This window comes from Larus michahellis, chromosome 1 (genome assembly GCF_964199755.1).
Source record: "Larus michahellis chromosome 1, bLarMic1.1, whole genome shotgun sequence".
NCBI lineage: Eukaryota > Metazoa > Chordata > Aves > Charadriiformes > Laridae > Larus > Larus michahellis.
The window spans coordinates 120419644-120924799 of record NC_133896.1 but is presented as its reverse complement, the minus strand read 5'-3'; the positions used below and the strand labels follow the sequence as shown (position 1 = coordinate 120924799).

The window sequence follows — 505156 nt, the reverse complement described above, 5'->3', positions numbered from 1 at the left end:
CAACAGGAGGCTGGGAGGGCAGTAGCAGTGACAAGAATGAGCCGGTCATATCCATCTGCCACACATGTGATGGGTCTTGATATCACAAAATGTTTAGTTGGCTTCAGTCCAGGAAGAGCTGGAGTCCAACAGAAGAGACTGGAGTTACCTGAGCATCTTCACAGTCACCCACTTTCAGTCTTCATTTACTCACAGCTTTCTCAGTTTGGGTATGGGTGAAGACAGGAGGGGCTTATCTCACTGCAGCAGATAGGGGTCCCCCCGCTGTTGGCCCTGGTGTAGCAGGCTCAGAAAACAGTGAACAAAACGTGGTCTGACACCCGCTCTACTGGACCATGCAATTTTCCCGATAATCTTATCATACATTTTCAAGCACAGGGAGATGTGTTCTGTGCTCATATCCATGCATGTACCTCCCACCTCCTGGGAAGACTTTGCAGATCAATTTAAGGCTAAAATGCTGCCTGTGAGAAGAAAGAGAGCTCAACATGGGCTCTTAAATCTTGTATATAAGCATTCCCAGGGAGGCAGTTGATTTTTTCAGAAATGGGGCCCATCCACAAATACCTACAAAGTCCAGGCGTTATGCAAATTTTTGGTTCCACTAAAAACCTGTGTGTTTTATTTACAGTAGTGACATCATTATCAAAGCTCTGCTTCAAGTGCAAAGTGTGTATTTCACTTTTATCAGAGCACTGTCAACTCTCCTAAGGCCCAAAACTTACTGTTATTCCTGGTGAGGTGAAGACCTTGAAGTTGTATCTGACCAGACTATAGCTGTGCGAGTGTCTTTAGAACAAAGGAAAACCATCACTTCAAGTAAAACAGAGATTTCCTAGAGTGAGAGCTGGGGACCTGGTTGTCATCAGGCAAAAAGCCATCATATGCCCTCAGTCTCACCAAAGACCCTTTCAATGACTGCCAATCTTCATCAGCCATTGACATGGGGAATGGGAACATTTCCACCCTCTGCACCACTTCCTGCACCCCAAGCGGGTGCTTCTGACAAGTCGTGTCTGCCTGGTAGAAAGCAAGGGAGCCTGGCCCCAGGAACGCAGCATGTACAAGAAGAAATATTATGGTCACAAAGCCCAAATGGGAGATGCCTTATTTCCTGCAGTAAAGATGTCCCTGACATTAAGATTTCAGAAGTCTGCTCTGATCTTCCAGAAGTTGTGTCCTCCTCTATCTCAATGTTATGGACACCAAGGTGACTGCCTTACCTCTTGATCCTAAAAGACAGGAGGAGTGTCCATGTTCCTTGACATGGACAAGGCAGATTTGCTAAGAGAATGATGGGAGAAATGTGTCATTTTGGCACCTTGTGCTAAGTACCCTGGGCCCAAGGCAGAAGAATTTGTAGAGACTCAGCCGCCTCTCCACTCATGCTCCTGCTGGTACCCTGAAATCTCACCAAACTGCTGCATCCTTAAACCTGCACAAGCCTATGTTCACAGACATACTATAAAAGTTGAATTGGTCTAAAAACCCCAAAACCTGAGTTCCTGAACCTTAGGAAGCAAATCCTGGTTTGGACAGCCGGTTTGGACAGCTGATGGGCTTCCCATGTAGGAGGAAAACCTGGCAAAATCTCTAATCTGCCTTTTCTAGGAAACAAGCTTGTTCTACAAGTCAATGTATTGCTGTTTCTCCTTTATCTATAGAGACCAAGTTGTCAAGCAGGGAGATGTTATGGAGGTTGTGAAGGGTTTTCAGAGCATTCCCTGCCAAAAGTATAAAGCCTGTCCCAAAAGCTCAGGGCCTGGCTATCCTGAAGAGAGATATTTCAAGGGTTCACAGGTTTCAAAGATGTGGCTAGTAGAGAACAAACCCACAGGCAGCTGAGAGAAAGCCTCTTTGGCAGTTCAGATGAAATATTTCAGAGATGTTCTTGGCAGCTTGGTTTTGCCTGGGAACTGCAAACGCACGGCAGAAGCTTCTTTTTCCCTGCTTACAGTGCTAAACAACACATGGGCATGTTCACTGGTTTGCTGTAATCAAGAAGTGGGTGAGCCTCAGTTAGGATCTTGATGGTGTAAGAAATACAGGCTGGGCACCCATTCACATGTCCATATGCCCTGGCTCCCAGTTGTGATGGCTTCTGGTTGAACTAAAGAGAGGGGAAACAACTGGAGCACTGTATCAGGGAAACCAGTCATCGTGTGATCAGCTGGGGTGGTTGGGTTGGGATGAGTACCCAGCAATTGCCCTGGCTGTAGGACATGAGCAGCAGTAGGAGGGCAGAGTTGGAGGTGAGGGGACCTGAGGTCACCACTGGGCAGAAGGAAGAGGGAAGTCTCCCCCGGAGCACCCCGGGGGCACCCACGCTGCAGACGGAGAGCCCCCTGGCAGCGGCGAGCTCGTGGGCTGATGGCAGGACACCCCTCTGGGAGGCAGCAGGCATGTCCTGGGGTCGCACTGGCTGCTGTTCTCCTCACGTAGGAGAAATGACCCTGTGTCCTTGGCGTCCAGGAGCCTCACATGGCACTGACTAGATGATCACCTTTTAATAAAGCTGCAAAGATTATATTGATTTTCCAGGCTTTAATCACAAGGAATATTTTAGCCATTATGGAGCAGAACCTTGGTTTGCGTATTTAATTTCAGCAGGCAGACAATTCCCAGCAGATCTGGAAAACTTGACACATGTCATTCTTTGAGCTGACACAGAACACCCCAAAATGGAGTTGTTTTACCTCTGCATTAATGCCTGTGTCTCACAGGCACTGGGACAAGCAAAGATCAGCTCACAGAACCAGTCTAGGCAACCGAAACTCCCAGTGCTATGCTTAAAGAGTTTTTTTATTGTATATATGACCCAGTAGCATTTACCTAAATCACAAAACAAAAATAGGAAAGCAAATATGTTGAGAATAATGCTTCTAGCTGGCTGGGAGAAGATGGGCAAAGCATACACTGGAGAAGAGCATAGGGGAGCCTACAGTATCGCTGAGCACCTCCAGCCAGGAGAGGGGGAACCCACCGCTGGTGCTGGGCTGCTCTGCGTATGGGCCAAGCACCCACACATCTCAAAGGAAAGGTTTGGGCAGTATTGATATACTCTTACTCCTGGTCTGTTTTGCAGTATTAAATCTCAGAAAGAGAGTAAGTATGATCCATACAGACTGGATTTACCTACCAGAGAAGCTGCTTTGGTGTGGGAGGTGTTAATGGAAGTGCCATCAAACAGGATGAAGCAGCAGGGGTATGGCTGATGGCTCCCATGTGCCTTTCCTTCAAGTTACCTGCTCTCTCTGTCCCAGTGCAGCGTTGGTGGAGCACTGATGCCTTCATGACAAAATTAGCCCCACTTATCTTTCATACTCTCATGCCAAGAGCCAACCTCAACAGCGTATCCTAAAAAGAAGGAACTGTAGACTTTCTGTCCCATTTCGGACCCTATGATGCACCTTTCATTTTAGAGCCTGCCTGTGTTTTGCCCAGCTGCTGTCTGTGAGAGAAGAGAGCCTGTCTCCTCCACTCACAAAAGCCCTGGCTCTTCTCTCCTGGACTTCACAAGCTCGAGGTACAGGGACAAGGGGGAGCATGATGGAGGGAGTGGTTTGTCATTTTTCCCAGCTTGGCGTCACCAGCAGGAGCAGCTGGAAGAGGCCACCCACCTCTTATGGTAGTAGCCCATGAACTGAGGGCGACATCAGTAGCAGGGCAAGGACTGCAGACAAACTGTGGCACAGGACACAAATTAGGTTGACCCCTAAAGCCGTGTGTTTCCACACAAGAGGCTTTTCAGACCAACCACTTGTTTTTCCAGCACAAGTCTGCAGCAGGAGCCATGCCAGAGCACCATGCCAGCTCTCTTTTGCTAGCAACACAGGTACAGCAAACACCACCCCTACGTCAGGTGGCAGAATACATGCCAGGGCTTCTGCCACCTGGGCTCTGGCTGTCTTCTGCATCGCTGCTGAGACATCCTTTGGGAGCCAACGCAGAGGAAGAGACCGAGAAAGAGATAAAGTCCACTGACAGTCATGACTGAGGGGCTGAGACCAGGTCTCACCTTGCACCCTGAAGGGATGGTCCTCCACGGAAGCAAGTCCCCACGAGTCCTCCAGAAAGGCTACAGTTCCAGTAGGTCGAGGCTAAAAAAAATGGACTCTTGACAAGACAAATACACCTTTATCCCAAAAGCAAGACTTGTGAAAAGGTGTAGTATTTGGTTGGTTTGAATTCTGCCCCCCCACCCCAGATACACACATAGATGCAAGAATTGTCCTTTCAGTAGAAATGGTGTCTTTGTGCCTTTGGAGCCTAACACAAATTAAACCCTCCGAAGCATCACCTTGACCTCAAGAGATTTACTCTGTCTTTTAACCTGTGTTCTCTATCCAGACCGCTCGATCACACCCATTTCACCATATGCCTTCTCTTTCTGACATTATATGGCCCTATTTGTTTTTGTTCCTACTTTTCACAAATGTTACTGTTTGAATAGGTACATTTTGCATAGATATCTGCTTAAGTTGAATGCTTGGAAAACACCAAACCAAGTGTTTTGGACATTTACAGAAATACAATTCACGGAGAAGCACAACAAAAGAGAATTTTTCTGTGCAAATATTATTTTTTGACATTTCCCAAACACAGAGGCGCAGGGCTTTTCACATGAAAACCTGAATGATCTGAATCTGGCGAAATGGCTGTTTGTTGTGGATTTGTGTTTTACTGCCTTTTCAAAAATGCAGCCAAATCCGGAGAAATTATAACAAAATTATAATAATGAGAGTTTCACACATGCTCAATAAAGCCTTTGTCAATTTTAGCAACTTCCTCCCCTGAAAACTCTGTTGGTTTTGGGTATGCTCCAGAGCCAACTATGACTTTTGATACATATGCAGACAAAAATCTCTGCAGTTGTTTTGACTGACAGTGGAGGTTTTGACTTGGATTCAACCTGCAGGGCAATGCTGTCTCCTCCACCACCAGTGACCCACGGGAGGGATGCATAGGAAGTTCCACCTAAACATAAGGAGGAACTTCTGTACTTTGAGGGTGGCAGAGCACTGGCACAGGCTGCCCAGAGAGGTGGTGGAGTCTCCGTCTCTGGAGACATTCAAAACCCGCCGGGACGCGTTCCTGTCCAACCTGCTGTAGGTGACCCTGCTCTGGCAGGGGGGTTGGACTAGATGATCTCCAGAGGTCCCTTCCAACCCTACCATTCTGTGATTCTGTGATTCTGCCCAGCTTAATGTCAAGAGGATGAGAATTAGCCCGCTTGGAGGTGAGGAGGGAGTGTAACTAGACAACGAAACTTGGATGGAGCTCAGAAACTGGCAAAGACGAGAGAAAATCTGGGTTTGAGAGTCAGAGCCGAGAGACCTGGGGTTTGGGCCAGGGAGCCCTGCGTGGCGAGAGCAGAAATGACCAGGGCTGTGACGTAGAACACAGATGACGGTAGGGGACAATGGTGGGGTCAAAACAGGAACATGAAGCCAGAGGTTTGGAAGAGACTGGGTTTAGGGAGAGAGTAGGTGGGAGGGACAGGCCAGGAAAAGTCCTGCCTGAGGAGGGACAGGGTGAAGAATTTGCCTCAACGAAAAACATGATGATGCTCAGAGGTGCGAGGCATCTCAGCTGCAGTTGGCATTGTTAGCTGGGGGGGCGGTGCTTTGGACTAATGAAATACAGGTAATGCCAATACTATATAGCAACAAATCCCCCCTGTTAGTGAGGCACACTGTCACCCTGTGCCTCAACTCACTCCAGCAATATCTTCTCTCTCCCTTCACCTGCTGCACTTGACACAGGAGTGATGGAGATAAATACTTATGGGGCACTCTGGCACTGCTGTGCCCACAGAAAAGCCCATGAGGACACAGATAATTCTCCAAGAGCAGAGCTGGAACAATGTCTAGTAAATAAGATATACGGCTACACACCAAATAGTGATGAAAACCTACATACTGAAAGCTGCTCTCTAAATTGGTGTAATTAATGTTGAGTAAGGAGGAGGTCCCTGGGAATATGTGAAACTCAAACACCCCAAAGGAAAACAGGGGCGCCTGAGTGCCTTCCCTCGTGTTGTGCCATGTCTGCTGGATGAGGAGGCTCCCTGAGGGGCCATGGTGGGGTTCCTGGGGACAGCTTCAAGGCACGGTCCTCCACCTCCACCTCCACCTCCATGGGCAGGAAAGTACCCGCCAGTGCCCGCTTAGGTCAGGGCAGGGGAGCAATGATGGCCATCACCTTCAAAACCTGGGATAGGGGTTGTGAAAGGAAACTTTTGGAAGGAATTATGGTGGGGCAAACTTTGATGCCAGCAGGCAGGTCTTGTGAGCTCTTGACAGACACAGGGGAAATTGTCCTTCAATGAAGCTGAAGTCACCATAGAAAGGACTTGCCTCCAACTTCAGTGAGTGGTTAGTATAATTTTCTTTCTGAAAGTGCTGTTCGTCACATGATCTTTTAGCTTTTCCCCTGTGAGCTTTGATTACTCAGCTTCAGCTTTATTTCCAGGTCATGTTGGCACTACCCTGCCTCTCATGAACAGTTTGTAAAATCTGTATGTGGCATTTTTTCATTTTTGGGTGGAATGAGTCTACAAAGCCATTTGGTGAGGTGAATCTACCAGGGAACAATGTGAGCCCATCCCCTGCTATCTCTCTGTTCTTTTGCACTTCTTGGCCCTTTGCACTACAGTTCGGGGGGGCTTTCCATTGCCCATCTCTTCCTTGGTGCATGGCCAGCTCTGGGAGCACCTTTCAGTCCCCATTCTTCCCTTTGGCTGTTACAAGCCCTGCTACAAATGTCTCTAAAAATAATCATTTAGCATATTGTCTACCCCGCAGCTTATGGTAAGATGCATGGTACAAGTGCAGAGAGCATTTTCTTCTTTCAGTTGCCATCCAGTTGTTCTCCATCTTAAACGGACTGTTGTAGAACCAGTACAGGGAGAGTATCCAAAACAATGGAGCCTGTGGAAAGCCAGGAGCAATGTACGTAAGGCACCAGACCTTCTAAAATACGTAAGTACTTCCTTACTAAACAGGGTGCATCCTGAAGTTCCTGCTGTTTTCCACAAGGCAAATGTGATGAATTTCAATGAGATGTGGTGACACTTGGTGTTTGTCCCCTGTCCAGGGAAGTCCCCGTCCCCGCTGATGCTGGGAGGACACTGGGAGGAAGAGGAGGGCTGACACTGGAGAGTTTGGTGGCACGTTCAGCTCAGTGCTGTTCCCTCATCATTTTAAAGTGGTTTCTTCTTCAGGGTTGTATTTGCTTCTAAAGTAGCAGTTGTAATTCTGTTTGGTTTTGGTTTGGTTTTGATGTCTCACAGCCTGTAGATACGCCACTCCATCCTTTTTGATCAAGTGCATGTGGTTTAATACATCTCGCTTTTCAAAGCCTCATAGACACAAGAAATGCTCATGCCTTGACTGGAATTCAGTACACATTTTTTGCCACGTTTGTTTTGCATTCCCCGATTGTTATGTGTTGCTTCTCACTGTGTTACACCGGGAAGATGTTTGAGGCTGAAGTGTCCACAGAAACTTCTGTTGCATTCTCCAGGGCAAAACTGCTTTTTTTTCCAGTCCTGAACCTAGGCATAGCTGCAGAAAAGAGGTAGGGGACCCAAACCAGCACAACAGCCAGTGACAGGAGTGGATGGCAAACAAAAGGTGTGTCTGCACTTCAGTGGTGAAGTAAGATAACACGCACCGATTTAGCCAATACTTCGTGTATTGCGAAATAAATGTGAAAGGCACTGCGAGATGGATTAGTTTTTACTGGAAGAAGGTAACAAGTGCTGAAGTGCTCTGTTCTCCATTGATGCAGCTCCCTTGACTTTGTTGGAGCTTTACGTTTCGTTAAGCGTAGAAGAAGAGGGCTGTTCATCTCACTTTTCCCATCATTACCTACTTCTCTGCCTCCACTCCGCCGTGGAGCTGGAGCTGTGTGCATTTAACCCAGCTGCTGGCTTGTGGGAACTAATCTACTCAAGTTTTCATACTAATTTAACACTGTCAGGTCAGAATTAGAGTAGTTAAAGTAATCCAACCTCAGAAGCCAGACTGATAGGAAGAGAAGAGTAAATCTTGCGCAAGTGCCAACGCGGCGTTTGAGCTAGCCCTTAGCTGTGTTCATTTTTTGTAACCATACTGGGGCAAGCCGTGCTGTTTTGTTACTCGAGGCTAATCTGACATCTGATGTCTGCCTCCCATCATTGTCTCTGGCACAGCTGGATCCAGCCCAGAAACACCCACCAGGCTTGCACCCCTTAGCACTCCTTTTCCAGCACTCGGTACCTTATTTGCAGGAGGCCAAAAGGGCTGTGAAAAATCAATCATTTGACGCGACAGCCCTTTGCACCCACTTTGCACGGGCAGGTACAAGATGCTGTATGAGGTGCAAGCGGTAGGAAATCCCGCTGCCGCCTGTGGGCTGGTGTGCGGCTGAATTTGCCCTACTCCTGCGGTTAAACTATAGTAGTCGGTTAGCTGGCTTCCTAAATATCATGTCAGACTTGCATCTGCAAGCCTGCTCGCTGCCGCAGCTGCTTCCACACCTGTCTATTAATAGCCTCCAAATGATCTTTTTTTCTTTTTTTTTTTTTTCCCCCTGAAAGTTGCTGCTGCAAATTCACTTCGCAGCGTGACTTGATTATCCTAGTTATTAGCGTGAATCTTGAGTTAGACCTTTAAGGAAACACAGCGAGGTATCAGTTGTTAACTTAACACAGCTCTGCAGCTAGGATGAGAGCTAAGGTCGTGACCTTATAATGGTCAACCAGCCTATTAGTTTAGCAATGCGGGACTCAAATGTCATTTCAGCACCGGTCGGATGCTTGAATTTATTACCCAGAAAGCTCCTTACTTGAAAATGATAGGATTTTTTTCTGCCAGCTGCTAGAAGTCCTCTTTTTAAAAATAATAGCTACAAATCTGCACTTTAAAAGTTATCGCCGCGCTCCTTAAATGGTAGGGTGACCTATGGCGAATGAGTAGGCAGAGCAGGTACAGCAAATCATTCGAACCTGCGGGCTTCAGAAAAAGGGGGGAAAAGGCAAGATAAAGGAAAAAATGCCAATCAAATTTAAATGATGATCCCATTAAATAATGATTTTCATTCAGACCTTACCTTTCACAGTTTTCACATTTTACGGTTCTGCTTCACAGAAATCAAATTCTGCCCCTTTATTTCCTCCCCCCCCCTTATTAATTTGTGATATTCCATGATAATTTTAGTTACGGGGGGGAAAAAAAGAGGGGAAAAAAAAAAGAGAGGAAAAAACCTGACCAAAAAAATCTTGCTGTATTCAGTCCCCTGAGAATGTTGGGTCGAGTTTTTTGATCCCTGTTGCTCATTGATTTGAGGGCTGATGTAGTGCAAGGGGTCCCTATTAGTGGCGTCTGTCACTGCTGTAATGTTTTTGTTATTTTTCCTCATTTGTTCGCTCTGACATCATGTCATTACAGAATGGTGCTGTTCAGGCCCTGCCTTGGCTGTTCGTTAGCGTGTGTTTAATGAGCAGCTTAATTGAGCTGTCTACTAGGCCACCTGTCACCCTCCGGACTTATTAACATACTAATGGCCTGACATTGTATTCTCTGACAGGCAACAGGGTTTACTGATTTGATGTCTGGACATGGGGATTTTATGCAGGAATGAGAGAGGATATTGGGAAGGAGGTTTAAAAACGCAAATTAACTCTTTGGTATCTATGTATTTATGGCTTGCTTGTAAAAGTTCAACACAAAGTAGCAGGGGGAAACGGCCCTGCTTAGCAAGCCCGACTTTGTCATTGCAATTGCAGCACGTTTCTTCAGAAGAAAATATGCTTGGTGTAAGAAGAGCAGGCTTTACTTCTATTACAGTATTATTGTTGTTGCTGCTTCAAAGGAGAAATCTTCTTAAGCACAGAGGAAAGTTTTGTGACTAGTCTTTTCTCTACTGTGGCTAAACAAATGAAAGGCAAGAAATTTCCAGTTAAGGGATTTAAGTGCACGACATTGTTCCTACCTTTTAAAGCCAGATGAAGACATTCATCGCCAGTGAACACTGTGCTGAATTGTAAAGGTTCAAAGAAATGGCTTAAGTGCATGCAAGTTTAATAAAAACACTTGTTTTGATTTGGTTGTTTTTTGTTGTTGTTGTTGGTTGTGTTTTTCTCCAGCAGAGGAGAAGCAGACCTTCTGTCACAAGAAAACTCGGGTTACCGAGCAGATAACAGATCCAGATGGGGTGGCTTTAAGTCCAGCACTGCGGTAAATCCACCTCATATGCGTACTGCACACCCAGACATGGGGCCATATTTTTGGGTGGGGGGGTGTGTTTCTTCCCTGTAGGAAAGCCTAGGGCTGGGTGGGTCTCACCAGACCTTTGCGCAGGTCCAACTGCTACTTGCCAGCATTAAGAAGAAAAGAAATCCCACTACGAGCAAACGCATTGCGAAGACAAGCCCCGAGGAGGGTGGTTTCGGCTGCCAGCTGTTTGGTGGTGGGCGACACGACCTCGCACGGGACACAGCCAAGAGGCCGGGCAACCGTCAGGACACAGCCACAGAGAAAGCACACAGGGTTTTGATCCCACAGCTGCCCGGCACCGTCCTCGTGGGTGCCCATAAATGGGTCCGTATGTGGGCAGGGAGAAGCGGACCACATGGGGCCAGAGGGGTCCCCCCCCGCCAACGCAGAAGGGCTTGCCCATTCCCTGTGAACCGCCGCAACCCCCCCCGCCCCGAGCAGTTTGATGACTAGCAGCTAGTTGCGTTTAAGCATAACAGGAGAAAACAGCCACGCTTCCAGCAATACAAGCAGAGCTAGGCGGGAGGAGACTTGCAAAATACCACCCTGGGGTAACGGGCTTATTTTGGTGCATCTGATTGAATAACACCCACCCAGATCTCTCCAGCCTTAATGGGCCAGCAAGTGATTAGTTTTTCAATTTCCCAGACTATGGACAGTCACAGATTTTAAGATCAAGGTGCCCTAATATATGGCACGGTCCCCTGTAAAGCATCCACCAACCTCTGCTGTGAACCGATAGCTTCTGGCTGAGCCAAGGCATGTCTCCCCGAGAGTTTCTCATCATCTGAGTGAGACACAGGGACCATGCACGAGAAGGAGCCAGCTAGCACTCAGCTCCAACGAAAATACCCTAAAGTGGTCTAGGAGGGCAGCTGACAGCAATTACATTTCTTGCCTTGTGGGGAGGAGGTCATTTTGGTTACTTCTGCCAAAGTTTGCTTTCTGGAGTTTGGTCAGAGTCCCAGGTCACTTCAAACAACAGTACTGACCAGAACAGCTATTTTCCATCTGTCTTTGGCAAAGAGAGCTGCTCACTTTCCTCTTGAGTGTGGATGTTACTGATGCAGTCTGTGCTTTTTGCCTCATCTAGAGTAGGTTTTGCATTGCACTCCCTGCTAAATCAATGCAGAAAACAAAGTTAGAATAAAATACAGAGGCTCGCTTACCTCCCAAGCACATCCAGATGTGCTTTGGGGCTGGTTATTCGTTGACCTTCCATTATAATACAGGTGCTAAGCTTTAATTCTCAAAGTTTGAAATGCCTGTGCTCATTCTCCCTGAGAAACCACCTGCAGCCCTCGTGTTGCCACAGCAGAGATGATGAGCAGAAGTGGGGGAGCTGCTGGTGTGGGGCTGTCCTCTGGGGACTCCCTTGCATTTGGTTTCATGCTCCACCACATTGTGGGAAGAGACACACCGAACTTAAAAGGCTCTTACCGCATTCATCATTTCTGGTGGGTATCTTCATGGCACAGAGGCTTGCAGGCATAGTTTCTTTGAAAAACATCAGAGAGGAAAGGCTTGCTTTGGCTTCTGTCATGTCTGTTGTATGAAGATGGAGGGAACGCTAATATCTGAAGTATCTCTAGTCTCCTCACTTAGATAGGATTTGTGAGCACCTAGGATTCTTGCGTGTTACAGAGGCTGAAAAGCACATTAATTTCTTGAGAAGAGGAGCATGCCTCTGTGAGACCAGATGGGTGGCATTTTTAATTGTACTAGTTCAATCTAAATAAGCACACATAGCCTGGGGCTGAAAAATGTTTGCTGGTTACCTTGTTTCATGCAGTTTGGGCAGGGGTCCCACCTATGCCATATCTGATGGCTTTAGCAGTCACACACCAGCCATGGACACGTCTACGTGCAACCTAATTCAGGGTCTTACGACAGCACCAAATTCTGTACAATTCTGTCACAACACTCCTAACAGCCTAAATCTGTAGATTTATTTTATTTACGACTGGTATTGTCTGGTGGGTGTCTGGTTTATGCTGTGGTAGATCTACATGCAATTCCTCACCTCATGACCAGCCCTCTGTGTGTGCTCATTTTTGTATCCTTCCTTTCATAGAACTAAATCACACCTTCTGAACTTAGTGTGAATGAGGTAAGCTCATCAGAGATGCCATGAAACAGGTGGTAAAATAATATACCTGTTGGACTGTGTCCCTGTGACTTTGGTTTTGCACTGATAAAGAGCAAAATTCGGCTGGATGCGACTCTGCTCAGGATGGCATGAGTGATAGTGAAAAATCTCACATCGTGAATTATTTCAGTAGCTGCTGAAGAAGCAGCAAAAGTCAGCGTGTGTCAGCAATGCACGAGTTTTAAGAGGAAGGCAAATGAATTTCCTTATTAGTTTCCAATTAGTTAGCAAAGAACTTCAGGCCTCACCTCTAAAGCTCCAAATGCTATATTTTTTGTAAAGCTGCCCATTGTCTGAACAGGGTGCTTTTGCACACAGCGTCTGTCTTTAATTCCTCTAAGGGATGCGAGTTCCCTTCTGCCTTTTTCTCTCTTCCAGGATCCTCCATGTGCTGGTAGGCATGGGGGAATATATCACTGTCCATGGAAAACCTCAGGAAGAAGTACAGGTTGATATTAAGGATGGTGTCTAAAATAACGCTTTTAATACTGCATTGAGGACTGCATTTATAGCAGCAATAACAGAAGTTTGTAGTTGCACGTACCCTCTTAGTGTGTAGTGGACACTGACAAAATGGTTCTAATTGCTACATCAGGGGGTGCATTAGCAATAAAAACTACTCTGCACTGCTGGAAGATTAAGGCTTTAGATTTAAAGCTGGAGAAAATAGTGCTTAACGCCACTCAGGTGAGTAGCCTAATCAAATATCTTTTCTTTCTGCTTCACTGAGAACTGCTGTGAGAGCCCCACCAGCATGTTTGCAAGTCACAGCCGGACTGCAGATGGTCACCAAGGGGCAGAAGATGGACATGAATCCAGCTCTTTGCAGTGCTTGTCCAGGATCCTAACTACAGATTCAGAGCCTTGACTTGGGAACTGCTTTCTGGGGATAATTTATTAATAAAATAAATATATGCTAGAAATATTGTGCTGTAAACACATACAGAAGGACATACATGAAGTGCTGAGGAGTTAACTAATCCTAGCTAAGATGATATGACAGAAATGTGCTGCCAGCTTGATCTGGAAGAGCATTGCACAGATATGGTGAGTTTTATCCAGGTTGGCTGTTTCATCAGTCAGAAACATGCCCCATCCTTTTATAATAGCTTGGCTTCTTTCATTTATGACTAGGGTATTAAAACTATTATCAGGAAACATCTTTGAAGTCAGACATCCAGTACTCCCACCACTCACAGCTCTGGGCATGGCCGATGGGCTATGTTGCAAGATGAATCACCCACCATCTTCCAGTCTCCCTGAGATGGGATTAGGGATCTGACAGCCCTCAGAGTTTTATGACACCTCTCCCTCCCCATCAAGGTGTCCATAACTCATAGGGTCAGGGCTCCTGACAAATCAGTAGGTGAACAAGATGCCTAAAACCTTGGGGAACCGTAAGGCTTCCTTGCCCTGAGCCATGGAGCGGGAACCCTACAAACCCTGGCAACCATGGCTGGGCCTCAAGAAACTGGCACACAGGGCTCACCAGCCTCATGCTGATGGGAAATTTTCAGGACAAAACATTTAAATGATTTCACAACTCACAGAATTTCTTGCAGAAAAGAAATGTCTGTTTCCCTTGGATCCAAATCCAGGGAGACACCCTCTCCTCACCCAAGTTAAACCAGTACCTGAGTATATTTCTTTTTTTCGCAGGGTGCTTTCTTTTAGGAAATGGTGGGTCCTACTCCAGCAACTACAGAGAGAATGTCCTATTATCCTTCTCACTGAAAGAGTAAGCAAGGATTTTGCTTCAACCGACCCATTGTACTCCATATGTTAGAGATAACCAACTAGGAAACACACACAAAAGCTCTTCTAGCGTTACAATGACTGCAAACACCCCAGAACACCTTCTCACACAAACAACAGAATAGGCAGAAGCCTTGATTTCCTGACACTTCGGGGTGTATCCAGATGTACCTCGTTAGCTGAAAACAATAAAAGCCTGGAAATAAGAAGTTAAAGACAAATCTTATGCATGCCTTAATTCTTTCATAAAATGACACTCTCTCTCTAAAAAAGGGCTTCCCAATCCCTCTCCAAAGTGACATGTACATCCAGCTCCTTCAAATGTACACAGAAAAAGGAAGTCCTCTTCCTGCTTTATCAGTACTGTTGGGTTTTTAGCATTGCTCGGCTGACTGTCTCACGCCTTTGGGAGAGAACCTGCCATAGACTGCAAGCACAGCGCTGCGCAGGCAAATGCACTGCCCTGACCAGGTCTTGCTTGAAGGGTTTTGAAGCTATTATTAATAAACGTGCTTTTCTTTTTGATGAATACTAATAGGACACAAAGTTGCCTTTAAACTTCTCGTATGTATGCAGAAGAGTAATTTTCCTGACTCTGGAAAACAGTTACTTCTTAAAATGCAGAGTTGTGTTATACCAGTACTCACTCCTTCAACATGGGTTTCACCAATCCTTTTAAAGTTTGTTCAGCCTCTTTAAGAGAATTAAAGCCCGAGCTCGTGCCCTTCTTGGGAAAGCAACAAGACACTTTTGTGATCAGGATGCCAGCAGGAACCAGGCTGAGGCCAGAAGCCAAAGTGGTTGAGCTGGAGACCTTCACACCACCTCTGTAGTTGTCTCTTACAGTTGCAAGTTTAGTTGTATAAATCATTTTTTCCTTTAGTGACTGGTCCCATCCCATCCCTTCCAAATATTGCTAATGGATCTGAATTTTTTTCCCCTGAACTCTTAAATTTGAAAACACAAGAGATGATACATTCCTCCACCTCACAGCTGATGAGAAAATGAAACATGTTTTTTAAACATGAATTTTAAACCAGCCAACATTTCTGTTGAAGGTTGTTTGCCAAAGCATACATTCCTCATTAAAAGAAATAGAGAAAGGAAGAAAGCAAGGAGCCCAAACTTTGTGGCAGCACAGGTTATGAGTAACGATGGCAAATTGTCTCAGGTAAGCATGGGCAAAGCTGCAGATCTGTGTCTTTTGGAAAGCACTGAAGCAAGGGAGAAGGTACAGAATATTGTGAATTTGTCCTTGTTCAGTGCTTAATTGGACAAAAAAACTATTTAGATCTGCTACCATTGAAAATACACATATAAAAATATTTTTATGAAAAGGAAAAAAGTGTGTATATGAATTCACTACCACCTTCTTGAATTTGCACTTGAGTTAGTTAAAAGAAGCCCAAAGCCTTTGCCCCCAAAAGCATGGCCACTTATTGCAAGACCAGTTTGAAAGCTCAAGCACGGTCCAGGGGCAACACCTCAGCAGGATGCGGCGGGACCCACACTCCCATGGAAGAGCATAAATGAAAAGGGGATAAGGGACAATGTAAGAGGAATGAGGGGAATAAATGGACCTATGCCTTAGTGAAGAAAACAGTCCTAGGTATAGTTTATCAGAAAAAAAGGCAGCTACACTTATAAACTGACAGATATCTGCAGCTTGGCAAAAGATGGAGTTATCAGCTACAAATGGCAGAGGGAGGAGGACTTCCTCACAACCTCCCTCATAATAAAGGCATACTATTACTGTTCAGGAGCAGGCACCGGAACTACGGGGGAGATGTTTTAGCAGCTTTCAAACCTGAGGTCAAAACCCACTTTATCCCACACACTCTGTTTTCCATCAGGATCTGCCTTTTCCTCCCTGACACTGGTGGCCATAAGTACTCAACATGCTGGCCAGGATCCACCACACCTCCAGATCCTGGTCTAGCAAAGAGAGTAAGCACCCGTGCAGCCTTTGCGAGGCACGGGGCAGGTCATATACTTAGAATTAACTTCATCTGGCTCATGGTCAGCAAAATAAAAACTGTTGTTGCTTTTAAAAATCAAATCCTGTGGGACTTACAGGAAATGGTAACGTGCCATCTCTTCTTTCATACCTATGGAGGACAAAAGGGGGTCACAGGCCTGTTGCAGGCACAACAGATGGTAAATTTTTGGTATATGTTTAGTATATATTGCAGGTATAATAAATGGTAGATAGTGCTGGTGGCAGGAGAAACAGAGGTCCTCACCATTAAACTTGGGTGATGAGTTTTTGTCAAGTATTTTAGATTCTGAGAAGTAGAGTTGCATTGGATGAAACTATTTCCAAATGTTTTAAAGTAAAGAAACATAAAATAGAATTTTTTTTAAAGATGTCACAGATATCGGAGAACCAATAAAGGTAAGTCCATTCCACACTTTAGAAAACAAACAAACAAACAAACCCAGTGTATGGTGAAGTGTGGGAATACAGAGTTGATGTATATCATACTTACTTCTGCTTTTGGATCACCACCCAAAGGTCACCAACCTGTGCAGCTTTTATGGACAGCCCATATTTCTTCTAATTTTGATTACATGGGCTGTCCTAACAACTGCTCGGGGATGTAGGCTCTGGGAGGGTTCCCCTGGGCAGTCACATGCTGCCACAAACCATAGAGTGTAGAGACCCAGGGAGAAGGGTTTACACCCCAGACTTTGCTTTGGGCATGCTTGTGTCTGGTACCATATTTCATCTACCCAGGATGCCTCAGAGGAGACAGAGGCTGTATTATCATCATTGTGTGGAGAACGGCAATTCTCTTAAAAGGAAGGATCTGAAAAAGCATTGATTTTGATGCTATTCAACAACAAATAAAGAAATAAATAATATCATGAAAATTCCGAAATTGTGTTGGGTTGATCAAGCTGTTCTATGCTGATTCCTCTTTATTTACCTGCAGTTGTGTTATAATAGTTACTATAACACAAAATCTAAGTAATATGACACAAAGAGCCATGCTGAGTAGTTGAGAACCCAACAACGAATTAGAACGTTTCTTTTCAAGAAGACCAAAATGTCCATCTGACACTACTGGAATTTTCCCTTCTGAAGCAAAACCGCAGTGAAATCATCTTGACTGATTTTTGTCACTAGAGCGATATTTGTCAGTTCAGCCATTTCATCATACCAGATGCGTGATTCAGCTTGTTAATGAGAACTTCAGGTTTCAAAGTACGAATTCACAATCTCCTGTGAGACCAAAGCACATACTGTGTTTTATAAAGGTCTATAACTTACTGGTATAAGCATGTTGTGCACTGGCAAACACTTGCTACATCGGTCTGAAGCAGATCCAAGTTTGAGAGGCGCTGACAGGCTCATCCCAGCACAGGCTCCTCAGCCAGCCTTGTAGCAGGAGCTTCATGGTCACCCTATGGGTGGTCTTGTCTTGGAGACTACAGGATAGCTGCGTTTGTGTTTTGTAGCAGGATATATTATTGCTGGGGGCATGCTGACATCGTAAACGTGTCTGCCAGCTTCCGTTTCTTTCCTAAGGGCTACATTATTTTTATTCTTTAAGTTTACCGAGCAGGAAGCTATGAAAACCAGAGATGTTATCCTGTCAATTTGGGGCATAGCTGGTAAAATGAACAGCAATGAAGGAAATGTCTATGTCATTTTCTTAGGGACAAAAATCAGAACTTAGAAAGCGATGATTATGCTAAACCAGAAATTTGTTTGTTATTTCCAAAATAATAATAATTAAAACAAAAACAGGCATTGGTTAACAGGCTATATTCACAGGATAAGAAACAACAAGAGCAAGAAAATCCCTGAGAAATATTGACTGAAAGTTAGTCCACACATTCCCCCACAGGGAGCAGCACGTTCTTTAGAAATGTGTGTTTACAGGCAGTCAGGAAACGGTGTTTTTCAGAGAGTGTCTGATTATTTTTGTGATCCAGAACCGAGGGTAAAATTCTCCTCCCAGAAAAGACAGTGAAAGTTTTTACCGAGGGCAAGATTTTCCCCTGCATAATTTTAGTATAATGTCTTCTTACCTCTGTTCCCTTTCTGTTGACAACACGAGATCAACTTTGCTGTCTTCTCAAGTCTATACGGGGCTCAGGTGTCACCCTCTGGTTGGGACCTCTCTCCCCTGCACAGCCCCTGTTGCCTTCTCTGGGGGGACAACGTGGGCAGGACCCTCAGATTCAAGCTGTATCTGTGCTCTGTTGTCCCTTTTTTTTCTCGAGGGCTTGACACGCAGCCAGTCTTTTGTCTTGTCTTTTCATTAACTAAGTGTTTCTTTTGCCATTGATCTAATGCTCACCCTGTTCATTTCCACGGGAACTCCACTGGGTACCTCCATAAGGGCCTCCCGTACATAGCTCTTGGGTAATTTTTCACCTCTTCCTTGCACTGTGAAATGCTTGACGGTTTTCACCAGCTTGTTGAAACAATGTGCTAGACAGCAACCTCCTAGACCGGAATACCTGAAAATTCCCCTAAAAGTAGACTTTAGCAGCATACCTCTTTTAAATGCCATTTCTGGTTTTGAACAGCCACATCCACCCTCCTACAGGAACAGGAATAATGTCCAAAGGATTGCAAGTGGTGCATGTGGCCTCTGATTTATCCTTCACATTTATCCCCAAGGTTCACCACATTTATGGGCCATTTCCATCAATCCTGCAGTGTCCTAAAGGATTGCTCTGCTTTTCTCCAGGTAAGGCAGTTCATGTGGGTTTATGCTCAACGTGAAGAATGTCTGCGGAGTCCAAGGGAAAGCTTTTTTCCAGGTGATCTTTAAGGTCTCAATAATGATTGACCTGTGTCAGGCACTTCTGGAGAGCCTGCACACCTCTTCTGTAACATCCACCAACACACACACACACACAAAAAGGAGATTTAAGCACTGTTAGAAACACACCATTTGTGATATATTTAGGTAAACCCAGAAATACTTTCATCCATCTGAACTGCCCAGTCCCAGTTTTTCTGCTGTATTTCTAATTTCCAGAAGAGGAGGATTACCCCACGCACTGCATGTCCAAGAAATGCAAACACACCCTCCTGGCTGTGTTTATGGGAGCTGTGACTCTGCTTGCACCAGCTATATAATGCCGTATGGGGATTTGCAAACTTGCACTCACGTCAGCTGAAACACCATGCCTCTTTCCTGTTCAGCTCTGACAAACCAGCTTTCCTCAGAGACTGTTTCAACGAAAAACCATGCACAAGTGATGCACGTTGTGCAGTCCAGCACTGATTTGGGAATGGAAATGTGATCTGGACCTCCAGGTGTTGCTACTGGAGAGGAGATGTGGGCTTCTGGGGTGGGGGTACATGTGGGTAGATGTTAGTCACCATGACAAGCTTGGTTACTAATGGTGGCCTGTGGATAACGGCTGGGATTAGCTGCAAGGGGTGCCTGAAACTCCAAGGAAATTCTTCCTGAGCCTTTTGTCACCTCCAAGTAGAGGAAAACTAAAGGAGAATTGGCACTGAGGACCTCACTGCGACACCAGAGCAGACCATTGTAGCTTGACAGCAGCTCCCAGGATGCAGTCAATGGCTTAAGTGGCTCTGTTTTGTTGCCTGGCACATTTTGGGCAGACTTAAGACAGGCAATGCTGGGGGCCAACAGCTTTGTGACCTAGGGCCCTTTCTGCCCTGTCAAGGTAACAGCCAGGGCAAGGGAATGCTTTTAGGCCACCATCCTCTCTGAAACCTCTGGGCAGGATAGCGAAATCTGTCCTGAAGTGCTGCAGCCTCAAATGGACGTTTCCAGGTTTCCCTCTCCCTAGGGTTTTTTCAACAACGACGCCACAGTGAGCATCTGGAAACGTCAGTTTAAATCAGCTGGTTTCTATGTTTGCTTCAGTGACTCGTTCTATTCGCAGCAGCGTATGGCACCTGACAGGCAGAGGGCACGTGGGGATCCCCGTTCCCTCGCTGCCAGCCCCGTATGCCACTCCGACACCTCCGTGTCCAGGTACGGGCTGCCTCACTCCACTCATCTCCACTTACCTGAACTGAGAAAGGTTTTAACAAAAAATGTAAAAAAGTCTCTGTGGCATCTCAGGGGCAGTTATATTCTCAGCGTCACTTTCCCCAGTCCCTCCTCCTTTCTGCCTTTCCGGGGACGTTGGATGCTGCAGTCCTGCAGTCGGCATGCCAGATGAGACGACACTGCCTCCAGCCTCTGACCTGATGCTTACTGCAGGTGAAAAGATCATTCAAAAAAAATCTATACTATTAGGTGCTGCTGTCACTCATCCTCAGAAATCTTTCCACTTATTTATGGCAGCAGTTGCTGATCTATATGGACACCCATTTTTAAGATGGTAACTTTATTCTAATAGGTAATTCTATGCTTTCTTGTTCCTGCAAAGCAGGCTGAGCTATTTCTAAGGTCATGGCCCAGATCTGTGTCTCTACAATGAACTTTGACTGGGGTCATGCATTTAGTTTTCAGTGTGTCTGCAACTGAATGGACATCACACTGACCCCTGCTAAAGAAGCCAGTACTGAAAATGCTGCCTTCAATAATTAATAGTAACTCGTTCTGATCCTCAGGCTGGCCAGTTAAGATAGCAGATGTCAGGAGCAGCTAGGGCAGATGGCCTTGAGCCTTGTCCTGCTCACCAGTTGGATGTCACGAAGTATAAGGACTCTCGTTCAAATGTGCTTTCAGTTTCTCTTTTTTGCACAAAATAAAATAATCAAGCTGATAATTATTCTTCCAATTCCTGTACCTAAGGAGAAGGAATAGACAAACTCCACTATCTTTTGATCTGTTTTGGAAAAAAGGATGCAGTAGCAGCATTATGTGAAGCCCAGGAACTGAAATATGGGTCATGATAACATCATAACATACAGAAGACAAAAAAGTTTCCCAAACACTTTAAATCCAATGGGATAGAGAAGTAAACTGGTATCCTCGCCTCATTCTACCTGGAGAGGGGAAAAGAAAGGAAGCACCTCCAATTAGTAATGTTCCTCAAGGTATTTTCTCCTTCAGTCCCATTTTCAGTTGCAAATTTAAAAGACTATGAAAACCTTGGGGGTTATTTTTCCTTCACAACTTCTTTTCCATCATAACAGTTCCTGAAAATCAGAACAGAAGACAGCATGATGTTTTGCTCCTATCTAAAAACAAAATCTGTGAACCTTTTCTCTAAAATGCTGGCAGTTTCCCTTTTTTGGAGGCAGTATATCTTAAACCTAGCAGCTGGTTAGCCTTTTCATTACTGTGAAAATACACCCCATCGGTCAAATCGCAGCCTTTCAGAAGCTTGCATATGGTTAACCAGACTTGTTAGGTTTCAGCCAGTGACATCCCTGAAGAAGACGAGGGCAAGCTTCAACACCAGACCGAGCCTGAGTCCTTCTGAAACTAACTCTGGGCAGCAGCAGGAGAGCGGAGGACACATCTCCCTCCTGAGGGCCTCCCCACTGAGAGCCCACGTAACCTTAGGATGAAAACCTCAAAGATCAGAGAACTCTGCTTCTCATTTGCCAGGAGGCCATTTCACCTGCTGTTATTTGCTACACTATCACTGAAGCTCTGAGTTGAGCTTTGTTTATCTAAATGCCTTTGCTGTCCAGATAACAAGTGATGTGTAAACTGGAGCCTGCTCCTCTCCACCGGTGTGCCCCTATAGCCTGCCTTGGCTAGGGATGGAGTTGTCCTACTGGCTGACCTGCGTCTCTCACAGTGGCAATATCCAGCTAGTACAGCTGCCAGCTAGCTGCCATGATTTCACAAGTCTGGAAATATGAAACATGACTTTTTTTTTCTTTTTCAAGAGGTAGTGAGAAGTCTATGCACATCCACAGAGCCCTTATTAAACTACATGGAAAGAAAGATTAACCAGCAAAAGACAGTACAGCTGGGAAAATAATAGAAATGAATATCATTACATGCATCTGGTTTGAGGGAAAATTAAGATATGGCCATAAGCCCCTAATAAGGCTAGACATTATAAACATACAGGGAGGAGATTATAAACATACCAACAATCAGTCTGCATGAAGTGATTTATCATGGGCACGTTATAAGGCACTACCATGCCCTTCCCTCTGCAAAATGGCTTAGCGTCTAAGGAATGAATGAGGAGCACCAAGCTCCCCGGACACAGAAGTTAAAGGCGACAAGATTTACTACACCCATTCAGCCCCAGACCCACAAAGGAGCCAGCTCTCATTATTTTCAACGGGGTTATGGTGCTAAATATGTCAAGGCCGTCTTCCTCACTTTTGAGTGCCTGCCATTGTTGCTATTGAAAGCCACCGGAGCAGTGTCAGCCTCACCCCCGTGGCTCCGGCCCTCCACGTGGAGCCCGCGCTGGCTGCAGATGGCAACCAGCAGCGCCCTGTCCCGTGAGCAACAAAGGGCCGGGAGAGTTACGGAGTGGCCACTTAACCAGATTAACGCTCTCCCTCCACTTGTAGGTAGACAACACAATCTTACTGCCTGTTTCTGGCTGCTCACCATGCTGCTGAGAGAAGCTGTGCTCCTCCATCCTTGCTCCTTGGTCTAGGCTTCCCCTAGTTTGGGGTCAGGTCCTGCCTCCTATTTCCTACCATGAGGTACTGGAGAAACAGTGGAGGCTTCAAGGACAGGTTACACAAACCTTTTGCATATGATGGGTTTTGGGGACCAACTTTGGAGGGAGGGACATGGAATGAGTAAGTTGACCTGTCTGGACTGCACCTCACCCTGTGAGTCCATGCCTGCTCTGATCACCCTCATGGGGATGGCCTAATGTGTCCTTACAAGCCTTGCAGTAGCTGCTGAGGGCACTAGCTCCCAGGACTGCTGTAACCAGTGCCTCACTGCTGCCTGTGTCAGTAGGAAAAGGAGTTTTTTAGTGCAGCTCAAGAACAGTGATGATTTAGTCCCCTCTCGCTCTTCACGGGGGACAGCAGCTCTTTAGAGGTCCTGTCTGCAGGGCTTGCACAAATGGCCAGAGCACTCTGGAGGCTCATTGCTCCGTTAGCGACAAGAGCCCCATGTCCTTCTAAGGGTCCCCAAGGTTAAGCACTAGCTGGGGACCCAGCCCTATGCTACGTGAAGGCTCCTCAGGATCCTCATCCAGGCAAACCCAGAAAGCACGTCAGAAGTACCTGGAGGAGAAAAAAAATGAGGCTTACTCATGCACACAACACAGTGCTGTGCTGGGGATGCTCACGCTTATGCCAGGGGCACTGGCTGGAGGGTGTGCGTGATGCTGCAAAGCAGCTGCAGAAATGCTGTCCTGACCCTCAGAAGTAACACCCAGCTGTGCTGACAGGACAACACTGCCTCCTCCTCCTGGGCACTGCTGGGTGGCGTTGGCAAGACTAGCATGGGAGGGAGCCAGCGGAGAGTCCTGAGTGGCTACAGCCACAGGCCAGTGTTTGGTGAAAGAGCATCAGGGAAAGCAAGCAAGAGAGGCTGAAAAGCAGACTGCATTACAAAGCTTGAGCAGGAATCAGGATGCTTGTTTGCGTCTCCAATGAGGTCTTCAAAGGAAGACCTCATCTACTCTGCACTGCCATCAAAGGTGCAATGGGTCCTGGCTGCAGGGCTAAGTTCTGGTGCAGCTCCAGCTCATGGCGTCCCTGGGTCCTGGCTGACTGCTGTTTCCTCTCCTGTAACTCAGTTGGGTCTGACAGGTATGATTTGTGAATTATTTTGACAGGTCTTTTCAGAGAAGATAAAATGCCAAGGAAAAAAGTGCAATTCAATTACACAATACTATGGTTTTCATATCAGAACTATTTAGCCGTAGCTGCTCACGTGCGGTGCATGCCAGTTACTCTTGAAAGTCTACCGTTTGGAAGAAAAAAATTGTTTCAATGCCACTGATTTGGTTCACGCTACTTGCAAGAACAATTAATTTCTGGGGCATTGCCAAGAAAAACCTAGATCTGATTGCTGAACTGAGTTCTGGCTTTTATAGTCTCTATGTACTAGATCAGTACTTTGCTGCTGCAACTAACCCTGAATATGCCCGTGGCCAGACTCCGAGTATATATTTTTAACGTCATGATTCAGGACCCAAAAGTAGTCAAATTCCCATGTGCTTTGTTTTCAGATGGCTAGGTTGGCATTACTGGTGTTTGCTTAGACTGGAAGGTAGGGCTGCTTTAAAGTTCCTTTTTCCTGTAATTTTTTTACTAACTAACTCTCATGTTTCTTTGAATTAAATATTTGATTTTGTGGAAAGTATTTTGCCCATTTGCTCTAATCTTTGATGTGTTGAAATGTCTTTATTAAAAACTGGAGATCTCCTTAAAGCTTTTGGCCCTGGTAATTATTTCATTTTTGTCAGGTAGATCTCCCAGAGTCATCGTTTCCAATAAAAGTCACCCTCGCAGTGGCCAGGCTGGTTAATGCTGCTAATCATAGGGTTGTGCTATAAGGAGTTCTTGACAGAAAAAAAAAAAGAAACGTCCAATATGTTCAGCAATTTCATCCCTTGCTGAGACGGCCTGGCAAGTGGCTCTTACACTGGGATGCTGAGCTATAACGGAGCATAAAACCATCAAAGGCAGAGACGCCAAGGGGAGCACAGACACAATCAACTCTCCAATTTCCAGCCGTCCCAGCTTCTCAGTTAAGGCAAGTGATTGCCTCCAACAGATCCTTTGCAGAGCCGCCAAGTTATTAGGAGCTGCTGAAGGGAGCAGGAGCACAGAGGGTGTTCCCAGCGGCTGAAAACCTCGCCTGCTGCCCTGCGGCCGCAGCCCAGCTCGGCTTGGGAGCCTTGTTAGCCTGCTTGCCTTGAGACTGGTGGAAGAGAAAGTGCATCTGAGTCTCTTTGTGGCTGCCGTTCGGTGCCCGCATCTGAATGAGTTATTATCCTCCCAGTTTGGTTTTGTGACCCTGCTCTTCCCTCCCTACAGCCAGTCTTTGGTCAATACCTCTGTGCGAGGGTTTCCCTCAGGTGACCTTCTTCCTTCATAGAATCATAGAATGGTTCAGGTTAGAAATGACCTTAAAGATGATCCAATTCCAACCCCCCTGCCATGGGCAGGGACACCTCCCACTAGACCAGGCTGCTCAAAGCCCCATCCAGCCTGGCCTTGAACACTTCCAGAGAGGGGGCAGCCACAACTTCTCTGGGCAACCTGTTCCAGTGCCTCACCATCCTCATAGGAAAGGTAAGCGTGCTGAGGCACCCTTTCCTCTACCATCCTGCCGGCAGGTCTCTGTGCTTAGAGATAGGAAGTGTTTATGGATGCTGTCTGATCTTCTTATGGGACTGTCCAGATACATCACAGGGGAGATGACCTGTAAAAATAAACGTCTTTTAACATTACCTTCAGTAGCAAAACAACACACTGGAAAGCAAATCCAGGAGGACTGGCGAAAAGTTGGAGTCCAACAGTGGTATTTGAGACAGTAAGTCAAGTAACAGAGAAGTGATGGTGAATAGTCAGTTGTCAAGATTTCCCTTCCCGGTTATAATTCTTGGTGCATGGTATCACTAAGTCAGGACACGGTTATATGAGGCCATGTACAGACACACAGCCACAGTATCCCCATTTCAAAGAGCTTAAGCCAAGTCAATAAACTCAGCCTGGCAAAGAAAGGGGCTGCAGAATTACCCCTGTGGGATAAATGAGGCATGAGTGGGACGGCAGGAGGTGAGAAGGCTGCAGTCTCTGCCAGAGCATCCAACAACAAGGTGGAGTGGGGAGCTTGGGCTTGAGCACCTGGCGGTCTGAAGGAAAAGGCTGAAGCAGAGATTTAAGTCATGCAAGGCTCTGCTAGTAAATGAATCTTCCGTTCGGAAGCCGAAGGGGAAAATAGCCTCAATTTAGCTCCGTTGATAAATAATCTTTTTCTTGTTGAAACAAAAGCAAAATGCACACAACAAGCTAAGTGTGGGAAACCTGCTGGCTATAGTCCACTGCTCAGGCAGGAAAATGTGGTCTCAAAGCTCTTTGGGGTGTGTGCGTGTAGTCTTGCTCAGGTGAGTGCTGCGGCCACTGTGGCTCCTGAGTAACCCTGGAAGCAGCTCTTCCTCCTGCAACAAATCTAATTTTTCTGGTCTTATTGTATTTAAATTTGGGCAAAACAGGTGAAACCAGGCCAAATAAGCAGCTTAAGTTACCCCAACCACTTGGTCTTCTTGGTGTCACAACTATTCAGCAAAATTTAACCCAGGTCTAACTGAGAAAATTTCTCCCGAAGAGGAACATTGGTGTTACCTCATGGCTACTCGTTTGCCCCTGGGGATGGTGCCTGACCATGGTGGGTACTGAGGAGGACGGAGCCCCTGTCCCACAGAGCAGGCAGTCTGAGCAGCATAGTCAACTCCACAAGAAGAAATGTTGTTTCCCCTCCCTTTCGCTGGGGGTCGGAGGGGCAGAGATAGTGACTTGGTGCAAATCAGGGCGGGAGAGGGGTTTCCTCAGGGCTCCCCTTGTCCCTGGGTGGGGCATGGTAAGAAAGAGGTGGAGACGGGGCTAGAGGGAAGAGGCTACAGCTGACCTTAGTGATGGGGATAGCTCCTCAGACGCCTCGAACTGAAAGGTGAGCACGCCAACACATCAAACTGAAAGGTGACATTAAAATACGCTAGGATGTGAGGCATTCTCACCGTTGAACACAGGACATCTAACCTCTGCTCCCTGCACAGCTTGTGGATAGAGGGGGGATCCTTTGGGAAGTTATTGACAGCTCCTCGGGGGAAACCGATGCCTCCCACTGAGGGGCACATGTTGGAGGTAATCCAGGTGCTGTCTGCCAGGCTTCCTCCCGGGTGTCCATGCTGGAGATGGAGGTGGTGGTACTGCGCGACAGACGCCGCCTTTAACGCCTTGCTTCTTTCCACTTAAATTAGCGCCTGGATGCAGTGAGGCTCCCTCAGGGAACAAGGGCTTAACCCCTGAGGATGGAAAACTGTGTTATGGGAGACACCAGCTGAGGAGAAGGAAGCAGCAGCAGCTCATGCTGTGTGGGCAGCCTGGCTCTAGGTGCTTGGACACCGTCCCAGCACGGCAACTGCAAGCTCCCAGTGATGTTTTCCCAGCTGGATCACACTCTCCACCAGCGCAAGTGGGCCCGGCCCATCCAAAATGAGACCCTACCAGCCAGCCAGCCCACGGCATGGCTGCTGACCCCCTCACTGCCCAAAGAAAGTTCCTTTGCAACTGCTCTCGCCCGGCTGGGAGGGTGGGCTCCAGAAGACACGTGCTGAAACCCCCAGACTCGAGCAGCAGCAGCAGCAGCAGCAGCAGCAAAAGAGGCTGCCGGCTGCCCCCCGTTAGGGGAACGAGGGGGGTTGTTTTCCTGTTTTGCTTCCAGCTGCCCCATGCATATTGCCCCCCCCCAGCTCCAGGCCTTGTTGCGTGGGTCTATCAGGCCTAAATGTTATTAGGCGAGGACAAAACCTCGCAGGTAAGCCTCTCCCCGGGGCTGCAATGGCAGCGTGGAGAAAAATTCGGCTCCCGCTGGGCACAACACGGCCCCCCGGGAAGGGGGACGGCCAGGGTCAGCGGTGGGGACGCAGGCGCCCGCAGCCCGGCACTTGCCCCTATTCGGTGCTGGCGGTCATTGTTGCTTCCCACTGACCAGCTGCCTGCGATCCCCACCCCCCCACCCCCCCATCCCGACCGAAAGCAAAACGGGTAACACAGCCCCCATTCAGCGGAGATTAAATGCCTGAAATGAGCCACACCTCCGAACAATTGCTTCCTCCAGGAGGACCAGCATTCAATAGCCAAGGCAACCCATTGATCCCCGCCATAAAGGAGGAGGTGGGGGCCCGCAGGAACGAGGTTTCACGCCGCCCCCTCGCACCAGCTCTCCGAGCCTCCCTCCTCCGACTGCCCGCTTCGCCCACCTCGCCCCTCGGCCGCCTTCGCCTCCCCAGGCGCGGGCGGCCGCCTTGAAAAACGCTCCCATCCGTCCCGCGAGAAGGCATCGTATTTCCTCGCTGATCGCATTAGGACCATCATCTTACAACTCTCTCCCTCGCTGACAATTAGTCACTATCATTCACACTGTGCAATCAGCTGTTAAATCCTCATTTATGTTAATTTGAATGTGAATGTGCTGCTCAGCAAAATGTTAGATTGCCATGTTTACAAATATACTACAGGTATTTAGAAATTTAGATGATACAAAACATACTGCTTAAGCTACTTGTGATGCCAGTTTAAATAACTTAAGCCTATTTATCAGTTATTTAGCAATTCTTTGCACATACTACTGTTTTTCTCCGTGCCACCCCTTGTCACACAAGCAAAACCATGCTTGCTTTTTAAAAAAATACATATATAATCTAATAACCAGTAATCTCAACGATAGAATTTAATTACATGCAATCTCTACATGGGTAGCATGATTTAGCCGAAACACGTTTTTCTAATCCGTGAAAGCGTCCTCTAAAGCTGGTGCATTTAGAAATAAAGAGGAAAATAACCTCTTTGGCTTAGCGCTAGTAGAAGCTCTATCTTAGAGAATGCAATATGTCCATGTGAAGTGATTTTCCCAAAGCTGTTACAGTATAATAAGCTCAAGAATTAGTTTCAAGTTAAAGTTTATCTCATTATGTGCTCTGACCTGTATGCATCTCACTCTTCCCATCAAAAGCTCCTTTCTTCTAATGGTTTTTCTTCAATGCAGTCAGCAAGGTTAGGCCACTTAGCTGCACAAAACCTGCTTCTGATGCAGAAACTCTTCCCCTGGTCCTTGCTGGGAGTGAGTTCAGAGGAGGTCCCACCTTCCACCGCGTGGAAAGCAGGCAGGCTCTCCTCCGGGCAAACCAAGATGAAATGCCTTTTCATCTGGAACATGGAGGTCAAGGCCACGCTGATTTCCTGGCCAAGGGATTTTGGAGGGTCCAGCTGTCCAAGCACACCCATGCTCGTATCACACCAAAACGGGAAGCGGGGGGAGACCAACCTGCTCGTAATCCTCTCTTTGGGAAAACAAGTTGTATGGAATTAATGAGAAGGAATTGCATCTCAATCTAGAAGCCCTTTTAACTTTCACTGAAGCTGGAGGTTACTTACCACATCCTACACACCAATTGCACGCTAGCTGCTTCTGCTTCCCTTTGTCTCCAGATAAACAGAGAACAGCAAGTCCCAGCCTTGCCATTAATTTTGATCAAATCATCATTAATTTTGAATGAGTCACCACAGCGGCAGCGTTAGTCTTGCCCTGGCACCTGGAGTCACAGGTGCCATCTGTCCACTACTGATCCTCCAGCCCCAAAGCCATCCTGAAGCCTCTACCCCTGAGGAGGCAGCAATGGGTGAAATTCCCATAGACCGCTGCCTGAAACAGAAGTGCTTTTGAAGTCAACGGAAGCTGCATGCGTGCAGTTTTGGGGATGGCTGGCACCGGTTGTAGCAATATACATGTAAGGATGGCAGGACACTGCAGACGGCACAGGAAGCTTAATTGCCAAACATTTAGCCTGTGTCCTTACTTCTGTTCTACCCAAAGTGCATCTCAGCTAGAAGAAAAGGAATCATCTTAAAAGGAAGATGCTGAACACGAGAATAGCATGCATGGAGTCGGATGGGGCAGCCCATGCAATGGACCAAGCTTGTGGCCCTGAGGCACAGCAGGTTCACAGGAGCTGCAGGAGAGCATGGTGGGAAGCGCTATGGCAGTACCAGTGGAGCAGATGCTGCCTTGCTGGGAGCTGCGGATGCTGCAGGCATGCAAGCCAGCTGTGAATGCTGATACTGCGTGCCCACAGCATCCGCAGCTCCAGCAAGGCAGCACCCGCTCTGATAATCCCCTGCTGCAGAGGAAGCCCCACATCCGCTGCGGCAAATTTTACCCCAGTGGATGTGGGGCGACAGCAGAGTGTGTTCATAGAGGGGTAGTTTGCTCTGTTGGTCTCTGACACCGTTTGGGGGGGGGTGTGTGTTTCTTTTTTCGCCTGCAAAACAGAGAAAAATAAAAGTCAGGTTATTCTTGTGGTGTCTTGATTGAGCAATGTAGGGATGTTTGGGCTTGCCTGGAGCTGTAGACACCTGTGAAGGGTGGAAACTTCCCACAGGCTCAGGTCTCCATTCACACCTCCATGGTTTCTTTGTGACACTGCAGGAAGGACCCAGGCCAAGCAAAAGTGAGGCATGACATGGCAGAGAGTTGCCATACATAGGAATAAGGGGGTTGAAGATAAGAAAAACCTCAGAACTTCAGTCCAGAGCCCTCTAAAGCAGAGCAGGGGACGGTGGAAACCATATGGGTGGCCTGGGACCCATGGTCTTGGGTCAGGATTTTTCCCACCAGCCAACCTTTTTTTTGCCTTTACAAACTAGTCAGCAGTGTGACTGCCATCTAAAATTGAGAATAATCTGTTGCTTGCTGCCAGAAACTGGGATCATGCCATGCCTGCGCCATCAGGAGGGCAAAGGCAACAGTAGAGAGGCTGGAGGACAAATGACTGCACTGTCGGGAGCAGCGGCGCAGGGTAAAGGCTGCTATCATCTGCTGTCTCCGTCCTTCTTGGCCCCGGCCCCAAGGTAAATAAAACCAGCAGTACTCTCTTTACAGTTATTCACCTCATTAGCAGGCTGCGTTTCAGTCCCGACTCCGGAGGTGCCCGTGAAGTGCTAAGATCCTCCAGTGTCTAACAGAGCATGAAACGTGCAGATTGCCTGCTGCCTGTCCCACCACCTCCGAATCCATGGGTCAGGCTGAAGAGGCTTCCCACTTCTATAATACGAGATGGCTTTGATTTTTAATGTTTTGAGTATATTTCACGCCCTCTTGGCGAAGCCTCCTTTAATTTCTCCTTAGCAAGACCTGTGATCACCAGGTGACTGTGACAGAGTTACTTTCTGTCAGAGAATCCCTCCTTCAGCGAATCTCTCCACCAGATTCTGAGCGCAACAACTGGCACCTGTTGTGAAAGCACTGGAAAGAGAAATTGTTATGTTTCATTCAAAAGTAGAGCTGTCTCCAAGGAAAAAAAATAACTTTTTTTAAAGATGAAAAGTCAGTTGTTCAGACAATCTTCAAAGTGCTCGACTTAATCCGCGGGGGACTCGATTTTGCTTTTCTCAGTGCAGAGTTCTTCCCCCCTTGTTCACACACCTTGAGACAAAGGCTATAGTTAAGACTGCAAAGGGGGAGGGAAGAGGGAGGGTTTTGTGCGGGATGCGTAGCAAATTTATTCTAGAGACTGCCTGAAATAGGCTTCAGAAAATGGATAGAGTGTCTTCTGGAAGAAAAGGCCCCTAAGTAAACTCCACCGCCATTCAGAAGATTTGCTCCGGCACTTAACAAGTGGAGCAGGAAGAAAGAAAAATCTGTTGTCAGGTTTGGGGTGTTTATCAGCTACCCTCTAGACACTTGACCTGATGCTGGGGACCCCCTAATCCGCTGATCTGCATGCGGCGAGCCTTGCAGGATTCAGGCCCATGACCGGCGCTGCAATGGGCTGGAGCACTTGTCCTAATGCGCTGATCCCGCGGCACATTGTGTGCCACTCACCTTCTCCCGCCTCCCGCCTCCCCTCACCCCCGCCCCCCCCCCAAATTTAATTCTACTCACAAATTGTGAAATAAGTTGTTTGGGCTGGATTTGTCGAGTGAATTGTCCTCCTAATGAAACAGTCTGGTCATTATACAGTTGTCGAAGGAAGATTTAGCTCTCCCATACCCCAAGACCCATGCAGGTTAACGTTTTGCGACGGACGGTTGACAAAGGAATGAATAGCCCAACGCTGTCAAATCAGGCTTACAAACAGCTTGGCATACAAACAGTTACTGCTTGTGTGCATGTGGATTTAGGGTCCCCTCTCTCTTAATGGCACAGATTTGTAAGTACAAATCGCTCCGTCTTCAAACTGTTTGCAAAGGGAAGAAAATGACCAAAAATTAGTTTGTTTTAGGAGTTGCTTCCTTCCCTCACCACCATTAAAATGAGAAAAAAAAAAAAAGATGGATTGGGGAAGCACCTACTCCTACATTTGGCGAGGGGCAACCTCCTCGGGCAACCTGGTTTTGCTAGAAGACCCTGAGCTGCTTCTCCCCTTTTTCTTGCCAAAGCAGTAAGAAAGCCTGATCAAATTAATTCTCAAATCTTGGGGATTTGCAGCACCCATTTCAATGATTTTTAATACCTGCTGATTAAAACTGTTTGCAGTATTTTTTACGTTGTTAATTGCATTAATCATTAACTATAATTATTTAGATTTAGGAACTCTTTTGTTCAGCAGCTATGCGTGAACTAGATGAAAACAGCTTGATTTTCATAAGGTAAGGTGACTCATTTTGCCTACTGAATTGAACCAAGCAGAAATCCCAGAGCAAGAGTAGACTGTGGAAAATTTTTACCGGGTGATTTATCACCAGAGGGACACTTTAAATCTGGATCAGTTTTATTAAATCTGCCAGGCGTTTATTAAAGCTGGAGCAGGAATAATAGCTGTCTGCGATATCACATAATGACCATCATTCTGCAAAGCCCCAAAATAGCCAGCCGAATATGGTTTACAAGTAACAAACAAGGATAATCTCAAGACGTGTTTGAAATAACTTGTGAGCGTTCACCTCATCTGACACCGATTTCACTTGCAAGGACGTTGGTTTAAAAAAACCCCTTCCCTGCAGAAGTGCAGCGGCAGGGCTGGGGGTTAGGCTTGGGTTCCCCACCATGGCTCCTTACTCCCTCGAAATTTGGAGGAATTGGAAGCTGCATCCCTGGCGATGTGCGGGGGCAAGCCGGTGCCTTGGCTGCTCCCCATGGGGTGTCCCCCGGGGATGACCCCGCAGATGTAGTGCAGTGCCCTCACATCACATTGTGGGGGGGTTACTGTGACTACGTGGGACAATGGGGACAGCTTTATTCCAACAGCCCTGGGAAATTGCTCTGAAAGCCATAGAGGCGCCAGTACAAAACCTCTGCCACATCCCCATTACCCTGATAGCTGAGGCTGGAGGCTGTGGTGCTCAGCCCCACTCTGATGAGACCTGTACTGGTGTGGGATTTCAGGGCTATTGGCAAGATCTTCCCCCTTGACAAGGGTTTTATTTGCAGTGGATGTGATTTCCCTCATTAGAAACAGGGCCGGGAGGGATGTGGTTCTCCCCTCTCCTGCCATTCGTCCTGCCGGGCAGCCACTGCCCTGCTTTGCAGGGCACCAAAGGTGGCAAAGGGATCTCTTTAGCTGAGACAACAGCCTCTGCTTTTACAGGAGACTGATAAGGCAGGGGGATGCCTGGTGTATGCTCCAAGCCCATGTGCCTCTGGGTCGGGCAGAACCTTTTTTCAGGTGACAGGGAATTTTCGGGTTGTTTTTTCAAGTCAGTTTGAGGATGCTAAACTGTTAGTGCAGATAACAGCAGGAATCCTTCAGCCTGGGTCTGGATTCACATGGCATATCTCCCACTGCACTGGAGCAGCCAGCTTGCTCTGCCGAGGCTCCTGGCCAACCTGAAGCCATGGGTCTGCCATGGTCTTGCAGCTGAAGCCCCAGCTCACAAGCCGTTCTCAGCCACACGGCTCCTATCTGGGCATCTCTGGAGTTTGTTACAAGGCAAAATCTTCCCCCTCTGGAGAAGGTGGTCTCACTCTTCCATGTCTATAGAGGGAGCCTGGAGAACGCCTTTGGGTTGCATACCTAGCTCAGGTGGATGAAGGGAGGTGAGACAAATCTCATGACCTGACACATCCTGAGGTGGCTGCAAAGATTTGGGTTCCAGTTGCTGCTGCTGCAGCTCCAGAAAAGGACAGAGACAAGGAGATCTGTGCCTGAATCCCCTGAAATGGAGAAAGCACCCAGCCAGCACTGCACCAGGAGGAAGAAGGAGAGCGAGCTGTACCTGTCGTAGCATCTGCAGTCCTGCTCTCCTGGCTCTTGCCCATCCCTGAGCCTGGAGCCAGCCCACCACCAGACATCACTTATTCAAAAGTTGATGTGAGTGTATGCAGACTGCACAGCTGTGATTGCAGGGTAGAGACATCCCAACGTAGACCAGCCATGTGGTGAGACACAGGGACCAAGATGGAAGGGTAGAGGAAGTGGAGATGGGAGTGTCCGACATGAATACAGCAAAGACTGGAAAAAAGTTTACTGATGCCTTTTGGTGAAAAACTGGAGGTGTGTGGGAATGCTGGAGTTTGCAGTGGGTTAGGAACAGAGCTTTTGCACCTTGGAAAGGACAGAAGGGAGCATCTGCATGGATAACTGATAGGGAAACTGCAGATTTAGTGGACTTGTAGTACTGTTTTGGATGTATTGGATGTGATATGAGGCAAAAAACCCCCAAACCCTATGGATATTTGGATGCATTTTAATAAAATGTTATTGACAACTATCAATTTATTGAAAAATAAAGAGGAATGCACTTTGTTACAGCCTCGCAAACAAGTTTTGTCACTCCACTTTTTAAAATCTTCAGTGGCAGTTACAGTTACGCAGAATTTCTGAGAATCAGAACACAGCATCTAAAATGGTCCTCCCTGACAACGAGCCCTTCTCAGCTTGTAGGCCCTTCAGAAAACAGAGGACTGAGAGGCTTGCCAGATGAAAGAGCACAGCTCAGCCTCCAGACACCTGGTCATCCTTTAACATACTGTGGAGTGTAGAAGTTACACGTGTCCCAGCTTTTTTAGAGATACTGGAGGGCAAATAGCATTGCGTAGGGTTTTGGGTTTTTTTGCCTCGTATCACATCAACGAGAAAAGGCCAAGTTCGATTTGTGTATGAGAAAGAACGGGGCACCAAAGCAGCCTGGTAACACAGAGTCACTGCAACGTTTTGGAATAATTTTCCATGCCAGTGTTGTTGAGCCTTTCATCTTTTAATTTAAAGCATTCACATCCTCTTGATGTAAATTACTTTCTTATTTGTCGCTCCCCGAGATCACTACGCATGAATACCAGCGTATGTACTGTTTATGCACAGTACTACTGAAACAGTTGTGAACTGTGTTGCCATTAGAAATGGAAAGACGACGCAGCCCAGTGTGGCTATGTTATGTTTATTAGTGTGAGGAAGAAGGGAAAATAGGGATTTTTATTCAGCTGCAGATAAAGGTCCATGCACAGGAGTTCAACAGTAAGATTTTTAAAATTCAAAACATAAGAATAAGCAGCACTTCATTGCAGAGTTGAAAGATAATTGTGCAATTAACTGTATGAGGTCAATAATGCCAGAGCTGGATGCTTCTGACAGATAGGGATAATCAATTCAGCCTCTGTATGAAAGGCTCGGAGGTAGCAATGGAAAAATAACATAGCACAAATGTTTCAGTGTTATAATGAACACCAGACAAATCATTATTGACTTTTTTTTTTTTTACTTATTTTAAGTGCTAGCGCACAAGTATCTTCTTTGATTAAATGTAACTTTAGAACTTTGCTTTAAGTTCAGTGTCTGTCCTGATCTAAGCGAGGACATTAATTTAGAAATGTAGCAGTCTTCTCATTGCCATTTCAGTGTCTGCACAGGTAACCGCCATGAAAATCATCAGCAATGATGTCCCGTCCTGTTTTTTTGCGGGGGGAAAAGGGGACCATCTGAGCTCTCCTCACGTTGGTAGGCATCCAGACTTGGGTGCACCAAGAGTTATTTAAAAATCTGGCCCTGCATGTGTGTACATCCGCAGCACCAGAGGCAGAACAAGCTCCAGAGTGGCCCTGGGCAGGGATCGGCGATCACAAATTCAGGGGGAAAGAAACGTGGAGCCACAAGTTTATGGTTACGGATGGTGACATCTCTTTCCTGCTTAGGTTTTCCTGTGTAATCAGGCTGAGTTTCATGCCAGCACACCGGGCAGAGGGCCTTACAGCCTCTTACCTAAAGGCAGAAATGTGGACTGTAAGCACTGCCCACCATTGCCCAGGCTTGGTATTTAACAGTGAATGTCGTGACTTGCTCGTACTCACCCTGTTAAGCTGTTGTTCACAGCCTAAACCATGTCCCAAAAGCCTCCTGGGAGGATGTTAATGAATGACGGCGAAGCAACATTGCTGTCCTGTGCCTGGGCCATGTCCATCCCCCCCCTCAAAGCAGCACGGGCTCGATTGCCTCGTGGCCACCCTGGCACTTGCCAACGCCAGAGGCAAGTAGGTGTGAACCACCACAGGGCCAGCAAGGACAAGTGACTGCAGTGATGTGGTGACATCGGGAGGAAAACAAAGCCCTTTCTAGCCCCTCACGGTTAAAGCCCAATGCTGCAGGTCTTGCCATGACCTCCTCCGTGTGCCTTCTGTGCGCCCGAGAAGTGGGAGAGGAGCAGCCCTGCCACCAGAGCCAGTGGAGGACAGCACCTCGCAAGGCGTCCCCTCCACCTGCAGCGCCGCGGTTTGGCCATTAAAACAAACCTCGGCCTGCAAAACAATTCAACTTCAAGTGATTAAAGGGCTTAATTTGGTGATGCTGCAATCAAGAGCGAGAGCACGTGATTCATTATTCATCAATTAGGGGTCTCATCCGCACACGGCTGATTAGGGTGCATCATTGCTTCAAATTAAGCACAAAAAAGATGTTTTAAAGCAACCATATGGTTCTACTTCAGAAGCAGTTAGCTTACAAATTGAGCACATTGACTAGTCATAACTATTGATGGATGAGGGAAGAGTGCACCAAATTTATTTAGAGAGTTCCCCCTCCACTTTTGCTGTGTTTTTTTTTTTAATGTGATCTAATGAATAAGCAGAGTCAGCTTTAATTGCCGACTCGCTCTCAGATGAAAAAAGACCCTTTTCCTCCTCCCACCCTGCATCACTTGCTGGAAAAAAAAGGCCAGGGAAGATGATTTTTTTCCCCCAGAACTGAAGGCAAAACCTCATCTTTCCTTTTTCTTTACTCAGTGGCACAAGGTTGAATTCAACCATCGTGCTGCAGCCAAGCAGGAATAAGGCTTTACACACTTGTCAAGGAGAGAGATGGGTTTTCTGGCTGCGGTGGGGGGTGTTTATGGCGGGACGGAGGGGTGCGGGGGGATGCAGTGAGATGCTCTTCTGGGTGACAGGAGGGGTTGTGAAGAGCTGCCACCGGCAGTGACCTTGTGGCTAAAGGAGGAGGGAAGGGATGGAAATGGCAGCACGCAAACAGCTTCTTGGTGGAGAGGGTGTCCAGACTGATTGCTGTGGTGGGACAGTTGGCGTGTCTGGCAATTATGTCAAGAGGGATAATTGTACTGGCTCATGAGAGCCCAGAGCTTCCCCCTTGCAGGTCCACATGTACATGTTTGTAATTTGGGGGACACCACTCACAGCCAGCTCAAGTCAAAGGGGAGATTGGTGCTGGCTTCACCAGGTGCTGGATCAGGCCCTTATCCACCAATACAGCCAAGGAGGAGCGCCAAAATATATGAGATGAGGCTCCTACCCAGCTTTCTAATCTCAGACTATTAGGGTCAGAGGTCGTTTTCAAATTATAGATACTAACACTTTCCTTCTTTTTACGATAGTTTGCTATTTTCAGTAAAATTATAACCTGTTGTTCTTCCTAAGGAACAATATAAATAAAGGAGGAGAGTCATTCTGACAGTTTTTAGGACAGAAACTTCATTTCTTATTTGTTTGTACCCAGCTGAAGAAAATGGCAGGAACTCAGTTTGTTTGCAGGCTTTTCCCCCACTTATTTTGATGATTTAGTGTGCATTGCCAGGCTGCTCTGGGGCTGCAGTCACCCATCTGGAACCCAGGGCCATGTAAACGCAGCGTGGACAGAAAATGACTCCATATCAAGTTAATGTATAGTCAGATATACACAAAAAAGGTAAAAAGCCTCACCCTTAAAATAAAGGCTTTTGTAATTTTTGAAACAAACCGTAGTGACGTGATATTTGATATTTGTTTGAGCAGATACTTGTTTGGATTTTGCTTTATGGAAGTTGTCAACATTTCAGCTTTTTGTTCTTGTTCAGAACTGGAAAATTATTTAAGTTGGTGGCAATTCTTGAGGTTTGGGTGAACTGCAATATGTCCAGGTCTACTTCAGTTCAGTGGCTTTGTGCCCTGGTCGGTTAATTACAAAACAGAAATTAATGCAGATTCCCTGATTGTTTTCTCTCTCTTTTTTCTTTTTTCTTTTTAAATCAAGGCATGTCCGGCAGCCAGGAATTTATCTCTGCTAGAAATGTTTCTTTATGGGATCCCCATGAACAGAATAGGAACCAGAACCCTTAAACATTAGGCAAATATTTTCCTCCTACCTACAAGAAATACAGACTTACGTTGGTTTTGCAAATCAGAGTGGATCACATTTTCCTACGAGATTTTGAATCCACGGTATACAATGCAATTAATTGCTTCCTCCTGAAGCTTTAAATAAAACATGGTTTGAGATAAAAAATGGTATCCATTAAATTTAATTAATTTCTCATGCAGCTGGCCTGGTAAAGGGGCACCTGCTAATTGAGAGCAGTTTCTAAACTGTAGATTAGTGAGACTACTCTGGTCGATACAGGGAAAGGCATTAATATTTTTCCCTTGCACACAAGCGCTGTGGAAATTGCCATGTGTAAAACTTATTTCAGTCATTTTATGTGAAAGCAGAGTTTGAGGAAATGGTCTTGCTGACGGCTCCCTGGCCTGATCCTTCTGACCATCCCACGCAATGGATACAGCCCAGATGGCAGGGCAGGACCTCAGCGGGAAGCCCTCCAAAAGGGAAAAAGCCCCCTGTTTTAGCATCCTTGTCCATCCCCTGGTATCACCAACGATGCTCGGTCCCACTGGGGACTGGTTTTGTAATATGGCTTCTTGACCTCTGGGAGTTAGTGTTCAGCCACCAACCTCATTTTCTCCAGACTACCAATTTTGGAGCCCACTTGCCACCCCTACCAGACAGAATGATGTGAAAAAGGAGCGCAGCTTTCTCTGTCACTCTGTGTCCGCCTTTCACAGGCAGTCAGATCTCCTCTTTGTCCCAAGAAGCTCCATCTGGGAACCGGCTTGGTGAGGAAGGAGTTTCCTCGGCTGATCCCTCCAGATGATTGCTCCGCACACCAGCGACTTCAGCGCTCCAAGCTCTTCCAGAAGCAGCTGGGTCCCTCTGCAGCTTTGTATTGCTAAGGGTGGCATTAGGCGAGGTAATATATTGAATTTATAATACATGGGGCTGTTTTTTAATTCAGTACTCTGTTTGGGAAGACAAAGAAAATGGTAAGTTTAAGACAGCATCAAAATATGTACAAGTTTAGGACAGCAACAATACAATGAGTTTTAAACATAACACAGCCAACTTGCTCCGATATGAGAATCCCTAATAATTTGAATTTTCCTACATGTACGCCTTGATTTTGCAACCTTGTCACTATTATTAGGGATATTGTCTCATTCCCTTGTTTTCATTTTATTGATGAAGAGAAATAGGAGAAAGGCTGTGAAGGAAAAGACACTCAACCACTTTCATAGCATGTCTTTCTTTGGTATATGACCCTGCTCTGGCAGGGGGGTTGGTCTAGGTGATCTCCAGAGGTCCCTTCCAACCCTATGATTCTATGATTCTATGATATCTTTCAGCCTTTACATCATTAAACTGTTATGGGATTTTTTAAGCTAAGTTCCAACACGTACACACCACTGCAGACTGTGCGTATCTCTCCATTCTGGTTTAAACGATCTGGAGCTTTGTAAGCATGAAATAATTTTCCTCGATCTTGTACTGCTTCACAAGTAAGGGAAATAAAAATAGGCAAGGCTGATGCCTTGCTTATGATGAGAACTGTGATTCTGCATTCAGCATTGCCATCTGAAGGTAAAGGAAAACTCTCCTCTCAAAGAAGTCTTGAGCAGGCTTTCTTTAAGGTTTCCCAAAATGGCCTCTTCCAGCTGAGATCAAACAGGAAGCTTTAGCACAAAGGAATTTGTCTGAAAAGCTACTCAACAGGAAAGGGGGATCAGAGTGGAAAATACATTCATTAGTTATTACTGTGTTTCCTACCAGAAACTGGATAATAAAAATGCAGGGTGACTCTTTTTTGCAGGCATCACTCCACAACCTCCAATCTGTGATGATGCCCATAACAAACAGAAAGACAGAAAACATCTTCTATATTTTCCTTCTTCTTAAAATACATGATTAGAAGGAGTTTGGCTTTTAGCTTTCAGTTCTTTTTGCGAGTGTTTAAACACTCCAAAGCTTCTTGAATAAAACTGGCAAGATATGGCAGGAAGCTTTAATCTTCTCCAGGCTGGCCTCTGGAGGGGGAGCAACACACTCAGCTGATCAGGAGGGTGATGTTGGGATAGAAGGTGGTTAAAGAAGCCAAGACAAAAATGTAGAAAAAATTGAAAAAGGACGAAGTACACCTCCTCCTTTCTCTCTTCCTCCTCCAAAGAGACCAATCATCTGGCTCATTCTCCCTTTTTTATTGATTCATTTGGGGCAGGGATTAGGGAGAATAGATGGTCTGATGGCATCTGAAATAGGTGATCATCCTCCAAAACCTGTAAATGAACTAAAAAGCTTGTTCTTTACCACTGTGTTTTGCTGTGGCTTTAAGTCACGCTTCATTCTGAGGGTAGACTTTTTTGTGGGATCTTCTTTTAACTAGTGATGGAAATGTAGTTTACTCTTATGAAAAGCCTGCAGCCAGCGCAGCCACTGAGGTGGTGTGGGACCTCCGTGTGGGTAAGCAAGGGCGTTAGGAGCCACCATGGTGGGGGAAGCATGCCACCCAGGGAGAAGAGTCCTCAGGCCACGAGTCACTCTGCAGATCTGTGGGAGATGGGAAGAGAGTGTCAACGCTGGAAGAAAGCAAAATGTTAGGCCAGGTCAGAAGTATCTGCGGTCTTTGCAGGAGGTGCATGTCTAACATTCCCTTCGGGAGTATGAGTGAGACTGATATTACAAAATTACACTATATATTAGAAGTATGTTGATGCAAAAGAAGACATTGCTTCAAAAGCCAAAGTTACCAGGGCTGTTGGAAACAGTGTGGCGGGCAATACATGCAGTCATCTGGTCAACACAGACCAGCTGCTGAAAGCATGGGGACAACAGCTGCTGGGTCAGGCCTGGGCTTTTGAGGTGTTCCCCGATGTATTCCTCTGGCTCCTGAGTCCTGTGCGGCTGTCTGCTGCTTGGGACTTACAACACCTTGTATGCTTGTCAAAAGATTCAGCACAAAATATGCTGATATTTAGTATTTGTGAAACTAACAGAAACATGCCACAATTTGGGATGTGTATCAGCTATTGAAATTTGTTTTCAAATGAGGCAGCTCTTTTTTGTGTAGAATTAGTGTGTTGACCAACTACTATGTTCATTGAATTCGTGACAAACTTTGAAGGTAACTCTGGCTACACTTGAACGAAAGGTTTGCAACATCAAAAATCAAGGTTATTAGCTTACGACAAACATCCCTCCAGAGCTTACACATAAAGTTGATGCTTTTGGTAAAACACACATCCTGCTGATGGTACTTGTAAGGAATATATTGTTTGCGTGACTACCTTCGAAATCAAATGCCAGCAGTTTGGAGAATTATGCCAGGTGATGAAAGATATTTTTTTAATATTTTGAGTGATGATGCAAAATGCCTGTGGTATAATAATGGATTTACTCCTACTTTGGGGATAAACTGTACCACCGGCGCAGAGACACCTGAGCTAGTGCTCATGCTGAGTTAATCAGGATCCAACAGGGGTTACTGCTTCCCAGACAACTTGTATATTGGCATTGTCTTCCTGCAGCCAGGCAAAGAGGAGAGCACCGTGGAGAGACACCTGAAATAGTGCCACACGGTCAGCTCTGGTGGCATCAGAGCCACCAGATCTTTCGGGCCAGAACTTGCTCTGCATGGAGCTATTTTGCTAATTTGGGTACCAATTTGACCCACTTGTACCATATTCCTTAGAGCATCTCATCTTTCATTTTCATCTTTCATCTCTCCTCGACTTGCTGTGATCATGAATGTTATTAGAAATGGTACTTTCATATTTTAATTTAAAAGCAAAGTATTTTACCAGTTGTATTGTGCCATGAAATGATCTCAGGCTTCAATGTATTATGAATGAACACATATCACACTAAACACTACTGTTGCCAAGCCATGGAAATAATGCAAAACTAGTCTGAGTAATATCAACAAGAAAAAACATAGTCGGTATGGAAACGGACATTTCTTTTGGGTGTTTTTTATACAGCCATTTCCAAATTCCCATTTTTCTTCTCTGAGTGGGCACCAGTCCATAAGCCTCTCATCACATTCCACTGCTTTTTTGCTCAGCAAATTCTACCCCTCAAGGCTCATGGACCCACTTTGTCCTGTGCCCTTCCTCTGTCCCTCCCAAGGGCAGCTTCTCTGCCCCAGGCAGACTGAGCATCAGCCTCTCACTGCCCCTGTGCCCCTGCCCATCCACCCAAGCCTCACCTGTAACAGGGGCTTTTTGGAAGTGACATGTCCTTTTGCCCACTAGAGCAGCAGGATTCTCTACCTTGGAGGTGCTACAAAGGTAATAAGGAAACATCTTTCTTACAGACAAATTCCAAGGGCTTGGAAGGACTGGTACAGAGAGAAACAATGCACAAGATGTCCTTTATACCAGAAGGCAATATTTCTGTTAACAGACCCATGAAACCATACAAACTGTGTTTCATTTAGTTAGTCTTTACCCTGTCTCTGCTGGATTGCGACTATCCTCTTTAGCCCAGCAACTTCAAAGTCTTTGATTAGACACCCCTTGCAAGCATACAGCGGCTGCCTCTTTGCCTCCCGTTACCTGCTGGCAAAAGCAGCAAGAAAAGGTGTTATTAGCAAGTGTCTGATCCAACGCTTCAGGTTAGCCCCCAGGTTTCCCCCATCCCAGCCGCAGGGTGCTGCCCCACAGCAGGCAAACGCCCAGGCTGACCAGATCCGAGTTACCAAAGCTGCCCTCTCACCGGCTCATCTGGGAGGGAGCAGAGGGAGGCTGGTGGCGAGGTGGGAGGGCAAAAGCAGCAGGTCAAGCCCCGCAAACCCCTCTCTCCCACATCAGCAGCCCCTATGGTGCCAATTCCAGGAGAGGATGTACAGCAATGCATGCATCCCGTGGAAGTGCTGCATGCTGATATATAAGTATTTATACACTGAGAGATTGAAAAATGTCACTGTGCTGGGCCAGATTCCCCACAGAAGTTGTGGATGGCCCATCATTGGAAGTGTTCAAGGTCAGGTTGGACGGGTTTGAGCAGCCCGGTCTAGTGGAAGGTGTCCCTGCCCAAGATAGAGGGGTCGGACTAGATGATCTTTAAGGTCCTTTCCAACCCAAACCATCCTATGATTCTATGAATTCTGCGATACAGAGGCACCTGTTTAGAAGTTAATTTTATAAAAGTTGAGGATTAGAGTCCCTTACAAGCAATCATGCTCAGCTCTTGTAGGATTCCCGCGGCAGTGATACGTGCTGGCCCAAGGCAACATTAGTTCTGGGTCTCTGTTTTTCAGTATGATGTTCAACCTCTAGTTCTCTTCGTGTTCACTACAAACGTCACTGTGATACTGCTTCTCCTTACACCAGAAAAATACACAAAACTACAGCAACACATGGTCTACTTCACCAGGAAAGTGTATCATCTTCCACCAGTGAAAATCCATCCTCAAACAGTGGTTGGTAACACCTTGGTACGTGCTTGTTAAACACGTAAGAAAAATAAGAAAGGCTACAACAGAGAAAGGATCTTTTTCACTTTAAGACTTTGATATTGTTGCAACTAGTACACAGCTATATTTATAGGGATGGATGTTCCTCGACTGTCCCTTTGGTTCTCCCTTATCCAGGATCTGATAGTAGCTCTAAAACAATGTAAAAGCCCTATGTATATGACTATTTTTTGAGTTCCCTAGTTAGTTGCTGCTTTTTTTTTTTTTTTGAGGTCAGAGTATTAGTAAGATGTCAGCAACTGGTTACTGCTCAACCATAAAAATCTCGAGGTGATGGCTCCAGAGCTGGTATACCCACAGCACATGCCTTGTTTTGCAGCACCTCTGAAAAACATGCCTTGCTGGATGTGCCAGATTTACACACCTGGGAACAAAAATCGCGGTGTGAGGCAAGTAATCCCACATCGGCCGTTTCCTGGCAGTCTGATGCAGGGTGAAAACCAGCCTCTACTCCAAACACTTGGTGCTGTGAAGGCATGCACTAAACAATAAGAGATGATAATAATCAGAATATTTTGTCTTCTTACGCAAAGATTCATTACAAATTGACTTGCACCTAGAAGTGAGCAGTTTTGGGGACAACATGAGACCTGACCGAGATTTCCACTTGACTCATCTTCACCTTTGTTCGGCCTTGAAGCATTTCTTTTCCTTCTGCTTTTCTAATTAGATGGGAGAAAGCAAGGGTGGGAGAGGAGACAAACAGGACACTTGTAGTGTTTGGGTCTCTGCAGTACAGCCTCTTCTACAAGAGTGATGAGGGGGACAAGCAGGAGGGATCTAAGGCAGGGAAAAGCCCCGGGGATGGACTGAGGTGTCTCCTCCAGGGAAGAAAGGAAGCCTCCACCTCAAGCTAAGAGCAGTTTGCTGCCCAGACTGCCAAGCCGCTTTGGTTTCTGCTTGGTGTGTATGGTCAGTAGAAGGCCGATTTTCATGACAGGTTTCTGCCTTCAGGACTGTTCAACGCTTGTTCCCTACCATTTTGCAAAGGACAGGTCAATATTTGTTACAATTTACATTTAAGGTTCAACTAAAATTTCCCAAAATTTAAGAAATAAAGCACATAAAATATTTTTGTGGAAAGAAGGTTCTCTGTACTTGGGAATAATATGTCCCATCTCTCTCCTCTTCTCCAGCAGCCCCCCCAGCCCTAATATTTGAACGGCTTCCAGGCATTACAACATACCTATGAAACTGGGAAACACTGGCCAACCCATTCTGAAGGGCAGGGAAGACAGTGAGATGTGCAAGGGTTAGATTTACCACACAGCATCCTCGATGTGGGGGGTACGCTTTGTGCACCCCAATCCACCAAAGCCATCTTCATCCCGGCGGTGGTACCACTGCACCCGCTCAGGACTGAGGTCCACTGAGGTAAGACAGTTTATACCTCCATATTTTTTCACATTAACTGCTTGCAGCCATGCCCTTACCCTGGTAACACAGAGGAGAAGGAAGGAAGCTTTCTGCTCCCTCAGAGAAGGGACATTTGTTTCGCATTTACTGCTGAGTAATAGCCCACTTGCAAACAAATTGCCATGAAGTAGCTGTTGTACTGCACGTTAGTGGCCCAGGTTGATTTACAGCAAATTGTCCATCTGTCAATATCTCTAGAATAGACCCCTCTCTCCAGGCTGTAATATTCATGTCTAGTTAGCGCAGCACTTCTGAATTTAGGAGCTGAGACCACACTTGAAATACAATGTCGTTCAGCAGTTAAATCACAAAAAGCGCTCGCTCTGTAAATAGTGGCATTATCAGAAAAGTTTGGGGCTGCTGATTTAGTGCTAGCTAGAGCTCAGTTCCCTGGAGAGGATCACAAAAGGGGATTGCCACAAAAATAATTAAAAAAAACTTGGTAGAAAAAAAGAAACCAAACCTCAACGCCAAACCTTTTGCTCTGGTCTAGATGGAAGTGTTTTGTTCTGGTTTTAGGTACTTTGGTTTTATAAAATAAAACAGAAGTAAATTTAATAAAAGAAATGCCCAAGTAATACACATCTGCAGTCTCCCATTATAAACAATAAATGCTTCTGGCTGTTTTTCCCAGAGAGTTCACAACTGGGCAAACCCAGCATAAGCTTATGACGTTTAGTGGGTGTCCTAAGTGTGCATTTTTTTCCTTTTCATTCACTCTGTTTTGCGAAGATCTAGAACTAGATAATTATTTGTCGCAGTTATACACTCCCACAGCAGTTTCTGCAAGCAGCATGCGGAATGGCTGCTCTGCCCCAGCGCCCTGGCTGCCAGACAGGTCTGCGGCAAATGCCTTAGGGTCCCAGCTGTGCTTTAAGCACGGTGTTCAGAAACCAGCACATCGTTAGTTTTACGGCATCCTGCATGCTTTCACACCGGAGTGACAGGGGGAGAAACACTGACCGTAGCATTTCATAACCTGAAGATGAATGCAAGGGAGGCGCAGCAAGATTCGTACGGGAGTATTTGGGGTAACCATCTGGGACTCTCCAAGGCTGGTAGGGGCTGCTGATCCCTGTGATGCTGGCTGTGAACCAATCCTGCTCACGTTTCACAGCAGAAGAATGGGAACTAACTGCTAATGTTTAGCTTTGCCCGAAAAATAATCAAGCATCAATCACCAGCTGAATATAAGAGAGCTGATGGCAGCAGGGAGGTTGCTCTTCCTACCATATGTCTTTTCTCTTGCTTTGGATCCATGGTGGCATTTGTGAAGTGTCAGTACTCGATTCTTTCCATTACCTGGTTTTAATTAACCCCCTAAAGCCCCTTTGTGCGGCTGGTGATATCAGCTGGGGCTCTGAATAGAAGCCACCCCTGTCAAAAAATTTTGGAACAAGCTCCTCTTGAATGGGCCCAATGAGCCGGGGGGCTGTTTCCTCCTTAATCCCACATTTAATAGCACGAGTTGGGGACAATAGGCAGCTTCTCCAGCTTTTTGCGGCTTGATTCCGTTTGACATATACAGCCCTCTTTTGTCCCCCCGGCGAGGACACGCCACCTCCGCGTGCTCCGCACGGGACACCCTCCCTGAGTGTCACTGAGATGAAACGGCCCTGGGCAGCCTCTGCCTCCGGACCCGCGCTGCCGGCTCCATCGCTGCCCGCAAAGCTGCCTACCGGCAGGGAGGGCTCTGGCCAGCAGAGCAAAAAAGCCTGGATGCCACCGGCTTTGGTTAGTCTTTTCTTTTTTTCTTATATTCCTGTAAGGATGTGTTTCCATCAAAGAATTCAAGGATTATAAGATTTCGCCATGGCAACATGCTATTATAAATGCAAATGTAACACTGGAAAAGGGGGAAGCCTTTATTTCTCATAATTAGATGACAAAAGGGTATAATCTTGCAATTTTCCATATACTTTGAAACTGGAAAAATCATCCTCTCCTCTGTCATTGGTTTTTCTGGAGAGATATTTTTCTTCAAAAAGAGCTTTTGGATGGAGACTGTGGAAGAAAGAAAATGTTTTCATTTCATTTTATTATATTTGAGTGGTGAGATTGACACTTCACCTGAACAGTGGCTGCTGCTGTTTTGGGCAGGCTTTTGCTGTCCAAAAGGATGAGTAAAAGATCAGGGTGATCATCAGTCTGGGAGCCACATTTTAAATCAGGAGACTTCACGAGCAGAAGCTGTTCTGCCTGTGACCTTTCATTTGTATTTACAGCACCGGAGCTGATCACATGTTCGTTAGATATTTCTTCAAATGCCTGCTGCATGTAGAATAAGTGGACTAATTAGGTTTAGTTTTGAAAAAGAAAAGTCCTAGCACGTGTATAGTTGGCTAACCGTAAAACACTGAGCAGCACATTGTACAGAGAACACCTGTTAGCATCTTTTTTTACTTGTCCGTGAGTATTTATCTTCTTCACTTATGCAAAAAAACTTTAGAGAGTAACACAAAAACAAGCAATGACCAGCTTCGGTGTCAGATTACTTCTACCTCAGGAAAAGAAGAAAAGTTTGAATTACAGCATATACTAATCCAATCTACTTTTCACATAAAAGAAAAAAACAAAAACCAAAACACTATAAAGGCACTGGCCTAGCGCTGGCCCAAATTTCCACGTGTAATCAGCAACATGTGGGGGGCTCCACTTTTGGACAGTGCACTTAGGACTCTCTTAAACAGATTTTTTTTTTTCCACAGTAACAAGTCTTTCCAGGAACTCACAATGTCTTAGGACTGGTTACCAAAGATGAAAACAAAAATTAGTAATAACTCCTCTAATTTTTCTGTATACCATCCAATCAGACTTTTTTCCCCAGCTATTCATACAGCCTTCTTTCAAGGTCCCTTTAAAAATAAATTTCTTTAACAATGCCTGCAAACTCTCATCCTGCCCTCCTAGGATTTTTTGCTAATTTGATGAAGACCACACACATAAAATCAAATGCTTTTGTCATGTGTTTCTCATTGTAGCCACTTTCTAAAAGAAAGCATCGTCTGCGTTGTCTGATCATAAACATTGGAGTTGGCAATCTGGCGTCTTTCCAAATGTTCATTTTTCAGGGTAGCATTTTAGATAATTGTTGAGCTTCATGGTAACTATCAATTATATGACTCACTGGAAGCACTAGCACACTTTTCTGTGTCCTGATACACCTTGTGGTCTATTGTTGGACTGGCTTTAAATCTCTTCGTGGTTTTAGTCCTCACCAACCCAAGTAAAGCAGGATTTCATCCTGTGACTTTATCACTTGTAAGAATATCCAGTGGTAAAACAAGTTCTTTTGAAAGTGGTATTATTAAAAGCCGCATCAACTGGTATACATCATCAAGAGTTATTAAGTCTTATTCTAATGACATATAGAAATATCGTATGGTATATACGACTATGGCTTGTGATCTCAGTTCTCAAGCTAAGTGGTGTTTATTCTAGCAACTATTTCCAGCACAAGCAAATGCAGAAGCATCACCCGTCTAGGTGCCAGAGGCAAAATCCTTCAGGGCTATGACATCCATTAACTCCACACCTAATCCTTAAGATGCCTGGGTCCTGATATAAAATCTCCACTGCTCAGCTAGGCACCCCAAGCTTCCTATATGCTGAAAGAGGTTTGGGTTGGGGATGGGATGCGATTCACCGCAGACAGCCTGTCCAAGTCAGCCAGTAACATGTGCTGAAAAGGTATATCTGAAACACAAGCTTCATGCACTTGATAGAGCAATCCCATATGCATTTGCACCATAACAAAAAAGGATGCATGTTGGCCAACTTAATTGTACCACATAAACCCTGGACTGCACTATTCCTGTTCTCCTTCCTTCAGTGTTGTCGGTATAAGGCAACTCAACGATATTGACTCCTTCAACTCCCTCCTGACCTGACTGACCAAGGACACAGCTGCTGTCAGGCAGACAGTGCCCTTGTTGCCAAAGAAGAGGCTCCCTTCATGATCATTTGTACCTGCTGTCTACAGAGGCTCAAATATTGCCTGCAGGCCCCTCAAATACTTATTTGTCTTCCTTTTCTCTTTTTACTTTGCTTTCCTTGAGCTCCTGCAACACCTAGGATGCCTCACTAGCCTTAAGACTAGAGCATAAGATATACTTCATCCTAAGAGGAGAGTAGCTGTTTTCCTTGTGATGATGGACCCCTCTCCTTCAGCTCTTCTCTCACCCTCTGTAATGCCCCTGACATCCCTGTGAAATCTTCCCATTTGTGCCCCATTGCCCAGGCATTGTTTTGCTGGAGAGGCCAGAAGTGCTGGTGAGGGGAAATCAAAGTGCAGAGCCCCCAGGGGAGCTTAGCCATGGCAAACACTCAGGAAGATTCAAGCAGAAAAGGATAAGATAACGAAATATTGGTCAATTACGGTCTCAAGCTATAAGGATCCCAGAAGTCTGTAGGCATCATAATATGAAGTTAAATAGATTTTTCATGATTTCAGAGAAATAACTTCAGATGTGCTTAGGGCCAGTATACCATCTCATAGCAAAATAACTATCAGGACAGTAAACTTTAGCTAAAGGAGCTATCTTTAAACAGACAGCTTGCCAAGCAAAAAGGTAAGGGACTGTTGCCTCTTGAAGGATTACAATCTATTATAACATAAACCAACCTAAAGAGATTTATATAAGTACAGTTATGTATATACTTCCTAGGAAATAATTTGAAAGAACTGATAAATTCGAACACCTTCCTAACTAGAATTTCTCACATTTCTTCCAAAATCCTCACAATTCGCTGTTTCTGAGACAATTCCTATTACTGTGTTGGGATCTATCCCTGCCAAGTAAATAGGGAAAAGATGAGATTTCGTCCTAGAAAGGAAAAAAAATCTTAAAAAAAACATGAAATTAATCTGAAGGAGTGAAATGGAAACGTTTTTGTATTAATAACTGAGCTGATGAAGACTGTATGAAATTCAAAGAATTGATATGACATTAAAATAGCGACAGCATTAGGAGCCAGGTGTGGAGACCTGACTCCACACCTGACTCCAGTAATTGTAAAAAAGTCAGTATCATGTGTAGTCTTGAGATTTTTTTCAGGGCTTTTTAGTGATTTTACTCTCAACAGACTGTGTGTATAAAATTCCGTGTTTGTAAAATGTTTGTATTCATTTAATGTGGTTTCTTAATTCTGGAAAATGAATTGTTCTCCAGAATTGGTCAGCTATTGCCCTCTGACCTCCAGGAGTAAAGCACAGAGGTGAGGTCCTTTTAGCTAGGAAGCTTCCTGCGCTCTGAAGATCCACCTGCTCCATGAAATACGTTCATTTTCACATCCTCAGTCTATATTTGAGCACCTCATTTTTTTGTCCAGGGTGAATTTGTACCAGAAGCCTGGTAGGCAGAAGGGTTAATAGAAGTGCTGAGGAGAAAGCTAACCAGCTGATCGGATTTGTTATTTAGTTGGATATCAATGCTGGAAGCACATTTGGGGTCCAATGAAGAGTAACACACCTGAGTCTGTTACTCTAAGTGTGAAAAAAAGGTCACATCCAGAAAAAATTACACTTAAGCTAAGAACAAGCTTCAAGCCTTTGCTTCCAGTGTTCGCTGCTGGATATGTCATAGGAGCAGACAGAGATCAGAGGAGATGAAGCTTGCCAGAGGCTCTGCTTCACTGAATGTTTCGCACCTCTTTCCTCTGCCTGCTCTTTCAAAGCCTGATTGCACAAAGTTAACGAAAGCCCTTTTGCCTTCTGTAAAAGGATAAGGATTAACTGGAAGTTTGCTGGTACCGAGTTCATTCAGCCACACTCGCCTCATCTGATACAGAGCCCTGAATGATGTCTGAACAAATTGTTCGGCAGGACTGGGATATTAAAAACTCTACTGTAAGGCTTCTTTCCTTCATTTTGCGTAAGGAGCTATCCTTTTCACTGGATGGTGCCTTGTTTTGTGATGGTCAGTGAATATGGGAAAAGCAATTAATCTGGATGATCCTAAATAGGGACGTTTTACATAGGAAACAAGAGGCACTTCTCCTCAGCTAGAAATAAATGTGCTCTATTTAAATGCCATTCCTACCTTGGGTAATGAGATAAAGGTGTGACACAAAGGGAAGGACACATTGTAAAAATCCTGCATGATTCTTGGTGCAAGTACGCCACATCAACATTTAAAAATGATTAGATGCTGATCATCAGTAAAGATACAATTGTTACCAGTGTTCCACTTCAAACACAGAAACGTACTAAAAGGAAACTCAGAGCATCGGTAATGAGATTTATTACTCTAGAGGTGAATTTAGGGCACTTTAGGAAAACTGAGAAAGGATAAGCAGAGATGGCCTCAAAAAACTAGCAGATAAGTGTGTATGCAAGAGTGACACAGTTTTGGTCTTTAAGCCTGGTTTTGATCAGATTTTTTTCTAAGGGACTTTAATGGCAATGAAAACTGCTTTTTACTAGCATCACTGCCTGTGAGGGGCCATGAATTTTCCCATGAGCATATGGTCAAATTGTAGTCAGGAATATCTAGCTCTTGCTTAAGCCAACTTCTTAATTCCAATGAAACCGATGAGTCTTAAGCACCTTCTGCTTTGTTTTCCTGACCAAGACATAACACCCTTCCATTGCGTCTTTAATATAAATACTGCTTTTATTTTCATTCCCTGTCACTTTCAAGCATACAAACCAACCCAGCGTCTTCTCTGAACCAGGCTCTTAGGACAGTGATTCCAAAGGCTCAGGCAGGGAGACAGGTAACAGGATTCCCTCCCTCCATTCCCCCCCCCATAAAAATTACTCTTGCCGAGACCTAATATGTAAGCTCTCCATAGCTTCACAAACCTCCCTGTTCCTTGGAAAAAAAAGGGAGAGAGGAGGGATGGAAAAGATACGTGATCAGCAGTGCAGCCTAATGGTCAAAAAGATGCACACTCCAGTCGGTTTGGAACAGGGAGTTGCTCCCTGTACTGAGGTCCCGCCAGTGGCTCTGCCCCCGTCTGCAGGGATGGCAGCTGGGGACCTGGAGAAGGGTGTTGCTCAGGAACCCCTCACAGCGTTTAACTCAAAATAGGCACATCTAATCCTAGGCAAGGCTCCCCTGCCAGAGCTGGGACAAGCACAGACATTGGTGCCTCCATAGCCTGGGCCCAAAGCTCCTAGGAACGCTTCAGCAGTGGTTACCCCCGGTGCCCTGTCCTGTTCCGCCCATGCTCACGTCCCAGTCCCTCCATGCCCAGGGAGGCTCTGGCGAGGATCTGCCCCCAGGGAGGCCAGCAGTCACCCTGGGCTCCCTGAGCATCCGTTCTCATTGACATAGGCTCCCCCGGTGCCTCCCGCTTTGCAATGACAAAGAGCCTGCGGCAGGGAACCGGAGCTGTCTGGGGACAGCAGCGAGGGCTGAAGGGAAATCCCAAGCACAGCCAGAATGAGGAAAACTCAACCCATCTCCGGTTTCTCCCCAGCCAGCCATCTGTGTCCCCTCCTGGCCAGGGGGGCTAAGCTGGAGGAGAGCAGCTATGGCTGCTCCATGCTGCTGGGGGTCTTCCCCCTGCACGGGGGGCGGGTAGGGGCTGCAGGGCAGAGGGCAGGCATGCCACGAAGTCATGTCCCCCACCGCCTGCTCTGTGAGTAAAGGAAGAATTATATGCACTGCGAACGATCCAGCAATGCTGCTGGGTGTGTGGGATACACATCTCTTCCTTTTATTGTTCAATACGGGTTGCAGCCCGTCATTACACCGTTTAACGTTGATGCTCGAGGGCAGTACACTGGTGTGAAGGGGTGAGATTCACGGTCATTTTCCTACAAGTTTCCAAAGGGAAATCTTCAGCTTCCGGGGTCTTAGTAGGTGGTTTCCGCGTGCATACTGGTTTTTGTTCTGCCTCCCAGGGAAGACAAATGCTTTTAAGGGAAGATAAATGATAAATGATTCTTGAAGTCCACCAAAATACTTGACTCAGCAGCATCGCTAAAACTGTCTTTTAAAATAGATCGCAGCGGAACCAAAGAGAAGGGAAACCCAGAAAATGAGGAAAAAAAGAAAGAAAAAAGAAAAAAAAAGAAGAAAAAAAAAGAAAAAAAAAAAAAGAATGTTGATGCCCAGTGTGTCGACTCTAGAACCGCCCCAAATTGCTCATTACCGTGGAGAGATGAAATCTGTGACACCACACGATGGATCGATACCAGCCGGGGAGCTGACCTGTCCTTACGGCCAGGAAGGTCGGGTTTGTGACAGAAAACGCTGCGGGGGTGGCGGGAGGGGACTGCAGGTCGTCCTCGCAACGCCAGCTCGGCCTCACTCCCGCCGCCGCGCCCGGGGACGGGTCGCCGAGGAGCCCGGTCCCGATCCCGCCCCAGCGCCCGCCAGGCCGCCAGGCGGAGCTCGCCCCCCACGGGCCGGGAAGCGGCGCGGGCGGGCAGCGCGCCTCCTCCCGCCCGCTCCTGAGGCGACGGAGCCGCTGCCGGAGCTGAGGGCGCCGCCTGGAGGCCGGGCGGGCGCCGCTGGGTCGGCAGTGTCCCGGGGCCCGCCGGCGGCGGGAGAGGCAACGCCTCCCCCCGGTGGCTGCCGGTCGCCGCTTCACCGGCCGTGCCTCAGAGAGAGGCGTACAAACGTAACGGTACGCACGGGTTCGTTTTGCGGGCCCGCCTTGGGCGGGTGAATCCATGGCGGAGTGTGTTCAGCTGCGTGTTGTCCTTGAATGCAGGCAGCAGCAGCACCGTGACTTCTGATTGCCCACCCCCCCCGCCCCATCTCTGCTGTCACATCTGTGTGTTGTTTACATAAAACATAAATCCCTCCCGCAGTACTGGAAATCCCCACGATGGACACTAATTCCTTAATTTGCTGCTGAGGCGCTCGCAATGTCGGCCACTTCAGGGGGCTGGAGCACCTCTCCTACGAGGACAGGCTGAGGGAGCTGGGGCTGTTCAGCCTGGAGAAGAGAAGGCTCCAGGGAGACCTTATAGCAGCCTTACAGTACCTGAAGGGGGCTACAGGAAAGATGGGGAGGGACTCTTTATCAGGGAGTGTAGCGATAGGACAAGGGGTAATGGTTTTAAACTGAAAGAGGGTAGATTTAGATGAGATATCAGGAAGAAATTCTTTCCTGTGAGGGTGGTGAGGCACTGGAACAGGTTTCCCAGGGAAGCTGTGGATGCCCCATCCCTGGAAGTGTTCAAGGCCAGGCTGGATGGGCTTTGAGGGACCTGGTCTAGTGGGAGGTGTCCCTGCCCATGGCAGGGGGGTTGGAACTAGATCATCTTTAAGGTCCCTTCCAACCCAAACCATTCTATGATTCTATAATTGAGCATGTTTTTACCCACCGCAGGTATGTCTAGGCAGCATTTTGCCGGCCAGGTACAATCTCCCACTGCCCTCACACAGGGGCAGCTCAACTAAAAGCCAGCTGCAAACTGAAATTTGGCAACATGCTTTCTGTCCTCTGTCCTTCCACCTTTTGTCCCCCGATACAGCTCGGTATAGTGGACGGGCAACCGCTCTACTGCCTGAGGAGGACCTCAGGGAGGTGCCTGCAGCCCCAGAGCTTCTCCTACCCTCTGGTGCTTCTGGATGTCTAGATAAGCTGGCGATTTGCTTCCCTAAAGATCAAGCAGTTGTTATTTACTAGATGTGGTTTGTCATTAGCTATGTTTATTGTTGGAGAATTAAGGCCAAGACTGCCCGAGGGGGTAGTTGGTGCACTCAGAAGAAGAGGAATAAAAAGGAAAGGTTGTTGGGATGGGAAATTCAGCCTGTACCTCAACTGCCCGCCAGCTATTTCATGGACCTGCTACAGGTTGCATCCCTCTGAGGAACTGAGGGGCCCAGACAATCTCCTCCCCTCAGAGACCAGTGACTCCAGCTGGCAGATGGGAGCTTCTTGCTGTCAAAGGGCATCGAGAAATGACACAGTTGGCCGGGCACATCCCTGAACACCCACAGTCCGATTTTCTTAATAATCTCTAAGTTGCGGTATACAGTGGGAGATGGAGAGAGCTGAGCTTTATTGTGACTCTGTACCCAGCTGCTCAGCTGCAATGACATCACAGAATCACAGAATGGTAGGGCTGGAAGGGACCTCTGGAGATCATCTAGTCCAACCCCCCTGCCAGAGCAGGGTCACCTACAGCAGGTTGGACAGGAATGCATCCAGGTAGGTTTTGAATGTCTGCAGAGATGGAGACTCCACAGCCTCTCTGGGCAGCCTGTGCCAGTGCTCTGCCACCCTCAAAGTAAAGAAGTTCCTCCTCATGTTTAGGTGGAACTTCCTATGCTCAAGTTTGTGCCCGTTACCTCTTGTCCTGTTGCTGGGCACCACTGAAAAGAGCCTGGTCCCATCCTCCTGACACCCACCCTTTAAGTATTTATACCACATTTATATGGTATTTATACCACATTTATATGGTATTTATACCATCCACAAAGCCAAGGTCAGCAGAGCCACACTTCAGCCAAAATCTAGGCACAACCATGATTGTTGTGCACCTGAATGGTGCCATACATTAAATCAGCCAGAGGTTTTAGTCCAGCTGTTAGCTGATGTCTTTCTCCACAACAAAAACTACAGCCATAACTGACAGCACAATTCCTGTGGGGATTGTTGGACGTGACCAACTCACAGCCAACAAGAAAGCCATGACATATAGCTCCTAAAAGAAACAATATTTCAGTCACTCTGTGTAATATAAACCCAGAACTAGATACCCCATATAATGCAGAATAAGCATTCTATATTATATTATATAGAATGCAGAATAATGCATTATATATAATATTGTATTATATATATAGCATACAGTGCAATATAATGCAGAATTACGCCATATAGTAGAATAATGACTGCCCATCATGGGTAAGGCCCATGCTGCTCAGCTTTTTCAAACAACATTAAAATAATATTATTTTTTTCTATGGCATCCAATGAGAAAATACAGTTAAGTACCCTGCAGAATTATACTCCTTAAAATCACCTGCTGGATTGGATGAAGTCAGAATAAGGTCTTCAGAGCAAGTGTTTTTAACAGGAGTAGGTTTATTTCTGTTGAGACCTTTTTGTACTGTAAAATTGCTTGTACTGTACATAGAACAGTAGGACAAGCATGGCTATGCTTGAGAAAGAACATTATGTCGGGTGGGCTCCATATTTTCAGCTAGGCACATTATTTTGGCTTCCTTCTGAGAAGAAACCAAAGTCCTCTGAAATAATCTGTCTCTCCGTATGGCTAGCTTCTTTTCTTGTTTTCCATCAGGTTTCTCAAGCCTTAGCTGGAGACGTGATCTCGCTCATGTGTACACAGTCCTTGGCCTGTGGATTCAGATGAGCACGGGTTGCTGCCAAGTGTGGAAGTGGGGTTTTGGTGTTTGCTTAGAAATGTTTATCCAAAGTGAAGTTTTGGTGTTTGTTTAAAAATGTTTGTTCCCTGACAACAGGACAAAACATCCAGTTCACTTTATGGAGGATACTGAACAGTAACTACCAATCCTAACGGTCAACCCTAGTCAACTCAGAAGCAAGCATTGATTTATCACACACAGTCATCATTCATTTCACATGGTTTTAATACTGCTGTAATATGTATATACATAACATATGTGTTTATTATTACTCTATGTCAGCATGTGGGATATTATAATATTCCATACTGTGGGATATATGCTCCGTTCCATAAAACCTCTCTGCTACTTATACTCTTGCAGAATTGCTGCTTATTTTTATTGACCTAAGGCTGCAGCATTTCTGATGCATTATAGGATTTATCTTCACATTCACAGGAGAAGAATGCACAGGACAAAGGGAAAATGCACCCCAATCTCAAGCCTTCACATTTTCCCTGGAGGAATACTAAAACTCAGAATAATTTCCCAGTTCAAGAAGCTATACATATGCACACATACGATCATACACAGAACAGCTAACAGCTGTATGTCTTTTCCTTCAAAGACAAGTGGGAAAAGGTATCAGTCATCTTATGCAAGGGCTTTTGTAGCAGTCCACTTTGTACACAGATGGGAACATGTTACCATTCCCCGTGATGACATCCTGAGAGATGCAGGACATAAGCAGGAGCACCGCCGGACAAAAGCCACTTGGCTCACTTCTGAGTCCATAAAACAGAGCTGAACCCAGGAAAAGCTGATATCCATCCCTCAGCCTGGCTCTGAACCCATTAGAGGTTGAGTCTGATCCTGCAGTGTTGTGAGAGCTGAAATGACAGAGATGGGAGTGCCTGGCATATTACAGAATGTGGCCCTCAGGGAAGTGACTATCAATTAAGAGAAGAAGAAACCACTGCCTAATGTACTATAGTACTAGAGTGATTGGTGGTTGCTTGTGGTAGCCCCGTGGCTGAGCCCAAGTAGAAAAGAGGTCACGGTCCTGCTGCAGGGAGTCAGAGGGAAAAGGCTTAAGGAAGGCCAAAGGTTGGGCTGGATTTCAGCCATCATCTTGGCAATGTCAAGTCTAGCAACTCGGCTTAGGAGCACAAGGCAACAGAGCTGTTTGTTCTGGAAAAGGGAAGACTCAAAATTACCATTTTAAAAATTGTTTTTAAAATATGTGGTCTACTGAGAGTGAGGGGAAAAAAAAAGAACTTACTTTATTTGCAGGTTATATACTCAGGAAAACTTTCTAATGATGAGTTTGATTAAATACTGAGTTAAACCGGAAGGCATTGGAATCTCTTTAAGTAGAGATTTTAAAAAGATGATCTGAAGTTGCTTTACAGCCTAGGGAATGGAGTATACAAGGTTTTCAGCTCTGCCTTTCTGGGTTTCTGTTATTCATTTTAATGTGCCCAGGAGAGTCAGCTAACCTCTCCAAAGCTAGAGGGCAGCAATGTGGGCAGTGTCTGTGGAGCAGGAAGGTACAACTGAACCAATGAACTCTTGACCAGTTTCGTTGTTTTATTTTAGTTTTTATATAGTTCAGAGACTTAGTTGGAATAATGAGACTTTTCTCCAGTGTGGGCAGGAAAAGCTTGTCGTCAAGGATTATACTGCAGGCAGACATGAAGGAAAAGATGTTGTCATTTAAATGGCAGAGCCCTCCAGTGTCCCCTCCACTCCACTGCGTGATTTCAGGAGCTCCTCTTGGGTCCCTGTCTCTTTCTGGACCCTTCAGGGCAGGGGCCTCCTCTCGGTTTGTACAGCAGCTTGTATAAGTAGCAATGTGATCTTAGCTGGGCTCAGAAGATGTTACTCCAATTCAGATCTTAATAACTGGTACTAATAGATGTTCGAGACCCGGCTTGTGCCCTGCGGCAGCCCACGGGCAGGCTGCGTGCCACAGGATGGCAGCCGTGCACCTTGCACCGAGCCGTTCTGCAGCCACCATCTCTCCTCATCCCTCTCCCCCTGCGAGAAAAGCAGCTCGTAAAAAGGGTCTCTAGAGGGAAAGCACAGACGTTGAAAGCTGCATCCCCTGTGGAGCTATAGCCAGGTACTGAAATGTCACTTCATAGAAATTCTCGGTATTTTTAGCATAGACCTGAAGCTACCAGTGTTTTGTTTCACCGTGTTGCCCAAATGCTTGGGTTTGACAATTAACATTTCCAGAGATGAAGCTATACAGCAACCTGAGGCAAACAAACACTGTGCTGAGCTCAAAGACTGGGGTGAATAATTCAATACCGAACCAAGCAAACTGTAGGGATGAGTCAATATGCTCAAGGGCCAGGCTGTCACTCAGAGGGACCTCAACAGGCTGCAAGAAAGGGTGACAGGAACCTCAAGAAATTTAACACGGACAACTACCAAATCCTGCACCCGGGAGGGAATAGCCCCTTTCAGTGGTAAGGGCTGGGGACTGCCTGGTTGGGGACAGTTCTTCATAAAAGGCCCTGGAGGTCTGGGCTGTCAGCAAGCTGAGCATGGGCCAGCAGCTGGCCCCAGCAGCAGAGAGGGCCATCAGCATCCTGGGATGTTTGAACAGGAGCACAGCCAGCAGGTCACGGGAAAGGATTTTCCCCGTTTACTCAGCATTTGTTAGACTACATCTGGAGTAATGCTTGTAGTTGTGGGATTTGCTGTACAAGAAAGGCATCAATAAACTGGGGCAAGGTTGGGAGAGGGCCACCAGGATGGTCAAGGCTGGAGCACTTGTCCTGTGTAGAGAGGCAGAGGGAATGGGGCTTGTTCAGCCTTGAGAAAAGAAGGCTACGGGGGGACCTAATAGCCACCTCCCCATATCTATTGGGAAGTCATCGAAAAGATAGAAATAGGCTTGCTACTGAGGTGCACAATGGGAAAGCAAGAGACAGTGGGAAATACAGGAGGATGCAACTTGATAGAAGGGAAAAAAATTCTCCAACACTGGAACAGACTCCTGAGCAGTAATGGCTGAAGAGCTGGCGATGCAAAAGCTGGCTCTGTACCTCTTTAGGTACATAGCTGGGAGTGAAGAAGATAAGCAAACTTTTTAAAAATGTCAAAAATCATATGTGCAGACACAAGTGTGTGAGAGACAAAGGAGTCCTGACCAGAGCTGCCCATTGCTCCCACCTATAATGTGAAGTTGCAATATCAACCTCTGTGCAGGTGATGTCTATTATGCAAGTTCTCAGCAGCAAGATGAAATCACTTGTAAGACTGTGGGCCTCATTTTGTTTTTCTTGAACATCGAACTCTTGAGCATTGCAATAAAAAACTTCTTTAGAAATCACTAGAGTAGAAAAAAAACCTATTTCATAGTTAACATGAGTGGCATACACATTTTGTAGTGTATATGAAAGCAACAAACAAAAACCATGAGAAAAATCCAATAACCTTCAATAAACTGTGTTTTTATAATTGACAGCATCTTATATGTTCACAGTGAGGTCCTTCAACGGAAGGATCTTTTTTTGTCTTGTGCCACAACATGGCAGTAGCAACATAAACAAGCAATGTGGTGTGTCAAGGTGGAAGAGAGAGAAGCTGGCAGTAACTCAACTTCAAATTCTCTCTCCATTTGCCCCAGGGACAACTCAGGAAGGATGACCCAGCCTTAACAACCTATCATTTTCTACATTGCTTGTGCCAGATGATAATGTCTTGCAAGAAAAGATTACAGTCGGGTTAAGGGAAGGCTCTTCATTGGTTTACCCTTTTCTCATGTTTTGTGCTGTTGAATGACAAGGGCAAATAATGCTCTTTTTGAGGATGTTCATTCAGAGTTCCTCCAAACCTGTTGGTTCCTTGGAGTAGATGTGCATACAGGTGACGAAACCAGGTTCACTCAGTTTCTATAGCTGGGCTATTGAGCTGGCTGCCAGCCAAACCCTTTCTTAAATTACTTGACAACACCCAGTGGACCAAAGGAAGACTGAAATTACCAGAAACAAAGGCACTTTATGTTAGCCCTAAAGGAAAACATAAAGCTAAAGATGGTTTGAAGCAAAGAGAGGATGAAGGTCTTCCCATATTAGATGCATCCAAGAAGGGCAAAATAGTTTTAAAATGGAGTTTATCCTGAAATACAACAGACTGTGTGATAAGTGTACACAGTCAAATTTGCCACTACCTTACAAGTGATATAAGTAAGGCAAAGTGTCTCTTATTGTGTATCATTAACAACAGAGAAGAACTCTAGTGAACAGATCCTATACGCTCCTCATATTTGCCTGATGCCCAGCCCATGCCTTTATTACAAAACAGCGTTCTCCCGAACAGGAGCTATTGGGCATCTCCGTCAGGAGCTGAATGGGTATCTTGTGAATTCAAGCATCTGAACGGACTTCTGATGGGCAGAGAGCGAAATAGTGCTCTTTCAATTCTGAATAGGGGTGAGAGGGGACTGAAGTTTCTCACGCACCAGCTCTTCCAGGGAAAAAAAAAAAAAAAAGTAAGGACACAAGTCCCAAATTCACAAATCAGACAACTTGCCTGAAATATCGATAGTATAAGTGGTTGGATTGTTTTCCTTTACATTTGCATACGCAATACAACTCATAAAGGAGTAAGGTAGGGCTTGAATCACAGCAACATTTTAGTGTCTGACTTCTGTTGGTTCAGTGATGATAAAATGCCCAAATACTTCTCTGGGTTGGACATAAATGACACTCTAATTCCTGGATTTGGCAAAATGCCCTTACTGAGGTAACAGCACTGGCAGTTCCCAGAGGGCTCTTGGGCATGTAAAGGCCAGGCGTTGTTTTTGGAAAAGCAGCAAATACCTTTTCATTTGAATCACAGCAATTCTTACTTTTCATTCCCCACAGGTGCCCTTCCAGAATACCTTTGCCCCCAAAGCATGTTGCATCATTGTTTTTTTAGGATGCTCTTACTACTGCATTTCTATGTGAAGCCGCTTATGACTGGCCTGTCATTACAAATAGTCCCGCTGGTTATTCAGGCTAGTTAGTACCAGGCTAGCTGTAGAGATCCTAGCTTTTGGTAAGTATTCTTCTGTGGCAACAGCATTGTAAACATGCCACAAAGATGATGGTTTCCATGCCGGATCACAGAGAAGCACCCACAGCGTTTGAGGCACGGCTGAGAGCTGCATTGCTCTCAAACTCTGCTAAGGTTGAGCCTGTGTTTGAGCCTCTGCTAGGCTGTGAAATGAAAATTTCCAGTTACTCTTCCCAGTTGGGTGAGTAGGCTCTCAAACAGGACCTGGGTTTTTTGTTTTAAACCTACACACAAAGCCCCCGGAAAGCGGGCAGAGCAGAATCCACCCCATGGGGATGGTCACAAGGCTCCCCAAACGGAGGGCCAGTGCGGTGCCAGGAGGGGAGCACAGCACGCTGGAGGTCCCATCTCCCTCCCTACGCCCCAAGCTGGCCATCCCCCTGCGAACACGGGCCACCAGCTCCCACTGCTCAGCTACACCCCAGCTTCCCTCCTAGAGCAAGCAGGGAGGCTGTTGGTCACCTCTGAGTGTTTCCAGGCGAGCTCTCTGTGTCTGACGGCGCACCCGGCGGCTTGGGAGCAACGGTAATAAAGACAGGTAGGGAGATCCTGCCGCCGTGGCGTTAATGATCTGGGGTAGACCTTGGACCGCTCTCCCGGTTGTCAGGGGAACAGCATGGGTTGCCGGCCTGTGAAGACATAAAAGAGCAGCAGCGGGTGGGAGAGGAGGCACTGCCGGCTGCCCCACAAGCTGACCCCGCTCCCAGCCGCAGCCGAGCATCCCGGACTCCGCAAGCTCGGCCAGGCGAGACGCCAGGCAGTGACAAACCCATCCGCCGGCATCCGGAGAAAGAGTAAGTCGCTGTCTTTGTTTCGGCTCTGAAAGAGGTAGGGTAAATAACCAAAGTACGTTTAATAGCTGGTATTTTTATTAATAAGACTGTTTCTCTTCCAGCATAATTATTTCCTTGCCATTAACTCTGTTCCTGGCAGGTGTTTTGTTTCAGATTTGTTGTTTTGTAATCACGGTGAAATAACAGGTTCTGCAAAGTTTGTCTTTCATATGTTGCAATTGTTTATACGCTGTATCTGCATGCCTTAGGTAATAATTAACAGCTCTATGAATAATAACCACAAAGCACGGTGGAATGATTTTGCTCCTTGTTGCAAATACTTCTTTAGGCAAATCTTTAAAGGTGACAGAAGTGTTGGTGGGAATTATTCCAGCTGACAGGAGTTGAGTCATTTTATTAAGTTAAAACTGCCTTGAGAAGAGCAGTGGAAGAGGAGGATTCCTGTGTTTTATTCTGCCATTTAATTTACCTGTGTTTTGTTTTGCCATTTAATCTGCAAATCAAGTCAGTGATACAGGAAGGACACAACAAAGTAAATATACCATCTCTCTATAGCTCTGGAGTCTCAATGGCAATGACAACCCAGTGAATGAACGGGAGCCAAGATACCCGGCACCAGGAGGCCCTACTCCAGAGTTTCAGTCTCCAGCTGCTTAGTCACCATTAACATTTCATAACAGCTTTCTACCCTGCAGCTTTCTCCTCTCACATCTTTATTTTTTCTTAGTTTAGGATTTGAACAATAGAAAACAAAGTATCGAAGTACGCTTTTTACACCATTTTCATTCATGAAGTAAGCATTATGTTTTGGGCTTGGCAGATCTTTAATTTGGTGTAATGCTTAACTTCAACTTTTATCCCGGTCAGGCTAGGAAGAGCACTGGGAAATAATAACAAAAAGTTGCAGTCAAGCTTTCTTTCCTGAAGTACACTCAGTGTAAGAACCCTTGCTCCAGGGAGTAGTTGGTTTGATGTTAAAAAAATGAGAATTTTAAAAAGTGGCTTTAAAATTAATTTTAGTACCTCAGTGTTCAAGTACTCAGCTTGAGCCACCCAGGATAACTCTGGGTTTTCAGGCAGTGCTGACCACCCGTCCCCAGGACACCTGATTTCCCAGAAGGGGTCCCTTCCTGAGGACAGATGAATAAAGAGGGATTTGATTGCACATACCTTACAATTATTGTTGTATGAAAATGTGATGCACTCGTGCATTCGTGACCATACAAATTCAGGCTTTATGCATGTATATACTTTTTTTTTTTTCAATACTGAGACTTTAAATCACAGGAAGCACAACCCCCCTAACACTGTAGCTTACATACATTCAGTGCACTCAGAGTCAGCACCAGTACTGGAGGAAGTTTTATTTGCTGAGGCTTCTCTTTTACAAAAATAAATAAAATTAGCCTATTGGAAGGAAAAAGGCTAGATTGTTCAAGAAGCGAACAAGGAACTTATTGAAAAGTACTAATCTATAATTTAGAGTAGAAGTGAGATCTCTTCACAGTGTAACATATAACTGTATACTCTGGGCTTTCTCTTTAACAGAAAGGCAGGGCATGATTTTGGATTCCTGACACCTTTTTGGTACAGGGTGCACTTATAAGCATCAGGACAAGAGTTCAAGCTGCTAGCACTTCTGTTGTTTGAAAGCTGCAGAAGGCACTGCAGGGAAATATCCAGCAGTCAACAGTCTGGAAGAGATGCCTGGTTAGATATCAACAGGAAGAAACTTTTATTTCTGTAATGCCTTCCCTCTGAGACTCTTAAAGGGCTTCATAACCACTGAATAGAAAACTGGGACTTGTAGTCCTAGGCTGTACTAGCAGGCAGGATGGAGACACACTGCCATAAGGCACTGCTAGAAATAAAATTCTGATTTTCCATTGTATTAGGTCAGATTTATACCACTGATTTCAATCCAGTTGCACAGGTGTAATGAAAAATCCTGCCTATGTTGCTCGAGTGGGTAAGGTGTGTTTGAGCTGCTTTGTAAAGCTGTTGCAGGACAGTGCTCTTCTCCTGAGTTGGTAGAGCTTTATACCGCTTTCGTCTCACTTTTCATTTGTGTAAATGCTTATCCTGATGCAATTTAAAGGTGAATACCCAGATCAGTGTGTGTCAGCCTTCCCAGACAGCATGTACTGTGCCCACCTCCAAGCTGGAATAGCTCCAGACCTGTTTTGGCAGAGCAAATCCTGCCACTCATCTTGGTCCCCCGCTCTTTATTAGGAAAAGCACAGACTGCATGTGTGAAGCAGGGCATGGAAATTAAGGCCTTACACATCCATCCTTTCTGCTCTCAGGGTTGGGAATAATCAGGCTGTGACCTGCCGAGGGTGACCTTCATCCATGGGGAAAAGGGAGGTACCACCACTCCCAATCCTTTGGGAGGACAGGACTTCTTCCTTTCCTTTGAGTTTTCTCCTATTAATCTGCCTCCCTGCAGTTACATGTCACAATCTTCCCTGCGGTAACATTTGCCCCCAGTATGGACAGAAGTTTTGCATGGGATAGACAGGATTGATGATTTTGCAGAGGTGTTTTTAGATGAATTGTCCGTCCCGGAGCCTGTGTATACCTGAATACCAAAATACCCATACGGGAACATTTTCAAGGGTCTGTGTGTTGTTCAAGTTCAATGAAACAGAGTTGCCTATTTTACCTTGCATTTTTATCATTGCTGGGAAGGAATTTGTTCCGCTACACTTGATGGCACCACCGCTACAGCACTGGTGGCTCAGCCAAATGACAGCAGCCCAGGCTTTTGCAGCACAATCAAAGGCAAATAAAATTTTCAAATTATTGACAACAAGCATGGATCACACTGCAGCCTGGAAGTCTGTAGAACAGCAGCTTTTATCACAGAAGTTATTTTCCTACCTTTATCTGTGGAGTAACTAAATATATACGGCAATTGTTTAAACAAAGACGGAAAAAAAATACCTCTCTTACTGCCATCAGCCCGCTTAGGGAACTCCTGAAACTCCCACAGAGTAAAAAGGTCAAATCTAGCACTTTGTTTCCCTCAAGGCTTGAGCCTCCGTGGGGCTTTCTGGTCAGATAACGTAGCTGTTTTGCAGCGAAGAGTCAGATTAGACTTATTACGGGACCGACTCTTTTTATTTTACATAGCCCTTTACATTTTCCTGTAATCTCGTATTTTAACACCTGCTTAGTTCAGTAGATGTTAAAAGCTAACCTCACCCTTCCTCATGTGCATGCCGCTCTGCAAACCAGAGGTGTTATTTTTTTCAGTTACAATTTAACAATAAAAGGTGTGTGTTTTTTTCCCAGAAGATCCGATAGGCTTTCAAGCAAATTGTTAGTATTATCTTTGAGGGAAAAAAAAAAAAAAGGGAAAAAAGAAAACAAAAAGGAAGATTTCACTTTACTCTTTCAAATGCCAAAGGAATTGCACTTCAAAAACCTCCAGTTAGTCAGGATGCGTGCACAGCACAGCCACCCAACGGCAGCCCTGTGCAGCCTTTAAAAACCCCTTTTTCAACAAAGATTTTTACAGGTTAGACTGGTATTAAATACAATTGAAAGACTACACAGATGAAGGCAAGCCTGGGGCGTGCTTTGCTCCTTAGAGTGATGGGAGCTTGTCTGGGCTCCTCTTCCCCTGCCTCCCTTTTGAGGTCTCTGCACGATGGGCGAGTAACGCATCGGTCCTGCTGAGGCCAGCCCAGTTAAGCTGCTGTACCCACCTCCTTCCTCCCACCTTCATGCCAAAATGCAATGTATTTTTTTTTACATATCCCTCTTTCCCTCCCTCCCATACCTGCATGCAAACAGGAAAAGAAAGAGGCAGTCTTCGTAGTTCTTCCAAATGCTTTTGGTCCAGCCTTTCATGCTATTTTGGTCTAAATTGGGTGGTTTTGGTATTCATCCTGTGTACATTACTCAAGCTGCACAAGATTATATGGATTTAAGCTGCTCTTTGCTTAATACAGCACTTTCACATAGGCACATGTTAACACAAGTGATCAATGAGGGGTTTTAATTAGGTTTTTTTCTGAATAGAGAATGGAAGAAAGCACCCTGTGAAGAAATTAATTGTATAGGCTTGGGACTTCCATTGAATAGGATTAACTTTCCTTGAGACAGTAGCATTCTCACACAACAGTCAAAGGCTTTTTATTGCTTTTTTGCAGTTTTCTTAATACACAGATCTGCAATTAGCAAAAAAAAAGAAAATAAAAAATAGTGATCAAAGCAAATTCAGAAACCTGAAATGACACTATTACTAAATAAGCATTGAAAATCTCCTTTAGCTATCAAAACCTGCAAAGAAAAAGGAGTGGGGACAGAATCTTGTGCTAGAAAACTTTTGGGATAACATGTAATAAAACAGGGGTTTCAATGCAGGAAAGAGGACACACATCTGAAAACACGCATGGCTGAAGCAATCAAACTGCAATCATTTTCTGCTGGTATCTACGTCTAGTCCAATTTTCACTTGAAAGGTCCCCCACTTAGGACAAAAATGAGCAAATGATTTGCCAGATTTATATCACTCAAAAATGTTTTTTCAGAAGCAGGTTATTGCTACCGGCAGCAAGTAAGATTTCCCTAAAATCATTAGGATTTTTGTTTGCTGCTAAGCAGGCAATGCAGCTGCTTCTTCTCCCTATCAGAGATCGCAGCTCCAAAGCGGTGGCTGCCTTCCCTCCTCCCCAGGCCAGCACTGCAGGCTGGAGGGACTGGAGGGGCTGGAGGGACTCCGAAGCAGCTGTTGGCATCTTGGTTTTCTCCAGTTTTTGCATGGAAGGAACAGCTCAATACTTAACAACGAATATTGGATCAGGTATAAACCACACAAATTAGGAGCCAAAGAAGCAGAATGGGTGTCTCTTCTAGAGAAATGTTGTTCCTTTTCTTTTACTTTCTGTCAAGACATGCTTGTAAAGTTAGCAAAAAAACCCTGCCCCAGGACCTCAGTTTTGTACTCTCTCTGTATGTTCTGCCCTATTAAAGAGCTTCCGGTTAGTCTCACCTTCGTCCCTGGGAAGGTAATGGAGCGACTCGTTCTGGATGTCATATCCAAGCATGTTCAGGAGCAGGAAGTTATTGGAAGTAGTCAACATGGATTCACCAAGGGTAAATCATGCTTGACCAACCTCATAGCCTTCTATGATGTTATAACTGGTTGGCTGGATGAGGGCAGAGCAGCAGATGTCATCTACTTTGACTTCAGCAAGGCTTTTGACATTGTCTTTCATAACATCCTCCTTAGGAAACTGAGGAAGCGTGGACTAGACGAGGGGACAGTGAGGTGGATCGAGAGCTGGCTGTGTGACAGGACTCAGAGGGTTGTGATTAATGGAGCAGAGTCGAGTTGGAGGCCTGTAACCAGTGGTGTCCCCCAGGGGTCAATACTTGGACCGGTATTGTTTAACGTTTTCATCAACGACTTGGATGAGGGGATAGAGTGTATGCTCAGCAAGTATGCTGATGATACCAAACTGGGTGGGGTGGCTGACACCCCAGAAGGCCGTGCTGCCATCCAGTGTGACCCAGACAGGCTGGAGAGCTGGGCAGAGAAGAACCTAATGAGGTTCAACAAGGACAAGTGTAGGGTTCTGCACCTGGGGAGGAAGAATGTCAGGCACCAATACGGGTTAGGGGTGGACCTGCTGGAAAGCAGCTCTGAAGAAAAGGATTTGGGGATCTTGGTAGACAGCAAACTATCCATGAACAAGCAATGTGCCCTTGTCGCCAAGAAGGCCAATGGAATTCTGGGCTGCATAGGGAAGAGTGTGGCCAGCAGGTCAAGGGAGGTCATTCTCCCCCTCTACTCTGCACTGGTGAGGCCACAACTGGAATACTGCATCCAGTTCTGGGCTCCCCAGTTCAAGAGAGACAGGGAACTACTGGAGAGAGTCCAGCGTAGGGCAACAAAGATGATTGAGGGATTGGAGCATCTCCCTTACGAGGAAAGGCTGAGAGAGCTGGGACTCTTTAGCCTGGAGAAGAGAAGGCTGAGGGGGGACCTGATTAATGTTTACAAGTATCTAAAGGGTGGGTTTAAGGAGGATGGAGCCAGACTCTTTTCAGTGGTTCCCAGTAACAGGACGAGAGGTAACAGGCACAAGCTGGAACATAGGAAGTTCCGATCAAATATGAGAAAAAACTTCTTTACAGTGAGGGTGACAGAGCACTGGAACAGGCTGCCCAGGGAGGTTGTGGAGTCCCCTTCTCTGGAGACTTTCAAGACCCGCCTGGATGCAGTCCTGAGTAATGTGCTCTGGGCAATCCTGCTCTAGCAGGGGAGTTGGACTAGATGATCTCTAGAGGTCCCTTCCAACTCTGAAAATTCCGTGATTCCTGATTTGCTGAGGAAGGCTTCCTCCTCCTCCCTTCTCCTTCATTCCTCCATCCGGGCTGCACTTGACTCTCCTCCACCCGGCCCCTTCTCACCACCTTTCCCCCTTCTTCTCTCTACAGCTGTGTCCTTCATGCACAGCTACCTCCTTGTTCCACCATACAGGCTGTTGGGATTTCCTCCTCATCCACCTGCATCTGCTGAGTCTGTGCTCTGGGGTTTAGGTGCTGTGTCCAGGTACTCCTAGACATGCTTTACTATAGATTTATTTAGTTGTTATGGAATTGCTCTTCGTGCTTAGAGCTGATGTTTCTTCCCTGTTCTCCAAGTATTCAGCTAAACAGGTCTGGTTATAACAGAAAGTTCTCCAATTTGGGGTGATGCAAGAGCTTCCCCTCAGTGTCAAGGAAGACACTGAGTCTACGAAGAGTCTACGAGGAAAACTGGGTGGTTGCTTTGGACTTCAGACAGCTTAAATGCCACGTGAAAATCAAGATGATACCAGTCATCAAAGTCTTCTTGATGATTAACATCTTCAGGCCAGTTAAGAATCTCTTGATCTTGAACATATCTCACTTCCACCTCCCCATTTCCCAGAAAGCCCTTGCAGTGGCAGAGTTTCTATCAGTATGCTTTTTGTAATGGCTGAATCTTTGCCTTCTGATACCTGAACTGAGGTATCTCTTCAATTCATAAAAACCAAAATCCACACTTCAAAACCATTCCAAGGTGTTTTAATGCTGTAACTGGCAGGTAACCACTGGAAAAACACTGTCAGCTGCTTGGAGGAGAACTGGAACAACTCTCAGTAATTCCCATGGGGTAGGGGTACTCTACCACTGCTCAGTGAAGTCGGGTGACTGCTTACCCAGGCATAAGAAAAAGCAGGCATAAGGAAAGACCTCTGGGGCAACACAGTCTAATTGCTATTCAAGGCACTGAGCCATTCTTATACACTTATTTAATTTTCCACTTCATTCTCAAACATTAAATGCTTACCACATTGTGACTCTGGACAGCAAGGTGGTGTGGGGGGCATGACCCAGCAGCTATTCAGCTACTAGCTTTACTCGCCCTTGTTTTTTTCACTTCTAATTGTATTTCCAAAACCGGACTATGTCAAGATGGAAAGGGAAGGAAAGAAGACTTTATCTCCGGTTTACCGGTGGATTTGTTGAAGGTTGCAGCTGTAACAAAAACTGACCAGTAGCTGACAAAAGGAAAAGTTGCAATCACAGTGCATAATTTCAAAACACTGTGTAAGTGTTAGCTGACTGTATAAGACCAACTTAGAAAAAGTATCAGTGCAGTTGGGTGAAGGGCATGTTATTATATCCTACTTATGCCTCATTTGAAACATGGTTGGTTGGGATGTTGTTAGGAATAATACCATCATGAAGAGACCGTGTTGTTGGAATCAACCATCATCTGTTTGGACTAATTATTTCTTTGCTGCATTGGACAAAGAGATGACCCCAAAGTGATATTACCTCTGCGGGAGGTCATCTTGCAGCCTGGTAGAGCTCTAGATTCTTTTACTCAAAAGTTCAAACCAAACCTTCAGCAACAGCACAAGACTCCCACAGCGCATACCATGTTTAGGCTACAGAGCCATTCTGTGTTTTAATCAAAATGTATTTGTTAATCAGCTCACTGCAACTGGTTAATGAACAAGTTCAATCATTTCTGGTATGAAAATGTGTTACCATTTTTATTACTGCAGACACTTTCAAGGACTGATGAACATTGGGTATAAGGTTGGACAAGAACAACTGTCTAAAACAGCTGAATTGAGCAATTATATGGAAGTAAAATGCAGACCAGCTCCTTCTTAGCTTGAGCTTCTGTAGACAATGGAGTTACTCTTTGCACCAGAACCATACACAAAGGCAGGTAGGTTTTGGTTACCCATTTGTGAGGGAAGAGCTAATTTGCCAAGTTCAGATTTGAAATACCATTCGCGTTTCTTGAGTTCAGCAATCTTCTAGTATAAACTGGGAAGCTGAAAAATGCTTACATTATTTTTATAGGACCGCCATACCTGCTATGCTATGTTATGCAAGGAAATATCAAATGGCTTACGGAAACAAGTTGTAAAATCCATTATGTCAGGTGGATGAATCTTTAAAAAGCCATAGATTTTTAAAGTTTTAAGTAGAAACAACACCCATAGCTGTTTTCTTCATAGCTGTATGACAAGCCTCCTTTTGCCAAAGTCGGTAGCATAGTACACGAGTAAGACATAGACTAAATCTGTTGGGTTGTTTTATCACTGAAATGCTGTCTCCTAGCCATAATCAAGGAAGAAGGCCACAGAACTAGTTGTACACATGCATATTAAATGCATATGATAAGACTGTTGCTTAGTCTCTGAATATGTACTGAGCACATTGGAAGCCTTGATTTGAAAATTAGGGAAGAAAAGGCGCCATACCCACCAATATTCCCTAGAAAACTGTATGGAAATTTGTAACATTTAGCACGATCTGATGAATTCTTTGGGTTTCTATAGGTTATATATAAAAATATTTTAGTGAGCTCAATGGATAAATTATCTCTGTTAAGGGGAGTGGGTAATCCTCAGAGAGGGAGCATGGTGGAAAGATGTATCCCACAGCCCAAATTCTCCAGTTTTATGAAGATGATCCGTCATTCTTTGTAAATTTGGAGATGATGGAGAACAGAGACCCAGATTAGGCATGAGAATCACCCCATATTTTCTTTAACTTTATGGCAGTATTACAACAAAGGGCTTTTGTGTATCTCCAAGAGCCCTACTGAAGGCATCTTTGCATTACAAGCAATCCAAAACATAAAGAATATCTGCGAAGGAGGAAGATTTTTTAAAATAACTCTGTTAGCTTTTGCAACTTCAAAAGCACTTCCTGAGAGACAAAAGGTTTATTCTTTGCGTAGCTCACCATGACATCAACACACCAAGTTAAAAAACCACCAACATTAACAAATCTGTGTTTCAGTCCTTTCAATGATTAAACTCAGATCACCTCAACCATTTTGCTTCATAATAACAAGACGTCATCCTGCAGGCCCTGGCCCTGTTTTTCAGACCCACGCTTGTCTTTGATCCTCTTTCTTTTCCCCAGATCTTTTACCCTGGCAAAGTCCTGTCCCTCAACTGCCATGTCTGTGACTATTGCTTCACATTCTTATCTTCTTTACTGAAACTCACGACTGTTTTGAGCCAGAGACAGAGCTAGAGAAGACAAGCTAAAGACCTCTCCCCAAACTTTTAGTGCAAAGATCCTCTTGCTAAATTGTGACCCCCTCCCTCCTAACAGTGCCTTGACAGCACTAATAATTCAAAAAGATACAATTCAGAGTCATCAAATTAGTGTGGTTAAGTTTTATCTATGATTTACCTCGCTTCTTCCTTGCAAGGCAGCTCCCCCCACCCCTAAAATTTGAAGCCAGCTTTTTCCCAAGCCTTAACCAGTGCAGACAGCAAAATAATTTGATTAAGAGCCATATAATGCACATTTTTCTGTAGATAATTGGTAGCTTAAGTAAAGGTGCATTGCAGATGACTTGGACATTTCATGGACAATATGCAACATATATTTCGCTGTTTGCATACCACTCACCAAAGCCACACAGAAACAAAATACCGAGAATGGAATTGATAGGAATGTTTCTGCATTGCAGTGAGCAGAAGACGATAGCAAGTATTTCTGGAGATAACATTTCCTGGAATGCCAAGATTTAGGATTTTGTTTGTATTTTGATGGACGAAGCCCAAATGCTATCAGCTAAGCTAAACTTGAAAGAGAATTTTCTTTGGTTGGCTGCAAGACAGTAGAGAACTAAAGGATCTCCGCTCTTCAGGTACTGAAAAAAAAATATGAAAAGGAATCAAGAGTTAAAACTAATGAGGATGCATCGAAGTATATTATTCTAATGTTTTATGACTATTAAGTCTCACATGTTATATGGAAAAAGCAGTATCACCCCTTTTGACACAGGTGGGAGTCTGAAATGCAGAAGTTCTGAGTCTTCAATTAAAATCTCTTTTACTTAGTTCAAACTTATATTGTTAACATCATCTAGGAATTCTTCTTACAAATATTACCTCCAAAACAGATAAATCCCAATAATTTCACTGAGTTGTGAAATAGAGGTGATATTACAGGTTTCTGATTCATCACAACTGTTAGCCATGGTTAAGGGCTGAGAAAACAAGCACAGCGTGGAGGTTTAGTAATAGGATTTTCATTGTGATGCATGATTAGATGCTTAGATACTGGAGACCAAATTAATCTAGCAGTAACAACACCAGAACAACTACAGCTTGGATGAGTCTGACCTTTGAAGTTAAACATTAGCTAACAGTTGGACTGGTATTTCTGGTATGTTCCACAACATGGCTTAAATATTTGATTTAAGCATTACCATGTCTGTATCCTCCATTTAGGAAAGCAACATAGTAAATTGAGGGAGTACCTACAGAATTAAATCACGTTTGAGTCAGTTTGCATGCATTTACACTATTTATTTGCATGCATTCTTATAGGTCTTATATATGACCATAATCTGTCAGACCACAGATCCATCTAGTCAAGTAGCCATCTCCATGTGCAGCCGTAAGAAGGTGCGTAGGGGAGATTTCGCATAGGACAAGAACATGTGATACTTACTGCTATAACTTTCTTTGCATCCAACTATTTTCAGCACAGGGCCTTCTGTAGCCAGGTGTGGCGCCTGTGTACATGATAACTGCCATGGACATCTCCTCACTGAACTTATCCAGTCCTGCTCTGAATTTGTGAAAACTTTTTGCACCCTCCACATGCTTTGCTAAGGACCAACGAGTCAGCTGTGACCCTCCTGGTTTTATTTGAGAAAAATAGTCTTGCTCTTGTTCTTGGAAAAACTGATTTTTACTCACCATCTCCATGTTATTAGTGCTGTTCTAGATCACCACCATATCCTGCCTCAACTGTCTCTTCCCACCTAGACTCCTACCTTTCCTAGTCCCACCTTACTTAAAGGAAGCCCTCCATCTCTCACCACTCTTGTTGCTCTTCTCTGAACTTCAGTCCTGTGATATCCTTTCTGAAATGGTGAGATCTGACCTGCACACAACAGGCAAGTGTCATCAAACAAGTGATTTATGCAGTAGCTCAACGGCACTGTCTCCTTTTTTCCATCATTTTCCTATTACATCTTAACAACTTAATTACTTTTCGACTGCTGTTAAGCAACGAGCTGATGTTTTCATGCAACTGTCTATCACAAACTAAACATCTAATTCCTGGAAAAGATCTGGTGGTAATATCTGGCCCAGAGTCCACCATTTCTTAGGTGCAGATTTTTCTCCCATGTTCACGTAACTCCCCTTTTTTATCCTTTTCCCATGGATGGCAAAGTCCTGGTCATTTACAAACCATCACAGTTTCTACAGATTCACTGACAAGAGACTGAATTTCAAAGAAAAAAGGCAGACTAGAGTACTATATCCTCTATAAGTGAGAAATATGGGAAGCGGGCCACAAACTATTCTGTTAAGATGCAGTTTTGGGGTTGTTTTTTTTAAAATTTAGTATTAGTCAAAGGACATTGTCACTTGAATTTTCATCAGGAACTGAGCTTAAAACATTTAGATCTAAATCACATACCTGGTAAGCTACCAGGCATATGATAGTGCTAATGATTACGAGAACCTTAGTGTGCTCCTAAAGACTCTTTCCTTTAATTGTCTGTTAAATGACCGTGAAGTTTATAGCAGAGGACCCCACTGTCTAATGATGGAAGACTGACTGAATAACAGACAAAAACAAATTTTGTTTTTATTATTTTGCTTTTTATCTGGTATGTTTCTCCAAAACTGCAGTTGTATTGCCATGTTTTCTGAGGTGCTGGAGACATGCATCAATCTTTTCACATACCAAGGACCAAATTCTGCCCACTGCATGCCCTACTGCTGCCTTCACTAGGACCTGACACCTTTTGTCAAAATTTGGCTCTAGTGTCTCTCGGTGCTTCAAAACAATTACAATCAAATCAGACAAACTTTCCAACACCTTCTAATTTGTGTTGAGAAATTACATTCTGCATCGTTGCTTGTACCATCACCCAATAATATGCCAGGAGAACCCAGAAGCTCCTGCTAAGATCCAGCCCTGCTCTGAAAACCAAAGGGCTGGTAGCTGAGAATCCAAAAGTCCCCACCAAACATGCTCCCAGCCATCTGAGGTGGAGCATGGCTGGGATGGAAACTCGCTCCATTGTTATAAGCGTGCATGGAGGTGCTACTTTGCTTTGCCAGGTTAAATGAAGAGAGGAAGAGCAACCACCAAAGCCAGGACCTAACCTATGCTAGTTGCCATGCAGAGACACAGTGAGAGATGGTCCTTAGTCCCCAAAACTTACAGGCTAAGGCTGGAGCAGATGTAGCTTCATATGGATCAAAAGCAGGTTTTATTGGCATACCGCATAGCTCAGGATATGTACTGCATCTAGCAGTGCTTCTGCCCTTAGCCACCCTTTCTTTCCCTTTGCCCAGTATATCCCACACGCAGTTTAAAGGGAAGGTTATCACAACCCTTACTTAGTGATTCAGGTGTAAAACAAAACGCTTGTCTTTAGCCCTTCTCAGACTGCCTCACTCGGTGAAGTGGAGAACAGGGTCATTTGTCACCCCTATCTGTTGGAAAGTGGACAAAGAGAAAGCAGAAAGGAGAAATGAGCAGGAGGAGTCCTGCCCTTACCTTCACAGTGGGCAGGCTGAGGAGCTGCCTGGCTAGAGAAGAGGGTGTCCAAGCTGTCCCATAGGCAGATGAAACCATGTAGAGCAAAAGAGGAGTGAAAGAAGAATCCCAAACATGGATCACAATTCATTTTTCTTAATCAATGTAGCTGTGCTTCCCCTCTAACGCAGGGCAACCTGCAAAACTGCAATATGGTTCTGAATAGATGAGACAGATAACGAGTGGGAAAAGCAAAGTAATATGAACCGTTAAGTGGTCTTTAGTATAATAAAGAATTTGTTTTTCCTCAGTAGGTAAAGCCAAGTGATATAATTCACTGAGTAAAAGGAGGAGACACTTGGCAGCTTGGCACCAGTACTAATGAAGCCAATACCCTTCTCTGCTTTCTCCTTTTGGCTGGCTCTCATTTTGGCCGGCTTCCTTGGCATACACATCACTGGCAGTTTTGTGAGAAGTCAGAAGAACCACACGCTAATTTTCACCAAGGAAAACACAATTCGCAACTGCAGCTGCTCGGCGGATATCCGTGATTGTGATTACTGCCTGGCAAACTTGATGTGCAATTGCAAAACGGTGCTGCCTTCTACCATGGAAAAAACTACCTACAATAACCACCTGACCATTTGGTTCACAGACACCTCCCTGCTGGAGATGCTCCTCAACTTCACAAGGGTGTGGGATTTGAAGCTGTCCTTCTGTGGCACCACTCCTCTCCCAACAGAATACTTGGCCATTTGGGGACTTAGAAAGCTCCGGGTAAATAAGGTCAAGGGACGATTTCCAGAGCAGAGCGTAACCATCTCTAGCAGCAGCAACAATGAAAAAGAAGACTCACTTGCACTGCACAACAAAGACAGGCAAATGCTTGCATATATTTCTTTTCTGGATACCTCGCTTTTCAATGGATATTCTTTGCTGAAGTCATACAGTGTGGAAAACGTCTCTAGTATCACGGAGCACTTTCCCAGCCTGTTGTACTCTGATGTTTTCTCAACCCCAGATAACAAGAGCTATGTTGTAACGTTCATTTACTGAGTTATTTAACATATTCAGTAGTCAGAAGCACGGCAAACTGCTAAGAGAGAGACGGGACTTCTTTTAAGTCTGTTTGGTTTGGCCAGGAGAAGCTGTTATGGGATGAACAGTTCTGACTGCAATAGCACTCTACAAGGAGGTGCTTAAAGTAAGACAGACTCATCAGACTGATTCAGTAAATGCTTTCTTGAACAAAGAAAATGTGAAACAACTGTTTTAGAAAGCATCAGTACAAATTATTTTTATACATTGTAAGCTAAGAATTGAAATCTGCAGATAAATTTTGTTTCAAGCTTGTGCCTCAGACAGAAAAAGTCATAACCATGTACCGCCAGTTGTAGAAGAACCTGAGCCTCCTGGTGAATCACTCGGGTTAGTGGGCAGCCTGGGAGGTCTCCAGTCCAACCACCTGCCCCAAGCAGGACCACCTCTGGAATCAGACCAGGCAGCTCAGAGTTTTCTGCATTCGGGTCCTGAAGACCCCCAAGGATGGAACCTGCACAACCTCATTGGGCAACCTGCTCCACTGCCTGCCTGTCCTCATGGGGAAACTTTTTTTCATGTATTAACCCCAGCCTTCCCTTCTCCAGGCTGACCAAACCCAGTTCCCTCACACTTTTCTCACAGCCACATGCGCCAGCCCCTGACCATCTTGGTGGCTCTCCACCAGACCACTTCAGTTGATCCATATCCTTCTTGCACTGGGGGGGCCAAAACTGCATGCAGTACTCCAAATGCAGTCTTGTAAGTGCCGGGACAAGGGGAATAATCTCTTCCCTCCATCTACTGGCTATGTCCCTGCCCATACAGCCCACTGCTGTCAGGTTCAAGGGGTGCGAGGTGGTTACAGGTTACTCAGACTGGGAGTGCTGAGCTGTCCTTGTCCTCTGCTACTCAGTCAGAGCTGGGAACCCTCTGCTCAGGCTGGGTGACGCAGCCCCTTACGAAAGCAGGGATGGGCAATGCAGGCAGCCTCCAACCTAAGCGCAAAGTCAAAGGTGTGTTTGGGGGATGACCAGGAAGCTGTGACCTCTGCCAAGCCACAGCACACATCATGGGAAAGCACTGGGCAAAGAGGCCACCTCACAGGTGAGACACCATACTCACAAAGGTGTTTTTTCCCAGGGACAGGCCTGTCTCTTGCACATTGAGTGTGCTGATGACTGCAATTTCCCCAAATGCAGGGAACCTGACTTCATCTTTTGTGATAATCTGCTCATGTTCTCCCCTGTGAGAGAGGAGAAAGACCCCATCCAACGACTCTTGTCTGATAAGGAAAGCAAGGCTTCTGGCAGACATGTCACAAACAATTTTCAGACATGTTGCGGGAGAAAGATTGCCACCCCCACATCGGGACTATTTATATAGCCCAAAGTCTGTTCCTTGCCCATGTCTGCAGGATTTGCATTCTATGAGATATGATTAAGGCCAGGATCCATCCATACAGTACAATACAGGCTTCGGAACAGCAAGTCCTAGCAGTCTTGCACTGCCAGCAAAGGATTACATGAAATTGGGATAAAATACGTGTACTGAAGGGAACGGCTATCAAGATTCTAAGGAATCAGTGAATTTGCTTCAACAACTTTAAAGAAAGACTTTTTCTATAACTGTAATCAATGACAGATCAGTTTTGCTAGGAAGCAAAACTTAATTTTTCAGCATACTTAAATACATGCACACCTTCTATTACTGTGAGCTTTCCCACTGAAATCAACAATGCAGTAACTATTGAATTAATGGGGTCTATTTGCAATTGCGAATTAACAGATTTAAGCACGTGGATGTTTGAAGGCTAGGGAACTGAACTCAATTTAACTCAACCAGAGAGCTATTAAATCAGCTGCTGCAAAGACGCTGTTTCCTTTGTCAGCATCTTGGCAACAAACTGTAAGCCTCCTCTCCAAATCACAAATATTTCTAATGATACCTCTCACGATTGTGTCACAGGTTACAAAATTGTTAGGAACTGGAGCTGGGCTAACAGAGGTTGGCAGGGGAGTGCATGTGTGTGTGTGCGTGCGCGTTACATGGCTGGAAGGTATTATAGACACAGGCAAATAATTCCTATTGTCTGTGCAAAAGTACTAACCTTGCCTTCACAAACTGGCAAGTCACTAATCCTGCACAGCATGGTGTTGTAAAAAAAAAAAATAAAATACAGCTGTCACACACAAATGTATTGATTTCTAAATGTTACCAATCCTCTCTTTAAAATCTGGGAAAATCAAACCGAAATGATCTTCAGCGAATTCACTGAGGCTCTGCTGCCCTCTAGTAAAAAATGTGCTGAATAACACAGTACTTCCACATTGCCAAGACAGCACTGGTTGGCTGCTGCTATCGCTCAAATTTCACACCTGCAGCAGTAACTGAGAATGTATGTATTCTGGCCTTGTTGGGAAGAAACCATGAAATTAATAAATCCATGGGCTTTCTAACACTGCAAATCACAGTTTTGGTTACTTTTGCCACTGTAGTGTTTTAAATAAGGCTGACGTAAAAGACCTTTTATTTCCATGCCCAAGTAAGCATGGCAGAGATTTTCCTGGAATCAGGCAAGAATTCTCCTCTTGATTACTGCACAGCAGAAATCCACAGCACCGATACTGAAGTGATCTTTTCAACTCTGATGTTCTTTTCTAGCAGATACCAAGAACCTGATTCTCCCAATTTCAATTTTATATGTCTTTGCCACATTAAAGTACTGCATTAGAACCTTGCAGAATTTCTTCAGAGCAATGCATACAAAATATATACCACATACATGGCACATTTTATTAGTTCTGTTGGTGGAACTTTGTTTTGTCTGCATATAAACTACACACAGTGGTACATTAAGCATCACTTTGCAGAAATAATTACGTGATTTTATGAATCTGTTTTAAATCACAGTGTAAGATACTCATGCTTAACCACACTCAAAACCCTACAGTATTTTATATTTACAGCAATTAATATTTACATACACAATGGTTTCATTCTCCACACATCAGGTTCAACCTGTGTTTGTCAGTCTTTAACCTGGACGCATGACTATCGCATATGCCAATGAATGGAAACCGAGCTGGTTTTTTTGCATCAGAAAAAAAATTGAAAGAAGAGCTGAAAATTTACAGTTTTCCTTTCTACTAGTAACTCTGGTGTGTCTTTGGGAAGTCAATACAGAGTGAGAACAAGCACAAAAGTAATGCGATGCTTTCTATGGGAGATCTTGCCACAGTGAGAGGCTGCAGGAGACCAGCCAGGCCCCCTGCACGTCCTCCTGGGCAGACTACCAACGTGGCTGGCAAAGCCGGGCTGCAAGGGAGCCTGGTCCTCCTGATATGGCGGGAAGGCTGGAAAGAGGTCCTTCCAGCTCCCAACACTTGTACCTGGAAAGACTGTCTTTAAAAAGGCCACCAAACTAGCAGTTTTTCTTTCAGTCAACACAACAGCCATAAGACCGGCTCGACTGACTTCTCAGGATGCTCCCAGCCTAAACCGAACCCCGAAGATGCCACATGAAAGACGCCACCGTTTATCACTAGCGAAGAGGACAACCACGTTACCTCCCCCCCTCCACGCCAGAAGCCAAGATTTCCTCAGCGAGGGCGCGGGGTCTTTCCCGCAGAGGCTGTGCTGAGCCGGGGAGCGAGGCCCGGCTGAGGCGACCACCCTGGCCGCTGCCTGTGGAAAACAAGACCCCAGCGGCGGAGGTGGGGAGGCGGAAGCTCGGCACCCCCCTTTACCCCGCGTGGCACGACATCACCCGCTCTCCCGCCATGGCGCACTCCCCCAGGGGCCGCGCACACCACCTCCTCCCGCCCCGCTCCCCGTCTCGACACAAGATGGCGGCAGCGGCGGCCGCTGGGAAAGGAAGGGGAGGGGGAGGCGGGCGGCGCGGCGGGCCGCTCTAGCCCTGGCTCTCTACGCTCCCCGCCGCGCACTCTCTATCCCCCGCCCCCGCCGCCTCTCTATGGTCGGGCGGCCGCTCGCTGTTGGCGGGTGGGCGGCGGCGGGCGGGCGGCGGTAGGGGGCGCTGTGGCGGCGGGCGCGGCGGCGATCATGCTCGGGGAGCCGGGCCTGGGCCGCGGCGCGGGCTGGCGGGAGCGGGCGGCGCCGGGGCCGGAGCGGCGCGGCGCGACGGCTGGTTGTTTTCGTTGTCTGTGTCCGTTGGCGGGATGTTCCGCAAGGCGCGGAGGGTGAACGTACGGAAGCGGAACGACTCGGAGGAGGAGGACGAGGAGCGGGACGAAGAGCCTCCTCAGGAGCCGGCGGCGCCGGCGGCCGGGGGGGAAGGGCCCGGCGAGGCCTCCATGGCGCTGGCGGCGGGCTCCGGGCTCCTGCCGCTGCCCGCCGGCTGCGTGCCCCTCGCCCTGCCCGGCAGCCCCGCTGCCTTCGCCTGCGCCGCCGGCTACGGCGCGGCTCTGGGCTTAGGGCTGGGCTTGGTGGGAGGCGACAGGGCAGGCCTGGGGGCTCTGCCGGCGACCGCCCTCCTGCCCCCCCCGCCGCCGGCGCCGCAGCAGCAGCAGGGCAACGGGCTGCCGGCGGCCGGGCGGCCCAAGGAGAAGAAGCGGCCGCGGGAGAACAAAGAGGTGCCGCGGGCCAGCCTGCTCAGCTTCCAGGACGAGGAGGAGGGTGAGGAGAAGACGGGGGGGGGGACACGGCGGGGACGGGACTGCCTTCGCCTCGCTGCCTGCAGGGCTGGGAGGGACCGGGAGCCTGTGGGCCTGGACCGGGCCTCTGCCTGTCGTCCCGAAGAGAGCCGGGAGCCTTGCTTTATTTTTTTGTTTTAAGGCAGTCGGTTTGCCCGGTGTGGCATGAGGGTGATGGGTCGCGTTAGAGACCGGGGCGGTGAGAGGGGACACGGGCAGGGAACGCCCCATCGGCAGCCGCCTTGGTCCCTGGGCCCGACCCGGCTCCTTCGGGTGCTCCCGGCAGCGGGGGGTGGTGTCCCGCGGGTTTCATTCCGGTTTAACGGGGTAGATTTCTGCCTCTGCGTTGCTGGTGCCCGGCTCTTCCACCCGTGTCGCCCTGGCTGCGGCTGGGTCAGAGCGCAGGCTTCAGCCTGACCAGGGTCTGTGAGGCACCGGGCCCAGCCCCTGTGCAGCCCCCCTGATACCCCCCAGAACCCGCTGTGCTGGTCGAGGGGCATCTTCCCTGTGGCTTTGCGTGGAATTTGCCTTCATCTGAGGTGGCTGGTGTTCACAGGTGACGTTGGACTGCCTGTTGTCCTAGCAAACTCCATGTGAAGCTACTGGTGGTTTGGGGTTGTTTTTTTTTTTTCAGAGTTAGTTCATCTGGCCATCCACAAGGTTTATTAGATGAAGCTTCACAAATAGCGGAAAAAGTGGTTGAGAGGTTTCTGGGCCTCAGCTTTTGGGAAAATGGCATAGTGCGTTTGTGCAGTGTTTCAGATAATAGTTCTGCTGGACTCCAGCAGAATTAATCCAGGACTCATTAATTGGTCCATTCACACTCAGATAATCTAATTATGAATAATAGTTATTATGTATTAAAAATGATGAAAAAACACTCCTCAAACTCCAGAGTTCACTGCATCCTAGAAGTTTAGGGTGAACAAAATGAGGAGCTTATTTTTGTGTTATCTTTTGTCAGCAGGAGAATTAGTATGTATTTTGAATTGTCTTAGAAGGAATTCTCTTGTAATCACTGGAATTTGGATTCTAAGACTAGTGATTTGAAATCTTGACAGAAATACCAGAAACATGGAATTACACTAAAGACTTAAACAAACAACAACAAAAAACCCCAAACACTTGTGCATTTCCTACATCAAACTTTGATTTTATTTTTTTTCTGTGCTGTTTAGTTCTTTAACTTATTGCACAGCTTTTGGTAGGTTGTAGTGCTGCAGGCATTTGAACTGGTAATACAGTCAAAACCAGTTGTGTATACGTGTGGCTGTGAAAAGACTGTTGACCCAAAACATTGGGGCTTCTTGTTGTTTTCTTCCAAATGCATAGTCACAGTGAAGGATCGGGTGGTTTTCCTTTGTTTGCTTGTTAAAAAAAAAAATTACTACAGTCAAATAAGATCAGGCCATGTGGGTACGTTTTTGTGTAACTTCTGCTTTGTTTTTCTGCGACCCTGCTGTGAGTGGGATGAATACGCTTGAAAATGAGTGCAAAAACCAAGATAGACATGAATCCACATGAAAGCCTATGGGACTGGTTTTGTTGCAACAGTTGAAATGTAAAGTTGAATTAAGTTATGTTGTTAGTGTTAAATTCTAGGTACAAAATTAAGAGATTTAATAGGTAAGTATACTTCTTGGCAGGTCTAATGAAATGTTTCCCAACTTCTCTTTTAAAGAAACCGAAGAAGTTTTTAAAGTGAAGAAATCAAGTTACAGCAAAAAGATTGTAAAACAATTGAAGAAAGAATACAAAGAAGATCTTGAAAAATCAAAAGTTAGAACAGAGGTCAATTCTCCAACAGATGGTAACTGCAAAACTAACAGTAACTTTTGTAATGGCAAAGATTAAGTGTTTTAAATGCAAACTAGTTGTTTTCAAAATTAATTGTTAGTCTTTTTAGAGGATTTAGCATTTAGAACTGAAGTCAAGTATCCATTAAATATGTTCATTTGAACCTCACAAATGCCGTTCTGAAGCTAGTAGAGAGTTCTTTGATTCTCTGTCATGTGAAAGTGAATGTAGAAGGATGAAACTTCTCAGAGACGTATTCGGTTGTCAGTAGACCTCAGTAGTTTCTGTGTTTCAGCTGTTTATGTCAGATGAGTTTCTTCCTATTGAATTAGGAACGAATTAAATTAGTTTAGAACTGTGTCTGGTGCTTATCTGACAGGATGTGTCTTTGTAATGCATCTTCTTGAAAAGGAAGATTTTGGGGGTGAGCAGTGTGGTGTTCTTTGTTATTAAGTGTTATTCAATAGCTGCCTGTTTCAGGACTTGGACCTTAGAGCAGACTTGATGATTAAGATGACAGGACGAAAGCGTTGGAGCAGAAGGATCTTTTAACGACGTACAGTACTCTAGAGCTTGGAATAGAGCCTGGAATTTCAGTTTCATTCTACTTCTGCTGTTGGTTTTTGGGAAGCTCATTGCTTCATTCAAAGTGTAATGATTCCTTTTCCAGTTAGGTTTTTGTGTAATAACCTACAAAGCTATGAGCACAAGCTGAGAGATTGCAATGGTATAGCTGAAGTGCATGAGAGTTGAACGTGGTCCCATGCAGAAAATTGCCCTTAAGTTAATTAAATTAGTCTTTTAAAAATCTTAAAGATTTTAAAAAGGCTTTGTCTGCATTTAAAAAACCCACAAATTCTATCTTATTAGAATCTTTAAGTTGCCTATGCAGTGGTATGGGGCATTTTTACTTTTACCTTAAAAAAATATTTCCGAGTGATCTTTATAAAAAGAGTAAAATGTGGGCTTTGTTGTCTTACCAGTCGAACCACCACTAGAAAAGACAGGACAGATTAAGGATATAGGCCAAGAAGATGGGACTGCGAACAGTGAGCATGGTGAAGAAGAAATGGAAGTTGAAAGTGAGAAGGAAGAAGAAAAACCAAAAGCTGGGGGGGCTTTTTCAAGTGCTCTGTCATCACTGAATGTTCTCCGCCCAGGTTGGTTATTGTAATACATCTGATATGCTAACAAATGCTTTATGCAGCAATTACAGCAGACTAATGTATTTGAGAGATTAGGAAACATTTTCCAGCAGTATATCCAGCATCTGACAATTCAGGAAACTGCTGTTTGCCAGGGCTGTTGAATTTTACAAGAAAATGTTTTACTACAGAATGCTTCATCTTGATGTCAAAAGCAAGAATTTATCTCTCAAAGTGATGACAAACTGTAAGAAAATTTAGGTTTGGAAAAAGTGACTTTATGTTAATTTTAACTGCTTTCAATTAAAATTCTGTCTTTAGCTAGAATTTCTCAATTACAGGTCTGCAAGGTATCTCAGATGTTTTTCCTGTTTCATTTTGTCTAATGAGGTTCTAGTCGGGCCCCGAAGCCAAACAATTCAGTCTGAGAAAGTATTTTTGAAACTAGTTTATCAGTTGTTAGCTAACTTGTGGTAGCCTGCTCTCCAAATAGAAGATGGATGTCCTGGGTCCGCAGACTTGGACATATTTCAAGGGAAAAAGAATTTCTTAGTTGACTCCCAAATCATTTTTCTTTTTAGGGTTAATTGCAAAATGGTGAGATATGTACGTTATTGCATCTCCAAAGATATTGCTGCCTTGAATAGAGTATCTCATGTCAAGTATAAATTGAACCACGCCTAATCAAAGCAGTGATAAAAATTATTTACGTTTCAAAAATTGATTTTGCTGGACCATTCTTTATATGACTTATTTAAGTTGCATTAATTTTGTGCTAGGGATTTTAGATTTTTTAATTAGGTCTGCTTTTCTTGTCTCCCCTTGATTGTACAGTTTTCTCATATTAGCTTTGTCCGATTTGGTGTGCTCTTCATCTCTGAGCTGTCATCCCTGTCAAAATGGCCAGTGTTCTTATTTTGAGGGAACAAAAAAGAGTTGAGATTGATATCAGGACAGGAAGTGACACAGTCAAGAACCTAGTTTTCTCCCTCCCTTTACAGTAGTCAGCTCTGTAAAGGGCTTCCTCTTCTTTATGAATATTTCCCATAGGAATGTCAGGCTCCTGCTCTTATGGCACGTGAGTTGTTGGAAGCGGAGCCAGACATTTTGGGAAGGATCCCAACTTTGAGGCTTTTTGGTCAGAAAGTTTACATGTGTAGCTGATAAGTTGCTTGCAAATGTTTCTGTGAGTATGGATTTTTTTTTCCTCTCATGTTTTTTTCTATTTGCAAAGATGGTTTGGTAGGGTGGCAGCGATGAGTAATAAGTCATAATACCTGTATTGTTGAAGTGGTTGTTTAACAGTGCAAACATCTATCTCTAGGAGAAATTCCAGATGCTGCTTTTATTCATGCCGCTAGGAAAAAGCGTCAAATGGCTCGTGAACTTGGAGACTTTACCCCCGTTGACAGTGAACCAGGTAAAGGCCGCCTTGTTCGAGAAGATGAAAATGATGCCAGTGATGATGAAGATGATGACGAGAAGAGGAGGATAGTTTTTGCAGTGAAGGAAAAATCCCAAAGGCAAAAGATTGCTGAGGAAATAGGTAAAACCTTTTTAGAAAGACAGCTGATAAACGTTCACACTGTTTTCACTGCAAGTGCTCCCATTCACCATTTTTAAACAACACATTTTTTAAACAGGCATGAATATGGAGTTATATTCCATTTCTAAGGAAAAGTACTGCATGGTGGAATCTGTGTATAAAATTTTGAGCACAAACTATGTTCCTGTGCTTGGAAGCACACAACTCAACCGAATCTGATAGAAACTTCATGAAGGATCAATTACTATTGTTCCTGTACTTTGTTTTTGAGGAAGTACATAGTTATGAAAAGAAAAACATTAGTTCTTTGGTTTCTTGCTGACAAGCAGGTAAAATAACCTTTTGGAAAAGGGCAATTAGTTATATATATAGGATTTCAACATTAGAGGGTTTTTCCAGCAGTTAGTTGCAAATTTACCCATTGGATTTTTAAGTGGAACCTCTGTGATAATAATTCACAGGCTAGCGTCCTTAATTCCTTATGAAGAGGAAAGGAGGATGCACTGAGATGTTCCCACTGAAGCGTGGTCTCTCAGCCTCTTACTATGAATACATTATCTTCTCCTTTTTGTTGCTTGTCTGTTTTACTCATATTAAGGTATTGAGGGAAGCGATGATGAAGCACTGGTGGCAGGGGAGCAAGATGAAGAACTCAGTAGATGGGAGCAAGAACAGATACGGAAAGGAATCAACATACCTCAGGCATGTATTTTGTTGTGAACTCTTTCTGGTTTGTTTCTGCTTATATTGGCTATATCTATTACAAACTTGAATAGTTTACAGAAGGCTGTTTCATCTGAGAAGTTCAGCATGTAACTTCTGATAGTCTTTAAATAGAAATGAGAGGTCAGATTTTAAGTATCCAGTGGTATCCGTTTCATTCGTCTCTCTATTCTGGGTAGATACTGATTGTTTGTGGTGGTGTTAACCAGCATTTATTTGCAGCCTAAAACAGAGCTAAAATAATGCCACTTTGAAGAGACCTCTGTTGTTGTTTATCATTGGGTTTGTAGAGTCTGTGTAAACAATGTGTGTTTCTTGGCTGTTTCTGTATCTTGTGTTGCAGCATGGAGTTTGAATTTGTAGCAGGTTGTACCATGTGTTGTCTGTGCATTCGTAGTGAAGTTGCCAGTCAGTTGAAGAGGATAGTTCGTTGGTTTTTTTAAAAAAAACATTTCAGCAAAATCACACTGACTCTAAGAACCCATGAAATTCTATTTAATAGTCTTAGCACAATTTAGTGTAGTCACAAACACTTGGTTATCGTAGGAGCTATAGGCTGGTTAAAATTGTCATTTAATAACTGTTATAAGAATAAATATTTAAAATCATAATGATACTAAGAGTTTGTCCATTTAAGAAAGTGCTTCTGAGGGAATTTGTTTCTTCCACCTAAGGTGTTGGGAGTTCTACACTTAAGTCCACTTGATAATTACATTTTGTAAATATACCTGCCTACATTTTTCACTTTATAACATTTGAGATGTGAAAGAGAATAAGTTTCTCCTTTCTTTAAAGTCTAATATAGTACAATTGCATTTTCTCTTCCTATAGGTTCAACCAAGTCAGCCTGCTGAAGTGAATAATCTGTACTACCAGAACACTTACCAGACACTATCTTATGGTTCATCATATGGCATTCCATACACTTACGCTGCATATGGATCATCAGAAACCAAGTCTCAAAAAACAGATAATACAGTTCCTTTCAAAACTCCCAGTAATGAGATGACTCCTGTTACTATTGATTTGGTAAAGAAACAGCTTAAAGACAGGTAGGACAGACCATCTTTTTAGACTTAAAGACCTGTTCCCTAGCTTTCTGTTCCTCAGGCGTCTTTTAGTCTCGGTGAGCAAACACAGAGTTTCATCGCTGGAAAAGTACTGACTGGCACATCAAAAAAAAAAAGGCAAACAAAAAAAGCTCAAAGTGAAGATGACATTGACACTTTGTTCGAAAAATCTCCTTGGATTGCTTCTCTGGAAGTGAAGCTTTAAATATGAGGCCATTGATCTTGTTGAAGACAGGTCTGAGTTGCGTCTTCTGGACACTGCATAGTCTTATAGTCAAGAATTGAAAGGCCAGTGAGGTGTTTAGCTTGTCAAGTCGCATTAATTTAAACTGTGAATCAGATTTTTTTCCCCCTTCAGTAGATAAAGAATTTTAGTTTATATAGGGTTTTTTTGCTTTAAACACTGTAATCTGCTTGTCAGGTACGCAAAAGGTCCTACTGAATGAATAACCCAATTGCAGTGAGAAATCATTTGTAATGAACAACTTGCACTTTACATGTCTTCAAAATTGGTTTGTATGCCCCTTGTAGGGTTACAGCCTTTGACAGTGAATCAAGTTAGTAGAGGAATAAGACTGCTTTGTATAAACTATAGTTTCCCCACCCTGCCCCCACCGAAACCCTTCCTCCCAGTTTTGTTTTAGGGCCAGCCTTGTACTATTCTAAGTGCTATCAGCTCCTGTAAAAATCAGTAGGAGTGGCCAACGCAATGCACTCACCGTAGTCTAGCAAATTAATTTAAACCATTAGCCTTGCTGTTTACGTAGAGAGGGGAGAAACCGTCAAATGAAAGTTAGAGAATATGTCTTTGCAGTATTTCCCATATATAGACTTGGTACTTGCACTGTCTGTATAATTTCTCAACAGTCTGAAATACATAGACTTTTGGATATAAATTTGCTATTTATCCGTTGCCCTTCAGGTTGGACTCTATGAAAGAATTGCACAAAGCTAATCGGCAGCAATATGAGAAACATCAGCAAAGCCGAGAGGACTCTACCAAGGCAATTGAAAGATTAGAAGGGTCTTCTGGGGGTATTGGTGAACAGTATAAGTTTTTGCAAGAAATGCGAGGGTATGTCCAAGACTTGCTTGAGTGTTTCAGTGAAAAGGTAAGGATGCAAACATGTTCATCTTTTTTAAAAAAAAAAAAAAAAAAAAAAAAAAAAAGAAAAGAAAAATAGGGACTCCTAGTACATGCCAGACACCACATCTCCCCTCCCTCTGTTTCCGAAAAAAGTCCCCTGAGAACATATTCTTCTAAAGGTTTGGTTATTCGAAGGTTGAAAAGATAACTTCATCATCTTAAGTTGGTTATCAAAAACCTCTGTTTCACAGTGTAAGAGATCACTGACTTTAGATCACCTAAAAACACTTTTAGATTATATGTCTTTAGGATTTTGGTAGATACTCTGGCATTTCAGCTTTACTCAGATGCTGCTTTTTACTTGTGTTGGATATCAGGTTAACAAAAATAAGGGCTGAATTACAACATTGCTAGTTTCTGGAATGCTTTGTGAACACAGTAACAGAGACTTGTATTTTGTCTGAGGGTAAACTTCCTCCTGCCAGGCAGTTTCACATATTTGGTATTGTTCTAGTGACCGAAGGAGGAAAGTTTTAAAACTAGTGTAGCTGTCTGAAGACACACAAACTTAAAAATATACTTCTTTCATGTAATGTGGTACTTACGTGTATGTCTAAGTTGAAAACTCAGTCTTTCTTTCTTATGTTATTAATTATGCTTTAATTACTTAATTTGTTGTAAATATAGTTATTTAGAGATATAGATAGATACATATATAACACACAAAGGAGCTATAAAATTCAGTTAGCAGTACATCGGCTATTTCTTCAGTGTCTTCTGACTTTAATACAATAGTATAGTATCTTCTTAGTACATTAGCTGGCAGAATTAGTTGACTATTTGAAGCTATTGCTTACCTAGCTTGCTAGGTGTGGGGGAGAAATATTAAAGCATTCTGGTTGCTAATCGGTTAGACATTAATTGTTCAGCATTAGTGATATTGGGAGAGTCCCATCTTCAGTCCTGTAAGTGGGAGAATAATTGTGTCGTCAGCAAACCCAGGAAGTGTGGACCAGTTAATTCACACAGCTAATTGATTATTTACAATAGATGTTGTTTACTGAAGAAGCAATATTCCTGAGTCTGTATTGGTGTTAGCTATTGAGGGGTAGTAAAGGTACTTTCCTTTGCAGTGCTGTCTGTGCTGGTTGCCCAGATGCCTAAATTCTTACTTGAAGATAACTTTTTACATTCTTTCTCTGTGATAAATCTGTATTTCAGAAGACAAATTAAATACCTGTATCTCTATTTAGCATTCAAAACACCTCTTGTTAAATTTCTTTTTGTGATAACTATAAGCCATGTCTGGAGGTTCTCTTTGATAGGCCATGCTGTCTTGTTCAAATATGTTCTTTAAGTGAATTGTTCTAGAATGTACCTTTCTGAGTATAAATCAGGTCCTATAGTCTCCCAGATTTTGTATAAACTAGGAGAGTTTCCTGTTAACTAACAGTGTAATGAGTTCAGTTCATAGGAAGGTTATTGACCTATCTAGCTATACTAGTAAATAAATCAATTCCAGCTGTTATACAGCAAATTAGCCGCTGATAATTTACCAAACAGCCTTGTTAAAGTTGCTTTCTTACAATATACCTTTGCTTTCCTGGTAGTTGGTCTTTTAAGGATTCTACACCTTGATACCTTCCTTCTCCTTCCCACCCTTCCCATACTCCACCTGCCATTACAGTCCATTGAACTTTTAAGATGTGGTTTTTATCATCTCATGCTTCTTAAGGGCATTCACAGTTTTGCTGTTTTCAGTTGGAGGCTGCTGCAGTACCTGTATGTACAACGAGTTGCAAAATTAGGAGGTGACATGATCACTTTAACAGGAGCATTACATTTATTATGATGTCCTATATAATCCTCAGTTCTTTGGCCAGATAATCTGTACTATCAAAGTACTATCAAGTTCAAAAACAGCAGTCCACAGGACACCACATGGTTTTGTAAAAAGGAGATGGGGGAGCAAACAAAATAAAGCAATAAAATCAGTATCAGTTTTTATTTACATGAAATAAGGAAATGCAGCAGGACAGTAAATTCTTCTTATTTTTTGAATGTAGATATAAATTACTTTCAGCTTTTTTCTAGAACCTTTGGCCCTGAGTATTTTGTATTTAAAATGTGTGTGTCTTTATAATATATAATGTACATAGTTGTTACAATATACGTAAGCATATAAAATGTGTATCCGTATGTGTAATAACAATATTGTGTGCGTATATATATGTGCACACACATACATATATGAAGACATGTCGTAAATATGTATAAAGCTAGGTCCCTCGCTATCCTTTCAAATAGGATGCTTTGATGCTTTCTCTTTATTTTATTAGGACTAGTCATGGTTATTAGTCAAACTCACATTGGTACTGATCTGCATGAGAAAGTGGTTTGTTGAAGAAGCACTTGTCCACTCCAAAAGAATCCATTCCCTAGAGTTTTCTTGTATGTCTATTGTCTTAGTTTTGGAGACCAGAAAATACCATAATGAATTAGGCTCTCTTCCCCCTACCATCTTACTTCTGCACCTATTCACCATGCTCAACCCTTTGCGACCCCCAATCACGCAAAATCATTTTGTTTGTAGTGTTAGAAGCACTCTACCTATTGGTATGGTGCAGTGGAGAGTATAATAAGGCAGCTATTATGCAAATTTTAGAAACATGCAATAGAAATGAGAAATTCTCTATGATTTTTTTTTTGCCCCCCATAAATGATAAAACCAATAGAGTGGAAGGTGCTTGTATGACATCCATCACAAGTAATTACTGTAAAAATTATGCCTTCTGAGAAGGCTAGAAAGTAGTAACGATGTCTGTACAATTTGAATGTAGGAATATGCAAGGGATACAGAAAGATTAAATTGTTCCAAGCCTATCTTTGACAGCACAGTTAGGTGAACTGTTATTTTTACCTGCAAAAGCGAATTATCAAAATGCACTGTGTGTGTCAGAGAGGAGGACTGTAGGTTAAAATTATCCATGTCATCTAAATGTTCAGAGAGCTTTCCACTTTTCCTCTTACACTGTTCACAGTGAAAGCGAAGGAAAAAAAAAACCCAAAACATTGAATATAAGGTATTGACTAAACAAAACACAATAAATGAACTGTAACTTTATAGTAGTCAGTGAATTTGTTAGTCATTCATGAACCACAGTATTGATTATAGAAGAATAATGGCTTCAAGTCTCTTGTGTTTTAAATAGGAAATATTTTGAGTGAATTCATGTATCTGAATACATAGCTGTTTTTTTTTTTTAATCGTGACAATTACAGGAAGAACCTCTATGGATGCTTTAAAAAATTTTCATTTAAGTTTTCAATTTTAGAATTCCCTTTACAAACTTAAGAGAAGAAGCTATATTTTATATGGTAAACTGCAGTAAAACTAGTATCTTTTAGTTATTATTTCTGTTTTCAAGATTGTTTTAAATTCGAAATATACACTTCCAGCGCTGGGATATTCCTTCCTCCTATTTCTCGCTACTCTGTTTTCTCCAAAAGAAAGTTGTTCATATTTTGAGTTGGTGCAGAGTTGCTTTCATTTTAATCCCTGTAGCCCAGTTTATACCACAAAGAGTTAGTATGTCTTTCCTTTTAATATCTCATAGATTCATAGAATGGTTAGAGTTGGAAGGAACCTTGAAGACCATCTATCTGTGTGTCATTTTCAGATAGCTGAAATGGCCCGTTAGCTATAATCTCATGATCTTATATTGTACTGGAGGAGATTCTTTAATAGCTGCTGAGTCACATTCTAAATTACATCAGGAAACAAGCTCTGATTTTATCTTTTGTTTTGAAAAAACCCTTAATCCTGGACGGTAGGCAGCAGTGAAATATTTGAGCTAAAAGGCTGGAAGACTGTGGACTAAGCATATGTCTCGGAGGTAAGGAGGTTATGGCTTAAGTGTTTATACCAAAAGGACTTGCCTTTCCAAATTAAGACATTGTGAAAAGTTCTGGTTTGCATTTGAATATTTATAATAATCTAATTTTAACTTTAAAGTGAGCAGTGAATTAGTGAGCTCTTTAATGTCAGGAAATTCATAGCTGTTACAATATCATCTATTTTTGTTATAGTTGCCACTGAAAATTTCATCCACTTTACAAAAAAAAAAATAGTGGCAGGTCTGATCCAACTTAAGTCTGTATTGTTCAAAGGTTATATTTAATGCATAACTTACATATATTGTACAATTTTAATTCTAATGATAGTCTAGAGTTGTTGGCATAACGTGCTTATGCACTGTTTTATTGCATTTCAGTAATAATATTTCAGCATATGTTAATAAGAGTTATAGCAAAACAATACCTGCTGGCTTCATGAGGTTAGGTTCACGCTTTGTTTTTTCACTGTATACAGTCAGGTTATTTTCTCAATGAAATGTAGAGTACTACTATGTTCTTGTTTAAAAATAGGGAGGAAACAGCGAGGTCTGTGAATTCTAAGCACTGTAACACAATATGTAACACACTTGGTAGAGAAGAGTACTTGAAATAACATTTCACGCTCTAAAATGGTTGTCTTACTGAGTAGACTCATTCAATCAACAGAAGTTATTTTCAGAATGCTATTGCTACAGTTGAAAGCTGTCAACGTTGTTAAATGCATGCTGCTTCTTCAAGTTGAAATATGTACTGGTCAAAATGAAACAAATGGGTAAAAGGAAACAGTTTGTGGTGCTAGAAGTAGAATGACAGAATTATGCTTCGGAATAGTATGGTACCCCAGAAACTAAGCACCTGAAGAATTTGATATTACGTAGTGTGTTATATTTTTGCAGGTGCCTCTGATTAACGAGCTTGAATCCGCAATGCACCAGCTGTACAAACAGCGAGCTTCCCGCCTTGTCCAAAGACGACAAGATGATATTAAAGATGAATCTTCGGAGTTTTCAAGCCATTCAAGTCAGTCCATCTTGAAGGTTTTTATTATTCATTAAACAACCTTGTTTACTTAGTATGGCTTAATTTAAATGTAAATGTTTAAAGTATGACTGTCTTAAAGTTTATCCTTACTCTTGAGATTGGTAGAAGGAAGTTTAGATTAAAAGCTCTCTAATCTATTTTGTTTTAAACTCAAAGCCACTCTAACTCATGACTTCATCTCTCTCTTCTGTTGCTCTTAACTATATTTTCTCTTTCCTAGCACTGAAAATGTACACACGGTGGCAGTGGTAGTAGTGGTAGTATGTGACTCCCAATTTTCCTCTTATGTCAGGACTTTTTTCTTTTTTTTGTTTTTAACCTCCTTGAATCTATAAATTTCCTATAACATCTACAGTTAACTCTGTACAAAGCTTTGAAGCACTGGGCTAGAGTTGACTTCTGTCTAATGCTTTAATTTGTAGGCAGCATACATATTTCATTTCAGACCCTTAACTGGTAAAGCTAAGGAACTGGAAGAGGCTGATGCCATTGTTAAAATTCAGACTAATACAAAGTGACCCTATATGAAATAAAGATTAAAATTAGCCAGTTAAAATACCTGCTGCTTACTGTGAGTGTGTGGATGGGGGATTCTCGTTGAAGAGTTTTCTTCTGGTGATTACTCTTCAGTATGTAAAACTCTACAAAAGTACAAATGTTAACTTGGACGGAAGTATACGTTCCTTGGAGGAGGCTTTATTCAGCATGTTACAATGGGTAAATTATCTTATTAATAGCAGTTGTCCTTCTACTTCGGAGAGCTTCCCATTTTTAAAAATGGCTGTCTTGTCTGTTCTATTGCTGACCTAAAATCCTATAATAAAAGCCATTTCCTATTCTGTCACAGTGTGTTCAGAGATGAAGTTTTATTAATACCATTAGATAGAACTTACTGAGTGTGATAAAGCATTAGGACATCAGAGTTGGCCATCCCTTTACAGTGTGTTTAGCATACATGCTCCCTTCAGGACTTTATTTCGAGCCCCAGACATCACATGTAGGCCTTACAGTTTTACCATAAAAATGCTGTTATGAGAACTAGAAACCTAGTGTACTAGAAACATATTTCCTAAAAGAAGCTTAAATTGGAATCTTTTAGACTGGAGTTTAATGGTGAGATGGGAATAGTTGTCATTGTCAAAGCTGGGTTTTAAAGAGATCTTATTTAGTATCTGGGAGTCTTAAGGGTGAATTTCACTCTGTCTAGAAATAGTTCAGTTCTGTCCCTCAAATTGTCACAGAAACTAGGAACTGATGCCAGCCTTTGATTTGGTGTGTGTTGCAGGCGTAGACAATCTGCTTTTCTTCCCACCATTTCAGAACACTAAAGGGATGAATTTGTCTGACAACTTTTACTTAATTTCTACATATAGACAAGTAGCTCAGCTTTGAGTAACATTTTAAAAAATTGGATAAATGATGGCATCATCTGTATGTTAAGGCTCTTGGTAGTTCTGATATAGAATTGGAATACTGACATAGAACATCATTAATTTTTTCATTGATGGATTTGTAAAAAGTTTTAGTTAGATCATGTAAATTTACTTCCAAAATTTAGGTAGGCTTTTGTTGAATCTTCCGTGTTTATATTTTAGTGGGTGGACTTGAGCGCTGGCTAACATTCAGTCCACTTTTAAAAAATTTACCTGAAAGAGATGAACTGGAAACATTCTTGGGTCTGCCTGCTGGTGGCTGGTCAGCTTCACTGGTTAGCTGTGGTGTTTTCTATAATCGGGAACATCTATAATGAATCACAACTTAAAAAAAGAAGGGGAGCTGATTTATTTTCCTGTAGATTTTGATGCGTTTTAAACTTTAGACAATCTAGAGCATAGAAACTTAGAAAGCACTATGACTAGAACTCTGAAATATCATATATTCCTGCTCCGGTCACTCTTCTCTGCCTTTCTTTCTGTTCATTTTCTTTTCAAAAGATAATGGTGAACGTGTTTATATAAGGAGCACTTTTTGTCTGGAAACATTCAATTCAAGCAATTTCTATTAAAGCTGTTGACTTTTATACAGTTGGACACTGTTGTGAGAGGGACAAGAGAGAAGTATTGTGAAAACTATTTGATGTTTAAGTGGAGATTTTTCCAGACTCCTCTACTTCCTCTTTTAACCTCTACACCTGTAAATTCAGGCTTCTGGGTGCATCTTTTTGAAAACTTCGACTTTCTAGTTCAAATTACACTTAGTTTAAAGTAGGTAAAAGGCTCTTACGAAACTGCCTACAACACGTTTATATAAATCTTAGATAAGCATTTTAATTTTCTTCAATGTAATTTTACAGATAAAGCACTGATGGCACCAAATCTTGAATCTTTTGGACGAGACAGAGTGATCTATCAAGAGCAAGTAAAGCGTCGGACTGCAGAAAGAGAAGCTAGAAGGTAGAGTACTGAGATTTCTTGTCCATTAGGAGTCTTTGCCTGCTTGCAGAATACAGTTGTCCTGTGTGATGTACTAACGTAAGTAGCAGTGGTTGCTCCTTTCCTGCAGAGGAAAGAAAACACTTTAGCTGGTACGCTGGGCAGGAGTATTCTTATATATCCCAACTCAGCGTGCAAGTGTACAAAACAAGGCACCATTACGCGATACTGATGTAAACATCACTAAAAGAAAGCATAGCAAATCCATTCCGTCTCTGCTGGTTTCTCTTTCTTCCATTGTTTGAGGCAGCGATATAGTGGATTGTTTGAGGTTGTGACATAGTGGAAGTTTTTTTTCAACCTGGATTTCCTTACTTTAAAAATCACGACAAGCTTAGGCAGTTCTTTTTTTGGCTGGGTGGCGGGGTAGGGGGAAGTAATAGCTGTTTTTATACTGCCGATTGTTTTCAGAGCTCGTCGTAGACAAGCAAGAGAGCAAACTGGGAAGATGGCAGATCACCTTGAAGGCCTTTCCAGCGATGATGAGGAAACTTCAACGGATATTACAAACTTCAACATGGAGCGAGGTTAGAAAAGCTACTGAAGCTTTATGTAACAAAATATAGAACATTTGGCAGAAAAAAAAAAATTGATCCAAGTGCAGCCCTGTCTGTATATTTGATCGTATTTTGGAGAAAGTTTAGAAACTGTTCCTTGATGGATCATCAATGTCTCTTACGCCAACCTGTTGTGCAGCTTGCAGCAAACTAAATACCCCACCTTAGTGAGACTTTTTTTAGTTTAATTCAAACATTATTTTGCTAACTTTGCGAAGTTAAATGATTTAGATTAAAAATTCAGTGTGGCTGAATTGCTCTTTGTAACTTGGCACTTTTATGTGTACAAAAGCGTTTTGTAGGAGTTTCAGCAGTTTCTGAGTAAGCATAGAATTTCTAAAGCTTTTTTTTTTTTTAATCATTCGTAGCTCTCATGTTAGTCCGGAATCAGCAGTGAGCTATATGGAACAGAGGGATGCAGTTTAGACCTGCTAACTTTATTTGTAGCATCTCTTCTTGACCCCAGTGTGAAAAGTCATATGTTTATATGACATAATCTCATGTTCCATCAGCTCTGTCGCTACCTGCTGTGTGTACTAGTTATGTTAGTTGTGTGCAGGTTACTGCTGTAACTGAACATTTAAAACTGTGGCTGTGGCAAAAAAGACTGATTAAAATGAAACTAATCCTGGGAAGTAGAAAAGATGAAAGGAAAATAATATAGAGAGAAGTTTTGGACTGCATAGAATATTGGTACTGTAAATACAAAAAAAACCTAAGGAAGGTGCTGAGGGATTGTAGCGGTTGCCCGGTGCTAACAGCATGTTATGTTCAGCAGTTTAGTATGGTGTCTGCCAGAACCCGCTCTGTCTGAAAGGCAGATTCGTATGGCTGATTTGAGATGCCCTTCTGTACTTGCACTTGGTTGAGCACAGTTGCAAAATAATTTGGCTTGGAAGGGACCCGGAGATCAGCTGTTCCAAACTCCCATGCAGAGCAAAGTCAGCTTTGAAGTTAGATCCGCAGTATTCTCTTACCTTTATGAGTACGGCCCAATTCATCACCAGTCCAATGTCTGGTAACTGAAAATCATTGTATGAAATGTTTAAAGCAAGACCTATGATAAAACAGTATATTAGAGAGTACTCATGTTTTTTATTGCTTCATATATTTGAGGCAGAAGTAAGAGAACTTTTAAAGGTGATGCTTTTTTGGTTGTGTTCATAGGAGTTAGCTTAGGCCAGTGAGCATCAAAGTCCCTCTTGAAAGAGGTATTACGGGTGATTAATTTACTACTATTTTCCTCCCCCACCAGATCGTATATTGAAAGAATCCAGCAAAGTTTTTGAAGATGTTCTGGAAAGCTTTTACTCAATTGATTGTATTAAGTCACAGTTTGAAGCTTGGCGCTCAAAGTATTTTGCTTCTTATAAAGATGCTTATATTGGTCTCTGTTTACCAAAGCTGTTTAACCCTTTGATCAGACTTCAGCTGCTTATCTGGACTCCTTTGGAGGTAAGGTCCTGTGCAAGTATCTTCTATGTAAGCTTCTGCATAGTAATTCTTTTGCACTTCTGCAGAGCAAAGTGAATTGCGCCTTTGATGTATGCTTCTCATTAATGCGTATTCTAGGTATGAAGTTTAAAATGGGCACCTCTATTGGAGTGAAGCTTTTCTGTGCAGGAGTCTGGACTGTTGTCCTCTGTGTTGTCAGCAGGCTGAAGTTCAATTCAGCCCATGCCAGTACCTTCTCATGGGTGGTGTAGACCAAAAAGTCAAACAGCTTCTTAAATCATGCATTTAGGTTTTAAAATACATAAGAGAAAATCGTGATTAGTAGACCAAAAGGCCAAACAGCTTCTTAAATAACACATTTAGGTTTTAAAATACATAAGAGAAAATTGTGATTCTAGAGATGTTGTTTCTTCAGAAGTGGAGCTAAGAAGCTTGTTTTTATTTTGATTTACAACCTATGTCTCTGCATTATATATCTTTCTCTCACCCACGCCTTCGTACCCTGTAGAACTCTGGTTGTCGATTTCCAAGTCTTCCTCATAGTACTCATTGCCCAGTTTCTAGGTAGGGAACATGGGAAAAGCAGGACAGCGTTGTTGCAGCCCAGTATTCCTGGCACATGTTCATTGTCCAGGCTGCATATGTGTGCTGACACGAGTAGCCAGCAGGACAAACAGTTCAGGTAGCTTTTGACTCCCACTGTTCTTCGTACCAGTGAAAGCTCTTGGAAGGTGTTTCTGCTGCAGTCAGGTGCTTATTTTCACGGTACTGATAGGAAGTTAGCTTTTTTTTCTGCCATGTTGGCTTTTACTGGGGAATGGGAGTGGGTCAAGGCACGGAGTAAGTGCAATTGCATAAGCTTGTTTTTTTAGGAAACTAGGCTAATAAAGCAGACTGTCTTCTCCCATTTCAAAACTTAGCTAAGCTACAGCACGTTCTGCAGATGTGTCAGCCTGTCTCAGAAATGACTGAATCTCTCCATTTTTCAGAAGTGGTTTTTTTTTATTGACTACTAAGAGGATATTTGTCAAAGGAGATCTTCTGTTGCCTCTGCTCTGATTGCAGAGGAAGGGAAGGAAGAGTCAAGCTCTGGAGGGCATTCAGAGTATTAAATTTGAATAAATGATGGAAAATTTATGAAAGCTGTCCTCAATAAATTTAAAACTGTTTTTGTAAATTCTCCCTTTCCCCATGCTGTTTCTATGTGAGTTCCCAGGCTGGCAAAACAAAACTCAGATTAGTTGGAGACATGGTACAGAATTCTCAAATCTAATCTTTTTCACTACTTTGTGTTACTGGTCCTGTTAATTTTTCTAACTTAACAGAATGCTTATAAAGCATTCGTAAAAGGAGATTTCTTCATCCAGAAAACTTGATTTTTTTATTATGCAGCACAAATGAACTATACTTCTCACTTTGACCCTAATCTGTGGGGTTTTATTTGGCTTAGGTGTGATAAGAAGTTAAAAATCCGTAGGGCAACAGCTGCCAAAAAAAGCATCATTTTCGCTTTCATTAGATCTAGTGATTGTGTGGTTGTAGAATACATTGGTTCATTTGGCTGATTTATGGAAAATTGACCTTGTTCCCCATCCTCTCCCAGGTTTTAGTTGGGTTGAGTTGTCCATATATACACTAATCCAACTGTGATGGCAGGATTAGTAGTGTCCAGGCAAAGAGGCAGAACATTTTCTCCATTTCTCAGGAATCAAGCTTGCCTGTGTTTCTGAAGGAAGTAGTATATCACTGCTTCAGAAGTAGGGGAGCCAAAGCAGGAGGTGAAGTAACTTGCCTATCCTTGAGCGAGGTTAAGAGACTATTTGGTCTCGAGTCACGATATATTGGGTTTTTATTATTTCCAGTGCGGCTGAGTACCTGACACATAGACAAAAAGGACTAGATTTTTGAGTTGTTATTGTGCTCAATTGATGCTTACCCTGCCTGCTTAGCACACTTGGTAGACTGCTTTAAAGTAGTTTTGTTCTGGTTTGTGAGTGTATCACGCTTGCTTATATAATGCTTTTTTTTAAGTGTGTTGACTTCAAATCTTTGTTTAGGAATCTAACCTCAATTCTTTTTTTATTAGGGCAAGTGTCGAGATTTTGAGACTATGTTGTGGTTTGAATCATTGCTGTTTTATGGCTGTGAAGAACAGGAGCAAGTGAAAGATGATGCTGATATTTCACTATTACCTACCATTGTAGAGAGAGTTGTTCTTCCTAAATTAACAGGTATAGCCTTAGAAAGAAAAGGGGGGAAAAGGTGTGTATGTGTGTGTGGAAGCTGGTGCTTGCTTGTGCTTTCAGATTTTACTGTTTTGTGAATTACTGTCTGACTACTTAGTACCTGTATTTGAGTATTTGGAAAGTGGAGTAATTCTTTAATCTCTTAACAGTGATTTCTGAAAATATATGGGATCCTTTTTCTACAACACAAACATCTAGAATGGTAGCAATTGTACAGAAATTAGTAGATGGATATCCTTCGGTGGTAAATGCAGAGAACAAAAATACACAAGTAAGTTGTTTGTTCTTAAATTTATCTTGGATAAGTTAAGGAATGTGAATGTTTTTAATACACTACATTGGAGAACACAACATGCTTAGTGAGGAGCAAGAAAGAGAATTTAACAATTATTTGATGCTCTGCAGCTAGTTACAGAGTCAAGTACAGTGATAAATTAGGAGGAGGAACTCAGTGAAGTGTCCCCAAAATAGGTGCTAGAGATAAAGAGTTCCCAAATGTACTAAGACTTGTTGGTCTGCAGTTTTGCTTTAAGGGTCAGCTACAAATATTCAGGCTTTTCTTTTTTAGATCTTTGTAACCTTTTCAAATGCATTGCCTTGAAATGTGATTGTTTTACTTACCTTCTGTCAATAGGGATGTCATGAGTTCAGGTGCCGAAGCTAATGCAATGTATGCCTTGCCTTTAGAATAATGGGAGATAGGCCAAAGTGCATGTGTATGGGGAAGTTAGAATATTAAAAGTGACAAAAGCCCTGACTTCACAGTAGCTAATTGTGTAGCTAAGCTTAACGATGAAGTAATTCCATTGCCTTCAGTTTTTATTGAAAGTATCAAATTTCAGCTCTGTTAATTAAGTCTCCTTCAAGACTTTATTTATATGTGTACTGGAGTATGTATGCCTTTTACTATTAGGGTCACAGATGTTCTTTGTTGCTTTGAAAATCAATTTCTGAGTGGTTAAGTACTAATCAGTGTTTTGGACACTTTTCAAAACAAAATTTTTCCGTTTCAGATGCTTTTAAAGGCATTATTGCTCAGAATGAGGAGAACGCTAGATGATGATGTATTCATGCCCTTATACCCAAAAAAGTAAGTTTGCTTTCAACCATGGTGTTAGACCTTTATTAGCAAGTTGGTGTCTTCTGTCCGTAGTTGACGGGGGGTTTTTTCCCAGTATTGTTCACTGGCTGGATACAGGAGATCTTTCATTAGCATGCTGTGAGGATTGAGCAGACACGTGCAGGATGGAAGGGAATATTTATAAAAATGAACTGTGTGTGGGAAGGAGGAAGCCAGCAAACTCCAGACAGAGGTGGTCTTGGTTGCTCATTAAAGAAATCTCTTACTTTCCAGCATCTTAGAAAACAAGAACTCTGGTCCATATTTGTTTTTCCAACGTCAGTTTTGGTCCTCTGTTAAGGTAAGTCAGTAAATACATCCGGTAAAACTTTGGTCTAGACAGTGTAGCAATAAAATCTTCTTCACATTTGTGAAAAATTACATGGAAATTGCTTTAACTTTAGTTGAAAGAACTTTAAATTAGGATTCTTAGTCTTTGATAATGCACTGTGCCCTCTTCAAAAGATGGCCAAGTGAAAGCACCATCATTTTAACTTGGGCATTGTGGGTTTACTTAGCATACTCAATCTGTATTTTTTAATGTCATTGTTCTTGTCAGAATAAAATACGATTCTTTTATTTCATTTATGTGGAATGAAGGAGCTTGTTTTGTGGTGGTTTTTTTAATACATGTAGTGTGAGAATCTTCATGAAAATAACTTGGCCCCTTTCGGAAAGCTCACTGCTATTTGTAAAGTATAAGAGCATTTGTAATCTTAGTTTAATTGAAACGATAAAGAGCGTGACAGAAAAAATCTCTCGGTGTGGAGTGTGCCATGTAGAGTTTGCAATGGTCTGAGAAGCTATGAGTGATGTAGTTTATTTCCAGTAAAAGGCTATGAAGAAAACTAACTCCCAACTAAACAGGAAAGTAAAGTATGAGACCCACGTCAATTGGGCTGCTGATCTCCATGATCGTGCAAACAGAACTCTTATCTGGAATTTTTTATTTAAATTGCAGCAGTGAGGGAGACTGTATTCTGAATAGGTTTGCAATCACTTCACTTACTTAAAATACTTGGCACTGAATCCTTTCACTTTGAAATAAAAGTCAACGTCTTACATGCTGTCTAGAGCAAAAAATGCACAAAGCTCGTTTATTAAACTACTGTTGTTAAAAGTGAAACAGATTGCTTGTTTAGGGCTTGTGTCTCTTTTAAAAGCGAGATTGCCTGCTTCTGCCAGTATCTGTAAGAGCCTGGGCAGTTTAGAGCTATGCATGCTGTTACCACTGTTTTATTTTAGGGAAGCATTAAAAATACAGCTCTCTTGCGCTAGTGAGTCAGTTATAGCATCACAGACGAGCAGAAATAGAAGCTGGGAGGCAGGCCCTCGTTTACTGTTTCCTGATGGTCTGCCTCAACAGTAGGCTGCTGGCTGCGTTCATTTGTACGAGGGTGGCAGCAATTCCCCACAGGCCATACGCTGGTGGGGAATAACAACTGTACTGCTGGCTTAGCCAGCACTCCCCCGTGACACTCTCTGTGTCTCTTGTGTCACCGTGCCTTGGAAACAAGGGTATGCTGACAGCGTAGCTGGGGATTTCATTGACAAGCGGGCTGTGAGTTTGTCCCTGTGTGGCATATGCCAGGTCTGACTTGGCTTGACATTGACATCAAATTCTGAGAACAAGCCGGCTTAAAACTTTAATTCTTTTTTCTGATTTCTTGTGCAAAACATGAGCAAAGTTGTGGTGGGGGTGGTTGTACGAGAATTCGTAACACACTAAGCTGGTACTTCATGGATTCTGAATAGTTTTGAAACTAATAGAAGGCATATTTCCACTGCTTACCTTGGCCATGCTGTTGCATTTGAAGAGGCTGTAGAGTGTTTGATGAACTTCCTGGTTTCAGTAGACTTTTAAATACTTATTTTCCCTGTGTTGTATTTTCAGTTATTAGGAAACTTTCTCCAGTGGTATGGAATCCTTTCAAATAAAACTCTCCAGGAGCTGTCAATAGATGGTCTGCTAAATAGATATATTCTTATGGCTTTTCAAAACTCTGAGTATGGAGAGGACAGCATTAAGAAAGCTCAAAGTGTAAGTAAAATCAAACATTATTTAAAATCACATGAAATTTGTGAGTTAAGGAAAAATGTAGTTAAAACTTGAGGTTACCTATAAAATCTTGGCTTTGATATATCAATATTGTAATGTCAGTGAAAAAAATTAGATTTCTTTTTTTAATACGCAAACTAAAGAAAGGAGCTTCTCTGGCTCATACCTATAGATAGTTTAGGTATGGTGTAGGTTTCAGTGTTTTACTGCTTGAATTTTGGATCTCTTTGCCCACAGTTTCACTCAGTTGGACCTTGTCACTGCAATCTTCCCTGGCAGACTGTGCAAATCATGTTAGATAACTTTTAAAATTTTGTTACGTTTTGTTTAACTTTCTTTTTCCTGTTATGTCTAGGTAATTGCTTGCTTTCCTAAACAGTGGTTCGCTAATCTAAAAGGAGACAAGACGATTTCTCAATTAGAAAACTTCTGTAGATACCTTGTTCATCTGGCTGATACAATTTATAGAAACAGCATTGGTTGCTCTGACGTAGAGAAGAGAAATGCAAGGTAACTGGAGTTAATGCAATTCTTGCACTGCAATTCTTGTGCTTTGTGTTATTTTGCTCATGCATGCAAACATAGGTAAATATCTCCAAAAAATACTATGGTATGGGGAGATTTTTTAAGGTGTCTGAAAACAGCAACTGCTGGAAATCTTCAACATTTGCAATGCATTTTGCGCTACTGCTTAGTGGCCCCGATTCCGGCAAATTTTGTTGTTACTGGATTTGGACTGTTCCACCTTGTGAGCCTGTGGCAAATTCCTGCATAATGACTTCTAAATTACAAATTGTGCTTTTGTATACAGTACAAAAGTTCTAGCTTTATTTACACAACCGACTAGATGAACCTGTTTTCCCCTAGATCGAAGAGTCATTTTACTTGTATCTGCTAACCTGCATAGTTAAAAGTTTGGATTAGATGCATAAATGTTACTGCTGGCCAAGTAACCTGCAGTGCTATGGGCGCATCATTTTAAGCAATGATAAACTTAACCAAAATGTTGCACTCATACAGGGGAATATAACAAGACCGGAAGATTGTTTACTCCTGTGCTGTTGCATAAGAAGGAGAGATTTCCAGGTCAATAGTTCAGTTGTTCCAGCAAACCTGAAACTTGGAAAGGCGAACCCTTGCTGCCGGCATTAGTCATTCTTGATAGTTGAACTTGCTTGAGCCATTGTTGAGTTACTCTTCAATTATTGAGCCTCTCCAGGGGATTAGATCCTTCTCTCTTTTTGATCTTATGCATAGCACTGAAAAACAGAGACAGAAATTTCCTTTAAACCATAGCAGAAAAATCTCGGTTAAGAGTTTTGGGTTCTTTTCTGGTATCAATATTTTTTACATTTACCATGTTGGTTGTTAGACACTTTCCTGTCTTTAGAGTCACTTTTGACTGTGGGATATGAATCATCTCATTTTAAGAGAACACCAGGCTTTGTGCCACGCTGGGTTGTGCTAAACAACTTTTTATCCACTCTCAGGTTATGGCTCAGAACTTTGTGTCCAAAGTATAATAGCAATGTCACATACCAATTTAAATTTCCCCATGATCCACATTCAAAGTAGACGTTACTTCTCTGAAACCAAAACGCCTAGCTCAGCATGATGCTGGAATTGAAATGAAGGAGTTGAGAGAGAATCCAGTAGAGATCAAACTTTCTCTCTTTTAGTAGCCTGTTTCTAAATTTGAAAGAACTTTCTTTACCAGATGAAATGATAACCTGGTAAAACTTTGTATTGGAAAAGAACCATCCAATTAATCCTTTTTTTTCATAGTGAGTTCTAATTTAATTTCTGTCTTCTGTCCTCCTGCTTTTTCCCAGCATTTAAAAAGATCCATTGCCCCCATTAAGCAGATAAAATAAGTCTGCAGCAGAAATACTACTCTTTATAACTGAAGAATGCCATGTCTTTTCATATGAAACCTGGTACAGTTGTTTGAAACAAAAATGCGTTAATTTCTGCTGAGAGGGAAGTGTATCTTTACCTATGTCTGTTGGTGCTAGTTTTTCAAATGTTGGATGCTTTTTTATGTATCAGCTAGGTTCATTTTTAAGATTAATCTTGAACTTCTGGTATTTTTTGTGAGATTGGTCTAAATTTCATGTCCATCCTCCTAGCAAGATACGAAAATTGTTCCGGATGGCTGAGGAAGTACAGTCTCCTAGCAGTTTGTTCACTCTAAGCTTCCTAGATTGACCTGAATTGTAATGCAATTCATTGGTGGCAAGCCTTATACCTTTTTAAGGCATGCATTAAAGCATACTTGCTGCCTTGATTTTATTTTTCTTCTTGGCTTACACATTAGTTACCAAGAGAGCTGTGACTCATTGCACAGTACCGTAAGTCATCCAAGACTTTTTCTTGAGATTATACCGCATCTAGTATTAAACCATAATGTATGATTAATTCCTACTCCCAAAATAAATTTTTCAATTTCACTACAAAGCTGATAACCAACTTGTTTTATCAGACTAAGCAAGTGGAGGAGAGAAGATGACGTGAAATTATCTGAAACTGATTTGCTATATGGATTCATAATGTAGTCTTCTGTTGAAATATTAATACGTGCACGTAAGTGTTCCGTTCCTGCACTGACTTCTCCTTTCTCGTTTCTAGGGAGCATATAAAGCAGATCATAAAGCTTCTAGCAAGTATCCGAGCACTGGATCATGCTGTGACAGTTGCGAATGATCACAACGTAAAAGAGTTAAAGATTTTAATAGAAGGAAAATAGACTTTTCCGACAAGTCATTTTGAGCTTTAAAACCATTCCTGATGTGTAATTTATGTACATATGTAAAGTTTCTTAAACTGTAAAGTATTGATCTTTGTTTTAATACAAAGTGCATTCTTATATACAGCATCCTTAAAAGAAAAAAAAAAAATTGACTGCTTTGAAAACAAAAACAGAATCCCAAGATTGTCATATTTCCAGAAATCAGATTTTCCTTAAAGTTTCTCAAAATCTTGTTTACAAAAATACTTTGTACCCATGATTAGTAGTCATCTACTCCTGTTAATTGTTCCATGGTTAACTGGAATGTGTATAATATATTATGTGTAATACAACGTATGCGTATATTTATACCACCATGTTGCTTTCACACTGGATATAGAGATCTTGTACTGTTGGAATAAGCTTTTCATTTGCTAAAAAATACTTATTTTGACAATAAAATGATCATATTATTGGTCAAAAGGGCTGGCAAAACATTTAAATATGTGAGTATCATTTGAGCTAAAGAATAGAGAGATTTTCAAATGGAACCTGACCTTTAAAAAGCAGCTCTGCTGCACTCAGATTGGAATAGCTAGAAAATTATTTGCCTTCAGAATATGGAACTCTTAAGACTGTTCCTAAAACAGAAAGGAAAACACAAATCAATGCTTAATTTTATTTTTATTTTTAATACAGGCATACAATGAGAACTTGTGATTATTGCACAAGTATACATGACAGCACTTCCTGAGCCCCAAACACCTTTCATTTTGTAGGAGTAAGAGTTTACCCGTGAACTCTGGACCCTCGTTCCTTGCAGAAGTTGGTTAAATTCACTGTTTTTTTCTTTTTTCTCTTTTTTCTTTTTGTAACTTCATACATAGAACCCGTTTCTTCTGATTGGTATGGCTAAAGATGTCAAGGAAAATGAAGGTGAAGAAAATTTTGTATCCTATGATTTGAAGTATTTATATTGTAGTTAATATTGAGATGTTACACTTCCCACTAAATACCGTCTAAGAATAGTCTTGCAAAAGAGCATTTTATTTACATCTAAAATTAAAAGAAAACGCTTTAAATATCTGGTGATTTACATTGAAACACTAGCGACTTGATCTTAGGGTCCAAGGCGTGAGAACAGCCGTAATAGCCTTGGATTGAGAGCTATTTCCAGGTGTGCTCTACTTTTGGGGGGAACTGCAGCAATAAATTGGCATACTGAGTAACATTGGAAATCATTGTATGTTATGCTCATGTCATGTGGTATAGATGAGTATATAAAAAATGTACAATTTGTAACATGCACACTTCATTTGGACACTGAACAATTGTTTTTCCGAACTGTTGGGATTGATGGAGTATTCAGAAATATCTGCTTTTAAAAATTGTTTCAATAAACTGGTCTGTCAAGGAGCTGTTGCAGTGCAACTTGGTAAACTTTATTCCTTTAGGAAGGAATTCCTAAAGGAAATGATAGGTGTGCTGGTTGACTCTATTTCAATATATTAACGTAAGTGTGCATTGTGTACTGTCGAATTCGTTCAGAATCACTACCTCAAATGGCAAAGCTTTTCAACGGTTTTTCTACATCCAGAATTTTGACTGCCATCTAATACTGAAGCCGCAAGGTGGCAGATTCAAAGGTTTCAACACTGGAAAATAAGGAAAGTACTTGACCAGGAGGTGTCAGAGTTTGGATTTTCAATTACGAAATTTTTCAAACACTTGGGGGTAATAAAGTTAGAGAATGCAGGAAACAGGTTGGAAACAACTATTCTCTATTGGCGTGCCTCTGTCAGGTGCCACCTTTGACAGGTGCCTCTATCAAAAAAGGTGGCCCCTTCACAAAAGCTGGTCAACAGTAATCCATCGGCTCTGACAGCCCGCTTCAGCCTTGCTCTGCTGTACAGCCGGTCTCCCTGTGGTGGGGCTGGGCTGGGCTAATAAAACAACAGTAACTGGACTTGGTTTTGGAAATCATGTTTATTCACGCTCCCTGCTGCCTCACTGGGAAGGATGCTTGTGATGAGTCATTCCCTCACTCTCTCCCTGGCTGGAGTTCAGGGAGGAGAAAAGCCGTAGGTTCAAACCATCAGCTACCATCTCCAACTTTGCTTTTCTTCTAACAGTATATATATATGACACTACAAAACTTAACTGCAGTTTCAGTAGGTGTGCACGCTACTAATGGAGCTCCAGACCAGCAGAGCAGCAAAGCTCAAGATATTTATTATTAAAAATCCAGGCGTTTTGCTCCATTTTGGATTGTGACTAGGAGTGTAAGGGAGGAAATTAAGAGAGTATCTTCCTTGTAACCTCATTATAAATTATAGCTACAGAGAATCTTTTTTCAGGATAGCCTGTAGTAATTTTCCTAATTAACTGCTGCGGAAGACCAGCTATTCATATTGCACTTAGCCCATCCTCCCTCTACTACAATGACACCATGTGGCTATGGTGCCTAAGCCCTGGTACACTTGAGGAGCTTCTCCTTCCTGTCCCCATACAACGTCACATTTGGAGAATGATAACACGAAGAAATTTGCAGCGAAGTATACTTACAGGTGATAAATAATCTAACTTCTCCTTTTGGGCAGTGTGGTGCCTTTCTTATGTATAAATGGTTAGACTTGTATAGGCACTTAAAGATTTTATGTAAATAATGTTACACAACTTTATTTATAAACGAAATAACCACTTTCACTTCTACCATTTCATCTGTATCTCATTTACTGATGCAAATTAAATGCTGGTAGCAAAGTGGTCATACTTCATATGATGACCACTAAACAATGTTACACAACTGCCGCTTGGTTGAGGTATAATCCAAGGACAACTGCTTTAACATTATTCTCCCACAGTTTACTATGTGTATCTCACTGTTCACTATCAAAATTAAGAAATAATTAAAACATGTTAAGGGACTGATGCCCAAGATGATGAAATCCCACATGCAAAGGTACTAAGACATTAAGTGACATGGCAATCCTATTTCTGCTCAGAACACTACAGGGACTCTTGAGAAAGTCTAATAACCTCTTTAGTTGTTAGCGTGGTTTAGGAAAAGGAAAGATGTAGAACATGTAAGAAAAAATTGCATGTAAAATTGTCAGTCTGACATTTTTATGAACAGGATAATATATTACAGACTTATTACAGTTATTTAATTATTATAATTATTTTATTATGCAGTTATATATGATTACTTTTACCCCAGAGGTCACCAATAGCAAAGGGAAAAACTTGTCCTGTACTATAAAGGAAAACAAAATTAAATCTGAAATGTGAAATGGAGAAGTTTGAGGAAAAAATGTGCAGATACAGGGAGCCACGTGATTCATCTTTCTCCTCCTTTCAGAAACATCTCATTTTCTGCAAAAGTTTGCTAATCGCTGGTTCTGCTTTGAGTTCTCCCTAAGTTATTCTACGAAAACGGTGTTTTCTTTAGAAAGAACCTTTAGAAAGGGATATGCCCCCTGCAGTTTTGACATAGCTTTACTAGAAAGACTTTGTGAGGTTTATTTGAACAGGTTGAACTGTCCCATTACGCGTGGTGGTGCTTAAAAGCAGTATCCTTGTCATCTTAGTTGCCCAGTGAGAATTAAATGTCCTGTGACCAGCGCTCTAAAAGGAAATGACAATTCCTGTGACCTGCCCGTTAGCTTTACCAGTGAAGTCACAAGCAAACCATTCCTGCAAGAGTTAGTAGTGGCCCACACAGAAAAGAGAACTCTGAGGAGGCTGCAAAAATGGTTGTTGCAAGGAGAGAGGATGGTTGTGGTTTTTTGAGAAGCTCACACGCGACCAACAGGATGGATGAGAGTTGAGCAGTTTTGCCCAGCATGGGAGACTCCAAACATCAAACTTTGGCAGCCTTACAACTGCTAGTTGAATTAGTCTGTCTGCACCATGAAATAATGTAGGATTTTTTTTGTCCAAGAGTACTTAATTTCTGTATGTAACTAAAACTCTTGCTCTAAATATGCAGAAATAAATGAATGGGAATAAAATAGTTGCATGGAGACAAACTTAATAATACAAGGGCCGGCAGTTTAAGGCTCTGCTCCAAACAATGACTTAAACATACAATTTTGTTCAAATATGTGAGCTGTCCCACTGGCATCACTTACATTACTTCTGTGCTTTATGTGCATAGTTAAATGTTTTCATAGAGCAGAGACCTGGAGTGAAGCACAGACGTATCTCCAACATGTTTCTTATGTAGTAGTATTTTTCTTTGGACTTAAGCCCAAATTTTCATAGCCCAGGTGTCATACAAGTTCTTGAGCATTGTCTATTTACTGTCTTAAAACTTTTGTGATACTTAGCTAGTGGGAAACATTAAGTGGGATGTAGGTTCAGTGACTACGGGCCTCACACACTCTGGGGACACATGGCTTAAAATCATTGTATTGCACTTAAATTACATATTGCCATTTTACCCAAACACTCCAATCGGGGTGAGATGTTCATTGAACTAAAGATACTAAAATTATAATGTACACACTTGGTTACTACCTCAAGGGGGTAGCAGTTCAGAGAACAACCTGCACCTGCAACAAGTGGTGAGCAAGCTCAGCTTGAAAGATTTAATAAGCGGTAGGAGTTTGCAGGAGTAAGGCCTAAGATAAGTGCTGGAGAAGGATATGCAAACTAAATACAATTTCCAAACTTTCATTTATTTGCTGGTGATGTGCCAGTGTAGCGCTGCACAGCACCACAGATGGGCCTGAGAAAATGGTGGTTTGAACACTTGGTGGGAAGGGGTAAAACTGTGTGTGGCCTCACTGCCAGTGGTGCCTGTGCCCTGCTCTGCTCTGAAGCCCAGTGAAGTCATGGTGGGTTGACCTTAGGGTGCAGCCAGAGGCCCACCCAGACACTCCCTCACTCCCCTCCTCAACAGGGCAGGGCGAGAAAATGGGATGAAAAAAGCTAATGGGTCACGGTAAACATTGGGAGATCACTTAACAATTACCATCACGGGAAACAGACTTGACATGGGGAATTAATTTAATTTATTGCCAATTAAAATAGATTTGGATACTGAGAAACAAAGACAATTAACACAATACCTTCCCCCCTGCCCCTTTATCCCCGTCTCAACTTCACTTCTTCATTCCTGACTCCTCTACCTCCTCCCTGCTCCCTGAGCTCCAGTCACGTTTCCATAGATTTAAGGTTAGTGAGATTCTGAAATTCAGTTGGCAGGTGGGGAAAAATTAGCCAAACCTTTTAATACACAAAATTTAAGAACAAATTAAACTTTGTAATATGTTTTGCTATATTATGTAGTATACTACACTGACACTTAAAATCAAATATTCATTCTCCTTTTCCATTAACTTAAAACCAGCAGTATTTTCTGAAGTTAATAATAGCTTTATCAAAGCTTGCACTATTGGATAGCAATACATATTTTACATTCTCAGCTGATGTAAACTGATAGTGGTGGATGAAAAATGGGACATAAGCCAGAATGCATGCTTGCAGCCCAGGCAGACAGTTGTATCTGGGGCCACATAACAAAAAACGTGGCCAGCAGGTGGAGGGAGGCGGTTCTCCCCCTCTGCCCCCCTCCATGAGACCCCACCTGGAGTGCTGCGTCCAGCTCTGGGGCCCCCAACATAAGAAGAACACGGACCTGTTGAAGCGAGTCCAGAGGAGGGCCACGAAGATGATGAGAGGGCTGGAGCACCTCTCCTATGAAGACAGGCTGAGAGAGCTGGGGCTGTTCAACCTGGAGAAGAGAAGGCTCCAGGGAGACCTTATAGCAGCCTTCCAGTATCTGAAGGGGGCCTACAAGACAGCGGGAGAGGGACTTTTTACCAAAGCCTGTTGTGACAGGACAAGGGGTAATGGTTTTAAACTGAAAGAGGGTAGGTTTCGATTGGACATAAGGACAGTTTCAGATTTTGGTTTTTTTTCTACTTCAGCTCTCCACTCATACGGCCCTCCTGGCCCCAGGGTTACCTGAAGAGCAGCAAAGCCCACTTCTCTCTTGACTTCAGCATGTAGCTCTCAAGCCTGCCTTCTATAGTCTCCTCAGCAGCTTGCAATGTATCACCAACACAATACAGTGAAGCTGTACTCCTCCTCCACTTATAGCTTGCACAGGCTGAATGGAAATTTCTAAAGAGATGCTTACGGTCTGTCCCTAAAACTTTTGAAGCCTGTCAGGAAGAGGTAGGTTTTAGCTGTGATTGAATGCTCCCACTGAACCGGAGGCACCCAGTGAGCATCTGCACTGGCAGCTTCTCTGCCCATGGCACACTCACAGCAGGGTTTTTCAGTTTGCACCGCTATTTATGAACCTACCCCTAAGATTTTTCTCCCTGCTGCACCTGCAATAAATACACAGCCAGGACTGGGGCTGACTGTGTTTTAACATAGCCTTTCTATGCATCCGTAGCACATTTTTCAACTTTGAAGCGTGCAACCCAGCACTGCCATAAGACAATACAAAACCAGAAGTTATTCTAAGGGCTCTCTTCTTATTTTTTCCCTAAGGGGGCGGGTTTCCTCAAGCTCTCCCCGACAGGCTTTTCCCTAAGGGGCGAGGTTTCCTCAAGCTGAACCCCACCCTCACAGCGGGGCCTGCCCGACGCGCTGGTTCAGCGTGTCCCTCACAGGGCCTACCCGAGGGTCGCCGCTCACAGGAACCGGGCTCTGGCAAAGCCTCCACCCAGCCCGCCGTCGCTGTCTGCCGCGGGCCAACACCTCCTTGTCCCGCACGCCCTGCCGATCAACCGCCCTCCCGCACCCCCGCGGGGCGGCCGGCAACCGCTCTAACGGCTGCTCCCCCGCGCGCACTACCCTGTCACCCTCCCCCCCGGCGGCGACCCCCGCCCTTCACGCCTTCTACCGACTTCCGGTGGCGGGAGGCGCAATGCGGAAGGGATGGAGGGGCCGGAACGGAAGTGAGGTCCCGCCGGCTCCCGCGGCGCGGAGCAGAGCGGAGCGGCCGTTGGCGGCAGCGGCCGGTGAGGGAGGCGCCGGTATCGCTGCGGCTGGGGGAGGCTGGAGTGGGGGGGGTGGCGGCGGTGGGAGCAGCAGCAGCAGCACTGGGGGGCGCTTGGCACCTGTCAGTACGCGGCAGAGCCGGCCCGGCTGTCGCCGTTGCGGGGTTCGGGCCGCGGGGGCGCCAGACAAGATGGAGGCTCTGTCAGCGTCGTGGGTACCGGCGGCACCGGGCTGTGAGGGGGGGCGGTGCGCGCCTGCCCCGGCCGGCAGGTGGTAGCGAGGCGGGTATCTGTTGGCCCGGTGCCGGCCCCGGGGCTGCCATTCGGCCGGGAGGCTTGGCGGCCTCTTTCCTCCTGCCCGGTAAGGGAGAGGGGCTTCGGGTGAAGAGCCGGGCTGGGGCCGCTGTTCCCCGGGCGGTGCTGGACCCGCAGGGGCTGCGCCCGAGGGTGGGGGCCGACGTGTTCCTTACGGGCGGTGTGAAGTCTGTGTCCGCCCTAGAGGTTACGGACACGGAGCTGAAGGGAGGGGGGAGGGTAAAAAAAACCCTGCTCCGGGCTTTCGGGAATAATCTTCCCTCGCTGTATGTTTCCTGAGCTTAAGCCCTTAAAAATTTGGCTATTCTCGCGTTTGTTTATAGTTTCTTTTTGTTTGGTGGTTTGTTTGTTTGTTTTTTTTATTGTTTTAAAGGAAGATCTTACCTCTATAGCTTACAGGCAGTTTCACTACTACAATGCTGCAATGTTTCAAGTCATCAGCTGCTGCAGGGGAGGGTTTAAATCCCAATAAAAACCTGCTTTCTTTTAAAAAGGGAAAACAAAATAGGCTAACGTTTTTGTACAATCTTTTGAAATGTCTTAACAGCTTTGCTGTTTAAAATTTGCTGTCCTTTTGTACAAGGTCAGAATCGGTAAATAGATCTAAAAATTGAAGCCTACTCAGGCTTCTGGTTGTCTGCATTTGGCATTAGTTTATGATTAAGATAGTTGCCACTCTTACGTATTTGTGGTGGCTACAGAATATTATTTTCATTCTTTTTTTTTTTTCCCCTAAGAAGAAATCCTATTTATGAAGTGTTGTGAAAGAAATTCTTGTTGTCTCTCAGAAGCTTTCAAATAAATCATTTATATTGAAAGATGTTTCTCTGGGTAATTGTGTTTTTGAAACATTGTTATGTTGTCTTTAGATAGTCCCTATATTTGTTCTGGAACATGAGATAAAATAAGTCTCATGAGGGAGAAAGAGCGAGCAGGTCTTTTTGTGTCATTTGTTTTTGTAAAACGTACAAAATCCCTAGGAAAGGATGCAAGTCAGACCTGTTTTGTAGAAGGTATCTGGAAGCATAAGAAGGTTTCACTAACATCATCTTGTGTTGGACAGGACTGCCTCTGATAAAGGCAAAATGGCTTTCAGTAAAGGATACCGTGTCTATCACAAGCTGGATCCACTTCCATTCAGTGTAATAGTGGAAACCAGAAACAGAGAAGAATGTCTCATGTTTGAATCCGGAGCTGTGGCTGTCCTCTGTAAGTCGATATGTTTTGATAACTACAATATAAAAAGTCGTCAGACTTGACATTGTGTAAGCTGTTTATTTATGGAATGTAAAGAAGCAACTGTTGTGTTTCCTTATTTGCTAATGGAGAGGCTTCTTATTTAAATGGGGGGGGAAGACATTTTCATATCCTCATCTGTTGAGAGAGAATTTTACACATTTAATTGCATTTCGTCATGCATGTATGTTTTCATGTATACTAAATTTTCTTCTTCTAATAGCTTCCAACAACATCTGCTTATTTCTTTGGTTCTGAACAACCTTCTCCTTTTGAATACATAACTCATTGAAATGCTAGTTCTCTGTGTGTTGTATTTCATAATAAAAAATTCTATATTCTTAAATGGTATATCATCTTAGTTTGGTTTTCATCTCATTTTGTATCATGATTTTTAATGGCTTTTTGATTTTTAGCTTTATTTTGTCCCTGTATTTTTAACCTATCTTGAGACTCTGTATTGATTTGTCTTGTAATAAAATGAGTAATATTTGGAGCAAGGTGTCTTGCATTGCAAAGTTATTTTTACATGTTTTCAGTGATAAATGCATTAAATGTTTCCCTTAAATTCTTTTTGCCCCTTCCCCCCCTTTTTTTTTTTTTAAGTCATAGTTGAAGGAGGGCACTAAAGTGAGAAGTGCAGAAGAGATCCATGAAGCCTACAGATAGGGTTTTAAAATATAGTTTGATTTGTATTCTTCAGAAAGTCTGAGCACCTGGTTCCACAGGGTTTCTAAGCTTGTTTTTGACTCTCTGATAGAAAGTTTTCATATGGTGGAAGTAATTTTATTTTTTTTTAGTCAATAACTTTTTTGATTAATTCTTTCTGGTACCTGTTTGTGGTTTTCTAGCCTAGCTATTCTGAGCACCCAGTCAGAAAATGGGAGATTTGATTCACTGTCTGAAGTCTGAGTGGACTCAAAAACCTGTCTTTCAGGAGGATGCTCTGGCTTTGAGATTGTGGAGTAGGCTGAATGGGGAGTGTGTTCTCTAACAAGACTCAGAAACATGATTTCCAAAGAAGAGTGGAACTTGAGATATGTTTCCTTTCTTTGATATTTGCCGTTGGCTCTCCTGTACGTGAGCGTGCTCATTGGCAGTGGCATGGCCTCTTTCTGAGGGACCTGACTGTCCCTGTGTCCTGTGTAAGGTACTTAGCAGTCGGGCCATAGAACCATCTGTACTGGACAGGCTGTGTGAACAAGTGCTCTCTAGCACAAAGCTTAGTCCGCATCTTTAATGTGCGATTAGAGCAAGCTGCCATTAACTGTTAGAGGCCTAGCAATGAGACATGCCAGCATGGTTGACATTATAGCTGCAATCGTATGATGATCCAGGTGAAAAACAATGAGTGCTTGCCTCCTATTTTTGAGATTATTTTTTTTTCCTGATACAGTTTCTTCTTACTATGTATGTAAGTAATCTCATTGATTTTGCCAGCAGTATTTGAAAGGCATTGTGTAGTGTGGATTGGGTTGGGAATAAGCATCCAGTCATAAAGCTAGTGAACAGGTTTAATGAAATCCGTAAAATGGGGAAAAATGCTTTGAAGATTTGTGGAAAACTTTATTTTAGCATGTATTTAGTAATTTTGAACGTGTTTAGGCTACTTAAGGAGCAATAATAATTTATTCCCGAAAGTTACGCTCAAAAAGGACAGTAAGTTAGTAGCTTTTTGTACGGCGATACACTGCAGGCATCTGGATAAACTTTCTTCTATAAAAATTAAAAACCATGTCAAAGTTTCTGCCCTCTTCTATGCCTCACGTTGTTAGCAAACAGAGGAAGTGGAACCCAAAGGAAGTTTGAAAGCCTCTCTCCTCTTGGATTCTGTACTTAGTAATAGCATGTTATTAATCTGTAAAGGTTTGTCCTTGGTATTCTAATTGGTAGGTTACAACATAGTAAACATTCATACTTAGCTAGAAGTAGTTACTCTGAATATTGTATTCAGTAACCTTAACCAGTAAACTGCTTACTCTTTTTCTATGTGGTAAATGGGCATATTTTCCTGATGCACAACTGTGGCATTTTGCTTTAATTCGCTTTCTGTACCTAATCTCTTTAGGTACTGAAACATGATTCTTTTGTTAATGGCTGAAAGATCACAATCATACGCTTGAACTGACAGGAGAAAAAGTGCTGGAGTTCCCTAGCTCAGGATGTTTTTTTTTTCCTCTTTCTCTGCTTGTGGTTTGCTTCTGTTATCTATTCTTTTTAATACATATTTAAAGGAGTACAATTATTAGTGCTTGGGGAAGATTGGTAAAGTACTACTTCTCCATCTCTCTAGTCATGCCACAGAAACCAGTCAGAAGATTCTAGGCTGTAGCCTTACAAACTTCTGGATATTGGTACAAATCTAAAAGCCAAAGTTAATGAAAGACTGGCCCTTGGGGAAGATTCCCCAGATGTTTGTAAACTCTGTGTGAATAGATAGAAAAATGGTCAGATCAAGTATATATAAATTTAAATCCGGAACAGCATCGCTTTAACTGTCAAAAACTTGTATTTTTTGCTGATGGTGCTAACACGTTTTAGACTCTACAAAAATTGACAATACTGATCTCAAACTGTTAGACATTTTTCAAAAGACTTTAATAAATACTGAAGATAAAATAAGGCATTAACCTTATACCCAATCATAGTTCTTACCTGTGTGCAGAATGTATAATATAGGCACAACCTAGTGAAATACACTTTACTATTAAAAGAGATTCATGTGTTTCAGTTCTGAGAGCCTTAGTGAACTGCACCTTCTGGGGTCTCCATATATAGAAATTTGGATTTGAAATGGACTAAGAGAAAGGAATGAAAGCTTACTGATCCTTTAAATGTCATCTTAAAGGGAGCACATCTGTCGTTTTGCTGAGGGAAGGATAACGGTATTAACCTTCATCCCCTTTACATTCATTGAAGCATTGCAAGATGATTCAGAGGGTTTAGTTAGGCCTCTGTATGAAATGCTATACAACTCAGATATTGTGTGATTTGCAGTGCGTGTTGTATGTGCATGGAATCTGTTATTCAAGTCAACAAAATAAGATGGAAGAAAGGTCAAAGGGATAATTCACAGAGGTGGTTGTTGCACAATTATTCAGTCTGAACGTGGAAGCAGCCCAAGCCATGCTTCTGCTGGAAGTGTTCTATGTACTGCTTTTAAGGTGGATTAGCTAATGTTACTGTGACCAAAAAGTCTGATAAATACTTTGCATGCCTTTATATATTTAATACCTCTTTTATCGACTTACCCCTAGTATTGGGTTAGCCCAAGATACTGAAGTCTGAGGGGACCCTGCCAACTTGCTTCTCAAGGCCTTGTAAGAGCACTTAGTTTTAAATGTCATCAGCTTCACTACTGGCTTGTTTAGAATTTAGTGGGAGGATGTCATAAATCTATTTTTTCTTATTTGACATATAAAATAGACAGTATATTTATTCTTTGAAATAGGACTCTTTAATGACATATCTTACCTGTAAAGGTTTCATTGACTGAGCAGAAGGGTGTTCTCTCTCCTGTTCCTCTCTGGTGAGTCATAATGAAATGAGTGGGAAGCTATCTTTACTCCTGTCGCCTGTGATGAGTAAAGGAGAATGTTCTGTCGTCTGGGAATATACTGAGCCCCGAGCGGAGAGAGGAGAAGCTTCGTGCGCATCCTTTGACTTCAATCTTATGGTAAAGCTGAGAAGAGAGCAGGTGTGAACAGGAAGAGGCACGATGCCCACACTGAGCTTTCTGTAGAGTTTTCTGTAGAGCTAGATAAAGTAAGAGCTGTAATAACCTGTGTGCAACAGGCATCTTGGTATTCAGTCGTGTTTAACAATGCTACTCTATCACCCATTCACATTCCACTTCTTTTTAAAAAGAAAATTCTTCCACATTGCATTCTTGTGGGGGTTGGGGGTGGGGGGGGAGGGAAGGGGGAGTAGGTATGCTATTATCTATCCACAGTGGCAGGTGGGATATAATAATTTTGCAAGAGATTTTAAGTTGATGTGGTGCTTGATGAAACTTAGACACGCAGAAAAGAAGCATACTGACAGATACATTTGATGAGCACCTGCTATATGTACATAATTATTAAGGAGTCTATATTCTGTATGCTCCCAACCAGAGGTTTGTTTTCCTTTGGTGTTTGCTGCCACCAGTAATAAACTGCCACTGTGTGATTCTCTGCCCCCATCCCCCCAGTAATTGTTTATACAGAGGTTTGAGTGGAACCACATTTCTTTAACTAGGGAAGGAGGAGATTTCAAAATGAATTACTACATTCTGCTTTTCATTATGGGATCCTATAAAATAAGCTTAATATAAATATTTTCCTATTTTATATACATATATAAAGGTATAAGAAGAAGAATTAAAATTCTTCAGGCAGTAATTTGTCCTCTGGGAAGAGTGTCTTTATGGTAGAGAGGAAAGGTCAAATACAGGCTGTATTTTGAATGTATTTCAGTGTAATACTATATTAATCTGAAGCCAATTTGAAGAGACCCATGTAAAGGGATTAGGATGCAAAGGCAAATAGGAATTTCATCTTCCCGTCTTATTACTGTTTTGGCTAAGTGTCATCTTCTGGGCTATGTCTTCCCATTAACAGTATCTTAAAACAGTTAAGAAGCTGCAGGGAAGCAACAGCTACAGTGGATGCTAAGGGCAGCCGTGCTGGTGGAGGAGGCTGTAAGCAGTCCTCCTGTCATCAGGTGCTTTTCCTAGGGTTCTGCTAGAATTCACCATCCTTTCAAATCGACTGGGAAGATGTTCCGCTCGTTGCTTTCCAGGCATTTTCAACAAAATCACATGGTTTAACAAAGAACACGTCTGCTAGCCTAGCATACTTTGCAAAGTATAAGAACTACAGTAAGAATCTTCCCCAGGAGGTCAGTGGAGGCAGTAACTCTTGCCTGGGAGGACTATGACCTCTTTGAATGGCGCAATGGATCTGCAAGAATTTGGTCCACAGTTCTGGAAATATTAAAAAGAAATTGCATACAACAGAATCTGAAGGCTTTTTGCCTCTTAAGGTAGACTAGCTTTACAGCAATAGTAAAGAGTATTCTGTATGTGTGCCACAGCCTTTTGCATGATTTTAACAAGGGATTTCACTGGCAACAAACAATTCTCTTTATGAATGTTCCCTTTTCAAGTCAGTAAGTTTTCATTTCTATGGTGGCACACCTGATAGTAAGAGTCTTGGTTTTGTTCTACTGGACATCTAGTGAATGATAGCCCTTTCTAATTAAAGGTCTGTAAGAAGCCTAGTTTGCATACTTATGGAATTACTCCAACATAATTTAGAGAAACTAACTAGCATTTCTACATTTCTGCTAATTTGGCAGCTTTTTTGCATACTAGCAGGTATTTAAATTGAAAATTTTGTAATTTTGTGAATTGACTTGTACGGGCAAAAATTGCAACAGTTGACTTTCATGTAAAATAACTATATTTTAATCAAAGCATTCAGTATTGGAGGAAAATCTCTGTAGATTATTGGTGCTATAAAGTTTTGTTTTCAATGGAGAACGTGTAACTAGGTCAGAAAGCCCAAATCTGATAGAAAGGAAGTGCTTGTAGGCTGTTGCATAGGTCAGCTTTGTTTTCACACTTCTATTTCTCAATTTGGTTTTTTCCCCCCCCATCAGTGTTAGCTGAAACAATAGATTTTGTGAAGTAAATTTGCATAGTATTGGAATATAGTGTTGAAGCAACCAAGCCTTTTATTTGCTCATCTGTTACAATTAATTTTTTTTGTTGTTGTTTGTAACTGTGTTTTTTTTTCTGCTGTGTAGTGCTTAAGTATAATTGCTCACATCTAGAGATGTCTGGGGTTTTTTTCATTGCTGGGTAGAGGTGATTTGTTATTTGGGGGTTCCTCCCCATAGTCATAAGATATGAATTGATTATAGTAACATATAAATGTCTTTGTGAAGTGAATAGTAGTACTTCATAATTTGAACTAGCAAATAGAGTGGGGAAAAATTGTCCTATTTATTCAAAACAAGCTTCATATGAATTATGGCAGATTTAAATATCAGTTGCCATCCAGTTTTCTGTGTGTCTATTCATGTCAGCAAACTGTCAAAAGTAGTAAAATGGTTCTTCGATTGGTTGATTTATAAATGTAAGTTGTGACTCCACTCTGATTTTAATGTCACCTACGTGGTAATATTAAAGTGTTAGCTTTAATTTAAATACCACAAGTTTAACTGTCCCAATTTGACAAAAAGCTTGAAAATATCAATCTTAAAAGCTCAAAACCAAACTGTGTAAGAATAGTTTATAAATTTTTCAGTTTTTAAGCTTTTTAAAGTGACAATAGCATGAGCTTTTTCTCACCTAACTTAAATGAGAAGTCTTGTTTCTGAAGGAACTGCATATAATTTCTTGAGCGTGTCTTTGTTCCCAACTCGGTGTCCCATGTTCCAGCTGGGAATTGTAGCCACTAACTTAACAATATGTCATCATGGCACCTTGTGAACCCACCAAGAAGAGAACATAACTGTAGAAAGCCTAAATGATAACGTTTAACGTGTCTTAGCTTTATAGTTGTTAAAATGGCAAAACTAATTTCTGATCTGCAATTAAGCAGAATACATGTTGAACCAAGTTGTCCTGGAGACAGGATTTTTTAATGCATTCCATTTGTGTAACAGTAAGCAGGCTGACATAATCCCTTTAAAATAGTGTAATCGGTCACCTTTCTTAAATGAGTCAGTGATTGATAAAGTGTGATTATTACAGATGCGCACTTGTGATTTAACTTGAAACAAATGAGATGTTAACATTTAAAAATACTATGACCTGATAATTTTTAGTAAAGCATGACTTAAAATTATTTTATTCTTTTTCTCTTGACACCGCAAATGACGTTTTTTGGCTTTCTACAAGGATGCATTACAACTTGACCTGAAAACCACATTAAAAGTGTTGTGGTTTTGTTGGGATTTTTTTTTGTATTGTTAAATAGCAAGTCATTATTTCTGTTTTAGAAATTAATAAACTTGAATCTAATTAATGCAGTCGGTTAAGCAGAAGCTGCTTTTAATTTCCTTTCTGCATAACATCTGAACTGACACAAAGTAATGGAAGAAATACTGCCTCATAATGTTTTGTGTCCATCTTTATACACAGACATATGTTTACTTGCGTTGTCTACTGTTTAGTGCTCTTCTACAGTATAATTTAAAATCTGTTAAGTCCAGTGTTATGGACAAAAGTTGTCATTCCAGCTGGCAGTTTCTGTCTTTAGAAGTTGCATGTCTTAATTCGTTCTTCTTGGTGAGTGACAGTGTTTTATATTTTTTTCAGACAGCCTTAATTGTGTTTGCTTACTTCCAGCTATTTGAAGATGAATAAACAGAAAAGTCAATTTTTCAAGAAGTAGGTTCATTAATTTGTAGGACTTTATGTTTTTCTGAGTGCATATTTATATTAGCTGCATTTTTTCAAGATACGGAGCTCATAAATCAAAGTCAAAAGGGTTCTCATGGCTGCAGGCCAACCCACCATTCTGGGAAGGGATGTTCTCATTCATTAAGAATGTTACAGAGGAAATGAGGAAATGCTCTTGGAAATGCTCTCTCCTTCTGTCAGGATTACCTTAGCCTTCCTGCGGTTTAACTTCTAAGCTGCAGTTCACCCCGTTGGTAATTTCATCTATTCATAGAGGAAACAGAAAGTTGGCTTTGCATACACTGAATATATGATATTATAGTGGTGGGGTGTTAGCCATATATTTTTGTAATTTCAGTGGCTTTTGCGAATCCAGCTGCATCCGATGACTTTGCGTGCTGAATGAAGTGAGAGACCATAGGTCTTCCTGAAGCTTACTGCTTCGGTGAAGAAGGAAGAGTTAAATGTGATACTTATGGGGACTGTCTGGGTGGTTCCAGAGCACTTACATTGTAATTCATACTGTTTGGTACGAAGTGATATGAAAACCTGTAAATTTAATTCTGGTATCTTCAGAAATGGGAAATGCCATGTGCAGTGGCAGTCAGTCAGTAATAGATTACACGCTGGCCCACAGCCCAGGACACCATTTCAGTCCCCTCAGGGCTGTCAGCCCCTGCCCCAGCGATGCTGCAGCAAAGTGTTGGTCTCCAGCTCTCCCCAGCCCTGCCCAGCCTGGACATGGGCCCTGCCAAGCCGGGCTGATGTCCCAGCCCAGCCTTGGTCTGTCCCCATGGCTTGCCTGGCCACCCTGGGGCTGTATCAGGCCCCGGTTACCCTCATCAGGCCTGACCTTTGCCCGCAGACTGACATCCTGGCCTGTCCTCAGCCCATCCCCATGGAGACGCCTGATGTCCTGGGCTGGGGCTGCCCCCAGCCTGCCCTGCCTCCATGGGGGAGCCCCCAGGACTACCAGTGCCTTGGCCCCCAGGGAGATGCTGGTCCCCATGGTGTCCTAACAGTTCAAATGGAAGAAAATGGAAAGGAGTGTGGTGCAGCTGTGTCTTGTTCCTGATTTTGTTTTGGTTTTTGGAAAACTCAAGTGCCTTTCCTTAATATTGTAGCCGGTGGGAAGTCCCTCATTGTGCATTACGCCGAAAGCAGCCTGAGCAATGCTGCAGTCAACCACCCAAAACAACCCTGCGTGGCACGGGTTGGTGCTGCTGCAGTAGGGAAGGGGAAGCAGTGGGGTGCTGTGGAGTTGCTCCCTTTTCTGCTGTCAGTGCTACTTTGGTGACTGCTTTCATTTTAACTCTGTTTCTTAAGGAAAAGGAGGTTTATGTGATAACCATTTTTTATCCCTCTGTATTAGCTAGTATCTGTCATCACCAAATCTCATAATTCTTTCAGGTTTCATGAATGCTGACTGATAGAGGCTCAAACAGGTGCCCTCAATGAAGGGGAATCTGGTTAAGAATTTCTGTTATGAAGTTGTAATTTGTAGTAGGTGTGATGTGCCTTATGGGAGGGTGGTAGGAGTGTGTTGCAGGTGATGTCTTCTGTGTCCTGGCTGCCTGCCGCGGGACCTGATAAATGTACCTTGCGCCTAGGCTCGGGCTCTGCAGAGGCGGTGGGTGAGGATGGGCCAGGGCGGGATGGATGAAGCGAACCTTCTGAGTTGTGTGATGTTTACTGTTTTTCCATGTGAATTTTGGCCTTAAAAAAAAAAAAAAAGACGGGAAAAGTACAGGCAGTGCAAGATAGAAATACCTACACGCTCACTGTGGAAAAGCTTTGCTCAGACTTCACACTGTATTAGATCTAACGTAACTGAAAAACACGGCATGAAAGTCTTTTGGTTGGTGCTTGGGTGCTTTGTTAAGAAAATAATTGGCTAGCAACAGTAAGTTTTTCTGTTTCCATTTTTTGTTTGTTTGTTTTCGCAACCCTTTGCGGCTTTATTAGCTGGGACCTTTTTTGTTGATCTGAATTTGCAAAGCCCATGTTAACTTAATTTTCTTTGGGCGTTTGCTTATTAAGGCTTAGCAAGGATAATGGGTGTTTTATGCAATGGAAAAAGAGAATAACTCCATAGGAGACAGAAAGGCCGCTGTTCTGAAATATCATTAAATACCGGCACGCACTTTTAAAAAAAATCCTGCAAAAAGTTTGAAACTAAACCTCTTCTTTCATTAATAATTTGAAATGTGAAAGAAGAATGTAGCAGTTCTCTGGTTACCAAAAATTGAGTTTAGAAGAGCACGTTGACATCATTAAATACTTGCTGGAAAAATGGGTTGAAAGAACCAGTTTTTGAAGTTTAGAAGTTGTTCTTTCCATCCCGATGGTGATCTGGTTAAGAAAAACATGGTTTAGTGCTGCTGACAAAATCACTGTCCATAAACAATATATTTAGATTGGCTGCAAGTCTTAACACTTATTATGGGTGAGGACTCTGGAAATAATCATGCTGCTGTAACTCTCTTATCTTCAGCATCTGGATTACAGGAATACAGCATATCGGTGCAAATAGTTAAAGAAGCTTTTTTAAAATGCACTTAATGAAACATTGAATAAGCTTAGATTTCAGGCTGAGGTTAAATAATTGTTTCATCTATATTGGAGTTTCTGATCCACTTTAATAATAGAGCTGGCGGAAATTTGGACAGAAGGGCTAGGCTTGTGCACAGGCAGGGCTATGCTAAGCTTAGGGAATACTCAGAAAGATTGACAACAGATATTCTGAAGAAAATATAGCTAATATCAGAGAGAGCATAGCAGAATGCTGGGGCAATAGGCATTTCAATTTATGGTTTTCTTTTTGTCGAATTCTGATTTATTTTTTTTTTAGTGTCAAAGTGAAAATTAATTAGCAGATAATTTCTGAGGAGGGAGAAGGTGCAAATCCTTGGTGACTCAGAAATCTCAGTCCCCATGGGTCCAGTGGCACAGCTGGAACTGTCGGTCTTTGCACTTCAGGTGCAGTCTCAGTCATGAGCAAAAGCTCGGGACGGGTGGGATCTTGTTTCTGCTCTGCAGCATTTCTGTCACCTGGCTCTGCAGTCAAGCTTGTGGGCCTGGTTTTTCAAGTGCTGATTAAAGTTCTAAAGTGTACACTATCATTAACTCCTAGTTGAATAAGGGTAGATATACTTTAATTCCTTCTAAAATATTACAAATTTTCTTTTTTCAAAAATGCCTATGAAAATTATGTTTTCCTTATCTAAGACATGGCTTTTAAATACCATTATCTTGTGGACCTACAAGAGTTTTGATTTGCTCGGAATATATCTAAAACTATTTAAAATGCACTTGTGGTAATCTTGTTTACTTATCTGGAAACGATACTGCCACATCACAGTTTTATTCTTGGAGAAAAGGGATAATTTTTTTCATGAAAAAAAAAGCAGCATTTAGCACTACTCTAATTTTAACTAATTACAGGAAAGCATTCTCATGCAACTCATTTGCCGGTGTTTTAGATGCTTTTTATATTAGGAGATGATGATGTTAAAATGCCGACGTTCTCTTTTAATATCACTTGGAGTTTTTACAAGTCCTTTTTTTGTTGCATAAAAACATAGTGTGATCATATTTCGTTATAAAATCAAATACTCGTTTTCCATTATAAAATGCCATATGCTCATACATTTTGGTTTCTTTCCAGAAGCTTCACGTAAGTGCTACTTTTGTAGTCGCTTGGATTTTCAGTTTAGAGTGGACTCATTCTCCCTGCCATAGTGGTCTTTTACATCATAAAATCTTATGTTTTCTCTCCATAGCTTCTGCAGAAAAAGACACAATCAAGAACACCTACTCCAAAGTAATGGATGCATATGGGCTCTTGGGTGTATTAAGATTAAACCTTGGTGAGTAAAATATGTACAACCTTAATTTTTCATTTGGGAAAGAAAATTGGGCTGCTTCTGTAAAACTGCGCAGCACAGGATCTTCGCAACAGGAACTGGGCTGGTTTTTTCTTTTTATTTTTTGGCTTTGCAGAGTAACTTGCGAGTTTGAGCGCTCCCAGAAATAAGGGAGTGGACAAAAATAACTTCCGTTTTCACAGTCCCTGTTATTTGCAGCAGTTTCTCCTGTTTGCGTTTCCCTTTCTTCTGTAGCACTTGAGAATGAGTTCTTGATCTTGGTTCTTTGTGTACTTTTTTCAGGCAAACTGGGGTCAGATTGCGTGCATTTAGGTCTATAAATACATCAACTCCACTAAGACACGTTCTATTACCTGTGCCTTTTCTTGTTTTCCAGGAGACACGTTGTTACATTATCTGGTTCTAGTAACAGGATGCATGTCTGTGGGAAAGATTCAAGACTCTGAAGTTTTTCGAGTTACTTCCACTGAATTTGTATCGTTACGAATTGATTCAACAGATGAGGATCGTATTTCAGAAGTGCGCAAAGTTTTGAACTCGGGAAACTTTTATTTTGCATGGTCTGCGACTGGTGTCAGTTTAGATCTTAGTCTCAATGCTCACCGCAGCATGCAGGAGCACACCACTGACAATAGGTTTTTCTGGTGAGTTCATAATGTGTTTTATCAGACATTATATAGAATAATGCATGCCTGTACAAACTAATCTGTGGCAAGTTTTTATCCTTGTCTTTATCAGCTCTTAAAGGTACACCTTTGTCCCACAAATGTTGATGAGATACGATAGCATTATTTTAAGGACTTAAGTGTGTTATTAACGATACAATGTTTCCATGGCCACTTGGAGTTTCTTAATTGGAAGGCAGATTTTCGCTGCTTATGGTGTTACACTTTGATCTGAACAGTTGTGATGTTATGTTTCAGCTTAAGAGACACCATTCTCTTAATTCTTCATCAAATGTGGTGTTTATGTACAGTTTCCAAGTGAGTTTCCAACACATGAAAGGGCTTTAAAAGTTTTATTACACAGACAATTGTCATGTTGCTGATTTCGTTGAAACAGACCAGGTAGGGTATGCTACAGTGCACATTGCTTGGATGCTGAACTCACTGTCATTTTACAGAAAATGTTTGAATAAAGCATAGGTTTTCACATAGAGAATCCTTGGTAAAAGGAATACTGCTTTTTCTGCTAATAAGCAGCTTAAATAACGCCAGAGATGCTTACTGTCATGTAAGAAATTCTGCTCTCATATTTTCAACCTTCGTTAAAAATGGTGTATGTGTCTGTGAACCTTAGAAGGGTCTGAAGACTTGGCAGTATGTTGCTAGAACAGGTGAAAAGCTGCGTCTGCCCCACTCTTCTGTCCAACATACAAGACACCAGATCAGCTCTGGCATGTGTGCCAGTGCTACTCTACTCTTGGCAGCTGTTTTGGTGAGATAGAGGAATATGTTCAGATTGTTATATTAGACAAAATATGTGTATTAAGAAAATAAGCTCTAGTTTTCAGAAACACATCTACCTTGATATAGGTTTACAGGAGTTATAGGAACCTAGTTGTTGTCTCTCTGCATCTGGAAAAATACTGTCTCTGTGTTGGTAAGTCAGTATTTCAAGGCTTGAGAAAGGAAGATACGTGTTGAGCCTGTCCAGATAAGCTTAGCTGATTTTGACGCCTGTCATAAAACTTCTTAAGTTACCTGGCTCTTTTTTTTTCAGTAAGAATCAGTCCTCGCAGGAGGTAGATGGAATGTCCTAGATTCCAAGATCTAGAAATGTAAATGCTAAAAGTCAATAACAGAAAGTATTCTGCTTATGCACTTGAGTAAGCTTTCTTGGGCCTTTTCTATTCAAAAGTTCCAGTCTCTGATTGCCCAGGGAAAGAATATTGTTTGCTTTCTCAGTCTTCTATTGTAATGCATCTATATACTTTTCTGTAAAGTGAATGCATACTTGATTCATGGGATTTGAATCTTCATTAGTGATTGAAGTGAAGTGTTTGCTAAGTTACAGATTTTTTTTGTTTTGAAATTGGAAATTTAGAATGAAAAGGCTAAAATAAAAGTGAATAGCTTCAACCTTTATGCCATATATGTTATTTGCAATTATGGTAGAATTTTCTGGGCGGTGACGAAACCAGCCGTCTTACTAGAGTTTACTTTTCTTTGCTATGCAGAAAACTTTACTTCCTTTTTATACAAGTGAATGTTTCCGAAGAAGATCAAAAGCCAAGCCCCACTAGAGTGAGGTAAAACAAAAAAAAAAACATTCACAAAACCCAAACTTTAGTTGTATTCACTTACTACACTGTTGATTGGTACTACTTAATGCACAGGTGTATCCAAACTGTGGATCTTTCATTTGAGCAATAATTGGTATTAGAGAACGATATGTGCAGTATATAATGTACCAAGACTTAACCCTGAAATTGATATTTACAGAAATTTGAAAATCAGTTGGCTATGAATGTGTTCCTGGAAGCTTGTCTGGGCAAGTGATGTGTTATGGTGATGTATAATAGAAATAATCAATGTATATTGACAAGAATTTTTTTTTCTAGCTTTATTTTGTGATGTTGTGAAATTGAATGGTGCTTTACCCATGACAAAAAGTAACCCCGTAATTGGAATTCTGGCTTGCTTTTCCCAGAGTCTGTAATCTTTGGCTTCTCAAAGCAAGGCTGAGTGGAGAAATATAAACAAGCTTGGAGTGTTGTTTTTTGCTGTGTGAAGAGCAGAGGCTATAAGGGTTATTTTTTTAAGGTCATTAAAATTCATGACTTCACCCCATATTCTTATTGTGCAAGCATTTAATCTGTTCTCTTGTAAACTTTGCTATTTCAAGTACGTTTAAATAAGAGTTATATCATAAAATTATAACATGCATATTTTTCTTTTCTTATTTGTAGTAATGGGTGTAAAATATAAAAAGTTAGTAGCTGGTGTAACAATTTGAGCTATGTTTTATTTCCTTCCAGTAATTATTTTATTTTTTTTTTCCCTGGCAGGAACCAGTCACTGCATTTACATCTGAAGCACTATGGTGTGAACTGTGACGACTGGTTGTTACGTCTCATGTGTGGAGGAGTGGAGATAAGGACAATTTATGCGGCTCACAAGCAGGCAAAGGCTTGTCTCATTTCACGACTAAGCTGTGAACGGGCTGGCACCAGATTTAATGTCCGGGGGACAAATGATGATGGTCATGTTGCTAATTTTGTTGAAACAGAGCAGGTATGTTACACTAGAGTGCACATCGCTTGACTGATAGGTAAGATATGTGTGTGGATAATTTTTTGCCCTAAATCAACAGATCACAACTCGAGTCTGTAACCCACAGATATTGGAATAGTTCCTTTGCTGCTAAATAAGGAATCTAAGTCGCTTACATAATTTGATGATCTTGGTGTAGCTTAGGGTAAGAGCATGGATGGGTCTTGAGTTTCAATAGCTTAAGAAGCTGTTATCCATCAGCTGAACTGTTGCAGGTGGCTGTACGTCCTTTTAGCCTCCTGAGCTGTAGGTGGGTGTGTACTTCTTTTGGCCTGAGCAAATAGCAAAGTGAAAGAGCTTAGAAACAAGCAAGAAATTTTTGGCAAATACACAGTACCATGTGGTTCAGGAAAGATAAAAGCATTCCTATGATTACTCAACACAGTTCCTCTGAAAGGTAGTTTTTAAAGCCACTGCAATTCCACTGCGTTTCATCTCATATCTTTGCTCTTATTATAAAGAAATGCAAGAAGCTGTTAAATCACTCTCTGCTGGCCTTTCTTTGCTCACTTCTTACGATAATTTAGTTACCAAGCTGTTGTTCCTGCAAAACTGTATTCATGTGAGTAGGTATCTTTGGTTGACTCACTGACTCATTGCAAAGCCTAGGTAGTTCAGTAGGATTTTATCCAGGAAGGGTTTTGCTTGTACACATCTGTCATGGTTTAACCTCAGCTGGCAACTAGAACCATGCAGCCACCGACTCTTCCCCCCAGGAAGGGTGAAGGGAAAGAGGGGAAAAAGGGAGGGGAAAGGGAGGAAAAAACCCCACCCTTCTGGGTTGAGATAAAGACAGTTTAATAGAAACAATAACAGAAAAGGAAAAATAACAATAATAATAACAATAACGGCAGGGGTCACTCTCACTGCCTGGTGAATTGGCACCGTCCCAAGCAGTGATCATGGCTTCCCACCCCCTGGCTAACCTCGATTTATATACTGAGCATGAGATCCATGGTATGGAATATTTCATTGGCCATTCCATCATTCTGTCTATTCTTCTATGTGAAACTGAAAACAGTCCTTGAATAGTGTAAACATCCCTTAGCCACAACTAAAACCAACAGGTATTATTGACATTCCTTTCACAGCAATCACTAGAAAGAAAACTAACTCTTTCCCAACTGAAACCAGGGCACATCCCATTTCAGTTTAGTCAGAACACTGTTACAGTTTCTCTGTCCAAGTTTCTTGGCAGGCTAATGCCACTAGATGACTGTGGCATATCATTCCATTTAAAGTTTCCTTTCCTGTATACTTAATAGACCATTGTATTTTGGATTCTGTTACATAAAATCTGTGCAGGTGTTCTGAGTATGCTGTATTTTTATTTTCTATTCCTTGATGTACATTTTGACTGTTCCTACGGGAATGTCTTACCAAGTTATTTAAAACAAGTTAGTCTTAGCACAGAAGTAATTCAGTCCCAAATAATAAAAGCCTGCTGTATTTTCTTAGATGTTGTGAATCATGATTCTGCAAGGAAGCATGGGAGTGACAGAACTTCTTTTATGAATTGTTCAGAGGGGATAGAGAGAAAAGTTTAGAGAATACAATATTTTAGCTTGTGGTGTAGAATATGTAATACGTAAATAAGTTTTCTTTCCTCTATATTTTGCTAAAGCTAAGAAACCTAAAACCTTACACTCTATAAAACCTATTAATACCATGCTTTTCTTTTTTTCTTAACAGGTCATATTTTTAGATGACTCTGTGTCATCGTTCATACAGATTCGAGGATCTGTTCCATTATTTTGGGAACAGCCAGGCTTGCAGGTAAGCAGGAGGTAGATTTAAATATACAGATAATTCTTATTCCTGTCTTTTTAAACATCTTACAGTTACTTTTAGGCTCTTCTGCACAGTTACTGTCAGGGTGATGTTATCCTTTGGAAGTGAGTTGGTGTTATTGTTTAATTCACCAAGCCTGCTACTCTCGAGTCTCTGAATGCTGTTTCGCACAATATTTGAACGTCCATTGCTTTTTAGATGTTTTCTCTTTGAAATTCTGAGGTTTTCTGTTTGAATTGCTATTTTAAAATAGGTTATCTAAGGGCACCCAAAGACACTATTTTCTTCTGAATTGTTCTTGAGCATAAGTCTTTTCAAGAAGTCAATATGGATCAAGAGTTACTGTAATATAATTTTATCTCCGTTTTCTTGAAAGAGGGATTGTATCAGCAGCTAACACTGCGATACAATTTTTACAGGGAAGATAAAAAAGATTTCATGCCTCACAGTGACTCAAGGTTCTTTAAACTAGACATATAAGCATTTTGCAATAGAACTACTGAAACCTTTACGTGCCTTTTACTCAAAACAAAAAGTAATTAGATGATAGAACTAAGTATATTAAATGAAAAAAGTGTTTTTAAGAAAAAAGAAGAGGAATTTAAGAAAGCTTATAAAAAGAATGCACACTGTAGCAAGCAGAATTAATTTTGGAGATTTCATTTAGCAAATGAAGGGAATTCTCAGATCATATTTAGGATCAAAAGAAGTCTTTGAAGAATGATTAATCAAATGTGTAAAGACAAATAATTTAATGTGGTCTCCATGTCATAGGTGGGATCCCATCGTGTCAGAATGTCAAGGGGTTTTGAGGCGAATGCACCAGCTTTTGACAGGTGAAAGAATGTCTTAAATTTTTGTTAATGCACTACAAACCTCTGATAAGTGATACATCAGAGGGATGGGATATGTTATTCCAACCGGGAGTCTATAAAAATGTGTGATTCAGCAAAGCAACGGTCTGCCTGGGCAGCTTTTTCAAACTTCTACAGGATTGTTTATGCCTTTGAGTGCTTTGTTGAAAACATTGAAGAAAATTTAAAATAGTGAAATATTTTGTTAAATTGAAAACAAAAAATGTAGCATGTTTACATTGAATAACCTGTATTTGTCAGCTGCCGTATAAAAGTAAAGTTTATATTTTGATTTTATTCCTGCCATCACACTTCAGCTTCACAGCCTTATGGTTTTAACTAAACGTATGTTGTTAAATTGGTGCTGTTATGCTAATTAAATAGCAGTCAATGGTTGTATGCTATTATTGAGTTGCATTGATTTGTTTGGACGTGACATAATAAAAGGCTTGCGGCAATTATTAGAGTACCCAGTACACTTCTGCAGTGTCTCAATCAAGTGTTGCAGGTGCTCATGTTAATTTTCTGCATGCCAGAAAATGAGTGTGGAATTTTTCTTTTGTTAACAGGCATTTCCAAACTCTTAAAAATTTATATGGCAAGCAAATTATTGTAAATTTACTGGGGGCAAAAGAAGGGGAGCACATGCTCAGCAAAGCTTTTCAGGTGAGTATGACAATTCTCTCTCTGTGCATATCATTGGAATTTGCCTGTTTGCGATGAAGCTTTTATGTAGATTTCAAAAAAGAAACAGCTTTGCTATGTTATGGAGCTATTACCACTTGTGGTTAAAATTGTATTTATCATAAAAGCACTGCTTAAGATATATAATGTGAAACGAATTTTTAAAAGCTCTCTATATAACTAGTGTTTGATTATGTTCAGATTGGTTACTTTGCTGAAAAATTGTAACAGCAACATAGACAATGTTGAGGGATTTTCAGTTATTTTCATATTTCATGCTTATTAGTGGCTTACTTATAAAATAAATATTTTTTGCACTGTAAAATTGGTGAATAAATGAATGATTCTTTGTGGTGTTTAATACTGTGATGTTTCTTTTTAAAAATCTTTCCCTTGGGATTCCTGGATATATTCCTTAATATTTTTTAAAAAAATCACAAATTAATTTATCAATTTAAACATAAAAGCCACTTCATGATTAAATAGAAATGTTTCTTAAGAAGATGTTAACTGTAAGTGGTCATTTTCATGAACTCCTGCTAGTTAGGTTAAAAATAGCTGTCACATTGTAGTCCATAAATACCGACAATTTGAGAAGTTCTGTCTGAAGCCAGAGAACATGTCAATAGCCATCTGTTGTTTGCCTTTCCCTTCTTCCTTTTCCCTTTGTATTGTAATGGTTGAATATCTTAGACCATTCACTGGTATTTTTTCTGTATCTACTTATCCTGGCAGGAGACGTTAGTGCTCCCAGATGCATGTCAGTGCCCAATGCGGATCATAGCCTTGCCAACAAAGATTGTGTGAGCACTTCAGGGTTTTTCAGGGAATATTAGGGAAAGTTTTGCTCAAGCCACCCTCCACAGCAACCCAAGTAATTTGTCTGGTTTTTTCAGTAGTATCTTATGGAGTGTTTACTCAGTCCCCGTTGCTGGCAGGTATATCTAAAATGGTGACTGTTAGTGAAAGGCGTTTCCACTGAAATAGCTCTTTGCAAATTGAAGTGTTTTAACAGTAGAAGAGGCTGCAGACTGTCTTAGTGACCCCTGGGATAGTAAGGAAAAAACTGACTTTGATCGTGACAAGAAAAAACACAGGCAAAATATGAATCAGTTCTGAGTGATTTGTTGAACAATAGTGGTAAAAATGGTTTAAGTTTACCTAAAAGAGAGCATGTAATAAACAAGATAGCTAATAAAACAGCTTTAAAAATATATGTAGCCTCTTATTTAGCTTATACTACTCTATATTCAGTTATTGGTATATTTATACTTTTTTCTTCTCTTTTTACAATGTCAGAGCCATTTGAAAGCATCTGAACATTCAGCTGATATCAAAATGGTGAACTTCGACTATCATCAAATGGTTAAAGGTGGAAAGGCAGAAAAACTACACAGTGTGCTTAAACCTCAAGTCCAGAAATTCTTAGAGTGTGGATTTTTTTATTTTGATGGAAAGGAAGTTAAAAGGTTTGTGTGCATAACTTCTGTAAATTTCTTCAAATTAAATTATGATTCCAGGATGTTTTTGACCCCTTAGCAAAAAGATAAGAGAAAAAAATATTAGTTCTGTTATTGTGGTTTTATTGTATCCAAGATGATGCTCAGCCACCAAAAGAGAACTTACTTTTACTTTATTAAAATTTTGTCTCATTCTGTATATGCTCTAAAAATCTTAATGGAAAATCTCTTTGAGAAACTGATGGGGCATGACTTAATTTCAGGCATTTGACCTCACCATTCTGGTGAAAATGGGTAATTGTCTTTTTTCAAGAGTGCACATGGGATTAAAGAATGAATATTTTTCCATCTTCCTGTATAATGCTATTCATGTTTTCCTCAGCAATGGAGCATACCATGTTCTGTCTGTTGTAAATGCTGGTGTTCAGTGCAATCTTTTTCTAAATCTGCTTGCACCTGGATCCTCATTTGTGAGATTCAATTCTCCACAAAATGTGAATGGAATGCGTGATTTCTGCCCTGCTCTGTACCTCCCAGTCCTGCTCTACTTGTACTTCTGTCCCTATTTCCTCACCCCGCTTCCTAGAGCAAAGCTTGTGCTTATCTCAACAGGAAAAGGGAAGCAGAGCTAGAAGCAGGCAACATTCCTGCTCTTCTCCCTTCCACACCCTTCCTCCTTTTAAATTAATACCAGAGCAAACTGCTGAGTGAGGTTCTCCATGAGAAAGAGAATTGTTGAGTGAGGGGATTGTGCCACGTGCAGTGGGGTTTCATCTTCTAGTGCAGCGGGAGCGGAGGGGAGGATTCCAGTGCCACTCTCTGCTCTAACCTGGCTGTGGGATTAAATCCCGCAGAGGCAGGTTGTGGTAGGCCTGAATAAGACTAGATTTAGTGGGAAGGTGCTTAGGTCCCACCTCCACCTCAAAACATCACTGACCATCCTCCAAAAAGCTTTAAAGTGGTGTTGACGCTTTGTGTTGGGAGAACACCATTTGGTCTCAGTGGAGAACAGAACGAAAGCAAAACAGGCTGCGACTTGTGATAGCTTGAAGAATTGTGTTAATTAAAAATACAGTGACGATCAGTGGTGAGACACTGGAACAGGTTGCCCAGAGAAGGTGTAGATGCCCCATCCCTGGAGGTGTTCAAGGCCAGGCTGGATGGGGCTTTGAGCAGCCTGGTCTAGTGGAAGGTCTCCCTGCCCATGGCAAGGGGTTGGAACTAGATGATCTTTAAGGTCCCTTCCAACCCGAACCATTCTATTATTCTATGATTTTGATAAGTTCGTGGACCATCTCTGGAGAATGTCAGGGGTTTTCCCTGTTTTTTCACGATAGCAAGTTGCTTTGTATTTCAAATCCAATACGGAGATAGTAATATAAAAAATAGTCTTGGAAAAAGTTCTTCAAAACTTTCTACAGTTTATGGTTAGATCTCCAAGTAAATGTGATGAAGCATTACTGACTTAATTGGACAAAGTGTGTAGTGGGAATGATGAAAGTGAGGAATAAGTGTGTATGATTCGGAGAGGCATCAGAATTTTGTACTCCTAGCCAGGCAAGAAGAACATGGATGTTGCCTAATACGGTCCTTCTTGAGAGCTTTATAGCATGAGTTAATGGCCTTCTCTCAAAGAAAGGGGAGCAGCTCAGAGTGCTTGAGGGTCTCAAGCATCTGTGGAGCCAGGGGGGAGAGGCTTATTTTTCATTTTTATTTGGGGAGGAAAGAGAAAGTAATGAGGGGTTGAAATTGGCTTTAGTTTTATCACAAATTCTTGTTACTTTTAGTTTAGTTAAACAAATCCTAGAACTGTCCTAATTTTTTTTCCATTTTTGTTTTAACTAGGTGTTGTTATTTCCCTCTGAGATTCTTGGGAAGTGTGTTAGTTGGATTGTTTGAAAAGAAAACATAATCCTGCATAACACTTTAACCAAGAAAGCAAGGAGAATTGAGAAAAACTGAAGAAGAAAGACCACGTTATTTACAGAAAATAAATTAGTTTTGTATAGTGAACACTGCTGCAAAATTCACTGCTGTTATTGGAGCTAAGCCTCTATTGCTGACGCCTTTATAAATGTACTTGCGATGGCAGAAACGTTGCACTGACAATACCCTGATTTACTATTCTGATTCAGATCTTGATGTCCCTGTCTTTGTTGATGATATCTATGTTAAATGAGTTATTTCAGTTGTTTTCTCTCGCTGTCTCTCATTGTCCTTGGCACAGATCTCAAAGCGGTACTGTCAGAACAAACTGCTTGGACTGTCTGGATAGAACAAACAGCGTGCAGGCTTTCTTTGGCTTAGAGGTAGGAAAAACAGTGTCCAGATACACGACTGCTCCCGATGCTTCTGTGGCAATGTAAAAGTAGCATTACCTTCCCTATGAAAGATTAATTAAAATGTTTTGTTGATGGCAGTTTGATTTATAGCATGATACTTTCCTTGTCCCAGATCTCAGTAGCTGCAGAAGCAGTAATTGTGCAGTAGTTGTAATTAAACAGTAGTCATGCAGCATTATGAAAAATATTCATTCTTTTTTAGGTGTCTGTTTCTAATGTCAAGTTTCAGGCTTGCAATTCTAGAAGAGGTAGCAGCGTTGTAGTCCTCACAAACCCACTTGCATTCACAGTTACTCTTAGATGAATTTCTTCAGCACACAGGATTACTGTTCTTAGCATCCGCCAGTGCTGTGTGTTCATATTTTCACAGCACTGTGCTGTGAATTCTGCATGGGAATTCATGGGATATCATGGTTGAGGCTTTGGCCCCCGCTCAGATTAAGTAGCTGGAAATTAACCGTGGGATTCGGCTCTCCTGCAGGGTTGTACTTCAGCACACTGGCTTGCTATTGAAACCAGGGTTCTGGCCTGCAGGCTTATGAAGTAGAGCTTGAACACATGAACCTGATCGAAATTGATGGAGTAAAATAGTACCGACTGGGCTAAAAGAGCAGCTCTGAAAAACTTTTGACAGCTCCACTCATCTTAATAAGCTGAGTTTGACTCCTAAAGATAAAATATTTGTCATGTTTAAAAATGAAAAATTATGGGTGCTGTAACATCAAAGTAAAAGGATTATTCTTTTGTTTTCTGAGTTTTATTTAATTAAAATGCTCTTGTTTTAGTGTCTATAGGAGGAATTTCTGTGAGAACTGCAATATCCATTGGCTGTAGAGCAAACATTTCTGATTCTGAAACGTGTAGTGATTTGCTGCTGTGTTTACCTAGTGAACACTGTTGCCAATTCATTGGTGTTTTAGTCAAATAGAATACTGAACTGTTTACCCTCATGCAAATACTCTGAAAATTTTTCTCTTAACATTCAACGTCAGTACACACTGTAGCAGATACAACACAGTTTGAGAGATCTAATGCCTTTTTTCTCCATTGTTTCAGCTCTGCGTGTACCGTGGGGGGGTCACACCTTTTAATTACTAAAATGAAGAAAAATGAGCACATCTCTTAGTACCTGCTAATTATACAAATTCTGGTGCAATTTAGGATTCTTATTATTTTCTTTAGTTCACTGTGTGTTGAGTAGTGGCATGTTTTGAAAAATCTCACAGCATTTTATTGCATTATGTAGTTTGTATAGCTGTCCGTCCTATATTGACTTTACCATGGGAGAGGCAAATGATTACCTTAAAGCTTTTCCTGGCCCTAAATCTGTTTGCTGGAGTTTAACAGTTCACTGTAGATAGAGATGCAAGCTTTAAGTAAGTAATTAGGTTATCTTAAATAAGCCATGCGAAACATTGCCTCTTGTATTTTGACTGATAATACAGTAGTTTGCTATGGCATAAGAACAAATCTTTATACCCTTTTAATGCGTATAGTACTTACATGGCAAACTTAGCTTTGCAGCCCTATGTTTTCCTTTCTTACTCTTTAAGAACTGGATTAAATATTGTCGTCTTTTTTTTTTTTTTGGCCAGGTGTGCCAAATTTTTCCTTGGTAAGAGCTGAATTATGATTTCAGCTAGAATATGAGAGCTAAAAGAATAAAACTAATTAACTAGAAGGAAAATGGTAAATTCTAATGAGCCGCTTGCTTAATTTTAAATTTCTATTTAAATGAGATATTTAAATTCTTACTTTTTTAACATGATAGGTACCTCATGTAACAAGTACTGAGCTCTGGATGACCACCTAAAATTATGAGATGAAGCACCCAATTTCTGAAGCTTATTTTCTTGTTTATTTCTGCTTAATTTTGGCTGCAAGTTTCCTTTTGTAACTTTTGTTAATTCCTGCCCAACCTTCAGAATTTTGTATTTATGTCATTTTATGCTCAGCTTTTTAGACTATTCCTTCTTGCCATTGGAAACCTCAAGGTTTTAAAGATTTTTTAAAAGCTCTTGAAAATAGCTTTTTTTTATTTAGGTTTTTTTTAAATTTGTTTTCAGTATTATGTTGGTAGCCACAAACACTAGAAACTTACTAGACTTTTTAAAAATAATCATGATTCCATAAACCACTATTTCAAACAAGGTCCAATGTCCCATTCTACTTCCATGAGCATAATGCTACCTTTAAGTAATGTACCTAAATGTAAAATAATATGTTTATATATATTATATGTATACAATTTAAATGCATCTAATGTAGACTGGGCATCATGGAAAATTAATTCAGGTATATTGATTGGGAGGATAAAAAGGTAAAGATTACAGTGTGTTACGCATGAAAACAGAGTGAGTGACAGAAGCCATTGCTGTTTCACTGATCACAGAGCTCTATTGCTGCTGCAGTTGGTAATAGAGGTCAGTGTGTTTGGTATTACACTTTTTTGGGAAGAATATGAATTGCCCTAATTATAAATTATGTAAATAGAAAGACTTGAGGACCAAAAATAGCTTACCTTGTAACTAGTAAATTTTTAGTTGAAAATATTTGCAAATCAACTACATAATTCTTTTCCTATATTACTACCTATCTTTAAAAGAATATGAAATACTGGTGCTAAAGTTACATGTACGATGCAGCCTTTCAAACATAGTGTCAGTTTGTTCAGAATGATACATATAAACCAAAGATTATTTTTTTGTGTGCGTATATGCTGAAAAAATATGATGTACCTTTTAATAAATACATGTAAAGATTTTTCTTTTGCAAATGTCGTCTTCAACTGTTGCAGATGCTAACAAAACAACTGGAGGTATTAGGATTAGCTGAGAAACCTCAGTTGGTTACTCGCTTTCAGGAAGTTTTCCGATCCATGTGGTCTGTGAATGGTGATTCTGTCAGTAAAATTTATGCTGGAACTGGAGCCCTCGAAGGAAAAGCTAAGGTAAAGTACATTTTAATAAAAACTTTAGCAGTATTCACTATGGGTTTTTAAAAAATCTGTCATTAATATAACAACTATGAGATTTTATTTTTTAAAATATGCTTTTGTTGTAATCCTAAAAAAACCAACCAAACAAAAAAAATAGCATAAAAAGGTTGGTTATGTTGACAACCAGATCTTGTTTCAGTACATCCGTTCTCAGCCATGTCCATGCCTCCCAGATAACACCATTCTGCAGGAAAGGATGAGACTCAAAACTTTTATTTCTTTAGATCATAGTTCAGAAAAATGTATATTCAAATCAACTTTAGTTTCTTTGAATATTTTCATTTTTTGTCTCTGTACCTCTACCTCCTATTGTTTCAGTTTCATTCACTATATCACCTTTCTTTTAAAATATGTTTCACTGGATGTTGTTGTTCATGCTTTTAGCATTTGTTAACAGTGTCAAAATTAAACAAGTGGCAGCTGGGTGGTTTTTGTTTGCATGTTTCTCCAGCTGGTTTTTTTTCTAGTTTTGTGATTACTGAAAAAAAACCAAATTCTGTTTCTACCTTGCTTTCTAATGTTGTGATAACAATTCCCTACTACATGACAGTGTAATGCTCTGTTTCTCATTGACTGGTTTTGTCTTTGTTGATGCCTGAGTTGTTCAGGTTTTTCTAATGCTGTCTTTTATTTTTTTTTCTAACGATGTTGCTTTCTTTGTTTCCATAATTCTCTTTGTTTCCATAATTCTCTCTCTTATCAGGTGATACCTGTCAAGACAAACAAATGTTGAACCATCGCAACTTTTGCCCTTAGTTCCTTCAAGAATTTATTTTCGTACCATTCTTTTTATTTAATAATGCGCTGCTTCTCATTCCGTATTATATACTATGTACTTCTAGTCGACTGTTTTGTTCTTCCATCACTTGTTCATTCAAACCATATCAGGGACCTTCTCTGCACATGCACAAGGCATTGCAGTAAGCTACATAAACAGAAAATAAGTAAAATAGATTTGTTGCTTATTCTACCCTTTGCTGATGCATACAAGACTTCTTCATTTGGAAATTGCTTGTATTTTGGTATAGAGTGGAATCTGGTTAAAGATGTTTAGTTTTATTTTCTTACAAAAGTATCACCCAGACCATCTGGAAAACTACAGTAAGTACTTAATGGGGTGTCTCCCCTTCTCCTGACCTTCTCATTCAACCTTAATTGTTTCTTTTCCTAAATTAATACTTTTCTGCCATTCATTTGGCTACCTAATTTTTTTCTCATTTGTCAAATGTATTTACTGTATTTACACTTCCTTTTTAAATCTGTAAAATACAGAGTAACGTTTACTCTGCTGTCTTTGTAATAATACAGAGTAGTCAATCATTGTCCGAGGCATCCCTGCCCTGGTACAACTGTTAATGAGTACCACATCTCATAAATCAAACACAGCGTCCCTGATAGAAGTCCATCTATTTGAAGAGGGTCTTTAACGCTTGGAAAGCCATACGATAATTGCCATTCTGGCAATGAAGCTCGACCAGGTCACTACTCAATACCTTCTTGAGTACTCTGATAATATGTTTTAAAATGTAGCTTTTAAGTTGCATTTCTTATTCTCATTTATCAAATGAAAAGTTTGATGTTTGAAACGTTTCCATTTCTTGTTCGTCACTTTGATTCTTCAGAGTCCAAGAGAACTTAGAAGTAAAAATAAGGAATGTAGGATAGGAGAAAAAATAACTTTAAATGTGTTAATGTACATTTCTATACTGAAAACCAGTCCTTTTTAAAGTATTATAATACTCGTTACATCTAACTCCTTACCTACTCTTTCTTTTGCTTTCTCTGGGTTCCTTTCAATTAATTGCCTGATATGTGAATGGTGAGTGTGGTTTTTTTTGGATCATGTCATAAGTTACACATTTTCTGACAGAAAGGGAGCAGCATCCTATTAAAATCCTATTGCAATAGTATGCTCCCCAACACCTCATCCACATTGTCTTCCAAAAATCATGGTGCCAGTTTACTACTACTTATCCTTGACAAAAGAGTAGTTTCTTTCTTGTTGTCTGGTACAATTCATAGAACTAAATGATGGGTTGGTTTTGTAGTTTTCTTAAGCTTTTGCCTTTTTTTCTTATGCATTCAAGAGACCTTCATGAACAATGCAAGCGGTGAACTTTGAGTATTTTTTTATAATAATATAATACCATGCAGCATCCCTGATGGGTTACAGTCTGTATTTCCTGTAAGTGTAATAGCATGTGTTTACATACACCTCACAGGCAAAATACACATATAAGCACAGTAAGCCCTGTAATCAAGAAAACGTCTCTGTGTCTGTGAGGTCATTGTCAGTGCTGTGTACACAGATTAACGCTGCTGGGTTTTGAGTCAAGTATGAGACTGCAGGAGATGTTGATTACGTTACCCTGTAGGTGCCTGACCCACAGAGAGTATCTGTAGTAGGAATACATCTCTTGGAGATTCTTGTTTAGGTCAGGTAGTTGGACACTGTTCTTTTGGAGCACTGTTCAGTCGTGTCACTTGTGTGCAGTGTGTGCAATGACAGTGTCTTCGTACATATGGAGCTAGAGATTAGTGTACGTGTTCCTCCTGGGATACTGCATGAGACTTGCATGTTATTTTCAAAAAGGTAACGGGTCTTAGTAAGTTGAAGCTATCCCTTTTTTAACATGGATATTTCAGAACATAAATTCTGAACTAATATGCTCGTATGTGCATATACATACAAATTCACGTATCGTGACATTTGGACTCACGTGCTTGCTCATCTCTCACTATTTGGGGAAAAGCCCAAAATCCCGTATCACAGTCTAAACATGGCACTATACTAATTTAATTTTTGAAGACCAAGGGTTTAGGGGGAACAAAAAATTATTCCACTTCCTGCAGTATTTTGTTAATTTAAAGAATTTAAACTGGAATAATCTGGTTGTTAGATATGCCTTGAAGGTATTTCTGTGTTGTTTATCATTTGTGGGTGGTGAGGGAAAGCACACCTAGTACAGTAGGCTTGGAAGACTTTATTTAACACTTAAAGAAGGAAATTGCCTTAGATTTTAAAATCATTAATGCAGTTTACAAATATGTTACTGAATATTGCTAATGTTATTGTAAGCGGTGTCCAACATAAAATATTTTATACGTGTTCCTCCCTAACAGGCTGGAAAGCTGAAGGATGGTGCTCGTTCTGTGACCAGAACGATTCAAAATAACTTTTTTGATAGCTCCAAGCAGGAGGCCATTGATGTTTTGTTATTGGGAAATACCCTAAATAGTGATTTAGCAGATAAAGCACGGGCTCTCTTAACCACCAGCAGTTTACGCGGTATGTGTCTTTCAGGATTTTAATCTGTCTGATAACTATTTGGTGTAAGAAAGCTGTATGGAGTCTGTTTTCAAAGCAATATTGGAAAGTATAAATGCTATCTTATGTTCTGTTGGCTTATTAAAAGATGAAAGTTACTTCTGCTTTACTAATATTACCAAACTAACATGCTGCTGTAATTTCTTTAATGTTTATATTTTGTTCATGTCTGGTGGTGTAATAGGTAAATATCTGTAGAGCATATTTGCCAGAATTTTACGGTAGATGTGTGTTAGATATGTTTTGTTCAGTTCTTCAAATCCATTTATAGCAAGTGTTAATCATGACAATTATGTGCTGAATTTGGGGGGGAAAATCCTGATTTATTAAAATACTAGGGCTTTTTATTGTTTGCTAAATGCCTTCCTTAATTGAATCTGTCATGTCAGTGAAGAACTTCTCACCATGGTGTTAAACTAGATAGAAAGCATTTAGTATTTTCTCAAGCTTAAGAATGTTGGTATTTATCTTCATTTTGGTTTCTAAGGTACTGAGTAACATAAGGGGATTTGGTAATGGAAGAAAATTTAATATAACAGGAGCTATCAGAAGATTCCTGATGAATGATTTTCCATTGCAAAATGTCTTTTTCGTGAGAAGTCTTCCCCAGGAACGTGCGCGCTACAAAAGCTTGTCAGGCTATGGGTGAAATTCTACCTCGAAATCAGAGAGATTTCAATAAGAAACCCTGCTTAGGCAGAGTAGCCATGTGGGACTTGAGTGGTCTGGTTACAGGAAGGTGGTTCACCTAATCAGAACTAGGAGCTCAACCACAGCATCCTGCATCCCCAAAGAGAGGTGTAGCCTACATGGTCCCCAGGACTACAGTCACGTCCCACCCTTCTGCAGGTCTGGTGGGCAGGGCAATAGTAAGTCGGCCAGGTTTAGGGCTGTGTTTAGACTACTCCCCCTGGGATATAAAAAAATAGAGGAGCTGATTCTTGGGCAAAGAAGGAACTTAAATTTGAGTCATCTTTAGAAGATCCCAGGCAAGAGTGTCTTAAATGGGGGGTTATTGCTGTTTTTAGGGGTTAATAACATTCTTAATTTTTCTTTTTTTTTTTTTCTTCCCCCCTTTCTCCTGGACATTTCTCAAGCTAGAATGAGAAAAATGTGTCAGTGCAAATCTGTAGCACAAGAAAAAAAATTCTTGCCCAATTGTAGTCTTCATCTTCTGGGTATTTATATATTTCCTATGTGGAACCTGAAAGACTTGTTTTCCTCTCATTTCTTTACCACAAGGTTTTGTGTTATTGTAACTTTCCGTATCTGAAACCTGCTAAATCGGCCTTGCCGCAAAATTAGTTGAGAGTCGTTTTCGTTTCTTCTCACTTTGTCTGTGAATGCAAGCTGTCCTTTCAGTATTTGCAGCTCCTGTCAGCTGAGGATTATTAATCCCTCTTCACTGAACATAACATCTTTGCAGTGTCTGCTAGGTGGTGAATTAACTAGAGAGATACTTCATCATAAGTAAATCCATTATTAAAGAAGCAAGGAAAGAGAGTTTGTTGATACTGTTGTGGAATGTTTTAGATTTTGCAGCATAAAAGATGTGCTTTAACTGATGCAAATGGTTGTGTGTAATAAATGGTATGTTACAGCATGTTCTCTCACATATTGCTGGAAAATTTTAAAAAACAATTACTTACTTGACTAATTTTTTTCTTGTTTCCTTCTTACTGCATCCATAGTTTCAGAGCAATCGTTACAATCAGGTATAGTATAGTAAATTAAGCTGTAAATATCTGAGCAGCTATTGTTCTTCTCTGGCTTTTTTCTTGTGCCTGTTTGCATAGTATTTGGTTGTGGGCTCACATTTTCCTAGTAGTGTTTGGATCTGGCATTCCCGTGCCCTAAATTTCCTTAATCTAGGAAAAGCTCTGTAATACAAGAAAAGTTAAAATATAAGGGGTGAAAAATGTTGCAGTTGTGCTGGGGTGTGAGTTATGAAAAGAGACAACCAGTTCTTTGGGGTTTATTTTTGCAAATGCTTTATCCTAGCTGTAGAGGAATTTGCTTTTTTTTATCTGGTTTGGGAGCTTCTTTATTTTTATTTTGTCTAAATGTTTTGCTTAGGATAAGAGGTAAAATTCTTCAGCACAATTTGTAACTGCATCTTATTTGCCGTTAGAAGGCTCTACCGGCTTGTGTTCTTGTATGAAACAGACTGATTTTGTGATATCTCCCAGCAAAGGTTAATGTTGTACTGGAATGATCTGAAATAACGTGCTGGCACTTGTGTTTTGTGGAGCAAAAGCACAGCCAAAACCGCTGAGGTACAGCTACCTCTGCACGTGACACAAAATTAAAGTATTAGAGCATCTATTTAGGTAAAACTCTTGGAGAATCGAAGGCCTGAAGAGGGAACTTTATAGTTAACTCCTAATCTTCTGCTTTGAGACATTGCCGTAATATCTTGACCAATGTCTGTGATGTTGATGCCTAAAATATGAAAGGATGGCTTTGGAGGATTCAGCAATACTGTGAACATGAAGAAGTGTTACGTAGTAATAAGAATGTGTCAGCATGAGCCAGTTAGAGGAAAATGGCATGAAAGATCTCTTCAATTTAAGAACCTTCTGAAAACTCTTAGTTATTATCATTGCAAGTTAGTAACCTAAGCGACATAATGCCTTTGAACTTTGTTTTCAAAATTTTCTAATTCTTAGTGGAAATTCTCCTTTTTCTTGTAATTTAAGCTGTAATTTAACATGAAGCTGCTCCATTTGGAGAGATGTGATATATACATATTCCATATTTTTAAAAGGCAGGGCTATGAGTACTTGTCAGCTGTGCAACACTGCATTATCTTCTTGTTCCCAGAAACTATTATTGAAAATAAAATATTCCTAATGCTCCTATGTTCAGATTTCACTATGTGTTGAGAAAATTTAAACGGCTGTTTCTGAGCCATTGCCTTAACAGGATTCATTGTGCTACCTCTTGGAAGCAGGTTCAGTAAAACCAGATCAGATGCTTGGTTTCTGCGTGAGAAGAAAAAAGTACATTCTTGATAAGACAAAGGGAGAGGAGGAGGAGGGAAAGAAACAAGGAAGCTCTTAAAAATTGTTCAGATGAGTCTCCCATTTTAAGAGAATAGCAAAACTGTGCACAGTATCCCCTGAAACTGTGTGCTTGGGTAGTAGCCACTGGCCCCAGGTACTGAAGATTGACAAGGGATGATCTTTAGAAGAAAGCATTAGGATTTGTTGTTGGCTAGATTGTTGTTGTTCAAATACATCTGAAGTGTTTAAAGCTTTTTATTTTTATCCCCCGCCCCCCCCCCCCCCGCAAAACTATTTCATCTGTATTTTTGAGCTTTAAATGTTGGGGTTTTTTCCCTTTACATTCAACTTAGCTTTGCTTTTGCTATTAGTGTTTTACTGCATATACTTAACTCTTACTGAGTACTTAAATAATGGAATCTGAGTCACAGGTAATACACACCTGAAATAACTGCTTCACTGGCATTTTGTCGGTGTTAAAAACTGTTTATTGGAATAAACAGTCACATTGTCACTTAGAGTGTTACCACCTGGACTATATCAGCCCAGCCCACAACTGATGAAGAGTCATACATGTCAGCTATTTTTTAACTTCCTGATGTAACATTTCGCTGTGGGTTCCATCTGGATACAAATTCCATATTTTGGAACATATCTACAGTAATTTGGATGATGTAGTAAAATAGTTCAATCAAGTTCATTTGCACAGAATATCCCACCAAGAATTTTAAATTAATGTTCCCTTTGTAGAATCAATTTCCAAGTGTCTGCCTGCCTAGTATGAACAGCAGTTACAGTATTTTTGCTGCAAAATAACAGAAAATGTAATGGATTGGATTTTTAACATTGTAGAGTGAGACACAATTTTCTTGAAAAGATAAATAGCTAGAAATGTGTAGGAAAATAATGTTTGTGGGAGGCTCAGGAGCTCGGAAAAACAATTGGCTCATTCAGTATTTTGGAAAACAGGTGAAAATTTCACTTTTAAAAAAATGTATTCTGATTTAGAAAGAAAGTCATTCTACAATTTAGAAAGCTTGCTAGTTTAAAGGTATGAATTTCATGTTTGAAATAAGCATGTTGTCAGTTCACTTCTAAAGATAGATTCTATCCTAGTAAGATTTTTCCCATTAAGGGTTCATGACACTGTCAGGAGTTAAATAGGCAATAATTCAATTTTGCCGCTTTTCTTAACAGCTGCTTCATAGCAAATATGAATTATTTGGAGTAACTATTTAAAATTAATCTGAAAATTGCTAAATTTGCATAAGAAATAGAAGGAACTCAAGTGGAGAGAATAAAAGTCCAAACTCTGCTTTTAAACTTGCTCAGAGTACTACGAAGGCTGATCTGTGCAGATCTTCAAAGCTCTCTGTGATGCTATTTTGGGTTCCTCGGGTTCAGCTAATCCTTTGGATGATTTGGGTCCTCGTATGTATTGTGGCTACAGCATTTCATGGATTGGTTTCTCTTCAGTGGCCAGGTGCTTGGGTAGCTTCTGTCCTTGAACATTGGAGGCTTTTCTGGCATTTGGTGGACTTCTTGAATTGACTGTTATCTAGTGTGTAAATGCGTTCAGAAGTAGACTCAGTATTTGGCTCTCACCTGAAGGTGTAAAGTGTTCTGTTGGCTCCTTGCTCTTTTCTTGGCTTCACTTACCTGGATTATGATAAGGAAAGCACGATCCCAAGCATGATCTGCTTTTTAGTACCCCTAGGAGACACTGGTCAGTTCATTGTCTTTTATGTGTGATTAGCCCGTGTATGGATATATGACCTGTTCAGCAGTCAAAGTGTTCACAAACAACAGATACAATATATTTTTTTCTTCTATTGTTTCCAGTTTGTTTCAAAACCAGGAGGGCTAGAAAATCTCTGATTTTTGTTTTAATTGGGTAGCCAAGATTCTGTAGCAAATTTAAAGGTTGTAAACTTAAAAAGAATAACTAAAAAGACAACAACAGCTCACTAATCATCCTATTTGGGGGATTTGAATTAAAATATTGTGTGAATGAAAATAGCTGACCATTTTGCAAGATAGCACACAGTGAAGGGAAGAATTCTATCTGATACTGTTTATATGATTCTCACAGACCCGTAACCCTAAGAGTATTCAAAATAGGTAAATTAATATCACTTAGGTAAAGTACAATGCAAACAATACAGTTTACACCTGATGCAATTTTTATTACGCTGAAATTAAAGAAAAAAAGGAGCGTAATTTGTAAAAATATCAGATCTGCTCATTTGCATTAGGAAATACATCTGTGTGAGTATATTATGCAGCTGATTTATGAAGGGGCTTTAAAATCTCTGTAACTCTGGCGTCTGACCACTGAATAATCCTTTTTGTTTATTTGTTACTCACAATGCCCTTTACACATGGGTCATTACTCTCTCTCCTATCTGGCAGATAGAAACAAGACACAGAGGAAGGCTGGCATTACAGAGAAATGAGTTTAATTGTTTTGAATTGTAGCTTACTTTCCTCACTAAAGCAGAATTTTAGGAATTCAACTGATCTAAAGAATAATTCAGATTTGTGGCTTAGACAGACATACTCTAATACGCTAAAATAATGTACCTTATCTATTTTAGTAAATGTGGTATATCAGTCATTTTTACACTTCTAGAAATTAACGTATCTGTAAGTTGTTTTTGTAATGGAGATTGAATTTCGTAAATGTAATCTGTGAAAATGAGGTAGATATCTGTGTTGGCAGGTGTGACAAATAAAGGTTTCCATAGAGAATCACAGATAAGGCGAAAGAATGACAGATATTTATAAAACATAGAAATTATGTTTCTTTTATCTGCTATTTATTTTTATATATATTACTTTGAACAAATTACTGCTGTCTTTCATTCAGTCAGTGTCCTACCCAGACAAGTAATATATCTGCAAATGTACTTTCCCTCATGAAAAGCTGCATTCATCTTGCTTTCACAGTTTAACTTTCTATATGTCTGTGCATGGATTTGTTGCCGCTATTTTAAGGGAAAGATCTCATTGCCAAGTTTTCTGAAGAAACATGCTATATAAAAATAACGTCTTTTCAAATGTTTTTGCAGCATCTGTAAAAGTGCTAAAGAGTATGTGTGAAAACTTTTATAAGTATGCAAAACCGAAAAAAATTAGAGTCTGCGTCGGGACGTGGAACGTCAACGGAGGGAAGCAGTTTCGAAGTATTGCCTTTAGAAATCAGACCCTCACTGACTGGCTTCTAGATGCACCAAAGTTAGCTGGTATTCATGAATTCCAAGGTAAGATTTGTATTCTGTCAATTTTTTCTTGAAAACTCAGATTTTTCATAATTAGATCATAAACATTAAAATAGATATGTGAGGTCTTGGTTCTTAAGTTAATTATAGATGACAAATAGCTTTTTTAATATTTAAATGCAGATCGCAAAAGTAAGCCTGTAGACATATTTGCCATTGGATTTGAAGAAATGGTGGAGTTAAATGCAGGAAACATTGTGAATGCCAGGTAGGTGATACAACCTATACAGTACTGGTTTAGTTGATAATCACGTTTTCTGAGTGAATTTTTTTTTTCTCCTGTTTTGTAATGGTTGGGATTAGTCTGGATTAATTTTTGACTGTATTCCAGTTGTCTCTGGCCGGTTTCTGTGCCAGGATTGCAGGCTTGACTTAGCTTTCCCTAGCAAAGCTGTGATCACTTAGATTCATGTCTAATGTAATCTCAAGAATCCAAACCATCAGTACTTGACCGTATTTTGGATTGCACCTTCAGCAGCCCCTCAACTTTTTCTTTCGTTTAACACTTTAATTTACCTCCAATGCTCGTAGTGTCCTGCAGTGTCTTGTCTTCCTACTGCTGGGAAGAGCGAGTCCTGCGAATTTCCTTCCAAAAGCATGTATTGTTGGTATGCCTTTATATAGTGTCTTGTATCAGATTTTGTTCTGTATAAAGCAAGGCTTCCTTCTGTACTGACAGTTTTCACTGTCATGCCATGTATTACATGTATATATTATTGTGGAGTTTGGATTTTTCAACCCTAGCAAAGCAGGTTATGAAAATATATTTTTACCAGTGGTGGGTGATACCAGTGATGAAATCTTTATGTGTAGTCCTAGGATTGTATTCCCTTTGTCCATTGTTTTGTCTGCCTATTTTGCATATTTTCTGGTGTTTAGCAAGCTTTAACCCATTGGAAAAAGCATCTTCACACTATGTCTAGTTAACGCTGTTTCCAGGTCTGATATTTTTCATTTCTATCCAACGCTAGCTCTGAAAACTGTAGTCTGTTAGGTCTCCAAGGAAGTTTCTTCTTGATCTAAGACCGTGGAGATCTCTGTATTTTCCAATATTGACTGAACTATAGGCTAGGAAGTAACTCCTTAGAAAAATTCTTAGGTTTTGCTTCTCTAGTCTAGCCTGAGAAATACAGGAAAGATAGCCCTGGGTCCTAACATTGTCTGTGGTGTTGAGAAAAGTGAGGCAGCATTTTATGAGGCTGAATTTGCAACGATAATGTCACAACAGCCTATAGCTTGTGTCTCTGCTAGAGAGAGGCATTTGAGCCCCATTCACAACTTGGCTTTGGCGTACTACCCCAATGTTTAGTTAAGATTATTGTATGATGTTTATTCAAGCAGATCAACAGTTTAGGTACCTGCTTAATTTAATTTATTTTAAAACTGGCATTTTTAATCTCACTACTAGCACAACCAATCAGAAGCTCTGGGCTGCTGAACTGCAGAAGACTATATCAAGAGATTACAAGTATGTGCTGCTGGCTTCTGAGCAGTTGGTGGGCGTCTGCCTTTTTGTGTTCATCAGGCCCCAGCATGCTCCTTTTATCAGGTCAGTGAACACACAGCTGTGCCCAAGCTGGGTCACCTTCAGTTTGCTTTATATTACAAGCTAACAGAACAAGTGTACTAGGAAGCGTGTGGGGCTCTAAAAGAGCTGTTCCATCTTCTGGGGAACTAGTTGCTTAAATTCTTTTATCTTAGTTTTTAAATGGTTCAGCAGTTGCCAAGAAAGCTTGAAAAGCTGAAGTGTTATGTTGTTACCTGCTGAATAGCTGTTGGCATTTTTTTTAAATATCCCAGTGGCCTTACTGCTGAAAAAACAATGTGAAAATGTTCTTCTACCAACATAATGTCATACTCAGACATAGTTAAAGCTGTTAATTTCTGTGCTATTGTATTTGAAGTTTTAATAGTTGTTTACCTCTTTTAGGGATGTTGCTGTTGATACTGTAAAGACTGGCATGGGAGGAGCCACTGGTAATAAAGGTGCAGTAGCAATTCGGATGTTGTTTCATACATCCAGTCTTTGCTTTGTCTGCAGTCATTTTGCTGCAGGGCAATCACAAGTTAAAGAGAGAAATGAAGACTTCGTAGAAATAGCTCGCAAACTCAGTTTTCCAATGGTAAGCAACAGTGTTCAAATTCCATAATGAATGAGAAGTTAAACCCTTTGAGCTCCAGCAATGTCATTCAAAAGCTCTGTTTATTTTTTTTCCCCTCCCCAGATTCCTGTGGAAATCAAATTTCCTTGGGTTAGAGGTCTCAGAGATAATGAAGTTCCCACAATTTTTATTAAAATAGATGACTGCAGAAATAATAAACCTTTCCAGTGCGATGGCTGATAGAGATGATGAAGCGTAAATTCACTTGCATTAGGCATCAAGGATTTAGCATAGGAAAGAGACCATATAGATTCCTGACATGCAGTAGAACTTCTGTAGGCACCAGCATTAATCAACTGTGAGAAAAAAATCCATGGGAATCCATGGGAAACAGCACTATTTTCAATACACAGGAACGATTTTAACTTCTTATTTGCTCATTTTTGTCAAGTTGGATTGTAAAGTTCTGTACCATATTCTCAGAAAGGATTATCAAACACCAAGTAAATACTTGATAATTTTATCAGTGCCACAAAATGCTTCCTTGAGACTTAAAGCTGTCTTAAATTTTGTAGTCCAACTGTCATTTGTTTCTATGGCACTGTGCAAGAGTCTGACATCTGATTTTACAGGGTTTTTTAGTTTCTAAATTTGTCCCCATGGTCATGTCTCAGTTTTTCTTGAAAGTACTGTATTCTTATGATGCCCAGAAACAGTTTCCTAAACACCACTGTTTTAATCTCCCAGTGTATCTGCTTTGATTTACTTAAGGGCAATGGAAAAATCAAAACAAAGGCGGAAGTAAAAGTTCTCACCTAAAACCCTAGGCTTCGTTTAAACTAACAACCCTTCTGTCTCTCCCTAGCATGAAAATTGTATGTAACTGAAAAGTCTTCAATTAAATATGAATAATAAAGCCCTTGATTTGCACTTTTTAAGGATATTGTGCCACAGGATCCCAGGGTAGTGTTTTGTTCTCCTTTGTAAGCTCTTTGTGACACAGGTAGCAGTCATCATCTTAGACTTCTAAAACAGGAGTAGAAAGATGAAGAATTTTAGAATCTAATTCAGATGATTCATGTTTCTTTAGAAATGCAAACTATGTAAGAAACGTTACTACTTTCATATTCTATATGTGTGAATACCATACAGTTGGCTATGTTGTTCTAACCATCTGAGCACTAAATACTAACATGTATTTCAGTTGTCTTCATCAGCTAGAAATTATGCATATTTTTTAGTTATAAGCTGAACTTCTGCACCTGGAAGTAGTAAATTCGTCACTTGGTTGTTTTTAACTTCATTGCATGCTCCTGTTTTACAGGGAAGGATGCTCTTTTCCCATGACTATATCTTTTGGTGTGGTGACTTTAATTATCGAATAGATATTCCAAACGAGGAGGTTAAGGACCTAATACGACAACAGAACTGGGATGCCCTTATAGCAGGAGACCAACTTATCAATCAGAAAAATTCCGGACAGGTATCTAAAAGTGTCATCACACTTAAGAATACTTTATTTTTCTTTTTGGCTTTAGTAATTTTCTGTGGTGCTTGTAAATCTATATCCTCAGCACATTTTACTTACCACTTTTTTCCAGGTAGTAGTATGGAAGGATGGGACATAGCAACATTTAGTAACTTAGCAACATTCAGTAACCTATTTGGAGTAACTGACCTGAAGAGGCAGGGATACAAATACAATGACTAGCTGAAGGATTGAGGGTTTTTTTTTCTCTCCTGAGAAAAAAAAAAAAAAAGAAACTCTATCATCTTTTTAGAACTTTGTGTTGGAGTTTACTAGTTACAATATTTTTCTTTTTATCAGGTGCAACTATTTAAAAATACGTATAGAAGTAGTATAGAAGACCTATGGAAGTAATAGGTCTAATGCTGTTACTGTCAGTCTGTTGGAAAAAGGAATAGTCCAAACGGTAGCATTTTTACTTAAGAGGAAAAAGAGCACGGAATAACAAAATCTGAAGAAAGCTTCAGATTTTAGATTTTTAGGGTTTCTTGGGAGGCAGCATGTAGCCATTAAAGGAATATTTGTAATGAATCAAATTTTGTGTGAAAGTGTGTATTCTTTCTTTCCAGCTTTACGTGGGAATGCTCTGAGTAGCAAAATGAGAGTCAATCCTCTGGTTTTAGTTTTGTCTGCTTGCCGGTACTTTGATCATAAGCAGTGTTTTTTCTGAGTTAGAGTTCTCTTCCATTTCTGCTGGTGTCTTGTGCATCAGAACATTTTATTTTTTTTTCTAGCCCAGTTCCTAGAGAAAAAGAGATGTATGTTCAAAAGGGCAGACAGCATGACTGACCAGTAATTTGACCAAAACAAGAGAGGTGTAGGGGACACTTACAACACTTGGGGACACTTACAGCAGTTGCGAAGCTGAAAACTACCAGAATAGAATCATGGAATCATAGAATGGTTTGGGTTGGAAGCGACCTTAAAGATCATCTAGTTCCAACCCCTCTGCCATGGGCAGGGACACCTCCCACTAGACCAGGCTGCTCAAAGCCCCATCCAGCCTGGCCTTGAACACTTCCAGGGATGGGGCAGCCACAGCTTCTCTGGGCAACCTGTTCCAGTGTCTCACCACCCTCACAGGAAAGAATTTCTTCCTGATATCCAATCTAAATCTACACCCTTTCAGTTTAAAACCGTTACCCCTCGTCCTATTGCTCCACTCCCTGACAAAGAGTCCCTCCCCATCTTTCCTGTAGGCCCCTTCAGGTACTGGAAGGCTGCTTTAAGGTCTCCTCAGAGCCTTCTCTTCTCCAGGCTGAACAGCCCCAGCTCTCTCAGCCTGTCTTCATAGGAGAGGTGCTCTAGCCCTCTGATCATCTTTGTGGCCCTCCTCTGGACCCGTTCCAAGAGGTCCATGTCCTTCTTATGTTGGGGGCTCCAGAGCTGGACGCAGTGCTCCAGGTAGGGTCTCACCAGAGTGGACTAGAGAGGTAGAATCACCTCCCTCAACCTTCTGGCCATGCTTCTTTTGATACAGCCCAGGATGCGGTTGGCTTTCTGGGCTGCACGTGGGCATTGCTGGCAATGCAATATGAAAAAAACTCAAAGTAGTTTCCTGGCTGAGGAGAAGAAGGGGTGGTATTGCACTGTTGGGGTAATATTCCGTTATTTGGAAGTGGCTGGCTGGGCAGCAGGGGGTATCAGCTGGCTAACCAAGGGTAGCTCCACAGTTGTTGCATGTGGCTATTAACTGATATATCTGCTGTCCAGGAAAGGTGTTTACATAGCAACTTTCCTTGTAAAAGTAGGTTAAGAAATAATTATTGAAGGCAAATAAATTAATTGTCTCAGAAGTTGCGGATCTTCTGACATTCTGACATTGATCTTCTGACATTGATTTTTTTTAAATTGACTGGATTTCAATTTATATTTCCAACAAGAAAAGCAGGCTAACCTGTGATTGATGCAGACTTGACTGTAAGATATAAGTTAGATTTATATTTTACAGATCTCTGATGTGAAGTAAAACTGCCCATATGAGATTAAACTCAAGACTGGAGCTGGTTAAGTTAACTAAAGGGTTTTAGCTTATGTCTAATTTAAACATCTAATTTAAAAACTTAAGGAGTGAGCAAATCTCCTGGCCTTCTAGGGTGTTCTGTCAGCTGGCTGTATCTGTTTATATTGCAAAGTACCTACCGGATTTTTCATTCGTTTAAATTGACTCTGTATCTCTAAATACCATATGTACTCTTGGCAGATAATTTCACATAATATCTCTTTTTATTCTGTTTTCCTATTTGCTTGAGAAAAAATGGTGATGTTATGCCTCTAATCTTTCAGTTCATATTGAATGTATTAAGTACTCTTTATTCTTCTTCTCCACACACCCTCCCCCACCCCCTTAACCCCTATTTATTGGTGGGGCATCTTGTGTCAATTTGGGGGAATGCTGTGCATGTTCAGATAGGTACCTAAAATATAAACCGTATTTCCCAACTTTTGCTGACACATGAGCAACTAACCAACTAATTGAAGTGCCGTGGACATCATCTGTGTTCTGGATGACCTCAAGTTTTGAATGACACTGGAAGAACAGTAGGTTGCTCATGAGCCTGGGTCTAAGGATATATATGTTGACATACTTCTGTTTAACGCTGATCTGTCTGGGTCATTTTTAGTCTTAGGGGCAAATGCAGAATGTTTTCAGCGGATAAAATTTGGAGAAGGACTCATATTGTCAAATGACTTTTTTTTTTTTTTCCTGAGATGTGTTTTCACTGTTAGAAAAGAGAATTCTGATTAGTTTCAAGCTGTTTCCCATCTGTTTCTGTCTTCTGGCATGACACGTAACTGCTTTGTTTCTTACAGATTTTTAGGGGATTTTTGGAAGGGAAAATAAATTTTGCTCCTACATACAAATATGATCTGTTTTCTGATGACTATGACACCAGTGAAAAATGTCGCACACCGGCATGGACAGATCGTGTTCTTTGGAGAAGAAGAAAATGGCCTTTTGACCGATCAGGTTTGAGTGCTTCCTTAAATTGTTTAAAATATTACTTTAACTGGCTTGTAGAATCCATTGAGTGACATTTACAGTGACAGTGATTCTGAGCTTCTGTCCCTGACTTTGTGTGAGACAGAAAGCTTATAATAGCATCTGCAGTAAATACAGTGATGCTGAACAGGATCAAGAATCAGATACCAGTTACTGATATTTCAGTAGTTCAAAAGGAATTTCTGTTGGGTTTTTTTTCTGTAAAACACTAGGTTTTGGGTTACTTTTTCTCTTTTTACAAATAGCTTGGTTTTTAAAGCATATTCTTGCAATCACTGTGGTTTTCCTCTTTTCTTTTCCTTAATACTGAATGTAGCTGAGGACTTGGATCTTCTGAACGCTAGTTTTCACGATGACAGTAATGTCCCTTATACATGGAATCCTGGTACTTTGTTGCACTACGGAAGAGCAGAGCTGAAAACATCTGATCATAGGTTTCAGTTTTATTTTATACATTACTTCCTGATAATGGAAGATTTAATATTCATGCTATATATTTTGTTGCTCAGATACTTTGCTTACAGGTTTTTCTCGTGTATTTTTTTCCAAGGCCTGTGGTTGCATTGATTGACATCGACATATTTGAAATTGAAGCAGAAGAGAGACAAAAAGTTTATAAGGAGGTGATTGCAATGCAAGGACCGCCTGATGGTACTGTAATGGTCTCCATCAGAAGTTCTTCAGCAGAAGAAAACTATTTTGATGATAACTTGATTGATGATCTTCTTCAAAAATTTGCAAGCTATGGTGAAGTCATACTTATAAGGTTAAAAAGAATTTTTACTTTTAATCTCTATTCCTCTTCATTTTTCCCACCTATTTCCTGAATATGGTTACTTTCTTAGCAGGCATTTCAGTTACGATCTGCTTCATTTTTAACATTTAGATTTCATCTTTAATGTCTTTACAGTTGAAAATTAGTTTTACATACCTGTTTGTGTCTCAGTTTTCAGACTTAATTTTTCCAGATACTCTTTATTTTTGAGATAGAGTATCATACTGACTTTGTCAGAAATCAGTCAGATTTAAAATTTGTTATTTATGCAATTTTATACAAATTTTGTATTCTAAAATTAGGTTGGTAGTTTTAAATGAACTGATGATGAGAGGATCCCTGAGACTGTTGCATTTTCACCAAGCTGTTAATTGAACTATAAGTGTTGTGGTATTTCACTTGGCATTTTTGTTTGGTTTTTTTTTGGTTTGGTTTTCGTTTGGTTTTTTTTTTTTTTTTTTTTTCAGAAGACTAGGAGCATAGTCCCAAGTCCATAGTGTGATGTAACATGGAACACCTAAGACAAATATATAACCTGTAGCCACACAATTACTATTGAATGTATGTAACTGTAGTCACATAATTTTTAAGAGGACAGTGCGTTTGCTGTGTGGTATTTACCTTGTTCTATTTTGCTTTTTTTGTTGTTTTTTTTTTTTTTTTTCTTGCAATGATTCAGTTAAAGCTTATTAGCCAATTATATATGTTTTAATGAATTTAAAATAATTCTTCTCCATCAGGTGAAACATTGAAAAACCTTTAAGATAAGAGGCTTTAAAAGTTAGTAGGGAGGATAAAGTATTTTAATTATTGTTTCCAATGGACTTTGCAGGTTCGTGGAAGACAAGATGTGGGTAACATTTTTGGAAGGAAGCTCTGCTTTGAATGTTATGAATTTGAATGGCACTGAGGTAATGTAAAAATTACTGAACGTTTGTATAGCAAGAGAAAATCCAACTTTTTAAAGAATACTTGGGTGGGTTGGATTTTTTGTTTGTTTCTTTGTTTTTAATTCTTAAAAGTTTTTCATGTTGAGTACTAGACTGTTGCATCTAGTCTTTTTTCTTTTTTCTTTTTTTTTAAATTTCGATAACTACATAGCATTATGCTGAGTTTCAAAAGCCAGCTGAGAGAAGTACCAAACAATTTATTTTCATGAGGAGGACTCTTAGAGACATGAAGATCCCATATTGAGGGGCGTCTTCATCAAATCAGGGATTTAAAATTTTTAAAAATTATTTAAAATGCAGAACTTTTACCTTGAGTTTGTAGTATGAAAGAGTTTATCATATTTATAGCCTGTAGTTATTTAAAAATTAGCACTCCTGTACTGCAATCACATAAAAACATCAAAAATTCATCACTCTCTGACTTCTGTAGGGCCAGTATTTAATCTTTGTAAAAATTTTAATTTTCATGTTCAAATTTTTACTGATCTATGTTCCTGTTAAGACTTGGATTGTGTAATGTGATGTTTGCAGATGGATCCTTGCATCTGCTGAGAGTTTCACTGACAGTCCATGCAGGGTAGGGGCTCAGTGTCATGTGTCACTTTGCAGAATGAAGGCCTGCTGTTTTATTAGTATCTAAAAAATGACTTTACTAAGTCATTTATTAAGTCTTTCTCTTGACGAAGAGTAGTTTTTCTGTTGGAATAAAGAAACCAGAAGCTTTCCTATTAACTGAAAATGAAAAGCTTATGAGACAAATTGTTAGTTTTTCTTTAGAAAAATATTAAATACTTGTAATTAACAGTTTAAACCACATATATGTACTTAATTATCAAAATGAAGTGAAAACTGTAATTATTTTTCTTCTGTGTCACTGTCGTTGTTTAGTCCCAGGAATTCTGAAAACCTTATTTGTGATACTTTCAGTAATATTTTTTTTCTTTTTAAATCTCGAGTGCTGAGTTTTAATGTTCTCTTTTGTGCATACTTTTTTGGCAATTCAGATATTAGGAAGGATTATAAACATAAGCTTGAAAAATCCAGATTGGATCAGAAGTCTGGAAGATGAAATGAATCTAGAGAAGATTAATATTGGGCTGCCTTCATCAACAAGCTCCACTTTGCTTTGTGAAGATGCTGAGGTTACTGCAGACTACGATATGGAAGGTTTGTTGAAATAACGTATTCCTCATTTTGAAATGAGTCCTAAATAATGCGGTTAATTTAATGCATATATCAATACTTTAACTTAACAAGTTTATCTAAAACAGATAAGTTAGAAATCCTTTTATTTCCAGCAGTATCTTGACAACTTGTTGGGCAGTGTCGGTTTGCACTTTATCTCTAGGTTTTACTAATTTCCTGGCACTCTCTTTATTCCTCTCACTTTTACCCTGTGACCTGCCTTCTCAGGGTCACTTAATTCAGGCAGCTTTTACTGTTCACGCTACAAGCAGGATATACACAACTTCAGAGTGCAAAACAATTATTTTTTTCCCAATAGTTTAAGAGGACTAATGAGCTCCCATGCTAAGCATTGATATGCGTACCACCCCCAAGAAGACACCTGGTGAGCCTTTGACAGGCAGGCATGTATGAGTCAGGCAAGGAAACCTTCAGCCTCTGTTGCTGCTTGGAACAGGCTGATCTTCGGCATTGATGAATTGCTGTTTCCCGGTTCCCTGGTGTCATGGTTTAAGCCCAGCCGGCAGCTAAGCACCACGCAGCTGCTCACTCATGCCCCCCGCAGCGGGATTAGGAAGAGAATTGGAAGAGTAAAAGTGAGAAAACTTGTGGGGTGAGATAAAGAGAGTTTAATAAGTAAAGCAAAAACTGCTTGCACAAGGAAAGCAAACCAAAGAATTCATTCACTGCTTCCCATGGGCAGGCAGGTGTTCAGCCATCTCCAGGAAAGCAGGGCTCCATCATGTGTAATGGTTACTTGAGAAGACAAAACGCCATCACTCCAAATGTGTGTCCTCCACTTCCTTCTTCTTCCCCTAGTTTTATATTCCTGAGCATGACGTCATATGGCACGGAATATCCCTTTGCTCAGTTGGGGTCAGGTGTCCCGGCTGTGTCTCCTCCCAGCTTCTTGTGCCCACCCCAGTCCACTCGCTGGTGGGGCGGTGTGGGAGCAGAAAAGGCCTTGACTGTGTGAGCACTGCTCGGCGGTAACTAACACATCCATGTATTATCAACGCTGTTTTCAGCAGAAACCCAAAACATAGCCCCATGCCTGCTACTATGAAGAAAATTAACTATCCCAGACAAAACCAGCACACCTGGGTTTTGTCAGTTTTGGTTTTTCCCTTAAGTGTTTTTATATCTTTTCATGTCATACTTTTCTAGCAGAATCCTCAAGTTGCTAAATATCACTGTTGCAGTAATTGTGCCTCTGCATTTTTGCTTTTCTTTACTTGAATATTTCTAATCTGTGTACTTTGTCACGGCTTATTTTTTAATCTAGTAATTAACTTTTATGAAAGGTGCGCTCCATTCTCTTTTACATTAAAATATGTTCTTCTTATCGTTGGCAAGTAAACCAGCTGTTTTTTGAACAGCAGCAAAAAAAACCAACCACACCTTACCTGCTGACACTTCCTGGGTGTATTGCATTTCCATATGTATTTTACAAGGTTGGGTTTTTATCATTTCTTGAACAGATGTACTTTCTAGATGTAGTCATTGTGTCTATATTGATTTATTCGAAGTTTGAGTAGCTCATTTGCTTTGAATTTCTGTCCAAGCTCCTTAGTGGCAAACATTACGTTGCAAAAGTTTCAAGAAAAGAGATGGCAGCTATGTTTACTGGAAGGAGTAGACTAAGGGGTTTTTTGTACAGGTATTTCATAAAGGAAGATACATTTTGGTAAGGGTACAGATATGGGAAACCTCTATGAAAAGTTGGAATTTGCGTTAGTCTGGGTGTCGTATGGTGCTTCATCTGTTTTCCAGTGCAGGTAGAGAACGGAACTTTAACAGTTTAGACACCTGTATGATTGGTTGTTTTTATTAATAGTCCTACATGAAATGGTATGATTCCCTTAAAATGTGACATCTCAAATCTCTTAAATTGAGAGCTAATGTCTAATTAGCAGCCTGGTTACTCTGTTACTGCTGAGCAGCGCAAAGTTGAAGCTGAAGCTTCTGTAGAACATTGTGGTTCACGTACCTCAAGAGAGAGAAGACTTGAAGTTATGGAACAAAGAATTACTATGGTCTTACTCTGGAGTGTGATGGGATAATTGTCTATTTTAGGCATTTTGAATATAAACATAAAAATATTCTATATTGACTGTTTACTTTTCAAAGGCACGTCCATGTTGAACCTTTTATTTTAAAGATCCTTAGACCTTTTCAAACAGAAGGCATTATAAATAGCAGATATCTTGAAATCCCCTGCCCAGCCCTCTGCAGAATAAGTGAAGCTTGCCATCTATTGCAAACCAGGGAAATAATTTTTGCAAAGGTCTTCTTTGTAAGAGCTAATTGTTTCTTAGATTAAGCAACATAGCAGTTGCCACACTATTATAATTACCTGTAATATTTATCTGTAATATATATTGTGCATCTGGAGTATTTCCAACCAGCTGGAATACATATGCATTCTTCATGGGTGATTTTATGATTTAAGGATCATACTTTTGTTGTTGAGCTAATTCCTTGGAACTTGAGGGCTTTTTGCAGAAAATCCCATGCCCAGAATCAGTTTATCATTTCCCCACTTTTAAAAATAAGTATCTATTGTTCTCTTTATTTTACATGCTTTTTCTTTTTTGGGGTGGGGTTTGTTATTTAGGAGACATTGATGACTATAGTGCTGAAGTAGAAGAAATCCTTCCTCAGCATCTACAGCCCACTTCGAGCTCTGGTCTTGGAACCTCCCCAAGCTCTTCACCACGTTCCAGTCCCTGTCAATCCCCTACGCTGTCAGATGGACCTACGCTCCCGGTGAGACCAAGCCGAGCACCCACAAAAACTCCCGGACCACCAGTTTCCACACACGGTGTGTATTATATAGCTCGACTGCCTCTATTACTACTGTACAATCTGGCAGCTGTATGGCCCGGTGGTAGAATACTACCTTGTAGATTATTTTTAATAGAGCTTTTAGATTAATATAAAAGGCTATTCTTGTAATTATCTTAGCACTTTACGCATAAGTGGCCTTGGGCAAATCACCTCATCCTTTGTGTCTCAGTTTTCCTAATAGGCAGTGGAAGCGCTTTGTTTCCTGAGTCTTATTTAGTACACTGTCCACTGATCTACGCCACTGCAAACTACATAACTTGCTGTAGTTTTTTAGCGCTTCATCATGAAAGAGACATCTCAAAGTTATGTGATTAATAGGATAAGTTGATTTGTTTGAAACCTTTGTTCAAGAATTCTGTTGCAATGTGTCAGTATAATCCTAGTTCACTTTAGTCATACTCTTCAAATACAGCCCATCTCAGTTAATGCTCCTGTCAGCTGCAATATGTAAATTGTAATCAGCAGATTTGTAGATTGGGTGTATAATATGAAAGCTTCTGTTTAAACACAACTTTATTTTAGTGACAAAGTGGACATTTAGAATTACAGTGTTTGGAATGGCTTCTAGAACAGTTTATTCCAATGTAATTTAGAGTAACTTTACAAAGACTGCTAAAATGCCTCCAGGATTCGCCTTGTAACGTTTTTTTCCAGAGCACTTAGTTCACAGACTAGTGTCAAAATCAGCATTTGGAACTCTGCAATTTTTAAGAATGTTTAGGATTCCATGAAAAGCATATACTGATTAAAGCATATGAGACAAAAGTCTTGGTTTAGGAAATCTGCTTGTTTTCACCGTTGGTTTATTCCTCTCTCAAAACCTTTTATATCATTGTTTCCAGGGCTGGGGACTGACTGTCCTCTCTGTGAAAATAACTTGCTATTAGAAAAGCTTTATTGTGATTAGAATGTATAAGTGATTAATTTTTGCATTGTTTTCTGTCACATTCTCCAGGTGAATTTCAGCTTGGTACCCAGCAGAAAGAGTCTTCTCAGAGCTTGGAGCCTAAGCGTCCTCCGCCACCTCGCCCCGTTGCTCCTCCTGCACGCCCTGCTCCACCGCAGAGGCCACCTCCACCATCAGGTAATGCGGTGATGTATATCAGGAGGTCAGAAATATTTTGTTTCAAGTCTGTGAGATGAGCTTTGAAGTTCCACGCCCAAACTACGTATTATATTGTTGGTTTGGGGCTCAATGGAACATACCGGTTTTTCACTAAAATGTTTAGTTGGTACATTTAATAGCAATACCAGCATGGGAAATAACAGCATTTTCCAGTACCATTTAAATATTATTGGCTTTGCTTAGTGAATAAGTTTTAAAATTTTTATAAACTTATTTTCACAGTTTAAAAATGTGGAGTTCCCACAGCAGCGTTTACTCCACATTTTCATTTTTATAACATCTTCATTTTTTAAACAAAAGATAAATAATCGTGTGCATTCATTGATTTATATTGCTTTAATTTTGGCATCAGTATGTATGCATTTTATCATGTCTGAGCTTTTAATGTAGAGTTCATCTGGATCACCTGAAAATATAAACAATTGAGCACTAAGAAACTGGATGTTCAGAAGCATATGGGCAACACAGTTACTAACAAACTGACCCTTGTCATTTTTAACTTTCTCATTCTTTTTCTTCCCTCTTACTGTACTGATATTTTTCATTATTGCTGCATTCATTTCTTAAATACTGTAAGGCGGTAGGAGTCCTGCACCTGCTAGAAAAGAATTTGGAGGTAATGATTTTAATTGTTTTCAATATGACTACATAGCAAAACTACTGTGGTGGTCTGTTGTGACAGTACTTAATATGATGATGTCCAAAGGTATAAAAATCCGTAATTCTTAAAGATCAATGTAATTCTCTTCTCAGGGTTTGTATCCTCTTCTGAATTACATTTGACTTTTTAGCGAAAAAATATTTCTCCAGAAGTTTGTACATTATAGTCAGATAGATTAAAATTGTTCCAGGTTTTTATTACTTTGTGCTGGTCAAAATACACCCAGCTAATTTTTCTGTGAAAGTGGAATTTTGTCTTTAGTTGTGAAAAGGCTAGCTTTTTTCTCTCAGTCCATGACAAAGAGCATTGAAAAATGGGTTGTGATTGTAGCTACTTGCAGTGATTATCCATTAATTAATTGTTCAAGTTGAAACTACTGCTGGTCTTGGCCCAGTTTCCCCCAAACGATCACCAGTTAACAGAGGGCTCCAAATCACTGAGCTGTATTAGTCTCATAGCTGAACACTAACATATGGATAGTTTATTTTCTGTTTCTAAGTCTGAAATGTGCTCCTAAGTCCTTCCTAGGGACACAAAACATCCTCCATAGTTCTTGGAACTGGCACATAATTCAGAAACATAAACTTAGCAAAGGAATTTACTCAGTTACTTTGAAGGCACTCGGGAGCTACAGGTCTTTACAAAATAGCAAAATCCTGAAATAATTCTCCCCTAATTCCTTCCCTTTTGATAATGCTGACGGCCTTATCAACCCTTAAGGCTAGTTCTGTTTTTTACCAGCGTGACCTGCTTTTGCAGATGTTACAGTATATATTGCATATAACGACTCACGTGTTCTCAAAAGTGCTTTATTTCTTCAAACTAATCTTTGTCCTTCTTTGTCACACACTTCATAGTTGAGCTGTCCTGCTTGGATTTAAATCAGCTCATTAATACATGGGATAGAGTGAGAACAGTTAGTGGCTGTGAAATACTTTATTAATGGCTTTTCAGACACTGCCACTCGGTAGGAAAGAGCGTTTTTTGAGAAAATAATTCAAAAGTTTTGAGCAATCTCAGAAAATAAGTAGACTATTTTACATAGTATATAAATATCGGCTAACTACTTCTGATGTCGCGCAGAGATGTGCATGGCTCTTAGATGCCGTTGAGGGGAGGAGGTTGTACCCAAGGCACAATATTTCCAATTAGTTAAAATGCTAAAGTTTTAGAAAATAGACAGTTTATACATAACGCACAACATATGTGGGATTTAATTCATTGTACTGCTTCAGTCCTATATAGTTTTATGTGCACTGACACAATCCTGTTTGCCTAGTTTGTCTCAATTGTGCAAAGACCAGCCTTCTTTTTTATGCCCTCTTTCCCAGCATAGCTTGCCATGGAGAATTGTAGTTGCATAAAAAGCAAGTTTTATGCAATCTTTTAAAAGAGATTGTAGTACATTTTTTTCATATGTTATTCTGACCCAAAGCTCATCCTGCTTTTTTCTCTCCTCTTCATTTTCCACTCATGGCGTACGTTTATAAGGCATAATGCTTTGCTTTTCAGCGGTACCTGAGCTCAGCCCTGAGCAAGCTGGCACAGGACTGGAAGCAGTATAAATGTCACAGTGTGTCACTATGCTTGGGAAAATGGCATCTGTTTCTCTTACCTAGAATGAAGGCTCCTAAAGCACAGTGCAAATACCTCTGTGTCCTGTAGAAGCATATTAAACTTTGTTTTTAGACTTCTGTAGCACATGCGAAGTGACATTCGGTCATGTTAAAATGTTGTGCGTTTTAAATGTTACTTTCTTCTTCTTCCCCATGCGTCTTAACCTTTTTTTCTGGGTGCTTCACTCCCTTCAGTGCCCATAACATTTCTTCTAATGGCTCAGTATGCTTTGAAGATGGAAGCAGGATTTGGGCACCTAAGTTTGCTTTAGAGTTTGGTCATATTTTACATCAGAAGTAACTCACAATTCAAGGAAACAGGAGGTTGCAAAGTTTCCTTGTTTTCGCCTGCTAATACGAAAGATTTCCACTGAGGATTTTATAAGCTCTCAATTGTTTAAAGTTAAAAATGAAAACGTTGCACTCTGTTTAAAGATTATTTTTTTTTAATACACTACAGAGTAAATTCTTACACAACATTAAAAATTATAAACGCTACTAATTGTCAGTTACTTGCAGTTAAAAAATAATGTTTGTTTTCTTTTGTTTTTTTCTCCTTCAGTAATATTAGTCAGACTTTTCCTGATTGATGCAGGAAAGGCTGATAGTTGTCTTTTATCATTGGTTTAAACTGTTAAAATGGCGTTAAGATTGAGAGAATGCACAATATTTTCAGTATATGCAATAATTTGGGTAAAATGCACTGAATGAAATGTGATTATCCTCCAAATAAATAAAGTAAACCTAGAAAATACAGTAATAAAGTTGAAATTAAAAGAAATGCAAGCATGTTAAGCTATGGAAATACATGCACCCAAGCAGCAAGCACTTATTAGTGTATGCTAATATTTATTGTCAAACATTAAACTTAGCCTTGCAAGGGCCATTCAACATCTTTGGAGCTTTTGCAGGACGGAGTTCAGGTTGTTTGGGTGCTTTAGGATATGGCAGTCATTTCGAAAAAGCTTTTGTTATTGGTTGTGTTGGGTTTTTTTTTTCCTAATATGGGGAAGAGCACCTTTTTTCTTTTCTTGCTGAAGGAAGAATGTTCAGTAATAGATGAAACAAGAAGCCTGAATGCTAAAACAGTAAATGCATTGTTCAAATGGCAAATGGCCTAGATTTTATATATATATGTGTGTGTATACACACACACACACGTGCGCATATATGCACATTTTACTTTATGAGAAGTTGGGGTTGCTTTATTTTCCCCTTAAGCTAATGTGTCAATGTAATCTTTGCAAAACATGCAGTTCTGTCTAAAAGATGTCACGGGATAAGTTACAGGTTGTTTCTGTATAAATCCAACCCCTTTCCTTAAAATACTATTTAAAACAAGTATGTGATATCTTTACTTACAAAATACTGTTTCAAACTGAAATAGAGATTTCAAGCTATATACAGATTACAGTAACAGTTTAAAATGATACTCAAAAATGTGTTTCAGGTTCAGATGTACATTTTTCACTGTCCTTAAGATTAAAATCTTCCTATAATGCCAATCGTAATAGCATTATCACAGCATCATGATTTTGTTTCATCACTGTTGAAGAGTATTGTTAGTAAGTAGAGTTTGGGGGATTTGACCTTTATGCCTTTTCCCATATAATGAAAATTTTTAAATTTGCAAAACCTTTTTAAATCCCGTACAGAAGTCTTCCTCTGTATGGTGCACCAACACAGGAACATGTCTATGTGCCGTGGGCCAAGAGGTTTTCTGCCTTCCTTCTCCTGAAAGGAGTTGACTTGATTAATAATCTTGCAAAAAAAACCATTTACTTAAAAAGAGCATCCTGAAAATACCTATTCAAAGTATGGGCTGAGTTGAGCTTTGGGAGGAGAAAGTGCAGGAGGTCTGAGAAATGAACAGGCTAGTTCCCTGCTCCTCGAGGGGTTTTATTGTGTCTATTTCCATTAATACGTTGAGACAAACAGTTAGCTTTATGTCTCTGTAACCACAGAGGGTTCAGAGGAGTGTCCTGTACTCTATTGGGCTGCTCTCCACCTCTGTTTTCCACCTGTTAGCAGGTAGGCCTCTCATAGCTAGGGGTTACCACTTTCTTTTCTCCCCCAGGGTTCCTCTGGGTTGCATGGGTGAAGGGCAGAGCTAGTACCTGAAAGCAATGAAATGTTCTCAGGCAGTGCTTTCCTCCTGTGCCTCCTCCTTACAAACGCTCTCTGTTCATCCCTCCTCAGTGCTGCTTCTCTCGCGGAGAAGTTCACTGTCAGAAACTTTTGCAATGGAAGTCTAAGGTTAATTGGCAGAGCCTGGAACTCACCCAGAATATGACATATGCCAGTATTTAACATCTTTGAACCAGATGTTCAGCCAAACCAGAGATTTGACATCTCTGGAGACAACCACATACCAGCCTCATGTGCAACCTTCACTCTTCCTACTCTGAGTGACACCTCCACCCATATCTGACAAAATTCACAGCACTCTTTCCAGATCATAGAGAGCTCCTGAGCAGATACCACACACTGGCACATGATGAGAAAGCATGAGGCTGTGTCATCGCTAAGGCAAAAGTTGCTTTTAAGGTAGGCTTCTTGAACGCTGGCTCCCTTTCCTTCCTCTATACTTGAGCCACTCCAGAATTGCCAGATATTTCTGTTACTTATTCCTATGCGCATGCCTTAAGGATTTCTCCTTGCATACCGTCTAGTGCTATCTATGTCCTGCCATGTTTTTACCATACAATTTTATGGACCCAGCATATGCTTGATCACCTTGCAGAAATAAAATAATTCAGCATGGTTATGCATGATTGAAAATCTTCTTTCTCTCAATCTGAACTGTAACACCTACTACGCGCCAGTTCGTACAGCATTCCCAAGTACAGAGTGCTGCTTGGAGATAACTTAATGATACAATTCTGTAGGATACAATACATTATATAAATTGGGAAATGTATTTATTCCATAAACTTGTTTATTCACATGTAGTCTTGGCAGAAACATACTACATAGTATTCTCCTGAGTTACAGGAAGCAGACTTAATGTTGCAGGGTATAATTGATGTACATTTTCAAGTGTTTGAGTATAGATATGCACTCTGCTTTAGAAGAGTTTCAAGACGGACTTTTAATATCATTCTGAATTTTTAAAAGTTTGTGGAGAGTGAATACTGAAGAAATGAAATCCTCTTTCAACTGTCATGCAAAATTGAAATAATAGTATGTTTCTAAACATGATCATGCTTGCTGATCTCTAATTTGTATCAGTCTGGTTTCCCCATGCTGCTGCAAACAGTTATCTCCTACAAGTAACTACAATCTAGCTAGGCCATTTTTAAATTATGTAAAGCTGTCTTGTGGCAGTGTTCTTGCTGGTTTTACTTTCTCAATCTACTGCTTTTCTTATGCAATGTACAGCTTCTCTTCTTTCTCTGAAAAGGTCTTGGAGCTCCTCCCAGTCCTGGGGTAGCTAGGAGAGAAGTAGAAGGTAACATAACAATTTTTGTATTCTAGAAATGGATTTCTAATTTAATACCTGAGTAATACTATTGCCCTTGTGATACTAAAGGTGGTTTCATGGAGGTATTTATTGTGTAGGAACTTTTTTCTTTTATTTAACATAGTTTTCAGACAGGCAAGCTGCTTGCTGCTTTTCACTGATAGTGTGAATTGTTATAGAAGGCAGTCTTCATTTATGAAAAACTAAGTGAAATCTTAGACTGCACTAATCAAGAAGAATACTTTGAAGACTGAATCTCACAGGAAGCTGTAACTGACTGATTGCTAGAGTAAATACTATTCCTGTAACTAAATCAGGAATCTAGGAAGCCTACTTTTTCTATAAAGAACTACATATGTTCATATAATTCGGGGAAATTTGCATTTAAATAATTTAGCCTAGAATTTAATATTTTTGTCACTTCCTGAAGAGATGTATGTACAAAATACAGTGTATGTATTTTCATGCTGGTGCCTAAATGTATGTGACACACATTTATGAGAAGCATCTTTCTTGCATTATTCTAGTTGGAGTATGTGCGTATAGCTCTGAATGGGTCCTGTTCTAGCCATGCCAGCGGAGTTGTGTTTTTGGGTTTCTTCTTAATGTGACCCTTTGTAGCAAATACAGGTACAGCAGTGAAGGTCCTAGTATAGTCACAATCAAGATGCCCTCCTGTATACTACAACTAATTTTGGCTATATTGCTGGTTCATTTTTCTAAATTGGCACAATCACTATATGCATAGGAATAGTTCAGGTTGGAAGGGACCTCTGGTGGTTATCTACTCCAATCCCCTGCTCTCAGTAGGGTAAACTGGTGCCAGCTTGCTCAGGGTATGAGTTGCATTTCTGAGAACTGTACCCAGAAACCCATTCTAACTCGTTCTAAGAAAGCAGGGCTGTCTGACAGCTGGAAGTCAACTTGATAAACTGTCTTATGTACCACAGAGTATTCCTTCCAGTTACTGTAACTGACACGGTGATTTTACCTTCCTGGGAAACAGGCAACAGAAACACGAGCCAGAATCGTAAACTTCTTTGCCTGTTAGAAATTGTGCACTTTTCTGAGGTAAAGGTAATTTTTTCATATCTTGCACTTCACAACTTGAATGTTGCGTACAAGGCTGTCATTAGCATCAGCATGTAAATGTTGAGGTTGGTGCTGTAATATATTTATCCCATAAACAAAGAGAGCAGGTTCAGGAACTGTGGTGTAAACTCTGTAGGTTGCTGAACCATGTATAATTACAGATGTACTCTTCCGATCGCATGATTTTTTGAATCAGCACGTTACATAAGTTCTCTGTGTTTTAAAGACTGCTATTAGAATATCTGCAGAATATACTACAAAAGAAAACAACTTCTTCTAGCACGATTGAGAACACAGGGTACCTGTACAAGTGGGCGTCTTTAGCTTGCAACAAATAGGTGATTTGACTTAATTTGTAATTAAAGGGTCGAATTACTACTTCATGTGTGCCATGGGATAAGAGTGTGCTAGAGTAACAGCTTAGTTGATGGATAGACTTTAATATGTAACAACTTAAAAAAAAATCACTAATGTCTTTTTGCTCCCATTTCCATTAGTGATAATGTACCATTACCGTATATTACCCATTTGTAGTTCATCTAACAAAGATAATCTAATTTTTTTTCCATGCTTCAAAGCACAAAAAAGCCCTGGAACACAAAGAAAAGATAACTTAGGTAATACAGATACATGCTTTGTACTAATTATAATACAGAAAGAAGTTGATTTTGAAATATGTTCTAAGTCAGCGATCTCTAATATCTGTTCCAGTTCGTAATCAGCCTCCACCTTCAACTGGAATTTCAAGCACAGGAACTGCTGGATATGGTACAACCAGACCGGTAGGTGTTCTGTCTTAAAATAACTTTCCTCCTAAGTTTCTACAGTTTATTACACCGTCAGTGGGTTTTCTTAAGTCATAACAGATGTAAGTAAACTGTAAAATTTACTAGTCACTTTACAGCTTATATGAGTTAATTCTCCCAGCAATTCTTGTCTCGACTAAAAATATTTCAGAATATATGTACTGGACATGACTTTATTAATAATTTTGCACTCTATGCAGTCACTTCATAGGCTTCCAAATAATAAACCATTTTATGTCCACTTTCAAATAACCACACTGTTATTCTTTGTATTACATGTTCCTGTTGACTACATTGCTGATTTGGTATGATGAAATGTATTATCTTCTGGGCTGAAATGTGTATCCTGGCGGCAGTGAATTGCTTGCAGGCAGTTAATGTATTATATAGGCAGTTGATTGCTGATTATTTGGTGTGTAATGGAATTTCATACCTTGTTTTAAAAATTTATAAGGGTCTTCATGTAAAAGTGAAACATTCAGCTATTTCAACAAAACATTCAACAAACATTAGTTGTGCATTTCATTCTTTATTTGTGGAACTGAACCGAAGGAACTGAATGAAGGATTTACGGGCACTTGAATGCTTCACTACAAGCAAGAAATCAAGAGATGGGAGACGTCTGCCTTATTAACAGCAGTAAACAGAAGCCTTGCATTAGGGAAGGAGAAAGCGTTTTAATGCCTTAAAGACTTACTAAGAAATGGTATTGTTTGTTGATAATGCTTTAGACTTTGCAGCATATTTCAGAGAGAATTTTTACAGCAGCATGAGGGACTCTTCGTTTCTTTCTATATCTACATCAACCACGGTATTTGTGCTTACTTTGTTCCCTCTGCTGTGGCATTTCCAGGTTCTTTAACTTGGATCATACCTCTTTATACCTGGATCTCTCATAGACTAAAAAGCAGCAAAAGTTGGCTCTTTCTTATTGGTTTCTTGGTCATTAGAGAACTCTGTGACCTCTCTTCTCATTGGGATAACGTTCACAATGACACTCACAGGATGGAGAGCACAGATACAAGTCTTTAGTAAGGCTTAAAAGCATTCTGCTTGCATCAATGTCAGTGGGATAGATACTGATGAGGTTTCTGAAATATCTATAAATATGGCACCTCTTCTTCGACGCCATATCATTCTTTCAGGTAAAGTGTTAGACCAGTTGTTGTGAATGAGAGAGCGTGTGAAGAAGCCATTAAAATAAAGATGCAGCTAACTAAAGAGTTTAAGTTAAATCCATATAAATTTGTTTTATAAAAGGTTCTAGAGTCCTTTTCCACCACTTAAATGAGCAAGAAACAAAAGAGCACTGCCAGCTGTGCATAGATATCACAGTTTTTGTAGAGCTTAAGAAGCTCTTAAGTGAGGCACTGGAACAGGTTGCCCAGAGAAGTGGTGGAGGCCCCATCCGTGGAGACGTTCAAGGCCAGGCTTGATGAGGCTCTGAGCAATCTGATCTAGTTAAAGATGTCCATGCTTACTGCAGGGTGGTTGGACTAGATGATGTTTAAAGGTCCCTTCCAACCCAACATATTCTATGATTAAAGGAGTTGTACATTACTGCTATTGCTGTTTCTTTTGTACTCTTGTACAGTATTGAAACTACTGAAAACTATTGTTGAAAGCCACCATTGAAATAACTTTTTGTTGATGTTGGTTTTCTCAAAGACGTTGATTCTCACAGTGAACAGTTCTTGATCTTTGCGCTTTTTTGTTATTTTCCCAGAAATGTAAAATGCCATGTTCTAAAATCTGGGTAAAGAAAACTTGGTAAACACAGGAAAGAATGTATTCATTTATCACCATGCGCCTCACTTTTTTTTTTTTTTTTGGTAATCTGAAGCCAGCACAGGATTTGCCATTTCTAAATCAAAACAATTCAATAAAAAAAATCTGGTGTACAGAAGACACTCCACCAGTATCTTGGAACTGGCATAAGTGCAAGAATTTTTGTTCATATGAACAAGAAAGAAAAAAAAGTAGTACTGTTCTCTTGTGTTATGTTTCTCAGCACCCAGGCTGGACTACAGTTAGAGATGCTTACCCTTTTCCAGAAAGGACCGTGATACTGCAATTGCCACCATAATTTGACAAGACAAAGCTGACTGCATCTCTTCTTTCGCAGATGTTGAGATTTTCTTTAAAAAACAAAACAAAACAAACAAAACAAAACCACAAAAACCCAACCAACCAAATGCAATAGAAGGTCTGAAAAAAACATCTCCTAAGATCTGCTTGGCTTTTCAAGCCCTAGCTCAACGCCTGTTTGGATTTCCTAACTGACATTGCTGCTTCCTTTTTTCTCAGGTTATTTTTTGGGCAGCATTTAATTTCAAGGATTTCAGGACCAGGGACAGTAGCCACAGCGGCCGCCGCTTCCCACTGAGCAGTCTCGAGGATTATTTTAGAATTCCTTTCTGTTTCTTTTTGATTTCTTTTTTTTTTAAATACATTTTGGCATTCAATCCAACCATCCTTTTCCCCACTTTCAGAATATTTAAAGAAATGACAAAATGCATCTTGGCAATTAAAGAGAAGACAGATATTTCAGAGGTTAGGTGGTTTAAAGCATTTAGAAAGTTGTTAAAGGGACTCAGCCAAGCATAATGAATCAGACGTTATACAGTCTTTGAAGTAGAGTACATACATCTAGTAAAAGTAAGATCAAGGATGATACTTATTTTGTAGTGGTGAAGTTTCTTTGCTTTTTTTTAAATCATGTTTGTGTAGAGAGTTGTGTAAATAGGGTTTGCTCTGAAACCCATTTCTAGACCATCCACTGTTACTAAGATTTTGTCAGAATATACCAAATACACAAAATTATAGAGGAAACAAATCTTATAAACTATAGAATCATAGAACGTGTTGGGTTGGAAGGGACCTTTAAAGGTCATCTAGTCCAACCCCCCTGCAGTAAGCAGGGACATCTTTGATTAGATCAGGTTGCTCAGAGCCTCATCAAGCCTGGCCTTGAATGTCTCCAGGGATGGGGCCTCCACCATTTCTCTGGGCAACCTGTTCCAGTGCCTCACCACCCTCACAGTAAAGAACTTCATCCTAATGTCTAATCTAAACCTACCCTGCTCTAGTTCAAAACCATTGCCCCTCATCCTATCACTACATACCCTTGCAAACAGCCCCTCCCCAGCTTTCTTGTAGGCCCCCTTCAGGTACTGGAAGGCTGCTATAAGGTCTCCCCGGAGCCTTCTCTTCTCCAGGTTGAACATCCCCAACTCTCTCAGCCTGTCTTCATAGGAGAGGTGCTCCAGCCCTCTCATCATCTTCGTGGCCCTCCTCTGGACCTGCTCCAATAGATCCATGTCCTTCTTATGTTGGGGGCTCCAGAGCTGGATGCAGTATTCCAGGTGGGGTCTCACGAGAGCAGAGTAGAGGGGGAGAATTGCCTCTCTCGATCTGCTGGCCACAGTTCTTTTGATGCAGCCCAGGATGCAATTGGCTTTCTGGGCTGCAAGCACACATTGTTGGCTCATGTCCAGCTTTTCATCCACCAGTACCCCCAAGTCCTTTTCCTGTCTTGCCTCATGATCTTGTTTGGTTTGGTTGGTTTTTTCCTGAAATCTAGCATTTTTATTCTAACGCTTTACATTCAGCTTTCAAGTGTGGTGTTTGTAACTCACTCAGCTTCAGTTGTAATCTGGAACAGTTTTCTGTTTCTCTTTAAATACAGATGTAGACTTTTTAATTTTGTTTTATGAGAGCAATTCTCTTCCCAGCATATTAACTTCTATTCCAGCGAGTCTGGGAAGACTCCAGTCTTCAGATGAGGCAGAATGTATGTTTTGTCTTCCTCAGCGAACAGGATTAATGAGTAACTGCCTTACAATTAGCAAACATAAGCTTCAGAGAAAAGAACTAACCATTGTCTTTTATGCATATCTTGGACTTCCACTATATAAAAGTGACTGTGGCTGTTGGTTGCAAATGGCAGGCTATAATTATAGCATAAAAGGTAGATAGTTTCTACAGTCTGCATTGATGGTGGGTTATCAATGTGTCCTTACAAGATCTGCAAATAAACTAGTTGCTGTTGTTGCTTTTGTTGCTTACAACAATTCACAGGCTTAGGTAAAATTAATTTTTTAATAGTAACAAAATAATAAGTGTTTCTAACATTGTTGCACAGGTAAATATTTATATAAAGTTGAAGACTGCTGTAAAAATCCTTTGCTTTGAATTGAACCTTCACCATGTTTTGAGAATATATTCTTTGCTTTTATATGTGCATAAAAAATTAGTTCAGCAATTGTTATCAAAGAATTTATTTTTCACAGAGTCCTAATTATCCTGAATTATTTAGCAGGAGATGACTACAGATCCAAAGCAAAAGTAAAATACTTTCTTTTTCCCAATTATTATGTCAGACTGTTCCACCTCGAGCTGGAGTTATTAGTGCACCACAAAGCCATGTCCGTCCCTCTGGGGGGAGACCAGCACCTGAAACTCAGACCAAACCAGCTGAACCACCAAGGGGTGAGTTTACTTTAGAAGTTAAATATAAATGTCACTATTCAGTCAAGAGGTACTGTCTCTGTTTTGAATGCTTTGCTTTCAACAGATGTCTTCGTTTTTCACTAGAAATTAAGTTTCTTGAACGTAGTAACATTTGACAGTTTCTGTTAACCATCCACATGTATTGTAAACCCTTATCAGATAATAGGCAGCAGTCGAATGAGATCTAGACCCATAGATTTCATGCTATCAAGAGAAACTTTGATCAGATTGCTGTGTTTCATTCTTGAGCACATTGGTGTGTCCTATCATCTGTGTTGACTGCTGGACTGTTCTCTGCGCTGGTCGCTCTGTAATCATATTTGGAATAGTGTTTATGTTTAACTCTCAAAGACACTTCCTAAACTTAAATATTTTTTTTAATTGTGTTAATATCAAAATATGCATTTTATAATAGTGACTTACAAAATCCTTTTAAATACAACTGAAGTACATTTAATAATGACATGGTTTCTGGTTCTGTATTTTGTATCTGCGGCAATAATTCTTAATGGATATATGCTGAGCTTTCGATGACTTCTAATCTAATTGCCATGAACACCTGCTGGTCTTACAGCTCCTTCTTCTGCAGTTCTGGTGCTTCTGCAGTCACATGTTTTCATTCACTGCATTCTTGACATTTCTATTACAATTCTTTACAACGAGAAACACTGCAAATGTACTTGCAGGCTCACCATTGCTTCCTGAACCACTAAAGCCTCAGGCTGCCGGACCTGCTCAGCCCACCACTCAGCCACCGCCTGTGCTAAGGATGCAGGAGCCTCTGATACCTGTGGCATCACATCCATCTCAGACAAGTGCCCCACAAAGTCTGGAACCCCCACAACCGCCTCCTCGCAGCCGATCATCTCACAGTTTGCCTTCCGAATCTCCTCCTTCACAGCAGCAAGTAAGTAAAAAAACCCTTGTATATATGTTTTTTCATTAGGTAAATTAACACAGCTTGTACTGATTGCTATAGATTTTTGAGAAACTCCTAAAGCAAGCAAATAAACAAAAATAAAGATCAAAAGATTGGATTCAAAGATCATCAGGCTCTAGTAGGATAATACTTAATTGCTTATGTATTGTCCATGAATAACTAACATCTTAAATACTAAACATTTAACTTAAGATTTCTTATGACAGACTTAAAACTTATGGACAGCTTGTTCTTAAAATTATGTTGTAATTTGATAACTTTGTATGGAAAAATTCTCAAGCTAAGATATTTAATTTTATAATGACACGTGCATGACTTATAGTAACTAGCTAGCACAGATTTTGCTTATGAAGTAAGCTTTATGGACCACATGATGTAGTGCTCTATGTTGATGATAATTGACTGCAGGAAGACAATACTGATAGATACGTAATAGAAATATATTTCTCCCCATTCCCCGGTGTCAATTAAAATGTAGAAACATATCAAAATAATCTGAAAATTTAACACGGTAACATTAATATTCTGTTCTGTGGGATCGTTTAGAGTGTTGTTTTCAAAATAAAACCCCATTTTTCTAGGAAAAGCCATAGTTTCTTCCTACTGTTTAAAAAAATGCAGAAGTAGGTTTTCAGTGTTGTTTATATATACATAAGGCTAAACTTTTTCACTAAAGGCCAGTGCTGTTAGTTTTTACATTATCAGGTGCTAGGCCAGATAATAATTCTACTTGAATAAAAGCACAAATTAATTGAAGCTGATGGGTTTGTGCTCACCTTTTACAAAGAGTGAATTTGTGGGTTTGTTTTCTGGTGTTTGTGTTTTTTTTTTAAACATAAACTCACCTGTGGATATTTACAACTATGTAAGTTTTCATCAGTATTCTAGATTTTACCTTATCTCTACATCTGTAAGCCACTTTCACTAAAGCAGTTAGTTAATACCTATTTTGTACCACAACGAAGCTGCCAAATTCAGTCCTCAGTGAGCTGATTTTGAATTCTAATTGAAAAATCTTTAAATGCTCTTCCTCTCTTTCTGCTGAACCTCTCTCTCTGCCTGTTAACTTTTTTTTTTTGTTTGGAAACTTAGGCTAAAAAATGGAGGCTATTTTTGAATACACAGATAGAATATCAGGACTTTTTGTCATTTGTTAGAAAGCATTGTTGCCAGCAGAGAATATACATGGAGGCATAAGGTACTTGTGAATGTACCAATTTTGTGATTAGAAAGAGGTTGCGTTGTGTCACTCTTGAAAGCCTTACACTTTCTAAACGTAGTTTTACCGCTGATCATTTTGTGAAAGAGGTGCAAGCAGTTCTTTCAAAATCATTATGAAAATTACATTTATCTGTGTGTAGACACAGCAATCACAAATATGCTTACGAACACCGTGAACAGTTTTTTGAGCTGCGTAATGCTGTGGCTATATTGTTAACAATATCCAAAGCAGACAGTTTAAGACCAGTTCAGGGAGCTACAATTTTCTCTGCAATCAAATTCCTTTGATTAATGCAGGCTGTGCAATCACAAGGGAGGCTCACTTTGAGCTTCATTTATTGTCTCCAGCTTAGGTTTTTTATTTCTGTTTTCTGTTTTTTTTTCCTTTTTTATTTTTTAGTTTAGTTAAACAATGTTTATTTCATTTCTTGATTATCACTTGTAAATATGAAGTTTTCTGAGAAAAGGTCTTTAAATAAATACAAAAATCTTTTGAGAGGTAGTAGATTCCAAGCCCATCCTTTGATTCAAAATGTGACTGTGATATTTAAGAATGTAAATCTCTCCTTATAAAACTAATTTCTTATATACAATGGGAATATTCAGGATTCTATAGATTACCAGGCAATACATTAAAACAGAAAAGTAGTTATCGTAAATAGATTTTATTTGTTGTAAATTAAGGAGATTTTGTTTTTTGATTGAATGAGAAGTCTTATGGGGTTTTTTCAGCTTGAAAAACTATTACTATAGATGAGTGATTATACCAACACAGTTCCCAGAATGAGGGCTATAGCGCATTTTGTGTTAATAGATGGTTCGAATTAGACTGTCAGTAACCCAATTCTTACAATCAGTCTTCAAAAAATAGCACAATCAGCTGCACAATGAATGTCTGTATGGAAATAACAGTAGAATTGGCTTGAGCTGGGTTTTTTGTCTCTTAATGGTAGCGCTTACAAGTCTTACGATAGAATGCAACAGAAATTTAAAATTTAGCAGAGTGTGTAGTAAGTATTTTTGGTTTGTATTCATATCTCAAAAAATGGCTTTGTGAAAACTTAAAAGTATTGTTAATATGAGGTTGCTTTGTTACTTGGATTTTCTTCCTAATTTTCTTTCCTTTGATGTCTGTTTCTCTTTCACAAGCAGGAGCAACCATCAGGGTAACAGGTATCTGACTATTTACCAATCTTGTATGTGGTCTCCATCTATTCAAGCAGAAAAGATGTATGAATCTTGTTTTCATACATCTGCAGTCTCATCCACGTTAAAAATCACCTGTCCGCATTAATGAATTGACTGTCATACCATAGTTTGCTTTTCCCTTTCATAATGCAATTAAAAATGATACTGATAACTGTATTTATTAGCACCATAGCAAATATTTTGCCTCATCATCTTTTATGAAACAGTTGGAACCTCACGTATGTCGCTTAGTCACTGCTGAACCTCCTGGTCTCAGTCTATTTGGAAAGAAATGAGTAGGTGCTGGAGTTAACATTTCTCTATGATACAAATAAATCCTGATGCAATTGCACTGCCAAAGTTTTTTCAAAATAAAACCCGTATTTCACATTTCTCAAGGAACAGAGAACTTACTATTACTCAAAGTAAAATATACTGTTTGCTACAATTCTAAAAGCATGTGGTTACACAGTTATTCAGAGCAAATTTTTACCTACAATAGAGAGCAATTGGGGTTCACAGTTTCCTTGGGATCTTGTACTTCTTGATTACTTGGTTAATGAACGCAGGACTTAACCAGCTGGTGCCAAGCTGTATTTGATTTGTATTCTTTCTACAGTTCAGTTTTTCACATTTCCCCCCCCATTTACTCGATGCCTTTGTTTTAATATTATTTTCCAAAAAACTTAGTATTTACATAAAAAATACCAATGTTTAACTACTCTATTTATGGTTTGGTAACATTAGGCCTCATCTATTTTAGAAACTCTCTGAGGGAGTAGTACCAGGGAGGCATGTAACAGACATTATTGTTTCAAAAAAACCCACCAGAGCAAATGCATTGTTGTCCACATGCTTCTTTTTTCTTTCCAACCAATTCAAGCTACAACCGCAATTTTTAAAAGAAATTGCTATGCTGTATACATTGGGAGAAACCTACAATATTCTTATTATTCCTGAGAGTCTCTAAAGCCCGTAGACTAATTTTGCATAGCTGATTAGGCAGTGGATATGTGGAGACATGATTCAAACTATGCACAATAAATGCAGTAAAAACGAGACCTTTAAAGACTGAGGTTAGGCTATAATAATGTTGTATCTTAGTTGATAGTTTTAGCTAGCATCCTAGTTCAACAAAACATTAGTTAACAGAATTTTCGTGCTAAATATCCAAACTATTTGGGTGTAATAAGGTGATGTGTTAAAATGACACATTTGTTTTTAAAATTGGGATTCTCAGAAGCTGGTTCTAACTTGAGCATAATTCTTTGCATTCATTCAATAAGGGGAAGCTCCAAACTGTTCTGTCAGTGTGATGACTTGAACAAAGGTAGATATTCTACCTTTTTGGACAGTTGTTACGAGGTATAAAAGCTGCACTGTTGTTTGAAGAAAGGTATAAAAGCAGGAATAATTTGTTTTATTTAAAAGATGAGAAGTTCTGTGGAGAAAACTCTGTCTTCTCCATTTAGTATTATTCTAAACAATGATAACTTGCCATTTTAAAATATTACAAATGGATGACTGTACCTTCACATGTCAAGATGCACTGGAGATGCCTACGGATGCATATGTCTACATAGAAATATTTGAAGTGCATATACTAATTACACTAATTTTTCCTTTCATTGTGATGCTTAAATATCGCTTGTAACATCAGTGTTATAAACTCTCAAACAACGAAACGTAGAGCTTTTTATTTTGTATTTGTGCCAGGTTATCACTTGTTTAGAATATAGCATCATTTCCCAAGTTTCTTCAAGATTTTCTTACACAATGTCCACTAGTGCTTTTGGCTAGGATTCTGACCTGCATGAAGTAGATTCAAGCTGCATCAACCAACACGGGGGAAAACTGTGTTTAACAGCTAGTAGGCTTTTGTCCAGAAAAGGGGGTTAAGGGTTATTGTTTTCCAGAAAAGAAGCAATCATTCTACTACAAGTGCATTGTGCAAGTTACAGCCAAATCGTATTGAAGTTTCAGTTTAAGCGCACGAGCTTCTTTTCTTCGCATAGGAGAGTAAGAAATGGGGAGTTAGTAGTAATCTTACAACAGAAGCTACGTGATTACTAAGCACCTTGTTTTCTTTCCAGATTAAAACAAATGGAACGTACGGCACTAAACTTGGAACACAGTTAAACAGTGATCCTTTTGAAGATTTGTCATTTAAGCTGCTTGTGTCCAAGATGCAGACATCTGTTCGAACATCACCCGTTACAACTTTAAACCAAAAGGAGTTGATACAGTTGCCTTCAGCAACACAAAGAAATGCTGATACTTTGAATACTGTAAGTTGCATGCCAGCAATGCCTCCTATTCCAACCTTTCACGCATCCCAGGAACATAAGCGCAGCTCTCCAAATCCATTTATTACTGGACTGAACTGCACAAATCCATTCACTGAAAGAACTCCTAATGCTGGAAACCCATTCAGAACGGAGACGCGAGAGTCTGAAATAACTCCACATTTACTAGAAGGACATGCCGCTTGCAATCCTTTCCCTTCTCTAAATCCCCCCAGTTGTAATACAAGCAAGCCTGTATTTTCTGTTGATGCACCTGAAAACACTTTTTGCTTGCGAAGTAAATCTCTCATGGTAAAAAATGTACAGCCAAAAGGATGGGTAACGTTTGATGATGAGGAGGAGAATTTCAACGTAAAGCTAAAGCCATCTAAAAGTGTTCCAGATTTTAAGCAAATCAGCTCCAGGAAGTCAGCTGGATCTCCAGATTTGCTGGGCACTGAACAAAATACTTTTCTTGGTTCAGACTTTGACTTCGATAATGACTGGAATAAAAGTTCTACTGATTGCTTCTATACAATGCCAGCAAGAAGACCACCTGCACCTCCTGTACCATCAAGAATAACCAGCAACAGCTCCCCCGCTGATCCTTTCACTTCTTTGGCACCTAAGGTGTCAGCAACACAAGATTTTACAGAAAGATAGATGTTCAAAAATACAAGAGGTTATATTTGTTGCTACATTTATCCAGTAGAACAATTGGGCATTTGAGATTATTCTGTGTGCAATAATTAATTGTCAAGTGCACTGAAACTTAACTCTACTCATAAACAGCCACTATTGTTTGTGTATAAATTTTGAATATGTATATACGGTAGAGCACAAAAACCTATCTGAAATTTATTAAAATCCTGATGTAATAGTATTTGAATAGACAGAGAAAAAAAAGATGAGCTACTAATCCCATTAAAATACCCCAGTCTTGCAAATAGTTTTGCTTAGGGAGCTCTCTCCTTTCTGTTCCCCTTTGTGGAATTTCAAAAAAAGAGGCTCCCTGCTGGTAGCCTCCCCGCTCCCTTTTTACTGTTTTGTTGATTGATATTTATCAGTATTTACCAAAGAGCTGCCAAAGTTTATTGAGATTTGAATGTTGACGAGTATTGTTTAGAAGTTGTTTAATTTATAACAGAGGCTATGGATATTTGTAAGGCTTATATTTGAACTTGAGGCACAACAAAAATAGTTTAATTTCAAGATACAAACAAAACTTTGCGTATTAATATATTCAATATTTGACTTTAATTTTCTGTGTCAGTACATTTCAGCTACTAAATCTTATTGTGACATATACTCACTAGCATTACTTCAGAACAATTGTTCCATATCTTCCATTTATGCATTACTATTTTAAAGATACTTTTTTTTTCCACAAATTGGAAACAACTGATAGAACAAGCTTTTCCTCAACCTCAGGGAAAAAATTCCCCTTGGGTTTTGAGAAACAAAGCAGCCTTTACCAGTTGCAGACAACGTGTTGAAGCTGGCTCGTCCCAGTCTCCTCTTTTGCAGGCCAGGAGGGCTTTTTTTGTCCTATGGAAAGACCCGAGCAAGGGAGTCAGCAGCCACGTTACAACATCAAGAGGAGGAAGTTGTCTTGTGTGACTGGCCCGTCTGCCCAGCATCCTCCCCATCTACTAGTCTAGTTTTTAAAATCTTACTTTCAAAGTAAACGGGAGAACAGTAATTCTCTGAGCTGAACAATATCATTCTGTCGCTTTGGCAGTTCAAACCGAGTGACTCTTCCTCGCCCAGAGACAGGGACCCTCCTCTGTGTGGTGCTGCTCTGAGGCTAGTGAAGGCTAAGTCACGGTTCTACATATTATGCTATAAAAACAGCAACTCTTTGTGCTTTTATGATTTTCTAAAGCTCACGTGAGATTACATAAAATACAATACGTTGTCATCTTGAGGCAATTTAAAATAACTGATTTCCTTAGCTCCATTTATGTATGCTTATAAAACCCTGCGGTTCTTAAAATTCGCAGTGTCTGAAGACATAACTCGTAGAGGCAGCTGCGTGCTTTCATCCAGAGCTGAATTTGTCACAAGGTTGTCACCTGCCGGGGGACTGCAAATACACGCCTACACGCATTGGCTTTCTTGCGAACAAACTCTACTGGTTGTGCAAAACCAGGGACTGCAACGCAACACACTAGCGTTATAGTAGCAAAAGACAGGATGACAGTACCTTTTCCCCCCACCCCCCCACCTTTAAATTCTCAAATGCTATCGAAACACTCTTCCTTTAAACAGTATATGCTTAGCCATGAGCTGCAGTTGGACGGAGGAGTGACGACAGTTTTATATTGTGCTTTTTTCCCCCGTTCAGGTCATTAAACAGTACTTGTACATTTTAAACAGCCGTGGTACTTACACGCTTTGTGCTTCGGTGTGTGAATGACCTTGTTTTAAACCTGTTGCTCTGCACATCCATGTGATTGGTGTTTTGGTATATTCTTACATTAGCAAAACAATTTGGGGGGGGGGAGGGGGCCAGGGAACTTTTTTGCTAGTGGGAGTTACGTGATAAATATGTTCTTTGTTGAATATTTAATTACAGTGATGAAAAACTACTGTCTAAAATGTACCTGGTATACAGCACCTCTACACTTTACGGGATTACGGAGATCGACGGCAAATTACTGCAGAGATCACAAGAAACGTTCCCAAAAAAACATAGTGTGTATTTATATATCTATAGCTTAACCACTGTAACGTGTATTAAGGGAAATAATTACTAGCAGAAGTTCTGAAAATACTAAGAATTAAAATTAGAATCGCTCGACGCCTATTTCATGAATTCTGTGTTCCCTGTGGTAGACGGCTCTGTGAAATGTGACCATTTTCTCGCTTTGCGGCGCACGGACACCCCGACCCCCCCGCGCCCCCAGCACCCCCCGCTCCGTCCGTCCGTCCGTCCCGCAGCTGCACCACCGAGCCCCCGCCGTACCCACCCTGTCTGCGGAAGGCGGCGGTGTATTCATGAAAATAAACGTACCTGCCCTAAAGGAGTTTTACCTTTTTCTCTCTTTGTCTCTCGGGGGCCGCCGCGCCACCCACACACACACCCGCCCGGAGGGGTGGCGCGGGCCCTTTAAGCGGCTCTGATGACGACAGCGGGAGGGCCGGAAGCGGAAGCGCCGACGGAGAGGGCCGGCGCCGGGTGGTGGATAGGGCCGCTGGCCGCTCCGGTGGCGCTCGGGCGGCTGCGGTGGGCGCTCGGGCGGCAGCGGGGCGGGCGGCACCGCGCCCTCAGGGTGTCCGGGAAGCGCCGGGCGCCGCCTTTTCCCCTCTCTCTCCCTTCCCGCCGCCGGTATCCAAGGACGCGGTGCGGTTGCTGTGGGGGTTTAACGGTACTAACGGCTGCCGCCGCCGCCTCCTCCTCTTCTTCTCCCCGCGCAGAGCGGCGCCGCCGCCCGCCCCGGCCCCGCCATGGTGCGGCTGCACGTGAAGCGCGGCGATGAGAGCCAGTTCCTGCTGGAGGCGGCCGGCAGCGCCCGCCTGGCCGAGCTGGCGCCCCTCGTCGCCCGCATCTACAACGGGAGGCTGAAGGTGCAGCGCCTCTGCTCAGGTACCGGCCCGCCGGCCTCCTCCCACCCTAGCCCCGGCGGGCGCTGGCTTCTCCCCCTGCGCCCGAGCGGGCTCACCGCCCGGCCGGGCCTCCGGCGGGTGCGAAGCGCCGAGGCGGGGGGGCGGGCGGCCTTCGGAGCAGCGGGAAGCAGGGCTCAGGAGCTGCTCCGTCTCCCGGGTGTTCGTTGGCTCGCAGACCGGGAACAGAGGGGGTGGCGCTGGGAGGTTACTTGGCTGCGGCCTGGCAGGAGTTCTACGCTGGCAGAAGTTAAGAAATACCTCTCAAATGCCAGCTTGGCAGCAGGCGAGCCATCCTCCCCTAAGTTTAAGAGAACAGTGAGTACCCACCAAAACCACCAAACCATGTGCAAATTCCCACCTTCTGGTATTTTTGTAGTCCTTATTTTTTGGAGCCCGTGCGGCTCCAAGCTTGCCACTGTACATGGCTGAAAACTCATCCGTGGCATGACTGAACTGCAGTGTGTCCTGTTCCAGAGCAGCTGCATAAATCCTTTGTGACCAGCAGTGTACCCTACAAACGAAATGATTGTTGTCAATGTTGTCCGGTTGTCTACTGCATGCTTGGTGCAAGGCATCCACTTGCCACGTGATGGAGAATCACGGGATGTGTCTAAATGAGTGCTTTAGTTCAATTCACGAGGTGGCTTTTGAAAAACATTTACTGTTTGTCCCTGCTGACCCACTTTGGTTTGTATTGTGTATCAGCCTGGTAACGCGTGAGTTCAGGTTCCCTTCAGATGAGACTGACCTGAAGGGTGCAGCCCGTCTACACCTGGTGTGCTCCAGCTGCAAATATGTATGCAGTGTATGAGGCTATACTGATGCGAATCCGAAATTAAAAAAAACTCCAAAGCCCAGACACTGTGATTACAATATTTTCAGCACTCACTCGTTCTGCAGATCTGCTGCTGTTGCTCCACAGTACTTGCTAATTTAGTTTTAGCCTGTATGTTTTCGTGTGGGTGCCCGTATTCCCAGCCATGAGAACAAAATTGCCATATCTTGGGACTCGGGGTACTTTTGGTGTGTCTGTTGTGATATGGATGTGCTTTAATTAGTGTAGTGAAGGTAAAGAGGCTGGATGGCCTTCAAGGAAAGGATGCTATGAAGTGGGCGACAGCTGGATTAGTAGTTCTGGGGGAAAGTAATGAGTGTAGCTTGCAGGCCAAGGATCAGATGCTGTAGGCTAGATAACAGGGTTAGGAAACCGCATCCACACACTGCCTGTTCTCACTGCGTGGGACTGTGCATTGGTAACCAGCATTTACACTTCTCTGTTGTCTCAGCTAGAATTATCCTGGACCGTTGCTACTTGATTAGACATAAATTACTATGGAGACTTTTCTTTATTTTTTGTTTCATACTCTGTGTGAATCTGACCCTTTGGGTCAGATGTGGTATGGACAAAGCTATAGGTAGTCCAGTTACATATTTTCTCAACGGCAAATAAATTAATTACTGTATAACAATAAAATGTTTCCCCATTTTGAAAAAAGTTGCTTTCCCAAAAGTACTTAGAAAAAGGAATATGCAGTCAGCTAAAGCTGACTAAGGAAATACCAAACAGAAAAAGTTTATGGCTAGCAAGTATGTGTAGGTTTGCGTACCTGCACTATGTCATTTGTTACATTGTTTCATATGTGTGAAATGTATGAATTGTAATGTAATTACAGCATATGTATCTACATACATGTATTTATATACCTTATTAGTTATTCCATATACTTAGCTCTTTAAAAGCTGAAGGCTAGGAGTATGGTTTTCCCTGCGTGTATGTATGTGAAAGGCTTTTGTAAATTGTATGTTCTCAATAACACAAAATTTTAATCTTGTTCTTTAAACCCTTTAAAGAGATGGAGGAGCTGGCAGAGCATGGTATTTTCTTGCCTTATAATATGCAAGGACTGACAGATGAGCAAATCGAAGAGCTGAAGTTAAAGGATGAGTGGGCAGAAAAGTGTGTGCCAAGTGGTGGAAGTGTCTTCAAGAAGGATGAAATTGGGCGAAGAAACGGACACGGTAAATCGACTGTAAATGTTTGTTTCTTTCCCTCCAGACACAGAAAACCTATTATATAATGAGGAACATAAAAAACATAATTCTGGACCTTTCACTTTTACCTCACTATCCTGGAAGAAGAAAAAACCCAAGTAGATACCAAGTATACATTTGATTTCAGGCCAGTGTGTTAGCTGGCTCATGTTGATTTGCTAATGTTGTGGTTTAACCCCAGCCGGCAGCTAGGATCACACAGCCGCTCGCACAGTTCTCCCCCTCCTTCCCCAGAATGGCAGGGAGAAGAGGGAGAAAACTAGGAGGAAGGAAAGGGGGGTGGGGGGGGAACTCGTGGGCTGAGATAAAGGCAGTTTAATAGGACAATAACAGAAAAAGGAAAATAATAATAATAATAATGGTAAAAGAATATACAAGATAAGGTAACACAACACAAATCACTCTCACCACCTGGTGAATTGGTTGCCCAGCTCCTCTTGGGCAGTGATCACTGATTTCCCCCCCCCGGCCAACCCCCATTTATATACTGAGCATGACGTCTACGGTGTGGAATATTCCACTGGCCATTCTGTTGTTCTGTCTGCGCTCCTTGGCTTCTATAGGAAGTTGGAAAAAGTTCTTGAATAGTATAAACATTGCCTAGCAACAACTAAACCAATATGCATTATTGACATTCCTTTCATACCAAATCTGAAAACACAGCAACCACTAGAAAGAAAATTAACTCTATCCCAGCTGAAACCAGGGCAGCTAATTATAAAAATCATCCTATAAATAAACTATATTAAAGGCAGTCGTAGATTTGTTAAGGAGTAGCTATTTCAAGCGTCTGTTTTCACAATAGATCAGTTAAGCTATCAGTTACATACATAAGTCTTCTGTCTTGGATTAGGACCTGGTGTAATGGTGATTTAAAGCCAAAATAGTAGTATATCTCTTCAGCACATATGCTGTTTAACTTTGCAACTGTAGTACTTGAAAAGTGAACTCCAAAGATAAGTAAACAATTATCAGAAGCAAGTTTGACTGTTTCACTGTAATTTGTAAATGTATACCTGTGTACTGTTTTTCTCCAGAGGCTGCAAGATACGTTAACAGGTTGTTTTTCTACTATTTCTCCTTTTTTCTCATTCACTGTGGCTCAGACTTACTGAAGTCACTCCTGTCACTTTTTCTTGCTGCAGCTCCAGCCAAGTGGTTTTGCTTTAGCGCTTGGCGTGTGTATCGAGCACCACTGTACAGCCAGGCGCGTGAGGACTGATTGCACGGAAGAGACCGCGATTGTCTTCTTGCTGTCTGTCCCTGACACCACAGCAGCCCTTGTCGGGTTGACAGCCCTTTAGATGTTGATTGCAGGGCAGCTCAGTTAAGGAGGAATCTTCGACTAACTTAAATCTTAACTTGTCATGCACAAACATCTTACTCCAGGTGTCTTATTTTGGGGAAAAAAATTCTTCTAACACAACACGTTGCCCAATAAAATTTAAGCCCTTGCTGAACTTGATCAAGAGCTTATAGCTAAATGTCTTCCCTCCTAATTGTGTTCTCAGAAATAGCTGAATGTCTCGAGCAAAGCCTGTCTTGTTTGGCATGGTTTTGAGCAGTGTTGGGCCTTACAGTAAAAATTTACAAGCAACTTTAACGTCAGAACAGTACCGCTTTTACTTGTAGTTGTACTTGGGTATTTATTTGTTAGCGGGAGGACACCTTTGTAATATGAACAAAGTTACATATTGAACAGCATGTAAACGTGGGCCAAACGAAATACCATCAAATGGTGCATTTAAATATTCAGCTGTGAATGAATATGATTAAATTGGATTTTTGTTTTTGAGGAGAGGCGTTTTGTAACAAGTGAAATAGGTAATTATAATGTGAAATGCACATTGTATTCACAAAACTGCATTTGGTGTTAGGTTGAAATCTTAATTGGAAAAAAGTCAGAAAACCCCAAGCTCTTGTCCCCTTTTATGCATGTCTGCCAGCACAGCCCACCGTAGACCTAAGTATGGCATGGGAAAGAGAGTCTTGGTTTTGGTTGTGGCGATTATGAAATTATGGCTGTTGCTTTCTACTCAGTACTTTTATCCCAGATGAAGTTCCAAATACCAGTCAGATGTCTTTGTGCAAAAGTAAGTTTGTCTTTCCCAGGAGAAATACTCTTTTGTTTCTTAAGTTAGTAAGAAATATGGCAATGAACTATCAAACTGGTAAATGGACTGCAACTTAGTCGTGTCTCTCTTGCTTTGTGATTTAACAATGTTTCATTTGCTTACAGTAGAGAATAACCTGGACAGGTCATTTGCTTGGGTTTTTTGTCATAAGTGTAGACTATTAAATATGTGTCTCTTATTTTTAGCTCCAAATGAAAAAATGCAGCAAGTTATAAAGAAGACAATAGAGGAAGCCAAGGCATTAATCTCTAAGGTAAGTTTCCTGAAGTAGCACGTGGTATGTGGTACTGTCTTAATAGGTGCTATGTAGTTGGGCAGCTTAAGAAAAAATAGACTTTTTTCAGCGCAAGGGGTGAGAATTTTTGAGTAGTATCATGAAGTGATGTGAATAGTCTAATAAAAGCTGACATTTCTGTTAATGATTTTCTTAATGGCTTTTGGCAACTCGGTTCAACAAGTTAAGGAATCAGATATTAAACTCCAAGTGAATGCTGGCAACCGAGCCCACATTGAATGATTAAATCACGTTTAATTTTATCCACAGGCTCTTAATTTGCTATTGATGCGTTCTTTAGGTGAATGCTTGTTGTGTTTTGTGGTGAAAAATTAACAGCGTTCTGTGATGTTCCTGGAAAAAAATACCTTCTGCTCCTTAACATAGTCTTTTGAGTTTCATGTGTAATTAATTGAAAAATATGTTCTAATCGCTTAGATTAGGCCTTGGTTTTACAAGCACTCGGACTCATGCTTAGTCCCAATGAGTTTGTGTGTTTAAAGATAAGTGTGAGGGTATGTCCTGATGATACTATGGTCTCAATTATTCAGCCTCACTTTACCAAATCTGTAGATGGTCTGTATTGTGTCTCAAATTTTGTATGATTTTGAAACACAAATTAAGTAATATTTATTGTCAGGTTGCTTTTTTTTGTAAACATGTGAAAGTAATTTTCTTCTCCCTACCCCTACAATTCTGGGAATTGGTGTGTGTGGAACTTTAAAACAGCTTTAAACCACTTATGCAAATAGATAGCATTACTGAATTTTTAGTGTTGCCTGTGCGCTTAAGTTGGCCTTCTTGGCTGTTTTGTTGCTGATAACAGTGTCATATCGGTGATTTAGAGTGAGCAGCTCAGTGTTTCCAAAGGCCTTGTGGAGGCAAGCAGAGGAGCTGCCCTGTCGCCTGGCAGTACTTCCAGTGTGCTGAGTTGCAGCAAACCTTTTCTGAATTGAGGCAGGTTTTCAGCCAAACTGTTCTGAGTCGTAGCAAAATCTACACAAAATGAGAGATGTTTCAGATTAAAACTTCTGGACTCGAAAGATTTTCTCCAGATGGACTTCTTTTTCTGTTGGATCGCATCTCATCAACTCTATTTCTAAACTCGGAGGAAATTAATAATATCTAGTTTTACTTCTTAAGTCGAAGATATCTTCAGATCTGGTCTCCACTTTTCAGGACTTCCTGGGTGAAACTTCTAACTATATGTTGTCATTTACAATAAAAAGTTGCAAAATTCACAGAATCATAGAATCGTTTTGGCTGGAAGAGACCTTTAAGATCATCAAGGTCAACCATTAACATAACACTGCCAAGTTACCACTAAACCATGTGCTTCAGTGCTACATCTGCATGCCTTTTAAATACCTTCGGGGATGGTGACTCCACCACTTCCCTGGGCAGCCTGTTCCAATGCTTGATAATAACCCTTTTAGTGAAGGAATTTTTCCTAATATCCAATCTAAACCTCCCCTGGCGCAGCTTGAGGCTGTTTCCTCTTGTCCTGTCATCTGTTACTTGGGAGAAAAGACTGACCCCATGTCACTACAGCCTTCTCCCAGGTAGTTGTAGAGATCAATAAGGTCTCCCCTCAGCCTTCTCTTCTCCAGGCTAAACAACTCCTGTTCCCTCAGCCGCTCCTCACAGGACTTGTTCTCCAGACCCCTCACCAGCTTCGTTGCCCTTCTCTGGACCCGCTCCAGCACCTCAATGTCTTTCTTGTAGTGAGGGGCCCAAAACTGGACACAATATTCGAGGTGGGGCCTCATCAGTGCCGAGTACAGGGGGACGATCACTTGCCTAGTCCTGCTGGCCACACTATTCCTGATACAGGCCAGGATGCTGTTGGCCACCTTGGCCACCTGGGCACACTGCTGGCTTATATTCAACCAGCTGTCAGCCAGCACCCCCAGGTCCTTTTCTGCCAGGCAGCTCTCCAGCCACTCCTCCCCAAGCCTGTAGCACTGCATGGGATTGTTGCGACCCAAGCTCAGGACCCAGCACTTGGCCTTGTTGAACCTCATGCAGCTTGCCTCGACCCATCAATCCAGCCTGTCCAGATACCTCTGTAGACCCTTTCTACTCTGAAACAGGTCAACACTCCCACTCAGCTTGTTGTTTACAAACGTCCTGAGGGTGGACTCAATCCCCTCAGTCACATTGTTGATAAAGATATTAAAGAGAACAGGCCACACTGCAATGCGTGCTTACTTACTCCAGAAATTACAGCCATTCACTGGTGAATGAAGTTAATGATAGTTGGTGAAGTGGTTTGTTACGTTCATCACTTTATAATGATGAAAATGGAGAAATACACCTGTGTATTTAAAAAAAAAAAAAAAAAAAGGCTGATCATCTGAGATTAAGAAACCAATTGTACTTGCCAGTTAACTAGTTTAAGAATGTCCACAAGGAGGCAACATTCCCTTACTCTCTTTTTTATAAACCTTGTTGCTTAAAATATTGGAACTGTGAAATCCATAAGCAAAAACTTTTTCTTCTCTTCCAGACGTGTCGTTTTTCCTCTATCCAAACCCTCTGTTGCAGTAGGGTTTGGAATGATGTCAAGTATTTTATCTTACAGATCTCTGCATAAGCTGTGCAATATGCCAAGTTTTACTCTTCTGCTCACATGTGCTCTATTTTTTTCCTGAAGTTTTAGGCCCCCCTCTTGCCCTCACTCGAATTCTACTGTTTTGAATCTTGTTCGTGAATCTTAAGTACTTGGAACAAAAAACTCCCCATCCAGTTTCTGTGGTCATACGCGTACTTGTTTGAATGCCTGTATCCCACAGACATCTGTTATTAAATACCTCCTGCACGATTTAGTGAAGATTTTTATTTTATTTTTTTGCCTTCCCCTCCCACCCCCCACCCCCCCCGCCCCAGTGTAAGCAAGCTAAATGGAGGGGGCAAAAGTGTAGTGATGTATCCAGAAGTCAATATGCAATTGAGAAAATTTGTGCTCCTAATATCTTTGTGCAGCCAGTTAGCTTTGCTCAAATATCCCACTGTTACCTTTGAGCTGACTACAAAGCAAAGTCTTTCTGCATGTGTTTTTTAAATTACCAATGATCCCTGCCTGTGTTTCAGAAACAAGTTCAGGCCAATGTGTGTGTTAACATGGAGATGGTGAAAGATGCATTGGACCAGCTCCGAGGGGCCGTGATGATTGTGTATCCAATGGGATTGCCTCCGCATGATCCAGTTCGGATGGAGTTTGAAGATAAAGAAGACTTGTCGGGAACTCATGTATGCAGTAATGTATTTGGATTATCTGTAGTGCCTGGGTTAAATATGTGTTATACTGTTCTCTGTTTTGTCAATGAAGGTTTTTTCATTTGCACGACAAATTTTGTTCAGTATTTTTGTGTGATAGTTTATGTAAAAGCACACCAATAGCTTAACTAGAAATAAGGTTAATGAAGTTTATTTCAAATGTTACAGAGTTGAGTTCAGCTAAGTTTTGGATCCATTTTAAATAGCTTGTAGTTTCTTTCTAATGCCAGTATTGAGAATTTATTGCCCAAAGTGTTTATGTTTATGAAGATTGAATGGGATATAAATGAAAATGCTGTAGATTAATATGAGGAGAAAAATGTAGCAGAAGTATAGTGTAAAATTAGGTGAATTACATTGGCCTTTCTGTTAAGAATTCCAGAAAGATTTTCCCTGAAAATTTTTCAGGTTTTGAAAAAAAAGCAAAAAACCAACACCCTTTTTGTTTATTTGGCACAGGCTGGACTTGAAGTTATAGAAGAATCAGAAGCACAATTATGGTGGGCAGGAAAGGAGTTGAAAGAAACAAAGTTGCTCTCTGACTATGTAGGCAAAAATGAGAAAACAACCATCATTGTCAAGATACAGAAAGTAAGTATCGCTGGGAGATTTCTTTACAAGTTATTCACCTTTGGCTGTCTAATTCTCTGTGGAAGAGAATTGTCTGTAGGTGTATAAAATGGGTTAGATTAGTTCTGGCTTAAAACTACATCTATTTTAAGGTTTTCATTTATTATATTCTGTGTTTTTCTTTAGTAATTCCTTTGCCTGTCAGTTAAATACTGTAGTTGCTATTACTTGCTCCATAGCACTTTTCTGAAGTACAGCAATGAGATATTTAAAAATAGATGAAATAGCAACTGAAAAGTTTAAGAAACCTCAACTGGCTTTTCAGTTGGCTTCAGAGCCTGAATTTACACCCTCCCAAAGTGTTCAGTGAGAACTCACTGAGTGCTAGAAGGAAAAACCACCCAGTGGTGCTGTCAGCTGCAGCTCACCTAAAGCTTCCAGCTGAAAGAAACGAGACTTTCCAGTCATCAGATGTGATGAAACAGATAAGGCCTTCTGTATTAATTGTAAACATAGGTCTGATGAGTCATCCTATGGAGTAATGAGCTAAAATGAGGCCAAGACCTCCTGCTGCTCCTCTATTATAGACCTGATGCTTCAGCAAAAGCCAGTCATCAAGTGTATACTGATGTCTGACGCAACGGTCCTGTTCTGGCAATATCAGAATTAGCACCAAGCCACTGGGACTGTTGATTGTTTTTTGGACAAAATGATTTTGTACTAACTGTGCAGTTGTGTTCATTTCTGGTGAGAGTGCCATACTCAAGGGAAGAATGTTTGGTGTTTCAGTTCATTCTCAGAGCTTTGTCAGAAGGTGCTCACCGTGTTTGTGTGTGTATGTATCTGTCTCTCTGTATAAAATCACATTCAGAGGGTGCTTTTGTGAATGTAAAATGTCTCGGAGTACTTACCCCTAGCTCAGGATTACTCCAGAGCTGCATTTCACTTCCATGCCAGTGAGAGCTTCTCTGCAACAGAAAGCATTACTGGTTATGGCAGATCTTATTATCTGCAGATGTCTGTAATAGAATTACTCAAAGAGGAGTCAAGTGATTTATGTGTTTGTCATTTAGAAGACCAGAATTGCTTTCTCTTTCCTATCAGGTTGGCTGAGAAGTTGTGTGACAACTCAACAGCCATTAAGTGTAGGCTCCCAAGAAAGTTGTCTTACTGTCTAATTAGATGATGGACTTCTTCAGAGAACGCAAAGTCGTATGGTGGTTTTCTATCTGACAAGAGGTGCCTGCATTCTTGTGTTGGAGAGCTAATTTAAACCACCTCAGACTCTTTTTGTTTCAGAGAGGATTCACCATCTCCATTCAAACTGTTATGTTTGCTATTGTTGACAATAGCTGTCATCAGCTGTTTTCTGCTGTGTGCGTCATTTCTTCCACGAGGACAGTTGCCTGGAAAAGAAAAAGAAGTTCTTTTATTTGTAGTAACAAATAAAATTTCTTTTATTTTAGTGTTTTGTAACTGCTTTCCTTCCCTGCTTTACTAAGTCATATGCCATCTTGAGTCTGTATTAGCAGGGGAGCTAAAGATGGATGGGCCCATCCTGAGACATCTAGAACGGCCGTAAAGTAGAGAAATTTATTATGTCTTTTAGAGAGGAAACTTCAGTAAAATAGACTCAATCCTGTTTGCGGCTTCCATTGATGTCCACAAAATTGACAGCATGATTCAGATGCTGAGATGAAAAAATAATTCTTACTGAATGCGGCAGAAGTTTCTCAACATTTATTTTCCTGTCCTGAGGGACCTTATTAAATTTGAAAAATCCTATTGTCTGAAGAAAGATTTTGCTATCTTTGCGTAGCAGCGTCTCTTTTGTATCACAAATGTCATCATAAATAAAATTTATGATTTCCCTTTCAGAAAGGACAAGGAGCTCCAGGGCGTGAACCTCTGATTAGTCACGAAGAGCAAAAACAGATGATGCTGTATTACTACAGAAAGCAGGAGGAACTTAAGGTAACAGTGTCTTTTTACTGTATGCGAGCTGTGCTGTTGTAGACACTAGCCGCAGGTTACATTTGTTACCGCCTGCTTAACTTGTTCGTTCTGTTTACAGAAACTAGAAGAGGATGACGACGACTCATTTCTAAATGCTGAGTGGGCAGACAACCATGCTTTGAAAAGGCAATTTCATGGTGTAAAAGACATCAAATGGGGTCCAAGATGAAGCTCTGCAAACACCTTTTTGCCTCTGTAAGCTGTTTGGTTGATAGACTTGTTTGCAGTGAGGAGTTGTGTTGGGTGCAGTAGGTTCTTCCGACACAAGCTGGAATTGTCCCTTCCGTAGCAGGTGCCTGTTTCAGCCTTAGGTTTTCAATTAAAGTTTACATTTCTGTGTAACTGTAGCAGCACTTGTCTCTGCAAAGGGTGGAATCAATCCTGTTGAAGTTTGTTATTTTATTAGAAACTTGTAATTTGAATATTGAAATATTAAACTATTTCATAGATAATACAGCTAATAAATATGCACTAGAATGTTTGGTATTGTTTTGAGTGGTCTTTATACTTTCTTCCTGATTTTTGCGTTTATTTTAGATGTTACAGTCTGTAGAAGGTAATTTATTTGATAAGAAATCAGTTTTCCCAGGCTAATCCAGTGAGTTAGTGATTGTTATGTGCTTCTTTGCATTTCAACATAGCTAATTCCAAACTATAATTTTTAAATGAGTTGACCTCTTAACAATTGTTTAAAGGAAATATTTTTATATAAACACAAATAACACAAAAATCCTTGTGGAATGCTTCATTTTCATTCCTTTGGTTTAGTTTGCACTGACATTGGAAGCCAACCTAGTGATCCCATTCCGTTTAACAAACTGTTAGCCATGATGCTTTTATCTGCAAAGCCACCTGCTTTTTTCTGTAAACAGAAACCTGATTACAAAGTAGCTTGGATACAGTGAAACCAAGTTTAATAGGGCAAGATCTCCAACACGGAAGTACTTCCAAGATTATGACTGGACTAGAAATGTTTAGTTTCTAACAAATCAGCATTTTAAAAGGAGAAATCATTACATTTATCGGAGAGAGTTTCCACTACATGCTTGATGTTTAGGATCCTGTCACTGGTTCTAAAATGTATCATCAGCCAGTTCTGGGTTCAAGACTAACAAGGGAAGTGTGAGTAGGCTTGAAGTAATTGTGTCGGTTGTTGAAGAGAGGATTCTGATTTGGCATACTATATGACTAATGGATAATTAAATCTCTAGAATTATCTGGGTAGATATTAATGTTTAGAAGCAAGTTACTCAAGTTTTACATGTCTCGACTTCTGTCTGCTTAAAAGGAGATGCTTTTCTACGGAGGCAGCTGTGCATCCTTGTCAGCTTGCTGAGCAGTGGAAAAGCCAGGCTGCCCTGACAATTCTGTGTGAGGATCAACTGAGTGTTTTAAAAAGAGGTGAACTGCGGGCGCTTACAGCCAGCAGTTAAAGTGATGTCTTCATTCATACCCCAAAGCAGTTGTCCCTAGGGCAGCAGGAGCCAAGACCGCCCACCTTTTCAGTTCTGCGGCGCAGAAAGGCAAGGCAGCCGAGGACCTTGGTTTTGGTGTTGGCAATGTACTTCTGGAGACCAGGTTGCCCCTGCACACGTCTGCTTCCTTTCCACTTGAGCCAAAGCAGATCATGGTCACAAACTCCACCAGTCTCGAGAACAGGCAGTTGCTCATCAGCACGTAGTTTGCGTCAAATTTTAATGTGAAATATTTTTTGCAGGTGCCACGTTATGGCACTTACACCTGCATTTGACATTTTTCATTGATAGTTTTTTTTGTCTTAATTCATGCCTTAATCCTCATGTCAGGAGGGCTTAGTGGCAGAGACATTTGAAAACACGGACATCTGAGATGCTATCACCCAGAAGCCTCCTGCCTTGCCAAACCTACCAGTGCGACGAGATGGAAGTAAATTCTGTGCTCGCCAGCTGTCGGCTAAAAATACCTGGCTGTGGCTCTCCAGATTCACAAATCTCAATACTGCTGGCTTTAAATATCTCTGCTTGTTTGAGTCACTGTAAAATAACAAAAAGAAAATGTTTTGCTTGCTGTTTTTTTCCATTGCAATTAAAGAAATCATTGTTTTCTTTAAGTAGTAGTATCGAAGTGACACTGATCAAGTTAAACTGAAGTGTTTGTTGAACCTGCGTCTGGAAGATTGAATATGGAAAAGAGAGTTTATGCCATTAACTATTAATGGTGGTTTTACTTCAATTGCTGATTCTTTTACTTATAGGAGGGTTTTGTATCTGGTTGTTTTTCTGAAATATCAACTTTACAGTAATATGTTTTTTAGCAAAAAAGATCACCATGGGAGTTTTCTAAGTTGCGAAACTTCAAATATTTTATAAACTACTTGGAATTATTTCAATGTGTTAAGAAAACGGAGCGTGTTTTAAAAGAATACCTTGTTCTACCATTCTGTCAGATGAAAATCAGCATCCTGTGCAATTCTTTGGAGGATTTTAACCATTTTTATAGCTGATGGCTTTTCTTCCTAGTGCTCTCCTTTGCTGTCATCAAAGGGTAGAGTGCAGAAAACCTGGAAATACTTAATTTCTTAATATCACTGGCATCATTGCAACCCACAGCACTGGGTTGTTGCACATTTGTTTCCCTCTTTTCCAGCAATGTTCTAAAATACTCGCGTCCTTTTGGCAGCCAGAAAAAAATGTAGCCCTGTTTATAAGGTTCTAAAGGGAGTTGTGTGGCAGCCTGGCACACGTTGTATCCAAGAGGCTGTTATAACCTGGCAGTTCCCAAACTAAATTCCGCTTTGTTTCCTCTGCTGCCTGTGACAATGCTTCCTGCACCCCAGAATCTCATCTTTTCTGCTTAAGATGCCATCTGAGGAGAGCCAGCGGTGCCATGTGGTTTTTGTCAGGCTGACCCAGGAGGTAGATCCCTGAAAGAGGGACTGCTCCGAAGCTACCGGAGGTGGAGATCCGCTGCGGGATCGGTGGTTGCGATGTGACCTCACCCAGTGGTGCTAATTTATTGGCATTTATGCACCTCGGCACTTACTTGCCTGCTCCTTGTCATTCAAAAGTAGCCTTTTTTTCATTACTTTAGTTTAGTCATAACTGCGTTGAGATTAGTGGCCTTGGCAGGAAGCTTCCCAGATGTTTTGGATCAGTTATAATGAATGCTTGAAAATATCCAACTGAATCCCTCTTACAAATAGAGCTTTCATCTTAGATTAGTATTATTTTGAAGAGTTTGTTCTGTGAGCTCCCGGTCCTGTAAATAACTGAAGTCAGCATTGGCTTTTGGCCATGCGATTTAATGTCCTTGATACCAGGAAAGTATTCAATAGCAGAGGAGACAAAATGAAAATAACATAAGCTGTAAAGTGTCTATACGCCCCGGATCTCGCTCGTTTAAACCCCGCTGCACATCCATGACTGCAAGTAACTGGTTTTCCGTGACAAAACCCTGACGTGTTACTAGCGCCTTCCTCCCGGCAGAGTTCTCTCTGCGGCTGGCCTACGTGTCAAAGGAGCCCAAGAAGCTTTATTGTATTTCCAAGACTTGTTGAGAGTTACTGTTTCAGTGAAAAAGAGACGTCTAAATTGCCATTATATGGAGGACTCCGAGGGGGGGCTTTTGAACAGGACCTTTGATTATGGGGCTTACAATGTTGTCATTTCCTCTCTCAAAGCGAGGGAAAATCAGGCATAGGAAGTAATTAACACAGAAGGAAGTCCATTTTGTTCTATCTACCTTTGACTGCAGTTCTCTGCTGTAATTGGCCATTTTCTTCTTCAGCTGAGAAAACAGTCCGTAGGATCAATGCTCTTCTGAGTTCTCACAGCAGCGGCTGTGGATCCGCTGGCTTCATTTGTTGTGGCTGAGATGGAATGAACTTACTGGAGAAAGATTACAGGAACAAAGCAAAGCCTATAGGTATTTAAATATCTAAAGAGTTTGAGAATTATGAGATAGGAATACCACACGTAGGTTTGCAAATTTGCAAAAGGATTTTATCTTTCTTCTAAACTGTTCATTTCTGGAAGTTTGATAGCAGGCATGCCCTTCTAAAGGGAAAAATCCGCTTTCTATCAAGGGACACGCACAGCAGAACGTTGCTAAAATGTTTACTTTGTGGCCATATCACCATCCCGATTAATGGACATTTATATTGTGTGTTGTGAGAATTGCTAATGCCGTTACAGCCCTTAACGTGCCATTGAGGTTTCCTTGAACAGGTGGGTGAGAGGAAGCGAGGTACGGGCACTGGGTGCTGCACGGACGTGGCTCCGGTGCCGCTTTCTCCCCCCCCGGTGCTTGGCTCTGCTCCCAGGGTGTGGGATGGACGCTGCTCCGCAGCCTTGGGACGCTGATGCTGCTCCAGGGGTTGACCAGCCCCGCACCTGCTGTGTGTTCTCCTGACTCCACAAAGGTATTTTCCTGTTTCGTTTCACCGCGTGAGGGTCATGGGCAAAAGCCGCTGGAGAGCGGGAATTTGGCTGTTGTACTGGAAGGTCTTAGAGCAGGGTGAGCCTAAAATACAGAGTGTTTTAAAACACTCCTGTGACATTTCCTGATTGTTTTCCCCCTCCATTCCCCTCTCCTCCACCCACAACCCCTTGTGCTCAGTTGGAGGTTTTGCAGATGTCGGGAGGGGACCACTGTCCACGCGACTGCGGGATGGGGGAAGCCCATGCAGCGCTACAGGCTCGGGGAGGAGTGGCTGGAGAACTGCCTGGCAGAAAAGGACCTGTGGGTGCTGGTCAACTGACAGCTGAATATGAGCCAGCAGTGTGCCCAGGTGGCCAAGAAGGCCAACAGCATCCTGGCTTGTAGTCAGAAATAGTGTGGCCAGCAGGACTAGGGAAGTGATTGTCCCCCTGTACTCGGCACTGCTGAGGCACTTTGAATACTGTGGCCAGTTTTGGGCCCCTCACTACAGAAGGGATACTGAGGTGCTGGAGCAGGTCCAGAGAAGGGCAACGAAGCTGGTGAGGGGTCTGGAGAACAAGTCCTATAAGGAGCAGCTGAGGGAGCTGGGCTTGTTTAACCTGGAGAAAAGGAGGCTGAGAGGAGACCTTATTGCTCTCTACAGCTACCTGAAAGGAGGTTGTAGAGAGGTGGGGGTCAGTCTCTTCTCCCAAGTAACAGGCGATAGGACAAGAGGAAACAGCCTCAAGCTGCGCCAGGGGAGGTTTAGGTTGGATATTAGGAAAAACTACTTCATTCAAAGGGTTACCAAGCATTGGAACGGGCTGCCCAGGGAAGTGGTGGAGTCACCATCCCTGGAGGTATTTAAAAGACGTGCAGATGTAGCACTGAAGGACATGACTTAGTGGTAGCCTGCCAGTGTTAGGTTAACGGTTGACCTTGGTGATCTCAAAGGTCTCTTCCAACCTAAATGATTCTAAATGATTCTACAGGGTGTCTGTGGTGGGCTGTCTCTGCTGCAGAGGTGACCCTGGGCTGGGGGTGATGAACACTCTGTTCCTGACTCCATGACAGAGGAGGGGGCCCAGTGTGTGCAGGGAGATGGAGCTGCTGCTTTTGTCAGCCCTGAAGTCCCGCTGGGTTGCAGCTCTTGTTCCTGCTCAGCACCAACAACTGTGGGAGCCAGGAACCTGCAAAGATCTGGCCCGATGGGGCCAGAAAGCAGAAGACACCTGTCACCATGGGCAGCAAGGTCTCACTGCCAGCAGATGGGAGGATTTGCTGTCTGCCAGTGACCTCCTAAGCCCGTGCTCTTTGGCACACCAGTCTTGGAGGAAGGTGCAGTGAATTGCATCCTCCTGCCTGGTTATCCTTGGTGTGCGATTCGGGAGTCACCAAAAGCACGAGCTCACACCTTTCCTCTGGCTGGTCCCATCCTTTCCCACCATCTCAGGGTGCTGGGTGATGGGGGGGGGGTGGCCCCAGGTTACCTGCGGGCTGTCCCTTCCTTGCCACCCAGCCCCGGCTGCCCACACGTGATGGGTACGTGACCGTGCGTCACCCAAACCCACCTGCCCGCCTGCGTCGAGGGCTGTATGTGTGCCCGTCCCGTGCTCCCGTGAGTACGGGCTGTACAGGAGCTGCAGCGGGGTTGCGTTGAGAATGAGGAAGTTCATAGCAAAAATAGGAAATCTGGCACTTCCTCAAGGAAAAAGAAAAGGTAATGATTGTTTTATTCCAAGGGTTGTGTTTGCGAGAGCAGCTCTCAGCAAAGGCTGAGTAGTAACAGCCAAGTACTTAGAATGTTGCAGCTAAAAATTGGTGGGTGGGGATTTTTTTTTTTTTTTGCCCTGCTAATCAGCATACGGCCGCCACTCCCGGTACCGTGCCAGGGTCTGGGGGCACCGCTGCGTAAGCAGCGTGCTCTTTCACACCACCTCTGCTTTGTCTCTCACCCAGTTTAAGGATTCAACCCGTAATTGTCCCCGGCGCAGTGGTCAGCTGTGAGTCTGCAGCTCTGTCTCTTCCTGCCTCGCCCACCCTCGGCAACGCTCTGCGGCCTCATTCAGAAAAGGACTTTTCCCCTCTTTCCCGAGGAGGGATTTTTTTTTGGAAACCTCGTTTTAAATTTTTTGCTGCGGAGTGGTGGAATTGCAACGTGACCAAAAGGCTGGAGAGCAGGGGTTGTTGCAGCTCGGAAGGCTGGCTTCCAGGTGTGGTTAGAGCTGGCCACAGGCTCATAAAACAATTTGGGTTGGGAAGATCTCTCGAGGGCTGCTGGTCCTACCACGCCCTTGGAGCGGAGCCTGGTTCTGAACTAGATCCAGCTTCAAAACTAGACCATGTTGCTCAGGGTCCTGATTTTTCAAAAGAAAACCAAAAAACAGGCAGCTCCGTTGTGACTGGACCTACCAAAGTTTCCTATGGATTTTTATCTCCCAGCTGGTTGACTCTGCTGCATGAAGGTGGTGTGAGCCCTGCCTGACACTTCCGAGCTCTCGCTACCCCAGGCGAAGAGCGACTGGGCATTGCCATCATGTCTTCGGGTCTTAAAAATATACGGTCTTAAAAATGCAACGGTCTTAAAAAAGATCCCAGGGAGTTGTATAGCGCTGGGTCAGCGCTCACCCCAAGGCCGGCATGCCAGTGATCCTCTACAGCTGTTATCGCTCTGCAACAGGGATTGTTAATGGATAGTCACTAATGATCACACCCCCTCCGGATGCGTATTTCTCAGGTGTCCTGTGCGTTTGAAGGCACGTTCCTGGCATCTGATGCCTGCCCAGGCTGTAACCAGGTGTCATGGTTTTGGCTGGGATGGGGTTGACTTTCTTGCCAGCAGCTGGTGTAGTGCTATGTTTTGGATTTGGGATGGGAATAGTGTTGGTAGTGCACTAGTGGTTTTGGTTGTTGCCAAGCAGTCAAGGCCTTTTCTGCTCCTCACACCACCCCGACAGTGAGTGGACTGGGGGGGGGCACAAGAAGTTGGGAGGAGACACAGCCGAGACAGCTGACCCCAACTGAGCAAAGGGATATTCCATGCCATGTGACGTCATGCTCAGTATATAAAGCTGGGGAAGAAGAAGGAAGGGGGGGACATTCGGAGTGACGGCATTTGTGTTCCCAAGTAACCATTAGCGCGTGCTGGAGCCCTGCTTTCCTGGAGATGGCTGAACACCTGCCTGCCCAAGGGAAGCAGTGAATGAATCCCTTGGTTTGCTTTGCTTGTGTGTGAGGTTTTTCCTTTGCGTATTAAACTGCCTTTATCTCAACCCACGAGTTTTCCTCACTTTTCCAATTCTCTTCCCCGTCCCACCAGGGGAAAGTGAGCGAGTGGGTGCATTGTCCTAGTTGCTGGCTGGGGTTAAACCACGACACCAGGCAGTCACCAGAGCTGTTTGTAACATCAAGCTGGGAAGACCTTATTGCAGCCTTTCAGTACTTAAAGGGGTCCTACAGGAAAGATGGGGACAAACATTTTTAGCAGGGCCTGTTGCGATAAGACAAGGGGTAATGGCTTTAAACTCAAAGAGGGAAGATTTAGACTAGATACAAGGAAAAAAAATTTTACAATGAGGGTGGTGACACTGGAATGGGTTGCCCAGAGAGGTGGTAGATGCCCCATCCCTGGAAACAGTCAAGGTCAAGTTTGACAGGGCTCTGAGCAACCTGATCTAGTTGAAGTTGTCCCTGCCCATTGCAGGAGGGTTGGACTACACCTTTAAAGACTATGACCTTTAAAGATCCCTTCCAACCCATTTTATGATTTGTCTCTTTCTCTCTGAGAAGCCACAAGTCCTGCCATTTTCTACAGTGCTGGAAAAGGAGTTTTTTACTACAGTACTGGGCCAACTACATGTTGGGGCTGTTGTTTTTTTTTTTCTTCCAGAAATGAGTAGATACCGGCCACGGCATTTCTGCTTCTTGGAGGTTTTTTTCAGTTTATGCATCCCACTAATAACCAGCCAAATCCGATCGATTCTTACCCTTGCTCCTGTTCCAGTAAAGCAGACCTGCCGTCAAGACGAGCCCGGCTCACTGTAACCACTGATCCTCTTTAATGGGCAGATGCTGTGTTTTCACAGAAAATTGTGATTTGTGTGGGCTTGGGTCAGATAAGTACGTTCCCCATCAGTTTTCTGTGCCGGATGCTTTTTCTGCAGAAGGTGTCAATTCATAAAGAGTGAAATAATTCAGCGTCTGTTTCTCGGGTTTGTCCTTGTTTGTTTTCACTCCAACTTTCAGACTGCTGTGAACAGTGAACATTTGGGAACGAGGTGAACCACTAATTGATAGCTTGCCCCAACTAGACTTGGAAAACTTATGCAAAAAGTATAAAATAGCAACCCAAACTCAGACGATAAACAATTCATCCAAGGGAACAGCTCCTGAGTGAAGCTTGACCTCCCGGTGTGGAGCAAAAGCTGCTTTCCCTGCCGTAACGAGTTACTGCTGGTGCTGTGGCTCACAACAGGGCTCTGCCACCCTGTTTGAGGATACATTTAAACATTTAAAGCGTGCATTACTAAGCGCTTTTTTTTTTTTCTCAAAACATGTTCCCACAGGCTGTGAAATGTTCCATATTGGGAAGCAGGATCTTCTCTGGCACCCGTGGAAATCTTCTACTGCCCGTCTGCAGCCTGTGGCAGGCGCAGGCAGGGAGGGGAATCAGGTCTGTTAAGTCATTTACAGGCAAATGTGCAAAGGTAACAGAAAAATAAATTGCTAATTTTCACTTTAATACAAGGGATTTTTTTCCTCCAGAGTCGAAGAAGTAGGTGAGAGAACTGGGAGTTGGGAAAAGTGAAGTATTTTGCAGTTTTGTTCCAAGGAAGGGACTAACCTCTAAGTTAGACTGGTTTCTGCTAATCTGCTGCCACTTTGGTGGCTTCATCACCAGGAATGAACACCCCTGGTTTCAGCTGGGTACCCCAAAGCAGGACTATCAAATGGAAGACGTGCATGGATGAAGTAAACAAAACAGGGAGGGGACCTGTGGTGCCCAGTGACAGGACCAGAGGCAATGGGCACAAACTGGAACACAGGAGTTTTCCTCTGAACATCAGGAAACACTTTTTCACTGTGAGGGTGACTGGCACAGGTTGCCCAGAGAGCCTGTGGAGTCTCCATCCTTGGAGATATTCAAAAGCCATCTGGACATGGTCCTGGGTAGACTACTCCGGATGGCTCTGCTTGAGCAAGGGGAGTTGGACCAGATGACTTCCAGAGGTGCCTTCCAACCTCAGCCAGTCTGTGATTCTGTGGCCACCCCCTAGGACACGCTAATTTTACCTAGGCATAAGCAAAGTGAAATTCTGGTGGGAAGACTAACTCCCGGGTTTTGTTGTGATGCCACCTTCAGGACTGAAACCTCACAGGGGCTTACAGTCAAAGAATGAGGAAAGATAATAAATTTCAGCGAGTATAAATATTGACTGCCAGACAGATAACTTCCAAAAATAGATCAGCTGGAGATCAGCTGGTCTGTGGGTCCCAGTGTCTTCAGGAGGGAGTTTCACTGGGGCTCAGCATTTGGGGAGAGAGCGGAGCAAAGCCCTGGGCCGGGGAAGGGGCAGGCCCTGGGAGCCCCAGCCCTCAGCCCTGCTCACCACATGTTGGAGCCCAGCCCACCCTCTGCAATCAAATGATGACCTCTTCGGAGGGTCCATAAGAGGAAGAAGATCCATTTCTTTCACTAGTACGGTCTGTCAGCAGGGGGAAATGTTGGGATGCAGATCAGTCCCCTTTCTTTCTGTCCGGGAAATGGGTGGCAACTGCCCCCATGAGTCAGGAGGAAGGAGCCAGCTCCTGACCAGGGCTGTCCCACACCTACCCACGGGGACGGCAAAAGGAAAACCTGACGCCTTCCACCCTCACGACAAAGGCGCGGGAGGGTTTTTCCAGCCCCAAACCTATTCATCAATATCGTGCAGTGGCACCGGCTACGATGACTTTATGCTGGAAAGGGGGCGAGTCGAGTCAGGCTCCTGCGTTGGATGCAGTTTCCCAGTGTCACGGGTGACCTAAGCTCTCCGTCCATCTCTGCAGCCTCTCTTCCTTCCGCCGATAGGATGCTAATCACTGCTAAGATTTTTCCAGTCGAGCACGGGATTGCGCGTTAGTCATCTGAGCAAGCCCCCTTCCTCTCTTTAAAGTTTTCCCATGCTTAATTCGACTTTATATCAGTAGGAAATGACAAGTCATGCCGCTTTTTTTCTTTCCAAGTGTTTCATACTACTTCGCTCTACCTAGACGCACAGCGTCTGAGCGGGAAAGCACAGTGAACTCATGAAGTATTACCAATAGGAAGTGACATTTTTCCTCCTTTTGTTCAGTAAATTCCCTATGGGCTGCAGTTAAAATATTGGAGACGTTTTATTTAAAGACAGGAAGGTTGTGTGTTCAGCTGAGATGATACATTTCTGATTTAAGTTTCTGTCCGCTGAAACCAAATCTGACTAGTCTGAACGATTTTCAAGTGAAGATTGCGAACTTATAGAAAAAAAATCCTGAGAATCTAACCTTCAATCAAGTGCCGGCTCTAAACCATGCTTTAATATCAGAAAAATTAACACAGCATTTCACCTAGGAAGTAAGTGTTCTTAGTATGTGTCAACTTCAAGAGTCTTACGAAAGCAGCCATTTTTCGAGCTTGTGCTTCTCAAATTCGCCAGCATGGGTAACAGCAGAATTACGTCTCGGGCAGGCACCTTCCGATGGCTGAAGGGTGACCTTGTCCTTAACAACAGGGCACTGAAGCTCTTGAATGCAGATTGATTTTTGCCCTTACGTCCATGCTCCACCAGTGCTTTTCTTCCTCGGGCGAGCCTTATCTGGTGGCTACGTGCTTTAAAAACGAAGGAACAGACTTGGAGAGCTGTTGTGAAATCTCTCTACGCCGAAGTGCGTGCCTGACTTCAGGTGCTGTTGCATTACAATCGAGAGGACTGCTATTAAGGAAACTAATTCCCAAGCCTTGAAAATTTTCACTGAAATACTGGGCACTTCTTTGCGGATGTGTTTCCAGACCTCCCAGCCCAGAGAGGGACCCGTCTTTCAAGCCTCTCGTCTAAGTAACTGCGTCAACAGGACTCCAAGCGAGCAGAACTTAACCCCCTTCTAATAGGATCACTGTCACCAGAGGAATGGGATTTATCAGGGAAAGGCTGGGTTAAGGAAACAGCAGAAAAGCTTTAAGAACCTGCGTTTAATTTTGTTTTGTCCTGCTCGTGCTATTAATACTCCTCATGTTTCTCATCAGTAGAGCACGTTCTCATGCAGTTTATGAGCTGCGGCACGCTAACTGGCTACAAGAGCCATATCCAACAGGCAGAAGGTGCTTCTCCATATTATGCTGCCCAAATGATTTTTCTCCTTTTTTAATATTCCATAACCTGCATGTGGCAGTCGATTCCAAATTACAGTGAAAACGTAACATAACTTAAAACTATGAAAGCTTGAAAAAGCGTTTTTCACAGAATGATTTCTAGACAGCCAAAGGTTTGAAACTCTCCTTTTATTGCATATATTTCTTCTTATTTTACAAATAATTATATGCACTGATACAAATGTTCCTTCACAGAAGGTACATTTCTTTTTCAAAAAAAAAGGGCTAGGGTGTCGTCCAAAATAAGCCATTTATTGTTCGTTAATATAAAACGTATTCATATTTCTAGGAGGTGTCATATCCAAACCACTGTTCATCCAAATTTCTTGCATGATTTGCTCCCTGCGCTCTATCCTTTCGGCCAGTTCTGCCGCCTCTGTTGAATTATAACCTGAGTAAGAAGGTCTGTAAAGTCCCGCTACCTCATCCTGGACATCCGAATCAGAGGAATCTTCCTCCTCCTCCTCCTCCTCCTCCTCATTTTCACTGTTCTCGTCCGCTCCGTCACTTTCTGGCACCAAGTGATCCTTCTTTCTGTGCAATTTCCTGAAGTCCTTCGAGCACGACACGCAGACCAAAGCACACACCGTGAAGAATAATCCCACACAAACGCTGGACACAAACAGGAGAGCAGCTCTTTCAGAGTGATCTGAAATCACAAAGCCAGTCCTTAAACACTGGACAAACTCTGCCAAAGACTAGCTACAAAAAAAATCAGCTGCAGTCGTTTCTGAAGCCACTACGTAGCCATAATGGGTGGAGGGTGCTTGGCGGGGACGTGGGCTGTGGGGAGGCTTTTTCTGTCACGCGCCAAAACCACCCTGCACTTGCAGTCTGAGCGCTGCCGTCTCTGCCTCTTCAAGTTACTGTGCGAAAATCCCAGCCTCTTAATAACATTACAAAATAACAACATTATCCCATCTTTTTATTAGCAGCTTACTAGCATTCTCAACCAGCTAGAGGCAGCACACCCTTTTTTTTTTTTTTTTTTCCAGCCATCCTGCCAAAATGGGCCTTACCCTCATGAAGAGGGGGCATGGGAAGAGCAACTCTGGGCTCCGCGGAGCCACGGCAGCATCTCCAGGCCGGGCTGAGTAGGGAGCATTTTTCTTCCTTGACATAGTCTGAGATCACTTCTCAGTATAGCAACAAGTGAGACGAATGTGGGAACAGCCTTTCTCAACAGGGTTGGTAAAATCCAACCCTGGCTGCTTGGGGTGCTGCTAGGAGGTCTCAAGGGTGGTGGGGTCTGGGGGTTTGAGGAGAGCTGCCGGCAGGGATGGTTTGTCTCGCCGTGCCGGCAGGCTGTGGCCGCCCTTCGTGCTGTGCCCTTGCAAAGGCTGTGGGATGATGCTCAACAGCTGCGTGGTTCTTGCCATTTTCTAGAAGAGCAGCAATCTTAGCTCCAGAATTGCTTCTCAACATCAGCCTTTGCTCACTTCCAAAGTTCATAACTTCTCCTGCGGTGTCAGAGATCCGGTGATCACTAATTTATTTGCCTCAAACAAAATTTGCCTTCATGTTGCTAAGTCACAAAACCTGCCACGTCCCATACCAGAGATGGCTGGCTTTGGTGTTTGGTTATTTTTATTTTTTTTTCAATGCCCCTCAATGATCCTTATATGTATGCAAACCAACAGTTCCAAAAATGGATGTCTCCAGTGCTGCTCCCAGACCAGGATCAGGTTTTCAAAAATACTGAACAACTGACAGTCCCCATTGAAAATATTCATTAAAAAAATCTTGGCTGCAGTCTCGAGAAGAGTTTGGATCCTTCGAGATGGAAAATATTCTATAAATATCAATTATGCTGTGATTGTCCCAGCCACAAGACTGTGATTATATTGTAATAATACCGTTACTATAAACGTGGGATTACCAGTTGTGACCTTCTGAGGTGATCCTCCCTTTTCCCAAAATGCCATGATCTAATGAACCAAACAATCTCAGCCTCATTTTCCTACCTCTAATGTACGCAAATGTAGCCAAGGAGTTGCTAACAATAATTCCATCTTTCTTTGGAAGTCTTGATTCCTTTGGATCAAGGTCGACACCTACGACACGAGGAGGGACAGCAGTTTCAGTCATATCACAGATGATGAAGCTACTAAGCTGATACTCACCCAATAACTTTTGAACTAACAAGCCTGTCTAAAACACAGGCAGGCCGGCGCTGTGCCACAAGAAACTTGCAGCACATCAGACCAAACAATAAAAAACTACTGAAATAAAGTATAAATAACAAAGTATTCACAATACTGACTATCTAGAAAATGGCAAAGTTCTTTAAAAGAATCTATTACCAAGTGAAATCCCCTTGCCTATTCCCATTAAGTTTTCTGAAATAATTTATTTCCATTAAGTTTCACAGCTCTCAAATGGACTTCCCAGCCCAATCGCTGCAGTACGCTCCCATTATTGATGACAGTAAATATACATCAGCCACATCATTAATTTGATTTGCCTTTAAGAAGAGCTGGTGTTGGCATAACTCTTAAAAGACTCTTCACAACTGCAGTTTCACTTCTACACTTCCCCTGGTTCAATCAAAGTTAGGAGACAGCACGCTGCTTATGGGGAGGTCTGGACGGGTCACTTGTTTCGCAGCGTTGCTGTGACAGCAGGACTGTGCTCACGCCGGTCCCATCCTGCTCCAGCCTGTCACGCTGACCTCCAAGGGGAAGGGCAGCAGTTTCAGCGGGGCTTCCATTACCTCGTCCCACCTCCCTCAGACCAAGCTCTGCAGTGGGAAAATGTCCTGTTTCAATCAAAGACAAAGGAAAGCAGCAAACCGTATTTTTTTGATGGTACGTACCGTCATTCTGTTTGATGGAAGACTTGCTATCGGTGACCAGGGTGTTGACAGCTGTGAGGATAGATTTAGGAACTGAAAATACAAAAAGACATTGTGTACTGTTAGTTTTCGGCACCAGATCCCCAGTTAATTATGCATCCCACTGCTAACCCTGGGTTTATTAATTGGGTGGCATCGAAGGGATCGGAGCAGGTGGCTCCGTCACTCAGAGATCAGAGCGGGTGGCTGTGTCCAGAGCCACTGCGGGCAAGTGCCAGCTCTGCTGGTGTGCAAGCCTGGCCCCGGCGCTGCAGCCAACCTGAGCTTCCTTTGTGGCCCAAAGATGCTCCCTCACGCTCGGAGGACAGGAGCGTTTGCAGAGGTGGTGTGTGGTGCAGCCCCAGGCTGCTTATCCCCCCCGTACCAGCCCGGGCTGGGGCTGCTGCCACTGTGTTGCCTCGACTTTTACAAATCCAGTAATACTCTAACCCCAACAGCTGGCAAACGCAGGGCCCTGCATACGCGGGGGCCCCAGGAGAAGGGCCATGCTCAGCGACATGTCCTCCTCCCTCCACCACCACCCACAAATCCAGGAGGCACGGCTCTGGGATGCTGTGGCATGGGATGGTGGCAAAGAGCATGCCGCTCACAGGGTTAGCGCAGGGGAGGAGGAAAATGAGGTGGGAAAGGGAATAAAGTAACTGGGAAGAAGACTGAAAGGAAGGTGGGTTGGGCAGGGAAAGAAGAAAAGGGCAAGTGCAGCAGACAAAGCAAGCCTAGGGGATGGGATGCACAGGTAGACAGCCAATAATTTTCACCTAAAGATCAGTGAAACACCAAAGGCGACAGATAACGCTGCGATTTTTTGGTAGGGACTAGTAAGGGCAGCTCTGGACCTGTGACTGGATTCACATGCCAGCCCACGTGGAGCTCCAGGAACATCAATGCAGCTGCATACAGCGCAGGGACCGACCCTCTTGTTTTCTGCCCCCTTGTTTTCTGCCCCACAAGGGGTGGTCCAACCAGTGGACAGGAGACAAAATTGGCCTACAAATTCAGGACTGGGCTACAGTCAGATGCGAAACTGCCTCTAGATACTGTTTTTTGATGAGTATAATTCACTGCAGTTCTCAGAGAAATGTTTAAAGTCTTGTGTGACATCCTCCGCAAAGCCTCTGAGACGAATGGTCACCGAGGAGGAAGGTGCTCAGGATGGGAAGGGTGGGAGTGGGCTGCGTCCTTCTCATTTCATTGGTTTTTTTTCCCTTGATAAGTTTTCACACTCTTCTGGAAATAAGTAAAAGAGCTAAAAGCAGGTGCATCATGCAGACACTGAGAGTTCACTTATTCTGTGTTAGATGAATGGGCCCTTCAGAAACCCAGAGCTTGGCACCTGTTCCCTGTACTATGTGAAGGCAGATCGACTGATCTTCAGACTGATGTGAAGGGGGCAATAAAAGTAAGAAATTTCAGGTATGAGGCTCACCTCTCTCCCACATAGAAACATTTGCCAATAAATAGTGTTAAGGAAAGTTAAACACAACAGAGGAGACTGAGGTTTGGGGCTTAGCATAGTTTTCATTTGAAAAACAACTAAAAATAGCACTTCTTTCTGAGCAGAACTTTTCTTTGTGTGTGGGCTCAAAGTCATAGCTGTTTCCTTTCCTGATGAAGGAATTTTTTTGGGACTCTCAGCTCCTGTTTGCAATAGAAGGCCAACTGAGATAGGGCAGAATGAGCTCATTTCTATTTTGGCTTGTACCTCATCGCAATTCTTAACTGTTCTCCAGCGGCAGAATATTTTTGTTGGTGCATGAGGCAGGCAGCGAGCAGGTCGGTTTGTTTTCAGGCTGCACTCCGAATTTGCAGGCCTGGCTGTTATGAACAATGTGCACGTGTTATGAACAACGTCCTGGGAGGACACACCCTCCCCAGCGCCTTTGTATGACCTGAAACTCCCGTGGCATGGCCTGGTGCCCAGGCGGGGGCTCCTTCACCTGTGCTGATGTTCCTCCTGCTCTCTTCCTAAGGGGAACTTCCCAGGGCTTTGCTTGCTACAGGACTGAATCCTCTCCCCATGGCTTCCCATCGGGTTTGAATGGCTATTTAATATGCCGTTGGAGTAACTGTTGTAGGGGGATGCTTAATTCAAAATGGCATGGACAAAAAAAGCTCCTGGCTGCTTGCATTGTTAATTTTCGTTATGGCTTCATTTCAGACACAAGGACTTGAACTAGGATAGGCCGCATCAGGTCGCTGAGCAGAATAACTGGTACTAGCACGAGGAATTTTTATCGAGATAATCACATCTATACTACAACTTGTGCCAGCACTACTTTGTCAAACAGGGTAGGAGTCAGTCACCTACCACAAGCTGCCAAAGGCAGCCCACACAAGGACTTAGAACGGCATCCAGGGAGTGCAGACACAAGGCAGGGCATCAGGAGCTGTGTTTCCTGAGAGGCTCCTCAAGTCTAGCCTCAGCAAGAGCCAGGAGACGTCACCCCATGCAGACACGAGATGATGCTCAGGTCACTGGGGACACCAAGACCGCGAGAAACCAGCACCTCCTGGCTCCTGCTAAGTTTTGACTAGCAGGAATTAACTGCAAAAATAAAAATGCAGCCAAACACACTAGCCCTAAAGAGTCGCTGATCCCTGAGGTGGGGAGGATGATTTTTTTCACATTCCTGACCATGATAGAAATACTTTCAAGTGTGGCACGGCCCTCAGAGAACATGGTCTGCTCTGTTGTGCTCCTGTCACTTCAGGGGGAGGCCTATTTACCTTATCTTGGGAAGCACCAGGTTAGCAGGGATCTTTTAGTGAGGGGAAAGTATGTAAAATGTCATTCTGGAATATGCCCAAACTCTTCCCATGTTCACCAGATGATCTGTAAAATAATTAGACCTGCAAATCATTGGCTAATGCTTCACATTGCACTGCTCAGTAGAATCTGGCAGAAGAAAAAGTCTTAAAATGTGCCAGCAACACACAACAACAATATTTATTACCCACATGTTTTTCCAAAACCACTTCACTAAATAACAGAATGCATATCCTCACTGCAAACAAACATACGCTGGTTTTCCAGTACACAGATGTGCAAGAAAGAACGATCTGTTATAATTATCCTTTACTCTAATTAAAGAGAATTCTGTTGACTCATTCATAAAGTTACTTCAGCATGAAGGCAACTGCACAATAATAAAATGTATTATTGCCAAGGCAGATCCCCAGCTCTCTTCAACAATATAAAGCTGAATTACTGCAATGCCTCTCACCTGACAACTAACTCACGACTGAAAATCTCTCATGCCAGCAAGGAAGCAGACGGGGCTCATTTTCCTCTGATCTTCAGGTACACGGTGATCTGGTAATCAATCCCACATTGCTGTTCCCAAAAGCACGTCTCAGATAACCTGTGCCCTTTGACCACTACTCAGTAGAGATGCAGCGAAAGGACTCTATGATATGTCCCCGTGGAGCTACTGCTGTGACTCCCTACAGACCAGAGCGAGCCAGAAAGGAGCAGGGCTGGCAGCTTTCCAAGTGGTGCACAGTAAGCAGAGCACTAACTTGGTGAAAAGGCTTTTACGCATCCTCTGGTTGAAGCAGAGGCACGTAAGAGACAATCACCCCTGACCCTCACACTGCCACCCCGCAGCTAGCCAGCAGCAGAAAACAAAGCCTGAGGAAATCTGTCCGAGGCTTAAGAAATATGCAGCCATTCCTAAGAATGTGCAATACCAAAATAAGGCACTACATTGAAGTTCTGCAACCAGTTTTCTCTCACCTTTATTGATATTACACGTTGTTATCCCACAGCCTTTGCTTTTGAGAAGAAGAACTGTAGGGATTTCTGCTTTCCCCTGATGTAAATATACTAGTCTACAGTAAAGAGTATGGAAAACTGTTCCCTTTTGTCTGAGGAATGAGCTGAAGCAGGCTTCAGTCCTGCAAGGGATGCATAACCTCAGACCTTTACTTTTAGTGAGACTTTGTCCATGAGAAAGGAAATCCCTCCGCAAGGCTGAAGGCTGTAGGTGTGCTCATGTGAATCAGATTTCAGGACTGGGTTTGTGTATAGTGCTTCAATTATGCTGGACTGCTTTACCGGCACTGAAGGCAGGCAATGCCAGGTTATTTTTCCTAGCTCTGTTGCAGGTCCATTCTGTAGAACAGACTCTTATTTTGATAGTATTTCACAAAATATTAAAACACGTACTTTATATTTTACTGTTAATTGCATTTTTATAGGAAAAAAACCCTCAGTGCCCGAGTTTACATTAGGTGCACCTCTGCCCATGGGATTGTTCACATATTTTGGTTGTTCTTGTATGGCTATGTCACAAACTTCCTATGTTAAAAGTAAGAGGAGATTTAGGAAGCCTCTGTGTGCATGTGTGTGTGTCTCTCCATATGTGTGCACCATTTGGCATTGTTTTGCTTTGCAAGCAGAATGAGGGCTTTAAAATGATCATGCATTCGCTCTTACCACACGCATAGCTGACGTTAAGGTATTTTGTCACTCCAGGTAGGCACGGACTTCCAAAATCCCGGCTAGTGACAATGATTTTGCATCTCTGTTTCCCGTAACACCTTTTTGATACAACTTCTAGCGCCGTGTAAGACAAACAGTCTGAAAGAAAAATACAGACAATAAATACACAACCCCGGTGTTATCAGAAATGATAGCTGCCACATGCACTACTAGAGATACAAATGTGCTATTGATTTCAGGTATATGTTGGCCTAAGAAGGATGTCAGAATTAAATATTAATATTTGCCAATGCAAGGAAGTCAGCTGCAATGAAAAAGTGAACTTGCAGCAAGCTAACTACCTCATGCCGACTTCCAGGTGCCTATTAAGGTCGCAGTAAGATTCACGTCAAGCTCCAAACGAGGTGCCCAGTGTAAGACCTCTATGTTCCCTTCACAATGACTTGGAAAGATTATGCACGTCCAAATAGCCCTCCACCTACTCCATCTCAAGATGAGTGTGCAAATAAAGGGAGATGCAATGCTGTTTGCAGGTCTTTCTCTTGGTCCCTGGGTCATTGAGATGATTTGACTGGATGTCTAATTTCAGTTCAAGTCAGGTGAGATCAATATTTGTGTGTCGCAACAGCTAGGCCTACAGTGAAGTTTGCTGTACTAAAGGTAGCTTTTGCTTTATGCTGCCTGTCACTGGTAGGAGCCATTCTGCCGTGGCGAAGAGGTCAAAATGGGCTCAATATTTAACTAGGGAAACATTTGGCTTTTTCCTCCCGTACCAAATTCCAGGCTGTTCTAGTAAGGCTGCCACCACAGGCCAAGTTTGCATGCCTAAAGCAACCTCAACGGCATCTACACTGCACTGCCTTCATGCCCTAATTACAGGAGGTAACCCACATCATTTTAAAGCAGCCTAAACTACCCCTGACTTTGCGCAGATGAAGAGAGTCCAGATTGCTGAACCTCCCCCTGCGGACTGAGCAAGAAGCATGCACCGTGTGTGAAAACCTGCCTTGCTAACATCTACACTCAGAGCTGGGATCTCTTTATTCAAGACTCACGCCTTCTACCACAGTTTATAAAAGAATAAAACTTGATAAGCAGGATTTTGCACTGAAGCTGAAATTATTTGAGTGGGAAAGTGCGTGTGTCAGGCTAACTTTAAAAAATCTACTTTAAAAACACAAAGAACGTCTCTAGATGTGATTAAATTCCCAGTATCTGCATGTGCTAAACTCTAAGCCACAAAGCAAAAACACCCCTTAGTTTTGTTTTCTAAACAGAAAGTACACAGAAATGACAAGTCTGGAATAAGTAACACTTTCCTGAAGCTGTCCGCTTCCAGTCAGTGTTACCTCACGCATTTTATGACTTTCTGTGGACGATAGATATTTCTCACTCTAGTCTTCCAAGGCACGGACACTCTAGAGGTCTGAGAACATATTTCTCTGGGCATTAAAACAGTCCTATAATAAAACTTAGACAAGGACGGCATCTTGTCACCTTCCAACTGCTGAAGCTCATTTGCGCCTTCTCAGAGGAAGGAGAAACAGCACCTGCGAAGACACCCCAAAGGTTCCCCTAATCAGTCTTGTTTGAAAAGAAAGAGGAGGTTTGAGACTGGAGTTCTTGACAAAGACGACTGGCATTTAATATGTGAAAATGGGACAGATTTGTGATTTTTAGAGTTAATCCCTTGACACCAGCACTAAGTCAGTCACATGCTTGAGCAGGGCCATGGGGAGACACTGGGCTGATCCATTTGTTTGGCAAAGGACTCGCGGGTTACCTTTGGACATGGATTTTTGGGAGAGCAACTCTTCCTTTGTCTTTTCAGAGACCTAAAATCCTAATGCCAGTGTGTCCTGGCCGGCTACTGGGCAGGCAGGGAAGGCTGACCTAAAACACTGGGTAGTTCTGATTCGGTACCTCAGACATTTTACTTGTCCTCCCTCGTGATTTCAGATGAGTAAGGATATATTTGGGTGGACATTTCAGGCAGCCAAGTAGCTTATTTTGGCAAGTACAAAAACAACTGAAGAATATCAGGAGGAATTATCAGATGATTCATAAATGAATGGATTGGGAGCACAACAGCAATCTGGCAAACTGAATTATGTTTTCTGCAGAATTTCCTGCCCTGGGAGCTACTCACAGTGTCTTAAAAAACAGGAGTCTGTTGTGCTGATGGTTTTCTACAAATTCGGTGATACAGTGAGTACGTGTTTCATTTTGCCTTTGGTAGATGTTTGCTCATGTTTTTGTGGGAGTTAATAGCTCCTTATCGTCTATATTCATGTTGGATTTGGCTCCTCTACCAGAGGAGCCAGTCGTCACATGCCTGCGGGCTCCTGGCAGGCTAGTTTCTGGAGGACTTCCCAAGGCTTGCCTGGTGTCACAGGTGAGTAAATGCAAACCAAGGCTGGCTTACTTTTGCAGGACACCACAGATGTTAACATACCTATAACAAAGCCTCCCTACTTAACAGCTTCCTGGGGTCTAACAAGATTTCAGCTTTTAGTGATTCAGTCAAAATACGTTCAATTTTTTTCTCTCTGATTTACGTGTGTCCTTGCTATCTCCGCACTAGCTCTCCTGGCAGCTACCATGCCAGCTGAGCAATGATTTCAGCTTGGAGGAATTCTGTGTACTCCGTACCGAAGGCCACTTTTCAATGCCTTCAGCTTTGCCTGTACAATCTCCCACGAGCAGACGTTACAGAAGCATATCTGCACCGACGTCAGAGGAATCAGTGTGTGCTGAAGGGATGCTCCAGCCAGTTTCAACCAAGCTTGCTTGGGGTCTAATAGCAATCCACCTAAAGCAACGCAGAGCTCACGCTAGGAATAACTTATCCTCCTTCTGGTCAAACACCTTATTGCAGTGTCTGAACGAGAGGTGGATTCAGTCAATGCTGCGTTTTGAGTAAACACGTGAATAGTCCCACTGAACGGGCCCGAAGAAATCACCAATCAGGAGGTGAACACAAATATGCAATGTGTCTTTTTTCTGAATATCTAAGTAATGTCTGAGCTACACATATGTTCATGGGGCTTGCTAAATTGGTACCATACATTTAAAATAAACTGCCTCTTGAAAGGCACTTTCCCAGCATGCTAGAAGCCTGGTAGCACCCACCAGCAGTGGTGGAAAAGGCAGCCATGTGTGGCTGGGAAAACACTCCATTCTTCACGCCTTTCTCTCAAAGTTGCCCGCTACACACCAAGACTGTTGGTGGATCTTTTGAAACCGACACTTATATGGATGGCATGGAGATACGGGTGTCAAGAAGAGGTTCTTAATGCAGTAATCAACTATCAAATCTGACTGCAGCTATTTAACAGTTAGAGTAGAAAGCCTTGTTTCAGGAGGAAAGGCTCTTTCAGCTCCCTAATTAGCTTTGTTTAGGAAAGTTTTGGCATGCAAATGACATGCCATAAATCATGCAAGCTTTAATGAGAAGCAATTTGTCTTCTGGTTTCTTAAAGCTTCTCTCAATGCAGACAGGAGGAGCTTTCCTTTCCTTTCTTTCCACCCTGCCACACAAGACCTGCAGGTGATGGAGCAGCCAGAACTGGCCTGAGCATCTCGTGCCAAGCTCTGCCAACAGCCTCCTGTCACACCCTCTCCAGACACCACTAACCGCCGTCTTCTCCCACATCGCTATGCACAGGATGAGCCTCAGGACACGGTGGGCAGGGGACGTGTCTCAAATGTCCATCTGCATGACATAAAAAGTAACATGTTGGTGAAGGACCAGGGCACACAAAAAAGAAAGCCGTCCACAATTTGTCACTGCAATACCAGAGCCCAGTTGCTTCTTGCTTTCATCCCAAACTGCTGGCTTATGCTGCTTTATGCTTTCTGGGCTGTGCCTACCCGCAAAAGAATAAGGAGCTCGCTTTTAAAATCAACTGAAAGCAAAGATTTCACACTACCAAATCAGGATGGCTTGTGCTTTGTGGAGCCCAAATATCAGCTCTGGGGATAAGAACTGACAAGGGGAAACTATGGAGTTCAGAGTAAGCTAAGGCTGCAGGCTCCTAAAGAAAGTTACCATAACAATATGGTAATTTATGCAAGAGCATGGCACACAGGGCCCTGCCTATGCATCAGAAAAAGGCCATTTGAACTGCTGATTCTAGCAAAAAAACACAATATGATCAGCAGCACTTATGAAAAGTGTTGCCGGTACCTTTATATTCCAGCCCAAGTATTGTCAGTAAACAAGGCAGTACGATACGCTAAAAATACTACTTACTGCCAGCACAGGCCATTCCTTAGAAGTGAATACAGCACCAAGGCTTTCTGAAAAGCTGCACCCTCTCTCTCCCTCTCACTGCGGTGCCTGTTGTGAGGCCCTTGTAGCCTGCATGAGATTAGCCCATTGCTTGGTTTAATTTACAAGCGTCTCCGAGTTCAGAATTCAGGCTTTAAGCACCTTGCACAAAAAAACCAACCCTGGTCTTTCTCTTGTGCATGCGCACAGAGTGGGGGATCCGTGTGCCAGCACCAACACCGAGGGCAAGAGACAAGTGGCGGCCCACGCTCGCTGGTGGCAGCAGGAACCAGACACCCCCCGCCCCCGCTCAGATGCTCGTTGCTTTGTCTTACACCATTTGGGTCTGCACGTACGCAGGCAAGAGCTCCCTGGCTTGTTTTAGACTCGACGGCCAAGTGTACTTTTCCAAACAGTTCAAAAATCTAAGCTAGAAAAAACTATACACGTGAAAACCCCTGAATTGCTAGTCAAGAAAACATTAATGGATGAAGTGATGTGCGTCTTGAGTGCGCTCCAAGTAACTTCAAACAGCTGCTCAGCCAAATGTGACCTTCCCTGTTCATCCCAGCAGAAAGTTAACTGGACTCTAAAAACGGTGGCTGCTCTCTCCTCCCTTCAAACAATTGCTTCTCATCCTGCCACTGCTTTGAACACCTTTTCTTTTTGGGGAGCTTTGTCTTGACAAGATTTGTTGGGGTCAAGGGGTGCAATGGCTCTTACTGGCACCTTTTGGGGCCCAAAGCACCCACTAAGCTTCCTAGTTTGCTCAGGCTGACACGGACAAGGAACTTCTCATATCTGATGTCTTCACGCAGAGGGAGCTGACTTAAGGATTTCTGAACAATTTTATCCTTACTTTTGCACCCATAAAATTCAGTTGACTGTTGTCTCCCACATCCAAAGCGGCAAGGCACTAGTGGCAGAAGCTGCAAAGGGACATGTGGACCTACCCCATGTCCCTGAGCCCTGGTCCTGCTACAGAACAGTGCCTCTGCATCTACCCCGCTCACACCATCCTGCTGCCTTCACAGCTGGAGCACATTTGCTCTTTCACAGTGTCCCTGTTAAGAGGTCCTGTGTCGTGTAACTAAAATAACTGCAGCCTCAGGTTTCTTCCATTCAGGAGCCTGCCACTTGCATGAGTGCCCACAGGGCTTGTGTTTGAAATCAGCCCCACAGTTAGCTAGTAAATATATGCTAAGCAGATGATGCTCAGGAATGGAAGGGCATACTCAGGTCTTGAGCCAGTGACGCTTGTGGTCTAGAAAGGACTTTATCACCTTCTCTGTAGCAGCTCTGAGCTACAAGCTCTTGCTTCTTCCTCCAGCAGAGGCCTGGGCTCAGTGTTTTTGTTAATTGACTAAGTGCTCCTTGAAGTGCCTATACCTCAACATCCAGCGTTTCCTAAATTTTGCCCAACTCACATGGTTTGTGTTTTATGGCACCTAGAAGTCTATAGCTAGCATGAACCTAGTAACTTCAGAGTGTAAGCATTTCCAGATCTGCCTATAGCTGATTGTACCTTTACTCCATTTACATCTTCTTTCAAGAGACTGGTATAAGGGACTGGCTTACACTAGGAGGAATACATACCTCTTAGTAAGAGAAAGAAACCAAAAATTTTTTAATCACTGCTAATGATTGAAAAGAGAGGTGTAGGTCCTTTGAATTGTCCACAATACCAATACAGGAAAAAAAAAAAAAAGGAATCACAGTATCACAAAATACTGTTATATAACAAAGTCATGACGTATTGTTGGGCTGGAAGGAAGCAACTACAGGATTTTGGAAATCTCTCTTTCTTGCCTTGCTAACACTCCTTCTCCTTACCTGAATGCCATTTCACTGAGAAGAGGGGATTAGGACAAAACCCAGCCCCAGGGTATGTCATACCGTGGTAGACGCTGTGATGAGAGTGCCTGAATTCTTCACTTCTCCTCTCAAACTCCCAAAAGTGGGAACAGGTGAAAGAGGGCTGTGCTGGAAAGGACCCTACCTTCCAGCAATGAAGATATGTAACTCGGGACTCTGCTGGTCATTAGTGCTTGAGGGAATGCACATCTGACCAGCCATTGCACATCTGTGTGAAATTTCCGGGAAGGACATTTTGGTATTCTACCTTGCAAGTTGCAGCTAGAGGTGACCCACTACCAAGCCTTCTTTCAAGTACTTTCATGTATTAACAATAATAATTTATGATTTGAGAAGTGTTTGTTGACCTGAATCTTCCCCACACTCTCTATGGTAACCTGTTCTGGCACAACTCTTTGACTTCTTTTGGCCAATAAATTTTCTCTTTCCTTATGCACATGTTAGTACAAATATAAAAGAGATAATATGTCAGAAAAGGCAGTAACTCACACAGGAACAAACTGCTACGGTTTCCCGCTTTGGTGCTGGGCACAATAGATTCGTCTAAGCAGAATCATCTGCTACAAAACTGCACCCAAAAAAGTTTTATTTTTCCTGTGAAGTTTTTGATAATCTTAGTAAAACAAGGCAGTGACTTTCTGTAAATTCTGTATAGTCTTAACAGTGCCAGTCATTTAAACAGCTGCAGAAGCAGGACACTGCTTAGAATTTTTTCTTTTCCTGCAATGATGCAGAGATCTTATAATGGAAATAATTCCCTGTGTTTCAATGAACTTTGCTACTTATGGTACGAGCTTACTTTGTAGAAGAAACTTTTCCTCAAGGCAAAATATCCTAAAATGCCTGGAGACAAGATTTTTTATACTGTTCTTCGAAGTGGGCAAAGGTGACTGCTCATAGGAATAAACGGCCCTGACGACAAGTCAGAAAGCAAGACCATGTAAAAATACCATATTTCAGTTTGATGGTGAAAGTTATAAAAAACAGGAAAAATGTTTTATAGTGATCTTATATGGAAATTCCACATTCTTTGACGAACCTTTCCTCTCCCGCAAACTGCACTGAGCAAGATGAGTTGTTCTAAGTGCAGGTTTTTATTTCTGGTCATTTTTAACAAAAGTAAAAGACATTTTGAAATGAAAGGTGCAAGTTACATATATAATTAGGTATCAATCTTGACTGAAAGTAGTGCTGTCTTACCAGCTACGGTACACGCTAGAGCATTTCTTGTACTCCGTAGTTCAAATCTTTACCCAGATTCAGATCTTCTCTTTACCTGAATCAGGGCAGGGACCTGAACATATGTTTCCCATAACCCACCCTGGGTGGGTATTTCAGTTGGCTTTGCTTTGTCCTAAAGCTATTCCATTGCCTAGGGCAAGCAAGACTTAACCAGACAAGAGAACAACTCTACTGTAAAGGCTTTATCTAGCAGGGGTGACACCACGATACCATTGCTCTTCTTCCTCCTCTGTATTGAAAATGGCACCTAATTTACATTATTAAACTGGCTCAGAAAACTAGTTCCAAGAGGAGGCAGTCATGCTAAACATTGAGCTGAAGCTCAGGATCCTACAAGAGCTCCAAGGCCACACAGATATCCCCAACACCAGAGATGGATTTATATACTGTTTCCTATACAGAGAAAAGCCTTTATGGTAAAGAAACTTTACGTTCTCCTGTGTTCCCTTTGAAGCAAAGCTCCGAAAATCTGTCAGCTGATTTGACAGACTGTTCACAGAAAAGCCATAGTTCAGAATGCACCCGTCTCAGTCCAAAGCTGCTGTCTGTCATTAATTGCTTATCAACTATATTACATGCAACATGAAGTCACCAAAATCTAGCTAAGTATCTAATTTATTCAATACCCAGTACTCCTAGCAGGACCATATCAAGTATGGATAGATGCAAAACTCCTGAGCTCAACAGAGACTTCCTGTACTTGTCATTGGGATCTACAGATGACTTCTCTTCCGCATAGTACTAAAAAAACGCCTCACAGTTTCCCTGTGATGCAGTGAAAGAAATGGAAAGGTTCAAGCATTGCCTTTAGGCTGAGATGCACAAACGTGGATATAAACAACAACGGATGTGTGTTGGAGCCAATTTAGCTTTTGGTGCAAACATATACAAGTACAAGGGCTCTGCTTCAGGAATGAAGAGGGGCTGAAGTTAGTTTTCTAAATTGTCTTATATCGTTAAAATCACACTGACATTCAAATTACCATTGCTTTCCCCAAGAGAAAGGTACACAGACATTTAAAAAGTCTAATCATGCACCCACTCACATCTGCATGTGCTTAACTAACCACATAAATAAAATTTAAGCTTGAGACAGACAGATCTGGAGTCAATTGGATCTGGTTCTTAAGTGCTAAGTCTTTTGTGATAACTGAACGTGTACTCCCAAGCCATATAGGTGCTTTTGAAAATTATTCTCACTGCAGAGGGTTACTGGTACCACGCAGAAAGAGGCCAAGCACTTCCATTAAGCACTGAGAAATCTATAAAAGGATCTACCTTCTATAGGTCTACCTTGTGTTTGTCTCATGTTTTATGCTTTCTCCTATTACTACAGTTTTAGGTTGCTTTATACAACATAAAACCAGCAACAGCCAGGGTGTTGCTCAAGAGGTGCTCGTATGCAGGGGGCCACAGCAGAGAGTTTGTTGCTATTGCAGATTCTTTATTTATACTGGGAAATTTTATCTAGTAAGAAAGGTTTGCAATATTCTGATCTGTGAACTCTAAGTGCTGACGTTAGAGGCAAGTGATTTCCAGAGGTGAATAGAGTGCAAGAAATAAGCATGGTGGCAGCCTTTCTCGATCAACTGAGCTATCTCTGCTCTGCCTTGTGTCATACACTAATGCCACCATCACAAAGGATGCATGGGTCTGTCAAAAATCCATTAAAATGTTTCCACCACAAAACAGACAGTCAGAGCTGAAGTCTGTGTGAAGGGCGACAGAAGATAGCCAGCGTGAAACACAGACCTGGCAATTTTAAATAGATTCTTGTCTAAGAACAGATTATGATTTTCAGCCAATACATTTTTAATAACATCTTTATAAATAAACAGAAACATTGGCTTGCAGAAAAATGGCTTTTAAGACTAATTATTGATCTCTTCTTGATGTTCAGAGATGCTTCTTATAGATTTCACTTGTAGCATGTTTCTTAGGAGTAAAGTTCAGCCTTTGCACAGGGCTGGCATTAGTCATATAAGTCCTTCCCTGTGTGGTATTAAGGGATTTGAACAGCACATAGATCTTTTGCTGGCCTTCTCCATGGCATGAAAATTTACCTTCATACCTTCAGTGTCAACCACTGACAATATTATTCATACAAGCATCAAGCACCCTCACGACCACATGCTACTACAAATTTAGATAATTTAGTGATAAAAAGTGAGTCCTAAGTCATTATTCATACCCCATCTGAGACTACACAGTGAAGTCAATGACTGGTTATCGATGTAGACCATACAACTGCTTATGATGTTTTGGGTTCTTCTACCTATTCAAAAGGGAATGGTCCGTGCCTGAAAGTGTTCACAGTCTGACCAAAGCAATATTAATATTACAGTGACATTAATACTATGTATTTTATATATACTGGGATGCACCTGTGCTAGTAAATCAGCAGTGAGAGGGCATGTTTCTGGCACTGCAATGCAGCGCTCCACTCCGATAAGTATGGTCCCTGCACCCGTCTGGCCCAGGCCAACAGCATCCTCTCAGCAACTTGCCATCACAGCTGAGGAGCTAGCACAGGCCAGGGAGCCGCCTCAAGAAGCAGTCTGCATGCAGTCATCCTGCTTTGGAGGGTAAGAGTTTCACACTACATACATAGAACATTCCTGTCTGCTGGACTTGGTGCCAGAGAGAAATCCCAGGCACATTTAATTTTCTAGTATACTACTAGAGCCTTGGAGTCTGGTCATACAACAGCATCCAAAGCAAACCTATGGACCCTATCCTTACAGTCTGCATTTAAGGCAAGTAAGAGCTGGCAGAAACAGAGATCGAAGAAGAAGGTAGCAGTAAGACAAGGTGTCACGACACGTGGGCTGCCTAATCATTGTCAGAAGTTGGAGGAAGAAGAGAGGCAAACAGCTGATATTTAGTATACGTCACCTAAGTTCAAGACAGCTAGCAGAACTAGAGTTTCTGATGTTAATCATACTAAGGACCGATTAACTATATGAAACTTTATTCCTTTGCTGCATTTCTTATTCCATGTTTCTTTCTCATACTGGGCAATTTGTTTGAGTTTCAGAAATAATCTCTATTATATTTCAACCACTGGTGCTTTCAAAACACCATTGCTCTTGCATCTAAAGTTTTCTCCCTGTATGTTTCCCCTCTCCTCTGCGCACCTGCTTGGAGAAGGTCTATCAACAGCGTAAAAACATACCAAAGGGGGGGATGCGCTCCATTTCTGTCGAGCAGACGTTCTCCTCGTGTGCCCATCTGCCATAGGTGGCAGAGTAGATGATAAGGAACTTGGACTCCTGACAGTGGAGTTTCAGTTCCTGGTTTTCACATGCTGATTTGGTTTTGTATTCAGCTAAAATAGAAGCAAATAACAATATGGTAGCATGAGGCAATTTACTCGGCTGGACTGTTAATAGCAAATAGCAGCATGACAGAAAACAGCTTTTCTGCAAGTTCTGTTGCGAGTGATATGTGGCACTATTACAACCAGAGACAAAGCCAACAGCAAAGCGGAGTGTTTCCTCCAACTGAATTGCTCCCATATGACTATCTAAAGCCTCCGGCTCCTTTTTGAAAGGAACTGAAAAGTTAACTTTTGCCAATCTCCTCTCCCAGTGGAACAGCCTCCCCCCTTCCTGCCTGATTTCCTGGCTTGCTTTCCACCGCTGCTCAGTGGGAGAAGCCTCGTCCTTTCCTATTGTCTCTCCCAGGGACAATGTTGCATTCTTACGCCTACTTCAGATGCCCGCCTGAGTGCTGAGAGCCTCCGACCACTCATCAATCATGGGGACGGCTGGCATCACCCAGTGCCGCCGTGCACAGCACTAAGCGAGCACCCAAGAATGGGAGGCACAAAGGCACGGGGACGGGCTACTTACCCTGAGCCAGACAGTGCTCTCAGCTACATTTGCATGGCTCCACCAAGGTCAGTGACTTTCCCTGGGCGTTGACTATCCAGCACGGGCTCATTTGAAAGTTTTGCTGACAAAGTATTGCTGTGAATCAGGAGGCTGAGAAAAATACACCCCCTCCCTTTCCCAGCTGGCACAGGCACACTGGCAGCGCTCTCAGCACAGAGGTGGGGAAAGCCAGTGAGATCTTCTTCCAGACAGCATGGTTCATCCCTCCTAGGGACTGGTTAAAATCTGCCGTCTGGCCAAGGAGGTCTCTTGCTGGCCTAAGCAGCCGCTCTGCTTGCAGCATTTTACCGCTCAAGTCTTGCTGGTCTAGGTATGGCGGCAAACCTTTTCAGTGCAGATAACGCCAGGGAGAAGAGTTTACTCTGCTCCATTTTTTTGTCTTTTAAAAATGTGAAAACAGGAAAAGGAGGTTCCTGAGCTAAGCAGGAGAAAAGGGAAACCTTATTGTTACTGAGTGGTATCCCAGCGAGTGGAGCGCGGGTGTTGGTGCTAGGGGAACTGGAGAGAGAAAAACCTCCTATCTATTCAATAAAGAAAACATTATTGTTTCATTTAGAATAGAACAGATAAAAAAATGGGTTAATGTTCTTGGTATAGTGCAGTTTCTTCCATTTGAGCTCATCAGCAGTCACAAGTTTAAGTGTAAAAAGTGTGATTTTTAAAAATTCTTGACCTGCTGCAGATTGTTACTTCTGCAGAAGCACCTGCCATACCGTACACCCATGAGGATCATGCCAAGAAAACAGAGGATGTGACCCAAGGGCTGACAGCCTAAAGAGGGGCTCTGTGTCTGTACGGCTGCACTCCGTGGCTGCTGGAGAGGCTATGGAAGTACAGACAACAGAAAAAAAACACCCAAGAGGTGTAAGACAAAGTAGGAATACAAGAGAGACCTCTGCAGGGATACAGCAACAACAGAGGAAAATACAGTATTTCTAAGTAGACGAAAAACCAAGGGAGTCAGGCAATTGCTTAAGTGCCTGCTTGAAGGCAAGGAGACTGTAAAATAAAGTTATACTCAAGTGACTTCTTCAGTAAGGATGTTTTCCACAGCCAAGCCTAAGAATATTGGTGTCTTACCTACAAGTAAAAATTTCCTGTCACATGAAATCACGTAATTTGCACTGAAACTGGACTATTCCTCAGTTCTGAAGGCAGCACTTGCTGTTAAATTCACTTTCCACAGGTTTTTGTAAAATCCAGATTACAGAGAATCTTATATATTCAAAGTAGCTCATTTCCAGTGGGAAAAATACTAAGCAGCTTATAAAAGTAACAAACAGGATCCCAATCCACTTTTGATTAGTAAAGGGAGATTTTGAATGATACAGACACAACTATGATCTTCAAATCCATCTACTATTAATAATGCAGTAACTGTAATATGTAAAAAAAAAAAAATCTTTAAATGATAAGATAATAAAACAGATCATAAAAACGTTAAATTTCACATTTTTTTCCCCCCTGATGATTGGCCCAGTAAATCTCCCTGGGAGTTCTTGTATCAATGCTTTGCCAAAGTTAACACCTGCCTACTCCATTCCGGTATCTCTGCTCTGACTTCAATACTTTGCCCTTCAGTTTGCTTGCCACCCCTGTTCTTATTCCACCAGTGATGTCTATCTTAATGCTCTGATTAAAGAAAATCTCTTTTGTGCTTCCTCCTTTAGTTGTGGGATGGTATTTCTGAGTTGGCTGGTAAACCTACCCATAAATCATCATTCAACTATTTTCTTTGGGACCCATTTCAGCCACACTGGGGATTAGCTGCCAACAAAAGCTGAGCCCCCGGGCTACTGAGGCTTGTTCTCATATACAATAGCAACAAGAAAAACAATTTAAAAATACAAATAAATGAAACCTCATGGTGATTGTCTTAATCTTTCTTACACTTTTCTCATATTTACAAAGTGCATTCTCTTTAAGGCAGGATTTGTCCCTTTACATACCAACGTCAATTACGTGCATCGAACACAGGTTCTACAATGAAATTCTGTAATAAAGTCAGCCATGCACGTGTATCCTCCAGCCATTATTCTATAAATGGGAGGTAGTAACAGAGGATCTTTGAAAGCTTTGGTCCTACCTCCTGAAGCGTTTTTGCATATTGCTTATTATGATATCTTCTTCATCATTTGGATCCTTAGCCCAACCACTTGTTTTTTGCTGTTCAGCTCTATATTTCTAATATGACATTATCGTTGCCATCTCTTTAAAAATAATTTCCAAAACATTTTTCCTTTCTAGTCTGATGTCTGACATCTGACTCTGCCAAACTACACTGGTCATTAAATTGGCAGCAAGCACACTGAAGTTGTAAACACAATGGAGAGCTAAGGCAAAGCAGAAATAAAACAATTTGCCATTAATCTAAGAGCCTCAAAACTTCACACGGATTTATGCAAAGCCTTGTGCAGCAGCATTTTAACCAAAACGAACAACAAAACACACACAAAAACACATTTGCCTGATGTGGATTACTTACTAGGTTTGCATTTAAAGGAGACAAGGAGGAATTTAGTGGTCCCTGGACACAGATCAGGCCCAAAAACCCGACTATTGACAAGAAGCTGGCAGGATCTCAGGTTTTGGCATTCATCCAGTACTTTCTAGAACAACGGGCAAAAAGCATAGGCTTGAAAACAAGGCATGAAGCTATACAGCAATGAGAACACTTAGTTGTACTTTGTTCTATACAGGTGAAAATCACTCCTTCACAACTTTTTGACTATGAACATGTAAGAAACTTCCGTATCACTGGATTTAAGCCACATCTTTTGAGTCATGGCCAAGTTTATGGGAATGTATTCATCACAGCAATGCCCAAGGCAACTTAGGATGTTACCAGTTTGCTGTTGTTTGTCACTTTTCCCTCTGCCCCCAGCCGGTCAGCCAGATCTTGCTGTGTGCCACCATAGCCTCTGTGGTGCTTGGGTCTCTCTGCAGAGCCCTGAGCAAGTGGGAACACCCTCAGCCCCCAGCCTCTTCACCAATGTGCCTGAGGCTCTCACGCACTCCTCAGAGCATTTATGGGACTGCAATGTCCAGGTGAAGCATGATAACTCAAAAAGATGTCTTTTTAACCATTTCATCCCAATCTACTCAAGTTTACCTTATCATGGTCTGTAGTATCTTCACTCAAAAGAGTTCTAACTCATGACTTGGTGTGCTTAGTGATGCTTAAGTACACCCCAGCTTTACGCCACGTGCAGGACCTCCTGCTTAAGGGGCCCTTACTTCTTGCTTGCATTTACACACATTATCAGGTATTTACTTGACTTGCCACTTGAACAAATTTCAGAATTGCTTTGATCGGATAGCCCAGATGTGCCTGTCTATCCTAAGCCTGCTTGTCTTTTTTTTTTTTTCTTTTCCCAAATGCTGTTCTAAGGCCATACCTACCCCAGATTTTTTGGCCCAGCCCTATACCATGGTTCTTACTCTGCAGCTTCACTGGGAGTGGCAACAGAGGAGGACAATAAAAAGGTCAGCAGTGTTAAACACAGAGGGTCACATGGGCCCTCACCAAGTTCAGCAGAAGGACTGAGTACTCCTAGTGCTCACATTAGTGTTCCCACTTCATCAGTGGTTTGAGAGCTGTATAGAAAATACGAAGACATTGCCCAAGAGGAGTCTGAGTCCAGTATTTAACACAGGCACAAGCCAAAGCACCTAAAAAAATCCAGTCTAAATGCAGCAGTATACTTATGAAATTCCTATTAATCTTCAAAGCCCAGTTTAGAGAGGGCTTTCTATACGCTATTCTTGAATAGTTTCTGTTGTTGTGCCCAGGATTCTTGATGTGTAAAATCAGAGCAGACTGTGATGAGGGCATTGTCTCCAGGTCACCCTGCTCTTAACAGCAGTAACTGTAAGATACCACTCTAATAATTTTAGGTACTCTCATAACATCTATGGGAAATTTTGCCTTGTTTCTCATCATAAGGGGTCTCAGTCATACCAAGAGGACAAATCAGAAATTTACCACTGTGACAGCATAAGCTGCACTCTTGTTTCCAGGCTGAGAGAGTTGGCAGTGGCTGAATCCCTCCTGTCATCCCTGGAAGCCATCCCTCCCAAGCAGAAATGATATACATAGGCAGCACACCGCTGCAATCCTATAAAACTCTTGCCTTTTTGTTCCCGTTGGTAGAAGAAGAGGACTTGCGTCCAACACTTTTTGAGCATTAAGTGCACTCTAAAGAATTTAAAAGGGAAGGAAAAGCACAGCAGACTTAATTTTATCAGTCAATTTGTCTTTTACAGAGTTGGAAGTCAAACAAATAACTCCTCCTTAATTGGGATTGTTCTGGAACAGGCCAGTGCAATACAGTTACATCTTTAGCAAGTGGAGATAGCTGTACCCTACTGAGTCACCTTCTGTTTGCACCTGAGCTGAATCATCTCCTGTGCATCTGTTTGTATTTTCTCCTACTTAACGCAAACAGCAGTCGCATTTTCTATCATGTTGCTGTGCAAAAACACGCTACCACAAAAGCAAACATGATACTCAAAATGACATAGCACTGGGCTGTTAATATCTCAAGACAGATCTAACTTTGCAGTGATCCTTTTAATGGGAGGTCACTGTAAAAAATGCCTGTTATGCTTCCTCCCGACTGCAGGGTAGCATCACGCCCGATTATGCAGACTGCAGATGCGGTTCCAAAGGGAAGGGGAGGAGGGATGAGATCACTGGTGCTCTTTTCTAAGAAACCAGTTTACAGGATGTGTCTCTTCTCCTTGACAGAACCGGAACTCCCTGAGATGCAGAGCATTCGTATCTCTCATGCTTGTGGCCTCATCAAAATGCTTGCATGCCTTTGATCAATGACAGTGCCTGAATGATGACGATAGTTTATACAACAGTTATCCCATGCTGTGTTTATTACATTCAAGGGAAAAAACTGCCCATGGAGACATCACAAAGGCACTCACAAGCCCAAAATAATCATTGGTGTCACTTCACTGTGGTCAGTAAAATGACATCAAGGATGCATCTGGCCTACTGTTTTTGGTGGAGAGATGTACTTTCACATGGCCTATAGGTCATGTCTGGAATGCCTTTTAGAAGTTGCAGTACAGCATGGGCAAGCCACACTTGTAAAACTGCCCTAATATTGTTTCTGGAGGGAGGATATTACCACCAAACCACTCCGTAAAACTCTTCAACTCACTAGTGGTGGGAACAGACATTCCCTGTTGTCAAGAAGCAATGTGTCGGCTGCAAGCACAAATGTTGCAAGCTTCATCAAAGTTTCTGTAAAGCATTTACAACAGCTTCACCAACAGAACATGTTCAGATTCCATGACTACTCATTTTTGCAATGATTTACTGAATTTGGCCTAACACTGGGCATTTTCACTATGATGAAACAAGTCTTTGACAGCAATGTAAGTCAGACCTTCTAACCCTTGTTACAAAAGCCTCCACAGCAGAAAGTAATTTATGAAGTATAAATCATTTCAAGCTACACTTAAGTGGGCCCAGCAAAAAAACCATAGGATATTACTGATACAAATCACATATTCACAGAACTGCAGATACCTGCAGAAGTGCTTAGGATCTGCTGTTTAGCTGTAACGGTGCCTTTTCAGTGAGTTAAGACAGGCATGGAACAAGCCTAATGCCAACCAGAATGCCATCGTATTCAGCGGATTTGTAACCCAGCTCTGTCCGATGTTTTTATCCTCTCCTGGGGACAAGGAGGGCCTGTGTGATGGATTAAGACTGTCTTAGGCAACTTTGAGAAGGGGGTTTCCCGAGCAAGGCTCATCAAAATAGAAGGCAATCTACAAAGCTTTCACAATCCTATGGTAATATCCTGCTGGCCAGACAAATCCTTTCAGTTGTAATACTTTTGATGGTAAACTGACATAGACACGATGTCATTTCATTCAACATTGTGAACACTCGCCGTTTTCACACAGCATAGCTCACTGCGTGGAAACAGTCAAAAACATTCTGTGCATTAAGAGCCTTTACAACATGCGATACCTGCAAAGAGGTGGGCGCCACACAGTTTATGGGTTCTGTCATCCTGGTTTCAGGCTCCTGAGTACTACACATGTGGTAGTCTTGCCCGTAAAATGCTGACTGAACACTTATTGTTGAATGCCGAGGACAGTGCAGACTCAAATGTTCCCCATCGCAGGCATAGGCAGTATGATTTTGCAGGAGTTTGGTTAGGTAACCTAGAAAATATTCAGCTCTGTTACAACTAGTACAGGAAACGACAAGTTCGTTAGATAATAAGAAAACCACAGTCAGTCTCTGGAAAGGGCATTGTAGTCAAGGTTATATGTATGGCCCGCTGCCACACCACATGGTTCTGTGAATGGGTCAACCTTTACATGCTAGTAATGCTTGGGTCTGGAAAACAAGAGGTTGTGTGGCAGTGAGTCAGAGCCCTACCAGCACTCCAGCAGCGGCACTATGTCGGAGACGTCATTTCACAGACAATAAATGGGCTCAGGTCCTTGCCAGTCGTCGTTGCTAACAATCTCATGGCATGTTTGCAGAAGTCAGAAGGGCTACTACTTGGTTTCGCGGGCTAGACTCTTGCGTTCCAGCTGGCTAAGGTATTTCTTACACCTCGTCTTAAACTGATGCTGTGCACTTCTGGTCTCCTAGGCAGTCATGTTTCCCCACAGGTGATAATAAAAGTGATTCTCCCTGTATCACTGGATCAGATGCTACGACAACAGAGGCAAGGTGTCCATAAGTGCTGGACAGAAACACAAATGTAAGATACACAGAATTTTGTATTTGCTAAAAAGTTTGTCAGTGTTACCAGGAGAGGGAGAGGTAGGATCTGTACGCAGCTGTCCACTGCACCATCCATTTGCATCTTTTAATAAGTGAGTCCATGAGCAGCAGAGCTAATGACAGCAGTTTTTCCGATTTGTATTTCATTGCCTCTTTAGCCAAGATTTCTGTTATCACCGCAAATATTTACAAATCTAACCTCCTACTGCCCTTCTCTCTGTTCTGCAGAATACTTTAATGGAAACATGCAGGTTGCTACCTCTGACCATTACAAATTAGCCATTGTGATGGGAAACTATTGGAGGTAATCTAATTCAAAAACTTTCCTCACCTATACTTACAAGGCTTTGATATCTCTACCACTCCGTCACACTTGATTGAAATCTATCTTTAAGCAGAAAAGGCTTCTAAGTGAAGGGGAAGAATAGACATGAGGAACAGGAGAGATAAAGGATACAAAATACCAGTCTGCAACCAAAGCAATATCCTTCCTCTACTCTCATCCACAAACACATGGAAATTAGACCCAAACCCACTTTTTTCCCCATGAGTTTTATGACAACCCAATATGCTACAATCAAAGCAAATCTGTTTTCTAATTCTTACACTATTAACCAAACTTTTTATTAATGTGCATACAGTAACTATATTTGAATAGTTTTGTTATTCTTATACGTGCTTTAAATTCTGTATAAGTCTCTCTAAAATAAATTCCCAACTTCTAGAACACCAAGTTCATCCACATTCACGTCAAAAAACCTGAACAAAATTCTCCAAGGCCAACATACTAAGTAATGAGAAAGCACTAAGAGCCTCCATTGATTAATTTGAGAAAAGATTTGTAGAGGTTTTAAAACTGAGACCATGATTACATGCTGTTGTGATTTAACCCCAGCCGGCAGCTAGAATCATGGAGCCACTTGCTCACTCCCCCCAGTTCGGATGGGGGAGACAATCAGAAGAGTAAAAGTGAGGAAAACTCGTGGGTTGAGACAAAGACAGTTTAATACGCAAAGCAAAAGCCTCACACACAAGCAAAGCAAACCAAGGGATTCATTCACTGCTTCCCATGGGCAGGCAGGTGTTCAGCCATCTCCAGGAAAGCAGGGCTCCAGCACGCGCTAATGGTTACTTGGGAACACAAACACCGTCACTCCAAACGTCCCCCCCCTTCCTTCTTCTTCCCCAGCTTTATATACTGAGCATGACATCATATGGCATGGAATATTTCTTTAGTCAGTTGGGGTCAGCTGTCCCGGCTGTGCCTCTTCGCAACTGCTTGTGCCCCCCCAAGTCCACTCACTGTCGGGGTGGTGTGAGGAGCAGAAAAGGCCTTGACTGCTTGGCAACAACCAAAACCACTAGTGCACTACCAACACTATTCCCATCCCAAATCCAAAACATAGCACTACACCATCTGCTAGCAAAAAAAAAATAAAATTAACTCCATCCCAGCTGAAACCATGGCACATATGTATCTTTTTAATTTCAAAAATTATAATTTTTGTCTCTTTTACAAACATATAATTGGTCTCATGAAAGACAAAAGCTAGTATCTTCTCCTCAGAAGCCTTGCTTACCCCCACTGTGGTGACATTATTACTGTTAAGTGTATCGCAAAAAACCAAAACCAAACAAACCATATTTTCTTGTTTCAGTGACTGAATGACAAGTTTTTTGTATAATTAAAAAAAATTAGTTTTCTCAAAGAAAATATTGAAAAAGAGTTTGCTCATGCCATTTAATTTTCACACCTTTTGCTCTTTTCAAACCTTTCACCAAAGACAAACAATTTAAAAAAAGGTTTTTAAAATAGAAATTTAAGTATTCCAGGTAATTTATATGAAAATAAAATATTTTGGTTCTCTGGCATCTTTCCCAGCACCAGTTGTGCAACTGGATAGGAAAATTCAGCTCCCCTATCAATTACTAAGTTTGGAGAAAGGGGAAGCCTGCTCTGCTATTGTCTTTGCTGTTCCTCATCCAGAGTCCAAGAGAGAACAGGAGTCAGCTAGATGCACCTTCCAGTGCAGCAAAGATGCAAGTGAATTCCTCACCTCATTGAATTCAATCTGAGCACTGGCACTAAAATCAGGATGGAGAGAATTTCATGCCCTGTATTTGCAGTCTAGATCTCAAGGAGACCAGCCAGCAGAAATCCCCATGGCGTCTCACAGGTTAAAAAAAAAAAAAACCAACAAAAAAAACCCCAACAAAAAATCCAAACCAAATCCATCCCCTACATCTTCTGTGTAATTGAGATCACAAATAATTGAGCTTTCCTGCCGGAGCCACTCCTCTGTCAGCCTGCTCCTGAAAGGTGCTGAGTATTGCCAGGAAAATGGGCCGAATGCCCAATTGCACCCAAGTGATTTTGCTATGGTCCCCTACTGTAAAGGGGCCTCCGATGGCATTTACTGCTGCTGAATACCTTTGACGGTGCCATCATAGCATAAAGGGCCGCAGTGTAAAAGAGCATTCAGCCCAACGTGAGTTGTGGGCACTCAACACCTTGAAAGATTTAGCCCGATATTTGTAATCATTTCAATTCTTCAGGTTTTAAGTTACTTGGAGCCAAGAGTGCTGTATACAAAACAGCCCAGTATTCCCTAAAGAATATCAGCTATGTTGTGATTTGGATGAGTTCCCTGGCATCTTAACTGCTACTTTGATCCTGCAAATTCCTAATCCAGTATCTAAGCACCTTTCTCCAACAATTGCAACTATTCAATCCTTTAAAAAAATGCCTTTTTAAAAAACTTGCTCTGATTCTGTATAAGCAATATGCTTCACTTGTAAAAATAGCATTAGACAGACTGGTGAAAATAAGACATCATGTTCTCCGGCCTTCCAAGACGCATTTAAAGTGACTCTGCTGTTATTAAAATCCTTGTGTATTTGCACACAATAAAGGATAAAAATAGTAATGGAAATTGGCTGAAACCTAATGTTCTCTGATAAGAGAAGTGGTGACGTACTAGTATCTAAATTGCTCGTTTCACATGGCAGACCACGTAAACCGGCATTTTTTATTACTATACACACAGACTATGCAGACACAGGTGGAGCGGTCAGCCCTTTGCGAAGAGTGTTGCCGACTGGGCAGATCACAGCCCATGCTGAGAAAGAATTCCCACTCGGAAAAGTCATGATTTCCTCTTGCTCTTCCCTGAAAAACTCCAGCTTCTTTCCTCTCCTCATGCTGGCCCATTTTCACATACCGGGGCACTGCCTGCCCTGTGGCCACCCAAACGATGGGGCTCAGCGAGGGCATAAAGTTTTCTTGGCAGCTGCCACCTCTCACCTCAGTCCCAGAGCAGTGCTTGCACAGGGGGGAGTAGCTTCCAGTTCATAGAATGATAGAATGGTTTGGGTTGGAAGGGACCTTAAAGATCATCTTGTGCCACCCCCCCTGCCCTGGGCAGGGACACCTCCCACTAGACCAGGCTGCTCAAAGCCCCATCCAGCCTGGCCTTGAACACTTCCAGGGATGGGGCATCCACAACTTCCCTGGGCAACCTGTTCCAGTGTCTCACCACCCTCACAGGAAAGAATTTCTTCCTAATATCTCATCTGAATCTCCCCTCTTTCAGTTTGAAACCACTACCCCTTGTCCTATCACTACACTCCCTGATAAAGATCCCTCCCCACCTTTCCTGTAGGCCCCCTTCAGGTACTGTAAGGCCGCTATAAGGTCTCCCCGGAGCCTTCTCTTCTCCAGGCTGAACAACCCCAACTCCCTCAGCCTGTCCTCGTAGGAGAGGTGTTCCAGCCCTTTGAGCATCTTCGTGGCCCTCCTCTGGACTCACTTACAACAGGTCCATGTCCTTCCTGCGCTGAGCAGCTGTTTTCCCTCCTTTCCTGGGCAGCATGGCCTTGTAGTCACCCCGGTAGAAAGCTTCATCTTCTTGAGACCATGAGTATCCTTATATTGTTTGCCAACTTCTGTACAAAACCACACTTCCCTTGAGGCAGCAAGTTTAGCCGAATGACAATGTAAGGTTAGGGGAAAAATATGTTCTTATCTCCACAATTAATAACAGCCATGATTATCAGGAGAGAGGGCATTGTAACAGCTGAATGGGTCTGTCAGTCTTTCTGAGGCATGCTTCCTTTTCTGCATTTCTCTCAGCTGGCACAGTTAAATCAGGTCATCCAAAATAGACAGTGGGGTTGTGTCACCGTCCAAATCAGACAGCAGGATTGTGTCACTTTCAGGCACCGTCCCAGCACATCACCCAAGCCACAGGCACTTCAGGGCACTATTTGTTGTTCAGAATCTCTCGTTTTGTATTTGTTTAATTAATCAATATCTGTTCGTTGTGAATTCTGAGAAAACTTTTTTTTTAAATATCTAATAGGGGAGCTAGAGACTGTGCCTGGACTACAACACACCTCTAAGCCCTGGTTCCCTGCATGCCAGGGAACTACTCGCTAGCTTCTCTCCAGCCAGCACATGAGGAGATTCCCTTCCCTTGGAAAGCAAAGCACAGGGAGGGCTGGAGCACAACCACGGCTCACCCCAACATGGATGGAGTCAGGTCATGGCTGTTCATGCCCCTGGACTGGGAAACCTGGACTTGTGAGTTATGAGGTTTCTTTCCCTGGGGAAACAGAATCTTAAGCAGACTCTATAAAAAACCTTAGATGACTTAATGTTTTAAACCTAATGTTGGGGTTTTTTCTCTTTGTTTTCTGGGTTGTTGGGTGATGGAGGGGGAGGTGGTGTTTAGCTACAGCAGTTGCTTTTTCAAGCATTATTCTGAAAGAAGGAGGGCTATAGATTTCCTCTTTCTTTTTTCAAAAGTAATAAATGTCACTCTTCTTTAAAACAATATGAAATATTACTAAAAAAAAAAAGTCAACTGCTGTGAGAATTGTCTAAATTAGAAAAACTTGGCAATACTGCAGTGTCCCAATAACATCTCTATGCCTCTGTGTGAAAGCTCCACTAGGAGCTTTCCCATTTATCCAAGACACACATTCATAAGCAATGTATGGGGTGCTCTGCATACAAAATCCTGTACAAGCCAGTTACAGACTGGCTCAGAAGTTAAGCCTGAATCATACGGCAATAAACAGATCCCATTGATGTGAAGGCCAGAAGGTATCATCCCACCCAACTGTCTGCATAACCCAGACTACTCACTCATTGTAACTTTCTACTGAGACTCAAAACATCAATACAGAATTCAAGCATAATCCTTTCTTCCAGAATTAGCCAAATTAGTCACAGCATCCACTGTGTTGACAAAGAACTTCAACCAAAAAAAACATAGCACCAGAAAAACACACAAAACACTGCAGCTGAGCAGCTGAACAAAGCTTTAAGCCTTACCGATCATTTCTTGTTGCAAAGGAGGACTCATAAACCATAATAACAATGACAGACAAAAATAACTGGCCTGAAGGAGCAAAGGTAGTGAATAGATACCTCTGTGTGTGAAACAGGGCTCTTAAAAGCTTATAGTTTTTATACTCAACATTCGCAACTGGCATTATTGCTTTGAATAGCAACAATAATGGCAGTAATGAACCTGACGGTATGAAAATAGTGGAAAGATATTTTTTTTTCTCTTAAAAACACTGAAAAACTTGGAACTTAGAAAGTTTCAGTTTAAAAAAATACGACTACCAAAAAGCCTGGAAGCAGTCAGTCAAGAGATGTGACTCCCACACATGGCACAAGACAGTACAGGGTACTCTGATTTGCTGGATTCATTCCTGATGGTGGAGGATGCTAACACAAGGCTCTAAGGCCCTTTTTCAGTTGTCAGCATTAAAGAAGAAATGTGTATATTCTGTCCAGCCTCACTGCACTGGCATGAACCTCACCATATGGAAGCATCAAGGAGAACAGCATTTCAAGCTGTGAGTCGAATGCCTAGCACATATTAAATGCAATCTCAGCGTTGACTGATGTAATGTCTTGTTGGCAAGCAAACAGCTTTGCAATGTAATATTTTTAGAGCCCAAAGCTGAGTAGCACACAGCCTACAAGGATTCTCAGAATCGGGCCTTCATATATAGATTTAGTAATATTAGTTCCTGTGCATTGTTCAATCTAGCTTAATTAGCACAGCAATTTGCTAGCTCGTTTTAAAGACATACAAATCCATTTTAGATCAAAATAGACTGAAATAGCACGCATATTGTTGTGGGAGTCCCAGAAGGCTAATCCATTCGGTAAATCTACATCAGCTCCCGCAGTTTTATGAAGAATTGTGCCAAGAGTCATTAAAAATGCACAAGCAAAATTGGCAAGGTTGAAGGAAGAGATCTCATGCGGTGATAACAGAATTGTTGATAAACTCTACTACAAACACCATTAGAAGCATCAATCTGATACTTATTGGTATTCGGGATCCAGCTGCAGTACTTCTCCAGCAATATTTTCTCCATTGGTTTGTGAAGGAAGCACTGAAGAGAAATCAACCCCTAAGTTTCCTCCCCCATCCCCTCTGCCATCCCCTCCACTGGTCTTTAGAGGCAGCTACACCACACGGTGCTGTTCAGGGCTTCTGCATAATCACTGCTTTCAGAGCCGGGCTGTGTGTGTGTGGATGTGACAGTGCTTATTTGGCTCCATTCACAGAAGAAGGATCTGCCTCTTGTAATTCTCTTTAGTCTCTTACCTCGGTTGCCTGCAAGTTCTCTCTGTGGTAGCTCTCTTTTAGAACTAGTAATTGTGACACAGGGCAAAATGTTATCCAGGAAAGACACTGTTTCTAAAATTCACAACATTGTGTTTCTTGCCCCGTCATTTTATTATTTTTCATCACAGTGCGTTGTAAGCATACTGTTTGAGTCACTCTAACCAGACTTGGTCTTTTATCAATAAGAAACACCCTTAGGCAGAAGCATTGTTTATTCTAATTACTGTTCAGAAAAGAGCATAACAGCTTCACTCAGCAGATACACATAAAAATGTATGCTTGCTTAATACATGCTTTTTTGCAGTCACTAATTTGACTTTATTTCCCTCCATTGCTTGTTTTCCTTCAGTATGCCTTTTTCTACTATTTCTCTCAACACTCATACTTTTTACTAGTGATTGCTACCCTATTAACTTTATCCTTTTGCTTTTACTGCAGGAGATGGTATGAAAAGCTGTTTTGCCATGCAAGGAAAATAATTTTTGCACAATCATTGTATTTTTGATGTTATCTAAACCTTTTTGACGTGGGGATGGATGTTCACTTAGAAAAACTAGTGCTAATCCAGTTACAGTTATAAGCTAGCAACCATCAAAAAACTTTCCATTTCGGAATGTCTAGATTGGTTTCAGAGCATCCAAAGCTGTTACTTTTCTCAGGATCAGACCTTCAGAGTTTTCAGTTGACCATTTCTAAAGGAAATGAAGCTTATGAGATCATGACCTCAGTCCATCTGCCATTCCCTTACTCAACTCAACAACTTTTAAACTCAATGGCCAGTCTCAAACCTGAGGGGTACAGAACTCAAAGAAATAAACTTCCTACAAGTTTCATGAAAATTAAACACTGAGCTGACAGGTCAAAACAAGAGCTGTCACTTCCAACTCAACGCCTTACTAATAATAAAAGTCCACTCGCTGCTGAAGAGACAGCATACATACGCTAGAGAGCTCATCAGACTGCTACTAATGGAGTAATTTGTTTTCACTGGCCTTACTGACAGATGAAGGATTAAGCCTTCAATAAAAAAATGCTTAAGTTAAAAGTGAAAATGCTTTTGAGATAGTATGGCAATCAAAGCAGGCATCAGTGATGAAGACCTCACTCAGGTTTTCCATGAACTGCTTTATCAATGTGTGCACTTTCCTAAGGAATCTGTTTCACTTATTTTTTTTTCCATCATAGTCAAACCTCATGGATCCTAACTTGGATCATAACCATTTTATTGAACCTGACTCTCACTGTCTGCTAAATCTGAGGGTCAAATTAAGCAAGAGCTTGGTCACACTTAAGCCAGAGAAAGGACCCAGGTAACCAGCAGATAATTCAGCATGAAACCACATCAAACTCTAATATGCGAACAGGGTTTATTCAGTGAGTAGCAGCACACATAAGAAATCAAGCCATGAGCTCTTTTTAGAAAAACAGAACCAAGACATCATGAAGAAAATATAGACCTCCTGTAACTTTTTGGTTATGCCAAATGGGCATTGTTTCTCCAGGAACCACATAACCTCTTCATATCCATGCAACTCAGCTCAGACTTGCAGTTACGTGTATTAAATTTCTGCAGAGTGGAAAAAATCCATGAATCCTGCACTCACAGACCAGATGCTTATTCTCTCTCATATCCTGAGGAGGCTGTTCTCTGTTTCCTTCAGCTCCACAGTTTCACATTCCCTTGTGTTTTCTCTTAGTGATGCTTATTTTCATTGTAGCCCAATGGCTTTATGAGGAAATCAGAGAGATCCCTATGCAATTCCTTTTTCTCACTCACTTTCTCTTTTTATTTCCCTTTTCCCTTCTCGTGTTAGGAAGAGGCAACTTATTACTGATCCCCAAAGATTTTGGTCTGTAGTAAACTCCACACTACAGTCAGTTATAGTTCTCTCAGCTATTCCATGAAGCCACTTGTCCTGGGACTTAATCTGGAACTATTACAGTAGAAAAGGAAGATTTCCTCCCTCCTATCCTAAGATGCTGACAGGAGGTACAACACTTTTAAGGAAGACTGTGAGGCTCTTTTTTGCCCTTGCCAATAAATTTTTCTTTTGATTACAGACTGAGTAGCATCTTCTAGTGTCATTAACACAAAGTAACAAGAGAAAGGCTCAATGGGCGGCAACTGCTTCTGGAGACAGAATGAGTGAATCATTATGCCCAAGAGACAGCAAAGTTATGACCTTCCCAAAGACTGCAAGTAGGAGAACCTCAGGGACTAGAGGAAAATACTTCTTTGAAAACTTGAATTTATGAACCTGAACCTCCATGCAAACTTGAGAGGGGCGGCTCTTCATTGCCAGCTCCTCAGAAAACAAAATACAGGTTTCATTTGGAAACAGAACTCTGACTCAAACTCTGCATTTCTTTATATTCCCATTTATACTTGACACTCAAAAAATCAGATAAATTAGAGATCAGGGAATTTGCCCATCCTCTGGCAGCTCACATATCTGCAGTGTTATGTTGCCTTATAGCACAGTGAGTCCAAGCCACAAAAGCAAAAAACCCCCCACCTTACCCTCATAGCCTGATGATTTCCTTTACGACAACATTTCATTGTCCCCAATTCAGTTTTAGCCTCAAGAAATGAAAAGACCAAAATTGCAAAATTATTCTGAAAAATTAATGCTTGTCTTCCCATCCAAGAATAAACACAATGAAGAAAAATAAACAGATATTTGTGGGATGAGACCCTCATCCAAAGCCCAGTGAAATCCTTGGGAATCCTTCCAGTGACCTCCACATGCTTTCAATCAGGTCTTATATTATGAGTGATGCTTTAAAATTAATTCTAAATTAAGAGCCAAACATCACTGGTATTTAATTTGTTGCCAGAAGCCACACAATAGACCTTTGAAACAAAACTCCTAAAACGCATAGAAATTCAGATGAAATGACTCACCAAGGCTGAACAAATAAGGTGCAACCATGCCTCCTTCTGCTCTTCAGCTCCATTTAAGACACTATTTTCTCTGTGTTTGGTAATATATCAAAATATTTCAATTTTAATTGTAGATTATGGTTGGCAGATGACAGAATTCTGATAACTGGTGACTGGTCAAACAGTGCTTTCTCTGTCTGGGGACACTTCCATCAAAATCTGAGTATTTATTTGGAACAGGTCTGTAACTCCTTTCTCTAATAAAGCTGAGACTGTCTGGAAGCTCTGTCTTACTAAGAAGGGTATCAGTAGCAGATGGAATAGGAAAGGCAGCAGGGAGCTAATCTCTGCTATTTATTTTGAATAAAAATAACATATGATGTGTCAGGTGCCAGCAATTTGCACAGTGAAAACAAAGGGAGTTCCTGCCCCAAAGGTACAGGAATCTGAAAGATAGACTCAACCATGTTGGTGTCTGAGCACTGGAAGTCAGCAAGTCAAGTTTCCTACAGGTTTGTGTCTCATGCCTGAATTTCCCAACATCTGCTGTAGGGGCAAGGGCATCACACTATGCTTTAACTCACTTTGGGAGAGCTTCCGGAGCAGCATCCTTTCTTGAGGGGATGCCAGTAGGGCCTATCTGCTTATGCTCACAAGACATGTAGGAACTTAATAGGACCAAAGCTTTAACTTCTCTAACAAGGATGATTAAATCTGATCAGTGGATTTAACAAAAATGTTAGGCAAAATACACACCTAAAATGGGATTTCATAAGCTACACTTCCTCAGGAAAGCAGCAAGAACTGCAGAGACAAGCCTGAAACAAAACCTTGGATCTCAGCAGCACGATCTAAACTAAAATCTCCCTTCTGACACACACCTCTCTTGTTCTGCAGAACAAATCCCAGATGCAAACGTGCTCCGGTTTAAGAAACCTTAAAGCAGACTTTGAGGTTTAACTCCCATATTACTGAAACATGTTTTTAAAACAAAATGTTTTTCTTTAAACAAAACAACCAAAATTTGCATTTGACATTTACAAGGCGGTATCAAGAAAAGGCATCATTGACATCACTCTTTTTAGCACTTCTTTAAATATCCTGGTCAAAGGACAAGCTCCACTTGCCACAGTGAGTCAACAGAACAGGCTCAAGAAAATTTATACAGGATTTTATCTGACCAACACAAAATCAACAAAAAAACCTCTGCATCATTGTGGTTGGTCATGATTGATCCTGCCACATTATTACAAACAAAGCATTTGCTTGAAGCATTTGTTTGCTTTCCTTTTGCCTGGGGGAATCGGGGATGGGCGAGTGCCACAGAACTTAATGGAAACTTTTAATGCAGAAAGGCCACAAGATCAGATTATATTTCTTGGGTGAACTAGTTTGCTTTTTCATTAGATCCATTTGTTTTCCATTGTTGGGTCAGAAGATCAAGTCTATGGATTTAAAGCAATGCCGTCTGAACGGTTCTGGAAAAAGAAAGAAAAGTTGACACCTGCAGACAAAGATTAAAAGGTTCTACCTAAGCAGCAGGCTGCTTTTTCTGTTCACATCCAGAAAGTCATTCTTCAGCCCAGTTATGCAATCACAGAGTTAGTTCATTTTTGATCTTTGGTTACAGCCGCGTTTCTTAAAAGCTGCCCAGAAAACCTGGCTGGGACTCAGGTAAAGAAAGGGAGATTGACTGATGAAGTGAGCAAAGGAGGCCAGTTCAAGCAAAAGCCCTTAAGCTCCAAGTAGCATGGAAAAAAAGAGGAAGAAGTGAAAGGACGGATGCAAAATATCCACAAGTAAATATAAAAAAGGTAAATGAATGTTCTTCAGTGCTGCTTGTGAGAAGGAATTTGCTTCCAGAAGGATAAGAGGGCAGTTCACTTTTGCCACAGAGGAGGAAAAGGTGTGAGGCAGAGCAGGGGTAGGACAGACAGCCAAGGGGAAAACGCAGCCCTTTTCCCATTGCCAGCAAGGAGGGCAGAGGGATAAGATGAAGGAGCAGTGACTTCTGCTGTCGGGAAGCTACACGCTCCTAAGCAACAGCCACCACCCCCAGCAAAACCAACCTCAGCAAAACCAACCACCTCAGGAGCAGTGGTAGCAGAGAACTGGGCTTTTTATAGCACTAAAAGAGGTATATAAGTACTAGTATTATAAGTTTGCAGGTCTTGCCAGCTCCTTATTTTGCCCGTGTTGGGAACCAGTCCTTGAGTATAAGAGGAGCTGTGAGGAAATGGCTGTCCTGTGGCCTTCATTTCTTGAAAAACGTGTCCCCCTCCACTTCTGCCAGTGTCCTGGGAGCCCAGAGTATTTAGGATTTTGGCTCCCAGAGATTGGAGAATTAGCAAAATTCACAGCAGTCTTCAGTCTCCTGGTCTGGGACCTGATCTCAAATGTGAAAGCTGCAAGTGATCACTAAGAAAAACAACATGAGGATAGAGCTTTGTCAAGCAGGAATGAAACTGTGGACATAAATATTTAGGTAAAAAAGGATTTTAGATGTCTTTTGAAAAACAGGCACAAGGGGAAGAAAATTCTCTAGCTGTAGGATCAAACCAATATGCATGAAGATCTAAGGAAAGAACTGTGGATTAAGTCTCTATCTCTTCTTCCAAACCTTCAGTTTTCATTTTCAAATTTGGGCATATACACTTGGGATTCCACTTTAAAAAATTAATCACACAGAGGACTGCAAACCTCAGGGCAAACCTCCACTTTCAATAACCAATACAATTAATAAATATGTTCTTTGATGTCACCAAACTGCTGGAGAAGAATAGGTTATGTGGATCTTCAAGTATCATGTGTATCAACACTACTTTACCTCAAATATCTCCTGTTATTAAAAGGAGAAACTAATTTTGCTCAGTAACGCTCAGTCCTCCCCACAGAGTTTGATTTAGAATTGCTGCTGGAATCTTGTTTCAGAACATTTTTCTCCCTAGAAAATACCAATTCACATCCCAATTCATAAAATGTTATTGTACAGTGAAGAAATGTCTGGGGGGAAAAAAAAAAAGCACCAACAGAATTTTTTTTCATTGTTAAAAGCTGGACTGAGAAACATATGAGAACAACAACCTGCAGCTCTATATCCTGTAAGGGCAGGAGTAATAAGAAGACCTCAATGGCAACTGACCTGCAATAAACAAATGAAGAGAGACTACTTCCAGCCAGAGCTGCCAACCTCTCTCTTATGAAAAGGGAGGGACAAATACTGTACTAGTTTCACTCCTCCTGTTCCGTGAAGTGATCCATAAAAATTGATCACAGTTTTCTGAATGGGGAAATAAATACGAGCCAAACATAAAAAGAAAAAAAAAACCCAAACAACCCTTCACTATCCACATACACTGTTCCCTGCTCCCCTTTCCAAAACATCAAACAAATTCCCAAGAGGGGTCATCTTTGTGTTGTTACAAGCAAGCAGCTAGGTCTTGTGATTAACAAATGGACTCTGGGCAGGTTAGAATTGCTAGCATGATTTAATACATACATAAAGAGAACAACAAAGATCACATGTGCAGTTGATGCAATCTGACAGCCATCTGGGAAGGTGGGGGGAGAAGGAAGAGGGGAAGAGAGTTTGGGCTGCTGAGGTAGAGATCTGATGCTGGAAACACACGGAGGGGAAAAGGCAATGACCCAAAAAAGCACACGTCTGATAATTGGAGTATAAAACCCTGAAATCTGTAAAAAGGAGGAAAAGTTTAAGCAACTGGCGTTCCAATTCTCTGTGCACTCCTAAATTCCCAGTGCCAGGTGAAACTGCGCAGGGCACATTCCAGGTGCAGATCTCAGCTCCTTTTGCTACGACACAGGCTGCACCTGGAAACCTATGACCTGCTGCCTGGAAGCTTTACCCTCATAAGGGCAGGGTTAGAGCCGACCCTTTCCAGAAGAGTGAAAGTGTGGGTGGCAGGTTAAGCAGGGGGAGAGCCAGCTCTCAGCTCCTCATCCCTTGGGATAATCCCCCGGGGGGCTGCCCGCACCTTGGCAGCTGCAGGACGCTGCCCCTTTAAACGGGGCAGATTTGTTTTCATGTAAATTCAGCAGAGCTTATGGAAAAAAAAAAAAAAAAAAAAAAATCAAGTCGCTGTTCCTGCTGAGGGAGGGAGCAAATAAGGAAATTCAGCAGCTCTTAGAAGCTCAGCTTGAAGCTGCTGTTACGGAGCTTGTCGTAATTCTTCAACAGGTATTAAACAGACTGGGGATGGCAGTATCATCCTACACCTAACAGTTCCTGGCCCACAGCACCTACTTTTGAAGTAGCTAAAAAACTTCTCCATGTGCTCTGGATACCTTTTTTTAAAAGGCTCCAGTAGCATTTCGGTCTTTTCTGTCATTCTGGATTAGATCTCCATGTTAAAATTAAAAAGAAAATGAGAGTAGAATTTGTTCAGGCCTGGAAACTTCCCAGTCTGGCAAGGATTTTGGAATCTGATTTTCTTTTCTACATCTTATTTACTGATTTGTCTGCATGACATTTTTAATACTGATCTCTGGGGTGAGACAGAGATTTTTCCTTGGTCATTCTACCTATTCAGAAACTTCAATGCACAATGAATACTGGATACAGCTGTACTTCTGAAATGTATCTTGGATAACCTTATCTAAATAACTTCATTTGAAGAGTGAATGGACTTCTGTGAGAGGAACTTTCCTAGATAAACTAGAGGGATATTTTTTTAACTCAGCGGCTATTTGAAAGGGGAAATTTGAACATTTATTTTATTTTCTTGTGGAGAACTACCATGTGATTCCAAAACTAACATCTACAAGCCAGCAGTTAAGCCAATAAAACACCAAAGAATGAGATAGCAAGCATTTAAAAGCCTTTTACATGTGAAAGGAATCCAATAGGAGAAACGTAGTTTATCCAAGTATGTAACTCTGGTCTTTATATTTGGTGGTTGCTTGCTTAGAAATGCTCAGGCTTGGAGTTGGACACAATAATAAAATCACAAACTGTATTCTCCTATTGCCGAGAAAATAGTTTCTACAGAACCATCACCAGCATTTCGAACTGTATTAACATGAGCTCTATTAATATACAAAACAACACATTTGGACTATTAATTATATACTAACTTTGTTCCGGTGCACTCAACTGGCTTTTGGAAAGTTCTGCTCTGTTCATTAAGGGTAAGGTTTGCTTTTTGCCCTCGAGGCAGTTCCTTAACCTTGCAACTGCCAGGAATATGCTGTGCTTACTGTTAAATATAGAAAGGAGAGAAACTGCTCTTCTAAGTAACTTTCTAATAGCAGGGAGATGTCCTGGGGCACAAGAAGAGTTACAAGAGCGTGGGTTTCCCAAGCAGAAAAGAAAGATCGCTTCTTCCTTCTGCTGCAAACAAGGATGCCTTCCCAGTTTTGACAGTCACTTCATTTTGCACTGGCGCAGCACCCCTGCAGCGATCACGGATGGGATTTCCCAATGACAGCTAGCGCCTCGGCTCTCGCCATCCCAGCGCTACCAGGCGAAACGCTCTCCCAGCGGAGAAAAGCACAGGGTTTGTTGGCTACTGGAGCTCAGGACGGCTTGGGCAGGGCCCGACTCCAAGTCTCCGGGAGAAAAGTGGGAATCTTTCCAGGGACTTCCACGCACTTTTTGGTCAGGCCCTGGCCTGATTCACGCACGGCTTTCCCAGCGCGTTAGCTGAGAAGAAGCCCACGGTTCAAGTCCTCACGCCCCTTCCCACCTGGCCCCCTTTTAACCCTCTCTTCCTTCCTCCTCTCCTTCACTCGCTGCCGCTGCTACGGCACATCTGAATCATGCCCCCCGGCTCCCCTGGGTCCAGGCCCGCTTCCCGGCCCCGGGACACGGCGTGCCTGCAGCTCCCCGGTCACTACGCACCTCCCGCAGATGTTTCGGGCGGGGTCCGCCTCCGGGCCGGGGAGGACGGGGCGGCGGGCAGCCCCGGCACCTCACGCCCGCGCCCCTCCGGGGGTGCCCGGGGTACGGCTGCTCCCCTCCTGAGGCAGCCGGGAGGGAGAGCCGCCAGACCCCCCGCCCGCCTCCTCCTGCCCCGGCGGCCGCCGCCGAGCCCCACGGAGCCCCCTCACCCGCCGCGGCCGAGCCCCGCGGAGCCCCTCAGCCCCCCAGCGCCGGCCGCCGCCTCCCGGGTGACCGTTAGCCGGCCCCGGCCCTGCCGCCCCGTACCTGAGAAGTCGGCCAGCGCCGCCACCTCCGCGCCGCACACGAGGATCAGGCAGGAGAGGAGGCGGAGGAGCCGCCCGGGCTCTACCTGTCTGCGGCGTGGGTGCTGCCCCGCGTCCCCGTCCCTCATGGTGCGGGAGAGGGCAGCTCGGGGCGGGGGGCCAGACCCGCCGCCTCACATGATGGAGCCCGGCCCCGGCTGGCGGCACGGCCAACCCCCGGCCCGCCGGGCGCCCTCCGCCGCGGGGCAGCGCCGGCTGCCCCGGGACCGGGCGGGAGGAGGAGGAGGAGGAAGGCGGAGCAGCCCTGCCCGAGTCCGCAGCGCAGCCGCCCCCCGCCGCGGCGGGAGGAGGATGGAAGGGGTGGGGGGGACGGTGTCCCGATGCGGGGCCCCGGGAGTCGAGTGGTCGCCGCGGCGGGGGAGCCCGCGGGGGCGGTGGGGAAAGGAAGAGGCTTCTCGGCGGCGCCGTGGCTGGCACTGCCCTCAAGGCACATCGTGCGGGCCGAGCTGACTCAGAGCCGGCTGCACCTCGCCCGCCCTCCCCCGGCTCTCTCCACCCCTCTCCGGGCAGCTGGAGGTCCCGGCACCTCCCTCTTGGCGCAGAGGCGCGATTTCGCCTTCGCACCCCGTGCGGAGGGCTTTGTTTTTAACTTATTTTTCCCCCCTCGTTTCTGCTTGGCGGTGGTTGGAGGGCCGTCACGGACTTACACACACACCCCCCCGGCTCCTGTGACAGCATTTCCCTGCTTTTATTTTTCCCCGAGGCAGGTGCGAGGTGCTCCCCATCACTCCCTTCTTTCCCTCCTTCGGACCTCCTTGCCCCCCATGGCAGACCTTGCCAAATCTGCTGCTCCAGCCCAGCTCCTGACCCTTATACATGGGTGTCGCAGGTCTCCGGGGGAAACCCAGCTGGCAGCTGTGCCTGGCAGGATCTCTGGGTGAGGGATTTCAGTAGCTGTGTTAGGAAACGGCCCCGACTCTTCCATGTTGCAAAAGAAACTTTCCCTTTCTCCGTATCCTCTCCTCGTGTGGTTGCCTGACGCCACCTTATCGCAGCCCTCAGCTTTAAAACTCGTTCAGCATAGCTGAGTTTGAAGTGTGTAGGCTTGCTTAAAGCTTTTTCACTGCAAAGTGAGAAAACATCTTAAGTTACTTTGAGAGAGTTCACATTGTTCTCGGAAATCTTTTGTAAGACTGAAAAGTAAACCAGCGGGAAGTTCAAACAAATTGTCGTTACAACCTGCTAAGCCACCTTCAAATATAATTTGGAGATATAATTTGGACTAAAGAGAATAAATAAAGACACTCATTTCCTAGTTCCTGTAAGAGCTGCCCTTGGGAAAGAAAGCCTAGAAGCAACACTGGAAACAGAGCATGAAAGCATCTTCTGCCCTGGGGTTGTGCTTGGGTATAAAGTGGGTAGGCAACATCTAGCTGTTTACATCCTGGCATGCATGTTCGCACTGATCTTTCTCCTGAAAAAAAAACCCCATGAGTGAGAGGTGACAGAACCAAACTAATTCTGTTAAATCCATTCCGCTCCTCCTGCTCCAACTGAAGTTGGGTGACATCCAGCTTTGAATTTCCAAATTTTGGAACCTCTTTCTGGAGGTTACACTGAACTTTGACCAGCTTGAACTTCATGTTTGAATCTGAATCCATTTTCTTTCCTCACCCTCTCTCTCTTTACACACAGAACAACAACTGGGTAACACATACATTATAGTCATGCTTCCTTACTCTTGGGCAGATAAGAGAAAAACCAGGTTTCACATGAACCTGCTTGAGGTCAGGGACGTTACATTAAGTTTTACCAAACTCTGATAAATGGGATCAAAGATGCCGAAGTAACAGGGTAAAATGGAATAGCTCTGAAGCATCTGCAACTGCAAACACAGATGGGAAGAGAGAACGGTAACTCTGCCAGGTGTGTGAAGCTCTTTCTTCTGGCTACTTCAGATAAGGACAGTGTTTGCCTCTGAACTGAACCAGTTACCCTGTGTCTCCCAACTGTGGAAGTCTTCTGCCTACTCTTCTCATTTATTCCTTGATCTTGCCATACCTGGTCATTTAATCTAATACTTCCCGCACTTGCTGGCACAGGTCAGTCCCACCGAAGGCAGAAATGAATGCCAGGGAAATGTTATAAGGAGCACAGATTTTTACCCCTCCATAAAAGAAAGCATTTGGGGGCCATACTCGTATCTTCTAGAAAATTGTTTAGATGACTACAGTGAACTTATTTGTCTGCCCTAACTTCATACCTGCCATGTCTACCATAGCTACATATCTACTGTAACTTCAGGTGAGTGCAGTCAGATGATCGATGGCTTCAAGATGCCAGACCCTCACTCCCTGTACAGTCAATGGAGAGATATCTCATATTCAGGCCACCTGCTATAGCTCTAACAGGCAATGTGCCACCTCCTCCTCTTTGAATTGATCCCTGGAACATAGATGTCAAGAATGGCAACTCAGTTTGCTGTGTGTGACTCCGAGCAGACAATGGATCTGTGACAAGTACACGATTAATGCAGAGGAATATATAAAATGTAAAAAATGACTGAGAAATATCCTGTACTCGTGCTTGAAAGGCTTTGAATCAGAAGATCCCGAAGGTCTGTTTGCCTAGTGAGAACTTGTGAATCTTCTCTTTTCAATGAGATAACATTGCTTTTTCTAGCCCTGTGGTGCTGTACGAAAAAGACCATCCAGTGGTGCAGGAATGAGTCTGGTATGCTTTTGGCACTGTGCAGGTATAACCCAAAGGCAAAGGCAGTTTTCAAGTGGAATGACTGAACTGGGAGAGGTTCAAAATGTTGTAGGTAACCTCCAGGGAGGTGAAGCAGTGAGGGCTGAATAACAACACAAGAAGGAGTTGGGTGCTCCCGTGTATAGATATCTGCCTTTTAGGGATGCCTTTCTATGGAGGAGGGCAACTTGGTTTTTTGTTTTTTTTTTTTCACCCAAATGGGGGCTACTTTGCTATTCAACATTAACCTAAAATCTGTAATGTTTTTGGTAATCCCTGCTATTCCCGCTATTCCCTGCTAGAGGTAGTGCTTAAATAGTAAATTTAGAGAGATTGGTGTAAAATGCAAAGGTAGAAAGGGAGAAAGTATTATTTATCCTGATGTGCAAAATGTGTTTCTTTGCCATAGTCTTGAAAGCAGCTTCTACAGGCTGGCAATGCTCAATAGTTGGAAGACAATATAACTAATCCAGACATGTTCAGCATGTAGAATTACAGAATCTCTCAGCCTTAGCCTTTCCTTATGAGCAACAGGACTGAGATTCATTTTTTCCCTAAAGAAAAAATGAAAGCCTGTAAGTTAGAATCCAGGCTAGATATATGTCTGCTTCAAACAGTTTCTCTCTTTTGAACTTGGTGAGAAAAGAAATCATTTCACAGTGTCAAAAATACAGGAACTGTGTTGTTGCATGGAAGCTTTGCAAGAGCAAAGCCAAAACCTGAGCTCTTAATTTCTTTTTTCTCCGTATTATTCATTCTTCTCTGAACTTCAGCCAAACTGCCAATTTGAAACTCATATCATGGCTTAGTGTGGAAATTCAAATAAAATTAGTGCTGTCAGTTAGGAAATAAACAAACAATGTGAAATAATAGAAGACAGTTGAGTTAGATGGCCTAAAATTTTCTATTAGTAAAAAAATCACAACAAGATTTATAGCACAGTAACAAAAATTATCAGAAATGTATAATCTCAGAAATACTTTTTCACGTATATATACACATCTCCCCACTATACCTCCTAGTGCTTCTTCTTCCTCTTTTCTCCCCAGTAATTTTATTAGGAGCTGATAGATGTCATTTTCACTCTCTTCTCCCAGAATAAAGTTTCTAAGAAGTTCTCTTTGGCTTAGGGGATAAAACAAAAAATCTAAGTACAAAACCCCAGGCTTTTCCCACATCTTTAAATGCTTTATATTCCTGCATTCTGACACAGATGCAATCTACAAGACAGTTCAAACAAGTGGGCTGCTATCCTCTCTCTGTTTCTATGGAAATGAGTATCAGACCAGTTAAAACCAAGCACATGCTTTACAGTAATCACTATATGGCGATTATTTAAAATAACACAGCACATTTTTCCCAACACAACCTCTATTCCTATGGACACCACAATGAAAATAGTGGTAGAGAAGCCTCTCTTGTATTTTTTCAATTCTAAATGTGTTTTAGATGCTGTAAGTTCTCACAGAGTGCTACAGATTTTAAGCTCTAACAAGATCTTCAAGTGTGCAGTAATTTGAACTGGAGAGGACCAAATCTGCAAGCCGTAGTTAGGAAACATTCTCATGTGTGTAAGCAGAAGTTTGAATGAATACAGAGCACAGTACTTCACCCAGCAGGTTTAGAAGGAGGGGAAATATTTGCTATTTGCTGCCATTTTTTTTTACTCACCTCAGAGGGAGCAAAGTTATTTAGCAAGTTTTGAGCCCAAACCACAACAGTGGTCATAAGCTGCTTCCTACATAGTCAGCTCTTGGCCGAACTAATCAGAACATCAGAGAGACCCTGTCCACTTCACAAAAAAACAGTAAGATGTAACATATGAAGTCTGTAAAACCAATCTCCTCATGTTTCATTCCATCTGAATGAAATCTTATTCCAACTTCCTCATCACACACAGCAGAAAGGTCACCACTCCTCATCCTTCTGAATGCTGACAGTTTTACTGGCACCTCTCCTTTATACAGATTATTTTTTTCTAGCAGTACACCTGGGCACTTGTATAGACATGAAGTAGGAGGCATGCCCCATCTCACACAGCTTACTGCTGGAAACAAGAAAAAAAAAAAAAGACCTAAGGTGGAGGAAGAATAAATGCATCAAGAAAAAAATGTCCTGACTTTGTTGTCCTTGCCCTCCTAAAGCACTTGAGTCATCCCTGGTCACTTCCTGACATGCATCTTCAAAGACTGGAAGAGACTATGTGTCTTTCCTCCCAGTTTAGGAAGGACATCAGGACAGAGCTTCTGGGTGGACCACAATCTTGGAAATCAGCCTGTTTACTTGTGAAAGTGCCTTATGAAGGTTGGCTGGTTGTTGTCACTGTTTCTCCTTTAATATGTATCTAGGCTAAGATTTTCCAAAATGACTAATGATTTTGTGTACTCGAAATTCAAGACAGCAGCTTTTTAAAGCCACAGAATCAATGTCAAAGCACTGAAAAAGCAGTGGCTTTTCCAAAAGCCTTGGAAAATCAGGCCTCAAGGTCTCCTGAGTCAGGTATGCAAAGGCGTGCACAACTGGTAGTGTTTCAGAAAAGAGTAGCCTGTATCAATATCTATTCAGTGACAGTTAGTAGTTTTGAGATCCAGACCTCACACTAATTCAACCTGAACACCTCAAAATTAGGACCAAAGAACAAAATTTGAAAATAATATTGCATTGTTTCTAAGTGCTTGCTTTTCCCCTCAGGACCATAAGGCTTCCATGGTAAATTCTGAAGCGATGCTCAGTGATTATGTTAAATTAACTTGGGCTTGACGATGGCTGAAGATTATTCCACGTATAGAAGGTGGGAAGGATTTCAGTATACGCATGGAAGATACCCTTTTTTCTGTCTCTGGGTGTAACTATCCCATAGTGCCAAAGGTCTCATTCTGTACATTAAACTAAAGGGTTTATTCAGTTCATAACAAGTAGATATGTGCTTTCATAGCTTATACGTCCCTTAGCTTTTCCCAGTCTGCTCACTGAGCTTCCCACTTTTCTGTCCTCTTCCCTTCTTTTCTGATCTTTCCATCCATCTTCAGCATCTGGGCAAGCAGCCTGATTCCCGATTCATACCATGCTCTGGCTCATAACCCTGGTGCTAATGCATGTTCATACTGCTGACTCCGCAGGCAAGTTGGATCCTTTGGTATCGACAGGGCTCTAGTGGAACGGTAGGGAAGATAAACTGTCATTAGTCAGGTTTTAAAATGCACTCCTTTAGCTATTCAGAGAAGTGCTGCTCCAGCTGAAAACTAAGAGACTGAAGGAAGAGGGGTGATCTTGATTTTCAGCACCAAGAGCAAAAAAAAAGTGGTGGTTTTACTAGATTGCTGTAACTTTTACGCCAGAGCAGCATTGGCATTGCAGGGCAGTTTCACCAGGCCTCAGCCCAGCCTCCCCTCTCACTTCCTGAGTCCATACACTGTTCTTGCCCGTCACCCAGACCCCTTGTTTCTAAGCTTCTGGAATTCAAGCTCTGCAGTGTCTGTGTGTCCAAGTGTGTGAGCGGGGCTGATCAGAGCGAGGATGGTGGAAGTATGGGGCACAGGGCATTTGGACATGTGATGATGGATAAGTGATGGTGTTGGGCTGTGTGGGGAATATTCCCTTTTTGCAAGGCTGTGTTGAGGAAGTGGTCCTGACACTTAGCCCATCTCTTGGCAGCATCCATCCTCTCTACCTCTGTGACCCCATGCCTCAGGTGTCAAAGGCTAGAAAGTGGAAACAGCTGTATCTCACACAGGAACTTGAAATTTTGGGAAAAACTGAAGCAAATGTTCTGGGAAATAATTCTGTAAACCATGAAAGAACACTGAGAACAGCAGTTTTAAACGTGATTTTTTGACGAAATTCAGTCCCTCTGAATGCTTTCTATAATTAATTTATACATCAAGTGAAAAATTCATTATAAGAAACCACTGCATTTCCTACATGCTCTGGACCAAAACTAGTGTGGAGCAGGGGATCACAGATCACGTATGGGCATCAAGTGATACCACCACTGAGAGCAATAGTAGTGCAGCGGTGCTGTAACTGCTAGGGGCCCCGCTAAACCAAACATCAGTGGTTTTGAAGGTTAAGTCTGATCCAGGATTAGCATGGGCTGTATGGCTCTGTTTAGGTACGGGTCTGTCAGCAGCCCTGCTCATAGGGACAGTCGCTCATCTGCAGTGTGAGGTTGCAGGCCAGGAGATGGGGCTGAGTTTAGTAAAGGTCACCAGAGCATGATTAGGGAATGATGTAAATTCGTATCAACAGACTTTAAGCTGGAGGGCTGGCATAGCGAGTATTGCAGAGCTATAGCTAAAGCCTAGAGATAGGGGCTGGGTGAGCAGGACCGGCGTGTTTATGTCGGAAATCAGAATATAGGCCTTGATGAAGCTATTGGGCAAGAAGTGGCCTAATCTGCCAAAACAGATTTTGTCTTCAGGATTGCATGAGGGAGGATCCTAAAGCGAGGAATAATGTTCAAGTTTGGGAGGCAAAGGCAAATTAGGCAGGACTGCAGGGCTGGGTCTTGTTACTTTAGATACTGTTCAAGCCAGTAAAGGCTTCAGAGGTCAGATTATGGCTGGTGCAGGAAAGGGTCTCTTGGCTTGATTAGTTTTGTATCTGGAACTGTTCGTTGAACAAGGGCAAGAGCTAAGGTTCATGTAAGGGACCAGAAATTATTTTTCAGACTTGCAAATGCCAAAGGGGCAATGTGTATCTTGGATATGATTATATGTTCATCTGGCAAGAATCACAGAAATGTATTTCAATTTACTGAAAGCTGTGCAGCTCACAAATTAATACTTGACTCATTCACTGCTTACATCTGTTAAACATGTAGGCACAGCTGAGCAGATGAACTTTGTCTGAGCTTGATGCCTCATTCTTGCATTGGGCCTCCAGGAATGGAGCTTGCCAAAAAAACAGACCTGGGGGAGGAAAATTGTCATAGATATAATAGAGAACGAAAAGGACGTAGGCTTCAAAGTACACTACAGCAAGAACATGGAAGTAATCTGGCTTGAAGTGAAACTAAGAGTCTTCCTCACCGTGGTCATTATAGCCTATGACAGCTACTCAGGCAGCAAGCAGAGAGAACAAATGAATTTAAAATTGAAATTAAAATAATTTTCGCTAGCATTTTGCAGTAATATTTTTATACTAGATATTCTATGAAATATGGTGTGATGATAGTGATCAGGCTTGTAAGTCTGACAACTATGACTTCCACCTGGAAAATATCAGTATGGGTGCTTTGAGCCTTCTAAAAGCTGTGCTAAATAATTTCTTTTCAGTTCTACTAGCTCTAGTCTTCCTTTTCATCCCCTCAAAACCAAAACAACTCAGTCTTTAGAATGTTATTTACTTTCCATATTATGTGACCCCAATTTCTGGAATTGCAAATGTATCGGTATATCTGCATACCTTCAATTAATTTTCAAGAAAACTGTAAGGTTGAAACAAAGGATTCCCATCATTCAGAACAACTCATCAATAAGGTTTTACGGAAGAATCGAACAGTCTCTGCCCTTGCATAGAATTTCCGATACTATGGTGAATTCCAAATGAAACTGCCATCAAAACAAGCATAAAAATAGTTGAAATCTAGAGTTAAAAATTAAGTATTTCTTGAAATATCATGAATGATGAGCAGAGTTTGGAGTATGATGTAACTGCAGCATTAAGATGCTTTTTAGCCTTGTTCTTCTAAGTTACTTTAAAAAAGCCCTTGGACCTACTTCCTAGAAATTCGTATTTTCACATTTCCTTTTTCCCCCAGTCTCATGTACTCCTTTTATTTTACCCTTTTGTGCCTTCTAACTTCACCTTCTTTTATTTTACTCCACCATCTGTTCTCAAAATACCGCAGCATCTTCCATGAACATTAAAGCATTTGTCCATCCTAAGTCTTAGAATGGCTGTTAATATTGCCCTCTTCTGGACCACTTTTTTTACAGTATTTTGTTAAAAAAACCAGTTTTAACAAAAACTCATGTCAGGAAAAACAGAAAAATATTAATGTTGCTTTCATTTTTCACTTATAAATAGGAAAAAGAATCGATTTTGGGTAGATCAGTGACTTTCTTTTTCTTTAACTGACTTAATATAACAATCTCCTTTATCTTCCACTACTGTTTCAACTGTTGGGATTTCATATCTAACAGTTTGTTGGAACAAGACTTTTTCTATTCTTCCTTATCGCTGCGATTCTCCTGGGAAAACTCTTGCTGAAAGCAAAACCTCTGGTTTCAGTTTAAGTCTAAAGAACAATATATCTGGCCACCTTGAGTAAAGTGCTCCCCAGGCTTACAGGCGACCAGTGCCCTTGTATTATTTGTTCGTAATTGTCAGTGTTTATATAGGACATTTTAACGAGACAGATTTAAAAATGTAATGTAAACACGGACTATTGCTTTTGCAAATGGCAGTCGTTTTAGCTTTTCTCTAGTATCCAAAGCAGTTTTCTCCCCTCCCTGCTTCCTGGCATCCTGTGCTTTCCCCTTCCACTCCAACGTTTGTGTCTCCTTAGTTCAGGGCCGCACGGGGCTGCAGTCCTGTGAAACCGTCATACCAGCGGAGACAAAAACCTGCCTGGCCTTGCGAGCAGCGATGGATGAGACCGTTGCAGGGTGCTGGAGATCTGCTTTCGAAGCCCCCCTGCTCCAGAAGCTTTCACCCCTCAGCAGTACCAGCCAGGCACGTACGGCTGCACTTCCAGTGAGGCGACCGAAGCACCCTGAGACAGAAGCGGGAAGAAAGAAAAGGTGTGATAACGATTTTTTAACTCTTTTAAAAGTCCACTTGGGCACCGATTGCACTGTCAACCAAAGGCACGCTCACATTATGCGAAGGGTAGTTTATGCTTTGATGCACTGAACGCCCGCCCAGGAAGGCCGCTGACAAGCAATACCTGCACACACACCGGGCAGTTCTGGGCAAGGAAGCGTCAACCGAGATGCGTGAGAGGGCCAGGCCCGTCAGCAGGGAGGAGCGGCCCAGTGCCCGCGGCTGCCTCACAAAAACACGCCGGGGGGCATTTTCCACCGAGAAAGCCCCGAGGGGCTCCGTACGAGCCGCACGGCAGCTGGGGCAGAGACCGGAGGAGCAGCGAGGCCGCGAAACCTCAAGGAGGGAGATCGGCTCGGGGCGGGCGGGGGCTGGACGAGATGCCCTTACACGCTGCGGCCGGGCCTCGGTTCCTCGCGGCGGGAGAGGCCCGGCCCCGCTGCTCTGAGGAGCCGGGCCCAGCCCCGCTCCCCTGCCTTCGCTGTCAGCGGGGCCGCGGCGTGGGGGGGGAGGCCGCTGCCGCCGGTGCTTCCTGCCGGGGCGCGGCGGCCGCTTCCGGGGCGGCTCTGGCGGTGCGGCGGCAGCGCCATGGCGGTGAAGCGCCGCGGCGTGCCCGCGGCCGGCCCGCCGGCGGCCAAGCGAGCCTGCCGCGAGGAGAAGAAGGAGAAGGAGAAAGAGAAAGAGGAGGAGGGGGAATTCAACGGCGCCCGCTTCAAGGCGCTGCTGCGGGACCCCGCCACCGCCAGGAAGGGTGAGGGGCCGGGCCGGGCGTGGGGTGGCGGCGGCCGGCGTGCTGGTGCGGTCCTGAGGTAAAGGCGTGCTCCGCCGGCGCACCAGGGGCTAGAGCGGCTCCCCAGAGACTTGTCCTGTCCCTAGAGCGACGTCGTGGGGATGGCGATGATGGTGATGGTAATGAAGATGGTGATGGTTGCTGTTGCTATACCGTGGGCCCGCTGCAGAGGCCGGGCGGCCGCCCCGGCATGTCCCTGGGCCCGGGGAGCCGGGGTGGGGGGGCTCGTAGCGTGTCACGGGCGAGGCCGTGGGGTCCCCGGGTGAAACTGTGTCCCTGCAGGTCTGAATACCTTCGTCTCCGTTGCGAAGACGCTGCCGTCACCCGAAATATATGATGTCGTGGAGGGGTACATAAAAATTTCCATGGAGTGCGCTGAAATATTCAAACTCCTGGATGGAGAAAAGAAGTGTGAAAGTGAAGTAAGTTGGGTGTAGGTGCCGTAGTTTAATGACTGGCAGCGTGTGTCTTGAGTGGGAGAGGAACCACTGAAAACCACTGAAGAAGTACTTTCTGGCATAAATAACTGAAAACTTGGTATTGGCATGGTTTTGTTTTTTTGTTGTTTTTTTTTCCTGGAAGTCACAGTGGCAGAAGCACTGATCGAGTGGGGAACGTCCTTCTCAGTGCAGAGGTGTTCCTGGATTTAATGATACACACAACCAGTAGTTCTGCGAAAATCAAGCTGTTAAGGTTCTTTAAATGTCATCAAAAGACCATTTATGAAATAAGGGAGTCAACAGAAGCAGTTAAGCAAAGGAAAAAAAAAAAAAGTCCAGTGAAAGTAATTGTTTTTAGATAACTAGACATCTCCCTGACACATCAGTATTTGTAGGAAGCCGCTGGTAAAGTTGACCTCATTTTTCTTATCTGAGCTGGACCCAATTTTTCCCCATCAGAATATAATGAATGAACTAAAGAATTAAAAAACTCTTTTCACTGCGAATACTGTGGCAGCATTATTAACTTAAGTCTGCTTACAACACAAAATTGCACAGTGTTCTTTTTAACCTCCACTTCTTGGTCTTTACCTTGGATTATAATTTTTGTCTGTATAATGTTGACCTGTGTCATGTCCAGTGACACAGTGTTCTTGCTTCCTGCAAGATCCTTTAACAAATAGACGTTAATACTTGTAATGAATACGGTCCCAGTGTTGTGTGGGCTCTGGCCTCATCTAGAAGGAGTTAATTGCAAGACTGGAGCAGTTTAGATGGTTTTCTTCAGCATGTTTCATTGAGCACTTACTAGCAGTTGTCTCTTAAAGCATTGGTTCATTAGCCCTAGACCCCTGCCTCCAGCTTGTAAAGGGCCTTCAGATCAGTCAGCTTGTGCTGAGATTTGCACTGCAGTCCGTGCTTGCATCCCCAGAAGCTGTTGTGCATACGGAGATGAATCATGTATTTAGGTGTCAACTCACACATGAGGAGGGACCCTTTTTAACATCCAGTTTATTTGTCCAGGCCTTCAGTCAGCACGTTGGCTTAGGCTTCCAGCGGGGGTTGTCCCTCCCTACTACTGAATTCCATGAGTTTAGCAACTGAAAAAAAAGAGAAGTCGGCTGACCTACTGTGGTTCTCTGGTCTTTCATTTAGTAGTTGTATAGGGGCTTCCTTGAAAATTTGCACTCTCAGAACTAATCCTTTAGAAGAGGAAGCATTAATTTGTGAGAGAATTCAGAATTTAACTTCATATGTGGAAGCTTTCATCTTGTGGTGGGGTTACTCTTTGTTTTAATGGTGTTTGTTACTGTTTGCTCAGCTAATAATTTCAAGCCATACTCGATATTGGCAGGTAATAACATATCTCTATTATCTTACAGATGCTATTAATCTTCCAAGCTCTAGAGGCCATTTTACTGAGGACAGCCAGCGACCTCTCCCATTTTTCTGTTGTGGGAATGAACATAGTCAAAAAGTTGATTCATTCCCATATGAAATCAGTCTATGCTGCTTTATATTCTGAAAATCCCAGGTAAGTCTTCTCTGTACTGTTGTGGAGAATCTGTCAGTTGCTCTGAATTGATGCCGAGGGGCTGTCTGGGTCTTGCACATGTGTACAAGGTGTGGCAAAATTCATCTTGGCTTATTTAATGATACTGTTCCACATTTCATAGAATAATTGCACGTGGAAGTCTTTGAAGGGTGGAAGCTCTGATATATAATATACAATCTAATCTAATCCTATATGATACTTTCCTGAGGCTGTAGTTTTCATTGATTGTGCCTGTCCTGGTGAGAGGTGAAGTGCATAGTATCTTGAGTCCTGTTATTTTAATGCTACTTGGTTTGTGAAGTGAAACGTACTGCATGGAACAGGGGGGAACAGGCTTTCTTCTAGTTCACAGAGGCTGAGCAGTCCATGTTGTTATGGCAAAAAGAGCTGCTCTTGAGTGTTTTATTTCCCTGTATGTTTTGTAGTCAGATTTCCATGTTTATAGTAGAATTTTTTCTTTCAAATTGGCTTTTCCTCTGTAACTTTTCTTGTCTCTTAAATCTAAGGCCATTTTAGGCCGATTGAAGCACTCATGTGTTATCTTGTCCAGTCTAAACAATAGTTTCTCATGTTCTGTGGACAGGGTGAGAAGTCCCAAGTGGCAGAGACATTTTTATACAAACCTGGAAGGGAGAGGAAGGGAGAGAAAAAAATAGAGACTGCAAATGACTTGTCCAAGGCCAATGACTTGTCTTTTGGTCTTTGGAGAGGCCAGAATTAGAAAAGCATTTTCTGCTTTCCAGTTCACGGACCCAACCATGCTTCCTGCACCACTCAGTTGGTCTTACTGTACATAGAATGCCAAATACAGATGGATAGGTATATTGTAAATAAATTTTGAAACTATGCAAGATCTACACTTCTTATTAGCATTGAAAGATTACGGCTTTTGACGAAATCCTTCTAGAACCTGCGTAGAGGAGGCTGCAGATTTCTGATGGTATTTTGATAGTATGTGTACTGCTTTTTCAGTGCTACCTCTTTGATGTGCAAAGGGGTTTTATTGTGGTATGTCTAGGTGGGATCTCTGCTTTAATCATATGGCTTTCTTACAGATTGTCCATTAATGAGACATGATGGACAGATTCCAAAACCCTTAGGGGGTAGTGGCTATTCAGATGATGGAGGTCTGCAGATGTATACCTGGTGGCCAGGTCATGTTCCCATTGAAATAAATGTCAGACTCCCATGAATTTAGAAGTTCTTGGCACTTTCTTCCTTTTGTCATACTTTATAAAGTGAATATCCAGCCTCTCATTACAGCTTAATTTTTGGGAAGGATATGAATAGGCATTCCCTTTTCTCTTCTTCCCTCTCCCCTACTTCCCAGTTGCCATTATAATGGCTTTGGTTGTTTTAACTTCTGTTCTGTTTCCTCAGGCAAATTTTCCCAGTAGTCAGTGAGCAAGAATCAAAACTGGGTGTAGATCTTGGGATTTACTTCATGACAAGACCACGCTGCATACTTAAACTGAAGAAAACCTCTGTCATTCAGCTAAAACACAAAAAATGCAGTCTTAACTTTGGCCTACACTCTGTGTGTCCTTAACTTTAGCATCAGCTGTGACTTCTGCGGATCTCCTTGTGGCAGTAAAGTGCATAAGCATTTGCAGGATTGGGGGGTCTGTCCAAGAAATATGCTTGTAGAAATAGGTTTTTCACAAAGAAGATCAAAGTTCTTTATGAATAATGGAATAATTTGTGTTTGGCCTAAATCTGTATTGTGATGGTCATTAAAGTGGTTGGTCACATATTCAATTAAAGCTCCCATCAACTGCAGCGAGAGCTTTGCTTGACCAGGGATACTTTCCTAACGGCTATCTTGATTGATTGTGTTGGGAGTGACTCAGAACTGCTTCGTGCCTGAAACTCCTGAAGGCTTGTGTGGATGCTGGAGATGGAGTGGCATAATTTCTTTTACAGGAAAGAGGTCTTTCTTTAAATTTTAATGTCTTTATTTGGTTGTTTGTGTAACTGTCATCCTGGAAATAACCTGTAGGTTTTCCCCTGCCTTTCATTTTAGGATGAACCAAGTGTGCCTTACCCTGTTATCAGCAATGGTGGCTCAGGGGCCAGACTCAGCAAGGGATGTGTATAGCCACTTTGATTTCAATAATAAGTTTCTGCCTGGATTATTGAAAAAAAGACGTAAGAAGGTAAATTAAGCTGCTGTGTGCCATGAAATGCTATGCCATAGCTTCATCAGTTCTCCTTTGCCGAGTATTTAAAACTAAGCTGTTGCCCAAGTCTCTGCTGTATTTTCATCTTCAAGATACATCTTCTTCCTTCGTGTCCTGTGTCAGGCCGAAATGCTTCTTGATTGTTTCTAATTTGGAGCAGAACTGATCTATGGGGCAAGAGCTTTCCATCTATTTATATAGGAAATCCCCAGGGGTTGTTTCTGAATATCTGCAATAGTGGGAGAACTGGCCTGCACCCTTGACGTACAGCTTGCTTAATTTTCCTCCCCATGCTGGTCTTTCTCATCTTGTCAGGGTGCAGAGCTCCTCAGGATAACCTTGTCTTTACAATGCTTTGTAGAATTTACTGCAAAACATCAAAGTGCCTTGTCTGTTTCTAATAAGCTGTGGTGAAATATAAATGTATAGTTTCTGTGGGCTACCCTTTTCATGTCTAAAATGGAGTGAAAGTTGCTGTAAACTTCTGAAAACTATTCAGTGATGTGTTTGGGAAGAGCTCAGTCTTTTTTCCAATGTGTGGATTGCAGTTTGGGTCACTGAAGTAAATGGAGGTTCTTCAGTTGTAGAAATGGAGCAAGGATTTTCCCCAGTACTAGTACAGTCAGAATAATTGCATTTGAAAATATAACCAGGAGGTTTAAACAACCTCTTGGAGGAAATCCTTAAGGAGGATATGGAATTAAGTAGAAAAAATCACTCCTCTTTTTCCAAAAGGAACTATTTCTTGTTTCCTCTCAGTTTGCTAAAAATAATTAGGGTTGACCTGAACCACTGTTCCAGAACAAGAATATTTATATTTAATTCCAGATTTAAAGGTATAATAAATCCAGTATTATTTTCAATGCTGATAGATTGTTTCTAGTTTTTAAAGATGACTTGCAGAATAAACTTGAACATTTGTGTTGGGTTTGTGCCATCTGTGGTGACAAATGAGACTGTAAATAGTGGTTTCAGGGAGAAAGACGTGTGTTTGTATTTTGCCTTCTACTTGATTGCCTTATATATAAACAATCTCAAGAATGTCAGATTTCACAGGTTTTGACCTTACTGCAGAAGTTGTCTCGAGGAGTACCTTCACTCCTTAAATTAAAATGCATGGATGTAGGAGTCTTTTGACCACAAGCTTATTAGATAGGCAGGTAAGGTACAAGGAAAAAAGTTTCCAGAAACAGATTGAAGATCTTACTCTTGCTCAGCTTTCAGTGAAATTATTATGTCACAACTGGCTAACATAGGTGAATTTTCTAATACAAAAATATCAGGCCCAAAGCTTACAGCAAAATCTCTTTTCTTTCTCTTTATTTGTTCTTTCAGCCCCTTCATAAGTCACCTCTGCCTCATGTTTAGCCTAGTTAGTGTCTACTTTCAAGCATTTTTACATGAAACTTAGTTTTGCACAGTAAGTTTCAAAAAAAATTAACAAATCATGTTCACATCCTGTGATGCTTTTCTAGGCAAAGCTTTCATTACTTACACTGTGCCTGAATCTGTAGTTTTATAATGTATTAGCCCCCTTTTTAAGAGCTTCTTTCTTTTTTTTAGCCAATCTGAGTTATATGATCCAGGTAGCTGCATGAGCAGCTGTGATAGCTGAGGGATGGGTGTAATGCCCTGCAGCTTAGAAATGGCAATGAGCAGCGGGGGTCCCCAAGGCTGGCACTGCTCTGGAAGCCTATATAGTAAGAAATTGCAGCAGCACTACTGCCATTAGCGTTCTTGAGTATTTTTGTGAATTCACCAGTGTACCAAGTGGTGCAGAAGTGAGGATGTTCAGTGATGTGTATACAAGGGTTTGGCATGAAAATACTGTTAACATTGTCTTCTTTTTTTTATTTATGGCCTATCTCATATATCGAGAATGGGGAAAATATGCAAAACTATAAGACACCTTCCTTTTTGATTTTAACTTTAACAGACTGTGATCTTCTTAACGCAAGAAGCTTTTTGAATTAATATACTGTGGATGTATTGCATGTAAATACATGTGTATGGCTATATGCAACGTGGTTATAGAAGTTTTTTAATTTACCTGTTTATAGTACTTACGATGATAGTCAATTGTTGCAGCATTAATTTTGCAGTTCTGTACAGTCTGTATGCTAATAGTGCCTTTTATCTTTTCTAGGGGATAAGTGATGTCCGTATGGCTTATATTCAGTTTGCTGTCTCCTTTTTAATTGCTGGTGACAATGCAATCTTGACACAGGTGCTGGAATTAAAAGGTACTTCACAATTGCTTGGGTTTTTTTTTTTTTTTTTTTAAGGCAGTCTTTTATAGGTGATAAGAAATATGAGCTAAATCAAGAATGTGAACCAGTTAAACAGCACTAATAAGATACAAAATATGTATTTTTCATCTTATTAGCTGTAAAGCTTTACACTTCTGCAGTATTCTAGTGAGTGTCTCTTCTGCTTGAGAATAATGTTTGCTGTCTGCAAAAACTGTCCAAAAACAGGAAGCCCTTGGTGACACAGATGCAAAAGAGGTAAATGTAATATAACTTTGAGACCATAGATTCAATAAGCAGAAAAAAAACTTCACAGCCTCCGGCTGCTAATGACACAGTAATAGTGCATATGTTGCATTAAAAATATTTTAAAAGTGATAAAGACTGTGCATATTCTAGTATTCTTTTATTCCTCATGCCGGACAACTGTTGTGTACTCCATTAGACCGCTTTTTGTCAGTGATCAGGAGACCAGGGTAACGTCCTTTGCATCCTTTATGGAGACATTGCATGGGAGTGCAGTCTGGGAGTATGTTACTTCCCTGTCTCTTAGAGGAGGCGGTCAAACTGGACTGACAAAAAAGAGGATCCAGAAAGTTGAATCTTACATACACTTGATTAATACTTGATCTCTTACATGCTGAAGGTAATGTAAAACTCCTGTTGACTTTAATTGTTTGAAATCTACTGCTGATGTTTCTCAAGTTGTGAATTGCAACCCTTGGTAAGACAGGTGAGACAAAAGATGATGTATGTGGTTGAAAATGTAACCTCCAAACATCTGAGAATCAGTCAGTGAAACAGTTGTGAGTCCTTCAGTGAAAAGGATAGGCATTTACTCAAGTTGAAATACTGCATAGCACATTAGGGCGCAAAATATATTTGAAGGTGACAGATGCTGTTGCAATAAGTGTTGATAACCAAGTTGGCAAATTAGCTAGTTACGATGAGAGTGGATTTGGCAGCACTACTTGTTCATCACTTCAGTTACAGACACGTTATCCTTCTGAACTCTGATTGCAGCCATTTGGTTCATCCATAAATATAACAGCAAGGTAAATAATATGACATTGAAGAGAAATGGGTATGAATTCCCTCAAGCATTTTAGTCTGAAATTAGCTTTCACATTTTCACATTTGAAATGTCTTCTTAGATTTCATTCCAGATATTCTTCGCTCGGAAATAAAGGAAGACAAAGTTTCTACTGTCAATCTTCTACTTTCCACACTGAGAACTAAGGTATGATATGCCCTTGATGCTGTGTTGTCTCTTGTTTTCTATTTTCTGTGTTGCTGTAAACAGTTTTGCAGTAATTTCTCATAAATTGTACAGCTCTTTAAGATGTTGGCACTGTGCTGCTGCTCAGAGTTTGTCAATGTGTCCTTTACCAATAATATTGAAGGTTGATAGCTTCGCCATTTTACTGTTTCAGGATTGAAGCTTGTTATGCTTTTCCAGTGTCCTCTTTTAAAGGAAGTAATTTGTAGCTTGTACTTGGATGCTAATTTCAGCTCATCGTTAGTGTGTGGTGTCCAGCAGATTCCCATTGTTTCATGGGTTGTGATTGCATCGGTGCCAAGCCTGAAGGTCAAAAGAACTGGAGTCTTTTTGGTTGTTCCAGTGACAGTAAGATTGGTCCTTCAATTAACACGTCTCATGCCAAAATGAAGAGGTCAGCTAGATTTGACTAGGGTTGTTACCTCTGAACTAGGTAATGATGTACAATTTTCTTTCCAGGAGAAAAAGGATTTTGTGTGTTTGTAGTATGGGGACTGTGCCATGAAATGGGTTCCTAGGAGCTGTCTGGTTGCAGCTGAAGGGTGTGTGTTACCATTCCCCTACCAGTCTTGGCAGGGCTCTGTTGAGGCCACATCCTGTGGTCCTGGTTAGCTGGTCTTTGGAGTTGCTTACCATTAGGATGGCGAAGTTTCTGCTTCAGGAGGTAAATTCAGTCAAAGGTGTTTCTTGGTGTGGTAGAGGAAAAGGTAAGTTTTATCATAAAATTGTCTTCCCAAAATCAAAGAAGTTTTTTTGAAAAAGGAAGGGTACGTACCACCTGCTGTCAGAAAGTACTGTTGGAGAGGTAAGTCAGCTCCTCTTTGAAGTTGTTTTTTCTGATTCTTTGAAAGCAGAAAGAAATAACATCGTGATATAGCAGGGTTGAGACAGAAAACTTGAAAGTAGGAATTGCTCAAAGGTGTGAGTGTTGGTTTAGTCTTGACTGACTTTCCTGTGCTCTGTTGTTCCTTAGTTTCTGAGCATGGCAGTGCCTATTTTACTGTGATGCATCAGCTTATTGCAGCTGTGGGTACAGCAACTGCACCAGATATTTGTTTCTATACAAATGTTTTTAAAATGTTTTTATTTCCAGTATCTATGATTTTTTTGAATCTGTGTTTGGCATTACTGTAGGAAGTTGCAGTTGAGAAAAAGAAGAAAACATATTTTCAAATTTAGAGTGTAACCAAAGAGCCTGCCTCAGACTCAGGCTTTTCACAACTGACAATTTAAAGCCAAAAATATTCTTTCATTTTTCTATTGCAATAACTCTGGAAGAAGAAGAAGAGAAACGCTAGCATTTAAATATAAAATAAACCTCCTTGAAGCTTTGTTTTCTAAATGAAGATTTTTCCCATGTGGGAATTGTGCATTGTGTACTGTTAGGTTATTGATGAAACCTAACACACTGTATGACTCCTTCAGTTTAGCAAGGAAAACGAGAATTTAAAAAATCCCTCTCATTCAAACTTTATTTGTAGTGAGTTCTACCACCTCTACCAGCAGGTTTCCATGATCCTAGTCTGTGGCTGTGCTACTCTAAATATGTTCTGTGCTCTTTAGTTGAACTTGAAAGTCTATCCTGTTAGCATGTGTAGTGTTTGCAGAAGTTGGTGTAGAGTCCTATGGCTTCAACTGCGTCAAGATGGGAGCAGGAACATGTGAAAGAAGTGTTAACAGGACAGGCAGAACCTTTTAGTCTCCTCTAGTGAGGAGAGCGAACTGTGTGTGTACTAGAGGAATGACGTGTGTTGCTAATTTGCCATTATTTTGTGATAACTTGCAATAAACAGAGTTGTCTGTTTGTTTGGGTTTTTTTCTCATTGTTTTCAGGTGGTCGAAAATAAAAGTATCACCAAAACCCAGAAGGTGCGCTTTTTTACTGCAGAAGTGTTGATTCGCATCGCTTCACTTTACCGGTGGAATGGGATTACTGATGTCAGCCCTGGGGATTTAAAGGTCTGGTAACTTACTTCTTTGTAACTTAGAGTCCTTATCTTGCTTTTTTCCACGCCACCCCCCATCCCCTTGCAGCCCACTGGTTTTGAAATAGCTCCTAGTAACTCTAACCTTGATCTCTCAAGAAGAGGGATCTGCTGAGGCTACTTAAAAAGACACCCTGACTTTCTGCTGCTCCTCACTGCTCAAGGAGGAGGGCTCCTTTCCCCTCCCTGATTACCAGAACTGCAGTGCAAATCTGTTAACCAGGGAGAACTGGGGATTTTGGTTGTGAGTACTGTATTTCATTGCCTGGATGCGTTTGTGTCTGTATTGGAGAATATATCAGAAACAATGTTCGTACCATATGCCTCATTCCCATCCTACATGCTGATTAGCTTTAGATTAGTTTAGCTGAGAGCTAAATTCCCGAGATGGTTGCCAGCCTTTTCAGCTTGCATTGCTTGAGGGGCTGACAGGGTTTCTGAGGGCTGAGCTGTTATTGGTTCTATTGGCCTGTGAAATGACATTCCTAAAGTCATAGATGAGGCAAGGATCAGGGCCGCAGCTGGTGGGTGTGTGTTAGTACTGCAGATATTTTGTCATCTTCTCATAAATCGGTTACTTTTTTGCTTTTTTTATTTTTCTTAATCATGTAATCTCTGTTTTCCCCCCTTTCACTGTGAGAATATCTAAGGCATGGCTATAAGGCCAATGCAAAGCAGTAGAAAGACTTCTATGCTTCCACTGGGTTTTGGCTGCAGATTCTTCATCTTTGTGTTGATTAACGCTTGATCTTTAGAAGCCCAACCATTCTTTAAAACTTGTAACACTGAACAACTGCCTTCTTATCCTTGCTCTACTGGATGTTTATGCCTATTCCATTCCAATCCTGACATAATGTAAATGCATTTTGGAGGAGATCTGTTTCTAGTAGGTGTCTGCTTGGAGCTGTGCAAATCTGTGACACTATTCATAAACACGCATTTCAGTTTTGAGTAATTTTAAATTCTTACAATTCCATGCAGTTCTTGTGAGTCATATGGTTTGTGATTTTCCCAACCACAGTTGTCAAGAGACTTCTCATTTGTAGGGGTCTAGAGTTGTGCTGGTTGTAAAAGGTTAATGGAACCTGGGTTCACTTTTTTTTAGTTTTTACTTGGCATGGATATTTGGTCATTTCTTCCATTTTTGGATGGTAACTGTAATGGCATTGATGTCTCACATTTCCCTGAAGCATTGGCATATTCAGTTTTTAGCTATCTATCTTTCTTGCCCCATATTAAAGTTGTTCTGTCTTCTGCCAAATTGGTCCAACAAACGTACGCATGCTTGTTTTGCATGCTTTGTGCTGAAGATTTCAGTGATTTATTTTTTTTTTTGGTCTTTCTGAATTTTCCCATAGTGAACCTGTCCTGCAAGGTTGAAAGTTGGTTATTTCAGGTTAAATAGTAGGTCCTTGACTTCAAAGTCCCAGGATGGCTTGCCCAATTTATGGAAGTTTAATATCACTGCTTTTCTTTAGCTTGACTTCTCTCTATCTTCTTCTGTCTGACTTTGCAAAAAGCCCTAAGTACCTACATTTGGGAGGTTTGCTTTCCTCGAAACAACAAAAAAATTCTAATATTTAATGTATTTAATACAGAAACTGAAATTTGTCTTGTTAATCTGAACAAAAGCTAAACTATCTTTTAGCATTTCTGTATAAAAGGAGCTTCATTAAATTTTGAGAAGAGTGAAAATGATGTAAGATTTTCTTCTGTGATACCAAAAATCATATTCCTTTTTAACTCCTTTCTGATTTTTATAGGTGACTCAAGGTTCTGAAGAGGCAGGAAAGATGATGGTACGGGAGCTTGTTCATAATTTCTTAATGGAAGTCTGCTGCTCTTTGAAACATGGCATAACTTTCTATGATCCAAGTCTTGGAACTTCTGGCAAGTAAGTCACCAGACAGCTGCGGTTGTATGTGTGCTTTGTGCTGGGAACAAGAGACACCTCACTAGTTACCTTGTCTGCCCTTCCAGGCCTTTGCCAGTAACTTCACTGAATTCCGCTTCTGTCTCTCTTTCTTCGGTGTCAGAAGAAATAAATACATTTGGGTTTTTATTGTTTTTGTTTTTAGCTTCCCAAGATCAAACTACTGGATCTCCTTATACTTCTATTTACTAGAGGAGAGAATGCTCTGCCCCATTCATAGGGGCTTAGGCAACGGTTGTGTTTCTCTGAACCGTCTCCATGAATAGCTAGATACCAAGTCCCTTACTGCAAGGTGTGATTTTTGGACCCTAGATTCTTTTGATATGACAGTAAAGTACCAAAGCTGCGGTGTTAAGCAGAGGGTGGTGAAATATCTAGTCTAATTTACATTTTGTAGAACCAGACATGGTTTATCCCAGATTTTGGCAAAATGCTGACATGGATTTCAGTAGTGCCAGAATTTTGCCTGCAACACCTAATCTGGAAGCACTTATTTGCCCTACTGTTTGCTTTTGCTAACTAGTTAAAATACATTTGCACTAAGCTTATGACTGATAGAGAAAATAATTGAGACTCTTGTAATTCCATGGAGGGGTTCTTCTCATAGGGTGAGTTTATGCTTCATCACATTAGCTGGGCAAGAAAGGTACTAGATTGTAATAGCAGGTACTAATACTGAGTGGTGCTGGAGCAGGTTGTTTATTGCTTTAAACAAAATTTCAACTGGTATTCATCTGGTATCTGCGGTATTCTCACTTTGTTTAGGGACATACAGAAGAAAACTTAAAAGGAACTGAAAGACCACAGAAAATGCTTCCAAGTTTAATATTAAATTTTAATTCTACGTTTTTAGCTTTGTGAAGTTTGGTTAGAATATTTCTGAAACATTGTGGTTTTAATTAAAAATAATTACTGTTTGTCATGCAGAAAACCTGGAGGTAAAGTCAGTTCTTACTTTTCTGAGTATAAACTCTGAAATTACGCAAGCAGTGTGAAAGGTCTTGTGTTGAATTTACCCCAGCAATGGTTAGAGGAGTTGCAGAGTTAGCATCACGTGTAAAGTATCGAAATAGGGATTTCTTTTTTAAAGTATTTTTTTGTCTTCAATAGGGGAGGAAATGTGGTGCTTCTGCGCTTTCTGCTTGGTTTAAAAACTGCAACAGAAGACGAAATGGTTGCTGATCTCATGGTGAATATTTTTAAAGTATGCCCAGATTTATTGAATAGATACTTTAAGGAGACCCAGTATTCCTTTGTTCCTAGACTGAAGTCAGCTTGGATGGATAATCTGAAGTTACTCAAAAAGGTAAGAGTATGAATGATGCACACCACATCTCCACAGAAAAATACAATCCCAATACTCTTTTTCTCTTCCAAAAATTATTTTTGTTAAATAGTAGTGCAGAATTACACAAAATTGCAATAGTAATGGTAAAGTCAAATGTTCCTGACCTACAGAAAAGTTACCAAGCCAAGGAACTTGGTAGTAGATTGGTAAGCCTGCCTTTGATTGCTTTTATTACAGATAAATTACTTTTGCATTGGAATGGCATTATAATATCTCAGTTTGGGTACTGTGCAGTAGAGAGCCCAGCCAGCCTGTGATGGGGCCACGTTAGGTGTAAACTAACTCTGAATGAATGAATTTAGCCGACATCTTCATAGTGACAAGGAACAAGATTTCATTGATTTCAGAGAAACTGAGCTGAAGATCAGGGAGTGGGTTTTTTTGGTTTTGTTTCAGAAGCAGCTGTTCTGTATCAGAGGAAACTCGTGTATTGTCTTCACAGCTGTAAATGCACAATGCGTTAGAGTTTATTAAAATCACTAAAAAGCAGACAGGCACAATATTTCATAAATAATTATTTTAAAAATAAACCAGTCCAGCAGCAGGGAAGTTAGGTGACTGAGGTTTAAGCGAGCTAAACAGGAAGGACTTAATGGTTCTGAAATAACACCATCAGTTACTGTAGGTATGTTAGAAAAGCAGCAGCAGGATGCTGTTAAATGTCGAAGATGGTAAATGAAGGGGGGAAAACGGCATCCTGTTTTCTGTGGGTGCTGAGGAAAATGAGCCATGGCTCAGAGCCACAGCTGCTTTAAAAAGTGTAGATATAGAGTGAGTTGGAAGGTCATTTGGTAAAAAGCCATGCTCAGAGCAGGAGGCTGTATAAACATTTAACTGAACCAGCAAAGAAGGAATTGTCATAAGAAGCAGTGGGAGACATCATGTTGATGATACATTTTTTGAGATGCAGCGACATCGAAGCTCAGCTAGAAAATCCTTCTGTCCTTTTTGAGTGTTCCTCTGACTCTTTGCTTAAGCTTAAATTGGGCAAGTAGGATCTGTAGCCCTTTTTGTTAAAAAGGGGTGGCCTTTAGCAAGGGTGCAGGTCACATAACAGATATTCCGTTTAGTTGAATAGAAGTCTGGAGGATGGGCTGTAGCATTTCTGCATAAAAATTGATATTTAGTGCTGTCATCACTTTTGATAAGTCAAAGCCCTTCTGTGAAATGCTCCGCCGAAGAAGCTATTATCTCCAGGACTATATCAATGTTGATTAAATTGTTATTTTTATTTCAGATCTATGAGGCCCAACGAGAGATTTCCAATTCTTTTAAGACTTCAGAGTTTATTCCTCTTCCCAGGTTGCTTTCTATGGTGATGGTAACAACAGTCCCTGCAGTGTGCAATAAAATAATGTTCACCCAAGGACTAAATGTAAGAGCAGTCTGTAGTATTTCAGTGGATTTTTCTGTCTGAGTTAATACTGTTTGATTTAAGTGTGTGATCATCCAAGAAGTTTCTTACGTTGGTTAATTAAATATATTTTATATTTTCTGTCCCAGCGTAAAGCTGGCTTGGGGAAGCCCTGGAAAATTAATTAACTCATTGATGCTGCTTCCAAGAGCCATTCATAGACACCAACTCTGCCAATGCTCACGAGTGGTTTAGGCTGGGAATCTGAAAACCTACAGATTCTTTCCTGCAAGCCAAGGTTTAGGAAGTAATTAATTTATTAACAAATTTTAACATATATTCAGAGTACAGGTTATGTGCAAAGCATAAGAAGAAGCACTGAAATGTCATATAATTCAACTTCTTTCTTTTAGTTACCCAGCGTAGTAGTGAAGCACAGCATACTGTCACTTGTATCAATGATTCTGAGAAGAGCCTTGAAGAATATTGAGTACTGTTTGAATGAAGAAACTTGGCAGAAGTCAGAAATCTACACACTGTCAATGATGCAGGAATTCGTACAGCTGTACAGAGAAGCCATCAGCAAGGTACAAAGTAAAAAGAAAATTGGGGTCTAACATGAGTCATTTTGCAGCAGGTAACTGTTCCTCTGCACTTTCTGCCGAAGTGGTTGTGGCCTGGGAGCCAGAAGGATAGTATCTTTGGGTGGTGGTGGTGTGGGAATACTGTGGGTTAAAAGGTTAATAACTGATGTAGTAGTAGACTACATTTCTTAACAAAGCTGTCTGATGGAAATGCAAATAAAATTTTGTTGTGAGATAAATTTGTGGCATTGGCAGCGATTGTGCTGCAAATGAATTCCAAGAGCAGGCTCAGAAGCGAATTATCCTTGTGGTTCAAGGAAATCGTAGCCAGCAAAGTTCATTCAGAGTTAGAAGTTACTAGGCAAGGTAGCACTTGGGTTGAAAATATACCATGAGGATAAAGAACCAAATGTTAAATTTTTCCCAGGAAACTTCTTGAATAAAATGTTTTTTCCAGTATTTATGTTCTGCAGAAGTGAAAGTACACTGCTTGATTTCAGATCTTTTTCTGATGGCATACAAGATCAGTTACTACCTTTGTGAAGAACAGCAACCAACTTCTTGTTGGTTGGTTGTGAATATTTTTATCACAGTAGCTTTGTCTCATGCAGGAGAGCTACTGCAATTTACTCATTTTGCTTCTAGGTTCTACCAGATATGAACAACATAGTGGCTGCCTGGCAGGCCCTTCTGAAGCAAGGGAAAGAACACCATGATGGCCAACAGGAGAAAAGGGAAAGTGATATCTCCACTGTGAAGGAGACGATTGAGACAGCAGAAGTTGCTGAACAGCATGGTAGGCAAATCAGGTGGAGTTACCCCTTCCTACATGTGTGTGAATGGATGTTGTGAAATCCTCATCCTGTGTAAGGTAGTTAACTTCAGCAGAGTCCAGATGTCACTTGTGCATTTACTATTCATCTTTGCATTGTTCAGTTCTCTGGGCAGTTTAATTCTGACCAGTGTCAGAATTGCCTACGAACGCAGTTTGACAAATAGTCTGCCATTGCTACAAGGAAGTTAAGCAGTTTTCCTTTCTGCCATCGCAGAATCACAGAACGGTTGAGGTTGGAAGGGACCTCTGGAGGTCATGTTGTCCAACCCCCCTGCCTAAACCTGGTTGCCCAGGACCATGTCCAAACAGCTTTTTAACATCTCCAAGGATGGAGACTCCAACAGCCCCCCTGGGTAACCTGTGCCAGTGCTCAGTCACCCTCACAGTAGAAAAGTGTTTCCTGATGTTCAGAGGAAAACTCCTGTGTTTCAGTTTGTGTCTGTTGCCTCTGGTCCTGCCACTGGGCACCACTGAAAAGAGCCTGGTTCTGTCCTCTTTGCACCCCCCCTTCAGGTATTTCTATACGTTGGTGAGTTTCCCCTGAGCATTCTCTTCTCCAAGTTGAACGGTTCCAGCTCTCCCAGCCTTCCCTTGTAGGAGAGATGCTCCTTTTCTTTCATCATCTTTGTGGCCCTTTGTTGTACTCTCTCCAGTGTGTCCCTGTCTCTCTTGTACTGGGGAGCCCAGAACTGGACACAGCAGTCCAGGTGTGGCCTCATCAGTGCTGAGTAGAGAGGAAGGCTCACCTGACTTGACCCGCTGGCGATGCTTTGCCTGTTGCAGTCCAGGATACTAGCAGCCTTCTCTGTGGCAAGGGCACATTGCTGGTTCATGTTCAACCTGGTGTCCACCAGAACCCCCAGGTCCTTGTCTGCCAGTCTGCTTTCCAGTTGGATGGCCCACAGCATGTACTGGCGAATGGCGTTGTTCCCCTTGTTGAACTTAATCCTCCTGTTCTTGACCCATTTATGCTAGTAGTAGTATTTTGCACACACAATAAAACAGGTAGGGAAACTGATATGTCTGAAAAATAATTTTTTGAGGGATTTTAGGTTGGCCAAGTTATTTTACCATGAGATCATTTTTTTGAAGTAGTTAGTTACTGTGGCTACACAAATGCTTGTGGTGTTGTATCACAGGAGTAAAAGCATGCAAGTGTTGGAAGAGGGAGAGAGGGTTGGAGTGAAGGCTTCAGTTTTTCTCTCTTGAAACCAGGATCTGTCCTGAAGGACTTGCTTTCGTAGTCCCATTGCAGGGAACTGGAAGTTTTAGTACTCTCTGTAGCTTGGCTAGCAGCCTGCAATGTTTTACTTACAGAGGGAAGATAAATCTATAGCCAGTTCACAGGGCATATTACACAGTGAGACTTCCTGGAGCAGAGAGTTTTTCAGTGTATGACCTTCTATGTGTGGCTTTGGGCAGCAAAATAGTTATCAACACTGACACTCCAAGGCTCTTTATTGGTAGAATGCCTGCTGAAACCAACGGAGCAGCTCATCTCTAAAGTACTGTAGCTGTAGTTTCTCTGCATACTAGGGTGATGATACTGTATCACTTACTCTGGGCTCACCTTTTACAGCTTTGTTTGCACTGTGGCCGCTAGAGAATTCTTTTGTAATGGGAGTTGAGACTCAGGCAAACAAAGACAAAAGTTTATGCATGGCATCCATCCAGTTCTTCATGGCTCCCTGAGGGAGACCCAGTTAACAGGCAAAAAGTAGGTGTTAAAAAAAAAGTTCTGGCTGCCCCTGCCCTTCATTTCTTTTGCTTCCTTTCATTAGTGACTGGATAACAAGTAGCTTTTATGCATCCTCATAAACTAAAAGAATGTTTAGCTGCTGAAATGGCTTTTCCTGAGAAGTAAACAGCTGCCTTAACTGGGGTTGGTGTTTCTCTCGTACAGATATTTGTTGTCTTCTTCTTGCCAAGAGGTCACGTTGAGAAAGTATTATTTTGAAAGAGGGAAGGCAAAGAAAGAAACCTTTAACTGAAATAAAAAATTAGTGTACTGTGTCCTGCACTTCCCCAGTCAAACCTACCTGGCATTAGGTAAAAATAGTGTCCCCGGAAACCAGCAGCCTGACTGTGTCCTTGCCTTCACTTTTTTCTGTTGCTCAGCCTTAAATTGAACAGCAGTGGGACTGATTGGATTCTTATAGTGAGAATCCAAATGTTGAGATTGTCTTTTATATATGTGAGCACTTTAAATGTCAGTTTAAGCACTGAATAAGCTAGTTTAGTTTTTAAAATATTCACACAGGAATGCTGGGGAGGGAAGCTGGGGATTCCATTTTTTTCCCCCCATTCTTGTTAATGAGGAAGGTAACTGATCATTTCATATGCAAGTCTATTGGAAATACAGTTAGTAATTCCCATGTTGGATAATGCTGGTGCTACACTTTGCTCTTTTGGTATGAAGGAAGAAGAAACTAATTATGTAAACACTTTGTTTAGGCTCAGATGATGCTGAGACGCTGTTTCTGAAAGCTGCGCTGCTTCAGGTCATATGCCTTTATCAGAAGGTTGTGCCCCACTTGGTAGCACGGAGCAACTTTGATTTTAGCAAGCTGCTAAAAGGTATGTGATAGGTATTTCTATTACCTTCATTTCTTTCTCTGGATATTTACAAAGTCCACAGCAGAAGAGAATGTTTGCTCTTCTGTGTAGATAGAGGAAGAACTGTTATCTAAAAGTAACTCATTTTAGTTTCTTACTTGTGTTGGCATTTATTGTTGCTATTTTTGCAGTACTTTGGCACTCTGCCCTCTTAAATTCCATAGCTGCTCTGCTACACTCAGTTGTTGTAAGTGGTAGGTTGCCCTACAGTCTTCCTCTTTGTGTGTCATATTCTTGCAAAAATTTGGTCTTTATGGGGTTTTAATTCTAATGTTTCTGAGGAAGACTTATGTCGAAGTCTTAATGAGATTTGGGTGTGTAATTCTCCTAGACCTATGTCAACAATCCAACATAAGTAAGTTATTTCCAAACTCTTCTTAGCTGCAATGACAGAATTTTTTTTTAACAGTATAGTTCACAGAAGTTTGGGGTGGGAGAGAAGCACATACCAATTCATCTGTCTCCTCTGGAAAATGTTTTAATATTCAAGTATATTTTCCATTTGCTGTGTTTTAAATTACTTTATCACAGTTTGGCAGTGTGTGGGAAGAAGAACAGTATTCTGTATGGTGTTATCTCCTGTGGAAAATCTATATGAGGAAGCACTTTAGCAGCGTTGTTCTATTTTTGTCTCTGATGTCATGTTCACAGAGGGTATTCCTCTACATATGGCAGAAGTAAACAGAGACGTTCTGCACCTCCTTAATGCAGCAAGGATGATCAGCCACCAATTACGGGCTGTGGGCAAGATCCTCCAGTACTGCTTGTGGCACAATAAATACAGCCATTTAAAATTGGGACTGAAGGAGAAAGCAAAATGTTGTTTGGGCATCATTGCTGTCTGTGGGCCACTAGAGCTTGTAGGCCACCAGAGCAGAGCAACTATCTGTGTTTTAGGCAGGTCTGGCATGTATAAGAATGGGCGTTATGTAAATGCCTTGGTTGAAATTTGCCAGGGGGAAAAAACGGGCTTTAAATTAAAAAAACCCTGTGAATCAACTGTCTCATGCTTGAGGTTTTTTTCCCTGTGTCAAAGCATGTTTAATTGGCTTGTATACTTGGTGACTTAACCAAGTCACATATCCCGTTTATCCCATGATTTTTAGCATTGGTCTGCTTTTTCAAAATGGACAAAAGGCAGGACACCTTTTTATGAGCCACGAGTCTCTTTGATGGTATGTTTTGTTACAGTATAAAATAATAAAATTAAAAAGTTGAATAGAGCAGAAAGTTTCTCAAACAAATGTGATGAAGTGAGCCTGTATATTAATTTTGATGCAGATGATATGGTAGAAAATGATGGTGTAAATTAATCTTGAAACTTTACTCTCTCAGATGCCAGCTTGAGAGTTCTGTCGTTCCTTCCTCTCACCCGATTGAAACATACACTCCAAAGGCAGCATATTCTTCTACCTTGTAGCAATATGTGCTTTACACAGCTGGTACAGTTTTATTGTTTGGTCTTGCTATTGGCTAGACTGTGTAGTGATGCTGCGTTTTTAAAATTTATAGTTGTCTCTAACATGGACCACGAAGATACTACACAGACGATGAAAAGCACACTGAAACAAAAGCTTTATACAGTTGATCTCTGTATATAACTTAATTGTTAAAGGCTGTTAAAGTGTGGGCAGGACAGTTTTGGAGCACGTTGCAAGGGTCTCTGCACAGCTGTAAGGTGAATAATTCTGACCAATTATTGCTGTCCAGCAATTTATTCTCTGACTAGAGACCAATATTTTGGTCTCTAGTTTATCCATCCTCTTTACTTCCTGTGGGACACAGCTTTTCGGGGTCACTAGGACTGATAGAAGAGATTTTGTATTCCCATATACCAGTAATGGCTTGTGCTGAGAACAGGTATTAGTCTCTCCCCACTGAGGGCTGGATTCCAGCCTTAAATTGGCCAAACATAACCATAGTGTGTCTGGGGATGTCATGGTATCAAAGTTTGTGGATTGCCAGCTTATCTCACAGTGGTGGTTTGAAACCCTAAATAATTTGTGTTCCTGAAGTCTCAGGAAAATATACCAAAATAAAGTTGATGACTGTATTGCTTTCAAACCACAGGTATCGTCACTGAAAAAGGCCTCCGAGAGGAGGTTCCTCCTGTTCTGCAGCACCATATACTGAAAGTAGCTTTGGAACTTCCTGCAAATAAATTTGCCTGGTTCAGAGTACAGGTAGGAAACCGCAAGGCAGATTTATGTTTCTTTAGCCTCTTGTCCTCAAGTCTTTACATCTGTCACTGCCTAGTTTTAAACTAGTCCTAGTTGTAGGAGGTGATCCTTTTGTAAAACCAGTGAGAATTATAGTCTTAGCATTAGTGAAGAATCCTGTCTGAGCTGAAAAGTTGTTCTACAAGGACAGAAATTTTTGCCTCCCTGAAGAGGGCTGGACAATGGTTCCTTCAGCTCTTCCTCTCCTTATGGAGGGGCAAGAGTGGGAATTTGATGGTTTCCACTTGTCTGTAAAGCCTGAGATTTCAGACCAAGGGAATGAGCTGCTGGTAGAAGCCATCCCACACAGTCCTGGGGAAGATTCTGTCGTTTAAGGCTGTCCTTCCTCTCCATGATTACAGGAAACCTTCTGGGCCCCTGCTCTCTTTTTTACTGCAGGCTTGTAAAGTAAGAGAGCTGTTGGCAGCCTGCTTCTCATGTCTGGAGAAAAGAGTGGGCCTAGCATTGGGGGGAAGCAGAGAGACGTGTGGGTGTTGTGACTGCGATCCTGCTTTGTAGGAGATTTTCTGTCGTTTCCAGTTGGCCGTAAAGGAAGACTGAGGAGGGTTAAGAGCAAGCAAAGGAAAAACTGGAAACAGGCAAAGAAGTTAAAGTATTTTCTTTTGGCTTTGCCCTTCTAGTATAGACAGATTTTAACAGAAAAGTTACAAGCCAAATCTGGCGATGTTATAGAGGGTTACAGTTGTTAGACATCAAATGCAAGTCAGTGAGAAACGCAGGGGAGGTGGCTGAAGGATCGTCATTTGATGTTCAGACAGCATTCGACATCACTGTGACTTGCATTGTTTTCCTGTTCTTTGGAGATCAGTCTCTTAAATGATTATATTTCTTATTCAGACAGTACTTGTAGGAAATCTGAATTCTTGGGGAGAACAAAAATAGAAGTAGGGTGGATGGTTGTGGAGGAATGTGGCTTTATCTTGGACCCTTTTATTGGTATTTTTGTTACTCCTCTCTTCTTCCACTTTCCAAAAAAACGTTGTACTCTATTTTCTGAAAGCAAAGTAGTATAAATGATGCCATTGATTTCTGGCCTTGGTATTTTTGGGCAGGTCTATAAAATAATATACTTTCATTACATATCTGTTTCAGTGCAACATAATCCTGTAAAGTGTTGCTGTACCAGGGGAATTTTAATATATTTTTCTTTTAGAATGTTTCTGAGACAGAGAAGGCATCTGGTGAAAAATCAGTATTCTATTTACTGATGAAAATGTTTGTTACAAGTAACCATTCTCATCTGAAAATTTCAACCAAAAAGCTGATCATCAAGGTAAGTGTTTGATCTGAAATATCGGGATATTCACTATATCTTATTAATCTAAAATTTCTGTGCTCTAAAATTTTTCTTAAAGCTGATACCTTTACTGCATACTTGTGTGGCCAACCATTGTCTTTCCTGTTTCTGAGGCTGTTCTTGGAAATTTCTGTAAGATAACTACCTGTTGGCTAAGTATTCTATGAAAGTACATGCTGTCAACTGAATTTGCTGCAAGTTGATGAAATAGTAAGGAATATGTCTTTAATGTTTACCCACCCTCTCTTCGCTGAATTGGTTTTGATACTGTAATAAACCGATGTAGTTTGTACCTGTAAAGGTCTTGACATTGATCAAGAAGAGATTTATTTTTTTTTTGATCTTTCTCTTTTATCTTCATTTATTTAATCTATACTTCATCACTGCAACCTTCCTAAAGCCTTAGCTAGTTTGTTCTGGCCTTGCAAAAAAGTCCTGTTTGTTACAGTCTGATACAAGCTCTGATGCAAGGAGTACTGTTGCCTTAAAAATGAATTAAAATCCCCTTCTGTGCATTTAAATAAGTTATATGAATTTTCAGAAGTGCTGATCAACTACAGATCTCATGAGGGCACCAGTGGCTGTTGGTTCAAATATCTTTTTAAAACTGGGCATCTTCTGGTTATCGAAGCTGGGGTAGAGACCTACAATAAAAACAAACCCAACCAAACAACTGTCCCTGCTAAGAGAAGATCCAAAACGCTGTTCGAAGGCCTGAACAGAGCTCCTCATGCAATGTCCCATAGTAATAGTGGTATACAAGTCTGTATACAGCTTTTTGCATTTAATTTCTGCATTTAGTTTCAATCACAGGGTGCAATTGTAATGTCCAAACCACTGCACCAGAGTTACAGTGATTGAACTAGGTTCTAGTTGCCCTTGATCGCCATAAGGGATTAAAGGCAGGTTAACTTTGTCCCACAGTAATGAATATCTCAATCAGAAGCTACCCCGTACAGTTTTCCTAGTGTATTTGGATTCTTTTGCTGAGTGGAGACGTGGGCTGCCTGAGTCATTCTTGTTTCCTCTTTTAGATTCAGTCCATTTCATTTTCTCTGAAGAGAACACAGGAGCAGTGAAGTTAGGGCAGTTGTGGGTGCTAAGAATAGATGTTAATGAGTGTGTTTTGCTTATTTTTCAACACAGTGCCATATAATCGGAAGGCATGTTTTTGGATTTCACATTCTGTTCCTGCCTGTTTTCATGAGAGCTGCAAGTGTATTTCTATTTCAAGACTCTGCCAAAAATAGTTAATTATTTAAAAATGAATCCTTTTTTCTTTTTTTTTTCTTTCTTTAAATGAATTATCCTGTCAGATTCGTGTAAGCAGCGATGTTATTTTTATAACTGATGGTGGTGTACACAGAGTAAATGTAGACCAAATGAACTGTGATAACTTCCTTTGTGTGTGGGGAAAAACAAAGGCACGGACAGATTCATCCCACATAATTACAGTCACTTAACATAGATTCCAGAGTTAGGAAGCTGGTCAAGGTTTCTTCTGTTGTTGAGAGTGAGGGGCAGGTGGTTCTACCACTGTGCTGTTCAAATTGCCTGTCATCTGGATTGTCCTTCAGACAGCCATTCCTCTTCCTCCTCTTTTCCCTCCTCCTCCTCTCTTTCTTTTACAGACGTAGCATAGGGTCACCGAGTTCCTAATTTGGGTGCCTCAGATAAGGGCATGAATTTAGATAGCATGAAAGTGGGCAAAAATTTCTAAATATTTTAATGCCTGTTAACTTGACTGTGGTAAAATTGCATCTACCTCACCACCCACAGTAACTGTGAGTTTGCCTACGCTTCCTTCTGGACCTTGCTGTGGTCACAACCCACTGTTTGTTTATTTGACGGTTTACCTATCTGCCCAACTGTTTTAAGCACAAGTAGATTTATGTTTATTTTAGCAGTGATTTTCCTTTTGTATTACCTCAGTAGTTTTCAAAAGCCCCCCTACAAGCTGTTTTTAAGGGTATGGCACTCTTTGTTTCTTGCTATAATGGTATAAAGAAGTACAACCCTCTTAAAGCAGTATAGCCTGCTCCCCTGAATTTATAAGATTTACTGTGGTGCAGGGATTGAATGCTCTGTGTCCAGACAACTTTGACCTCGGTAGGGCTTGTGCTGACTGACTGCTGACAACAGAAGGACTTGACCAAAGTCTCCTAGCCTTTATCCTGGCTTTTACCTTTGTCTGTGTCTTGGGGGGACCTTCCTTGCCAGTGTGTGAGACAGAGTTGTAGTAGCCCACATTGTAGGGAGCACATCTTTTGTTTCAGGCCACTTTGCTGAAGCTGTCTGACGTATAAGGCTTTTTTGCAGGCTGGGAGCAATGAGATGGATTGGCCCTGGCTGTGGCTCTGTACTGTAGCAGGCTCTCTTCCTCTCTGTCCCTGCACCGTAGGCCTCGAGCAGTGAAGCAGCAGAGACACTGCTGCAGTGAGCAGCCCTGCAGGTAGCACAACGGCCTCTGGATCCGGTACATGGTGCCCTGGCATGTGCTGAAGCAGGTTCCTGTGCCCTGAGTGCTTCTAGAAAAGTCTAGCATTCCACATGCATGGGAATGAATGTTCATAGTGAGATTGCCATGTGCTCGCTGCCCAGCCTGGTGAATAGCTGTTGACAGCGTAACTTGAATGGGGTGCATATGGGATCTATCCCATACACATGGTCAGTGTGAGGGCAGGAACCAAGTGGAGTTTACTGGGTTTGTGCTGCAGACAGCAGGTGAGAGAGGGAGAGGCTCTGAGAAGACAGGAGCAGAAAGAAGTTGCTGTCAGCTGATTTTACCAGTTTTGAGAGAGTAAGCCATGTTTTGTCTCTTACTTTGGTAGTTCTTAAAGCCCTCCTTTCTCTGCCCTGGGACGGTTTCCTGCCCTTTTCCTACAGAGCCTGTGTGTCTCTGGCAGAGCTCAGGGGGTTTCACTCGTCAGCTGTAACATAGTCGTGCCTCACTTCTTACTGCTCTTGCTCAGAGACCAGTAAGCAAATAGCCGTGCTGAAGATACTAGGCCTTGGTCCTAGTTAGGCTGAGGTCAGACTATACAGTCTTGGGAGATTTTGTTTTAAAAAATGCATTCAGTTTTAGTAACTGTTGAACAGTTAGAATGGCCCTGGTGAGTGGGAGTAAGGCCTTTTGAACTGTGGGGGTGAGAATGACTGATATTTCTTTTCATCAGCCTGCTCTTCTTTTTTTCTTCCCAAGAAGAGGAAAACATAAAGTTGCTGTACAAAAAGATCTGTGCTTTTTTGGGGTTTTGTATTTAAATTGTTATGGGTTTTTTTTTTTTGTTTTCTGATCAGGTTTTACGTGACAGTGGAGTGTTTGAGTACACATGGAAGGAACTTTCAATTTGGCTGGAACACTTGGATAATACAAAAGAAGACAAAAAGGAAGCAGTGATTCAATTTTTGGAAAGGGTAACAACTGTTCAAATTAGCTGGATAAACAATGCCAAGAATAGCGTTAATGGAAACTAATTATTTTGTTGCTATTGTTGAGAAACCTGTCAAAGATCAGTGAATGAATTCTGAGAAAAGCAGTGTTTGTAATTCTTTATACAGAGCTGGCATCTTTCTTGTCTTGGGTGGGAGGACAGTGAAATGATTTGGAGGAAAATTAAATCCAGAAAGATAAATTGTTATTACAGCACTGTTGATAAAAGAGTAGAGTGTTCTGTATGTGGGTAGCTCTTATCTCCTCTTTATGTGGCAATACCTGCCAAAATTATTAGACCTGAATAAATTGTAATCTTTCACAAGAAAAGCTGACATTTCCTGTTTGCTTTTCAGGATGTTAAATGCCCAGTGCTTCCTTTTCATTGCAGTTTCCCAGGGACTCAATGTGTGGTAGCACTTCAGGTGCAAAATCGCAGTGAACATTTCTTTTTCCAGCAGACCCAGCGTCCCATGTACAGCAGTAACCATAGGCAGATTCCTGCAGGAATATATGGAAGTTGTCCTCCTAAAATTGTCCCAGCTTCTAACCACTTTTAGAACATAGTCTTTCTTTACAAGATATGGATCCTGTAGACCTAATAGCTTGTGCGCTTTACTTTTCTCTCAACTTTTGTTAACAGATCCTGTTGAAACTGGTGACAAATCCCTATCCATATACAGATAAAGCAGCAGACCTTGTTCAGGAAGCCAGTATGCTCCAAGTTAATATGTTTAAACAAGACTCTGATAACGTCAGCATCCCCATCTCTCACATTGACGGTATGTGGTTATTCCCTGAACAACAGAGAGTTACAAGACCTTGTGCTAAATTTTCTAACCCTAATATGCAAACTGACGACTGCTAACTATGGAAATCCTGCTTAAGTAAGGACCTATTGGATTCAGCCCTCCAGTTGTATTTAGTATCAGAAGTAGAAGTTTGAATTGCAAAGTTACCTCTTTACCCCCAGAAGTAATTTCTGATGCAGTTATGCCATTTTAACAGTATTTTAAATTTCTCTCTTCAGGCTTGTGCAGCTGCATTTTCTAACTAAAACGAAAACTATTACAGTTCCTCTCCCTGGGGCTGCTCATCCAGGGGAAGGGGCTGGGGTGCCCTGGGAACTTTATTACTCCCAGGCACACAACTGCAATTTTGCTGCTTCTGCTGTCTGGGACCAGTCACAGCCCTACAGCAGACAAACTAAAAAGTTTGCAGATGTTGACACTTGGACAACTTACCATGTGCTAGCTGTTCTGCTGTAACAGTCCCTGCGTAGGATTTTGCAGTATGTAAATGTAAGATAATTGAGATAGTTTTACACTTGGTACCAGGTGGATCAGTTGCCTTGAGTTGACTGTATTACAGAGGTCTAATGTCAGCCACGGAATACATGGTATCTTCTTTGTATGTTAAAGCTGTCTTTGACTCTTTCATGACCAAGACTTGATTCTCTGGACATACAGAGCTGTGAAACTTTTCAAGGACTGCTCAGGATGTTCTTTTAATTGGGAAGCGGCTGCTTCCTTTGTACTTCCCTGTACACATTTCCTGTCACTTTTTCGCTCTGATCATCCTTACCTGCTGTCATGATAGCAGTAGCTGATGCACCCCTTTCCTTCCCTTACTTCTGTCAGCTGGACAGCAATGTTGAAAGGCAAAAAGTAAAGATAAAAACACAGTAAGAGACAGTGATTTTTACAGTTGTATTTAGCATTACATTGCTAGGCAAATGTGTCTCTCATTCTTTTTTCTGCTTTAGGAATTCAGAAGCTGCCTTGTATTCCTGGAGTGTTGGATTCTGCCTCTGTTGTTTTCTAGTTAGTCTGAATCCTCTCCTTATGTTTTTTCTTCACTTAATAGATGTCCTGGATATGGTGGATGTCCTAATTGAGGGCAGTGATGGCTTAGATGAAGAAATTGGTCTCACTTTAAATGAAGACATGATTATCCAAACATTTCCATTCAGTGCTGTTGTCCCTGCTGCATTAGAAGCCAGGAATATACTGTTGCTTCAGACTGAAAATGGAACGGGTACAGACTTTTTTGTTTCTATGTATCGTCTATGCTAGTGACGTGAAAGTGGGATCATTCTTACCCAATGAGCTCCTTGAGACGTTTTATTATCTTAATTGCAAGCAGAAGGAGGTGCAGATTTATGGTGTTCCCTGCTCAAGAGAGGCATTAAAGCTTATGAGGTGCTTCTGTCCTATTTTCCTGCCTTTAAAGAAACTCGCTTATTGTTTCTGGATTAGGAAAAATAGATGGAAATGCAGGCATTCTATAAACTCCCATTTGACTCTGGGGAGCTCCTAGTGTGGGAAGATAAACTTGTCCAGGTTAGAAAAAGAGAGCCCACCTTTCCCCTATGAGATACAGGGAAGTGGAGGAGGAGGATGACCCCAGGCTCTGAGCACAGAGGGGACTGAGGAGCAGTGCAGAGACACTGTCCGTGCATGGGCAGTCTTGGCCTGGAAGCAGTTGTGCTTCAATAACAGTGTTGTAAGCTCAGAGTATGCATATTGTGAGAGGAAGGTGGTTTCAATGGCTGTAGGCAGCTATTCCACTGAGACCAGTCAGTAGGGAAGAGAAGACAGGACGTTGAATAGAAAATAGATGCGTTTTCCAAAGAAAAATTCTTCAGATATGAAGCTCCAGGGGGTGAATGTTCCAAAGTTCTACCGCCTCCTTGAGGAAAGGATTTTGTGCACCTCAGAGGAGGATTTGCCAACCACACAGCACCTCACTAAGTCCTATGTATATTTGTCTGTTGAGTAGCACCTAGAGTGGAACTGAAAGTCACAGTTCTGAAAGAAAATCCTCCATATTTAACCAGTGCATGTTAACCTAGGTGTGTTCTCCCCAGTACAAATCAGTTCTCCTATTAGATGGTGCTTTGCTGGGGTCCTTATCCATCAAAATACGGACAAGTTTAGCATAACACAGTAAAAGCGGAGTTAGTTTTATGCTTGTCGGGAAGGAAACAGGCCAACCTAAGCATATATCTTAAAGTGGGGTGATTATTTACTTCAGTGGTGACTACTGTATGGAGTATTTTTCCAGATACCTCAGTGGGTCAGGAGCACTTGCCTAGCTCATCACAAGCACCTTTTAATCCTATTTGGTAGTTTTCTAGATGATGCTATATGGCCTGTTGCCCAAGTCTTAAGGAAAGAGGGCTGCCCTCGTGTCTGTGCTCATGCAGATTACTTCTGTCAACGGGTTTCATTTTTTTTATTTTGCTTATGTAGGAGCACACATCGTAGAATATCTTGTTGCTGTTTTCACTGACCTCCTGCACTCCCAGAGAGAACCCCTCGCCCTCTGCTTGATGTTCCAGCTCTATGATAAAGATCTACAGTCCCTGAAAGTTTCTAAGTATCCTCAGCTCTACCGATTTAACCAGTACTATAAACTCTGGATACCCCAGCAATCTCAGGAACCTGTGGTACGGAATACCTGAAGTCACTTGAATGCTTGAGCCAGTATTTCTATAAAACCTCACAGTGTATAAAGGTTACATTTCCATCAGAAAGTGCATTTACATTAAGCTAATTCTGTATTGCTTCTTGATGACATTGGGACACAAATTTGCTTAAGGGCTTTTCTCTAATGACACAAGAAGTCCGTGCTGTGGTTGGGAAGTGAAGCCAGGGCTCAAGGGTTGTACACGATCACCCAGACTACAGCTCCTCATCTGGAAGAGTGTGTGATGTGGCCCAAGGATCCAATTTACAGTGGCTGGAGTTCACCCAGGTGTGGGTTGGGAATGCATGGTCCGGCTGTGGTTTTCTGTTAGCCCAGCAGTGACCATATACAGATTTGCCATGGGACACCTTTGACTAGCTCTGTGATAGCAGGACTGTACACGTATGCTCCTGGAGCTTCAGTCCCACTTCCAGCACAGAACTAATTTCTAAACAGAGGTAGCTAAAGAAACTTTCGATTCATACTCATCTTTATTTATCTCTTATGTTTTTTTTCCATTTTGAACAGTTTAAAAAATGCAAAGATGTATGCAAAGAACCTGCTGTGGCCCTGGATTCTGTATTTACCACTTTGCTAAAGAAAGCCTATGAGAGAGGAAGCGATACCTTACTAGAAGATGATATCCAGACAAAATTGAGAGACCTGGCTTCCCAGCTCCCGCCTGAACAGCTTTTGTTAGGAGTAAAGCATGTATTACTATACCTGAAATCCACAGTGGAGAACTTTGGCAGTGTAAGAGCAATATTGTGATGATATTGTGAGTTAGATTGTTTTATTTTAATGCAGCAAGTACAACTGACTTGGCTGTTAAAACTTAAGGATCCAGTTCTCCAGCTTTTTTACATACTCAGCTCTCACTGGGGCTATAGAGCACCAGACAAACCTGCACATAATTTGTAAACAAATATCCATCCTTGTAATTATTGAGGAGTCTTGGATTTACTTTGCATGGGTTATCTTACTGAATTATGTGTAGTGCAAATAGACTCCAGATTTTAGTCCATCTCCTGGGTTTCCATAAGAAGCCTCCCCAGAGAGTGAAATTCATTGGCCGGTGTTACACCAAAAGTCACAGTGTAAATGAAAATCTATAAATATTTATTTGCCACCCTGAGACTTTTCTTAGAATCAGATTTCTATAGAGGGGAGTGATTCCTTGCCCCAGAAAAGGTTGTAATCTAGGAAGTTCTAATTTCTGCTCCTGTTGGATAATTATCCTTCTGCTCCCATCCTTCTCTTTTCTCAACTTCCAAGATGTCTGTTATTTTCACAGCTTGGTAGAACTTTTGGTCCTCACCTTGTTGACCTTTATATGGACCTGCTGAGCAGCCTGTTGTGCCGGGGAAATCAGATAGAGTTGGATAGTCAGCAGAAACGAGAAGAGCATCAGACTGAATCAGATCTCTTTATGGATGAGGAATCTCTGATTACAGAGGAGTCTTCAAATGACAAGGTACCAAATCCCTTGATACACAGGCCAGAAGCTCACCTGTTAGTAAACTTTGGTTTTATTTATTCTCTAGGGAAATAGTCATAATTTTTGCTGAATTAAAGCAAATTATCTTAGACATGAACAATTTTTTGAGCACAATTTATGTCAATGTCTTTTCACCAACCACCAAAGCATGGAACTGTCTAAAGGTGACAGAGAACAGGGGATCTGGCAGGGATCAGGCTTTGTGACTGCTATGACTTGATAATAGTCATGAGGATTTCTGGGATTTCGGTTAGGATTGAAGTGTGTCTGTCATACGCTTGCTGTATAAGGGCTTGAGTAGGATTTTACTGTTTTGTAGAAGCATTACTATAGCATTTGCCAGGTCCTCAGAAGGGCAGGGAGCGAACAGGATATCATACACTCTGTTTTTCACAGAGTTGTATTGAATGAAAGCAGGTTGATGCAGAGAGATGCTGTTAAGGTCTAGGAGGAGGAATTCAGAACTTTGAACATGTGGTCCGGCAGTTACGAAACTACTGTCTGTAGATTTGACCAGACTCCATCATCCACACTCTCACCCCTGAGCTGGAATACAGTCGAGAGGTCCTGACAGAGATCACTCACCTTTGCAGAAGAAATTCTATTCCCTAAGCCCCGTATAAAGCCTGTTTATGAAAATTATGTACTTGAAGGAATGAATTGTTGCCCCCCTTTCATCTTCTGTGGATTTGTGAGTGGAAACTAGAATGGAATTGGATTGACAAACCTCAGAATATACAATTTTCCCCTGGAAATGTACTTAGACATGTGGAGAATATTGAGTGAAGGCGTGCCTCCCACATTATAAATGTTAGAAGAATGGTATTTACGTGCTTGTAGTTTGTTAATAATTTTATTCTCTGACCAGTTGATAGACAATTTCATGTTCAGTAATTGTAATAAACATGCTCTGGAAAATAGGCAGATGAACGATTTTTATTTTTTTTTTCCCCCTCCAAAGTATAATTGTCCATTCAGTGATATTGTTACAACCATTTGTTACAGACACTAGAAGATACGCTCATGTTGATTTTCAGACATCCTACACTGGAGAGTTGGTTCCTGGCTTTAGAACAACGTTCTCTTCCTCAGCACAATTTAAACCCTGTCACTGTGAAGCTCCTGTCGGCTCACCTCAATTCCGGTGTGCTCCAGCTGCTGAAAACGGGTGCCCCGATGTTGCAGAGCATGGATCACAAGCATGTGTTATCGAAGTATTTTGAAGCTATCACAAAAAGTGTCTTGAAAGAGCTAAAGGCTGCGGGGAAAGACAGAAACCAGGTCTCTCCCAAGAAGTCTCACCAGCTGGAGGCTCTGGAGGAGCTGCACATATACATGGCTGCAGCTCAGCTGAAGGAGATCACTTTAACCATGCTGCGACTTCCTGAGACGAGCTTGACTACTCAGAAATCTGAAAAATCCCCTAAAAAAGGGAAACAACTAAGCTTTTATGGACAGATTGTGGTGCAGCTCCTCACAGAGAGCTACCAAAAGCAGCCCCAGCGAGGAGAACTACTGCTGTCTACAGACCACATTAAAGCTTTGGGGATATTGATGTCAGCATCAGTCAGCAAAGATTTGGAGAAAGTTTTCCTTCAGGCTCTCCAAAGTGAGCCAGTCCTTGCACACGCAGTCAGTGTAGAGGTGCATGTTCACTGCCTTAACCAGAGGTCAGAAACCTCCCTTGCCATTGTAGGCATGCTGATAAAACACTGTAGGACTCACCTGCTCCAGTTTGAGCTGTGGTGTCTCAGCAGTGCCACTGGAAGGTACCTCAGGGAAAACATGGAGAGCTTCCTTCCACTCATTTATGTGTATTTGCAATGCAGAGACCAGTTTGATTTCACCCGACCTTCCGCAGGTAAAGCCACAACTGATCCCTGTTTGTGATTCGGGAGGCCAAATTCTCAGTGTAGGCTCTGCTGGCCTTAAAGTCTTGGATCCTCTGCACAAGGAGTAGAGGTGATAAAATTTACGTGTCTAACTTCTAATGATTCTCTTATAAGTACCTCTACAGCACAAAAGGTAAAGGACTGTTGTGAAGGGTGACTGTTAGACTGAAGCAAAATACTGTTACGGTAGTTGTTGCCCAGTTTTCTCTTTTGAAGCCCTTATTTAATACTTAGTGCATGTGGAAATCTGTCTTCATGCTTATCTTGGTTTAGTGTAGGAGGTAAAAACTTTTTCTCAGGCATAGATAGAACACTGTCTGGTGAGTGGAATGCCATAGCCATATGGTTTTGCAGAACGTGAGCTTTCACTTTTACAAGTGTAAGGGTCCGAAAGTTTCTTCTAAAATAAATCTCCCAAGAATAGCTTCTTACAGTAATGCCTTCCTAAGCTGGCAGTCCAAAACTTTCCAATCCAACAGCAGCATTAAATTGACAAGACTGTTAAATTTTCTACTGGCAAAACTATGAGTTAGGATTCAGCTCGACAGAACAGGATCACTTTGATTCCATTTCTCTTATTGCGTAGAAATGTGAATAGCAACAGAAACAGGCTGACTGTAACTGTTGGTGGAGAAGGCTTAGCTCTATCTAGGAGAAATTCAAGTAGTGAAAAGACCTTGTCAGCACACAGGAAAGTAGAGGATGGTTTAAAGAACTAAGCCTTTCTCTAGCACCTAATGCACACCAGTGGTTTCGTGCTTGAGCACTAGAAGGGGAAACTGCTGTCCGACTGACTTGATTTATAAGGTATCTGTTAGCTGTCTGTTGATGTGAGAGAAAATTTCCTTTGAGCCAGGGTTAGAGAACTGGTAAGGTTTCGTCCTTCCTGAGATGCAAGGACAAAGCCTTTTATCAGGAAGTTGTCCCACTTTTGAAGGTCTGCATTGTTTACTCATGTCTAATCGTTTCAGCTGTGTGCAAGTGGTTGTCTGGTACATATGCTAAATACTTCCTAATGGTGCTATGGAGCAATACAGAGTGCGCTCCTCTGTAGCAGCTTAGCAGCTACTGTAGTGTAATTTCCTAGAAACTAAGTAATCTGGAGCTTGATTAGAAAAGCAATTTTGGATTTTTGTAGTTATAAGTCTGTTGTGGCTTAACACACTTAGATGGTGAAACCTGTGTCCCCTGCTCTCTCCCAACAGTTGCCTCAGCTGTTATACCTGTCTTGAGGAAAGCTCTGTGGAAGGAGCTCTGTGGTATATTTCAAGACACAGAAGCATTGCAGGAGACCACTGTGAAACTGCAAGTTCTTTCGAAGCTGTTGCCATCTTCAGAAAGCAAAGGGCTGCAAAAGCTTATTGACCGGCTTCCGGCTGCTCTTGAGAAAGCAGAAAATAACGAGAGGTAGGCAAATCCATTTGCCTTGTTTCAGGACTAGGTTTGTCCTGTGAAGCATTTTGATAGATATGCATGAATGCAAATACTGTGAACAACAATCATATCCTCTCCTCCAGATGGTCTGTCACTTCAAAGCTTTGGCAGCAAGACATCTTTAGGATATATACAAAGCATGTTATAACATTAAAAAATATATAAATATCTTTCTGCAGTTGGACAGTGGCAGATGCCATATCTAGGGTGCTTGAAAACTCTGAAGAGCTGCATTCCTGGAGGAGACGCCTGTTGTCAGCCTGCGTGAAGGGGTTAGTTTTCATGTACAACAACAGTAAAGAAGAAAGCAAGCAAGAAATGGAGAAGTCCATGCTGCTGAGGCTAGAGGAGTTGTTGGTGAGACTTCTTATCTGCACTGCCAGAATGTGACTTTGTGCATATATGTTTTTATGCTCTTGTATTTTCGGTAAACATAGACTTTATTTTCTGTTTTATAGATTATGGCTTCTGTGGGCTTTTAACAGCTTTTATGGAGTTAACTTAGCCTTGCCTAATCCTTTATAAGAAGCAGTTTTGAGTTGTTCTTGATGATGGCTTTCTGTTAACAGTCCCCTTTGAAAAACAGAGTTTGAGGTATTCAAGAGTTAAAAATCAAAGGTTGCCAATGCATGTTTTTATTAAAAAAAAAGAAGTGATACAGGTACTTCCAACAAGACCCATGCTTTCTGAAGTCTGTGGCAGAAATCAGGTTGATCATAGAAATCCAAACTTTAATCATAAAGAACACTACTTGATTATTCCCTCTGTACTACTGTTTCTTTTGTAGTTCAGTAAGGTAGGTGGATCCCTGTAAGACACAAAAATGAAGGTCTGCAGGCAGTGAATGCAGTTGACCTCTTTCTGGCTTCTGGTGACACTCCCTGTTAGTGCATGATTGGTTGTACAGGACAGGAGTCTTGCAGGACCTCAGGAGCTGCCTCATAATATTCGTCCTGATGGTGTTCGCAGGCCCGACAAGGTTAGCACCTGCCATTACTGGGATAGCTGGCAGTCTTCTTAAAACTTGTTGTTTATTGTGGTTTATAGCATTTCAGGGAAGATCAGTTTTTGTAAGTAACACATACACCCAGCCACCCCTATTTGCCACATGCAAACGTTGCTTAGCTTATATACGTTGTAGGTACATAAAAACCTTGTACCTGAGTCTTTTGCTTTGACTTGCTGGCTTTTTATTCCTTTCACACTTTGGGAGTGTGAAGAGTTTCAAGACGCTGGGTCTTTTGGTACCTACAGACCAGCTTGCTTTTTGATTGCATACAGTCCATATGCTCCCTTGATCCCAGGACCAACAAAACAAGACTTGCGGTTTCATTTGAGTGAGGAGGTAGGATTGTTGTATCCAGGAGCTTTCTTCCCTGTTATCCGTTGATCATCCCACCTGGGTGTTTGTCTTGCATGTTGTTAGCATGTCTGTTGAATGGAAGTGGCTGGCCTTCATGATCTGTAGAAGCTCTGTGCGCTAATTGTAAACAATGTGTTTTTACTTACAACATGCACAGCGCTTTGTTGAAGAAGTGGACCCAGATGACTGGTACAGCTTTGTGAAGACGGGACTCAAGTAAGTAATTTTGAGATGCACCAAAGGTGCTGTTGGAGGTGCAGTTCTCTTCACTTGGCGTTGTCCTGCATTTTATTGGAAAAACTCTGTCTCACTTGAATTCAGTCAGATTTGATGGTGCTCCTTGTTTGTCAGGGTGCACTTTATGTCGCATCTGCTGGCTTCATTGGAGCCTGCACCTGTACAACTGCAGGCAGATTTGGATTTTGTGCTCCAGTTAGCATAACTAACATAGCTAAGTGGATAGCTGGACTAGCTTCTTTTCAGCTGGCATAAAGAAGCTTTATGCTGGTATAACTTCTTTTCTTTTTATTTAAGATATTTCTTAAATACAATTCATGTGAAAACAGAATCAGATATTTCACTTTTCCATTTAAACCGTTTAAATAAAGGAAATAAAAAATAGGTTAGGATAATCTTAGCTTCTGTGGAGGTAGAAGTGTTAATCTGAAGGGTTTCTTTCTGAAGGTTTAGTAAGCAAATTTTAATTCTTTATTAAGATCAGTGCAGCTACAAGTGTGACTGTGTGTTGATTCTCCTTTATTTTTTATGATTAAGATACCGGTATATCTTAAAAAGACTTAAATCGAAACAGCTCAGGGAAAGAGGTGCATGTGTTTTCATTTTCCTTAATTTGCTTTGGTTTTACTAAGTTTGCTTTCTCTGCAAGTTTTCATATCTTAAACAGATTTTTTTCAAGCAGATTTCCTTGGGTTTTGTTGGGGTCTGACTTTTCTGTGATCCTTGCTTCTAAAGGTACCGCTACAGAAATGAAGCATTTTTGAAAGTCCTGAACGTTGCTATTCAGTTATTATACAAAAAAGAATCCTCACTTAGTCAGAGATTACTCAAGCTCTCCAAACTTCACATGATGGTCACGCAGCACTCTCTATTTTTGTCAGCCATACTGAGGTCAAGAGAAGATGATGGCATGAACATCCAGACGACAAGAGGTATTTTTTTATCATCATCTTCCTTTTAACTATATTTAGTAATCCTGTCTTTCTTGCGTTATAGTTTATCCATCCAGTAACCTATCCACCTACATGTACTTGCAGAGCTATTAAACAATTCCAGAATATTAGCATTTAGTTTTTAATTATAGCTCTACTTGGATCCAAATGTTGCATTTGGTTTATGGCTGCCAGTTTTAAAAACTTAGGTTTTCTAAATCTACTGAAAAGGTGGGTTTGGGTTTTTTTGTTTGGTCGGTTTTTAACCCTGTTGAAATCTTGAATTGATTCTTTTGGTTTCTGCAAGGTTGTTAGTGTAAGATCACTTGTAGGTGCAGATAGGTTCATTTAGAAACGTATGTGATGTTTAAACGTATTTTAAAATAGGTTGATGCAGAAGATTTTAAGTTGATTTTGCAAGTTGTATAAGAAATGTTAATTTAATCGATGTGTATTTCATACTGCAACCTTTCATGAGGAGTATCCTTCCATGAGTAATATAAATTGAGTGCTAGTTCATGGGTAGGATTGGCTTTGTTTCTTCGTCTCTGCCAACTGAAATACTGCCTGACCTTGAACCAATCATTTAATCTACATATACCTCAGCTTTTTCCCCCTCTGCAGGGCTTTGAGATTCAGTGAATCTGTGAGCAACATGTAAACAAACTTTAAAGTTTTAAATCACCTAAGATGAGCAAAAAGCTCTTGTGAAGTCACAAATTTAGTGAAATTAAAAATAAGTAATAGATTTTGCTGCATACTGTTTGTGTTTTACCTTTTGAATGTATTTCTGTAGAGCAGCAAGATGGATTATTTGGGGCTAACTTCAGTAATTCAGAAACTTGGTGTCAAGAGTGCCTTTATTCAGGCTGTTGTCTTTATGATCTGTTTTCTTTTGACATACATTTTATATTCCTGTAGATATTAAGGGAAAAAGGCCATGCCTTTTCAGATACTGGGAGTAAAGAAATCTGAATTCAGGTCTTGAATCTGCCACAGATACCCTGTTTGCCTTTGAGTAACCTGATCGCTTAATTGATCTGTTTGCCAGCTAGTTATAAAATAAAGGTGGATAATTTTTGTATGCTCCAGGACAGAGTTCCTATAGCTTGCTAATGAATTGGATTCTGCCGTGATGATCCCTGTTTAAATGCACAGTGTAGAAGAATTTTTATAAGTTACTGCAGCTGGGGTGCAAACTTATGAGTTCTAGCTGTAACTTCTTGAGTAGCTTGGGGAGGTTGCTGGGACGTCTGTCTCCACTCTGTGCAACTCCTGAGTTAGTTTAAGGTGCCTTCTTGGGAGGGGAGGGAGCTGCGGTATGGTAGGATAGGGTATAGCACTTCTTTTTAACCTGAGAGCAAATGTGTACACATGGAAAATTTCTGCAGGGTAGTGTGCTACATTGTGGACCTCACCTCACAATAACATTTGTACGTCCAGCTTGGAAATACTGTTTTAACTTCTTCATAAAAAGTTGTTCTACTTGCATGAAATGCATCGTAATCATCCTTTAGTGTAGTTGAGGAAATGGTTTTGGTATTATAGAGGTAGATCTTGATATAAAATGTACAGTACTGTGTATGCATCTATTTAGAGAGGGTATATGTGTGTAGGGGTATTTATATACGCACTATCTAACCGAGAGAGCAATGACGGTAAAGCTGTGTGTTTATTTCAGAGGCCTTGGTGGATATATTGCTGACAGTTGTGAAACTCAGCCCTTCTCTTTGTGAGAGCAGTCACCTTGCCGTGTTGCTGGGTGCCTACGGGGCTACACTGAGTGCTGTAGGTAAGTGAGTTAGCCTGAGAAAGGTACTTCCTACTAGATCTTGGGTTTTCATCTTCATAGGTGCCTGACTTTGGGTTTCATCTTGTTTTTTAGATCAGAAGGTACTGCTACTGCTTCAGTTGTATGAGAAGAATAATCAAAGTCTTATAAGTTCCAGGTAAGCTGACCACCTTCCTTTGTTCAGCTAACTACATACAAACAAGCAGTCTCACAGCTGGCATTTTTCCAGGGTCTTATTTTTAACTGAGGTAAACAGCGAGCAATGTTAAACCTAGAGGTGAATGTTGCTTTTGGGAACATTTTTCCTATGTATTTCCTACTCTTAATGCAATTCTCATGTGTTGCCCAAACTTCTGGGTATCTGTGGGTTGGGTGAGGGACTCTCTCATTTCAGTAGTCCCTCACTCTCCATAGTAAGAACCCATTATAGGGATTTTATCACAGATAAAGGCCAAAGCCCAGGTTGCTAGCGTAGCACACCTTCCCCTTTCCTTGTTCCCTTGGCATACAGGGTTTGCCACCCAGCACAGCCCTTGCCCTTTTCAATGATCTTTCCCCTGTATGCGTGATACTCAGCTCTGGCGCTTTGCTGGAGAGGAGAGGAATATGCCAGTGGATGACTGAGTGTATAACCTCTTGCATTAACACGTGTTGTTAGTTTTGGGATATTAACATGGTATCAATGCCTGCTTTGTCTTTCACCAGTCTGAACTGCATCTCTCCTTATAGCGCAGCCATGCACATCTACATCTTCATGCTTCATAAGAGAGAACCATGTATTGTATAAAATAAGCAAGTTTCTTTTCAGGCCCTGTGCCCAAGCAGTCCCCAGGGAGGTCTGTTGTTGGTAACAGTTAGTTCTTACAGACACTGCTGGTTTTGCTCTGCCTTGCTCAAATGCACTTTTCTGTCTTTGAAGCATGGGCATAAATGTTAACAGCAATGCAAGAGTACCGGTTCAGGCATCTGGAGCAGGACAGGACTCTGAATTAAGAATCTCCTGTAGCTTTGACTGAGAATGTAGATAATCCTTGCAGCCTGTGAAGGGGGACAGGAAATGAAGGTTCTTAGCACGGAATTGAAGTAGTTTCCAGAAGCCAGGGCTCTGGTACTAGACACATCTTGCATAAATCTTTACTGAAAGCATTTGCAAATGAGAGGGTGTTATGCGAGGAAGAGGCTGGTTTCAGAGGTAGTTAGGTCCCAAAACTTTTGTAGCGCTTTTAAAGGAAAAACAATTTCATACTATGCTCTGAAGTGAATTGGTAGCCAGACACTTGGTTATACTTGATGCCAGCACAGAAGAGTTTGAGTGAATATCCAGGAAAAGTGCTGTACATGTAACCCAGCAGAGCCCAAATTGTGTCACAAATGGGAGCCTTCAGGTTCTGGTTGATAAGAAGCCTAATACCGTTGCACCAGCTGCCTCACTGACACTAAGGCATGCTCCTGGCAGTACCCACATAATAAATGACGATATCAATAGCACTTAAAGCACAATAGCAAAGTAGGTGGGGTCTAAGGAGCAACTCGGGGGAGGAGAGTAAGGATTTATGCTTTATTGAACCACAGTGAAGCTGGTTTGAAATACTGATTGCATTTGAGACAACCATGTCTCACCAGGTCTTGATCACCATCTCTTCATGCAGCTGCTTATTGTATTTACCTGCATTTATAGCCTAAATAAAAAAAGTGTTCTTTCTGAGAAGGTAAGTTCTGATTTGGACTAACAGGGTAGCAAATAGTTAATGAGACACCCTCAGACTGAATTTGAAAAGCTTTTGGATGGATGAAAAAGGTGTTGCCAGGGAAACGAGTTCTAGTTTCAAGTTCCCACAGGATAATAAGTACAAGTGAAAGGAAAATTTAAATACTAATTTATATCCTCTGTAATTGCTTTTCACTCAGTGCTAGCAGTTTGTTGAGTAATGCCTTTACTTCTAACAATGTTTAAGAATGCTGCTATGGGGTCCAGCTGCTGTGGAGCATCACAAGACTTGCAAGAGTCTAGGGAAGTCACTATGGCAGCAACCAAGCATGGAGGAGATTCTGTGTCTGCTAGATCGTGAAAAGATGATGAAGACAATTCTGTCTTTCCCTCAGCATCGCCGTCTTCTGTCATCACAGGTGCTTGGGTTCAGACTGATGAACTGTCCTTCTTTTGTTGTAGAAAAAAAGCCTTTCGCTTTAGTCATTTCTTTCTTGCATTCGTGTAACATATTGCAATTTATTTACATCAGGAGAGCAATTTAAATTCATAGGAGATCTGGGATTAATTATTTAGGAGCACTTTTCAGATGAATTGCAGTGTATGGACCACATCTTGTCGGTAGGTGTGATTGTGCAGCATTGCAAAGATTGCCATGTATAAGTGAGATCAGAATTTGACTTTTAAACATTTGTTAAATTTGACTGTCCAGGGATCCACTAACAATGGGCTCTTCAGTCTTTCATACAGTTTACTAACATGCTTCTATATCTGTTTGTGCTAGTCAGAAGAAATAATTTTGGAACCCTGGTAGTGAAAGCCAGATTTAAACACAAGCATGTCTCACCCTGTGTTGCATTATATTTTGCAAGGTTTAGTATTGGTTCCTTTATAATGGGATGAGGTCGTTGGGGAAGTTTGAAACCAAGCTGGAAGTCGGTGTTGTTCTGTACAAATACTGGTTTGGATTTGGTTTCAGGAGACACAAGAGTCGCTGTATAGAGATGAAACTGTTGAGAATCTTGATGACTTCTACGATCCTTGTTTTCTACTTCAGCTCTTTAGTGAACTGACCAGACCAGGTAAAGTGAATGTTTATCTTTGATATTTAGTGTCATTTGCATGGCTCCATCTGCATCTCCATTAATCTCGATCTAAGAGCTAATACCACGAAGAAATTCGTGCCTGGCTTTGGAGAGAAGAAACATACATCATAAAGACTTTGGTTTTTTTGTTGTTTTTTTTTTAAAGCACTTTTCCAAATAATGCAATGTATCTTGTGAGATTTGGCTACTCAGAAATAGAGCAATGTAGCAGCAGACAGGTGTTCCTGCCAAGCTGCTCTTGTCCAGATGACTAAGTGCTTCCTCATAGTTCTTTCAAATGTAGTGGGTTAACCCTGTGTAGAGGGACTGATCTGCTTATGATGAGGAGAGGTTTTTAAACTGGAACTGGAAGCAGCTTGGAAGAGGCAAAAAGTAGACAAAGATTTATGTTCTGTAATCTGTCGAATAACATTCTGTATATCAAAAACCAGCACAATGTAATTACAAAATATATGAGGGATCACTAGTGAATATTCCCCACTGGAGGGTTGTATTTTTTCTGGTGAATGTGTAGAGCTGTATTCTGCATCAGCTATGGTGTCACAGCAATGTGATGAGCAAAACGGGTACGGGAGAGATGGTACCTTCTGCTGCTACATGCAGTGCCCCACCTGCAGCCGATAGGACTGCTCTGATCCGAGGCTGCTTTTGTGGCTGAGTTTTTGGGAGCAGTAATCGTCTCCTTTCAGCTATGCTCTCAGTGGGAGCTGCGCAGAGGTAGGGCAGGTTGGAGACTCCGTCCTGCAACGTTGGAGTTCTCTGGGCATAAACCAGAAGCCACCATTGCTGGGGAAGGGTGAAGTTGTTTCCTGACCAGAGTGAATCTCTGCAGGGGTATTGATTTCTGTGAGGAACACTGGGACTGAATTGACTGAAGATCTGGCCTGCTACAGGCTGTGGTTATAGTATCGGGAAACTTCAGCCAACTCATTTTCCATCAGAGATGCATGGGGCCATTGTGTGTCATGAATAGGCCTGTGCTCAGAATTGTTGGAAAGTTTGACGAGATCTACATGGTGCTTGAAAACTAGCTGCTTAGACTCGCTTTTCTTGTTTGATATGACCCTGCTTTGCATATGCCTGTCCCTGCTGTACGTCAAAGGCACACTGGCTATTTAGAGAGCCCTTAAGGTAAAAGTGAAACAAGGATCATAAAGAATTTCCTAACCAGCTCCCTCCCTGTGTTGATGATGGTTAACCACTGTGCAGTTACAGCTGGATTTGGCTTTCTACAACAATGGCGTCCAAAGCAACTGGCAGACTGATAACTGCCTTTCAGTGAAATCATACTTATGGTCCTTCTTTGTTCACCTGTACCCTTATAGTGCAGCACCTGTGTCTTTTGTGTGTTCCTAGCCTATACTTAGCTATAGTTGTGAACCACGCTGTATAATTTTGACAGCAGTACAAAGAATTGTCTTTTAGTTTACTGAGGGGAAAAAAAAGGTACCAGAACTATTTGGTGTTTTGCAGTAGGGTAGATCTTAGACAATCCAGTTAATGCTGGGTCTTTGGGGTTGTTATTGATGAAGAGCATGGACAGCCAGTGTCTTTTGAAACTGGGTGTAATAGTTGGAAAACACACTGCTGTCATGCACCTGTCAGCATCCCCTGGACGCCACCACCTTAACTGGTGGGAGGCATTCGATAACTGTTGGTCAGCCTCGGCAACACTACAGTCAGCCAGCGAGGACAACTGCTTCTGTGGGAAGCAGTGGGGTTGAGGGATCTCTTGCACATCGTGCTCTTGTGGAGCTGTGGAGGCAGTGGCTATCCTGACATAGACTGACTCTACTTTTCCCCTCTCCACTTTTAGTTTTCTGCTCCATGCCGAGTGAGAGTCTGCGTCCTAAGAGGGGCATTTTTAAAGGGCCGGAGTGATTTATGAGTTCAAGTCCCATGGTGCTCCTAAACCATGTCATCTGCTCTTGGAATTCCCAGTTCCTCTTTATTTATTTGCTCTGTGTGCTGGCTGCACAGTGCCCTGGGCACAGATGTTATATAACTGCTGAATTTATAAACATAGACTTATTGCATGGTGTTTAATGCTCGCTGAGTAAAAAGTGAGTCTGGAGCTGGGAAGATAGCAAGTTCTGTCTAACTTTAGCTCTGATAAGCATCTTGTGGAAATCTTTTCCATCGTGGTTCTCAATGTAAACAAACTGTATGTCAGACATAGAATTAACTTTTTTGTTTTAATAATAGCTTGTTATTTTATGTTAGTTGTTGAACGCATTCTCCAAGGTCAGCTGGATGGAAAATATTTCCACTGCATCTTTTCAGTGAAAGAAAGTTTTCCAAATAAATCTTTCTGTGACCAGCATGAACTTTACTGCTGAAGTGAGGACCTTGGATTTCACTATGTGGTGCCACCGCATAAAATTATCCACTTTGTCTAGTTGGTGTACATTAGTAGTTCTCAAGAACTGCAGTCCGAAGGAGAGCCATTTGGTGGCTTGCTGCGAAAGGGCATACAACACATATCTGATCCCGTTCAGAACAGGGGTTGTATAGGCCAGGGCTGTGTGTGATATGTCCATAAGTGATGGAGAATCCACTTCAGGGTTTTAGATCATCTTTGCATGTTTCCTTCGGATTCAACAGAAAGCATCCGTTTCCCAGTGCTTACCTCGCACCCTTGCATCTTGCCTGAAGAGTGGGAAGTGCAGAATTGCTTTTCCACAGGCAGAAGGTAGCAGAAGGCATAGATTAGGTGTCTCTCTGGGCTCTGCTTCTGTTTCTCCTGCCCTGTTTTTGCTTCTCCTCTTTGACAGTCAGGTGGTGGCCTTACCCAGTGCCTGGAAGTAGAGGCGGGTAGAGCTGTATCTGTACAAATTTTGGTGATGTGAGAGGTATCCCATTATAACAAACGAGGGATCTTTCCTGAGGAGTTTTGCATTACGCCAGTTAAACTTGATGTGTTTTGATGAGCAGTGATGTAGGGAAGTGTACAGTAATTGCTAGTATTGAAATAACTTGTAAAACCACTCACTGAAAAGATCCGTTATTGCAATTCAGCAATGCCTTTTCTTTGGTCCCGTAGCAGTGGGCTGGTTGGGAGGCAGAGCTCGGAGGTGGAGACCCTGCTGTTGCCAGGCCCATAACTAGCAGAGCTGAGTGTGGAACTGCCAAGCATGAAATTGAAGTAGAAATTCTGGCAGTTGAGGAAAAGCTGAGAGAAACAGCCCAGCTTCTCGTGCAGGGACATAAATAGTCTGTGATTTTTACATAAATATATGTATTTTAGTTGTGGGTGGGTGGTGGTGGGGGAGGAAATCAGTGGACCAAATATAGGTACTTGTCAGTAGGACTACAGCCTCTTCTTAAATAGGAATATTTGTTTCTCAGAAACTTCCTCCTGATTGTGAATTACAAGAAAATATGTGAATATTGTTGCTAAACTCAGAACCACAATGCATTTGCACTTTAGCTGGTAAAATACAACTGAGGTGCTGTTGTATTCCATTACTGGTGAATAGAATAGAAATAGCACAAGAGATACTCCAGAGGTTTTACATCAAGTCGTTTGTAGCCATCAGTGGGTAGAAATGGCACAAGCTCTTCAAAACATATGGCCCTTAAATGAGAAACTCTAAATCCTGGTGGCAAAATGCTATGGAAGATAAATGTTAAGATTCAAGGGTGTGTTTTCTATTTGGCTACTTACTGTTAATTACTGGATTTTGTTTGTCCCAGAAGGGCATAGGATTACAGTTTACTACTTTGCTTGGGGCATACCTTACCGGCAGAATTGCTCATGCCTGCATGGTAACGACTGGTGGGGCTAATGGCTTATTCATATATTCTTCTGTCCAATCTATTACAGAAGTTCTTTAGTGCAGATAGGTTTTTCATTGGCAACACTTATCCTTCTTTCAGGCACAGACTAATCAAGTGCCCAGAAAATGTTTTGAGGAGGAGAATTTTCCCTCTTGTTCTTCTTTGTACTTAACTTTCCTGAAACAGTGAGACATGTAATGCGTTTACAGAATTTACTCCTAACTTTGCATGGTCTAGCAGGCAGAATCGTCTCTGTAAATGAGAATAACCACGTTAATTTCAGCTCAGAATTCCTGTTCAGAGTGACTTGCAGAATGCCTTTGCTAGCTGAAGGAGCCTTCAGCACGTGGTGAAGTAATTGTAGCCTTCAGCATGCAGTGAAGACCGAGAAGTTGGTGTTTATGAATAGAAGTTTTGCTAAGGATTATAAAGTATATAACAGCACTATGACATGTCAATGTAATGCGCTGGGGGTTTTTCTTTGTTTTTTTCCCCTCTTCCCACACAGAGTATGTAGTGGCATGTCACAAGTTTGTCGAGGTCAATGCCCTGGGTCTAACAGTAGCTGCCCTCAGCAGCTATGATTCCAACATGAGAGCGGCCGCATATTTTGTCCTGGCTTCCTTTCGTTCTCATCTGGAAGGAGCTCGCTTTCGAGAGAAGAGTCAGGTAAGACTGAGCTCAGTTGATAGTTTGCCAGGTTAGACATTTTAGGTTGTGGAGACTTATGGGAGAGTTGCTGCTTTACCTATCCATCTACGTGCACATGGTGAGAGGGGTAAAAGAAGCTTTATATCCTCTATTCCATTGTTTCTACTCTATAGCTTTGTGTTTCCTCCTGTTTTAATCAATGGGCAGAAAAAGGAGGGAAAGTGCGTTTTAGAAATTCTGAGGAATTTTATTTGTAGGAATGGAATTCCTGATGGGACTGGTATTTGATTTATGGCCTGTGACATATCCTAAAAGCTTATTTATGTATTCATGCTGTCCTGTTGTATTCGTTTGGGTTATGATTCAAGCTTTTCTCCCCTGGGCTCTTGTACTGTAGTTGGTGTATCTCTTGGATGCTGTGCAAAATGGAATCGGGCAGCCGAACCTCAGATTTACCTTCTCTTTGACCCTCTACATTGCTCGTGTGGCGCAGCAGATTCTGAAGCCAGGTACTGTAACATCCTGTGCCTGTTGAACTCCTGGAGTGAGTCGCTCTGCATGTCCTTGACTGCTAGTGGAAGATGAGATAGCTGTGACACTGGTAGGAGCTGTGAATTATGCTGTCCTGTGTTTCAAAGAAAAACTTTCAATGCTTGTGTAGACTGCTTTACTGGAGAAGTGGGAAGCGCCATTTTGCTTTGAGTACAAAACCAAGCTGATCCATGAGGGATAAAGCCACTGCGTCCTCATAATTTTGAGGTGGAGGTGAGCAGAGGGCTAGATGAGCGAAACTAGATGAGTGTGTGGGTCCTGTTCAGAGTAGGTTGGCCCAAGTGACCTTTTGTCCTTAGACACTGAACCAATGTAAGTCACTGTTGCAAAGGAAAATCATAGCAACGGGGAGTAGTTCAGGTTGGACGGGATCTTGTGAGGTTAACTAAAACCCAAATCAGGGCCAGCTATGAGGGTAGACTACTTTGCTCAGGGCTTTATCCTAGAAAACCTCCAGACCTCTAGGCTGATCTAGAAAGCCTCCAAGCATTTGGGGACTGTACAGTCCCTCTGGACAACCTGATCCACTGCTCATGGGAGACATGTCTGGTCTGTAGGTTAAAAATTATGATTGGCTAACGTGAAGTGTTAGGCTTGATACGTGGAGATATTTGCCTCTTACTTTACTGTAGATTTCTGTTTTGTCAATGAGGTACCATTGGATTGGCTGAAATCGGAGCCATGTTGAATGTTTATCTTCTCACCTGCTTTGTGCACGCTCTGAATAAGCTTTTCATTTTGGGGAGGAGAAGAGGAGGGACAGACAACAATATCATCAGCCTTAGAGCAGAAGGCCTCGCTGTATTTAAATGTGCTGTTCTGACAGCTAGCTGAAACACTGCAAAATACAGGTTCCATTTATTTTTCTGTATGGTTGTGTATTGTGGACGTTGTTCTCCTCCGTAATAACCATTATTTCTCTTCACAGAGGAGCACATGTATATGAGGGTAAACAGGTTCCTTCTGTCACACCAGTATTTGGACCTGAGGAAAGTACCAGGGTTTTTCCAGCTTTTCTACAGTTTTGATTTGGAGGTAACGTTAGAATCCTATCTTAGGTATCCACTAATTCTTCAGAAAATAATAGAAAAAAAAGCTATAAAAGTGCAACAAAATCTTTTTCTTCTATAGGTAATTAATTAGAGGCATATTTGTTTTGTTTTATATTTGAATTAGAAATATTCTTTCTGGGTTTCTTTGTTGCTTTTGGTTTTTTTTAATAGTAATGCATAATGAAATCATGAGTTGTGCTGTGTGTGCTTTGTAAGCACAACAAACAGAATGTTCTGAAGTTGCATTATCAGTGCGTATTTGGGCTGCAGAGTAACTTCCTGATGGTTGTTATTGATTAAATTTGATAGGGATGAAAATTGAGAAGTCCAGAAAAAGCTGTTCAGGGCTGTGCTGGCACTCTCAGGGAACCATGTTTTTTGTTCTCTTATGAGCAGGCATTACTTTGCAATGCCTGATGGTGGTATTTTTCTTATGGCTTCTAGTACAAAACAGAGCGTGAATGGATTCTCAGACTTCTTGGAGAAGGGCTGCGTGATAAATATTGCTACGAGCTTTATGACTACCAGGGGATTTTCCATGTCATTCTTTCCTTTTTCAACAGTCCTTTGTGTGATGAGCGCTCCCAGGTAAGGAAAAAAACCAACCAACCAACCAAACAAAAAAACCCACACCACCACCACCACACCCCACCCCCCCGCTCAAAAACCACAAAAGTTTGCGTGGTTTGTAGATCTTAAACAACTACAAAGCAGATAGGAGCAGTTGCCTCTTCCCTTGCCCTCTTGAAAATCTGTTCTTTGTTCATTTTGTGTGTATGTGGAGGCGGAAATAATAGCTTATATCTAAACCAGAGTCACATTCTTGTCCCATGAAATTGGAACAGGTCCCTGCCATAATGGAACCTCACTCAGTTTCATCAGCTGGTGGTCTGGCTCTAGTCATATTTCTGCTGCTTCGTGGAAGATATTGCAGACACTGCAGTTTTGCTCTTACGGTCAGGGCATTTGCTTTTTTAGGTCTCCATATTCCCTAATCAGCACGTTACCTGTACGGTGCTTTAGTAGGCAGAAAACTCACATGCCAGAAGCTCTCATGTTCATAAGCATCCACCCTGAGAAATGCAGTCTGTTACAAGCATCTCAGTTAGGTATCAAAATCTTGGACAAAAAGAGAAAATTGTCTTGCTACCTTAAGACTTCTTTTTAAGAGTGGTGTCTGTCTGTATGAAGCCTTGCAAAGAGAATGTCTTTTCTTCTCTGGGGTTGCTGAGAACATGCGGTGTTTGGTAATACATTTTAACTTTGAGCTGATCAGATCCCAGATACCAGTCAGATTGCTAATTATATCCTTCTGAAAGATTGATAATAATTAGATCCTGACTCTGTTCTAATTTTTTAAAAGAACAAATTATATTTTCTGTTTCAGAGTCGTATTCTGGAGATATTACAAAATGCTGCCCGTGTCACCAGAGCTGCCTATTTGCTGATACAAGATCACGGCCTCTTAACCTGGATAGTGCACATTTTAGAGAAAAGGTAACTAGGGAAATACTAGTGCAATGGGAACGATTTTACTGTCCACAGTAGAATAATTATGCAATTGAGTAGGAAAACAAGGGTGACAGATACGGAGATGGCCTGTCAGTGGATGTGACATTTGGCACCTGGGCCCATACTGGCAGGACTTGCTGAACTCTAAAGTGTTCCTTTGTGTTTCTAAAAATCAAGACGCTTCAAGGTTGTAGTAGGAGGGGTGATGTGGTGGGACTTAATGTTTTTGATAATGCTTTCTTGAAAAACTTAGAAAACAAAGTGGCACTTTATTTTGTATATATGTGTGTGTGTGAGTATGACACTTTCATTTCAAATACCCACAGTTCACATCCTGCCGTAGGACCTCCTACGCAGTACTTGGTATGATAATGAATTTGAGCTGGCTATAACATTCCTCCTCCCACATCTTCCTCCTCCCCTTCTCTCCCTCATATATGGTCAGGAACATAACTCATATATGTTTCTACGTCTCTCCCTCATATATGTCTTAGGAACATAACTGCTCTCAAGAAATGGTGGCAATGGTTGCAATGTTATGGAATATGTGGCAGGGCTGCGTAATGAAAGATGCGAGTCAGAAATCACTAGTCTCGTGGGGGGCCGTGATTCACTGTAGTGTTTCCCCAGCTGCGGCGTGGCAGGAGGAGGTACTGGGTGTTCTCCTTGTCCGAGGAGGGCGGTAACCAGGGCCTCTGCGTGGCTGGGGCTTCAAAAGGGTGCGCTCTCCAGCCCTGATGGGGTCCTGGCTGAGAGGCACCTATTGCCATTCATGGCTCCAAAAGTGCACTAGAATGTGGTCCCCTCTAGGTGATGGATGGGTTCCTGGTTAGCATCTGCCTTCCAAATGCTTCTTTTATTTTGTTTTTCAGGTTTCTGGAAAACAAGCTGTTAAATAGAATTATTTCCTTACTCCATACTCTGTGGCTAACTAATTTAGGAAGCAAGAGAGAGAGCAAGAATCAGTCCCAGGAAAACAGGAAGTTTCTTCCTATTCAGCTTGTGAATGAATTTCTCTATGTTTTAATTGCATTAATCAAGCACATTCGGTAAGTCTTTTTTTTTTTTTTTTATGAAGTTCCATCTCATCTTCTGTCCAGTTTGAAATTTGTTAAGGCCAGAAGAATTTCTTGATCTTTGGTAGTTTAATGCTTTTTTTCCCCCCTTCACTTTGAATTTTGAGTAGTGAGTTTTGGTGAGATTTCTTTGATAGGAAGGTTTAGCTGTTTAAATACATGGGGAGTAAAATAGCAGCTGATGCACAGTTACTATCAAGTTCTACATCCTTAATTACTGGCCGTTTTTAAGCTACTGTATAGTTTTGTCTTTTTCCTGCTGGATTAGAGCCTGCAGTTAGCCATGCTATTTGCTGCAAGGATCTTTCGTACTCTCCGAAGGTTTAGACTTTCTGTGTCTGTACCATGTCAGCAAATGGTACAAGGAGAAACTGTGCAAAGTTCTACACGACGATGTTAAGAAGGGGTCAGTCTCTTCTCTCCAGATCTTGTGCACTTTACCTGTCTAAGCACAGCAGTTGCAGCAGGGATAGTAGAAAGCAGATGGGTAACCAGTTCCGTTTGCATTCATATGAGCATCTGTAGCTCTTCATGCAGACAAGTATTGCCACAACCTGAAGCACCTTTGTTTATTTCTGCAAAATTTTGGAAATTCATGCAAAATAAAGACATGTAGGTAAAGCTCCAGACCTCTGTCCTCTTCCTTGGGTGCCATCTGCTTTTGTTATTTACAGGCAGGAGGGCCAAGACTATGTTTCATGGTCTGTTCTGCCAAACACTAATGGAGCAAAGTACTGGGGATTCAGTGAAATGAAACAAAAGTATATGTCTAGAGAACTGCAGGAGAAAACTGTAGGAAGAAGACTGTAAGGAGAAAAAACTTGTACTTATTTTATTAATTAGCATTCGGAAAAATACGTGGCTCTTTTGTTTTCTTTTCATAGGACTAATTTGGATCTAGCCAAACTGACTCAGATTTTCAGTACGCTCCATTCCGTGCTGGAATATCGCGCTATAGTTGTTGAGGCCTTCAAAGAAATGAGCCGGTTCACTGTGAACGACAGCGTTCTCTCAAATAAAGAGATCCTGCTGCTGCTGCATAAGTGGAGCGTCATCAAAAAGGACCTGGAACTGCAAGAGGATATGCAGACTCTTGCTCAGAAATACCAAATCAAGGAATTGCTTAGTAAGTACTAAAGTATTTCAGAAAAGTACTGTTGTTGAGGCTGTTATAAGCTAACCATGCAAGTGAGGCAAACTTCATGGAAAGAAGTATTAATAACTTTTGCCAGAAGATCTGATATATCTTGGGGGAGGAGGAATGGAAATGGAAAGCTGTTTTTCAGGTCTTCCTTGTAGTGATTTCTAACTTAAACACTATTTTGGAAACTTTGTAGAAATAGGGTTTTAAAAAGAGAGTGAGCTTTAAAATGAAACTTAGTTGCAGATCTGGCATGAGGCTTTGCAAAATTGTATTCTTAAAAGAAATCTTAAAAAGGTGGTGCTTGGAGGCTTTGTGCTTGAAGATTTGAACCGTTCTGAGTGTGGATGGGGGGATCTAAAAGTGAAAATTGAGTAAAAAAAATAGCAGCAAAGCAAGCGAAAATGAAATAGTTAATTTTTCTTATTGTCATCAGTGTTGGAAGAAAGCAGAAATACATTTGGACTTGTATGACTTCTCTCTTGTTATCTCCGTGAATAAAATGTAGAAGGAACTTTGTAGTGGGAGGTGTTAAACAACACTGATTTCGTGCAAATGCAACAAGTGCGTTTGGTGCATATTAAAACTTCTATAGGTTTCTTTAAACATTCTGTATCAGTTAAACTCATTTTTAAAGTAGCACTGTATTTAAGGGATACCATAAAAGCTTTAGTTTTTCTAAAGTTTTTCCATACCCTTCTGGTGTCTGTCTGAGGATTTTTAGAGAATTCTAGTGACATCTGCAACTTACTATATGTGAGGTTTAAAAAAAAAATCTGCTGCTCCAAGCCCTAGCAGCTTATAGTCAGAAATATGGGTCCTTATCTGAATTTATTTTTTTTTTTTCTGAGGTTGCATTTCAAGAGTTGTCCCCATCCCCCACAGCCCCTGGGAAAAAATGCTGAAATGCATTTAGTTGATTTTAAGCTGCAGAGTGCAACGTAATTGAAATCTCTGATGATTTTCTCAACAACTCCTTGAAGGCAGATAGCCACAAAACGCTTTGTGCAGTGTGGTGGCGGCAAAGTGCCATCGCTGCTTGGGAGCTTTGCTGCTCCTGTGACACGGGCAGCATCTAACGGAGGGCAGCCCCCCATAACGAAGCGTGCCTGCCTGTCTCTTCTCTGGGGGTGTGAAAAATTCATGTGCCTTTGGTTGACGTCACCTGGCCGGCCGGACGCTCAGCCAGGAGGCGGCTGTGCTGGAGGAGGGCAGATTTTGCTGCTTCACCCTGTGTCATTCAAAAGCATCGTAGCTGTGCTGGTGTCTCCTTCCATGGGCAGGCGCGTGCTGTGCCTCCGCTAGCCCAGAAGATAGGATTTCTCCTGAGGTGGTGTAAATAATGTAGCCTTACTGGCAAAACTGTAGCTGGCGGACCTCTGAAGTACTGCCATGGCCTCGCTGGGCTTTGGGCCAGGGCCTGGGTAGCATTATTGCTCACCTCAAAGTTAGGCGATCCAGTTTGGAAAAGCGTTTCAGCCTGTGAATCACCGGGAACTGCCTGTAGCCCAATTGCATAGGCTCAATTAGGCTGCTAAATGAGGCTAGCGCTTATCCTTTTAGCAACTGAAACAACACATGATGCCGCCTTTCTTGCATAATTTTTATACCAAGAAAATCCTTTGGAATGTCAGATGTTTGTTTTGGTGGTGTTTTTCTTCTCACAGGAAACATTAAAGAAAAGAACAAACCTCAAGCCTCGTCTCGTGCATATCATCACGTTCGAAAAAAGAATAAGATAGAAAGAGAAGACGACGATGCTGCAGCCCTGCAAGTCTCTGAGCTGGAGAAATGCAGAGATCATCTGAATTCCATATTTGCCCATTGGGAACCTGTTTTCCCAGCGTCACCTGCCAAACATCCAGGGGAACCCCTCAAATCTGCTGACCTTGGAGATGAAACGGTCAGTCTTACCTGTGCGTCCATTTACATGGTAACTAAATGGCTCATCAAGTCCATGGTTGAGCACAGCCTCAATACGCAAAATGTTTCATTAACTCTGCGGTGGCTGCAGAATTGTGTCTTGCCGCACCAGCTGGCAGTGCAGGAGATGCTCAGGGATGAGACGCTGAGAAACAACATCTTCAAGTTTTACAGCCGGATCTGTGAGGCCAGCAGTGGGATGGCGGGGCTCTTCCAAGAGCTCTGTTTGTTCAGTTCGATCATGCTGCACCTCATGGAGGCTCAGGGCCTGACCAACAACAGCTTTCATGAACACGTGAAAACGTTGTGCCTGTCAGCAATGACGGAAGAGGATGCGAACAAGAAAGGTAACTAGTCCTTTCCTTTTCACTCACGTTACGAGGCGCGAATGGTAGAAAGTAGGTAGTTCGGTGTTATGTTTAATTCCTCAAAAGTCGGAAGTTGGCCTGTGTCTGTTGTGCTTGTCGCTTCACAAAGTAAAAGCTGTGTCTTCAGTGGTACGGGTAACGGGTTGGTAGCGCAGAATGGGGTCAAGCTGTAGGGGTTTCTGACAGTACAGCAGGCATACTCCCCCAAAGAAACTGGCCTTTCGAGGATTAAATTGGAGTTTGGTGAGGTATATAAAATGTAATTCCAAGGGGAAAGATAGCCTGCAACAAATGAGCCCATACGAGTATTGGGTTCTGATCCATACGCTGTTCAATGGTATCATTTGATTGCAAAAACCACAGGTCAGATTTCAGACCTTTTTTATTTATAAAGATATCAGAAGGGCGTGCTAACAAGAAACTGCCGCCTTCTGCTAGTGGGGGGAGGATCATTGGCTTTAGGTGAGCAAAAACCCCACAGATTTTCCATCTAGGAAGAGAATTAGGAAACTATTTTAAAACGTGGGTCTGGAAATAAAATGGTTTGGTTTTGTGTTACTGTGTGGAAATAGAAGAATCTGTGTTCTGATTTTTCTCTGATTTTTCTTCCGCAGCTGTTTGTGTATTCCTGACTTCTGTTTACGTTGGGGACATATGGCTTGGAGCGCAGGAGCCAGATATGTTAATAACCCACGTCAAATTGATCTGCAGTAGTACAGATGATGAATTGGAAACTCATAAACAAGGAGAAGAAACCATTATGCCTCTTTGTAAAACCCTTTACTCGGCTACATTGGGGCATTAATTCAGTGAACTGACACTTAATCTTTAATGTTATGTGCTCTGCCATCGTTGCTGCGAGCCATGAAACCCTGCTGAACTGTTCTCCGTACAAATCTAACTTGCTTTGTCATAAAGATCAATATTTTATTACTGTGTGCAAACTCGGAGGGGGGGAAATTGTATTCATCATCTCTCAGTGGAACATTAAAGCCATAATTTCCCTTTTCTTGAACAGTATGGGACACTGAATGTTATTTATATCATTTTTATTACAGGCATTTTTAACTTTATGAAGAACCAAAAAAGAGGGATTAGTGCATTGCCTCTGGACTGTATTTCAGTCCCCATGTAGTTAAAAATCCATCTTTTCCCCAATATAAGGCGGGGAGAAAAACTGCAGAACTTCACCACAATGTGGTATAAGTGCAAAGAACGAGCAGTCAGAGGTTTAGCTGCGATAATTTACTACTTCTTGAAGAACCCACTTTCTTTCATGATATACGATACCAAAACCAGTATGAACAGAAGACTCTGAACACTGGAATCCTGATGGTCTGGGGTACTCCTTGTTTTTAAATTAAACTGCTTTTGAAAGCATTTGTATTGGAGCTGCTCTGTTTTTATTCTCCTTTCTATTTTGTGTGGGTTTTTCAATTAAAAAAAGCCCTGACCATCACCACTGCTGGGACTTGCAACAAAGGCCCGTCTTCTCTCCGCTCTGAAAAGATGAGAGATGGAACTACAACCCCAATGACTTGCTGCTCATTGATTATACATGGGTTTTATTGGAAATTCTCTGTGAAATCTGATAAATTTTTTCTTGAGTGTGGCCTCGAGGGCAGTTGAACGTACCATTCCAGATACGCAAACACGCAGAGCCTGAACTTGAACCTTTGAAATGTAAAACAGGATTTATTAAATTGACTCATGAATAGGTGCTGTGCCTAGGTACCGCATATAAACGCTGTACAGGGGAAAAAAAATATGAGAAATGCACACTCCTTGTGATGTTTACATAAAGTGCCTTTTTTTTTAAATAAAAACCCGTGAGATGCAAATAACGAGGATTGCTTCTACATGTAAATATTCTTGTCCTAAAGAAGCTATAACATCTATATCAAAACTTGATTTACAAGTAAAAAATATTTCTTGAAAAAGCTGTGAGTCTGTTCGAGGCTCAATTTTGTGTCATGTAAAATCTCTAGGGTGTGACAACAGGAAATTTTATTTGCTATGAAAAAACCCTGTATTTTCCTTAGTTAAAAAACAAAACAAAACACAACAGGCACAATGAAACCAAAGGCATTCCAAAACTAAAGATGTCCTGCCATCTCATCTAACTGGAAAAGAAAATACTCATGACATGCAGGGAAAGAGTTTTTCATCTCTCTTGAGGGACGGAGCACATCTAACAGTGGTTTATAGTATTATTTTCCTGAGAGAATTAAAGAAATGAGGTGAGACCATTCAACCAACTAAGGCCAGTAATGCAGAAACACTTTCTCTACCCAAATCTTTCTTAATTGGCAATAAATTAAATTAATTTTCCACAAGTTGAGTCTGGTTTGCCCTTGATGGTAACTGGCAAGCGATCTCCCTATCTTAATCCTGCCCCACCAGCTTTTTCCTCCCCTTTCCCTGCCCTGCGCTCCTGCTGAGGGGGGATGAGAGCGGCTGGGTAGGCACGTGGCAGCCACCCGAGGCCAGCCCACCACAATATGGCGTGTGGCGTAGCGCAGCCCTTCCCAGCCCTCAATAAATTCACAAAACCCAAAACCGAAACACCGCAGCCCTGTTGTTACGACAGTCTCCGACAAGTTGCAAGCCCAGAACGTTTTTGGGTGTGCACTTGCCTGCATTGAAATAGCCTTTCACATGCCCTTTGGCCAAGTTTGCTTAAAAAAAAAAATAAAAAATTGTGTAACGGTGGCACCTGCGGGAGCAGAATTCATGTGTTGAAGCTCAGCCAGTTGGAAGGCTGATTCTGGAGTGAGATCTGATTCTAGAGGTAGGTACAGCAGATGCAGGCAGGTGTTGCTAAATTACTTGCGCTTAAACAGCTGTTTGCAGACCTTGGCATTTCCCTCTGGATGGAAGTAGCGATTCCTGACCGCAGTTTTGTCACTGGTAAGATAGGGAAGATAACTTTCAAGCCTACAGCGGGCTTCAGCTAATGAGATGCACGGTGCTATAGGAGTGGAAAGTACTGTCAGGAGACCACGGCTACGGCTGGGGCCAGTCGCGCGTGTTGGTGCGCTTTCCTTACAGTACTGCATCTAATTCCTGACCACTTGCGCATGAATCCACGCCAGGGGTCCATACTCAAGTGATGATTTTCTGACGGCCTGAAGTATTCAGAAAGGCCCAGGAGTGAGTACTTTCTCCCCAGCTTGCAACATTTAGTATTGCCACTACTGCTATTATCAAACTACTCAAGGTTGGAGGAGAGGATTGTTCATACACATTTATTTTCCTTTTTTTTTAAATGGTAGTTTTGGAAACAGAAAAATAATGCAAATGAACTGACGATTTAAAGCTACTAGCCTGTCACATAAAAAGATACATAGCTTCTATGTGTTTATCGGTAAAGAGACTGTAGCTGTGCCTGTGGGAATGTTTAAAAATAAGGCTTAATCTCTCACTGCCTTTGAGCTTCAATATATTCCAGTAATGTGGCAATTAAAAGATAATTATGAAGTCCTCCTAGAAATAATGGTCAAGCATCTTTAAAAGCCATAGACGGTTAGCAGTTGAATGATCTGTATGTGTGAATTACCGCCAACGTGTTCAAGACGCGTTTTAACAAATTACATAGATGGAGAGTCATTATCTGAAGAAATTAAGCTTGATTAAAATAAATTGTGGCGCGCATTTGGAAATGGAAAACTTGCCCCAGATATGGCCCGATGTTTTAAAACGAGGAGTTTCTACAACTTAATGCAAGTTACTTGCTTTGATGCTGTGGTGATGAGAACTGTGTGGATGAAGCTCCAGTGTGCTCCAGCTGCAGCAGGCCAGCGGTCTGGGCTGCCCCGGCCAAAGCCATTGCCAGGACAGGCCTTGGAAGCCTTTTACTCAAAATCCACAAAAATTCAGCGCAGTTAACAGCCCAGAAGAACGTATTGCTTCCTGTTGTACCTGGTGCACAGACCACGTACAGTTTGAGTTGCAGGTGGGACTCCTCAGGATCTGGACATCTGCCGCGGTGGCAGGAGAGGATGTCACGCAGCACGAGCGACTGGGCAGAACGCAGTGGCTTTCGGGGGGGGCGGGGGTGGTTTGGGGTAACATTTTTAGAGAAGTCAACTATGTCTTCGAAGCAGCAGCATGAGGTGATTTGGGTCCCACTTTGTTGATGCAATGCTGCAGGCCACACAGGGAAGGCCTCTGCTAACGGAGGACTCTGGGGAAGGGGAAATAAAGTGCTCACCAGGGAGAGCAAAGCGCTGGAAGGGCATTGGGATGCGTACGTATGGAAATGTCACAGAATGAAATGCATGTCTCTCCCCCCTCTCCCCTCCTCCCAAGTTAGGTGCTATAAGATAGGCTTGCATTTTGCATATTATTTATTACTGTTTATATACTTCATACTCAATGCCTTCCAGGTAATTTAAAAGGGCGGGCGGGGGGGGGAAGTCTCTCCAGTGGTTATGTACTTTGAGTCATTACTTCCAGTGCAACTAATGAAAGAACACCAGAATGGGAGTATTCACCTGTTCCGGAAATCCCCTTGGAATCCATTTGTAGAGAAGCAGTTCTTGTAAAACAAGGTGAAAAAAGTCTGCCACGAGTCAGGGAGGAGGACACTGGAGCAGACGGCGCCGGCAGGAGAGATGTTCTAGCTCAGATTAGACACACGTGGCAGGAATGATCAAAGCGCAGTTGCTGCATCCTTGAGGAGGAAAATGGGTCTGGATGGCCAGGTCCTCTTCCGACAGCCTTTGATGATACAGTGTGATTGCAGTGGGGTTAAAGGGAACTCCCAATTTGCAGCAGGAGAGCTGGTGCCGACAAGTGGTTCATGTCTCCTGTGAGAACTACCTCAGCTCTAGCAAAAGGTCAGGCTACCTGAGGGGAGGGGAAGGCTGTTGCAGCCATCGGAATTGACTGGTGGAAGTCTTTGGTTCTCTGATATATGTCTGTCTGCGTTGCACCGTCAGTTCCTGCAGCCTTTCCTTGTTTTCTCCATCTGCCCGTGACTCAGTCTGACTCAACAGACTTTACGCCTTGACAGGTTTCCAAGCCCAACACCAGTAGTAGTCAAAAAAGCAAACTGCAGAAGTGTTTATCTCGAAGATTAAAAAATTTGGAGATTCAAAAAAACAACGACAATACAAACATATGCCCGGTGGTTTGGTCTGTCTCGTGTGTTTAAGGCTTTTTTAACACAGCCCAACCCACCCACGCGCTGGCAACATCACAGCCCACGCTCCCCGTGTGCAGCATAAGGCTGCTCTGGCAGTGCTTCACTGTAGGAGTTTTTGCCGCCTGCTTGGGGACGTGGAATTTCTAAGCTTCTCCTGAAGTTTCAAATGAATGTTGTGTTGTCCTCAGCCCACCAACCAGCTCTGCGCTCTTACATCTATTCCAGCCCTCGCTGCCTTCCTTGGCCCGACTCTGCAGTCCCAGCTTCGTGCTTACTGGAGCTCTAAGGGTTCTTCACCCTCTCATGGGCTTTTACCTGGTTCTGCCTGGGTTTAGTGGAGCTCCACAGGTGAGGAGGTGGAGAGAGCAGAGGCCACCAAAAGCGAGGGAGTGTGAGTGGCCCTTCTGACTCTGCTCCAGCTGAGTTTAACCCACCTCACCGAAAAGCTTCTGTGACCCTCAAGGAGGGCTGTAGCTTCTGCTACACTATTCGTCAGCCCCAGCTGAAAGAAGGCAACTCGTGCGGAAATGCGATGTTGCTTTTGTGGTTTTGCCAGCATTTTCCTGTGATACAAAATACGATAAACACACTTCTCTTTTTTTTTTTCTAGTGCCTAGGTAACTGGCAGGTACCATTTCAAGACTGTTCAATGTTAACAGTTTCTTTTCCACCTACCATTTCAAAACGAAAGCAAAAAGCAATTGGTTATTGGTAGAAAAACTGTATTTCTGGGCAGCTGGTAAAACTAATGACTCAATTCTGTAAGACACTCACTTGAGCTAGTGCTGCCATTAGCGTTTTAAAGGCTGTTCTAGGTAAACAGTGTTTTAATAAATTTTAAATAACTCAAATATTTTTTGCAATAGAAAAGTAAATAAAAAGCATATTCTATCCTTGAGGGAACTGCTAAGCTTTAAGTTAGTGAAACAAGTTGTAACCCCTCTAGAAGCAGTTTTATTGCTGGTGTTGCACTGGACATTGTTGCTTATTTTTCAGCAGACAACCAAGTGGAGATGTCACAAACAGACGACTTGTGGCTCTCGTAATATCTATAAACAATTTTGGTTATGCTGCCAGTTAAGAAAGATCAATGGGCTGCTGCTTTTTTTTCACAGCAAGACAACCCAGTGAAAACTGATGCTGCACAGATCCCCCCGAGGATAACAGGACGCAGCGTGCACTCAGGTGAGCAAGGCAGAACTCTTCACAGGATGCGGGGTGTAACTGGTATAGGCTTTCTGCCGGAGAAGTAAATCTGCTCTCAGCCAAATGGGTCTTAATGAGAATCGCTCAACCGGCAGCACAGCCTTTGTGCTGTGTAATAGAGAGGAATTTTGGGTCTGAACCCTTAGGTAAACAAGGCAAGAGAAATTCTACAGTCAGCATCATCACCAGGTTCTAAATTGCTCTTCTAGCAGGCAACTCCAGCTACGTCGCTCAAATACGGCCGTTGTGATTTCCTTTTATGCATCCAGGACTTTTCAGGTTTGGCCTTTGTTGAAAGACATTTTTCTTCTTCTTCTCCTGAACTAATTCAGGTTTGTGGTATCAGTGTTTAATAGGCAGTCACAGCACTGAGCTTTTCTCTGCAGTCAGGAGGACTGAACTGCCGGTTTTGTTTAACCCGTTTCAGTTTTAACTCAGGCTCAGATCCTTCCGTGAGTGCCAGTTTCATCCGAAAAGGAGGTAGATGTTTCAGAAGCAACTACATCTAAGTATGGGCTACTGAGATCATTGCAGGGAGGCTGGTCACTGCTGGAACTTCTTTCTTCTACCTGGTTCCCAACAATCACCTGTCTGTAATGTGTGGAGAGAAAAAAAAAAAAAAGGTACAGTTAACAGGGACATCTGTTTGGAAAAGAGATAGCAGCAGTTTCATAAGGATGTACATTATCAAATTTTTACAAAGTATAGAAGTTGGTTCTTCTAACACAAAGACACTGAATCCAGCATGAGCGATGCTTTGGACTTTATCCACCATGAAAATCACGTCCTTACCAAGAAATGGAGTATGATCAACAGCAAAACGGTGAGCTATGGGTGATATTTGGTGACTCCCCCCTTCCCCTTCAAGACGGGACCTTCACTCCAGCCCTTAAGCGTGGTTCTTTAGCTGCGTTTGTAAAGAGGAAACTAGAAACTTTGTTACGACTTGCTCTGTACTGAGGGTGACGGGAACTGTCACAGCCACTTCTGAGGAAGAGAAGGGGAATAATGAGCTTCGTGTGGCTGTGAATGGGTGTACAAGGGACACGGCCACACTGGGGGCAAGAACAAGAGGGATGTGTGATATCTGGGGGAGACTCCTTGACACTGGGGTTGGGAAAAAGCAAGACACAGCTCTAAAGGGTGGTACAGATCAGAGCAAGAAAATGGAACAGACTAAAAAGGAGTGGGTAGGACTAGGGTAGCAAGAAATTTCCAGTGTACAAATAATAACAGCACAGAGGTGTATGGTTCTGTTGGAAAAAACTAGTTAGCGATGGGGTGGAGGGGGCAATGACACAAGAACAGCAGAGCGCATCCTGCCTCCTCCTCCCTGAGCCTTCCTTCCAGCAGCTTCCCAAACTTCACCCTTAAAAAATAAATAGCTGGCGAGTCCTGGCTTAGAAGCACTAAGTTCAATTCAATATGGCTAAATGCAGGATCCCAACAACTACAATTATCCTCAGGGCTTCAAAGGTGGGGAGGAAAACTACATTGGGAAGAAAAATGTAACCCAAAATTGAGAATGAAAATGGAATAATTTTGAAAAGTCTTATTAATGTCCTGGAGCCATGGCTTCCAAAGAAGACATCTTTGACTAAAACCCACATTTGTTTCAGTGGCTATACAAATGTAAGAAAATATAAAAACCAAGATAAATAGGATGAAAAGGAAAATACTTTTAATTATTTGGAGGAAGGAAATTATCAACTTTATAACTTCAAACTTATATTGATTAATTGCTAATGAAAGCTTAAAATATCTGTGCCTGACAAGACTAACACAGCAGGAATTTTGCTTAATGGTAATTAAAAAAAAATGAAACAAAACCCAAAAATCTCAGCCACAGGCCCACCACAGGACAGAGGCAGGCAGGTTTGGGGGTTTTCTTTGCTATGATGTAGGCACATTCAAGAGATCTCTCTTCTCTCTGTTTGACAGAAGCAAGGCAAAAATACTCTTACCAAAACAGGATGTTTTCTTTCCAGTCCATTATGTAGCTAAATACCATGAGCTAGCTATCCATATTTTAAAATCTGCTGGAGAACTTGCATCCCAGAGACCTGGAAACTGTTTGAGGAGAACTGCGTCTGGCTCTTGTTAATTGTTAACCATCCCTGGAACAGCAGGGAAGTTTGAGGAGGCTGGAAGAGCCCTAGTGTCCCAGTATTCAAAGAGAGCGAACTGGTCAAGCCAGGTCACCGTAAGGCAGTGCAACTGACCTCAGCGCCAGGCAAAATCATGGAATTAAAGCTAAGATAAGATACAACTGAAAAAGTATTTCAAAGGACAGAAAAACTAATTCCAGACCGTGTGGTTTTATAGACAGATGGGTTGCATGTGGTTTAGTTTATGTCCTTTGAGAGTGAGCTGACATAATCTCAGGACTGCCCAGACTGGGCATTCTGCACCCTCTGAGGAGATAATGTTGGATTTGATAATACGGTTGTTGACAGAACACTACTTCAATGCATGGCTCAAGAGTTATTTCACTCTTTTGATTGTCACTTGTCACTATTACAGGGAAGCCTTTTTGTGCCGTTTAAAACCATTTAACAGTTTGAAAACAAAAAGCCCCGTCATTTCAGGTTGTAGGAGAAAGGGCAAGAACTAGGAAGAACTTCAGAAAGCAACGGAGAGTGCCTTAATGCTAACACAGACAGCCCGCTTCCCAGCACCTGAGCAGTGCAGTCCCCGGCACAGCCCACCAGGATGGATGTTTGCCAGCTGGCACCAGACTTGGAGAATGTTTGATCAGCAGACACAGAGGGCATGTTCTGACCTCAAGTTCAGCAGATGGTGTTCTCTCAACTGCAGAGTCTCAGTGCATGGGAGTTCTGGAAGGACACTGGCTGCTGGTAAGCAACCGCTATTCCTGGCCTTGAGTTCACACATACATTCATACAGTGGCTGGTGCTAAATGAAATCCCAGCCCTTTGGTTTTCACTTGGAGATCAGCTATCTCTGAACAACCTCAGCACCACCCTACCAAGTATGGTACCAATCCCAGGCCTCTTGCCAGTGGCATGCTACCTGCTAAAAGGTACGGAGCATGTTTCTTTAGGTGACAGGAGTGAGAATGCTTTCCTGTAAAAAATTTGAGCTCTGGTGACCGAAGTCTTACAATAGGCTTTGACAGTTCATAGCTAACCACGTTCACAGCCTCTGCTCCTGTGGGTCTGACACCTGCTTACATCAAAGGGAGCTGGTTCTGTCAACATAAAAAGAGGAAGTTCTCCTAATGATGGAGGTGTGAAAGACAGCTTCATCCCTTGAAACCAGAGGCTCGAGAATAGCAAGATTTTTTATCTGCTGTTTGAGATTAAATTCAGAAACCGTACTGGGGAGAAACTGGGATAGATCCCCAGGAACACTGTATATGGGAAGCCAGCTGTAAAGACTTTGCTGTCTCAGCATCTTCTGATATAAGGAATGATGCTGTAATCCATGCAGACAAGTCATGTAGACCTCAAATACTGGTCTTGCGAGAGTCTCGACCATGACATTTCAGTAGCATTGAGAAACCAGGTTCTTTCTGAGCTCTTAGCCAATCTTGGCTATGAAGTTCAGCATGCCTGCGTGTGAGAAAATATGATTACTGCTAGTGAGACACAGTAGATAGAGATCACAGTTGAGTATATATTAAGTGAGTTTATACACTAACAAATTACCTTGATTCCAGGAAACAGTCTATTGTGATAGGAAAGAGAGGGATGAAGAAAGTAGAGAACAGGAGCAGCTGCCTTAAGAAAGCAGAAAATAGGAGTGTGGTCTGCTTAGCCAGAGAAGTGCCTCTCATGAGGATCTTCTTACTATAGTATTAAAAAGGACTTCCTCTCCCCAAAGACAAGGTAGCGTGCCCAGGTAGAGCTATGGAGCTATGACACAACTTACTGTCATCTGAAGGAACATGGTACCTTGAGTGTCAGATTCATTGCCTTCGTATATAGGAATAGGTACTGGTACTTTTTTGTTATTGTAATACATGGTGGTTATATTGTTCACTAATGAATATTACAGACTCGAAGGTAAGCAAAAAAAAAAACCCCAACAAACTTCTGAAGAGTATCTGCTCTCATGTGAGATCTATGGTATTGCTACAGATTTTTTTTTTCTGTCCTAGGAACCAAACCCCCTGAGCTGTCAAATATCCAAATTAGTTCCCCAGTTCCAGGAATGAAGCAGCTGTTGCAATTGATCTGGATGGAACAAAGAATTGAAAGAGCACATGAACAATGTACAGTTTGTCCACCAAACCAGTGGTTATCTGTCTGTCCATGAGGGAAACTCTCACCTGTGAATTGAGAAGAAAGCTGGCCACAGAACAAGTGTTTTCAAGTCAACTCACACATCTCTGTCAGGCAAGTAGTATCCTCAAACTATGTCACCATATGCCCCAGAAATGTTGGGTAAAAGTTGCTGGTAGTCAGGGGAAAAAAGTGGTTTCTTATTGCAAGAAACCTGTCTGAGGCCAGCAAGGCTCATGCTGCCAAGGAGTCCAGAGTCCTTTGATTGAGCCTGAGGCTACTACGACAGCAAGAGATGTGGATAAAGGATGAGACATGCAGGTCTTCCAACTCTCTGGGTACCCAATTTTTTTTTCTACATTATACTGTGTGGCAGTAAGGTGATAGCCAGGAGATTTTGGATGCCCACAGTGGTCTCAATCACGGCTGTCAGGAATGCACAGTCTCCAGTGAAATGCATAGGAAACCGGGGTGTCCTTTGGAGAGGTCCACGAAGGAACTTTCCCTGCCCCCTTTCACCACATTTAGTTCCTGCCTTGGCTGGGAACTGTGTCCCCTTCCTCTAACCTTAATTTTTCTGTATAATTTCGGCTGGTAAGAAACATAGTTGACGCAAATATTAATACTGGCTCTTGATTACAGCAGTGTGGTAATCAACTGCCTTGCCATGCTAATGCGTTTGAAATAATTGGTCCCATGCCCCAAACCTTTTTTTTATTTCTTTCTTTCTGTAGGGATAGTGTAACGGTGACAAAAGGGACTGGGACATGGATTCTTTGTGCAGCTCTCTTGCAAGCACCAACCCTCCCCCATCTCCCACACTCACTCATCTGACTTGGCACCAAATTACTTTGAATTGCAAAGAGCGTGGTGCAATCAGATCATGGATTCAGGTCCAGGACCTCTCAGTGTCTAAGGATTATGCTGTGGCATAACTAGATCTAGTTGTTGCATATGCCTTTCAGAAGACGCTGACTTCTTTTGTGTGTGGATATGCAGGCAAAAATCAGCAGACTATACTGTGATAGATGGCATGCCCTCGACAAAATAGGAAGGCCTTGATGTACACAGTGCTGGAAGAGAGATAATCACTCCATGTTATACGAGGCCAAAATGTCACCTTCAGGGACCCAGAGATCCAGCGGACACATGGCGGTGGGGGTTTGCTCAATGGTCAACTGAAGCAAGAAGGTACACTCTTATGAACTACCAGACTTGAAAGCACACTTGTGTCACCAGGCAGTTGAGCAAGCTGGAAGAGTACACGCTTCCCTGGATGTCCCTGGGCTTGACAGAGAGATGGATGAGGACAGAAACAGTGAAGGTAAAAGTTCTCCAGCCTTGACCAGTGACGTAGCTGTACGTTTGTTAATTGAATATATCAGAATTATCATGGGAAAAGAGACAGGAGATTTCAATACAGAAATTAGATTACTGTCATGCCAAGGGTAATGGAAGGATTACATAAAAGGAAGATGACAGGGGAGGATGATGGAAGTTAACAGGAAGATCTTTCAGGCACCACACTTCGTTTTATTGCTGGAATTGAGAGAAGTGTAATTGGAGTGGGGGTTAAAAAACAAATGGAACCCAATCAAAAAGGGCAAGTTTGGGTTTTTCTGGGGGAGCGTGAACAGTCTCTTCAGACACCTAAAATTTTTTTCTTATATTACATTTCAAGCCTAGAAAAATGGTAAGACAGAATGGTTTCAAAGCCTAAGCAAATGTCATCCAATACTGCTTTCCATTAATGAGTCATGGGCTCTCCACAAAACATTCCTAGACTTGCCTTGTTCACAACAGCTCTTTCGATGGACAAAAATAAATATATTAGAGATAAATATGGATATTTCTAAGCCAGGTATTTCACTCAGTAACATGACGCAAAAGTGAAAAATTAAAAAAAATTAATAGTTTTATTTAAATCTTCCAAACACTCTGAGATTTTCATGTATATAGACTTTTCCTGCCAGTTTTTTAGGAACAGTAAATTAATGGGAACATGCCTCTGTCACCCTATAATTTTATGTCCGTTTCCATGTGTTTCTTGTATTGTTAGTTTGTCTCCTGCTTTGTAGTTTATTTGGGCAAGTTGCCTTTTTTATTGTTGTTGTTACCTTTTGTGAGCATGCCAGAGGCCTCAGGGTGCCAACAAATTAGAATATTAGTGCTCTTTTTTGCTGCCATACTATACGTATTTCCCTCTACTCGTTTGTGACCTAATCTTGAACCTCTGCCTAATCTGCTGAGCTGAATTTTCTGGGTCCTGATCAGACTAGGAGGTGCAGTGGGCAAACGCATCCTTGTTTGCATAAAACGTGTTTGCCAGAAAAACTAGCAGCAAGCAAAGTAAACCAAATGTAGAAAGCTGCAAACAGACACCTGTCCTCAAACAAAGTTCAAAATCACAGGCGGCATTAAAACTACATTCCCATTCAACACATGGGTGCTGCACGTCAGCAGGCGTTGCGTCTCCATCAGGCACATCCACTACAGCTACTTTCACAGGACAGGTTCTATAATCTTTTAGGAGACTGGGGTCATGCCTGTCAACAGTGAGGTATTTATGTAGCCTCTCTTTTCAGTCACGGAGGTTACAGGTGGCAATATCCTACTAGAATAGACTAGCTGTTCCATCTATCTGCCTCTGGAGGATGTCTCCCTGTTTTGTCAAGCCCAGCTGTAAAAAACAGTCTGGAAGACACGAACATAGGGCTCTGAGATCTCTGTCTGCAAAGTGAGATATGCTGCACACACTCTGAGCCTGAAGATGCTATTATGCTTTACTAGGGTACCCATGAGCTCAAACCCACCTAATTCTGAATAGTACTCTAGTGAAATTCAAATTAAGGTAGTCAGGTGAGAGGGACAGAATCAGACCTGTAAACTTTAATCACTAATGGAATGGCCTGAGGCTAATTCCAGGAGATTCTGCCCCAGCAGAAAACCCAGTTTGACCATGTTGTCTCACTCCTAAGCTGACCAGTACTGTGAATGCTACACATCCATGGTTGCCAGGTGTTTCAAGTCATTTCACAACCACATTTCCAACTGATTAATACTCAGTCTCTAAGTGTGTTTGTAGTTTTACTGTGGGCTTACTATGCTGAAGGGCAGACGTTTACAGATATGGGCCATCTTTGTAAAGGAAGGTATTGTCATAATCCTGCCAGGACTTGCAAAACAAACCGACCAACCAAACAAAAACCAAACAAACCAAAATCAAAAAAAAGAGAGGAAAATTTGACCAGATCTTCAGCCAATTATAAATCAACAATTTCACTGAGTTAATTTAACCTACAAGAACTTAAAATTGTTTAGGGACTGAGTCATACACTTATTTGAGGCAAGAGAGATACTTGACTAACCTTCTGCATAAAAGGCCAGAGAATGATAGACCATAGGCTCCTCACAGTTAAGTTTTGGATGAATACAAATGCATGCTTTTCAGCTGTTCAGTCATCAAGTAAAAAAAGAATTAATCACAACCCATTTAATAGTCTACCCTAAATTGTTCCAGTGAATCATTACCCTCACATAAAAATATGTGGTACATCTCAGTTTGTGTTGCGTGAGCTTCCAGCCATTGCATTTTAGTGCAGTATTTTACCATTTTATAGTTATCGTGGGTTTCTTGAATTGGACACTATTGTTCTAAAAGATGCAGGCAGTTCACAAGGGGCATCTTCGAGCCACTGCTCCTTGAGAAATTAATTGATTTGAGTTGATTTCTCTCACTGTAGGATGTGTTTCTGGAACACAAATCAGTTTTTTCCTGATTCTTCCCAATTTCTTTAAAACCCTTTTTAAAGACTGCATTTTAACATAAGCACAACATTCTTGGGATGATCTAAGCAATGGCGTGCATGCTATTATCTTCCTGCTGTCACTAATTTTTCTCTCAATTTGATCAAGGTTTACAGAATTGCTTTGGGAGCTTGTGTTCACCTGCTTTACTACCATGATTCCAATTTCCTTTTCAGGTGTGGTTTACAAGAGGTACTTTCCCACTGTGTATGTAAAACAGACACTCTTACTTCCATAGTATGCAGCCTGGATATCTGGCATAAGTAAAATGCATGTTGTTTGCCAACATACCAAGCAGCCCAGACTGCTCTGTCTTCATGGTTTACTGTTCCCCCATCTTTCTGTCATCTGCAAACCTCGTCAGTTATGAATTTATTTTTATCCAGATGATTAATACAAACAGTGAATAGCAGTGGGTTGAGAGACACTCAAACCAAATAACAACATAAAAAGTGTCATCTCTGAATCACTTGAAGCAGTGAATGAATGTTTCATGCAGATTATTTTATCACACTGATCTATACTTACGTTATCTCTGGTTGTACTTACTTTACTGGAGTAGATCCAGAGCGGGACATGTACAGTAAAATAAGGAAAAGAAACGTCACAAATGCAGCAAGCCCAACCCAAAAGGCTATGACAATAGAATCTGTGGATACAACACAGTAGTTCTTGTCACTGGTACCGTAGCAAATATAAAACTCAGCAATACAATTTATGATCTCTAAGAAAGGCGTGTAATTTAATTATGTCAATTCAATTAAAAGAGGAATCTGAGTGCCAATTTGTTAAAACTCTTAAGATCCTCCTAACAGTTTATTGTAACAGTGCCTGGCCAGGGCTGGGGGAGAGGCTGGGAAAAAAAATCTCAGGACTAGTACTGTACATATATTTAAAAGATAACACTGAGCTCTTAGGATAGTTTTCACAGTTTCATCTCTTTGCAGGGGATACGGTTCCTTTTACAACATCACAGTGCAGTAAGCAGTGTGGTACTCAAAATTGAGCTGTTACTGCTCGGTGCACAGCCAAATCCCACTCTTAGGGGAAAAAGTACAACAACCCATGATCCTTAAGACGAGGCTTTTAGGGAGGGAATTCTAGCCTTGAAAGCATTTTCTACCAAGATAAATACCAGGGAAAGCTTGTCGAAACATGCCTGTGACCCTCACAGCACATCAGTCCAGTGGGAGAGAATGTGAACCTTCCCCTATTCAACTGCAACACTTCTGTAATCATCATAAAACAGTTCCAAATGCAGTCTACTTTATCAGGACTAGGTGGTTTCTTTAAGGAACAAGTAAGTGGATTCCTAGTACTAAAGTATTGATTCACAATTGGTTTAAAACAGCCTAAGAACCTGCCACTGCTGTTATCCCTGGTTCAGATGAAAACTTTTTTTTTTTTAATTAATAAAAGAAAAAAAAAAAAGATTAACTGATCCCTGATCTGGGTGACCAGAGCTAATGAGAGTCTAAGGTGGTTGGGGGAGAAAAGGGAGTTGCTCTCTTATGAATGAAGGCTAGGGGGCCGCGCAAATTATTGTCTCAGTTATGGGCTCGCTGTTAGATGGGATGAATCTGCTCCTACCCCAGTAGCACACTCAGTCACTGTTTCAAAAATGCTCCTTCCTGGGATCAGCATGGTTGTGGTGAATGTCCCAATTAAAGCCTTGAAAATGTTGTGTGTTCTGTAGGGCACAAATTGAGAAATGCCCTGAATTCATAACCGGCTACTCACTTAGAGTGAGGTGAAAAAGAAGGGTCATTGACTCCAGAGACAAATATTGACCAAGTTAAAATAAATCTTCCATCTCAAAGGACAGAAAACATTGTGTTCTTTGAAACACATCCAATATATTTGATTAGGTGTTTCTTTGTGAAAAAGTTCAGAACGTGTTGTCACCAGAGCCACAAAGAGATTAGGAAGAATTATCCCAGCTCCTTTTAAACCTAAAACTAGAGCTGATCCAGCCAGAGTGTTATCAGAAAGTTGCATTTTGGCTGGGCTACAGAGAAGGGGTCAGCTTATTTTATTCTTCCTCTGTTAAAAAAGTTTTACTGAGCTTTAATTCAAAGGATGGCAAATGAACATGTGAGGGCCAATATTCTGACCTGCTCTTCCCAAACTTATTAGGGGAAAAAATGACTGTGTGCTACTGGCCAACCCCAACTCCTCAAGGGAGAATGAGGGGACTTCTGTTAAAATAAAACCCCAAAACTAAACAAACAAAAAAAAAGCAAGCTCATGGTCCAGAGATATTTTGAAAAGCTCAAAGTTTTGAAGCATTCAAAGCCATCGGCACAGAAACGAAGAGTTTGGATTTAGAGAATTCCCTATCAGAGATATTTTGGTTTCATCCTTTAAAAGCAGCTTTAGTACCATTCATAGATTCACTGAAGCTAATCAAATTTGCTTCAGGTCTCATGGGGAGTCTGAACTCTTGAGGGATAAACAGAAACTTCTTGACTGTTTTTAAAGTCCTGCAATTAGGTTTGTTTTTTTTTTCAATGGGGATAACATATTTTAACAATATATAAAAAGCCTTTCTATTGCTAAATTTTACAGTCACCTTTTGTGTGTGTGTGCATATGTTTTTAAATAGCCTATTAGTTCACGGGCCAATTAAGCTTTTTATTATTTTCATACAAAATTGAGAAAGCTGCACAATGCTATTAATAGAAAGCAAGACCATGACTTTATAGCTGGATTTAGATTCATTTTCATGAGCCAAACATGGTCTCACAATGCTTCAGGGACAGGCCACATAACAGAGGAAAGAAGGTGCAGAGATTCAGATCTCTGTTTTACATTAAATTAAAAAAAAATTAAACTAATAAAAAAACCCCACAAAACAGGCAAAATTGAATTAGGGAGCTATAATCCTATCCCAGGGGTTATGATGAATATATGATTCATTTGGACTGATTCAGCAGCGCACCTAAACAAACGCTCAGGTCCCATTGCAGTCAAACAGCAAAGGTCTTCTGGAACATCAATACAGTGGTTATTGTAATCCTGGAGGTATCCTACATTTTGACAAACTTGGAATGTTTGGGGGTATCTGAGGGGAAATCATCACATTTCATCTGCAGCACAAAGGGGAAGGACTTGCTGAACTTATTTCATCTACATAGTTCCAAGCACATGAAGACAATAATCCCAACAGTGGCTTTTGAAGGTATAAGAATGTAAATATTATGTAAAGACAGGAAAACCTACAAAGTGTATTCATTGCTTGACTAGTGCTTTTATTCAAAACAAACTAAAAACTGACCAACTGTGGAATTATTTCCCTTGGTGTTTTCTTTATAACTTGTAACTCACTGTTCTCCCACTGGTATTTGGAGAAGGAAGAATAAAAGTACCAAGATGACGCAGTCTCCATTCCTGCTAGACTGCTGACATGGAAAAATGTCTATTTTTATAGGAAGCATAAGGGAAAAAAAAAAAAAAAAGAAAAACAGTTTCACTTCCCTGGCTATCAGAAAACCAAACCCAACGCTTTTAGTTTAGAAATTGGTACAGCCAATGTGGGCTCTTTAACAGACACAAATCATGGAGAAAAGCTCCATTTTGACAAGCTGCCTAGAAATATCTTACATGAACAGCCGCCCCAGGGAACTCAAATTGCCTTAACATTAACCTGCTGAGGGGGGAAAAAAAGTACATCCCAAGCTTGCATCTTTCTCTTTCTTCTTTGCCTGGGAGCTGAGCAGCTGAAATACAGAAGCCTGGTTTCTTGTGGATTTGCTTCACAAAGCTGAACCCAAAGGTGATTTCCTTTGGTGTCCAACAGGGCATGATCCCACCCTGCAGCTTTTTTGTCAGTAAAGGTCTTCACTCACAATGTTCCTCCTCTATTATGTAGCTACCCACCATAGAAACTTGCAGATAGTTCGTATCTTTGAGGCTCCGCTCCTTTGTAACTAGATCAAGTTGGAGTTACTGTAGTAGCAGATGAGATGCATAAACACAAAGTATGATTGCATAAATTGTCTCCTTAGAATATAAAAGACCTGAAAGGTGGCAGACTCCTCTACTTCTTTAGGAGCAGAGAACAACTGAAAAAAATAGTAACAGTTCAGTTTACTCTGCTTTTTTAATGGAAATAAGGCTTATGAGATCACCCATCAACAGTCAGACACACGTGTGGTAATCTCCTCCATGAAACTATCAACAAATTTAAATTAAATCTAACAGAAAGGGAGCATCTTCTCTCAAAAGCACAATTTTTACAAGTTTCAAGAGAACAGGCAGCTGGGTAAAGAGAAATATCCTATAAATTGCCACGGAGGGAAATGCTCTAACACAAACTCCACTTCTATTGTGTATTATGCGATCCAAACGTTAGAAAGATGTTATTAATGAGAAAAAAGGGGAAAGGTTAGATTCCTGATTTCTGTTTTTTGCTAAGCCAGACACATGCTGGGGACTTAACAGCTAGCTTAACTCAGCCATTTGGGATTTCCTTGGTGGAATTTGGGGGTAATTATGTGCCCTAACTTTAAAATTAAGAGAATTGCAGAAGCTGACCATAATGTGCCTGATCCCAGCAGCACCAAATGTTGTTCTACAGTGCCATGGAGCAAGATTTTATATATGGAAGGATTTACACCCTTACTTTAAGGCACGATGCTCTAAGCTTGGAGGCAATAAACCCTAGGCTCATTAGAGTGGACAGAAAAGCTTTTCTAGAGGCAGTGCAGAATAAGAGTTTCTGCTCCCTTTTCTTATTCTTGCTCTCCTAAGGCAAGCGAAGGACATGAAACTCCTAGCATTGTCCAGTTCAATCTTCAATATTAGAAAGACAGTTTCTTGCATTGTTAATTAGACAGACATGAAAATATTTAGAAAGACTATCACGTTTTCCTTACATACCAGATCACTATAATAACCTTGGGGAAAGCAATTTTAGTCTCTGAAACCCTATCTGAACAGTCGTAGTTGTCTTCAGTAAACTAAATAGCAACCAGTAAATCCCACAGCTTTGTCACTCAAATGAGAATAAAACCATATGTAGAGACTTTACAAAAATCGAAGAAAAACACTGCCTACAGCCTAAGTGACTCAAACATGCCTACCTGCTCTCCCTCAATCTTCATCAACCATCCAACTATGCTCAGTTAAGTTAATCCCTCATGACATAGCTTGTCGTTTTATCTTATCAAAATCTAACCAATGCAGCTACATTAGAAAAAAAATAAATTACTCGCCGCTTTAAGTAATCATAAAAAGACATCGCTATCTCATTGTGCAAAAACCAAGCATGAAATGGAATTAACTGTCACAGGGTGAATTTGGTGAATGCTATTTCATATTATATACCTTGAAAATAAACTTCTAAATCCAGCAGAGTCAGCTTCCATGGCAATAAAGTATTTTGACAATAACGTATATTATTACTTTATCTTACAGTTCTGTAGCACTAAGTCAAAGGAGGAAAGGTAATAGAATATGTGTTCAGCTTGATGTTCCTGGCTAGCGGAAACATACGCTTCTTCTTTTACTAAGGTTTTGAATGTTTATCAGTGGTAATGTAAGCCTTACATGCCAAGACAACAACACGATAGTCTTATGAAAAAGTCTGCTCATTCATTCAACTTTTCTGATAGTAGCATGCAGGTAACTAACACTCCAAACTACAGATTTGCAAGTCATTAGGTTTCTACTTAGCAAAAGGCTAAAAAAGAATCTGTCGTTCTAAATAAGAGTTAGTATCAGCAGTCTTATAACTTCAAATACTGAAAGATAAACCAAAGAGTTTCAGTATTAGTAAAAATTGCTATTAGAGCATAGTCAGTTGGGAAGGCAGACATCCATGCATACAAACCACGCACATATAACCCGGCATGGTCTCCATTGCAAGGAAAATAAAAAATAAGCCAGCGAGACAAGCTATGCAACATTTTTCCTGTACTAGATTAGCACCTACTAGTCTACAATACTTACATTTATTAACCTTCAACTTGCTTCCGTCTACTGGAATTGGATCTATATAATCCCAATAATATTCATAGGACCAAAAATACTCAGAGGAGTTTGTTCTGTTAGCCATTTCAGTAGTGCATTTTAAACCAGCTCAGAACTCCAATCAAATACTTTTTCTCATTGTACTTCAGCGCCCTCAGAAAGAGATTGCATAACTGATGCCTATGTAAATCACTCTGGGGTCCTGCAGCTCAAGGACTGCCTTGGTACTAAAAAACATCTAGCAGCAATGAATATTTATGTCTGAGAGATACGAAACTGCAGCCCTTAAAATGTAATCCTCGCTTCCTGGTGGGCAATTGTGTTATTCCTCGGTGTGTTTTAAACTGAGATGGATGTCAAGTGACCCAAGAATGGGCTGGACAAGGGCCAGCTGGGTCACAAACCCTTCCCTCTTAGAAACTTGCAGGAACTCAGCGCTCTCTGGAGCTGCTGAAAACAGCTGGCCTTAAAGACATTTCTGAATTTCTCTTGATGTAAAAACGTAAGCAAGACCAGACTTCATAAACCGTGGCCACACTTCATAAATAACGGCCATATTGGAATAACATGCATTTTGCTTTGCTACTTCTTCACTCCCTCCACCCCAAAGGCAATGGATGGGACGGCAGGCTCCCAATCAAGAGGAAGGCAGACCAGGGGAAGGCGTTTGGCCCACAGCAGCCTTGTGCCTAAGCAAACACACTCGTACATGCTTCACTGGGGTGCACAGAACTCAAACTGCTCACGCTAAACGTGAAACAGACCCTCGGGCGCGTCTGTCGGATGAGTTTTGACTGCATCCCTGAAGCCCAGGGCTTACGTCGGAGCCGGGGAGGCCAGGGCTGCTCGCTCAGGCGCCGGCCCGTGCCTCAGGGAGGGAAGGCGGGCCTGGCGGGACGCACGGCCGGGCAGCAAGGTACATCAAACGCAGCACAAAAAGCGCCAGCTGGGTTCAAGGCAGCTTCCAAAACGCGTACCGCCATCTCTCCCCTGCCTCCCCACCGCTGGCAGCCCTCGAGCACCCCCCGAGACGTCGCTGAGGGCGGCAAGAACAAGCCTCCGGCGGCCACGGCGACGGGGCAACACCGGCCGTTAACGTCCGTTAACGGCTGGGGGGCGGTGCCTCAGGGCGCGCGGCGGGCGGAGCCACGCGCAGTATTTCCCGCCCCCCCCCTTCACATCCCCTCCTGCCGCGGCGGTCAGCGGGTCGGTATCGCTTCCGCTTCCGGCGGTTTGAAGGCAATGGCGGGCAGCCCGTTCCCGCTCTCGCCGCCGGGCCTGGTGGCGGAGCTGGATTCCTCCCTGTTGCCGCTGGAGGCAGGCGCCGGCGGGCGGGCGCCGGCAGAGCAGCAGCCGGTAGAGCAGCAACAGCAGGCGCAACAACAACAAGCGCAACAACAACAACAACAACAACAACAGCAGCAGCAGCAGCAGCAGGCGGAGAACGGAGACCTGCTGCCCATGGTGTTCCTCTGCGGCGGCTGCAAGCGGCCGGTGGGCGACACGCTGAGCTGGGTGACCAACGACGAGGAGGGGGGCTGCATCCTGCTGCGCAGTGAGTCCCGGCCCCTCACGTCCCGCCCTGCACCATCCCGCCCGGCCGCCGTTGGTCATTTCCCTCCCCTGTTCTCCGCAGGTGCGGCCGACAACGTCTCGGTGGACCCGGAGCGGAAGCTCTCCAAGCGGCCCGGCGAGTGCGGATGGTGAGGCCCGGCCTCGGCACCCCTCTTCTGCCCCCGAGGGTGTGTGTGTGGGTGTCCCCTCCTGCGCCCTGCCCTCCCTCTGCCGAGGGGCCGCGGGGAAGGCGCTGAGGAAAAGCCGGATAAACGTCCCGTCAGGTGCTGGCGGCCCCTGTTCCCCCGGGCAGGGCCGGGGAGCCTGGGCCCGCAACGCTTCTTAACGGGCAGTGTGTGCAAAATGCTTATTGTGTGTTAGTCTTGCTGGGGTCAGCCGGCCTGAGGAGCCGCTGGGAATGCAGGCTGAAAAAATGAGTGCTCGTAATTACAGTATGTACGGCAGGAGTGAATACTCGAAAAATAAAAAAAATCATAGTGGATTACTCTTTTTTTTTTTTTAGAATAGGGGTGTGGAGAGGTGCTGCTTCTTGTTTTCTCCTAAATAAATGTTACATGTTTTACTTACAGCATGGTTGAAACATTATCCTGCTCTGGCTGCTCAGTGACACTCGGCAACATCTATAGATGCACCCCAAAGCATCTTGACTACAAGAGGGATTTGTTCTGTTTCAATGTTGACTCAATTGAAAGGTAAAGGCAGGATTTTTATTGATAAGCCTGATAGCTATACTTTACCCACCATACATTTTACTGAGGAATGCTCTTAATGTTTTTGGCATGCCTAAAGGTAGCTGTTACTGCTGCTTTGTTCCGGAGTGGTTTTCTCTATTACTGCTGTTAGGATCATAGTGCTGAAGCGTGAGGAACATCATCTGTGTGATGTTAGACAAATCCTAGAAAAAAGAAAAGGGCTGAATTTTGTATGTGAAACTGCATACCACCCAAGAAAATAATAACACTAGGTAGATGGGTGGGTTCCTTCATGTTTGATCAGAAGAGGCTAAGTATGTGCTCTGCTTCAGACAAAATGAGCCTGTGGTCATTGGTACTACCAAATAGGCGTGTTTGTATGATATTAGAAATAAATGTCAGCAGAGAAGATGGGGAAAGGAGCTTAAGCAGATCTGTAGTTGAGGTCTGACCTGTACTGGTCAAGTCTGCTTTTTCCTTGCTAAGGTAGGCAAAAGCAGATCTTAAAACTGATGTGTGCTTGAGGCACTCACTTAACTGTCTTACAGTTAAAACCTGTCTAGAAAGTGAAGATGTGCTATTGTATTGGTTTTAACTGGTTTATAGCACTTAAAAGTGGTCTTAAAATACTCTTCAATAACTATATCCTTAATTAAGTCTCCACACCAGAGTGCTTTTATCCAAACATTACCCTAGTAAACAGAGATAGGTTACCTTTATTTCTATCTGGGATAGGTTGAATGTTTCTGGTTTTTTTAAGTTATAGTTTATATTGCTGTATCTATGTGGATGTTCACCTTCCTAAACTGGACAGGTTTTTTTTCCTCTTTCCACAGCTATGATACTTTGATTTTTCCATGTCAGTAAAATTCTGTGAAACACTAACATGGTGACAAAATGGCATTTTCTTGGCCAGTAATGCTGATTACTGGCTCTCCCAGCTTGTGCTACAGTATTCTCAATGTCTGCGTAATTTTTCATCGTATCCTGTAGCACCAGAATTCCCGACTGTCTCTTGGAGTTCTAACTTTCATAAAGCAGTGGTGTCTTGGTAGTTCTGTGCTTAAAATTGTTTTCATTCCACTGTACAGTTTGTTTACAAGATTACCAAATATAGGTATTTTAATTGTTGCTGGAATCATGCTTCCACTTTGCTAGCTTATTAATTGTAATCATTGAGAACAATGGATGAGTCCTACATTTGTTTTTTTGCCTTCAGAGAGAAAAGTGCATGATCTAAACTGTAGCGTATCAGTTACATTCTAGGATCCTCAGAAAAGCAAGCTCTTACTGATGAGGAACCTTTAACTCTTGAAAGTCGAGCTGTCTTGGAAGAGTTGCTAAAAAGGGTAAGATTTAACCTTATACCATTCTTTGTTTAAATCACCTTTATGAAATCTTAATATCCTTAAATATTTTCTACAAAACAGCTTATTTAATCCAAATCAATTCTGTGGGTTTTAACATATGCTGTAATACTTCATGCTATTAATATTTTGTGTTATGCCAGATTTTCAGTAACTTTTCCTTCAATTTTAACGGTAATTCGCACTTTATGAAGCACAGCTTTAGATTCTTATCTATGTTTGTAATTAGAAATTTCATTTCTAGTTCTGATGCATTTCTGCAGATTTTCACTCAACTTTTAGTCGTGTCTCTTCTGTCTTTCATGTAAACTGACAATGCTTTTTTTCTGTAACTTTGTTATGTAGTATTTCAATACAAAGTTGACATTTTTATCTATTGAAAACTTCTGATTGCAGGTAGCAATCAGTTGGGAGCAACACTGTCAGTGAAGTCAGCTCTCAAAGCTGATGCTTGTCTAGCAAAAGCTGAATGTGTGGAGCTGACACCAATGTTGAAGACAATTATAGATTTGAGAGTACGGAGAGTTAATGTTAGAGTTGAGTGAACTTTCACACTATGAAAGTAGCAGGAGTAGAATCAAATAGGATTGGCGATGCAAGATCGAATTTGAGCACTCACGTGTACGCTTGCTTTTTGTATTGGCAAGTTCTGTTTATAACCAGGTATCTTTCCCTGTTTACTTCACAGACAGAAACTGTATTAAAGGCTCTGGAGACAAGACTGACTACGGTTGAATCAAGTATAGCTTCTCTTCACAATAAAGCCTGAAAGAATTTACATGCATGAAGTTTAACCACAGGAGAATGATCTGTGTGAAATTTGTGCTTGTAATCCTCTGGAATCTGTGGGAACATTGAAAAAGCTGTGCAAAGAACTGAAAGACATTGTTGGCTCATGCTGCAGTAGAACAATGCTGACTATGGGCCCTCACCATAGACAAGGAGTTCCTTTCTTTTCTGCTGAAAGGATATGCCAGAAAGAAATGGATTTTTTTAAAATCAAATTTCTGTAGATTTTTGGTTTAAATGTAAATATTTATTTAAATTGTTATCTCTGACAGTAAAGCATTTATCTCCTTACTTCCCTGCTACTCAGTATCTACTGAACTGGGTGTGCTTCTTTTTCCTAAACCAATCAAAATACACCTGTGATGTCTGAAGGAGCAACCCGTCATTTTTCTCCACAGCCTTTGCTTGACCTGCGCTCAGAGATGGGAATGGCACAGAAAGTGTATAGGGTGGTTTATTGGTTGTTTCTCTTTTTTTTTTTTTTTTTGCGACCTTGGGGCTAAAATGTAATGTGAAAGAAGGCTTTAAAAGCACTAGGTAAAATGGCTTTCCATGCAGTATTGAAGATCGTATGTATTACAGCTTCAAGGGGAGGAAAGTAAAGGCGGCTGGTAGCAGCACACCTTTAAGCAGAGCTTGGTGTGTATTTGAGCAATGAATAAAAATGCTGATTAAGAACACTTGTCACTATTTTGTTGTTCAATGCAGTTACTTCAGTTATTTGTCTTTGGTCTTTTGTGTATTTAATCAATTATCAGTGTTTCTTATGTAGTTTAAGTGTCCAAAGTATTTTTTTTTAAATAAAAGCAAGCAGTTGTAGTCTAAAGGAAGAATAATTTTGAAAAGGTCTTTTTTGTTACCTAGCACTACTTAATTTTACTGCTTCAAGTTTTCTACAAAAACCTAGAATGAATTTCCCACTGTTCTCCCCCATTGGTAGGTGCTGTTTCTCTCATAAAAGATTCTTCCCCCCCCTCCTCTTCTCTTCTTCTCTATTTGCTGCTTTGTTTTGAAGTAGTATTCAAGTTTAACCTGTAGTGATGAGTCTTCTATTCTTTCATGTTTGGGTAACTAAAACATTTTGTTATTTGCATACCTGCCAAAGGAATTGTTAAAAGCACTAATCCTTCTAATCAAATTACTCCAGCGTAACTTTTGAGGCAGTTTCTTACCAATGTCCAAAAACTTGTTAGGGAAGTGACATAGTAGACTTCATCCTGGATGTCTGAAGAGAACCAGAGAACGCTCTGCCCTTCAGTTGAAGGTTGGTTGATGTTTCTCATTATATACAGAGTTTTTGTTGGTAATGTTAACAGCTGAGGGCTTGATAGACCTACCTTTTCAGATGTAATGCTTTTCCCAGATACATACGTATTTTTTCTTTAACATGTGGTTTTCCTTTTCTGTTAAGGACAGCTATGGGAGCAGGGACCGAAGCCCATAAAGATTTCTGTAGACTTTTTTTTTTTTTGAGATGAACATGTATTCAATTTCTTTAACCAAAGATTGAGACTGTATTGAGACAAGACAGCATAATCTTTTACATCTGTATTCTAACAAAGTAGCAGCAAGACGCAAAGGTGCAAAAATAAACTTGCATGTTTTTCTGATGCTTCCCTATCCAAATTACTGGCATGTTAGAGGTGGAAGACTGAATAGGTTTATCAACCTGGAGGTAGTTTCTAAGTGGACTTTTGTATTTGTTCCATTATATTATGAAATAACTGTTTTGGATCTACCTTTGGAAAGAACCAGGTTTGCTGGCCTCAAGCACCACCTGTAGCTTTAAATATGTTCCTCGGTTAAACACAGAGGTCTGCTAGCTGTGGTTCAGAGCGAGTTCCCTAAGTAGATTCACCAGCTGAGTTCCTTCTGAGGCTCGTTTAGGTAGATTCCAAGCACCTGCCTCCTATATATCTTGCTACTATGTGTAACGAAAGTAAAATGTATATACGTAAGCAAGTAGTCAAAATAAGAAATGATTGCTTATCTTAAGGAAAGCATGCAAATTCCATAACTATCCCTCTTTTCTAGCTACTATGGGAAAAATACCTGCTGAAGAAGGAACCCAAAAACCAATCCCACCATTATGTCCCTGAACTCAAAGGCAGAATTGACTACAAATAATCTGGATTAAAGCGTGTGTTCCTGCGATGGAACAGACGTAGGTAACACATTTTAAAAGTGTGTGTTAAGTAACCATTTTTCGCCTTGGCTTAGTGTTAGGGTCTTCCATATCTTTATTAAATACCTGCTTTTGGCATCAATGTATATTTAGAACAATGTCTCTTAGCATATTGTAGGTGGGATCTCGAGTACATTAACACAACAGACTCTTAAAATAGCGTTTCCACACTCTCAAGGGTTGCCAGCTGCTGCTTTGCTAAGGTGTGTAATGAACAGTCTAAATTTAGAATAAATTTCATAAGGATGCAGAGATATTTATATCTGCATGGGGAAATGGGTCTATTCGGGTATGTACGTTGTTCCAAGAAGATGAAATAGGGTTTTTTTTACTGTGAAGTTCAACTGGGAGCTAGTATCTTGTGTAGTTAAGTGGGCTAAAGGTAATATAATAGAGAATTTTGTGTTTAAATGTATAAATGTGTATGATGGTACACTTGAGCAATTTTTAAACATTAAAGAAGCTGTAGTTGTTCCCCAGCCAAATATAGTGGCAAAGTTTTAGTGTGTCAGCAGGATGTACAGTTTATAGCCACATGTAAAAGGTATTGCTCCTTCTTCAATAAGCAGTACCTGATGCTGGGTGACAGTTCCCTCTATACCCAGTTTCTTGGTTTCTGCTCTTGAAGGCAGAGTAAACAGGAAGGTTAACTCTCCTCTGGGGGAATCTGTGTGCTCAATGGTGCACTTCCTTCCACTTGTCCTAGGCAGTTTGTGCATTCTGTGCTGGCAGGGGCGAAAATACCACTTCGTTTGAGTTCTTTAATTTTGTGTGTAGTTAACTCTGGCAGGGGTTTAGTTCAAGTACAACAATACTTTGTAGCTCACTCCAATTTTGCCCTTTAGAGAGAGAAAGTGGTATAACATCAAATACGTATCTTCAGAGGATTAAAATTGAGGTTTCAGTATCCCCCGATTCCAACTTTAAAACACTTTCCTGTGTCTTGAAAACCACCCCAAAACTCTGATAAGAATTGCAAGCAAAACTTCACGTGTACAGAATCCACTAGCAGGGAAGGAATGAGGAAGACAATACGTGCCGCACAAAGAATGTATTTAAGGATGGATAATGCTGCATGTGTTCTCTGTAGCTTATTAATAAACACATCATGGAACTGTCAATTGAAGAAAAGTGGGAAACACAAAAAATGTTACAGGTGTGCTAAAAAACCTGTATGTGTTTAGGAAAGATGAAAACTGGGAATTAACTTACATGAGAGCAGAGCTTTTACAAGCTGTTTTGGAGGGGGGGATGGACAGGTGTTGCGGAAGGAGTGATGCACTTCACTTGGAGAAGCAGCAATATATTGATACAAAGTAATGATTTAACAAAGTTTGATAGCTAACGTGAGAGTTTTAACAAGATTTGATGGGAAGGTACACTTGGTTATTTACTGCATAGAGGCAGACAGAACTGTCAGAGAGACCCTCCCGTTGAGTCATGAGGTTCAGAAATGACCCCCTTGCTTTCTAAACTCCTTCTCAGGGAGGAGTCTAGGTGTGACTGGATCCAGTCCTAGTCCCAGACTTGGTCAATGGTTTGTGTCTAAAGGATTATATATGCACAATCAATCCTTTGTATCACTTAGCTGAGATTTCAAAGTTTAGCATGCTATTAGTCACTTACAGAGAATCTGTTGCGGCAAGGAATCTCTTTCTTAACTTTGAGGAGTAACCTTGAGCGGGCGTCCCTACTCAAGGGGAGATCCTGGCGTGCAGCCCACTGCCGTAGAGGAGAGCTCAAAGGGCTCTTGGGGCTGTTCACTATTTATGGGGGTAAGATAATTGCCTTATAGTCATATTTGCATGTCGACAACAGTACTGGTATTGTGGTTACGTGGGTGCCTTGCTCAAGTTAGCCCTTGGCTATTGTATTTTCATCTGTCTCCCCGAAGCCACGTTGAGTCAGATGCTGCCATCAGGACTAGACGCAGCCATTACGACCACCACGGGTGGTTATCGCTTGGGCGGGGTTATGGGAGATAAACATCAGGTTGTCTGTGGAGCACACTGTCACGGCAGGTGAGCTAGACTTTAGGTTACATTCAAGAAGATGAGCAGGTTTTGAATGGTTTCTCATCTTAATGCTTTTTCAGAGTACCTAATTTCAGATTTTAATGTGTGACTCAGACTCTCGTTTGTCCTAGCGTTCCTTTTATGACAGTAGAGCGCTGTTTGCTAGAGTGTCAGTGTGTCTGAAATACTGGTTATATTCTGTAACTATTTAACTTAAAACCAAAAAAACCCCTTATCCTCCCCACCCCCACATCTGTTTCTTTACCCCCAGGTAATGCTGACAGGAACCTTCTCACCTAGCACCTGCTGAACTAGCTACTGGTGCAGGAAAAAAAAAGGGGGTTCTTTCTGGTTGAAAAAGCGATCATTTGTCTCCTTTCTTATATACTAGTATGGAGGAAGTTTGTATCTGTACTTTAAAACTGTCCCTAATGGCTTTCTTTCCCAAACTGATATTTGACAGAAATGCTTCTATGACTTCAAAGGACATTGGTCAGAACTTCCATTGGTGGTAAATATCTTGTAAAATAGCAGCGCGTCAACTTTGACAATAGCCCTCTGAATAGCATGTGCTGGGAGCATAAATACGCACTATGCTTCGGTTTTCCATGTGGGCAAAATCTAGCCTACTTCTTCTCAAGCTGGGGTAAAGCTGTTGCATTGTAGTCATGTAGCTGTAGTAATGAATGGGCTGTAAAGCATTTAGCAGCACAGACATGTTTGTCCATAAAGGCCTAGGAAACCTGAGGGAACAAATATAAGGACAATCTCACCTTCTTGCACAAGAACGTAGAGCATCCAACAACGATGGTTAGCAAGCTCCACACTGAGTTTGGCACCTGGTGGCCTTTCCCAGCTGTCTTTACAGATGACACTGGTCAAGTTGCTGAGGTTAGGATTGCCAAGGTGACAGAGCCACAGACTGATCTTATTATTTTTTTTATTGCGCCAAAATTTCAGGTTAGGCTAAGATTTCTAAATTAGGTAGAGATTGGCTTTGTTAGTTTTCCAAACTTAGCACTGTAGCAGAGGCCAGACATACCTTTCTGGGAACATGTCCCAAACAGGCAATATTCTTTTAGGGAGTGTAGTAGTTCCTGCCTAATCCATATGATAATTATAGCTCTTGGTTTCAGGAGATGTCTAAAAGATGAGGGTCTCAAACTCTCCTGGCTGTTGTTCAACTTTTTGGTAATAAAACAGTAGAGATGAGTAGGAAGTAAGCAACAACTAATGTTCTTATCTGGATGTGATTTCTGCTCTAAAAAAAGGCTTGCAAAAAAGCATAGGGAACAGCTAGGTTTGCACTGTATGGCAAGATGCAGTAGAGTAGAGGTCCTGCAGATAGCACTAGCAGTGGGCTGGAAATGTAATTGCTGCTGTTAATCTTAAAGCACCATGGATACAGCTGGGCCTTCCCAGAAAGAGACCAAGCAAGATGGCTGAAAAGACACAAGGAAAGAAGTGCAAGTGCAAAACAGAACTGCTACTCAAGGTGGGATGGACTTGGAAGGGGAAGAGAATTGGGGGCAGGAGGGATTGAGATGAAGGTGGAGACAGTCTTATTGCTGTACTGAATGTCCTCAGAATGCTCACAAGAAAGGAGAACAACCCTTGACTGAGGTTTCTAGATCAGGAGGTTAGGGTCCCCGTGTCCTTCACGGACAGGGAAAGAGGCTTCTTGCCTGACTAAAGGTGTCTGCCTCATTTAGAGACATGAGGTACATGCGTAAAGTAGAGGTGAACTGTTTGGCGGGAACCCCTAGTGTCCATAGTGCCCTGTAGTTTGTCCACACTTAGGCTTTGAGAATCCAGTAGCTGGAAAACTGCCTCCATCAATGCCTCTTTCCTTTTCAGCTGGTAAGATTGAGAAAAGCTGAAGAAGAGCCTGAACTGGAGAAAATGTACAGGAACAGAAGGTGAAAAGGAAACTGGCACATAATATCCTGACAGGAAAGCACGATACTGTGGGAGTAAGCATGAAGAAAATAGAAGTGTGATTCCAAAAAGAGTTAAGCACCTGAATCAGTTCTAGAGAGATCTGAACATCGGATTCCTTTAGGTCTTGTGTATGCAGGCAAACTGACAGATATAGTTACTGGAGAGTAAACTGACACAGCAGATTCTGGAATAAAATAACTTATTCTCACAAAATGAGTTTACCTGGGGAGCGGGGACACCCACCAGAGCAGGCATTGTGGTGCAGATGCATGTCAAGTCCTCTATATGAACAAGGCAGCAGATTCTTTCAAAACTCTTCTCGCAAGTCTTCAGGGCAGGAAAGGATTGCAGAAAACGTTCCATAATTGAAAAGAGGAAGTCAATGAAAAACAGTTAATGAAAATTCCCAGTGAACAAAAAAAAAAAAAAAAAAAAAAAAAAAAAGAGAAGAAATAGCAAAAGGAGCTAAGTATGAGTAGGTTTTTTTTCTTCAATATCCATATGATCTACACACAAACTGATAATTTTACACTCAAAAGGACCCAAGTGTTCATTCCATATGGAGTGAAAAATTGGAATGCTTTGTTGGTGAAATTAATTGCTTTAGCAATCCAGTCAAAATAGTAGCAAGCAGCTATTATTAATCTATTTACAATGATATCAACACCTACTGTTCAAATTTTCCAATTATTGCTAATTCCCATTAATAATAAAATTAAGACCATTATATAGACTTTCTACCTTCTCCCCCCTCTTCTCTGTTGTGATGTTCACCTATGTGCCCTTGGCCTGCAGTGGAGGGCCTTTTTTATTCCTCAGATGGGATGGTGCAGCCACTTGTCAGTGTCCAGGTTCTTCAGAAGGTCATGTGCTGATGTTGGTAGTGGGTGGGTTTCTTGGGACAGCTTGGTGCTATTTATGCACATTTCCAAGCAGCTGACTGCTAACACATCTTTCTGATTGGTCTACAAATTCAGTAATATAATGTTAACAGGCTAGCAAAATCATAGAATCATAGGGTTGGAAGGGACCTCTGGAGATAAATCTAGTTCAACCGCCCTGCCAGAGCAGGGTCACCTACAGCAGGTTGCACAGGAACGTGTCCAGGCGGGTTTTGAATGTCTCCAGAGATGGAGACTCCACAGCCTCTCTGGGCAGCCTGTGCCAGTGCTCTGCCACTCTCAAAGTAAAGAAGTTCCTCCTCATGTTTAGGTGGATCTTCCTATGCTCAAGTTTGTGCCCATTACCTCTTGTCCTGTCGCCGGGCACCACTGAAAAGAGCCTGGCCCCATCCTCCTGACACCCACCCTTTAAGTATTTATAAGCGTTGGTAAGGTCCCCCCTCAGTCCTCTTTTTTCCAGACTGAAGAGACCCAAATCCTTCAGCCTTTCTTCATAAGAGAGGTGTTCCAGTCCCCTAATCATCTTTGTAGCCCTTTGCTGCACCCTCTCCAGCAGTTCCCTGTCCCTCTTGAACCAGGGAGCCCAGAAGTGGACACAGTACTCCAGGTGCGGCCTCACCAAGGCAGAGTAGAGGGGGAGGATGACCTCCCTCGACCTGCTGGCCACACTCTTCTTGATGCACCCCAGGATGCCATTGGCCTTCTTGGTCACGAGGGCACATTGCTGGCTCATGGTCATCCTGTTGTCCACCAGGACTCCCAGGTGTCTTTCAGCTGAGCTGCTCTCCAGCAGGTCAGCCCCCAACCTGTACTGGTGCATGGGGTTATTCCTCCCCAGGTGCAGCACCCTACACTTGCCCTTGTTGAATTTCATAAGGTTGCTCTTTGCCCAAATCTCCAACCTGTCCAGGTCTCTCTGTATGGCGGCACAGCCTTCCGGTGTGTCAACCACCCCTCCCAGCTTTGTGTCATTGACAAACTTGCTGAGGGTGCACTCTATCCCCTCATCTAGGTCATTGATGAATATATTGAAGAGGACTGGACCCAGTACTGACCCCTGGGGAACACCACTCGTCACTGACCTCCAACTAGACTCTGTGCCCCTAATCACGACCCTCTGAGTTCTGTCTTTCAACCAGTTATCTATCCACCTTACTGTCCATTCATCTAGCCCGCTCTTCCTAAGCTTCCCTATGAGGATGCTGTGGGATACCGTGTCAAACGCCTTGCTTAAGTCAAGGTAGACCACATCTACCGCCCTCCCCTCATCTATCCATCTAGTCATGTCATCATAGAAGGCTGTCAGATTAGTCAGACACGATTTCCCCTTGGTGAATCCATGTTGAGTACTTCTGATTGCTTTCTTTTCCTCCACATGCCTTGAGATGATGCCTGGAATGAGCTATTCCATCATCTTTCCAGGGACGGAGGTGAGGCTGACTGGCCTGTAGTTCCCCGGCTCCTCCTTCTTGCCTTTTTTGAAGACTGGAGTGACATTGGCTTTCCTCCAGTCCTCAGCCTCGCCTGTTCTCCAGGACCTTTCAAAGATGATGGAGAGCAGCCCAGCAATGACTTCCGCCAGCTCCCTCAGCACTCTCGGGTGCATCCCATCGGGGCCCAGGGACTTGTGAATATCTAATTGATCTAATTGATCCCTCACTAGATCCTCCTCAACCCAGGGGAAGTCGTCTTCTTTCCCTGAACATATATGGTATAACGCTTTGGGGTAATAATTGGAGCTACACAAAACTAATCTAAAGCTAAAACCAAGCTAAAGAAGTTCAAGACCAGACCGGTCCTACCATGTTTCTCAAACCCTTAAAGCATATTCTCATGGCGATAATGTCTGTGGCCTGCTAACAGCAATGGTGACACTGTATTGACAGTGCTACGGGGCTACAATAGAAGTAAGGCTTGTTTCTGTAATGCCAAGTAGTGTGACACTGTCCAGGCAATTCTTTCCATATGTCTCCCATGGCTTCCTACCGTGTGGCCAGAGGAGTGGAGCATTGACATCAGCTTGAAAACGAGCACAGAAACACAATCGTGTTTTCTTCTAAATTAACAAAAACTCCAAGCTCAGCCAAGTCGCCCAGGAGACCAAACCTATGTAATTTTATAGTACAGGGCTTTGTGTTTATTGCTAGGACAAAAGCGCTGGGGACATAAATCAGGAAAGATCCCCTTGTTTTCACTCCCTGCTGGTGTGAAAGCTACATTTCCCCCCTAGCCCCTGAGGGCTAGTGCTTATACTAGGATGACAGAGAAGATTTGTTTTAAAGCTTTTGTAAACTGAGAGAAAACTCTTCCCAAATCTCTCAGCACAGCTAGTAGGAGGTTCAAACAATAAGGAATTAAAAACCTGAAATGCATTTGGCTTTTCTGACTGACTTTTAGCTGTGCCAGACTGTCAAAATGACATTATGTTACTGTATAACATCACATGAACCCCCTCTGTTAGTAAAGCCACTTCACTTTTAACGTTCCAAAATAATTTTCTATGCAGTTTTCTTTTCCAATAAAAATTTGCTATGAGAGGATCAGGCACAGATGTGGAAGAATTAAATAGTGGGCACTAACTCTAGCAGGGGCTAGGACAGGGAGGCTGCTCCTGCGCTGGGCATAGGGAGAGCTGTTCCTGGAAGACCACATTCCTCCTTGATGTCCATGGTTTGAGGGGGGGGGTGATACTGAAGAGGGCAGAAGAATGTCTTAAGGATAGCAAAATAGGCTTTATTTCATTAAAGATTTTAACTGTTCCAACTGTTTAGATTATTCAGGGCGCAGAAGTTGTTGTCTGTTAGTTCATCCCTGAGGAACAGACATCTGTTAATGCAGAGACACTCAGCCTGGCAGCACAGGAGGGGTCAGTGGTTTGGACTGCAAGCTAGGCAAAAATCATACAGGAAGGGAAAGGTATGATTCTTAACAGAATCAGTAAGGCAACTCCTATGCACCGATGTGCTCAAATAAAGGATGCTGCATGGCTGGAAAAGTGTAAGATAGGCCTGGTCTGGAGCTGGCTGTGGGTTTGTGTGGGGTCCCTGGGCCGCAGCTGCGTGGGTGGCACGGTTCAGAGCAGCCCCCAAGAGGCACGGGGCTCGCAGCCAGGGCTCGGTCCATCTGGCAGGGCTTGGGTATAGACAGCCTTCCCCGGGCCTCAATTTAAAACCACAAACAAACAAGAGCAGCAATAACAACAACAACAACAACAAAAAACCCCACCAAACAAAAAACCCTACAAAACCAGGGATGAAAGCTGGGTTCAGACAACCGTCTCCAAGCATCCAAATAGGAGATGTGACTTCCAAGCTGCTGGCAATTGTCCAAATGCAATCGCAGGAGCCGAAGCCCGCTTCAGGCTCAGGTGCTCCGGCACTTATGAGAAACCAGCGCTTCAACGGCCACCCAGGGAGCTGAACTTTGGGCAGCCCCTCTACTTAGTTAAATCTTGACCCAAATGACTTGTTAATATGTAACTGCCAGGCTGATACCCATTTCATTTCTCCGCTTGCTAGTACCACAGCAGAGTAACACAGGCTCCCAAACCTCCCTGCGATGCCTGTGTCCCCCCGGGCACCTGTGGTCCCTCCATGCTTTCCTGGTGAGGCCGGGAGAGGGCACATCTCCATAAGAGATTTCACTGCTGCTTCGCAGTGACAATTAGGATTTTCCCCTTCCAGCTCATTCTGCTCACTCTAGACTTCGGTTTTTCGCTACGTAGTGCTGCGAGTTTTTTGCCTTTCTTCACCTATTTGCTCTTCAAGATGAATTTGCAGGCTAGCTGGAGACTGCCAGCTGCCCTGCCTCGTTACTTGGAGGTAGGAGGCGTGGGTTTGTTGAATAAATACTGTTTAGATTCAAAACTGTTAAGACGGAGCCACAATGGAATCCGTAGGACTCTCATCTGTTACTTCCCTGGAGTTTCCTTGGGGATGATGTGCTATTATTACTGTGATGCTTTCTACGAAAAAGAAAAAGCAAAACTGAACAAGACACATTTTTTTAATCTTGAGAATAGATTAGGGCTCACATCTGTCTTTTGTTTCTGATATGTGAGATGTTATAGAAGCAATAAAATGTAGCAAGTATTCATTTAATCCATACTGGGGAGCAAATTTCCATGATTTGACAGAAACTAAAACCTTTTAGTTTATCTTTACAAAGCAAAATAAGGTAAGGTCAAAAACATGAAAACTTGCCTATTTAAGGATTTTATAGATAGACCATAATCTAGTTTCCAGTGGCACTGTGATACTCTAGAAAAGGAGCCCACAGCCTAAGTTTTGAAAGCCAAACTGCACACCATTCACTACTAGGTAATTAACACTGCTGGAAAATCTCAAACAGTTCCTGAAAGAACCAAAACATCTACCCACTGAATATGTATTTAAAAATATCTGGGGACAGAGTGACTTCATGCACTGATTCCTGTATGAGTAATAATAGGTTCTTCATTATTCACACTTCAATTGTTTTCTGCTTTTTTTTTTTTCCTGCATCCTCTTTTGAGCTGTGAGTAACATGGATCCAGAGAAGAATGCTCAATGTAAGGAGAAACCCTGAAAACTGATGGTTCTCTGATACTAATGCTGCTTTTTAACGGCTGTTCTTTAAGCCTTGCATAAGCAAAGCTCTGCGTTATATCAGGCCAGCAGGGCTTTTCCGAAAGCAGCTGATGAGAAAGGAGGGTTGAGCTTACAAAGCTTCATATTTGAGCAGGAATTAACAAGGCTTGGAAGCGGTTTGCAAACACCCAAGCTCTTCCTTGTTGCTGCTGTCAGAAGCTGCCTTTTCTTAAAGCGTCTCCTCCCCAACCCCAATAAATACAGAGGGCTGGGTTGGCTTAGCCATGAAAGTCCTAAGTCATAATACTGCTGTTAATTTTCAGGCTGCTTATTTTATCTCGTCTGGTGTCTTGTTAGCCCCCTTGCTGGAGTACCACCCCAGCCCCTTCGGCACGGTGAAAGCCGGGTGGCTGGAGCCAGGGCTCAGGGACACTGCTTGCAAACCACTTTTCTTGTTTCACTAGGCTTTTGACTGCAATGTTAGTTAGGCCCCAAGGGTTTATTCAGCAGAAATAAGCCATACTGAACAACCCACCAGAAGGTGGTTGGACCAGATTCCCTTCAGGGCATTTTTCCTTGGCAAAAACATTGGCCAGTCAGGTTTAAACTGGTAGTTGTGTTTATTAGCTGTCTTGGGTCGAAAAAATCTACATGTTTGTTTGGCAATGGAGAGTCCTCACTAACCGCTTTGAAGGTCCTGCATTAACGCTAGTGGGTCAGCCAGAAGGAAAGCACATGGATGCACGTGTGGCACGAGATGGTCAGCCCTCATGGTCTGACCAGCTGATCCACCCACTGCCCCACTCTGGTCACCCCATGCCCTTACCCCATGGACACTGCGCTGCCACGTCTCTCTCGCTGTGGGATCCCATGCGCCAGAGGCTGTGCAGCACCTGCTACCCCAAGGCAAGCAAGAGAAGAGCCACCTCCTAGGTGTTTCTGTCCCTTGATGGCACACGTGCCTGTCGCCACCCTGCACCTTGCACCCCATGTTGCCTGGCCCACAACACCAGAGCAGACCTCAACACAGAGACGCTTGTGTGGCCACAAAAGGCCCCTGCAGGAGAGCTGCAAGCAGAACTTGTAGCTACTAGAAAAGTCCATGGAGGCTCTTCTCTCTCTCCGAATTCCAGTGGTGCCAGACACCTGCAGTGGTGGTGGTGATGACTTTGTTTGTTCGATCCCTGCTCTGTTGGGGAGCTGCTGTTGTGGCTCTTCCCTATCCAGCTGCCTTTTCTGCCCACACACTTGCTTATGTCTTGCTGCTGAATTTGAAACAGAAGAATAGGCCACGTCATACAGTTGCAGCCATGGCTGTGCTGCCCCTGTCGCATCGCTCCATGTGGGGACACTCACCAGCCCAAAGTTTGACTCTGAGCCCCAGCCAGAGATTGTAACATAGTGGGGCCCATCACACACCATGCTGTGGCATTGATCTCCGTGCTAGCACCCCCTCCCCAGGATGTCAGTCCCAGCTGCAAAGGACCAAGACCTCTACTCACTTATTTGAGTTGCTCCAGTTGCAGAAGCATAATCCCCACCATGTGGCATTGCAGCTCACTGCTCTGCGCCCCTCGTGCTTGTGTCTTGCTCGCCACAGACTTTGCAAAGGCTCTTTTGAGCATGTAGGAGTCACAAAAAGCCAAGGCAGCAGAGCAGCACAGTCATGCGCAAAAGTAACAGGCGCTTGGAGCTGCTTGGAGCAGTGAGTGTGCTTCAGATGGCCCACAGCCCTCCCCCACCTCACTGGACCTTCTCTGCTGACACCAGGGTCTTTGCTGAATCCATCGTCTCCAGCTGTGAAACTCTGTTGTCAGATCAGACCAGGATGATTGAATTGCTGATGGGACTTGCTGACTTAATATTAGGCACAAGCAATCATCTCTTACTTAAACCAAGACAAATGGTGCAACTGAATGCAGTAACGTGCATGGGAAATCATCACTGAAACCGTAAAATTCAGTCTGGAATTCATCATTTTGAAGACATAGACTTTTTTCAAACTACCATTTTTGTCCTCTCCTCTACCCTGGCAATTGCTGCAGTGGCTGAGGTATAAAAATTTGCACAGTGTGTGTAACCTGTGTTCCTTTCCAAAAATTTGTCAGATTTTTTCTTGGGTAGATTTTGTACCTACTGTTGTTGATTTCCACTGAAGACTGGGATATTTAGCTGCCTCGTGTTTACATGGTCAGATCAGTAATGTTCACTGAAATGGTGCTGGGCCAGGTCATGTACAGTCCTTTTGAAATGGTCAAGCTTATCTGATCCTAGGACAGGTACAGGAGAAACCATGGGTGTGGTGCCTTATCACTGGCTACCACATCAGCACAGAAGTCAGATAATACAGTACGAACATTGCTCTGCCTAAAAAGTCAGCTTCAGTAGATATTTTAAATATAGTCCCGCTGCTGGCCAAACATGACTCTTCGTCATTTAAGAGAATTTTTTTCAAAAAAAGAGATTAACTTCAGGGATAAACAATCACAGTCACAAGGCTGGCCAGATGTCAAAACATAATCCTTTTGTGTCAGGGTAAAGACAAGGAGCTGTTATGGAGCTTGCCTCCTATTGTGCCTCCCTCTTCCCACAGCTGGGATGTTAGGGATGGACCAGGTCCCCCCTCTGCTGTCCAGCTGTTTTGTGGGCCCTCAGTGACCAGGTGAGCACAGACATCCTGGCTGCCAAGAGCTGTGGCTTCCTCAGGCCCTTGTCACCAGCATCATTCCTGTCTGGGGACTGCCTCTCTCCCTGGTGTAAGTCCACACCATGTTTGGTATGCTGGACGTGCTTCTGCCTCCCACTGCTTAATGGGGACCCAACTCTTCTCTAGCTTCAGTGGTCCTTTGCTGCCTTTTACCCAGACGTGGACTATTGCACTGATGGTGCACTAGTCCAAACCTCATGCACACCCACTGGGAAACACCTGCTCTTACATGTGGTGGTGGAGGGTGGGCGTTTCCAGTGAGTCTTTCCTCAACCATGTCTCTGGTGCAAAAAAACTGTCCCTTGCCAGGACCAGCTGTGGTCATGGTATTTGCAGGAACTGCCTTCCTGCAGCACATGTTCTGCCAAGGTGTGCAGAGCCATCTCATGATTCCTGGGTGTCAGAGGGTGGACATCTACCAGGGGTCAGAGGTCTGGCTCAGTTGCAGAGTGGCTGCAAGGTTTGCAACGTGCAACAGTGACATCCTTTGGATTACGCTGCCCTTGCAGAGAGATACTGGCCCAGGCTAAAGAAATTCCTTGGCACTTGCTAGTGTTAAATCTGGCATTTACAGGGGTAAAACACAACTTCTAACAGAAGGTTGCATAAGGCTGAGAGGAAAAGCCTTAAGGCTTTTCAAGGCTACGTGGCTCGGTCATTCAGATGAGGCAGACCCAGTTCCACACTGAGAGGAGGAAATACCATTTTAAAAGTTTAGTAAACAACATAGTGTTTGTAAATTTTATCAGGAAACACAGAAAGATAGCACCCCAACAAGACACAGAGCAGAGTCTTTCAATGCATCAGAGAGCACCATTAACAAGACCGAGGCGGACTTGTTATCTAATCCGGATAGCTCAGAAAAAAACCCAATCCAAACAGCTTAAATGACAGAAAACACATATTGTTTCCCAGAATTTTTTTTTACATCTCGATTAGCCAGCTAAACAAAGAGGTGCCACCACACAAGGCAGGAGACACTGAATCTGCTGGAGCCGGTAAGCTACCCAGCGCTGGCTGGCTGCCACGGGACCAATGTCTCAACTTCAGCATCTCACTGTTAACTGCCTAGGTTGTTGGTGATGCTTTTCCTACTGGAGAGATTTTATTCACAGCTAATCCAAAAGGCATCTCCTAGTTTCTGCTTCCTCTTTTGTTTCTCAAGTATACTGCAGAATATTTGCAGTCGGAGCCCTAGTAACTCTTAAATTGCTGCCTGTTTTACACTTAAGAGAACTATCTTATTATCTGTTTCCCCTGATGACATATGACATCATCAGGGGATGATCACATCCTTCTCCTTGAAGATTGTTTTGTTTTGTTTTGTTTTCTGCTCTAGTTGGGAGAAGTGAATGTTATCTTTGAAAACAGAGACAATACCATGGTAAGCCTGTCAGTAAACGGCTTCACATGGTCTGGGAGCCTGGACCCCACAGCTGGCTGCTGTATGTGGAGGGGGGAGAATTAAAGTTGGTGTAATTTTCTGAGAAACATCTGATCTCTGGAGACTGATAACAGAGCCTGCCATGCCCTGCACTGGTTAGGGAGGTTATACCACAGCTTTGTGTGTGCTTCTTCTCATGCTGCCTTCCTCAATGGAGTCTGTATGGGCATTCGATGTACAAATAACAAAAACCCACTGTGGGGATGCGGTGGCTACTGGGTTTGTTGTGTTGGTTTTAAACCACTGTATTGTTTAGAAGGTCTTTTCACAAGGTTGTGCCTATGCTTTCCTATGCAATTATCCATGTTTCTCACCCTCCTTCCTCTCTGCTGCCTCCCTTTAATTTGCTACAGCTCTCCAGCTGGCTGTCGCCAAAGCTCACGAGAATGAAACCCTGAGTCTGGCTGGGACATCTTCAGGCCACCTTACTACAGATGATGACATTGATATTGATCAAAATACACACTTGGATAGAGTTACTGTCTGAAAAAAAGTACTTTCACACAGGAGTCACATAAGAGCTTTAAATCCCATATGGATTTTGGTGAAGACCATTATCTTCCCCCTGGATTTCTGTCTTGCAAAAATCATACTCACTACAGAAAAAAAGAAAGAAAGCCAACTTAAATTATTATTTAGTAAAAACCCAAGAAACACTCTCCCTTGTAAACAGTAGGTTTCCTGCATGTTTAAAGCTATTGAATTGTGACTGAAGGGCAAAATCACTAAAGCATTGAATGGGTCATTAAAACTCACAGGATGTTCAGAAGCTCTTCAGAGGTTTGTGTTCCCTGCAGTGGAGGTGCCATCTGCCTTCATTTGCATTAACAATATGGCCTTTAATAAGTGTGCCTCTCACCTGCTGTCTCTGTAACACACCCCAGTCCTTGGGAGCTGCAGTTTTAGGGGAATCAGTCTGCCCATATAGGAACTGTGCTGGTTCACGCCAGCCAGCCAAGGGCCTGGCTCCATTAATGCCAGCAAGAATATTTCTCCTTTGTTTTAACAAGAAAAGAATCGAGTAGCATAAGCAAAACCTGGGTTTTTTTGTGCTTTCAAGTATCAGGACGCTGTATTGGAAAAGTGATTTTCAGAGAATGAAGAGGGCATTTTCCTGGGGGGGTGCAGAAGACCTTGTCTTTCACTCCCTCATTTCTTCATCCATCTCTTACACCTACATGAAAAAGTTCCAAGTCATACTTCAGTCACAAAGCACAAGATGGGAATAGTACCTATCTACAATCTGTTTTCTCTTGAGAAGTCTTTCGTATGGGTGGAAAGGACATGCAGAAGGAACTGAGGCCAGATTGGGTGCCACTGCCAGCTCTCTTCCTTCATGACTTTCAAAAAAAGGAAAAGGAATGAAGGAAAAGAAGAGCTTTGTGAGGGACCTTTCACCCAAAACCACATATAGCTTGTGTTAGCATTCGCAGGAGGGTTCAAGAATTGCAGGCCAACCTGGTTTCTTCTTGCAGTACTGTGCTACTGGTTTGGCTTGTTTCTTTCAAGAGGGCTTGGTGGAGCTTCCATGTAAAAAGATAAGGGAAAACCCAGCCCCATTCATTATCCTCATCACTTGTGCTCTCTCTTCTGGTAAAACCTGTCTGACAGAGAAAATGGTGATGGAGAAGCACTCCTGGTTGGCACGGTGGAGAGGCTGCTTTTAAGCTGTTCTGTGCCTTTCAGACTTTTATGGGACTCGAAAAAGATGCAACAAGTGGAGGTACTAAATGGGGAGAAGAGAAATCTTATCTATGTTTGTTGGTGTGCTTGGCTGCCTGCCTGCGTGCACCTAGTCACCAGGACACTGCAGAAGATGGACAATCTGCCAAGTGCCAAAATTTTCAAATATCCTGTGTGAAACTTGCATAAAACTTATCTGATGTTCAACAGCATTGAACAGTGCAGTGCATTCATTTACTTCTCGCTACTTTACTGTGTGGAGGTTAACTTGTGTCCTTTGCTCACTTTAACCTAGATGGGTAAGTCTTGCCTGCCGTTCATGCTCATTTCTATTTTCTTGTTCTGGTTTACTTACGTCAGTGCTGTTTGAGGTGTCGGCTCTGAAGCTCTCCTCCTGTTTTCACCGAAGCTAGTGGGAGTATTGCCAGTGGTGGCAGGGGAAGGAAGATCAAACACTGAGTCTTTTGCTGAAGTGAACTTTGAAAATGCTCACTAATTCAATCATTTCATGCACACTGGTTTCTAGTACAGCCGTAACTCCCTTCCTTCCTTCCTGGAGAAACAGAAATGAGGACAACCAGAGTTTCAATTAGATGTATTACAGATAAATTGGCATCTCACAGCAAAATGATTGTTTGCTGTCTCTCTGTTTTTTGTGGTAAGAAATCTTGGAGAAGAATTATACTAAAAGCGTAGGAGCCCGAGGAAATGTGCGATGCTCACTGCCACGTGTCAGTCAGCTGGGAGACCACTGAGAGCTATCTTTTCCTCCGGGATTTTTTGTATCGCAGCCGTCATGTTTTATCAGGCTGCTGGAATTTCTCCAAGCTGCAGGAAAGATGTCCTCCCTTGGATGTTTTCTTAGCAGAAGGGAGCATGTTCAAAATGCGTAGCTTTCAGTTGGATGCTCCCTGAGGTTAGCTCCCTATCAGGAGGGAACAAGAAGGCAATTTCCTTCCAGGCTGCTCAACATTTGCCTGTAGCAACCCTAGTGCCTCCCTGTGGAAGTGTAACAAGCAAGGGGTGGTTGTTTTATGGGGAGCTCCCTCACCAAGCACCGGAGTGGTGCACAGGAAAGCCGATGGCACTGCCTCGTCACACGGCTTTGCGTCTCCTGCAAGCTGGCATTTGAACGTGTTTCACATGCACCGTGCCAGTCCTGGTGTGTGACTTTTTTTTTTTTTTTAAAGTATGGAGATAGGCTTGTCTGTCTGCCTGTTGATTTGCTTCTCCCTGCAGTAACTTTTCAGGAGCATTTCAGCCAAGTTTCAGAAAGGGGTCAGAGTCTCCAAGGTAACTGAGGGCTATAAGCTTTGTGAAATTCAGCAGTACAGTGAGGAAGCGATATACAGTGTCCTACTAAGGGAAAAGTGGGCAGAATTAAATCATTATACATTCTGGACTCATATAGCCTCAGAGGAACTGCAGCACATGACAGCTCTCATCTGGTATGGGTGTGATGGGGACATGGAGCAGCTGGAGCTACTGCAGCACTGGCAAAGGGAGTGGGGATCAGAGACATTGCTCCATAAGAAATCCTGTAGCTTTTGTACTTTATGTTTGGTTTTGTGATGGGTGCCCTAATGTCTAACTGATTACCTTGGCTGGATGTGCTCCTCATTGTCTTGGGGATGGGGCATAATAAGAAATTATGTTCTTTGGCAGTTTGGTTTAGATTCTGCCCAGCTTCTCCTTTCAGATGTTAGGGCATGAAGTACTTACGCAGCTCCAGAGCTGTTATTCAGACTCAGCAGTCTGATAATGATACTCCTCCTTTTGCTCCTTTGTCTTCCAGAGGTTTTCAACTGTCTTGCAAAGGCAGGTGATAGGAGTTGAAGGCTGGGAACGAAAGATCCTGCTTGCACATGCCAGAGGGATACTATAAGACCAGAATGTCCTAAGCAGAAGCGAATGGCAGACTGAGTGAGCTGAACCTCTGATTTCTCCAGCTAAAATCAAGGAAAATTTTTGCAGTTTACTCTGATGGAGCCAGTACACAATCCTTGACCCACCAACAATGAGATTGTGGTTTGGATGGGTGCAGCTGCAAGGCAGCCCAGGCCAGGAAACTGTGCAGTGCTTGCTGCCCCACCATCTCCCCCTGGGTGCCAGCTAAGGCACTGAGTGGTCCTTGGTCTCAATAAAATCAGGAGCAATCCAGTTTTGCACTGGGCTTGGTGCATGCAGGTGCACAGATGTGACAACTACTTCCTCAGAGAAAGAAACCACACCATCTCCCACCAAAAAAGGGAAGACCACAGGCATGGCTAGCAGTGGGGAAAGCTGTCTTTGTGCCTAGGACACCAAACAGGGAGGTGAGCTGAGGCCTGTTTCCAGATACATTGCTGGGTTGCTGTATGAGCTTGTCCAAGTCACTCTGTTCCCTGCTTGGGAAGCAAGGATAGAAGATGACAGTTTTATGCCACGAAGGGATGGGACCTTAGCTCTTGAGTGCTCACCAGGTGCTTCAGTGATGAATCCCCTGGGAAGTCAGTCTGCAGGTAACTTCTTATGGTCACTGGGAGTGCTGATCCCAATGCACGCGGTGCTGCAACGGCCAAAAAGAAATTCCCCGTTGTGCTCCATTCAAGCCCAAAGCCTTTTGTCTAGCACATCACATCACTTATCGGTGTGGCAAGGCAGCCTAAAGATTTTTATAAATCAAGCTGATTTAGTGACTGTGTTTTCCGATGCCATCTCGGTTTTCATACTAAAGGAAATTAGTAATTTTGTGTTACAAAAGCCATAGAAGCAGCCACCCAAGCTCTAGAAATTTCCTTCAAGCAGAACTTGCTTTCATTTCCTCTTCAGACTCATGGTTCTGTAGCTGCGCTGCCCTGTGTAACCCAAGCTGGCCCTCTTCACAAAGAGCAGTTATACCCTATTGAAAGGGGGGCGGAGGGGAACACTCACCAGTTTCAAAGTTTCATACCTGTCTTTCTGGAAAATGTGAGGTTCCCGTTAGCTGCAGCAGCTGGTTTAATCAATAAGCTAAATAAACAACATTCATCTGGAAAGAGTTAGCAGCCCCTTCGAGCAGAGTTGAGGGAAGAGCTGTGCATTTGGTGCTGCTGCGTGAGCTGAAGTGTTCAGCGGAGACTTTGAGAGAACTTCCCTGACCCCATTTGTCCATCTTGATTGAACAGGAGCTCCTGTTGTTCCTTTTCACTCATGCCGACTACAGCTGCTTCAAAGAGACAGGGTTTATCTCTGTTTCACACGTACAAGGCTGTGAACACTTGTGTGTGCAACCATACACACCCACAAGCATCCATCCACTTCTCCCTGCACTCACGGACACGTACAGGCACATTTTCTCTCTCAGTATTAATGTAGATCCCATGCACATATGCTCAGTGATTCCTCTTAGCTCATGCTGGAAGCAGTCAGGTTAGCCTCAGCTGGCAGCAGCCGTGCTATGGGTGGGATGGCTCTATCTGTACAGCATCTTCCCAGTTAACTGGCAGAGAGAACATGAAATAATGCCAATAAGGAGTGAGGGACACATCCCCACATCTGGGATGGAAGTGACAGGAAGAACCCATCCTCAAAAGCTTGCCTGGGCAGAGAAACTTGTTATGAGGTCTGTCAGGTGTTAATAACGCGTAGCAATTTTTCTTTTAAAAAGTCTGGTAATGCATGAATGATCATGAATTTCACAGAGCAAATGTCTAATTGACAGCTTAACCTTTGGTATGCTTGGCTGACCCAACTGAGCACCAAGTGTCCTCCCCACAAAAAGCCCCATCTATCTATTTTGCCTGTCCTTGAGCTACTTGGCTATAAATTAGGAGAGGAATGCACCTCTAGATATGAAAGTCCCTGGCTCTGCATAGCACTGCAAAAGGCATTTATATCCCACACAGGGAACAGAGGTGGAGCTGGGGTAGTGAGAAGGGATGCAGAGCGGAGGATGGCATGTCTATGCTGGGATCCACCACTCCTGAGCATTGCAGGGACTCCAAGTACAAGAGACTACAGGGTCAGCCCAGCTCAGCCAGACAAAGAGTTTCCCTCCCTTGTCTTGGCTTCCTACTTCACCTGCTCCCCGCCATGCCATCCTTCCTCTTCTTTGCACTCACACTGGCAGGTGAGCGAGTCGCTTAACTGAGTCATGGACTTGGAGGAAAAGAAGCTTCCTTCTCTGCTGTCTTCTGCTGTACTGGGGAGTTTGAATCTGATGACTGCCTGACCAGCTCAGCTCAGCTGAGCTCCAGGGCTACCTGACTGGCCTGGGGCAGGGAGGGAGGAGGAAGATGGCAGAGGAGGGCTGGGACCTACTCCCTTAGGAGGAGGGGAACTGCTGAGGTTGCTCACGCTGAGCTGTGCAGCTCTGCTCAGATGTTGAAAGACGTGTAGATGTACTGCTGAGGGACTTAGTTTAGTGGTAACTTGGCAGTGCTGGTTTAACGATTGGACTTGATGATTTTAAAGGTCTCTTCCAGCCAAAATGATTCTATGATTGCCATAATGTGCTCCCAGACCAGGATGGTTTCATTACTGAAAAATGGGAAGGTACAAAAAGGGAATCTTTTTTGCCAGGCAAAAGCTAACAGCCCTGAGAGTTATCAGAGAGGAACCCAGTCCTTCTGTTTTATCCTTAAACAAACACACTAAAGTTAACCCCAATGGCAGGAGCATGAGGCTAATCTTGGCAAGACTATCTCAAAGTAAAGCTAACACACTTCAAATAGCTTTGATGGGGTTTAACTTTTGGCTATCCCATATGGCCTGGTTATGTTGAAGTAAATGGCATACCTTTTAGCAATGAAGAAAACCTCTTGTTAGCTTCAGCTGTCTCCTCTCTATGTCTCTTGAAAACCATGCTGTTGTGTCCCATGACTGCAACTCCTTGTGACACACACAAGGCTAATATTTTTAGTATAATTTAAACAGAACATTTTTTTTTTCATTCAATTGATAAATTAAATCGAGTAAACCCCATTTATGTCCTCCAGGACATAAAAAAACCCACCCACCTACTTATTGTACAAGTATCAGTGCTATTTCCCAAATGTTAAATAAAACCTAAAATGGGATTGTCACATAGCCTTTGCTGAGAATTATAGCTCTGATATCAATGAAAGGCAAAAATAACCATCCCTGAGGAGAAAGGGGGAAGAAAATGGGAGTGAAAGCCAGATAGTTTCATGGTTTTGTAACAAGCAAGGTAGGGATCTCAAGTCTGTAGCATTTCCACATATGAGACGTCCCTGGAAAGTCAGCAGGACTAGTCTTGTAAGTAAAGACTTGCCCATTTAGAGAAAATAACTGGAATAGCAAGTGTCACATTAGGTTTCCCACACAGGCTCTCCTGAAATAACCACTTCGGTGGAGACTCTTACTGAATAGAAATTATTTTATTCCAGAATAGTGGAATAGTGGAATAAAATCTCTGGAAACGCACTAATTCCTTTACAACAGCATCTGTTCTGCCATTGCCATTTTTGTTATTTTCCTCACACAGCCGGGCCCAGCCTTTGATGTGTGAGCCCTGTTCTAGCCAGGATTGGAGCTGCCATTGTGCACTCAAGTTTTTTTTCCGCTTGGTGCAGACAAAGGCAAGTTTTCTACCATTATTTTTGGGATTGCTTTTGTAATGATGGAGGCTTTTCTTAATTTTTTTTTTGTCCATGAATGTTCAGTAGTCCTTTCTGAGCTTTTTTTTTTCTTTTTTTTTTTCTAATTATTTCCAGACATTGATTGGAGATACTCCTTTCCTTTCCTTTTTGCAGTTATTACATATATAAACAGCTTTCCTTCCACCCACTTTTGATGTGTGTGCAGTACCATTTTTTGCAGACCTTCAAACAAGAGCTGAGGCCCCTCTGTTGCAGCAATGAGCTCCAGCAGGAGAGGACCCTGTCCTAGTCACCCCCACCCAGAGCCCTGTGGAGTATCTCCAGCTTGCAAAGGTTTCTTGAAGAAAAGACTTGGGCAGGTCAGGCTGCCTCCCACCTCTTTGGGGTCCAGCAGATGAGTTACGGGCTTCCTCATCGGCAGGTTCAGGTCTGGTTTTCAGTACCAGTCAAACTGAGGCTTGAAACGGCGTGTCAACCAAGATCCTCAGCCAAAAGCTTTGCAGAAGAATATTCAACAATCAAATACAGTATAATTTCAGTGCCAATAAATGTAAATGGATGTAAATATGAGTCAGAAAAACTGTCCAAATAGATGTCCTCATTAATTTCTGCCATCAGTAGAGGGTTCTTAAGCATTCAAGTGTAATGCGAAGTCCTTGGAAAATAATAATTAGAACGAACCAGTAAGTCAACAAAAATCATACCAGATATTTGGATTGCATATCTGGGTATACCTTCATTAACTTTGCTACATATTTAGACTAGTCAAGATTATTTTTTTTTTCATGTGGAGCAAATAAATTTATAGGAAAATAACAAGTATTTTGCAGACAAGTTCACCAGAAGGTGATGGGTAAAGACCATTTTCAATCTTAGCTAAAAGTGAATCAGAAAAATATTATGAACAGAAGGGTCATTGAAAGCCTGCACATTTGACAAACCTCTCTGCAGCAGGATTTGTTTTGTTTTCAGTTCATGCCCAGGGGCTGAAAATCAAACACAAATGTCAAAGGTTCACCTAGTTCTTCATTCTGCTTTTGTGTTTTGTTTTGTTTTTCATGTGCTAAAAAAAAAGACAAAAAGAAAGAGGGAATAGTTGTCAGAAAATGCTCTGTGAGCATACACAGCCATTTTCAGTCATATATTTTTCTTTCAGACATCTGAAGCTTTTCTTCCTGGTAGGATGTCATTAGCATATAATTAAGGTGCCAGATCTGTGACATTTTCCTGTATGCTTAATGGGGTGAGTTCTTGAGGTTTCTTATGAGGTTTTCTTCCCCAAACGGAGGTCAAACAGTTAACTAGTCATTCCTTTCCTCCTTCTATTTATACACCATGCAAGGAGCAGGATGTAGTAACATTCTCTTGTGGTTCACCATAAGGAAAATATTCCATTTCTCTTTGGAGACAATCCCCAACAGGCCCCCACAGCAGTACCTCATTTATGGCTTTCTGGGGGAAACCTCTCTGTGTGTCCTCCATACTGGGCACAGCAGCAGAGGAAACCGCTGTCTGCTGGTAAAAGCCTTCCTCCCCTTCTCTCCTACCGCACACCTCTCCTTCCTGTCACACTGTATTGTAATTAATTTGAATATTAAAGCTCCTCATCAAAGCAAATGTTGTACTTTCTCCCAAAAACCATGACTTGACCCTAAGAACCGCAGTGGTGTGTGAGCCCTGTCCAGGAATTCAAGCCAAGAGCTTACCCATCCGCAGCGGTACCTAAATGGGAATGATACTGACTTCGCAAGAGCACCCGAGATTTTTCACTTGTTTCTGTTAGAGACCTAGCAGGACTGTGTCGATGCCCTGGCCCTTCTTTAAATACCTCTTTGCCCAGGGCATGTAAACAAAAGAGCTCTGAAGACCTCCATAAAGGCTCCTCATTCACGGGGTGCCTGGGGGAGCAGGGGATGCTGCCGAGCAATCCGGCTGGAAAAGCAATTACCGCTGCCTTCCCCAGCAAAGGAGCTCAGGCTGAGCCCCAGCCCCTCTTCAGCTGCAGACAAAAAGGAGAGAAAAGAAACTCTGTGAGTCCCAAATGCCTTTTCAGGGGACGAGGAGGAAATGTCCCACAGGTTTTGTTTTTCCTTTCAGGCTGTCAGAGTCCCATCCTTTTGAAATCTTTGTGTTGGAGTGGCTGGTCTCCACTTCCACTCAGCACTGCACAGGGGGCTTTTATCTGGGAAGAACTAGGGGGAGGGAGAAGTAGAAAACATCACTGATTTTTAAAGAGAGACAACTTCCCCAGGGAACATGCAGGTGCCTTTTGAGATCACAGACTTCAGGCTACCCAGCACTTGAAACTCTTCCGCTTTTTCCCTTCCAAGAGCCTCCTTGAGGTCTGTGTCCATCCCTTCTCCTTTACCTAAAGCCCAAGGTGTTGCAAACAAGATCAGCACTGACAGTTGACGTCCTTCTGGCTGGGAACCCGGGATGGCAGCAAGGACACAGGACGGAGCTAGCTTTGTCCAAAGAAGGAGCAATTTGCTCTTGTTGATTTCTTGATGAATTTCTTGTGAACAGTACTGCCTGCAGATGGTTTGACCCAATTTTGGGGAAGGCTTTTCTGAGACGGAGAGAAGTTCACCATCTTGTTGCTTGGCACTCATCTCTCAGGAGATCAACTTAATTAATGGTCTCACCCCTTTGGTCAAATTCTGCCCTATGTAGCTTAGGAGGTGTCTCTGGCAAAGCCGTCTACTTCAGTCTCTGAAGTCCTTCCCACAGAGGTTCTATCCTTTAGCCTTGATCCTTACGGAGTAAGAGAAACCCTTTTGGCTCTGGGAGAGGAACAGGAAGAGAGCAATGAAAGCTGAAAATCATGCTGCTGTTATTTAGAATCACAAACACTGGCTTATAAAACCCATGCTGTACACCTAAGTTTCATAACATTGGCTTCTTCATACATAAACATGCCAAATCCTATATGACATAAGAAGAATTTGCAGTGGCAACACAGCTCCTGAGAGAAGCTTAATCATTTCACACAACTTTTTGTGGATAACATGATGATATGTCCAGCAGGGGAGGATCTGGCTGACCATCATCAGTTACCTCCTCTGGTTTTATGACCAAACACAACGCCTCAGGAAAATGAGCCAGCATAGCAAGGAGTGGTCAGTGGCATCTGGCAGGTGATATGAGCAGGGCATGACCATCTTTTGTTCTTTTTGAAGAAAACAAGCAAACAGTCGACGAAAGGAAACACACCAGTCAAGGATAAATTTTTGCAGGTGATCTATTACCTTCCTCATGAATGACGTGGAAATGGATTGTAATTTCCAAGATGCGGAACTATTATAAAAGATGATCTTCCTTGAAATGTCTGTAAAAATAAGAATATTTCAATTCAAACAGTTCCAGAAGGAAACTGCAACACAATTCTCCTGTGTACGTGCAAACAGTGCCAGTAATGGTTATACTCCGGTTTGGGCTCTTTATCTGCTAATTTAGAAATGTTGCTATTGAGCATCCTGTGGGCAAGAGTTCATCTGGTTTAAAGAGAGAAAGAACTTCTTTACAGTGAGGGTGACAGAGCATTGGAACAGGCTGCCCAGGGAGGTTGTGGAGTCCCCGTCTCTGGAGACTTTCAAGACCCGCCTGGATGCAGCCCTGAGTAATGTGCTCTGGGCAATCCTGCTGTAGCAGGGGAGTTGGACTAGATGATCTCTAGAGGTCCCTTCCAACTCTGAAATTCCGTGATTATTTCTGTTTTCAGACACAGAATTGTAGACTGCCATCTTTAACAGGCAAGGAGAAAACTAATCAAAGCATGGGCTTGAAGACATAAAAATCTAACAGGCTGCCATTGCCCCTGCAGAATGCATTTCTTCTTCCCACTGGAGCACCTCAGAGCTTGCCAAGAGGGAACGGCAATTTCCCAGCTAAGGGCAACTCTCACCCTTTGTTGGGTGACTTGTCAGCATTGGTAGATAAGAAGGTATAGCTGTGCAATGTAGTAACCATGCATATAGGCTTAGCTTAGACATCGCTTGCTGCCCAGAAACACCAATTTTTCCCAGCATAGTCCTTGTACCAAAGACAACTAACATGAGAGCCAGTGCTCCCTCCTAATTTTGTGCCAATAGTAAACTCTCTAGCCTGGCCAATATCTACGCATTACTTCAGCATTTTGTTTGGTTGAACTGCTAGGATCTGTCCTAATGCCTCTAGTAGCATCAATGCACCTGATTTTGGGGGGTGGTATCCTGACACAACAGCAAACACTCCAGAAATATCACCCCGTTGCTGCACAGCATCTGGCTTTTGACCGCAGTTACATAGTACTGACATTTAAACCACCTTGCTTGCCATGTTGGAACGTTTTATATTGTGTGGTGAGAGGAGCAGCTCGTGAGCCAGGAGATGGGACAAAGGAAGGGGAACGGGGAGCCCCTTTGAAAAAAAGTAATAATCATAGTTGCTTAAAAAGGCAGTAAAAAGGAGATTTTGCAGAGAGACCAGCAATGGGGAAGGACAGCTTTGATTCCTCTCTAGCTAGCACTGGAGTTTAGCACTGGAGTTTAGCACAATCTGCCCCAGAGCCTGCTTTCCCTTGTCGGAGAGAAGCTGAAGTTAAAAGGCATTTGGTTATGCAGCAATGTGCTTTGCAGGGTCCCTGCCAGCTGTGTTCCAGCTGCACCTCCCATGGGCAAGGGGTGCTGTGACCCACCCAGGACCCCCTCTCTGGAGCAGACATAGATGGGCCCACACCTGCACCCCTCTGACTTCACTGTGTAGCCACCTTCACAGGTAGCCACCTGCCCAACTTGCCATATTTAGCCACAGCCAAAACTCAGCCACCCAAGTTTGTTCCAGAAACTTGGTTTCAGCTTTTCTGTTCTTGTAACTTCAGATGCCCAGCTCACGAACCCTCTGCTGTAGGCACATTTTCCGTGTGCTCAGCAGCCCTCTTCAGTTCATAGAAACAGTGTGATGCTCATGGTTCAGCATTTTCCTGTAGTAGCAGCCCGAAAATTGGCATCCAAGTATCAGCCTTGCAATTGCTCAAGTTAAAGATATTAGAATAGAACTGCCTTGCAGATCCATCAATTTAAAATAATTATGGGTTCATTTGGGAAATCATTCAGTGGAGCGCTGTGGATTGACTGGAGCAGTCATACTGGCTTGAACTTGTTGACTTGACCTTTCAGTCAGACAACAAAGAGCTTGTGTTGAAGTAGCACGTCATTGTGCTCATCAGGAAAATTGACTTCTCCCGTACAAGTGCGTACGTCTGTGTGGAGCCTGATGGCAGATTTCAAACAACTGCCTACTTGCAAGCCTGATGAGCATATTCATACAGAAAATGGTGCACATAAAATACCCAGACTAACCCCAAACAGCTACTGGCTAGTCCAGTTGAAATGACTACAGCATCACAAATATCCTTCTCAAGAAGATTACCCTCTAAGCCTGAAGGGGAGTAAGATGATCTAGAGCATTTGTGTGTCAATGTGTGAAATACCGTTTTTTAACCAGCTGTAATATTTAGCTAACACAGTTATAAAGTAAATCTTGAAATGGGGCTCAGAGAAACCCGCTAGAAAATCTGTCAACAAGGCTTGTCTGAATCTGCAAACAGCCCCACAATGAGTCTGAGTCCTGGGCCTAAATGCTGCATTCCAATGTACATGGCAGTTAACTCTGGAACCTAGCAAAGAAAATGCAAATATTGGCGCTTTTGACTATTTACCTGCTTCTCGTTTTAGTGAAAACAACCAACGTAGAGACTCATTCCTGATATATTCTTATGCTTTCACAGCCAAAAAACCTCAATCTTTCTCTCTTTGCTAGGAGAGCTCCCCCCTGCATGGCTATTTTCCATACAATATCCAGCAGCATGTTGAATTTGAAACATGATGTGGGAACATTCAATTAATCCAATTAAGTAAGACACAGACTCATGTTTCATGCTGATCATTTCCATAATCCAACAAAAGCCTGCCCCATTTTTAATTTATCTGGAGCTGCCACCGAGTTTCCAGTCTGCTGCACCAGAGACATCCAAAATGTAGGTCAGGCTTGCCAAGCTGTCTTCTTCCTCAGGGGGTGGGTCCGCCCATCCTCACCGCCTCTCCCTCTACCAGGATATGGCCAGCCTCCTGTGGCAATTCCTACCATCCTGTGGCTGCTTTTCTCTGCTTTAAGGCTGAGGGATGGCTTCTTGGTGCCTCGGGTGAGCAAATGCCTAGCAAGTTACCTCCCTGTGGTGCACTGGCTGGGTTTTTCTTGCATCAGGCCCGTGAGGGTGGCCAACTGTCTCCAAACCCAAGGCTGGTAGCACCACGCATTGGAGGGGGCTCCAGCTGACACAGTGACAGCGTCTCCAGTGCTCCCAGTCTGGCACTGGCCACAAGCACTGTGCCCATGATAGGAAAGGGGAAGGGCCATGGCAAGTGATCCTTCCAAAGGCTTGAGCAGGGGCTAAAATTTTAACAGCATATGGTATAAAGTGGTTCTTGGGAGCAAGGTAAGTCATCAGGGGGGTGAGGGCTCCTCCCTATCTTTGCTGCTGTTAGCAAGGAAAGACTGGGATCAGGAGAGGAAAGGGAAAAGGGCAGGCAAGCCCAAGCACACCAGGGAGGCAGCTGTGTTTTGGACAGGCTCGGTGGTAGCAAGCTCAGAGGCTGGGGAAGCAGACAAGAAAGAAGGAGGCTACAATACCCAAAGGCATTAGATACGGGGTGTGTGAGTTGCCTTTCGTCACCACAACAGGCAGCTTGGGCTTCTGTCAGGCTTTAGAGAAGGAGAAGGAAATCCACGGTTATGCCAGGCAGTCAGGAGATCCTGCGTTAATTCACCAGAACTAATACATGGTCTGAGGTTTCAGTTGCTCCGTCAAGAATGACTGCACACCCCTTGGACTAAGCACTGTTCGGATCGCTAAGCTGCATGCAGCAAACCAGCTCACGCAGTTTCACTGGTTCTGGGAGTCGTTTCCCAGGCTTGAAAAAGTGAGGCTCACTCATGTTTTAATCCCTTTCCATGGAGTGAGGCATCTCCTATATCTGATGCAAACTGTAATAACTCCCTTGTGAATGACATCATGTCCAGAGACACCTGTTTCCCAAGACAAAGTGTTATTAGGATGGATTTTCCCCACTGGTTGCGTAACACAAATTAAACCAGAGTGACATGATAAGCATGGGTGCACCAAAACTGATGTCAGCTACAAGGCCTCAGCCCCACGTCTTCCTAAAAGCTACATCAATAAGTTGGAGGCTTCGAATTTCCATCAAGTACAGATGTAATGTCGAGGAGCTGCAAAACCCGGGTAAGATATTTAGCTATGAGGAATCATTGGAAATCTCTCTTGCATGGATAGGGAACTTTACAAACCACCCTGAAATTTCTTAAGGTACATTTGTGGAGGGGATCTTTTCTCCTCTGACCCTTTTCTTGTCTCTGACATAAAAAAGTATTTGAGAAATGAGGACAGGAAAAAAAAATTCATATACAATTGTGAAATAATGTTGCAGTGGGTCCAGAGGAGGGCCATGAAGGAGGCTGGAGCACCTCTCCTATGATGACAGGCTGAGAGAGTTGGGGCTGTTCAACCTGGAGAAGGCTCCAGGGATACCTTTAAGCGACCTTTCAGTACTTAAAGGGGGACTACAGGAAAGATGGGGAAGGACTCTTTGTCAGGGAGTGTAGTGATATGATGAGAGATAATGATTATAATTATTTTAAACTGAAAGTGGGTAGATTTAGATTAGATATTAGGAAGAAATTCTTTCCTGTGAGGGTGGTGAGAGACTGGAGCAGGTTGCCCAAAGAAGCTGTGGATGCCCCATCCCTGGAAGTGTTCAAGGCCAGGCTGGAAGGGGCTTTGAGAAGCCTGGTCTAGTGGGAGGTGTCCCTGCCCATGGCAAGGAGTTGGAACTAGATGATCTTTAAAGCCCCTTCCAACTCAAACCATTCTATGATTCTATGGCTCCATAATATATGGTATAACACTAAATAAAGACCTTCTATTGATACTGCCAGGCACACATTAGCTAGAGGCAGTAACTCAACAGGCACGTGTGATTTCCCACCATTGACCACCAAACAGGGAGAGCAAACATTTTGTAAAGCGTCATTCTGATGTAGATAAATCCAGCACTAGACACATATGCAATAGCCTAGTGTGTCCCACAGGCCATCTGCCAACATATCTTATGGACTTTCATGCATCTATGTCAAACTCCTACTTAGGACTGCCCCACATCTCATGTGCTTCCCAAGTCTAACCATGGAAAAATTGATATAGCTTTGTAGACTGTGAATCCCTGCTCTGGAAACTGCAGCTTTTGGTAATTCAGAGCTGGACATAAGCTACATTAACTGTGCGACAGTCAAGTGCAGTGTCAATGAACTTCATATATCATGTGTGCAGTCAAGGGCAGTATGGCGGACACAATACAATGACCTAGGGCTTGTATTGCGTGCTCCCAAGTTAACATTCAAATTGAAATCCTAAACTTGGCCGTTTGTTGGTTTTTTGGTTGGTAGGTTATATTAATTGTAAAGAGGAAGCCTTTTCTAGTCCTAAGCAGCAAGTGTAATTACTATTTTTGGTCATCACAAATGCTTGAACTGTCTAGAAAGCAGGATGTCTGAGCTATGGATTTTTTTTTTAATGTTGGCTTTCGGCCCAAACCAGATCAAATTCAGAAATATTAGCAATTTTCCACGATCTGTGTAATTCCGAGAAAGTTTAACTTCAAAACAACAGTCCCAAAAAAACTCTGCCCGGCAGTTCACAGTCCTATGAGATGAAATGAAAAACTTCAGGCACCAGGTGTTTTCAGAGGGCTCAGGAGAATACCAGCTCAGCTGGGCCCCCAGAGGTGCAAAGGCCTGCAGCTGTGGTCCAGGCGGTGGTGAAGATTTTATGATTTTCCTGATAGTTGTGGATTTCCAGGCTGTAAGCTCACGAGGATGCCAGCTCCAGGGCAACGTGCTGTGAATCTAACCTAGGTTCTTCCCTGTGTCCTGTGCACTGGGCTGGATAATAAGCTCACTGAAGCTGCATGTTTGGGACAAAATGTTCCTTATTCAGTGAGTCGGCAACATCAGGCTGTTTCCATTTCAAGCTTGTGCTGTTGAGCTGGAAAGCTCTGTGCATCTGCGCAGGTTGGGAGAGGCCAATGTGACAGACATCTCTGAAGATGGTGCAGAAGGGAAAAAGAAAGAAAATGAAGAGGGATGGGAGTTCACGGAAAGTCCCAAGTCAAACAAGCAACTAATCTGACAGAGTCCATGTAGCGGTTGACTTGCTACACTTGTCCTGTGTAGTCTGATGCGACGTTGGAAGAAATACTGAGATTTTTCTTCTGCTAGCGCTGTTCTGGTCTATTCACCACCTTCAGCTTTTGGTCTGGAGGGCTCAGGTTTGAAAGAGAAACTGTTCACATGTTGTCTCTGCTGCTGAAAGCAGAACTCCGTGCAGCCTTGGAAATGCAGTAGCACTTCTGAGGCAGCATGCTCAAAGGCTTCTGCTTCTAGACTTTCTAGCTGATGATTAAATGGAGGTGAACCATACTGGGAGCAGTTTCCAAGAAAGAGCTGCTGTTAATTAGCAATGCATTTTTCATATGATGTGCAGTGATTGTAGAGAAGCTTCAGAAGGTCTGAGAGTCCTTAGACTTACTCTGGAAATGGATCACGGCTGTAATAGTAACTAGGTTCATAAGTAGTTTTTATTTTGAAACTCACCGCAAGTTCTTTCAAAAGTTTCTGGAAAATAAAAAATCCCATCTATTGGGTCATACAGAGCAGGTGAATAAATGAACGATGAGCCTTCACAGCCTTCTTTGCATCGTTTCTAAGTATTGGAGCATTCATTGTAAAGGTCTCCATTGACAGTCTTGACTGGCTAGAGGTTGCAAATGCATCCTTAGGACTTGTTTTTCATTGAATATCATGCCTTGTAGCAGATATCCATTTATAGAGCATCAAAAAGGATGAAAAATGCTGTGGGTTATCACTGTCCCCGAATACCCTTCATTTATAGGACATTTGAGTCATTTTTGCAGTGGCAAGAGCAATGGTGAGTCTAGCATGAACATCAGAAGCAAAGCACATGCTGTAAATGTGAAAGTTGACCGCTTCTTTGCCAAAAAGCTTTCCCAGAATTTTGTTGACATCACAAAATTTTATACATGCACACATCTATGTCAACATCTATATAGAAGTGTGTGCATGCGTGTGTGCATATACGCCTCTATTGCTGCAATCCTATGCCTAATAAATCACTATAGCCCTATAAAATCCCAATTACTAATGTGTTTAAAATAAAATATGAATGTATATTTATAACGATGTGTAATATTTTATATAAGACTCAAGAACAGATGTCCAGGGAGCAGCAAAATTTTAATTAAGGTTTTTCATTGCTTTTCCTAAGAAGTCAAATCAAAGTCCCACTGAAAGATAGGAGCGAGACATTAAAAAAACCCCACACAGTGACAAATGTTTACATGTATTTTATAACTTATTCTGTAAAGGACATCTGTGGCTCATCTAAGTGTAAAAGAGCCAAGACTGTCTGGTGTGAGGCTTTTTCTATGTATGTTTCTGTAATGATCATGCCTAAGTAGCGTGAAAAAAACGTTCCACGTCCTGAATTTCTCTTAGCGTTTGCCACGTAATTCATCAGCACTTTATGAAAAGGTATTTTAGAGACAGAGAAAGCTACCTCAGTTAGCACCAGCAAGCTGTGTGCTGATGAAGCCACTGTCCCAGGGTAACGCCACGTGGAAGGGTAGGGACACACTCCAGGCAGAGGTGCAACAACTGACTGTAAAGATAGATTCAAATGAGCTTTAAAGTAGGAAGCACAGGTGCTGGTAAGAGTGTGGCCATGACACCATGCAGCGCGGCATGGCTTGGATGGACGGGAAATTGCCCAGTGCTATAGGCACGATTTGCAGTTGATGCTGTTTCTATGCTCTTGTGGAAGCCAGGATAGTTGGTTTAAAGCAGAGTACAAAAACATGGACATAACTGCAGAAATATGTTTGACCTCTGGGTTGACGCATTTTTAAGTGTGTCTCTCAGCAACTCTAATTCTACTGGCTGAGGAACTCACAAGTTTTATTGAATTTAAATCGTCTTTGGACACAAGAATGTCTCATACCTGGTTTACAAAGAGGTACCCAAAGGAAAAAAGATTCAGGTAGTTGCCCAGTATCCCAGAGGATGTCCCCGAAAGCACCGGGCACAGGCCAATGCCTTCACCACAGTGCCAGCCTCTTGCAGCTGTGAGCTTACCAAGTCAGAGCAGCGGTGGGATACAGTGGACCCCTCTTGCACATGGAAAGGGCGATTTTCCTGAGTTTAAAAGAATTATCGAGCTGCCCTTAGGAGCAGGAATAATGGTGTTTCTCAGAGATCAAATCTCCCCAGTGCTGGAAGCCATGCTCAGGGGCCTTTCTGCATACTAGGACAACTCCCCTATCACTCTCACTTGAAAATATGTGATGGGGAGGTTACCTCCAGACCCTTGGCATCTTCTCCCCCACCCTGTACTCAGAGTCTGGGATCTCTCCTTGTTCCATGTAGCTGGGGAAGCCCTGCAGGACTGACACTGGAAACAGGATGCAGCAAAAGATGAACAACCGGACTGCTTTGGCACGCTGTTTCCTTGTATATTGAAGCAGATCCAGACTGCCTCTGAGCCAGGCTCCCCAGGGGAGTCATCAGCCTGCTCAAAATGGGGTGGCACAGCACAAGACTAATTTGTTTGCTGTCCTCCTTGCGCGATGACTGCTGGGCGCTATCAGAAAACCATGTACCAGGTGAGGTAAGTGCCTTCCTGTGCAGGATCTGCTTCTTCGCAGCCTGTCTCCTCCCGGGCTGAACAGTGCTGAGGAAGGTCAGACGCCACTGAGCTGGGCTGGCTCTGCAACTTCTCAGCCCTGATGGAAATGAATATAATAGATAAGCTGGCAGGCATCCCCATTTAATTTGCCCCAGTGGAAAAAAGAGAATATTTTTCACTCTGCTGCATTCACTTGAAGGCTTTTTTTCATGTAAACATTGATTTTGCCTGACTAATGTAAGTGGCCTAATTAGAGCCTGTTTCTGAATAGGTTTAGAACTGCTGGTCATTCTAGGCTACTCATAAAGCAGTACTGTGTTAAAATATTCTGCTTGATTCGTTTCATTCAGTATCTCAAAGGAAACTTCACAGAAAAAAAATGTTGTGAAATCAGTAGTAAGATGTTCACTCTTGATTCTAATTACTCCCCATGGTTATATTTAAGCATTATTAGATATGATTAAGTGCACGATCAGTAGACAGACCTGTTTTTATACATTGCACTTAATATTCAGAGAAGGCTGCTGTGATGCGTAGTTCACAACGTGAGTAATGTGATGGAAATCAATTAACAGGTGAAAAAACATGCTGGTACATGAAACGCTATCTGAAAAGGGCACTCAGTTCTTCCTTGGGATCTTACTCATTAAACAACAAAAGGAAACCCACACAGATGAAGGCTGAACCATTCATTTGGAAGTTTTTAATTTCTTCCCTAAGGGAAGTTAAAAATATTTTTTAAGTATATACTATCTACAGTGTTACAAAACCCTCTTTTTTGGCCCAAACTGTTTCTGTAGCACACCCTGCATGCTAAATGCTCTGCAGATGGGCGCTTGCTAATGTGAGGGAAGTTAACCTCACAGGACTTGTCTGCGATGGGGAAGGTTGTTATTCCCATTTTACAGGGAGGAATCGGGTTCGACAAAGAAGTTGAAGACTTCACTCAAGGTCATGCTGGAAATCTATAGTGCAGGCAGGAGCAGAGCACTGGTTCCCAAAACAGAGGTCCAGTGGAATTTTAAAGTGCAAACTGCATAGTTCAGAATCATGAGCCAGGAAAACACCAAAACATCTGCTAAGGTGTCTAAGGCACCATAGGATTATGATTATGTGCAGTGGGACATGCTTTTCAAGGCTTTGGCTTCCTCTGGCTTGTCTCAAGGTCCCTGAAAACCACCAAACTGCCACCTTTAAGCACATCACAGTGCCCTGAGGATATGGGCAGCATCCACTTCCAGCACAGCCAGTGCTGCAGCTTTGGTTTCCAGGATGGCTGCACCTCAGCAGCTCCCTCATGGGGCTCAGAGAGGGCATCCATGGTGTAGCCCTTTTCAGTGCGATGAGAAAATATGGGACCAGAGTATAAAGGAAACAGGACAATCCTGTCACTGTACTGGAGACAAGGTTTTGAATGTAGAGATCGTCGTCTGCATAATTCTGGGCAAAGCAATCTTTTCTGCAAACTATTGTTTGTCCTTCTTTTTCATTTTTGCTTTTTTAGATTCTGCAGTGTTTGCACCTGTTCTATGAAATGGGCTGCTTTATGAAATGTGCAGCTTCCAGACTTGTGCACAACCGTCTTCCTTTCCAAACTCCTCTCCGCTGCTTTTCCTCCTTCTTAACCTGGCAAGTGAAGTTTCTGAGCCAAGAGTGCATCTAACTCATGACACTGCCAAATGAGCTTTTTTCCTAACTGACTGCAAACTGACAAACACCTCCTGAGATGCTATAGGTGTCGTCCCTTCCAGACCACTTTCCTCTTTTAATAATTTTCTTATTGCTCCTTCTTTTCTTTAGTATGTGTTCTGCTCTGAGAGTTGCAGTCATTCCTGGTGGGTGATGTTTGTGGACCTGGAAATCAGCTCTACAGCATGTTTGCAGTCACTCTATCGCTCCCAAGGTGCACACTGTGCATGCGTTGTAGTCAATTCAAACACAAACTATGGCGTTTTGTCTGCATTTCCCAGACATTTGGCATGTTGGCAGGCTATCTGTGAAAATTACTGTCTTTCAGGCAAAGTTATTAGATCTGACAGTGTACCAAAAATGAGTGACATCGGACATCATGAGGGCTGTGAGAGACACAGTAACACCATGTCCACGGTGACCAGCTGTGTCTGCAAGGAATATGTATGGCCTTGCCTGGTTATCACCTCGGGCTTTGAAGAAATCGTTGGTGCTGACGTGTTTGATGTTTGTAGAGAGAGAGGCTTATAATTTCTCTGGCAGAAACAGGCCACGTTCATTCAGTGGGAAAAAAAGTGGCGTTTTCCCATGCCTAGAAATGCGGATGCTTGAAGAAGAATGCATTCAACCGGACCTGCACACAAGCCAGCATCCATCGACCGTCATCTTGAGGGAGAACACTAGATGATCTATGGCAAAATCCCCGCTTCCCCACGTGGATGCTCTGTGTGCTCATTTCTGCATCTTTTGCTCTGACCCTTGCTGCTAGTTCCCCTCCCTGTGCAAGCAAGGACTCCAAGACTTATGTTCCATATTTGCGTGGCTACAATTTTTTAAGTGCATGACACTTAACAAAGCAAAAAAAATAATAAAGGAAAAAATGATGGCAGATGGTCTAATAGGACAAAGCTGAATTTGAGAATTAACCAGACCATAATAAAAGCTGTCATTACAGGTTGTCATCATTGGCGAGTTATTTATTAGCTCTAAACAAACAGTGTTCCCTTCAGATACCAAATGTCAAATGTTTTAATATGTAGAAACCAAGTCTTCCTCTTCCAGCTGCTCCCATTTCATCCTGCCAGCTGTACTGTCTCGTCTTCTAAGACCTGCCAAAGAGCCTAACATTAACATACCTTATTATGCACATTATTTTGCCAAAAGAGGCCAGATGAGGCCAAATCGTTCTGATAATAAGCCCTGCTGTCATTAAATACTATTATGCATGCTACTGTTGATCCTAAAACCTTTGTGGAATATTAATGAGGGCATCCTTGGTGTTTGCTGCAAGTATTCAGGAGTAAATGAATTTGGCACTTGGTAGGTCCGTCCACAGTCTGAAGGGTTCTGTTACAATATTGGTCACTTCTGTAACCCAGGAAAAAAATATGAGGTGGCTGGTATGCAAAAGACTTCCAAGAAATCTTCCAAGATTTCTTTCTCCTTTAAAAACCATGCAGCTAAAGGAATAATGGTTTGGGGGTTTGGTTTGGATCCTTAGCAGTAAAGAAATGGAGGACAAAGGAGGGAATTGCCGGAGGATGATCCAAATGTTTTATCCCTTTTTTGAAAACCTTTTTTAAGGTCAATTTGAAATGAAAATGTCACTGTGAAATGAGAAGCTGAAAATGCCATTGTAAAAATAGAAGTTGAAACATTTTAAATTATCTGAATGCATTTATTTTCCCCTTTTTTTAAAAACTGAAACAATGTATGGTACTTTGACCTGAAGTTGTGAATAGCTTTGGTTAACCTAGAATTACATTTTTCTGTGATTTTATTGCTTGGAAAAAAATAGTCACCTGCTCTAAGTGTTCTAACTTTTGGGGGAGAGTACTTGACATTTATCTCGGCATTTTAAAGTTCTTTTGACCCAAAGTTTCAGCTATTATTGGAATCTTCTGATTTGTACTCCGAAGTTATTTATAATTTAAAATTTCAATTCTTTTTCCTTTTCCTGCCCGTTCTCTGCAAGTCGTTTGACAGTTTTTACGTAGCATGATTTCAACCAGGTAATAACACACAAAAATGGTGGGGAAAAGTGCCATAAGTTCTCAATTGTAATGTGACCACAAATTCAAGCCTTACATCTGTTACGGGTGGCCCCTTCTCAGATATCTAAAGGTTAAAGCATCGCTCGCTGTGATTAACTAGTCAGAATCTCAGCCAGCTGCACACCCTTTACCAGGGACTGGCAAAAGCAGAGGCAGAAAGTTACTGCAGTCATTTTTTTACTGTGCCACAGAGAGGGAGTAAAAAGGAACACCCAAAAGGGAAATTTTTTCGACTGGTAACATCTGGCTGGGAAGAGATTACACGCCTGTTGAAAAGACAGTTTCTGCCCCTAGAGGTGCAACATCTTATAGTTTTAAGAATGTATTGTTTGCTTTCTCTCCCTGCAAGGAAGTCTAAAAAAATTTGCAGGAAAGAAAGACAGGGGGTCTGTAGACCTCTGTGCCTTGTCTGCCAGGCATCGGAGGGTTTTGCTCTGGCCCTGCAGTGACCTGGGAGTTGCGTTGCAGGCAACAGGCTGCCCTTCCAGGCTGCAAGGATGGTGTGGCTTTTGCAGGGAAGCCTGCCAGGGCACAGCATTACCAACATGTCCATGTATAGCTGGTCCATGCTGGGGTAGCCCACACGACCTGGAAGGCAGAGCTCCTGGATAGCACTGGGCAGGGACCTTGAGTTGGGAGCACGGGTTGGGAGCAAAGGGTGTGACTTGACAGAGCGGGGTAAATTGCTGTGCCTCGTCTGGCGTGCAGGCACTCAAAGTTCAGCTCAAATGCCATGAACACAGACCCTGAGCAACGTACCTGATCCTCTTACCTGCACTCTATTATTGAGGTTTTTCTGACAGCAGCTGGTTTGAGTGCGTTTGGTTCAGATTTCTCAGCTTTCAGGACTTGAGCAGCCACTACTATGCAAACTAACTTAACGTATTTTCCCTGACCCTTTTGTCAAGCTGTCACTTTAAATAATTTATTTTGGTTCATGCAGAGACCGTCCATCCCAGAAAATATTCCCGGGGCTGTTTCTGGACTGTAAGATTGACCTAATGTGCAGGACTGGACGAGTCAAGGTATATCTGGACAGGCTAAGGTATATGTCTGCATTTCATGATCTCCTTTACATTCAAGGGCACGGTGAATGGGACAAGACTCGCAAGGATATAGGATCAAGCCACAAAGGAGTTTTAAGAGTCTCAGTGATCGTGAAACTCCCTGCTGCCATGATATTGGAGTACCAAATGGCCCTACGAAACGTCTGCTTGCCATTGCCCTGCTTTGGCAATGCTGAGGGTCTTAATCGTACTTTACTGCAAGTCTTTCCACATGTGTGCTTATATACTTAGTATAAGTGTGGTTATTCGTGTATTTTTGTAGCAGAAAAAGTAAAATCTAGTGTTTTTCTTTTCTTGTGTAAACCCCTCTGCAGTCTGGTCTCCGTTCAGAGCTCAGGACCCATTTTGAAAGGAGGTAGCTTTTTTTTTAATCATGTTTGAACTGCATTTATGTCACCATGGCTTGCATCACCTGGGAAAGCTGTGATGTGTCCCCGAAGCACATGACCGCAGCAGTTGAAGGCGATGAGAGGGTGGAGGGGCAGAGAGGGAATTTTATGAGCAGAGCGTGTGGGAGGCCCACGCTGGTGGGAGAAGGAGCTTTCCAAGCACAATACACATGGGCAGCGATGGTAGAGGAGCGAGGGACCTGCTCTTCCCCCTCCGAGACCCTGGCCACTCCAGGGACATGTGGCTGCACTGCACAGCAGGGTGGGGACAGCCTGTGGCTGGGGCAGGCTGTGGGGCCACATGGGGCAGAGCTGGCACTGTAACTAACCCCCCCAGCACATCTGGCAGATCCCCAGATGCAGGGCTTAGCCCCCGTGAGGCTCATCTGCTTTTTAGCTCCTTCGTGGTCCCTTGCTGCCACAGGTGGGCTTCTCTTCTCTAGTACCCAGAGGAGCTTGGCTGCAGGTAGCTCAGGGGGACATGCCACAGCTCTACAGCAGTATCAGTGCAGCTCTTGCAGCTGCTTGGTGGGGCAAGGAGATGTGGTGAAACCTCCAGCTTGCGGAAGGAGTATCACGTGGTCCCTGCAAGGCTGTGGCTGCTGGTGTGGTGGAGGAGCTGTGACTAGGTGAGCAGTTTGCCATCCCTGTGTTCCCTGCTTTGTCCCTGTGGGGAGCAGCTTTCACCCAGAGCTTCCAGGGACATCCTGCTGGTACCCTCCTGGGCAGCCCAGAAAATCTGACACGAGCTGCTGTGCCTCCCCCACTCCCTGGATGGGGAGACCTGTGGGAAGGATGTGACACCACTTTGCAGGTAGTCACTGTCTCTTCAAGCTTCGAAGCACATTAGCGATGCAGCAGCTTTCTGTGCAGGGGTGCCACCAGTGCCTGGATGCATATATTCAGTAGGGCTCTCGCACACATGCGGCTTCGCAGATTACCCGAATGGATATAAATGCATCTGTGAGAGCAGCAGTTTCTTCCCCAGCTGCTGGTGGGCCCAGAGGAGGCTGAGAAAACAGTCAGGGAGAAGAAGGCCAGAGAAGGGAGGCGGGAAGCAGATGCCAGGACTGCATATCTAACTCCAGAGGGAACTGTTTTGGAGGAGCTCCTTGATTAGTGCAGCAGTGTCTGGGCTTGGGAAATGGACCCAAAAGGTCAGAAGTGAAGAGCGCTGGGTGTTCAGGGCGACAGCAGCAGCTGGAGTGAGAAAGCTGCTTTCCTAGAGCTTCGTGGGGAGCTCTCTCCCAAAAGGCAGGGACAGAGCACCCATAGGAGAGCTCCCATTCCCTTAGAGAAACAACAAAGGTGCTTTAGGAAAAGGATGTGGCAGTATGTTAAGTGCTCTGTGAAAATACCCTGAAGATCAATGTTTTGCAAGAGTGAGAATGAGCATCTCAATTTAGGACTATAAGAGGAAAGAATGAGTCGTGCCATCTCCCATTCTTGTCATATCATTGTCCATTCACTAGTTAATTTTTTAAAAATTTTATTTTAATTGCATTCTTCTTTCATAACATCTTGGATTGCAATGTAGGTATTACAGCCATACTGTGAGATGCTTACTTTTATATGCACAAAAAATGAGCTGTTGCTCATATAATATGCAAAATTTTCTGTTTAGGTCTAGATATTTAATTTCAATCAAAAATTTTATCTGAAAAGGTCGAGAATATAATCTTGTTTCCAATCAGTTATAAAGCTTATAAAAACTTGAAACTGACTCACAATTTTGGTTGACATTTGAAGTTTCAGTTAAAAAGACACCATTTCCATGACCATGTTTGGGAAAAAATACCTTTTTCAATTATATTTTTTTTAACATGCTAATGTGACTGGCAGGTCATTTCTTTCTTTCTCAGTAGTTAATAAAACTGAAAGGAGTAATCAACGACGTAAAAACTGTTATAAAAAGTTGCTTTCTGCTTCTGTGTATCTAATAATGACAATCAACCAATTTACTGAAAACCTTTCAGCTTGCATCCTTTGGATTCCTTGATCTTCTATATTTTTTTATGATCCAGGCCTCAAAAAAAAGTCATCCAGAGGAAGCTGGAGAATTCCTTCTGACTTATTTCAAAATTAGCCAGAAAGATCAGATCAGACCATCTCTCAGAGATGGCAGTGTTGTACATACGCAGATGTCATATGGTGTAAAACAGCATTCTTTTTGTTAATCCAGTCCTTCTGCTCCAAGAGAAAATTTGGGTGTGAGCACTTTCAGGACCATTTTGCAGAAGCTGAGCTGATGTCACTAGAATTGTGTGAAAAGCTGGAAAAAATAAGGGTAAGAATTTTGCTTCAGCTATTTAGTTAGCCTGAAGTCTAAAAAAATCCCACCATAAAACAGGGACCTGCATTTTTTCAACAGACAAATGGGTACGGATTATAACATATCTTACCAACGCATAGGACGTGTGCTATTCCCCACCTGTTGTAAAGTCTGTGCTCCAGCTTTCAGAAAAGGATTTGTGAAAAGCCCATGTTCAAATAAATCCAACAACTTCTTAGGTAACATTTTCTGTCCCCTAAAAGAAATAAACACAGAGCACATGCCTAAAATCAGAGTCAGAAAAAAGAGCCAAAGTATTTTTAGATTGTCTGGGTTCCCAGCCTAAGCAAGGGAATGACTTTAATTAAATTTAGCCCAGCCTCAGCCATTCTTTCTGTGGTTGACTTCAGTTGTACATCTCACATCTTTGAACAGCTCTTCTCAATTGCACACAGGCAGCTTTGTTTATAGCGCAGGGAAGGATCAAATGGTTTCCATTTTCGGGGGGAAGGGAGAGCAAAGGAAGGCATTTTCTTCTTAGTGATCCTTGCCTACAGAGGAAGCTTTATAACTTCACAAGAGAGGGTACAATATGCTCAGCATATGTCAGTCTTTCCTCCCAATAAGAGAGATGAATCACCTGTTTTCTCTTGAAGGGAGATGTTTAAATCTTCTCTGTTTGTTAGGAATAGGGAACAGCTTTCTTATTATAATGCATATTAGTAATAATCCCAGCAAGAATAGTAGCATATGCAGTTGATGCTTCAGATTGGCCACTGATGCTGGCAGAAGGGATCCTGAGGAAAGGGTTGTTTTTCATGAATAATGCAAAGTACAGTGTTTGCAGTTCCAGTAATTCAAGGCCCGGGGTAGGAAGCCTGGTTCATTCTGCATGGGGTCACACTTCCTCCCCGAGGGCGCTAACGACGCGGCTGGGAGCCCGCTGCAGACTCTGGAAGAGGAACTGTGTCACCTCAGAGAAACAATCTCGCTCAAAAGCGCACGAAATTAAGGCCTGGGGAGGAGTAAGACAGGTAACACATCTTCCAGGGAAGTGGGCTTTAAAAAACACCTACAGCAAAATATCTATGTGTGGACTTCAGTCCACCCCTGTTCAAGAAGGCATCTCAATACAGTGTAATAGCAACAATTCATGGGCTTAAGTCCTCGTTAAAAGCCAAGTTTCTGTCAGAAACTCCCCAGAATAAGCGTGGTTTGTGAATCAGGCTGCAACGTTAAGGGAAACAGAGCCGCCTAACCTCAAGAAGGGCTATGGAGGCTCCACTGTAAATCTGATATTTGCAATTGTTTCTGTGATGACAACAACCACCAGCCTTAGCTGGGACCTATTAGTGCTGGGGACACTGTGAACAGGGGATAAGAAGATGTTCCTTGCTCCAGAGAATTTGCAAGACGAGTGTAACACAAGCCAGTGAAGGGCAGATGGAGCCCAAAGAAACCATGATATCGTGTCAATCAGAAATGATTTGTCTGGTGGATGGTTGGATTCTTTAAGCAATTTGTTGATTCTAACAAGCTGCAAATATTTCAGAAGGCTACATACATCATTCTGTGATAGAGTCAGGAATTCCTCTAAGCTCATTTTACTGTTTGCTTTGAACCAACTTCTTTTGAAATTGTCATATAAAGGGGGACGTAATTCTTCTCTTGCCTGGCAAAAGCAGAAAGAAGTACCACTTTGAAAAGGCCAAATGGTTTAAACTGGTTTCGCAATCAGCTTTTCTTGGTATATGAATCGATCAGTCACGTGGGGGCAAATGTCCCGCTTGTGCAGACAGTCATGCTTGCACTGAGGTGAAGGAGCACACATAACCCAGAGTGGGTCAGGCCCCTCAGAGCACAGGTTTCTCATTCATTTTTGTGTGAGAAAAAGATAAAAACCATCCAAAAAGCACCCTGCATACTCAATATCACAGTTTGCTTCCGATCGTGGGGCAGGGCAAGAAGTGGGGAGTTGAGTGCAAAAGAGAAATTGTTGCTCTAAACTCAGATTGAACTGAAATAGTTCAACAAATGAAAATTAGTAAAGTGTCCTGGGAATTAAAGTATGCAAGGATTTATCTGGGAAGCACGTAGTTAGAGCAAACTTTAAAGAAAGACCTTTGACTTCTTTAAATCTGTGATTTAAAGTGCCTCTTATTGTCTCTAACCCTCTGGTCCCTGGAAGTACAGATGGTTTGCTGGGGAAGGAGCACATTTTACCAATCCTGTTCCGTGCATGCCTTCCCTAAACACCTGTGCACAGCCACTCCTGGCAAGGTGAGCTAGTGGAGAGCCTGTACGTGTGGATGTACAGCTGCCCTTCTGCCCCAGCCCAGAAACACGAGTGTGGTGGGTGTCGGGACAGTTCTTCTGATCACACTACTTTCATATATTAAAAGCCCATACACTTGCCCTGGTAGCTTTTCTCTTGTTCGTTTAATGATCGATTATTCAATAAGTATTGATTAGACCGAAAACCTTCCTCAACTCTCCAAGTATTTCACTGTGCTTAGAAAGGAAGGAAGACAGACACCATTGGTCAATGTGATCTTTAGAATCGAGCTCCTGCTGATGCATTTATAACCATCTGTAGCACATACTGTTCATGTCAGCAACTTCTTATAATATCTACTAATCATTTTAATCCTTTGTAAAATATGCAAGGGAGTATCATGTACATAATGTATGACCTAGTTTGTTAAAGGGTTAGGAACTGTGTTTCAATAGCTCTAAGATCTTAGGAAATCCATTTCCTACAAGCAGAAGAAAATAAATCTTTACCCTGACTAATTCCATCGTGTACCTCTGCCTGTCACTGAAACACTCCCCGTGCTGCCTTGGCCTCAGTATTGTAGGTGGTAAATTTCTTGCAGCACCTTGAATCCTGTTTCAAGTTCTTCGGCGGGTATAGAAATGTTCCTTATTGATTTATGCAAAGTAAACCTTCTAGCTTGTGTCAGAATAATTTGGAGGATTATTCTCGTTTTAAAAAATATTTCTTTTTTGAAGTTGAAAAGGTTAATTGCAGCCCCAAGCACAACAGTTGTGGAAAAGCCTGAGGCTGAAACTGCACTGCCTTTGGATCTTGGGTAGTGTATTTTATACGCATGATGTTTTCCTTTCGCCAAGCTGCACAGTTAAGGTTATGCAAGTCTATTTTGGAATTAAATAAAACATTTTGCTTTTACAGCTTGACAGTTTATGGGCATTTAGGTAAATGCATAGGCAGCACTTCAGATTAATACCTTTATTATCAGCCCGCATATTTTAACTTTGAAAAGTAATCTGGCTGAAAAAGCCAGAAGAGCTTTTTTCAGTGAGGTCTCTCTGGCTGCTGACTAGACAGTATTTAAAGAAGTCGTGGCACATTTTTCAGCGAGGACAGGATAACCTCACCCCTCTGACCTGTATTTATTCCCTCCGTAAACCAGACCCTAACGTTCTGGGCCCTGAACACTGCTAAGTGCATAACGCCACTCTGTTTGCCTACAAAGTCACTGCCCTCTGCACTTCCAATTTGCGCTTTATAAAGTGCTGCAGCACAGCGACTCATAAACCCCAGTTTTAGTGGAATTTGGGGCGGGAGGGGCGCCTAAGCCTCAAGCACCGTCAGGCTGTTGCTCTTGGGCCATGCCATGGGGTTTGTTGCAGGGAAGGTGCTCCTCTGTGGAGGTGAGGATGCCCGACGGGCCCTGGGCACGCCAGGCTGCGGTGGGAAGCCTGTGTGTCTTGCACAGCCGGTTGCCTTGCTTGCTGTTTTGTGGGGGATCAGACAACATCTGTAGTCAGTGGTTTCTCCACCACCTTCATGGAGAGGGCATCGAATTTGGTCCTTTGTGCTGCCACCTCTGCGGTGGCTGTCCCCGCAGCCCTCCCCTGCCATGGAGGCTGAGATGGCCTGAAGAAGCCTCCACTTCTGCGCTGCGGTGCCTGAGCCCGGCTCCCTCCCCACCAGCCTCCCGCCACTGCTGGCTCCATCGGAGCCGAATGTGCTGCCTTGAAACCAACACAGCTTGCTTTGTCCTCATCTGCGGGAAAAGCCAGCTTAGCCCCTGGGGCGAGCAAGCTTCCCCAGGGACTGTCTGCCCCACGCAGCCCCAGAGTCAAGCCACCTTATCGGCTCCATGTTCATGGCCACCCCAGCCAGCTCCAAGCCCACGGTGGGCAAGCAGTGCCTGCTGTGTGGGGAGGAGCAGGGAAAGCCCCCCTGGGCAATCCCTCCTCTCCAACCTCCTCACTGGTAGGACAACCCCCTGGCACCTGGGGATGGCATGGGTGCCTGACCAGCCTTCTCCTGCACACCCCCTGGGGTGAAAGATGGCGGGCCAGCAAAGTCGCCGGGCCCAGTCTGCCATTGCCTGTCACAGTGGAGGTCACCCAACAGCTAGATTCAGAGAGGGTGACCAGGTTCACAGGCCTGCCCCTTTCCTTCCCCATGGCCAGGCACTCATCCCCACAGTCCTGGGGACAGGCACAGGGAGAGGCAGCACAGGAGCAAGAACATCAAAAGATGGTGCATTGCTGGGTGGGTTGGTTGCGTGCTGTCTGCACGCATATTTTCTACCTCCCTGAGCTGGAGACAAGGTACGGCCTTGTCTTCAGAGTGGCTGGAGAGGCAGCTCCATGGCACCCAGGGCCGTGCAGTTGCCTGGTCCCGTTGCTACCAGGGATCCAGCTTGTTTCTACACAGGCAGGGACACACAACTCGCACATCACTCCAAAGGTGCACGCCCAGTGAGCTGGAGACATCATCACATCCCTGAAAGACCAAATAACAGCAACCAGCAATACGTAGCTTTCTTGGGGCTGTTTGGAATTAAAACGTTGCCTGGATTCATAATCTTTTTCTTTGTTTGTCTAATGAAGCATCTGTGTTACCCCTGCCAGGGCTCTGGAGCCCGGTCCAGCACAACCCCCCATGTGGGGGTCCCGCTCCCTGGAGAAGACCCTTCCCAGCCGCCCGCAGGGACGCAGCGTCAGGCAGGCTGTCACAGCACCGTGCCATGCACTGCTGGCCTCGCTGGGCAGGCAGAAGAGGGATGGAGAGTCCAACAGAATGTGACAATGCTCGGAAAAGCCTCAGCTGAAGATATTGCTGTTGTCCAGGCACTGAACTCATGGATGAAAGGCTGGGGAGCAGATCCCTGCCATCCATGTGCCACAGTCAAAGGCGGCCCGTGTCTGACCTGCTATGAAAGTGAATCCAGAGCCAATTTTACACTAACCTGCCAGTCAACTGTCCTTTCCATTTCACAGGAAACCCTGAAATTTCAGAATGATTTTTCATTGCAGATCAATAGTCAACTTCGAGTTTTGTAATTGCCAGGGAGTTTAGATTGCTTAAAGATCTTTTTCAAGATTAATTTTGAGTCCATCTATGTAGCGCAGCCAATATGATTTCTATCTTTTATTACCAGGAGGAATCTCAGATGTATTCATTTAATGCTCGGCTATTTGTTTAAAATGTCACAGTTTGACTTTTTTAGACTTCTTCGATCACATTTCCTCTTCATGCAAAATTCATGGCATAATATTTTTAAACTCTGCATTGTATCCAGGTGTGTGATTTTCTGCAAATAAGAGCTCATGTGTTTCAATGTATAGGTAGCATTTTTGTGTACAGAAAATCAATTGAATTCCCCACAGAAAGTTTTCAGATTTAACATCTATACTTACTGTCTGTGGAGATAATACAGGGGGAACAGAATATTCTGTAATGCATTACAGGGATGCGGTCTTAAGTCCTTGCTCAGACAGAACTGCCGCTGATTGCAGACTCTGGCTCTAGGCAAGCGAAGAGTGTACTACACAGAAACCACATTCCCAAAAATGTGCAAGCAGTTCTACAGGAATTATCAGGATTTACTACATACATTTGCTCAAGCTGATAAAGAGCTACATTTTCAAACCTGACTTTAAGTGCCAAAATCTTTTGTGTCTACTAATTCACTTTGTATGTATACACCAATATTTTATAGTGTTGTAGTTTCTCCTGCCTGCTATAAATCTCTTTAGAAGGGTTCAAGTTATACACACTGAGAATACACAAAGCACGTTGAAATCTTGGCCACGCTAAAATGAGTGGAAGTCTTGCCTTTGGCTTCCGTTAAGTCCAAGATTTTACCCACGAAGTTTAAAGAACAGGAGGATTTCTCTAGGCTTAAAAAGGTTTTTCTTCTCCTTACTGACATTTAGAGTTATGCTGCATTTTTTGTTTTGTTTTGTGGTTGTTTTTTTTTGGTTTGTTTGTTTGTTTGTTTTTAAAAAAAACATGATATTGCATTGCTTCAATAGAAAGAAAAGGCAGTACTCTAAAGTGAAAGAGAACAGAGTGCCTAATCTACTAATGAACTGTAATTATCCTTTTTTTTCAATCAAAATTCACTTTGCCCTGAGCCTAATGGGTTGCTGATTCTGAGAAGAAGCAGGTTCTAGGCAAATTCGGCACATTAGTACATGCATAGAGATACCTATATGTACACACAGACACACACAAAAAAAGGCTTTCCAGTACCTATCAACTCATCCATCTGACTTTTAGATCAGCATAACAAAATTAAAATAAAACTTATGGTAATTTAGCTTTCCTACAAATTCCTTTCGTTGTGTATTTTTGTCCATTTTTCCCTGTTTTCCACGCAGATGACCATACCTGAATATCCTTAATGTCAGTCCTCACTTTGGGAAGACATTGAGATAAATCCTCAATCACTAGATTAGACATCTTTGTCATCTGTGCACAGCTACAAAACATCCAGGAAGATCACTCAACACAAGTAATTTCTATGTTATGCTCATCCTGAATTCCTGTTACATGCCTAAATAATTGTATTTACTCTAGGAATACTTCTTCAACAGAAATTCAATTGAATTATTACCTACTTATGCTATCTGTCTGGGTACAAAAGTCTCTTACGCAAGTTAGTCAGATTTACAAATGGAATTAGCTGGCTTATCTCAGATGAGATGCTAAAACAAGGTCAGCTCTAAATTCTGTCGAGCTCAGGAATCCACTGCTCTCACCGTGGTGGTAGAGGCAAGCTCACAAACTGCTATTTGGTCTCTGGTTCCCTTTTATGGGCCCAGTTTCCCTGATGGACCTGAGGGAAACACAACTTCTTCCTCAGTCACTAGAGAGCTAGTGAAGAGCCACCCAGCTCAATGTAGGACCTTGCGGCTGTGCTCCTGGGGCCAGCAAGACTCATGTGCTCATGAGACTCATATTGCCTTGGGGACACATAGCCGCACACCAGAGAGAGGCATGGCTTCATTTTGGGGAGTACTTAAAACAAATGGAGTCTTGGGTGGCTGACTCATGCTGCTTACGCCAGAGCTGAATCTGGCCTTTCCCATTTCAGATGTCTGCTTTCCATTAAAAGTCCCCGGCTGCCAATCCAGATAGGTGCACTGCGGTCACAGTCATACTCATTTTGTTGCTAGTCCATCTGTACCTATCGCGCTAGACCGAAAGGAGTGATTCCAAGACCGTAAAGTGGCCTCAGGAGTAATTTTTCTTGGAGACAGTGGCACAATCGGCTCCTTTCAAAGAGATCTCTGCAGTCCTCATTCCTCATAAAAGTGTCTGAAAACATTACCAGGCAGGGGAGATCTGGACGGATTTTGGAGAAGGTTTTTATCTACTTCAGACCCTTTGTAAGAGTGTCAGCAGAAAAGCCTGTCTGTGCCAGTGAAGATTAGCCCTTTTTCCTCCCTGTGGGAGAATGCTTTCTGGAACAGATAAGACGCACATCACACATCAACAAAGTGGTGTGCTTCCTATTTTATTCCCTTTGTCCTTGAATTAACTCTCACAGAGAGGCTGGAAACTGCTTTAAAGACTAGCCACTGCAGGACTGTGACTTCCCAAGGCTGTGTGCTCTGAAATTGAAGAAACTATTCATTTGCTTGTGATCAGCCCAGCCTAAATGGGAACTTGATTACTTATTGAGTTCTTAAAATAACCCTCTTTATTTGCATTGCCATTGCCTGCAGAGATCATTTGGGCCCCTATGCAGCACTGATTGGTTTTAAGTTTCCGTTTTATTTTTAAGAACGAGAGGTCTCGCATGCCTAAAACTACCTCTTCCCTCTCCCTTCTCTCATTAAACCAACTGACAATTGAAATGTTTAACTTTGTAAATTTTTTAAAAAATATCATAAAGTTCAGAGCAGGTTTATGTGTGGAAAGGCTTTCCTTTCCTTGGAGAGCCAGCTGGACCAAAGTCATGTTAAAAACTTCTACTAGAAAGAAGAGAGGAATTTTACAATGACCCTTTCTGCATTAAAAGCAGCTTCGGAGCGCTGCTGGCTCTGCCAGCTTGCTGAGCTGGACTCTGCAAGGTCACAGCTGTATCAGGCTTGAAACAACTTCCATGGGGGCATTTCTATATGTATATAGGGCTGGATGCAGCTGTTGTGAGGATGGAGAGCAGGGGGCACTCAGGAGTTAGGTGGCCTCTACCACGTCACACGGCTGAGGCCATACATGTGGTAGCAGACGTGTCTAATGGGACAGGACAGTCGGGCCCTCCTGTTCAATAAATCTCCTCCTGCTTGACTTTGTACACAGCCTTTCTCCCCTGTGAGTGCGTGTAGCAATGATCTGCCGAACCGAGGACACGAGCCTGGATTTCAGCCCTGCTCCGTACATTGTCTGACGTGCAGCTGCAGTCTACCACCGCATTTCTGCTGTGTGCAGGGTTCCTCCAGAGACCATCAGAATCAATGGGAGACTTTCCAGCAGTATCTACGAGCTTTTAATCAGCCACAGGGTGAAAAGCACAACTCATGACCTGAGGGTGCTGCAGTGCCGTTGTCTCTGCCAGTGATGGCTACATCAGTGCAGAAAAACATACCTTGTTGCCTCACTCCCATGGGTAACTCACTGCGGAACAGTGAAAGAGGAGGCCACAGCTTCGTGCAGGACATCTAAACAGTGCATTTTCTGCATTAGCTGGGTCTTAAAGCACAGCCGTGTCCAAAGCGTAACGCTGGTTTCCAGCCAGCTAAGCAAAGAACAAATCCTTCATCTGAATGACCTCCTCAGACTGGTATTTGAATCACACTGGGAAAAAAAAAAAAGCCAGTTAGAATTTGCAGGGGAAAATGAAAATAAAAGTGTGATGTAATGCATATGCTGACTGAACTTATTCCTCCTTGAGTTTTCATCGCAGGAGTGAGCAGCTCAGTGCAACACACAGCCTAGCAGGGCCTGGAGAGTCTGTATGCTGCACGTGCTATAGGAGCTAGCTTGGCAAAAGCAGTAGCACATGGAGACTGATTTTCTTGGCTGCCCCTCCACTGTATTCAGCTCAACACTTGATTATGGTTGTTCTACCTTTAGTGTGTTATTGTTTCATGATGTTCCCCATCACAGTCTAGTTTGGACCTCGATGTGTAGGCTCCTTATGTAGCATCTGTGCTCCTCCAGCAAAGAGCACATGCTTATTCTCCTCTGACTCACTTTCCAAGCCTCATTGCTTGTAAGCAGCAAATGAGGTGGAATCCCAGATTTCTTGGCCGGTTTAAATGGGCGATGTCCTGCTAGGCGGCAGAATCCTAGCAACTTTGGGATGAAGCAACACGAAGCAGGATACACAGTGTGCTCTTAGCTGTGGCATGTGGGAGCAGCTGATATCACCTTCCCCAGGATGGGATTTAGTCACCCACACTGAGTACAAAGCATTTGGAGATATCCACTGTAAACAACCGCCAAGGCTCAAAGATAATGAAAGCATGGAGCTTTAGCATTTGAATGAGGCTGTGTCCTTGTCTCTCCCGTGGTAAAAAAGGGCAGGCTGGGGATTCAGCCAGCCAGATTCCTTCTAAGGTAGAGGACTGTGGCAACCAAGAAGACCCGGAGGTGTTGAAGGCTCTGGTGGCAGCTATACAGCCCTTGTTGCCAGATGAAAAGGAGGCAGAGTCCTGTGGTGACAAGGAACAGCATGGTGCTGAAAGCTCTGATTTTAGGAAGGCCAGGGTCACCACAGGACTTAAAGGTCCCAGCTGCTTCAAATTGCGTCAGGCTGGAATTTAGCAAACAAATATGACAGAAGAAAACATGCACATTTGTAAAGTATTAAGTAGTATCTTCAGTGTGGGACTTGGATGTGCTTTTTCTTGCCATCACAGCTTTGTTTTATAGGGCTCTGAAGCATGGGTGTGGGTTGCTTTTGAGGGTCCAGCTTCCCTGGTGTTTGAAATGTTAAAAATCTTCCAGTCTGCAAGCAGTCCTGTTCCTCCCGTTCATGATGCATTCCTTTTTTCTTCTTCATCCTTCTGTATCTATACATCTGTCTGAGCAGAGGGCGAATTTCCACATCAGGACTACACAAAAGCCTGTCATTACGTGACTGTGGAGATGACACAAGAGCATCATTGCTATCCCAACACGGTGTCAGTGCAAATGCACAGCGACAGTGCTGTGGACAGGGGGATGGCTTGAAGGACACAGGGAGATACTTTCAGGGGCATAGATGGTTGAGATGTTTGAACTGTCTGAGATTCAGGCACTGTTACGTAAAAAAGAGCATGGGAAGAGCAAGAGACTGAAGAAAAAATCCAGTTACTCTTATTTCTGGCCATAGAGGAGTGAGAAGAGCTGGTTTCTACATACGCATGCTCAGATCCAGAGCAGAGGAGGGGACTTTGAGGCCTGCAAGCAAAAGAGACAATGTGGGAGATGCAGCAAAGGAGATTTCCCTTGCAGGGCCCTGGCCAGGCCATGCTGAAGCAAATACATGGTTGTTTGCCCTGGACTTTGGTGGGAGTTTAAGTTGCTGAGCTGTAGAAACCAGTAAAGTCTGGTTGAGCCTCAAGGAGTTGGCTTTCAACTCACTGACATTTTGTGGTGATACCATTTCTTCTCCAGATCAGCTTCCAAGACTGAATTACTGTTGCTGCTGAAAATGTTATTTTCCCCAAAACTAACAGCAGGGGTCAGAACGGATATCTTAACATCCAAATCAAGATCCTCAGTTAACTCAAGAAAACCCACCCATCCATTTAAAAATCCCAGTTAATCTCATCTTTTCATACACCAAAAGATTTAAAACAAAACTATGTTATAATGGGTGTGAACCTGCTCCTTCATATAAACTGGAGACAACTTTGAGGCAATCTATTGTCTTTGATAGGTAGAAACTAAGTCAAAACTACCTGAAAACTGTTCTGGGAGAATCTGAACGAGAATTTTGACATCTGAATGGCGCATCACCAGCAATTTCTTTTTTTCCGATGTGAGAACAATTCCAATTCAGACTGAAAATTCCTTATATGAAGAGGAAAGCACTTTATAGGCTTCTTTTGAAACCCATAGCTTCTCTGTATTTCCCACTTCTGCTTGTAACCAATTTGCAACTGGAAGGGCTGAGAGCTAAAACCCAGGTAATTCAACAAGCAATTAAAACCAACTCAATTCCACCTGCTAAACGACTTCCAAAAGTGGGTTACTGTAACTCCACTGAGTAGTGCGTGTAGGTTTTTATGCCCAGGGGAACATCACTGAGGTAATTGCCTTTCCATTTAGAATAAATATGTTTTATTCTTTGCTGCTTAAGTTGGCATTTTTAAAAGAACCATCTCCATTAACGTGAGAAAAGACACACTGCTCTTTAGGCAAAAAAGCCTGAAAGTACTTGTTAAACAGGAATAGAGCATCTGCCACTAACATTAACTGTTTTGCAGCTGACTTTTTGCGTTTTTTTTCCAATCTAAGCAGAGTTCACCTGCATAGTTTCAAGACTCTCTGCACACTCCAGCATCTACCATTGTTAGACTAAATATCTTATTTTTCATTCACCTAGGTCTGTTAAGCTCCTTTTCACAATTTTTCCACCTAAATCATCATTCACAATCGTGACTAACACTAAGTCATTTTTGTCGCCTGCATATGTTGCCATTTTACAGTTTGCGGGGAGTTTTTAGTCATTCATAATACTGGTTTGATTTGAATTAAATCTTTCTGAATGCGCATGTTTAAGTAACCTCCTTCACTTCCAATTATTGAAAGAACAGCTTGAAAGAAATACCTGTATGTTACCAGTCATCCCCTCCCAAAATGAAAACATATACAAAGGGACGATGGGATGCAGAGAGGAAAAAAGGAAGGTGAAGACTTGTGTGTCTCTAAAAGGGGAATAGGAGAGAGATGGAAAGAATTCAAAGAGAAGGCAGTAAAAAAACACCAGATGCAGCTTGACTTAGCACTGGGGATATACTAGCTAGAAACTCCTCTGGGGATATTTTTGGTCTGAGAGTTGGCTGAAAGGAGCCTGAAAACTGTAAGCAAAGAAATTGGCTTCTGCTGTAGGGTTTCTACTGCGTTCAGTGCAACGAGGTTTTGTCCACCTTTTGTAAACAAACAGGTTTCTGTCACAGATCCCCAGTTCCATCATCAGTTTCTCCTCCTAATAGAAACAGCCACAGGGACCATGATTACAGCTGATGGCTCAGATCAGAAGGGCTAACAATGTACTGAGCAAATCCTCCTCTAGCTGTGGGAACTTTCATGGGCTCACTGAGGACAGGGCTGGAAGGAACCTCAAGAGGTCAATCTCACAGCTTAAATGCAGGATCAGTTGTACTTAACCCCTCCTGACAGATGTTACTTCAGCTTGTTCTCAAAAACTTTCCCTGCTGGAACTTTCCCAGTTTCCCCAGGCAAGCCGGTCCAGAGCTTTGTTCAAAGCTTCTTAGAAAGCTTTCCTCACAACTAACCTAAATCTTCCCTTGTGGCCATTAATTCTTCCTCCGTGCCCTGCGCACATGAAAGAGCAGTGTATTCTTTCCTTTGTGCAGCTACCTTTTATGTATTTGAACACTGCTGGCGTCTTTCCCTTAATTTTTTATTTCTTTAGCCAAAACATTTTCATTTCCTTCAATATTTCCTCGCAGGTCTTGTTTCTTAGAATTGGTTCTTATTGCTGTCCTCTGAAACGTTCTCCAGCTCAGTCCCTTCTTGGGGAACTGTGCCTACAACTAGACAGAGTAGACCAACCAACATCTTCACAACAAGATCCAACGGAGTGAAGGAATTTTTTTTTCTCATTTTATGCATGGGATTCCAGTCTGTACCTCTCACCATTGGGTGCTTTCTTCTCAGCATTTTGTCATTACTGATCCAAGTTCATCCTGTAATCAGTAAACCACCCAATCTTTTTTCCGCAAAACCACTCCACAACCAGTTTTCTGTCCTGCATTTTTTGCGGATGGTCCCTACGGACACACAGAGCAGTGTGTTTGTCCCTGCTGGATCACAACTAAGGGTTTTCCACACTGGGTCCCCAGCTGGACAGGATTAATCTAAATTCTGTGCCAGTGCTTGAGATGGCTTACAGTCCTACACAGCTTCAAAGTATCTGCGTAATTGTTAGGTGTCTTATCTACGTCCTCAGCCATTAATGAAATTAGTGAGTAGCACTGGCTCCAGGAGAGATCCCCGGGGAACCCAGCTCAGTACAGTCTCTCAAGTTGATAGGGAATGACTGAGAAATATTATTATCTCACCATGTTCCACTTCCTTCCTCTTTTTTAGAACTGTGGGTAGATGACAAGGCCACTGACTGAGCCCTGGCATGAAGGTAAGCTAACTGAACAGGACGTGGGAAACTGCTGGACGGGACATGAGAAATTGCCGGACCTGGGAGATAACAATGTGAGAAGCTGACAAAAGTTACAGATAGTGCTGTAAGGGCTGGCTGGATTTTGCAGGTGTTTAAGGAGGTGTTAAGTGAGCAGCAGCCAGAAGTCACAGATAACTGGAGGGAAGCACTGGAGAATCTTTCGGGGAGCATGACTTTGCAAGGCTGACAGTACACAGGCTACCATATCCAGGAACACCAGGTAAAGACAATATTATCTAGGTACCAGTATCAGAAATATCAAATTTGGTACAGATGTAGTAAAACTGGGCCAAAAGAAGAAAAAGTAATTAGGGGTGTGTTGTTTATTTGGAAGAAGCCTGGGGTGGAGAAAGGGAGAAAGAAAGCACAGCAAAGAGGAGGATTAATATATGGGAAAAGGGAGAATATGATACATGTCCTGAACTTGATTACAGCTCATGCAGAGCAATGTACCAAACCTGCTGCCCTTATCATACTATACAAGCCCAACCTGCCTCCGTGGTCAGGAAGATGGGAGAAGGGGGGCTGCTTTCCCTGGCAAACACAGGGAAATCTGATCCAAAATCAGATCAAGCATCCTGGTGTCACTGGGTCCATGCCTGTGCCAAGTCTGATGGCATCACCATCTTTCCAGTAACTTCCTAATGCTCCCGCAGAGCTTTTGTTTTTAAACTTGATCAGTTATTTGATCCTGTTTACAGCATGGCTCCACAAACAGTTGTGTCAATGCAGTAAGGGAATAGTGTGCTGCTGCTCAGGAGTGGAAATGAGAGGCCAGGAAAGACACCTATTTAAGCCATATTCTCACTAAAGCCTCCATTCCATCAAGCCTTGGCCCGAGAACAAAAGAAAATGATTTTACATTACAGCCTTCTCCCAGCCAAGATTCAGACCCTTCTGAATGAAAAGGTATGTGTTCCTGCCTCTCGTTTCCTCCTTTTCCTTTTATTCAGACATTTATTTATCATCCAATCCCAGAAGTCTGGGGATTAGCTTATTCCTTATACTGTGTTTTTTTTCTTCCAGATCTTCCATACGACTAGGAGAGAATATTTGTCAGCTATTAATTTGTCCCCATTCTATTTATATTCACATTCTTTCTTTCCGTGATAGCTACTTCACTTCAACCTTTGACATTTTATTAGTCCAAAATTGAAAACTCTGGCCCCACTGACGTCAAGAGGAATTTAGCTATTGATTTCACTGAAAATGCAATTTCAAACAGTGACACGACGGACTGCAAAAAGCTATGCCCGGGCTCTCTGCTTGCAGGAGCCTGTCACCCTCATCACAGTCACTTTCATTTTCCTCTTATCCATCTCTAGATCCAGCTCAGGAATACTTGTGAGAATCAGTAACAGACTGGAAAGATGTGAGTCTTGATATTAACTATCTGCTTATATAGTTTCTCTGAAGTTGGCTTCAGTTACCCATAACTGGGGGTCATGCTTTGCTGCCAAGTCACTGAGCAACTTCCTCTGTTTAAATAGAATATATAAGCCTTACTCTTTTCCAGAGTTCATGACTCTTTTGTAAAGTGTTTTATGATACAGTTGTTATAGAATCCACCATCACAGTAACAGCTACAGACAAGGCTTCACTGTGGGCCTGGCTTCAAGCCCATTTAATTGAATGGAAGTTTTTCCATTGCTATCAGAGGATACGTACATCAAACTGCAGCACACATCCCACTGTAATAACAACGCTGCAGTGTTTTCAGGGACATGTCTGGTCACTGTTTTTCTAGGAAAAAATCAGAGATCATGAAACTGACCCTGTGCAGAAGATCCACAAAAGGCTTGTGCACCTCTGAGGCACTTAAAATACATTTGTAATGTGTTTTCAGAGTCTCTGCACTGGTAGTCAGCACAGGACCCATGTTGAATCATTATGCATAAATTCACACAAAAGACCCAAACTTCTTCTCTTTCCTGTCCATCCACCATTTTCAGAGAGACTGTTCATGTGAGATTTTGTATTGGCTGTTCAATACTGAAAGGTGAAGCAACATTGGAGGCAACGGACTCCAAAGGGTTCAGGGACTGCAGGCACCTCTGCACTTTGGGGTAAGCACAGGGACACATCCCCAGTGTGCCTGTATCCTAAGTGCGACCATGCCACAGCTCTAGCCGTTGCCTTTTGGCAGAGAAAACATTTCACCATACTCTGTGACAAAAGAAATACCATATTTTTGCATGGCATTGGTTTGCATACGTGCACCGTTTCCTTTGAGATTATGTTGGATGGCATCGAACCCAGCAAGTGAAGCACCTACTGTGTAAAAGAGCATTTGGGAGATGGTGCCATTGGAGGCAATTAAGGAAAAGGCTTAATCGGCACATTGTGTCATATTTCATGGTGTCACATTAAAATCACAGTACCTTGTGAGGGATGTTGGAATTCAGAGCAGCTTTTTGAAGTCATATTTTTAAGTCTCACAGAATACATTTATTATTAGAGGAAAGCATAACCTTGGTCTTAGATACTTGAGACGACTTAGCTGTTGTGTGACCAGATGAATCAAAGTACATGCAGAGTGTTCCTGTGCACGCAGTTTAAGCTGAACTGCTACAGGCACTCAGATGAAACTTTTACTGCGCTGTAGAGATTGCATTTTATAGAAAAAACGTTAATACGTCCTCAGACTAGCAGAGCTTTTTTCCCCATTCGTTTAGGTTCAGATTCATCCTTTGTAGCCTGACTCCAAGAAGTGACCAATGCCAGATGCTGCAGAATGAGGACTGGACAATTTTAGAGCATGCTGGACAAGACGAAAGCTTTTTCCCAGTATTAGTTTGAAGCACCAGTTGGCCTAACTTCTGAAGCATGCGGGGGAAGAAAAGGGGAGAGGCTGCACTTTCCTAAATCCCCCTTGATGTAGATCTGAAATGGTGATTTTTGTTTCTCATAAGAACGCAGAGTTATTTTCTCTCCTATTAAAACATCATGAAAAAAAAATTATTGTGAACCGAAGGTTTGTGGTCATTAAAATGACCGAAAAATCTCTCCTGTGATTGGGAAACAGGACTGCAGCTAATGCTGAGCAATCAGTGCCCAGTTACCCTGGTCGTCTGCTCTCCTAAAGCTTCTCTGAGCGCTCCTCATATGGGAGTATCTGGTTTTTCAGTGGTAACTGTTATTGCCTGGGCCTGAGGGAGTTTAGCAAATTAATTCAATTGCTCTATTTTATTTGCTGTGGTTCTGTTTTTAAAGCAAAACAGCCTGTATTTCAAAATCCCTTTGTAATGGATAAAAAACTAAAGAGCGTCCCTCGAAGTCCATGTTAACATGCCAATTCAATTACAGTGTAATTAGCCAGAACTGTTACTTGTTGAAATCCTGTCAACAAAAATAACTTGCCCTTCCCCTTCAGATTACTCCAGGACCTCCATCTTCTTGACAAGGATTTTGAAAGAGGGACCACCTTCCCCCCGCCCCTTTCAGACTGAAGGCAGGGAATGAAACACAGATGTGTTACCCATTATAGACCAAGGAATGGTGGAAACTGGTGGGAAAAAAGAAGGAAGAAGCTGGCCTGGCCAACCCACAGTTGCTCTTCCAGGGTGGGATGGGACCCTTGGGCAGGCTGGACCCTGCTTTCCCTGGTGTAACTCTGCAGGCTGACGCTGATTTACACCAGCCCGGACAGGAGGAGGCCCACTCCTGGCAAGCTTTATCTGCAATTCGTTTAGAAAAGAGGCAGGTCCCTCTCTTCTGACATAATTGAAAACAGGCGGCCTCCTCCTAATTGCACGCTCTAACCAGTTCGTGTGCATTAACGGAGGAAATTGGAGAAGAACAGGGCTCTGAGTTGTCATTAATTTCCCGCACTTGAAGGTCCAAACGTTGGGAACGCCAGCTGTTTATCTCTATATATATCGTTCGCATTGTTCTGCTCCTCTATGTAGAAACTTGACCTCAGGTAAAATACAAGCATCAGGAAATTTATTCTGCTCTGATTCTAGGCAAATATGTAGAAGGATTTTTCCAAATGGCATCCCAGAACCTGTTGGGTTTTTTTGTTTTTTACTTAAAAACTTGTAATGCCAAAAGATGACTGCAGGGTTAATATTGCTCACGATTTTGCTCCTTTTCCTCAAAAGACCCTTTCCATGTTTGGTTCTGTCCACCTGCAAGGAACCCCACAAGAAAGTGGTCAGTTTTGGTTAAAATACTGCAAAGCTGAAGCAGAAAGTGGCTGCTCAGGGGCACCACTTTCCGGCAGGTAGGGTGGCCAAGGCCACCTGGAGACCCAGCAAAGCGGCATGGGAAAGCCCCACAGACACAACCAGTCTCTGCCACAGCGGGGTCTTGTGGTGTCTGGGGGGAGCAGAGTGTTGTGCAGAGCATCTGGCAAGTTATGAAAATCAGATGTCAGGAGCAGGAGAGAGCCTCACCCCACCAGCTGCCACCCCTCGCCTGGGGGAAGCATCAGGCACCGGCAGCTGCCCACAAACCCAGGGTGAGCTAGGGGCTCTTGGTGTCTCACTGTGTCCCAGCAAGCAAAAATTTCAGCGGTGCTTCTGCCTTTTCTATCTGTTGATGGAACCACCCTGCCCGCGTTCTCTGCCCACCACCAAGGGCCTCCTCAGGCAGGGACTGTGCCAGCCCCAAGGCAGCTGTCTCAGAAGAAGACAACCTGACGTTTCTGTTGATGGTCCACTTGGAAACACCTTTAAGGAGATGAAGGCTTTATTGTCCTTGCACTGTGAAAACACTGTCACAACTTCTCTGCGTGTTTCTTGTTCTCTTTTTAAAAAATATTTTGCTATACTGTTACTCCTCTCCTTCATTCCAACTTAAGACATTTGTACCCGCTTGAATACATATGTAAAATGCTCTTCTTAGTTTGTCCTATAGCTCCTTTAAAACTGACTCTCAATTTAAGCCTGCAAGGGTCTTTAAACGTTGCTTTGTTTGAACTTGAACTCTACTGCGTTGGGTGGATCTACTGGCTCCATTCAACCTGAAGCCTTCAGAAATTTCAGGACCGAGACGGTCCCAGTAGAGCCAGGGGGAGTGGAGCCCCAGTGGCACCTGTGCACAGCCGGCATTGCAGCGCCTGGTGTATGGGGTCCATACGGGGTCTGCACGTGTCCCTCTGACCAGCCTGCGAGCGCCCCTGACACACTTCCCAGTTTTCCACCATGGAAGGCACCAGCGCTGAGTGCACCATATGGAGCTAAGCTGTGTTTGTTTATGTACCTATGCAATAAAAACTGTGATTTGGAACCCAGCTGTGTCTTTATGATTTCCTCACACTACTAATGAGAAAGGCTGCCTTAACAGCGTGCTATTAATTGTTGTCAAGGCTGGATGAAAAATAAAGTCACAGGTCTTAGGTGGGCATTACGCACACCTGATTTAAAGAGATGGCAACGTGTCCTGTCCGTCAGACTTAAACTCACAGCTGAAAAAAGATATGTGGCTTTACCAAATTCCTTTTGCTCACTGCTAGTACAGAAAAGAAAGAAGGTTGAGGAAGGAGAGGTTGACTGACAAGGAAAGTTCTCTGCAGTAACTGTACCTTGAAATTGTTTGTGCTTATTTCAATAAGTGAATATCCAGTAGAGAAGTTGATTGTTTTCCTAAAGTTATTTTTAAATAACTTTGGTCCAGATCTCTTCTGCCTACGACTTAAAACCTTCAACAAATAGCCAACAGGATGAGGATGAGAAATTCCCTTTTCAGTCAGCAGCTTCAGGAGGTTTATATCCTACGAAGTCATGTGTGCTCTGAATACAGAGTTACATTAAAGTAATACAAAACCAGCAATAAAACTTCTAGACGGTATTTCAAGCCTGTGTTTTTGTATTTTCAGTGTTTCTGTAACTATACAGGTCTCAGTCCTGGGAACTCTCAGCCAGTCAAATAACTTAAAGTTATTTGAAAGTCACCATAGGATTTGGAATCTTGATTGTATATATCTGGTCACATATTGAATGTGCTTGAACAGAAATAGAAATTATTTTTAATTGCAATCAGGCGACTGTACATACCAAAGTCACCGCAGTATGCTAAGGAGCATGCTAATGTCCTCCAGCATATGCTGGATGCAATGACACCAAGACGGAGAGAAAGACAGAGAGATTTTGAGATTTAAGGGGGAGGGCAGGGGGAGGGTTCCAGCTACACGAAAGCGTTGCTGCAGCGAAAGAGGACATCTTACAGATCCTCTCATGGGCTTTTCCATAGTGTGTCTTCTGGGATTTTATCCACCAAACAGAGCAGTTTTGTAATGCCCATACCAAGGTAGAGTCCTTCAGAAAATCGCTGCTTATCGGGTGGCATTTCTGGAAGCCCGTGAAACTGGGGGCCTCCCTTCAAGGTTGGCATGGGCCACCAAAGCGGACGATGCTTGAATTATTACCTGTGCTCTTTCCAGGTCCACTAACGCATGTGAAAAAGGGAACCTGCCTTCACTGTTATGGTTAACTGCAGAGTTATTGATGGAAATTTTAAAGCTATTTGTCAGGCAGAGGTTTGGGGAACCAAAAGGGGCAAGAGATTTAAAGCAAGACTGCTGGGTGCTGGCCAGTCGCGTAGACCAAGAATTGAAAGTGGGTGGTCTTGGAAAAGAGCCAGTAGAAATAGAGCCAGGAGATGGTGTCATCCTTGACTCCAACACATTCATATTTTGGCTTTCTAGTAAGGGTTATTTCTTCTCTTTATTCTGCAGTTCAGCACAAACATCTCTCTCATTTTCTAAAATCTGTGGGATGACATTTTCCACCTGCCAGGTGCAACCTGGTTGACCAGAAAAATCCGAGAAAATTACTAGAAAGAACAGGCCAAGAGCAGGCCCAAGAGAAAGCGTCACACCTGCTAAGTCATTCAACTAGGAAAAAAACTTGGCATTAGACTCTCAGAAAGGTGTGTAAAAGAATCTTGAAAATTACAAAATAAAGCAGGTTGACATCAGCAGGACCTGCCCACACACCGAACATTGAAACCTACCTTAAAATGTTTGTGGAACTGGCATAAGGTGGGTGTGAGGTTTCAGTATCATCCCCTTAGCTGCCACCAAACTTTTAAGCAAAGCAGCTGGACATTTTCCTAGTGGTAGGGGGCATTTTTTAAATTTTAAATTTTTATTTATTCTTCTTGTTTTCAGTAGAGGTTGGGTAAATGTATATGGGTTTTGCAGCACACTTGAATGACTGCCAAAATCTGATTCCAGCTGAGTTGAGATGTGCCCTGCATCACTGTGTTGGCACTGCAGGGGCCTTCCCAGGCCATGGAGTCCCAGGTGTGCCTCCCACTACTCAATTTTGCCCTGGGTTACAAATACATTCCAAAGATTTTAAGTCATGGAGCCAATCTAGGCAACATTGAGATTCTTGTAAGTATGGTCACTTGCTCTACCTTGCCTGACTTCACTTGGAAATCAGAGTTTCTCATCTCTGGGACTATGATTAACAAACCAAAGGGGCAAGCATTTGGCTCTAAACTTGCATTTATTCCATAAAAAGTTTCATTCTTAACATATGTCACCTTGAAAGCCTCAGCGTTTCATTTATGTTAGAGCATGACGGAAATTTTGATTTGTTCCCATAATTGATGCCACTTCACTTCCTTGTGACTTTACTACTGCCATGTGATAAAAATTTCATGGTAGACACATAGGTTAATTGTAGTGGTGATTCGGATTCCATATTATCCTTTGCAGGAAATTGCACAGTATGTTAAATGTTATCTTTATGTTTTTCAGAGGGGTGCAGCTACAGCTGTACTAAATACAAATAGCCAGAGCTGCCAAAGGCAGAGGATTTGCCATTAAAGTGTACATACAATTGAAAGAGATACTTTTTTTCTTTTTAGGTCTTCAAATTCACCATTAAATGACAAGACTAGATCCAGAGCATTTCAGAAGAGCTTACTGGGTGCTGCTTAGGGCTAAGAAAATAAAAGTGATTATTCAGTACATCAGCCAAACAAAGCAAATCAGCTCAAAATCCCTCTGGAGTGAACTAAGTTACGAAAGATTTCAAATTCATTTCTTCTGGGAGTCAAAAAAACCTCAAAACCAAACGAAGGCATTCTTTTCTGCACAAAATAACCCCTTCAACCTGAACAAAATGCTGATTTCTGGTCTTGGGGAAGAAAAGCAAGCAAAAAGGAAAGCTAGGATATTAAAAATGGCAAGAAGAAACATCCTCTTTTTCTCACCATTTCAGGGCTGAAAGGATTTACTGGGATGTGGGTAAGTTTAGTTCTTTTCCTTCCTCTGCTTGAGGAGACTCCCATCTCCCAACCTCCAGGCAGTTTTATGAGTCTTTTCCCCAAATAAATGTATTTCCAGCTCAGACAGTTCTAAAGCCACTGATGATTCCACAAAGACCAAGGCCACATTTTTCAATGAATTTACTATTTGCCGATACATATATATATATATATACACACACACAGACACATATATATACATACACAAATATATATACATGGCTCTGCCCCAGTCTAGCACAGAGTTTTATGAATATCACTCATCCAATGTGTCAAATGTCTATTTTTAAGTTGTTTTCCCATACTCTAAACAGTGAAAGCAAATAAATCCAACCAAACTGGGTTGGGTTTAAAATGTCTTTCTTTAAGCACTGAAGGCTTTCAGTGGAATTGGAGCGGCCAGGTGCAGGTAGAGACCTGGCCATCTCAGGAGCTCATCTGAAAGGCACCCAAGCAGGATCAAGTGTCCTGAGGCCACAAAGCATGCAGGCTTCCTCACTGCAGTGCTCTGGGAAAGGGAAAAGAAAACTTTCCCGTTTTCTTTCTTTGCATGAGGTTTTCATTACACTCGTGTAGGATGGAGAGTGAGAGGGAAGGCATTTGGTAGTCACTCTGCTTTGAACACCAACATGTCTCCCTGTGGCACTGATTTTCAGACAAAACCATCTTGAAATCGCTGCTGATGGGGTGGAGCAATTGTTGCCCAAGCCTGAGCCGTGCGGGGCTGGAGCTGGGCAGTACCACAGGCACTGGGACAAAACCAAACACACGCTGCAACAACGGGAGGGCGTAACCTACCCAGGGAGGATCGTTCCTCTTGGCTGCGCTGGCTAGCAGTTGACCAAGGCGGTGAATCCTAAATATTTTTCAATCTCTTCCAGCCCAACAGTGGCTTTTTTCCGTGTCTGACTGTTGAAACTTTCACCTCAGTCATACTTTGCCACTGCATGTGTTAACGGGATAGTATTTCCTTTTGCTAGCTTTAAAGCTGGGGGATCCTTGTCCAACAGTCTCCTGTTCTTCTGTGACCAAGAGCAACACTGTCAGGTAGGTGTGTCTTCCTCTGACACGCTATGCTCTCGTTCTGTGGGCGGCACTGCACATCAGATGGAAGCGATGAGGGACTGAAGCCAAGCTCTGCCCCTAGGGAGGAGAACAAACACATGTGGAGAAACATGGGTTGGAGGGGGGGAAATCTTCAGTCTCCACCTTCACCTGTCCTGGAGGACCTCTGTCTGCCACCTTGGAAGAGCAAGATGGGAGTCATGGCTACATCTGCAAAGCAAGATATACAACCCCTGGTGGCATCCAGCAAATGCCAACCAAAGAAAGGACCCAACATTTATGGGCTCCTAGATGCAAAACAGAGACGTAAACAGAATTCCTTTAGCAGAAGAGAAAGCAAAGGCCAGCCTGCGTGAAAAGATAGTTTCAGTTATCGGCGGCTAAATTGGTCTTTAGATGTTGCTGAGGTATTTATACAGCTTCTGGAAAGGGATTTGAAAATATGTTATAATTAAGCATTTGAACTGGAATAATGTTATGATAAATGATCATATGGAGGTCCCAAACACCTTAAATAGTCACTCTGTGCTCCTAAAGCAGAATGTTATTGGCTCTGATCTTGATTTAATGTCCTCAAAAGGGGCTTTAAAAACAAACGTGGGACAGAGAAGTCAGGCATCAAGTTTTTATTTCAGAATTCAAAAGCCTAATGAGGTAAGGAAGATACCAGGAGAACTATAAAAAGAAAGGCAAAAGGTTGAACAGTCAACAAACTTAAATAGGAGGTGATTGCAGATGTGCATGATATACAACACAGGGCAACCACTAAACTTTTTATTTAAATGCTAATCAAATCCATTCAAAATAGAAGCAAGAAAAAAAGGGATAATTCCTTTTCCTGTACTTCATCAGTTTGCAGTGGGAGAGCCCATCAGCTGTAAAGTGGCTGCTGGCTGCTGGGTACTTGCCTTCTTTTCTGGTTATAAGGTTTTGATGAGAAGCGCGCGTTTTGCCAAAATAATTGTATTACTATGGTCCCTAACACAGATGTAGCTGAATTGACATAAAGGTACCTTTTACCACCATTACATCAGTCCTTAATGATGATTATTCAGTAGCCATAAAATACATTTTCATCAATATAATTTCAGTCTCCTACTAAGAAGACCATGCCAGTGTCCAGCCATCTCAGGCCTTAGCTAAGCTGAGAGGGCTTTAGTACCACAGAGAAACCCTGCGAAAAGCAGCAAAGATCACTCTGTGAAAACACAGGGTGAGAACAATTTTTATGGAAGTTTCTCCCAGCTGCATTTGGGTCGGATGACAACATAGCAGAAATTTCTGGCACACATGAAAATTGAAATTCTTGAAAATTTCAAAATGCAGAAAGCAAAGGCATCCGTGCTTTTTCATCACAGATGACATGCCAGTGGCAACCTGGTGCATCTTAAAACAGCCTCAACTTTACATTGATTCTCACGTGTGTCATAGAAGCAGTTTCTGCATGACATGGCTTTACAAAACAGCAATGTTAGCAAAAATACACCAGTCAGAATTATGCTAGAGCTATCACTTGAGCCTTGCCCTTTTAGGAAATCCTTTTTCCCATAGACATGTGTTAACGTTCAGAATGATGGGGTGATTTTGGAAGAGCAAAGGATCCAAAATGCAACTGGCAATGGACAGTTAAATCTTTAACATTTTGGCACGTCCTCACTTGGCGCGGCTGCTCGTCAATGCTGAAGGAACTATACAATTTACATCTCCTAAGAGACTTCATAGACATTCCTTCTTTACTGTACAACTATAAATAACACAATGTTTTGACTTAAACTGTTTTTAGAGCTGGGATAGCTGGCAGGCCTTTTGGAGTCAAATGCAATAGTGACAATGAATGCCATGGTGAAAATGCCAGCGAATTTTTCCATGGACAGCCTTTTCTCTCATCTTGTCTACTGGCTTTTCTGATGAATTCAGGACACTATTTTTTGAAGCGTTTGTCTAGTTATGGTCTTTCTCTCTCCATAATGAAGACTGGAGCTCAGGCAGGTTTCCTTGTCCTCCAAAGAGCCACTCAGAAAGAGCAAACAAATTGGGGAATCCAAACAATTCCAATAGCAGGGTGTGAGCAATCTGCCTCCCCTCAATACACATGGCAAACAAATACCCTGACATCATCCTCATTCACCACACAAAATCTATAGCAAGTGCAAACACCCTTTTCCTTCCTTTCAGTTCAGCTTTAACTATGCAGAAACTAACCCTACTTCACTGCAGGAGAGATGGTCTGTGTGTATTTTCCTCTTCCTGTTCTTCTATAAATAAGCTGAGTTTTGCATCATTGTCTATTAAACCAACATTGTTTTCCTTAACCTCTTTGACAGACAAATTGGACGGGATGTAGCATGTGATCATGGGGTGAGTCTGTGGTACTGTTGTTTACAGTAAGTCCCTAACTCTACAAGAAAAGTTTTGTTGACATCGGTGAGCTGAATCCTTGGCATGAAGTCTTGGGCTGAGTAAATGAGTCTATCAAAATGTGGATCCTAAGGAGAGCTATACCTTAAGAATATTAACAATGCTGGAAGAGTATTAAATCTGAATTCTCCCGACTTCTGTGTATAGAGTCAATCTTTCGTTTAGCATTACATTCGTGGCATTTTTATGCCATCATTCAGATGCAAAAACCAAACACGCCAACACACACATACAAATGTTCAGAGTATTTTAAGTTCCTCTAAGATTTTGTAAGCACAGGGGATAAAGCTAAATGGAAAAATTATTCTAGCATAGTATTATATACAGTAAAATCCTGAATAATTCCAGATGTGTGGTGTCTCAAAGAAGTGAAATCAATCAGTCAAAAGCAATAGATCCAGTGAAATTATGAACATGTGTGTAGAAATAATAAGACATGAGGGCCTTTGACCACTTCTGTGATTTTATAAGAGCTGATAGAGGTTCTTTGCTTGGGTTGGGTTGTTCAGTTAGCATCCTGGCTTTGTTAAACAGCCAGGAGATTTCCATATCTGAATTAACTTGTCTTTTTGCAAGAAGCTGACATGGCATATTTTCATTTCCCCTTAATATGTCTGTGTATATATACGTACATGTATGTGTGTGTATATATATCTATATCAAATAAATATATATATGTCAAAATGAATTTCACTGTAAAATGCCTTCTTGTATGGAGTCGTGACTAGGTTTCAGAGCCTGGCAGGGTTTTAATCCAATCTTCAGCACAGCAATGACAGGATATGCCCTAAGCTGTGGCTCGAAGCCGCTCCGCAGATCTTCTCCCTGGTACAAAGGGACAAAATGAATGATCTGTGTTTCCTAATGGAATCAGTTAAAAGAAAGTTGTGTCCAGCTGAGGCCCCCACCTCACCTCAGCTCTCTGATGGATGGAAAAGCTGTGGGCTCGGGTATGGTTTTGATGCAGCTTCTCCTTTGCTGTTTCTTCCCTTTTCTTTCCTCAAGGCAAAGCAGGGCCCAGGTCCATCGGAGGGCTACTCTTCTCTCTGCCACTGAAAGCTGCTGCACAAGCATAATTCACCCCAGGCCACCTGACTGTATATGGTTTCTGTGCAGCACCGATCCTCAGGGCACACAAATAGCTCCCTCCCTCCTCTGCCCTCACATCCCTCCGCGTGGATGGGGCCTCCTTGATCTCTGCAAGGGACACCAGCCCACTCAATGATGCAGCCAAATGCCAGCGGTCATTCAGCACTGCATCAGCCCTTGCTCTTCTGCCTTGGTACTTCATCCAGGCCTGCCGGGAGAAAGCTTACAGCCCCCCTGACACTTGCGTTTTGGAGTTTGAAGTCTCTTTTTTGTGGAGGTGTGTTCAGACCCCCAGCCTGCACAGGAAAGTGTTTGAGGAGAGCTCAAGTCCAGATTCAAAATGCATGTCTTGCTCTTGTTTATGCACAGCGAAGTTGAGAGCACGATTACATCTGTGGATACAAATGCATTCACGCTCCAGGGAAATTGAGGGTTCAGACTTGCTGCTGGCCCCTCTTTCCTACTGTGAGCTGAAGGGAAAACCACACGCCCCATGGAGCAGCTCTGGGTCTGGGTCTAGATCTCACAGTTGGCTGTATTTATAACATGCTTAGGAGTAACTAAATCCTATTCTGTGACTAAGATGATCGTGACGATAACAGGAACATGCTCCACTTTTCCTGAGCAGTCAAGTTCATGGCTCGGTGTGTCATGCAGCAGTTGCATGAGAGAAAATACAATTTATGGGCTGTACATTTGTTGTCTATAAGGGTAAGACTTCATAAATAATTTTAATAATTTAAGTCAACAGAATTATGACTTTTCCTTTCTAGAGTGAGTAGCTGCTTCTTCAGACGACAATAAACACTCTCTGCACAGTAGACCTTAGTAATTAGACAAAGGAGACCCTTAGAGAGTGTCATCAGTGTGGCGAAACTCTTTGAGTTTAATCAACTATTTCTTGGTTTTATGGATAACCTTAATGTCAGATATTAAAAACGCTTTAACCAAGACTGGCTATGAGCATAATAAGGAAAATAATATTAATCAGGACCATGTTCAGCTTCCTGCTGCTCTTGGTGGTTTCCCACCAGGCCTGTTTAGTGTCTTTCCCTGCAGCGGGCATGGAGCAACTGGAGGGCAGCGAGCCGGCCACTGGAGTCAGCAGGAGGTTTCCTCTGGCCTTCTGTAGACCAAGGCACTTGGGAATTTGCCTGGACTTCTCAAAAAAAAATCACAGAGCTACAAACAGGACGTTGGTATTAAATGTTGAAGTGGCTTTTGTAAACAAGGGAGCATAAAGCCACATTCAGCACATTGCAAGTTCGCTAGGTTTGCTCTACCTACTTCCAGGGCTCTCTGAGGACAATGACAACATGATCTATTTGAAGCCGTGCAATAGCTGTGGGCAAATAATAGAATCACAGAATCATAGAATGGTTAGAGTCGGAAGGGACCTTAAAGATCATCTAGTTCCAACCCCCTGCCATGGGCAGGGACACCTCCCACTAGACCAGGCTGCTCAAAGCCCCATCCAGCCTGGCCTTGAACACCTCCAGGGATGGGGCATCCACAGCTTCCCTGGGCAACTTGTTCCAGTGCCAAATCAGTTCCAAATCTGAACTACCAGCTTGATGCAGGAAAGTGATGGGAGCACCTTCCCAGCGCTTGCCCTCGCCTCCCCACCTCACACATGAGAGCTGCCTGGCCAAGCCGGCCAGCCCTGCCCAGTGCGCTGTGCAGCTCCAGGCCCCTACACTGGATCTGGCTGTGTCTCCTGCTGCCACAAGGCACTGGAAAGTGCCCAGCTGCCTCATGAGCTCCCTTCCCTGCAAATTACTGCAGCGCGAGGTTAGCGACGACGCAGCCAGGTGGACGGTATGTTTCTTCTCGGTTTTTGGAAGGCAAGCAAAGGATTTGACTGACTTCCAGCTAGCGCTGCAGCACATAAATTATGTTGGTGTGTGGAGTATTTGGCAGGAGGATTCCCCCACAGCAAGAGTACAAACGCGCTGGCCCGAAGCCCCGGTATTTATCAGAACCAGAGGAGCCGTTCGGTGCAGGCAGGAGCGCCTGCGAGGCCATCCTCGCTGGAGGAAGGTCAACCTCCAGCCCCGGTGGAGGGTCAGTCCTGAGAGGGGCTGGGGTGGGGAGAGGTTAATCCCGTCTGATGGTTTCTAGAAAGACTCGTTCAGTTTCGGTAGCCTATAGTCACGGGGGATTACGGCAGACGGGAAGCGCACGGGGATGCTGCTTCAGCTGTTTAATAAGGAAGGAGATTTTGTTGTGCTTATAAAACTAATCAGAGTGTGTTTGTCTCTGGTTTCTGTAACATTTGTGGGGGAGCTGGGCTCTTGGGTGAGGGAACAGGGACTTTTTGGAATTGCGCTCGTATCTGCAGTGCTTGGAATGTTTCCTGAGCAAGAGTCATGTCCTGACCCAGAAGAGGGTAAGGCGATGGGGGAATGGTTGGTGACAACTTTGGCAGTTGCTGTACCATTCATCAGAGAGATAAGTGGATTTTAGATGCACTGAAAGCTTTCTCTGTATTAACCATCCTGCAACACAGCGTCCTGTGCCAGTAACAGCAAGATGATAACGAACAGCTTTGCTTATTCACCGGGTTAGATACCCTCACCAGGGGGTAACATTTCCCTCCTCTTTAGTGACAAAGTTGGAAAAGTGGAAGCGTGTTTGTAAGTAAATGAACAGAAAGGAAAGAAAACTGAAGACCTGAAAGCCAGCTTTGCAACAAAATTTTCAAGGTCAAACAAACCATGCTAAGATGTGAAATCATTTTCTTTTGGTCCCTCCAGAGAGCCTGGTGTTTGAGCCAGGACTTGGGGAACGGGACTGGGCACAGGTGACCTGCGAGACAGCATGAGACAGGCCTTGGGAGCTGCAATGGGGCTGCCCTGGGCAGGGATGTGTGTGGGGTTCCCAGGCAAGGCTGCTCAGGGCCATCCAGGACTGTTTGTGCACCCAGGGCCCTGATTGTGGCTGAGGTGGCTTTTGTAGCACGGAGAGTCAAAGGTGAGTAGACCAGGGAAGACAGGTTGCAAACACGCAACCTGAGCCTCCAAAGGGAGGTCTGCATCCCTGGGGAGGCTGAGGCACTGGGACTGGACCTGGGGATGGAGATGGACAACACATCTTGTTGCTCAAGCGTGTGCTACAGGAGTCCAAAGGCTGTCCTCTGCTTAGTCTCTGGTGGCATTAGGCATGCCTCCGTGAAGGCGGGGGCAGCTCGTGGGGCCAGTGGGGTGGCTGTGGTGGCCAGGGAAAGGCAGCCCACCTCTCCTTACGGTAAGGTCTGCTCCCATTGACCCGCAGGGACTGACCTCCGTGCAGGCATGCTCTGCAGCTAAGCGTTTTAATGGACTGTCACCATCGCCCTGTCTTCGTGACCAGATTAAGTTAGTTTAAAAGGCATTTTCAAAGCAGTAACCACAGGATATTTTTAACTGACTTGTGCTTGCAGGAAAAATATAGTAACTTTTATTTAAATACAACCTGAAATTTCTCAGCCCACGTTCATAGGGCATGTCAAGTGGGAAGTGTAATGCCAACATGTCCTACAATCGTCATGACACAGCTATATACGCTGGAGCATGCATTTTATATAAAAATCCCTGTGCTGAGCACGAAGTGCATGGCTTTTCCACATCTGATGCTTAGAGAGGGAACACCATAAAATCAGCTGCTGCAGATGCTTCTGTCTGTTTTGCTGTGCTGTCCAAAATAACTTTCTCCCTCTGCATGCAGCAGTTTAACATCTCTTTGTCATGACAACTTGCACGACACAGAGGCCCTTCTGCATGGAGGCTTTGGGAAAGAAACCTTTACCAACATTAACTATTGATTAACAGGGCTGACTCTGGCCAGGCCCTGGTCATCTGTCCTGGGGTCATCTAAAGGTTTATCACTCTTGGTCTGGCTGTCACTGGAAGTCGTCTGTTGCAGGGGTAACGGAGGAGGTGGTGTGCCATTTGGTCTGATGGCAACTCACATCATTGTCATTGGTGGCCAAGGGGTGGCACACCACCCAGCCCACCACCCCTGCTCTGAGGAGTTTGGCAAGCAAACATAGCTGCAAGCAGCGGCAGTAAATTAGTTCAACCTGTTTCACAGGAGCTCAGCCAGACACATGTCTGTGACTAGACCCCCTCTCAGCAATTAATTCCTTATGCATGTACAGGGAAACCTGCTCTCGTGGGCCAAATGGGAAGAGCAGATCCTCTGTAGGCTCAATAGGTAAGCCACCTTGCAGACTGAGGGTCATCCTAGGACCACCTGGCGCTTGGGCCATGTTATTACTCAATGCCAACCACACTGACTCTGCTGAGGTGGTTTATATCAGTCTTGGGTCTGTCCCTCAGTCTTTACACAAACCTCCCAGTGATTTTAACCAGGTAATGGCATGTGGCACATGGCACATTGCAGGTTTCTCCACTGGGATTTCACACTATCCACTGTTGTCAAATCAGGAAGGGTCCATCCAGTTTAATCATCCCATTGGTGCTGAGCTGCTCCACAGATGAAATTGGAAATTAATAGGAACTTGGCCTCTAAAAGTAGGACGGTGCATTATCAGAACCCCCTGCCTTCATTTATGATTTAAATAAAACAAACCAATGAATTATAACAAGCCATTGGAATTGCTATCCTTCCTCCTCCAAGGAAAAAGTTACCATCCAAATAACAAAATATCACCAAATAACAAAAAACCAACCAACACAGAGCAATATTGCATGCTCCTGGAATTAACAGAAGATATCATTATGCCTGTATTATACCTATCAAACTCAGTAAAACATGAGGATCTGAAACAGAAATAATACACAGATAGGAGAAATCAGCCAGGGGCACATACAGACATGATGTACCATGGAGGGATTTTTCAGGCTTTGGTGACAGAAGACATTTGGATTCAGAAACATTTGCCGGGGGCCATCACTTGCTGTGAAAGCTGAGACCATAACGCCTTTCGGTTCTTTTTCAAGGCAGCCTGGCGTGTGTGTGGCCATGCAAAGCGAATACAAGTCAAAGAAACAAGCTGCAGCATTTTATAATCCATGCAATCACTGAAATGACTTTTCTAGCGTATCCTTTGTTGTTGTGTTATTGCTATATGGACTCTTATGCTGGGATGGATCTGGACCTACCGCATCATCATTTAGGAAGACAGCACGTTCATCTGATTGTAGGAATTTTTACTGTATGAATGCCGTTTTAATAAATGCATGTTAGTTGATAAAGAAAAAAAAAAAACAACCAAGGAGATGGGGAGGAAGAATGGCTCAGTCTTTCATCTGCTGTGAAGGTTATTGTGGGACAGTGGAGGAGCCATGGGTGCCGAGCCGTGTGACGTGACAGCCTGCAGAGCCTCTGAAAAATGGGCTTTGACAAGAGCAATTGACAAAAGCAAGAGCCGGTGCCTGAATTTTAAGGACTCTCTGCTTTTTCTTTTCTTTTCTTTTCTTTTTTTTTTTCTCGCTTTCAGGAAGGCTGTTGTCAGACAGCTGTTTGATGCAAAGCAGGCTGATATATTACCCGATCCCTGTGGGGATCTGAGGGAGATGAACATAGGATCTAGCCCACCCTCTGGCCGCCCGTCTTCACCACCTCACACACAGGGTGCCCGGCGGCCCCTACCCAGCCTCCCGCCTGTCTTCAGTGCTGGTGGGTCATCTCCCACCTCTGAGGGGCCCGTGAGGAGAGCTACATGTGTTGCGCAAACAAACAGGCCCTGCCTGATTTCCCCATGGTACCTGACGGGAAATTCCCTCTAAGCATCTGTAAAACTAATTTAGACTTTTCCTCCTAACCCCCACGTAAACTGCTCCTTTCTGCGGGGCCTGTAAAAAATAGACACAACTTCTGGATGCAGAGAAGAGAGTTCATCACACTAACCAAAATTAACTCCCTATTACCCTGTCCTTCTCCATTTGTTTGCTGTAGGCTGCAGTATCCTTGGGAGAGGAACCATCCTCATTGTGGGTATTTGCACAGCACTTAGCATAAATTCCTCGCTGGTCCTTGAAGAAGTCTTCCAGGCATTCCGGCTACCCACATAATATATTAAAGCAACAAGTAGCTCTCTCACAGAGCTTTAGCTGGGGCAGGCATGCATTGGTCATTCCTCTAAAATCCTGTTCTTTTTGTTCCCTTCCAAATATTTAAACAAACAGTATTTTCATTTCAGGCTCTTTCCCACACCTTGTGGGATCTTCCCAAAGAAAAGTGCCAGGATTCCCAAATCCTGCTGATCCTGCTTAACAGATATGTGCATGTGGAGGACACACACCCTGCCTGAGCTTCATCTGTGCCTCAAGAGCTCTATAAAATCCTACCCCTGCCTCTGTTTTTCCAGCAGATATTTATCCTCTGTCTCTGTTTTCACAGCGGACTCAAGCAATGAGCTTGGAAGGCAGTCAACACTTGTGGGCTATGCCAGCTTCAGGGTTGCTTACACACATGGAGCTACATGGAGGAAAAACTCGTCCTATCCTTTCATTTCAGTGGTTTTGCCTTAAAATAGAATTTATAGCTTTACCTTGAAAAATTGTGAAGCATAAGACTTCATATCCAGCTGGTGAATGAGACACATTTCAGTGAAAATACCAGAAATTAAGAATGGGAAGGTGCCCAGTGGGTCAAGGTGCCCAGACCCTGAGTGGCATGGGCAACCAAACCCTACCTGGGCATGGGCAACCAAACCCTGCCTGTGAGTCCAGAAAGGCAGGCAGAGAGTTCAACCTTCATGTGGGACTGTGCTCAGCAGCTATGAAAAAAATTAACATCTGGAGTAAAAAATCCCAAAGCCATCACTGCAGTGTGCCACAGGGAAAAAACAAGGAGTCAGGAAGAAAACCAAGCCCTTAGTAAAGCTGTAGAGAGAAAGAAAGCCTGGAGGTGCAGTTGTTGAGAAAGGAAGGGAATTATGGGCTGCAAAGAGGGCTGGACTGTGCAGCATCTAGGCTGTGTCTGGAGGGCCTTGCACAAAGCCTGTCCATCAATTATCGTTAGAGTTAGGGTAAGGTTTTGGGTTTAGAGAGGCTGACAGAAAAAGCCTGGAGGTACAATTAGAGCATGGATGGAAAGGGAAGCATGAGTTGACAGGAGAGGCTGACTGTGAGATATTTTTCAACTTGGGCAAAGCCCTTGTCTGGAGTTTGAGCGTCAGTTCTATGGAGGAAGAGAGAGGAATAACTCAAGGACTTGCAGCTGGAATTAGGATGGAAAGAGAGTGGCCTTGGGTTGCTCAGAGAGCTGGGCTGTGAGATATTTTTCCTTAGGGCAATATCTAGATTACCTTGTCCGAAGGTCATGTTACCATTAGGTTGGCCAGTAACAATATATCTGGAAGAGGGAGAGGGCCTGGATGTTCAGCATTCATGTGGATGAAAAAGAGCTGCCCAAGGGAACTTATTGCTGCCAAGAGAGCTTTATTGCAAGATATTTTTTCTGGGGCTATGTCTGGGTGACCTGTCCAAAGGTCAGCGTTCATGGAGGGTTACAGTTAGGCTTAAGGTTGAGTGATGGAGGTAGCATGGAAGTACAGTCATTGTGTGCAGCAGGAAAGGTGTCTGCAAGAGAGCTTGACTATGAGATACTTTTTGTATGAGTTAAATCTGGAGGGCCATATCCAAAGGCTGTCCCTCAAGTAAGGTTAGGGGAAGGGCTAGGGTTGAGGAAGGAAAGCAGCCTGGAGTGGCAATTGACTTGGGGATGGAAAGGGACTGCTGAGAGGAAGTGTGGTGCCAAGAGAACTTGGCTGTGAGTTATTTTCCGATTTGGGCAATGTCTAGGACACTTTGCCCAAATGTTAATCATCAGTTAGTGTTAGGTTTGGGGTTTGGGTTAAGAAAGGGAAGGCCTCTGGAGGTGGTTGGAGGTGCTGGAAGGTTGGCTGGAGGTGCTGTTGTGTTGGGGTGGAGAAGGCATCTGCAAAAGGGAAGTATGGGCTGCCAAGAGAGCCTGGATGCAAGGTATTTTTTTATTTGAGCAATGCCTGAGGCTCCTTGCCCAGGACTCAATTGTCAGCATTAGGGTTAAGGCTGAGGGAGGGAGGAATCACGGAGTTGCATTTGACATCAGGATGGAAAAGGAACTGTGGGTTTCTGAGGGAGCTTGTCAGTGAGATATATTTTGTCTGGTTACCCTCTCCAAAGGTCAGCCATCCCTTATTGTTTAGGTGAGGTCAAGATTAGGCTTAGGGTTCAGAGTGAGCCCAGGGCTGCTGTTGGAGAGGGACTTGAAGAGTACTGCCAAAGGGAAGGATAGGCTGTGGAGAGAGCTTGGCTGTGAAACAGATTTATCAGGGATATATCTGCAGGACCTTGTCCATCAGTCTGCTTTCCATCAGGGCTGTAGCTGAGAGAGAAAGCCTAGTGCTGCTTTTGCAAAGGGAGCACCTGAGGGAAGTCTTGGCTGTAAGTCATAGAATCATAGAATGGTTAGAGTTCGAAGGGACCTTAAAGATCATCTAGTTCCAATCTCCCTCCCATGGGCTCAGATACTTTTCACTAGACCAAGTTGCTCAAAGTCCCATCCAGCCTGGCCTTGAACACTTCCAGGGATGGGGCATCTACAACTTCCCTGGGCAACCTGTTCTGGTGCCTCACCACCCTCACAGTAAAGAATTTCTTCCTAATATCTAATCTAAATCTTCCCTCTTTCAGCATAAAACCTTTACTCCTTGTCCTATTGCTACACTCCCTGATAAAGAGTCTCCCCACATCTCTCCTGTAGGCCCCCTTTAGGTACTTGAAGGCTGCTAGAAGGTCTCCCTGGAGCCTTCTTTCCTCTGGGCCGAGCAACCCCAACTCTCTCAGCCTGTCTTCACAGGAGAAGTGCTCCAGGCCTCTGATCACCTTCGTGGCCCTCCTCTGGACTTTGTCCAAGGCAAATAGTTCAAGTCCTTCTGTTCAGGTGCTCCTTACTTGTCTGCAGCTTAGTCCAGCCCCCACACTGAGCAATTGGTGCAAACCTGGAGCAATTCTGAACCAATTTGGGTCTACTGTTTTTTGTCCATATGCGGAGAATAACAGAAAATGGTAGTGTAGGCTTGAGGATATTTTTCCTGTTTAACCTCCTCCTAGTGTCCCAAATATAAATTTGTTCCTGTGTTTTGCACAGAGCCCTTATCTGCATTGCAGGGCTTGTTTGAAAATAACCATTGTGTCTCTTGGTCATGATTTGGGAGTGAAGGTGTGGGAGTCCTATTATCACAGATTAGCTCAACTGTGAAGTTTTAAACAATTCTGTCTAAGATTGGCTCGTTCCACCTCCTTCCTGCTACACACTTTCCCTGCACCTAGCCCCTTTGCAGGGCTGTTTGTTTGCTTCTGTCCCTTCTGACAGCTCATGGGAGAACTCAGGGGCTGGGCCTGGCCCATGGGACATTTTCATGGGTTCCCAGCATAGCACTGCTGCTGGGGACAAGCCTTTCTGGAGAGAGTGCTCGGGGAACCTTGCAAGAAGGTATTGTCCCAGCTGCAGCTTGAGAGATGGCCTGTTCCCTGTCACACTCCCTAGGCCATGTGGAGCGTGGGGTGTACTGGTGTGCAACAAAACTGGAAGCTCAAGAGTCAGGAGAGATGCTGGGAGAAGTGACTGCTGCATCTCACAAAATTCATTGATTAAAATACTACCTACTTAAGCCTTGCTGCTGGCATCCTCTCCATGGGGACAAGTCCCTGAAGCTTAGGGAAGAAAGAGACGATGCAGCTTACCAGGGATACCACATTTGTTTGCAGCTGCTCTCTGTTATCACCTGCAGACAAGCAGCACAGGGGACGTTTCAGAGTTCCCTGAGCAGAGCTAGCTTTACCCATCCATCTGGCATCTCCACCTTTTGGAAGGAGTTAAGCATGTCCAGAGCTCCCAGGCTCCCCTGCCAGGCTCAAGCGTAACAAGAAGTCATAGAATCATAGAATGTGTTGGGTTGGAAGGGACCTTTAAAGGTCATCTAGTCCAACCCCCCTGCAGTGAGCAGGGACATCTTTAACTAGATCAGGTTGCTCAGGGCCTCATCAAGCCTGGCCTTGAATGTCTCCAGGGATGGGGCCTCCACCACCTCTCTGGGCAACCTGTTCCAGTGTCTCACCACCCACATTTTAAAGAACTTCCTAATGTCTAATCTAAACCTACCCTGCTCTAATTTATGACCACTGCCCCTCATCCTATCGCTACATACCCTTGCAAAAAGCCCCTCCCCAGCTTTCTTGTAGGCCCCCTTCAGGTACTGGAAGGCTGCTATAAGGTCTCCCTGGAGCCTTCTCTTCTCCAGGCTGAACAACCCCAGCTCTCTCAGCCTGTCTTCATAGGAGAGGTGCTCCAGCCCTTTGATGATCTTCACAGCCTCCTCTGGACCCTAAGCCTAACAGCAGTGCTTACACTGTAAATGCCGTGAGGCTGCCAACCAGGTTTTTCTTAGCTGGCTTTACCCCACTCCACTGCTCCTAACATCCCTGCTTGCCCAGGGTGTGCATTCACCTCAAAAAGTGCCAGTTCACGGTTTTGGTGGTTTGGTGGTTTGCTTTTTTTCCCCCATGGAAAGGGATAACAGTCCTAATACAGTAAATGCTAACCTTAAATTCATGTCTATAACACGTTTTGCTGGACTGGGGCAAATGTAGAATTCTTCTTAGCTAGCCAGTGGCAGCATTACCTCAATTAGGAAGCTATAGCAGTCGAGTAGGATCTATTTTACAGACATGCCCCAAGGTTTTAAATTGTCTTGGTCTTCTACATAATTTGAATGAAAACCGCAAAGCTGCCGTGTGGCTCCTGCACTTCAGTTGCTTTGGGGTTGTGTCCTCCTGTGCTGGAATACATGAGACTGAGGAAACTTGCCAAGACTCTGAGAGGTAAGAAAAACAGGAGGAGAGAGTCATTAAAGCGCTTAGCACCTACCGCAAATGCAATTTGCGTCTCAGTTGTATTGTAGAAAGACTAGCTGAATTTTCCCAGTGACAGTCAGAGATAAATGAGATGTGTCCCCATTTTACATGTAAAGAAAAGGAAATAAAGATTGTAAAAGCCTGGTTTTCATGCCTACGAGGGGCCCAGTATTCCTCTTAGAGATAGTGGGAGCTGCTGGGTTTGTGCCTTTGGAAGCACCATAGGAAACACCTGGTGGGATATACATCCAGCCCAGACCCCTGAGGGAATGATGATTCAGAATAAAACTGCTCATGTAGGCATCCCCGCTGCGTTCCCACCCTGCTGTCCTCGCTAGACTAAATCAGCTCATCAAGAAATTGCAGGCTGCTCCTCGTCATCATGGAAACTCTGTTCTTCAAACGGAAATCAGAAATGCTATTTTCCTACAAGCGCTAGAATTTAGGTTCACTTGTGTTTCCCTCACGATCTCTAATGGGAAACAATGACAGAAAAAATTATGCCTGACTCATGCCTTTACTGATTCATGCCTGAGGAGCCCCAGCATTGGGAAGAGCCGTGCAGATAGTCAGGGAGAGCTGTTATTTGGTGGGTTGAGGAACATTTGCATTTCTCTTCACACAGCCTCTTGGCATTTCACAGGCTGTGGTGTGGGTAAATGTCTAACACGAAGTTGTGGGGGGCAACCTAGAAGTCCTTCACCCTGAAGTCACACAGCTGCTGTCAGTGAGGAGCCCCTTGGATTTTTCCTGAGCAGAGTATCTGGGAGAAACAGGTGCTTAGCACAATTTGTTGTCACAAGTCAGCAAGCAAGGGCCAGTGAGTTAGTACCACCTTAAGTGAAGCTTTAAGGCTTATCACATTTCTTCCCCCAAGTGCAAGTGGACAGGAAAGTGCCAGGTGCATAGGACTTCTCGCCCTATGTCCCAAACAAAAGCAACCCTGTTCTTGGGGCAGCTCAAGAGCTTAGCGCATACCAGACCTGCCACCAGCAGATACCAACTCACGCATGGCAAGGAGACGTCATACCAAACCAAGGGCTCAGAGAACCTGTGCCCCAGGCTGCTGATGAAGGAGCCACAGCCCAAGATCACAGCCCACCCAGAGCCACTGCTCATAATGCAGTCCCATTGTGTATTGCACACTTGCTATGTCCAGCTGGGTCCCGTATTTTCTTCTTGTTCATTTAGCCCCAAAACAGCACAGCTTGGCCCACTTGTTTGCTCTGCCCTTCACAATCCATGGTAAGCTATGTTCCAGGGCCAGGAGAGCTTGTAATCTAAACAGGACGAGAAATACAAACAAGACAGGAGGATGTCCCCTCAGGAGAGAGGGACATGGAGGTGATTGATGAGGGGAGGGAGGAGGGACTGATTGCAAAGAAAGGTTTTACGGCAATCATGGGCTTAATAGAACTAAAACAGGCCAATTTCTTATTCTGAAATCCGTCAGTGCTGCTTTGGGTGACCTTTGGCAAATCAGTTCATCTCTGTCTGTGCCTCTGGTAAATGGGAATAATACAGCCTCGTTGTCTGGAGAACGCTTGGTAGTTCTCAGATGAAAGATGCTTTATTGGTGCCAGTATCATCCTTTATTGTCATTAGCATGAAAACAGATCTATCACCTAGCAACAGAGCAGCAACTCTCCCTGCTCTGGTTGTCCATGTATTTTTCTTCAATTTTGGCTCTCTAGCAGTCTGCTTTTCATTTGGAGAGACTTTACAGCCTGTGACTGCTCGTCTTCCCTTAATGTTGCCTGCTACAGACAAGCACAGCTGCTGTGTCCCAAGTTCCCTCCACCTCCTTTCATTCCCCCTTTTTACCTCTTCCTGGGCCCTGCCGTACATGCAAGTGCTGAGAGAGTATCACCATCAGCTGAAGCAACAAACAACATTTGCTTCTCTTAGCTAAGGCACCTCGGCAGAAGTCTTGATCTTTAAAATATAAGTATAAACTTCATGTGAACTTTAAAATATAGTTATTTATCAGATCTGCACAAATTACAGGAAAAAAATGGCAAGCAGGAAACTTTCTAAAAATCTTGTAGAAGCAACCATTTTCACAGACATTCCAGGCATCACTTTTAAGGACGGAGAAACACAGATGTAAATAACAACAGCCACTGAAGATCAGGAGTCCTGCCAAGTCCTGTGGTGCCTTAGACGTGATAGCCACCCTCAAGTGGTACACAGACCAACCTAAACCATTAAAACCATTAGCATGGAGAGAGGAATAAAGGAAAAGACAAGCACAGAAAAAGCATTGTCCTTCCTCACCCAAGAAAAGCCATTCCTAATACTTATTGTTTGTTTAAACTAGTTAGGGAAACGGTTTTGCTAGTTAGGGAAAGAGTTAAAAAAAAAACCAACAAAACACAACCAAAATCTCCAATGTCTAGGTCAGAACCTGGATCAAGGATGAGATCTGTCAGTTCATTACTGTGGCAAGCCATAAGTTACCTTACTTCCACTGAATTCAGTGAGCCATCCCTGATTTCCTTCAGCTGGGGATTTGGGCTAAAAATACTTTTATTTATTTTGTTACTTTGGCTCTCTTTTTTTGAAGTGCCCATCTCTCTGATTTAAGGGAGGATGATCCTGTAGCCTGAAACATGAAGACACATCAGTTTTGCTTGTACTGCAAGATACTTCAAGGACTGGTATCCCACTACGTTTTGAGGGTGAGAGATCTGGTAGGCTTAGCTCCTCTCCTCGGGGATGAGTGCTATAAAACAGCGCTGTCCCTGGGTCATCAGTCTGACACTTCAGAGGAGGACAATGTGCCAGCGGGAAGTTTATTGCCCAGTAAACCCCATGCTGTTCCCTTGGGTTGTTGCTGTAAGGCAGAGCAGTTGCTGGCATTCAATGCATATGCAGCTCCTTTCCAGGGGAAGGGACAGGAGGGAGTCTGGGTTTCAGATGTTTCCGGGCGCCAGTGCTCTGGGAGAAACCCACCCTTTCTGCCTCAGAAGATGCCTATCAGGAGGAGCACAGATGTTCACTCATGGAGCTGATGCATCCATCATCATTAGGTTTCCTTTTAGAGAAAGCTGTTAGGACCATTGTTTTTTCCATAGAGTTTGTGCTTTGGAGCGTGTTTTTTTGTGCACGTTTCTTTCTTAAAGGTACTCTGGTCTCATGTGTGAAAAGAAGTGATACTTTTGGTGTCTCAACTGGCTGTGAGGATCTACTTCCCCAACTTTGGCTTCCCCCCATTTTTGCAGGTTGCTGCTCATAGCAGCTCTTCTGACTCCTGGCAACCTTCTCGCCTTTCTCCTTTCCCAAAGAAGTGAGGAAAAAAACCAACACTGGAAGATAAATAAACGTGGAATAAACAAAAACGTCTTCCCTCCACCCCTTCCCATTGCTCTCCGTTGAGGCACAGCAGCTTTGGAAGGGCTCATCACTGGAAGACAGGCTATTTTTGTACTGCTTATGCACAGCACGTCGAGGAATAAAGGAGGAATAAAGCTGCAGGAGACCAGGCCCCATTGAATGGGAGCCCGAGTGCACTTGACTCAACCTTTCTATAAAGAAGCAGATTTTACTAGAAACTGCAACTTCTCTGAAGATACCTCGGGAGGTACTCAGCTGCCTCCCGCAGTCAGCAGAGACAGGTCGGCTCCTTCCCAGGGCAAACGCACACCATTCCGTCATGCTCCTCCATCGGCTGACTCGGAGACGGAGCAGGCGTCTCCCCACTGACTGGGAAGGAAGCTTCACTCCCTGATTTCATGATCTCAGTGCAGTACAGGAGAACCTCACTGCAGGAGTTCGGAACGTCTCCCGCGGCCTGTGCTGGTCAATATTGGCACATGCATCTGTGTTGTGGGCCTGATAAGCAACAGAGAAGGCATTGGTTAGACTTGGTCTTATCTCCTTTCCATAGCTGTCAGAAGCACGGCTCTCCCTCACTGGAAAAAACATCTCCCTAGGACACATTTTACAGCCACTTTCTCCCTGAGGAATAGCTTATACAATAAACTCAGCCTAGGAACAAATACGAAGAAACTGTGCAAAAGGATTTTTAGAACCTGAATGAAAGAAAGAAAGAGAAAGGAAAAGGAAAAAATAAAAGAAGAAAAAGAAAAAGAAAAAAGAAAAAGAAAAAAAAAAAAGAAAAGCCCTTGGTGTTTGCCAGGGATTTGAGGACTGAGATGACAAAATTAATAGCCTGTTGGAGTAGCTGGTTGCATTTTAAAGGGGGGCAGGCTGGGGGTGGGGAGGGGGCAGCACTGCAGGACAACAAGAGCAGTTGCATGAGCAGAGGTAGTAATTAAGCCAAACCTCCCACAGATCAGTCCCGTGGCCGGCGTCTGGGGAGCCCGTGGAGGACACGATCTTTGATTGAAGCTGCGGTGGTCACAGCACCTACATCCATCACAGCACCTACATCCTGAGTGGGCACCCCAGTTTCCATTGCAAGCTGAGCGCAGCCTGCAGTCCATCCTCTGTGGGAGTACAAGCTCTGCCTCCTCTATCTCCCTGTGTATTTTCATGAAACTTCTAGGAATGTGATTTCTGCCACCACTGCATCCCTGTGAACTGCAGCTGAGCTTGGCCAACAGGGTGGAAATGACCGTGGAAGACAGACATACACTCTGAGGGACAGAAAACAACTTAGAATGTTGCAAGCCTGCCTGCTGCCACTTACCTTGTATCTGACTCGGGTAACAGATACTCACTTGTGAGTTATATAGTCACGTACAATAATGTTCACATATAGTATATATACATGAATACATGACTGTAACCCAGACATTAAATTACTAGCTATAAAAAAATATTGTAAACCTAACGACCTAGTAGCTCTTTAAAACTCTGAAGGCACAGCAGCTACTCCAATGCATCAATTACTTCTTTTTTTTTTCCAAAGATGAAAAAACCTCCACACAGCTGTATCATGTTTCCAGGTCGGTACCTGGGCCTAAGCAGTGCCGTCACCATGGTGCTGTCTGTGACTTGAGACTGAGAATGACAAGGGTAATTGCCAGCAGCTTGCCTTTCTTGTCCCTAATCACCTGAGCACAAATTACAAACCACAATCGTTTTAAGAAACCGGCTTTTAAGATTTCATTTAGCATGCCTGAAAGGATTGGTGATGAGGATGCTCAGCGTAAAATGCGTGTAAAAATTGTTTCCAAGGTGTCAGCATCCCTTTAAATAGGCTGAGTCTGATCCTCTATAACTGCCATATAATCCTATCCTTCTGACATGGGATGCACAGGTAACTAATCGGTTTTCTAATCTAGCCGTGAGCTAGAGATTTGGTGTCTTCATTCAAAGAGGATTGCAGGTAACTGAATAAAGATGAGACATGACTCCCTGAAGATGACACTGTCCATGCAAGCTGCTCTCCTGGCAACCACAGTATGAGAAGCAGCAAAATATCCAGAGAATAGGATAAGCTGGAAAGAAGAGCAGTTGCCTGAGCGCACAGATGCTGGGCTTTCCCAGAATGCATCTGCAAAGACAGAAAATGTGGAGGATATTTGTTTTATGACATCCTTTCTTCCCTGTAATGTTTGACCATCCTTCAATCATTCTCGTAAGAAGTTCGCCCAAGTATCCCACAGAACAGGCGGTGAGAGGGCTCAGGTGGATGCCACATCCCCATTTCCTGGAGGGATCGTTCAGCACACGCGTCAGCGAGCGCTGCGAGGAGTTTCATCCTCCGGTGCTGTCAGCCTGTGCCTTCTCATTGCTTCTGCATTTGGATCAGGTGCAGTAGGCAGAGAAGTGTCGTCTTCCATGAAATCATTCGTTTGGGTTACAGGGGGAATTCTCCATCGCTGCCTTGGCCCCGTGTGGCTGCCCTGAGCACCTTCCACAGACCTGGAGAGGCTGAGGGGCGGCAGCAGCGGTACATACCACAGGGCAGGTCCACTGAATCAGATGTGTCTCTCCCCAGTTTATTACAAGCAAGGAGATCTTCTGCTTCTGCATCTGATTTCCCCTGCCAAGTCACGATGCCCTGCCTGCGAAGGTACAATTAATCACTATGGAGACTGTTGCAAAGTCACCAATTTGGGCTCAGTGTTTCAGCTGAGCACTAAGCAACAGGTGATGGGCGGCTTTTTGGAAAGAGCTTTTTTTTTTTCTTGCTGGTGTGCAGTGCCTGAAAGCAAAGAGAGGTTTTTCCCCTCGCAGATAACAGTAACTGCGCAGCCCAGGTGCTTAGGTGGGATTTCCTGAAGCGGGAGAGTCCGTATGACGTGGATCAGGCCCCTGTCACTGGTGGAGGTGGTGGGAATGGGGGCTCATTCATCAGAGGAACGGTCAGATTCAGATTTGTTTGGAGGGTCTCCCGTTCTTCATGCTACGGAGGGTTTTAATCCCACTGAAAACTCTGCACTGTATGTCAAGTCCTGCGACGGGTCACTCAGGGGGTCATCTCAAAAGGCAGAGAAATCAATGGGAGCTGCAGGTACGCAGGGTTCCGAGGTGGGTCTGCAGGTGTGGGTGCAGGGAGACCTCAAGTCGCCATGTCAGGCCTCCCACTCCGGTCTGCAGCAGAGGCCAGATAGCTGTTAACAGCCCAGGAACACCAAACCTGCTGGGTGAAACACTGTGCCTTTCGGCAGCTGCGGCGCATCTGGGTGTGCAGCCCCTGGGGAGCAGCACGTCCTCCCCGGTCCCGGCACACAGTCTGAAATGCAAGAACCCAGGAAAAAACCTGGGCTGGGGCCGGGGAAGGGAGCATTTTGCTGTCGCTTACAGGCATGGTAAGTGTGTTACATGCTCTAATCACAGCCCCAGGCCATCTGCAAGCCCAGCTCCTCACTCGGATGCTCCTGGAGCATGAGCAGCTCTCATCGCCCTACCTATTGCTGGAGGCGCGAGTGGTGTGATGGTCAGACGCCGCTCTGCCAAGCCCTGCACGAACACGTCTTGGAGCTGGGACTAGCACATACCTCAGACACTGAGTCCTATCCTGAGGCTTTGTCAGGGGCAAACTGGGGGACTGCACTCGGCTGTAGGTAGTTTAAAGCATCCTTCTGGAGAGCAGACCTAAATATGTCATCTTTTCCATTTGGAAAAGGGAGCACAGCTCTGAGAGAAAAGAAAATTCCGAGCATCCCTGGGATTTGCCAGATCAGAGACAAGCTGCGTTAAAGCGCTGGCAGGTCCTTGCCGAATTTGCGCAGACGGCTCGGCCCCATCCCTGCCCCCCCTCAGCAAGTTCGCGTGACATCGGATCCGGAGGAGAAGGGGAATGACAACCGTGGCTAACAACTGCACGGATTTATGCATCAAATGCTCTGCGCGTTTCAGCAGCCTTGGAGGAGCTGAATCTACAACCTGACAGGCACCCTGTGAAACAGCAGTGATGAATAACTGCATCCAGAGGCGCCCCAGGAGTGAAAGGCAAGCATTTTTTAACCAGGTGCTGCTGATGCAAAGCTATCAGCGCGGCTCCACGTGAAACTCCCAGCGCGGTCGATGGTTCATATCCTCACCCAGCCGCCGGGAAAGAACAGGGAGGGATCACATCCAGATGCATCCATGGATGAAATATTTAAATGAAATGCTGTGAAAGGGGCCCTTGGGGGGTGGTAATATATTGTCCTTGTAAGGCACGAGACAACCAGCCCTACTCTGTGGCTCTGCTTCCCCTCGGTTCCATTACTGTAGACTTACAATAAAGACAGCCAGTGTAGACCCTGAATAATTGTCCCCTTTCCCTTTCACAGTGGTTTCTTGATAGGACAGACACACTGAAATACCTGCCCACAGTGCCACAGTGCAGTTTTGGCTTTGAGGTGTGCTGAATACCTCCCAAAGGAGGTGCTGCAGAGCCCACTCTCTCCTGCTTGCACCCAGAGGCACCCAAGCCCTTAGGGACACACATGTCTCCATGGGATTTAAAGCAGCTCTGCAGCTGCTCTGCCTGGGCTAGGCCTGAAACAGTCTCCGGGCAGCCCTGCCTTGTGGGGACCCCCCCCGTCCACCCTTCAGGTGTTGCACCAGCTCCTGAAACTGCAGTGCAGATACTCCAGCTGAACTGAGCAAACTGAGGAAACCCTCCATGGTTTCCCCTATTTCTATGCAGTTCTACTCATTTAAAAAATGTTTATTTTCTGAGGTTGCACTGCTTCATTATGAGGAAAAAATAATCAAACTATAATTATTTAGCCCTATTTCCGCACGTGAAATTCTCTTAGCTACACAGCATCATCCGGGACACATTACTTTGGCAGCTTTATGTTCTTAAAGGCTTTCACTGCCCAAGCATCAATGTCTTTTCACCCGGGGTTTTGCACTCAGCTGTCCAGCCTAGCTGCAGCATCACCTCTGCCAGAGACTTGAGGCTGCAGAATTTTTAACAGAACATTAAAACCGTTCAGATTCACTTGCAAGAGATTTGGGCCAGAAGTGTTGGTGACCTGTCAGAGTCATCACTGCACGCTGACGGAGCACGGCCCCGTTCCTGGCAACCGCGATGACATCTTTGCCCAAGCTTGCTGTGTCCTCTTTCTCCCACGCAGGAGAAATTGAGACTTTCCTGCCTCTGGATGTGAAAGGCTGAGCAGACCCATTGGTGAAGCAAGCACGTGCAGATCGGTGTGATTTCGCATCTGAAATTTGCCTTTGCGTTTAAACAAAGAACCAGACCTTTGACTTCTGCTTCTGAGCCATCAGCTAAGGTCCCACCTGGGAGCAGAGCACCTGAGGGTGCAGTTCTGCAGGACCTTGGGCTGGTTGCAGGGGCTGCCCTGGCTGGTTGGGTGACATGGGTGACACAGATGGTCCCTCCCCATCCGTGTGCTCCTGTCCCCTCGCAGATGCAGTGAGAATGTATATGGGCTCAGGGGAGCTGAAAACCAGCCCAGCAAATAAGTTAATTATTTCTCAGCTGGGTCATCTCCTGGAGTTGCTACTTGCAAAGTGTCAGAAAACCAGCCCCAGGGTGGGAGAGGGCAGAAAGAGGTCAGGAGAGCTGGAGGAGAGTGATGGGCACCAGAAGAAAGGGGTGCAGCCGCAGCCTTGGTTTTACGAGGTTCCAGCTGTGGGAGAGCTGCCCTTCATCTAATCCTTGTCTTCCCTCTGCCTGCCCTCTGGTTTTGTTCGTCTGAGTTAATAATTAGTGTGGTGACTCTCGGAGAAAGCAAAACACGACTGTCCTTGCTGTGGTGGTTTCTGCCATGCTGCTGCTCCGTGTAACCACAAGCAGTGGCATGGGACGTACCCATGAAAACCAGTATGTAGCAGAGTACAGGATAAAGTTAGATTTTCCCTCCTAACATAGAAAACAAGCACAAATGAAGGAGCTCTACCCTGCTCTGTGCTAATAAGGCAAACATCCAGCAGTAGTTTCAGAGCGGCAGATTTTATCCCGAGGTCATTTGTGCTCAGCTGTAAATGAAATCTTCCCTCCTGTCCCTCCAGGACACACATCTCTGAGGGAAATGTCACTTATTAACATTTCCTTCGGCATTTCCCAGGCTGCATTTGCCTCTGGTTCCCCTGAGGGAGCACCTATCGGCTCCACATCCTGGTTCTGCCCGGCTGAGCCGCTCGTACGCCCCGTGCACACCCCACACTGGCCGCCGGGCACCACTCGCTGCTCTTGACATCAGCTGGCAGAAGCAGCACCTCCCCATCAAGAAGACACCCTCCTTTGCACATCCCAAGTGTGCACATCAGGCTGACCTTGGTGGCCTAAGATGCTGCCGTGTTTTAGAATCATAGAACTGTTTTGGTTGGAAGAGGCCTTTAAGATCACCAAGCCCAACCGTTAACATAGCACTGCCAGGTTATCATTAAACCATGTCCCTCAGCACCACATCTACATCTACCCATTTGTTTCCATTAAACCTGCAAATCACACTCGCTGAAGCATAACGCACACGTCACCTCGTCTGTGGGCTCAGGTCAGTAACTGGTAGGAGGAAACCCTCTATGGGTAAGGCATGAGGGGCACAGAGGGAAGGGGAAGCCCCGTGGAGCCCTCATTAACTGCTCCACAGGAATGATGTGGTTTGGTGTCCTCTCCCAAGGCTGAGCTGCAGGCCCAGGGCTTGCGGGGAACTGATAGATACTGCCCCATGGAAGCTGTCAAAAAGCATGCAGGAAACCTGCTTACTCGGAGGACTATTTTAGCTGTGGCAAGGAGCGGCTCCCATCAAAGAGCTGCCCCCTTGGGCTCCTGCTGTCAGCCCGCTCCCCCCAGCCATGTCTCCTCCACCTTCCCCCTTGCCTTCAGCCCATTCCCAGAGCTGGCACCTGAAGGACCCAGCCCAAAGGCCACCTTCTGCAGTGGCCACCTGCTGAGCGTCACAACGGAGGCTTGTTCTCTTTCCCTTCTCTCCTTTTCAAAGGTGCTTGACAAAACAGCTGTGCATGTTAAAACGTTGGCCGCAACACCCGCTACGCTGTCGTTTTCATAAATAAAGGCTGGGTTTGTAACTTGTAATTTTGCTGCCTGCTTAAGTAACTAAATAAGAAGGTTTGCGCTATGCATGGTTGTTAAGAAGGTAAGCCTTAAACTCATCAGTAAAAAGCCTGAAGTTTTAATCAATAGCCCTGGGGTTCAAAGTAAAATCTAATTAATCCATAAACCATCACAAATTGGTGGCCTCTGCAGGGACTGGAGAGTTAAGCACTGATTTAAGACATTTTCTGTTGAGATAGCTAACTCCTCCATTCAGAAGCCATGCTGTGAAAATGGACTTTTTCACCCCTCTAAAATTGTTTCACACTAACGTTTTACTTAATTGCTCTTTGGAAAGTGATAATCAATAAATGTGAGATAGGAACATTTGCTGGGTCAGTTACAGCAAGTGCACTGACTAAAATGTTAGGGCAGAAGATCCCCCCAGTTTGACAGACATCGTCTCTGGGGGTTCTTCTGCTCTGCATTACCTTTGAGGGCGGCTTTCCATTTTCCTGCCCCCAAACTGCGATGGTGGCCTTTTGCAGGATGAGCTCCACGGCCTGCGGGCACTGCTGGGAGGACTTCCCGCCGATGCTGCTGGGCGCTGACCATATGCAGCAAGATCACGTCAGAAACTCGTCTCATCCTTCACAACCTTCAGCAGCTCCATGTCCCATCCCTGGCTTTCACTTAGCCGTTGCAGGGGGGTGGCTCTGCCACCTGCCCCCCCAAAATCCCTCGCTTTTGCAGCATCGAGGTCTTCAGGGCAGGGTCTTCAGGGAACCGAGCTGCTAAAACAACCCAGCCTCCTCTCAAAAACCTGCCCCCCGCCATTTTTCAAAAATTTATGATCTGGTCTGATGTGGGTGGCTCTCGCGGGGATGGACAGATCACTTTCCAGCACAAAGGCCACCCACAGACACTTGGAAGGCTTTCTGGAGAAAGGTTTGTACTCAGAGAGCTGCTCAAAGACACAAGCTGCAAAAGCTTGAGAACCTGGCAATTGCAAATCTGTATTCCCACCCCCAAAACCTTGTCCTCTGAAGTGACAGAAACGTTTTAGCTGAATTAAAACAGTGTTTTAAAAGTAGAGCCACCAAAACCCCCTGTAATTTCAAACGGCTAATGTGTTGGCGTGGTAGACAGAGGAATCTCCAGCTGCTGGCCTGCCCGATGGCAGGGCACATGGAGGCGAGCTTTGCTGCACAAGCGCCCAGGTAACGAATGCTATCGGGTAAATGCCTCGTGCACTGGCTATCAGTACGTGTCGGATACCCCTCTCAGTAACACTCAGGTTGATGTGGGGTCAAAAAGATATTTTCATTGTGGATCTCCGATCAGTCTGTCCATCCCTCCGTCAGTCTCCTGAGCTGAACAATGTCTGAACCCTCCTGGCTGCTTTCATCCAAAGGAGGTTTCTGAAATCCAAAATTTTCACAGATTTCATGAGGATCAGTGACCAGGTAGAGAAAGAGACTCAGATCAGCTCAGTGCGGGGCGCGCAGGAAACACGAGTCCAAGCCCACACATGGGCAAATCTGAAAAAAATTGTCTGGGGGCAGGTAGAGGTGGAAGGAAAAAACCCAATTTTATCTAATAGCTATCCCTATGCTGTAAGCACAGGACAATATTTCTGTTTCTTTCTGTGAAAGAGGGAAGTTTTTTTGAAATAAAGCCTCTGATGGCTTTTCTTTTTTTTGTTTTAGATTGAGTCTATCTTTTATGGCTGTAGGAGACAGAACGAATTTGGGGATTTTTACATTTATACGTAGAAGAGTGCTATTCATACACACATTAATAAATATATTTCTTTATGATCTGTACCTCAAAAATGCAGCAGTCCTGTTTTTAGATATTAACCAAAATTTTAAAACAAGTTTAGCACCTCACCTTAATCAATAAACCTCTTCTTATTTCTTCTCTCTTGGCCTCTCCACTGCCCTGGCATCAGCAGGCAGACAGCAGCGATGCTCAGGTGAACTCCAAATCCTACTCTAGGCTCTACCCTGTCGCTCTTTGTTTCTAACAACAGCTAATTGCCTGTACCTCAATAACACAAAGCATCCTATTTTAGGCTTCTTTTAGATATCAACTATTGAAAGGACTCGAAATGATTTCACCTGTCCTCCCCCTACGTACATCTGCAAGCCATCTTTGTGAAAGACAATTACAGGCAACGCAAACATGCCCCAGGAAACACATGCTAATGTATGCGGCTTAGGAATCAGTGCTCAAGCAGCTCCCTTGACGGAAAACCTGCTGCGAATAAGGCACTCGCTCACTTCTGAGGGAGCATGTTTCTCTCAATGAGAAGCGATGACGTGCAGTTGAACCCTCTCCCGGTATTCCCCCACGCTATTCCTGCTTCAGACCTCCTCCGATGCAAAGAAGTCGCGCAGCCAGGAGGCAGGGAGTTTGCTGAAGGACCGTGGAGTCACACCTAGTAATGCATTTGCCACACAGCTGTCTTTCTGCACGCGAGTGATTTGTAGCTCTCCCGTCCACAGAGCTATGGTAACTTTTTAATAGGAAAAACAGGCCCCGGTGCTGTACCCAGCAGTTTTGTTATGCTCCTGGGAAGCTGTGTGGAGGAGGAAACAAAAGAGAAGATTGACCGTTTGTGACCACCAAGTATTAAAAACGCAGGGAAGAGGCAGGCAAACGCCAAACTACTGCGCACAGCAATAGCGTCCCTGAAATGTCTGCTCACTTCTTGATAAGCAAGGCCTTTATGAGCTTGCGGTGCTTCCAACAGTTAAATTTCAAGTTTAATTACAAAGGAGCAAACAAAGGGTCAGCTTCCTCTTGGGTTGGAGGGTTTTGTCACACCAGCTACGGAGGGGGTCTATCTGTGCCAGGCTAAAATTCCCTTACTGGGAGCAGCAGCCCTAGACCCTGCAAGTTACCCACCAGCTTCACGCTCTGCCATCGACACACGGTCTGCCCGGCAGAACTACAGCAAAGCTACACGGACCTCTGAGTCTTTCTCCCCCTCCCTTCCCTTCTTCCATACACTAACCACAGCCACACTGCTGGCATGGGCAGACTCGTGCTGGGCTCCCTCCGGGGAGCGTCTGACAAACCATCTTACCACTGCACTGGAGACTGAAAAGTCTCCTGCAAACCCAACCCAACCTTTTTGCAGCTACGCACTAAGGGATTTTGTTGCAAAGATCAAGTGATGCCAAGTGCAAAAGTACAAAAGTAACTGTTATTTACTTTTAGGATCTGTAAATCTTGATACTCGGGAATTTTAATATTTATCAGCCCATTTACAGGAGATGTACAAAGACCAACACCTTTAGCAACAGATGCTGATCTGTGTTGTCTTGCTGAATAAATCTGACACCCATTTTTCCAAGAAGAGCTTGAATAAAATCACTTTTATCGCTACGGATCCTGAACTGCCGTCCAGTGATGAGTTAGTTTGCAAAACCCTCTTTAAACGCTTCACAGCTGCTCCATTGACTCCATTGGGTTCTGCAACTGAACGGTACCTAAAAAAGGCCCCATAAAGCCATGGTGCTTCCACCTTGCACCCAAGACTTGGCAGTGCTCTTTTCCCCAGTGCATGACCTGAAGTCAAAAGTGCATTTTCAGATCCATCGAACAGGTTCACTACAGACTCAGTGCCAAGCCTATTGCAAACACCAGAAAAAAAGACCTCAGCTGATTTTGGAGGTCTTCAGATCAGTTGTCGTAGGAAACACTCTTTTAAAAAGGCAGAAGGATGAAGAAAGAGTACTTAGAAGAATTGCGGGATCAACAACAGCAATGGTCCAACTGAAGCTGCCAGGCTGACCACCAGTTTGCATGGCGGTGCTAAGCTGAGCAAAGGCAGGACCAGTCCCTAGAACCTGAAGACTTTCAGTCCAGAGGTGCAGAAAGCTGGTCAGCAAATGCTTTTGTTTATATTGCAGTGACTTCCTATGGCTAAAAGCTGGGTTCTCATCTGAGCTGGCCGACCCTATTCCCTCCCTCATATCTGGGAATAGCTACGTGTTGCTGAGGAGCAATTAATTCTCACCATGTTGGACCTCTGTTTTAAGGTGAGAAGAACTGGAGATACCTATCAGGCACCACTGGTGACAAACAGAGCTTGGATAACGACCAGAGACTAGATGCGCAACTTGCAGAGGGCTCATGTTAAGCAATGGAAATCCCACCCTGTGCCTTTTAGCTCCCTCGGGGTTTATAGGCAAGTCAGGAGCCAGATTCAAAGGAATAGCCTCTGATGGATGAAGATAAAGGTGCTGGCAATCCTCTTGTCACCTCACCGTCTTGCTGGTTGTTTTTGTACTTAGATAATCCTTGCTACATAGTCACCTGGCAAACAAAGTCAGCAGTCCGTGGCAATCTTGTTCAAAAAGTACATATATTTAATAATGATAACAAATACAATTTTGTCCCCTGGAATTTCCACTACTGTATTTCAGTAAATCCCTTCTATGGTCACTGCAGATTGACTGTACATAGCTACTGTCTAAGCTGGATACATGGTTATGTTTTAGCAGTGTAGTACTCATATATTCTCTATAAATATAATAAAAGATTTAACATTTCTGTTTTCATTCTGATTCTTACACATATTTACTGGGTTTTCACAAAAAATACATGTCTCTCTCCTGCCTCCCCCAACCTTTTATTGGGTTCCAAATAAACCTGAGTTTGTAATTCAAGTCAGTATCTGCCATCTGTTCAGGTATGCAAATCCAACGCACGCAAAAGATGGGATTTCAGTGGTCCCCGCTCGCTAGCTTTGCAGAGTAAACATGTTCTTAGCATGAAGAAAAAGAAAACGCATTGATGATTTTAAACGAAAGGAAGAACTAAAATGGACCCCTGGGACGCCCAGGTGCTCTGTACAAATGGACGATGACATTTTTCCAATCTAAAAATGAGAAAAATTATTTCGGGGCTGTCCTTCTTAATCATACTGAGATTTTTATGTATATTATTTTTCAGGTAGCTTAACTACCCCAGAGGCGGGCGCCCTCACTACACTGAATGAGTACAAGACGCATATGGATTCCCTCGTACCGAACTGACGGGCGGCTTCAGTGCCAAGGTGAAGGTCCCATCTGTAGGGATGAGAAGGGCGCTCTGGGCATTCACGCTCTGCTGGTTTTGCCAGCAAGCATCCAAAATACTGAACGGTCCAGTCATCTGTTCTGTCGGTATTTGGATTAACGACCATTTTTTTTCTTGCAGATTTTGATGCACGGCTGAGAATCGGGAACATGGGCTCTGCTGGAGACCTTCTCCCCTGCCTCTGCTGACCCTCCTCCCCCAGTCCCGCTGAGTCTCGTGAAAAACAGGGGAAACTCTCAGCGTTTGCACAGACACCAAAGCAATGGGGCTACAAAATAGTTTGCAAAACATACTGGTAAAAATAGAGCTTGGATTCCTACCAATGGTCTCGGCCTCTGCTGCCTGGTTTTGAAATGACATTAAGTGGGTGGGCAGCAGTGGTGCATACGTGGGCCAGGGCTGCCTGCCTGGGAACCAGACTGGAACAAGCTTTGTTGAGATGTCCCGTACACACAAACACATAAGCAAGCACGGTACAGACGAAAGAAAAGAGTAGTCTTTGGCTAAACCTTCTAATTTATAGGAAATGGTTTGAAGACAAAAACAGAACCAAAAAAATGTTGCCAACCTCTCAGATGTATCATTTACTTAGAAAAAGAAGACTGGTATGCAGAACATGGTGCCTTTTAAGAAAGTTAATCTTCACCGCTCATAACAATACCGAATTTTTGGTAACCACTGCATTACCAATCTTGCAGTATAAAATGGCATTGGTACAGTTCGTGTGTCCTTTATTAGTCTTTTTAATTCACTGCAGTCTCTCAGAAAAGCCGTCAGGTGTGTCCAATGCTGCCTTGCTGTAACAGGGGCTAATGCAGTCCTGCATGTAGGCGTGCCATGGAACTAGTACAACTACAAAAATCGGAGGTGACTGGATTGTTTAAACACAGCGTGTTGCAATCTGGATTACGGTTTGAAGCATCCGCTTGCAGGCCCACCATATGAAAGGAACGGGCCTCTAGTGCGGTAAATTTCCATGTCATGAAATTTGTTTTGAAACAATAACTTTTCTTCTGAGTGACATAATTAAATCATCATTTTCTTTAGGAAAAAAATTATTCCGGTATTAGCTACTTTATGTAACTAACAGTAAAATCTGCTTTGACTTCCAATACTCCCACTTTTTCCGAATGTTTAGATCACTTGTGTCTTTATTCAAGCTTCTACCAACTTCATTTTGGCAGTGCTTGTTAGCAAACTAACTTTAGGCATAGTATCTTGAGTTTTTCCACTTGTCTAGCCACGTGAACAATGCCTGTAGCAGTACCACGTACTGTGCGGCACAGGCAGATGGAGCACAGACAGTCTTACCAGGGATCCTGAATGGGACCGGCATTCATGGCACCACGCAGATTACCTTGATGAATCAAACCCTTAAGGCTCGCTGCTCTTCCAATCAACCTTACCGCAATACTATGCGAGAGCAGCGAAAATACATATTCACGTAGCTCTTTCAAGACACGTTGTGCTGTACAGTCAGATGCCAAATGCTAATATTTCTTAACGGCACAAGCAAAGCCCTTTTCTTTCAACTTCCAGATGTATGACAACGCCTTCCTTATGAACAGACCTCTGATTTTCTTCTACCTTGGGCCACTGTAGTGTATTACATAGTGACAGTAACATGCCTGTGGCTTTCCCTTCTTGTTAAAAGTAAAAAAGGCTAGGTCCCAGAGAAGAGCAGTGCAAATCCCGGGGTGTCAGACTAACACTGGCCGCTGACAGCATCTGCTGCGTTGAAGGAAATCTGCGTGGGGCTCATCTGCTGCAGCTGAGGCATCCTCGCTTCCAGAGGCTTGTCGTTCGCTGACTGCATCGTCTGGTTCCTCTTCCGCAGCATCTGTCCGATCCCCATCATGGGGAATCTGCCTCTGCTTTTAACACAGTTAGGGCTGCCCAAGGGGTTGCTGGAAACCAGCTGAGTAGGGGACACTGCTTCTTCCTTTCCTGGATACGCTTTTTCTTCATAGGTGAAAGAGACTTGGGTGGGGTGGACGGGGGACGTACTCCCTGGCTGAAAAAGCGGGGACAGTGTCCTTTCACTTGAGCTTTTGTAAGGGAAATTCATTGGCGAGCCTAAAGCCCTGTACTGATGAGAAGGGGAAACCTGGTCTATTTGGTCCTCTCTGTCGACCGACTCGAAGGAGTGCACGATATTCAGGATGAGAGGAGAGTCCTTCGCCCGGCCCCCGATCCGGGCCGGCTCCTGCTGTGGGGACTCCTGCCTCTTGAGGATCCGGGGGGTTCTGGGGGGCGGCTGCTGGACTTCGAGGTACTCCAGGGAGCTGGAAGTGACGCAGCCCGTCTTGTTTGCCAGGGGTTCGTGGAAAGGGCTTACCCCACCGCTGGAGTCTGCAAAGCAATCAGAAAAAGAACCAGAAGAGCAGATTGCATTTAATAGCACTGCCTTCTCTGCCTCACGGCAGACAGCATCCGACATCACCTTTAACAAATTTTAAAAGAGCGTGACAAATGCACTAGCTAAAACAAATGGTCTTAGGGATATACTCAGAACCTAATTCCCTGACTCTCATTTGATACTTACATTGTTGTTTCATGGGTAATTTATCTGCCACTTTCCTCAAAGGCAGGAAGAGTGCTTAAACTGAGTAAGACAAAGACATGAAATGGAAAACCACAGATGTCTTCAGCTGTTTGCATTAATTATATCCTCTAAGGCCATGTCTGAGGAATCTCACATTTCCCCTTTCTTAGCACAACTTTGCATGGTTTTAACTGGGTCTGCGTCCTGTATTCATGGACATACCTAGAGATACAGGGGACAACAGTGTGTTAATTCCTAATATCTTTCCTTGCATTTTGGAACGAAATCTGTTCTTGGTTTCGCACATGTAAATATGGAGTAGCTGCACCGGCCAGATTCAGGCTGTTACAGTTGGAACAGATTTGCTGCATCGACTTCAGCGAGAATCTTCCCCCAGCAAGGACTGAAGATAAATGGAACAGTCTTTACAGGATTTGGCCCAGTAAAACAAAACAGCTCGTGGAGAAGATCTGCTCGGTTTCTACAGGGTGCTGGCACTCGCTTATGCCAAGCTAGCTGTAAGAAAATACGCTTTGCTGCCTTTATGGAAAGCTATCCAAGGAGCCTGCTTTGCAAGGTTCCTCTTCAGTGAAAGAACAGCGGACCGGCAATTAATCACCGTCCATGAGTTCCTCAGTCTCAAACCGTCTAAAAGGGATATAAAATAATTTAGGTCTTTCAGGCCTCAGGTCACAACCACAAATCTCACGTGTACTTCTTCTGAAAGGGATGGTCTTGGCAGGGGTTGAGACCTGAATGGACGGACGGGAAGAAATCACTCACATTGAGAGTTGTTTGGGAAAAGCAGACCAGGTTTAATCTGACTAATTTCTTTCCAAAACTGGTCAAAATTATTTGACCCCTTCATTTAAGAAGTGTCAAAACATAGTTTCCACAAGCAGTGAAATGCTTTAGGTGGGATCTGAATGATTTTCAGCTTTCAGTTCAAAAAAGCAGGGAGAAACCCAAGGAGGAAAAAAAAATGAACCGGATTTACTTCCTCCTGTGCCTCCATGCCAAAAGGAACAACAAATCTGAACAAAATGAGCATTTTTCATGTTCTTTATGTTTTTCACAAAAAGTACGTCCCGTTTCTGACCAACTCTCTGGACTACTGCTGCCTTGCAGCAAAGGTGCCTATGCTGCCAGGTGAACACCATTTTGACAATTTTTCAGGTAGAAAGCATCAAATGATAAATTACCAAGTCGTGAGAAAGAGCATGAAACCACCACAAGCCATCACTTCAAAATAACCCCCTGACACCACAGTAAACGCTTTACATCGCCATTTTTGCCCACTCTGCTCTGGAGTGACCTCCCCGCCTTTAGTTTCCTCATTTAACAGCCGGCTACATGCCCTTCCTGCTCCTCAATGTCTCCCGTCCACATGTGCACTACTGACACCCCATTTTTCCCGTGGACTCCCCTTTTCCTCTACTCCATTATTCCGCCTCCTTTTGCGAGCGGCTCTCACCCATCCCTGCCAGCCTGCCTCCTACCCTGTGTGATTAATGCTCTGCTCTCCTCTGGCTGTCTTGCCCTTTCCTTTCCCCGTTAATGCTTTTCCCCCTCCGTTTGCTGCCTGAAATTTGCTGGGGTTGGCAGTCCCACCCCCATTTCCTCTTGGCTGCCTATTTCCCCTTCCTCTACCACCAGCTGCTGCCCGATGCTTCTCCCAGGGATGCCACCGTTACTGGCACTCTCTTCAGGGTCAGGGATTTCTTCCCGGGCTGCCCCTTAGTCCTCTCTTAGCAAAACGTGTTCACTGGTAGGAGGAAGCATCTCTAGCAGCTTTGGTTTGTCAGTGATCTGGGGTGGGTGTTGATGCTTTCAAAGCACCAGTGTGAAGTGCAGATGATTTTGTATTAAGTACATATAAATAGAGAAAGAAAGCTTTTTTTACAACACCGTGGGAATTCTGTCAAATAAAAAGAGAAGGAAAAGTGAGCACTCATGACTGCTGAACATCGTCATGGTTTCCTCAGGACGTTTCGTTCAATGTTTGACTACGTTATCCAGTCCTCTTTCACATACCACCTCCAGAGCAGACAGCGAATGCAAAAGCCCACGACTATGTGCTAACAAACACACAACACACAAGACGCGCTCATTAATACTGTGCGTGCCCACACATGCACATGCGCACAGGGACACACCGCTGGTATTTCTCCCACTGACCTTTCTCCGGACCTCCAGCCTTGGTGACTTTCCGGTCCTTCAGCAGAGCCTTGGTGTTCTGTATCTGTGAGATAAGACAGGAAGAAGGCTGTCTATATGAAACTGGACTTTTCTCAGTTTTCTTTGGGAGCTGACGGTGAAGAATCTCCCCTTTCTTTTCTTGTTCTTTGAGTTTTTTGTCCTTTAAGTTGTAAAACAAACAAGAACAATTTGGTTTACTTAAGGGAAGTTGAAATGACCCCCCGACTTATAAGTACACCACTTACCAAAGCCAAATTTAAAACTATACATTTACAAGGAACTTATCCTGGCTACTCAAAATAACTAAAACTTCCATCTTCCTCTGATCTGTTTGCCATGATTTCATGGCTCCCATCTGCTCTGACACTCAGGCAGTGTGGAAGTTGCTTTATGGGAAATTAAAGGAAAAGGAAAGCTTTCTCTGCAGAGGCCATTTGTCCTAGGAGACCTCGCTGGAGCAAGCAGATGCAGATTCGTGCTCCTTCACACCTGAAATTTGCCTCCCCATTTAAACACTGGAAAAAAGGTCTTTGATTTCTCTTTATTGCAGTTCCTCTGACATTTGAAAAGGTGAGCTGCAAAGCTTTAAAGAAGTTTAAAGTCTTTGAGTCTATCTTCTGTCCAAACAAGATCCGGAGGAATACGGCCCTTGCTTTTACAGCATCTCTGCAACTGCGCAAGGCATGGAGGGGGAGAAAATTACCAGCCCAGCCCTCCACTGAACTCTTAACTCCTTTTCATGACAGGGAAGGCAGCTGAAGGTGGTACTGCAAGCACAGAAAGATAAGTTTGATTTCCAGTGATGACAGAGGAAAAGCAGGAGCTGGGAGTGGGATCTGAAAAGGAATCCAATTTTCAAAGCACTGTTTCGCAGTGAAAATTAACTGTGTTTTTTTTCAACATGAATCACTAAGTTCTGCATAACACTCTTTACCTGTACTGACTTCAAGGAGAGCCAAATGCCTTATTTCACTTCTAAAGATCAGGCACCAGATTTGTGGCTCATATTTTGCTACTCTTCAAAGACTTCAAGAATCTCTCACCTTTCTGGAAGAAATCTGTGTGGTCTGGTTTTAGATGTCAATCTCAAAGAAGTGGGACTTTTGGTTGCTGTGGAATTGTTTCTTTACAGGGGCATCTATGGGACATTCTTTGTGTGGTTATAATTCCCATGTAAGCAACATGTTTTGCTGTGTCTTATTGGAAAGTCACTGTAACTACAAGTCTTTTTTTAAAAATGTAAGGAAGCTCATTCACCCAATTATGTGCTGAGGCCTGTATTTAATCGGATAATTATGCACTGCCAAAGTGCTCTGGCACTGGCTCTCTTGATGATTTTCTATTGAAAGTTCATTGACACGAAGTCTGTTGAAACCCTTAAATGCAAAGTAACATGCGTACATGTGAGACAGGGGAAGAAAGATGCAGAAGACAAGCTGGGTTCTCTACACAGCTCTGGAAACATATTAAGACACTTAAGAGGAAAATACCTGGACGGCACTCGATATGATCATTCCCAACTCAGACAGAGTCTGCCCCCCCAACACAGAGGGTGTCTGGGCACAGCTGGGCTCATTAACCTTTCAATTTTCAGAAGTTACGGAGTCAGAGGGAAGAGCTTCAGTGAATCAGGAACTAGGGTTTTTAGTTTTATTACAGAAGTGGTTAGGTGACTTGGGAGAGCGAGAACCAGAGACCCTTTCGGAGCTCCTCACCGTCTTCACCTCAGTCTCCCTTCTTGCAGGTGTTTTTGAAACACAGTCTTCTCTCCATCCATCCCTCATCCCCTTGGATTTCTTTCCCTTTAGCTAGCTAAAGCTGGCTAACCCCTCCACAGAAACAAACCAATGTGTTACGGGGCTGTCACCACTTCGCCTGCGTGATACCTCGTTGTCCACCTGATGTCTTTCCCCTTGCCTTTAGAGGCTGGGAACACCTCCGGCACCACGCATTTATTCCTCCCTGCCTGTGCTGTGCTTGGAACAACGCAATGTCTGCCCGGACCCAGGCACTATCTTGGTGCGCACAGTCACTGCTGATAACAATGAGGTAATAACAACAGTTAATAACAACAATAGCAATAATAACAAGGCCGTGTGAATAACACCCTGCGATAATAGAGTCAGTGGGAGCTGTACATTTAATTTTGAGGCCCACCACACTGCTTTTCCTCCCAAGGCTCTGAAACTCTGACGCCAAGTTCAGCAGAGACTGGGCTCTACCGAGTGTCTTTTTTTAAAGGTACTTGTGAGGATGAGACCAAGTGGTGACTATATTAAGCCTAAAGGAGCCGATCAAGATTGTTAGCGGCTTTCTGCTTTTTTGGATAGGTGAGGAAAGAATTTGCATGTCGGTTGCTGCAGCATCTGTCAGAATGCGGGACGTTTCAATGCTGCAATGTTTTTAGCCTGATGGTGCAAGAGCCAAGCCGCAGCTCCTCACCTGCCAAGTGCCCCTGACTTTGCCTTCACGCTGCTGTGATGTTTTCTAAGCAGCAGTAACACAGTCATACTGTACAATTAAAAGCACCCATGAGAAAGAAAATTCACATATCCAGTGTCGGCAATTAATTAAGTTTACCCTGGATGAACATTGCAAATAGTCTTAGAAGTATTTTTAAAATTTTCTAACACTGTTTCTCTTAGACCATGGTTGTGAGAGGGGAAACGACTAAAATCCTAAACTCCCAACGTGCCACATAATATTATATTTAAAAGGAAAGGAATATTTCCTTCGGGGGAGTTATAAAAGTTCGCTCTTCACTGTATCGTGCACAGCCACGTACTGGCACGCTGTCGCACAATGCAGGAGTTGTACCGGTATGTTATACTTGAATAGGTTTGGCATTACATCATCCTCTGCTATTTCCTGTCCTGACCTCGACCCGAAAACCTACTCTTAGTCCCAGCAACGGATTTGAAAGGAAGATAAAGGCTATTTGCCTTGGCCATGTCTGAAATGGTGATAGGACGATGACACAAGTTGTTAAAAATTGCAAATTCCCCGACTCTGAGCCCACTAGCTACCCTGCGGGAGGCAGGTATCCCCAGCACTGGTCCCCTGGATTCGCTGGAGGGATGGCCGCTCATCACCTGAGGCCTCTCCAACAAAAAGAAAGAGATGGACTGACAGACTGACAGACTGCTGCCTCCCTCCTCCCCGCGCTGCCCTGAGCACTAAAATGCAATCAGCATGCAAAACAGCCTGGTTACTTAGCATTGACAGCAGCTCCCAGCACCCTGGGATCAGCACACTCATCTCACCACCCCAGGTTAGGAAACCTGATGGAGAAGAGGGGCTGGGCACAACCACTGCCTGCGTGCCCCGCTGCCTGCCCCAGCATCAGGCGGTGCTCCTGGCAGGCAGCCCCCGTCCGAGGCAGAGTCCGTATTTCACATCGCTGGAGTGAGGTGGAAGAAATTCAGTCGGCTGCTGAAGCTGACCAGCTCTCTCCCTGCTATTCCCATGGCAACATACGGCTAACGCTCTCCGTGCAGCGTCTGCCCAGGGACCAGTGCCTCCCAGTTCCCCTCTGGAAATGAAGGGTGATATGGGGACTCTATCTACAGCTCATGAACCTGCCTGAGCTTATGAAATCCCCATCCCTGAGTCCCAGCGGCATAAGCTAGACACTACCAGGGCTGTGTTCCCATCCACATGAAGGCATTTTAGGAGAGATGTCTACCATAGTTACAAATGGCTGTAGCGTCCCAGGGTCTGTATTCACCCACGTGTGCTGCTTCAACTGTCCTGGTACAGTAACACAAAATCCTTGTGTAAATGCAGCTGAAGTGATATAAAACACGCTTTATAATCAGCTGTGCCCATGCTGAAAGAGAATATACTGTATTATTATCATGGTGTCTGCACTGTGATTGCATCAAGGTAACTATTTCAAGAAAGAAATGACACCCCCTCATCCTCTACATAGCTCCACTGGGACTAACTCCGAGTGCAGGAGAGGCTTTGGAGGGAGCCTTTAACCCTAAGCATGTCTACAAAACAAACTGGGCTCATACAGCAGTGCTACCGTTAATTTACAATTATCCTTAGAGATGTCAAACATCAGTTCCCCTCTAGGGGCTATGGGGACTTCAGGACCACCACCACCAAACCAGACCACGCGTCTCTCTCTCGGCTACGTGCAGGTGCGCAGGCCGGTCTTGCTGCAGACTCCCCTGCACGGGGTAGGTACGCAGAAGCTGTAACCGAATGCCTGAATGGCCTGTGGTTCCCGGTCACTGCACAAAGAAGTGACACGAGCAGCTGGAGGAAGCTGTCCCAGAGTGCGCCAGGATGCACCCTGCGACATCCGCAGCGCTCACCTCCAGTTACCCGCCTCTGTTTCCAAGAGAAGGTTGCCCTGCAACGGCTTGAAGTAAGCTGTCAAAGAGCGCTTTGAAATATTATATTCATTGAGTCTACCCACTGCTGATACATTTTAAGTAAAGTGGTTTTTGATTTATGTAAGAAAAGAATGATAAGTACTTTGCCCTGATATTTCCATCTGGCTTGCAGTTTCAGCTTGTCTTGCAAGCAGTCTTTAAAATAAACAAAACCAGCCATGATACAAATCTACCCCTGCAATTAGATCATCAATCCGGCGCTGAAGAGTAGCTTTTGAAATAGGTGCACTCTTCAGGAATACTGCTCTTCGTGTCGGTAGGTAAGACTTGCACAGCTCATATTACTCTTGTAATTCTAGTGCTTGGCGAAGAATCAGCCAGGAAAGAAAAATCCAGCCATGAGAAGACTCCTGTTATCTGGTATGTATTCTTTTAATACAAACTACCTTCTCTATTTGTAGGCAAAAAGACTGGAGACAGACAGAGTAAAAGGCAACCTGGTTGAACCTTTTCTCTGACCAAGGGAAGTCCCTCATGATGCAGTGGGCTAGTTCTGCATCACTTCTGCTAAGAAGCAAAAAATAGTAGCCTGGGCAGAGTTTTGCGCTAATACAGTTTCACTGTTTCTGATGGTCACGTCAGGGTTGGCCCAGGACACCAGGAACGCCAAGTGACCGGGTCACCCTGGCTGTCACTCAGCTCTCTGCCCCATACCACCAAGGTCTTGCAACTCAAGGCAACACAGTTATGGTCTTCTTGCAACACCAGCAACTTGCAACACAGAATGAAACTACGGACACCCCTGAAGAAGTCTGTATTATTTTGCTAACCAGAGCATTTAAAAACTTTATTTTCTTCATAAAAGCTGAAAGTCACTTTTACACTTCCACTCTAGGGGGTTGCTCTTTGTTCCTTCAAAAAGAGATTACGGGAATTATTTGTCCTGCACAAGCAAGACCATGGACCCTTTTTTTCTCCACAGGTCCAGAAACCCACTGCCTTAATCACCATCACCAGGGATCCTCAAATTTAGCCTGCTTTCAAAGTACATTAACGAGCTTTAATGAACTTTACCTCATAGGAGTCTTTATTTGCCTTGTATTTTTCTATCTGGTATAGTTGGTTCTTGTGGCAAATATTGTCCTGGCCTTCAGACTTCTGTGGAGAGAGAAGCACAGAAAAGTATGTACGATAATTGGAGAAAACTAACGCTCAGTTACTGCTTAATGGACTGTACCCACTCTTGACATTCAGTGGTGGTGCAGCAACTTGCAGAGGTGGTGAATTTGGTCAATTTCGTTTCAAATGTCATTGATGGCACCATGATTAAAACAAACTTGCTAAAAGAAGTGAGAAAAGAAAAGACTAAGAAGCTGTTGTCAGATTGGAAGGCTGTTTGGGACAGTTTCTCTAAGAAGCAAACACATTAAGAAGAAAACTCCATGCATCCCACCCTCTTGCCTGTGTAGTCACGTAGGAGCCTACAGACCCTCAACTACTTGAGACTCCTCACCAGAGCACAGGCAGCTGTGTGGAGAGGCCACGGGAAGAGAGCTTGTCTTTGTGCACCATGCCCATCCTAGCACTCCAGCAAACACCGTGCAAAACATGGCCTGAGAGCTCCGCTCCCCTGGATGTACAAGGAAGGGTGACGTGTGGCAGCAGACTCCTGCCCTAGAGAAAGCTGCCACACAGAACTCTCCAGTAGGGTTTCTGACCCCCAAGCCATACTTAGAGGCCAGGATGGTCGGCAGGAGATTAAGAGACTTTATATTCACGTTATTTCTCTTGCAAAACTTTCACCAAAGTTTTCACTTAAAAAATAAATAAAATCTTAATAGCTCTTAAGCTTCCTCTTGATTTCCTGAATCAAATTACATTGTGTTATTGGTATTTCAAGTGGCAGAACTATATCAACATATGGACACAGTACGCCACAAGTCAGAAGTATGACTCCGCACGGCAACAGTTTGCTTTCTATAGGGTAACTGCCTAGCTGGAGGGGATCTCCTATGGAAACAGGGACTCATCGGACTTAAAGCTTATCAGCAATTATCTCCGCAACCTGGGGAACTCTTATCTGAAATAATGTTATTAGTTTGTGAGGAATACTTCCCCTTCGTGGTTACTACTACACAATTATTAAAAAACAACAACAGACAACCTTGGGTAAAGCCTTGAGATCAAATGCCAGCAAGCAGGAAAACGTTTAGCACTTTTTTTACCCTCCTCACCCACTCGTCCAGGGAATCGGCATCAAGTAACACTTACCCTAAGGCTTGCCAAGTAGCGCTCCAGCTTCTTATTAAGCAGAAAGTAGATGGCAAGCGTGTGACTTGCCCTGTTTGAGAGCACAGTGTTGATGACGTCGCTGTTCTTGTAGCCGAGCTTCTCAGTCATATGGAGCAGCACACTCTGGCTGAGGTCCTCAAGGTGAATCCTGCAGAGAGAGGGAGGCAGAGCACGCCGTTCGTACCATCCTCCCAGCGACAGAGCCTTGCCAGCCATGGGGGACATGGGAGAGCGTAAAGAAGAGGCCTCAAAGGCTCAGTAACATGGGAGTGATTAGCTCTCTCCTCCCGTGAGCAGGTACGAAAAGGGCAGACTATTCGGGAACCATGGGCACCGCGGGAAGCCATGACAGCTGAATGAACAGCACTCTCCCCACCGTGTCCTACCCTGACGCAAAACGTCACCGTGATGCTCAGGACACCTCCGTTTGTTACCCTACATCTGACCAGTGAAGACCATTATGATCATCTGGCCGGTTTTGAAGGAAAAGAGGTAAAATCCAGCTCAGGTAGCTTTCTGAAATGACCCTTGTCTCGTAATCAAACACCAGTGTTCAGCTTCACCCCTTACCTGTTGCACAACAGCTAGGGAATTTCACCCTGGAGAAAGGGGACGTACAGGAAAGGTTATTACAGCAGCTCTCAAAATAGTAAAACTGCTGCCATACTCACGTCGGTTAAAAGCAGAACTACAACACGTGTTTATGTATGTGCTCTCTTCTCTTGTAAAGTCTATAACAGACTCAGCCAAGGCAAGAAAAGCAGTACAGCATCCTTGTGGAAATGGCAAAGCATCTTCTCCATGTAAGTTAAAACCAGATTTTCCACAGAACTCTGCTCCTATTTAGACCTCTAAATGTGCTGGCCAGCTTCCCAGATGTGCCCATCAACTCCCATCCATCTCCAAAGAAACACTGGGTTTTGTTCAGTTTCTAAAGGGTATTTCTTGCTCCTAATAATGAGCCTAATATCTGGCTAAGACAACTCAGGGGAGCTTAGGTTGTGGGCTTTTTTTACAACCCGCCTTCCCCCTTCAAAAGGACCATTCTCCACCCTTCCCACCTGCCCCGCTGTCCCCTTGACCCATGCACCTGTGATGCGAGGAATGCCCAGACACCAGTCTGGGTCTCAGGTAGAGAACTTAGACAAGATATAAAACACAGTCTGGAAAATCTCAAGTAACTCTTTTCCTTTATTCAGTGTGCTTATTAACATTCGTTCTGCAGCTAAGGAACGCTTGGGACTGGGGTTTTTTTAAGTTCAAAAGCAAAACTTAACTTGGCCATTGCACATTAAAGCATCTGGATAGCAAAAGAAATTCAAGCAATTTCTACTTGAAGTACGCAGCAAAATGGGAAATTTTTGCTTGCCTTTGGGGAATTTCTTTAATAAAAGCTAGCTTATAAAAAGCCTGGGAGAATATTCTCCCGAAAATGCAGTTTCTGACATTCTTCCGCCTTGTCTCCATGCTCTCCCCTTTCCTACCAAGTTCTTGTCTTGGGAACAACGGGTGTCACCCCCAAAATGGTGGAACAGCACTGCAAGAACATAACACAGCTTCTTGCTTGTGTTATAAAAAGCACAACTAAGAAAGGAAGTGATTCCTTGCAAACTCTGTAGTGGATTTTTCAGAACTATTTTGCCACGTCTTACCCAATCTGCACGCTAATGACAACTTGGAGAAACTGTCGAAGCCGAGTCTAGTGTCACTTTCGGAGGCAGCTCAAAAAGAGTTTAACCATGTCTTTAAATATTACAAACTTTAGAAAGCATTTTCCCTATAAGGCTCCAGTATGACAAATTCCAAGTAGGTCAAGCTTAGGGCATCAACTAATTAAAGAAATACTATCCAAAAAATAAAGCGAAAGAAAGAATCTGTATGGTTTTTATCCTTTACAGCTTCACATAAAACCTGGGTACGGATAGAAGAGTATCTACTTTTCTCTTGTTTTCAGACCAAATGATGAGAAAAGCAGTGCAATGAGGAAAAAAGAAACTGGTTTTTATTTTTTTCAATAGCAGAGCATAGCATTCCACATTGATGTTCCCTTGAAAAGCCTTTATACTAGGAAAGGATTATTGTCCTCACCATATACACATATACGCATGAGCAAACATATGCCCTCTCTATAGTTCGGCACTGCATTTTCTTCTGTTCTTCCATTTGATTCGCTTGCCTTTGGGAGGGAATGATTAATGGGCACTCCATAAATAAAGAGCATTGCACAGCTATTCTGTCTAATAGAGCCTGGCCTCTTCTCTAAGTCACCTACCTAACTGCACCAGTGAGCAGGCTCCAGAAGGGACACTTCCACCACAACCTGTCTAAAGCCTGGCAACTGCAAGCTAAGAAGTCATAGAGGCATGAAAATGTACCTACAGATGCAAAAGAACTGTGAAAGCACATTCAAACCCCATTTCTGTCTTTTTTCCTCTTTGCTACAGATAAGAGGCGCAGAGCAAGAGAATTAAATTATCCATACAGCTCTCAGTTACACTTACATTCACTTAACAGATGCCATGTTTAGTAGATTGATTAGACTCATTATGACAGTGATTTCATTAGCTTAATGAGTCATTCAGTTTACATTTGTTTTCCCTTTCTTTACCATACAATGTTCATATGTGCCATACTTCAGTACAGTCCAATGCACCATGGAAACTCAGACTTCCTTTTGTTGGACAGCATACTACGCAAATTAACTCAAATGCCCTTAAATTTGGGGCAGTAATGTTGAGCTAATTGGTCTGGCTGTTCTCATTCTTATTCTTTGCAAAACAATTGTTCGCAGGGGCAACTTTATATCCTGCCCACATAGGTCTGAGGATTACAGGCAGCTAGCCTCACATTTGCCCTCCATGTTTCAGTGGATGGTTCTAGTGATGCCTCCAGGCATCCAAGCTGCTCAACATCTATCCAACCATAATTTGAGAGTGGAAGACCTGTTATTCTCCTCAGGTCAACGGCATAGTCACAGTGATTCTCCACGACGCAGTACTTGAAAGTTAAGACAGACACTACCTCTGGAAGGGAAATGCTTGCTGCTAAATGAGGCCACCTCCATTCCCTGTCAACGCAGAGGGAAAAGGGAGGTGACTTAGGCAGGTGCCAGGACCGTGTGGGCTGCGACCCATAAGCCAGACAACAGCAACGTCAAAAGGAAAGGTCTCCAAGAACTCCTAAAGGCTGTCCCAAGGTTCAGGGCTCAAACTGATTTCTTGTGCCCCGACTCAGGAGGCTCAAGCAGTGGCAGCACTTATCACCTGCGTTAGCAGTAAGAGAAGGATGCTGCAGCTGCCCCTCACCCCCAGAGGGCTTGGACCCACAGCTCTGAAACACACCCTGTTCACCTGGCTAGCGGTGGAGCAGAGGGGCAAGAGGGTAGGAGGCACTCTTTCCTCCAAAGCTGTGACCTGGGCTGAATGCTGAAGACTGGGGGTATGCATGGCGTGAGCATGCCTGTGGAACCAAATCCTTCAGGGCACCGACACAAAGAGATGGCCTGGCTGGTGAACAAATCATTTTTAGGTGGAGGACAGTGATTCAAACTTTCAGATGAAAGTAGGTCACCACATCCCTAGGCATATGCTACATCTGGTATCTGGCAACTGAATAAACTGTAGGGGGGAAGTTAGGACTCTCCGGGACTCCCCTTTTTGGCACGTCAGGACATAAACTCACTATCAAATTTTAAGCACCAAAATTAGACTTTAAGTTGTTGTCTTTGCCTCAGTCTTACTTAGGATCTTGGCCTGCAAGCTAGTAACTCCTACAGTGAATCCTCTGCAGGTACCAGACTGTGTATGAGACACAGCTGGAGGGCTTTGATACAGGAGGGAGGTTTTATGTGATCAAATATAGACATATATTTCCAAGTTAGCTGCCTGAGGCTCCATTTACGGTCACTGGAGAGGAACTGGGATCTCCTGGGCACAAAGTCATCCTATTAGAGAATCAAAAAGTCAGATGAATCATTCTGAAAATAGCGCCCTTATTTCTCTCCATTGACTATAATGAGCACCCAGGCTGACTGGCTCATGTATACTCTATACTGTAGAACTCTATATGTACAAAGTCAAGCAAGATTATTTCTAAGCAAAGTGGACCACAAGTATCTATCTTTCTTTCTCTTTTTTTCTAGATGGATGTTTGATGGGCCATGAGATTTGTTATCTGTTTGCATTTAGTCATGCATTCAGTATTGCACAGGTATTCAAGATCAACAACAAGCAAGATCACTTAACTCTGACCTTTCTCACCACCGTCTGCATGTTTGCGTAATCCACAAAACCTCACGTATATATCACAAGTAGTAATAGCCTCTACTGGAAAAGTAGCTTGGCTTTTGCTGACAAACAAGGAAAAGATCACAACTACTTGTCACACGTACCGATTCCAAGGTCTGGAGCCAATTAATCATATGATCTGCCCCCCAGGCCACCCTGCAATAATGCATTGTATGCCAGCTTCCAATTTAAGGCATTGTTTTTGACCATTTCAAGCAACACATATTCAACAGCCAATCCCAAAAACTTTCAGGATGCAGTCACAAAAGCAAACCCAGAAAATGCACTGGGATGCTGTCACAAATGGAACTGAAACACCACGTTTTGACATATATAATGTATATACACACTGGCAGGCTTTCTCCACTCTTTTGCACAGTACCTGTTTGGGTATGTGACATTAGGTGGTGCTCTTCCAGGGTAATTCTCATTAAGCCATCGATTTGCAAGTGCCTGCTGGATGTTTGGTCTCTTTGCAGGATCTGGCTCTAGTAGAGATCGTAGAAAGTTTATGGCCGCTGTGAAGAAATCAAGAAAAAAATCCAAGAGCTATTTAATCTGCTTTATGACTTAACATGGTAGTTGAGTTACTACAGGTGTGCAGCCTGACCAAGAGTCTACTAAAAAGGAACATTTTCCTCACGGTATGCTCTAATGTCCTTGAGAAAAAGGAAAAACTGATAAGCGATTAGTAAGTAAAATAAGCAATGATTTATAATCACAATGATTTATAGAGTCATAAAGGAGAGGAGAAAAAGTGCCTTTTGTTTCAGAGCTTGTTTGAAGTTTCTGAGCAGGTTAGCCAAAACTTAATTTTTGTATGAGAACAAGAGGCTGGAGTCAGGTCAGAGGCAAATCACTCAATCTCTGTTTAAAGTAGAAGGAGATGGGCTGGGGGTGAGTGGAAGGGAGGGATGCAGAGCTGGGAGGGAAGACATGGAGAACTGGGCTCCCTTTGACATTATAAGGACAAATTCTCTCCTTGGCTTCCATCCAACCTACAATCAGTTGCAGGAGGTTTTAGGCAAATTAAAAGAGTACAGTAAAATTAATGGGCTTCGTTCCGTTTTCAGATACTGAACCTTCAACTTTCAGTGACATTCAACTATCCCTCGGGAGTTTCTTGCAAAAACCCTCAAAAGTACTTTTCTGATATTTTTAAGTCATGTGCTTCTTATATGGTTAGGAGCAATGAAATCAAGTGGTTTGCTTAAAGACTCAGAAGACGTGCCTGAGCTGAAAATAAGCTGTGTTTTAACTAGGTCTGGTCTTTATGCCTCCGATCATCAAGGCTAGATTCAGTTTATCAGCTACAAGATAGTAAAGAGTTAACTATGTCCTCTACAATTCCCTGTGTGAAAGATAAAGAAACCTAATTCTGGGAAAACCAAGATGGGAATGATTTTGTAGAGGAGATACAGTCAAGTGAGGCGATCCCAAATGAGTCCCGAATGAAGTCAAGGGCAAGCAGGAGGCAGAAGTGATGTCCGTGGCTCAGTCTTCTCCAGATCAGATGGACAGGACCTTGGGGGCTTTTTTCCACCTTCTCCCACAGGAGAGCTGCGGTTCCCCTCCTACATTCTCGGGAGCGTGTCGGGTCTACTCGTTTCCTTACTACTGCAGGCGCCCCAGGCAGCAGCAGCACAGCACCATGGTGGCACGAGACGGTGTCCTCTGGGATGTGTCTTCTGGGCAAGCTGCAGTACAGCCTGGCCAAAACAGCTACTTCAGCTCAGTGCAGGCAAACCAAACCCCTTAAAGGCTTGTGTTACAAACCGGATGTGCTAACACCTCAGTGCTAGAAAACGACGAAATTATGAGCCCGGTCCTCCCGTTTGGCTTTACAGGTATTTGGTCTCACTGCCCTGGCACGCTCACTGGGCACCACGCTGTCCCCTATTCGGAAGCAGAGCAGCCACAATGCCTCTTCTTCACCAACAATACAGCAAAACCCTCCTGAATCCCTGTTCCCACACGTAATTTAAGGAGAGTAATACGCCTGCCAGTAGAGGCCAGGACGTCCTCATCTGAAAAGGGCATAAATGTTAACCTAGGCACAGCACCGCTGCTCTTCACAGGTTCTCCTCTATGAGACTGCTGCCCTCCTTCGCGTTTGCCTGGCCAACCCCCTGAGCATCTTTATCTCCCCGAGCCCACCCACACCACCACCCACCCATGGTACGGGACAGGAAGGCTGGGCTGACATGCCAGGACAGGGTGGCGGACAAGAGAAGGAGGGTTTCTCCTCAAATAAATCAGGGTTAGACCCAATAGGTGCTGACTCCTTACAGCTTGGGTAACTTTGGTGTTCAACATCCTGCAAGAATCAAGCAAAAGCCGAAGAGGGCCCTGAGAGGCTATCTGTTTCAGTGCAGGCCTACCATCAAAAAGTTTATATTTGGAAGAGAGAGAGTTATGATTATGTATTTACCGGTTCGGCTAGGCATCAGCTGGGTTTTTTCTAAGCTCTCTCTTCACAAATCACTGATTTATGTGAGATACTTTATTTAAATCTTTCCCAACATTTTTGTTATTTTCCTACAACAGCAAGATTGCGGAAGCAGCAGGAAAAGCGTCCGTCCAAGTTCATAAACCTCCTGGAAGCTGATGCTATGGCTGCTCCCCATGTGCCCTGAGTCCCCCCCGTCACGCCTCCTGGGCATAGAACCCTCTTATGGCAAACAATAAAGCCCTTGTTCTTTCATTTCATCTCCTCTTTCTCCAGTAATTTCCCCATCTCTGTGTTAGACACCACATGCATCTCACGGGTTCAGAGCAAAATAAATAACCCCTCCCCAAACCAACACCCTCCCCCTCCATCACCACCACCCTCAGCCCCCAAATCAGCTAATGTCTCCGTAAAAACCTTACTTATTTTTCCCCCTTGGCAAAAGGCAGACTAATTAAACGAAGCTTGTGAAGCATCACAGAGATCAACAGATCCAGACTGGGTAAAACTAATCCTGGAGAGAAGATCTTCCCCTGGGAAGCTCCCTGGCCAGCCAGACCCGGGCGACATGGAGGAGATGAGTAACAGCACCTTGGCTGATGTGAGCTGTGAAATGGTATGGGGAGGAGAGAAGCCTTTTTCAGTTAGCCCTGCAGCTGTGGGATAGCAAAATCAATCCTCCAGGAAGCAAACGTGGAACTGACCAGTCGATTTTGGGACCTATTGTGCCTGAAGCCATTTTTCCTGCTGCAGCAAGTGGGCTGGCCAACAAAGGGCGCCGTGAACCAGCCTGCCAGGGCCTCATTACATGAGGCCTCATTACGATGAGCTCGAGGACAGCATTAATCTGATTAGCCGGTGACCTGCACTCAGTGGAATTTTGTTCCCTTGGTGTAATTCTGGGGCAAACTTTGCTCTTTTGACAAATGAGAGACCAGCATCATAAGAAACTACATTTCTCTCTTAATTTCCCTGGATGTACTGAGCTCAGCAATGACCAGAAACAGAGCGGGTTTCAGTGGGGATTACAAGACCCCAGCTGTCTTCATGTTCCTTGTCATCAACCAAACCAACTTAGTGTCTTGCTCGCACTGTGAGGCTGTGCCTGGTTAAAATGAGGTGTAAAGTGTTGCTTACAAAACCGTCCAGAGAAAATGCAATGAGGCTATTTCACAAGTCATGAGTGAGCTCCACCTAATAAAATCCTTCCTCCAAACTACAGGCATGGATAGAGGATGGCTTTTCCTCTTGTCTCCACTTCGTTTCTCTGCTCCAGAAGAAGGACCATGAACACACAGAAACGGTAAATTGAGAATAAAAAAGGAATGTGTGCGAGGTGAATACCAACTTCTTGAACAACTGAACTCTGCTCACCTAAAATCAATAATCAGATAGCTGTGTTGTTTAAGAAGCTTAATGAAAAATGGTTTCCTACATGGGAAAATCAAACACTAACTCCAAATTTTCCCTGTTGCAACACAGTTGCTTTGGGTCCTCAGGGTCACCCAACGTTTTAACTAATACAAATAAAATATACTCTTGCTTAGCGATATGACTGGCTACTTTTATGATGGGACTGTGTGTTCAGTAACTGAAAGACAACGTATTGAACAAGCAAAAGAGACTCCTCCTCTACTCTATGTGTGAATTTACAGAACAAGAAAACATGGTTAAAGAAAAAGATCCCTAAACATAAGAAGTTAATGAACACAACAATTCGCAGAGCAGAGGAACAGAGTTTCTACCTACTGACCCAAAGTCTAACTGTGGCAAGAACAAATGTCATCTTAAATCACAGTTTGCCATGTCAGTGAATGCGCAAGACCGCTGACTTAGATCAAGAACCGATGCGTACCTTTGTTCACAGCGAGTAAAGGTTAACACGTTTAAATCTATTCCATTAATCTGCCATCATCTCTGAAAGTTCAACCTGCTACAGTTCTCACAGGATAAACAAAATACTGTTTTCACTGGAGACCATAGTGTCAGTGAGCTACAAATGCTACAGAGACGCATTTGTGAGGAAATTTAATCTCCATTATAAATTGCTAGCATGAATGAAACAGTAAAATGAAACCTGTCAAAAGTAATGTTATCTTTTTTGCTACCCAAGGTCTGGTCTTCTACAGGCCTTTTGTGGGTCATTCAGCCTTTAATACATGAATTGTCCCAGTAAAAACAGTGAAAGCTCCCACTTAAAGATGACTGAAAGAAAACAATGATTGGGGAAACAGTCCTTTGGTTCAAGGACACTACGCAGCCATCATATAACTGCTCTTTATTGGTAAAAGCCTCACTCTGGGAGGTAAGTTTGGGAAATATTTTGCCAAACTTGGAACATGCAACTCCCTGAATTCAAGAGTAACTTTGCAATTGATGCAGGATTTGGCATCTACATCAGTACAGCACAAAGCAGTCAGTATAATCTTTCTTTTAATTTACTCAGTGGGCCTTTAGAGCGTGTGCTAGAACATTAAAATAGCCGTTTTGTGCAACTGAATCCTAATGGGAAGTCTCCAGAATGGAAATACCAAACACTCTAATTGCATCAAATAGACAGCAAGACTTGCAGCATCCCAGCTCACTTGTAAACCTACCACTTTACAACATGCCAGCAATATGAACTGCTGGCAGGAAAAGCGTACTTCATATGTTGAGTGAACCAGGAACAACGTACTCTGCTTGATCCACAGATAACCTGTATGAGAAAACCCTTAACTACCTACTTCTTCCCTGTGCAGGTAAATCTGTACTTGGGAGAATTCATCTTGTGACACAACTTCCAAGGGCTTTCCTCTTATCCCTCAAGACAACGAACGGTTGCCATCCGTAGTGTACTGAGTGAAAATGTATGCTCTGTTACCCTTTTTCTATTCGCAGTCTTTTAATTTTATTGAATGTCCCTTGTAAACAGGCTGCCGGATAAGGAGAACAGAAGCTCTCCATAAACAACAAATTTAGTATAGAAAAATAAAACTCAACTACAAAACAGAGTTTGTTCCAAATACCGACAACGGTCTTGCTATAAGCTGAAAAATTGTTCTGTTGCCTAGTGACATGGCTTTGAAGCAGGAATTAATATTTCTAATACTAATACATTAACAATTTTGCATTTTGTGAACACACAAAGGTTATCACAGGCCACTGTCCAAAAATAACTTTCTGTGTGCATGTCATTATTCCATAATAAATGTGAGGTCATTCAAGGTAGCTTATGACTCAACACTAGTCATGATAATGCCCAAGAATTTGTTACTCCAAAATAATGTGTTCATGTATCCATACCCTATGCTAAAATCTTCTGAATGTGCAAAACTGACCAACTACTTTACAAAAGCAATTTCACAGTTTTTCACAGATTTGTTCCTCTCATATTCAGCAAAACTTGGCGCTTCTCCAGCTTACATAGAGAAGTCAAAGCAAAAGGAGTTATACTACAGCAACTCCCGCAGATCTTTTGGAGGCTAAAAGGAAAAAAAAAGAGTATTTTTCACAATTAGCATGCCATGTTGGCAGCATGACTCACAATCCAGAATCCGATGGCTCTGACCGACTGGATCTAAACAGGCCCCAGCACACCCCCTTGATTACCTGTAGAGAGCTGTGTGGGAAAAGGGTTCATTTCTTTGTCCACCATTTTCTGGTATAAAGCTCTCAAGCTGAATGGCTCCACGGTAAAAGGTAATGTTCCAGTCAACATTGCATACATGTTCACTCCACTAAAAGAAAACAGAGAGAAAAAGAAACCAAAATCATCAGAAACAAGCAAAAACGTAGGCTTAGGTTTTAGTAACTGTACTTCATCTTTAATGTCTGACAACTATTAAAAAAGACCGAAAAAAAGCTCTCTCTTCTGTTGCACACAACAATTTGGGCAAGAATTCCCAGAGGTTTCCTCATGGAAGGTCACACTATGTGTAGGGACATAAGCTGGGAGCAACAGAACCGAGCCCAGCTCTTAGGCAACTCCTCGGCTAAATGCCACACCACAGTGAAGTCTCTCCTCAGGCTACATAAACAGGCTGCTTTCAGGGGCCTTGTTCAGGTCCTGCCCTGGGAGTGGAATGACTGCCCGCATCAATGGGGACATCACAGCTCTTGGTGCAGTGCTCAAAGGTTTGCACTGACCTCCATGGCCTCTGGTGCAGACCAAAGATCAGGTGTGAACGACTACATTTTTCAGAGCAGAAAGCTTAACTGATTATTTATGGCCAGCAAAGTCAGCAATGAAAAGTGGGTTGGGCTCTCTTGTTCTTTTTTCTCCTTAAAAGGGCTTTAAATTTAATTTGAGTGGAATTCCTCCCTTTTGGGAATTTGTTTCTCCAGTCTGCTGAATAACCATACTGTGAACAGAAAGAAACTAAACTGCTGTGCTATCACGAACTATGATCACAACAACCATTTGCTCAGCTATGAGGAAGGGTAAGAGTTAACCGTCATTTTCTTTCTTTGATTAAAAGAAAGAGCAGGACATTATTACTGGAGAAGTTTAAATGGTTTACAAGAATGACTGTGCTCTGTTTGCCTGTGTTCCTCAGGGCTGGTACTCTCACCCTTAATGTGGAGGATGGACCACTGCGGGAGTGAGAAATTCAGTAGCCGTACAATGATTTAGCTGTGGGTCTCCTCAGAGGACAGGCTGCAAATTAGGTTTCAGCAGGGGAAGTTCTGAAGAGCCTTTGAGGTGCAACTGGGGACCCACCAGGTCAAACTGAGAGATTAATTTGACCCAGGTCCTAGTCTCATGTATAAACCACAGCCAATCTTTCTTAGCAGCAGTACACTACAATACATTTTCCAATCATTCCAAATACTTCAACTTGGGACTTACCATAATTCTGTTATTTCACTGAAATTTGTACAAGTGTTACCATCCCCACTTGGTGAGGGAAAATCTATTGATACTAAAGAAAAAGCTAAAACTCAGCTGACAGCTAATTGCTCTCCAGGACTGACAAGGATAACTGACACCATGTCCATGGTCAAGAGGAGGGTAGTGGGAGTTGCACAGTCTAAAGTTTAAGTACTGCAGACAAAGTCACTGACTCCAAAACACCTTTCTGGCTTCCTCTACCTCTGGCACCAGGAACTTCTGTCTGTTCTTTTGCCTGAACACCAGTAAGCTCACAAAAGTTCACAAGTTTTCTGGCCATTTTTGTTTTCCCTTTAACGACCATGCTTTCAAATTGGGGCTTTCAAAGTGATGACCTGACTCAATTTCACATTTCTTGTTGTACTTGACTATGGATAGTGCATGGAGCCCACGTGAATGCCTGAAGATCCTTTGGGGCAAACTATAAAAGCTGTTGGTCCTCTTGTGCCAGAGCCGTGTCTTCTACTATGTCTGAACGTCATTGATCAACAGTTGTGCTTTACTGCAATCTCTCCATGCGATATGTTCTAGCGATCTATACACAGGTACATAAAGAGCTATTTCAAAACACGATATCTGTGCAATTTAGTTCACAGAACCATACTAATTAAACAGATTTTCTTGCTCGGAGTAGCCAAATACATGAATAATGTTCCTCATTTGAGCAATGGGTAATGACAACAGTAATAAAAATTATCAACTAGAGAAGTAACTCACATGGACCAAACGTCTATTTTGGGCCCGTATTTTTTCCTTGCCAGAAGTTCAGGGGCTGCATATGCTGGGCTCCCACACTGGGTGCTGAATGGATCAGAATAACCCAAGATGCCTGCACAGTTGCTCAATCCAAAGTCTGTGAAAGGCAGAGAGACAGAGTTACGAAAGAGACAGATACAGTACAGATACAGTAAAACCATGCTAGAACACAAGGGGAAAAAAGCACTTTTCCCAAAAGCTAAGCAATGAACTGCCGAAGAAAAAAATCATCCACATGCAAAAAATTTATACAATTTGTTTCTCTGAGGTGCTAAATAACCAGAGATTTCCATAAGCAACAAAAAGAAGTCTTAGAATGTGCACGATTATCAGGTTCATACACAAAGCGACTACATTTCACTGGGAATTGCATGGCAACAACTGGAGCTGAGCTTGTCCCAGGCACTATGAGCCACCTTGGGCTGTCGTGGACCCCATACTGCTGCAGTATGTTATGTAGAGGCCAAGTTTAAGTGGGACTTCGTCAACATTTTCCTCTAAATCGTGTAAATGAGCCATCAGACGTAAGGCCGGGCGGGCAGGGAGGCTGCTTTCTGGGATTGCTGCGGCAACGGACAAATGCACAGGGTTGCAGATTCAGCATTTCGGCTCTGAAGTAACACAGGGAGATCCTGGAGCAAGAAGGGGAACGTGTTGATTTTGCTCCCCCCGCCCCGACTTCTGCCTTGAATTATTGTTATTTCTGGCCCCTGGGCATATCTGACAGTCTTTTGCCGGCAATAATAACAAGGGACTGGCATAGGCTGGCACCATGAGCTGATGGGAGACGGGAGGCAGCCTCTCCGCACCAAAGGAGGCTGCAGTTTCCCAAGTGCTCTCAGCCAACCCAAGCCCAGGCTGGCGCCAGGAAGGGTGTTCCCAAAATCTCCCCTATCTGCTCCAGAGCTGGTATGGCTGCAGGGTGAGCTGGGTTTAAGAAAGGATCTTAAAAATCAAGCCACTAAGCAAGGAAAGAAAGGCAGACAGAGTCACGCTAGTGGCAGAAGCAGCTGGGGGCAACGTGCAAGCCCACCCTGTCTAGTGGTAGCCCACGCTTGGCTTGGGAGAAAGCAACGATGAAATTGGAGCCTGAGAGGCAACAAGAGAAGGTGAGGAGGGGTTGCAGAGGGTCTCGAAAGCGAAGTCAAAACAACTTGATGTGGCAAAAGGGAGGACACAAGACGAGCTTGCAAGGAGGAGGATGACATGGGCAAAGCTGACAGGCTGGGAGAACGGCCTTTGCTGCAGGGCAACACATCCAGGAGCAGCGGATCTAGGGAGGTCACAATCAAAGATGTTCGCATTTACTAATAACTTGTTATTGATGACAGCTGCGACAACAAAAATACTGCTATTAAGAACACTGACATCTGTTTTGTTCCTTTCTTTTTTTTTTTGTTTTTCGACGCAGTCTTCTTGAAATATTCCAGGAATGCATGCATGTTTAAAATGAAAATGGTTTTATACATAAACGAGGCGATCAGGAGAAGCAGACCGCTGAATCCTCTTCCTATAGGCTTGTGTCTTGCATCCATGCGTCTCATAAAACTGCATATTTCTGTGTATGTTACCCACCTGCCTGGATGGGCTAAGAGCACCACATCTTGCAGGCCAAATATAGCAGGCAACTGTTGAGCCCATGCAATACTCGCTCTCCACAGAGCCATTAATTTGTGTCTCTCTCCCTTAATCTGCCTACTTATTTGCATAAGACTTGAAGTAATGGTCTGTCCTTTAGATTTTAGTCCACGTTAAATTTGGCTGGTATCAGACAGGAGTTCCTCAAGGTATTAGAAGCTCCCTGACAGGGCTCCCACATAAGCCTTGTTCCCTTACAAAACCAGACAAAAAAATAATAATGCTTACAAAAAAATGCAATTATAAAGATGACTATGTGAGCCGGAGTGCCCAAATGACTGCACAGTGCTTTCCACTCGACTGGTTGCATCTCTGAGAGCGAAACAAGCACAACAGAGACAAGAATCACCATATTTGACATCCAAAGAGGCTCAAAGGGGTTTTGCTGGAGAACATTGTCAAAACTGAAGGGAGGATCAAGACAATTTCCTTGCCTCTGATGGAAAACAACTGTCTCTGGACACTGCTTAATCATCTCTGCTAGATATCTATTATCCCTGGGGCTTACACAAATACTTCTGAGGATCCATTTACTTAATTAACGTATTTATTAGCTATGGCCCAAGATGAGTTATGTCAACTGTAAAACACTTTCTAAAACTCCTAGAAATATTATCTCCACACAGTATTATTCATAGTGTTTACCCTACTGTGTCATAGCACCTCAAAATTACTTGACTATAATATAATGCTTTACAATCAAAGTATAAAAGAGCTATATTCTGCGATGGTGTAAATCAGCATCCTTTTGTCATTATCAATGGAGGTATACTCTAGTGGAGGCTTTAATTATCTTATTGGCTTAAACTATAAACATCTGATTGACTTTTCAGCTCATTCATTTAATCTAGGCTGGTATACTCTTTTTTTCTAACGCCTGCTGAAATGCCGAATGTGTGCAAACACGCGCATATTGGGGACAGGGATTTTATCGCAAAAGAAATGGCAATATTGTTATTAACACTGTGGCAGCACATTGTGATCGCGGTGTGATTTTTATTAAGGATGCACTGCTGATCTTGATAAGACCGGTATTGCCACCAGCATTGATAATTTCACTGCCGTTCCTGCCTCTGTCTTGGGCTTCCTTTCAATAAGCCGAGCTAATTACAGAACTCAGATCAAAGGCCACACTTGGTTTTCCAAAGTAAATATTATGACACGGAAACTCCACCACCCCCACTGTTCGTACTATCGAAGTATCGCATTACACTACTACTCTTTAACGCCTCCAGGAAATCAACATTAAGCTATGGATATATGGCTACCTCTGAAGCTGTGACAGTTGGAATATGGAGAGTTATTTAATAACAAGAAGCCTTAGCACCAACCTTGTGGACAAGTTTGACCAGCAGAGCTCCACAGAAATCAGCAGAGCTACGTGTTGGCAAGGTCCTTTTGATGCCATAGGTCCTTGAGCAAGATGCCGTGGACTTTACATGGCCTGTGAGAGGCTTTTCAAACCATCTTTGTCAGACACCTACCACCATGGGCTGGTAGATGCAGAGAAGTGAATTATTTCCAGGGTTTCCAACCCTAATGTTCTTAGATTTGAGACTTAACAAAGCAAAGTGATATTTTCTAATAATATTATCTAAGAACATATTATAAACCACCTTGTCACGCAGCTAAAAAGAGTAACAAAAGCAAGGTGCTATTAAGCAGCTGGGTGAAGAAAGGGACTCAAGGGATTCAGTTCTCATTGAAATGCATGAACAAGCAGTGACTTTCAATGTCACTTCCTGGTACGTTTTTAATCATCATTTCACCTTTTCTTTTTCTTTTATGGTGGGTTTTCTTCATTTCACAGTTATTACAGGAGCAACATTTTTCTTAGGTACCAGCGTGTTTGCTGCTGCACAAGACAGGGAGACCAAGCTCCCATCCCAAAGCAGTTAATGTGCGCTGGTTTTGTAGCTTAAAGTCTCTTCTCCCAAGCATGAAAAGCAGCACAAAATTCCTCAAAACATGCTTTCACTCCTGAAGAACCTCCCTGGGCAGGACTAGGTGACGATGCAACTGATCCATCACGTTTCTAGAAAGACAGACTACATAAAATATTGTACTAAGCGCTGAATGAGCTGAGTGAGGGAACAGGCAGGGAGGAGGCAGAGGAGTAAGTCATCTCGTCTATAAATTATCTGGTCTTTTCCACCAGCCACAGACAGGTGCTGGAAAATTTTCCTTCTCCTGGGAAACCCTGGTGGCAATGGAAAGTTGTGTGGCAGCTCAAGCACTACTTCTGCTACCACCTGGAAAAGAAGTACTGGCAAAGAGAGGTTGCCCAGGGAACCTGAAGCCAGTTTTGGCAGCCCCCGCTCCAGCTTTCCCTGCAAGCACAGCCAACGGAGCATGAAGAACTGAGGCACTGCTTCTTCAGGGTGAGCAACCAGAGATCACCAGCGTCGCTAGCAAGATACGGCATGAGCTGACTCTGATATTAAATCTGGTTTTACTTATAGCGAAATTATTACTAATAAAACAACCTTTATTTTTCTATAACATACCCAGTTGGATGGTGGGATTTAATTGCTTTGTTTTAAAATACATACTGCGTACAATCTGCTCTGCTTAAAACATCAGGCTGCAGACCTGAGGACAATTTATTTCAACACTAGCGAGGCTACGGACGATCAAACTGTCTCTTTTCTCTATTCTTCCCACACCACCCACTGCGAGGAGACCTTTCTGCGCAACCGAAGCAAATGAAAGTGCAGAACAGTTCCGAAGTAACTTTTTGGCATGTGAGTTTTAATTGTACACGTATCATCTGATTAGGTCCGGGTTTGAATGTCAAGTTCACATACTGTTGTGTAATCAAACATCCAATAACGGGAAAGTTATAGAAACCCTTTAAATCTATCAATCAGATGCTCATACAGCACTGTTGCAAACCATCTGGTCTCACTTATCTGCTAAATCAAGATAATGGGTGGTACCCATCATTACTGATGAATGATTCATGGTAACATATCGGTATCCTCTTGACCCGTAGCTGAGGTAATGCAGAGTTCTCTTTTGCTATTATTTTCCCAGAGTTGCTTGAATCGCTATAGAATAATAACTAGAAGTCGTGCTACTATTTCCAATGACTGAATTCCCTAAGTTAATTTTGAATATTTCAGATCTCATTAGCCATCCTCCTCCTGTTTGTTTGGAGATGCATGTGCTTTATATGTTACAGTAAGTGCCCGTTTGACCTGACTGTTAAGCGCTTTTCATCACTTTTCAGCTCATGAAACCTTTTGAAGCACGGAAGTCAATCAAGTTTTTAAGTCTGCAACGACAGACACTGCTGTTGGCAAAAGTGTAGGCATGGAGATAAATATAAACAGATGTTTGGGGTTTTTTTTATGAAGGGCATATTTTCTTTTCAATGGCCACATTAACATTACTGGGAGTTACGCAAAGGCAGTGAGAGCCTCTACCCACCAATGATTGATCTAAAATGTCTGCACAACTTGAATGAATTGAGTGCTGCGCACAACTGATACCCGAATACAATCAAGACTCTGTCGTTTATCTTCTTTATTTTTTAACAGCACCCTCTAAACCAATTTCGTATTGGGTGCTGGAAGCAAATTTAACGAATATAAATATAGGATCAAATTTTGCCAGCTGCTAAAAATGTGTGCAACTCCCACTGACTTCAGCGGAAGCATATGCATATGGGGGCAGAATCCAACCCTTAGTAAATATGAAAATACCAAGATAATAAGATAAATTATTCTGTGGTGTCAATTCTTTAATTCTTTACAAAGTTTCTGATTTGAATATGAAAGCTGTTGGTTAAAAGATGAAGGATTATTCCCATACTCAGTTAAAGCTGAATTATTTGGAACATTTTTTTCACAAGATGCTGTCAGGAACAGCTTGATTGCTATCTATACTCTCTCAGCTCCTCTCTGCAGCAACATTAGCAGTTGTCACATGAAGGATTATGAAGTCTCAAAAACTCTCTTTATAAAACTACCAATTTTAATTACCACAATTGCCAAACTAGTTTCATACCAATAAGCTTGATATTGTTGTCTTCATCTAGCAACAGATTTTCTATCTTCAAGTCTCTGAAAGAAATAAAATATTTTGAGTGAGCCTCCAAAATAATGAAGCAGCTTCCTGTCACTCTCACCAGTGCATTTACAAGATTCATATATAATAACACATATAATGAAAGTAGCACACACAGTTCCGCATTCAAAGCAGAAAGCCCCATGCATTGTCTCCTCTCCAAAATTACCAGTGCTTTCACACACAGTTTCACACCTACTCTTCAGGCACAAAATGACTTTATAAACATTTGTCAGTACATCCTGTAATTAATCAGGTTCTTCAAATTCCTCACGTACTTAAAAGTTTGCAGAAATCTTACACACTGGAAACACTTCAAATACATGTTTTTGGAACTGGAGATCACTTTCTCATTACTCTTCACAACCAAAGGCTCTTCTCTGGCCACAGCTGAAGAATAAACCTTCTTCTGCAGAGATCTGGGGAGTCAAATGTCTGTTCTCCATTATTGTCTACAAGGAAGACCAGAATCAACCTTCCCTGGGGATGAAGCATTCAAATGCCTTATAGAGGTGGTCAGCACTGGCACCTGTCATATGCTAGAGGTGAAAACTGAGGCTGAGGGATTGAAATGATTTGCCCAATGCCATCCAGAAGGCCAAAAATAAAGCCAAGAGAAGAAGCCACACAGGTTTTCTGCGTGGCCTTGTTAGCGCTTTCTCCACCATACCATCCTGCCCAATGCCACAGAGCCACTGGATCAGGGCCTGGACCAGTTTCAGGAAAGACAGGATAAAATGAAAGCAGCCTTCTGCAAGATGACTGACCCTTCTTCTGAATATGTCAGCACGCTGTTCACTGAACATCTGCCCTTTCATCACTTAACAACATGGTTGCGCTTTTGTAAGCCATGTTCTACCTAAGAAAAATATCCCAGAGACTACCCACCCACCCACAAAAACACCCCAAAACCCCAAACTATACAGACTAAGCACTGAGTATAATATGAAAAAATCATTTCGGTTACTACACAACTTGTCCATGACTTCTAGCAGTTGGCTGTGTCTTTATCACAAGAATTTTCCCCCCATCCGGACATAAAATATTTCTAACAATGAGCATGCCAGGATATCAATAGCTCAGACAGGCAGTGGTGCTTCTCCCAGCACGCTTCGGAAAAATCTGGATAATAAAGCCATCAGCTATAATTATGGGAAGTCAGTGACATCCATGGTATTTTGCCTTTGTAAGGCAAAGGGAGTAATGAAGGATGCCTCCGTTACAGATGAAGATATAAGGCTTAATAAAATAAGACAAGTAAACCAACCAAACCAAACAAAGTACTTCCACAAGAAAGGATCTGGGAAAGAAAGAAAAATAGCTGTGACCAACTCCAAGCCTTTTTTAAAATGTTCCTCTCCATTTCACTTTATGCCCATGCTGTGTTTCAAATAAACCTGAGGCAGAAAAATACTTGCAGGTCGGATACCACTCGCTTCATCGATACCACCCCACAAGGACCTTCTCCAAACAGATGTTTCTACACCTCAGTAAGCATTTCTTGCAGATCTTCCTTGCTTCACGTGGAAAAAGAAATAGGGGAAATACTATATAAATCTAACGAAGGAGAGTATTTTGCAAATTTCAGCTATTCAGGGGTGTTATCCAGGCTTTCCTAGAGCGTCCAGCTGAACACCTCCCGAGGAGTGGACTGCCTTCTGCACCCGTCCTCTTCTCAGAGAAGCAACGTAACTCAGTCAATAAAGCACCAGCCTGAGAGACAGGAGGAGGGGACTGTGGTCCCTCCTCTGGCAATAACCCAATGTGTTGACTTGAGGAAACCAGCCACGTTAAAAGTGACAGCTAATTTCAAACGCCATGGCAGAAATGTAACCACATTTGGTGTTTTGACCAAGACCCAGCCTACAAAGAGCCCACTCTCCAGCCCTGCTCCTGCTCCAAGGGTGAGCACTGACTCTGGGACACCCCATGAGCCCATCTGGCATCCACGGCATCCCCCTCCTCATCTGTGGGAGACTCCACATGTTGCGACAGTGCTGCAAACCCACCGCCCTGTGTCCTCCAAAAGGAGCTTCCCTCGTCGGGCAACTGCTGCTGCTGAGAGATGCCTTGATACTAGGAGGATGTGCCCTGCCAGAGGGATCCAGATCAACCCACTTCTGCTTCCCCTCACTGCCAAAAAGGGCTTATTTCTTCACGTCTCACGTCCTTATTGCTTGCAGGTGGAGGTTTTCACAGACAGTGCGATTGGGCTCTAGAAAGGTATCAGGGATGGGAATTTAACAGGAGAGAGTGCCAAAAAAAAACAGTATAGGAAAGAGAAAAAAACAACCACCAGAAAAAAACCCAACAAAAACCAACAAAACTAAACTGAAATCAACAGAAACACATGGAGCTTCGGGACATACACTGCAATGCTCAGTACAACGTCTCAAAGCAAGGAGCAAGACCATTTGGAACCTCTGAGTACATTAAACATTAGTTAAGACGAGGTAAGACTTTAAAAATAAAGGCAAGGGAACGGACAGATGAAAGCTGTAAGCTGAGGAGAAAAGACACACAGGCAATTAGAATAATAAATGAGTGACGGGAGGGCTAAAAATAAACACAAGAAGAGATATTTAAAAGGATTCAAGGTTTAAAATAAAACCAACTAAAGTTAAATATTACAGGGCATTTTAAAGCGATCAGAGGAGAAAAAACATATGTAAATATAGCCTCAGTATAGAGTGCAGTCAGACCTGGTTAATTAAAGTTGTTTACCCATATGTCTATTCTCAACAGATTTGCCGGTAAGCGGTAACTGATCTAATGGTCCATATGCACCACATTTTTGTCAACCCATGTCAATATGAAAGCACTTTTTTTTCCGGCGTGACACCGGGGAACAAGGACAACAGGTTTTTACTCCTCGACGCAACCTAACGAGAAGATTCCGCGCCAACCAGCCTTAAGAAAAAGCGAGGCAAAAGCCGTACGAAACTAAACCCAAAACGCCCAGGCTAAGGCACAGCTGGAGAATGGCTGCTAGGCAGATGTGGAGCCGTGGGGTGGGCGGCGGGCAGGACCCCCAGGCAGCCCCATCCCCTGGGGCAGGCTGGCAGCGGGGCAGAGAGACGGCGGGTACCTGCCGCCAGCACAGCAGAAGCGCAAACAGCGCCTGCGCCTCCGGACAAGATCCACCGCCGTCAGGACAGGAGGGTTACTTTAGTGAATACTTTGGGTGACTTTTAACACTGCACCAGATTACCCGCTATTTCTTTCTGACCAAAAAGGGCAGTGGTACAATCCAATTCTACGCATCTGCCTTAGGCTCACCCTGCAGGCAGGACTGACTTCCCCGAACTTCCTAAATGCTGTATTATGTCAGTTCCGTCCAATTCAAACTTTAATTATTTTTTTAAGAAGAGAGGCTTATCTGAGTTGCTGCTTTGTCTGAATGTTTACATTATTTCATTGAAACGGAAAAAGTAGCACCACTGCACCCAAAAGCGTTAGGGAGCCCTGAATTTCTTGCACTGTATTATAAATGGTTTAACAAATAAAAGCAAACATACCACCTTATTTATTTTAGTCAGTGGAGTTTTTGCATGTTTTTAATAGCTGCATACTATGGGAGAGAATGCAAGTTACCAGCTACGACACACACAGCAATGGAAATCCTTGCTGAAGTCAACGGGAAGACCCAGAGCGCTGAACATCAGGTACACATGCCGGTCCCTGCAGACTCCAAGGTCCTCACAGTTTTGCACGCAGCTTGCACTTCTTGGTGGGTTCCTAGAGCAGGACACAGCTGCTTTTGCGGCTGGAAGGGCTGGGCAAGCGCTCCCTTACGCCAGCAGCACGTGCCACACTGCGTGGGGCTGAGGCAGGGAGAAGAGATGCAGTTGCTGGAGAACTTCAGCTTCCCTCCTTCAAGTAAATCTGTTCTTTTTCCTTTCTGTTGCAGGCCCTTGAAATTTTTTTTCCCCGAAAGCAAATTTTCGGCATTCATTGCTGAAAACCTTCAAATAAATACTAAAGGAACAAAAAATTTTGCCTTTTCCTGAGGGGTTAGATCCATGATGCTGAGAGTGTCTAACTATGGTACAAGTTAGTGAAAGCTATGAATAATGAAGACACTCAAGAAAGATCAAGCTGCATTACCACAATGTGGAGAATCAGCACATATTTATGCCTTGTCAGCTTGTGAAGCTAGCAGCATGGAGTCGGCGTTCCCCGTATTTGAAGATAGGCCTTCTCCACGGGATGGCTGGTTTGCGAGTTTGTTCTGCTGTCGGTGGGGCCGATTTGCCTCCGGCTTTGCTTAGAGCTTCACAGACCACTTTGGCAACCCCAACTCCAGCCAGTGGCTCCACCGAGCAACACAAGCCTGCTCCACTGCGTGGGCTACCCCAGGCTTCAGCCGTCAGCTCAGCGTGCTTCTGAAAGAAGCTTATTCAGTGCCACTGCAGGCATCAGAACTGAAGTTTTTGCATTAGACACTTTATTTCTTGTCTGGGGGAGGAGGGATGAGAAGGAAGTTTTTACCAGCAAGCAGCTGCAAAGCAGCAGTGGTTAGCTGCTGTCTCACGCATCTTATTTTTAATCAGAGCAGCACCACAAAAAAATCACTCCTTAACTACCGATCCCGCAAGCCCACTTTCCAGGCCCACGCAAGAGTCGGAGGTGAGCTGGAAAGGTCGCAGAGATTTGCGTTCATCCTCACGTCGATACACATTTCAAAGGCTTTGTTATCAAAATATTATTTATTGAGCCTGATTCCTCTATCAGTCACAACATCACCGAATTCAATGCGGTTGCCTCTGTAAAAGAGGAATTCAGTCTATTGTCTTCACTAAAGCAATGTTTGGTTTGTTTACAGCGGAGTACTCCAAGAGAGAACGCCCAAAGGTAATTTTGAAATCTGACATAAAATACAAAGACAAACCAGCTTTGCACTTCAAAAGGAGAGTGTTCTGTAGTGCAGGATCTGTCATAAATATTGCATCAGCAGCCAGACTACTGGCACTTAAAATTAATAGGATGGAAGTTATCAAAGCCAACATGTCAAAGTAGCAGGTACCAAGGCAGGAATCCCGCAGCACCCCGAGCAACTGGATCATACGGCACCACCTTACTCTGCTAGGGAAAGAGATCATGGAAAAACATATAAACTCCGCTCAAAACCTCGGGGGGAATTTTTTGTGTCTTTCAAACTCCTGATCTGCTTTTCATTACAAAATGGCAGCGGAAGGTAGGAATATGCTGCCACGAAGACAGAAAAAGGGGGAACACAGAAAGCTATCTTTGCTACCAATACATTATTAAATTCTTTTCTTTGACATCCTGACAGTAATTGCACTGAATGGGACTGAATTTTGTTAAAATTACTTTAAAAGGGTTGTTGAGAATTTCCTGTGGGATGCAGTGGCAAGCACCAAGGCTTTCACTTCATTTTCTCTGTTGTCCTTACGCTCCCAAGGGGCTTATTGTTCCTCGTGCTTTTTGACAGCATGAAGGCCTATGTAAACACCCTCTGAAAGGAGAAAGCTTCACCAGATACTGCCATTTGGGTTTGTTTTCCTCTGTCAGAGGGAAAGATAAATATTCCTACCTGATTCACAGCTGAGCTTGTTGCAAGTATATTTTTAGCAACCAACCAGCACTTCTGATAGCAGGAATGAAACACAAATGATTACATCCAATTATATATAGAATAGCGGCATTTCTGTTTTCAGCAAGTGGCCAAGGAGTTCTGAACCCTGGACACCCCCCTCCGAAGACGTAGCTCCTGCACTCAGGAACTTGTAGTCTCCATCCATCGTAGCAGATGATATGTTTATAATTTGAAATGCTTCTACACAGTCAAACATGAGTAGTTTTTTTAACTTCTCTAAATACAATGAGGTTTCTTGAAGTTTTTTTAATTTTAGGCTGTTTGCATATCAGTACCTCTTAAAAGAGGCGCTTCCATTGAGTTCTGGGTCCCAGCTCTTTCCCAGAGTGCTTTTCTGCAGTGCCAAGCCTTGATTGTAAGTAATGAAGCTTACCGAGTAATATTCATCAAATAACGTAATCAAATTTCATGCAACTTATTTCATCTGGCGTTTTTTTTCACGCTGAGTTATAGAACAGGGCAAGTCATCTATATTATTCCTTGAATAATGCACACAAGAACGCTGGTGACTTTTGCAATAAAAGAGTCAGTGAACACTTTTCAACGTCGTGCCCCATTCAATGGGAATGATGAAAACATTTGGAGAGAGACAAACAGCAGACCGCTTTCTGGCCTAGGATGCCGTGTTTTGTTTCACACACAGTGAATGCAAACACCCACAGATCACCACGTAGATGAAAGTGCTGTTATTTTTACCTGTTTTAAAAATAACAACAATAACAACAACAGAACATTGCCATTTTATCCAGGGTGAGAATGAATCAGACTTCTGCACTATTTTTTCCCCCTCTTCAGCTGCCGATTGAATAGTCTGTTTTTAGAGTTGCCACAGTCAAAAGCCTGCGATGCTGAAGGACAACTCCTGGGGTAACTATTATTCTTTCTCCATCTCTTGCTCACAGAGAGCCAGGAGAATAAACCTGGATCACGCCATCAGTGTTTTTCCTGCATCTCTATGCTGCTCTACGTACTTCGTTTGCAGAATAAGTCAACACATCGGATGGTTAAGCTAGAGAAAATACTTGCAGATACACTGCCTGTGATTCTGTCAAATTTTATCAGTTTAAGCAGAACTGGACCTGCTCATTATCTGGGTGGAAGACTCCCGAGGACAAGCTCTGTGCCACGCTGTGATTTGAGAAATGGAGTGGATGGAGTGTGCTGCCTTTGGGGTAAGGTTTAATCCAACACCACGGGGCTGGACGGAGAGAGCTCAGCTGCCAGATGCAGCAGAGCATATCAGTATTTCCAGGGCTGCTTCCTCCCTCCACTCATGAAGGTTCCTCACACTTCAGTCTCTGTGAGCTACGCTTATTTATGTTCCCAGAGACAGCAGAGGGAAAGAGGCAGCATCCATACGGGAACTTGTGCTCATGTTCTCTGCAGACCCCAAAGCTTTGCCTTCTTCCCACCACAGCAGCCTGTTGATTCCAGCTTGCACCTAGTGAATGAGCTATTTTGGAACAAAATGTGAATTTGAATCCTCTCTGAAAAAGAAGGGAATCAAAGCCAAACCTACCAACCCCCCATAAGTGCTTCAGCCACTACACGGAGGGTAAATTTTTCAGGGAGAGGAACTGCTGCTGAACTCAATACTGCTATTAAAAGCTAAATGCGTTCATCTTGTTCCTGCCAGGTTTTCCTCTGCCTAATTCAGAAACTTTGACCTTTTTCCTCCCTTTCCCTCTCTACATACCAGATATTAATTGATCCCTTAACGCAATGCATAGACTTCTTCCTTTTCCATGCCCCAAACTGTGGGGTTAATAATTTAAAGAGGTCGGCAGTTTAGCTGCTGATAGAGAACCTGCAGAATAGACCTGGTGGCTGCTCAAATATTTATATTACAGTGGTACCAGAAATTTATCTCAAGATAAGACCTCAGTACACCTGAGGTTGGATGTGCACGTAGCACCTGTCCCTAATGGATCACAGGGAACACGCAGAGAGATTCATGACAAAAAAAAAAAATAAAGCCGTTTTCAGAGCACGTGGAGTTCCACCAAGCCAGATGCACCCAACAGTGTTGCACAGCGGTAGGCAGCTCAGCACACAGCTGGGCACAGCTGGAGGAGCTGGCTGTGGGCTGTCCTCAGGCAGTTTGCCAGCTGCCTGCACAGCAGCCCTGTGGACGGGTGCGTACAGCAGCTCTCCAGCAGAGAGTCATACGGAGTCAGTGCAGCCAAGGAAATTAAGACCCAGATGCTCAAAAGGTGCCTAGCTCCTACTACGTGCCTGCATAACCTAAGAGGATGGGGTCTACGCAACTTGCTCAGCATCATATGGGAAGTACATGGGAGTCCGGACTTAACCCCTGTTGGCCCAAATTTAGAAAGTGGAGCCTCCTTCTTAGACGATACCCTATAAATACACCTAAGAAAAGAAAAGGAGACATAACGGCTCACACCAAAGGTCCACCCAGCCCGCCATCCTCCTGTCTCCATAGGAGCCAAGAGAACAAAAGCGGAGAAAGGAAGGGAGAGGCAATCATGTGTGATACCTCCACCTGGACTCTCCTTGCCTCTACTACTTGCTGCTCAGGGACTTCAGGCAGAGGTAGATACTCCTTATTCAGCAGCCCTCTGCAGACTTATCTCTGATGAACTTGTCTTGTTTCCCCTTGAGCCCGGGTAAACTTTTAACTCCACAGCTTCCCCCCCCGTAAGGACATCCATATCCTGCTTATACATCAATTGAACAAAGGTCCTAAAGAAAGAAAGTGATGTATCAAAACAGCTCCGGATCTCTCCTGAGAAGACATTGTGAGATGAACTAAATAGTTGCATACTCTGCATTGTACTTCACAGTATTTAAACTTGTGAGGTCCTGTTGGGGCAATGTAACCAGTAGAAAGAGCAGAGAAGCAGAAGAAAGGGATTTCTGTGGTCCCACTCAGGCTTTGTCCCACCTGTGTCACTGTGAGGCTTTGGGCAAATCACTTCATCTCCCCATACTGCTGCGTTGCCACCAGTAAAACAACAGACACAACCACCTCCTCAAGGAAATAGTGAAATGATTCATTAGTTAATGCTGGTACAGCACTTTCAAGAGGCAAATTACTGCTACTTGCAGGAAAAGAGCCCTACTTTTGGAAAGCACAGGCTTATCTTTAAGGACACGGAGTCAGCGCAGCTCCGGCATGCTCACCTGAAGTTACACACTCACTTAAGTGCTTTCTGCAGATACTTTCTAACGTCTACAAGACGAGCCTCTAAGCAGTATCATGCAGATTAGCCAAAAAAGCTGTCAGGAATATGTTTTTATGAGGAAAACTCTTTACTATACAAATAAATGCCAAAATACCACTTAGAGGCTCGGAGATAAATTTTAACCAGAGAGGGTTTTTAAGCTTACCTGTGAACTACTCCTGCCCGGTGAAGATGTTCAACTGCCAGGATAAGCTGCCGGATATATTTGCGCGCTTCATGCTCCTCCAGTCTTTTTTTCTCATAGATCTTGTGCATCAAGTTGCCACCAGGGCACAGCTCCATCACAAGGTAGTAGCTGTTTTCAGTTTCCAGTATATCCAGCAGCTGAGCAATATTCGGGTGGCGGATCATTTGCTGGATCTGCCCTTCCCGTCGCAGATTCTTGGTGACATACGTGTCCTTTTTGGCTCTTTTCTTGTCAATTACTTTCACTGCCACCTAATGAAAGAACAGAGGAGAGGGGGTTGTTAGCAGTCACACCGATGATTTATTGCTCTAACCTTGTATAAGCAACCACGGGGAAAAAAGAAAAAAAAATCAAAAGGAAGTCAGTCTCAACTGATACACCATGGTTTCAGGTACAACTGCACAGATCAGAGAAATAGCTCTTTTTCCAAACCCACTGACAATTTCTCTCTTTATTCCCTTGTACGATGACAGACAAAAAATATTGCAAGGAAATAGGTAACAAAGGAGAGGAGACAATCTCATTAACCATACTCAAACACTTAGCACACTGGGCATTTATTTTATTTACTTTCCCAGAAAGTCTTCAGCTTAGTGTTTACAAGTTTTAAGCGTAATTTTTGGCGTTTCCTGGCTTTGGACATACGACTTGAGATGATATGCTTCCATGGCAAGTTTCTTAAACTATAGCCAAGTGTTAGTTTTGCATGATTAAAAAGAATAAAAGCATATCATAAAAAAAAAAAAATTCGTACTACTCTCCTGGCACATTTCTTTTTCCTCTTTTAAAATGTACATGAAAGATGATCTCATTGTGACTGCTAGAATCGAGAAACTCTGCAGAGTCCAAGACGGCAAAACTTTTTTTTTTTTTTATTAATGCAAGTTCTCAGTGGCACACCTGCTCAGAGATGTCCAAGTCAACCAGAACCCATCATGAAAGTACATAATAAAACTAAGGAGACTCCGTACCACAACCTAAAACACAGCACGTGCTAGCGCCTATCCAAGTGCTTTCCTTCTCATTGCTGGTGCAGAAAGCCACCTGAGAACAAAAGGATGGGACTGCCTAGGATATGGCTCTTTTCCATGCTTAAAGAATCTGGTTCCTTTTATTGTTTTAATGCATTCACTAAATAGTCGCAATAAAAGTATCTGCCTTTTTCTGCCTCAGATTTACAGACGCTTATTTATTTATTGAGGTTTCTTATTTAGGCTGGGTGCTGCAGACTTCCAGGTCATTTGCGCCAGACAAAGATCTAACAGCTTGTGCCAGCTGAGCAACAAAAGCCACCGTGAAATCCTTCTCCCGGCTCCTCCTCTCCTCAGAGCTCTGCCACAAAGGCACTCCTTCACCGCAAGCACCCAGTCCCCACAGCTCGCCCATCGTTGACCAAGTGACAGCTGCTTGTTTGTCAGGATGACGGCGGGGTGGGGGGAAACATGGTGCTTGGTATTCCTGCCTGACACTGAATTTTACGTGATGTGAGAGAGTCTTGTCTGCATGGGTACAGGTCCAACAAAATGCCTCTACCCCCCCCTCCCAGATGGAGGCACAAAGATGCTGCACCTGCATCTTTGCTGTCTGCTTTGATTTGGCCTTGGAGGATCTTGAGGTACTAAAGGACATTGAGGTGCTGGAGCATGTTCAGAGAAGGGCAACAAAGCTGGTGAAGGGTCTGTAGAACAAGCCTTATGAGGAGCAGCTGAGGGAACTGGTGTTGTTTAGCCTGGAGAAAAGGAGGCTGAGAGGAGACCTTATTGCTCTCTACAGCTACCTGAAAGGAGGTTGTAGAGATGTGGGGGTCGGTCTCTTCTCCCAAGTAATAAGTGACAGGACAAGAGGAAACGGCCTCAAGTTGCGCCAGGGAAGGTTTAGATTAGATATCAGGAAAAATTTCTTCACTGAAATGTTTATCAAGCATTGGAACGGGCTGCCCAGGGAAATGGTGGAATTACCATCCCTGAAGATATTTAAAAGACTTGCAGATGTAGCACTGAAGCACATGGTGTAGCGGTAACTTGGCAGTGTTATGTTAACGGTTGGACTTGATGATCTTAAAGGTCTCTTCCAGCCAAAACGGTTCTATGATTCTATGATTGATTCTAAGATCTCCCGCATTACGTTAGTCCTACAACGAGAAGGAATAACAAATGTTGGGAAAACCTCAGAATCTTATTTACCCCAGCCTTAACACCCAGACAGCAGCACAAGTCCCAGAGGCTTCCCTCCCTCTCCAGCTCATACAACATCCTTCCCCATGGCCGATGAACTAACTACTCGCAGAAAACTCACTTTCAACTACGGCCAATGACATCATTACACCCCACGGTACTGCGGGCTCGTGGGCTTCGGCAACAGGGAGACAAACTTATTCAAAGCATACCTGGCTGCCTTCCTAGCTTGAGAAAGTGCCAAGCACACATCAAGCACTTGACAGCTCCCAGTGTGACTAGCCCTACCTTTATTTTTTCTGCAAGCAAAGGAAAGGTTACATTAGCGAACATTTTGGTTTTCCTTTAGAGAACAAAAGCCACAAAAAATATGGTCTGGAAAAATGACAACAAAAATAGACCCAGACCCTTTGACACGAACACCTTGAATCAAAGTCAAGTTTTGCCAGCAGAGGAATTAAAGAATAAAACTACAGGAGTTGGGGCTTTCATAGCCTGTCTTAAGGGCCAGAAGTCAGGATCATTGAGCACGTTATTAGCTGGATACGTTTCTGCTGCTAAAAGATCATTCTGATGAAATACCCTTGATAAAGAGATAAGGCTGAACACCACACATGAGACAGCTGCTTGGGTGAAGCCCAGAGCAGCATCAGGACCATAAACGCCTGGAAGCTACATTCCTGACTAGTCACATTAAAGAAAGATCATTTAGTCCTAAGATAAAACAACAAGTAAATCAGAGCTTAACTTCACCATTTCTGAAAGCCTCAGGTGATTCACCAAGGAAACAGTCTTAAATTAGAACGTTCTTCCATCTAATGAGATAGGACCAAGAACACAGGCTTGCATGGATTATTTAGATAGCAAACCACAGAAGTTATTCTGGTGAGGACAAATTCAGGGGTTACAGAAACATGAGATGCCACTTTGCTTGCTGGCAAACACAATCTCTGCAGAAGTTGGTTTTTTTTTAAAAAAACACCAATATTTTCCACAGTTGCAGGGTACAAAGCGTGGAGTATTAACAGTCTGGAACAGAATAATCTGTTACCCATACCAGTAAGTCATCCCCAGTTCATTAACCTAAAAAAAAAAGCACATTACCAAACGCAGGCATGTCTGCTGCTCAGGCTGAGCACGGCTGTGGGGAGCAGGGGCAACGACCTGAACCCAGGAGATAAAGCCAACTATATGACTACTTGATGATTTTTCCACTGTCACAAAGAATTAGCTTTCTCTGCCTTAAGCACAATTTTTTTCCTCAATTTTGACAGGTACTTGCTATCTCAACAGACAAGCAAAGCCAGCTTTCAGACCCACCCTTGACTCTAAGCTACCTTTCCCCCCTTCAACGCCCTTTGCATGAGGTCCAAGAGATCCACCAGCACAGCTGACATAGCTGACAAAGGGGGAAACCAGAGGTTTTTTTCGGCAACAGCTTTGCATAGCAGAAAGAGAAAAGCAAAACACTAGGTAAGACTACAGGAGACTTGCATCTGTACGGGAGATGGGCAGGAAACTAGCTTCAGTGCAATATTGCGTCATCATGGGACGTCATCATGGGACGGATGCCTGTGGGACCTTGCCTCCTCGTCTAGGTCCGTGCTGCAGCACAGGGCATCCTGGAAACATCTCAGACAGATGCCTCTCCTCTCCATCTCGGGGACTATTTCAAAGCCAGGGTCTTTAAGGAAACCTCTATATATCTGAAGAAGAACTGCAGTTGACCCAAACACAAAAGCAGCCTATCAACTTTTATATGGATGTTCTCCATAACAGCTTCTGGCTTTTTGTTCCTCTCTGTTCCTCCTGGGTCATCTTCTTCACTACTCCTTTCACTTATTCTACTGTCCTCCTAGTCAATGCCCTTTCCCTTGCACTGCAAGTTCTTTTTGCTTTTGCTTTCTTGTAGGATCACTTTGCTTTCCTAAATTAAATGCATCCCATGGTACGAGGGTTGTGCAAAGGGGTCAGCACTCTCAGGCAGAGCTCCTGTGGGTTTTTTTTGCTTGTTTGGGTTTCTTGGATTTTCCTCTGATTTAGAATTTTCTCTGAAGCATACAGAGGAAATCTAGGGAACAAACTCTGCACTCAGTTACTCCAGGGTTGACTTAGCTCAAAATCCCTGATTTTGAGTTCATCCAGAGTTAGACCAAGGTAAGTGAAGACCGAATGTGCCCCAACGCATTTAATATACACAGCTTCCTCCACAGTGTACATGTGTGTGCATACACCTGAAAATTTCATTCATGCAGAAGGGAAAAACATTCAGTAGAGAAAATACTGTAGATGTTAGGTAATAATAAAATAAACACATTTCAGCTTTCGTAACCTACTCAAGACATGCCAGTTACTCAGTTTTGCTCTCCTGAGTTTCAAGTAGGGGCTCTTTGTCTCTGCATCATGCCTATCTCCTGACTTGAACTCTTGACCAATATGGGCACAGAAATAAAAAATAAATAATAAAGCAAGTAATTACTCTGAATATGTAGGAACAGTAGCTCTTGACATTCAACACTTTGCTTTTGGCTAAACCTTTGCAGTGTAAATAAATAAATGGTTTTAAGTTATTCTGTGTTATGAGATAGAAAGATGAGTAATAGCCCGTATTTTTGGTTCCCGAGTCCTAGAATTACACTGTTGGAATGAATTACTTTCCTGAAGTTTATGGTGTGACACATCATATGAGCAATTGCTGCTTCTCTCGATCGTCGCACTAAAATAGTTCAGGTTGGGCTGAGGCGTAGTGGAGCGGAGGTGAGGGGGAAGCGCGAGCACCGCTCTTCTCCACAGATCCTCGGAGGAGACGGTGACATTGCTTACAGAACCGAACAGCTAAAACACCATCAGCAAATACAGGCACGTGTCATCACCCAAACAAAGGCACGCCTTTGACACACACACACACACACGGGCGGAGGATTTTTGCCAGCTAGTGTTTCAGGAGGCTTTGTGAATCTGCAAGAGAGAGGCAGGGTATGGGGGGGGGAGTGTGGGGGGGTGGAGCTGACTGGCACCAAACTGCACAAAAACAGTCACAGCAAGGCCCTGAGAAAAAGCAAGAAGAGATCGTTTAAAGGCCCAAACGTTGGCTGGAGAAATCTGGAAGCCAGGGCTTTGGTTGCTGGATCACTGCTGCATCCAGAGAAGACACATTTTGCACTCTCTTCGTAAACAGTCATGCCCCGACATATAAAACCGCAAAAAAGCACGGAGCGTGGCTCACACACATCCTATGCCCCAGCATAGCATCCATACGTCCCTGCAAGAGGCACCTTTCGTGGTGGGCATCTCCCCAGACCTGCGCCCTAACAGCACACCGAGCCCACGGAGCCGGTGATGGGTCTGTCGCACCAGGCAGGGGGAACTTCCAGATGCTCAGTGGGCAGAAGTCAAAGTCATCTTCTCCCCCCACTACCTCTTTCTGTTGGCTATTTATAACCCCGACAGTGATGTTTGGAAAAATCACAGGTCAAGCAGTAGTGCTTTCGGTAGTGAGGGAAAGATGTTTGCTTACCCAGAGGACATGCAAAGGTCCATTCAGACCACTGCCTGACTGCTCTGCAGCAGTCTCGTTTGGTCAGAGTGCCACTCAGTCTTACTGAGACTTTTTCTTTTTTTTCCTTCAGACCAACCCTCTATAAATACTCCTCGGTGCTGGAAACCTGCTTTGAAAACTTGTATTTTTCAACTTCTGTTGTGCTTCGATAAGAAATCCAAGGCATTGTATGCCTGCAGTGTACGGCTGATGGGAAACCAAACGTTGGATACCAGGATGAAGCTGAACACAAAAACATAATAACGGGGGGGGAGGGAGGGCAGATGCAAGCCCGCTGTAGAACCTATTTTCAACTACATACAACAATGATGGAAGGCAATACGGTTTCTGTTTTCGGTTGGTTGTTTCCCCCTTCCCCAAGCTCTATTCAAGCCACGGTTTTACAGTAAAATCGTCTATCCCTCTACCTGGCTTTCCCTGGTGAATCTCAAACTTTGACCAGTAAAGACACATCATTACTCCACCTGAATAAAACCCAAGTAACAACCATATGACGAGCAGTGAGTTCAGTCACACGGTACACTAGCACTCAGGGAACCCAGCTCTGAGTTCAACCTCGGCTTTCTTGCTTGCCAGCTCGGATGTCTTTGCACAGGCTGTTTCTTGGCAGAAGGATGCACCTCAATGGCAGCAAGCCCTCCTGTCTGCCGGAAAACAGGTTTTCTCAATGGCCTGTTTGCCGAGGCAAAGTCAAGAGGTCTCGAACAATACTCACGTCAGACACTTGCAACAACATGTAGAACAGCTTCATAGCAATGGCCCTGCCTGGAAAAGAATGTTATAACATGTTTAACCTTACAGAGAACAGAAGACTGCACGTGACCTTGCAAAATCAGGGTATGACATTTTGAGGACTTTTTAAAAGCTTTCCCCACTTACCCAACCACTTGAATTGTTTCCTTCTGCAAATTCTCTCCTAACTTTAAATAAGGGGAAGGCAGTTCCTGCAGACCGCTGCCAAAGGGAGCTCCAGCTGAATTGAGAGGAAACTGGTTTGAAAAAGAATCCAGCAAGCACTGTGGGATTTGGCCAGTAGACCAACATAGCATGAGAGAAGCAACTTCAACAGCAGGACAACCCCCTGCCTTTTCTTTTTTTTTTTTTTCTCCTTGGGTTGTTTTTTTTTTTCCCCCTCCTCTTTTTTTACCAGAGTCTACTTCTGGCAGACCTGCTGAAGACGATGCCAAGCCAGGCAGCAGAGCCGACTCTCAGCGCTGTCCTGGGCCACGGGCCATGGGAAGCCTGGTGCACCCTGGCCATTCAGATGAAGTTCAGAGCCGCAGGCTACAGGGTGCAGCTGAGGGGACAGTCAACGGGAAGGCCTGAGACTCAGTCTTCTGCACGTAAACCCACAAACCTTTACTGTTTGGTTTAAGCTTAGCCAGGAGAATGAGATGAAGAGACGGACCATGTAGATATTTTACAGCCATCGTTAGTGCAAGCCCATCTCCAGCTCTTTTCTGAAGTGCCCAAGAAGGCTAAGGCGATGAATTCATATTCTTTTCTTCCATCCTTTCAGCGATAGCTGCCTGGCATCACTTGTAGCTTGCTTTGTATTTTACCACTGTTCTCACCACAAAAATCTGAGCTTAGTTTTCAAAACCGGCTGGTGATTTTGGGTGGCCAATTCAAATCATATTAAACAGACCTAACTTTGAAGCCTGCACAATTGTCAGCACAGTCCTGAAAGCAATCCCTTCAAGGGTATCTCAATTTGGGCAACCAACCAGCCAGGCATATAACAAGTTGCTTCTCACAACTGAATCCAAGGATTAGAAAATGCCAGCTTCATTCACTGGGTACAGTTTATTCTTTCTTTTATCTGTTACAGCTTAGCAAATTTTACAGTACAGCAAAGGAATCCTTTTTTATATAGCAAGTTCCAATATCTTAATAAATAAAGCATTAAAGAAAAGGATGATCAAAGCAAATGCATACTAGAAATCACTGAACTCTACACCTTCATAAAGGACCGCACATGTCCCACGCAGGACAGGGAGAAATCACAGCTCCTCCATTAGCACTGTCAGACACGGATGAGTCAACACACCATCACAGAAACGCAAACTTAACTTCCGCCATGGGAATGAAAACAAGGAAACTTTAAGAAAGATAATATGCTTGATGTTAGGCATTTGCCAACTTATCTTGTGGCCCACACCACCCAGTTCAGAGAAACTGTCTGTGCAGGCTCCCAGGGTGGCATTTTTGGTGGGACTCCCTTCAGCTGTCCTGCCTGGCTTCCCAGTTCCCTAGCAAACGTTACCACCCCCTTCTCCTTTCGAGAGCTGCTTTCAAAGAAAACCGCAGAGCATTTCTGAGAGTATCACAAGAAGGTAACCACTTCCTAACCATTCTGCTTACAGCTTCGCCATTCACTTCAAGGAAGCCAGCAATCATCCAAACCCACAGCAATGTGTAAAGGCAGACTTTTCCACAAGAATAAGGCCTGTCCTAAGGCCTGGAAAATGGCCATCTGATACCTTTTATATTTTCCTTGTATGCTTGCTGCAAATGGAATAGGGGGTCAGAGGCTGAGTTAAACACGTGCGTGCATGTGCACATACATGCTCTGTGAAAAGGCTGCTCAGTAGCTATACAATTAGAGACCCATGGAGGCTGTATGTTAAACAAGCAGTATCATCTCTTTTCTTCACACCTGAGTGGCAATGTTCAGTCTTTGATAGTTGTTGTATCTGCTCTTTGTAGGACAGCTGAATATATAGTTTTCCTTTTGTATTTGCTCTGACATTAGTAAAACCAGCCATCAAAAAAAGGTAGAGAGGAGTCACTTCTGTTAAAGTATTCTTTTCTTCTGCATCTCTGCCAGCGTAAGCCAAGAGTTTTGAGCTTAGCAGTACATAAAACCAGCTGCTGTAGAGACAGGATAAATGCCTCAGTAGGCAGGAGGCCACTCTTTCTGTTGGCAGACTAGACAGAGGCAGGAAAGCTTGAAATCAGCCCCCGAAGAAATATAAGCTCTTCTAAATAAGAAAGCAGCTCTGAGTATGCTCACTCAAATACTTCAGATTCAAGGTAGCTTGAACGAAAAGAATCAAATCGCCAGGGGATAAAAAGAAAATCTTACCATTACCTACAACCCAAAGACGACCGTATCCAGCAATGCAGAAAAGGATTCAGGAGTACTTTAGATAAGCAAATGAACTTAAGTCCTCTTGATGCCACAGCCAACTTAAACATAATCCTGCAACGCATAAGCAGGATGTATTTGTTAAAGTAAGAAAAGGTATTAATTACACCTGTCCAAGGCACTGGGGACTATTATTAGATTACTGTATCCAGTTCTGGTGCCAGTAATTAAAAAAACGATGTTAAAAATTTGGAAAGAGTTCCTGAAAAGAGTTTCAGGAACAGTTTGAGGTCCAAGAACTGTTTGTCGTAGTAACCGACTGAAGCTCAAAATATTTAATTAGGAGAATGTTAAGCACTGACTTGATGATTTGCTGCAAGTACCTACACGAGGAAAAGATTACTGATAACAGAAAGTTCTTTAATCTAATAAAATAAAAATTAACTTCCCAAAAGGTAAATTGGGCAAACCCAGGCTATAAACGCGATCCATGTTTTTTTAGGTGCGGTGAAGTAATGATAGAGACATCTTATCTTACAGAGATGAATACAGACCTTGAATTTTTCCTCCCTCTTCCAAAAGTATGCAATAGCTCAACAAAACATTGATGCTCCTGAAGAGAATACTGGGGCTCATCTTCTATAGGAAGTCAGGCAGGACGATTGCTGGGATCCCTTTGGGCCTCAGGGCCTGTACATATGCGAAGAGTCTCTGGTCCCTGCGGAGAGCGGTGGAGGACAAGGCACGACACAGGAGGACGGGGGTTGACCTAGGCAAGACGCTCTGGGAGCCGTCAGCAGTCACATCAAGGGATGTAAATTTTGCAGGCTCTCCCTGACATCCTTGATGGAGCTCCCCGGCGCAGAAGACGTGAAGTGTCAGGAGGAGTCATGCAAATATTGACGCTGCTGCAGACAGCCCAACTCACCCACGGCTCTGCTGCCAACTGTATCAGCACAGTCAAATCAGTGTTTCCACGGGGAGACAGAGTTTTCAGGTGTCGAGGCACTGGTGTTCGTAAGGACATACTACAGGGCTCCCGCTACGCTAAGAGCAAGGGAAGAGCACGTGAAGGTTTTAAGACTGTCAGTATTGCAAGGCTGTGTGCACGGACTCCTCAGGGCTTCCTCACGCTCTCCACCTTAGTGCCCTTCCACACAGTGTGGCGTTCCCCATACTTCTGTGGTTCTTCCTCCCCTCTCCTCTTACTTCAGTCAGGAAGGAAGGAAACAGAGCGGAGGTAATTGCTGACTTAACACACCACTAATGCCTTGTCTGATGTGGTCCGTTTCCGTAGAGCAGCTCAGCTTCACTGGAGGAGAGCCGTTCTGAGTAGTGTTTCTCTTCAACGTGCTTTTTAGTTCACATTGTATTTATGGGTAATTTCATGCCATTCTTCATGGGCAACTATTATAATCCTTTCCTGGACATACTTCTGCTCTGCTGTTTCCATAAAGCCAGCTGCCCCCATCCCTCTCATCTTCTGCTTCACTCCCTTTTCAAACAGCTGAAAGACGGACATATTCTTATCTGCTAGCATCTCTGCCACCTGAAATGGCCAGGTCTTTATAGCACAGTGACCAGCAGGAGATGGTTTTGAGACAAAGTGGGTACTGCAATTCTGCCCCTACCCAGCCGCCGTGAAAAGAAACCACCATGAATTACATTTTCCCTTGGCGCTATATGTCCAAAGCAGCAGGATTTGTACAACCCACACATGCCACAGGGTCAGAGCCCAGCCCAGGAGCCTGGGAAGGAGGAACCGGTGCAGCTAAAGCACAGCCCCATCCACCACACATGGCTTGTGTTGAGTGGGTCATGGAGGGGATCTGTCTCGCCTCTGGCAGAAAGAAATCCGTTCCAGTGACCTTCCAGTGCTCCAGTGCTCTCTTGGTCAACTAATTAATGGGGTAGCCATAACTGCATCCCCCAAGGGAGAGGAGCACATTTTTACCTCCCTGGTCTCTAAAGATATCTACACAAGTCAAGAGAGATTACGCAGAGACTGATGGAAATAGTGGCGGCAGAAAGCCAGGCGCAGAGATACATGAGGAGGCACTAAAGAGGTTCCAAAAGAAATCCTTACAAGCTTGTCAAAACCAGCCTCGGGGCCGGAGACAATCCCCTGCAAGGAGAATGCGTGTCTCTGAATGCCTGGGACAGATGGGTTTGCCTTGCCATTAACATGTAAAATATTATTAACATGTAAAGTATCACTTTCCAAATATTTGCTGTTTTTCAGAAAAGGGCTTTTTGACCCCCATTCATAAGGTAAGACTGACATGCTGAATCACCGCCCAGCACTTTATATGAAAAAACTCTTTGAACTCAAGGTACGATCAGCTCACAGGAAAGACATTTTTCAGGGCCTGCCACACAAGTGCACGGGGCGCCTGACGGGTGGTCACGGTGGCAGATGGAAAACCTAATCAGACCAGCAAGGTCCTCCCTTCACATCGACAGAAGTTGACGGCTACTCACAACCCCTCTGGAGGAGGCCAGTGTGCCAACTGCTGGAAGACGGAGGTCCTCTCCACCCAAACGTGGGTGTAAGAGGCTGTCGGGACAAGAAGTAGCCACCAGAGCCCAGGCATGACAAGGCACGGTTGATGTCTCGGTCGCAAGCCAACCGTATCCCATCCAGCTGTTTCTGATAAACCATAACTTGCCTTCCTAGTGCTGAAAACCTCTTCTGTCACAGCAAGATGGATGAACATCTCGGGTTACACGTGGGGAAGCAACAGCAGAGGAGCGATACCGAACGACATTCCTCCAACACCGATCCCTGCAGGAGAAACCTGGAGGCTCACTCCGCTCCCCATTTTCCTGCTCACGGACTCCTAATGTGTTTCACATTAAATAACCCCCGTTTCGCATTTTAGTGATCAAATACATAACTGGACTTACGGAAGACCCTGATTTAAAGCACTTTAATACCTGGTTCTAAGGAGGAAAAAAAAAACCCAAACAAAAACCCAAAAGCCACTGCTTTTGAGGCCGAGGTAATGCGCTCCTTTGTAGTGATTTAAAACACAGTAGATAAAGCACTGACAACTGTTGAGAGCCAAGAAAAAGGTGTCTCCAGTAAAGTTTTTATATATAAATAATACGTTCTCTCCCTTAGCTCTGTGGACATTATTCACAGAAAATAAATTTATTCTCTGAAAAAAAAAATGTTTCCATGACAATCTTCCACAACAGGCAGAGAGCAAAGGAACTTTATTATATATATAACTTATCTTTTTTTAGTTCTCTTTGTTGCAATGATTTTTCTCATAGCGCTAGTAGCGCCCATCTTGCACCGCAAATGAGAAGAAGCCTTTTGGGCCTAGCGTTGAAGGTGCCAGACCCAGGGCTCAGCACTGCAATAGTGGAGCAAAGCATGGACAGAAAAGAAAACTTTGGTCAGGGCAGCACCAGCTTTCTATTAATTTTTTGCAGGTGGTCTCCCTGGGACACCAGGGTAACTCCTCCCAGACTCTTTCCATGAGGATGAGGTTGGATCCTGCTCCCTGCTGGATCCTTAACGCTGATCAACGCACTGGTTTTGCAGGGATTCACCTTATCAGCTTAGAAACGGGTACCTCCGCCCTAGTGCGAGCCCCGGAGAAGCTAGGTGGCTTCTCTCTTACTCCAATAAAGCTTACTGGAAAAACGTACACAGTTCTCTTCATCAGCACGACATCCATCACCCTCCCTGAAGACACCGGCACCACTAGATTCATATCCTCTGGGAGATCAGCCACCAGACAACCCATCGGGGAAGCACAGCAGAAGTAGTTTCACGGAGCCATAGAAAGGAGAGGTTTGGGGTTTGGGCTCCTCAGATTATCTAAAAATAACAGCTAAGCTGATCTGAAGCTGAAGTAATGCAAAGTGTGGCTCCATGGTAAGAAGAAGAGTACTTGAGATGGTCTGAATTTAGCCAGCAATGGTTTGCTTCGGTTCAGTTGTATCCCGTGCTACTAGGTGAGCACCAACACAGCAAACCACTTAATTCTTCTGGCTGGTATCTACCCAGTCATTGGCTTTGGACAGTTTTACCTGGTTCTCCATAACCTTGAAGAGTAGCACAGTCAGCACATAAACTCTCAGCTCATTTTATACTATTGGTCATACAACACAACAGCTCGGGGTTTAGACTGATTGTTACAATTCAGCCACCAGAAGATCTCTCGCACCATCTCACGACTGCTTTCCTTCTGGGGTTATATCCTTGTGAAGAGTAAGTGCTGCTCATTAATAACCTCCATCTTCCCAACAACAGCCAAGGAAATAACTCACGAGGGCAGAGGGGCAAAGATGCCTAATGTGTTACATCCACTGAAATGCATGAAGCTACGGTAGCATTCTCCAGCTCATTGGTATAAAAAGAGATACAGCAGACTGCAAGATGTAGAAAGCAAGACGTGTTTTAATTACCAAGACATTTATAGGTAACACATGCTTACAAAAACAGGCACACAGCTTTACGCATCATTAAGTATGTTAAAAATACAAAACTTGCAAGAACAAATACAAGGATCCAGATGTGAGCGTCGCGTAAGAACTACACCTGGTGTCAATTCAACCTAAACACTTGGCTTCCCTCAATCCTGCATATGCCACTAGAATTATAACAGTCTATACGAAAAGCAGCACATTGCTGACATGCACTGTTAGTGACATCCTTAAAACTGCTGAATGTAAACTTGAAAGCAGATTAACTCAAGAGGATAAGCAACTGCCACATGTGCATGAATTCAGCTCATTGCAGAACAAGTTGCAAGCTACAGCTGAAAATTATTAAAGCAGTCTTCCTGGAAGACAGACCACACTAATGAACTAGGCTCTCTTGCCTATTTTAAAGCCTATTCCAACTTACGCCAAGTATGCAACATAGAAAAGGGTTAGAGAGAAGAGTGTGGCTTTATAACAAGTGCCTGATGCAACTGGTTATTCTCCAGATAACAAACTGTTAGCAGGCGATCGTACAGCAAACTGAGCAGCTAGGCGCACGTCAGCAATTTGGCATGTATTCTCTCATGCTCAAATTCTTGCATGCTCCGTAACACGTATCGGGGAACACTATGCTGACACAGCAACCTGTCTTCTCATCCTGCTTCCAGCCAAGTGCTCGCTGATGCCATTGCAACCATGGCACTGTCCTTCAAATAATTTCTGAGGTATCAGATGTTAACAAAACCATATGTTTAGTAGCTTCAATACAAGCTATGCATCTGCACACACACACACAAACCTCTGTGAAAAGAATAGTGTGAAAGCAAACGCTTAGAATCAAGGAAACATCAAAATTCACGCTGCAGAAACACCATCATTTCGTTCCCTTGCTGCATATAATTAAGAGCAGCATAGCATCCCACTGCAACAGTTGGCAGCCGTTAATAAAAGTGAACAACATCCTGGGAGAAGGCCACTGTGCAGATTTGCAGTAAGCACTTTTCAAAACAAGTTTTTTTTTGGGATAGAGATAAAATTTAAAAGTATGGAGAGGAACAGGTAAGAAGAGAACTACTAATTAAATACTTACAGTGAGAGAATGAACGCATCTAGGAAACTGATACACAAGTATCACTGGAGGAAGAACATAAAATAACAGATCAAATTTCAAATTAAGATCCTATGGCTTTACCCTCTGAGCCATTAAAATGAATGAAGACGTTCCAAGTTTCAGTTTTACCTCACAATATTTGGGGGAGAAAAAAGGAAAGGGTTGAACTGAAAGACCAGTGACCACCTTAGAAACTCAACTTTTGTTTGCAAGGAAGTAACTTCCTGGCCTATTTGGCTGGCAAGGTGGTTTGAGAGTCAGTGACCCACACACACACACACTCACGTCCCCAAAACTCAGAAATCAGACAAAAGTAAAGATCCTAGAACTGTGCCTGAGTATATAACAAATTTCCCCGGTTTTAAGCCAGTACTACTACTTGGGCAACCCCCAATCTTGAGATACAGACAAGGTTGACAATGGCAAGTCCCAGTGGGAAGGCCCCACCAGTGTTGGTTTCCCTGATGAAGAGGAGTGATGCCGCAGGGGGAGGCATAGTTACTGAGAACATTAATGGGGCAAGATCTCACCCCCCAACACACTCAAAGGCCTTTGGCCACCAAGTCTCCGTTCCCTGAAGTCTGTGGTGGAAGACACGGGAAAATTGTGAATTTACTCAAGACAAAATTAACACCGTGACATGTGAAAGTGTATATGGCATCGTAGCATCTGCTGCTGTCTACTGGAACCACTTTTGTCCATATTTCTCTGCGCCCACCTGCCTATATTGTCTTAAACGGTTGCTAGAAGACAGAAATGGTGCGAAATGAGTTGCTCCAGCCTTTGCTTCAGGTAGGAGGTCCTGACGGGATCAGATGAGAGCTGCCTCCTCCATCCTACCGGAGAAGGGGACGGAGGCATCTGCAGTGAGAGGGGGCTCACAATGGGAAAGGTGGGGTGCAGGGCCAGGGACCGATACCATCACATATGGACCTCTCTATACTCTCACTTGAGTAAAGCCTGCTTAAACTGACGGCCTGTGCCGAGTCACAGGAGGTATTTTGGGAGACGGCTGCCTCGGCTGATGCAGAGCAGCCACGTAACCCGCAGGACCTGCATCTCGCAGGGACTCCCCGGCAGGCAGCTCCAGCCCCACCTCACTCCACACCTACTGAAAAGGCTGGGAGCTGCACCCGCTCCCCCCGTGTGCTCATCGAAAAGCGCTTCAGAAGGCGAAGGCAGGGCACGAAGTTCGCACAGAAACATGCCGATTTTGCACAACGTGCCACCAGCAGGCAACAGCCGTGCAGATGCCCTTTGGAAACACCTCCCTCCTTGGAGGAGGGCCCACCGAGCGAAATAAGCATTTCCAGCTCTCTGCAGGGAGGCTGCTCTGCCCACCTACCCACCCCGGCACCTCCAGGGTGCCCAAATACACCTCTTTTTTTTTTATTATTATTTTTTTAACCTCTTTAATACAGAAATGCATTCTGAACATGAACTCTTCTCCGAAAAGGCCACTTTTAATATTAATTGCTTTGCCTTCAATAGAAAGAACTGGTAAATTGTATTTTTAGGCGCTGCTTCCCACTGTTGCAGAAAGCCACTTGACTTACTGTAACTAAAAATATACCTTTTTCAATCTTAACAATAGCGCCAAAGAAAACGATAAACAAATTTTTTGGTGGATGAGAAATCAAATGATTCAATTTGCCTCAAGGATTCTTTTTTCACAGTGCTAAAGATTACACCTAAAAGTAGTTAAATGTAATCTCGGCTCAAGTTTGTAAGAACTTTGGCTCACTGTATTGTCAATACATTGTCACTTCGCAACGCCATATGGAGTTATTTGGACATTTCATTGAGGTCGCCAGCAGATAACACAATCTATCTGGTCTACTAATGGAGCCTCATACCACCCCCACCGCAGTGATGGCAACATAATCTCAGCTGTCTAGAAATGCAAAAAATCTTTATCTTGAGCTATCTGCCTTTCCCCGATTCCCGTCGCCCAGCGACTGACCCTTCTGAGCCCCAAGCAGAAGGCTTGAAACAATCTGAGAGTATATTGTGCCCGGGCTCCCAAAGTTAGCTGAATAACAGTACAGCTAACTCAGCAGGGTTTCAGAGCCACAATTTAAAGCTAAATTGGCTTGCTCTTCATAGAGGAACTATGCTTCCTTAGGATTAGCAATAAAGACTGCCTGAGCTGATCTGACAAATCAGCCTTTTACCCAAAAATGTCAGATTATAGGCTGCGATATTTTTATTCAAAAGCAATGGAAAGAATAATCTGTTCAACATTCTCCTGCGCTCAGCTAAAACACACTTAATTGCATCAGGCACTACCAAACATTTTTCAAGCCCAGAAAATAATAACGTGCCTGACATTATGGCAACATAAACCGCAAGAAGTACAGTAAAAGATTTGATTTGAAGTCCAATGCTAAAGACGTTCATAGGGAAGGCTTAAAAAAAAAAGTCTCACCTCAGCTCACCCTCTCTCGTGCTTAGGTGCCTGTAGGAGCTGCTGGTTCCCATCCTACACGGGTCACTCAAAACGCATCGTCCATCAAACTGCCCTCGAAGCAACTGGTAAAGTAACTAGCGTTTGGCCCAAAGTATATAACATGTCATGCTCTCTTGAAGACCTCTTTAGCTTCTAGCAATTTTAGGGTGAGGTAATGGCAGATTTTTGGCACCGGCTCCGCACTGCCTTGATTCTGTACAATGCATTGTGTCAGTGCGATGGATCCGAGCCTAGCTGGGGACTCATTAATCCACAGATTTCATTTCTAAACACACAATTTTCTGAAACAACAACGCACATTAACTCCTCCGGAGTTGCTAAAGTCTGCTGCAAATCCAAACCTGTTTGGGCCCCCCTTACTGAAGTTAGGTATTTTGGTGACCATAATGGCCCGCACTCTGCCAAAACAGCTACCGGACGTTAGTAGTAAGACCCCTACTTTCCACTATTATGGCAATTTTATTGCAATTTAGGCAATGTCCTTGCTCAACAACGGGCTCACAAGAGAAAAATCAGATGTCAATTATTATTTTTTTTTTGCTTTCAAAATACGTGCAGGCACTAATCCTGGAATAATAGGCTCATAAAACATCAGCTTAGAAAAATGCAGCAATTACACCGATCCAGCGAGCTGTCCACGGGAGACGGCTTTGTTTCCACATTTTGCTTCGCTGAACTCCACTTGCGAGCGTATTAAGTACACGCTCCTGCAGATTAACTTTTCCTCTGCAAGTGAATGGACTGGGAGACTACACACAGCCCATTTCTGGCTCACCCCAAGGAAGAAGGGACAGCATCAGGCCCTTACGGAGCAATCTTCTCTTCCAGCCTCTGGAGGAGCATGGTGTCGCTCTTGAGGGATCTTCCCCCGAGACAAGACAACTTTAGGGACAGAGGTGGGTAGGGAGAGAGGGCAACAGGTAACTGTCACATGCAGCTGCTCATGCCATGTCTCAGACAGCTGCGTTAACTCCAGCCTGACTTTGGCCACCAGATCTCTGGAGGAGGAGGTCTCTGCTGACCATCGGTGTCTCCTGGGCTCAGACGCTGGCACGGTCGTAACTAACTCTCCAGCACCTGGCCCGCTGTTCACCGAGATTTCTCAGAAGGTACAAATATAGCTTAATCAATGGATCTGGCCCTTCATGTACTAGAACACTCTCGTGGAAGGACTTTGCCATGGAGATAAACCATTTCTTACGCAGAACGTTCTCTTCCCACAGAACCTCCTCCCATGACCTGCTCCCACCGCTCCCCACTTCCATGCCGCCTCGTGCTTTCGCTCCTGATCCCATTCCCATCCTTGCCAGCCTCAGCCTCCTCCGACGCAGCCTTGCACTCCGAAAGAAAGGAGTCCGGGTAAGCAGATGTTTTTCTTCTCTTCCTCATATCACAGGCAGAGCTCAGTCGCCCGTGGTGGGCTCCATGTAGGCAGAGCTGCCAGCAGCTGCGAGGCAGAGCCAGTTTGGGCACGTTTCAGCTGCCTTTGGCTGGAGGCCACGCAACAGCTTGGTAGAGGAATATGCCCAGAAGAGTTGAGTGTCCATCAGCTCTCTACTGGGGGTGAAATTCTCACGTGGGGTCACGCGTGGGACGGAAAGCATTTGCCCCTCCAGTTAGAAGGAGGAACCTTGCTGAGATGGGACCTCACCTGAAGCAAATCATTAATTACTCTTATCTCCTATCCATGAACTCGGATTGCTTACCCATAAATTCCTGGAATTAAATAGGTGGATTTTCTGGAAGGTGGACCCTTGATTAGTCAATTTGAAACTGTGCAACTGATCTTTCACCCACTGAAGTCAACAGCAAGAGCTTCCTTTGATCCCATCGTACCAGATCAGGTCAGACGGAGCTCAGAGATCATCATCCCTGTCCACAAATACGGACGTGGTGGCTCAGCAGGAAGGAAGTGTGATTCTCCTAGAGTTTCTGCTTGTCACTTTGCTACAGTGTGTGTTATTCAAGACACTGAGGAGGGGAAAAAAGAAAAAAAAAGAAAAAGCAGCAGGCCGGGGAGCTGAGACGGAGGGGCGTGTGGTGGGTCTTTTTATTTTTTCCCCTCTTAACAGACTGAGATAAATGTAGCAATCCAAAAACGTGGAGGTGGGAAGTACGTGTGTGTGCATGTGCCTTTTATCAACTGGAGGATCATTGGATGTATCTGTTACCAAGGAGAAGCACACGCTTGGTAACAGAAGAGAGGAAAATTATTTTTTTTGCATTCCTATATGATAATAATCGCTAACCTTATCATTTTTCTCATGATGAAATTCAGCGCCCTATATTAAATTTCACTCCGTGACAAATTTACTGGAATGAAAAGAGAAAAGAAAAATATCCAAGAGTGCAGGAATGCAAGCTACCGAGATGCAATCATAACAGCAGCACACTTAGAGTGCTGCTGGAGCTGGAGGAAATTACACTGTACTTAAGCCCCGCTGGTCCAAGGAGCTTTCGGTAACAACAAGGCGTCCCGCTTTGGGTAGCCCCCTGTTAAGGATCTGATAGAGACAGGAGTCAGATAGCTCAGCAGCACAACTCCGTCCGGGGGCCCTAGCGGGCTTCCCCTTGCTCTGTTTACCGCCCAGCCGAGCCCCTACTACTCTTTAAAACGTTGTGACATATCCTGATTGATGGGTAAAAGCCTCCGCTGGAGGGTTCTGGATAATAAACAAAAAGCAGAGACCCTCTGCGGACTTTTCTTATCAGCACCCTGGGAGAGAAAAACAAAACAAAACAAAACAAAACATCCAGGGTGCATCCCGCATCTTTTGCCGAGCAGTGATAACAACAACTTCTAATTGCCGAACTGGAACCCTTTCCTGCAGAGACACGCACCCAGCATCTCCCACCGCTCCGCTGAGCCAGAAGTACCTCTGATACCTACATATGATTCTATAATTCCTCCTGCATGTACCTACACGTGAAAGGTCGCGACCAGCCTGCACACCGTGACCCGTCCTCGGCAATGCAAGTCTCGACATTAGAAACGTGTTTCTGACCGCAAAAAATACGTAAATAAATGGGGGGGGGGGGGGGGGAGGGAGGACAGATCAAGGCAACTGAAGCGTTTCAAGAGGAACGCAAAATCCCAGCCACGGGAATCTCGGGGCGGGAAGGGGAAGCGCCGCTCTCCCGCCCGCGGCGTGGGGCAGCGGGGAGCGGGGCAAGGAGGGGAGGGGGAGCCCCACGCCGCCCCGGCTCGATCTCCTCCGGCGGGGGGAACCCATTCTCCCGGCCGGCGGAGACCCAGCACCCCCATCTCACACCGCCAACACCCCCCACCCCCGACACACACACACACACCCCCCACCCGAGGGGGTGCCTGGCGGCCCCGGTCCGGGCGCGGTACCTTCTCTCCGGTGAGGACGTGCAGCCCTTCCCGGACCTTGGCGAAGGAGCCTTCTCCCAGCTTCCTGCCGATCAGGTAGTTGCCCACCCGCTTGGTGTGCTGGAAGTCGCGGAGCCGCTCCCGCGGCGCCGCCGCCGCCGCGCTCAGCCAGGCGGACAGAAAGCTGACCTCCGCGCCCGCCGCCGCCGCCGCCGCCTTCCGCGCCTCCCCGCCGCCGCCGCTGCCCGCCACGGCCGGCGGCTCGCTCAGGAGCCCGTCGCCCGCCGCCGCCGGCATGCCCGGCCCTGCCGCTGCCCTTGCCCCAGCCGCTGCCGCTTTCCCCCGGCCCGCCGGGCGGTCACCGGGCGGGCAGGAAAGTTGGTGAGGTTGGGGGGGTGAAAGAGGGCCGCCGGGCAGGCTGGGGCGGAGGGGCCGGGGGGCGGAGCGGGGCCGGCGGGGGGCCGGGGCTGGGGCGAGCCGGCGGCGCGGTGCCCCGGGATGCCGCCCCTCATTGGATCCGGCGCCTCCTTCTCTCCCCTCCTTCTCCCTTCTCCCCGGCGGCGGCTGCAGGCGTGAGGCGGGGAGGAGGGGACCGGGGGATGGATGGAGGGAGGGACCGGCGGAGGGAAGGAGGGGGGTGAAGTAGGGGGGGGAAAGGGGCTCATTCAGTTTGAATTTGCGGTAATTTAAGCCGCTCGCAGGCGGCGGGAGCAGATGCGATCCGAACCCGGCAGCCGGGGTGTTTTCAGATCCGGCTGGTCCCCTCCTTCCCCCCCGCGCTCGGCACCCCTAAACCGGAGGTGGCAGCGCATCCCTCTCTGGAATTGAACCAGGGGTCCCGGTTCCCGGGCAGCTCCGGGACTCGGTCTGCGTGTGGCTCTCCGCCCGGGAATATCTTTTGTGCTGTTTTTTTGTTGTGGGTTGTTTTTTTTTTTCCCCTCCCCCCACCCCCCCATCTTCCTTCCCGAGCGCCCCTGAACCCTCCTCCCCCCCGTGTCGGGGAAACGTGCGACCGCGACGCGATCGTGAGCACCCCGCTGCTCCGGCAGGCTCCGCTCCCCGCCTCGTTCGCCACCCGCTTCTCCATCTTATCCCTCCCGGCGCTCGGCGCTCCTCTGCCGGCGGCCTCCTCCTCCTCCTCCTCCTGATTTGCACCGCGGGGTTCCTGGCCGAGCCCCCCCCGCCCCCACTACCCCCCAGCCTGCATCCCCCAAATGTTCTCCGGGGCTCGGCGGAGCGGGAGGAAGGAGGCGACCTGGGCACCGATCCGCCGCAGGCTGCCTCCAGGGGACGGTCTTCCCCACCTCGTGGGAGAGGGAGAAGAAACGGGTGTTTTGCCATTTTCGCTGCCCAGCCCCCTTCCACCCAGCTGGAGGCTGCGCTGGGCAAACCGGAGGCGCGGGGAGAGGGGGAGAGCAGGGGATGGGAGACGAGAGGGAGCCGGCAGAGCCACCCTGCTCTGACTTTCCGACGGTCGGTGATGCTCTACCCTGCTTTGACTGACCGACGGTCAGCGATGCTAGCAGCCTTCAGCTCAGGCGGTGGACGACCGAATGAAACGGTTAATTCGCTGAAATGCCTCAGGGCTCGTAAGGATTTTAACCTAAAACCTATGGGATCGGCAAGAAAGTAATCAAGGACTACCTATTCATCTTTAAGCTCAATCTACGTTTTCAAGTTTTGCCCGCGTAGCTGTGTTAGTTAATACCTTGTAAAAAAAAGAAATCACGCGCACCCTAGCAGATGTCAGAGCTATGTCAGCAAAACCTCCCATAAAGATGCAGTTGTACCTGATGAAAACCGGCTTAGAGCTTTGCTGCAATCACACTCCCGCCCCATGTGAAGCTGTTTTTCCCACTAGAGGGCTGGCTAGCACAACTCTCCCTGCACACACGCTGCCACCTCTTTTTAAGCTCTTCTTTTACTCCTTAAAAATGTCAAGCCAATCTTACACCACGCTGCTGTCCCATACCCCTTGCTTCTGTCTTGACTCCGCGTCTGTCACTTCACTGGGAGAACTATACCCCTCTGGTTCCTTCCACTGGAGTAGTCTAGGCTGCATCACTAATTGGATTTTGACTGGGATGGGTGTCGATGAGCCATGTGCTCCTTCCACACCACCTTTCCTTGACATCATCGCTTTCGTAAAACTTCCTAATTTAAGCCAGAGCTGAGCAACGTCATGATTTTACCATGTCAATCGTAATGGATAACAATTTATAGTCTCCCCCATGTCAGTCCAGGCTTCCCAAGACGTAGTTAATCAGATTAAAACATACCCAGGTCTGGCTTTAGGCAAAAGGTGGGCAGCTACCCAGGGAGGCTGGAGGTGAGGAGCTCTGGGCTGCCTGTGTGGGATGAGGCATCGCTGCCGGAGGCACTGGGCCCTGCCACCTTCTGGTGACCACACGGCTGGGGCTGGTCGGGGTGCAGATGGGGTACGGGCCCTCTCCAGCCACCACGCAGCAGCCAGCCGAACGCCCTTGGCTCAACCATGTCAGGAGTCATGACAGTCTGCTTCCACACTTGGGAGCAGTCCTTCTGCAGACCCCTTCTCTTTTCTTGTAGGGGTAAGAAAGTGTCTAGTCTGCTGGAAAGAGAAGGGGAGGAGATGGAGGGAGTGGGTGCCCACGCTGCGTGGAGACGGTGGTGACAATGGTGTGGGACACAGGCCCCCACTTCAAGGCAGAGGCGTTACAGGGAAGGAGAACTGGGGGAGCAGACTCGCGCCACAGATTTCTGGAGCTCAGCTGGCCACCTTCGCCCAATCAACTTCAGCTCCCTGAAACTTTGACTGACCCCTCCAACGTGTATTCCCTGTGGCTAAATACAGAGTGGTTCCATTCCTGAGAACCCTGGGACAGGCTCCACACCACCACGCTCAATGATATATATGTTTTCAGATGAAATTTCAAACAAAACAGAAAACCGGCACTGTCCCAGTAGGCAGAAACTGGAGAAGGGAAAGCTCCAAAGCCAATAAATAATACTTGGTTTTAAAATATACACTCATCCCATGCTCTAGATACATTTACAAATACTAGAGTACACAGCCACCTAAAACAAAAGTCTGCACATTCCCCGACCTACCACTCTCCTGGGAGCAGTTCGGTCCCCTGCGGGAAGGCGTAGGAACACAGGACCATGACACGCTGCCTTGTACTCATGGCTGCTGGGCTGAAGTTGTGCTCCTCATAGCTGGGGTGCGCTTCGACGTGACACATCCCTAACAGCAAAACTGGTCCTGGCCCTGCTCTCCCACCAGCGAGTTTGTGCTGCTGTGCTATAAACAGGGTTAGTGAGGCAATCCAGGCTTTTTGAAAGTGCCAGGAAGTTTAAGACAACTCTCCTACTGGCCTGTCCACCAGAAAAACGTAAGTGGAAGTGCAGAGTGAGGCAGCGCAGGTGCCCCTGCACCGCACTGTGCTGTCATCCTCAAATTACCCCTGTTATCAGACCTTCCTGGCCCTCCTGAATCAACTGGGATTGATAAACCTGGTTCCCAACAAACCTGAGCTGTCCAGAAGAGAACTTTATGGATATTTCCTAAATCAAAGCTGGAAGCGGGAAGGTGCCGGGAGCAACCCTGTGTTTGCAGGGAAGGTGACTCAGTCCTTGCACGGGTCAGGACAGTGGCAAGATGAGACTGTTCAGCAGTGAGCCTGGGTCTACGTCACAGACTTCTCCGGTCAGCGTGATATATGTGAGGTTTTTAACAATATTGTTGTGTGGGGGGAAAAAAAAGAAGAAAAAGCTGTACTGCAGACAGTTACATTGGAATAATAAAAAGTACATATTGCTTTCTGGTTGTGGAAAGGCTATATTCTATATTATTGAAAGATATGACTATGCTAAGAGGGTATAAAACTGTATTTGCTATATAGCTGTTCTCGTAAAGGACCAAGTACATGTTTCAGACAGACAATGCAAGAATTCCCAAGTGTCTGCTATGCAGGGAACTGGAACACGGAAATAGGAAACATGGCTGCCCAAGAAAATGCTGAAAGACACGCCTGGATGCAGCTCCTGGCTAATCCCTATAGGCAGCGATGGCACGCAGAGGAAAGGCGTAGCCCTGTTTCGGCAGCGACGGCGTGCCCTCGGGCAGGAAGAGCTGTAAGGTGAAGAACACGTTAGTTAGCAGCAGGAGACCAGCTCGTAGTTTAAGTGGCAATATGTGCTACCCAGCAAGAGACGCTCAGCATGCACAGGCCTGCAGCCTCCGCTCCCTGGCTATGGAGCTCGTCCCAGCCACCCCACGGCACCTCCAAGAGTGGATGCCCAAAATGGGACGCACATCAGCGTCAGTGAATCCTTACTGGCATAGGAGAGGTGGGCTGAGACCACGTGCCTCCATCGCCTGCTTCCCTGCTGGTGCTGCCTGGGGATGGGGGGGAACCTCACCCACTGCAAAACAAACCAGACCCTTCCCTTGCCCAAAGGAACATGCTTTCAGACAGACAGACAGAGGCGTGTGGCTTTTTTTAGGCTCGCAGTTCCCACTTGGCTAACAGAAGCATGGTCTTGGCCACTGTGATGATTGAACAGATGTTAATGGTATGTTTTCCAGTCAAACACCTGAAAATCAACCTCTTTTAAACCTAAAACTGGCGACAAACGGCCATTGCAGCAAACATTAGGAGAGCTCTGAAAGAACCCAGTGAATATTTTTTTTTTAATTGACTCAGCTCGAGGACTTAATGAGTTGACAGTATCCTTTTAAACAGGCGAGACTGCTGCCTTCTCACGATTTCTATCCTGTCCAGCTGTGCCCATCAGGGTGCAGTCTGGATGGAGGGGGGATCAAAGGCTGCATTCATTTCTGTCCATGCTTTAATTTAAATTTAACTCCAGTGTGCTTTATTTTGAGCCACAGTCTTTCTAGGTAATGACATTTTCTGATTAACTGTTGAAATTACTAATGAATTAAAGGCAGTAGTCTGTCTTCAGGTTGCGAAAGCTGTAATAACAAGACCCTAAAAATAATTTAAAGCTTGATTTAAACCCGTGAAAGTGAAGAAATTCAGCATTGCCCTGAACAGTATTGTCCTTTACCAACTTCAGCATTTTAAAATATTGTAGTAAAATGTATTATCGGCTTGCAGACTGGGAGTTTTGCAGCCACGAGGAAGACTGAGGCCCCTGGGCCCAATCCCCGGTGTCAGGGTCTACCTGGGCTGAATCCTCCAAGGGGTCAAACGCTACAGACGAGTCCCCGGGCTACAGTACCACATCCAAGGAGGATGTGGCTGGGGTTCAGAGCTGGAAAATGCTGGTCCAGCAGCAGGATATGGCACCGCAAAGGAGGCATTTGTGAGCCTGAGAGCCCGTCAGCAAAACATTTCGCCTCACCGTGCTGTTGCCTCTTCTGGTGCAGCTGGCGGTGGCAGCTTTCCAAGCGCTTCTCACGGAAGCACGGGGCTGTCGCCTGGGATGCTCGAATTCTCCTTATGCCTCACCTGCGTACGCGATTCACATCAATTGCTCTCACTCATCCTTCTGAAGAGATGTGAGATCCTTGAGGGAAGGAAGGATGAAATCTCAGCTTATTTCAATGGCACGATGGTAAATGAAGAAGCGGGTAAACTCATAATTATGCTGCACGAGAGCAATGAGTAAATTCTGTTCTGGTCAAATTAAAAGTGGGCAATTTACCATTTACCTGCCACATCACCAGGCCTTTTGAAGCCAATGGTTAACTGCTGACTTCAGTCAGGCTGTAGGAGAAACCCTGACTTAGTACTGATATCTTAGGTTAAAAAAAAAGAAAAGTCATCCTGTTATTACTTATGCTGTCTTAGGTATTTCATTCTGCTTTAAAATAACTCTCTTTTTTTGCAGTTTGGTGTTTGGGGCTTTTTTATAACTCTCTAGTTTTGTAATATTTGGGTTTCAGATATGACAGGGATATTAATTTAAACCGGATGGTTTTATTATGCTTTTTGAAGTGACAACGTATTTGTATTTTTTCTTCAAGAATTTAGAAGACACGTTTTTTGACAGTGCTTAAATCCCTGTCTGAGTTCAGAGTGACACAAACCTAAGTTCCCTGTTGCCTGTACGGCAAGGTGCCCTTTCTCCCCTGTGCTGCAACGTGGGTAGCAGTGAAGAAGACAGACCTTTCAGTATGACAGTGAGGTCCAGTATCAACTGGTAATGTTATGACTGCCGTGCCTACCGGCGGGTACTGCCGATACCATTCAGCTGACAGTGCCCGTGCTGCTTCTAAATGCATGCAGTCTTGTAATCATACAGAATGAATGAACGTACTTCACCTCTCAATGCTTGCAGCAAGAGGATTTCTGCAGTTAAGGTTTCCTAAGCTTAAAATTTGTATTTGAAAAATATTGAACAAATTTTGTCCTCAAAAATATTCAGAATATATACATATATATACACATATATACACGCAAAAGTACCTAAGTAAGCATTGAAACTATTTGGTGAGTTTTACAGAAATATGTTGGCGCCACCAAAATCTCCTGTTTGCTCTCTGCCCTGCAGCTTTTGTGATGTAGTTCTCTGCAGCCAATATATACATCGAGAGCATGTGATGTCTTGGAGGTGTCATAAACCAAATTGAATTTAATATCAAAGTAATTAGCAGGGGGTTGCTGTATTGATGTTACTCTTTTTCACATTTCATTAAGAAGTTCAGTTTTTGAATTTAAATTAAACTGCTGTGAAACCCTCCTTGCAGTGCATGGTGTCATAAAATTTAGGACCTTGAATTCAAGTTTCATTTACATATGAGAGAACACAAGAGTATTGCATAATTATGCCTACGTGAAATACTTTGTATTTTCAAAAGCCTTTAGATATCAGTGATGGATGGCATATAAGGAAAAAGGAAATCAGACTTTTGTGAATCTCTGGAATCATCACGCAGAAAAAGATGTGAGATATTACGAATGCTGACAAAGCCCCTTCAGTGGACTTCTTGGGTCAGCTCCATGGTGTCATGCTGGCACACTGTTATTGGGCTCTAAGAGTGATTTAAATTCATAATGAGAACAAAGGTGAGCGTGTATTTGAAATAAAGCTTTACATTCAAGTAGGGACTGGTGGTAGTCCGAACAATCCTGCCAATGTCATGCCAGGCAACATTCAAGCAAGTAACCTGCCACAATGGAAATTCAGAATCAAGATGCCCTCAAGCCGCAAGATTGTACTTCCTTACTCTTCTCCTTTTGCTTGGCAGTAAGTCAGAAAATATCCCAATATTACAGAGTATAATACAGGACGGGTGCTTTTCCCGTTGTTGCTGCAGGCTGAGCACCATCCGCCCGTGCCTGCTGTACGCTTGCATCTTTAGTAATTGTTGGTTTTTCAGTCAAAGAAAGTCAGCTATTTAAATGCTTTCTTGCAAGGCATGTTCAAACACCTTGTTTCCATCTCTGCTAAAATGTGAACGAACCAGCGATTCACTCCTGAACTGGGAGTTGTATGTTTTATTTAAGCCTGAAAGAATTTTTTGATGACTGAATGAATTGTTGTAAAGCAAAGTTTTACAGCAGTAAAAGCGCACATTACTCTGTCACCAAACTATGGCGGATACATAGCCTGTACCTATGGGCTGTGGGAGGGTGGCTACTTAGGGACGGGATCTGAAGTGCTCAAGTCAAACCGCTCACTGTCCTTGCTCTTGCAGGCTCTTCCTCAGCGGACGGGAGCAGCAAGGTGTCTACCCTCATCAGCCAGATGCGTGCGGGGACTAACCCAGTCGTCTTCCCTCCAGCTCCCACCCGACAACCCCTGCGCCTTCCTTCAAGGTACGTCAAGCCTGCTGCACGGAGGTGCAGAGGAACAAGTCCCCTCCATACTGTCAATAAGCAGGTTCCCGTAGGCACATAATATACTAGATATGTAGCCTCTTAACTCGGGGAACGCTTCACCTATGGAAAACGTAACAGGAATGATACACCTTCCCGATTGCATAGTGTGTCAAGGGAAAGCAAGAAAAAAGTTCAGCCAGCCACCATTCCGACTGTTGCACACAAATCCCATCGTAAAACCGCTACAAATGCAAATCTTGTTATTATATTTGGTGTTAATTAGAATTTGGCAACCCTTGTACATTTAATCAGATTGAAAATCTTGAAATGAATGCAGTCCTGTACTAAGCTCTGAAAACTGATCGTGGTGCTTTGCAACTGTAAACGTTAATTTTCCAAGTGTCTTCTTTGTATCTGGATAGACTTGCTGCATGATTATTGCAAATCTCATTTGCAAATCATGGTTAACTTCCTGCAGTCACGTCTCCGTATGCAACTTCCCTAACAATTGAAACCGCATCAAACATTCGGAGCTGGGAAACCCAGTTATGAAGTGCACAATTTTTTACAGGTGAAGACTTTGGCGTACATTCAGGACCTGGCATAGTCCTGAAACATTTCTAAAGTGATATCAGCTTAATAATAAATTAATTACATTTTAAATTATGAATCCTGTTTGTGTGATTTTACCCAAATGGGATTCGGTATCTGAAATCTCTAACAATTCACTATCAGCATAAAAATCTATGATGTGGGACTCTCCTTAACTTGCGAAAAGACTGGGGCGCACAGCATTCTGCAAACATGGAAATGAGTATGGGACCAAGTGCCAGCTTCTTTCTTTATGAGATTCATGTTTCAATAGGACCGCTCATACAAGTAAAAAGGCAAGGATCTGGCTTTTTGTCCTTGCTTCCAGAGCTCTGCACACATTGAAAGGCTGAAGCAGGTGTAGAGGACGAGTGGTGGAAGCAGGAACAACGTAAGGAAGGATGTGATGCTGCTGCGCAGGAAGCAGGTAGCCGTGCCGAGCTGTCCTGGTTTGAGGTGAACAGAGGGAAGACCGGGAGGAATGCACCCGATTTCAAGTGGAAACAGATGATTATGCAGAGTCAGAGCTTTTCAGCTGGAGCATACTATGATCCCTTTGTGATCTAGGGTACTTTCCAACAAGTCTTTGACATCTGATTCCAACTAGACTTTGTATCTATGGCAGAAGCCTCAATGAGTTAATTAGTACCTGTTTCCCACCCTCTGCTTAGACCATAGATATTTCAATCAACAGGTATTTCAACTTGATGCCAGGCTTGCAGTTTTTTTCCTTTGAATGCTTAAAAGAAGGAATAACTGGACTGAATTTAAAAAAAAAAAGAGAGAAAACAAATATGTTTCTTTGTTACCTTGAAATTCTTTTAGTGTTAGTAAGGGCTTTCTGTCACATAAGCTTCTTGTATTTAATGATTTTGTGTTGGTTTAATCCTGAGCATATAATACGTGCCAGTCTGTTGTCACAGAGGTAGTCGTGATGTGTTTTCTTTACAGGATCAAGAACGGAGGGCCGGGGAGTGATCACTCTTGCTCAAGCATGAAGAACCCTCACAGCACGGTTTGTTTATTTCAATAAATTTATTTATTGTAAAATGCCTGTAAGGTAAAATGATTTTGTTTAATTTCCCTGTAAAAGTCTGGACATATATACGTTGTTTAAAAAACCAGCTACATACCAGGCTGGCCACTGTTCATCTCGCGCAGACTCCCACAGGACAAGTTAACCGTGAGCCTCCCTGCCAGACCCTCAAGCAAAAATTTGAGAAAACAGATGGGCCTTACATTGTGCCCTGAAGGTCAATGGACGTCGGCTCTGCTAGGCCACTGGGAGAAGTAAATTCCTGAGCCGAGGATGTTTCACAAAGAAAGCAGAGCTTACACTCTCCAGATGTTCAAATTCAGGGTGTGTCAGCAAAAGCTCTCTGGCTGGTCTCAGCTGTCAAGATAGCGCTTAGAGGAGGACAAGAGGAAATTCCTCGGGCAGCTTCAGTCCAAACTACGCTGCTTCACTGGTCCAAACTGGTGGTCTTGGATTCACGGCATCAGGAACTGACGCCTGGAAACAAACACAGGGAAACAGTACGTAGGGACCGTGTATTTCACAAGGAACCTCTCTCTGAATAGCGTAGCTCATACATGATATTCTTGTGTAATTATTTCATAAATTACCTGAAAGTTTCCTGAAGTATGAATTTACTTATTTTTTTGGTCAACCATACTGTTTTGGTTTTCCTTCCAAAAGCTTGGGGACGCACTGTGCAAAGCCTTCCTTCCAAAGCTCGCTTGCATCCCACCCATGTTTTAGTCCACAGCCAAATCTCTCAACGTTGCACGGTTCCCTTTCTGCACAGCTACACATCGCCCTCACATCCCGGTTTCTGGCTTGGGTGTCTGAGACTGCCACGCCGTGGCAGCAAGCAGCAGCTCCTCCAGAAGCCACCCCCGACTCCCTCACGGGGAACTTGGCCAAAACCAGCCTATCTGAATGATGCTCACAGCATACTCAAAGGGATTTTTGCTCCCATTTATTTTCTGTTTCTCTCCAGGTTATTTTTTTCTTGCTTGCTTATTTTTTCAGTCTCGGAAGTATTAGCAACAAGCCCAAGTTGGGAGCTCCAACAGTAGGAGCTCTGGGACTACCAATGGTTCAGACTATTTGCCCATGTCTCCAACCTTCCCCTCAAAAGAAAAAAAGAAAAAAAGAAAAAAAGATATGTTGGTGGAATAATCTTTTCCACAAGATTTTATTGCCCTTTCCTTTACTAGTGTCCTCAGTAGAGAGATGGGTTTCTTGTCCCCAGCTCGCACTTCAAGCTGCTGCTGCGGCCGCTCAGGCTCTGGTCCCAGTGACACCAGGGGAGGATTTACTTCAAACAGGGAGAGAGAGAGTAGGAGGTTGGCCAGTGTTAGCAGAAGGAAAGTTGCCCAGACCGTTAAAGTGGCTGGCAGACTACCAAGCTCAGCAGAAACCAGCCGTTTCTTCAACAGTGGCCTGCCTGGCAGCCGTAACTGCAGCCAGTTCAGCAGGACACGGTGCTCACCATCTGCCACTGCACAACGCTCCCCTGCTGCAGCTCTGGGATCTGGATAAAGCATCTCAGATGTCCTAGATCCAGCACCACCACCGGATGCATCTATCTAAACCCCTCAACAACGGGCAGCCGGCTCCACCACCAGACAAGGTGATGTCCAAAGCATCTTCATAATCCTGGGCACCCCTGCTGCAGTCCTGAACTCCCAAACCTTCAGTGCGCTGAGACAGAACTCCAGAACTTCAAGTGTACTGGGGTAAGAGTTTTGGAGAGGGTTTTGTTTGGCTCCAGCTTTGTCTCCACATGAAGATCCTGAAGCTGCAGGCTAAAACCAGCCTCCCAACACCTCTGGGAGGGCTGGCTTCTGCACTCCCATCTGATTCCTCAGCCAGCTCACCTGCAGAGCCAGCACTAAGGCGGCCTTCATTCAGTAATGCTAATCCGAGCATCTAAAAATCGTTACTCGCACCTCCAAAAAACCATGAAGCTGGCTTGAAAATAAGTCTCAGCCCTTTTTGTCTTTCCCTGCTGGTTTCTGGCTTTTTTAGGGTAGTGTTGTGCAGATCCTTTACCCCAGCCCTAAGCGTACGTGATCTCTCAAACATTTGTTTACATAGGTAATCCATGCTCAAATGAACACTCCTGTTTAACAAAATCAGACTAGTCCTAGCGAGAAGGTTTTAGAATCATAGAATCATAGAATTGTTGAGGTTGGAAGGGACCTTTAAGATCATCGAGTCCAACCTTTAGCCTACCCTGACAAGAGCCACTTCTAAACCGTGTCCCTCAGTGCCCCATCTACCCTTTTTTTAAACGCCTCCAGAGATGGTGAATCCACCACCTCCCTGGGCAGGCTATTCCAATGTTTAATAACCCTTTCAGTGAAAAAATGTCTCCTAATATCTAATCTAAACCTCCCCTGATGTAACTTGAACCCGTTTCCCCTCGTCCTATCACTTGTCACCAGGGAGAATGGTGATACAGATGAGGCCCTCAATATGTATGGAATTACCAAATCCATTTGGGGTGTAGCAAGTGCTATTTACAAATTTTCTGCAGAGAGGTTCCAGTCAACACATCCTTGTAAGTTCTCCAATGGAAAACTGGAAGCCAGTTCCTGCTGCGTACAAATAAAGCTTTTACATTTTTTACTGACAGACTTTCTAGAGAAATGGAGAAAAAAAACGACAGATAAAAAAAAACCCAAACAGCTCCGGGTTTGTGTATTTACATGATTACAGCATCACTCAAAGATGTGGTTGAATATGTCAGTATATCAGGTTGATTATTACAAAACCCAGTAGGTTATTCATTTCTGCACCTGTTTCTATAGCAAGCACATACTTTCTCCCTTGAATCAGCACTTGATTTATCCACCTAGCTGATGAACGCTAAGTATCATGAAAGATTTGGCAGGGAAGGGGAATTACTCATGCAAACTTTGGCTTTGTTATCACTTTCAGACCCTACTACTCCCTGTCTGCTCTTAACTTAAACGGCCAAAAGAGATAACGTGACAGAGGCACAGGGTGGGTATTTCTGCCTATCAAAAATAACATCTTAGTCCATTTCAAACGTGGCCCATCAATACATAGGGAAAACAAGAAAGAGTAAAGAAAAAAGCTGCTAAATGATCAGAGTATTCTGCACTCCTGTAACCCCATCTGGAAAACTGCATCTGGTTCTGCTCTCCACAATTCGAGGAGTAATTGGTCAACTGAAGAAAATTCAGAAAAGAGCTATGAGAGTGAAGAAAGACTTAAATACTACACTTTAGCATGGAAGAACTTGGTCCTTTTAAGCATAGCAAAGGGAGGGGGTGATTGCTCATATTCTGTGTGTCTAAGTATGAACACAGGCTCACAGACAAAGCTATAATGAGATCCAGTGGTTGGGAGCTGAATCTAGACAAATTCTATCTGTAAAATAAGACACATATTTTTAACAGTGAGGGTAATTAACCACCACAGCAACCCAGCAAGGCATTATGGCAAAGCCTCCTTCTTTGGAATTCTTTAAATCAAAATCAGATGTTTTTTTCTAAAAGACATTGTATTTCCAACAGGAAGAAGCCTGATGCTGTGTGTCAAACAGGAAGGCGGGCTAGAGCATCGCAGTAGCCCATCTGGCATTACAAACCATAAACTAGAATTATTCTTTTGTAATGAAGCAGATTCTCCAGGGAGAATCAGGAGAAAGTTTTACCACCGGAATTGCAAGTTAACGTTGTTGGAACAGGGAAACTGGAAAGGTGAAGCAAAACATCATTTATAGGCAGAGACACTATCTTTTATTCAGTCAACTGATACAGTTTGATCAGCTTTCACCAGCTTGTCTGGAGTTTTTTCCAGCTATATCCCTTCTAATCTAATAAAATATTTTATCTCCTGACAAACCCAGCTTCGCTTATTGTGGAAGATGATTGAAGGACTAGTCACAAGATTGTCATTAGGAAATTCAAAGGGAGAGATAAGCAGACTTGCAATGAAGATGAGAAGCTGTAAGACATGGAAAGGTGAAGGACAAATGGGACAAAATTGTGTTTATGCAATGAATCCAGGGATATATTTAAATACCTAGTAATTAGGTACACTGTCAAAACGCAGAAATTCTTGGTTTACTCATTTCAAAGGTGCTGAGCTCCTGAGTGCGTGTGGAATTTGGCACAAAATATTCCAAAAGTGACAACGGCTCAATATCTTCGTCTTCCTTTCAATTAGGGATGGTATCTCATTTATGGAAAACAAGAGATCTAACCTCTGATGACCCTGTGCCCTTCCTCTCTTTACTTACATATATTTTGTATGGCATTGGAAGGGGCCTGCAAATTGGCTGCTCACCCTCTCGGTCAAGTAATTAAAATTTCACAAACCTTCAGATGCAGCGACTTCTGTAATACCAACCAGCAAAGCACGGAAAGGTGTTAGCTGAGTGGGCAGCAAAGTGATGAATGATTTACAAAGAGAAAAACCGTGGATGGCTCCATACGACGTAAGGTACATCCGATTTTTCCAAGGCAGACCTTCCCCGTACCCGCTTTACATTGTGTGAAATCCCTAACCCTTCAGAACAGAAGACTATCATGGCTTCGAATTGCTGCTATGGTACAAGGCATCACTAACAAGCTTGATTTGCAGGAACGTTCAATTGCAGGACGCAGGGCACTTCCAGCTGTTTGCTGGACCCTGAAGGAGCAGAGATGGAGCAGGAAAACCACGTGTGATGAGCACGGTCACACTTCTCACTGTCGGCTTCCTTCTGAGGCCAATAATCCCGCAAGCCACTCACATAAATAGCGAAGCGTTTTACTGTGCCAGACAGTCAAAGTGGGTATGAAAAACCAATCAGCTGACTGACAGACAGTGAAGATTATGTAGCAAGAAGATTATAACAGAATACCTAGTTATTAAGTGCACTGCCGCATTCTGAATCACTTACAGTCATGGGATAAGTACTCCTTTAGTCTGTCCCCTATAACACAATAATATAGGATAAGACATAAGACAGATGAAAAAAATAAATCTTTACCTTGAAACAAATAGAATAAGTAGCTTTAAGTGGAGCAAAGCCATGCGTAAATATATTTAAAACATAATATTCAAAATCAGCCTATTCTTACAAACGTTTATATTTAGAAGTAACCCTAGTGATATAACAGGATGATTTTTATATGCAAGCATTACTGCTTGAGGTGGTTAAAGGTTTGGACTCTTAATAGCCAAGGTTTTATCCAATGAATTAAGCAACAGTGACATATATAAATATGTCATGCTGTGACCAGATTAAAACCCAGTTTCCCCAAAACACAGAAATGCGTACAAAAAGCATAATCCCATGAGCTTCATTTTCTTAGTATTCTAAATAAAATGCTAACAAACTTCAGGGTCATTCAAAGTATAATACACGTATCTTCACAGTCCATGCCAAATGTATCTCATTTCCAGTTGGTTGATTTCCAAATAGTGTAATATGAAAAATACAGAACAGTTCTAAGAATCTTTCCAAAATGTCAGAAATATTTACTTCTGAAGTATGTCTCAATCACTACATTTGAGCAAAATATCTAAATAAAAATTTTATTTAGAACTGTGTCTTCAACATTAATATGTTTCCAACTATACCTGTATGCTTAAGACAAGATATTTTTTCTTAGAATCCACTATAAACTTACCTGTATTTTTTGTAACATCTCATATTTGTGGATATAGATTAGGTACAGGAAAACAGAATAAAGTAATGAATATATTGGAAAATATCTTCGCAATGTATGTTTCTCATCACACAAAAATCCCCAGGCATGTAAACATTAGGAAAATTAAACACATGCATACACACGTGCAAGACAAGGATCACGCTAATGAAGGCACTGCGGCTGCAGCTCATTTATCACTAGAGACCTTGCAAATATATTAAAATTGAAAGACAGAGTTATCAATTTATTCTGGTTCACCTTTAGGATAACATGTTTTACATATTGTCCTGGTTTGAGGTAAAACAGAACCAACTTTCTGTTCAGTAATTTTACTTCTTCGCTAGGCCTCTTGTAACTCTCTGAAATTAACAGCACGTTGTGTCTAAAGCAGTTGGTTCAGAGTGATAAGCCGGTTTGTGCCAAGGAATGGTATGCACAGAGGCTCTTGCTTGTACTTATTGCTGTAACAACCAAGGTCAGCTAATTTCGTTATTTGCCCCCTTAGAGGGTCGGAAGCAGAAAAGCGTGGAGGGGTCCCACCTGCAGGGGGGAGCGGACAGGACACGTGACCCAAAACTGACCAACAGGGTATTCCATCCCATCTGCCGCATGCTCGGTATAAACGCTGAGGGATCAAAGGGTCAGCTCTCTTCCTTCAATGGCCGACGTCTGAGGAGGACCCTGTCTGTTCATCTGCCTTTGATCCTGATCCGTGTGTTCCTGACTCCAACTCTGGAAGCCGGTTCCCACCCGTCGCTGAGTCCAGCCTGGGACTTCCCCAGTGCCTGACGGTGACGTCATCCTGGGAGCTTGATACGGTTTTGTATATACTGTATCTATTTCATTATTTCCCTTTTTATTCTATTAATAATATTTCATTAAAGTAGTTTAGTTTCTTCTAAACTCGTAAATCTCTCTTTATCTCTCCCCCTCCTCCCCGGGCACAGCGAGCTCTCAGAAGGCAGGACAGTACAAATATATAACGAGTCGGCAGAGTAGCAGGACGAAACAGAGGAACACCACTCTTTTTAACAGGAAGTTAAAGATGAAAATCTGGAAAAACCCAAATGACTCCTCTGCTTCCATGAGATGTGGGAAGGTTAAGGGCTAAACATTCATGTGTACTTAGAACTGTGCACAAGCTGCGCTGCACCCAGCATGGGGGGTGATGGTGGGACTCTGCAGCCACTTCCATGCTGCATCCACATGCCATGGGTGGTATTACCAGGTGGGTGGCACTGGGACATCTGACAAGGGTCCCTCCCTCAGATGCCTGTCTTGCCTCCCCATACACAGACCTGGGCACAGACACAGGACATCACGTGGCCACCTAGTTCCTGTGGACTTCTGTGGGGTGTAGTCTTCTGCGTGCTTTCGTGGCTTTGGGAAATGCTTTTGCATTTTTAAGTCTCTGCTGTGTCCTGAAGAGAGCTTTGAGACTGCCCTCGAAAGTAAAGTGAACAGCAAGTACAGCTGATGGGCATCCTCCAGAGTTTATAGCACCCTGTAGGCATCGTTGCCACTGCTCAGGCCTGGGGTGGGTGCCTGTAGTACCTCCACAAAGTAACCAAGGATCACCCTACATTCACAGCAGGATTTCAAGAGTTATCTTCAACTATTTTAGGAGCTTCAGCAACCGAAAACGCACCTTCCGGTTGTCCCAGCAAGGTACAT

At 43.2% G+C, this 505156-nt stretch overlaps 8 protein-coding genes and 3 long non-coding RNA genes across 35 annotated transcripts; 6 read left to right on the top strand and 5 right to left on the bottom strand.

The window, feature by feature from the left end:
- The first annotated feature begins 61306 nt into the window (after positions 1 to 61306).
- On the top strand, positions 61307 to 79678 carry EPCIP (exosomal polycystin 1 interacting protein). Of its 2 annotated transcripts, none has more exons than XM_074601045.1 (2): positions 61307 to 62285; positions 75632 to 79678. In XM_074601045.1, exon 2 carries the CDS (start codon positions 75702 to 75704, stop codon positions 76374 to 76376), a length of 675 nt encoding a protein of 224 aa, XP_074457146.1. In that variant the 5' UTR covers positions 61307 to 62285; positions 75632 to 75701; the 3' UTR covers positions 76377 to 79678. The 2 variants fall into 2 exon arrangements, with proteins under 2 accessions (XP_074457146.1, XP_074457159.1); XM_074601058.1 differs by lacking the exon at positions 61307 to 62285 and adding an exon at positions 69727 to 70509.
- Positions 79679 to 80442: 764 nt separating this feature from the next.
- On the top strand, positions 80443 to 107332 carry PAXBP1 (PAX3 and PAX7 binding protein 1). 2 transcript variants are annotated; one of them, XM_074601018.1, is made up of 18 exons: positions 80443 to 80996; positions 82695 to 82823; positions 83794 to 83970; positions 85280 to 85375; positions 86100 to 86203; positions 87056 to 87276; positions 88217 to 88406; positions 93175 to 93298; positions 95613 to 95712; positions 96163 to 96278; positions 97564 to 97763; positions 99850 to 99994; positions 100159 to 100280; positions 101023 to 101099; positions 101364 to 101430; positions 103024 to 103170; positions 103544 to 103698; positions 105817 to 107332. In XM_074601018.1, the coding sequence occupies exons 1-18, from the start codon at positions 80540 to 80542 to the stop codon at positions 105932 to 105934; spliced, it is 2745 nt and encodes a 914-aa protein (XP_074457119.1). In that variant the 5' UTR covers positions 80443 to 80539; the 3' UTR covers positions 105935 to 107332. The 2 variants fall into 2 exon arrangements, with proteins under 2 accessions (XP_074457119.1, XP_074457109.1); XM_074601008.1 differs by having other exon boundaries at positions 85280 to 85501.
- A 5448-nt stretch (positions 107333 to 112780) lies between these two features.
- Positions 112781 to 182422, top strand: SYNJ1 (synaptojanin 1). Of its 16 annotated transcripts, none has more exons than XM_074600993.1 (33): positions 112781 to 112899; positions 114257 to 114402; positions 125605 to 125691; positions 126086 to 126353; positions 128720 to 128945; positions 130677 to 130760; positions 131550 to 131611; positions 132199 to 132295; positions 133613 to 133782; positions 136001 to 136082; positions 138913 to 139065; positions 142246 to 142402; positions 144133 to 144156; positions 148518 to 148709; positions 148851 to 148935; positions 150136 to 150276; positions 150658 to 150850; positions 152154 to 152312; positions 155172 to 155328; positions 155678 to 155795; positions 155912 to 156127; positions 156969 to 157047; positions 158091 to 158253; positions 160889 to 161095; positions 162077 to 162205; positions 162825 to 162863; positions 167928 to 167975; positions 169658 to 169696; positions 169791 to 169861; positions 174268 to 174376; positions 175084 to 175304; positions 177708 to 177731; positions 179840 to 182422. In XM_074600993.1, the coding sequence occupies exons 2-32, from the start codon at positions 114279 to 114281 to the stop codon at positions 177726 to 177728; spliced, it is 3921 nt and encodes a 1306-aa protein (XP_074457094.1). In that variant the 5' UTR covers positions 112781 to 112899; positions 114257 to 114278; the 3' UTR covers positions 177729 to 177731; positions 179840 to 182422. The 16 variants fall into 16 exon arrangements, with proteins under 16 accessions (XP_074457094.1, XP_074457036.1, XP_074457027.1 ...); XM_074600935.1 differs by having other exon boundaries at positions 142237 to 142402; positions 177711 to 177731; XM_074600926.1 differs by having other exon boundaries at positions 142237 to 142402.
- On the bottom strand, positions 161679 to 172018 carry LOC141748638 (uncharacterized). Its single transcript, XR_012589066.1, has 3 exons — positions 171930 to 172018; positions 166161 to 166258; positions 161679 to 162653 (listed from the first exon to the last, which is right to left on the bottom strand). It is a non-coding gene; the product is annotated as an uncharacterized LOC141748638 (long non-coding RNA).
- A 727-nt stretch (positions 182423 to 183149) lies between the features above and the next one.
- Positions 183150 to 194447, top strand: CFAP298 (cilia and flagella associated protein 298). The gene is made up of 7 exons (XM_074601029.1): positions 183150 to 183620; positions 185492 to 185659; positions 188013 to 188080; positions 191195 to 191353; positions 191840 to 191971; positions 193829 to 193924; positions 194025 to 194447. The coding sequence occupies exons 1-7, from the start codon at positions 183482 to 183484 to the stop codon at positions 194133 to 194135; spliced, it is 873 nt and encodes a 290-aa protein (XP_074457130.1). The 5' UTR covers positions 183150 to 183481; the 3' UTR covers positions 194136 to 194447.
- Positions 194448 to 205984: 11537 nt separating this feature from the next.
- EVA1C (eva-1 homolog C) lies at positions 205985 to 247078 on the bottom strand. 2 transcript variants are annotated; one of them, XM_074600843.1, is made up of 9 exons: positions 246811 to 247078; positions 230334 to 230530; positions 226821 to 226944; positions 223615 to 223767; positions 216687 to 216764; positions 213044 to 213187; positions 208567 to 208638; positions 207716 to 207805; positions 205985 to 206400 (listed from the first exon to the last, which is right to left on the bottom strand). In XM_074600843.1, the coding sequence occupies exons 1-9, from the start codon at positions 246935 to 246937 to the stop codon at positions 206003 to 206005; spliced, it is 1383 nt and encodes a 460-aa protein (XP_074456944.1). In that variant the 5' UTR covers positions 246938 to 247078; the 3' UTR covers positions 205985 to 206002. The 2 variants fall into 2 exon arrangements, with proteins under 2 accessions (XP_074456944.1, XP_074456954.1); XM_074600853.1 differs by lacking the exon at positions 216687 to 216764.
- Positions 247079 to 250443: 3365 nt separating this feature from the next.
- On the bottom strand, positions 250444 to 256875 carry LOC141748554 (uncharacterized). Of its 4 annotated transcripts, none has more exons than XR_012589023.1 (4): positions 256453 to 256823; positions 256134 to 256278; positions 254366 to 254470; positions 250444 to 252710 (listed from the first exon to the last, which is right to left on the bottom strand). It is a non-coding gene; the product is annotated as an uncharacterized LOC141748554 (long non-coding RNA). The 4 variants fall into 4 exon arrangements; XR_012589026.1 differs by having other exon boundaries at positions 250448 to 252710; positions 256383 to 256875; XR_012589025.1 differs by lacking the exon at positions 254366 to 254470 and having other exon boundaries at positions 250448 to 252710; positions 256383 to 256875.
- URB1 (URB1 ribosome biogenesis homolog) lies at positions 256876 to 310949 on the top strand. The gene is given in 40 exon segments (XM_074600801.1): positions 256876 to 257079; positions 257401 to 257540; positions 258941 to 259092; positions 261137 to 261269; positions 263440 to 263536; positions 264697 to 264782; positions 266655 to 266780; positions 268570 to 268700; positions 269850 to 270045; positions 271325 to 271462; positions 271855 to 272028; positions 272671 to 272821; positions 275315 to 275437; positions 277547 to 277659; positions 278870 to 278989; positions 282314 to 282430; positions 283090 to 283228; positions 284313 to 284483; positions 285701 to 285897; positions 286446 to 286670; positions 287212 to 287391; positions 288421 to 289276; positions 290513 to 290714; positions 290921 to 291098; positions 292262 to 292320; positions 293077 to 293273; positions 294955 to 295065; positions 295159 to 295222; positions 297021 to 297192; positions 297753 to 297855; positions 302168 to 302328; positions 302708 to 302819; positions 303791 to 303897; positions 304359 to 304502; positions 305302 to 305411; positions 306299 to 306475; positions 307387 to 307628; positions 309311 to 309913; positions 310549 to 310721; positions 310723 to 310949. Coding segments are annotated over 40 exon segments (6873 nt in total). The 5' UTR covers positions 256876 to 256916; the 3' UTR covers positions 310753 to 310949.
- A 3318-nt stretch (positions 310950 to 314267) lies between these two features.
- LOC141748563 (uncharacterized) lies at positions 314268 to 330631 on the bottom strand. The gene is made up of 3 exons (XR_012589030.1): positions 330296 to 330631; positions 324893 to 324992; positions 314268 to 316880 (listed from the first exon to the last, which is right to left on the bottom strand). It is a non-coding gene; the product is annotated as an uncharacterized LOC141748563 (long non-coding RNA).
- Positions 330632 to 330926: 295 nt separating this feature from the next.
- MIS18A (MIS18 kinetochore protein A) lies at positions 330927 to 335565 on the top strand. Of its 3 annotated transcripts, none has more exons than XR_012589020.1 (5): positions 330927 to 331871; positions 331953 to 332019; positions 332461 to 332583; positions 333803 to 333932; positions 334639 to 335565. XR_012589020.1 is itself a non-coding variant. In XM_074600781.1 (5 exons), the coding sequence occupies exons 1-5, from the start codon at positions 331100 to 331102 to the stop codon at positions 334717 to 334719; spliced, it is 1137 nt and encodes a 378-aa protein (XP_074456882.1). In that variant the 5' UTR covers positions 330977 to 331099; the 3' UTR covers positions 334720 to 335565. The 3 variants fall into 3 exon arrangements, 1 of the variants encoding a protein (XP_074456882.1); XR_012589018.1 differs by having other exon boundaries at positions 330977 to 331871; positions 333850 to 333932; XM_074600781.1 differs by having other exon boundaries at positions 330977 to 331871; positions 333839 to 333932.
- A 94701-nt stretch (positions 335566 to 430266) lies between these two features.
- HUNK (hormonally up-regulated Neu-associated kinase) lies at positions 430267 to 488859 on the bottom strand. Of its 2 annotated transcripts, none has more exons than XM_074600742.1 (10): positions 488457 to 488859; positions 468215 to 468507; positions 459181 to 459236; positions 453493 to 453628; positions 451494 to 451621; positions 445836 to 445971; positions 441147 to 441315; positions 439950 to 440033; positions 434509 to 434689; positions 430267 to 432137 (listed from the first exon to the last, which is right to left on the bottom strand). In XM_074600742.1, the coding sequence occupies exons 1-10, from the start codon at positions 488730 to 488732 to the stop codon at positions 431491 to 431493; spliced, it is 2106 nt and encodes a 701-aa protein (XP_074456843.1). In that variant the 5' UTR covers positions 488733 to 488859; the 3' UTR covers positions 430267 to 431490. The 2 variants fall into 2 exon arrangements, with proteins under 2 accessions (XP_074456843.1, XP_074456850.1); XM_074600749.1 differs by having other exon boundaries at positions 434509 to 434572.
- Positions 488860 to 505156: the final 16297 nt, after the last annotated feature.

What these genes read in the sequence shown, in the direction of transcription:
- EPCIP (XM_074601045.1), top strand. Translation starts at nt 75,702, where the DNA reads ATGAAGCCAATACCCTTCTCTGCTTTCTCCTTTTGGCTGGCTCTCATT.
- PAXBP1 (XM_074601008.1), top strand. Translation starts at nt 80,540, where the DNA reads ATGTTCCGCAAGGCGCGGAGGGTGAACGTACGGAAGCGGAACGACTCG. An exon ending in AAACTTCAACATGGAGCGAG is followed by an intron (nt 96,279 to 97,563) that starts GTTAGAAAAGCT and finishes CTCCCCCACCAG; the next exon opens with ATCGTATATTGAAAGAATCC. An exon ending in AGTTTTGGTCCTCTGTTAAG is followed by an intron (nt 101,431 to 103,023) that starts GTAAGTCAGTAA and finishes TTGTATTTTCAG; the next exon opens with TTATTAGGAAACTTTCTCCA.
- SYNJ1 (XM_074600866.1), top strand. Translation starts at nt 114,279, where the DNA reads ATGGCTTTCAGTAAAGGATACCGTGTCTATCACAAGCTGGATCCACTT. An exon ending in TGGTATTCATGAATTCCAAG is followed by an intron (nt 148,710 to 148,850) that starts GTAAGATTTGTA and finishes ATTTAAATGCAG; the next exon opens with ATCGCAAAAGTAAGCCTGTA. An exon ending in ATCAGAAAAATTCCGGACAG is followed by an intron (nt 152,313 to 155,171) that starts GTATCTAAAAGT and finishes TGTTTCTTACAG; the next exon opens with ATTTTTAGGGGATTTTTGGA.
- CFAP298 (XM_074601029.1), top strand. Translation starts at nt 183,482, where the DNA reads ATGGTGCGGCTGCACGTGAAGCGCGGCGATGAGAGCCAGTTCCTGCTG. An exon ending in GGTGCAGCGCCTCTGCTCAG is followed by an intron (nt 183,621 to 185,491) that starts GTACCGGCCCGC and finishes AACCCTTTAAAG; the next exon opens with AGATGGAGGAGCTGGCAGAG. An exon ending in TCATTGTCAAGATACAGAAA is followed by an intron (nt 191,972 to 193,828) that starts GTAAGTATCGCT and finishes TTTCCCTTTCAG; the next exon opens with AAAGGACAAGGAGCTCCAGG.
- EVA1C (XM_074600843.1), bottom strand. Translation starts at nt 246,937, where the DNA reads ATGAGGGACGGGGACGCGGGGCAGCACCCACGCCGCAGACAGGTAGAG. An exon ending in CGATGTGGGAGAAGACGGCG is followed by an intron (nt 213,188 to 216,686) that starts GTTAGTGGTGTC and finishes TTTTTCTTTCAG; the next exon opens with ACTGTTTGTCTTACACGGCG. An exon ending in TAACGTCAGCTATGCGTGTG is followed by an intron (nt 208,639 to 213,043) that starts GTAAGAGCGAAT and finishes TTGTATTTTCAG; the next exon opens with TTCCTAAATCTATCCTCACA.
- MIS18A (XM_074600781.1), top strand. Translation starts at nt 331,100, where the DNA reads ATGAGTTTTGACTGCATCCCTGAAGCCCAGGGCTTACGTCGGAGCCGG. An exon ending in CGGCCCGGCGAGTGCGGATG is followed by an intron (nt 332,020 to 332,460) that starts GTGAGGCCCGGC and finishes TTTTACTTACAG; the next exon opens with CATGGTTGAAACATTATCCT. An exon ending in TGGAAGAGTTGCTAAAAAGG is followed by an intron (nt 333,933 to 334,638) that starts GTAAGATTTAAC and finishes TTTACTTCACAG; the next exon opens with ACAGAAACTGTATTAAAGGC.
- HUNK (XM_074600742.1), bottom strand. Translation starts at nt 488,732, where the DNA reads ATGCCGGCGGCGGCGGGCGACGGGCTCCTGAGCGAGCCGCCGGCCGTG. An exon ending in CAACAATATCAAGCTTATTG is followed by an intron (nt 453,629 to 459,180) that starts GTATGAAACTAG and finishes TGCCTTTCACAG; the next exon opens with ACTTTGGATTGAGCAACTGT. An exon ending in TCCCACACAGCTCTCTACAG is followed by an intron (nt 445,972 to 451,493) that starts GTAATCAAGGGG and finishes ATTTCTTCACAG; the next exon opens with CGGCCATAAACTTTCTACGA.